General features: G+C 42.4%; 13 protein-coding genes and 1 non-coding gene across 44 annotated transcripts; 7 read left to right on the plus strand and 7 right to left on the minus strand.

Moving 5' to 3' along the window:
- Positions 1-222: 222 nt before the first annotated feature.
- GP2 (glycoprotein 2) lies at positions 223-18,045 on the minus strand. Of its 4 annotated transcripts, none has more exons than XM_007987107.3 (11): positions 17,997-18,045; positions 16,874-17,003; positions 14,417-14,857; positions 13,457-13,567; positions 10,860-11,071; positions 10,219-10,367; positions 8,787-9,032; positions 7,823-7,985; positions 6,590-6,674; positions 5,294-5,338; positions 223-1,938 (listed from the first exon to the last, which is right to left on the minus strand). In XM_007987107.3, exons 2-11 carry the CDS (start codon positions 16,965-16,967, stop codon positions 1,880-1,882), a joined length of 1,605 nt encoding a protein of 534 aa, XP_007985298.3. In that variant the 5' UTR covers positions 16,968-17,003; positions 17,997-18,045; the 3' UTR covers positions 223-1,879. The 4 variants fall into 4 exon arrangements, with proteins under 4 accessions (XP_007985298.3, XP_072871809.1, XP_072871807.1 ...); XM_073015706.1 differs by lacking the exon at positions 17,997-18,045 and adding an exon at positions 14,329-14,337 and having other exon boundaries at positions 1,816-1,938; positions 16,874-16,967; XM_073015708.1 differs by lacking the exon at positions 14,417-14,857.
- Positions 18,046-22,970: 4,925 nt separating this feature from the next.
- On the minus strand, positions 22,971-40,743 carry UMOD (uromodulin). 2 transcript variants are annotated; one of them, XM_073015709.1, is made up of 11 exons: positions 40,656-40,743; positions 38,424-39,200; positions 38,210-38,317; positions 35,805-36,013; positions 33,738-33,886; positions 32,097-32,237; positions 30,767-31,012; positions 27,264-27,426; positions 26,623-26,704; positions 25,461-25,502; positions 22,971-23,294 (listed from the first exon to the last, which is right to left on the minus strand). In XM_073015709.1, the coding sequence occupies exons 1-11, from the start codon at positions 40,741-40,743 to the stop codon at positions 23,233-23,235; spliced, it is 2,067 nt and encodes a 688-aa protein (XP_072871810.1). In that variant the 3' UTR covers positions 22,971-23,232. The 2 variants fall into 2 exon arrangements, with proteins under 2 accessions (XP_072871810.1, XP_072871811.1); XM_073015710.1 differs by lacking the exon at positions 32,097-32,237 and adding an exon at positions 39,774-39,872.
- An 8,202-nt stretch (positions 40,744-48,945) lies between these two features.
- Positions 48,946-88,691, minus strand: PDILT (protein disulfide isomerase like, testis expressed). Its single transcript, XM_007987149.3, has 11 exons — positions 88,434-88,691; positions 73,444-73,650; positions 65,555-65,688; positions 64,297-64,434; positions 62,482-62,592; positions 62,272-62,397; positions 58,970-59,167; positions 55,045-55,165; positions 52,059-52,237; positions 50,236-50,331; positions 48,946-49,238 (listed from the first exon to the last, which is right to left on the minus strand). The coding sequence occupies exons 1-11, from the start codon at positions 88,633-88,635 to the stop codon at positions 48,993-48,995; spliced, it is 1,758 nt and encodes a 585-aa protein (XP_007985340.3). The 5' UTR covers positions 88,636-88,691; the 3' UTR covers positions 48,946-48,992.
- Positions 88,692-98,644: 9,953 nt separating this feature from the next.
- ACSM5 (acyl-CoA synthetase medium chain family member 5) lies at positions 98,645-129,387 on the plus strand. Its single transcript, XM_007987164.3, is given in 15 exon segments — positions 98,645-98,777; positions 100,858-101,076; positions 107,483-107,693; positions 108,648-108,858; positions 110,681-110,824; positions 113,321-113,474; positions 117,219-117,298; positions 119,121-119,244; positions 120,430-120,510; positions 120,653-120,754; positions 126,335-126,462; positions 126,551-126,650; positions 128,725-128,844; positions 129,247-129,262; positions 129,265-129,387. Coding segments are annotated over 14 exon segments (1,713 nt in total). The 5' UTR covers positions 98,645-98,777; positions 100,858-100,872; the 3' UTR covers positions 129,303-129,387.
- A 4,086-nt stretch (positions 129,388-133,473) lies between these two features.
- Positions 133,474-170,065, plus strand: LOC103229287 (acyl-CoA synthetase medium chain family member 2B). The gene is made up of 14 exons (XM_007987178.3): positions 133,474-134,884; positions 142,757-142,941; positions 147,905-148,115; positions 151,917-152,124; positions 153,763-153,906; positions 155,394-155,547; positions 159,229-159,308; positions 159,517-159,640; positions 161,226-161,306; positions 162,431-162,532; positions 164,527-164,654; positions 164,776-164,875; positions 167,282-167,401; positions 169,844-170,065. Exons 2-14 carry the CDS (start codon positions 142,765-142,767, stop codon positions 169,946-169,948), a joined length of 1,734 nt encoding a protein of 577 aa, XP_007985369.1. The 5' UTR covers positions 133,474-134,884; positions 142,757-142,764; the 3' UTR covers positions 169,949-170,065.
- A 16,442-nt stretch (positions 170,066-186,507) lies between these two features.
- On the plus strand, positions 186,508-245,406 carry ACSM1 (acyl-CoA synthetase medium chain family member 1). Its single transcript, XM_007987192.3, is given in 14 exon segments — positions 186,508-187,036; positions 187,250-187,492; positions 190,754-190,964; positions 194,087-194,294; positions 201,883-202,023; positions 202,975-203,134; positions 211,877-211,956; positions 228,111-228,234; positions 231,267-231,347; positions 231,878-231,979; positions 241,368-241,495; positions 243,112-243,211; positions 244,425-244,544; positions 245,067-245,406. Coding segments are annotated over 13 exon segments (1,734 nt in total). The 5' UTR covers positions 186,508-187,036; positions 187,250-187,300; the 3' UTR covers positions 245,154-245,406.
- A 108-nt stretch (positions 245,407-245,514) lies between these two features.
- On the minus strand, positions 245,515-268,624 carry NPIPB4 (nuclear pore complex interacting protein family member B4). Its single transcript, XM_037990103.2, has 4 exons — positions 268,496-268,624; positions 260,313-260,432; positions 251,377-251,438; positions 245,515-251,256 (listed from the first exon to the last, which is right to left on the minus strand). Exons 1-4 carry the CDS (start codon positions 268,622-268,624, stop codon positions 251,154-251,156), a joined length of 414 nt encoding a protein of 137 aa, XP_037846031.2. The 3' UTR covers positions 245,515-251,153.
- Positions 268,625-271,718: 3,094 nt separating this feature from the next.
- Positions 271,719-279,780, minus strand: THUMPD1 (THUMP domain 1 NAT10 acetyltransferase adaptor). Of its 2 annotated transcripts, XM_007987420.3 has the most exons (5): positions 279,550-279,780; positions 276,950-277,124; positions 275,756-276,004; positions 274,908-275,334; positions 271,719-273,701 (listed from the first exon to the last, which is right to left on the minus strand). In XM_007987420.3, exons 1-4 carry the CDS (start codon positions 279,778-279,780, stop codon positions 274,928-274,930), a joined length of 1,062 nt encoding a protein of 353 aa, XP_007985611.1. In that variant the 3' UTR covers positions 271,719-273,701; positions 274,908-274,927. The 2 variants fall into 2 exon arrangements, with proteins under 2 accessions (XP_007985611.1, XP_007985595.1); XM_007987404.3 differs by having other exon boundaries at positions 271,719-275,334.
- A 47-nt stretch (positions 279,781-279,827) lies between these two features.
- ACSM3 (acyl-CoA synthetase medium chain family member 3) lies at positions 279,828-334,996 on the plus strand. 8 transcript variants are annotated; one of them, XM_007987345.3, is made up of 17 exons: positions 279,936-280,111; positions 284,491-284,617; positions 287,285-287,328; positions 307,152-307,421; positions 313,322-313,532; positions 314,853-315,060; positions 317,398-317,508; positions 318,312-318,455; positions 318,572-318,728; positions 319,304-319,383; positions 322,560-322,683; positions 323,971-324,051; positions 328,442-328,543; positions 329,862-329,989; positions 330,097-330,196; positions 334,209-334,328; positions 334,725-334,996. In XM_007987345.3, exons 4-17 carry the CDS (start codon positions 307,203-307,205, stop codon positions 334,809-334,811), a joined length of 1,872 nt encoding a protein of 623 aa, XP_007985536.3. In that variant the 5' UTR covers positions 279,936-280,111; positions 284,491-284,617; positions 287,285-287,328; positions 307,152-307,202; the 3' UTR covers positions 334,812-334,996. The 8 variants fall into 8 exon arrangements, with proteins under 8 accessions (XP_072871318.1, XP_007985536.3, XP_007985525.3 ...); XM_073015217.1 differs by lacking the exons at positions 279,936-280,111; positions 287,285-287,328 and adding an exon at positions 279,828-279,935; XM_007987334.3 differs by lacking the exon at positions 287,285-287,328.
- On the plus strand, positions 322,087-322,193 carry LOC119621224 (U6 spliceosomal RNA). The gene has a single exon (XR_005237794.1). It is a non-coding gene; the product is annotated as a U6 spliceosomal RNA (small nuclear RNA).
- On the minus strand, positions 334,250-344,407 carry ERI2 (ERI1 exoribonuclease family member 2). Of its 7 annotated transcripts, none has more exons than XM_007987295.3 (9): positions 344,259-344,406; positions 341,432-341,499; positions 341,262-341,345; positions 340,620-340,747; positions 339,024-339,180; positions 338,119-338,219; positions 337,772-337,853; positions 337,085-337,173; positions 334,250-336,893 (listed from the first exon to the last, which is right to left on the minus strand). In XM_007987295.3, the coding sequence occupies exons 1-9, from the start codon at positions 344,279-344,281 to the stop codon at positions 335,550-335,552; spliced, it is 2,076 nt and encodes a 691-aa protein (XP_007985486.1). In that variant the 5' UTR covers positions 344,282-344,406; the 3' UTR covers positions 334,250-335,549. The 7 variants fall into 7 exon arrangements, with proteins under 7 accessions (XP_007985486.1, XP_037845701.1, XP_037845702.1 ...); XM_037989773.2 differs by having other exon boundaries at positions 341,262-341,340; positions 344,259-344,274; XM_037989774.2 differs by lacking the exon at positions 344,259-344,406 and adding an exon at positions 343,903-344,219 and having other exon boundaries at positions 341,262-341,340.
- Positions 344,336-387,820, plus strand: REXO5 (RNA exonuclease 5). 6 transcript variants are annotated; one of them, XM_007987235.3, is made up of 21 exons: positions 344,356-344,400; positions 344,519-344,576; positions 344,778-344,917; positions 350,931-351,043; positions 352,650-352,776; positions 353,835-353,931; positions 359,377-359,517; positions 362,057-362,145; positions 363,460-363,575; positions 364,698-364,836; positions 364,994-365,088; positions 366,076-366,178; positions 369,720-369,823; positions 370,558-370,678; positions 377,631-377,735; positions 378,212-378,349; positions 382,088-382,180; positions 382,788-383,004; positions 383,210-383,397; positions 384,364-384,482; positions 387,553-387,820. In XM_007987235.3, the coding sequence occupies exons 3-21, from the start codon at positions 344,780-344,782 to the stop codon at positions 387,626-387,628; spliced, it is 2,319 nt and encodes a 772-aa protein (XP_007985426.1). In that variant the 5' UTR covers positions 344,356-344,400; positions 344,519-344,576; positions 344,778-344,779; the 3' UTR covers positions 387,629-387,820. The 6 variants fall into 6 exon arrangements, with proteins under 6 accessions (XP_007985444.1, XP_007985426.1, XP_037845698.1 ...); XM_007987253.3 differs by lacking the exon at positions 344,519-344,576 and having other exon boundaries at positions 344,336-344,400; XM_007987244.3 differs by lacking the exon at positions 344,356-344,400 and having other exon boundaries at positions 344,512-344,590.
- A 5,230-nt stretch (positions 387,821-393,050) lies between these two features.
- On the minus strand, positions 393,051-438,661 carry DCUN1D3 (defective in cullin neddylation 1 domain containing 3). 5 transcript variants are annotated; one of them, XM_037989779.2, is made up of 4 exons: positions 438,489-438,661; positions 434,569-434,642; positions 399,970-400,505; positions 393,051-398,489 (listed from the first exon to the last, which is right to left on the minus strand). In XM_037989779.2, the coding sequence occupies exons 3-4, from the start codon at positions 400,398-400,400 to the stop codon at positions 398,006-398,008; spliced, it is 915 nt and encodes a 304-aa protein (XP_037845707.1). In that variant the 5' UTR covers positions 400,401-400,505; positions 434,569-434,642; positions 438,489-438,661; the 3' UTR covers positions 393,051-398,005. The 5 variants fall into 5 exon arrangements, with proteins under 5 accessions (XP_037845707.1, XP_037845709.1, XP_037845708.1 ...); XM_037989781.2 differs by having other exon boundaries at positions 438,562-438,640; XM_037989780.2 differs by lacking the exon at positions 438,489-438,661 and adding an exon at positions 438,171-438,258.
- Positions 438,224-462,934, plus strand: LYRM1 (LYR motif containing 1). 4 transcript variants are annotated; one of them, XM_007987460.3, is made up of 5 exons: positions 438,224-438,289; positions 438,583-438,820; positions 453,441-453,599; positions 458,054-458,146; positions 461,944-462,934. In XM_007987460.3, exons 3-5 carry the CDS (start codon positions 453,441-453,443, stop codon positions 462,058-462,060), a joined length of 369 nt encoding a protein of 122 aa, XP_007985651.1. In that variant the 5' UTR covers positions 438,224-438,289; positions 438,583-438,820; the 3' UTR covers positions 462,061-462,934. The 4 variants fall into 4 exon arrangements, with proteins under 4 accessions (XP_007985651.1, XP_007985639.1, XP_007985617.1 ...); XM_007987448.3 differs by lacking the exons at positions 438,224-438,289; positions 438,583-438,820 and adding an exon at positions 439,051-439,180; XM_007987426.3 differs by lacking the exons at positions 438,224-438,289; positions 438,583-438,820 and adding an exon at positions 439,262-439,754.
- The last annotated feature ends 4,662 nt before the right edge of the window (positions 462,935-467,596 follow it).

The raw sequence follows: 467,596 nt of genomic DNA on the forward strand, positions 1-467,596 counted from the left end.
TCCTAGTGGCCCTTGGGATATCTGTCCAAGAAACGACCCCATTCGTGTGAGACCTGCCCCATCAGGTCAGCCACTTTGGCTGTGTGCTAGATAGTCCCAGTCCCATGGCCCAGACTATTGAACCCTGACCCAAGCAGCGAAACCAAATTCCCTGTTGCAATTTGGAGGTGGGATGGCAACAGGTTAACCAGTCTCTGTTGGTCCCTGAATTAGAAAGTGATATGAAGCTGGAATGTCCATATTTAATCAAGCGATGAGTGAACAGGAAAAGCTGACTTCAGAGACAGAAAAAGAAAACAAAGGCGATGCAAAGATACACCATCATAAAAGGCTATGTGGCTTCAGAAAGAGGGACAGAAGGCAAGACAAACTTTGGCTTCTTTTGGCTTGCCAGGCCCCACTCCCAGAGCTTGTACAGCCTGGAGGGATCACTTGCACTTGAACTTTGTGCTCCTACGTCCTTATAATTAACTCCCCTTTTGCCTGAGAAATTGTAGTGGGTTTCTGTTTCTCGCAACCACACCATCTCTGAACAAGGTAGCACGTTGGAACGTCTCCTCCAAGTAGATACACAGGCTCGGCACCTGCTGATCTACCTTGGTTCCTGATGTGTCTCTGAGGCCAGCTTTGCGAAGCCTTATCTGTAGCTGTGGGAAGGATGTAAGTCAGTGTACACATTTCAGTATCTATATATATGCCTGTGAGTATTAATGCCTGGGTATGTGTGATGCCCTATTTGTTGCATCTTTGTGGAGTGCTTTGAAGTACTCATTAAAGGTCTCCAGAAAGGGACTTCACCCATCTCCTAGGCTTTGCAGTTACATTCCCATAGCAGGACTGGTGCGTTGCTTCTGCTGGGACTTCTTGCTTAATCCTTCAGAGCAAGCACAGCACCGTTTACAGTGAGAGGTACTGCCTTGGGTGATGAAGTTTCTGCATCAAAATCGAGTCATTCCTCCAGCATCTAGGTCCCAAGGATGTTTGTGTAGTTCTCTAAGTCACAGCGTGTCTGTGGTATGGTGGGGGATAGGGGAGCTATGGGGACTCGTTTTTCCTGGAGCAGAGTCTCCAAAAGTGGCCCTTTGATATGTTCCCATGGGGATTTTTGGAAACCATGATACAAACAATCAGAGGAAGCAGAGTGAATGCAAGGGTCAGTCTCTTCAATTCACGAGCAGTCAGAACAGGAGATGCTTAGGAAGGAATCATGGCCGGTGCCTCTTCTCCATGCTTATCCCATACCCTAGTGACAGGATACCTCTTCCCTGGAGTTAAAAACATGCGCCACACTTCCGGTAAAGGCTAAAGCCACAGAAGGCACTTAGCAAGCTTGCTTTCAAGGTCCCATTAACAAATGAGGAGGGCAGCCCAGGACAGACTGACAGGAACCCCACTATGTTGCCTTTTTTTTTTTTTTTTTTTTTTTTTTTTGAGACAGAGTCTTGCCCTGTCACCCAGGCTGGAGTGCAATGGCACAATCTCAGCTCACTGCAACCTCCACCTCCCGGGTTCGAGTGATTCTCCTGCCTCAGCCTCCCAAGTAACTGGGATTACAGGTGCCTGCCACCATGCCCGGCTAATTTTTGTATTTTTAGTAGAGACGGGGTTTCACCACTTTGGCCAGGCTGGTTTTGAACTGCTGACCTCAGGTGAGCCACCTGCCTCAGCCTCCCAAAGTGCTGGAATTACAGGCATGAGCCACGGCACCCAGCCGAGAGTTTTAAAGAAGGTGAAAGTTCTTCCCTTTCCCGAAACCTAGCCTGGCCTTGAGTCTGTTAATACCAAGACTGTGTGAATTGGAGTGGAAAGCAGAAGTGGTGAAGGGAGCCATTGCCAGAGGGAAGAACACAACTTCAAGGCCAGATGCTCAGTGGAGCTCTCAGAACAGCCAAGCCAGGAGGACAGTCAGGAGGACCATGGGCCAGGCCACCAGGAACCCTGAAATACAAGAAAGATGACTGTCAAGTGTTGGGCTTTGGGAGTCAGGAGTAAACGTAAGTTGGCCTCTTTGTCTTTTGCAACACCAGGATGAGAAAGGCAAAGCATCTTTAATATCTGGCCTGGTTATAGTCTCTGAGACTCACATGGTAGAGGCAAAGCTGTCTAATCACCAAAATTTTTTTTCCATTTTCCTCTAGATGCACAGTAAGGCAATTTTTCTCAGTGTCCTTTGCAAGTAGGTGGGGCCATGTGACTGAATCTGGCCAATAAAATGTACATAGAAGTCATCGGTGCCATTTCTATGTCTGATCCTTAAATCCTCTTATATATCCTGTTGCTCTCTCATCTACCATCTAAGGCAGCAGATGCAGAGTATCCAAGATAGGACTTGCAGGGGATAGTGGAGTTGCCAGAAGTTACCAGAAGGTAGTAGAAGCCCGAGCTCCTAATGACTACATGGAGTAGAACTACATCCCCTCCCCCAGTGATTTAGTGGGAAACAATGCTGTTGTGTAAAGACACGGAAGATTGGGGACTGTTTGTTATAGCAGCTAGCATTACTTATGCTGACTAATATTGAAGGGGCAGAAAGACACAGAGGTTAAAAAGCACTGCCTCTGAGGCCTGATTACTTAGCTTAGAATCTCTGCTCTATATCTAGCTGGGCAGTCCCAGAAAAGTTATTAAACCTCTCTGCCTTTATTTTCCTGTATGCCAAAGAGAAATATTAATAACTCCTGTGACTTCACTGGATTTTTGTATGGCTTAAATGAGTGAGTTCATATTAAGCATTGAGATCAGCGCCTGGCACATGGTAAACACTATATAAATGTTGGTTTTAAAAGTTAGACTCTAAGATCTAGTTCTGCTGAGATTGTATCTCTTTGGCACATCACTGTGTACTCAGTTTCGGTGAAGGACATGGATCCCCGATGATAACTGTTTTGTATCTGAGGGCCTAGGAGAAACATGCGAGCCTTCCTGCCATACTACCAAATTATAAAATCTCCCCATTAACCCAATTTCAAAGTAATTGGCTGACGTCCTAGAAGTGAGGAGAGAAATATAAATTTCAGACACAATTCATGACAAAAAGTTATAATTATAAAACAGGTTGATGTTCAATTAATTCTAAAACATCAAAGATGATTGTGATAGCAGACAATGAAAACCACAAGTGCCCTCTTGTAGTGGGTAGGCTGCTTCAGCATCAGACTGATCCCCTCCTTGTGCAGAAGCGTCTAAAATCTACCACTCATCCTAGAAATTAGTCAATTTGGCAAACTGTACTGGGAAACCACAGTGTTCCAGGCACTGGGCTAACCAGAAGGACTGGCAGAAAGGAATGAGACTTGAGGTTCCTGACTTCAAGCTGCTTTTTTTTTTTTAATGGAGTTTCACTTTTGTTGCCCAGGCTGGAGTGCAATGGTGCAATCTCAGCTCACCGAAACCTCCTCCTCCTGGGTTCAAGCGATTCTCCTGCTTCAGTCTCCCAAGCAGCTGGGATTACAGGCACACGCCACCATGCCCAACTAATTTTGTATTTTTAGTAGAGACAGGGTTTCTCCATGTTGGTCAGGCTGGTCTCAAACTCCCGACATCAAGTGATCTGCCTGTCTCGGCCTCCCAAAGTGCTGGGATTACAGGTATGAGCCACTCGCACTTGGCCTAACCTGCTTTTAGAATGAGTTCTAACCACTCCTCTCAATGAGCGTGACTTTTCTTAGCATTGTCTGAATACTGGCACTGAACATAGAGAGTCCATCTTGGACTTACTTGGGCAATTTAAAAACTGCCATCTAAGTTTGGGCTTTAAGGATAGAAAGAACCTTTTCATATCTGGGTTCACCAATATAGGTCATTTTGTGGGAAAGCAAATCTTAATAGTATGTGCTTTCCATTTTGTCCAAAACACATTTCTATTACCCTATAAATATGTAAAAAATGTAAAAATGTTCTCTCTCTCTCTCTCTGTCTCGCTCTGTGTGTGTGTGTGTGTGTGTGTGATATTTCTTTTATTAGTCATCTTGTTTAGCTCCAAGTCATTAATCAAAAACCCATTCAGATATTACTACCTGGTGAAATTCTTTCCAGACCTTATCCAATACAGTTAATTAGCCTTTTATGTACTCTTTCTGTAGCATCTACCTACTTGTCATTTATTTGCTCAAGTGCCTGTCTCACTTGTGCAAGGAATTGTTGGTGTTCCCATGCATATAGGGCTCATTCCCCTAACATTTGCACCTCTGACTCATTTTTCTCATTTGGCTTAAACATCACTTATTCTGAAAGTTTTTCTGACCACTTATCCATTCTGACAGTCTTTCTTCCTTTCTACCTTGATAATAAAGCCATCAAACATCGGTTAGGCACATGGCCCACCCAGAGTAAAGATTGCATTTCCTAGCTTCCTTTGCAGCAAGGTGTGGCATGTGACTAAGCACCAGCCAATGAGATGTAAGTGGAGGTATAAGGTGCTAGCTTTCAGGAATGTCTTTTAACACTCATTGGCTTCTTCCTTGTTCCCTCCATCCTGCTGCCTGGATACAAAGGTTGGAGCTCTGGCTGCCATCTTGGAACATGAAGATGATGGCCACACCTCAAAGATGGTGGAGGCATGAGTTGGAAGGAGTCTGGATCTTTGACAGCTTTATGGTACTACCCCACTAGCCTTGGATAGTTTGCCTCTAAGCTTCATTTATGTGTGACAGAAATGAACATCTATACAATGAGAACACACAGACACAGGGAAGGGAACATCACATACCAGGGCCTGCCAGGGGATGGGGGGCAAGGGGAGGGAGAGCATTAGGAAAAATACCTAATGCGTGTGGGACTTAAAACCTAGATGACGGGTTGATGGGTGCAGCAAACCACCATGGCACATGTATACCTATGTAACAGACTTGCACGTTCTGCACATGTATCCCAGAACTTAAAGTAAAATGAATTTAAAAAAAAGAAATAAAAACTTCCTGAGTTTGAAAAAAAAAGAAATGAATGTCTATTTTAAGGCATTATTACTCTTCTATCACATCACTTTTATTTCCAAAGTACCATGTTTACTTTTTATTTTCTACTTTCCACACTGGTGCATAAGCTCTATGAGGGTAGACACCTGGGCTGTTTTGTTTGCCATCACATCTTCAGTGCCTAGAAAAAGACTTGGCACACAGTATATATTTCTTGTCAAAGGACTGTCTCCTCCACTAGACTGTGGGCATCTCAAAGGCCAATCTTGGGTCTGATTAATGTCAGTGTCCCTAGCATAGGGTCTGGGCCGTAAAAGGGGCAGAATTGAAAAGAGAAAGAATTGCAAAAGCTATGGGAAAGGCATGAGAAAATTATATACCTGCAGTGCTGGGGGTTCCATTCATGACACCAGGAGACTGCGCACCTGTGAACAAGAACAGAAGGGGAGGGTTTCCTCAGTCATGCTCCAGTGACTACAGCACTGTGGCCATAACTGCTTCACATCCTCCTAGACCTGGCCGTCACAACCACTGGCCATCCACATTGTGGGGACATCTATGATCTGGCACAGGCACCTTTCTAGACACATTGCATGCATCTTAGACTTAATCCTCCTAACAGATTTGTGAGGAAAGTATTCTCATCCCCATTTGACAGATGAGAAGACTGGAGCTCAGTGATGTTAAGGGACTTGCCAAATTGACCTTTCCAGTCAGTAGCAGAGCTGGGATTCAAACCCCAGTATGTCTGATTCAAAAGTGAAAGTTCTTAACCTCCACCAAGTTACCCTGTGATGCCACTTGAGGCTTCAAGTTGAGAGCTCAGTAAAATGGTAGGAAAACTCAGGGCAGAGCCTTCTTCATGAGACAGCCTGTGTTTGTTGTGGAAAACGGAAATGGTGATAATGCTTTACCTCCCTCACCTGCTGTGAGTATTCAAAGTGATCATGCATATAAAGGCATTTGACAAAGTGCCAGGCACAAGGAAAGTATTATTAGTACCAACATTACTGCATCTTAATTTCTTTAGGGGGAAAAAAAAGGCTTTCATTCTTCCACTTCTCCATCCTGGTGGAAATAAAAACACTAAATAAACACTACTGTAAATCCATGAGTAGGATGGATGAAAATATGAGGAGCCATTCAAAAGCCTCCCCTATATTATACTCCAAAATACCATAAATGAATTTTGGAAAACACAGTCATTCACCAGAAAACAAAGTTGCATTTAAACGGGATTTAGGACTTACACTTCACCTGTAACGAACTGAATTATGGGGACCTGGAAACAGGTGGAATAAGGAAAAGGCCACATGTTTTGGCATCAGACTGAGCTGGGTTCAGTCCTAACTCTAGCCACTCATGGGTAGGGGGATCCTTGGCGAGTCACTTAATCTCTCTGAGTCTTAGTTTCTCACCTGTAAAGTGGACACAGGCATGGGAGGATTAAGTGAATTGATGGATGCAAGAGCTTGGCCTGGTCTCTAAGCACACAGGAGGTCCAAATGACAATATTGTTATTATTACCCAAAGCATCTCAAAGAGTAGGTTTTTCAGTAAGGGTCAGACTGAGGTGGCAGCAAAGCCCTGAGAAGTTGGGCTGGTGACCCCAGGCAACTGTGGTTAACTGTCAACACTCAGCCAGCAGGTCTTGTCACTGGGATCTGGCCACTTACCTCTCCGAGTGATGGGCCCCAAATCTAGAACCCGGGATAGGTCAATGGCCGGTACTTCACTGCGGACTTGACTTCTTGAGCAAGACTGTAGGGATGATGAACTTTTATTATATCAAAATTTAAATGCCTGGATTCTATCTAGACTGCTCCTGCAATGCGCAACTCTGGACCAAGAACTGGGTCCAGAACTGGTTCATGCTATGGCGCTAATTCCGATGCTCTGGTTATCTCAATCTAGAAAATTATCACTGTCATGCCAAACAAATCTGGGTTTGAATCTCATCAAGTAGAGAATTTCTTTTAGCTATATAATTTGGGGCCAATGACTTTGCCTCTCTACAATAACTAAATAATACCCACCTGGTTGTGAAGATGAAAATGAGATGTGCCTGCAACACGTGGGCACAAAGTAAGCACTTGGAAAGTACCAACTATTCACAGGCAGTGCCAAATGCAGGCAAGAGCAGGGGCACTGGAGTCACCTCTCGGCTGGGGCACACCCTGGCTCTGATATTTTCTAACTGTGTGTGGCCCTGTGGGCAAGGACTTCTCTGACCCTCACAGTGGGGTAGATAAAATAATCTACTTACAGGGTTGTTCTGAGAGTTACATGAGAAAACGTATGCAGAAGTTTTAGCATGGTGCTTGACAAAGAGCAAGCACTAAAAACGTCATCTATGATTATAATCATTTAAGAGATGCCAATGGAATCTAGTAGACAGATTTCTTTATCAAATCTGCCTCCTGGGGACACAAAAATTGCTTAGATTTGGCCCTTTAGGAGACCTAGAGTATATCTATTTATCCTTCGTTCTTCCCTCCCTCCCATCCACACACCTACCCATCTCTTTCCGTCTCTTCATCCTGCTCGCTTCCTTCTCTCCTTTCCTGTTCCTCCTTTCCTTCTCCATCCCTCCTGTATTCCTTTCCCCCCTCTCTTCCCTTCTGACTCCCTTCCCTTCCTTCCCTCGTTCCCCTTCTTCATCCCCTTCCCTAACCTTCCCTTCCCCTTCCTCTTCCCCTTCCTCTTCCCCTTCCCATTCCCTTCCCTTCTCTCCTTCCTTCAGTTCCCTTCCCCTTCTCTTTCCCCTTCCTCTTTCCCTTCCCTTCCCTCCCTTTCCCCTCCCTCCCACCCTCCCTTCATTCATAATTGCAATAAATATATATGGAGAGTCTATCAGGTACCAGGCTCCATGCCGGGCTCTGAAGAGTTCAGTTCAAAGAGAAACTCACAGGCTGGCACTGTTCATTAAGAGAATCACAGAGATGAATCTCACAATGCAGGAAAACTAGGTCATAATGTCCAGCAAACATAAACATCTGAACTGAGAACCGGCTTTCCGAGGATCTCCCATTCTCCTCCACATGGATGGTGGAATCACGTTGATTTGAGCAGCTGGAAGAGTGACAGGGGCAAAGGTGTAACTTCTTAAAATAGCAGTGGAGAAAATTAAAAAGTCCCTCGGGTTCCCTCCATCATGGTAAAGTGGACTTTTTCTATTCCTCTGTTTCCTCCAAGATATATCCATAAACTCACATGGCTTAAATTATTTGGGGGCACAGTCTCTGGAGTGAAACAGACTGATTTTATATTCTAGCCCGACCCATGTTCTAGCTAAGTGATTATGGGCAGGTTACTCATCCTTACTGAACCTTACTTTTCTTATCTGTAAGGTGGAGACAGTAATATACACTTTATGAGACTGATGTGAGCATTTAATCAGATAACCTACATATATTTCTTGGCACATAGCTAAGCTCAATGACAAATATTAGCTAGGATTATTACTATAATTTAAATCATGATCTATAGAAATGCATTTTTCCCTTGTTTTTGTCAGCCGGGCATGTTCAATAATATTTCATCCCACAGCACTTATCATATTGTTTTCATATTGACCAGTGTTCACTTCGGTGTAATAATCCATTACTACCAAATTGATTCACTAGTTTTGAACAATAAGCCTGTTGCCAAAGTTATCAAGAATATTGAAATGAAAAATATTGGCATTTATTCACCCTACCCAACTATTTGGTATTAATATTTTAGGCTAAAATCTCAGGAGTGATATTTCTGAGTCAAAGAGTGTGGTTATGCTATGTAATACAACTTACACATCTGCTAGGGATGGATGAGACGAACATTTTCCCGTAAACGTTAGTAAGGCCAAATGATAATTCTAGAATTGCTCGTTACCTGTTTCTGATGATGAAATACTTCACAGGGTCAGCCTTGTCTTCAGTGGGGGTGGCATAGCAGTTCCTCAACACCAGGTTAAACCGGGAGGTGTCCCCTTGCTCCAAGATGGCGCCCACATAGAGCATGGACTCAACAGACAGTTCAGCTACATCCCCTTCATAAGGATTCGTGTAGTTCTGGTCTTGGAAGAGGGCCATCCTAACAATGAACTCTCCATCCCCGCCCACACTGACGTTCAGGAAGCTGAGAAAAGGAAAGTCACAAGAGTGGGAACCTCAGAGAGAACAACATAAATCAAGCCCTGCTACTTACTTAACACACTTACGAAGGCAAAGACACATGTCTTGGATCCTTAAGTGAACTATTCAATCATTCATTTAAACGGAGCATTTATTAGTTTCTAGGCACCAAACTTGACAGACAAGTCTGTCTCCAGGATTTCCACTGATCCTCCCTGCAGGACAAGTTACACATATATCTCTCACTGAAGGAATAACTGAGTGTACACCTCCATCTTCTCACCTGGAGAGTGGGGCTGAGAACCAGTTCTGTGTGTTTACATTTTTTTAGCAGCAGATCGCTTCCCTCCATTCCACAGTCTTCAGTGAAACCCAATTTTAACAACAGAAATGGCTTTCCTTTTGATTTTTTGTGAACCAGGAGCCCCAGCACCAAACCATCTGGAAACCACTGAATTAGAAAATTGCTAATCCTTCTGATCCTGTTGCTTTGTAATACCAGGGGGCAATAAGGAATGAGATGGGCACTCTGGATTTTTGACTTCCCAGAAAGTCCCCTGGTAAATCTAGGGATGCTAAGGAACTGATTCAACAGGACCCCATTTCAGGCACAGAAACACAACAAAACAGAGAAAAGCCCCTGCCCAAATTGCTATCTGATGCTATTCCTGCTGGGGATGGGGTGCCTGTTTATTCGATAAAAACTGGTCTCTGCTTCAATCTCATGTCTGCAGGGAAGTTGTTCTGTCCCCATCAAATCCACCACCAACAGGGGTCTGGAACCCCTGTTCCCTGCTCCCAAAGCACCCCATGTTTTTTTTTACATTGCACTCATCTTGCTTATAAGTAATTATTGATTTAATTAGTTGCTTAATACCTTTGTTCCTCAAGGTGAATGAACTTGTCCTGCGTTTTTGTTTTCTAGCACATTTAGTAAGCACTGTTTCATGTTGCTGCATTGCCTAGTTATAACAATCTTGAATATCCACAGAATAATCTATGTCTGTCTTCTTCATGCTGAACATCTTTAATATACAATCAGTGAGTACTTGTGGAATGAATGATTGAATGACTGGAGGCTCCTGGAGGAGGTTGGTAATATGGTGTGGACATCATAGTCTACACTTGAAGTAAGTGTGATGTGACGATTGCTAAGGTTATAGGTCAAAGGGCAAGGGTCAATGCCATACCTTACAATGGGCTTCAAGGCAGCTTGGAGGCTGACTTTCATGTCCAGTGGGTAGGCACATTGGAAGTTGATGTTGAGGACGGTGTCTCTGATGATGAAATCACTGACCAAGGAGAGGGTGTTTTTGTAGATGGCATGGGTTTGATTTCTCTTTGGCATAAAAACAAAACCACACAGATGTTTATGTGTAAGTGTATGTAGGTGTATCTCAAATCCAGATCTGATTTCCAGAGTCAATGTGCTTAACCGTGCAGCCACCCTACCTTCCGAGCTCATGGAGGTAAAGGGACCTCCTCCTTCAGTGTTACTGACACTTTGTGGGAAGGGGAATGAGGACACCAGACAAAAAACTAGACCAATAAATTATTGATCCTTGGGAAGAGTCAGGAATCAACAAGCTTGCTTCTCTGTGCATCCCTCCCCCACCATCCCTAATTAAAATTATCATAATTGTAGCTTACGTTTATGAAACTCACGTGTCAGATTTACACTAAGCTCTTTATGTAAACCAACATGTGCACTCTCACATAACCCTGGGGCTCAGGGAAGCTAAGTGGCTTGTCCAAGATCTCAGAGCTACTATGATAGGTCCCATCAGCCCAACACATACCTTCTGGCAGCAGTAGTGTGAAAGCCACTTACCTCCAGAATGTTCTTGCAGGCACTAGCCTGGACGGGGCTGGTCACAGATACCCAGTTCGTCTCCTCTGTCTGCAAGATGCTGCTGCAGTTTGGGTCTCGCAGGTAGGCAATGACCTCCTCCCCCAAACCCAGGCCTCCCAGCAAACATTTGTCCACCTTCACCTTGATCTCCTTGGCCCCACAGTCTAGCTGAGGCTGCAAACTGTGGAGATCTGCAAAGCAGAGATGAAGGCAAGTGGAATGGACATGAGTCTGGAAGCCCACTTTCCCTACTCTTTGGTAAGGTCTCCATGACCCAGAAGATTATGTAAACTAGAAGGTCCCTGGGATCCAGACGGAATTCATGCCTAGACTGGCAGTAGGTGAGGCTGGCAAAGGGGGCCCCTCATTCGAGATTTCCAAGTGTCCTATGTGCAGGCTTAGCTAAGGTTTTTTGGTCTAGTTCCTCTTGGGGATTGTGTTATTTGGGGAGGCAGGATGGACTTGCATTCCATACTAGAATCAAAGTTAGATATATGTTACCTTGTTGAGTCAGCACATCTGACCAAGTTCAGAGCTATCATGTTTTAACTCAACACTTATTCAACACACAACTTCTTGAGCATCTACTATCTGCCAGGCACTGGGGCTACAACACTTATCAAAACTGACAAAATTCCCGCTCTTACAGAGCTAACATTTGAATAGGGTAGACAAATAGTAAACTAATAGGAAGACAGTTTCTATTGCATTCATGAATGCATTAATTCAATATATATTTACCAACCACCTTCTCTCTCTCTCTCTCTCTCCTTTTTTTTTTTTTTAGACAGAGTTTTGCTGTGTTGCCCAGGTTGGAGTGCAGTGGTGCAATCTCAGGTCACTGCAGCCTCTGCCTCCTGGATTCAAGTGATTATCCTGCCTCAGCCTCCCGAGGCTGGGATTACAGGCATGGGATTACAGGCATGTGCCACCACACCGGCTAATTTTTGTATTTTTATAGAGATGGGGTTTTGCCATATTGGCCAGGCTGGTCTCAAACCCCTGACCTCAGGTGATCTGCCCACTTCAGCCTCCCACAGTGCTGGGATTACAGGCATGAGCCACTTTACCAGCCACCTTCTCAAATGCTAGGTGCATTCAACACAAAGTAAATAAGGCATGGACTTGGCCTATGAGGATTTCTTGGTCTTGTGTAAACACCAACATACCCACAGCTTATTATACTTCAATATGATAAAGATACAGACGGAAGTATGTACAGATGCAGGGGGAGCAGAGAAGAAGGTCTAAGTCTCTTGGCGAAGCCAGGGAAGGATTCACAGTGGGGTGAAACTTGAAAGAAGGGCAGGAGTTTTGCAAGTGAGTAAAGCAAGTGAAAGCATCTCAGGCTAAGGGAACAGGATAGGCAAAAGCATGGAGATGAGATAGAGGGGATGGTGCATTTGTGGAATTTCAAAGTTCAGAGGTGCAGAAACCTAAAATGAGAGTGGGGTATGAGATGGAGAAGGAAGTGAAAGTCAGACCACAGAGGGATGTGTCTGCAAGCAATGGGGCCCACTGGACAGCCATCATTCTGCTGTCCACTGATGAAGACGTGAGGCAGGCCACCTGCTCACTCAGACAGCTGAGGCTGTCCTTGGAGCCCATCCAGGTACAGGGAGGGCCTCCTTAAAGCCCAAGTTCTGACTCTGTGATGGGCCCAAACCCCAGAAAACCACACTGACTCTCTGGGGCCTCATCCACTCAATGAGCAGAAAGAGGCTTTAAGGAGATCAAGGTTGTTGGTTTTTCCCTACCCCTCATTTCCCAGGGTGCTCCTGCTGGGCACATCTAAGCATCACCCTGTTCACACTGCAGCTCCATTTTCCAAATGTGTCATGCTCCTTCTTGTCCTGCTGCCTAGAACACTCTCTCTTCCATAGGGACTTGGAGTGTGCTCAGAGGAAGGCATGCTTGTGCCAAGGGCAAGATCAAAGGTCCTTGTTAGAGTTCAGTGATGGAGGGAAATAATCTCAGTGGGAGGCTCATCCATCCCCTGTCCAGGGCTTAGTGTTTGTTTGTCTATGACATCCCTACCCATGGGCCATCTCACTCTGCTTGCTCACCTCCTGGGACGAGAAATTCATCACCTCCTGAGCCTTCCCAATTGGACTGCTCTGATTTCGTTCTCACAATAGCCCTGTATGGTGGGTATTATTATCATCTTAACCTCATTTTACAGATGAGGACATTCAGGCTCAGAGACAATAGTGACTTGTCCCCAGAAGTCTGCCCATGTCCCTGACATGAAGACCCTGTGACTATGAAAACATAGCTCCTATATTTGCAGAATTACCGTCTTCAGTACCTTCAGCCTCAGGGGTCAAGCCTGTGCATGTCAGAACCATTTCCTGAGGCCGTGGCCCAGCAGTTGACCTGGAAATTTGCTCCAACCCTGCCCTCCTATCCTTGCAAACCCACTGGCTTTACAGCAAATGGATTGGAGAGCCCACATTCCCTTGACCTCAGGTCCATGCCCCCGACTCTGCTTTATACTTTATCCTGACTCTCTAAAGCTCCCTCCCTCCTGCCCTGCCCACTCAGGATGGTAGTTACTGGCCCAGTGAGCCACTCACCAGAGCTATTGAGGTCCTGTCTGCAGAAACAGCCCCAGGTGCTGTTGCGGGCAAGGCACTCCTCCTCGGGGCGGCAGGCCTTCTCACACTTGTCCTCCACAGTGGAGGGATCTAGGTGATGGGGCATGGAGAGAGAAGATCAGGATGCAGTGTGGGCTGGACTTGAGGCCCCCAAGTCCAACCTTCTCATTCCACCGGGGCACAAGAATCTTGCCAAGGTTGTGTGATAATTAGTGGAAGCGTTAAGCCTCAAACTCAGATTTCCTGACTCCCAGTCCAGTGGGATAAGTGAGAGCCCTAAAGCTGCCACCTGAACACTTACCACAGACAAGACTCTATTCTAAGGACAATGAATGTATTAGCCCATTTAATCAAAATGAGAAAGGACAGCATGGCGGTTAAGCCCATGGATGCTGGAGCTAGAATGCCAAGTTCAAATCCCAGCTCTACCACGCTCCAGCTCTGTGATACTAGGACAGCCCCTTAATTTCTCTGTGCCCCTCATTGTGGTAATTAGGTAGCACTTATCTCATGGAACTGGGGAGAGGATCAAATGAGTTAATACATTTGAAGTACTTAGGATAGCAACAAGGACATTGTGAGCATTATGTGTTAGCTGTTATTTTTGCCGTTACCCTCTTTTTTTCAGATGTGAACACCGAGGCTCAGGGAGGCAAATTTAACTTGCCAAATGGAGCCAAAATCTGAATGAGCATGAGTTCTGGATTTTATGCTACAGACATTTATAAACTGGGAAATTTCACCCTTAAATGAGAATTTCTGACTTGAAATGTTGGAAGGTCTGACAACCCCTGTGTTGTGTTCTCACTGGGCAGGAGCTGAGTCAAGGCTGCTCTGCCTCCTCTCCTGACTCCTCTTGACTTGCTCCACTCACTTTACTGAGCCTGGGGGGCAGCTCGCTGACTGTGTAGCTGCCTCCTCCAGGGCTCTGCTGCTCACCTGTGCAGTATCTCAGACGACACCCGGGAGTGCCTTCCAACTGGTACACGTGATACCCGCCTGGGCAGGCCTTCACTAGCACCTCCGTCTTCCAGAGACAGCAGTTGCCACTCCAGTGGGCACAGGCAGTGCGGTTGACGATGCCATCCCCAAGGGCAGGGTGGGTCCCGTTCAACCACATGGGAGCGTCTGTCTGGCATCGGTGCACCTGGACACAGGTCTCCGGCATCCTCACTCCTCCTTCCCCTACAAAGCGGTACCAGCCACTCATGTTGTCATCACACCCCCGTTCCTCTTCTGAGTTCTCTGTGCTTCGGAAGGGTTCATCCAGTAGGGTGTAATTCTGACAGGGGTCAAAACAGATGTGAGCCTCTGGGGTGCCAGGAGCTCCGCAGTCCAAGTCCAGCCCATAGGAACTGGCTTCACTGGGGTTTCCATAACCTGGGAAAGTGACAGAGTGCAGTTGGGTTTAATGTTTAATCCATTAATTAAACATCAACTTCATCACCTTGGGGGCAGAATAACCAGTGAGGATCTTCTGTGGTATTTTATAGGCATTGAGGACATCAGGGCCACCATCCTGCCCAGTCTCCCTCCCCGCCTTAGAGTAACAAAGTTCTTTCCTGTGCATTCATGCACAGCAGCCTTGTTTGACTAATATTTGTTTTTCTCATTATAAATGTAATACAGGCTCACTGAAAAAGAACCTCAAACATCATTAAAATGAATAAAGCAAAAATGAAAGTTGCCATAAGCCCATCTCATCCCCAGAAGTAACACTAAATTTGTTATGTAGCCTTCAGATTCTTCTTAGGCATGTTTAAAATATATTGCTTTCTTAAAAATAAAAATAAGTTTAATTCTGTACAGCATCTTTTTTTCCACTTGCATTTTTTACTTAACATAACATAGACATTTTTCCATACCAGTAGCACAATCTAATGTAAGAAATCCAAACCTTGGCACTATTGACATTTTGGCTGGGTCATTGTTTATTGGAGGAACCATCCTGTGCATTATAGAATGTTTAGGAGTATCTTTGGTCTCTACCTACCAGATCCCAGCGGCATGCCCCAAAGTGGTCTCCAGGCATTGCCAAATGTCCCCTGCGGGATATCGCCTCCAATTGAGAACCACTGATCTAACAAGACCATTTCTGATTGTTGATCTATCATTTTTCAAAACAGTTTTAGAAACTGTGATGTATGAAGAGGCAGAGGAGTAAAGGAGAAAGACCACAGGCTGGTCGGGGTGACTTTAAATCCAATTCCACACTTGCTGGCTGGGTGACCTTGGCAGGTGACTTCAGTCCCCTGAGACTCATTGGCAAAACGATGTCTGTAAACTAGTGGTTCTCAAACTTTATCCATTCCTATGCCTTGGGTCATGACCTTTGCCATACATGTGTTTGCCTGTCCTATTATTGACTTAAAATGTTTCTTTCAATGATTATCTCTAAGAATTAGTTTCATCTTAAAGAATAATATCTGTGATAACATAGATATCATGTGCTAGTTATATTTTTTAGATATGCATAAAAAATAAACATAAAACCATTAAAAACTTGTTAAGAGTTTGCCAGGCATCCCCCGAATCATCTTGGAATATATACATCTCATTTGGAGAAAGAAAGCCTTAAATGATTGTTAGAGGATTAAGTGAGATAATATGTGTAAAATGCCAAGCAGAGCACCAGGGTCAAGTGAATTCTCTTCTCTAGTTCTGATTTGTCGAATGCTGTAGATGCCTGAAGAAGGAGCTAAGTGCACACACAGGATCATGTGCTTATAATACACGTTAAAGGGACTTTCTAAAAAAAGAGACTTTCAAGTTTTGCACATGCTTATAATACACATCAGAAGGGCCTTTCAGAAAAAGAGATTTTCAAATTTTTCTCATGCATGTACTTAAGATAAGGAATCCCTGCATTTGTTGTTCTTAGATTACTTCTTGCACACCCTGCGTTTTTCCACTGGAGGCCTCCAATGAGTTCAATTCCCTCACCCACCCTCCTCCACAGGGCTGAAATTTGCACTCTAATTCTAAGTCTGAGACTCCTTTCTGCAAGTATCTGAATTGCCCAATTCATAAAGAGATCATTTAATCTAGCCCTTTCAGGAAAAGAAGAAGGTGCTTTCCAGTACAAGGTGACTAAGTTGTGTATTTCTTGATCTTCTTTAATCTGGGCTCTCTGATCTCCCAAAGATATGGGCATGGGAAGTTATGTTAACTGGCTCCCACTGCCGTTTCAAGGGAATTTCTGATTAGATTCTTTGAGAGATGATTGTGACTTGATTTCCATTGTGTCTCACTATGTTTCCCTTGATTTCTAGCTCTAAGTTTTTGCTTTAGAACCGCCAATTCCTCTTCCTTACCTGAGCCACCTTCTCTGCACTTCTATCCTCACTTGCTAGGTCTTCCTTGACATCTGAGATGCCAGGTGAGCAGAATACTTACCTTGCTGCACTGCAGATGCCTGGGCCAGAATGCAGGAGACCAAGGCCAGCCACAGGAGGCCAGAACCCACCATCCTTTCCATAAGGTGAGGCATGCAGGTCACTTTGCTGTATGCAGACTTGCCGTGCAGCTACGGGAAACGAAAGACCCAAATAAGATCAGGGCATAAGACTATGTTCTTAGAAACAGATCCGTTGACTTCCTTCATGAAGAGCTGCATTGTTTCAAAGTAGGTGTGACTTGTGGACAGATGAAGCAAGATAATGGGAGATAAAGTTGACAGTAAGCAAACCAAAGGCAAGCTCAGAGCTGGCTAGTACTGCAGAATGTCCTAGAAAGGTCTCAGGATGGTCCCTCCTCAGGTGGAGGTAGAGGTTCTCTGGAGATTGGACAGAGAAAGAGGGATACGGTGCCTGTGAATATCTGCACACAAAAGTAATGGCTGCCCTTTCTTAGTTTGATGCATTGGGTGCTGTTAAGAGCCCCCTGAAATGTCCTCTATGCATGTAGATTTCTGTGAGTGTGGAACCATGCCAAACCGAGCCCCATGTTCCTTGCTCCTAGTACAGAATCTGGCACACAAGGGGTACTCATTAGAGGATTAAGGGATGAATAAATAAATCAATGGGGATTGGGAGCAGTGGCGAGGCAGAAAGAAAGAGCTGCAAAAAGCCTGCCAGCATTTGGATGGTGTTTACTTTTCTGGGAAATCCTTTCCCTGAATGGCCAAATCTTTGGATAACTACCTACAACCTCTGGAAGACTTCAGTGGAAAATAGAGATCGGTTTCTGGCAGGGATATCGTGAGTATGCTATGAGGCAGCAGGGAGCACCCAGGATTGGTGATTCTTAGAGATGAGATCCCAACAGAGACCTAGTTCCCTGGTGGGAGTATCTGGGGCCAAGGGAAAGTGTGACAACTATAGGCCTGGAACATCGCAGGTGACTGGAAGCATGGCTGAGTTGGATATAGAGTGGTACCTGGAGCACTTGACAATGGCCAGGATCCAAACTCCTTGCTGGGTTCTAAAAATTTCCAGAAAAAAAGAACCCTAGCAAGTCCAGTGGATCAAGATTTCCCAGGATTAGGAGAAAGCCTCCTGAGGCTTAAAGCAGGACTTACCTCCGATGAGAACACAAAGCGTTCCTTCTCCTCTGCCAGCCATGGGAATGCAGCCTGCTGTGGGCTGTCTTTTTATTGCAATTTCCTACCCATGTGTCTCTCCTCAATTGGTGCACAGGTATGATGGGAGTTCTAGGCCATACACTGGGCTTGTTAAGTGGAGGTGAGATAAGCCATTTACGCAAAGGATGGTGAAAGAAGGGCCCTCCCCTCACAATGTAAACCCTTCCAGCTGTCTCAGCATCGTGCAAATGCTTCCTACAAACAATAGTGCTGTGTGCTGAATGCTGAACATGCTGGGCACTACTTTGCGTCCATGACTTCTCACATTTAATCTTCCTAATCAATCAATGAAACTGGTGCCATATTTATTACCAGAAACCAAACACGAATTGAAAGGAAGCTTAATACCCAAAGGGAAGTGAAGAGAAAATCAAACAGGCACTTGTTTGCACAATGGATTTTCAACTGTACCTTGTGTTCCTAGCTAATCATCTTGGAACGTTTCTGTTTCTGTCTGAAGGCCACTGAGCTTGGGGCCAGTTAGACTAAGAGGATAAATAGGAAAAGAAGGAAGGGAGTGTGGATGTTTCCACAAAATTCCATTTCTTGGTCCATAGACTCTACCCAACTCCAGATTTCTAATGCTAAGGAGTTTTGGAATGGCTAATTTGGTGATGATGGATTTTGGAATGCCAAAGGACAGACAAAGGTTCCTGGACAAAAGCAGCATCAGAGCAGCCCCTGTAAATCCCTTTTGATATGTAGGCTGCCCTAGAGATTGGAAGGCATGAGACTGAGAAGACGCTGTAGAGGATCTTGGACTTACTAACTCCAGGCTTGGACTGGGCTTTCATGGCATGGTAGAAATCATGGACTTCATAAAAGAGCCAAAGCTTTTGCAGAAAAAAATGGCCACTGTTTCTTCTCTGTCACTCTGGGACTCCTTAAGGAGCCAAGGCAACTGGGGACAAGGGAACAGGAGAGTCTTGGCATTGGTAACACCTTCTACAAAACCTCAACCTGGAAAAATGAAAGGTGCTACAAGCCACCTTCTCTACTCCCAAAGCAACTGGAGAAAAGTCTCTATAATGTGGAACTTATGACAACTGGGTCCACTAAATAGCCCACTGATCCATTCAATCTGGCCAGGTGTCCATCCCAGTCTCCCCAGTGGCCACTCTTAACCTTCCCATTCCTCTTAAATGGTCTCTACGGCTATCATCACCCACTCACACCACCTTTCTCAGCAGATATCTTGTACCCCACTTCAAAAACAATTTAGGCCACAACACCTGACCTTGCTCCTTTCCCTATAAACATATAAATACTGGTCTCTGTCCTCCACTTCTTCCCCCTTCAACTTTTAATAAGGCGATCTTCCTCCTTTTCAAAGTCAGTTCCTCCATCCTTCTTCTGGCCTCTCCATTCCAATCTGAACCACGCAACTACAACTTTATAGCCAAATCCACTGGGTAGTTTGTTTCTGCTCCTTTGTGATTGGATTTGCCTACTGCTTTTTCCGGGTACCTTGCATTTCCTTGACTCCGCATGATAGTATTTTCTTGAGTCTCCTATTTCTACTTGGAGATTTCTGTTCTGTTGCTACAAGATCCTGTCCCTAAGAATGCTGGTTAGGTCCCATTTTTCTTGTCACTTCATAAACTCTCCCTGGGAGGTATCAAGGTATCTCATGGTTTCACATACCATCTCCAGGCTGCTGAGTTCTGAATCTGTATCCCCAGCTTTCGCTACTCCCTTGAACTTCAGTTCCATCTACCTGTTGATTGCTGGACCTCTCACTGCCGCTGAGATGCTTGAGACACCTCAAACTCAGCAAGTGCAACACTGAGCTCATCAAGTCCCCTAAATCTCCTCCTCCTCATTGTATAATCTATTTTAGTCAAAGGTGCCACTCCCCTCCCAGTCATCCAAGCTAGAAACTTGGCCTCTTCCTTTCTAAGCTCCTTCCTTTCTCCCTCTGCCCCCATTTCCAATAATCCTTTCTTCTCCATCTCCACCTCACCAATCCAAATTCGGGCCACCATTCCTTATGAAGGTAATTTTTTTTTTTGAGCAAGGGTCTTGCTCTGTTGCCCAGGCTACAGTGTAGTCATGTGATCATAGGCTCACTGCAGCCTTGATCTCCTGGGCTCAAATAATCCTCCCACCTCAGCCTCCTGAGTAGCTGGGACTATAGTTATTGGCCACCACATCTGGCTAATTTTTAAATTGTTTTGTAGAGGCAGCATCTTCTATAATTTGTGGTTGTCTGGCCTCTTCCTCATCTTCAAGCCTTTGCATACGCTATTCCCTCAGCCTCCATCACTCTTCACTCAGCCTCCTCCTACGTTATCACCTCTTCCAGGAAGCCTTTCCTAACTCCACCGGTACTCCTCTTCTCTGCTCCTAGGCCTCGCAGGGCTGATTCCAATTACACTCACCTGCCAACTTATCTGTCTACCTCTGAAGGCTGTTAAGATCTTTGTGGACAGAGGCCAGGTGTGATGGCTCATGCCTGTAATCCCAGCACTTTGGGAGGCCAAGGTGGGTGGATCACTTGAGGTCAGGAGTTCGAGGCCAGCCTGGGCAACATGGTGAAACACCATCTCTACTAAAAATACAAAAATTACCCGGGCATGGTGGTGCATGCCTATAGTCCCAGCTACTCAGGAGGCTGAGGCAGAAGAATCACTTGAACCCAGGAGGTGGAGGTTACAGTGAGCTGAGATCACACCACTGCACTCCAGACTGGACAACAGAGTGAGACTCTGTCAAATAAATAAATAAATAAATAAATAAAAGATATCTGTGGACAGAGAGCCTGTCTCTACAGTCCTAATCAGTACCTAGTAAGTACTTCTTGAGTAAACACATGGACAAATTCATAAAAAGCACTCCCAGACCCTCTGCAGTGAGCAACTCCTCAAACTTATGGCTGTCCAAGTGTAAGCAGTGAGCCTTGCAGGAAAGACACAAGATCCTACCTCAGGACCTTTGCACCTGCTATTCCGACTGCCTGCAATGCTCTTCAGATATGCCCCTGGTTCACTCCTTTACTTCTTTTAGCCTCTGCTCAGCAGAGGGACTTTCTCTGGTCATTTTATGTCAAATAACACCCACATTGCTCTATCCCTCATCCTTGTTTCTTCATCCCCCTCAGGACTTGTCACCATCTATCACGTTGCACACAGTTGCTGTTTAAATGTATCTGCCTTTTAAATGTAAGCTCTCTACCAGCAAATGCTCTCGTTTGATTATTTGCTGTTTCCATGGTACATATAAAATTGCCTGGCATTGAACTTATGCCCAAAATACCTGTTGAATATATTGAGCTGGATAATCGATAGAAAACAAGAAAGGCAAAGAAAAAGTACTGAGGGACTGAAGGAGTAATTCTGATGTGCTTTCTTTTTATCCCAGCTCTTGTCTTTGGTCTTTGTCTTTATTGATCTTGGCCCAGATTTTTCCTTTATATTCTGTTGTATTGGAGTGCAAGCACAGATGGATGCGTACACCATCAGCCACCAACTGACCATGGCCTGACAGTGGACAGGGGCTGGGGTCAGCCCATAGTCTTCCTCCGCAAAGTTCTTATGTCAAGGTTTTCTGTGCATGTCTGCGTGATAACAGGCCCCTTGACTCAAGACACACTGCCCTAGCAGCCCCCATTTGCTGATACACACGTGTGGATTTCCCTGGGATCAGAAAGTTCTGATAATGTACCAAGGAGGGCCTTGGCCTCTCCTGAAAAGCCACAGCTGGAGTCCAGGGAAGCAGCTGGTAGCAGAGCAGAGAGTTCCCATTGAAACTGGCTTTCTTCTATCCACTTGGCACAGAAGCCCAGAGACTCGTGGGGTATCTGGGTCTGCTGAAACCAGCCGCCCCATCCTGGAGGACCCCATACCCCACAAAGCATTCCCTACTAATGGGGATCATTGATCTCTTTTCTACTCTTGGTGTGTCCCTGGGAGTTGGTTTTCCAGGGAATCTTCTGGATTGGGAGGGAGATGTCCAGTGATTGGAGGGAGTCCTGAGAACATTCCGGGTACCTGACCTTGACTTGCTTACTCCTTATTACCCCTAAGGACTGGGAGACTCCTGGAAGCAGGGACTTACTCATCAATATGTAATTGTCTGTCTTATTCATCAGTGTTTCCTAGCACCTAGAACAGTGCCTGGCACATATAACATTCTCAGATAAATGTTTCTGGAAAACTGAACTAACCCTCTGAGGACATCACTATTGTCTCCATGATACAGAACCAGCAGGCCCTGGCATACAATCATTTATTTTTCCTTTTTTTTTTATTAATGACAGAGTCTTGCTCTGTCACTCAAGCTAAGGTGCATTGGCATAATCTCAGCTCACTGCAGCCTCAATCTCCCAGGGTCAAGAGATTCTCCCTCCTCGGCCTCCTGAGTAGCTGGGACTACAGGCACGTGACACCATACCCAGCTAATTTTTAAATTTTTTTTTGTAGGGGTGGGGTCTTGCCATGTTGTCCAGGCTGATCTCAAACTCCTGGGCTCAAGCAATCACCACCGCCGCCTGGGCCTCCCAAAGTGCCAGGATTACAGGTGCGAGCCACCGTGCCTGGCCTATGCTCTCATTTCTGAAATGTCTGACCTACTTAGAATTACTTGTTCAAGTTCTCTCTTCTACCAGACAGGAAATTCCAGCGGGGGGCAGGGATTGTGTCTGGCTTGTTCACTGCTATATCCCTGGCATCCAGCACATAGTGCCTGGCACATAGTACATGCTCAGCAAATACGAATGACTAAATGGATGAAGCTCAGAGACACTGTGTAAAGTCACACAGCAGAACCTGGTCTCACTGAGCAGACTGTGAACTCCATGAGGACAGGGTGGGGGGCTATGTTTTCCTACCATGGGATCCTTAGCACCATACATCGTGCCTACATGGTAGAGTTCAGTAAATACTTGTTGAATGAATGGATGACTTCAAAGACTGAGATTTAAAAGTCATTATTTTGCCACACTCTTTAAGGAGATGGGGGACTCAGGTACACCGTCACAAGTCCCATTTTGAGAACAAGCAGCATTTAAAGACACAGGCTGTTCTCGACAGCCAGGATGAAAGGGGAGAAAAGAAGGCAGGCTGACCAAAGCATGAACTTTCTTTTCTGTGGCTGGAGCACTGGCCTACATCGTGCCCCCTGCCCAGCAGGAAGTGAGACGGCAGCCACGGAGCACTGGGCTTTCTGCTGTCAGTCACTGAAAAGTCAGGGTCAAGGTGGCCGAGAGAAGCAGAGGCAGCCAGACTTTCAGGAGTCCTGAAAAGAAAACAGTTATAGGGCAACTGCTAGTACTACTGTACTTTTGTGCAAATTAACATAAGCTGCCTCCTCTAGACTGACCAATCAGAAGAGGACCCCCTCTCTAGGCTGGTCTCCTAGAAAAAGGAAGCTTCCTCTTTATCTGCCCTGAGAAAGGTGGACTGATCTGAAAAAGGTAGTCGTTCCTCTGGCACTAGGCTTGGTACCTCCTCAAAAGGGCACTCTTGTGCAGTGCCCAACCTACTCAACCATCCTTAGAGACCTTGGGGGATAGTCACAGAGGGCAAACCTCTTAGGAGTGCTGTGACTCTCCATCTCTGAGCTCACCAGTACTGGGCTGAACTAGTTCAGGTCAAATGCCCAGTTAGCTGGGTGGGGTGGCTCACACCTTTAATCCCAGAATTTTGGGAGGCCGAGGCAGGCGGATCACCTGAGGTCAGGAGTTCAAGACCAGCCTGGCCACACAGAGAAACCCCATCTCTACTAGAAAATACAAAAATTAGTCGGGCATGGTGGTACAAGCCTGTAGTTCCAGCTACTGGGGAGGCTGAGGCAGAAGAATTGCTTGAACCCAGGAGGTGGAGGTTACAGTGAGCCGAGATTGTGCCACTGCACTCCAGCCTGGGTGACAGAGCAGACTCCACTTCAAAAAAAAAAAAAAAAAAAAGCCAGGTTAGTGTAAGAACCTCCTTAGATCCAGGTACCAGTAGCTGTTGCATAGATTTGCTTTTCACCTAGATTTTTAGACAATTCAGTAGCCATAAAAATGGTGGCCATAAAAATGCATTTTTTTCTTTGCTTTTCTGACCACAAAGTCCAGGGATAGGTGGCCATAAAAATGCCACCTGTCCCTGGCCTTTGTGGTCAGAAAAGCAAAGAAGCAGAGAAGTAGGGTTTCTTGTTTGGTCGTTGTATTCACCCCAGTACTAAGCATGGTTCTTGGCACATAGTATTACTCAATGAATATTCGTCATCTATTGAACGAATCTAGGAAAAGGTGTCAGAGAGGAGCCTTGGAGCTTCAGGAAGTGCCCAAGATACAGATCTGGGGTATGTTCATATCCTTTGGGTACAGGTTTCCAATAAGTGTATGTACATCTGGACACACAAATATGCATGCAGACAGTTGCAGCTTTCTGTGCATCTGTACATGCAAATATGAATGCATGTATGTGACCTTGTGTGTGTGGGCAAACATGTCTGGATGACCTGCATTCTCAAGTGCTTATCTGGGTATGCCTGTGTCTGTGTGCACATATGTACTATTGGGATGCAGCATAGATATGTGTGCACGTGTACAGCCCTAGGTCCAGGCACCCCAGGCATTTCCATAGATACAGTTGCCTCTTCAGAACTCAAGTCCAGCCCTTCAGCACACCCTGGGACCCCAGGCAGTCAGAAGAGCAAAGAAGAAGCAGAGAAGTAGGATTTCTTGTTTGTTGTGTTCACCCCAGAACTAAATATGGTTCTTGGCACATAGTAGCACTCAAGAAATATTTGTCACCAATTTTTTTTTTTTTTTTTTTGAGATGGAGTCTTTCTTTGTTGCTAGACTGGAGTGCAGTGGTGCGATCTTGGCTCACGGCAACCTCTGCCTCCCAGGTTCAAGCAATTCTCCTGCGTCAGCCTCCCAAGTAGCTGGGACTACAGGCATGCACCACCACACCCAGCTAACTTTTGTATTTTTAGTAGAGACGGGGTTTCGCCATGTTGGCCAGGATGGTCTCAATCTCTTAACCTCATGATCCACCCACTTTGGCCTCCCCAAGTGCTGGGATTACAGGCATGAGCCACTGCACCCGGCCTATTTGTTACCTATTGAATGAATCTAGAAAAAAGTGTTAGGAGCCTTGGAGCTTCAGTAAGTGCCCAAGATGCAGATCTGGAGTATGTGCATATCCTTTGGGTACAAGTTTGTAATAAGTGTGTGTATAAAATAAGTGATCTGTATACTGGAGTACACGTCCCAGCTCTAGCAATTAATAGATAGATGTATGATCTCAGTAGAACCACTCAGGTTCTCTGAGCCACTCTCCTCATTTAGAAAATGGAACTAGTAACACCTCCCTTATAGAGGTGCTATGAAGCATTAACAGTTAACAGATAGAAGCCCCCCAGGAGAGTTCTGGAACAGGTCCCACTGCAGAGAGAACCTGAACTTACCCAAGCTGCTAAAAGCAGCTCTTGAGACTGTGGCCTGGACACCTTTGGAGAAAAACAGAAGAATCAGTGAAAAAAGAATGCATGAGATTGGCAAGCAGCCTGGGAGAAACCCCTTCAATCTACTTTTCACTTTGCAGCCAGAGTTACCTCTTCAAAACCCAAATCTGATCATGTTACTCCCCTACTTCAGACCCACCAGAGGCTCTCATTGCTTTCAGGAGAAAGGTCCCAACTCTTAGCAAGAACTGCAAGGCCCTACAAGGTCTGCAGCAGCTCATCCCACACAACTCCCCTGGCCTTCTCTGAGTTCCTTTAACAGGCCAGGCTCCCTCCTGCCACAGGCCCTTTGCCCAAGCTGTACTCTTGAAACCACCTTTGCAAAACTATGACTGAGACAGTGAAAGAGAGCCAACCTAGCCGACCCCATCTTGGTTCTAACTTTTAAGTTGTCCTTGTTCCTTTCTTGGTATAAGCTGAACTAACTTTGGAAGGAACTCAGTTTATAGTTTAAAACAAAGACGATAACAGCCCTTTCCAAAAACAAACCTTCTTCTTGTCTGGGGGCTAGACTGCCTTTGTATAACTAAGAACTTAGCTACAAGATTAGAAATTATGGTTTAGGAGTCATGCAGCTGGAGGTTACAAGATTCTGACCCTTCCTAAACCACTCTTAAGATCGGTGCTTGAGACATTGCAGACCCTGCACTTGATGGATCAACTGGCACCACCCAGATCCCACACATCTACATGGGATTATTCAAATGGCATCTTCCTCACTGATTCACAAGCTCCATGGGAGCAGGGCCATCTACTTCTGCTCATCACAAGACCCCCAGACACAGAGTAGGCACACATCTACCACAATTATGAATGTATGTATGTGGCCTCATGTGTGTGCAAACATACCTGCATGATCTACATTCCTACCTGCCTGTCTGGCCTCCCCTGTGTCCTGTGTCACATTCATCCACAAATCATATTTGTGCAATGAATGGGAATAGTAAAAGGAAGGCAGTCTGTATTCCACCTTGCCCCAGAGGATCCACTTGCTCCCAGTTCTTCAGAGCTCAGTAAGGTGCCCAGGTGCCAGGCTCTGTTATCCCTCTTCCTCTCCAGAGATCATTCCCAGCCAGGAATGTTGAGGAGGGAGTGGTTCTCTTACCTTTCCGTGTGATGGGACCCAAGTTCAGGACACGGGATTGATCTATGACACTCTCACTTCGGAATCTGGTCCCAGAGCAGGTCTAGAGGGAGAGGGCAATAGAAAAACACCCTCCGTGAAGGAGCTTGAATGTGGTTCTGCCACATGGAGTGGACTGCCCACCTCACAGGTGCCTCCTTCTGCCCCAGGCGGAAGTTGTTAGGAGACCTGTATACTGGGGTTCATGTCTCAGCTCTGCTGTTTGTTAGATAGATGCAAAATCGCAGGCAAGCCACTGAAGTTCTCTGAGCCCCTCTCCTCATGAGGAAAGGGAACTAGTACTACCTCCCTTATAAAGTTGCTGTGAAGCATTAAAAGCTAACACAAATAAAGTGGACACGGTGCTTAAAAATGTCAGCTCCTGTTATTTGAACACAAGCTTGCAGATAAGCCAGAGCTTTTACCAGCCTGCCGCACTTCACAGATCCCACCTGATTTTCCCGGCAGCTTAGGTTTCCTGCCTAGCCACACCCACCTCATCTTATTGCTCATTCTATCCCTGTGGTAAAAGGGGGAAACAGGGAAGAAATATTGATTTGCTTTCTTTGTGGCCAAATGTCTTTGGTTATAAGAGATGGGTTGGGGGAGGGGAGGCGACTCACAGGCTTGCATTTTTCATTCATGGTGTCACAGAGATAGACTTCACAGTGCAGATAGACTAGGTCATAGTTTCCAGCAAACCGGAACATCTGGACGGAAAATCGGCCTTGGGCGGACTCCCCGTTCTCCACCACTTGGACAGTTGAGTCTTTAGTCTGTGGGCATCTGGGAGGGTTACACATCATTTAATGTGGTTGGTTTAACAAAGATTCTGGAGTCAGACTTCCTGGGTTCAAATATTGCTCTGTCACCTTTTAGCTGTATGACCTTGGGCAACTTACTTAATCTCGTGTGCCTCAATTTCTCCACCTGTACATAGGAAATAATTGCAGCCCATGTGATAAAATAGCTGTAAGGATTAAACTAGTTAATTTCTCAAAGTGTGTAGAACTGTGTGTAGCATGCCATAGGTGCTTTATATATTTGATACTAAAGTGAAACTGTCATCAGTGCAGAGCTGAAACTCTCCAAAAGTCAGCACTTTCTGATTTCCCAGGAATTACATTCAAAAATTATTAGCTGCTATGTGCTATCTACAATATGCGTGGTATAATTATAACAATGGAAACCTCTGGGTACCGAGAGCCACTGATGAAATTGGAGTATGTGCACCTATCTGCGCATATGCACCATTGCGCCCAAACACAGTTACAAAGAGAAACCTGAAATAGAGCATGCAGAGACTCCCACGTGTGCTGGGCTGGGTCAGGATACCCGTGGGCATTCTGGGGAGGCAAACTGGGCACTCTCTCTGTCATTCACACTCTTTCCTCAAAGTTGATTTACGAGGGAGGCTGAACACTGACTGCAAAACTGAGAAGGGACCTTCTGGGAGTGTTTTTCACTCTTAGCTCTGTGTCTCCCATAATTCACATCTGGCCCCAAAAGTGCAGACTCCACCTGGCAAAAGAAAAGCCCTAAGGTTAAGTGGACCCAACTCCTGAAAGGCAGACAGTATGGCCTGTGAGGGCTCCATGTGCTCAAGCCAACCTGGACATTCATGTGTCCCCTCCAGGCACTTTCACTGTCTCCTGACTTATCTCCTCTTCGTGCCTTGTGATATTCTGACACCCATCCTAGACTGGCAGTTCTCATCCCAGCTCCCACACACACCCAGATGGAAACATATAGACACACCCTACATTTTTTCCTGCTTCTTTTTCAAAACTTTCCAAGTTTTCCACAATGTCCCTGCTGTACTTCTATTTTATTTTTGGAGGGAGTCTTGTTCTGCCACCCAGGCTGGAGTGCAGTGGTACGATCTTGGCTCACTGCAACCTCTGCCTCCCAGTTTAAGCAATTCTCCTGTCTCAGCCTCTTGAGTAGCTGGGATTATAGGCCACCATGCCTGGCTAATTCTTGTATTTTTAGTAGAGACGGGGTTTCACCATGTTGACCAGGTTGGTCTTGAACTCCTGACCTCGTGATCCACCTGCCTCAGCTTCCCTGGTGTACTTTTTTTTTTTTCTTTGAGGCGGAGTTTTGCTCTTGTGGCCCAGGCTGTAGTGCAATGGTGTGATCTCAGCTCACTGCAACCTCTGCCTTCCGGGTTCAAGCCATTACCCTGCCTCAGCCTCCCAAGTAGCTGGGATTACAGGTGCGCACCACCATGCCTGGCTAATTTTTTTTGTATTTTTAGTAGAGATGGGCTTCACCATATTGGCCAGGCTAGTCTTGAACTTTTGATCTCAGGTGATCCGCCTGCCTCAGCCTCCCAAAGTGCTGGAATTACAGGCGTGAGCCACCGTGCCTGACCCCCTGCTGTACTTTTATACTCATGAAAAACAAGTTTTAAAATCCCAGCATAGCAGGTGTTATTTTTCCCCATTTATGTCTGAGAACAGAAAAACCCAGAGAGATAAGCTGACCTGTTTCTTAAAACTAAGAAATGACAAAGGCAAGATTTGAACCCAAATCTCCATGATACTCCAATCAAGGTCATGCCAACAGTTTCCAAATTTCAGTTCTTTTTTTCTTTATTGAGATACCACCTTTATGAGCATTTTCCTGTGTGTCTCAACATCTCTATTATTATTTACTTACTAATTTTCTTGAAATCCACTTGTATTTTTTATTGAAATACATTTATTTTCTAGAAGAATCTTTAGGTCATGACTTCAAATGGCAGACAAGTATCACTTGCCATAAATAGAACAGGACCATACAATGAGGACAAGATCAACAAAAGAGTTGTATTAAGTTTGAGTTAGACACTGTTAATTGTCAAATGCTCTGAAACAGACTTCTGCTTTATTTTTATTGCAAAGGGAGATTCCAGATAACAAAGAGGTATGAACATCACATTAGCACTCACCTGAAAATATTCCCTTGATATAACCTGGCAGACTCTAAGATACCCTAATGGAAACAGACCACTCTCTCTCAGGAATGCTTTTTCTGACAATGCAATTAAAATTGCAAATGTCTCTCTCCTTCTCCTGCTTTGTTTCTTCTATAACCTCTTTGTCATTAACATACTACATATTTCACTTTCATTTAATCGTTTGTCCTCCCTCTTTAGACTATAAGATGTATGAGGGCAGAGGTTTCTGTTCCTTCTATTTACTGTGAAGTCCACAGAAGCCAACACATAGCAAGCTTCCAAAATATCTTTTCAACTTATGAATGAGAAAGTGAACCACCTTCTCATGGTAAGATTCATAGTCATCGAGTGCCTCTTGAGTAAAAGGTAGCACACTTGTGTCCTAGTTTCAACTGGCCCTTGGCTAACCATGCCCACACCCTACTCCTCCCCCAGGTGCTGGGCTACCTGCTCCCCTGGGCAAGCCTTTCCATCTGGTTTCTTACCATTTTTTGAATTGTAAACCCTACTCAGCTCTCTGGTGAAGCTTGTACATCTCTCTTCAGAAATAATATTTTTAAATGCATACAATATATAACACATAAATATATATATTTGCAAATACATATGTATTTGATAATTCATTAATAAGGTCTAGTGAAAATTCTAATGCTATAGTAACTAAAAAGTACTGATAACCATAAATGACTTCACATGACCTGCTAATATTTCTGTAGTTTGTTGCCTGTATTTATAATGTATGGGAATGCTAAGGTTCCGCTACAGGGTAATGAAGATAAAGATGCGATTTTCCAGCTGGGCGCAGTGGCTCACGCCTGTAATCCCAACACTTTGGGAGGCCAAGGCAGGTGGATCATTTGAGGTCAGGAGTTCGAGACCAGCCTGGGCAATATGGTGAAACCCCATCTCTACTAAAAATACAAAAAGTAGCCAGATGTGCTGGCCTGTGCCTGTAATCCCAGCTACTTGGGAGGCTGAGGCAGAAGAATCACTTGAACCCAGGAGGCAGAGGTTGCAGTGAGCCGAGGTCACGTCATTGCTCTCCAGCCTTGGCAACAGAGCGAGACTCTGTCTCAAAAAAAAAAAAAAAAAAGAGTGCAATTTTCCTTCTTCCAAGTCCAAAGACCCCCTCTGAATTCTACCCGTGGGTTCCCATTTCCCATGTAGGAACTTTTGCCTTACCTGTCCTGGATGATGAAGTATTTCAGGGGGTCCGTGGCATTGCCACTGGGCGTGGCATAGCAGTTGGTCATGAGCAGTGCAAATCGGGACAGGTCACCCCCATCCAACATGGTGCCCACATAGAGAAAAGCCTCAGTGGACAGCGTCACGGAGGAGCCTTCATAGGGCTGCGTGTAGGAAGGGCTCTGGAAGAGGGCCATCCGCACGGTGAACATGCCGGTCCCGCCCACTCTGATGTTTAGGACACTGCCGGGGGAGAAGGGTTGGTGAGAGGACCAGGCTGAGAACATCCGCAGATGAGCCACCTTCTCTGGTTTGCATTCCTGGGCATTCCCTTGCAGTTATTTGCATTTTTATCCAGCAATAAGACTGGAACCCACCAACCGTTGTTTTGCAAACCGCAATAAGTACACACAGGTCAACTTGGGATCGAGATAAAATGCAGGCTCTGATTTAGTGAGTTTGGGGTGGGGCTCAAGGTCCTGCATTTCTCACAAGTGCCTGGATGCTGCTGATGCTGCTGGTCTATGGATCAATCACATCTCAAGTAACACGTCCAGTCCCTCACTTGCTACCGCTGTAGCCTTTGCTACCCCTGTAGCCTTCAAGATGGCAAAAAGCAAATTATTGAGAGAAACACCTGGATTCCTTCTTTAGTCTCAATCTAGAACAGGTTAAAAGCAGCAGCTATGATGAGTCCTACAACTTGCATCCTGGTCTCCATCGTGAGGTACTAACATCTACAGCAGAAGACTGAGCTTTATAAATGATTTGTTTTTAACCACACTGAAAACAGCCACACTGATGTGAACTTCACTGGATGATCCGACAAAGGACATTGTAAGGCTGATACCTCACGAAATAAGGCACATGAGAAATACTCCAAAATGTGGAAGTCCATTTTACAGATGTGAACTGAGTTATCGGTGAAGACTGGGGTGAGATGTCTAACTCAAGACAGAGAGAGGGACCAGGTGCTGTGGCTCACGCCTATAATCCCAATACTTTAGGAGGCATAGGCAGGAGGATCATTTGAGGCCAGGAGTTTAAGACTAGCCTGGTCCACATAACAAAACCCTGTGTCTACAAAAATATTTTTAAAAATAGCCCAGGGTGGTGGCATGTGTCTGTAGTCTTAGCTACCTGGGAGACTGAGGTGGGAGGATAGCTTGAGCCCAGGAATTCGAGGTTGCATTGAGCTATGATTGTGCCACTGTACTCCAGCCTGGGTGACAGAGTGAGACTCAGATTCTTAACAAAACAAAACAAAACAAAAAAAAACCCATAAAACAGAGAGATGTGGGCAAACTTGTTGTTCCCCAGAGCCTACCACGCTGAGGACAGGGCCACATTGCTCCAGGACAGTGCTTGGCCAGGTGAGGCTCCAGCCACCAGCTTGCAATGAGCACCCTTCTTCCTCCAAGTCAGCTGTGCACTCTCATCAGTGCCCAGCATCCTTTCCTGAGTCTGGCTGGCCAAGAGAGCAGAAAACTATAGGCAAGCTTCGAAGGGAAGGTCATGGTCAAGTGGAGGCTCTGGACCTGATGTCTGAATCCCAGCTCTATCACCTGTTAGACTTTACAGCTTTGGGTAAGTCACTCAAATTTCTGTAACCCTCAATTTCCACATCAGTATAATGGAAATAATAATAATAATAATACCTTTGTCACCTAGGGCTGCTGTAGGAGTTTGATGAGATGTTCCAGGCAGAACACCAGATACAATGCCTGAGATATAGTAAGCTTTCAATAAATCTTAGTTCTTGGCAGGGTGTGGTGGCTCACGCCTGTAATCCCAACACTTTGGGAGGCAGAGGTGGCTGGATTGCCTGAGGACAGGAGTTTGAGACCAGCCTGGCCAACATAGTGAAACCCTGTCTCTGCTAAAAATACAAAACTTAGCTGGGTGTGGTGGTGGGCACTGTAATCCCAGCTACTTGGGAGGCTGAGGCAGGAGAATTGCTGGAACCTGGGAGGCGGAAGTTGCAGCAAGCCGAGATCATGCCATTGAACTCCAGCCTGGGCAACAGTGCGAGACTCCGTCTCAATAAATAAATAAATAAATAAATAAATAATCAATAAATCTTATTTCTTATTATGACTATTATTTTTCCATCATTGGCTTGTGATTCATCCTATTTGAAGATTTTCAATTTTATTTAGCAACAGGTTCCTTTTTAAAAAAATATAATAAAATCTTAGGTGGCACCCAGTATGAATAGTTTACCCCTGCAGGTACTCTGCCAGGGCACCTCCCTTGGCCCCTACCAAGACACTTGCAAAGAGCATAATTTTAAAAACCCTCTATAATCAAATTTCTTTCATTCACAGAGAAGGAAGGAAGTTGAGGTCCAAATGTGAAATACGATTTGCCCAGAGTTCCACAACAGTCTGGACTCAGACCCTTCCTGCTCTCTGGCACAACCATCCTGCCCCTTTGAAAAGTAGAGACTCTAATATTTGATTCACATCGGAATCATCTACATCGGTTTAATGGTTGAATCTGATTCACATCACAATCATAGCTCAATGCAGCCTCAAATTCCTGGACTCCAGAAATCCTCCCATATCATTTGATTCTTAGAGTACTGCTATACCCTAAGAAAGGCGGTACAAGTATGGCTAAACCTATTTCATAGATGAAAATATTGACACCCAGAGAGGGGCTGTCAACTTCCCAAAGCCAGGCTCAACAACTCACTCAAGCTCATACAACTAGTAAGTGACAGAGCTGGGGCTTGAATCAGGCAGTGCTCTGACTCTGTCCCCCCCTGGCCAGGGCATAACCATCACTTATGACAAAGTCTAGATTTGAACTTGGGCTCCAGAATTCCTGGCTCTTCCACTGGGCAACCCTGATTCCCAGCCCTCACTCCCAGCTCCCTGTGGGTGGCAGTTGACAGAGAAGCTCATGGTTAAGGGATTTGGGGGTAGAATCGTCTAGGGGCCTCAGGGACCCTCTCTGGCGGCACCTGACCACTGGCTGCAGGGAGGTCTTCAGGCTGACTTTCATGTCCAGAGGGTAGGAACATGCAAAGTTGATTTTGATGTTGCGGTCACGGATGATGATCTCATCTGCCAGGTAGAGGGTGTTGCTGTAAGTGGCGTGGGTTTCATTCCTCTGTATTGTAGGGAATAGGGGAGTAGGGGTGGGATGAGAGAAAGGGGCATGAGAATCCGAGCAGGATTTCAAAGCCAAATCTTCTGGTCTCTGGCTACTTGGGAGCTGCTCTCCTAGTCTCCTTGATAAAAAGCTGCCTATGGCCGGGCGCGGTAGCTCATGCCTGTAATCCCAGCACTTTGGGAGGCCAAAGCAGGTAGATCACCTGAGGTCAGGAGTTTGAAACCAGCCTGACCAATATGGTGAACTAAAAATACAAAAAAAAGTAGCCAGGCATGGTGACGGGTGACTATAATCCCAGCTATTCAGGAGGCTGAGACAGGAGAATTGCTTGAACCCTGGAGGCAGAGCTTGCAATGAGCCAAGATCGCGCCACTGCACTCCAGCCTGGGCAACAGAGGGAGATTCCATCTCAAAAAAAAAAAAAATCCCACAACAGTTAAAAACTCCCTGTACAGCCTGAACTATGAACCACTTAATCATCTTTTCTTTATAAATTAGAAAAAAAAGTTACAACAGCAATGACCATTCATGCGCACATGTCATGTGCCAGACCCTGAGTGGAATACCCCTCTTGAGTCATTGCATTAGTCCCTTCAGTGACCCTAAGAGGTGGCGCTGCCACATCCCTGCTTCCTGGACAAGAAGACAGAGGTTCATAGTAAGAGAGTCACTGAGGGATTGCCCACAGTACATGACATCTCACAAGCCTAGGCCCTTTTCAGCACCCCATGCTTCCTCTCTTGAAAACTAAAAACCATATGCCAAGTCATCATTAATGGAATTTCAAATACCATTCGTGGAAAATGACATTAATTATTTCTGTTTGTTTGTTTGTTTGGGGACAGAGTCTCACTCTGTTATCCAGGCTGGAGTGCAGTAGTGCAAATCTTGGCTCATCACAACCTCCACTTTCTGGGTTCAAGTGATTCTTCTGCCTTAGACTCCCGAGTAGCTGGGATTACAGGCGTCCACCACCACACCCAGCTAATTTTTGCATTTTTAGTAGAGATGGGGTTTCTCTGTGCTGGCCAGGCTGGTCTCAAACCCCTGACCTCAAGATATCCACCCGCCTCAGCCTCCCAAAGTGTTAGGATTACAGGCGTGAGCCACCATGTCCGGCCAACATTAAATCTTTCTTTCTCTCCCTTTTTTCTTTTCCCTTTCTCTCTCTCTCTCTTTCTTTCTTTCTTTCTTTCTTTCCTTCTTTCTTTCTTTCTTTCTTTCTTTCTTTCTTTCTTTCTTTCTTTCTTTCTTTCTTTCTTTCTTTTTCTTTCTCTCTTTCTCTCTCTCTCTTTCTCTCTCTCTCTCTCTTTCTCTCTCTCTCTCTCTTTCTCTCTCTCTCTCTCTCTTTCTCTCTTTCTCTTTCTCTCCTTCTTTCTCTCTCTCTCTCTTTCTTTCTTTCTTCTGGTAATGAGAGAGGTGGCAGGAGATACTGCTCCACTCACACAAACATTTACCTCTGGGTTTCATTTGAGGAGACCTCTGTAGGTGAGGTCCTGGTTCTCTGTACATTAAGGATACAGACCTTGCCTTCCAGGACCACTGGAGACAAACAGATAAGTTTCTGAACCCAATGCTGATGCCTACTGGCTGGGACAATCACTATTATCGCCCTACTTTTCCCATCTGTAAAATGGAGAACTATCACCATGAATTGCTCTCTTTAGTTGAAGCTGATGTTTATTGAGCACTTACTGTGTGCAGTCACTGTCCTAGTCACTTTAACACATTAACTCATTCAGTCCTCTCAATACACCTGTGGAGTAGGTACTATTATTTCTCCACTTTACAGTTGATGAAACTGAGGCATAGCCTGGCTAAATAACTCCCCAAAGCTACTATAACTAGGAAGTGATAGAGCTGAAGCTCGAACCAGGCAGTGCTCTGGTTCTGTCCCCCACTGGCCAGGACGTACCGTCAACACTGTTCCACAGGGGCCATCCCGGGTTGGGGTCACTACAGACACCCAGTCCCGGTTGTCTCTGTCATTGAAGCCCGAGCACCGGCTGTCACTCAGGTACATGAAGACCTTCTCGAAGCCCAGACTCTTCAGCTGGCACTTGCCCAGGGACACCTTCATGTCATTGGCCCCACATTCCAGCCTGTGCTCCAGGAGGGAGATATCTGAAACAGGTTAGGCGGGATTGAGGGCCTGTGTCTGTAGCTTGGGGGCCCAGCACATCCCCAGGGGCCAGGTCCAGCTGGCTGGGCCAATCACCACCTGGAGGTGCTCAAGATTGGACCTCTGACATCAATGGATATATCCTGGGTTCCCCTAAATGTGGGTTATATACCAAATGCAAGAGGGTTTGGGGGAGGGGGGTGGTTGATGTCCCAGCATTAAATAACAATGAATACTAGTTTAAAAAAAAAAAAAAAAAAAAAAAGGCCAGATGTGGTGGCTTATGCCTATAATCTCAGCACTTTGGGAGGCTGAGGCAGGCAGATCACTTGAGGTCAGGAGCTCAAGACCAGCCTGACATGGTGAAATCCCATCTTTACTAAAAATTAAAAAAAAAAAAATGTAGCCAGGCGAGGTGGTGGGCACCTGTAATCCCAGCTACTTGGGGGTGCTGAGGCAAGAGAATTGCTTGAACCTGGAAGGCAGACATTGCAGTGAGCTGAGATCGCACCATTGCACTCCAGCCTGGGTGACAGAGAGAGACTCGTAAAAGAAGGAAGGAAGGAAGGAAGGAAGGAAGGAAGGAAGGAAGGAAGGAAGGAAGGAAGGAAAAGGAGGGAGGGAGGAAGGGAGGGAGGAAGGAAGGAAAAGAGAGAGAGAAGAAAAGAAAATGAAAGAAAAAGAAAGAAAGAAAGAAAGAAAGAAAGAAAGAAAGAAAGAAAGAAAGAAAGAAAGAAAGAAAGAAAGAAAGAAAGAAAGAAAGGAAAGAAAGGAGGGAGGAAGGAAGGAAAAGAGAGAGAGAAAGAGAAGAAAAGGAAAGAAAAAGAAAGAGAGAGAGAGAGAAAGAAAGAAAGAAAGAAAGAAAGAAAGAAAGAAAGAAAGAAAGAAAGAAAGAAAGAAAGAAAGAAGGAAGGAAAGAAAGAAAGGGGGAAAGAAAGAGAAAGCAAGCAAGCTGCAATTGCTTTCTACCCTTTTCACATCAAGGAGACAGTCCCAGCTTGCCACTAATGTCTTTAATGCCATATACACACTAACTTCCCCCCCCCCTCTTTTTTTGAGACGGAGTTTCTCTCTTGTCACCCAGGCTGGAATGCAGTGGTGCCATCTTGGATTACTGCAACCTCCCCCTCCAGGATTCAGGTGATTCTACTGCCTCTGCCTCCCGAGTAGCTGGAATTACAGGCACCTGCCATCAGACTCGGCTAATTTTTGTGTTTTTAGTAGAGATGGGATTTTGCCATGTTGGCCAGCCTGGTCTTGAACTCCTGCCCTCAGGTGATCCGCCCGCCGCGGCCTCCCAAAGTGCTGGGATTACAGGCATGAGCCACTGCGCCCGGACCACTAACTTCCGTCTCAAACAGGGCAGGCCTCGGGCTCAGAGTTTGGGGCAGGAAACAACACTCAGCTAGAATTCTTTTTTAATTTTTTAAAAATTAAAGTGTTTTTCTAATTTTTAGTATTTATTTTTAAAAATTTGTTTTATTGAAGTATTACACAACTGCTGGAATTTCGTAGCTTTCTTTTCTTTTTAGTAACTTTTATTTTTACAGTTAACTTTCTATCTAAGGTAAGCATAACTTACCACAGGCAGATGAAGTGACCATCAACATTCCAAATTTGCTTAAGAGATTCAATCCATTAGAAGAAAAACAACTTAATAATAAAAGTCATGGCACAGGTAACACTGGGATAAAGCAAGTGAACCAGGGTGCCAGTTGTAAAGTTGGCACTTGGATGTAACTAACATCATGACTAAAGTCTGGAAAACACTATTGTCATCTTCAATAATTGTACCTATGAGAAATCTGAGGCTTGTGCCTGGCCCAGAGTCCTGAGCTGATTGGTGGTCTGTCACCAGGCCTGAGCTGATTGGTGGACTGGTCACTGGGCCTGTGTTCTGGTTGGCTCCCAGATGGCAGCAACCCGTGTGCCCACTGCAGTGTGGGACCTCAGAAAGAAGGTTGGGAGTTCCCCAAACCTCTGAGAGCTTTGAAGTCAACTAAAGGGAGACTCAGGGAGCCCCAGAGAGCCTCTTGCCAGCTTTAGTGGGTATTAGTGGATCTTCTCTTTTCACTCAGGTTGGATAGGTAGCCCCTGCGTCACACCCATATGGCCCCAATCTCACAGGGGAGGAATACGTCCCTTCCCCAGTCAATGACAGGTTTCTCAACAACCCGCTTCCTCCCCACTGGCCTCACCAGTGATGTTGAAGTCCTGTTTGCACTGGCAGTGCCATCTGCCATTATTCGATTTGCAGTCTTCGTCTAAACTGCACTCCTCACACGTCCCCTCCACGGAGCTGGGGTCTGCAGGGTCACAGGGACAGACAGACAATCAATAAGGACGCACCCCCGTCTTCTGCAGTGCCTATCCAGGCCTGGGATGAGGACTGCGGGGAGACGCCCAGCTGACCTGTGCAGTACGCCAGGTGACACTCGGGGGGCGCCGTCAGGTTGTAGACGTAGTAGCCGCCGGCACAGGCCTTCACCTGGATGGACGCATCCCACAGGCAGCAGTGGCCGCTCCAGTGCGCGCAGGCCTTGCGGCTCACAATGCCCTGGTCGCTGGACGGATGCGAGCCGTTGAGCCACATGGGGGCGGCCGTGTTGCAGCGCAGGACTGGCACGCAGGTCTCGGCCAGGCGCACACCGCCCTGGCCCACGAAGCGGTACCAGCCGCGCAGGTCCGTGTCGCAGTAGTAGCCCTCCCCGTACTCGGTGCTACGCCAGTACTCGTCCAGGATGCGGTGCGCCTGGCACGGATCCGCGCACACAAGCGTGTCGCCCTCGGGCACGCAGTCCAGCCCCGGCCCGCAGGAGCCCGGAGAACACTCACAGTGCCATCCATCCCCCCAGTAGCCCTCGGGGCATATGCACGAGTAGTTGCCCACCACATTGACACACGTGGCCAGGGCGTGGCAGTGGCTAAGCCCAGGCTCTGCGCACTCATCCACGTCTGTGCAGCCGAGGCCGGGTGACAGGCGGAAGCCTTCGTGGCAGACGCAGGAGAAGGAGCCTGGCGTGTTTACGCAGCGGCTGTTGGCGGAGCAGTTGTGAGCCCCAGGAGTGGCGCATTCATCCACGTCCACGCAGGTCAGACCGTCGCCGGCGAAGCCCTCCTTACAGGTGCATGTCGTGGCGGCCTCATCCTCCTTGCAGGTGGCATTGCTGTGACATTCAGAGCACCATCCTGTGGACAGAAGAGCCCAGCCTCCGAGTGTTGGGCAGCTGGGCCCATGGCCACCCAGAGATCCTTCCCTCGTTCTCCAGGGAACTCTATTATAATTTAAGACTTATTCCCTAGCAGATTCCCTCCAAAACAAGGAAAGAAGGAAAGAAACAAAACTCCCCTGATGATGTCAAGCTTCCACCATTCATTCTGTGTTTATTTCACTGTATTTTTAAACTTTATTTATTTTTTTTTAGAGAGGGGATCTAGCTCTGTCGCCCAGGCTGGAGTGCAGTGGTGCGATCACAGCTCATTGTAGCCTCCACTTCCTGGGCTCAAGCGCTCCACTCCCTCTGCCACCAGGCACCCTGCCTCAGCTTCCCAAAAAGACAGAACCACAGGCACGTGCCATCAGGCCCAGCTCCACCACTGATTTTTGTGTTAAGCATTGCTTTCAAGCTGTCTTCTTTTAAAATAGCCACATTCTCACATTCAGAAAAGTAATGCACAGAATTCCTGTACTCTGGTAGGATCTACAATGAACCTGTTGCCCCTCCCTGCCTTTGCACATTTTATGTTTTCTGCCAGATCTGCTTCCCTGACTGGCAAAACCTTCATCAGGACCCTGCTCAGTGTCGCCTCCTCTCTGAGGAGTCCTCCAACCCCACCAGGCAGGGCAGTTGTACTTTGCTCCTCCATAAGAAAAATAACTGTTAAAAAAAAATAAGCTGTTGTTTATTAAGCAGTTACTATACGCCAGGCAATAGGATGTGCACTTTTCATTCACTATCTTGTTGAATACTTCCCAACGGCCTTGTAAGGTCAGTTTTTTATTTATCCTTATTTTAAAGACAAGGAAACTGCGGTTCAGAGGAATTAAGCCCCTTGCTCCTTTGGTAAGAAGTAGAACCAGGATACAGACGCAGATGGCAGGACCACAAAATATGTGCTTTTAACCAGGACACCACAATAGTGTTCATCGTGCCCCAATGTACTCCAGGGAGAAAATGAAAGTGGGGTGAGAGCAAATATCAGCCCAATGGAGTGACCTCTTAAGGTTGAAAGGGAAGGTGTTTGGAGCCTCCTGCATGGGTTCAAATCTCCTATGTGATATAGTATGTTTTTGACTTCCAATACAGGGCCTTCAGGCCTTAGAGATGTTGTAGCCCCTTGCTTTTCAATGTGTGCTCCAAGGACCCCAATACCAGCATCACCTGGAAGCTTGTTAAAAATTCAGCATCTCAGGTCCCACTGCAGATCTGCTGAACCAGAATCTGCATTTCAGCAAAATTTCTAAGTCAGTCCTATGCATACTGAGGTCTAAGAAATGAACTTAGAATGAAGACAATGCAAGTCCCAAGTGCAATAGGAGGATTGAGATCGCCTCTGACATGGGCTACATTGCTTCGCTCCCCCCCACATTCACACACGCACGTGCATACACACACATACAATGCACACACACTTCTCACTTACTTGCTTCTGAGGAGTCAGTGGCTGCAGTTGTGATTAACCAAGAGGCCACCAACAACAACAGCACCCAAGTCAGAGATGGCTGTCCCATCCTTTCTGCTCTTCCCAGCTACTTCTGGTCTAGAGAACACCTGCCCAAAGGCAAGACGGGTTGGCCCTTTGAGTTTTTCTCTATGTCTCTGATGTCTGGTGTCCTGTGAACAGAGATGGATGGGACAAATGCATGATCTAACTCTCCTCCCCACAGCTGGGAGGAGTGTTTTGATTGTATAGTATACAACTCCAGGAGGTGTCACTTATATGGACTAAAAAAATCGCGTAACATTGCAGCCCTTGTTTTGCTGGGACTTTCCCCCTTGTACTCCCCATCCTTACCTCACCAACGTCCCAGTCTTGGCTCCCCAAGTCTCAGCACATTGCACATTTTGAAGAACTGAGTCATTTGGAGCAGGAAGTAGCAAGATGGAATAGTGTTCTGTTCTGAACTCACCACTTTATTGAAGGCAGCTTTGGATTTTAACTGATCCTCTGCCTGCAGACTTTCAATTTGCCCAGATCACTTATTCATTCAACAAACATCTACTGAGTAGCTACATTGTGCCAAACAGGGAGCTAGTCACCATGGAGAACAATGAATACAACAAAATCTGCTCCTTCATGCAACTCACATATTGTAAAGAAGTGGCTTGAGACAAGCAACTTGAGAGGTAATTAACCTTCACAATGCATTTTAATGTTTCTGAAGTGGTCACTTATTATTTCTTTTAACTGGAAAAATAGTCCAAGGTGAATGCCAGTATTACCCCAGCGTTTACAGCAGCAAAATAGCGTGGCATGTTGGCTAAATATGGAGGAGCTGCAGCCTGCAACTGGGATTCAAATCCCTGTTTTACTGATCACTAACACTGTGACGTTGGGTATTTCAGTTCACTAAGTCTCCGTTTTTGTCTGTGAAATGGAGATTGTTCCTTTCGCAAACTGGATATCTATGATGGGCCAGGCTCAGTTCAAAGATGTCCATGTGCTCAAAGACATTGGGTCCTAGAGCAACGTTTTCCAGATCTTTGTGACCATGATGTGCTACAAGAAAAACATTTTATGTCGCCAGGCGCGGTGGCTCACACCTGTAATCCCAGAACTTTGGGAGGCCGAGGCGGGTGGATCACGAGGTCAGAAGTTTGAGACCAACCTGGCCAACATGGTGAAACCCTATCCCAATAAAAATACAAAAATTAGCCGGGCGTGGTGGTGGGCACCTGTAATCCCAGCTACTCGGGAGGCTGAGGCAGGAGAATTGCTTGAACCTGGGAGGCAGAGGTGGTGAGCTGAGACTGTGCCACTGTCCTCCTGCCTGGGTGACAATGCGAGACTCCATCTCAAAAAAAAAAAAAAAAAAAAGGAAAGAAAAACATTTTATGTCACGATCTAGTGCAGTCGCTTCTGTGTGTATGTACGCACACACATAAAATAAAAGTTTTATAAGACAACTGATATCCTTACTATCCTGACTATATTAAGTCATTTAATTCGTACCACAACCCTACGAGATAAGTATTACCCTAGTTTGCAGATGAGAAAACAGGGGAACAAAGATGCTGCTTGCCTCAAATGTGTATTGCTTACTGACATATTCTATTATACTTAATTAAAAGAAGTCTCTGGATATAACCCAAAAATGGAATGATTTTATGACCCACTAATGAGTTGCGACCTAAATAAAACACTGCATTTTGTCACTGGGATTAACTAAGATGACATATGTCAAGCAGGGCCCAGCACATAGCAAATGTTCTTGTTCATTGTCGTATCCCTGGTACCTGGCGCATAATAGGTGCATAACTAATATTCATGGAATAAGTCAAAAAATAGTAGTCACTGTTACTAGGACAGAGAGGATCAAAGAGAGGAAAACTAACTTACCAAAGATTATGAAGCCAATAATGATAATTATTGAATAATGACTCAAATCCAGGTCTGACCCCAATGTCCAAGGTCTTAATTTCCTCTCCTACCTCCCTCAAATAGAATGGGGAGAAGCTGGGCTAGGAGAAGACAGCTACAGATAGCCTTACCTGAAGCCGGAAAGGTAGAGTTAGTCTGGTCACGATGTGCCTCATACTTATATATACACATTTGCCCCAGGCTGGCAATCTTTCCTCCAATTATTTTCTAGTTCTGTTTTTTGATATTGTTTTCTTGGGGGTGGAATATTTTTTTCTCCTGGCATAATGTTTGCCTTGTCCAAGCTGTGAGGTTGTTGTTGTTCTTTTTCCTAATAGCTAGAGACCCCAAATGATTGACATTGGGGGGGGTCACCCCTGTGCCCGGAAGTACAAGGTCACTGTTTCACACCTTCTCACAGCAAAAGATTCCTTAGTTAGAAATTAACTGGGAAAGCAGTGCCAAGGTGCTGGGCTTCTTCCTGGTCACTGACAAGGGCAGGGTGGGCCCAAGGAGCCAGGCAACTGCCAGTATCTGAAGACAGACTCCATAAAGACAAAAGGGGTGTTCATTGCCCCTGCTGGGAGGTGCACCTGTCCTGGAGAGGGCACCCTTTTGAAACACTCATTCTCATGAGATCAGCCTTAGAATCCGGACACAAGAAAGAGGAGCTGAGAATGACTGAAAGTCAGAGCCAGAAGATAGTTCAGACATCACTGGACCCGACCCACTCTGTGAAACAAATAATCAGGTCTAATGACTGGGAGGTCCCTTTGGAGGCGAAATAACTTTGCAATTAAATAGACTGACTTTGGAGTCAGTCTGACTCATTTATCTGGTGTTTATTATGTGGCAGTGGGCTCATTTCTTAACCTTCGTGAGGTCCAGAGGTCAATTTCTTTGTCTACACAATCAGAATACCCATCTCCCACAGCAGTAATAGCAGCCAAAGGAGATGATGCAAGTAAAGGTGCACAGTAATGATTACATTCATGGAAGTCCTGAAAATTCTGCTTTGCTGTTGTGCAGTCACTGAGGTAGAAAATGACAGAGCCTGAGTTAAAACCATGTCTTCAGACCCAGTTCCACATACATGGCATTCCAAAAATCAACGTGAGAGTGGCTGTCATCATGTTAAGAAAAATAAAATATGTGTGAACTTGGGCTGAACAGGAAAGTATCACCATGATCACTGCATTGATCTTTTCAGGACATTTCTCCATCCTGTCTCACTCAGTGGTAGGGTAACCCCTGGCACTGGTGCAATCATCTCCTCAGGATTATGTCCAAGGAGTGGAAATTCTGAGTCAAAGAGTTAGCACAGCTGTAGGGATATTGACTCCTCTTCCCAAACAGCATCCCAGAGAGATTATTAAAAATTGGTTTACAATCCCACCAACACTACTCACCAGTTGTGAGCATTGTTAACTTGCTTTCATCTTTGCCAAAAGATAAGTGGAAACGATCTCATTGTTGTTCATTTTTGCAATTGTTTGATGAAAAGGGAAGTTATCTCTTCATTTATTTACTGTTCTTCTTTTCCTGAACTAATTATTTTTATCCTATACTTTTTCATGAGGCCTTGTCTAAACCTTAGTATGGATGTCTTCAAAGGATTAAAGATAGTGACCCCAGGTGGCTTCTGGAGTTGTCTTGACAAAGACTTGGGCAGAAAAATGGGGAGTTTGGGTTGGAATCTATTCATAAGTGTAATCACCATGCTTTCTAGTTTCTGTATTTCATGCTTTTACATCTTGGGGCCTTACCGATCATGGAGGGACTGCCCCTTCCAGGGCTCAATAATTACTAGAGATCAAAAACGACTTATCTGTGAATGTGCCTTTACGACTGCAAATCAATCAATCCAGAGCACATACCCCCAACCCTTGGCCTCCTTTATGGGGCTTTTACACTCAGGGTCACTACTCGCTGCTTTAAATCACCCCAAGGGACCAGGTACCAGACAACTAGAGACAACTCCTATGGCCCAGAGGTCTCTGAAATTATTCAAACGAAGCCAATCCTAAATCTGCTTACCCTGCCTCTCCCATTCCTTCCTGCAGAAACTACAATAAAGGCTCTTTCCTGCCTTTTCCCTTGCTCTCTTTACTTCCTGACCAACCCTGGTGCTTCCCAGCAGCTCTTCCTCTACTTTCAGCCCCTCTACCCAGTGTGGTGTGTTTCCTTCTCTTGGGATCTGTGAGTATAAAAAATTATCAATGGCCATAGTTTCTTGCTCTGTTGCTCATCAAGTTCACCAAAGACATCTACATTACCAAATTCAGTCAATATTTTTCTCTTTATCTTACCTCTAGGACAGTGCGCAATAAATATTTGTTTTTGAACGAAACTTAATCTCTCAGCACTTCCTTCCTTCTTGAAACACTCTTCTTTTTCTTTTTCTTTTTATTTATTTATTTTTTTTGATACAGAGTCTTGCTGTGTTGCCCAGGCTGGAGTGCAGTGGTTCAGTCTTGGCTCACTGCAACCTCCACCTCCCAAGTCCAAGTGATTCTCCTGCCTCAGCCTCCCGAGTAGCTGGGATTACAGGTGCACACCACTAGGCCCAACTAATTTTTGTATTTTTAGTAGAGACAGAGTTTCACCACATTGGCCAGACTGGTCTCGAACTCCTGACCTCAGGTGATCTGCCTGCCTCGGCCTCCAAAAGTGCTGGGATTGCAGGTGTGAGCCACCACGCCCAGCCTGAAACACTCTTCTCTCTTAACTTTCAAACATGGGTAGGAGACTCGATCTTAGTAATGCTGAAAACAGTCACCTGCTGAGCACTTCTCTTAGTATTGCTGAGAACAGTCACCTGCTGAGCACTTCTCTTGGGTCAGACACTGTGCTCGGCGCTTTTGCCTCCATTGTCTCAAACTACGAAACACAGCAACCCACATCACAGGGAAGAAGACAGGTTCAGAGAGGCAGAGTAACTCCCCCAAGATTACACAGCTAGCCATGCTAAATCCAGACGAAAAGTCAAATCTCACTTGGATTTACCTGCATTCCTGAGTAAAGAACATTCCTTGCTCAGTCATGACAGGTCTCAGAGGGATAAGTGGTTTTAGGTAGTTTTGGAAAGAGTGAAACTAAGGGGTGGAGAGTTTTGAAAAATTGATCAAACAGAACATAAAGAATTAGAATGAGAGGTTGGTGTGTTTCAGAAAGGGTCAAAAAATGAGCCAAGGGAGAAGATCCTCCGACAGAGGGGTATCACCTGTCCTACCTACCTCTCTGAGCACACACCTCCTGAGGCTCCAGTTATGCCTGGGGGACCTGCAGGTGGCATACACATTCTCTGGCTCGTGGCCTGTCAGGGGCTCTATGCCACATGATCTGGTCTAGGCAGCCCCCCTGTAACTCTCCTTCAACTGGCAGCCACATGGCCTCAAGGCCGAGGCAGGTGAGCCTCACACCGTGTCCTGAATACTAACATCTGCTCCTGTTGGGGAATTTGGCTCAGGTGAGTTCCAGAGCCGCAGGCTGTTCCCTGCTTCCTCTGGTTGTGGACAGGCCAGGTTCGGGGTGAGGGGTATGGGAGCTGGCTCTGGAGGTATGAAAAAGCACAAACAGCCCTTTTCCTTACATGACGGGTGAGGAGTGGAGGCACCCAGGTGGTTCCTAGAGACCTCAATTTCTGAAAGAATGCTGCCCTTCTTTTCTCAAGAGAAGGCCTGGCTGAAATGAATGACACAAATCAGTGAGGTAACCCTGTGGTAAGCTGAATAATGACCCCCAAATACGTCTACCTCTGAATCCCCAAACCTGTGAGTGTTGCCTTATATAGCAAAAGGGACTGTGCAGGTGTGATTATGATCCTGAGATGGAGAGGTTGTCTGGGCAGGCTGGATGCAGTCACAGTGGTGCTTATAAAAGTGATGCAGGAGGAGTCAGGAAGTAGGTGTGAGGATGAAACCAAAAGTCAGAGTGATTCTAGGACAGAACCATGAACCAAGGAATGCAGGGGCCTCCCAGAAGCTAGAAAGGGCATAGCAGGGAATTCATCCAAAAGGGACTAAGTCTGATGACACCGTGAATTTAGTCCAGTGGAATTGATTTCTAATTTCTAGTCTCTAGAACTCTAAGAGAGTTTGTGTTGTTTTAAGCCACTAAGTGTTAATTTGTAAGAGCAACAACAGGGAACTAATACAGATTCCAATTTGGATCTGGGGACGACACTGTCAGCACCTCTGCCTTTTGGGATGACTATGAAATTATGTATCTCTCCCCTAAAATGGAATTTTTGATTGATCCATGAGCACTTATTGAGCATCTACTATGTGCCAAGCAGAGTTCTAGGCAAAGGGAATATAGCAAGAAAACAAAAACCAGGTATATCTGCTTTCACGGGGCTTACATATTAATTGGAGAATCAGGCAATATATCGTTGCACAACAAAATAAGATTCTTTCAATTACTGGTCTCCAGGAATGCCTTTTGGAGGTGGTGACAGGTGAGCTGACATTTGAACCATTAAAAAGACACAGCTGTGTGAGGACCTGGCGGGGGGGGCGGGAATGTGTTTTGAAGCAAGTACACTTAGGCAGAGGGAACATGAAGACAGAGAGAGTGAATTTGGCTTGTTCAAAGAGTAGACAGCAAGTATGGCTGGAGCCAAAAATGTGAGGGGGAGAGGGAGAGGAGATCTGTGGGGCCAGACCTTTCAAAGTGTTGAAGGCGTGGTAGGCAGGGTAGATTTTATTCTAAAAGCAATAAAGATGCCATTATAGCAGCGGTCCCCAATCTTTTTGGCATCAGGGACGGGTTTCCTGGAAGACAATTTTTCCAAGGATGGGAGTGGGAAGGTGGGTGGGGGGAAGTGGGAGAGTGTGGTGGGGGGGTCAGGAGGGAAATGTTGTGAAACTAGGAAATAAGAAGTGAGATGAAACCATTGAACAGCACAGATCTAAAGCCAGATCATCAGGCATTAGATTCTCATAAGGAGCCAGCAACCTAGATTCCTCGTATGCCCAGTTCACAATAGGGTTCAGGCTCCTATAAGAGTCTAATACCCAGGCGGAGCTCAGGCGGTAAAGCTCACTCACCCGGCGCTCACCTCCTGCTGTGCTGCTGGGCTCCTAACAGGACACCTACCCATACCGGTCAGCGATCAAGGGGCTGGGGACCCCTGCATTACAGAATTAAACAACGTGCTATTGTAAGTGCTTACGGTTCTGGCTTTTTAAAAGATAGCCTCAGTGGCTGTATGGAATATGGAGGGGTTTAGGGTGGGTGCTGGGAGGGAGGTACAGAGGGGAGGCAAAAAGACCAGTTAGGAGACTTCAGCTGAGAAATGGTGGGTGACAGTCAGTGGAGAGATGAAGGGAAGTGGGTGGAATCACATGGATGGATAAGCTACTTTTATGATAGTAAAAGAAGGCAGTTGAGCCCAGCACTTTCGGAGGTCAAGGCAGGTGCGTTGCCTGAGCTCAGGAGTTCAAGACCAGCCTGGGCAACAAGGTGAAACCCCATCTGTCCAAAAATATACAGAAAGTAGCCAGGCATGGTGGCGCATGCCTGTAGTCCCAGCTACTTGTGGGGCTGAGACAGGAGGATCATTTGAGCCCAGGAGGTTGATGCTGCAGTGAGCCTTGTTCGCGCCACTGCACTGGGTAGATTGATTCCAATAAAAGCATATATCATTGTGGTAGGGTAGGTGGGGGGCTGGATAGGGTAGCTTGGGTGACAGAACGAGACCCCGTGTCCAAAAACAGAAAAAAAAAAAAAGGAGGAAGAAAGAAAAAGGCAGTTGTTGATGATAATGGAGTGATTGCTGGAGTGAATGGGCCACTTACTGAGATGTGGAAGTCTGGGGACAGGTTTGGGATTCGATCATTTTTTTACTGTGCCCAAATGAAGTGTAAGACAATCAATCCACCTCATTTGAAAGACTGAGCCAAACTCTTGGGACACCTAACCTGGTAGGAGATGGTAGCATAGTATGTTAAGTGCACAGTCTTCGGAGTGCAATTGCCTGGGATTGGTTGCATCTCAACAGCTTTCCACCTGTGTGATCCTGACTGGTTGCTTAACCTCTCTGTCCCTCAGTTTTTCCCATCTATAAAATGGGGCTAAGGAACCCCAGTTCAGTGATGGTGTGAGAACTAGATGAATGCCAAGCATGTTGCACACACTCATTGAATGTTGCTACTGTGGCTTCCCTTGCAGTCCTGTCTGAATTCCAGGTCACACAGTTCTTCTAAGACAGCACCAACCAGGAAAAAGAGGTCATGAGTAAAACAGAGCCAACGACCTTCAGAGGTTTTATTATCCAGCCCCACCCCTGCCCCACCTACCCTACCACAATATATATGCTTTTATTGGAATCAATCCACTCAGAAAATGATGCCAGGATCTGGAAGATGAGCATCTTTTTTCCTGGTATTGGAGAAGCTACAGTTCTTCCCTGACTTTTGGTTTCTTCTTTTGCGTTGGAGGTCCCTTTGGTTTGGCCACCACCACCACCTCCTCAGATGTTTTCTTCTCCCCAGTGGACTCTTCCAGCTTGGATACATGCTTGGTCACGTTCTTCAGCTCAGGCGACTGCTGTTCAGGTAACTCTTTCTTCGTCATAGGCACTTCCTTTTCCTTAGCTCGCACTTCCTCTTCTATCACTTCGTTTTGCTCAACAGACAATAGCTATGAAAGAAAAGGTGGAAAGAAGAAGGGAGGGAGGGAAGAAAGGGAGAAAGAAATAGACAAGAAATATGTGATCATTGTGGTTGTAGTAGTCAAGGCTACTTCTTCTGAAAGTGCCCAGAGAGAATCAGTCTTTGGACTGCAGGGTTTTCATAGATGCTAAAGATCCATTTGGTTTGGGTGGTAAAATGCTCAACTGTGGTTTCACCCTTCAGGTAAGAGGACCTTGGGAGGAACCAAAGGTTCTAAGTCTATAGATGTGGCTCCTGCACCACTAGCTCCAGGACTAGACAAGTGACCAGTCTTAGCTAATGAGATCTCTGTCCAGGACATTTTCTGGGGCATCTGAGAAGTAGTTGCTTGCTTTCTAAACTGGGAGGATGTTACTTTGGAGCTGTAGTGTAATCTTTGAACTTCTATGGGGAAATGACTACTTGAGAATGAAACCAACATAGAGGAAAACAGAGATGGGAAGACAGAAAGCAAGCCTGGGTTCTGGATCCACCCACACCTGATGTTCTACCAGTTATATGGGATAAATTCCCATTGTTGCTTAAAGCAAAGAGTAGTGTCTAGAATTTCCAGCAGAAAGTCTTAATTAATACAGATGGCACCGTCCAGCAGAGGGCCTCACTGAGGCATGGGTAGGGGAGAAAGCAGGCTGTGGTCTCATGCATCAGGAGAGTAATGCTAGAGGGCAGAATCCCACCAAGACATCTGGTCAGTCCCAGGGGAGCTGCCCAAGGCAAGGAGCTGTGTGTTACCTCAGAGCCTCGGTCTTTCTAGATGTTTCTAAACTCTGCCCTTTCTGCTTCCCATAGTAAGTGCCTTTGAAATAAAGGTGACTAGTAGAGTCACCCAAACTGGATGGCTCTCCATCCATCCTCAACCATCTCCCGAGATTATGTAACTCTAAGCACACTCTTTTGTCATCCATTGAGTTCCTAGGGATTCTGTGTGGGACAGAATAATCCAAAGTGTTTCTGTTGCCCCTTACCTCATCCTCATCCTCATCCTCAATCCTAGGTTTGATGTGGCTTTCCAGGAAGTCAGAGAAGCCCTTCAGCGTATGTTCTCCCTTATACAGGACAGCCTAGGAAGAAAATGGAACAGGGTCAGGATGTGATCCTCTTCCCGAAGAGATGCTCGAGGATTGCTACCTAGGTAAACCCAGAGTCAAATTCCTAACAACCCCGAGTATGTTATGTAGGTTCCTTAACTTGTCTTAGCCTCCAGTGCCATGGCTCCAAGGGAAGGATAATAAAAATGCCTCTGTCATAGGATTGTTATAGTGGATGAAAGCATGGACTGTAAAACCACACAGCGAAGCCTTAAACTTTGGCTGCATTACTGCAGTGTGGTCTGGTTATTTAATTTCTCTGACTCAGTTTTCCCATCTCTAATATGGAGACAAAATAGTACCTACCTTGTAGGGTTGTTATAAGGATAAAATAAAGTGATGTATGTGAAGTATGGAAAACAGCACCTGGTTCGTGATGAGCACTATAGGCGTTTGTTATTATTATTATTGCTATCATAGTGACAATAATAAGAGGAACAATAGTTACTTTCAAAAGCATCTGGCATATGGTCAGTGCTCCGTTATTATATGTTCTCTTTCCCTTTTTTTTTTTTTTTTTTTTTTTTTTGAGACGGAATCTTGCTCTGTCACCAGGCTGGAGTGCAGTAGCGCGATCCCAGCTCACTGCAACCTCTGCCTCCTGGGTTCAAGCAATTCCCCTGCCTCAGCCTCCTGGGTACTTGGGACTACAGGCATGCGCCACCATGCCCGGCTAATTTTATATTTTTAGTAGAGATGGGGTTCACCATGTTGACCAGGATGGTCTGGATCTCTTGACCTCATGATCCAACTGCCTCAGCCTCCTAATGTAATGAGATTATAGGTATGAGGCACCGCGCCCGACCCCCTTTCCTCTTTAGGAAAGTTCAGAAGCTTCTTCATGTCCACGGGTCACCCAAACTTCTTCAGATAATTTGAGATTATGACCTTAGCCTCATCCTCTCAGCCCAGCCTCAGTTGCACAACTTCCTGACATGCATCCTCTGCAGTGCAGACTGAGCAAAGAGTGGGTCACAATGGAACCTTGCCACAGTGCTGGGGTCACCCTTCTGCCCACCTCTTTGTTCAGACTACACTTCCCACCTGTAGCACATAGTCCCCACCATTCTCCGGAGTACTGGGTCTGCGTGGAGACTTGCAGCCATATCTGCCCTCCAGAATCTCTTGCTCCCCCTCGATTTCAATTGCATTCATCCATACTCTTCTAAGGAGCAGAAACCTGGGCTTACATTTCTTTGACTGATGCTCTTTCCCATGCATGGACATGGCATGGAGAGTGGGTTCTATCAACACTGGTTATGGCTGATGACTGTAATCCCAAGGTGGAAATGACATTGTTTGTCTCTAGCATGTATTGTTTCCTTCATCTAGTAATACCCCACATCCAATATTCTCATGGAGATTCCTCCCACCTTATTTCATATAGTTAGGGTAGAGCTCAGCCCCGATACTAGTAGGAACCGTATAAACCAGGCTTGCCCATCAAAACATCCACATCCACTTGGCCACAGTGACTGGGTCAGGGATATGCAAGCTACACCCAATGATAGTGAGTCTCAGGACTTTGATGCAAACTACTGGAAAATATTCTTTGAACTTGAATGTGAGAGGATGAATAGTGGCCGCAGCTGAGAATAAAACTGGTTTGGTAGAAAGTGCAGCTGGAGGTAGGGAGAAACTGAGTCCCTGATAATAACATAACATTGTTTTCAGCCATGTGTGTCCCAAGAGCCCCTCACTTGTTGAGAGTTGGTGGGAAACAGCCTGAAGAATGGGTACCGGTCCAGGTACATCAGCTGAATGTCATTTGCTGTGATGTCGATCTTGGCAATGATGATCGTGGAGTGGTTTTGATACTTTCTGCCCAATTCCTCCAACAGCGGGAACAGCATCTTGCACTTTTTAGACCAGGGTGCATCTGGAAGAGAAGGACCATGGCTCAGACTCACATTGATGAAGATCCAGAAAGCTGGCGCCACCCAACACAGGGCATTGCTGTGTTCCACTTGTGGTCCTGTTGTTTTGCCAATTGCACTCCCTCTTTCTTTTAATCATATATCAGGTTATGTTTACATTTCAGCCATAGTACCTGATTGTTATTCGATAAATTAGAAAAAGATAGCTTTGGCCGGGTGTGGTGGCTCACGCCTGTAATCCCAGCACTTTGGGAGGCTGAGGCTGGTGGAACACAAGGTCAGGAGTTCAAGACCAGCCTGACCAACGTGGTGAAACCACATCTACTAAAAATGCAAAAATTAGCCTAGCATGGTGGCATGCACCTGTAATCCCAGCTTCTTAGGAGGCTGAGGCAGGAGAATCACTTGAACCTGGGAGGCAGAGGTTGCAATGAGCTGAGATTGCGCCACCACACTCCAGCCTGGGTGACAGAGAAAGACTCCACCTCAAAAACAAAACAAAACAAAACAAAACAAAAAAAAAGAAAAAGAAAAAGAAAAAAATAGCTTAGCTCTCTTCTACCTAAATACTAACACTTTTGGTGTGTTCATGTTTTCTTTTATTTTTTTGTTTTGCTTTTTAGAGGCAAGGTTTTGCTATGTTGCCCAGGTTGGGCTCAAACTCAAACTCCTGGGCTCAAGAAATCCTTCCATCTCAGCTTCCTGAGTTGCTGGGGCTATAGGCTTGTGCCACTGTGCCTAGCTTGCTTTTTTCTTTTTTTCAAATTCCTTTCTTTTAACATAGTGTTCCACTCTAGTAGAAGAAGAAAGCCAAGAACAATATTTATGCTAGATGACTTTTTATGTTATGCCGAAAAGTGTGTGTGTGTGTGTGCGCATATGCATTATAGCACAGGGGTTTTTCACAATAGAAGTTTGGGAACTTGCCCAAAGTTATGCAGTAATTTCACTTTTCAGATCAGAGTAGTTAAGCAGAAGAAGTGGGGTTTAAAGACAGGCTGCTTTGACTAGTGACACTATACCACAGGTAGAGATTAATATAACATAACATATATATGTTATGTTATGTTATGTCATGTCATGTATATGCAATTACATGTCATGTCATTATACATATAAAATTCAGTGGAGCAGAATATCCCCAAGAAGTGTGACAGGTATAGTAACTACTCGTGAGTAACTACTCTTGGACAGGGGACACTGAACTTTCTTGTGGACAGTTCTTTGGTCTTTGAATGTGGTCGAGGCTCCTGGGCCTCTGGAAACCGGAGACCTGCTCCAATCCAAGGGAAAGCAAACCTTACCTGCTTGTCCTTCTATTAGAGCTCAAAGCTCAGTTTCTGCCTCTGTAAGAGAAATGGCCTCAAAAGCCCCCGGACACGCCACCTTCGGATGATCATCCCCCATTTACGAGCCAAGTGTCTCCATGGCCATCCCCGCTGCCTGCAGCATCTCTGGCAGCCCCACTAGCACTCAGCGGGTCCTGGCTCAGAACAGGAGGGGGCATAATGGTTGCAGCCCCAGGAGGCCAATCCTGTAGCACTACTTCCAAGAAAATGAAGCTGATTTTGCCTTTTATCAAAATGAAATAAGACAGTCTCATAACTCTGGGTGTGACGTAAGTACAGAATGGCTGCACCTAGCCTCTCAATAAAAGGTAGCGGATCTTGGTGATTCAGCCACAGACCTTAAGCACCTTGCTCTGTGAATAAGAGTCCCTTTCAGAGTGATTGTAAAAGGACTGCATGATGCAGTGTAGCCCTTGCCTTACCCTCAAGAAAGTAATAGCATCAGAGCTTGCGTTAAACTTCTTGTCTTGCTACTTACTGTGTGACCTAGGGTAAGGTCATTAACCTCTCTGAGGTGGGGTTCCCTGATCTGTGACATGGGGAAAACCAGCATACCTTCCTCACAAACTTGTCACACAGCTCCTTAGAGCAGGTGTGTCAATAGCAAACTCATGCTTGACTCATTGTAAGGGCTCATTAAATGTTAAAATAAAGAGATGTCTGAAGGAACTTCAGTATCACCTTTCTCTGTGTCTCAGTGTGGGAGAGAACATCTCTGGCTTTTTCTCTCACGTGCAAATCAGAAACAATGGGAAAAGGGCAATAGTTCTTAGGCGAGCCCTGGAAGTAATTATAATAATAGAAATAACAACAGCAGTAGCAATTTTCACTTATCAAGTGCTTACAAAATGTCAGACAGGCTAAGTACTGTACATGAAGGATTGGGGTCCCCACCTCCTATGGGCCATTTGACAAGTAATCTAAAGCCAGAAGCAAAGAAATCCTGTACAGCAGTTAGGAGTGTAGGTGCTAGAATCAGATGCCTAAATTGAAATCCCAGTTCCAGCACTTATTGGCTGCAAGATACTGGAAAAAAATGTCTTCACCTTCCTGAGACTCTATTTAATCATCTGCAAAGTCAGAGCAATAAAAGTAGCTACTTTCAAAAGGATGTTGTAAGGAATAAATGAGATAATGTATGCAATGACTTAGAATAAAGCCCAATATACTACAGCATCCAATCAAACATTGTTAGCCATCAGCATTATTGTTTTTAGAAATAGCCACAGGCCTGGGTTATATGGAAGGCATTGCATACATTCCAAGAATTACATTTCTGGGGGACAGAGTTGCATTGTTCCTGATAGCATCTTGAGTCAATCTCTTTGGGTATCTGAAGACCATCCTTGGCATGGTGCATTGATGGGTTTTAGAGATTTCAGTGCCGAAGAATTCAGGAGAAACAATTGAAACATAATTTTGGCACCCGTTGCCTCCCAACCCCTCTTGAAGGTACTTACAGAACATCACAAACACATCCTTTTCTTTGTCAAAGACGACTATGTTGAAGTTCTTCCCCACGAGCTGCTTAACCAGTCCCTGGTCCCAGTGCTTTGGAATCTCTTCACTGGATTGATGTTTCTAGGAAGCACATTTGAAAGGTCTAAGAATCTTCAGAAAGGGTTTCGAAGTTGTGGGCCTCCCCACCCTGACTGGAAACAGCTAAAGGTTTTCTTGTGTCTTTTCACAAGAGCCTTAGAAAAGAGTTTGAAATACTGAGATGGATCATGAGCTTGATGTCAACCCTGGATGGTTTAGGGCAATTTGCGGTCAGGGGACTAAGGAGCAGACAAAGCTTCAAACTGGGATAGATTCTCAGATTTTATAAAAAGAAGCTTTAAACCGGGTGCAGTGGCTCACGCCTGTAATCACAGCACTTTGGGAGGCCAAGGCGGGCGGATCATGAAGTCAGGAGTTCGAGACCAGCCTGGCCAACATGGTAAAACCTTGTCTCTACTAAAAAAAGAAAAAATACAAATATTAGCTGGGTATAGTGGCATGCACCTGTAATCCCAGCTACTTGGGAGGCTGAGGCAGGAGAATTGCTTGAACCCAGGAGGTGGAAGTTGCAGTGAGCAAAGATTGTGCTACTGCACGCCAGGCTGGTTGACAGAGCAAGACTTCATCGCAAAAAAAAAAAGAAAAAAAAAAAAATTAGTTGTCCTCAATTACTCTAAGAATCAAGATCAAGACCACTTACATGACTTATGAAACCTTGATCACACTTTGATTGGTCCCTGCAATAAAGGAAGTCTTCTCTTTTCTTTCCTCAGCCATGTTGGTCTTCACTTTATCCAAATGGCCAACCTTCCTCCCAGCTCAGGCCTTTGTTAATGCTGTTCCTTCCGGCTGACAGGCCTCCCCACTTCTGATTCCTACCCTCCCTTCTTCATCTGGGTAACTCAAAATGTATGCCTCCGAATGACCCAAGGGAGGACTTCCTTGACCCTCCCCTGGTCTAGATGAGGACTTGCTGCCATGAATTCTCATAATACTCAGCACTTTTTCTTGTATCACTTATTCACGTTTACTATTTATATTTATTTTTCTAGTTATTTGATTAATGTGTCTCTACCATACTAGATGGAATGTCAGAAGAGATTTTTCTTTCCTCACCATTGAGTATCCACTGCCTGGTACATAGTAGATCCTCAACAAATGTTTTGCAAATGAATGAACAAAAAATGAGCTCAGCTTTTGCTTCTCTTTGAAGTAAGTGTTGGAAAACTCAAAACAAATTTTTTATCTACATCCATTGCCTCCTGAATCCACATCCTTTTCTCCATCTGCGCAGTTACTGACCAAATCCAGGTTGCCTCCGTCTCTCATCTCGATTGCCAGAAGAACCTCTAGATGTTCTCCCTGAATCTCCTCCCAATCCTCCCACACCTTTATTCTTTATAAGCAGGGCTCTATTTTCACCAAATCTGGCTTCTATCATTGCTCTTAGGAAACCAAAATCTTCTTCTTCTTCTTTTTTTTTTTTTTTTTTTTTTTTGAGACAGAGTCTTACTCTGTCACCCAGGCTGGAGTGCAGTGGTGGGATCTGGGCTCACTGCAACCTCCACCTCCCGGGTTCAAGCGATTCTCCTGCCTCAGGCTCCTGAGTAACTGGGACTACAGGTGTGTACCACCATGCCCGGCTAGTGTTTTGTATTTTTTGTAGAGACGGGGTTTCACCATGTTGGTTCTTACTATGCAGCCTCTGTCTGGCTCACAGCCTCTTCTTCCACAGGGTCCTCCCTCACTGCACCCCCTCCAGCCTCTGGAAAGCACTTAAAGATTCTATCAGTGGGAGCACAAATGGGACGGCCATGGGGCATGGGAGATAGAAGATGGTGACAATTGTGGGGAATGGCTCAGATCAGGTGGATCTCATAGGTCTTGTAGAGGATGCCCATCTCTGCTCTAACAGCATAAGAAGACATGTTGGCCTTTGAGAGGGAGACAGACACCACCTCAGATCTAACTGCAAGGGAGAGAGAGAGAGGATGGGTAGTATTCCAGGTAGGATTTTAGACATGGTGATGGAAAGTGAGGAGGACCCAATGCGAAGACATCTATTTTCTTAGTGATCTAGGGGTAGAGTGCTCGGCCGAGAGTGGGTGGGAATGGGATATGAGGAGAGAGAGATTCTGAGATTTAAAAATGAACACACTAACAGAAATTTCCATGTGGATGCCAGGACTTTTCTCAAAGTCCATGGGAGGCTAGTTTGCAATGCCATGAAGCCAGCCACCCTCGTGGTGATGTTGGTCTGGAAGCAGGGAAGTTAAGGGGGTTCAGCCAGAGTTGGAACTTTGCCTAGTGAGTACTATGGGGTGTAGAGGAGGTGGAAGATGGAGGGGATAAAAGAGTTAAGGGAATCATCATCAGAGCAATGAATGATGGAATGCAAGTTTGCAGACGGGGCACTAAAGAGAAATGGGATCAGGAGGTTGGGGGCAATGAGAAGGATGAGAAATCGTAGCCATGTGTGTCCTGGAGGGAAAGTCAGGCATTGGGAGGTGCTGCAATCTCCAGGTTGTGGGCAGGGGAGCAGGGAGCCGACATGGCATGGACACATCAGCTGCTGGAGGAGACCAGGGTTGTGGACACTGACATCTCTGGAAATGATGGCAGAGTTGGGGCTTAGGGAAGGGCTGCCATCAGGAGCTTAAGTCCTCAGAGAGTGAAGGGAGATAGTCAGAGGACAGCAACAAGCGGGTGAGAGCACAGAGTCAAAAAGCATGAGATCCAAGGGATCTGGGGTTTCTAAAGGTGAAAGAACGAGAATGGGTTGGAAGTGGAAAGAAGGACAGCAGCCTCACCACTTGGCCCATGAAAATGCTGTGCACACAAGACAGCTTCTGTAGAGACGGCTGCAGGGGCAGCTGTGTCTCTGGGGGAATGGACAAAAGGTAGTAGAGGACTCAGGTAAGGGCACCATCATTTGGGTTTGTCTGGAGAGTCTCAATTTACTTCTATTGTTCCAGATTTTTTTGGGGGTGGGGGAAGAGGTCTTCCTCTGTGGCCCAGGCTGGAGTGCAGTGGTGTGATCGTAGCTCACTGTAGCCTTGATATCTAGGCTCACGCGATGCTCCTGCCTCAGCCTCCTAAGTATCTGAGACTACAGATGCACACCACCACACCTGGCTAAGTTTTAAATTTTTTGTCAAGACGGGATCTTGCTGTGTTGGCCAGGCTGGTCTTGAACTCCTGGGCTCAAGGGATCCTCTTGCCTCAGGCTTGCAAAGTTCTGGGATTACAGGCATGAGCCACCACAGCTGGCCCATTCCAGAATCCTTTACTCCCATAATGTCCCAATTTGGAAAATAAATAATATGGTTACCTTACTCAGCAGAGTAGCTGTGGAGACATAGACAGTGGGTGACTAGACTACGTGTTCCATGTGTTTCTGCAGCCTCTCCTTCCTGCCAGCAAAATAGACGAGCCCCCTTCTAACCCCATCCAACTGAAAGGTCCCTAAAGCTTTTGAGGCTAAGTCCTGATTGCCCTGTGGCTCCATCCCCCTTCTCCTCCTCAAAGCAAGCATATACTCTTAGACCAAGTAGATCTTTCACATTGGAGGTGATAGGAGAAGAAGAACCTCCTTTCAGAGGGCGAGTTAACCCTACTGAGTGCCTGCATTTCTATTGTGAATTCCTGCAAAGGAAATGCCTCCACTTTACAACTAAGAATGAGTGGAGGAACTAAAGGCTTGGGATAGGTCAGAAGTTGGATAGATTTGAGGTGGGGAGATGGGGGATTTCCCCACATTGAGCCACAAAGTTGATCTTTATTCTGCCTCCACATACAGGTGAGGAGAATGATCAAAGCCAGCAGAATTATGAGAAGGAGATGATTTTGAGGTTCTAGATAAACCTTGTCCAAGAACAAACCTACCTTGGCATTTTTACTCAGGAAGCTACGGCCAAATTTCTTGAGGTTTTCATAAGTTATGTCATCCGAAGGCATTTTGTACCTGGCGTCAGAACTCAAGTTTAGGATTTGGACAGATGGTATATCGACCTCTGTGACCCGGAAGTACTCAAAGACACGTCTATTTCTGGGTTCGTCTGCATTCACAAGGATGAAAAGGATCTGCCAAAGAAAATGAAACCCTTGTCTCTCTGGATCCTTTGCCAATGGAGAAAAACTGTTGGAAGGCTATGGACTAAGGGGATGCACATGGTGGGGTCTGTGGAGCACCTCTGCAAAATGTAACGAAGGCAGGTGCAGCTCTGCACCGAAATGCATGGCAGGCAGTAGCCACCAGCCTGGCTTTAGCCTCCTTGCACTGTGCTCCATCCACACAATTTCAGGAGGTCAGGAAGCCCTGCGCTTTCATTCTGTTTCATTCTGTTTCAAACTGTTTCATCAGTTTCCTGATCTGTAAAATGATTATCACAGTGCCTATCTTCTAGGCAGTGAGAATTCTGTGAGAATTAAACAGGACAATGTATGGAAAGGCTTAGTTCAGGGACTGGCAGGTAGAAAGTGTTCAATATGTGACAGTTATTATTATTCAAAATTATTCTATCAAGGAAATTCATGACTTCATTCATTTATTCATTCATTCAACAAACATGCATGGAGTGCCTGCTATGTGTGAACCATTTTACTAAGCACTGAGGGCACAACCATGCCCAAAGCAGAAAAAATCCTGCCCTCAGGGAGCTTATGTTCTAGTGGAGAAGACAGACAACAAATGAGTGAATGAACTTATAAAGTCAAACAGCAATGAGTACCAATTAGACAATAAAACAGGGCAATGTGATAGAGAGTAACTGCCCAGATGGGGTAAGGTAGGGGCTCAGGATTAGGTAGGGTGGTCAAGAGGAGAACCTGAGGAGGTCACATTTCAACTGGGATACAGTAGATAGTAACAAGTCACAGAACAGTATTCCGGGTGGTGGAAACTGCCAGTGCAAAGGCCCGAAGACAAAACAAACACCTAGAGAGCTTACCGTGTTCTGGGAGTAGAAAAGAAACGTCAGTGTGGCTTCATCAGAGGTGTTTAAACCAGAGCAACTTCATCTTGAATACAGGCTGGGTAAAATGAGGCTGAGACCTATGGGGCTGCTTTTCCAGATGGTTAAGGCATTCTTAGTCACAGAACGAGATAGGAGGTCGGCACAAGATACAGGTCATAAAGACCTTGCTGATAAAACAGGTTGCAGTAAAGAAGCCGGCCAAAACCCACCAAAACCGAGATAGTGACGAGAGTGATCTCTGGTTGTCCTCACCGCAACACTCCCACCAGCGCCATGACAGTTTACAAACGCCATGCCAATGTCAGGAAGTTACCCCATATGGTCTAAAAAAGGGAAGCATGAATAACCCACTCCTTGTTTAGCATATCATCAAGAAATAACCATAAAAATGGGCAACAAGCTGCCCTCGGGGCTGCTCTGTCTATGGAACAGCCATTCTTTATTCCTTTACTTTCCTAACAAACTTGCTTTCACTTTACTCTACGAACTGGCCCTGAATTCTTTCTGGTACGAGATCCGAGAATCCTCTCTTAGGGTCTGGATCAGGACCCGTTTCCAGTAACAGCTTCATCACCATGAGGGAGAGAGACAAAAGAGACAAGGTCAGAGCCTGTCGAAGATGAGGTCAGAGATCCAGTAAGGAGCCTGGGTTTAGTCTGAACATAATGGTGGGCCACTGAAGGATGGTAAGCTAGAAAGTGACATGCTAAAATTTTTGAGAAGGTCATTCTGGTTGCAGAGAAGAAGCAAAAGTGGAGTAGGGAGATGAGTTGGAGGCAACTGCTGCAACCACCTAGGGTCAGATACTTTCAGTTCGTTCATTCATCAGATTAAAGGCCCCACTGCGTGCTCCTCTTCTAGGTGCCAGGGAAATTGAAAAACACAGCAAACATATTAAAACCATCCTTGTCTACTTTCAACAAATATTTGCTGCCTTCTGTTGGCGCTGGAGCACAGAGGTGAGCAAGATAAGAGGTGCAATCTGTTGAAACAGTATCCATTCAACTGTTCATCATTGGCTGTGAAATGGATCGCAATCTATAAACGGCATTTGGGAAACTCACTAAGGTGACTGCAATTTAGAACTTCGTCTTCTGATGTAAGCCAAAGTAAATACCAGGAAGATTAAAGAGTTAAAAAGAATGGAAGAAAATAATGGCTAAGCATTGACTACTGTAAAATTGGAGAAATAGAGAAAAAGCAATTGGGTTGCAATCAATTTAACTATATCCAAAAACTTGCAGTAAAATTGGAAAAAAACAGCCCCCAAGAAATATATTTAACAAGAGGAATTCTTTCTGTGATTCGAACTGTCTTTTTTGAAAATAATGTGGTGGGATGTAGCATGAACATTATATATGTTATACTCTAGTGGCTTTATTTTAGGTTACAAAGTTCTCAATTGTTTTATTTAATTTCAGATTAATTTCTTTTTCAAAAGAGAATAAAAACCCCGCCGTGATTATACTTCCTATAAAGATGAAGAGAAAAATTAATCAAACAGTTTCCATAGTTCAGGTACTGCTAACTACCTTAAATACAGGAATAGCTTAGGGAAAACATTTGTTTCTAATGGTGATGATGACGATAATAAAAAGCATCCCTGATTGTAAAGCTTATTGCTTTACATATATATTTTCTAATTCTTACTACAACTGTCCATTTCATACATGAGGAGACCTCAGTATGGGGTTAAGAAACTCACCTGAGTGTAGTTTGCCAGAGAAAGAGAATTTGAACTTGGGTCTGCACAATGTTAAAGCCCAGAATCTTAGCAATTACTTGCCAGATAATCTGAAAGCCCCACCTTCAGGCTTTCATGTTCCCTGACCTCAGACAGCAGTGGTCTTTCCTCCCCCCACCTCCCGGCCAAATGATAATACTCTTAGTGTATGGAGTCCTCTTAGTGATCCATCAAAAAAGCAGGCACACCTTCATGTTCTCAGAGTAGACTTATTAGAAAGACGAGCGAAGGAGTGTAGATTTGGCATGAAGAGACACTGGGCAGGAAGAATGGAGGAGGCATATTTAAAATTAAATAGTAAATGATATGAGGCGTTGACATGCGAATCAGAAAACTGGCAGGCAGTTGCACATGCCGATCTTTCCTGGTTCAATTTATAATAAGCAGGGCAGGCAAACGCCCTCAGGGTCTGTAGGCCTTGAATCCTCATCCTGGAGTCCCAAAGAGCAATGGCGCACTCTACAAACCTTGTTTTGGAATTCCTTTGACGCCAGCTTATAATGCTGAATTATGATTCCAAATGACTCCGAGCTTTTGGAGACGAAGAGCAGCATGTGACTCATGATGTACAACTCGTAAATCAGATCCTTATTCTGAAATGACCGGGAAAATAGGTCATCCCAAGCACGCACAGTGGCCCCAGCTCCCTTTCCTCTGGGGACGCTTTACTCACTGACCTCAGCGTTGTATTCGATCACAAAATCTGTAAGGTGCTGTTTTATGACACGATTGAGTTCCTGTTTGTTGGTACTGTCATTAATAAGTTCTTGGCGGTTCACGATTTTTCCCTTGGACCAAAGGAGAAACACATTGGAGGACGGTAGCTTTCGTGATATAGCCATGTAATAAATATAAATAGCACCATTTTCTCCTTGGATGAAAAGAAAGCACCGAGGAATGGTGTCAGGTGTAGTCTGTAATGTAGGTAGTGAATAACTAGGAAGGGCTGCCCAGATTAGTCTGTGGGTGGAATCTGGGTAGGTGACAGTCATGAAAATCTCAGATCTATGGCAGGCCACAAGGAGTGTAATTGACTTAATGGCCCCAGCCATTGTCATGCTCTGTAATCCATCAAATATTAAAATATCTGTGCCAGGGCTGAGCAATTTCTCACATACTATTCCAACTAATGACTGACGGCTCGTTCCTATTAAGACAAGCCCGGTCCCAGGAGATTCAGGACTTCACTGATAGGTGTTAAATCAAGCTTAGCCTAAAGCTGCCTCCTTACATGTTTTAAGTTTGGCCTAAACGTTTCTCTATACATAGTGAACTATAACCTAAATGGAGGTGTAAATAGACCATCATAGCCTATACTTGTGCCAATCACTGAGTTTTGGCCAATCAAAGGTGGCCAACTGTTCAATCATTGTTAAACTAAGGCGAACACTGAGCTGTAACCAATCCTGCCTGCTGTTTCTGAACCTCACTTCTGTTTTTTGTACATCACTTTGCTTTTTCTGTCCATAAATCTTCTTCCGCCATGTGGCTTTGCTGGAGTCTGTCTGAGCCTACTCTGGCTTGGGAGGCTGCCTGGTTCATGAATTGTTCTTTGCTCAATTAAGTGCTTCAATTTCACTTGTCTAAAGTTTTTCTTTTATCATTATTATTCTTTTTATTTCTTGTTTTTCTTTTTGAGACAAGGTCTCATTCTGTTGCCCAGGCTGGAGTGCAGTGGTTTAATCAACTCACTGCAGCCTCAACCTCCCAGATTCGATCAATCCTCCTGCCTCAGCCTGCTAAGGAGCTAGCACTACAAGCACTTGCCACCATGCCTGAATAACTTTTTTTTTTTTTTTGTAAAGATGTAGTCTCACTATACCGCCCAGGCTGGTTTCGAACCCTGGGCATAAGGCTTCTTCCCTCATTTTATACTCTTGATCTAGGATGGTATCAATAAAGATAGAAATTAATGATTAAAGAGATATTTTGGTTATAAAATCAGTAGGGTTGTGGTGATGGATTGCCTATGAGAGGTGAAGGAGAGGGAAGTGTTAGAATGTTGGCTGGGTTTTCTGACTTGTTTAACTGGATGGGAGAAGTGGTTGCATCATTCCTTGAGCAAGAGAAAACACTGGGAGAGGACCTGGAGAGGAGATTATGACTTTGGGCTTAGCGGTGTTGAGACATCTGGTTGCACATAAAGATCTGCAGATTAGAGAAATCTCACTGGAGATGGATATTTATAAGACATGTGCGCGTAGCATAGATGGTAACTGCTGATGAAGGGTAGAAGGGGAAGCATGGAGTAGAAGAAAAGAGGGCATAGGATTGAGCCTTGATGAACTGCATTTACTGGTTAAATAAAGAGAAGAAGCTTAAACGGCTAGAAAGGCTGGAGTCACACTGGGAGACTGTGACTTCACAGAAGTCAGCTAGTCCAATGCCACTGAGCTCACAAGTGGCAGAACCGGAATTTGTAACCAAAGCTCATACGATTCCACTACTTTGAACTAGGGACCCCCTCACTAGCAATAGGATCAAAATCCTACCTTTTTGAACACCAGGACGCTGTCAAGGGTGACGTGGAAACGCCCAATGGCATTGCCAATCGTTATGACTCCAAACGTGAGCTCTGGAAAGTCTTTGATCACATCATAGAACAACTCTGCTACTTCTTCCTCTAAATCCTGTTTGGGAAAGGACGTTTGGAAAGGCTTCGGTAGAAATCAAGGTGCCTGCCTTATATAAGGTAAAGACGGCAGTGGTGGCTGATTCGTCTCTTCACTTTTTCAGGTACTGGGGTTTGGTTGGGTCACCCAAATCCTCTTTCGTGAGTATTTCATACTCAAAACGCTTCTCTGGCTATAACTAAAGCCAAAATAGGCAAGCCCTCAGAGATCAACGAAGAGAATTGATAAATGTGACCTTTTCCAGTCGCTAGAGTAAAGGCTGTTCTAGCCCAGTGATTGAGACTTTTAACATTTATTCCTTAGTTACTTTCAGAAGAGACAATTGATTTTACCACATGTAATACAAAATGTGAACTTAATATCAAGAATTTCAGCCTTCATTCTTTAGCTTGAAGGAAAATTAAGGCCAAATACCTCTCAAAGAAGTGGCAAAGGGTGAGGGAGAGAGGCAGATATTCTCTCTGTATTAAATATAATGCCCAAATTCTGCCTTCTACTGGGAGAAGGAGAGGAGTCACCAGTTTATAGCAAATGAATCAAGACACATGAGAAACTCATTCTCCAACAGCAAGAACAATTTGCAAGTTATTTATAAATACGAAAAACATCTATATGTAAGGCTATTATGAGACATTTCATGATTATATCTAAGTTACTTACGTTCTTCCCCAAACATCTCCTCCTACTGCACCTCTAAGGGTTGGCGTATTTTCGAATGAGTGCACGTTTATCCTGTGCTATTGATTTTAATATATGAGAATGCTTGGAAAGAGGTTAGGGAGAGAAACTGGCCTGGCCCAAGCACAGCTGGTGGCCTTCAGACTCACAGAGAACAATGTCTGAAACCAGAAACTAAGATATCCCTTTATTCAGTGATGTTCTAAATGGACCCCTAAGAAGATTAGCCACACTGTTAAAACCCATTAAGTACAGATGCCATTCTTCTCTCTTTTCTCTCCATTCCCGTTCATTTGAACCCTTGGAGCTTCCCCTAAAAACCAGCTCATTGGATGGAGAAAATTGGGCAACCAAAACAGAAGAGTCTCATCACCCATTCCCTCCCAGACACAGCACTTTCACCAGTTGAAAGCCTCCTCCCACCTCTTGGCCCCAGTACCTGGAAGAAGCCAACGATGACCAAGGGCCTGGATGTCACAAACTCTGCCACCTGCTGGCTGCTGTTGAACAAAAATGCTTTCTGGCTAATTTGTCGTCTCAACCAAACGACTAAGGCAGTAGATTCAACCACTCCTGGAGAAAGACACAGTCAAATGGATACCAGAGAAGTTTCCTCTTGAACCAAAGCAAGAAGCTGGTCCTTCTCCAGTTTAATGCATAGAAGCTTCTTGTCTCAGGCTCCCATCCCCTGAAGGCCAAGGTCAGTTCCTCCATTCCCCTCTTCCCCAAGCTCCAAGCATGGACATTAACAACAGCAGCTAAATGTTACTGAGCACTTACCGAGGCCCAGACACTGTACTGAATGTTTTGCATGTATTAAATCTTCACAATAATCTGCGAAATAGATACTTTTACTCTCCCCATTTTGCAGATGAGGAAACCAAGTTTCAACTGCCAACAGGCACCCAACTAGCAAACCTGAAGATCAAATTTAGGAGGAGGCATTTCCAGACTTCTTTTCCTATGCATTCTCCAAGGTGACAGGAAGATTGATTTATTTTTTAAAATCTCAATAAAATATAGCTGGAAAGACCACCTAGCTCTGTAACCTTGGGAAAATCCTATTATCCTTCTGTGTCCCCCATCCCTCAGCTGAGATTCAAACGCCCTCTCAGGTCATCCACTCCTGACTTCCATTTCTCAGCTATCGCATGGGTGGTGTCAAGCACACAAAAGTCTTAGCTTCTAAAATTAAGACACATCTATCATATCTGGAAAGACAAATTGGTGAGCCAGAGGTACGGAGGGCTACATACAGGTGAACATGTGTTTTTCTAGGATTATCAGTTTCACATGATGGAAAGTAATGTAAAATATTACATATTTGTATCTGCTACAGAACATTAAAAGTGAACATTTTAAATGAGTTTATGAGCTAAGCATGGCAGCCCATGCCCATGCCTATTTTCTAGCACTTCGGGAGACCAACGCAGGAAAATCACTTGAGGCCAGGAGTTTGGGACCAGTCTGGGCAACAGAGTCAGACATTCAGCTCTACAAAAAAAAAAAAAAAAAAAAAAAAAATTAGCCAGGCATTGTGGCATGTGCCTGCAGTCCCAGCTATTTGGGAGACTGAGGCAGAAGGATTGATTGAGCCCAGGAGTTCAAGGATGCAGTGAGCTATAATTGGCCTGGGAGACAGAGTGAGACCTTGTCTCTAAAATAAATAAATAAATTTATGAGATAAAGCAACATTCGTTGTGAGTAGCTTTGAACTACATCCACAGACTGTTATTCATTAACTCATTATTTATTTCTTCCCTCATTTATTTACTTGGCAAATATGTATCGAGTGCTTACTATCAAGTGCTGTACTCAGCCCTGGAGATATAAGGTTTAACAGAAACAAACACATTTACCACCTTTCACAGCTCTCATTCTGTTGAGGAAGACAACAATCAAATAAATACACAAACAAGGGCATCATTATACCCAAAGGAAATACTTGAAATCAAAATTCTGCCAGTCTGTAGCAAAGATGCCTGATGTAGACTGTAAAGTTAAGGAGGACTTCCTGGAGGAAATTGCGGATGAGCTGTAAACTAAAGAATGCACTGGGCCAGACAGAGTGGCTCACGCCTGTAATCCCAGCACTTTAAGAGGCCAAGGCAGGCAGATCACAAGGTCAGGAGATGGAGACCATCCTGGCTAACACAGTGAAACCCTGTATCTACTAAAAATACAAAAAATTAACCGGGTATGGTGGCACACGCCTATAATCCCAGCTACTCGGGAAGCTGAGGCGGGAGAATCGCTTGAACCCAGGAGATGGAGATTGCAGTGAGCTGACATCGTACCACTGCCCTCTAGCCTGGACAACAGAGCAAGACTCTGTCTCAAAAAAAAAAAAAAAGAAAAGAAAAAAAAAAAGAAAAGAAAAAGAAAAGAAAAGAAAAGAAAGAAAAGAATGCACTGGAGTTAACTAGGAGGCATTAAGGAGAGGGCAAGTCTTCTAGGAGAAGCAAACAGCCTATACAAAGTCCTGCAGCAGGACAAATTGCTACCTGAGGCTTGATGAATGCACCCTGAGCTACTAAATCAACTGCAAAGGCTCTACCTTCGGTATATTTGCTTTATTTCATGAGAACATGAAGCCTTTTCAAAAACTTATAATAAAGTAAATTTACATGCAGAAAGGTGCATAAATGATAATGTATGGTTAGATGGATTTTCACAAAATGAACACACCTGTGTAACTACAACCCAAATCAAGAACTAGAACATCATCAGATCCTCAGCAGTCGCTGCTGTGCTCACTCCCAGCCTCTACTCCCTCCACATCCAAGAGTAACCACCACCCTAACTACTACTACTACTTCTTCTTCTTCTTCTTCTCCTTCTCCTCCTCCTCCTCCTCCTCCTCCTCCTCCTCCTCCTCCTCCTCCTCCTCCTCCTCCTCCTCCTCCTCCTCCTCCTCCTCCTCCTCCTTCTTCTTCTTCTTCTTCTTCTTCTTCTTCTTCTTCTTCTTCTTCTTCTTCTTCTTCTTCTTCTTCTTCTTCCTCTTCTTCTTCTTCCTCTTCTTCCTCTTCCTCCTCCTACTCTTCCTACTCTTCTCCTTCTCCTTCTTCCTCTTCCTCTTCCTCTTCCTCTTCCTCTTCCTCTCCTTCTCCTTCTTCTTCTTCTTTTTATTTTGCTTTAAGTTCTGGGATACATGTGCAGAACATGCAGGTTTGTTACATAGGTATACATGTGCCATGGTGCTTTGCTTCACCTATCAACCTGTCACCTAGGCTTTAAGCCCCGCATGCATTAGGTGTTTGTCTTAATGCTCTCCCTTCCCTCGCCCTCCACCCCAACAGGCCCCAATGTGTGATGTTCCCCTCCCTGTGTCCAATGTGTTCTCATTGTTTAACTCCCATTTATGAGTGAAAATATGCGGTGTTTGGTTTTCTGTTCCTGTGCTAATTTGCTGAGGATGATGAATTCCAGCTTCATCCATGTCCCTGCAAAGGACATGATCTCATTCCTTTTTATGGCTGTATAGTATTCCAGCACTGCCCTAACTTCTAACAGCATACATTAGTCTGCCCTGTTCCTGAACTTCATATAAACGATCTTGGCTCTGGTTTCATTATGTTTGTGAGATTCAGCCACAGTTTTTCATGTACTTGAAGATTCATTTCCACTGCTGTGAATATTCCACAACTTATTTGTCCATTCTCTGCTGATGGGCATTAAGTTGCTCTCATTTTAGGGCCTTTTTTTTTTTTTTTTTTTTGAGACAGTTTATCTTTCTGTCACCCAGGCTAGAATGCAGTGGTGTGGTTGTGGCTCATTGCAGCCCCAATCTCCCAGGCTCAAGCCCTCCTCCCACCTCAGCCCCCTGAGTAGCTTGGACTATAGGCATGTACCACCACACCTGGCTAATTTTTTTTTTTTTTTTTTTTGAGACAGAGTCTTACTCTGTTGCCCAGGCTAGAGTGTAGTGGCTCAATCTTGGCTCACTGCACCTCCGCCTCCCAGGTTCCAGTGATTCTCCTGGCTCAGCCTCTCGAGTAAGTGAGACTACAGGCGTGTGCCACAATGCCCGGCTACTTTTTTAGTATTAGTTGAGACAGGGTTTCACCATGTTGGCCAGGCTGGTCTTGAACTCCAGGCGATCTTCCTGCCTCGGCCTCCCAAAGGGCTGGCATTATAGGCTTGAGCCACCATGCCCAGCCCACACCTAGCTAATTTTTAAGCAATTTTTAGTAGGACAAGGTTTTCTCTGTGCTGGGATTACAGGCATGAGCCACAGCACCCGGCCGAAACTGCTCTATTTTCTTCACGGAGTCTATCCGTTCTTGAAATTATTATGATGATTTTTTGCTAGCTTGTTCAGTGTGAGCTCCCAGTAAGCTCCTATAATGCTTGGCACATAGTAGGTGCTTAAGGAATCTTTCTAGAATGAATGAAGGGGCTGAATGAGTCATTAGGGAAGCTGGTTTGAGGAAACTTGATCTTGGGCCACCTTCTTGGGGATGTGTGAGCTCCATTTGCCCCTCTGGCCCCTGTGGGACCAAAGTAGCTATGAACTCTGCAAGCTGTTGATTCCTTTGTGCCTGCAGATCAGGCACTGCCCTTGTCGGGGACCTCCTTTGGTACTTGGCTCTGTGCCAGAGGACACGGTGACAACTGAAGTGTGAATGCAATGTCAATGATTGACTAGGGCCGGCGCTGGGCTGCATATTTCCAGGCACAAGTTGTGGCTGCATCATTAATAGAGGCCTAGAGGCAACCTGAGTCTCCCTCCTTCCAGGGTGGTGGTCATCAATCCTTGGAGATTAGACGAGAACGGGACTGGGGCTTTGACCCCACAAGGACTAAATCCCACCTGCGTCCTAAGAGGGGTTTTTATCAAAGTCACATTGCAGAAGATGCGTAAAGCACTGTCTCCTCTCAGGTCAGAGGAGCCCTGGCAAGTAGGCAGAACTGGCATTACTCATCCTGTTTAGAAAAAGAGAAATTGGGCCAGGTGCGGTGACTCACACCTGTAATCCCAGCACTTTGGGAGGCCCAGGCAGGTGGATCACGAAGTCAAGAGATTGAGACCATTCTGGCCAACATGGTGAAACCTCATCTCTACTAAAAATACTAAAAATTAGCTGGGAGTGGTGGCACATGCCTGTAGACCCAACTACTCGGGAGGCTAACGCAGGAGAATCGCTTGAACCCGGGAGGTGGATGTTGCAGTGAGCTGAGATCGCACCACTGCACTCCAGCCTGGCAAAAGAGCAAGACTCCATCTCAAAAAAAAAAAAGAAAGAAAGAAAGAAAGAAAGAAAGAAAGAAAGAAAGAAAGAAAGAAAGAAAGAAAGAAAAGAAAAGAAAAGAAAAGAAAAGAAAAAGAAAAAGAAAAAAGAGAGAAATTGGAATCCTGGTTGTAAAAGGCTCGTTGAAGTTCTCATGGCTACTGCTCATCCTAAAATCGAGGCATCCTCAGTCCTTGTCTCGGCTTCATCCTGACGTCCCCCTTCCCCTTTCCCTGGCTGGAAGTAATACTGAGGAAGTAAGCCCAGCAGAAATATGGTAGGTATTTTACCCTATGCCTGCCTGCAGTGGGTGCTTCCAATTCCATGTATTCAAACTCAAAAACTATTATTATTATTTTAAAATTTAGAGACAGGATCTCACTCTGTCACCCAGGCTGAAGTGCAGTGGTGCAATCATGGCTCACTGTAACCACAAATTCCTGGGTTCAAGCGATTCTCCCATCTCAGCCTCCTGAGTAGCTGAGAATACAGGTATCCGCCACCACACCTGGCTACGTTTTAAGGTTTTTGTAGAGACAGGTCTTGTTATGTTGACCAGGCTGGTCTCAAACTTCTGGGCGCAAGTGATCTTCCCATCTAAGCCTCCCAGACTGCTGGGATTACAGGTGTGAGCCACTGCACCTGGCTCAAAAACTATTTGTTAAGAGCTTAATTGTTCCAGGCATTGGACTAGAATCAGAAAACTAATAGTCCGATGATAATAACGAACACATCTGCCACTTGCTTAGAGTATAGTGCAATGTAAAGCAGATTTCAACATACTACAGCCTGTAGTCCAAATCAGGTCTGCTGTTTGAATGTATTAATAAAACTTTATTGGAACACAGTCATTCCCATTTGTTAACACGTGGCTGCCTTCACATTGCATCAGCAGATCTGAGTAGTTACAACAGAGACTGCCTGGCCTGTAGGACCTGAAATATTAATGATCTGGGCCTTTGCAGAAAACTTTTGCTGACTCCACCACTACTCGCTGGGGAGCTTTGAAGAAGTTATTCTGCCTTTGTGTGCCTCAGTTTCTCCATATGTAAAAGCACCTCTTATATTGGGGTGTTATGACATAGGAGAAGGGTCTAGAACAATGCCTGGAACACAGTATATGCTACAGGTATGTGTCAGGCCGTGTGCCTTGCAAACATCATTTTATCTTCCCAACAATGTAGAGGGATCGATCTTTTCACCATCCCCATTTAACAGATGAAAAAAACTGAGATTCGACGAGAGGCAGTGATTGTTTCTTAAGCCTGCAGTAAGGATTTGGATGCGGAGGGGAGTGCTGTCAATTCTGGCAATCTCTTTAGAGGACTCAGGAGTGCAAGTGAGATCAGCCACTGCCCTTGTGATGCTCTCTGTAGAGAACACGCAATAAGTAGCAGATGTAATTCTTTGAGGCCAGGGCCTTGACGGGGAAAACACAGATGCTGTGAGGCCACAGACGTGGAGCAGGCACTCTGGCCTGGGCAGTCAGGGGAGACTTCCTAGAGGGGGTGATGATGAAGCTTCCTGTATGGCAGAAGAGGTCCCAGGCACTGGTTTCCCTGACGAAGGGGGCTCAGAGGTCAAATGCCTTGGGGACCTTCTCTGCTAGTTTCACCCACAGTCTGGAAGTTGCCATATTGTTACTTTGTCGCCTCTAAGTGGAGTCAGGTCTCTCCTGCCCTTCAGGAAGGAAGGTCATCGCAGCACCTGGGCCACTCCATTAGCAGTCATGGGCTCCGATGACCTAGGGCCTCTCATTTCCTCATAGCTCTCCCCAGAGCAAACACATCACAAAGGGCTCCTTGCTGGTGTCAGTGAGTCCCCCTTGTTGAGGGTCATCCCCTGGTATCCATAGGAAACGGCACCCTCTGTTGCTTCTCTCACTGCTCCTGCCCTCCCTCCCCATGTCTTCTCTCGCCCACACAGCCACCACCTTCCCACAAGCCTACTGGGAGCTGCAACCCTGCCCTTAGGTGACTGCTCTGAGGTTCTCTTGCGGTGCCTTGCTCTGGGTCTATCCTGTGTCTTTTATGCCCTCTTGTGTCCGTTCTGAGAACTGCAAAGCATCCTGCAGTTCCCTGGATGTGTGTTTCTTGCAAATAACACTGAATCTGGCTTATTGGATGCTGGCTATACACCAGATCCAGTGGAAGGCAGTTTTTGTTACTCAAGACTCAATAATTTAAAATATATAATGGGAACATTCTACTGGCACAACTGTTACAGGCGCTTCTGTGTTCATCAGTTTTGTTACTTCCATCCTTCCATCCATTTATCCATCCTGCATCCATGAATATCTTCATACATGTAACTTTCTAAAAGTGGGACTACCATATGTGCCATACTAGTACCTTATTCTCTATACATCCTCAACATCAAGAGAGGGCTTGGCACATGGTAGCTTGTAATAAATGGATGTTGAATAAATGAATGAATGAGTTAATCAATGAATGAAAAATATGATGATAGAACTTAAAGTGTTTGGTAGACACTGCATCCCAAACCTGTCTTGTTCCATCATCTCCCAATTTCCCTTTTGGCTAACTAGTGCTTCCCTAGTCCTAGGACTCTGTCAAAATCATTCTAAAGTCGAATATTAGGAGTGGGAAGTGAAGTTAGAACTTAATCTCTGATGTCTGGTTTCTAAGCCATGCACCCCACCCTCCCACCTCTTGGTGTTTCTAGGGCCCATCAGCTGAGCTGCAAGCTGTAGTAGAGGCAGCTACATATTCACTGAACCCGTTTTCTTTCTAAAGACAGAGCTGAACTGTATTTCTCAGCCTTTCTTGCAGTTGGTTCGGGCCATGTAGCCAGAATTCTGGTCAACGGGGTGTGAATAGAAGTGATACTTCCCACTGTTCATGGCCAGGGCCGTGAGCAGTACTCATGGTGAACTTCTACCCCTTACCCAAACTGCTGTTTGGATACAGAGGAAAGAGCAAGTGGTTCCAAGACCCTAGAAAAGGGCAGAGTCACAAGCTGGAGGGGCCTGGGTCCCTGAGAGGCTGCATGGAGCAGAGCCTCCCACCTTTACCCTATGGCTGTTAAGTGGACTTTCCATGAACATGAAACAAATGTGACACACAAGCACCATTACCTTTGCAGTTGATGGGCTCCAACCTGTTGCCCTCAAAAAACAGCTTCAACTGCGGGGCCTTGGTAATCCCAAACTCCTGCTGAAGCTCTTTCTCTACAGTAATGTCCACTTTGCCAAAGCCGATCCCATTCTTGCCTTTGCCCATGATCTCCACAGCTTTGCCCAGCTCTTCCGCCAAGTTCCTGGATTGCTTTGAGGATGGGTTGTCTGAAAGAGAATGAAGACAAAATTCAAGAGAGCCTTTCCTCGCTCCCCGTCTCCAACAGTGGATTATTTGTTGGACCTGCTTAGCTCCCGGAACCTTTCTTGTGCTCAGCTGCTAATGGCTGAATTTTCATAAATGTGACAGGATGTGAGACACAATGATTCATGAAATTGGACAATCTGGGAGATGTCTATCAAGGTTCTTTGGATTCAGTAGCATTGGAAACAATACAACCGTGGTCAACTTTACTCAATCTCTCTGAGCTCCAATTTTCTCTTGTGTAAAGTGGGGGAAAATAATAGTGGTTACTTCAAGGAATTGTCAGAGTTAAATGAGATTTATGTCACAATTGGCTATAATTGCTTATTGTTTTCTAAGAGCTCTATGTGCCTTAAGCCATTTACTTCCCTCTATAACTCTGTGGGATAGGTATTATATCAATTTTATACCTGAGGAGACTGAGGCACAACAAATGACTTACTTGCCCAAGGCCCTATGACAATGGAGGTATGGCCAGGGTAAGAGCCCACTCCGTCTGGCTGTCGAGTTCTTCTTTTCTAACCTCCACTAGGCACGTAAACACTTGGCATAATGCCTGGCACAAGTTAAGTACATGATGCATTCTTACTACTGCTTCCATTATTATGGTAAAATTTCTGTGGTCAAAGCAGGACCCAAGCAATGATTACACAAAAGCATGCAGAGTGGTATAATGGACATTGGAGACTCAGATTCGGGGAGGCTGAGTGCAGGACGAGGGTTTAAAAAAAAAAAAAAAAAAACTGCCTATTGGGTAGAATGAACATGACTCAGGTGATGGGTGCACTAAAATCTCAGACCTCACCACTATACAATTCATCCATGTAACCAAAAGCCACTTGTACCCCCAAAGCTATTAAAATAAACAAAAACAAACCACTCAATAGCATAGACACGATGATCACATTTATGGAATTTTTAAGAAGTGTATGCACAGGGAAAAAGAAGTCTAGAGGGAAATTTTCCAAACTATTAAAATTTTTTGTTTTTAAAAAATTCTGTGGTCAGAAATTATGGCGAGACAGAGAGGAAACCTGAGAGCTCATGAACGCCATCTGGTGGAACTTCCTGGAGCTAACAGGCCAAATTGGGCCTCTGCCGTTGCCCAGCATATAACTGGACAGGGGACTTTCGTAGGTAAGGAAGGCCAGGTGTGGGAAGGGCAGGGAGAGGGGAGGTTATGGTGTTCCACTGAGCCCACCTTCTTGCATGGGGGAAATCGAAGAGACCTGAAACTCTCCATTAAGCGGTCTGATCTGGACGCCTTGGCCCCTCACGTTGCTGGACAGTGGGGAGGGAGTGGGGAAGCCCTCTTCTGGAAGCAGTATCAGGGAGCTGGCACGTGACCTTGGCAGTGGAAGAGGCTTTTCTGGCTAAACGGAGGGGACTAAAAGGCGCCCAAGTTTGCCTTTCTTCCTCCTGATAACATTGTGAGGCTGCAGGTCCCTCGCTACCCCATGACTGAGGAAGGGGGCTGAGCCAGGGCAGCGGGTCATTGATTGCCTTTCAGACCGAAACATTTTATCTTTTTTACTGCCCCCCACCCCCTCGGTCCATCTGGAGCACTTGGAGAAAGTGCAAATCACCTCTGCCGCGGAGGGCAAGTTCCAAGTCCAACGGAGAGGTGTTTTGTAAAGTGCAGCTCAGAAAGCACGGCCCCGGGACAGCTGGCGCAGGCCCGGTTGCTGGTCAGCACGCCTGCTCCTGCAATGGGATCTGAAAGTGAATGATCGCTTTCATTAAACTCCCGGTCAATGGACGGGAAGTGGGGACTTTGAGCCTCCCTCCTGGATCGATGCCCCTCCACTGCCTGCTTTGTCACCGCCATCGCCTTCGATACTCCCCATCCATCATCACCAGCATGCACTGGCCAATTGCTGGCTGCTCTGGTCCCTGAGGCTCTCCCCGGCTTCCTCCTGGATGTGGCCATGCTGGACTCAGGATTGCTGATTGACATAGAATCCGAATCTGAGCTTCTAAGGGCGGAAGCTCAGGGCAAGAGAAACACTTGGAATGATTGTCCAGATGGTAGAGCAAATTTCAGAGGTTTCACACACAACCCAGTGCCCCTCGGTGTCTGGAATGCTGGGTTCTGAGAGCTAGATTGATGGGGCCTATGATAACAGCAATGGAGAGTCATTCATTCATTTTATGCGTTCATTCATTTCTTCATTCATACAATGAATCTTTTAGGATATGCCATGTGCCAGGCACTGTCCTGGGGATTGGGGATGTAACAGTGAACAGATAAAAACCCCTGCTGTCACTGGAAAAGGCAGGAAATAAGCAAAATAACAAAGGAAAATACGTGCTGAGTTAGATAATATGTGTTTTGGAAAAGAACAGGAGAGTTGGAGGTTGGCAGTATTAGGGAAATTGCAAAGTTAAGTAGGAGGCTAAAGATGGCTCACTGAGAAGCAATGTTTTAATAAAGATGGAGAGAAATGAGAGAGGAAGCCATGTAGACATCTAACAGGAGATAGTAATTCCTGGTAAAGGGTCAGTATATGCAAAGGCCCTGAGGTGGGGCATGTGTGACATGTTCAAGGTATGACAAGAAGTCCATTGCGTCTGGAGCAGAGTGAGCTGGGGCCAGGGGACAGGTGACGTAGGGTCTTGCAGGCCACTGAATGGACTTTGACTCTTCCCAGAATATGGAATGGTACCAGAGGGTTTGGAGCAGAGGTGGATGTGATCTGAGTTACTTTTCTTTTTTTTAAACGGATTTCGTTCTGTGGCCCAGGCTGGAGTGCAGTGGCACCATCCTGGCTTACTGCAACCTCCACCTCCTGGGTTCAAGCGATTCTCCTGCCTGGGCCTCCTGAGTAGCCGGCACAGGCACGCACCACTAGGCCCTGCTAATTTTTGTATTTTAGTAGAGACGGGGTTTTACCATGCTGGCCAGGCTGGTCTCGAACTCCTGACCTCAGTGGTGATCTGAGCTACTTTTTAACTGGATTTCTCTGAATATTATATGGAGATTAGATGAAAGGGGGGAAAATGGATGCAGGTAGACCAGTCAGAGGCTACTACAGTAATCCAGGCAAGAGATGGTGATGGCTTTGGGCCAGGAGAGTGGTAATGGAGGGGCTGAGACGTGATTCCATTCTAGAGAAATTTGAGAGGAGGAGTTTGGATATGGAAGATGGTGAAAGAGCAGAGTCCAGGGTGACTCTGAGGTTTTGATCTGAGTGACTTACGATTATGTAGGATCTTTTCCTATGGAAAGATGATCATGATGATGTCACTATCATCACCATAATGATGATGATATTGATGGTGATGTTGATAATAAGAATAGTAATAATAATAACACGTATTGATGCTTTACTATGCTAAATACTTTGCTTAGTGTTCCATGCATTTTCCTGGTTAATCTTCAGAACAACCCTGTGAGTTATCTATGATTGCAAGCAGGAATATCACCGATAAGGAAATGGAAGCTCAGAGGTCTTACAGCTAGTATGCGGTTAGGCTGAGCGTCAACTTGAAGGCAGACTAGCTGCAAAGTTCATGCTCTAAATGACCAAATTAGCCAGCTGGTCTGAAAAATCTTTCTTTTTCTCGGAGCAGATTGATAGGGGCACGTTTTTCATTTCTTCTGTTCCAGGTGGTTCCCATCAGAGCAGAGACAACCTATAGAGCCAATGCCACTCTTTAAAATTTAGAGTCCGATTTTCCAGCTTCTTTCTTTAAAAATTTTGCAAATTGGGCCAGGTGTGGTGACTACACGCCTGTAATCCCAGCACTTTGGGAGGCTCAGGCAGGCAGACCACCTGAGGTCAGGAGTTCGAGACCAACCTGACCAATATAGAGAAACCCCATCTCTACTAAAAATACAAAATTATCCTGGTGTGGTGGCACATGCCTGTAATCCCAGCTACTTGGGAGGCTGAGGCAGGAGAATCGCTTGAACCCGGGAGATGGAGGTTGTGGTGAGCTGAGATTGCGCCATTGTACTCCAGCCTGGGCAACAAGAGTGAAACTCCATCTCAAAAAAAAAAAAAAAAAAAAAAAAAAAATTGCAAATTGGTTTTCCTGTGGGTTCTGGAACCTTGAATTCCAAGTTTGTAGGTGTGAAATGAATGCATACACCCCTCAGGTCTCAGCATCTACATTCTGCCCTGGTCAACTGGAAATGCCAGTTTGGCCAGGTGTGGAGATAATTCACATGTGTATTGGCACTTAGGCTGAGCAGTGCCCAGTAGGCTGTAGATGGACAGAGACCCCTTTGCTGTGAGGCCAAGAGCGCCCATGGGCCCAACTTCCGTCAGGCCCTGAGCTCTCAGGTCCTAGCTCATTGTCTGCCATATACTAGATGCTCAATTAACATAAATTCCTTAGGTTATCTTATCAGAGGCAGTTATGGTGGTTTACAGTGCTTGTAGCCCAGGAAAGTTGTTTTTATTTTTTTAAGTCTCTGTGACTCAGTTTCCTCATTCATAAAGTGGGGTTATTAATAGATCCTACATCTTAGAGTGATCCTACAAAATAAGACAAGGTGTGCAAAACTTTGGTACAAATAAACATTAGCTATTTTGATGACATAGGAGAAGACTCTTTGGTATTGCTCTGACCAGATTCTCTCTGGGAAGGGGGGGTCCCATGGCGATGTCAGGAACCCCAAAAGATCTTCTGGCTACTGATGAAAGGGAACAACAGTGACCATCACCAAACCATCCATTACAAGTTCTAGGCCTATATGGGGCTCTCATGTGGGTTTCAGGGTAAGCACATGGGACTCAGGGCCGTGTTAGAATAGGCAGTGGCTCCCTGACTGTCTGCTTGGTGTGTAGATGTGCTAATGGCTAATGGACCTAGAATTAATGTTTGCCTGGTCTTTAGTAGAAAACCCCAGGTTCCCTTCTCTGAGCAGTGAATGTGAGTCAGAGGAGGGGCTGATAGGTGATGGGGAGGTGATGAGCATGGGAACTGGAGTTTGATCCCAGCACAAGGAACTTAAGTTTGCCTTTCTTTAGACCAGTGGTTCTCAGTGGGGGACATTTTGCAAGGTCTGGAGGCATTTTGGTTGTCACAACTGGAAAATGAGATGCTACTGGCATCTAGTGGATAGAGGCCAGGGATGCTGCTAAACATTCTACAATGCACAGGACAGCCCCAGCCCTACAAGCAAAGAATTATCTAGTCAAATGTCCATAGGGCTTAGGATGAGAAACCCTACTTTAGATCCAACTTCTGATCGAGCATGAAAAAAATATTCTGAGAATAACCCTCTCCCCATTGCATAGGGCCATGCGCAGTATACAGAGGTGCTCACAGTCGATAGGGACTTCAGGATTGTCATCAATCTCTTCTTGTTTCTCGGAGGTCAGCCGCCAATTTGTTCTGACCATTGCAATGGCCTTTAAGTTTTTAAAAGATCTGTACCTCCCTATTTTTCTGGCCTCATTTTCTACTTCTCTTCTCTTCAGAAACCCTATATCTTTAGTCACATGGGTACAATCTCCCTCACCCCAGGGTATTTTTACTTGCTGTTCCTTCTGCCCTAAATCTGCATAGATCACTCCTTCACCATCTTAAGATCTTTGCTAAAGTGTTACCTTTCTAGGGAAGCTGTCCCTGACCATCCTATTTAATACTACAGCCTCATCTCCGTCTACCTCATGCATTCCCTATCGCTCTTCTCTATTTTTCTCCACAGTACTTTTAACCATAGGAAATACTATGTATTTTACTTATTTATTTGTTTATCTTTTGTCTTCTGTCACCAGGATGTCAGTTCCAGGAGGGCAAGGATGATCATCTGTTTTGTTCACCACCATATCCTCAGTGCCTACAATATATCTGGCAAATAACCAGTATTCAATAAATACTGAAGGAATGAAGTTTCCAATGATCAGCACAGTGTAAGAGGATGAATTTAGCACCAGTTTTGGTGTCAAGCTTGGTCTCAAACCCAGGCTTCACTACTTACCAGTTGTGTGACCTTGGGCAAATGATCTAACCTTTCTGACATTTACATGCTTCATATACAAGATGGGGACAAGGTTATCAAGTGCAGTGCCTGAAACACAGGTGCTTGATAAATGGCCTTTGTCATCATCATCACCACTGTTGTCATTATCATCACCATAACCATCATCACCAGCACTATCATCACCACTGTCATCACCCTCATCATGACAGTCATCATCACCAGCACTATCATCACCACTGTCATCACCCTCATCATGACAGTCATCATCACCAGCACTATCATCGTAGTTTTCATCATAATCACCATAACGATCATGGTCATCAGCACCATCATCACCATTGTCATTATCATCAGCATAGTTAGTAATCATTATTACCAGTACCATCATTGCCATTGTCATCACCATCATAACAATCATTATCACCAGCACCATCATCGCCCTTGTCATCATCATCACCATAGTTAATAATCATGATCACTAATACCATCATCGCCATTATCATCATCATCATAATCATTATCACCAGCACCATCATCGCCCTTGTCATCATCACCACCATAATTAATAGCCATTATCATCACCATCATCACCATTGTCACCATCATCGCCATTGTCATCATCACCACCATAATTAATAGCCATTATCATCACCATCATCGCCATTGTCATCATCATCATCTTCATCATTATTCCATCCACATTACCATCTCCACATCATGCTCGCCATCATCATCTAACCTACTCCCAGGACAGAATCTTATCACCTCTGCCTTAGAGACAAGCGATAAAGGACCCTAGACAGCTCCTAATCTTATCTTGACCTCTCCCCACTAATGGTAGTTAATCCCCTCTCCTTGATTCATTCAAGTTAATGTAGATGAAGAAAACTGTGGGTCAAAGGAAATCTCATTCACCCATCTATTCATTCGTTTAACATCTATGGAAGCCTACCATGCTCCAAGCACAATGCTGAATGTTAGGAATCAGGAGATGAGTAAGATTTGGCCCCCAACATCATGCAATGTACACGATGAAAAGCAGTTTTGATACCATATGGCAACTGCTATGAGAGAGAGGGTAAAAAGGCGGTGGGAGCATAGGAAGGCCTCCCAGCCAGACTAAGTGGGAGTGAAGGTGGACACAGCCTACCAATGAGGGGCATGAACTTCACAATCCAGGTGAAGGAGTGTAGGAAGGATACTACGGAAGCTGCAAGTGCAAAGCCCCAGAGACTGTAGCCATGGGCTAGATCAAGCAGAAGACCTTAGCTACTGAGTGACCTGATCAGATTTGCATTTTAGAAGAAGTCTCTCTGGGTGCATTGCAGGACAGCATTGGAGAAGGCAGGGAGGCCATCTCAGAGGCTGTTGCAGTGGTTCAGGTGAGGTATAATGAGGCCAGAACCAAGGCTGTGGTGGCAGGATGGGGATAACAGAGATTGAAGGAATTTAGAAAGTGGCATCCACAGGACGTGATGATGGATTGCATGTGAGAGTAGAGGAATCAAGAACAACCTTGAGGTTTCTGACTTTGACACTGAGTGGATGGTAGTACCGTCAGTGAAGCCAGGACATACAAAGCAGCAGATTATTGGGACCAAATCAAAGATGTTGAGGTCTGTTGTGGACATGTGGCATTTGGGACCGTGAGGAACATTGAGAGGAAAGCTCCCTCAACCCCTGGCTCTTGGCCTGGAGTTCTCAGAGAGAAGAGAAAGCTGGTCATCCATTAAGGATTTGAGCGACTCAGGCGGTCCCTGGGGGGCAGTGTCTGAAAATAATCTCTTTTTCGAAGAGTCCATTTACCCTTAAAGAAAGCTTTTATAGTGCTTTCCCCAAGTGATTTGTTTTTCCAAAGGCCACTTTAGAAAGCCTGCTAATTTTTTTGAGAACTCATTTTGAATTTAATTGTGTATTGGCAGGAATCAAAGATTCAAATGTAATGAGATTAATTGAGTGTCCCTTTTAGATAAGAAAATTTTTGCTGCTGTCGAGTTCACTGCTCTGGAATACCTGCTAGTGGAAAGGCTTTAGCTTTGAAGTATGCACATTGGTTGTTGTCGAATGCAATTGAAGAATGTGAAATTGATTGGCTCCCTCTGTAGCCCCAGATTTAGTGTCAGTTCTTATGTCATAAGAACTAAAGAACCATGAACTCACCCTTCTGCCCTGATTAAAACAGGGCAGAGCCTACTATTCTCGTGCGGACTGGACAGGTTTCCCAGCCTTATCCATCCACTACACCGTTTTTGGAAGGGGAATGTGTTGAGGTGTGTTTTGTGGTTGTGTAAATGTATGGCTCTAAGCCTTTCAACACCTCCATTGAGGGTCCCAGATTAGAAATTAGGGCTACAGCAAAAGAGATGGTTTGGATGTTTTATCTGTGCAAACCATTAGTTTATCAGTTCCACAGCAAGTGGAGTAAGACTGCAAGGTTCTCTGCTCTTCCCTGTAAAAGTAACCATGAAACAGATGCGCAAGTGCTGGCCTGAATTCTAGTGTGGATGAGGGATGTGCAGATCTAGCTGGAGGAGTCTTTCAGCAAAGTGGAAATGCCTGCCCTGCTCACAAGCTCATGTAAAGAAAATGGTCCAGGGTGAATTTCTCTTACAAGGTATTGCTCAAAGGGCTTTGAAGTAAAATCAAACTGGCATCCTGATGAACAGCCTGAGCTAGGGGGAGGTCACAAGGTTGGAACTACGTTGATGAAACTTCAAGCAACAGGCATGTTTAGTATTGGATGGAGGCAAAAATGACCCAATTGGACATTCCTTGTGGGAACCATAAGTGTTAAGGGTACAAAAAGAAGGCGATTCATGCTTCCATGAAGTGGCAGCATAACCTAGCTGGGGAGGCACCGGGACTCAGGGGGACTGACTTATTGATGCTCCCACATCCCCAAATTTCCTCATGTAAGTGGCACCACTCACAGAGTATACCTCAAATGAGAAGGACAAGGATTGAGGAAGGAGATTGGAAGACCGAATTTCCAGCAAGGAAATAGACTCAAATGTCATGGGGGTAAAGCAGAGAGTGTGACAGTGTGAGGTTGGCAGGACAGGAATATGGCAAATAGATAAGCATGTTCTCTGACCACAAGGAAAAATCACAACTCAGCTTCAGCCAGTTGTCACCGTGTAAGACTGTGGGTCAGTGCTTCCAGATCTTCTGATTTTTTGAAGAGCTGATGCAAATTCAGTTTTAATTGTGACATGCTTCATTTCTTTTTTATTTTATTTTATGTATTTATTTTTCTGTCAAACACATTTTTTTTAATTCTTATTATACTTTAAGTTCTAGGGTACATGTGCATAATGTGCAGGTTTGTTACATGTGTATACATTTCATTTCTTTTAAACACCGCATGGGCCAGCTGCCAACTCATGGGCTCAGTTCCTGGGCTTCCTGTTGTATCCTTAGTTTCAATGTTATGGGAAAGAGTAGGAGTCATAGAAAAGAACTGTGAAAAAGGAGCCAGAGAGGTACATAGGAACCAGAAGAGACTGAGTTCACGGAAACCAGGCATTAGGGGGTCTTGGCATGAATATGCAAAGAAGGTCAAGGAAGGTGAGAGCTGTCAAGTGTCCACTGGATTTGAGAAACAGCTGTCCCTTGAAAGCTAGCCTGAGCCACAGTCAATAAAGGCAGTCTCTTGGAGAAAATAGTTTTTGACATTCCTGCCCAGAAGAGAAATCTTTTCCTGGTGGTTCACTGTCTTAAAGAGCTTATTCCACCAGGCTGCCTCTCAGCCCGCCCAGCCTTGAGTTGCCTCTGAACAAAGGTCATTTCAAGGCTTTTATAGCAAAAAGCAGGTGCAATGTGACTAAAGGAAGGCAATGTTGTGGGTTCCCTGGTTTCTTTATCCTCTTGGGGTACACAGTCATACTACATTTCCCAACCTCTCTTACAGATAAGCATGGCTATAGGGCAGTGATCTGGCCAATGAAATGTAGTATGTACACCAGTGCTTCCCACACTTTAATGTATGTGAATCACCTGAGAATCTTGTTAAAATGCAGATTCTGATTCAGTACATCTAGGATGAAACCTGAGAGTCTGTATTTCTTTTTTTTCTTTCCTTTTTTTTTTTTTTTTTTTTTTTTTTTGAGACGGAGTCTCGCTCTGTCACCCAGGCTGGAGTGCAGTGGTGATCTCGGCTCACTGCAAGCTCCGTCTCCTGGGTTCATGCCATTCTCATGCCTCAGCCTCCTGAGTAGCTGGGACTACAGGCGCCCGCCACCACGCCCAGATAATTTTTTGTATTTTTAGTAGAGACGCGGTTTCACTGTGTTAGCCAGGCTGGTCTCAATCTCCTGAGCTCATGATCCACCAGCCTTGGCCTCCCAAAGTTCTGGGATTACAGGCGTGATCCACCGCGCCCGGCGGGAGTCTGAATTTCTATGAGCTCCTGAGTGAAGCTGACATTGCTGGCTTATGGCCTATACATTGAGTAGCACAGATGGGTATCATTTCCAGGCCTAGCCTGACCCAGAGGCACATCCTGGCCTCCCTCTCCCTTTGCTGGCTGGAGGCAGAGGTTTCTGTGGAGTACTCTAGGCCCTAAGGAATGGCTCAGGCCCTAGGAGCCTGGGTGCCTGAATGATTGTATGGAGCAGAGCTTCTCTGCAGATCCACCTGGAACTAAGGTGACATGGACCTTTATGAACCTAGGGTGTTATAGCAGTTAGCTTTCCCAGTAAACATAGTGATTTTTAAGATAACTAGTCAAAATTAGAGCAAAGAAGAAGTTTGAGTATTAAGGTGGGCAATACATTCTAGAATTTATTTCTTTAAGGGATTTCAATATGCAAAGAACTAATAAGACGCTTGGCACATTGAAGTTAGCCTATAACCTTGCATCTTGTGGCAAATACTGAGAATCAGCCATTTATAACCTCCTTTTGTTTTGCTTCCTCAACTAAAGAGGTTGGAAACCTAAAATATTCACCATTCCAGACTTCTCAGTTAGAAACATCCATGGGCCCAAGTTCTAGCCATTAAGATGTTACCAAAGTGATTGGATGCAGCTCTGGGAAAGTTTTATTTTTTAAAGGGACATAGGTGGCTGATGTATTTTATCCCTTTGTTGTTTGCCCATTCCTTTTTGTTTCTAGCTGGAACGTGTAGTGCAATGCAAGAAGCACAGCAGTCATCTTGTGACCATGAGTTGTAATGTGTCAAGGATGAGGGAGTAAGAAAATAGAAGGAGGCTTGTCCCTGAAGCTGTGGAGCTGCTATACCAGGCATTGACTGCCTATCCCACCTCACACAGTGTGTGAGATCAGCTCTTGGATTAAGCCAACTGCTATATTTGGTTAGTTTGACTTTTTTTAAATGTCATGTTGAAATTTGTTCCCCAGTGTTGGAGGAGGGGCCTAATAGGAGGTGTTTGGATCATAGCGGTGGATCCCTCACGAATGTTTTGATGCTGTCATCAAGGTAACGAGTGAGTTCGCACTCTATTAGTTTCTGTAAGAGCTGGTTGTTAAAAAGAGCCTGACATCTGCTGCCCCTCTCTCTTGTTCCCCTCTCATATGTGATCACTGCCCACACCAGCTCCCCCTTCACGTTCCACCATGAGTAGAAGCAACTTGAACCTTTTGCCAGATGCCCAACTTCCAATCAGCAAAGTTGTGAACCAAATAAACCTTCACTGTTTATAAATTACCCAGCCTCAGGTATTCCTTTGTAGCAACACAAACAGATGAAGACATCACCATCAGCAGATTCTTAATTAGTTGCAGTTGAACTCTGTCCTAACTGACACAGGGTTGATGAACTGCATTTGCCTCAGTGCCACAGGGCAAGGGAGAATGGGAGCTCATGTTTATTGAGCAACTTCCACATGTCAGGTAATAGACAGCCTCTCAGTTCATCCCTATAATGACTATACCACTTTCAATATTCTTCATGAGACATGAAGAAACTCACCCAAGGCCATATATGCAGTTTACGGAAGAACTCGGCTTTACACTCAGACTTGCCTGGATCCCAATGTACATTACACCAAACCTTGATGTTGCATAAGAACCAAGACGCACAAGTGATTTAGGCTAAGAGAGATTCTTTAGAATTTACCAGGGCTTGGCATGAGGTCTTTGATTAAATATTGACGTCAACAACCATAAATTTTAATGACTTCTACTAACTCTTTGGCTTTGATTATCTATCTCTGGGCATGACAGGGAAGCCTAACAGACTATGTATCTCACTTCAAGGCAAACTTCAAGCGTCCAGATGCATTTGCATTGGCCTGGGAATCCCTCACGCACTCCAGGACATGAGGGAGCAGGAACCAAGCCAGAGAAGGTCACTCAGCTGCTGCAGTTGGAAGAACCACTTCTGAGGACGAGTTCAAACCATTACTTCTCCACTTCAGAGCACCCAAAGTGTACAATTTAGACTATTTTAATTGCATGACTTTATCACACTTTGTTTTAAAGGGTTTCTCATGCCTTGTGACATTCCTGGCTTAAACTGTAAAGTCCTTGAGAGCAGAAACCAAGACACCCATGGAGTCCACCCATGACCTGGCATTGAGCTGCATAAATGTGGGGTGAATAAGAACCCAGTGGTGATAGCTTCTGCCTGTGGAGTGCCCACTATGACAAGGGACTGCATATCTGAACCCACTTTCATCACCACAACAACCTGCGAGAGAGGAATTGTTAACCTTGTACAGATGAGAAAACGGGTGAGGACGATGAGAGCGGAAGCCAACATCTTCTTAAGTTCTTATTACGCATCAGTCACTGTGCTAAGCACATGATTTCACTTAATCCCCACAATAACCCTAGGAGTTATAAATTTTATGTATGTACGTATTTATTTATTTATTTATTTATTTATTTATTTATTTATTTTGAGACAGGGCCTCGCTCTGTCAGCCAGGCTGGAGTGCAGTGGTGTGATCACGGGTCACTGCAGCCTTGACCTCCTGGGCTCAAGCGATTCTCGCACCGCAGCCTCCCAGGTAGCTGGGATTTCAGGTGTGTGCTACCATTCCTAGCTGATTTTGTATTTTTCTTTTTGGTAAAGGTGGGGTTTTGCCATGTTGCTCAGGCTGGTCTTGAACACTTGAGCTCAAGAGAGCCTCCCACCTCGGCCTCCCAAAGTGCTGGGATCACAGGCATGAGCCACCACGCCTGGCCTATAAATGTTATTAAATTCCCCATTTTACAGTCAAGTAAACAGAAGTTCAGAATGCTCAAGGTCACCAGCCCAAGGCCGCCAGGCTAGTAAGTGGCAGAACTCAGCCTTTGAACGTAGGACTGTGAACCTCTGAAGCTGACCTTATCTCACTACATTGCACTCATTGGAGTAGAAATAAAAGGGAGTCTGTAAATGGTTGTGGTCAGAGGGCAGCACACAGAGAAGGGAGATAGGGCTATCTCAGAACAACAGCCGAAAGGAGGAGCAAAGGCGAGTGTGGTGGAGGGGCAGCTTGGGAAGCAGGTGAAAACCAAGAAGGCAAAGGCACCCTGCCTCCCCTGCCCTGATCTGCCTTGGAACCTTAGGCTCTGCCGAGCCTCTGGGAACCTAGTGCTGGGCAGGCACGTCCTGGAAGCAGGCCTTGGGGACTGACACAGAGCCAGCCATTTTCCAGGAGCGGCTCTGAACACAGGATTCCAATCCAGTGTTCACACCTGCAGTCTAATTCTCTAAATCCTGCCATATAAAGCATGGTACAACATGGGGTCTGTGGTCTCTACTTGTGCTGTGTGACCTTGGGAAAATTCCTGATCCTTTCTGAGTTTCTGTTTCCTCAACTATCAGATAGGGAGATGAATCGTACCCACCACACGGGGTCGTGAGGATCGAATGATGTCACATTTAATGAAGCGCTTAGGACAGTGCCTGGCACGCCATGAATGCTCACTATGGGGAAGTTGTTATGAAAATCCCTGACATTCTGTCCCAGGGCGTGGCTCGGTCCCAATGCCTCAGGAAGAAGCAGCCTGCTCTGTCCCCCAAAATGTCTGCTGATGAAAAATGTCCAAAGAACAAAAGCAGGCCTGCAAATCTGATAGCAAAAGTGATGGTCTCAGCCGGGTGCAGTAGCTCATGCCTGTAATCCCAGCACTTTGGGAGGCCAAGGTGGGCAGATCACTTGAGGTCAGGAGTTCGAGACCAGCTGGGCCTACACGGTAAAACCCTGTCTCTACTGAAAATATAGAAATTACAACAATTAGCCGGGTGTGGTGGGGGGCACCTGTGGTCCCACCTACTCGGGTGCATGATGCAGGAGAATTGCTTGAATCCAGGAGGCGGAGGTTGCAGTGAGCTTGGATTGTGCCACTGCACTCCAGCCTGGGTGACAGAGCAAGGCCCTGTCTCAAAACAAACAAAAAAGTGACGGTCTAAAAATTCCTGTCTCAAGAGCTTGCCCCAGGCTGCCATCCTTTATTTCTCTCTGGTGGTATTCCAGGAACTTACCACATCTCATTTAATCTTCACTATAATCCAGTGTGTCATTAGGTTCACACCCATTTTATGGAGGAGAAAGACTGAGGCTCAGAATAATATAGACACCTGGGGTTAAAGCCTGGCTCCTCTTCAGTGGGACAGAGGAGCCACATACAAATCCAAGACTGGAGGGATGGCATAATATATTGCAATTTGCTTAATCTCCCTGGAGTATTCTCGTCTGGAGATTGGAGATGATGCTGTCTATATATATTAAATGTCTGTTTTAAATAATATGTGTTCTTATGTGTTTAGCAATATATAAAACTCTTCTGGCCCCCAGGCACAAGGAGGCAGGCCTCATCCCATCTATCATCCCTCACCCAGGATGGGGACACTCACGGAATAGCACCATGAGGAAGCGGGTCTGGTTCAGCATCTGGGTCAGGCCAGCGGGCGTTAGCACTAGGAGATTGCGTTCCTCCAGGATGTGCACAGGTTTGGTTATGTGGATGCTGGAAACACCGGCGTTAACCTCCAGTGAGCCGTGGACAGCAGAGACACAAGCGGCCACCAGCAGCAGGGGCATCCAGAGCAGGTCCATGGCTGTCCTGCAGGGGCCGGAGAAGGAACAGAGACCTTATCAACACAGGTGGTGGAGCCCCACGTCATCAATCCCCTGTCCTTGTCCAGCCGGTCCACGTAGGGTGAATGTGGCCTGGGCATTGTCTCCCAGCAATGCCTGCAGCTTGGCAGCAGCCCTGGAGAAGAAGCAAAGTATTAGGTCAACCTCAGGCCCAGTGGTGACTGTATGGGGAACCTTAGAGCAGCAAGAACCCACTGGCAGCAGCTGGATGCGAAGCAAACGCAGACCGCTCAAGCCCGCTGACTTCCCAGCCAGGAGGTGAGACTTGTGCAGAGATGAGGTCCCATTTCAGAGTCCTCGGGTGAGCCTCTGGATCTCAGAGATAACTCGTTCAATCCCCCATCACAACCCCCCAGGAATCCTTCTGCCCACAATGTCCCCGCTTCACCTTCCTCCAGCTCCTGCTTGAATGCCCCTGTGAAGGGAAGCTCACTACCTTGCAGTGTACGCTGTTTAATTTTTGAACACATTTTATCAAGTGTAAATATTTAAAAAGTCATCACTATAATACACACTTGTAAAAGTTTCAAGCAATACAATACAAATGTCAAGAGGAAAGTAAAAATCTCTTCCATTCTCTCACTGCTGAGAAAGTGACTCTTAGAAGTATGGAATGAATCCTTACAGATATTGAAAATACCTATATAAACATACCTTTGAATATATCTATATCTATAGAGAGAGATATATATAGAAAGATATATATATATATATATATATATTTTTTTTTTTTTTTTTTGAGATGGAGTTTTGCTCTTGTCACCCAGGCTGGAGTGCAGTGGCACAGTCTCAGCTCACTGCAACCTCCACATCCTGGGTTCCAGAGGCTCACTCTAGTGATCCTCCCACCTCAGTCTTCCAAGTAGTTGAGATTACAGATGCCCACCACCACACCCAGCTAATTTTTGTATTTTTAGTAGAGATGGGGTTCCACCGTGTTGGCCAGGTTGGTCTTGAACTCCTGACCTCAAGTGATCTGCCAGCCTCGGCCTCCTAAAGTGCTAGGATTACAGGCATGATCCACCACTCCCGGCCTGAATGTATATTTTTAAATATAAATGGAATCAGATTATCTTTTTTTTTTCTTTTTTGCTTGATTAGCTCTTTTTAACCCTGGATACACATGAAAATCCTCTGGGGAGCTTTTAGGAGAACACTGACACTCAATCTCACTCCAGACCAATTAATTCAGAATTGCCCAGGATGGGGTCTAGATACCTACATGTTTCAAAAGCTCCCCAGATGACTCTTTTGCTTTATTTCAACTTCTATTTGGGAAATTTGAACGTGTACAAAAACAGAGAGATGGTGTAATGTACCCCCAAGGTACCCATCACTCAACTTCACTTATAGTCATGACCAATGTTATTTTATTTATATTCTTAACTCTCTGCCCTGGATTATTTTGAATCCAGTTCTGGGAATCATGTCATTTCACCCATAAATATTTTATTATAAACATTTAAAAGATAAGGATTTTTCAAAACAACACAATAACCACAATACTATTATCATACTTAATGAAATGCACAATAATGTCATCATATCCTCAAATATCTAGACAGTGTGCGAATTACCCTGATGGCCTCATAAATTTTAAGTCTGTTTAAATCAGGACCTGAATGAAATCCATGAATTGTCATTGATTGTTTTGTCTCATAAGCCTTTCCCAGGTAAATCTATCATTCAGTTTGTAGCTTGAGAAGCATATGGTCAAATGAAACCAACAAAGGGCAAGTGGAGAAAAGGAAGAGAGGCAGGTGGATAACCTGGTTTTCTGGACAGCTGAATGATACAGACCATTTAAATCTGTGTCTCAGTCTAAAGGCTCATCAGCGTCAGCTCAGCCTTGAGTCCCTAATGATCTCAGGGTCCCAGGATTCACCAGGTGACATGCCACTTACCAGCCCGGACTGAGCCTGGTACAGCCATGATGACTATCAGGTGGAACCCTTGTTCTTAGAAATAATTTACTTGCTTGTTTATTTGTTCATTGATACACTTACTTGTGAGAGAAATGGCTGCCTAAGAATTCTTTGCCTAGCTGGAGACATCAAAGTACTAGAGAGTTAGTTTTTATTCTACAGAAAAGCACTTGAATAACCCCTTCATTGTGATATAAACGTAAGGGTCACCCAGAACCATTCTAGGCCTGATAGTCCCTTCAAACCTTCCAAACCTCCTCAGTGCCCAGTATCCCTTGGCTGGCAGGAGGGAGCCAGATTGCAAAAGCCCCAAGGGACCTTCAGAGAAGAAACCTTGAAATTCAAGGTTGTGAGACCCTCTCTGAGGAGTCTGGATGGCACTTGCTGGAGGACAGAGGAGACTGGAGGACAGAGGAGACCTTGAGTCAGCTGGACTCCTTCAGGGTACAGAGCTGAACCACGGGCCCAGCTCAACCACTGTGGAGGGCTGAGCCTCTGAGCAAAAGCTAGGCAGGAGGGGCTACAGCGGGCTCGTCCTCACGCCCTCGCCTCCCAGGCCTTTGACAGAGTGTTTCGCTGGGTTCCTGATCAAGGAAGGGGTAGTGGGAGGTGTCAGGTTTCCCGCTAACCTGGGCGGGCTGGGTTATGAGCCTCAAATGTTTCCAGTGCTTCAGGTGGAACAGGACGGAGACCAAGCCCCACTGCCTGGCAAAGAGAGCCCTCCACGGTCAGACTCTGGCCACCAGACTTCCCTCTGGCTCCACGGAGCCAGTCACAGCTCCTGTTCACTCACTCACTCACTCACTCACTCACTCACTCATTCATTCATCAAACATTTTTGAAGTCTTAAAACATGTTAAGTACCATTCTAGGTGCCAGGAATACAAACAATATTCCTTGCATCTTAGTGGTGGGAAACACAGTGAGATAAATAGATGTGATCAACAGTGTGTCAGATGATGGTAATGCAAAGGAGAAAAGGTGGATAACAGAAGATTCAAAAGTGATAGAGTTGGGGAGGAGTGTTGATATTTTCTTTTCTTTTCTTTTTCTTTTTTTCTTTTTTTTTTTTTTTTTTTTTTTTTTTGAGACAAGATCTCACTCTGTCACCCAGGCTGTAATGCAGTGGTGTGATCTCGGTTCTCTGCAACCTACGCCTCCCTGGTTCAAAGGATTCTCCTGCCTCAGCCTCAGGAGTAGCTGGGATTACAGGCACATGCCCCCATGCCCGGCTAATTTTTGTATTTTCAGTAGAGACAAGGTTTCGCCCTGTTGGCCAGGGTGGTCTGGAACTCCTGACCTCAGGTGATCCACCCACCTCGGCCTCCCAAAGTGCTGCGATGACAGGCATAAGACACCGTGCCCAGCCGATATTTTAAATAGGGTGACCACGGGAAAGCTTCATTTAGAAGTTGACATTTGACTAAGGGAAGCAAAGAAGTGAACTATTGCATTTGCATTTCTGGGAGTGTGGGAGAAATAGTCTCTCTCTGCCCTGCTCCTGTTTTTTCTCCCAATCTCTCCCACAATACCTGGCTCAGCTCTGCAATACCCCAGGGCTCCCCAGAGACTGTAGCGCCCACCCTGGTCCAGCCCTGGGACTGTGCTCTCAGCCATCCTACCTCCAGCCTGCCCTGACCTGCCCCTTTATTCTCTCAGCCTTGGCCCTTGGTTCTCCGGGCACCTGCTTCTCTAGCCTGACACCGCTGTGGGTCTGCTGTGTCCCCCAGCACAATCTCCCCAGCCTCACAAAGTCCAAGCTCAGCTCCAACATCGGCTCCCTACCCGCTACTCAGAGGAGAGTGACTGTGATGGGAAACTTTTATTAATGAGAATAGCCAAAATCGAGGGGCCGGTCACCAGCCATATTGTGCTAAGTGCCAACTGTGTGCATTCCCTCCACCAGTATGCCGTGGAGAGACCCCGTGTCTCAGTCACCCTGGTTTCCTGCCAGGAGGGTGTGGCAACCTCTTCATTGATCCCGCCTCTGCTTCTACTCTTTGCGCTTCACCTCAACCCATTGCCCACACAACAATCAGATATTTCCTTTATTTTTATTTTTATTCTTTGAGACGGAGTTTTGCTCTTGTTGCCCAGGCGGGAGTGCAATCGCATGATCTTGGCTCACTGCAACCTCCACCTCCTGGGTTCAAGCGATTCTCCTGCTTCAGCCTCCCTGGTAGCTGGGATTATAGGCACCCGCCACCATGCCCAGCTAATTTTTGTATTTTTAGTAGAAACGAGATTTCAGCATGTTGGCCAGGCTGGTCTTGAACTCCTGACCTCAGGTGATCCATCTGCCTGGGCCTCCCAAAGTGCTGAGATTACAGCTGTGAGCCACTGCGCCCGGCTGAGATTTCCTTTTGACACAGGAATTCCATCACACCACTCTGCCTATTAAAAGGTGCTCACTTTTATATATTGTGCAAAAAAAGTTTCTGTCTCTTTTTTTTAACAATCCATTCACGAAACCACACACCAGCCAAACCGTTCTCTGTGGTCTACCAGGCCCCACTGGCTCTGGACCCATCTGGCCTTATCGCCCTCCTCTCTCTCTCTCCTCCTGCACTCTGGGGAGCCACACTGGCCTCTTCCCTTTTCCAGGCACATCCTACCTGGGGCCTTTGCCTCTCCCTGGGGCACCCTTCCCTCACATCGCCAGCCTTTTCTGGTTCTTTGGGTCCTGGCTTAAATCCAAGCTATCAGAAGGGTCTTCCCGGGCTGCTCTGTCTCACCCCATCTCAGCTTTCAGCACGCTCTGCCATACCACCACTGTTTGCATCGTATTTTGTATTATTATTTCTGAGTGTACTTTGTTGTCGTCGTTTTGAACTTTATAATGTAAATACCGTTGTTCACAGCTGTTTTCTCGCCTCCAGAACAGTGCCTGCACCAGATTTAGAGCTCAATGAATGTTTGTTGAATGAATGAACGAGTGGCCTAATTTAATTCTTACACAGCAAACCCCATCCATGGTTCATTTCAGTGGTTCTCAACCATGACTATGCTGAGAATCTCTTGGAGGGTTTAATAGAAAATGCTGATGTTCAAGCTCAAACCCAATCGGTTCTAATTTAATTAGTCTGGGGTTGGGTGAGTCTGGGCATTATTACTATTTTTTTAAAGTCCTCAAGTTGATCCTAATGTGTAGCCATCTGTACCAAAACCCACACTTAAACCTTAAACTGGTGACACCTGGCAGAGAAAAGCCTCCCAAGGCAGGGCCCATCAGTCAGACTTCCCATTTTCACTGAAGCTCCTACCTGCAGGAAGCCAAGGCCATTCCCAGGGTTACTGGGGCGGAGCTGGGGCTGTGCTGGGGGCAGGGCCACAAACTGCGGCCCTTAAGAAGGGAGGTTGTAGCCTGAAGAGGAGGCTCCTGGCTTCTCCTTGTGATCAGGGCAGGACCCGCAGATGGCTGGGCATTCTAAAGAAATCCACAGGCAGAAATGAAGTCCCTTCGTGGGCACACAGAGGCCACAGCAGCCTCAGCAGCAGTTCTGAGTTCTGGGGTTCTAGAGCACCAGGGGTGACCCTGGAGAAGAATGGGTCATTGTTGAGTAAGAGGGTGCCCTGCCTGGCAGCCCTGGCTGAGTTCACTTGAAGGGCCATAAACAAAACTCACTGTGGGGTGCTGGATATGGCCCAGGAGGGCTCTGAACTCAGTGCCTATAGATTGGAATTTGAATCCCAGCTCTGTCTTGAACAGCTGTAGGGTCTTGAGAATGTGACTTACTCTTTCTGAGGTTCAGTTTCCATGCCTGTAACATGGCATCTAACTCAGAGGGGTGTTGTTAGCAAAGTAAATTGTGTGGAATTTAGAAGATAATGAAGGCTATGAAGAAAAATAAAACCTGAAAGGATGATGAGGAACGCCTGAGAGGGGGATGGGATAAAACAAGATGATTTATGCAAAATGAGCAGCTCGGTACCTAGAAGGCAGCAGCCCCCTCACCCATCACCACCCTGGCCTCATCTCCTCGGGGAGAAAGATCTCTACTCACCCTGCTCCAGCCACACTGGTGTGTCCCTGCCAGTCCTTCAATACAATGTCAGGGCCTCTGCACTTGTGGTTTTCCCTGCTAGGGAGGCTCTTTACCCAGGTAAACTCAAGGTTCACCCTCTTAGCTTGTTCCAGTCTTTGCCCAAATCTCACTCCCACAGTTGGGCCTTTCCTGGCCACTTCATTTAAACTTGTAAGGGCCCCATCCCCGTCTCAGGCGTTCCTCATCATCCTTCTAGGTTTTATTTTTCTTCATAGTATTAATTATCTTCTAAATTGCACATAATTTACTTACCAGGTGATAGGTGCTCAATAAATATTTGTAGAATGAATAAAGAAAAGGCTGTTGATATTATTAGCATCGTTACTATTGTCAGAGTTTGCAACTTGGCTATCTGCTGCCCAACTCTTATTAAATACTAATGGAGATGATTAACATTCATTTCACTAAATTTCAACATCTGTGGGTTTTAGTCCTAGAGCTTTGCTCTTCTCTCTCTTTTCTTTTTCTTTGAGACAGTGTAGTGGCGCCATCTCCGCTCACTGTAGCCTTCACCTCCAGGGTTCAAGTGATCCTCCTGCCTCAGCCTCCTGAGTAGCTGGGACTACAGGCACGTGCCACCACGTCTGGCTAATTTTTGTGTTTTTAGTAGATACGGGGTTTCACCGTGTTGGCCAGGTTGGTCTCAGACTCCTGACCTCATTGATCCGCCCGCCTCGGCCTCCCAAAGTGCTGGGATTACAGGTGTGAGCCACGGCACGTGGTCCCGCTCTTCTCTTTCCATACTCAACTTCTATACTTTTGTTGGCTTGTTTAAATGCATGAGTTCAAATATTCCCCTTTATAAGTTACTCCCTCATTTACTCCCCTGGATTTCATCAACTGATTGCATTTACTATTAAGACTGTTTTCCATCTGCCTGTTAGAAAAGCTCTTTTTGGTTGAACCACACTCATTGAATACCCGAATGTCTTAATCTGAACTCATCATGTCCCTTTCAACTTTTCTTGCCAATTATTCCTTTTCTGGATGCTGTGTTTGTACATAATTCCTGGGGTATGTTTGACTCTTTTTTCTCCCCTGTCCAAATCAACCATCTACTCTGGCATGTATTATTTTGACATCTTTCACGCTTGTCAACTTTTCGTCACAAACTAAAACACTTGGGTTATTATCTCAAATGGCCTTTATTCACTTTCCTTCACTCTTGCACACAGTTAGTTGTTTCTTGGCATAACATAGACACTTTCATGGTGATACTCATTTACCGATAAAGCTGCTGCTTCTTTATTTTTTTATTTTATTTTTTGAGACAGAGTCTGGCTCTCTTGCCTAGGCTGGAGTGCAGTGGTGCAATCTTGGCTCACTGCAACCTCCACCTCCTGAGTTCAAGTAATTCTCCTGCCTCAGCCTCCTGAGTAACTCGGATTACAGGCATGCACCACCACGGCCGGCTAATTTTTGTATTTTTAGTAGAGACGAGGTTTCACCATGTTGGCCAAACTGGTCTCAAACTCCTGACTTCAGGTGATCCACCCGCCTCGGCCTCCCAAAGTGCTGAGATTACAGGCGTGAACCACTGTGCCCCACTTAAAGTTTCTTTTTATAAAATAACATTAATTTCTTTCTGATTAGAAAAGAACAGGATTTCATTTATAAAACATAGAATATACAGAAAAAAATGAGTTAATTAAAATCATACATCATCTTACTTAGAGAAACATTCATAGTTTGTTATGTATGGGCTTAATATATACTTTTTAAAAATAAAATTGTGATTATATTATCTATAAAGTGCATCCAGTTCTTTCATTGAACATTTACGAAACATTTGCCGTGTCTTATGATTATATATCCTTTTAAAAAGTACTGATGGAGAGTAGTGATACTGAGATTAGACTGCCGGAAAAATAGATAGTATCCAACAGTCCGTACACCCTACTGAGGGTAGAGATTGTATCTTTAGATCTGGCTGGAGATTCAGGATGAGCTTGTATCCTGGGCTGCAGTAGAGGACTGAATGCTGAGCAAGTGGACACTGAAGGCCCAGAAGATGGTTCCCTGTGGCCAAGCTTGGCAGCAAGGGAGAGGAGCTGCCTGCGTGGAAATGAGCCAAACTGGCCAGGCCAGGAAATAAGACAGAGTCACAGGGGAACAACACACAGTGACGGATAAAAATCCGGTGTGATGTTTGAATCACTGCAAAGAAGGGCAGTTAATGGTTCCGCGTCCTCTCCATAGGACACCCATAACCCTGTCATTGCAACAACATGGATGGAACTGGAAGTCACTACGTTAAGGGAAGCAAGTCAGGCATAGAAAGCAAACATTCTGTTCTCACTTACTTGTGGGAGCTAAACAGGAAAACAAATGAACTCATGGAGACAATAGAAGGATGGTGGCCAGAGTCTGGAAAGTGTTGCAGGGAGTTGGAGGAGAAGGGGGATGGTGAACGGGTACAAAAAAGTAGTAAGAATGAATAAATAAGGCCTAGTATTTGCTAGCACAATAGGATGACTATCATCAAGAGTAATTTAACCATACACTTGAAATAACTACAATAGTATAATTGGATTGTTTGTAACACAAAGGATAAATGTTTGAGGTGATGGACACCCCATTTACCCTGGTGTAGTTCTAACGCAGTGCATGCCTGTATCAAAATATCTCATGTAACCCATGAATGTATATACCTACTATGTACCCACAAAAATTAAAAATAATTTAAAAGGAACTTCAGAGAACAAACAACAAAAAGACCAGTATGGCTGGAGCAGAGTGAGATGGGGCTTTGAGGAGAAAAACTCGCGGGAATTCCTGTGGGGCCCTGTAGGCAACTGACAGGACTTTTTGTTTGTTTGTTTGTTTTTGTTTTTTTGAGACGGAGTCTTGCTGTGTCTCTGGCTGGAATGCAGTGGCGTGATCTCGGCTCACTGCAACCTCCGCCTCCCGGGTTCACACCATTCTCCTGCCTCAGCTTCCCCAGTAGCTGGGACTACAGGTGCCCGCAAGAGTAGCTGGGACTACAGGCGCCCACTACCACGCCCGGCTAATTTTTGTATTTTTAGTAGAGACAGGGTTTCACCGTATTAGCCAGGATGGTCTCGATCTTCTGACCTCGTGATCCACCCACCTCGGCCTCCCAAAGTGCTGGGATTACAGGCGTGAGCCACCGCACCCGGCAATTGTCAGGACTTTGGCTTGGACTGTGAGTGAGACAGGGAACTGTAGGAAGCTTTTTCAAAAAAACACCTTTGTGCCAGGTGCAGTGGCTCACACCTACAATCCCAGCACTTTGGGAGGCCACAGTGGTCAGATCACTTAAGGTCAAGAATTGAGACCAACCTGGTCAACATGTTGAAACCCCATCTGTACCAAAAAAATACAAAAATTAGCCAGGCGTGGTAGTGCGTGCCTATCGTCCCAGCTACTCAGGAGGCTGAGGTGGGAGGATCGCTTGAACCCAGGAGGTGGAGGTTGCAGTGAGTCAAGACTGCACCACCGCACTCCAGCCTGGGCAACAGAGCAAGAGCCTGTCTCAAAAAACAAACAAACAAACAAACAAACACCCAAAAAACTTCTTTTGGCAGTGTACAATTATTATTACTATTTTTTGCGGTAAATTTACAGAGTCGTGCAGTCATGACCACAATCCAAATTTAGAGCAATTCTGTGACTTCAAAGGGATGCCTTAGAGCCATTCCCTGGGACCACTCCTCTGTTCTCTCTGTATCTATTGGAGGGTTTAAGCAGAAAAGAAACAGAGTCTGACTTATATTATTATCACTCTTGTACCTTTTCTGTTAAAACATCATAATCTTCCTGTTGCTTTTTCTGATTAGACGGCAACTTGAATTTTTAGGGAATCTATCCACCAGTTTCGGTGCACCCACCAGGCATGACAGTTGAGGTCTGATCTTCCAGCCACTGTGAGTACTGAGCAAACTTGGCAGGAGGCCATTTTCACTGGCTCAGCGCACCCTGACCAGTTAAAGCCACTGTGTCAGCTGCTGGGTTCTGGCTCTGCCCACTCTTGGCTGCATTTGGGGCCGAAGTTCCCTGTGGGAGGCTGTTTTCTGAGGGAGCCCAGTGTTTACAGGCATTCAGGTCTGCTCCGCTCAGCTGAAGCAGAAAACAGAGACCTTTTGCATTACTTTGGTTCAAGAGCAAGGTAATTTGGAAAGAAAGTTTTCAGCCGAAGGTGTCAGCTGCCTCTGAGGCCTTTGCCGATTAAACCAGGAAGTGACATTCGAAATGGTGTCCGGGAATGGGAAGGAGGCCTGGGGATTCTAAATTATCAGCTGTTTAGGTGCCTGAGGAATCCAGGGGTGGGAGACTGAGGAAAGGATTGGGGCAGAGTTCAGGGGAGGTGAGGGGCAGGAGAGGTGTGTCAGAGAAAGGAAGTCTCTGAGGCGCAGGCCTAGGCCTGGTGGCCAAAGCAGAGGCTGGGGCCTATGTTTTTCCAGGAGGTGAAACCTGAAAGTCACTTTTCCCCTTAAGCCTCACTTTCTTTATCTGTAAATGGAGAAAATAACATTCACAGCATAGAGCTGTTATAAAGATTTAATGAAATAATGCCTATAAGCACTTTTAAAATGCTTGGTACACAGTAGGCCTTCGATAGACTGTAGCTGTTACGGTTTTTCTTGTTGTGCCACATTATTCTTGTTGGTTGTTATTACCACATTTTGTTATTACCATATTTTGTTATTATTATTACTAAGAGGAATTTAATGCAAGGAAACTGAAACTGAGGTCACATGCAGCTCCCGGGCCAGTGTCTCTCAAACTTTAACATGTTAACTTTAACATCTGAACATCCTGTTAACTTGCAGATTCTAATTCTACAGGTGTAGGGTGGGGCCCCATCTGCTGGTCCCCAGATCACACTTTGAATAGCAAGACACTAAAACTGGGCTGGGCACAGTGGCTCACATCTGTAATCCCAGCACTTGGGAGGCTGAGTTGGAAGGATCACTTGAGGCCAGGAGTTCAAGCCCTGCCTGGGCAACACAGTGAGATCCTGTTTCTACAAAAAAACCTTTAAAACATTTAGCCATACGTGGTGGCTAGTGCCCAGTTCCAGCTGTAGGAAGGCTGGGGTGGCAGGACTGCTTCAGTTCGAGGCTGCATTGAGCTGTGATGGCACCACTGTACTCTAGACTGGACAACAGAGTGAGACTGTCTCAAAAATAACAATAATAAAAATTTTGAAAATAAAATTAATTTTTAAAAATTTAAAAAATTAAAAAGACACTAAAAGCACATCATGCCATGCAGCAGCCACTTGTGGCTTTTGAGCCTTTGAAGTGTGGCTAGTCCAGATTGACACGTGTTTGTAAGGGTAAAATCTATATCAGATTTTGAGGACTTAGTACCAAAAAAAACAAAAAATAAGTAAACGTATGTAAAATATCTCTTTACCAATTTATTCGTCTATTGACTATGCATTGAAATGGTCATACTTTGGCTCTATCTGGTTAAATAAAATGTATTATTATAATAAATCTCACCTGTTTCTACTTTTCTTTTTTTTTCTTTTTTTTTTTTTTTTGAGACGGAGTCTCGCTCTGTCGCCCAGGCTGGAGTGCAGTGGCCGGATCTCAGCTCACTGCAAGCTCCGCCTCCCAGGTTCATGCCATTCTCCTGCCTCAGCCTCCCGAGCAGCTGGGACTACAGGCGCCCGCCACTTCACCCAGCTAGTTTTTTTTTTTTTTTTTTTTTTTTTTTTTTGAATTTTTTAGTAGAGACGCGGTTTCACTGGGTTAACCAGGATGGTCTCGATCTCCTGACCTCGTGATCCACCCGCCTCGGCCTCCCAAAGTGCTGGGATTCTGTTTCTACTTTTTTTAATGGAAGTAGTAGAGCATTGTAAATTGCACAGGTGACTAACATTCTATCTCTATTGGACAGTGCTGCCCTAGAGCTGTCTTCAACTTTGTAAGGTCAGTTCAGGATTGGCCAAAGGCTTTTTGAGGGATTCCCTTTGAAGTACTGAACCTTGAGAAGTGGGCTCTGATTTCTGACCCAGAGGCCCACAGTCAGTGAGAGGTCAAAAGGACGGATCTCGGGGTCAGAGGAGAGAAATGACCATCACATAGAAGAACTGAGACTGAAGGTGGAGAGTTTGTTCTACAAGTCAGTAGGGACCACAGTCACTGTCAGCACTGACCACAGGTTTCTCCTAACCTCGTGTTGTCCCCAAAGTCCAAAATATATGACAATGCCCTCTTTCCTTTCTTTGGTGACAGACAGGAGGCGCCCACATGAGACCATGGTTGAGACACCTGGTCCTCCAGGTACTGAGGAACTCCAGGGGATTCTGTGGGTCTCGTGGGCAGCCAACACCTCTACCTGTTCCTCAGAAGATCGTGGCCACCTGGGAAGCCATCAGCCTGGGAAGGCAGCCGGTGCCTGAGTACTTCAACTTTGCCCATGATGTGCTGGATGTGTGGAGTCGGCTGGAAGAGGTGAAGCCTGTTCTGTCCTAGAGTCCATCTGGGGCATCTGAGGCTGCCCTCAGGTACCACAATGAGACTCAAGACTCCAAGACATGTTGATGAAAAAATTTGGACCTGGGAATTTTGCTAGTTCTAAAATGTAAACTGTTAGCATTTGAGACTTAGGAAAAAAAATCTGAGTCAGTGTTGTGAGCCTTAGACATGCTTGTTCCTTCTCTGAAGTGTCCTGCATTCTTGAGCCCAAATCACACAGTGAGACAGTTATGTCCCTTCCGATTCCCTTCTAGTTGTTCATCAACTGAAGGAGGAAGTTTTGTTTTGTTGCTACTCTTTGATGTCTCTTGTTCAGTGTCTTGCGGTTCTCTTCTAAATAAGGAAAGAAGGTCGGGCACGGTGGCTCACGTCCGTAATTCCAGCACTTTGGGGTGCCAGGAAGGGCAGATCACCTGAGGTCAGGAGTTCAAGACCAGCCTCACCAACATGGTGAAACTCTGGCTCTACTAAAAATAAAAAAAATAAAATAAATAAATAAAAATTAGCCAGGCATGGTGACACACACCTGTAGTCCCAGCTACTTTGGAGGCTGAGGCATGAGAATTGCTTGAACTCAGGAGGCAGAGGTTGCAGTGAGCTGAGATCATGCCACTGCACTCCAGCCTAGACAACAGAGCGAGACTCCATCTCAAAAAATAAAATAAAATAAGACAAAACAAAATAAAATAAGGAAAGAATAGGGCTCAGGTTCAAAGCTTTTTGCAGATCATAACAGATACATAGAATTGAATTAGAGAACCCTGATTTATTTGTGTGTCTCTGTGCATCTGCTTTCTTCTTTATTTTCCCTTATATCTGTGTCTGTTGAGTCTCTCTATTTCATGGTTACTTTTTATTTGTGTTACATGATACTAACTTTTCATTTATAAGAGGAAGACCTACTTATAAAACTGTATTTCAACCAATGTGAAGCTTAACTGATGAGAAAAGCCTTTTCCCTGGGGTTTTTGTCCAAAACAATTACAGACAAATGTTTAACTTCATTGTTGCCTAAGGTGATGGATAACAGTAGGGACAAACAATAGACTCACCAAAAAGTGAAAAAAGAAAAGCTGGAGAATACAAAACTGGACATATAAAATTTAATTCAAAGAATTGTATTCATGTTAATTATAACATGAGATTGTTTAAAGAAAAAATATGATGTAAATGGCATTGTTAGTAGATACAGTAAAATTAACTGTCAGCAGATATAGTGAAACTTATAAAGGTGGTATGAGGATGACTGAGACTTAAAAGCAGGCTTTGCAGTTGGATAGACACTGTTCATCCATGTACTTGAAGTGTGACCTTGGACAAGTGCCCTAAGTTCTTTAGATCTCAACTTTCTCATCTGTACAATGATAGTCATACCATATGCTACTTAGAGTAATAGTGAGAATTAAATGAGAAGTGCATGTAAGAGATGAAGCCAGGATGCTCCATTCCTGATGGCCTACAAAAATCTAAGTTCTTTTTGCAATACTAGGGGCATCCTTGGAAGACTTCTCCTAATGATAAAAACAAGCAAGCAGGATTAGGTGAGGAACAAATGGTAGAATAAGGACTTTCCAGCTATGCGGTAGCCTTGAAAAATAACAGCCTCCATTTCTTGTGCATCATGGCAACCATTAGAGGGGACAGAATGGAGTTGGAGTTTTTTCAAAGCTTCACTTAGGAAGAACTGTTATTATTTGAGCTGCCCATTGGTTCTTTAGAAGACCCTACTTGTAAAACTGTATTTGAATCAACATGAAGCTCAACCAATGAGAAAAGCCTTTTCCCTGGGGGTTTTTGTCCAAAACAATTACAGACAAATATTATAGCTTCATTGTTCCCTAAGGTGATGGATACCAGCGGGACAAACAATAGACTCACCAAAGAGTGAAAAAAGAAAAGCTGGAGAATCTAATGTCTATGGGAGCTTTAAAAATTATATTGTATTCCTGGAAATCTAGAAATCAACACACCTAAGTAAGGCTGTGTTCTTTCCCAGGGCTTTGCACATGCTTAGGAAAGATCTGAGGAAACTCTAAGCTCTCACTTCTGGCAGACTGAGAGTTTGAGCATGCAGGAGATTAAGACTGAGGCAGGATTGTTAATTGCCTGGCTGAATGCTAAAGGTGTGCCTCAACACCCACCCAAAGACTGGAAGATTTATTGGTTTCAGGCATTTAAAGAAATTTCTGTCTAATCATAAGATGACTACTAAGCTAACCAAGTAGAGATCTCAGTGGCCACACAGAACAAATAATGCACACTTCACAGAAAAGGTTCACAAAAGTCACTAAACAAACAACAACAATCAGCAACAACAAACCAAACTCTGGGGAGTTGCAGGGAATGGATGGGGGGGAGGGATCTGATTTCCTGAGTAATCAAATGATGTAATTTTAAATGTATAGTTTTTAACAAAAATTTACAAGATGCTCACAGAAACTTGAAATAGCATGGCTATGGTTATCAAAATAATGCACCCCTTCCCCAAGATTTTTACATCTTAATCCCTGAAACCTGTGAGTATGTTACCTTACACGGCAAAAGAGACCTTGCAAACATTATTATAACTGAAGATATTCATATGATGAGATTATTCTGGATTATCTGGATGAGCCCAATATAATCATAAGGTACCCTATGAGAAGGAAGGAGGGTCAGAGTCAGAGAAGGAGATGTGACAATGAAAACAGAGGTGGGAGTGATGTGGGGCCATGATCCAAGGGATGTGAATTGCCTCTAAAAACTAGAAAATGCAAGGACACAGGCTCTCCACTAAAGCATCCAGTAGGAAAACAATTCTTCTGATACCTTGATGTTAGTCCACCAAGACTGATTTGGAACTTTTTATCTCCAGAACTATAAGGCTGTATATTTGTGTTGCTTTATGCAACTAAGTTTTTGGTAATTTATTACAGCAGCAATAGATAGGATTATTCGAAACCAATACAGATTTTGGCACCAAGAGTAGCAATGAGAGCTGTAATAAATACCAAAGGATGTGCAAGTAGGTTTGGAATTAGGTGATGGGTAGAGGCTTGAAGAATTTTGAGGAGCACAGAAAAAAGCCTGGATTGCCTTGAGCAGACTGTTAGTAGAAATGCAGATATTAATGATTAATGAACAAGACCTCAAAAAGGAAGGAGGAACATGATAGATGAGACTTGTATTGTTTTAAAGAATCATGAACCATGAATCATGAACAGACTGTTGGTAGAAATATGAACATTAAAGGCACAGATGATAAAAACTCAGAAGGAAATGAAAAATGTAATACCAGAAACTGAAGGAAAGTGGATCCTTATTACATAGTGGCAGAAATTTTGGCTGACTAGCGTCCTAGAGCTATATAAATAGAAGAACTTATAAGGGATAACCTTGGATATTTAGCTAAGAAGATTTCCCAGCCAAGTGTCGAAGATGTGGCCTGATTTCTTCTTGCTGGTTATATTACAACGCTAAAGGAAAGAAAGAGATAGAGGAAAGAATTGTTAAGCAAAAACAGAGCCAGAACTTGGTGGTTTGAACAATTCTCAGCCTTCTTATATTATAAAAGACATTAAAGTTAGGATATTCACTGTCAGAAAAGTATGCTGCAAAGGGAAATCCAAGAGTGTGGTTGGACAGTCTTTTGCCAGCAATTCAAGTATCAAAAAGTCACAGAGAACTTTTTAAAGAGATTAGACATGGGGCTCCTGAGTTCCTTCAGTCATGGAGGCAGAAACCAGCAATAGAGATGGGATTATGTGGAAAAGATCCGTGGAGGAGCTACTTCTCTAATGGGATGAATCACTGAGACATACATGAGAGAACCATTAGTTTCTTGAGAATGTTATATCAGCAGAAACACTGCCATCTTGTACTGGACAGAGAGAGGAAAATATAAAAGAAGGCTGTTGGACTCCCCAAATTCTACAGGCAGGAAGCAGGTGGTTAAAGCTACTTAGCTGCAAACATGTGTCACCCTTCTTGAAAAAGAAAAGATTGTTTAGGGCAGAGTTGTTAGCCAAGAATGTGGAATTGGGAGCCCAGAGGGTGGAGCTGAGCAACTAGAAAGCAAAGCCACAACCACAGAGGATTAAGGGCTTTGAAACATAATAGAGTTTTCTCAGTTGGATTCAGAGTTGCTTGGGATTGGTGACTCATTGTTTTCCTTTTATTTTAATCCATTGTTTGAATGGATATCTCTGTGACTATTATGGAATCCCTGCTTCATCATTGTATTTTAAGAACAGATAACTTAATATTCAATACTTGAGTAAGGAGCAATAAAAAATGAAGTTAAATAATTTTATTTACTAATAGCATCAAAAAGAATGAAATACATATAAGTAAATTTAACCAAAGAAGTATAAGGCTTGTACACGGAATATGATAAAATATTACTGAAATAAACTGGAAAAGATACAAACAAATAGAAATACACCCCATGCTCATGGATTAAAGGAATTAATATTGTTAAAATGAAAATGCACCCCAAATGGAGCTGCACATTTAATGCAAACTTTATCAAAATCCTAGGAGACTTGTTTACAGAAATAGACAATCTGATTCAAAAACTCCTATGGAAATGCAAGGGACCCACAGGGACCAAAACAATCTTGGAAAAAAAAAAAAAGAAGACTAACACTTTTCTATTTCAAATCTACTGAAAAGTTACAGTAACCAAGACAGTGTGGCACTAGCATAAAGATAGACTTGGATAAATAGGTATGAATTCAGAGTCTAGAAATAAATCCACAAATCTATGATCAATTGATTTTCAACAAGGGTACCAAGACAATTAAATGGATGAAATAATTGTCTTTCCAACTAATGATGCTGGCACAACTGGGTATTCACATGCAAAAGAATTAATTGAGTCTCTTACCTGACATTAAATACAAAAATTAGCTCAAAATGTATCAAAGACCTAAATGAAGAAACAAAAAGTGTAAGAAAATTTTTAGAAGAAAACATAGGAGTATATCTTTGTGACCTCTGATTAGGCAATGGTTTCTAAAGCAAAAGCAACAAAAGAAAAAATAGATTAATTGGACTTCATGAAAATTAATAGTATTTGTATATGAAAGTAAAGAGACAGCTCACAGAATAGGAGAAAATATCTGAAAAATCACATATTGGGTAAGGGTCTAGTATCTACCACACTTAAAGAACTCAAACTCAACAGTGAAAAAGACAAATAATGCAATTAAAGTATGGGCTAAGCATCTGAATAGACATTTCCTTAAGGAATATAAACAAATGGCCAATAGACACATGAAAAGATGCTTGACATCTTTATTCACTAGGGAAATGCAAATTCTAGCTACAAGGAGATACCACTTCATAACCAGTGGCATGGCAAAAAAAAAAAAAAGGCGCAATAACAAGTGTTGGAGATGATGCAGAGAATTAGAACCCTCCAACATGCCCGGATGGAAATGTAAAATGGTGCAGTGCTATGGAAAACAGTTTGGCAGTTCCTCCAAAAGTTAACATAGAGTTATTACAGTACTGACCCAGGAATTGTACTCCTAGGTACATATCCAAGACAATAGAAAACATGTGCTCACACAAAAACTTGTACATAAATCCTCATAGCAATGTTATTTAAAATAGCCAAAAAGTGGAACCAACCCTAATGTCTGTCAACTGATGAATGGATAAACAAAATGTGGTCTATCTATACAGTGGAATATTATTCAGCCATCAAAAGAATGTAATACCAATTCATGATATGACATAGATAAATCTTGAAAGCATTGTACAAAGTGAAAGAAACCAGACATAAAGCTACATATCGTATGATACCATTCATATGAAATATCCAGAAGATGCAAATCCATAGAGACAGAAAGCAGATAAGTGGTAGCCAGGAGCTAGAGGAGGAGGGAATGGGGAGGGACTGCTAATTTGTACAGTGTTTCTTTTTAGGGCAACAAAAATGTTCTGGAATTAGAGAATGGTGATAGTTACACAACCTTGTGAATGCATTAAGAAACAGTGAGTTGTGTGCTTTAAAATGGTGATTTTTATGGTACCTGAATTATATTTCAATAAAAAAGGGAAAAACAGAAAACAGTGTAAATCATGTGCTACCTTTTGCATTAAAAAGATAGTAGAAAAAATATATATGCTTGTGTTTGCCTAAAGAAACTATGGAAGGATATGCAAAAAACTAATACAATTGGTTACTTAGTGAGGCAGAGGAAGTGGAAAACAGGGCAGATAGGTACAAGGAAGGGAGCAAGCCTTTTCATTGCGTGCCTTTCCATATTGCTTTGCTTTTGGAACCCTGTGAATTTTACATGAACTATTATAAAACATTAAACAACAGCAACAAGCAAACAAAAATTCTCAATAAATTACTTCTATTTTTTTTTCTGCCTGCACCACCATCTAGGCTGGACACCGCCCCCCAAATCCTGCCTTCTGGTGGGTCAATGGCACAGGAGAGGAGATCAAGTGGAGCTTTAAGGAGCTGGGGAAGCAGTCCAGGAAGGCAGCCAATGTGCTGGGGGGTGCATGTGGCCTGCAGCCTGGGGACAGAATGATGCTGGTACTCCCACGGCTCCCGGAGTGGTGGCTGGTCAGTGTGGCTTGCATGCGGACAGGTCAGTAAGCAGGGCGGCTGGGAATTTTAGCTGGGATCAGACACAACCTGCCAGAGCTTTGCGGTGTCCACAGAGTCTTGAAGATGGAGCAAAAATAAACCCTATGTGGAGTTGTGCTTACTTCCTATTTGCCCAGCAGTCACAGACTTGATTGTGTAATAGGGGCCAGACAGTGATGTAATTGATAAAAGCAGGTCAGTGCAAGGCAGTAGGGAGTGGTGAGGACTGCGGCAAACGGGAGATCACATGCTTTATCAAATGGGGTCGCCACTTCTCAACTCGAACCAAATGTTCCCACGACAGGATGAATACCGGTGTTATCAGAACTTCTGATTTGTAATGGAAAACTCTGGATTTTTATGAAAAATCCTCCTGTCTTTTAATGTTGGCATCTATCAGTTTAAAAAGTCCTGGGACAAATCAAGCTTATTTTCTGCTGGTCGTGGTTTGGGAGCCTTGCTTTAGTTGCTAGAATTTTACCTGAACAATGCAGTTATAGATGAGGGACTCCTATAACCAATCTATGTTAGTTTCACTCTTAGACTTTATGATTCTCATTATCACAGCATCATTCAGCTGCCAAAGGAAGGCAGATAAAGAGGAAATAAAAGAACTAGTGATATTATCCCTTGCAGGAGGTTAGGGGGACAGCTCCTCCTGTTGTCACGAATGTCCAGGGCAGTGAAACATTACCTTCTTAGAATGGTTCCTTCAGCGGAGAAACAGAGGAGGAAAGAGGCCACAGTGAGCCTAGCAAGCCTCCACTGATGCTGAGTGAATAAGTGATCATGCACTTATTCAGAAGGCTATGGTTTTTAGGCTGTTATTATTATTGTTACCTCTTCCAGCTCAGGCATTCCAACCCTCCCCAGCCCCTTCCTGCCCTCATCTCTTACCTCTATACCCAAGACCTTCCCTGCTATCCAGTCAACATCCCCTTCTGTTTTATGCCAGGGGTTGTCATGATTCCGGGTGTCACTCAGCTGACGGAGAAGGACCTCAAGTACCGGCTGCAGGCGTCCAGGGCCAAGTCCATTATCACCAGTGACTCCCTAGCTCCAAGGGTGGATGCCATCAGCGCTGAATGCCCCTCCCTCCAGACCAAGCTGCTGGTGTCAGACAGCGACAGTCGGCCGGGCTGGTTGAACTTCAGGGAACTCCTCCGGTGAATTGGGGTTCTCCAGGAGAACAGCAGAAAAATGAAGTCATTCCCCCTTTAAGCAACAAAAGATGAAATGCGTTGCTGATTTCACACACACAGAGTGAATCAGAGAGGAACACTCCCCTTGGCAGCCAGACTGACCTGAGCATAATCCTGGTCACCACCTTAATGTTCAAGGTCGCTCATTCAGTCAGTGCTGGATTTGTCAGCAGCTTTTCTGTGCTTCATTTGCTTCTATAATGGTGGTAGTGGTTATTAGAGCTACCGTTCAGAGTACATGAAATAACCTATATGGTGCATTTAGTACATAGCAGGTGGTCAATTAATAATCAACTTATGGCCATGTATTGGGTACTTAGTGTATTCCTAGATACTGTGCTATGTAAGCCTTCACCTTCATTCATTCATCTAGCAAAGGTTTAATGAACGTCTATTTCGTGACAAGCATTGTGTTTGGTGTTCAGAACACCATAATGGATAAGACATCATCTTATTTAATCCCTGAAAAGGACATTATGATGTGCCCTTCAACCCAGTTTTACAGATGAGGAAACTGAGACTTGGAAAACTAAAGTGACTTGCCCAAGGTGCTAAAAAGTAGTTAAGTCAGGATTGGGCAGAGCCAAGACCATATTTGCCTTAGAGCAAGGACCTGGTGGAAACCCTTCTCAGAATTTGAGACTTTGTCCTGATTGGAAGCCAGAACCCAAAAGGGGCCTCTCAGGGGCCTGAACAATTGAGTCACGAATGCTCACCCCACAGACCAGCTGCATCAGATTCACCTGGGTGCTGTTTTGAATACAGATGACAAGGCCTCACATCTGACCTACTTAACCAGACATAGATGAGCAAGAGCCCTGGGGATCTTTTTTTTAAAAAATCAGCCCATAGGCCTGGGTGCCGTGGCTCACACCCATAATCCCAGCACTTTTGGAGGCCGGGGCAGGCGGATCAACTGAGGTCAGGAGTTTGAGACCAGCCTGACCAACATGGAGAAACCCCTTCTCTACTAAAAATACAAAATTAGCTGGGCGTGGTGGCGCATGCCTATAATCCCAGCTACTCGGGAGGCTGAGGCAGGAGAATCACTTGAACCCAGGAGACAGACGGAGGTTGCAGTGAGCCAAGATTGCGCCATTGCACTCTAGCCTGGGCAACAAGAGCGAAACACTGTTTCAAAAAAAAAAAAAAATTCAGCCCATATGGTTTTGAAGAGCTGTCAGGTGGGCCTAGATCAGTGGTTCTCAATTTTGGTTGTTACTAGAATTACTGAGAAGCATTTAAGAAAACATCAAAGATTCCGATTTTATTTTGTTCAGAGTGGATAGACAAGTTTCTTCCAAAAATTTACCAGGGGACTTCACGTTGCAGCCAGGGATGAGAGCCAGTGGATTAGCTGGTCATCCAGATCTCAGAACTTTGGGAATTACCCAGATCTCAAAACCTCATACTGGGGGAAACCTTTAGAAAACAGTTCTAAATTATTAGAAATTGGGGTGGGGGTGGAAGCTGTGCCTAAATGTGCAGAATTATAGACACGAACATGTGTGTGTTCTACCAGAAAGTCCTCATACCTTGGTAAGAAAGCATGGGCTCTTTTGAGTGAGTTATTTAACCATTTGAGCCTCAGTTTCCTTGTCTGCAAAAGGGTTATAATGCTAGTACCTACCCTATGAGGTGATTGCAGGTTACCCAAGCCAGAGCTTTCAGCACAGCACCTCACACGTGATGTTTATGAAACGGTAGTCGTATTGTTGTTATACATGTTACCGGTGCTAACTGTTTTTACTATGGTAGCGCCACCTAGTGTTTTTACGTTTTACAGGGAGGCACCTACAGAGCACAACTGCCTGAGGACAAAGAGTCGAGACCCGCTGGCCATCTACTTCACCAGCGGAACCACCGGGGCCCCCAAGATGGTCGAGCACTCCCAGAGCAGCTACGGACTGGGTTTTGTGGCCAGCGGAAGGTACCAGAGCAGCTTGTCTAGAGGATCCAAGAACAGAAAGTGGCGAGTGGTCTGGAGGGAGTGGTGTGAGGGGAAAGATGTCAGGAGCTGAGGTCAAAGAGCCAATAGGAGCAGCTCAGGAAGGATCTTGATGATTCTGGATTTTACTATGAAGTGAAAAGCCACTGGAGGTTTCTTTTTAAATCGTAGCCATATATATACACATACACACACACATATATATACACATACATACATAAACATATACATACATATATCATAAATGTACCCTTTTAACCATTTTAAGTGTATAGTTTAATGTCATTAAATACATTCACACTGTTGTGCAGCCATGATCACCATCCATTTCCAGAATTTACTTTATCTTTCCAAATGAGAACTATGCCCCCATTACCCAATAACGCCGCATTACCCTCTCCCCTCACCCCGGTAACCTCTATTTTACTTTTCATCTCCGTGAATTTGATACTCCAGGTATTTCATGTGATTGGCATCATGCAGTCTGTCCTTTTGTTTTGCAATTTGGCTTCTTTCACTTAGCATAATGTCCTCAAGTTTCATCCATGTCGTGGCATGTGTCAAAATTTCCCTCCCTTTTAAGACTGAAAAATATTCCATTGTATGGATAGACCACATTTTATTTGTTTTTGTTTTTTATTTTTTATTTATTTTTTTATTTTTTTTTGAGACAGAGTTTTTCTCTTTTGCCTAGGCTGGAGTGCAGTGGTGCAATCTCCGCTCACTGCAACCTCTGCCTTCCGGTTTCAAGCGATTCTCCTGCCTCAGCCTCCCAGGTAGCTGGGATTACAGGTGCCCGCCATCACACCCGTCTAAATTTTGTATTTTTAGTAGAGATGGGGTTTCACCATGTTGGCCAGCCTGGTCTCGAACTCCTGACTTCGTGATCCTCCCGCCTCAGCCTCTCAAAGTGCTGGGATTATAGGCATGAGCCACTGCGCCTGGCCTCGACCACATTTTAAATAATCCATTCACCTGTTGATAGACACTTGGGTAGCTTCCACATTTTGGCTGTTGTCCATAATGTTGCTATAAACACTGGCATACGAGTATCTGTTAGAGTCTCTGCTTTTCTTTCTTTTGGGTGTACATGCAGAAATGAAATTGCTGGATCACATGGTAATTCTATGTTTAATTTTTTTTTGAGAAGCATTGGATATTTTGAGCAGAGGAGTGACGTAATCTAATATGTTTTTTAAAAGCTCACTTGGGATGTTGGGTTCACAATGAAACTGTAGAGGAAACAGCTAAAGAAGATGACTAGTACATTAAGAGGCAAGCATGGTAACTTGCCTGGGGAGAATTGGGAGAAGAGATGAGATTCTGAATGTATTTTCAACCTAGACCCAATAAGACTTGCTGACAGAGTCAGTGTGGAATGAGAAGGAGGAGTCAAGGACGGCTCTAAGAAGAATGGCCTGAACAACCGGATGCACTAAATGATGGGGGAAGAACTGTGGGATGAGCTGTCTAGTGGGAAGAAAACAGAGTTTGCTTATAGAGTTGTCAATTTGAGAGTCTTCTTAGACATCTCCATCCCCTTGTTAAAAGTGGAGATGTTGAGTGGGCATTTGGATATACATGTCTGAAGTTAGAGAGAAAGATTCATGCTGAACTTATCAGTGTAAAGATGGTATTTCATACCATGAGATGGGATGAGATCAGCAAAGTGTAATATAAACTGAAAAGAGAATGGGTCTCAGGACTGAGTGCCTGAGGCATTTCTGCACTGAAGGGGAGACCAGGAGGACTCCGCAGAGGAGACTGAGAAGGGAACAGCCAACGAAAGGGGGAGAACCAGGAGTGCCTGTGTCCCAGGATTCAAGTGCATGACTGCTTTTCTGTCTTCCATGTTTGCAGACACTGTTTCCCATTCCTGGAATGCTCCTGCTTCTCTGCCTCACCTATATAATCCCTATGCATTGTTTATGTCTAACTCAAGTGTCATCTCCTCCACCAGAGCATTTCTCAGAAACTCATCTCCAACATTGCTCTGGATTAGGTGCCTATTCTCTGTAATTGCACAAGGCTTTGTGTTTAGCTCTATTAAAACATGCTCTCCAGTGGCTTCCTAGATATTTATACTTCCTAAACTCTAAGGCCCTAAAGCAAGACAAATTGTTCATTTCTATATCCCTAGTGCTAACCCAGACTAAGTGCTAAATGTTGGCTAAATAAAGTGACCTTAGCACAGAGTACTGAGGTTAACTTTTTCCCTTATATATCACATCCACTGGACTGTGAACTTTCTGGAAACTCTTTTTGCTTCTGTATTCTTAGTCTAGGGCATAGGTACATGGAAGATGCTCAACAAATGCCTGTTGAGACAATAGTTGACTTGATGGTTCTTGTTCAGGTTTCACAAGTATAAGTGAGTACCTACTGAGCAGGGCTCCAAATGTGGTGATATAGATAATACAATCCTTCTTAAAGGTAGAGTCATCGCCAAGGGTGCTGACGTTCTCTAATTTTTGGCAGACGGTGGGTGGCCTTGACCGAATCGGACATCTTCTGGAACACGACTGACACTGGCTGGGTGAAAGCAGCCTGGACTCTCTTCTCTGCCTGGCCTAATGGAGCCTGCATTTTTGTGCATGAGCTGCCCCGAGTTGATGCCAAAGTTATCCTGAATGTAAGAGGAAAAACCAACAACACCCCATATGTGTTGGGTATAAATCAGATGAGTGGGATCTAGATTTCAGGCTGCAGGAGAAAACACATGAATCAGTGACTTTAAGGCTTCTTTGGTGTGGCTCCCAGGCCTTCCATAATCTGGTTCCTGACCACCTGGTTCCCTTCCATCACTGCCTATGCTCTAGCTAGATTCCTAGATTAAGACCATTTCATTGCTATTTCTCCTGCATGGGGTGCCCTTGTCTCCATCACTTTCTTCCTTATGCCTCTGCCAAAACCCTAGGTATTTGTCAAACCCTTAGGCAAAATCAGTCTGTGCCTCAACTCCAAATGCTACTGTCCATGGTGTTTAACATGAGTAGTTGGCCCAACTAGAGAGTCCTGGTGACTCCTGCTCAGCCTCCCAGGGTCTTCTTATAGGGAGGGAGGAGATTGGTGCCCCCAGTCAAGACACAGGTCACCTTTCTCCAGCCCCCCACATCCTAAGTGTCATTCCTTAAAATGTCAGAGGGCTCTACTGTTCATATTATTTGTACTGAGATAAGCTGTATCACCTGGTAGCTAACTGCACAGGTTATGCCATCAGTCAAAGAGTCAGACCTGGACTCTGATCCTACACCTTTGATTCACTAGTTGTGTGTGGCCTTGGGGAAGTTGCCTAACCTCCCTGAACTGCAGTTTCAGCCTCACCTATAAGAAAGGGATAACGTATCTCTCTATAGAGTTGCTGTGAGAATGAAATGATACAAGGCAAAGGGGCCAGCACATCGTAAGTTCTTTTTTGAAATAATTTTTAATTTTTGTGGGTACATAGTAGGTGTATATATTTACGGGGTACATTAGATGTTTTGATGTAGGCATGCCATGCATGAAAATCACATCATAGAGAATGAGGTATACATCCCCTGAAAGCATTTATCTTTTGTGTTACAATCTAATTTTACTCTTTCAGTTATTTTAAAATATACAATTAAGTTTTTATTGACTATAGTCACCCTGTTGGGCTTTAAAATAATAGGTCTTATTCATTCATTCTATTATTTTGGTACCAACTAACCATCCCCACCTTTCTCTCAGCCTCCAACTACCCTTCCCAGCCTCTGGTAATCATCCTTCTAATCTCTATTTCCATGAGGTCAATTGTTTTGACTTTTAAATCTCACCAATAAGTGAGAACATGTGAAGTTAGTCTTTCTGTGCCTGACTTATTTCACTTAACATAATGATCTCCAGTTCCACCCATGTTATTGCAAATGACAGGACCTCATTCTTTTTTATGGATCCATTGTGTATATGTACATTTTCTTTATCCATTCATCTGTTGACGGACACTTAGGTTGTTTCAAAACATAGTAGATTCTTTTTAAAAAAACAATTATTTTCATAGGTTATGGGGGAACAGTAACTAAAAGGTGGTGTTTGGTTACATTAGTAAATTCTTTAGTGGTGATTTGTAAGATTTTGGTGCACCCATCACCTAAGCAGTATACACTGCATCCAATTTGTAGTCTTTTATCCCTCACTCCCTTCCCACCCTTTCCCCCAAGTCCCTAAAGTCCATTATGTCATTCTTATGCCTTTGCATCTTCATAGCTTAACTCCCACTTATGAGGGAGAACATAAAATGTTTGGTTTTCCATTTCTGAGTTACTTTACTTAGAATAATAGTTTCCAGTCTCATCAAGGTCCCTGTGAATGCCATTAATTCATTCCTTTTTATGGTTGAATTGTATTCCATTATATATATTTATATACCACACTTTCTTTGTCCACTTGATTTATGGGCATTTGGATTGGTTCCATATTTTTGCAATTGCAAACTCTGCTGCTATAAACATGTATGTGCAAGTATCTTTTTCATATAATGACTTCTTTTCCTCTGGGTAGATATCCAGTAGTAGGATTGCTGGATCAAATGGTAGTTCTACTTTTAGTTCTTTAAGGAATCTCCACACTGTTTTCCATAGTGGTTGTACTAGTTTACATTCCTACCAGCAATGTAGAAGTGTTCCTTGTTCACTGCATCCATGCCAACATCTATTTTGATTTTTTGATTATGACCATTCTTGCAGGAGTAAGCTGGTACCACATGGTGGACCAAATATAGTAGATTCTTAACCCATATTGATTGTTATCATCATGATCAAACTCATCACCATCATTATCCATGTAATGCTTGATCAGCCAGTGTATGGACCTTCTCCTCACACTGCCCCTAGCTCTGACATAGTGTTTTCATTATCTATTGCTATGTAATAAATTATACCCAAACATAGAACTTTAAAACACAAGCATTTATCTCACAGTTTCTGAAGGTCAGGAAGCTGGAGGCAGCTTAGTGAGGGGATTTGGGAATAGAGTCTCTCATGAGGTTGCAATCAAGAGGTCAGCAAAGTACACTCGTGTTCATAGCAGCATTAACAATAACTAAAAGGTGAAAGCAACACAAGTGTCCATCCACAGATGAATGAACAAACAAAATGTGGTGGGTACATGCAAGGGAATATTACCCAGCCTTAAAAAGGAAGGATATCTTGTTATATGATATAATGTGGATAACCCTTGAGGACATTATACTAAGTGAAACATGACAGTCATACAAGGACTAATATTGTATGATTCCACTTACATGAGATACCAAGAGTAGTCAAATTCATAGAGACAGAAAGTACAACGGTGTTTACAAGGAGTTAGCGGAGAGAGTAATGGGAAATTATTGTGTAATGGGTACGGAGTTTAAGTTTGAGAGGATAAAAATAGTCCTGGAGGTGGATGGTAGTGATGGTTTCACAACATTGTGGAAATATTTAATCCCACTGGACTATACACTTAAAAACCTTTCCAATGGGCAAATTCTATGTTGTGTGTATGTTACCACAATAATTTAAAAAAAGATATTAGCTAGGACTGCAATCATCTTAAGGATTGACTGAAGCTGAAAAATTGCTTACAAACTCATGGTGGCTGGGTGCAGTGGCTCATGCCTGTAATCCCAGCACTTTGGGAGGCCAAGGCGTGTGGATCATGAGGTCAGGAGTTCACGACCAGCCTGGCCAAGATGGCGAAATCCCGTGTCCACTAAATATACAAAAATTAGCCAGGCATGGTGGAGGGTGCCTGCAATCCCAGCTACTCGTGAGTCTGAAGCAGAGAATTGCTTGAACCCGGGAGATGGAGGTTGCAGTGAGCTGAGATCTTGCCTCCGTACTGCAGCCTGGGTGAGAGAGCGAGACTTCATCTCAAAAAACAAAACAAAACAAAACAAAACAAAAAAAATTCACTGGTGGTTTTTAGTAGACTTCAGTTTCTCACTGGGTGTTTGCTGGAGTCTCCAGTTTCTCACTGTGCGCACCTGTCCATAGGATGGCTTGAGCATACTCAAAACATGGTGGCTTGCTTCCCCCAGGACAAGGGATCCAAGAAAGGGAGAGAGAAAGAACATCCAAGACAGAAACCGTAGTCTTTGTACAACTGAATCTTGACAGTGATATTCATCACCTTGACAGTATGCCTTTGCTGTCACAGACCCACTTTGGTATGAGGTGAGAGGGGATTCCTCCAAAGGTGCAAATGCTAGGAAGTAGGGGTCACTGGGCACCATCTTGGATGCTGGATTCCACACATAGTTTTCAACTTCTCTGCTTTGGTAGTGAGAATATAAAGATGCAGTGCATTTGGCTCCATCTTCATGGTCCCACCCCAGTGATTCTAAGGACATCTTTCACCCTTTGCTTTTGTTTAGACTCTCTCCACATTCCCGATAACCACCCTCTGCTGTGTCCCAACCATCTTTCGGCTGCTTGTGCAGGAGGATCTGACCAGGTACAGCCCATCTGTTTGGTGCTTTGAGGGTCTAAGTATGTGAATATATAGCATGGGTATCCACACATACAACTATCCTCTCATTCCAACTCTATCTATCTTTCTCTGTCTCTATATATTTTTCTGCCTCTCTCTTTGTCTCTCTCTCACACACACATTTATACACATACACAATGACAAGTCAACATACCTGTAAACCTCACAGATGCCCCTCAAGAACAAGCTTTTGGCCCCCAAAAATTTTCATCCAGATGGAACTAAATAGATTTAGGGCAGTCTGAAATTTTAGCACCTGAGATAGGCTTCTCCCCACACCATACACCCATGGGCTATTCTCTCAGCAGTGTGTCTGCTGCTTCTGTGAGGCGAGATAAATGATTGGACAATTGTTAGCCACCTATGGAGTGGGGTTTGTGGCCAGGGCCCTCAGGTCTGGTGAAACTAACAAGCTCACACCACAGTAGATGCCCCAACTCTCAGCCTCAGACTCACCCCAGCCAACTGTTCTCTGACCACATGCCACTGGGCACCCAAGAGAAAGGGACAAGGCACTGATGATGGCTCCATCCTGGGTGAAGCCAAAGCAACATCTTCTGGCAGAACAGGGCTAGTTGCTGGGGTATATGGAGAAAGGCCCACCGTCCTTCAGTACCCACCAACCCTGACCTGTTCTCCCTCTTTTGTCCTCCCCCAAGTCATGAGGAGTCATCCTCTCATCTTTCCTAATCACATGAATCTACCCACCAAGTGCCCAGAGGAGGGAGTTCTTACATGCTTCTAAAAGTGAATTCTTCTCCAATGTAAGAAGTTCATCCCATTCGGTGATCTGATGTGTGCATCTCCGGATGATGATTTTGGCTGAAAGCAAGCTCCAAGTACCTTGTTAAGAACAATGTCGTTAAATGCCATTTGGTAGTACTAAGTAATTTTGTCAAGCCAATTTGATCTCCTCTCTCCTCCAAGACCGAAAATGTACTTGCAATCACTGATTTTTTTTTTCTTTTAGTTTGGATGATTTGTTGAACAGAAAGGGCGTTTTGCAACATAATTAATCTGTAGGAATTTGTGGGATTCTTAGAGGACTAATTTTTATCTTTTCAATTTTTTTTCTCTCCTTTCCTCTCCTTTCTTTTCCTCTTTCTTATTTATTTATTTATTTATTTAAGAGACAGAGTCTTGCTCTGTCGCCTAGGTTGGAGTGCAGTGGCATGATCTTGGCTCACTGCAACCTCCACCTCCTGGTTTCCAGCTTTCTTCCCACCTCAGCCTTCCAAGTAGTTGGGACTACAGGCATGTGCCACCATACCCGGCTAATTTTTTGTATTTTTTGATAGAGACGGGATTTTACCACATTGACCAGTCTGGTCTTCAACTCCTGAGCTCAAGCAATCTGCCCACCTTGGCCTCCCAAAGTGCTGGGACTACAGGTGTGAGCCATGGTGCCTGGCCTATCTTTTCAATTTCTAATTGATTTATCTATCGTTTTCAATCAGATTATTGTCCTAACCAATTTATGATCAATCAGTTTTTTTCCAACTAAATTATTTTGGCCAAGTTACCTGGAACTCACCATATTATGCCAAAACCTATTATATGAGCTTCTGATTTTATCCCAAACTCAGATAGGGTGAATCTTTTAAAAATTATCTGTCCATGAGGAGAATGGTTGCAAAGCCAGAGGATGGATTCACTTAGAGCAGGTTAAAAAGCAGGGCCGTCTACCCTCTAGTGCCTGTGGGTGTTTACGTCTGGGCAGTGGCACCAGAAGGCGGGTGGTATGAAGATCCAGACATAGGTGACCTTGTTTTCCTGCCTGAGAAAGGTACCAGTTTCAGAGCCTGAGGCACTGTCTGACCGGAGGAGAGGCCCTCAACCCTGACGTGAGGGAGAAGTGGAAACGCCAGACCGGTGTGGAGCTGTACGAAGGCTATGGCCAGTCTGAAACGGTGAGTACTGGAGGGGCCAGGTCCCCTCCAGGGCTTCCTGCCTCTCCAGCTGTCACCTCCCTGAAGCTTCTCAGGGACCACCCCACCTCTCCTCCACCCAGGGGAGAAGCTGATAACAAAACTCCATCAGCTTTCCTTCCCTTTTGATTTCCATATGTTCTCACTTATAAGCGGGAGCTAAGCTATGAGGATGCAAAGACATACAAAGTGGTATAAAAGACTTTGGAGACTCAGAAGGAGGAAGGTGGGAGGAGGGGTGTGAGGGTAAAGAAACTACATATTGGGTATAATGTACACTACTCAAGTGACAGATGCACTAAAATCTCAGAATTCACCACTGTAGAATTCATCCATGTTACAAAAAAACGCTCATACCCAAAAACCTATTGAAATACACACACACACACACACACACACACACACACACACTTCTTAAAAATTAAAAAATGGTACTTTAAAGTGCTTTTACAATTATACCATGACCAGCAAACCAGCCCTCACGGTTGAAGGCATTGTTTGTCTCTACCAAGACAGCCTACATGTGCCGCTGTTCAGAGTTCCAGATTCTAAGCAGCGTCCTCTACAGTCATCTAGGAAGAGATCTGGGGATCAACTGAGTCTTTTGGCTCAGAGATGCATTAAGTTCTTTATGTTTGAGTGCCCCCTGGAGTGCCCCATAACTGTTTGTTGACTATGGAAAGAAAAGAAGAAAGGCAAGAAGGAAGGAAGAAAATAGGAAGAAAATGAAGAAGGAAGGGAGAGAGGAAATAAAGAAAAGAGAAAGGAAAGGAAGGAAGAAAGGAAGAGGAAAAAGATGAAAGGAAGGAAGGAAATAGTGAAGAAAGAAGAAGGGAGGACAGAGGAACATGGAGAATGCAGTAACGGGGAAAGGAATGAAATAAAGGAGGAAATAAAATGAAGGAGGGAAGGAAAAAACAGGAAAGGAGAAAGGAAAGAAAGAGGAAAGGAAAGAAGGAAAGGAAGGAGTGAGGGAGGAAGAAAAAAGAAAAAAGGGAGAAAGAGAGGAGAGAAATGGAGAGAGGAGAAGGGAAAGAAAGAAGCAAATGAGGGAGGAGAAAAAAGAGGATGAGAGAAAGAGTTATCAGGCAGGGCGAGAGAAAGGCATGGCCCGGGAAAGAAGCTAAGTGGAAAGGCTCTTCTTTATCCGTACTGCTTTCTCCCCAGGTTGTCATCTGTGCCAATCCAAAAGGCATGAAAATCAAGTCTGGATCCATGGGGAAGGCGTTCCCACCCTACGATGTGCAGGTAGCAGCCTCCCCCCACTTCTGGCGAGGCCTGGCGTGGAGAGGAGAAAGACACACAGGCCTGGCTGGCAGGGGCCTCTGGGCTGCTGCAGTGGCCCAGGGTGTAGACACTCATACATGCACCTCTGTGACCTCCCTGCCAGATTGTGGATGATGGGGGCAATGTCCTGCCTCCTGGAGAAGAGGGGAATGTTGCCATCCGTATCAGACCCACCCGGCCCTTCTGTTTCTTCAATTGCTATTTGGTAAGAGATGGGAACAGCCGTTATCATGATAGTGACTGTCTGCTAAGCATTGTGCACCACACTTTGTAAATATCTATTTGTTTAACCCTTACAATGACTGCATGAGGTAGGTTGCTACTGTTATTAGTAAAGTTCTGTTATTGATAAGGAAGACTACTATTGATAAGGAAGCTGCTACAAAGGGGAAGTGACTTATCCAGCATCATGCAACTAGCATAGGCAAGACATGGGATTTAAATGGGGGTGTGTCTGAAAGCGCAAACATACGACATGAGGGCAGCATCGTTGTTTTAATGAGGAGAAAATCGAGGTGCAGTAAAGGAAAGGAGCTTCTGAAGGTCAAACTGCAGCCGGGTGTGGTGGCTCATACTTGTAATCCCAGCACTTTGGGAGGCCAAGGCAGGTGGATCACCTGAGGTCAGGAGTTCAACAGCAGCCTGGTCAACATAGTGAAACCCCGTCTCTACCAAAAATATAAAAATTAGCCAGACTTGGTGGTACGTGCCTCTAATCTCAGCTACTTGGGAGTCTGAGGCAGCAGAATCGCTTGAACCGGGGAGGAGGAGGTTGCAGTGAGCCAAGATCGCAGCACCACACTCCAGCCTGGACGAGGGAGCGAGACTCCATCTCAAAAAATAATAATAATAGTAAATTAATAAATACATAAAGGTCAAACTGCACTATTGTGTCAGAGCTGTCTTCAGGTTTCTCTTTGTGGTTTGCTAGCAGGGCACAAACCTGGAATTTCAGTCCAGGTTTCTGGGATAATTTAGTAATTGCTTCTCTTTTGTATTCACCTTGGCTGGTGTTTATGTTGGGCTTTCTTTTCTTCACAGCTTTCTCTATAAAACCCTCAGACCTGACTGTGCTCTAGAAACTCCTGGCAAGTGTCAGTTATTGCTGATGCTTGAGCCCCACCTCAGGCTAATTAAAATCAACATTTCTGGTGTGGATCAGTTTCCCAGGTGATTCGAATGTGCGGCCAAGCCTGAGAGCCACTGCTTAATAGAAATGCCATCTCATGTGTCTACTAAGCTGTCAATCAGCTACAGAATTAGAAGGAGCAGAAACAAACCAGTCCATTTGTTTTTGGAATGTTGCATTTTAATGGTTTTTCTGTGACTACACGAGAAATAATCTTTTACTTTATTTTGTTTAAAATCACAGAAACTTACAAAAACCCACAACATAGTAATCATGCCAAGCTGAGATCATGTTAACATTTTAATGTATTTTTCTGCTCATCAGTCTTGGAAACAACAGTAAATCTTTGACCCCACTGAAAAATGTATTCATTCATTATTTATTGTCTACTTCATGCCACTCGGTGTGGAGCAGGACTCTGGTACTTACTGCACTTGTACACATTCTTCCTGGTTGTGAGATCATTCCACTGAGTGTACTAAAGTAATTTGAAAAGTTATTTGCTAGACAAGAATCTTTAATTTTTTTTGACTGATTCTTTCCATCACCTGTACCAACAGTTAGTTTTCTTTCCAGATCTTTTTTGTTTTGTTTTGTTTTGTTTTGCAACACTGTCTTCTCACTCTGTTGCCCAGGCGGGAGTACAGTGGTGTGATCTTGGCTCACTGCACTTCCGCCTCCTAGGCTCAAGCAACTCTCGTGTTCCAGTCTCCCGAGTAAACTGGGACTACAGGCGCACACCACTTCACCGGGGTAATTTTGGTATTTTTAGTAGAGGCGGGATTTCGCACCTTGGTCAGACTGGTCTGGAATTTCTGGCCTCAAGTGATCTGCCTGCCTCAGCCTCCCAAAGTGCTGGGATTACAGGCATGAGCCACAGTGCCCGGCCCAGCTCATTCTTAATTAAGAGAAAAATATTAAATCTCTTCTGTGAGAATCATGAAACATGTGAAAATTATTCCAGAGAATCTCAAACCAAAATTGTTCTGTGATTTTTGATAAGCTAAGCTCATTCTCCCCCCACAATAAACAGAAACATTTCAAATTCATGTTGGTCATTCCCATTTAGTGGAATTGCACATGTCAGTTACATGAATAGGCCCATGTCAACTTTATAACCCATATAAGGAATGTGCTTATTTTCCTAGGGAAACAAATTGTCAAATGCACAAATGTTTGTTATAGTGCTGGCTGTTTATAACAGATAAAAATGGTGGAGGGACTATCTAAATTTCTGATACCAGAAATTAGTTATGTAAAGGATTATATTATATTATATTATATTATATTATATTATAGCAAAAAAAAAAAAAAAAAGAAGGCAAAAAAAAGAAAGTAAGAAAAAGAACAAAAAGGAGAAAAAGAAGAGAGAAAAAATTTTTTAAAAAGAACCCAAATTTCTAACACAAGAATTTGCTCAAATAGCTAATATCACCACCACACAGAAATATTATGCAACTATTTAATACAGTTTTTCTGGAAGCAGGGTCACATTCTGTCACCAAGGCTGGAGTGCAGTGGCACAATCATGGCCACTGCAACTTCAACTTCTTGGGCTCAGGTGATCCTCACACCTCAGCCTCCCGAGTAGCTGGAACTACAGGCACACGCCACCACACCCGGCTAATTTTTTTTTTTTTTTTTTTGGTAAAGATGGGGTTCCACCATGTTGCCCAGGCTGGTCTTGAATTCCTGGGCCCAAGTGATCCACCTGCCTCAGCCTGCCAAAATGCTAGAATTACAGGCATGAGCCACCACGCCCAGCCTGTAGGAGTTCTTAATATATTCTTTATATTGGTCATTTGTTATAAGAGTTGCTAAAATCTTCCTCCCTGGTGGTAGCTTATCTTTTCACTTTCTTTCACTTTCTTTAAGCTATTTTTATTGAACAGAAGCGTTTATTTCCATGTCATCAAATCATTAAGTTTTTAAATGTTACGGATAGTGCTTTTTGTGTCTTATAAAATCATTTTCAACTTTGGGGTAGGAAATACACATATTCACCTATAGTTTCTTCCAATAGTTTTATAGTTCGGCTTTTGACATTTAAGTTTATAATCCATCTGTGGTTGATGTATACATGGTATGAGATAGGGGTCTATTTTATTTTTTTCTATATGAAAAACCAATTTGTTGAATAAATCCTCCTTTTCCCAGTTATCTGTCATGATAATTTTGTCAGATATAAAAGTGTAATACAGGCCAGGTGTGGTGGCTCACACCTGTAATCCCAGGACTTTGGGAGGCCAAGGCAGGCGGATCACCTGAGGTCAGGAGTTAGAGACCAACCTGACCAATATGGAGAAACCCCATCTCTACTAAAAATATAAAAATTAGCTGGGTGTGGTGGCGGGCAACTGTAGTCCCAGCTACTTGGGAGGCTGAGACAGGAGAATTGCTCGAATCCGGGAGGCAGAGGTTGCAGTGAGCTGAGATCACACCACTGCACTCCAGCCTGGGCAATAGAGTGGGACTCCATCTCAAATAAATAAATAAATTTTTGAAAGTTTGATATAGTCATAGTTAGGTTTTGGCACTTTCTTGTATTTCGTTGATCACTTACTCTGTCTCCGTACTGATACCATAAAGTCTTATCCACAAAAGCATTACCGTAAGTCTTCATATGTGGGAGAATGACTCTATCCTTGTTTTTCAACTTATTTAGAAGTGTTTTACCTATTCTTAGCCCTTTGCTCATTCATTTACATTTTAGAATCAACTGTCAAGTTCCTTGGAAAATGTTTGCTAGCATTTTGACTAGAATTGTATTGTCTATAAAACAACTTAGGGATAATTGACATCTCTATTAATTAAGTCTATCTTGTTTTGTTTTGAGACAGAGTCTTGCTCTGTCACCCAGGCTGGAGTACAGTGGTATGATCTTGGCTCACTGCAGCCTCCGCCTCCTGGGTTCAAGTGATTCTCCTGCCTCAGCCTCCCGAGTAGCTGGGATTACAGCCACCCACCACCACACCCGGCTAACTTTTGTATTTTTAGTAGAGATGGGGTTTCTCCATGTTGGCCAGGCTGGTCTTGAACTCCTGACCTCAGGTGATCCACCTGCCTTGGCCTCCCAAAGTGCTGGGATTACAGGCATGAGCCACTGCACCAGGTCGATTAAGTCTTTCTTTCATTTATTTATATCTTCTTTAATGTTTCGAGTTTTAAGTTTTCTCCATACACATCTTAGAGATTTTGTGCTAGATGTATTTTTAGGTATTGGTAGCTTATATTTTTTCTTTTTTCTCGGAAGGTACTTGTTGACTTGAGATATAATTTACCTACAATGAAATTCACCCATGTTACGTGTGCGGGTTGATGACTTTTAACACACATACGCCCCTGTGTAACTACCACCACAGTCGAATATGGAACATTTTTCACCCCCAAATCCTCTCTTATTCCCCTTGACAGCCAATCCTCTCCACTCCAGACCCAGCAATTGATAAATTGTTTGTTGTCACTGTGTAATAATTTTGCATTTTAAAAAAAGAACTTCATATAAATGGAATCACTAACTATTCAAATTTGTCTGTCAGGTTTCTTTTACTCAGTATGATGTTTCTGCAAGTCATCTGTGTGTTTTCATGTATTTTTATTGCTGAGTAGTAGCTTTTTCTTTAAAACTTTGAGAATCGGAGTTTGACTGCTTTTCTCTTTCCTCTACTCTTGCCCCACACCAATGGGCTTTTTGGTGAGCCCTTCTCCCTCCCTTCCGTCCTTCCTTCCATCTTTCCTTCCTTCCTTCCCTTCTTTCTTTCTTTCTCTCTCTCTTTCTTTCTTTTCCTTCCTTCCTTCCCTCCTTCCCTCGCTCCTTCCTTCCTTCCTCCCTCCCTCCTTCCCACCTTTCATTCCTTCCTTTTCTTCTCTCTTTCTTTTCTCCCTTCTCTTCCCTTCTTTTCCCTTCCCTTCCCTCCCTTTCTCTTCCATCCCTCCCCTTCCCTCACCTCCCCTCCCCTTCCTTTCCCTTCCTTTTTTTCCCACTTGGAGTAGCCCAGGCTGGAGTGCAATGGCACAATCTCGCAACCTCGCCCTATAGCCCAGGCTGGAGTGCAGTGGTAGAATCTCAGCTCACTGCAACCTCTGCCTCATGGGCTTAAGCAATTCTCCTGCCTCAGCCTCTCGAGTAGCTGGCATTACAGACATGCACCACCACACCCAGTTAATTTTTTCTATTTTTAGTAGAGATGGGGTTTCACTATGTTGGCCAGGCTTGTCTTGAATTCCTGACCTCAAGTGATGCACCCACCTCAGCCTTCCACAGTGCTGGGATTACAGGCATGAACCACCACATCCGGCCTAGCCCTTCACTTTCTACCCTCAGTGATTCCCGAGCGCAAAGAGTATTTGTGTGTTCTTTTGTCCTAAAAAACATAGCCAGTGGCCCTGTGGGGCCCTTCTAAGGATGGTGGTGGGTGGTTGCCCTTAACCATTCGCTGGCAGTTGATTCCAATCAAAAGAGGGAAATCCCATAACTAAAAACTAAACAGGGCCATAGCTCCCTGTCCATTGGGGAACTCTGGGCAGCCTGGACTTCAGGAACTGCTGAACTTTCGGTTGAGTGATCTCCAGCTTCCTACAGGGGGCTACTGGCGCAGTAACTGGCCTTAGCAGCTGTTCCCAGAGGGTCCTTCACGGGCTTTCTTTGTCTTTCAGGACAATCCTGAGAAGACAGCTGCATCAGAACAAGGGGACTTTTACATCACAGGGGACCGAGCTCGCATGGACAAGGATGGCTACTTTTGGTTCATGGGAAGAAATGATGATGTGATCAATTCTTCAAGGTCAAGTTGTCTGCACTTTCCTCCTCCCTTTGAAGTTTCATGGGGGTTGAGGGAAGTCCACTTGGAAGAGTTTGTTTTTCCCTTCCAGCTACCGGATCGGGCCTGTTGAAGTGGAAAGCGCCCTGGCAGAGCATCCTGCTGTCCTGGAGTCGGCCGTGGTCAGCAGCCCAGACCCCATCAGGGGAGAGGTAACCAGTGCACCCAAGAACACAGCCTCCTGCTTCTGTACCTATTAGCACCCAGCAGAACAAGCAGGAAGGCTCAGATTGTCCTGTATTTCACCTCCATCCATGTGCCACAAAGTTGAAATGCCACCATCAGACACACATTGCCTTCATGTCTTTAGAGATACAATTACTCTCTAAAGGGATATAACGGGAAAACACCAACACTTTGCTCTTTAGCAGACACAACTGGGTCCCAGAGAGGCTGGCTATGGGGCAGGAGATCTTAGGGGGAGGTGCAGGCTCTGTTATCCATCCTGTCTAATAAAAAGTCATTTTCTATTTGCAGATGAGGACATAGCGAGCACACCAGCTACAGTTTGCTGATGGCTGTAACCTGAGAGGGATAGAATATGTATCCAAAATGACCCTGATATACCAGAAAGATGGGCCAAATTTAATAAGCTGGGCTTTCATCGGAGAAATCTTTTTTTTTTTTTTTGAGATGGAGTCTTGCTCTGTTGCCCAGGCTGAAGTTCAGTGGCACAATCTCGGCTCACTGCAACCTCCGCCTCCCAAGTTCAAGCGACCTTCCTGCCTCAGCCCCCCTCCCAGTAGCTGGGATAACAGGCATGTGTCACCACGCCTGGCTAATTTTTGTATTTTTAGTAGAGACAGGGTTTCACTATGTTGGTCAGGCTGGAGTCTTAAACTCCTGACCTCACGTGATCACTGGCTCCGGCCTCCCAAAGTGCTGGGATTACAGGCATGAGTCACTGCGCCCAGTCAGGAGAAATCTTCCTGTGGGTCCCAGAGGAACACATAGTATGTGAAAGATCAGCTTACAGGCAGACTTAGCTACTTTTCACTGGCTTACATCCAACATAATCCTAAAGCACAAGTTACGTTTTGAAAGTTAGTGCAACATCAGCCTGCATTCTCAGAAGCACCAGGACCGCAGGAGAGATTCTCAAAGTCTGGTTCTTGGACTGCTTGCAACTGTATCATCTGAGATTCTTGTTTAAAATACAGATTTGTAGACCTAATGCAGCCCAGAGAATCTGCATTTTAGCCAGCCACGCCTGACCAAGTGATTCTCCACTAAAATCAGAGGCCGTTAATATAGAATAAGGGAGGTGTGGAGTCCCATTGATGTGCTGAAGAAATCACACCTGAAACGTATGACTAGTTCTGTATGCCATGAGTTAACTGGGATTGTGACGAATGGTTGTGTGCTCAAACTTAATCCATGTACAGTGCTTAGAACTGAGTCTGGTGCGCAGAAAGCGCCCAACAAATGGTTAGTAGTTACAGTAGTCAGAGGAAGCTCTTCCTAAAAGCGTATCTGTCTGAACATGAAATGATAGTGGCCTTCCTCCCTGCGAGAAGTAAGCAAGGACAGTGAGCTACCCCTTAATAGAATACTGTTAACAGATAGGAATGCTGGAATTAATAAGCATCCAAGTGACCTTCCATTGCTAACAGAAACTGTGCTCTCTTTGTTGTGCTTGAGTCTGGGACACTTCCTCCTCCCTGGCATACGACAGCCTGCAGGAAAGATGTGGACAGAGAGACCCAAGGTGTAGAATGTCCTTTGGGATGTCTGGAACAGAAGTGGTGCAGTTCAGGGTCTGCTGATTGCAAATGTTCATCCATGCAAACTCCCAAATACCTAGTCCCCCTTGAAATTGACTGCATTTTCCTCAGTCCCACCTGTTCAAACCCATACCTACCTACCTTGTTAGGAAAATCTGGAAGTAAATGGCCATAGGAGTTTATGAACCTCTTTTCTCCAAAATATTTGCTTCTTAAGAGAAGCAATGTTGGCTTCCAATGGTGTCATTCCAAGTATGGGGAGTAATTTGAGAAATAGGTAGGAGTTTGAAATCAACCCACAAAGGTCAATGCTCCTAGTAGTCACACCTGGAAAGGCCAGCAAAAGAAAAATTGATGTTGTTTGTGTCACTGACTGTGCCCAAAAAACTAGTAGAACTTTCATGGTGCAAAGATAAATGTAGGCACTTATTCAAGGGCCACTTAAGGAGAAAAGAGTTGTTATACAAGGTCTGATCTTTTCTGGGTATTTGTTTTGCTGCAGGTGGTAAAGGCATTTATAGTCCTTACTCCAGACTACTACTCTCATGACCCAGAGGCACTAACGCGGGAACTCCAGGAGCATGTGAAAAGGGTGACTGCACCATACAAATACCCCAGGAAGGTAAACGTCAGGGTTTCCAGGGTAATGGGCACGCTCTGCCTGGGCCCCAACTCAGGGCCAGGCCCTGTGACAGGCTGTGGGGATATGGAGAAACTTGTAACCCTGGCTGCTGCTTCAGTTTTTTCTGTATTTCTTCACTTGGGTTCTCCTCAGAGCACATTTTGTTCTTGCCCTAAGAACAGCCTGATCCCTACCATAAATCAGATACAAGAGGTGGTGCTCAAATGCTGTCAAAAAGATCCTGTGCTCCAGGCTCCAGCTGTTTTGCTCCTGGCAGTTTAGGGGGAAACCCTGAATCAAGGACAGGCAGACAGTAATGGCTCTTTCAAAACAAAAGTCTTTTTGAGGAATGATGATTTCCAAGTGTTTTTTGTTTTGTTTTGTTTTGTGTTTGGTCACTAGGTGGCCTTTGTTTCAGAACTGCCAAAGACTGTTTCTGGAAAGATCCAAAGGAGTAAATTGCGAAGTCAGGAGTGGCGGAAATGAGGTGCAACCCCAGGAAGGCCCCGTAGACCTCCGAAGGCTCCATGAGAAACTAATGGATCACTGGTCAGCCCCCATGGGGAGCATCATCTCTTCAACCCTAAAGATGTCAAAGGCGTGCAGCTTCCAAACGGCATCCCCAGGATCACTGTGCAATGCTGGAACGAGCAAAAGAATATCATTGGCCCCGACCACATAGATGCTGCTCAGCCTAGCAAATGCTTGGTGGTTTGACTTCTCCCTCTGTCTCGGGGGAGGCTCAGCATCTGCCCACTAGTCTCACTAAGAGCTTCAGATTTCCCTCTGTAGGACAGGTTACCGGAGCCGTGGGGCACTTGTGGGTACTCATTCTCTGCCAGTGGGAATGTAAAGGCTTCATCCTTTGTATGCAACCATTTGGTAAAAGTATGCAGGACCATAAAATTGGCAATATCCTTTAGCTCAGAAATTCTACCTTCCTAAGTCACCATAAAAGAAAAACTCAAAATGCAGAAAATGTGTGGTGCACTAAGATGATCATACAACATTGTTTAAAACTAAAAAAAAAAAAAACAAAAAAAAAAACAAAAACAAAAAAACTAACATCCAAACAACAAGGAAATGATTAACAAAATTGTAGTACATTAACTCAATAACATATAATGTGGCCATTAAAATATTTAAGAGCAGTTTAGTATGTCTTGGGAAAAGTGTAAGCTATATTAATTTTAAAAATCAGAATCAAAATATTTGCATACTGGAGAATCCCAACTCTGAAAAATAAAGGGGAAACTAGTTAATTGTAATTTTCGTGATGTTAGAGTGTCAATTTTAGATCTTTCCTGCTTTCTCTTGTGGTCATTTAGTGCTATAAATTTCCCTCTACACACTGCTTTAAATGTGTCCCAGAGATTCTGGTATGTTGTGTCTTTGTTCTTATTGGTTTCAAAGAACATCTTTATTTCTGCCATTATTTCGTTATGTTCCCAGTAATCATTCAGGAGCAGGTTGTTCAGTTTCCACGTAGTTGAGCGGTTTTGATTTTCTTAGTCCTGAGTTCTAGTTTGGTTGCACTGTGGTCTAAGAGACAGTTTGTTATAATTTCTGTTCTTTTACATTTGCTGAGGAGTGCTTTACTTCCAACTATGTGGTCAATTTTGGAATAAGTGCGATGTGGTGCTGAGAAGAATGTATATTCTGTTGATTTGGGGTGGAGGGTTCTGTAGATGTCTATTAGGTCTGCTTGGTGCAGAGTTGAGTTCAATTCCTGGATATCCTTGTTAACTTTCTGTCTTGTTGATCTGTCTAATATTGACAATGGAGTGGTAAAGTCTCCCATTATTATTGTGTGGGAGTCTAAGTCTCTTTGTAAGTCTCTAAGGACTTGCTTTATGAATCTGGGTGCTCCTGTATTGGGTGCATATATATTTAGGATAGTTAGCTCTTCCTGATGAATTGATCCCTTTACCATTATGTAATGGCCTTCTTTGTCTCTTTTGATCTTTGATGGTTTAAAGTCTGTTTTATCAGAGACTAGGAGTGGAACCCTTGCTTTTTTTGTTTTCCATTTGCTTGGTAGATCTTCCTCCATCCCTTTATTTTGAGCCTATGACACACATGTCTTTACACACATAACCGCATACACATAACAGCTATATATACATCCCACACAGTCACATGCACACACACGAAAACATACATGCACTTAGGCTGTCTCACATACACAGCTACGTACCTCACACAGGCACACACATTATTATAACAACATGTTTTCTTTTCTTTACATCCCTTATTCGTTCTCTCAGCTATTTACTGAGTACTTACTGTGTGCTAGCTACTGTTAAAAGTCCTTGAGCTAAATCATTGAACAAAATGGGGAAACATATCTGCCCTCATGAAGCTTAGATTCTAATGGAAGGAGAGAGAGGCAAAAATAGTAAGTAGATATGTTAGCAGGTAGTGAGTATTAGGGAAAATAGTGCCTAGTAATGAGGAGGAGGAAGAACTAACTTGGAGGTGGGTTGCCAATTTGAGAAGGTGATCAAGGTAAGCTTCATTGAGAAGTTGACAAAAATATTTAGCAAGGAAATAAAGTAGGAGAGAGAGTTATCCATGTAGATATCTATGAAAAATCAGTCTGAGAAGAGAAAACAGCAAGTGTAGATACCCTAAGGCAGAGTGTGCCTTCAAGAAACAGGAAGAAAGACCATGTAGTTGATGTGCAGTGAATAAGGGGGTAAAGGAACAGGACATAAAGCCAGAGATGAAGAGAGCATGTGAAAATCATACCGGACCTTGAATAATGAGGTAAAAACTCTGAATTTAATTTTGCATGAAATTGAGATTCACTGGTGGGTTCTGAGGAGAGGTGTGACATGATCTGACCTCTGACTTATCCTTTATGGTATATAAGATGAACTTAATTATTTTACACGTTATTATCTGTCTCACTTCCGAACAGGAATGAATCTGTCATGCTCATCTCTGTCTATCTGAGAGTAGCACTCAGTCAATATTTGTTGACTAATTGATAAGGACAGATATTTCCGAGAAGAAAGGTGTTCTGAGGTGCTCCAGTTTAGATGTTTACTCCCAATAAACCTCATATTGAAATTTGAGATGGAGCCTAACAGGTGTTTGAGTCATGAAGGAGAATCCCTCATGAATAGATTAATGCCCTCCCTCAGGAGTGAGTGAGTCCTAATCCTATTATTCCCCACAAGAGCTGGTTGTTGAAAAGAGCCTGGCATCTCCCCACTATCTCTCTTGCTTCCTCTCTCACCATGTCATCCATGCCCACGCCAGCTCCCTTTTACCTTCTACCATGAATAGAAGCATCCCGAGACCCTTGCCAGCTGCAGATGCCCAATCTTGAAATTTCCAGCTATCAGAATCATGGGCCTAATAAACATTTCTGAAATAAATTACCCAGCCTCAGATATTTCTTTATAGCAACAAAAAATGGACTACAACAGGAAATTGTTGCCAGGGAGTAGGGTGTTGCTATAAAGATACCTGAAAATGTGAAAGAAGCTTTGGGACTGGGCAATGGAAAGAGGTTAGAAGAGTTTGGAGGGCTCAGAAGAAGACAAAGAATTGAGAGAAAGTTTGAAACTTCTTAGAGAGTGGTTAAACGGTTGTGACCAAAATGCTGTCAACCTAAAATAGTCAAAAGACTCAGCATCTAGTTAAAAGAGCTCATTGAAGCACAAAGTATGAGTGCAGCCATGCAGGGAGCACAGCTACTCCAAAGAATGGTGAGCAGTTCTCCTGGTGTAGGGGAAAATGAGGATTGCTTATACCGGCAAAATGAAGTTGATGAACAAAATTACATTTTCCATTAAAAAAGGCTAACATATAGATATAAGATTTCATTGGCTACTTTTGATGACACTCTAAGGGCATAGTTTAACATTCTATTAAAAGGAGACAGTCCACAACGGTCTCTATCTTCATGTTGTTTAGTTCAGATTTGAATAAAGAAGAGTCTAGTTAATGTATAACATCTCAACACAAAGGTCAGAAAGCAAGGGTCATGCACCAGTGTCGGGGGAAGTTGTGTTACCTCAGTCAGCTTTCAGGGCTTAGGTTTTCCCTTTTGCATGATAAATTTGGAAGGTCCTAAATTTAAATTTTTTACAATGCTGATAGAAATATGGACAGTACAGGCCATGCTGAAAAGTCTCAGATAGAAATGAGAAACGTATTGGGCGCGGGGCAAAATTGACCCATGTTACTCTGTAGCAAAGAACTCGGGTGTACTGTGTCCATGCCCTAAGGCTTTGTGGAAGGCTGAACCAAGAGTGATGACCTACGGTGTCAGGTGCAAGAGATATCTGAGCAGCAAAGTGTTCAAGAAGTGGTGTGGTTACTTTTAATAGCTTATGCTAAATCGTGACAGCAAAGGAATGACCTAAAGACTGTGTTTATAATTAAAGGGGAAGAATAGCATTAAATTTGGAAAATTCTCAGCCTGGACATAGTGGTAGAGAAGACAAGACAATTTTCAGGAGAGGAATCCAAGGATGTGTCAGAATAACTCTTTGCTAAAGCATGACTAAAAGGGGGCCTGGTGCTAATAGGATAATTAGGAAGAAGGTTCCAAAGGCATTTCAGAAATCTTTGAGGCTGCTCCTCCCATCACAGGCCCAGAGACTAAGAAAGACAGAATGGTATTAATTCTGCAGGCACCCAGAATGTAGGAGCCATAGATGCTTTGTGGTAAGATCCTCTACAAAGAATTCCCACTAGGGAAATCCTCATGAAGCCATGGAAGTGGGGCCACCCCCAAGACACAGAACTGTAGGATCACCAATTTGCAACTCCAGCCTGAGAGAGCTGAAGCATGGGCTGAGACCAGCTTTAAGTCAATGTTGGCCAGGCATGGTGGCTCATGCCCGTAATCTCTGGGAGGCCATGATGGAAGGGTCACTTAAGTTCTGGAGTTCAAGACCAGCCTGGAGAACATAGTGAGACCCCGTCTCTACAAAACATTAAAAAATTATCTGGGCATAATGGCATGTGCCTGTAATCCCAGCTGCTCAGGAGGCTGAGGTGGGATGGTTCCTTGAGCACGATAGACTGAGGTTGCAATAAGCTGTGATCACACTACTGCACTCCAGCCTGGGCAAATAGAGTGAGACCCTATTTCCAAATAAAATAAATATAAAGAGATATAAAGACTTTTTTTCCCTGTTGAGTTTTGGACTTACTTGGACAGTGTTGGGTTGGAACAGGGAAGAGAACATGTCAGACTCTGAGTGTAGCCTGCAGGTGGACCCGATGGCTTTTTCACATCCTTGTGTGAAAGAAAAGAGTCAGGAAAGTCTCTAAGATTTGATGTTGTAAGAGCTGGAGGAATAGGGGTGTCATTTGCTGAGATGGATAAAACCATACCTGGAATGGGAGAGGACAGGGAAGGATATGATCAACCTCTTAGCTTTGGACAAAGTATGTTTGAGATGCCTGTTCGATATCCAGGTGGGGAAGTCAGGCAGGTGAGGATGCAGGAGAGAAAACCAGGCTGGATACACACATGTGTGGGCCATTGGCAAGCCACATGGTATCCAAGCTATGACATTTGATGAGGTAATGTACAGAGTGAGTATGGATAAAGATGAGGAGGAATCAGCCAAAGAGAAGGAAAAAGCAAGAGGAAAACCAGACAAAAGTGGTATGCTGGAACCAAGCAAAGCAAAGAATTAAAAGAGCGTTCATCAAGCCCATGTGAGCTCCATTTCTCTCTCTTTGGTTGAAGCAATAATTTTCTGTCAGTCCTGGGCATAAATCTGCTTCATGCCCCTTGGGTTGAAAGTGCAAGTCCAGTTGGCCTCAAATGCGCTAATTTTGTAATGTCCATGAACTTGGCTAGGAGGACTGCTGTTACTCTTTGAAAGACTCCAAAGTTATCCACTGTCAATGATTAGCTGTGCTGTCTTTCCAAGAGTGCAGGGATTGTGAAGTTGTTTTCTTGAGTTACCGTGCTCTCTTCCAAGGCTGTAGGAATTCTGGAGCTGCTGGCTGGAGAGGAGGGTGGTCCAAGCTGTCCCCAGAAAGACCTCCAGAGAGGACTTGGCAGGTGAGCACTGTTTCAAGGAATGGACTGATGGGGTCATAATCCATGATAATCTCACCAATCTTTTAGAGTCATGGCTGGTGAGAAGAGCAAAAATCCTCACAGAAAAGCAGAAATTCCTAGGGACCATGAAAGACAGTACCTGTCAAGTCTTAGTGAGGAGGAAACACTGGGCAGAGGAAAAGGTACCTTTATCACAGCAACAGGGAGAGACGAGGGCAGCTGGAAAAGAGTGGTAACAGGGCCTGGGAGTGGGGTGGTTGTCAGAGAAGGATGAATCTCAGAGGAGGTGAGGCCAGAAGAATGAGGAAGAGCCTATCATGGAAAAAGAAAGGGACCAGCAGGTACAAAGGCAATGCGTAGTTCTGCTCAGGAGCAGGTACAGAAATCTTCAATTCTTATTCTGTAGGAAAAAAGGAGACAGAAATGTCAGACACTGTGATGGTTAATACTGAGTGTCAATTGATTGAATTGAAGGATACAAAATATTGACCCTGGGTGTGTCTGTGAGGGTGTTGCCAAAAGAGATTAACATTTGAGTTGGTGGGCTGGGAAAGGTAGACCCACCCTTTATCTGGGTGGGCACCATCTAATCAGCTGCCAGCATGGCTAGAATATAAGCAGGCAGAAAAATACGAAAAGAGAGACTGGCCTAGCTTCCCAGTCTACATCTTTCTTCTGTGCTGGATGCTTCCTGCCCTTGAACATCAGAATCTAGGTTCTTCAGTTTTGGAACTCAAACTGGCTCTCCTTGCACCTCATATATATACTTACATATATGAGTTTATTAAGTATACATATTCCATTAGTTCTGTTTCTCTAGAGAACCCTGACTAATACATATTTTGGTACCAGAAGTGGTTCTAGAGGAATAGTATATTAAGGATGGAGTTGTTTTGTTGGTTTTGGGGTTTATGGAGTTGGCTCCTTAATATGATTAGATCCCAAAATACTAAGGACTTTACTTCTAATAGTATGGAGACCACTGATAGTCCTTGATGTGAACTATTTAAAGATTTAAAAAAATAAATGCATTTGATACTCCTGATTCATTGCTCATGAGAGGCAAGGAGTTTAGTGACCCTACACGTAATACCTTTGACCATACATGGAGAACCAAGGAACATAATGAAGCTGGTTGGTTGCTCCTAAGTTCAGTGGATAAAGTGATGAAAGAAAATGATGAACTCAGGGATTCTATCTCCCAGCTTCAGAAGCAGATATTGAGCCTCAAATCTGCCAAGATTGCCCTGAGTGAGAGTCTAATCTCCTGTAGAGAAAGAGCTGAAATTGTGGAAAAACAGACATAAGTTCTTATCATGTGAGTGGCTGACCTGCAATGAAAGATGCAGGCCCAGCCTCACCAAGTGTCTACTGTTAAAGTGAGGGCATTGATTGTGTTGCAGGAAGTCAGGGACCCCGAACAGAGGGACTGGCTGGAGCTGAGGCAGAACATAAATTGTGAAGATTTCATGGACATTTATCAGTTCCCAAAATTAATACTTTTATAATTTCTTACGCCTGTTTTTACTGCAATCTCTGAACATAAATTGTAAGATTTCATGAACATTTATCACTTCCCCAATTAACAGTCTTATAATTCCTTATGCCTGTCTTTACTTTAATGTCTTAATCCTGTTATCTTCATAAGCTGAGAATGTATATCACCTCAGGACCACTATTGTACAAATGGATTGTAAAACGTGTGTTTGAACAATATGAAATCAGTGCATCCTGAAAAAGAACAGAATATCAGTGATTTTCAGCGAACCAGGGAAGATAATTATAACGTCTGACTGCCTGCAGGGTCAGGCAGAATAGAGCCATATTTTTCTTCTTGCAGAAAGCCTATAGACAGATGTGCAAGTAGGAGAAATATCACTCAATTCTTTTCCCAGCAAGGAACAACCCTGGGGAAGGAATGCATTCATGGGGGTAGGTCTATAGACGGCCACTCTGGGAGTGTCTATCTTATGTGGTTGAGATAAGGACTGAAATGTGTCCTGGTCTCCTGCAGTACCCTCAGGCTTACTAGGATTGGGAAGTTCCAGACTGGTAAATTCTAGTCAGACCGGTTGTCTGCTCTCGAACCCTGTTTCCTGTTAAGATGTTTATCAAGACAATGTGTGCACAGTGGGACATAGACCCTCATCAGTAATTCTAATTTTGCATTTGCCTTGTGACCTTTATCGCCCTTTGAAGCACATGATCCTTGTGACCTACTCCCTGTTCGTACACCCTCTCCCCTTTTAAAATCCCTAATAAAAACTTGCTGGTTTTATGGCTTGAGGTTGCCATCATGGTCCTACCAATATGTGATGACACCCCCGGAGGCCCAGCTGTAAAATTTCTCTCTTTGTACTCTTTCTCTTTATTTCTCAGACCATCTGACACTTAGGGAAAATAGAAAGAACCTATGTTGAAATATTGGGGGCTGTTTCCCCTGATAAATTGGAAAAGAATAAGACCCTGCAATTTGGAATGGGAATGTGTGGGAGGACCCTGGTGAAGCTGGGGACACTGAGTTTGTAAACTCTGGTGAACTTTTTTTGCCAGAAGAAACAGCTTCCCACCCACCCAGTAATGGCAGCATTCCCTCCCTAACCCATGCTGCCATCAGCCTTTCCACCTTTGTCTGTGGGGATAAATTCTGCACTGCCTGAGGCAACAGTGATGGCCTCCCCTGAGGTGGTTGCCAAGCAAGACAATGTTGATTCCCCTCAGGAGCCCCCCTAACACTCCTGTTTGCTCCTAGACTTATAACTAAAGTCCCTGTGGGCCCCTAGAGGTGAGGTTGAGAGTGTGACACATCAGGAGGTTCACTACACTAGATAATAACTGCTTGAGTTTTTAATTTATATAAACGAAATCTGGAGAACAGACATGGGAATGGATATTAAGGGTGTGGGATAATAGTGGAAGGAACATAGAGTTGAATCAGTCTGAATTTATGGATTTGGGCCCATTAAGTAGGGATTCTTCATTTAATGTTGCAGCTTGGGGAGTTAGAAAATGTTATAATAATTTATTTGCTTGGTTAACTGAAATATGGATTAATAGATGGCCCACCATGAGTGAGCTAGAAATGCCTGATCTCCCCTGGTTTAATGTAGAGGAAGGGATCCAAAGACTTAGGGAGATTTGGATGGTGGAGTGGATTAGTCACTTTAGACCTACTCTTCCCAGCTGGAAGCATCCAGAAGATGTACCCTTGACCAATGCCTTACAAAATACATTTGTGAGGGCAACACCTGCCTCTTTGAAGGACCCTGTAATTGTTCTTCTCTGTATGTCAGATCTAACAGTGGGAACTGCAGTCATTCAACTACAAAATTTAAATACAATGGGAATAATTGGATCCTGAGGTGGCAGGAGCCAAGTGGCAGCACCCACCCATCAAAGGCAAGGTGGACATCGCTACTGTAATGGACAGCAGAGGCAAAGCGGCAATCAGCGTAGTCTGACTCATGTAGAGCTCTGGCGTTGGCTAATTAATCACAGTGTTCCCAGAAATGAAATTGATAGGAAGCCTAATTTATGCAAGCAGAAAACTTCTAGGTCAAATGGACAAAAGACTAATTAATTTGAATTATAAAAACAGAATCATGACTCCTCAATCATTTTCCAGACTTGAGCCAGTTTACAGACCCAGAACCCCTTGAATAAAGGGGAGGCCAGGTCCCCTTGAGGAAGGACCCCACTACATTACCAACAATTTATGCAGTGAATCTTTATCCCATCCTTCCCCAAGGAGACCTCTGGCCTTTTACTAGGGTAACTATGCATTGGAGAAAGGGAAATTATGAGACATTTAAGGGACTACTGGACAGTGGCTCTGAGTTGGTGTTGATTCCAGGGGACCCAAAACGTCATTGTGGTACTCCAGTTAAAGTAGGGGCTTAGGGAGGTCAGGTGATTCATGGAGTTTTAGCTCAGGTCCAACTTAAAGTGTGTCTAGTGGGTCCCTGGACTCATCCTCTGGTCATATACAAAACACTGCTGAAAGAAATCATAGATGACACAAACATGTGGAAACACATCCTATGCTCATGGATGGGTAGAATAAATATTGTAAAAATGACTATATTGCCAAAAGCAATATACAAAATCAGTGCAATTCCCATTAAAATACCACCATCATTCTTCACAGAACTAGAAAAAATAATCCTAAAATTTATATGGAACCAAAAAAAGAGTCCTCATAGCCAAAGCAAGACTATCCAAATAGAACAAATCTGGAGACATCACATTACCTGATTTCAAAATTTACTATGAGGCCATAGTCACCAAAACAGTATGGTCCTGGTATAAAAATAGGCACATAGAACCATGGAATGGAAGGAACGGAATAGAGAACCCAGAAATAAACCCAAATACTTACAGTCAACTGATCTTTGACAAAGCAAACAAAACCATACAGTGGGGAAAGGATACCCCATTCAACCAATGGTTCTGGGATAATTGGCAAGCCACATGTAGAAAAATGAAACTGGATCTTTATATGTCACTTTATAGAAAAACCAATTCAAGATGGAGCAAGGACTTAAATCTAAGACCTGAAAGTATAAAAATTCTAGAAGATAACATCAGAAAAATCCTTCTAGATATTCGTTTAGGCAAAGATTTTATGACCAAGAAGCCAAAAGCAAATGCAACAAAAACAAAGATAAATAGATGGGACTTAATTAAACTAAAGAGCTTTTGCATGGCAAAAGGAATAGTCAGCAGAGTAAACAGACAACTCACAGAGTGAGAGAAAATCTTCACAATCTATACATCCAACAAAGCACTAATATTCAGAATCTAGAAGTAACTCAAACAAGAAAAAAAAAATCCCATAAAATGTGGGCTAAGGACATGAATAGACAATTCTCAAAAGAAGATCCAACATACATATGAAAAAATGCTCAACGTCACTAATGATCAGGGAAATGCAAACCAAAACCACAATGCAATACCACGTTACTCTTGCAGAAATGGCCGTAATAAAAAAATAAAAAAATTATGGATGTTGGTGTGGATGTGGTGAAAAGGGAACACTTCTACACTGCTGGTGGGAATGTAAGCTAGTACAACCACTATGGAAAACAGTGTGGAAATTTGTCAAAGAACTAAAAGTAGAACTACCATTTGATCCAGCAATCCCACTACTGGGTATCTACCAAGAGAAAAATAAGTCATTATATGAAAGAAGTCACTGCACATGCACATTTATAGTAGCACAATTCACAATTACAGGAATATGGAACCAGCCCAAATGCCTGTCAATCAACAAGTAAAGAAACTTGTGTGTATATATATATAATATATAATATTTATATATTTTTATAAATTTTTTAATATTTCTATATAAATATATAACATATTTTTATATATAGTAGTATAGTGTATATATAATTATATGATATATGATATATATGAAATATATCATATATACATTTTATAATTATATAATATATAATATAATATATAATACTATGCATATATTTTATATATCTATATATACTATATATTACATAGTGTGGCTATATATAGTATATATAAAACATAAAATATATAAAATATATTTATATATTTTTATATATATTTATATTGTATATAATATATATTTTGCCACACTCCTGTGCCTTTCTTCCTTCCAAACTCATGAACATATAACATATATATTTTATATATATATATATAAAAATATATATATATAAAATCTTCCATGAAGGCAGTATGGTATGGGAGAGAGACACCATGAGCTTGGAAGGAAGAAAGACACAGGAGTGTGGCAATACATATTATGTAAAATATAAATATATATAAAATATGTAAATATAAGTATATATAAAATATAAGTATATATAAAATATTTTAAAATATATAAAATATATAAAAACATATATTTTTATAACATTTTATATATAAAAATATAAATTTTTATATATTTTTATATATTTTATATATATACTATATATGGCCACACTATATAATAGTATACTATGTACCTCTCTATATAATATTGTATATATTATATAATAGTATAGTGTTATATATCTATACATAACATACTATTATATATTATATCTTATTATATATCATATATTATATATCTATATATACACTATACTATTTTATATATAAATTCACTCTAATAACTAGAACAAGACATGAATGCTCACTCTCACCACTTATAGATATATAATAGTATAGTATATATAGATATAGATATAATATATAGTATATATTATATTACATATAACATATTTATAATATAACATGGATATATTACATATTATATTATGTTTGTATTACATTATATTTTATATAATATATTATATATAACATATATAATATCCATATATTGTATATAATATATCTATATATTATATATAACATAGTATGCATATTATATATATATCTGTATTGTCACACTCCTGTGCCTTTCTTCATTCCAAGCTTATGGATTTTTTTTATATATATATATAAAAAATATATATCATCTTCCATGAAGGCAGCATGGTATGGGAGAGAGACAGCATGAGCTTAGAAGGAAGAAAGGCACAGGCATGTGGCAATATATATAATATCCATATGATATATATTATATAAAATGTAAATATATATAAAATAGAATTTTTCATATTTCACATATACTATATATAATGCATACATAGTATATATAATATATAGTATCATATATAGTGTATATATACACAATGAAATACTACTCAGCCATAAAAAGGAATGACTTAATGGCATTTGCAGCAATCTGGATGGGATTGGAGACCATTGTTCAAAATGAAGTAATTCAGGAATGGAAAACTAAACATCATATGTCCTCACCCATAAGTGGGAGCTAAGCTATAGATTGCAAAGGCATGAGAATGATACAATGAACTTTGGTGACTTGGGGGAAATGATGGGAAGGAGGTAAGGGATAAAAGGGTACAAAGTGGGTTAAATGTATACTGTTAAGTGTCTACTGTAAGTGTTAAGTGTATGCTCCTCAGGTGATGGGTGCACAAAAATGTCCCAAGTCACCAATAAAGAATTTATGTAGAAACAAAAATCATGACAGCTATAATTTCCAAAGTGATTGTATTAGGTCCTGCACACTAGATGCATAGGATCTGGGATTTAGGATGTATCAGTCCAGATTCAATTTAAAGAAAAGAATGCTACTTGTATTAGATAGCATTTGCTACAGTAACAAACACCCTATACATCTTAGTAGCTTTTGGTCATACATATTTTCCCCCTATGGGTCTGTGTATTGCTAGTAGCCATTCTAGGCTCAGCTCAACTCCACATTTCTTGTTGTTCTGAGTCCCAGTCTGAAAGTACAGCATGAGCTGGGTTATGCAAGTCTCAGGCAGAGGGGAGAAATGTGAGAGTTTCTGATGAACCATATAATCCCAGACACTCACATCTCATTGACCAAAGCATATTTCATGAGCAAGCCAAAGTCAATGAGAGGTGGATACATATTCTTCCTCCTGAATGCACTGGGAAGTCACATAAAAATGAATGGGGATTTATAATCCTAGAATAGGAAGGGAGTGAATTTCTGGGAACAACAATCCAATCTACGACCCACTGTATTTTAGCACAAGGGGATTTATTATATGAAATTGGGTGTTCACAAAACTGTCAGAAGTGTTGAAGACATAGGATCTAAGATTGGGTCTGTATCATCTTGTGCCTTTAGAAAACAGCACCCCACAAGGAGACTGAAACAGATGCTGAGTGCCAGTTTACTCATAACCACAACAAATTAATTCCTGGAAAGAATCCTATAAGGTTGGGATGAATCTCCTGAAGCTGCTGATGATCAGTAGAGCAATCTGTTAAAGAAGCTCTCACCTGTGTCTCTTCTTTCTTTTACAGGTCTGAACATGCATTGGCTGCGAAAAGTTCAGGGACTTTGCACCCTGTGGGGTACTCAGATGTCCAGCCGCACTCTCTACATTAATACTAGGCAACTGGTGTCCGTGCAGTGGGGCCACCAGGAAGTGCCGGCCAAGTTTAACTTTGCTAGTGATGTGTTGGATCACTGGGCTGACATGGAGAAGGTAATGGGGTGGAAAAGAGGCACAAAGTGAGACAATTCGGTTGACTTTTAAAATTCATCCATTAATTCAGTAAATATTTGTTAAGTACTTATTACATGTAAGGCACTGTAATATGCTATGGACAAAACACTCATCTTCCATGAAGGCAGTATAGTATGGGAGAGAGACTGCATGAGCTTGGAAGGAAGAAAGGCATAGGAGCGTGGCAACCTGGTAACTCCCCGACAGCCAACACACAGTTTGTTTACACTGTATGTAGACTGCACATGCTCTGTTGTGACCTCCCAGGGTGAAATGAGGACTAGTGGTCTGGGGTCGTAGAAGAGGTAGGTTTGAATCTAATAACAGCAAATCAAGCCTGGGCAACACAGGAAGACTCTGTCTCTACCAAAAATTTTAAAACAAAATTAGCCAGGCATGGTGGTGAATACCTGCAGTCCTAGCTACTCAGGAGGTTGAGGTGGGAAGATTGCTTGAGCCCAGGAGTTGGAGGCTGCAGTGAACTGTGATCACACCACCACACTCCACAGAGTGAGATCCTGTCTCTCAAAAAAGTGGGGGGCGAATCAGCACTGATCAAAGAGTGAGTCTTCCCAGAAAGTTAGGTCACGTGTCCCTGTCAATACAGGTGTGCAAGTAAGATAGTTATGAGGCAACAATTATCAAAAGGGCTTCAATATGAGACATCCAAGAAATAAAAAGTTGAAGAAATTTCTGATTTTCCTTCCCAGCCCTGAGCTTCTAGAATTTTAATCCATTCACTGCTGATCCATCAATTGCCTTCACCTGAAGTCCTGTGACTCTTTCTGTTGGATAGAAGGATTCATTCTGGCTAGGGGTAGGGGAAGGGGTGGAGATACCAGCATGGGCTTAATACATTGGTGCTCAAAAAGAGTCATGATTATGACGTGATGTCCTAAGTTCCCAACACTATGAAACGGTCTTAGTGTGGAGATTGCAAATGCCTTGCCTCTAGACTGAAGACGGCCCTAGGTGTGAGTACTCTTAAAAAAAAAAAAAACATAAGGTTAACATTTTAAAATTGAAAATTTTCAAACAAAAATTTAGATTTCTGGATTTTTTTTAAGTTATACTTCCTTTAAATATAAGGAAGGCCCTTTAAATATTGAGGAAGGCCCTTACTACCATGACTCACCATTCTGAATCCGTAAAAGTAAACTTGCTATATAAACATAAAAAAATTTATCCATTCACAGATAACACCATTAGCAAAATAAATGACTAATGACAACTGTGGGGAAAATATTCAACTCATATGACAGCAAAAAGTTAATAATATGAAATGAGCTTATAGGAACCAAGAATAAAAGGGTGCAACTCATTATAAAACTGGGCAAAATATATGAACAGATAGTTCACAAAAAAGTGAACTCAAATGGCCATTAAACATAAAAAAATTATCACCCTCCCTCATAATAAGAGTAAAGCAACTGAAAATTTTACTGAAATAACATTTTTGCACCTATCTTGTTAGTGAAATACAAAAGTTTTTTTTTCTTTCAGAAAAATAGTTTAATTATCACAAGGCCTCTTAGTAGAAGGATGGGAGATATTTCTCAAATCTGCCCCCTTGAGAGCTCAGAGACTAGGGTTATCAAAAGACAATTTGGTGGGCAGGGGGCTAAGGAATGGGTGCTACTGATTGGTTGGGAATGAAATTATAGAGATGTGAGAAATGTCTTCAAGTGCTGAGTCTGTTTCTGGGTAAGGCAGTCACAGGACAGGTAAAGTCAGTTCCTTGCTATAGAGTCATGAGTCTAGGTAGTGTCACTACATTTTCCAGAATGCAAATGTCTGAAAAATATCTCAAAGGCCAGTCTTAGATTTTACAATAGTGATGTTATCTACAGGAGCCATTGGTGAAGTTACAAAGTGTGGCTTCTGGTTACATGACTCCTAAGCAGTAAGCAAGCTAGGGAACAACAGCTGGTTACTGCTTAACTATGCTTATAGCTTAGCAGAATTGAGGTCCCTATCATCTGCCATAATTCTAATGCCATGGAATTGCATTAATTTCACAAAGGGGTTTAGGTCCCTGAACAAGAAGGGAGTTGGTTTCGGGAAGAGACTATTGTCATCGTTGCTTTAAAGGTAAATTATAAACTAAATTCCTCCCATAGTTAGTTTGATCTATGCCCAGGAATGAGCAAGAACAAAATACAAAGGTTTAACAACTCTATTGGCAAGGCTGTGAAGAAACAGACACTCTCATGTGTTACCACAAGGTGGTATAACTCTGATGGAGCCAAATTTTGAAATATCTAATAAAATTGCCAACATGTTTTCTCTTTGATTTTGCATCATTACTCTCAAACTATGATCTGAGAACCCCTGAGGATCCATGAGACTCTTTTAGGGGATATGCGAAGAGTCTATTTTACAATAAAACAGAGAAAATAGAACCCTTGTGCATCATGATGGGTATGTAAAATGTTACAGCTATTATGGAAAGCAATATGACATTTTCCCAAAAAATTAAAAAATAGGATTACCATTCAGCAATTCCAACTCTGGGCATACACCAAAAAAATGTAAAATCAGGGTCTCCGAGAAATATGTGTACACTCATGTTCACAGTAGCTTTATTCACAGTAGTTGGAAGGTTAAACAGCTTATTATTTATTTATTACAGCTTATTTATTAATAAGTTAATAACTTATTAACAAATAGACAAAAAATCTCTTTAAAATATATTATTGTATTTTTCAATGTGAGAAGGACACGAGAATTGGAAGGGCAGGAGCAAAGTGATATAGTTTGGATATTTGTTTTCTCCAAATCTCATGTTGAAATGTAATCCACAGAGTTGGAGGTAGGGCCTGGTGGAAGATATATGGATCATAGGGGCAGGTCTAGCACCAATGACTTAGCACCATCCCCTTGGCTATGCATGAGTTCATGAGAGATCTTGTTGTTTAAACAAACGTGGTACTTCCCTATGCTCTCTCTCTCTTGCTCCTGATCTTGCCGTGTGATGCACCTGCTCCCCGTTCACCTTGTTCCATGATTGTAATCTTCCTGAGGCCCTCACCAGAAGCAGATGTCAGCACCATGCTTCCTGTACACCCTGCATAACTGTGAGCCAATTAAACTTTTTTCTTTATAAATTACCCAGTGTCAGATATTCCTTTATAGCAATGCAAGAACAGCCTAATACAGTACCTTATATAAATGAAATCATACAGTATTTGTTCTTTTGTATCTGACTTATTTCCCTTAGCATGTCTTCAAGGTTTATCCATGTTGTAACATAAGTCAGAATTTCCTTCATTTTTAAGGCTGAAATAATATTCCATTGTTACGTATATTCAAAATTATTTATCTATTCATCAAACATTCGGGTCAAATCTTGAATGCTTTGTTGCTTAAAAATCTCTTCTGTCAGATTTCCTAAGTCATTACTCTTAAGTTATAACTTCCACAGATCACTAGGCTATGAATACAATGCAGACAAGTTCTTTGCTAAAGTATAGGAAGGGGGACCTTTGCTTCAGTTCCCTAAAAGTTTCTTATTTCCATCTGAAATCCGGTCAGCCTGGATTTCACTGTCCATAATTCTATCAGCATTTTGGTCACAACTATTTAACTGGTGTCTAAGATGTTCCAAACTTTTCCTCATCTTTCTGTCTTCTTCTAAGCCCTCCAAACTCTTCAATTTCTTCCCATGACCAGTTCCAGAGTTATTTCTACATCATCAGGTATCTTTATAGCAATACCCCACTTCTGGTACCAGTTTTCTGTATCAGGCTGTTCTTGTGTTGTTGTAAAGGACTACCTGAGACTAGGTAATTTATAAAGAAAAGAAGTTTAATTGGCCCAAAGTTCTGCACGGTGTACAGGAAGCATGGTGCTGGCATCTGCTTCTGATGAGGGCCTCAAGAAATTTACAATCATAGTGGAAGATGAAGAAAGAGCAGGCACAACAAAGGGCAAGATCAGGAGCAAGACAGAGCGTGAGAAGGTGCCACTCACTTTTAAACAACCAGGTCTTATGTAAACTCATTTATCACCAAGGGGATGGTGCTAAGCCATTCATGAGGGACCTGTCCCCATGATCCAATCACCTCCCACCAAGCCCCACCTCTGACATTGGGGATTGCATTTCAACATGAGACTTGGAGAGGACAAATATTCAAACAATATCATGTATGTAGAATAGTCAGATTCATAGAGACGGAAAGTAGAATAGTGTTTATCAGGGCCTAAGGGGAGAGAGGATGAGGGGTGATTGTGTAATGGGGACAGAGTTTTCACTTTGGATGATGAAAAAGTTCTGGAGATGGATGGTGGTGATTGCTGCATAACAATGAGAATGTACTTAATGCCACTGAACCATACACTTAAAAATAGTTAAAATTGGAAATGTTATGTTATATGTATTTTTACCACAAAATTTTTAAAAATAAGTAAATAGAGATATAAATAAACCTAAAGCGATATTTGCCTTTTTATTCTAATTATTTCATGAGTATTCAATAGCATTTTCCAGAAGGTACATGTTGGTACTCACAACAGAGTGAATGCAGAAGCAGATGAGAGGATCCAATGTTATTCTCCTAAAACATTAAAGGAAATTGCAGAATAAATAGATGCAATAAATAAATAAAATAATGCCACTTTCCTCATTATTTTTTCATTTTGAAAAGTATACCTTATCATTATAAAAAGTTATGCATGCCAACATATAATGGGTTTATTACTATTATTTCTGAAAGCATGCATTTATAAAACTTCTGTTTTAATATCTACTATGGTAGATATTGATAGATATAACTCACATACATAACAACTCTTTAGGGTTTTCAATACTTTTTAAGACTGTATGGAGGTGCTGAGATAAAAAAGCTTACTAAGCACCAACTTGGCAATCCCAAGACTTGGAATTTATCCTACCTACTTGTGTACCAGTGCCCCCTAATCAACAGGGCTTCTCTTTCTTCAGGCTGGCAAGCGACCCCCGAGCCCAGCCCTGTGGTGGGTGAATGGGAAGGGGAAGGAATTGATATGGAATTTCAGAGAATTGAATGAAATCAGCCAACAGGCAGCCAACGTCCTCTCGGAAGCCTGTGGCTTGCAGCGTGGGGACCGTGTGGCAGTGGTGCTGCCCCGAGTGCCTGAGTGGTGGCTGGTGATCTTGGGCTGCATTCGAGCAGGTTGGTAACTGACTACCTTGACAGAGAACTGTCTTCCTTGTGAAGAAAACTGATAGCAGAGAAATGCAGTCACCTCTTCCAAAAGAAGTCCCCTCCTTGGAGCATGCTGTCCTCTCTCATATGAAGAAAGGCATCTCCCTTCTTCCATTTATTTAAGCAAACTATGTGCCAAGCACTTATGCAGAGTGAACAACTACAACGACATAATTTACATATTCATTACAGACCTTTGGAGAAAGCTCTTGAACTATTAATTGCACATATAAGTATTTAATCAGAATTATGATAAGTGGCATGAGAATTCTATTAAAATCTATTAAAACAAATTTGGCAGACTGTGACCTGCAGGCCAAATCCTGCCCACAGCTTGTTTTTGTAAATGAAGTTTTATTGTAACACAGCTATGCCCACTTGTTTCCATATTAAATGTGGCTGCATTTGCACTATAGTGGCAACTTGAGTAGTTGGAACAAGAGAGTGTCTGATCCATAAAACCTAAAATATTTACTATTTGGCCCTTTGCAGAAAAAGTTTGCCAATGCTGGTCTAAAAGAAGACTTGAATTAACCAATATGAGGAGTAACAAAGTCTCCATGGAAGTGATATTTGAGCTGAGATCTGCAGGATGAGTAGGTTTTTGCCAAGAGATAGAGAGGGTTGTGCCAAGCAAAGGGAACAGCATATGTGAAGATGTAATCATCTGATGATTTCTGCCCAGAAAAGCCAAACACTGAAAACAGTAGGAGTTGCAGTAGAGAAGAGTTTAATAATTGCATAGACAGCCAAGATGAAGGATGGAGGATGTTTCTCAAATCCACCTCCCCAGGAAATCAGAGACCAGAGTTTTTCAGGGATGCTTTGGCATGCAGGAGGCTAGGGAATAGGAAATGCTGATAGGTTTGGCTGGGAATGAAAACATGGGTTCGAGCTGTCTTCTTGTACTGAGTCAACTCCTCAGAGATCACAGAACTGGTTGAGTTAGTTTCTTGGTATCAGTTACTGGTCTGGGTAGTGCAAGCTGGTCCATCAGAATGCAAGGTCTGAAGAACACCTCAAACATCAGTCTTAGGTTTTACCATAGTGATGTAATCTACAGGAGAAATTGGGGAGGTTACAAATCTTGTGACCTCTGGCTCCATGACTCCTGAACTATAATTCTAGCCTTGTGACCAATTTGTTATTTTTCCAAAGGCAGTTTCAGTCTCCAAGCATGGAGGTAGTTAGTTTCAGGAAGGAGCTATTATCATTTTTATTTTAAAGTTAGACTATAAGCTGGATTCCTCCCATAGTTAGCTTGGACTATGTCCAGGAATGAGCAAAGACAGATAGCTTATGAGGTTGGAAACAAGATGAAGTCAGCTATGTCAGATTTCCCTCAGTGTCATAATTTTTGCAAAGGCATTTTCAAAGTCACAAGGGAGGGAAGCTTGGAAATTACAAAAGAACCTAAAAGGATATCTGTGTGCCTAAAGTCCAGGCCATAAAAAGAAAGTAGTGGCAATAGAATGAACATGTAAAGGTGGCCAGGTGCTAAATTGGCAGTGCCTTGTGGGCCATGGTAAGAGTTGTAGACATTTATCCAGTGGTGAATGGGAAATGATTGATGGATTGAGTGACACTCAACCATTGATGCATTGAGTGACATGATCATCCTCTGGATGGTCATACTGGATGCTCAATAGGGAATGGGATGAAGAAGGCAATAGTGGGATTGGAAATCTCCAATAAGAGGTGAAGGAATGGTGATGGCTTCAATTTGGTTGAGGTAGTAGAGATGGAGATAAGTGGATTTAACAGGCAATTGAGGGGAATTAATAACAGCGTTTTTCAAGGAAGACGTGAGGGAGAGAGAGAGAAGTCACAGACATTTCAGCAAGTGGGTGGATGGTGCTGTTTTTCACTGGAGTGAAGAACACAGATATAGAAAGAGATATGGATGTGTTAGGAAAAGATGAAAAGTTCAATTTGGGCATGTTGAGTCCGGGATGTCCATGTGATGTTCCAGAAGTGATGACAAGTTGAATTTAAGGGTCTAAAATCTGAGGTGGAGACAGAAATTTGAGAATCATCAACTTTTACATTAAAAGGATGAGAAGTACAGTGGCATAAAAAAGAACCTCAAGAAACTCCAGCAACCTCCTTCACAAACTGCCCTTTCCACCTCTGTTTGCACACAGCCTAACCCCAACTGAAAATTCCCAACCACCCCATATTCTGGGGACAATGGGCTGAGCATGAAAGTGGGTAAAGAGAAAGACATAAATGCAGCCAGGAATTAGAAACTATCAGAGGCAACCAAACCAATTGCAGGAACTTGGAAGCCCATGGAAAGAGAGAACAAGTCAGAAAGAAAGGTGACATACTGAAATTATAGCCAGACGGAAAGGAGAACCCAGAGGAAAAGTTGTGTCTATTGTTCTGTGTCTGACTCAATATGACCACCATGGTAGAGAAACATTCGAGGATATTTACAGGTGTGCAGTGAGAATCCCAAAGTGTTGAGAGTGGGAAGAAAGTGAGCTAAGATTAAAAGCTATTTAACAGGAGGGGCATATGGTTTAAGCTTCATAAAAAATGAAACCTGTGTAGTTTTTCTTTTTTTTCTTTTCTTTTCTTTCTTCCTTTCTTTCTTTTTCTTTCTTTCTTTTCTTTCTTTTTTTTTTTTTTTGATGGAGTCTCCCTCTGTAGTCCAGCCTGGGGTGCAGTGGTGCGATTTTGGCTCACTGCAACCTTTGCCTCCCAGGTTCAAGCAATCCTCCTGCCTCAGCCTCCAGAGTAGCTGGGATTACAAGCATGTGCCACCAAGTCCAGACAATTTTTGTATTTTTTGTAAAGCTGGGGTTTTGCCACGTTGGCCAGGCTGATCTTGAACTCTTGACCTCTAATAATTCGCCTTCCTTGGCCTCCCAAAGTGCTAGGATTACAGGCATGAACCACCATGCCTGGCCCTAAGTCTAGTTATTCTACAGAAGATTTTAAAAATCAAAGGAGTCTCATTAAGATAGTAATGAAGAACAAGAATTTAGGAAGGTGATAATCATGGGGTATAAAACCTCAGTTATGTGCAAGGAATAAGTCTAATTTTTAAAGATAAATTGTACAGCATGCTAAATATAGCTAATAATTGAGTACTGTAAATTTCAGTATCATTAAGAGCAAAAATTTCTAATGTTCTCATCACAAAAAAATGTTAAATACTTGAGGTGATGGATATGTTAATTTGCTTAATTTAATCATCTCACATTGTCTTCAAAAATTATAATACCACTTTGTACCCAATAAATATATACAACTATACTTTGTGTGTGCATGTATATGTAAAACTGAAGGCACTCTCATCTAAGAAAAATGCGTTTAGTGTCCCAGGGTTGAAAGAAATAGCCAGGACCTAGAGCTATTGGTGTTTCAAGACCATGGATAATTCCAAGTGCCTTTCTTCATGATTCTTTAGTTATCATATAAGAGTTTTGAATACAGCAAACTCCTGTAGAAATTTTTTTTTTGAGGGGTGAGAATGGGTGAGGAGAATTGTATGTGTCTTACACTGTCAAGAGCGTGACATTAGCATTTCAATTTCTTTTCTTTGTCTCAGTAGGGCCCTTAAGACTCTGACAACCCAGGGAATCCTAGGTTAAATTCACTCCCTATTCCTTAGTCCTCTTTTTTGTTGACACTCTCCATTGGTCATTACTTCCCCATCCTCTCCTTCCACACTTTCTCCCTGCTTGATGTTTATATCGGGCTTCTCTACAGACAAAGAAAACCATCCTTTCCAATTCTCTAAACTGTTGGCTTCTTTAGGTCTCGTCTTTATGCCTGGAACCATCCAGATGAAATCCACCGACATACTGTATAGGTTGCAGATGTCTAAGGCCAAGGCTATCGTTGCGGGGGATGAAGTCATCCAAGAAGTGGACACAGTGGCATCTAAATGCCCTTCTCTGAGAACTAAGTTACTGGTGTCTGAGAAAAGCTGGGATGGGTGGCTGAACTTCAAGAAACTATTAAAGTGAGTATCTACATGTCTCAGCCTGGGTTTTAACTAAAACTGGAAACAGAGCCAAGCACTTAGGTGCAGGTGCTTTATTGAGGAGGTGCAGGAAGCAGAGCGTGGGACTAGGAAGAGTGAAGCTGGGAAGAAATAAAAGCTAATGCAAGGGTTTTTTGTTTTTTGTTTTTTTTTTCTTCAAGTCATTGCAAGGACTAAATAGGGCTTGATCTCCCTGGACCTTCTGAGCAGCACATATAATGCCTCCCAGGACTGTCCTCTAAAGGACTGAAAAGCACTGACCCATCAGCATCTGACCCCCACAGGTTGAGGGTTGCCCTGGGAGTGTTATTGCCTCCACACGCTGGGCTGCACACTCATGCATGAAGAGTGGCTCGGAGTTCCATGCTATGGTAAAACAGAGAAACTATGGGAATAGTGAATCACTTGTGGTGCACACTGGAAACAACATGGTGTTAACAACAAGTGGGTTGAAACTCAGCCAGAACTATTCACTGGAACTATGACTCAAATCAGGGGTGAGGCCAAGGTCATGAGGGAAAACCCAAGAGATGGCTGACCCACCGAGTTTCTAGACTCTTCTTCCCACCTTCTGTATCTCTAAGAGAGGTTGATGAAGGGCAGAGTCTCTCCATGTATCCTTCCAAAAGTTGATAGCATGATTGGCTGGATTAATGATTTTCTCTGTCACATGTCTGAAATCTGAAATCCCTCTATTAGGGGCACATATGATTGGAAACTTGAAGGGATAACTTCAACTTTTCCTTTCTAATGCCATAGTCTTTAAGGTAGATGTCATAGAAATAAATAACATGATGCCTGCTTTTTCTTTTTAGATGGACTCTCACTCTGTTGCCCAGGCTAGAGTGCAGTAGCACGATCTCAGCTCACTGCAAGCTCCGCCTCCCGGGTTCATGCCATTCTCCTGCCTCAGTCTCCTGAGTAGCTGGGACTACAGGCGCCCACCACCACGCCCGGCTAATTTTTTGTATTTTTAGTAGAGACGGGGTTTCACCATGTTAGCCAGGATGGTCTCGATCTCCTGACCTCGTGATCTGCCTGTCTCGGCCTCCCAAAGTGCTAGGATTACAGGCATTAGCCTCCATGCCCGGCCAATGCCTGCTTTCAAAGGCTCAAAATCAGGACACTGGAGATGTTCAAGAGATGTGTAGGTGCTTCCAGGGAATAGAAGAGAGTGCCAAGAAAGTACTTGGAAAACTCATATTAATTCCACACCTCCGTCCACTTGGTGTCATGCCAGGGCTCTTCACAACAATTAGATTAGCATTTATTGAGTTCTTGCTAAGCAAGTTGCTCATTTCTTTGGTGGTAGAGTTAACTTTCTCAGTAACTCTATTAGACTTGATCTCACTTTTTGCAGATATAAAGTGAGACACAGGGAAGTTAAATAACTAGTTTAGGGTTGCATTGATAACAAAGTGCCAAATTTGAGTGGTTTTCAAACCCAACTCTGATTGACCCAGACTCCCATGATATTAATCACTCAGCAGCCTCTCTTCTGAGGTGGTTCGATCAACTTGCCTTTTTCAGCACAGTGGGTGGTGGGAAAAGATGGGTCACTGTGATATCTGGTGTCCAGGCTAGATCTGAGAAAATGACAATCTCTGTCGCTGTCAGCGAGGCATCCACCACTCATCGATGTGTGGAGACTGGAAGCCATGAAACAGCTGCCATCTACTTCACTAGTGGGACCAGTGGTCTTCCCAAGATGGCAGAACATTCCCACTCAAGCCTGGGCCTCAAGGCCAAGATGGATGCTGGGTAAGCTGAGCTCTTTCTCTCTACAGAGAATTGTATGACGAGGCATGAAGACTTTTCTGAGTTCAAATCCAGTGCTCCTAGGCTGGGCTACCACCTTGTGGTTCTGAGAAAGAAAATTCAGAAGGAAAGCTAAAGAGGACTTGGCTTCACGTGCCGGGTATCCAGTGATCTCCAATGGGACACATCTTTTAGACAACACAGGGTCTCAAAACTTCTTCCACGTGTTGAGCCAAATGCCTAGCAGTGTGAATAATTAGCAAAAAGCTTATGTGCATTTCCCCAGACTGATCTCTATGTTGTTGTTTGGGGTGCTGGCAGTTTGCTTTGATACTGTCCACGTTCCAAGAGGGCAGTTTTTGTCAGCGGCAAATTACTTTGCAAATTCATTGAAGTGGAAGATATAATTGGATAAATTTGCGAACAAAGATCTCAGGATTTCTGGGTCACAGACCTCATAGTTGGGCTTTTTTTTTCCACTGTTACATTAATCCCATTTTTGGAATCATGAAACACTGCGCCAAGGTCTTCACACAATGATATCTATAAATCATCAGAATTTTTTTAGTAGATCCCTCCTTCCATGTTAATTTTATTATTAGAATGGGAAAATATACTAATGCAAAAAATGGAAAGTGTAAATGTTCCATCTATGAGACCATAGTGACAGCAAATTAAATAAGTTAATAAAAATTATACAATAGAAGAGCTGCAGTAAAACGCAGTTTCTAAAAGATAGGGGATAAATTACTTAAATGTAACTAAAATATGAAATTCCCCTTCCCCCCAAAAATTTGGTAGTGATCTCGTTTTTCACAGATATAAAGTGAGACTTAGAGAAGTCTTATACTATGACCTAATTTCCCTGCAGAGCTGAAAGCATTAATCATCTTCAGGAAAGAAAATACACTATGGCAGTCCCCAGTCACAAGGAAGTTGTTCATGTCTAGCCTAAATCATTCTTGCTTTAAGAAAGGTCTAAACCTTTTATTCTGCCCTAAAGAGAGAAAACTGATAAGTTTACTTAGTGCAAGACCATCAGCTGTACGGGCAATTTGCAGTACCTGAAGAAAAGAGAAGCAAAGTTCTATTCAGCCAAACTTGAACTTGGCAAGGCATCTGTTAGAATATTTGTCATGCAGATGCCTTGTGTTAGTAAAATTTTCCTGGGTGGTTACCACATGCATGCCACAAACTGTACTAAGTTTTAGAGGTAAAATGAGAATGAGACCCAATTATATATTAAGTCATGTCAACTGGGGTCCCACCTTCTGAACATGCATCTCCTGTTGATGCAGGATGTGTGGGTAGAACAACTTTTCTTCCCCCTTCCTACTTATACTTAGACATATGCCTATAAACCTGCAGGCAGATACACACAGACCTCTGAGCACACACCTCTCTTTCCTCCCCTACACCTTAGTGTCCCACACATCCTAAGGTCAGCATGCACCCACCTATCTGTACATGTGTTTTGTCTGTGTTTTCAGTTGGACAGGCCTGCAAGGCTCTGATATAATGTGGACCATATCAGACACAGGTTGGATACTGAACATTATAACCTCACTTTTGGAAACTTGGACAGTAGGAGCATGCACATTTGTTCATCTCTTGCCAACATTTGACCCACTGATTATTCTAAAGGTAAGAGAGGATCCTGTTTGCACCAGTTATTCGGAGTGAGCCCGAGGTTTGCACACTTCAATTTATTGTAGTTTGCTTCAACTTATTTAATTTTTGCTAAACCCCTGCCATGTGGTGAACAGTGTTCAGTAAGCAAGATGGAAATGATCCCTGATCTCATGGAGCTCATGTTCTGGGGAAGGAGACAGACACATATATAGATGAAAGCAGTATGTTCAGGAGAAAGATGTTGTAGGTCATTTGTTCACTCAACAACCGCAATGGGCTCGTCCACTGGTGTCACCTATCAGATAGATGCTGATGAACCACATGTAAAAGGGAAAGCTGGAATATTGGAGGGGGATGCCATCTCCCTCTCTCTGTGTGTGTGTGTGTGTGTGTGTGTGCGCGCGCATATTTCATTTCCTTTTTTATTTGCAGCATAAAACACAAACTGAAAGTAAAGTACATAGACTGCCACCATCCCAAGTGTACAGTTTGAAAATAATTTACCTATGTTAACATACTGTCTCAGTCAGCTTGGACTACTACAATAAAATACCATAGTCTAGGTGGCTTAAATAACAGACATTTACTTATTATAGCTCTGGAGGCTATAAGTCTGAGATCAGGATGCCAGCATAATTGGATTCCTGGGGAGGCCCTCTTTCTGGCTTGCTATGGTTGCCTTATTGCTGTATTCTCACATGGTTGAGAAAGACAGTGCTGGTATCTCTTCCTTTTTAAAAATAAAGACATTCATGCTCTCATTGGGGCACCTGTTTCATTACCTTGTATAATTACCCCTAAAAGCCCCGCCTCCAAATACCATCAAGTTGAGAGTTAGAGCTTTAATATAGGGATTTAGGTGGGGATACAGCATCCAATTCATATCAGACACCCATGTAAACACCACTAGATCAAGACATGAAATATTCCCACCACTGCAGGTGTTCATACTCCTTCTCTGACAGTGTCCACACCCCATAACTTAATCATTCGTTTGATCTCTATCACCATAGATTAATTTTATCTCTTCTTGCATTTCATGTAAATGGAACCACATTACATATAATCTTTTGCATTTGGCTTCTTTTACTCAAAATATTCTCTGTGAGGTTAGTCCACGTGTTGTGTGTATCAGATGTTTGTTCTTTAACTGGCTGCGTAGTATTCCATTCTGTGAATCTATCAAAATTTTCCCCCATCCTATTGTTAATGAACATTGAGTTATTTCCAATTTAAGATGATTTTTCTAGAAGCAACTCAGAAGAATAAATGGAATTTTTTCCTATAGAACTTGATGGTACAGCCATTAGGTAAGACCCACAAACTGCAGGTATGCATTATCCTGTAGCAACAAAGCAATAAAAATGACCTCACTTTGCTTACAAAGATACACCCTATGTTGGACTCTTTGATAGAGGGGTTGGGTTATTTCCCTGCCATGCCCCCAGATCTCTGATGGCCCATCCGGACATCTATTTGGCTGCAACAAAGGTTCAAGCTAAGGCATAGATGACGTCTTCAAAAGTCAAAAAGTCAGGTGTGGTCTGAATTTTCTTAGGAAATTATCTTCAAATGATACTGTCATTCTCTGTTTTAAACAAATTCTTACTCTGTGTCCTTCCCAAAAGGATTTGAACTGGCTCTTATTAAGTTCCACCATTTAAAAAAAAATGAAAACAGAAGCAAAATTATAAAGTCCATTAGGAAAATATAGGTTGGAGGTGTAGGGGGGAAAGACTAAGGAAATTAAGGAGAAATATAGCAAATGAGTATGTAGTTGCAAGTTGAGCTTCTAGTAAGGCAAAGTAATAAGGAATATGGCATCATTTTCGTAGCTTATATCTGTTTACCAAGAGCATCTGAAGGAAATGATTTCATGATATTCACATTTGTCATTTTTTCTAGACATTTTGCTTAAACCATTGCCATGGTTTGAATATTTGTGCCCTCCAAAACTCATGATGAAACTTGTAAACCAAAAATAAAATCCTAAGGCCCCGCCACCCGCAACCATCTGAATGACCTTCCTCCTCAGCCAGGGTTCTTTTAAAAATTTAACCTAAGAGACTGTTTCAGGCCATGACAGGAAGTGAGAGTGGGACATGCTTCATTATACCTCTCTGGTATTAACAGCAATACAGATTTCAAGTCTGATTTAAAAAAAAAAAAAAAACCCATTTTACAACCTATTCTCTCTAACGCCTAGTGCCAGTACCTAAAAGCTTCCTCTGCAAATAAGAACTTAGGTCTCCATAATTCTTTATTTTAACCAAGGCATTCCTTTCTATTGATCCCAGGTCTTTAGATAAACTCAACCAATTGTCAATCAGAAAAAATTTAAATCTACCTATAAGCTGGAAGACCCCGCTTCAAGTTGTCCCACCCTTCTGGGCCAAACCAATGTATTTTTTAAATGTGCTTGATTGAAGTCTCATGTCTCCCTAAAATGTATAAAACCAAGGTGCACCCTGACCACCTTGGGCACGTGTTCTCAGAACCTCCTGAGGGCTGTGTCACGGCCATGGTCACTCATGTTTGGCTCAGAATAAATCTCTTCAAATATTTTACAGAGTCTGGCACCTTTCATCAACAAACTCAATCCCCAGTGGCACAGTATTAAGAGGTGGGGCCTTTAAGAGATGATTGGGTCTCATGAGGGATTAATGGATTAATGGGTTATCAAGTTAGTGGGTTAGTTTTGAAGAGTAGGTCTGTTATATAAAAAGCCAGTTTTGCTCTGTCTCATGAGCCCCTTTGCCATGTGATGCCCTGAGTCCCCATCAGCAAGAAGGCTCTCACCAGATGCAGCTTCTTGACCTTGGACTCTCCAGCCCCTAGAATTGCAAGAAATAAATTTCTTTTCTTCATAAATTACTCAGTCTTGGGTACTCAGTTATAGCAACAGAAAACAGACTAAGACAATACTCTATTACATTCTTCATAAAGAAAAGCATGGGATGGAGATGGTATTATATTACAGGAATACATGCTGCAAATAATGATCCCACTACTTGCTGACTAGGTGACCTTGGAGCAGCTACTTAACCTTGTACATCATGGTTTCCCCTCTGAATCATGAGGATGATAGTACACACTCTGTGAGGTTATTGTGAAAATTAAATGAGATAACACAGAACATGGCAAGTATTCAGTACTAGGTCTTTTTGTAGCACTTGTTTTGAAATGTCTATAGATATAAATGCACAATGTCTTTAGCTTTTCAAAGACCTTTTATAGCTAAAATATAACCCAAAAGTATTTTCGGGAAAATAAGGTTGGAAACAAACTATTATAAAGTTGGCTACAGAAGGTTAAGGGACTTAACCAAGACAGCTGCTGTGCTCAGGCAGCTGATCTTCCCTTAGTTGCTAGGGGGTGATATACTCCTAGGGTTGTGTTAATGAGGGCAAGTCTTAAACTGGCAGGAACAGACATCCAAGATTTGACAAAAAGGTTTCAAAATAGTCTTAGGCTTTTTCACTACCATAATATGTATTCATTTCCCTGTTATTTGTGTTTTCAGGGTGCATAAGAATTGTGGGGCTCATTTGACCTGAAACAGACATAGTAAACAAGCTAGCATTTTAATCCAGACCTCTACAACTCCATAGCTCACAACTGTAACCACTGTGCATAGCCATAAGTTGGCATCTGACCTGGTGACCAATGTCTCACCTGGCTCTCTTCTTCTAGACGCTCTCCAGCTACCCAATCAAGAGCATGATTGGTGCCCCCCTTGTTTACCGGATGTTGCTACAGCAGGATCTTTCCAGGTGATGGGGCTGTGAGGATTGGTAAGAGAGTCTGGCCCCGTCCCCCTGACTCCCTCACATACATGCATGCCTATCTATCTGAATCTCTTGCACACAGATAACCCCATGAAGCCATTTGCATCATCAAAGCACCCAGAAACCAGGTCTAGGCCTGGGTGGACTTTGGTTCCAGGGAGGCTGAGGGGAAACTCTTATTTCTCTTCTTCAGTTACAAGTTCCCCCATCTACAGAACTGCCTCAGTGGAGGGGATTCCCTTCTTCCAGAAATTCTGGAGAACTGGAGGGCCCAGACTGGACTGGACATCCGAGAATTCTATGGCCAGACAGAAACGGTACCTGTTCCCAGGGGAACCATGGGCTGGATGCACTTTTTGGGCTTCAAAATCCTCTTTGACAATAAAAAAATGTTAGCCACCATTTATCATTCATTTATTTGAGAAATATTTATTGAGCCTCCATGAAGGGACAGGTACTGGGTATTGAAAATTCAGCACAGAACGAAACAGGCAAAGCTCCTGTTTTCTGAGAGATTACATTCCAGTGAGATTTGGGGAGAGAGACAATAAAGTAAGAACTATCTAGCATGGCAGGTGGTGAGAAATGCGATGGAAAAAGTAAAGTAGATGAGATGGGGTGAGAAGTTGGTAAATCAGATATGGTAGTCAGAAAGGTCCTCTGTGATAGGGAAACATTTTAGCAGAGACCAAAGTTTATCAAACATGTCAAGCACTGTACAAAGCTGCTTAGACCGAAGTGAAGAATGGGAAGAAGAACCCACCATGGCTTTACTGCACTTCCTGAGATATCTTCTTGGAACTCTTGAGGTCTCATGTGCACAATATGAACTTATGCTATTCTATACTGTTTTACTTATCCAAACTACATGGGGACTACTTTCCCTCAACTCTTTCTCTCCTTTTTCCGGTGCCTCTTACTTGTAACTCTCAGCACTTCTTGCCTTTTCCTCTCCACTCTCTTACCCTGCATCCTTCTTTGGCTAATGAGTACCCTTGGAAGAACTTCGCAGAGGGTTGATGGCAGCTCTGTGGTATGAAAGAGCCAGGAAGAGTTCTGCAAATATGAATAAGGACAATGGAGTTGTGGCAAGCATACCCTGGCAGGGGCCTCCAACCATTCAGAGGAGGACATGTTTAGGATATGCTTACAAGGACACTCAGACTCCCATGATCTTGATCACTCAGCAGCCTCTCTTCTGAGGTGGGTCGATCAACTTGCCCTTTTCAGCACAGTGGGTGGTGGGAAAAGATGGATCACTGTGATATCTGGTGTCCAAGCTAGATCTGAGAAAATGACAATCTGTGTCTCTGTCAATGAGGCATCTACCACTCATCTCTTATTCTGTTGGGAATGTTCATTTCAGGGTTCAAGCAGAACTGGTGCTGCCATGGGAGATCATTTAAAAAGTATATTTTACTGCTTGAGGAAATGGATACCTCATTCTTCATGATGTGATTATTTCAAATTGCATGCCTGTATTAAACCATCTCATATATCCCATAAATATATACACCTATGCACCCATGAAAATTCAAAATAAAAACAAAAGTCAGTATATTTCAGGCCTTACAGATTGCATATTGGTGATTCCATATAGTTTGAAAGGACTTTGGGTATCCATAGTGTCATATAAAAATGTGGCTTCCCCTAAAAGGGAGTATAATGTGACTGTTAGGTCCTCTTCCTGGGGAGTGGTAGTTGGGTTGCTTACTGAACAAACAATTTGGCAAAGCCCCTAGGATTGTGGTTCCAGTAATGGGGAGACAGCCAGGGAATGAGTAGCGGGACGAGCCCCCAAGTGTAGGCAAAGTTCAGGGCCTGCTCTACAGAAACTTTTTCTTTTTGTATGACCTTGTACCTCCTCCTGAAGTTTGCTGATCTCTCTGCTTCTTTCCACAGGGATTAACTTGCGTAGTTTCCAAGACGATGAAAATCAAACCAGGATACATGGGAATAGCTGCTCCCCATTATGATGTACAGGTTTGCCCGGGACACTAAGGAGGGAGGAAGTTAGGGGAAACACTGATTTTCAGTAATTTATGTATTCCATTGTTTACTGAGTCAAAATAATAGAAAGTACCGATATTAAGATAACATAAGGAAAAAGAGAGGGAGGGGGGGAGGTTAGGGGGAAGGAGAGAGTGAGGGAAGGAAGGAGGAAAAGGGGAAATGATTTATATTGTTACCATCCAGAAGGACCCACTTTGAATATCTAGCAAATTAGCTAGACAGTACGCAAGTATATATGCTTTAAAAACAAAACTAGGGGTGAATCCTGACATAACATTTTGTAACTTGCTTTAATCATTTAACAATTTAGGTAAAGATCTTTTCCATTCAATTAATGCCAATCTACAGCATGATTTTTAATGATGATATAGTAGTAAATAGTAGGTATCCACCCCTATTTATGCCTTTTATTGGACCAAGGGATGATGTCCCAGTTTTCACTAGTAAAAATACACTATAATGAATGCGTTGTAGTTAAAGTTTTATTGTTTTTGGAGAACTAGAATTTGTGTTTGTGTACCTGTGTTATGTGTATAGTTTTGTATATCTAAAGTGTAACTTAGACTCTATTCAGTGTCATATCCAGTTACTTGCCATGATATTAACTATCATAACCATTTGCTAAGCCCCTTTCTTAGTATCTTATTTCATTCCTATAAAAATCCTGTGAAATAAGCTGTCAGTATCTGTTTTATGGGTGAAAACACTGAAGCACAGAGTTTAAGTAGTTCAAAGTCAGCTAGTAAGGTAGCAGAGTAAATGTAAGTTTTGATCTGCCTGATTTCTAAGTCCACAGGTGAGGTAGGTCTCAAAGATAAGGGGAGGCTATTATTTTATCTGAGCTCCTAAAGCCAAAAGCATCTCCCCAGACTCATCTGGGCCAGTCTCAATAAAAGGATTCACCTAAACTATTCCAGGCAGATGGATCAGAGATCTGAGTTTAAGGCTCTTGGGTTCCCTTGGTTTCTGGTTGTTGTTTTCAGTCTCCACTAGAGCAAGAGGGTCTTTCATTTGACCAACTCAGTAATCTCATGCTACCACTGAAGCCATCTCCTGCTCTGTGCATCATTCTTCCAACCTGCTTCTTTCTCCAGGTCATAGATGATAAGGGCAACGTCCTGCCCCCCGGCACAGAAGGAGACATTGGCGTCAGGGTCAAACCCATCAAGCCTGTAGGCGTCTTCTCTGGCTATGTGGTGAGAAACTGTGCTCCTCCTCCTCTGTTCCTCAGTGAGGATGGGGAGCACTAAATGGGGTGAGGGAAGCCAAATGTTCTGAAACTTCAAGAGGCTAATTAATCACAGTGTTCCCAGAAATGAAATTGATAGGAAGCCTAATTTATGCAAGCAGAAAACTTCTAGGTCAAATAGACAAAAGACTAATTTGAATTAGTGTGAAGACAAATATCTGTGAAGACAAAGAGTGTCCAGTTTTCAAGAATGTATGCTTTGCCAGTGGAAGAAAAGACTGTCTATTCAGCCTTGCCTTCCTCAGCCTATCACTGTGACCTCATTGGAAGACTTATTTTTCTTCAATTAGCCCTCAGACTTCTCAAGAACTCTCTGTTTCATGCCCAAAATATTATTGACCCTGAACTATACACAGCACCATTCCCCCAAGGGCAGCCTTGCCCCCTCCCATAGGTATCATCCCCATGCTCTATGCCACTGATCTTCTTTAGAGCCTGCCAGGCACTTTACATTGAGACTTTGCCATCCAGTTGGAGGAATCCCTATCTTCAGATCTTGGGAAGGTAAAGACAGATAATCCTTGAATCCGGCCACCTCACTTGACAGGTGAGGATGTTGGAGCCAGAGATTACAAGACTTGCTCAAGCTCACAACCATTAGAAAGTGGACAGAGAAGACCCCAAGGGCATGCCTTCTGATCCCTGAGATAATTCATTAATAAAATAAATAAATAATAAATCAAATAATAGTAGTTTCCACCACTTATTGAATGCATACCATGAGGCAAGCATTGTCCTATAAACACATTTAATCTGTAAACTTTAAACTCATTTAAACTTTAAACTCGTTTAACCCTCCCAGCCACCCTATAAAGTTTTTGGACTCAGCTTACTCAAGTTCAAAACCCTGTACTGCGTGATCTTAGGCAAGTTACTTATCTGTCATGTCTCAGTTTCCTCATCTGTAAGTTTTGTGTTGTGAGTGTGTTCAATAAAATAATTGTTGTAGATGTGAATGATTATTCCTATTTTACGGATGAGGAAAACTGAGCCTCAGAGATCAGGGCAGAGCCACACTGTTCCCTTCTCCAAGCATTTCCTGTGTGCAGTCCCACTCTATTCTCAAAAGCCAGTGAAGTACCAAGTCATGGGCTTCTCCCCATTTGACAGGAAAGGAAACAGACTCAGAAGTGTCTGTTGGGCAGACTTCTGAGGCCACAGAGGCTCCATGTGGCCATGAGAAAGTCAAGCCAGTGGCCAAGAAACCTGGCTTCTGGTCTCAATTCTACCTTCTGTCATGGCTGTTTAGCTTCAGACGAGCCTCTTGGTGTCTCTGATCATTAGCATCCCTCTATTCCCAATGATGGAGTGAGGCTAAGAATTCTTTATGCCACCATATCATCTAGTAACTGAATCTCCAGTCTGGAGCCCATGCCCCAATACCAGAGTCATATAGGAAGATGCCCTGACAAGGGATAAAGCTTAAGCCTTTTCGTTACTCATAAGCAAGTGCCTCAGCTTAATAGAGGGATCCAGCCATTGTAGAAACATGCACATTAGCCAGGGTCCCAGGGGGCTTCCTGGCTAATGTCCCTAGAACTTTCAAATTTAACAAAGAAGCCAAGAAAAGTACCTAATCAAAACGATAGTTTTGAGTGGTGCCATGGAGTGAGCAGAGATTAGGATATCTGTGAAAGGGGAGATGGAAACAACTGGGGGAAATGCCCTAAGCCTGGATGAAAAGATACATCAATAATATCCATCAGACGGGACCTAGAGGAGTAGCTGAGAGACCCTGAGTGGAATAACTTCAATAAATGGGAAAGATCCAGTTCCACCTGCAGTCTAGGGTTGGCTGGTTCAGGGCACGTCTGCCATGGTCCAGTTATACACTGCACACCTGCAGTTTTAATAAGACTTATGACATCCGTTCATGGCAGCCCCAGGGTAGGGGATTTAGGCTTTGCAGGCACAATCACTCTGTCTTTCTGTGGTCACCAGGACAATCCCGAGAAGACAGCAGCCAACATTCGAGGGGACTTTTGGCTCCTTGGAGATCGGGGAATCAAAGATGAAGATGGGTATTTCCAGTTTATGGGACGGGCCGATGATATCATTAACTCCAGCGGGTGAGCTTGGTTTCTGGATTGGGAGGGGAAATTTGGGTCTTTACTCTGGCTGGTTCCAGACTTCTGGGATGGCCTAGAGGTTGGGTGTCCAGTCTTCTCTGAAGGACAGGTTCTTCTGCAGGTACCGGATTGGACCCTCAGAGGTAGAGAACGCGCTGATGGAGCACCCTGCTGTGGCTGAGACGGCTGTGATCAGCAGCCCAGACCCCGTCCGAGGAGAGGTGATGGGGAAGCAGCAGTCTGGGGGTGAACAGATATCAACACAAGGGCAGTGTAGTATGATGGTTTAAGAACAGGGACTGTGGGGCTAAACACTCTGAGACCCAATCTTGGCCCTGCCACTTACTAGCTATGTGACCTTGGGCAAGCTACTTGGCCTCTCTGTTTCTCAGTTTCCCCATTTGTAAGATGAGGGATTGTTATGAGGGTTAAATGTGCTAATATTTGTAAAGTATGGTGATTTCTCAAAAAACTAAACAGAACTACCGTATGATCCAGCAATCCCACTACTGGGTATTTATCCAAAGGAAAAGAAATCAGCATATCAAAAAGATGTCTACACTCCCATGTTAATTGCAGTACTATTCACAATACAAAGATATGAGATAAACCTAAGTATCCAATGAATGAATGGATAAATAATACGTGGTATATATACACAATGGAATGCTATTTGTCATTAAAAAAGGATGAAGTCATGTCATCTGCAGCAACATGGAGAGAACTGGAGGTCATTATGTTAAGTGAAGTAAGCCAGGCACCGAAAGATAAATATCACATGTTTGCACTCATAAGTGAGAGCTAAAATAGTTGATCTCATGGAGATAAAGAGTAGAGTGATAGATACCAGAGGCTGAGAAGGGTGTGTGGGTGGCAAAGCGGGGGATGAAGAGAGGTGGGTGAATGGGTATAAACATACAGTTAGGGCCGGGCGCGGTGGCTCAAGCCTGTAATCCCAGCACTTTGGGAGGCCGAGATGGGCGGATCACGAGGTCAGGAGATCGAGACCATCCTGGCTAACACGGTGAAACCCCGTCTCTACTTAAAACACAAAAAACTAGCCGGGCGAAGTGGCGGGCGCCTGTAGTCCCCGCTACTCGGGAGGCTGAGGCAGGAGAATGGCGTAAACCCGGGAGGCGGAGCTTGCAGTGAGCTGAGATCCGGCCACTGCACTCCAGCCCAGGCGACAGAGCAAGACTCCGTCTCAAAAAAAAAAAAAACATACAGTTAGATGGAAGCAATAAGTTCGAATGTTCAATAGCAGAGTAGAGTGACTATAGTTAACAACCATGTACTGTATATTTCAAAATAGCTAGAAGAGAGGACTTGAAATGTTCTCAACACATACAAATTATAAATACTCAAGGTGATGGACACCCCAAGTATCCTAATTTGATAATTACAATATATGCGTGTAACAAAATATCACTTGTACCCAATACATATGTACAAATATGAATCGATAAAAATTTTTAGAAAGTAAAGTGCTCGGTTGGGAGGCCGAGGCGGATGGATCACGAGGTCAGGAGTCCAAGACCAGGCTGGCCAAGATGGTGAAATCCCGTCTCTACTAAAAATACAAAAATTAGCGTGGCACGGTGGCAGGCACCTGTAAATCCAGCTACTTAGGAGGCTGAGGCAGGAGAGTAGCATGAACCCGGGAGGCGGAGCTTGCAGTGAGCCGAGATCGTGCCATTGCACTCCAGCCGTGGCGACAGAGTGAGACTGTCTCAAAAAAAAAAAAAAAAACTTGAAGTGCTTGGAACAAGGCCTAGCACATAGTAAGTACCATATAATGTCTATTTTGATGAGGCTGGAAGGAGTCTATCCTGCTGTTTGGTGTTTGAATCAGACTCTGATTCCTGACCAGAAGAACAGAGGAGGGATTTGAGCCAAAGGATAGAGCCCCCGTGCCACAGGGTTCGCAGTGAAAACAAAGGGAAAAAGAAAGACCCCTATAAAGCCAGGGTTATAGAAATAGGCTCAGATGGGGTCTAGTGGACTTCGATGTGTGTGTAGGAAAATATTAAGGTGGGATGTGTGGATCAGTGTCCTCGTACATTTCCACAGGGTGTAAGCCTGGCACTATCACACCTCCGGTACGTACAGAACACATCGCACAGAAAATGATGGGAACCACTGAGCAGTGAGGCCAAGGGGGGATCCTCTGCTGAGAAAACCCTGTGTGTCCAGCTCTGAGCCAGCCCTGCTGTACATGATTTCATTTTATTTACCATAAGTTAAATATGGCAGTTTTATCCCCATTTTATAGATGGGAACACTGAAGTTTGGAGAAGTTAACACGTTGTTTAGGGTTATGGTTTTCAGTCTATTTTTCTCTTTTCTCCCCCTGTATCTTCTTTCTCCTCATCTGTCTCTATTGTCCTTGGAGTGTGAGGCGAGCCTGGTCTCAATCTATTGTCCACCTGCTCCTCCAATAAACAACTTCAGAGAGAGCTGGAACCTCATTCTTGTCCCCAGTTTCTCCCTTTCCCTTGACCTGGATCACTGGGGATGCAAATGAGGAGATACAAGGGTGATGGAAGTCTTAATGCCAATTTCACATTACTCCAGGAGATGACTACACACTCTAATCCCTTCTCTCTTGGCCCTTATCTTTTTTGCAGGTGGTGAAAGCATTTGTGGTCCTGGCCTCGCAGTTCCTGTCCCATGACCCAGAACAGCTCACCAAGGAGCTGCAGCAGCATGTGAAGTCAGTGACAGCCCCATACAAGTACCCAAGAAAGGTAAGGCCTTTGAGATCCCAAGTCACTCAAACTTGAGAAATAGATTGTTTTCCTGTTATATTTACCTTCAGGAGGAGGACAGCCCTCTAATTTTAAAAAGTCTTCCTGGGCCAGGTGCAGTGGCTCACGCCTGTAATCCCAGCACTTGGGGAGACCGAGGCGGGTGGATCACTTGAGGTCAGGAGTTTAAGACTAGCCTGGCCAACATGGTGAAACCCTGTCTCTACTCAAAATACAAAAATTAGCCAGGCGTAGCAGCATGCGCCTATAATCCCAGCTACTCAGGAGGCTGAGGCACGAGAATCGCTTGAATCTGGGAGGTGGAGGTTACAGTGAGCCGAGATTGTGCCATTGCACTCTAGCCTGGGTGACAGAGTGAGACTCTGTCTCAGAAAAAAAAAGTATTTCTGACTATGATCAAGAAAGCCCAGGAAGACAATCTAGCAACTATCTTGATGCTTGAAAAATGACCTCAGCTTTTGACTCACTCTGAATTAAAAGCAGAGGGTGAAGTTGCACTGTGACTTAGTCTCAATGGGAACCCCAGCCAATCCCATGGGAGTTCTGAAGCTTGCATAACCTTTCAGTGTTGTCCTAAGGCAAGGTGAGGAAGGGAAGGGGGTCTCTACAGTCACAGGTGGATCAAGTATGGATGTAGGCTGCCCTGGGAAGGAGCGTGACCTTGGACAAGACAGCTGTCTTTGGCTGAGGCAATTCCCACAGGGGTCTGGCAGTGGGGTGGGAGTTCTTTGTCCCTGGAGGGGGATCTCAGCTGCATATCAGAGTCCACTAGGTGGACTTGCAGCCTCTGAGAGTGAGGCAGCACAGCACAGTCTCAGGAATCAGACTGCTGGATTCAACATTCACCTCCACCACTTACTCAATAACCTCTGTGTTCCTCAGTTTCCTTATTTGCAAAATGAGAATTATGCTGTTACCCCTTCACAAGTTGTTAAGGATGAGTTCATTTAAGAAAGCATCACTTAGAAGAGTGACTAGCACATAATAAGCATTTAATAAGTATTTACAAAGGAGGTTAGAAATCCAGGCACACCAAAATTATTATGAACGTTTAAGTATAACTGAATATTGTAGAAGGCTGAGTCAAGGAGTCCTATCACACAGTGTGCGGTGTCTTACTCAAATATCTCACTAGATGTGTCTCTTTCCGCAAGTATCTCCTCTAGAATTCTCAAGGCAACAGGTTATTTCCACCTTCCCCCTCCTTCCACCAACTACATCCTGTCCCTTCTGCTTCTCTCTTCATGACAAGCAGAGTAGCTTACTTCTTAGCATTAGATCCGGATACCTCCTGTGGCTTTCATCCGCTCTCTATCTACCCTTCGGGGCACAAATAGTAAATATTTTAGGCTATATGTTCTTTGTTGCAACTACTCAACTTTGCCCATGCAGTACTAAAGGTTGACAGTTTCTAAATGAATGGGTATGACTATTTCAATTAAACTTTATTGATAAAAACAGGACATGGGCTGTATTTTGCCTGCAGGTCATAGTTTGCTGACCTCTGCTCCATTTCTTTGTGGTTTGAACAAACCCTTCTCAACAAAGTCAGTCTTGACTTATAGAAGAATTCTTATATCAGCCACTAAGAAGATATTTTTTCCATGTCAGTATCCCTATTATTAAATCAAAGTTAAAAATGGTTAATTTTTATTAAATCCAAGACCATCTGATGCTTAAACCAATGCCAAGGTAACTGAGTCACATCATTGGAAGCCTCAATGAGGCGTCTTCATCATCCATGTCTTCAGATTTGGGAATATTAGAGATAGAGGATCCTCAACTTCAAACATTCCTTTTAACAAGAGCAAATTGTGAAATTGGAGAGATTTTATAATTTTGCTTAGGGCACACCGATAGGAAATGATTGATATGGAATTCAAAATGAGGCATCCTAATTCTTAGATGTCTTAGATATCTAAAGACCTCAGATTAATCCAGATTAATAACAACAGCTAATATTTTTCAGTGCTGACTCCATGCCAGTAACTTAGCCTGCATAATTTCCTTTTGTCCACACAATCACCCAATGAAGTTGCTATTATCCTCCAGCTTACTTAGTAGGGAAACTAGTCTTAGCAAAGCCAAGGACCTAGTTAAAGCCAGGTGATTGGTAGAGGAGGAGCTGGGGTCCAGAGAGTCTGATGTCAAGGCTCAACTGGCTGACTGCTGTGCCATGTTGTGTCTGTTATGCTGCTCCTCCTCTGTCTGAAAATATGTCAAAGACCTTTATGCCCAATTCTAGCCAACCTCTTATTGTCCTCATCCCAGAGCACTTTCTGAAGCTTCTTATTGCACAGAGGGGCTGCCCTGAAGTGGCTCCAGCCTGAAGGACTTCCCCTCACCCTGCGGCAGTACTGAAAAATGCAACCCACTGTGGTCACAGACCACCCACCCTGGACCAATTTTTTTTTTCAACAGATAGAGTTTGTCTTGAACCTGCCCAAGACTTCCACAGGGAAAATTCAACGAACCAAGCTTCGAGACAAGGAGTGGAAGATGTCCGGGAAAGCCCGTGCGCAGTAATACATCTAGGAGGCATTCATTTGGATTCCCCTCTTCTTTCTCTTTCTTTTCCCTTTGGGCCCTTGGCCTTACTGTGAAGATATGGTATTCTTTATGAAAGAACATGAATGTAATTTTTGTCTTGCCTTGATTATTAACACAAAACATTACCATGTTAGATGTTGAAAGAAGAAACGGAAGGAATGAGAGAGAGTGAAAAGGAGAGGGTAACAGAAAAAGAGGAAAGAAAAGTAAGTCAGGGAAATAAATATTAAAGCTGCCAGGGAAAGCAATTGAAAAAGAAATAAAGTATGGAGGAAGGGAGAGAGGAAGCAAGGGAAGGAGGAAGAAAGGAAAGAGAAGATGGAAGGGGGAGAAAAGATAGAAGAAAAATAATTGGAGGGAGAATCAGAAAAATAAAGAGAAGAAAGGAAAGAAATAGAGAGAAAGAAGAAAGCAAAAGAACACAAGAAAGAGAGGGAGAAAGGAAGAGGAAAAAATTAAAAAATAAAAATAGTAAAAGAAACTGATAAAGAAAAGTAATGGAAGACAGGAAGAATGGAAGAGAGGGAAGAAAAGAGGAAAACATAAATACTCCCACAGATAGACAAAGTCAAGCATAAAACTGGAGCTTGAGAAGGAAATGAAAGGCTGTGGCACCTTCTTTTACCCTAGGAGAAGACCTCCATACAGGAAGACTTGTGTGTGGGGTTGGGACATTAGAATCATCCCCAAGTCACCCCAAACCTTGGAACTCTCAGGGTCAGAGGGGAACCACCATTTATTAAGCATTTGGTATATGCCAGGCACTGACCCAGATGCATGATAAATACCACATTGTTTCACCTCTGTATGGCATCTACAGACCTCAGATCATAGCTGTGAGAACAACGTAAGCACTGCCAAAGTTATCAGCTACCCATACCTTGTTTTTGGTGTTATCTACTCTTCCTAGACTCAAATATTAAATAGTTTTAAAACCAAGATCCTGACAGTAGTCTTTGGGAAAAACAAAGAAAGGCAGGGATGAGGTAAGTGTATGCTTCCAACAGCTTGTGAGTTGGGGAATCCATGGAGAGAGAATGGAGAGGTGGTTTTATTGAAGGAACAACAAGCACCTCAATTCCTGGGGCTTCTGGGACACCAGATCTATGGTCCAGGAGATCAAGAGAGGTGAGCACTATGAGGACTTCACCTACAACCCAGAGATGGAGGATGAATGCTCCTAGCAAGTTCAAGTAAGTAGGAGAAGAAAGCAAAGGTTATCTGAGAGCCCATGACTCTTCTTAAGAAGACTTGGTAATAATAACAGCAATAGTAATAATAATATTGATCGTTCATCAAGCACTTGCCAAGAGTTAGGCACTATCCCAAGTAAATGCACATATTAATCCTACTTAAGGTTCACAATTACCCTTTGGTTCAGGCACTATTATTTTTTCCATTTTACAAAGGAGGAAATTAAGACTTAGAGAGATTAAATGACAGAGCCAGATTCTAATACAGGCCAAGCTGCATACAACACCTGTGCTTTCAATTTCTATACTCACTCCATCAATTTGCTTGTTTTGGCTTCTGGATCTTGGCAAAGCCGCTCTCTCAATCTGTACTTGTTAGGGTAGACATGCAGTTTATGTAGACATGCAGTTTATACCTGAAATAATTCAAATATTAGGCCTGCTAAATGGTTTAAGGTCATAAACTGCTTCTTTGGCTTTTGAAAACTGTTCAACTTGCCTGCTTTACAGTTTGGTAAGGCCTGGGGACATATGGAGTTAACCACGCCCCTAACTATGCTGGAGAGAGTCAGATCTTATCCACACCTAATACATCATTAAAATAACTTATCAGGTTTTAAACCAAAATTAAAATGGCTGAGAGTTAACTTTGTAATATGTAATTGAGACTACTGAGGATAGATTTACATGCAAAGTGTGTAAGGAGAGTAAAATGTGGTTTTGGTAAAAGATTATAAGAAGGCATGGTAATGTAAATTTCTGCCTAAGTTTAGAGGGTTAAAGAATTCCTTAAAAGTTAAAGGTTTGAACAAATTGTGGAAGGTGTAAAGGGTTATAAAAGGTTTATAAGAATCTCACTTCATGGTCAAACTCAGATTGGATGGATTTGTCTGTAAGGTTACATTACAAAAAATTGAGGTTGACATTAACAGTTGACTAATGCAAGGGTGAAATTTGGCTTTCTCTCACTTGAACAAGATTTTAGTGTAATGAAAGATTTTTGTTTGCCTTGTGAATAAACTTCCAAAAAAAAAGGGAAGGACAAGAGTCAGATGGCTTTGAAAACTTGGTCTTCTCTCTTAATGAGTAAAGATTTTTGTTTTTCAAAATTTAAATTATCTATTTTAGCTAAATGGATGACTTATGGTAACCTGAAATTCTGTTAAGTGTTTTAAGCTTTCAACGTATTTGGTAGGTTTCCCAATATCAAATTTCAGCTTCGAAATTGTCTTTTCTAACCCTTAACTTTTGGATGCTACAGAGGGCCCCTGGAGCATCCAAAAGAGAAGTAAACAGGGTTATTTGACATGTTTAGTTATATAGGATTGTTGAAATAAGGTGGTGTTTAATTTTCAGGTTATATTTTAGTGAAAAATGTTAATACGTATTCTAAAATAGTATGGGATCTCATGGACACTATTGAGAGCAAAGAATCAGAAGAGGCAGGCACAATGACAAAAGGATGAAAGACAGCAATTCAAGAAGAGTTGATTAGCACTGCTGTATTAGTCCAGTTTTATACTTCTATAAAGAAATGCCCAAGACTTGGTAATTTATAAAGAAAAAGAGATTTAATAGACTCACAGTTCCACATGGCTGGGGAGGCCTCACAATCATGGCAGAAGGTAAATGAAGAGCAAAGGTACATCTTACATGGTGGCAGGCAAGAGAGTGTGTGCAGGGGATCTGCCCTTTATAAAACCGTAAGATCTCATGAGGTTTATTTACTATCATGAGAACATCATAGGAAAAATCCACCTCCATGATTCAATTACCTCCAACTGGGTCCCTCTCGTGACACACGGGGATTATGCAAGCTAGAATTCAAGATGAGATTTGGGTGGGGACACAGCCAAACCATATCAACTGCCAAGAACAGCCACGAGGAAGAGTCAAAAGGGATCTATTGCACTTGGCAGCAAGAATATTAGATAAGTTATTACCAAAACCCAAACAAAAAATAGTTCAATGGAGTAATTATGGGTAGGAGACTGATAGTTGTGAGCTTATCAGTGAGAAGTGAAAAGAAATAGAAATCGCTAATGTAGTTCACTCTTTTAATAAACATGAAGGGGAAAGAACAAAAGAAAAGATACAGAATTAGAGAAGCAACTTGCAAAAGAGGGAGGAAACTGAAAAATTGCTGCAAACTCATTTTTCTCCTACCCAACAGCCACTCCCCACAACCACCTACCTGTACTACACCTTGTTTCTTGCTAAAAGGACTCTAATTTTGGTCAGAATAGCAGGGAGCTCACCACTAGGACATAAATTGTGATTGGTCTAAAGCAGTTCTTTTCCAGTTCTTTTCAATTACACCAGAAAGTTTGTTTTGCTATTTCTACACCTTTTCATCCTTTGTGGTAGAGTATATTTGTTATTCAGCAAATATTTAATCTCCATTTACTGCACACCCCACCCCATGGGAAGAAAATCGTTCTCTGTTCCACTGAGGTTGAGCTGGTTTGACAGCTTTTTGGCTACTGGAATGTTTGTGAGCATAACACAAGGGGGCTTTTTAAACATGTGTACATGGTTTGTATTTATTTGTGAGGCATCTGCCATCTTCACGAGAGGAGCATGCCTTGGAGAGTCAGAAGTCTCCCAAAGAAAGCCTTCTAGAAAAGACTTAAACCTGACCCTTAGCCTAAAGCAGAGCCTCCCCAGACAACCTGCAGATCCGTGAGAGAAAAAATAAGTTGGCCACTGAGATTTGAGAGTTGTTTGTTATCCAACAATATGATAGTGATAAGTAACTGATAAAACCTTAGTTTTTTCTTTAACAAAAAGAGAACAAGACTCATCTCAAATCATTGGCAGGCAACTATACCCAAATGAGACATAATAACATTAGCATTTGTGATTTTATTGTATTCACTTTTCATTTTATTTGTTTGTGGCATGTAAAACTTATGTTTTAACTGTAGTAGGAATTCAGAGTATTTTCATTAATGTATTTTTTCTTTGAAAATATTTTTAAGAAAAGCAATGTAAAAAACATTGAGTAAATAAAAAGAGAGGTAACAGTGTATGATTGTAGCAAAAAAAAAAAGTCAATGCAGGTAGGGAATCGATGGCTGAAGTTTGATAAACATTTGAATAGGAGGAGAAGCGAAGGATGGAACCATAAGGAAAACCCAAAGGGCAGGGCAAGTAGTGTCATTTTACCTAAAAGGAAGTAGTCAAGGATCCATGGGAAACGTAGCTTATCTTAGAATTGAAGGCTACGAGTCTGAGTTCTAGTTCTGTTACTGATGGGAAGTGCCTGCCCATACTGAACTTCAGTTACCTCATCCAGTCAGTAAGAATGATCCGGCATCACCACCAAGATGCAGTAGAGATTGCAGCAGACCATGTCTGTGGAAGCACCTATCAGGGTTCAGGTAAACAAGTAGAAAGAAATGAATATTTAAGACGTGCTAGTGTGAAGGATGGGTTGGGGCAAGTGAAGGAATCTGCCTCTGCAATCTGGGGGCCATGAACAGAAATAACCCCTTGCTTCATTTTATATACCTTTGATCAGTCAATCAAGAGAGGTTGCCTGCCCACAGAAGAGGATGTGAAGGGGAGAAATTAGCAGACATTGGAGGTTGGGCAGGGAGAGGAGGGTATGCACAGATATGAAGATCCAGCTTTTTGACGGAGTCAAGATTTTGTTCTGGTCATTTTTTTTAATCCAGTCTTGGGTGACCTCCCATCTCCTATGTCCGTACAGGAGCTGGATACTCTAAAAAGAAGAGAGTCCTGGAATAAGAGAAACAGAGATTATGGGACTGTGAGCTGGATGAAGAGCCCATCCAATCAAATGACCCACAATTTATTTGGGTCAGAGGGAGGATTAGACACCCCAGCAAGCTAAGCAGAAGAATTTATGAGAGAACATGATATCTGAAACTTGTAATTCAGAAAGAGGCCTACTAAGTGATAGAACCATCCTCAAAGAACCATCATTGTCTTCTCTTGTCATTTTGTTTACCTTTCATATACCTAATACCAAAGGATGCTCAGAAGCTGTTAAAGAATTTTAGTAAAAACACTCACCCACCACTATCACAGTTCTCCTCCCCAGCAGTAAATAACGCTGGCTATTTGTGAATCTTTCCAGTGATATCTGAGGGAGAATATGGAGGGAGCCAGATGGTGGAGAGCTTAGTTATCGTCTCTCTTCTTACTTATGTGTGCTATGGTTAACACTCTGTTGGAGCTCCCTCTGGCCTCTGCTGCAAGAGAGAACTCGCTAGCTGTCAGGTCCTTTCTTCATCTCTCCAGCAGTCTGAGCAGAACAGGAAAAGCCTCAGGAATGTCTGCCACTATGATTCTGACCTGGGCACATAGATCAGCATTTCAGCTGGTATTACCCTAGAAGCCAGATGCTGTCTTGGTGTCCAGGGGCTCTCTGCCAGGGCATGATCACCTTGGAAAGAGATAGGCCCAGGGACTCTCACCTCTCAATAATTGGCTTTTGTAACAGACTTGGGTTTCCTGAATCACAGTATGGGGTACAGAACAGTCCAGACAGTGAGCTGGTTCTTGGCGACTCCAGGGCCAATCTAGTAATAATGTGATTAAATGGCATGAGGAAAGATCTCAGCTTTAGCAACTTTATTATTTTCTGAAAATGAAATCTTCATCTCAATGCCGTTAGCTACCTTAGTACATAGTGCCTTAACACTGTAGAGTTTCTCGTTTGCAGCGGTCCAGCAGATTTCCAAGTTAACTATTTCCTTCTAAGGATGGTACTAGCCAAAGATTGAGCTTCTTTGGCAGAGCCAGACCTGATAAATATAGCTCAACTAGCCAAAGGTGGTGACAAGGACACACCTGGCCGAAGGTGTCCTGGTCACTACCCCCACCACTCCTCCAAGATTCCCCAGACACACCCAACCAATATAGCTACAAAAGAAAAACAGGCAAAACCCAATTACTAATAGCTGCTTTTTCCACCAGGTGGCACCCAAAGTCTTGCTTTCATTTATCTGACAAGCAACTGCTAGTGCCTGATATTACCCTATGCCGTGGGACACAGCCTTTTAAACAACAACAAACAACAACAAACAACAGTTTCCGGCCAAGCATAGTGGCTCACCTCTAATCCCAGCAGTTTGGGAGGTAGAGGCAGGAGGATCACTTGAGTTTAGGAGTTGGAGACAAGCCTAGGCAACACAGGGGGCTCCATCTCTATGAAAAATAAAAAATAAATGAAATTAGCCTTGCATGGTGGTATACATTTGAGCCCAGGGGGTATAGGCCACAGTGCCACTGAACTCAAGCAAGACCTGTATCTCCATTTAAAAAAAAAAAGTTTTCTACCTCACAGAACTCAGTCTACTTGTAGGGAATGTGGGAGGCAGAGGCAGAGGCACACAATAATTAAGATTTATAAGCAAAATATAAAATAGAATAGGCTGTGATAAGTAGCATGGAGAAAATTAAGCAAGTAAGAATCAGTAATTGCTATTTTTTTCTATTTTGAGGGATAGAATATTTCTGGGATATAATAAAATAGAGTACTGTCTTTTGTTTTCCAATTGAGAAACTGGATTCATGTACCTTTAACAGTTTTTTTGTGTTTGTTTGTTTTAAACAGGATCTTACTTTGTCACCTGGGCTGGAGTGCAGCGGGGCAATCACAACTTAATGTGTGACTCCTAGCCTCAAACAATCCACTTGCCTCAACCTCCCAAGTAGCTGGGACTACAGGCACACATCATCACTCCCAAATAATTTTTAAATTAGCTACACACTTTCCACCCATCAGATCTCATGAGAACTTACTCACTGTTAAGAGAACAGCAAGGGGAAAATCCACCTCCATGATCAAATCGCCTCCCAGCAGATCCTTTCCCCAACATTGGGAATTATAATTCAGCATGAGATTTGGGTGGGGACACAGAGCCAAACCATATCAGGGCCCTTCATGGGTAGTCTGGCTTCTTTTATGGTGGCCCAGACTCCCTGAGACCATGGCATAGATTGCCAGTCTTGTTCAATGTTAAGCCTAAACCAGTATAGCTAGGTCTACGACATTCTCTTGGAGAAAAGAAATCACAAGCCAGCAAAGATTCAAGGGTGACCACCAGAAATAGCCCCATCTTTTAATCGGAAAGTTGCCAAAGAATTTGCAGCCATCCTTAAATCCACCACAAGGACTTACTAAGCATGAAGGTCTGTGGTAGGAGGTGGGGCACAGCTGTAATGAAAAGAGTCCAACTCCCTGTCTTCATGAAACTTACATTCTATACAGGAACACGTGCAACATCAAGTAGGCAAATTTTAAAAGACTATTTCAGATGATGGACAATGTGACAAAGAAAATCAAACAGGAAAAATAGATAGCTTGATGGAGCAGAAGGAGGGACTGTCTTGGGTAGGTTGGCCAGAGAAGACCTCTCTGAGAGATAAGAGTGAAGAGAAGGAACCTTCCTATGGAGATCTGGGGAATGCTCCAGGCAGAGAGAACAGGTTAGAGTGAGCCCCAGGAAAATAGATGGTGGTGAATAGTGACGCCTGAAAAAAATGTCAAAAGACTGGAGGAGAGAGAGTAAGAAAAGATGGAGACAGGGAGTGAGAGAGAAAGAAAGAATATGCTGTACTTTTTATGGGTTGAATTGTACGCCCCCTCCCCAAATTCATATTTTGAGGTCCAAATCCCCAATACCTTAGAATGTGACCTTATTTGGAAATAGGGTCTTTACAAGGATAATTATGTTAACATGAGGTCATTGGGATGGGCCCTAACTCAGTAAGACTGGTGCACTTACAAAAAGAAGAAATCTGGACACAGAGATGCACATTAACAAGGCTGACATTACGTGAACATGAAGATAGGCATCCACAAACCAAGGAGAGAGGCCTGGAACAGATCCTTTCTTTCTCCTCAGCCCTCAGAAGAAACAAACCCTGCCAGTATCTTGATTGTGGACTTCCAGCCTCCAGCACTGTGAGACAATCAATCATGTTGTTTAAGCCACCTATCCTGTGTTACTTTGTTAGGGCAGCCTTAAAGCAGGACATGAAGGCTTTCTTTCTCCCTAGGATATAATGGCAGGACAGTTAGTCAGAGGGCAGAGTAGACTGCATTACAGAGTTCAAAATTTGCTCCAAGGGCATTTGGAAGCACTGTAGGGTTTTGTTTTGTTTTTTATTTTAGCTTGGGGAATACAGGTGCGGGTTCGTTACATAAGTAAATTGGATGTTGTGGGGGTTTGGTGTACTGACTGTTTTATCACCCAGGTAATAAGCATAGTACCTGATAGGTAGTTTTTTGATCCCGCCTTGGGCTCCCAAAGTGCTGGAATAGGTAGTGATCTACCCGCCTGGGCCTCCCAAAGTGCCGAAATTACAGGCATGAGCCACCATGCCCTGCAAGAAAAACTTTTATGCGTTGTTGTTTTTTCAAATTTCATTTAGTTGTTTAGGTGTGTTTTCTTGCATCTCATTGACCTTCTTTAAAATAATTATTTTGAATTTTTTTCAGACAATTCATAGATATCCAATTTTTTGTGGTAGGTTGCTAGGGCTTTGTTAATTTTTTTGGTGGTTTCATGTTTGTCTGATTTCTTGTTATTCATGTAACCTTTCCATCTGTGCATTTGAAAGAGCAAATGCTTCTTCCAGGCCTTAGAAACTGGTTTTGGCCGGTTTGTGTTCTGTTAGATTCCCAGGCGGATGAGTTTGCCTATGGGATTGTAGCCAAATGCTTTTGGAGCCAGGTAACACGACTGCTGCTGGGTCCACATGGAGTTCACAGTTGTTGAGCCTACTCTAGCAGGTGTGGATCCTGTCTGGGCCCAGGGTGGTCTCTACTGTCTCCAGGACCTCAGTCCAAAGGGCTGGTACTGGGCTGATGGACTACTTCAAATGCACAGGAGCAGGCCTGTTACCTGGTTTGTGAATGGCTATGACTCCTCCAGGTCCCCAGGGGGGCTTTTACTGAACCACTGGGTGAGACCTTGGACAGGCGGTACTGCTCCAGTCTGCAGCTGAGAGGGGCGGAAACCAAGTTTCAGGGCTGCTTCAAGGTCTACAACTGAGACTGAAATCTTCAGGCCTGTCTCTGGTGTCACTGATGGGCGTGTCTCACAGTGGGTCCCTGGGCAGGCAGCCATGCTCTCGATCTGTAGCTAAGTGAAGTTGGAGCTGAGATTCAGGGCCTTTCAAGATCTGCTATGGGGACTGAGGTTGGCAAGTATGACCCTGGGGACTCACATGGGCTTGTCTCCCACCTATTCCCTGATTGGGCAGAACTGCTCTTAGATCTCAGCTGAGGGAGCCTTGGGCTGAAATTCAGGGTCATTTCAGGATTTGCGATGTGACTGAAGTTGGCAAGGCTGTCCCAGTGGCACAGACGGGCAAGCCTCTCAGCAGCTCCATGTGCAGGCAAAATTGCTCTTGGGCTGCTGCTGAGAGGGTTTGGAGGCAAGATTGAAGGCCCTTTCTGGTCTGCTTGGGGACTAAAATCCAAAATCCTGCCCTAGGGACTCATATGGACATGTCTTTCTCTGGGTCCTTATGCAAGCAGGACTGATTGCATACTGCAGCTGAGATAGGCTGGAGTTGAGTTAGAGGGTTGTTTCAAGGCCTCAGTTGAGGCCAAGTTCAGTGGGCCTGTTTTCTGATGTACTGCTGTGCATGACTCCCTCCTGTCAGACCCCCAGGCAGATGGTTTTGGTAGCAGGATCAAGTCTAAATAGGGCTTTCCCCAAACATGAGGCAGATGGGGCCATTTCCAAATCCAGAGTTAGGACCACAGTCAATGAGTTTGTCACCCATGTGTGGGTCTACCCTCTCAAAACAACTCTCCTAGGTCTTGGGCTCCACTGGGGTTTCAAAACTCCTGCGTAAATCCTCAGGTTCTCACAAAGGCAATTTTGCCTGTGAATGGATGAGCAATTACTGTTGCTATTGGGGAATGTGAGTGGGGAACTAACTACTCTGCCATCTTGCTGACATCACTTCCTAGCTTCCTTTGTTTCTGTGGAGAAGTCAGTGGTAATTTGAACAATTGTCCCACATGTGTAACGTATGATTTTCTTCTGTCTTCTTTCAAAATGTTATCTTCTTTTTGATTTTAAGAAGTTTGATTATGACATGCCTAAGTATTGTTCTTTTTTGTGTTTCTCCCATTTTAGATTTTTCTAATATTCTTGGATCTGTAAATTTATATCTTTCACCAAAATCTGGAAAACTTTTAGTCATTATTTTTTTAAATATTTTTTCTGTCTTTTTCTGGAACTCTATACACACACACACACACACACACACACACACACATTGTTCCACGATTCACTGAGGCTCCACTTTTTATAAAAATATTTTTCTCTCTGTTCTTCAGACTGTTAATTTCTTTTGAACTAATTTCAAGTATGCTAAATTTCTTAGATCTCCAATATGCTATAAGGTCCATTAAGTTCATTTTTAATTTAGAGTAATACATTCTTAAACAGACTCAATTTTAAAATCATTTCTATTTGTCCACTAACTTTTTTATTGTTCATACTGAACGTATTTTTTTTAGTCCTTGAGCATAATCATTACAGCTATAGCACTGTTATTGAGATCCTTCTCTACTAATTCCAACATCTGAGTCTTTAGTTTTCTCCATTGATGTTCTTTCTCTCTTGCAAATGAGTCGTATTCCTGTGTCTTTGTGTATCTAGTAATTTTAGATTTTATATTGAACATTGTCATTAATATACTGTAGAGATTCTGGATTTTGTTTTGTTTATTCATTTCTTTTGGCAGGTGGTTAACTTGACTATACTCAAACTCCAAACTCTTTTCCCTCTGTAGTACCCAGCATCTGAAAATTCCGTGCATTTCTGTTGGCCTGAGGCTGCATGGATTCTGTGTATTTCAGGGATCAACCATGGATTTGGGCAGAATTTATACACAAAATTTAAAGCTCCTCTACTCTGACTCTCTCTCTTGAAATTTTTCCATAAAAATTGAAAACTCATTCAATGCCATTTATTTATTCAAAGGTAGACTTTTCCTAATTTATTTTTGTGTTGCCTGATCTCTAATGCATTCTGAAGTTGTTATTTATATTTTGTCCAGGGCTTATAGTTGGTACGTATCAAAAAGTTGATCCTATGTAAAATACTACATAGTACATTTCACTTCAAGATACTTGAAGATCATGATACCTGAAGCGAAAGTCCTACAATTATAATTCCAGTTGTGAATTATTTGATTTATCTGTGCCACCAATACTCATTGTGAGCATGTGAATTTTAGCTTACCTAGAAAAATCAACTCCAAAATCATCCTCTTTTATGATAACTCGTCTATACTTTTATGATAACTTGGCTTTAGTTGGCTATACTTTCATATTCTATACTTTTATACTCCAAAATCATCCTCTTTTATGAAGACATCCTGTTTTATGACTTGGCTATACTTTTATACTCTCCTACATTGTCTTAGGAACTCCTAATATGTCTTTTATATGCCTCTTCTTTTTTTGACTTTAATAAGACATTTTAAGAGTTCTCAGGACAATGTAGGAGAGCATTTTTTATTGGAATCAGTGTTCAAGATTCAAGCTAAGCTTTATTCTTCCTCAGAGCATTTTCACTTCCTGGAATTCTGACATGTTGACTCTAGACATCAAAACAAAATATGATTTATAAGAGCCTGGGTGTTCTTTTGAAACAGATTTATAAGAATAAAAACAACCCCATCATAAAGTAGGCAAAGGATATGAACAAACAGTTCTCAAAAGGAGACATTTATTCAGCCAACAAACATATGAAGAAAAAAGCTTATCATCACTGGTCATTAGAGAAACGCAAATCAAAATCACACTGAGATACCATCTCACGTCAGTCAGAATGGTGATTATTAGAAAGTCAGGAAACATTCGGGAGGCCAAGGTGGGCACATCACGAGGTCAGGAGTTTGAGACCAGCCTGGCTAACATGGTGAAACCCCTACAAAAAATTAGCTGGGCGTGGTGGCGCATGCCTGTAATCCCAGCTACTTGAGAAGCTGAGGCAGGAGAATCGTTTGAACCTGGGAGGTAGAGGTTGCAGTGAGTCGAGATTGCACCATTGCGCTCCAGCCTGGGCAACAGGGCAAGACTCTGTCTTATAAAAAAAGAAAAGTCAGGAAACAATAAATGCTCGCAAAGCTGTGGAGAAATGGGAACACTTTTACAATATTGGTGGGAGTGTAAATTAGTTCATTTATTGTGGAAGACGGTGTAGGGATTCCTCAAGGACCTAGAACCAGAAATACTATTTGACCCAGCAATCCCATTACTGGGTATATACCTAAAGAATTATAAATCTTTCTACTATAAAGATACATGCACATGTATGTTTATTGCAGCACTATTTACAATAGCAAAGACTTGGAACCAACCCAAATGCCCATCCATGATAGACTGGATGAAGAAAATGTGGCACATATACACCATGCAATACAATGCAGCCATAAAAAAGAATGAGTTCATGTCCTTTGCAGGAACATAGATGAAGCTGGAAGCCATCATTGTCAGCAAACTAACACAAGAACAGAAAACCAAACACCGCATGTTCTCACTGATAAGTGGGAGTTAAACAATGAGAACACATGGACACAGGGAAGGGAACATCATACACCAGTGCCTGTCAAGGGGTTGAGGGAAAGGGTAGGGAGAGCATTAGGACAAATACTTAATGCATGTGTGGCTTGAAACCTAGATGATGGGTTGATAGGTGCAGCAAGCCACCGTGGCACATGTATACCTATGTAACAAGCCTGTACATTCTGCATATGTATCCCAGACTTAAAGTAAAATTTTTTTAAAAAAGATTCTAGTTGGGTCTATCTGGCTCTGAAGTTTCTTTTTAAAAAATTATAACAGCCACCCTTTGAAAAGCACTTGCTGTATGGTAGACATTGTCAAGTGTCTTGCGAACATTATTTCAAATCACTCCTTCCACAGTATATAAGTCCCTGCAAAACTCAATCTGAGATGAGTGGGGAAGTCATTGGTCAATTTACATAGCATGGTTGAACAAAAATAAAACCACACTGGAATTTTCTATTGTCATCAATTCCAGAGTGTGGAGAAGCATGGCAGAAGGATAGAGACAGTCTATAATCAGGAAAAACTAGCTTAAATAAAATCAGGATTCAAGTCCTATTCCTGCCTTCCACAGCATCTGTGACTTTGTACATGCTATATAATCTTTTCAGCTTTTGTTTTTTTCATATATAAATTAGGACCTACCATTTATATGATTGAAGAAGTCAAAGGCTGAGATTCATCCTTGATTCTTTTTATTCATTCCCTATCAAAACCATCAACAAGTCCTCCTAAGGTTATCTTAAAGATCTATCCTACATCCATCTGCTTACCTCCATCTCCAGTGCCATAACTTTTGTCTGAGCCACCATCATTACTTGTTTAGTCTATTGCAGTGCCTCCCAACTGGCATCCCCACATCCATTCTTGCCTCCTTAAAATATCTTCTCCACAGAATTGCCACAGCGGGCTTTCTAAATGCAAATCTGACCTCTTTTTCTGAATGTTTTACTTTTCTGTATTACTTTATTTCAAAATCAAGTCACCAAGAAAATGAGTTACTTAATAGGATCATGTCTCTTTTCTCTTATGTCTTCAAAAGACTCCCATGCACTCACCGGCTGCACTTAGAATAGAATCCAAACTCCTTATTACGCCCATAAAGATTCTTACTGGCATGTGTCCTGTTTGTGTCTCTGACCTCACACTTTATCACACTTCTCCTCACTCAGTAATCTGCCATTCCAGCCTCCCACCTATGCCTTGAAAATGTCAGCCTCAGGCTTTGCACTTCCTGTGCCTTCTACGTGGAGTTCTTTTTCCCTAGCTGGCTGCTTCTCCTTCAGGTCTCAAAATGTCACCTCTTAAGGGAGAACATCCTTAGCCACCTCCCTACACTTGCTCCATCATATTGCCCTGTTCTGTTTTCTTTTTGGCAGTATCACCATTTGAAATCATCTTGCTTAATTAATTGACTTTTTGCTTATTGGTTTTTGTCTTTCTATCATAGGCATGTAAATGTCTTAAGAGCCCCAACCTTGTCTTATATGTTCAAAGCACACCTAGAAAATGTTCCTTAAATATCCGCTGAATGAATGAATGTATCATAGGTTTTCTATAATAACCAGAGGATAGCAAGTGCAAAAAGCTGAAGTTGGTAGGATATTTAGCTACATGAAGTCACTCAGAGAACAAGGCTGATAGAGACTTTGCCATTTTACGATGTCACTATCTCCATATATGGTTTCCAGGAGCATTGAATAGGGGAAGAGAGTACAGAAAACTCATACTTGCTCTTAAATAAATGCCCTAGACCAGAAGTGATTTGTATCACCTCCACATGGAATTTATTGTTTAGAACTAGAGTTTAATGGCCTCACTCTAGCTTTAAGAGAGGTTGGGAAATGAAAGAGAAGCATGCATAGAATGTTTGGAGAGTTCTCCTTTGTCTGCTGTATACCGCTTGCTAAAGATGAGAAAATTGAGGAAAAGAGGGATAAGAAATTTGCTCAATGCCACAGAGCTGATAACTAGTAAAAGCTGGACTCAAACCCAGGCTGCCTGGTGCCAGAGCCTGTCTTCTTGTCCATACCCTCATGTTGCAGTTCCACAGGGGAGACCTACTGAGATGCAGACAGTGTGTCAAGGGCTTTTCCTCCTGTCTCCATTCTTTTCTGAAAAGTGACTGCCCTTTTGCTTCAGTAACAGAGGTTTTTTGTTTGTTTGTTTCTTTGTTTTTTGTTTTTGTTTTTGTTTTTGTTTCGGTACTTTGATGCTTTGGGTGTTTAAAGTTTAGCTTACCACAGCCAGTCAACTAGCCCTGCCTTCTCCCCTCTCCAGTGACTGGCCACAGAAAGCTAAACATTAAACACCTGAAGTATCATAGCTTGCCACACAGTCCTGTCAGGGATGTCCTGGGTGTCTCCAGAAATCTTTAGCCATGACTTTGATCAGAAATAATTTCTTCCCAGATTCAATGAAAATACTGGAGATCCCTCATTCTCCAACAATACCCCAAAAATGACTCCAGTAGAAAAGTCATAGTACAAGCCACTACCTATTACTACCTCGGTTTATCCAGTGCAATATCACTATCAACCCTCCATCTAAATGCCTGCTCCAGGTGCTTTATAGGCTTGGTGTCACATAATCCTTTCAATGATCCTATGCAACAAATCTTATCGACAAATCCCGCTTCATTTTACAAATGACAAGACCAAACTTTGAAAGGAAAATGGTTCACCCAAGAGCTTTCTTGTAAGTGCCTGAGGTTGGACTTCAGCTCAAGACTTTGGGATTCTAAAGACCCTGCATTTTACCAGGATACCAAATTGTTCCTCTGAGAATCCCAAGTGAACAAAAAGAGCCAACATCGATTATGCCCAGCACCGTGTGCTACATGCTTTTTATAAATTATTTCATCTAGTTCTTTCACCTAGTTCAAACAAATGAAGAAGTAAAGAAAACACCCTGGAGGTAGGCATTGTTGTTAGCGTTCCTATTTTACAAATAAGGTAGGTGCTGGGTGCTGTGGCTCATGCCTGTAATCCCAGCACTTTGGGAGGCTGAGGGGGGCAGATCACCTGAGGTCAAGAGTTTGAGACCACCCTGGCCAACACGATTTGGAAGGCACAACTGATTGATTTTGGTGGGGATTTATCTTCCCAGCTGAGGAACCACAGGGCAGAAAGAGAGAGACAAACTGTCCTTCACCTCTGTCTTACCTGGTACTGTTTAGGACATAGCTGAGCTAGGTTTCTAGTTTTAATAGAAACCCAGTCTCTACTAAAAATACAAAAATTAACTGGGTGTGGTGGCAGGCACCTATAATCCCAGCTACTTGGGAGGCTGAGGCAACAGAATCACTTAAAACCAGGAGGCAGAGGTTGCAGTGACCCAAGACCATGCCATTACACTCCAGCCTGGGTGACAACAATAGATTCTGTCTCAAAAGCAACCAAAAACCAATTAAGGAAGGTGAGGCCAAGAGCAAGGAGGTCTACAAAGATCACACGGAGGTTAAGTGGCAGACCTAAGCTCAAACTCAGACTTTTCTGTCTCCAGACCTCCAGAGCCCAGGCTCTTATCTATTAGGCTACGCTGCCTCTCAGTTGTCATTTAAGGGAGACTATGGGGATGTAGGGCTGGGAAGGGGGAGCAGGTTAGCCATAGAGAACTAGTGAAAATGCACCATAGGACCTGGTTCATTCACACCCCTAGCCATGCCACGGGAATCGGAGGTGACTTCATATACATGGTTTGTTTTTCTTTTTCTTTTCTTTTTTTTTTTTTTTTTTTTGAGGTGGAGTCTCATCTGTCACTCAGACTGGAGTACCGTGGCATGATCTTGGCTCACTGCAAGCTCCACCTCCCGGGTTCACACCATTCTCCCGCCTCAGCCTCCAGAGTAGCTGGGACTACAGGCGCCCGCCACCACGCCTGGTTAATTTTTTGTATTTTTAGTAGAGGCGGGGTTTCACCATGTTAGCCAGGATGGTCTTGATCTCCTGACCTCATGATCCGCCCGCCTCGGCCTCACAAAGTGCTGGGATTACAGGCATGAGCCACCGCACCTGGCCAACATGGTTTGTTTTTCTAACTGATTATCTCTCCGTGGAGGCCTGTAATTGTTTCTGTCATATTTTACTGAGCATCTCCTCCCCCTACTGAATTACCCAATTCCTGACAAGTTCTCTGTTCAAGGTCCCCCTCCGCTGTGGCCAGAAGCCAAGTTCTGCTGGGTGCACATTTCTGTGGATCACCTGATCAGAGAGAACTGAACTTACAAAAGAGAGCTCAACCTCCTTTTCCATACGTACCCGGGACCTAGCTCAGCTGTGTCCTAAACAGTACCAGGTAAGACAGAGGTGAAGGACCGCTTCTCTCTCTGTTTCTGCCGTGTGGTTCCTCAGTTGGGAAGATAAATCCCCACCAAAATCAATCAGTTGCCTTCCAAATTCTGGCGGCCTGAAACAAAGCTATAATTCTAGCAATTAACCAAAAACATGCATCCGTTTCAGGGAGAAAGTTTTGGATACACAACCAATCTATTAGCTATCTCTTCCCAAGGCAGGTGGTGACTTGAGAACTCTGTGCCCGGTTTCTGAGGACTGTTTCACCATGCAGTGGCTGATGAGGTTCCGGATCCTCTGGGGCATCCATAAATCCTTCCACAACATCCACCCTGCCCCTTCACAGCTGCGCTGCCGGTCTTTATCAGAAGTTGGAGCCCCGAGATGGAATGACTATGAAGTACCGGAGGAATTTAATTTTGCAAGCTGTGTTCTGGACTACTGGGCTCAAATGGAGAAGGTAAGAGGACCGCCGTGATGGTGATATAAGAACAAGGGTGACCTCACTTTCCTTATCTTGCTCCTGCTAGGTTGAAAGGTACAGAAGCAAATTGCTTCTGCCTCAACTTATCAATGTCGTGGAAGAAGCTTATATTTCAAGTTTCTATTCCCAGCATGGCCATTTCCTTACTTCACTGGGCCTCAGTGGTTTCATCTATGAAAAGGGGAATTAACTCCTTTAAAAACAAAAAAATAGGTAAATGTATCTTTTGTTCAATCAGGGTATTAAAATTGTGACCTATTGTGGGATCCGGCCAGCAGCCCACAATGCAACGGGGCTCTCTCTTTGTTCCTAGGTGAATCGGCAGGTAGAGAAATAATAGACACACACAAGATAGTGAAAGCTGGGTCCAGGGGGGTCACCACCTTCTGGTCCCACGGTGCCAACAATGCACTGGATATGCCAGCATTTATTATTAAGTTTAGTGAGGTCAGGGGTAGGTTAGTGAGGGATTTAGGGTCATTTGATTATGAGGTGAGATGTTCACATGGGGATGAAGTAATTCTTTAACATAACATCTGTATGCAGAAGTACAGTGTACAGAGATAAGAATTTACAATATAGTGTGTGCATCAGTAATTTCTAACATAGCCTTAAAACAGGAACAGCAGTAACAGTTACAGCAAAAGCTGGTTACAAACAATTCATAGGAACAGGACGTGAAGTTAGACCAGAAATTCTCAGAAGGGAGCATGCCTTAACCCTAAAGAGGCCTAGAAGAGCCGTGGCAAGATGAGGGCATTTATAGCCCTATCTTCCATATGGACAGGCGCCCCCCATGCGTCCATTTATAGGCTCTCCACGAGGGTCGCGTTCCATTCCCAGAGCTATGAACATCTGCTTTTCTGGGATAGGAATCTTGGTGATGTGAAACCTCCCTGACTGCACGTCCATTCATAGGCTCTCTGCAGGGGGAAGCACATCACGCGCTGTTGGCTCATTCTGGCAGTCCAACCTGGCATTGTCTTTACACAATCCTGCTGCAATTTTGTATTTAAAATAATCAGGAGCATTTCATCTTTTATTCCGTAGCAATAGTTTCAAGGGGTCTCCCTATAGTGACCAAGTGCAAAGTTCTGATCACAAGGTCAACAAATTCATATTAGTCTGAGTTCTCATCTTCAGTGAATGGGACAGTGTGTCTTAACTGGTATTCATGTCATCACACTTGGGCTTGACTTGAGACTGCACCCAGAGGAGGAGATAGACCACCTGAATGTGCACATGAGTGTCTGACACATTTACCTATATTAGGCCATCCATCTTCCCATGAGCATGGCAAGTCCAATTAGATTCCTCTTTGTCAACTACCTACTTGACTGTGGCTTTAAGGTATGTCAAGAAAAACCAAGCTCTGTGTCTTCCAGAAAACCCCAAGTGCTTCGTTTGTTTTCTCACAGGACACAGACCAAGAGAGAAGCTGTAGTGACATGAGGAGTCAGGGTAGACGATGGATGGTGTTTCCAGCTACTAACTCCCAGCTGCCAATATGGTAGTGTAAAAAGTCACCCAGCACTGTCTTTGAACCAAAGAGAGAATCCCCCTGAAATGGAATTGGAGAGTTTATGAAATTTTTAAGTGTTCCATGAACATGTATTCATGTATTACTCTCCAAAGCCTATATGTCTTTATGACATCTTCCTCCCCACTCCCTTCTTTTTCTTTCTCTGAATTTGCATAGTAACCTCAAGAAAAATAAAACCCTCAGTTACAGAGAGCATTTTTATGTGCCTTGACAATCACCTTGCATTTAGTCATCTGATTCGATGGATACTGTTATTGTCTCTATTTCCTTGATGAAGAAACTGAAGATCCAAGGATGTAACTAACATGCTGAAATCACATGTCTAATAAGTGGGACAACAGGGTTTGGGTCCAGGCTGTCTGATTTCACAATCCATTATTTAACCCAGTCTCACAGTCTAATGATGCCAAAATATCTCCGCCTTAAAAGTATAAATTGATTTTTTTCATTGCCCAGACTGGAAATCTGGTTGAGAATTTTTGAAACATGACATGGGTTGGAGAGGAAGGAAGTAAAAGGAAGAGGTGAATGGGTGAACATTACTATATAAATGTGAATAATATAAACACAATTTTGCTTTTTAAAATTAATATTATGCTATAAGCATTTTATTGTAGAAACAATTCTAAAAGTTTTTTCATTTATTTTATCATGTTAAATCACATAGAAGTAGCTTAATTTTTGCAGACAGCATGTAGTTGGATTTTATTTTTTTATCCATTCTGCCAATCTATGTCTTCTGGTTGGGGAGTTTAGTCCACTTACATTGAAAGTAATTACTGATAGACAAGGATTTACTATTACCATTTTGTTAACTGTCTTCTGGATGTCTCATAGCTTTTTTGTCTGTCATTTCCTCTCTTACTGATATCCTTTGTGTTTAGTTGAGTTTTTGTAGTGATACACTTTGATTTTCTTCTCATTTCCTTTTGTGTATGTTCAATAAATATTTGCCTTGTGGTTACCACGGGAATTAAATATGATATCTTGTAGTTCTAGCAATCTATTTAATACTGATAACAACTTAATTTTAATCACATACAAACACCCTACTCCTGTGACATTATAAGGCCAATAATGAAAATTAAATGTAAAAATCCTTCTCCTTTACAGTTCTATCCCAGCCAGCCCCCACACACACTTTATGTTATTGATATCATCAATAACATTTTTGTATATTGCTTAAGTAACATTTATTTAATATATATTACAAATATATGTTAGTAAATTAACATATTTATAATTTTATGATTTATTTTTTAAATACTATAACAAATAACAAGTGGAGTTACAAACCAAACTTACAATAATGTTGATTTTTATATTTGTTCATGAATTTATATTTACAAGAGAACTTTATATTTTCATATTTGAGTTCCTCTCCAACATCATTTTATTTCACCTTGAGGACATCCTTTAGCATTTCCTGTAGGGCAAGTCTAGTGACAGTTAACTTTGACTTTTGTTTATCTGGGAATGCCCTATTTTCCCCCTCACTTTTGAAGAACAGTCTTTCTGAATGTAAAATTCTTGGTTGGCTTCTTTTTTTCTTTAAGCACTTTAAATGTTTTAAAATGGGATCTCAGTCCTTAAGTTGTGTTCACATCGGAACGTGACTATGGCTGTGGATTAGTTTAATAAGTGCTCTTTTTCTCTGAAGCAGAAAGTAACACATAATGTATGGTCTTGACCAGGAGGGCAAGAGAGGTCCAAATCCAGCCTTTTGGTGGGTGAATGGCCAAGGGGATGAAGTAAAGTGGAGCTTCAGAGAGATTGCAGACCTAACCCGCCGCACAGCCAACATCCTCACACAGACCTGTGGCCTGCAACAGGGAGACCTTCTGGCCTTGATTCTGCCTCGAGTGCCTGAGTGGTGGCTGGTGGCTGTGGGCTGCATGCGAACAGGTCAGTGATGCAAGAGGGACCCGGTGGACCTCAGGGCTGTTCAAGAGCCAATGTTTCCTGAGATATTAGGTGCTGTGCACCCAGCCTGGCACTGACACAGCTTTGAAGTCCTAGCCCCAGTTTCTGTGCTGGGACCACAAAACAAGGCTTCCTGCCCTCTGGGAATTAACAGTTCAGTTGGAGATAAAACAGTTTCTCTTCTCTGTACCTCCTTTCTTCTTCACAGTCTTTGTCTTTCTCGTACTCCCTCACAAATTCTCTTATTCTTTCTCATTCTTTCCCTCACACTCTCACATTCATACACTCTCAAGTGCAGTGCCAAACTTTCTGTCATACACACACACACAAACACACATACACTTTCTCTTGCACAATCTCAGGTACTCTTACCTTTTTAAAGATTCATTGATTGTTAACATTTTCCCCATATTTGAGCACTCTCCCTCTCTCTTTCTCTCCCTTTCTCACTGAATTATTTAAGAATCACTTGTGGGCATTGTGACACCTATGAACACCGGGTAAACACTCATAAACACAAAAGCAGGCATCTGATAAGATCCAGAATATTCCACAGCCTTTTCTGCATGACAGTGACATTTTTGAAGAATACAAGTTATATTGTAGAATATATCTCCAAATTTGTATTTCTGACTCTTTCTTTGTGATTATATTCAGATTAGACACGTTAGGCAGGAGAATTACAAGGACAAAGTTGTGTTTTCCTCTGTGCATCACATCAGGGGGTATATTCTGAAGTCAGTTTGTTCCCTCTTCAGTTATACTGTTTCATCACTTGAGTAAGGTGGTTTTCACAGAAAACCTTTATCCTTTACAAAGGCACACATTTTCCTTGTAATTAATAAATAATTCATGGTGTGATCCTTAAACGATTGTGTGAATATTCCTGTTCCCTAACAGTATTCCACATTATGGTTTGGGTATCTAGTGATGATTCTTTACTGAATTGAATATTACCATGTTGGTTTTACCTGGAAATTTTCAATTTCTGTCAGTCTCTCTACATTTATTCGTTAGAATTCTTATGTGGTGATTTCCCTTCCCCTTTTAATGACCTATTTTTTATCTGTATAAATTAGAGTCAGCGACTCACAGATTCTTTCTTGAATCACTTCTCTCATTTTATCATGTGTACAGCACTCTGCCACACTCTTGATCATATTTTCTCTCTCTCCATCTCATATTCTCTCACAAATAAAATAGGTGATTCATTCAGCCAGATCATGTGAAATCAAGAAGTAATAAAACTGGTGGAAGGAGTCTACAGATGAAAAGCCATGTCATCTGTGGACCTATAAGATGGTCCATGGGAAATCTAAGACTTGGCCAGGGGTGGTGCCTTAGGCCTATAATCCCAGCACTTTGGGAGGCCAAGGTGGGCGGATCACGAGGTCAGCAGATCAAGACCATCCTGGCCAACATTGTGAAACCCCATGTCTACTAAAATAAAAAAAAAAAAAAAAAAAAAAAAAAAAAAAAAAAAAAAAAAAAATTAGCCGGGAGTGGTGGCAAGACTCCATCAAAAATAAAATAAAATAAAATAAAATACTTGAGCTGAGCCCTCTGGGATAACAAAAATTAAAGAGGATTAGAAACAAAAGAAGGGCATTCCAAGCACTGGGTGAGGAGTGGCCATTTTGAAATAGAAAATAAGTTGTGGGAGAGAAAGATGGAAAGAAAGCAGCATATTCAAAGTCAGGATGAGAAGTGTGGTGTTTTCCTGGAGAGAGGGCACAGGTGTTAGTGCAGAGGAGAAATGTAGAGAGGCCAGGCATGGTGGCTCACACATGTAATCCAGCACATTGGGAGGCTAAAGCAGACAGATCACTTGTGGTCAGGAGTTCGAGACCAGCCTGGCCAACCTGGTGAAACCCCATGTCTACAAAAAATAAAAATTAAAAAAATTAGCTGGGTGTGGTGGTGGACACCTATAATCCCAGCTACTGGAGAGGCTGAGACAGGAGAATTGCTTGAACCCAGGAGGCTGAGGTTGCAGTGAGCTGAGATTGCACCACTGCACTCCAGCCTAAGTGACAGAGGGAGACTCCATCGAAAAAAAAAGAAAGAAAGAAAGAAAGAAAGAAAGAAAGAAAGAAAGAAAGAAAGAAAGAAAGAAAGAAAGAGATAAAAAAGAAAGGAAGAAAGAAAAAAAGAAAGAAAGAAGGAAAGAAAGAAAGAAGGAAGGAAGGAAGGAAGGAAGGAAAGAAAGAAAGAAAGAAAGAAAGAAAGAAAGAAAGAAAGAAAGAAAGAAAGAAAGAAAGAAAGAAAGAAAGAAAGAAAGAAAGAAAGAAAGAAAGAAAGAGAAAGAAAGAAAGAAAGAAAGAGAAAGGAAGGAAGGAAGGAAGGAAGGAAGGAAGGAAGGAAGGAAGGAAGGAAGGAAGGAAGGAAGGGAGGGAGGGAGGGAGGGAGGGAGGGAGGGAGGGAGGGAGGGAGGGAAAGAGAGAGAGAAAGAAAGAGAAAGAAAAATTTAGAGGGGAAAAAAGTCAATGTTTATGGAACTAAGCAAGTAATAATATAGAAGATGGGTAGCAGAAAGATTCAAAACTGCTGGAGGGATGAGAATCCAAAAGGAAACACAAAGACTTGAGCTCACTGTTGGCGATGTAGATAGAAGGGAACACAAAAAAATTCAAAGGACAATGTGGTGAAATGCAGAATGAAGGAAAGGGGACATTCAAGATGACATCCAAGGAATGACAGAAAGGGGAATAAGAAGGGAAAGACTGGGGAGAGATGCAGCTATTCTTAATGTCAGAGGCATTGTCCTGTTTACATCTATACTTCCAGATCCTGTGTAAACATGTGTAAAGCAGTGTCCACCCATTTTTTGGCTAGATCCATTTACAGTAGAAAAGGTTAGGGCAGAACTTTCAAATTTTAATGTGCAAAAGAATCACTTGGAAAACTTGTTAAGATACAGATTCTGATTCTGTAGGTTTGAAACAGGGTATGAGATTCTGCACCTGGATAGTGCTGCTGCCGTTGTTCTGTGGTCCATACTTTGCATAACAAGAGGTTAGGGGATTTCAGTGCAGACAAGCCAAGCCTAAAGCCCATGATTGTGAAAAAGAAACCAAAACTATCAGTTTGTTTCTCATCCCCAGGGATCATTTTCATGCCTGCGACCATCATGTTGAAGGCCAAAGACATTCTCTATTGACTACAAATGTCTAAAGCCAAGGGCATTGTGACCACAGATACCCTTGCCTCAGATGTGGACTCCATGGCTTCTGAGTGCCCTTCTCTGAAAACCAAGCTCCTGGTATCTGATCACAGCCGTGAAGGGTGGCTGGACTTCCGATCGCTGGTTAAGTGAGTTTCCGGTCTGATGAATATGGTCTCTGAGTACAGGTGTTGTGGGATAATTTAGGAATCAGAGAGACTGATGGGTTGAGGAGGATATATTCATTTAGGTGCACCGGCCCAGTCAGATTAACATCCAAAGGACTGAGCCCCAAATGAAGAGTCAGGTTACCTTTTAAGCACTTCATGGCAGAGGGGGGGGAGATCTGTGCAGGGGGAAGCATATTACAGAAGCAAGAATCAAAGACAGTTATTCAATTGAGACATGCATTACCTCATTTCTTACTTTTCAAGGAAAAACATGTTTTACAACTTGAGTTTATCTGTCTAGTGACCTTACAGCTGCACAGCTAGAGAAAGAGGTTCTTCACAATGCCTGGGAAAGGGAGAGAGAAGGCTCACTAGCTACAGACAGAAAAACAGGCAGTTAATTTTTAAAGGACTCCACCTCTTTCTCTTCCTCAGGGGGAATTGGGTTTTCTTACATATAACTGAGTTTTTACTTACACATTCTTTAATTTCTTTAAATTCCTGTTCCATTTCCACCCTTTGGTGCTTTTTATAACAAAGATGTTAATAGAAAGCACCACTATTTGCCACCTCTTTGCTGAACTGAGCTTCTACTGGCAGTGGCTGATATTTCGTTAATGCCACGAACTGTGCGATAATGTGTTGAGTTATTACTGCCTCTATAGTTGACCGAATGCCCCTAATAAACAGGGATAAAAGACAAGGGAGGATGAGGCAGATGCCAAGAATAAACAAAAACCCATCAATGAGGGTTTTGAATCCTCCAAAGGTTGGGAACCATCCTCCAAACAAAGAATCCAGGGACCATCCGGACCAAGTCTGAACTGGAACATAGGCCAACTTGTTCATTCTAGCTCTGATTTCCATGACAGCCCAGCCATTATTATCAATTGCTGGGCAGCGGTTGGTTAAATTAAATTTTCCACATACTCCTCCTTCTGAGACTAAGCAATAATCTAAAGCCAATCTATTTTGATATATAGTATTTCTCATTTGTGTTGCTTGTATTGCCAGTAAATCTAGTGCCCTTGATGTTTCATTGGTTATAATTTCAAGGACTGCCTGCAACCTTATGATGCAGTTGAGCATGTAGATTGGGGTGCGGTACCCTCATGACCCATCTTGCACCCAGGTAGCTGGCCTATAATATGTAATGATTCTTTCAGGAGACCATTCATTTATCTTTCCAGTCTCCTATGTCCACATCTTTTTTGACATTTGTGTCTATTTTTGTGATTATGCTCTTCTAGTTCTTCTTTTATTTTCTTCATTGACTGGATACCCTAAGAGTTCCCCTTGCTTTAGAGGAATTAAAAAGAAGGATGGCTTGATTGTTCCTACACACGTGCCCCTGTCCATTTAGCTGGCAGTTGCCAACATGCCCATGCTCCACAGATCCAATATAGGCCAGAGGGTGCTTTACAAGCGTTTGGAGCCTGGGCCGGGCGCGGTGGCTCAAGCCTGTAATCCCAGCACTTTGGGAGGCCGAGGTGGGTGGATCACGAGATCAGGAGATCAAGACCATCCTGGCTAACACGGTGAAACCCCGTCTCTACTAAAAATACAAAAAACTAGCCGGGCCTGGTGGCGGGCGCCTGTAGTCCCAGCTACTCGGAGGCTGAGGTGGGAGAATGGCGTGAACCCGGGAGGTGGAGCTTGCAGTGAGCCGAGATCGGGCCACTGCACTCCAGCCTGGACCACACAGCAAGACTCCGTCTCAAAAAAAAAAAAATACAAGCGTTTGGAGCCTGTAGCTGATGCCGAGTGTTGGTTAGGGAAGAGAATCGAGAGAAAGGATTTGGATCTGGTAAGCAGGAGTTGTTCTGGGCGTTTCTCCATAGAGTTTTGTTTTTAGTCTCATCATAATACTGTTGCCCTAGGCAGGTTGCTTCTCCTACTGCCTCTGCGAAAGCCTTTCCCCATTGGGCAATACAGTACTTTCCAATTTTGGAGGTTTTTAACAACCAAACACTGGCTGAGGCTGTTGGTTCACTGGCAGGGTTAGGTGAAGTGAAATTATCTTGTGGCATTAATTCCTTTGCTTCCCATGGCCACTGCTTCCCCATATTAGTTCCTCCACATACATAGCATGAGGAAATTCCTAAGCTGCCTGCTATGTTTTCAGCTAGTTGAGCAAATAAGTTTTGGTTGGTGGGGGAAGCTCAGGCACTGACTGATCCAAATGCTTATGGAATGACTTATAGACCTGGAATTGTGGGGTTGGATGCATTTGAGTCCTTCTAGTCTTTTTGACAAGTAGTATGTAGCAGGACGAGCCACAGACAAAACCTCTCAGACACCGAGTTGTAGAAGGAAGGGCTCTATTCAGCTGGGAGCAACATCAAGCTACTGCCTTAAAATCTGAGCCCCCTGAGTGCACAATTTCTGTCCCTTTTAAGGGCTCACAACACTAAAGATTTCACATGAAAGGGTCATGATTGATTTGAGCAAGCAGTGGGTACGTGACAGGGGCTACACGCACCAGTGGTCAGAGTGAAACAGAACAGGACAGGGAGTTTCACAATGTTCTTCTGTACAATGTCAGGAACATCGGTTTCTAAGTCATGAGTTGATTTTTAACTACTAGGTTTAGGCCAGGCAGACCTGGGCCTGGTTCTGGGCCTGGCGCCGGGCTGCCTGTCTTTGGTTTTACTTCATTGTTTTTTCTTAAAACAGATACTGAGTATAAAACAATACAAAACAATATGAGAGGGTCTCTCTCTTTCCTCATTCCCCCCGTTTGAGACTCTCACTTTTTATTAGTGGGAGTTCTCACTCTTATTTTTGCTATTTATGTCTTTTTGTGCAATAGATTGATAGTGATTCATATAGTACACTTGTGCTGAAGCATTTTGGTGAACTAAGGTAGTGATAAAGATTTTTATCATTTGAAGAAGTACAGGTAGCAAACAAGGGAGCAGTAAGTAGGTTTTTATTACAATTGTAACTTTTATTATAAGAGTTTTAAATCCTCCTAGTGCTAGGAACTAATTTTTAAACATGGCTTCAGGGTCAAATTTGTGCTACACTTGTACCGGCACATGTGACTATGTCTTTAACTACTTGCCTTTGATTATTTATGTGTAGACAGTAATTAGTAAGGTTAAATTTCTTATAGACCTCTCTTTCTGCTGCTAGCATGTAGTTGAGAGACAATCTATTTTGATAGATAGCATTTCTTATCTGAGTTTCTTGCCAGGCCAGAATAGTCAAGGCATGACCGATTTTATTAGTGATGATTTTTAAAACAGCTTGCAACTGTGTGATTCAGTTGAGCATATAAATGGGGGTCCAGTATTCTCATGAGCTGTCTTGTGTCTAAGTGGCAGGCCTATAGTATTATATAATTTTTTAGGAGGTCATTTATCATTTTTTTAATTACCTATGGCTATGCTTCATTTTCCATGGGAAGCATAGACAGGGAAGCCCAGAAGTTCACCTGTTTTTATGGGCAGTAAGAAGAAAGATGGTTTAATAGTGCCAATAACACAACCACCTGTCTACTGGTCAAGCAGCTTAGCGTAGGCTCTATGTCTACATATGCAGTATAACCCGGTGGGGGCAGTCTAGTCCTGGTGGAATTCTGGGTAGGACTGTTTTTGCGGTACTATTATACAGCTTTTGCCTAAGACAACTAAGCCGCCCTACAGGATGAGTGAATCCTTTTTCTTTTCTAGCTATGCAATACTGTCTAATAATTGAGACTTTTAGAACCTAGAGATGATCAGGATGATTCTTTTGGGCCAGGAATTCATCAGGAACTGGGTCTGTAGGCACTAATTCTCGGGCTTCTTATGGCCATTGATCTCGTATTACAGTGTTTTAATAACCATAACATGAAGTAACATTTAGAGATGGGCCACCTGCTCCGCTAATTGCAAAAACAAATTTCTGTTTTTTCCTGCAGTCTCTGGTACTGGCACATTTAGTTTATCATAGAAAGTCTGAAATACTCAGTCTGGAGAGTGTCTTTGAACCTCTCTTTTTATCAGGATGCTTACGCTAGGATCTAGTCTTTTTAAATCAATGCCTACGTTGGTTTTTTTAATTATTATTATTCTGAGGGTTTTGTGATTACTAATTTGAAAGGGTTGCAGCTCCCACTCATTCAGGAGGGGCTGACTTTTTCTTCTTGGAGCTAAACAGGATCTTTGTTTTATTTAATTTTTTTTTAAGTAGCCCAAGTGACACAAGACCAGTATTGACACATTTCACATAAATACGATTCTTGACAGATATACTTACTTTCTGCTGTGTAACTTTTTTTTTCAACCTAGAGAACCGCATCCCATCCCATGCTGCTTACTATTAATAGTGGCACAGGTGTCAAATTTTAAGGTTACATTTTAGGGGACCCCTCTTTCTTCTGTTCTAGCTATTACTTTACTTGTGTCACTTAGAAAAGGACCAGAACTTAATTTTATTTTAAACACTGTGATCATGAGAGGCTTAAAATGGGTCATAACACGCATCAGGTTGGTTATTTCCTAGGTTACATACTTTGGATAGAATAGTATTATACAAACAAGTTTCTTTTAGAGTCCTGGGACACTTATAACAACTATAAAATAATAGGACTGTAGCAATCTTTTGTCCTACCTCAGTAACTTGACGTATATACTGGGAACAGCCCTCAGTCTGAGGAAGGTCAGTTGAAGTCCTTACTGTACAAGTCCAAATTTTAAGGAAAATGAGTCCCACGATGAGTTTCCTCATGCTTCGGCCATGCGTGGACCAGTCAGCTTCCAGGTGTGACTGGAGCAGGGCTTGTCATCTTTTTCAGAGTCACTTTGCAGGGGTTAGCGTAGCTGTTCCCATCCATGTACAGCTCCTAGTCTACAGATGTTTAAGGATGGTCTCAGAGGTTAGGCCCACTAGAATAAACTGAGTCCAATGCTTTTACACAGTTATGTTTAACTGGAATCTTTGATACCAGGAGCAAGGTGGCAGGTTTAGGGTGTTGCAAACTTTAATGGTTATGCGGGGATTTTTTACAGAGCAAGCTTTGGTATCTAGTTAGTCTAGCATTGATTAGCTAATGGTGTCCTTTGGTATTTATTAAAATCACCACAGCATGGGGGTCCTTTATATTTAGGTTTTGCCTAAGAGTTAGCTTATCTGCTTCTTGTGCTAACAGGGCCATTGCTGCTGGGGCTCTTGGACATGGGGGCCAGGCTGTGGAAACCCCATTTAGTTGTTTTAAGATGGGCCACTGGCCTTGGCCAGGGCCCTACAGTCTGGGTTAAAACTCCAACTGCCATTTTTTTTTTTTTGACACATAGAGTGTAAAGAGTTTTATCAGGTCAGGTAGCCTCAGGGCTGGGACTGATGTGAGTTTTTCTTTTTAACTTATGAGAAGCTCATTGCTGTTGGTTGTAATAGATGTAGTTTATTTAATATATATTTTTATTGACTGTCATTTACCAAAATATTGATTTAAATTCTGTAACTATTTGATCTCAAGCTTTAGATTGATCTGGTATTTCTTGTGGTTAATTTCAAGGTAAAATTGATCTGGTATTTCTCCAATTGCATCTAAATAGATGTCAGAGTTGAAAGACCTATAAGGGGCTTCTCTCACTTTACGATGTCTTATTATTATTATTATTATTTCTGATTGACAAAATGCCAGGGTGAAAGGCATAGCCAAATGGACTAAAGTGCAAGTGCCACTCCAGTTATTCGGCAGAGTGTCCAGTAAAGGTCCACCATGATACCACCACACATCCGCTCAGGGATGAGCAAGGGCTGACTGATTGACAAGCTCTTGAAAATTCTTAAGCTCACTGCAACTCTTCAGGTCTCCAAGGAATACTAAGTTTCCTCCTTGCCGTGAGAGACACAAAGTGAACTTAGCGTTGGGAGACGGAAGCTGGATGGCCCTCGGGGGCTGACCCGCAGGGTGCCAGACTTCCGGATATAGCAGAAAGAGCTTGACATGACTTATTACTCCAGGCTGTAGAATCCTGGAAAAGAGCTACCATGCAGCCCACCCCTGGTCGACTGGAGGACCACTTTAGTGGAAGGGGGACAATTAGGGCCTCTGGCCTGCCATGTGCACAAGCATAACAATTACTTTCGTTTAACGTACAGATGGAATATTTGATCCATTTCAACCAGGCATTTGCATCTTGGTATGCTGTCTTAATTGCCAAAGTTTGTTTTAAGTCTTTAACTTCTATGATCTTCTAGTAAAATGAACGTTTTCTTTAGCACCTATTTTTATTAGTTTTTAGACCAAAAAAAAGCTAAACACCATTTTATATTTAATAATGCTGTTTGTATGATTTTTATACCAGCTAAGCTAAATTTTACCTTTATATTAGTGTGTTATTAATTTTAATAAAACCTTGTAAACATATTTATCCAATTTTTCATGTTTGATCATAAGGTAAGATTTTATAGAATCTTTTTAATGTTTTATAATTTTTGACACACAGAATTTTCTTTACAATTAACGTTTTAAAACTTGCTAAAACTTTCAAAACAATGATTTTTTAACCTTTTAATGTAGGTAAAAATCTACATTCTTATGCCTCCTTATAATCTTTTTACCAAAGGTACATTTTACTTTTCTTATACACCTTGCACATAAACTGTTTCTTCAATAGTACTCAGGAGGCCTTATTACTTTTAAATTACATATAAATTACATGATATTTTTGGCATGAAGTTTTTTTATAACATTTTTTTCTTTTATGACTTTCACAGACAGTTTTTTTTGACATGTCTCAACTTTCTGACTTATTACGAACATTTTTTTTTTTAAAAAAAAAAAACAAGTTAATTTATTTCAGGACAAGAATTTACTATATAACATTTTTTTTTCTTTTTTTTTTTTTTTTGAGACAGAGTCTCACTCTGTCGCCCAGGCTGGAGTGCGGTGGCGCGATCTCTGCTCACTGCAAGCTCCATTGCCTCCCAGGTTAACGCCATTCTCCTGCCTCAGCCTCCCGAGTAGCTGGGACTGTAAGCGCCCACCACCATGCCGGGCTAAATATAATTTTTTTACTCTCACCCTTTCTCTCTTTCTCTTCCCCACCCCTCATCACCAAGGTCACAGAGTTTAGTTTTAAAAAACAAGCTTAGCAGTCTGGTTAAGGGCACAGACTAGGGTGCAGACTGAGTTTGAATCCTGGCTCTGCCACTTGCTAGCTGTATATTACCAAGCAAATTACCTAACCCCTCTAAGCTTCAGTTTCCTTACCCGCAAAATGGACATGATTAGAGTAGTACTCACCTCCTAGGGTTGCTCTGAGTACTGAATGATTCATATTTGTAAATCACTGAGAGCATTGCCTGGAACACAGCAAGTGCTATTTAAATGTTCATTAAATTACTTAAAGATTCGTTGTATTTTACCAATTTTTCAAATAAAAAAATGCTGGTCCACATGTCCAAATCACCCATCAAGTCCCTGTGATGCCTAACACCGCGAGAGCCAGTTTTCCTCTAGTGTCGCAAACTCCCAGTTTCCTGTCCATGCCTTATGTTTCTTTTGCTTTCCCAGAAGATGAAGAAACAGCAATAATGACTTTTTTTCCTTTTGTCTTGAACCCTTTTGCAGATCAGCATCTCCAGAACACACCTGTATTAAGTCAAAGACCATGGACCCAATGGTCATCTTCTTCACCAGTGGGACCACAGGCTTCCCCAAGATGGCAAAACACTCTCATGGGTTGGCCTTACAACCCTCCTTCCCTACAAGGTAGGAAAGAGGGCACCGACATAGAGGCTGGATCCCAGATGTGGGATAAGAGTGTGTGTGTGTGTGTGTGTGTGTGTGTGTGTCTTGGAAAAGGAGCTGTAAGTAGAAGTGACTCCATCCTCCTTTTCCCTTTTACTCTCTTTGGTTCAGACCTTTCAGGGTCTGAGAGGTGAAGTCTGGGAGTCCTAAATGTTTGCTGACAGAGGCCTCAGAGCGACAAAGGAGGCACATTTAGGTTCTATCAGAGCATCTTCATAGGAAGTGTGAGGAAATGTGGGTAGAGACAGCACACATTCCACAAGCCACACACATGACAAACCTGACAAGGCTTGCAGACCTTGTAGTAGATTTTGGACTTTATTAGGAAAATAGTGGGAAGATACTGAAGGTTTTTTGGGAAGGAAGAGATCTGATCAAATCTGTATTTTGATAAGATCACCATGGCTACAGGATGGAGGATGGATTGGAGAAAGTTAGAATAGAGTTAGGGAAAAGCAGTTAAAGGCTCCTAGTCTAATCCAGGTGCAAGCTAGTAGGGCATGGACCAGGTGCCAGAGATATGATGGAAATTAACACAGTTGAGATTTCAGGAAGTAGAGTGGACCAGATCTGCTGGCTAAACATAGGAGATGGGAGGAGGTCAAGGACGATGCCAAAGTTTGGGGCTCGGACAACTCCATGGACAGGGCTGACATGTCTGGATACAGAGAACACTGGAGGAGAATCAGTTCAAGAGAGGTAGTATGATTGAACCAGTTTCAGTTGTACGTAATCAGGAAATATTCGGCAGTACACCTTTGAGACCTGGCCTGAGGGTGGTATGGAGCCCCACACAAATCACATGAACTGAGAGTGAGAGGGGTGGGTTCATAGCTAAAAACCAGAGTGCAGAACGCCCTTCATCACATCGGCCATGATCACACAGCTGAAGCCGCTGCATTTTGGAGTTAGCAGGAAAATACGGAGCCTGAAGACATCTGATGTCTCCTGGTGTCTGTCAGACTCAGGATGGATTCTGGCTACCATGGGGACCCTGGTGGAGCCATGGACAGCGGGGTGTACAGTCTTTATCCACCATCTGCCACAGTTTGACACCAAGGTCATCATACAGGTAAGAAGACTCAACTTCCACTATCAGCAAAATTCCAGAAAAAAATCCATGTTTCCAGGCCAAGTCTATGAGCCTAAGATGATCCTGTGCCTGGGCTTCTCAAAGTGTGAAGCACTGAATCTGAGTCACTATACCCGAGTGACATCAAATCATGACCTTGAAGAAAATGCATATTACCGGGCCATCCACCAGACCTGTAGATCAGCCTTTGTGGACTTGGGACCCAGGATGTGCATTCTGAAAAATTAAAACAAGCACAAGTCCAAGTCTCCCAGATCCTGGACCCTGATGCTGCCAGAGACAAGCAGCTGGTGTGTGTGTGTGTGTGTGTGTGCGTGCGCGCGTTCTTACTCAATATGATGAAATGTTTAAAAACAGCCCTTGGAATATGACAGATCTAGCTTCTTATCCCACCTTTGAAATTAACTAGCAGGTTACATACCACTCTGAGCATCAGTTTCCTTATCTGCAAAATAGGACTTTTAATAATTACTACCTCATTGGTTGAACTAGTTTACAGTCCCACCAACAGTGTAAAAATGTTGCTATTGCTCCACATCCTCTCCAGCACCTGTTGTTTCCCGACTTTTTAATGATCGCCATTCTAACTGGTGTGAGATGGTATCTCATTGTGGTTTTGATTTGCATTTCTCTGATGGTCAGTGACGATGAGCATTTCTTCATGTGTCTGTTGACTGCATACATGTCTTCTTTTGAGAAGTGTCTGTTAATATCCTGGTGATTCCTCAAGGATCTAGAACTAGAAATACCATTTGACCCAGCCATCCCATTACTGGGTATATACCCAAAGGATTATAAATCATGCCACTATAAAGACACATGCACATGTATGTTTATTGTGGCACTATTCACAATAGCACAGACTTGGAACCAACCCAAATGTCCATCAATGATAGACTGGATTAAGAAATGTGGCACATATACACCATAGAATACTATGCAGCCATAAAAAAGGATGAGTTCATGTCCTTTGTAGGGACATGGATGAAGCTGGAAACCATCATTCTGAGCAAACTATCTCAAGGACAGAAAACCAAACACCACATGTTCTCACTCATAGGTGGGAATTGAACAGTGAGAACACTTGGACACAGGAAGGGGAACGTCACACACTGGGGCCTGTCATGGGGTGGGGGGAGCGGGGAGGGATAGCATTAGGAGATATACCTAATGTAAATGACCAGTTAATGGGTGCAGCACACCAATATGGCACATATACATATGTAACAAACCTGCACGTTGTGCACATGTACCCTAGAACTTAAAGTATAATTTTAAAAAAATTAAATAAATTAAATAACAAAAAAATGATTACTACCTCATAAAATCTTAGGTAATATTAATGAGATGATAGAGGCAATATGTGTAAAGTACTTAACCCTGACATCAGCACATAGAAAACACTCTATCAGTGGGAGCTGCTGCTGCTGTTTTTAAGATGAGTACATCATGATGACAATTTAAGTCACCTGCATGAACTCCTCTATGTGTCCCTTCACCCCAAAATTTTCTTTATGTCTCCACTCACATCCTTGCTTTCCCTCTCAGAGGCAGACCTTGCCCTCCACCTCTCAAAATCCACCCGTTCTGCACAACCACTGCAGAGTTCTATCTCCTGGCCTTGGAGAAACAGCATTTCTTTATTAATCTTTAATCTACTACGCATTTTCTCCTGTATTTTCAGTCTCTCACTTTTCGCTAGTTTTACACCCTCAGTCCATAAATATATTCAGTGTACTTATCCTAAAATTCCTCCCTTTGAACCTGTTATACACTGGATCAACCCACCTTTTCCAGCATAATACTAAACTTCACCAAAGAACATTCTCCATTTGCTGCAGCCACCTCTGCTTCACCTAGCCTGCTCCTGAATACTGCAGTCCTCCAATGGTCTGCCCTTACTGTTCCTCTTCTTTCTAAGCAGTTTCCTTCACCTCCGTTTTCCTCAGCAAGCACATCAGTGCAGGTGGCTGTCAGGACTGTACCTAGGGTCTAGTCTCCCCGGTTCAAGCTGATTCTCTCAGGCTAGCAAAACATTTCCAACCTGCTAGTGGGTAAAGCCCATCTGATCATTCCTCCAGATCGTCAAACTGTACTTCCCATATCTCATTCCCTACCTCTATATCGATGCCTCCTCCTGTGTCACCATCATTATTTTCTGTACCACATTGTGCATCTGAGACTTAAAGCACCACAAAGACTGACCACCCTTCCCACCCTCATGCCTAATTCTCCTGCTACTGTAGAGAGTGTCTCAAAAGGTCTTTATGTATTTTAAGCCTTAGTAAATGCTTAAAGTTTAAAATGCTACAAATTTACCAAAAAAAGCATTTGCATTACTATTTCCCGCTTACTATTTTTATGAACTATTCCTAATAATTTTTAATTTATATATTGTATTAGTCCATCTTATTGAAGACTAAGACAAAAAGTTTTTTAAATTTTTGATTCAGAGGGTGCATGTGCAGATTCATTACTTTGGTATATTGCATGATTCTGAGGTTTGGAGTAAGAATATTCTCATGACCCAGGTAGTGCATATAGTACCCAATAAGTTTTTCAGCCCGTGACCCCCTCCCTCTCCCTCCCTTCTCATAGTGCCTATTGTTATCTCCAGCATCTGTTGTTTCCAACTTTATGTCCATGTGTACTTAACGTTTAGCTCCCACTTATAAGTGAGAAAAAGTGATGTTTGGTTTTTTACTCCTGCATAAATTTACTTAGGATACAGCCTCCAGCTTCATCCATGTTGCTACCAAGGACATGATTTCATTCTTCTTTACGGCTGCACAGTATTCCATGGTGCATATGTAGCACATTTTCTTTATACCAATCCACTATTGATGGGCACCTAGGTCAGTTCAATGTCTTTGCTATTGTGAATACCACTGCCAATAACATATGAGCCTATGTGTCTTTTTGGGAGAACCACTTATTTTCCTTTGGATATATACCCAGTAATGGGATTGCTGGGTCAAATGGTAGTTCTAAGTTTCTTGAGGAATTTTCAAATTACTTTCCACAGTGCCTAAACTAATTTGCATTTCTATCAACAGTATATAAGCATTCCATTTTCTCCAAAGCCTCGCCAGCATTTATTTTTCACCTTTTAATAATCACCATTCTGATAGGTGTGAGATAGTATCTCACTATGGTTTTAATTTGCATTTATCTGATTAATGACGTTGAGCATTTCTTCATATGTTTGTTGGATGCTTGCATGTCTTCTTTTGAGAAGTGTCTGTTTATGTCCTTTGCCCATTTTTTAAATTGGATTATTTGGGTTTTACTTGTTGATTTATGTTCTTTGAAGATACTAGATATTAATTCTAATTAGACATTACATATTGGAATCTACAAAGAACTTAAATTCTTTGTAGAATCTGGATATTTGATTCTGGATATTGTCAGATGCATAGTTTGAAAATATTTTCTCCCACTCTGTAAGCTATTTACTCTCTTGATAGTTTCTTTTGTTGTGCTGAAGCTCTTTAGTTTAATTGGGTCCCACTTGTTAATTTTTGATTTTGGTGCAATTGCTTCTGGGGACTTAGCCATAAATTCTTTGCCAAAGCTAATATCCAGAAGAGTATTTCCTAGATTTTCTTCTAGGATATTTACAGTGTAAGGTTTTATATTTAAATCCTTACTCCATCTTGAGTTGATTTTTGTATATGGTGAAAGGTAGGAGCCAAGGTTTATTCTGCTACATACAGCTAGCCAGTTTTCCCAGCACCATTTATTGAATAGGAAGTCCTTTCTCCATTGCTTATTTTTTTTCACTTTGCTGAAGACCACATGACTAAGAGCTGTGAGTTCTCTATTGTGTTCCATTGGTCTATGTGTCTGTTTTTGTACCAGTAATGTTGCTTTGGTTACTGTAGCCTTATGGTATAGTTTGAAGTTGGGCAACATGGTGCCTCTGGCTTTGTTCTTTTCACTATTCAAGCTCTTTTTGGTTCTATATGAGTTTTAGAGTAGTTTTTTTCTAATTCTGTGAAAAATGACATTGGTATTTTAATAAGGATAGCATTGAATCTGTACATTGCTTTAGGCAATATGGTCATGTTAACAATATTGATTTTTCCAATATATGAGCATGGAATATTTTTCCGTTTATTTGTGTCATCTCTGATTTCTTTCAGCAGTGGTTTGTAGTTCTCCTTGTAGCCATCTTTCACCTCCTTGGTTAGATGTATTCTTAGGTATTTCATTTTTAGTAGTTGTTGTAAATTGGATTGTATTCTTGATTTGGCTGTTAGTTAGAACATTGTTGGTGTATGGAAATGCTAATTTTTGTACATTGATTTTATATCCTGGAACTTTACTGAAGTGGTTTATCAGTTCCAGGAGCCTTTTGGTAGAGTTTTTAGGGTTTTTTATGTATATAATCATATCGTCAGCAAAAATAGTTTGACTTCTTTTCTATTTGAATATCTTTTATTTCTTTCTCTTGCCTGATTACTTTAGCTAGGACTTCCAATTCTATGTTGAATAGGAGTGGTGAGAGTGAGTATCCTACTCTTTTCCAGTTCTCAAGGGGAATGATTCCAGCTTTTGCCTGGTCAGTGTGATGTTGGCTGTGGGCTTGTCATAGATGGCTATTATGTAGAGGTATGTTCCTTCAATGCCTCATTTATTGAGGGGTTTTATCATGAAGAGATATTGGATTTTTTGAAAGCTTTTTCTGCACCTACTAAGAGGATCATATGGCTTTTGTTTTTACTTCTATTTATGAGGTGAATCATATTTATTGATCTGTATATGTTGATCCAACCTTGCATCCTAGGAATAAAGCCTACTTGATCATGGTGAATTAACTTTTTGATATGTTGTGGGATTCAGTTTACTAGTATTTTGTTGAGGATTTTTGCATTTATGTTCATCAGGAATATTGACTTGGAGTTTTCTTTTGTCATTGTACGTCTGCCAGATTTTGGTTCCACAATGATTCTGGCTTCATAGAATGAGTTAGAGAGGAGCCCCTTCTCGTCAATCTTTTGGATTAGTTATGAAGGGATTGGTACCAGTTCTTTGTATATCTGTTAGAATTCAGCTGTGAATCTATCTTGTCCAGGGTTTTGGGGGGTTAGTAGTTAGTGATTCAATTTCAGAACTTGTTATTTGTCTGTTCAGGTTTTCACTTTCTTTCTGGTTCAATCTTGAGAGGTTGTGTGTTTCCAAGAATTTATCCATTTCCTGTAGATTTTCTAATTTATGTGCATCGATGTGTTCATAATAGTCTCTGAAGATCTTTCATATTTGTGTGGGACCATTTATAGCATCATCTATGTCATTTCTGATTGGGCTTATTTTGATCTTCTCATTTTTTTTCTTTGTTAATCTAGCTATTGTCTATCAATATTGTTTATTCTTTTGAAAAACAAGCTCTCAGTTTCATTGATATTTTGTATAAACTTTTGCATCTTAATTTCAATCAGTTCTTTAATTTTAATTATTTATTTTATTCTGATAGCTTTAGTGTTTGTTGGTTGTTCTTTTTTTCCCTAGTTCCTCTAGAAGTGATATTAGGTTCTTAATTTGAGATCTCTCTAACTTCTTAATGAAGGCATTTCGTGCTATAGACTTTCCTCATAACATTGCTTCAGGTGCGTCTCAAAGATTTTGGTAGATGGTATCTCTATTTTCATTTTCATTCATTTCAGGTACTTTTTTGATTTCTTGTTCACCCAAGAGTTATTCAGGAAAAATTGTTTAATTTCCATGTTTTTGTATAGTTTTCAGTGATCTTCTTGGCATTGATTTCTGTTTTTATTGCACTATGGTCTAAGAATGTACTTGGTATGATTTTGATTTTTTTAATTTATTGAGAATTGCTTTATAACTCAACATGCAGTGGATTTTAGAATATGTTCCATGTGGGAGCAAGAAGAATGTATATTCTGTGGTTGTTAGGTAAATTAGTCTGTAGATGTCTATTAGGTCCAGTTGGTCAAATGTTGAGTTTAAGTCCATAATTTCTTTGTTAGTTTTGTGCCTCAATTATGTGTCTAACATTTTCAGTGTGTTGTTGAAGTCCTCCACTATTTTTGTTTAGCAAAGTCTTTTTATAGGTCAAGAAGAACTCATCTTATGAATCTAGGTGTTCCAATGTTTGGTGTGCATATATTCAGGATAGTTAAGTCTTCTTGTTGAATTGAACCCTTTATCATTATATAATGCCCTTCTTTGTCCTTCCTAATCATTGCTGGCTTAAAGTCTGTTTTATCTGATATAAGAATAATGACTTCTGCTCTTTTTTGTTTTTCATTTGCGTGGCAGGTGTTTCTCCATTTCTTTGCTTTGAGCCTATGGATGTCATTACATGTGAGATGGGCCTCTTGAAGACAGAAGACAGTTCGGTCTTTTATTTTTATCCATCTTGCCACTCTGACTTTTAAAGGGGGCATTTAGACCAAAAATAAATAAGTAAATACTATTCAAATTAGTAAAACAAAGCATTCCTTCTATTTCCTCTCTGCCCACCCCTGTCAACTTAGTCCTTCTTGCCAAATCTATTGCAGGAGTCTCCTGCTGTCTGTTCCACACCCCTACTGAAAACTGCAAAGCACCAAGAGGAGCCATAGATTATGACTTACATGATAATAGTCAGAGCCCACATTTAGTGAACACCTACTTAGTGCCAAGTTCTGGGAAAGACCCCAGACACCTATGATGTCTAATTCTTACCTACTAAGCAGAGCTCCCTTGGCTGCCAATAACAGAAGCCTATCAGAGTAGCTTAGTGGAAAAAAAAATACATGGAAGGGGGAATTAGAATAGCTCATTATTCTGTAGAAGAGCAATATGAGCTTGATAAAGATCTAAAACAGAAACTAGAAAGATACTAAGAATCAAGGCAGCTTCAGTGTCTCCTCTGCTTTTCTCTATAGGTTTGCTTCCTTCTTTCTGTTTGTAGAACTACTTTTGCTACTTTAGATGCACATAGTCAAACATAGCAATCACAGCATTTCAGGGCTGACATTCCCCCTTTCCAGATAACCAGTCCAGGTCAACTAGAGGCTGAGTGGTCCGAATGTTGGGGTGATCAGACCCAACATGAGGCTGTGGGTGCTACAAAGTCTGGTAGAGTCAAAGGAATGAGAAAAGACAAGAGTGCATAAGGTGGGTCCAGGGGGCCAACACTGATATGGAGGCTGTAAAGGCCAAGCTCTGGGAGCCCACACTATTTATTGGTGATCAAACAAAGAAGCAGGTGGTGAGGACATGCAGATGTGGTGGTAAAGAGGTGAGGATGTGAGGATGTGGGGGTAGAAAGGTAGCGGTGCATCAAGCGTAACTGTGACAGTTTAGCATTTTCTTTGATGCATATGTAAGATGCTCTGCTACCTGAGATAATGGAGAATATGTTTACAAGCCTGGGAGAGCAACCAACAAATCTGTGCATGAGGGGTTTTATGCCCTGAGCCCTGGATTCCATCCAAGCCATGAGGGGTTTTATGCCCTGGGCTTAGATTATGGTGCAGCAGGGCAGCCTTCCACCCTTTGGCACAGAGTTTGGTGTTCCAAAGGCCATGAGGGGGTTTAGGCCCTGGACCCAGGACATGTTCCAAGACTCTTTTACATCATGACAGACAAGCCAGTCCTGCCTCAGCTCTTCTACCAACACAGTCTAAGGCAATTGTCTGTCACCAAGTCACCAATCCAACTCTCTGTGCCTGGAGTGAGGTTACTGACACAGACATTGCTGGCATGGGCCTGAGACCTTTACAGACATGGAAAGACACCTATTGGGGTAGGAGAAGTGGGCCAAGGGTGAGAGTAGGACAAAAATTTTAAAAGCATATATAAATGTGAGCTATTAAAGAGGTAGAGGCTAGAGATTGAAAGCTGATTGGGTCTATGAAGGGAGGGACTGGAAGTAGAGCCAGATTTGTCCACAAATGACAATTATATTTAATCATGATTCTACATGGAATATATGGACATTCCCATGTTACAGATAAGGAAATAGAATTATGGACAAATTAAGGAAGAGGATTTAAATTAAGACACCCAAACCCACTTTCTCTTCTCTTTACTGTTCTTCACTCTCTTAGTGTATCTCCACGCTGATCTGAAACTTGAAAAGAGAATACATCCAACTAATTAATCATGAATACCAAACATTTTGTAGTCTAAATAATCTGACTCCAACTTACCTTATCTTCCTAAATTTAATTATTGCTCCTCTCCAGTGGATCTAAATAAATCATATTATTTGACTTGACTTAAATATCTCTTTAGCTCCCGAGACCCTATTTCTTGTTATTTCATCTATCTCCAAGATAGTCCCTGTTTCTCTGCCTGTAGACACCATATCTATTTGCTAATGTCCTGACTAAATACTACCTCTTCCATCAAGCCCCCTGGGACACACAACTAGGAGTATTTCCCTCTCCTGTGTTCTTACAGAACTTTTGTACTTCAAATATTTCTTATGACATCTACCAACTTCTGCCTTATCATTCAAGTCCTGTTTTATCCTATTAGCACCTACTCACCATAGGAGTTGGAACATTATCTCCCTTTTTGTATTTCCCCAACAGTACCTGATGCATACCATGTATGAAATCCATGCTCAATATATGTGTATTTAAATGATTAAGAAATGAATAAGTGGGCTCTTCTAGAGGGAAGGTCAGAACTAGACTGCTAATAATTGGCTGTTAGTTTAATCTTAACTGTAAAAATAAAATTTCTTCTCTCTTCCCTTTCCAGGCATTGTTGAAATACCCCATCAACCAGTTTTTTGGGGCACCATCTATATTTCGAATGATTCTGCAGCAAGATTTCACCAGGTATGGTAGAAGTGGCTTGTAACAACATCTTTGCGTAGGATTTTAAGTAATCTGATACATTATGGTCTGTTTTTCCTCTGGTTCTTTGGGGAGTGTGTATGTGTGTTTGTGTTAAGTGTTGGTGGCGATAATGATCGAAAGTTAATTAGTTAAATTAAAGCAGATCCAGAGATCCAAAGGAAACTCAGTGACCCTTGCATGATTGTGGGTTGATTCCTTTTTAAATATTTGAATTGTGAAATAGCAATTATACAGAAAATGCATAAGACAGAAATTTACAGATTAATGAATTATTAAAAAGAAAATACCTGTGTAACCATTCACCCAAGTCAAAAAAACATAACATTGCCAGCACCTCAGAGATTTCCATCTCCCTTAAAGGAAACAACTATCTTGACTTTTATGTTGTTAATTCCTTACTTGCCTTTATAATTTACCTCCTAAGGAACTCTCCCTAACCAAAATTTTATTTTACATGTGTTTGAACTTCACACATGTAATGCTACATTATTACATAATAATTATGTTTCTAAGATGTGTCCCGGTTGTTGCATATTACTGTAGTTTATCTTCATTTTGTGCAGCATCCTATTTTATGAAAATACCACAATTTCTTATACCAGTCCTACTATTAATGGACATTTCTGTAGTTTTCACTTTGAGGCTATTGATGATTAATGCTGCATAGAATCCTAGGACACACACACTGGTGTGTCCTAGGATTTGTTTTATGCATGCATTTCTGTAGAGTTTTTCAAGGAAAGGAATTGCAGGTCACACTGATACAACACAATACCACACGATCTTCCAATTTATGCTTCCTTATATAAGCAGGGCAGGAGAATTTCCATTGTTCCACGTTCTTGCCAACATTTGGTATTGTAAGACTTATTAATTTTTGCCAGGCTGTTGGGTGTGTGGTGTTATCTTAATACAACTTTATTTTTGCATCTTCCTATGTGTGAGAGTTAATTTTAAGCTACACCAAAATACACTCTTTGAAACTTATGGGAATTTATGTATCTTTTAGGGACTCTGAAATTGAAATGGCTGCTTCAAAAATCAGAGCTAACACGTTTTAGACATAAAAGTTAAAATATCAGAGTTTAATGATTGCCCTTACAGAGCTAACTCTGAATTATAATTTGATTTTACTCATGAAGCTTCAGTCTGGCTGTATTCTGTTTCCATCTGTATTTCAAAGCTCTTATGACAGCCAAGTTTTGCAACATTCCTCAGATGATGGCCTTGGTCCAAATTCGGTACACATCTTATCAGGGCATAACTAATGACTCCATCTGAGACTCTGCCCACTTTGTGTACTTTGGTCCTCTGATTTGATGGTAATAGTTTTAAATATTAGCTTTTTGGATAATGGGGGGAAGACATGGAGTTTAAGGGACGAGATGGAGTCAGGCTTAGGGTTTAGTCTTTTTGAAAAAAATCCCAGATCAGATCTATGTTCTGAGCTATCATGATCCGGGTCTTTAATTGTGCCTTTCCCTTTTGCTGTATCTGGCATAACATTTACAAGAAAATATCTATCATAAAGATAGTGAAGATTTGGGCATCCAAGGTTATAGGTGGCATCAGAGAGAAGTAAACGAATCAATCAGCCAGAATAAACACTGCATGAATCATCATATTCTTTCATCAGACTCACAGTGTGGTTACCTTACTTATTAAGAGTTATTTGAACCCTATGATAAATCTTATTTGGAAATTGGGGACCAACATTAACTCAGAATTTAATAAATTGCATATCTTTTCTGGTCAATGTGTTTCCATAGATAAAGCATCCTGAGGAGGGTGTAAATTAAATGCAAGAAACATCTGTCCCTCGGTATCTAAATTGTTATAGACTTGTTAACAGTAGACGAATCTATTTTTACCACCACTTTTGAATTGGACCATATACTGGTGTCTGGGAGAGAAAAGGTTTTGTCACAGGAGAAGTCATAATTCTGCACTGTCATTTTTTCCTTGGCAGGACTGCCCATGGCTGAGGACCTTAGGAGTCGAAAGACTTATAACCAATTAATTGTTCTAGGCCAGATAGGAATGGATGTGGACAGGCATTCCTTACTTCTTAAAATTATTTTAAGTTAAAAAAAAAAAGTTGGGCGTGGTGGTTGACACCTGTAATCCCAGCACTTTGGGAGGCCAAGGTGTGTGGATCACCTGAGGTTGGGAGTTCAAGACCAGCCTGGCCAACATGGTGAAACCCTTTCTCTACCAAAAGTACAAAAATTAGCTGAGCATGGTGGTGGGCTCCTGTAATCCCAGATACTCAGGAGGCTGAGGCAGGAGAATTGCTTGAACCCAGGAGGCAGAAGTTGCAGTGAGCCGAGATCGTGCCACTGCACTCCAGCCTGGGTGAAAAGAGAGAGACTCTGTCTGAAAAAACAAACAAACAAACAAACAAAAAACCCGACAATAGAACCAAAAGACAAAGTTACAAGACTGGCTTCTTTTTAACTTTTATGTGTTGAGTTACTGTAAGCTTGGTTTCTGTTACAGACTTATAGCAATTAGCTATTCAAAATATAAGCATTGTTCTGAAAAATAATTTAAAATATGTATATATGTATAGACGTATTTATCTTCACAACTTATAACTGGCAGTATTATACCCAGGGGGGGTTGTTACAGGGTGGTTTATCCTGTTAGTAAATATATATATATTTAAATTTTACAGTAAGCAGAAAAGTTTTGTGGTTGGGATGTATGCAAAAGTGACACATAAGAGTTTAGAAGACAACTAAACTTGTTTTACCAGCTGTGTAGGCATTTTTTTTGGTACCCTCTTCTTGATTTGGAGGGTTTGGTCTTGTCCTAATTGTATCCCTCAAAGCTGGCCCTTACAATCTTACATTCCCACCTCTTCCATGATGGTTCCTGGGCCCAGAGGAAGGCAACTTGTGTATAATTTTGGAAGCAGAGCATTAGCAGTGAAATAGATCCAGGCCCAATGGGATATCAAATGAGAGAGATTCATATGGTCTTCAGAATACTGTGATATTGGCTTCCTTGAAGTAAATAAGGAGAGATAAATAACATTTATAGTTTGACAGTTACGAGAGTTACTATCCTTCATTATAAAGCAACTCTTAAATGTTTCTTAACCAAAAAGAAACTTTTTTTTTGAGAATTGACATCTTTGTGTTTATAAAATGTTAACAAATGCATATTTTGTGCTTCTAGTATTTTAACTTTTTAGTCACCCAAATTTTCAGTTTGGGGGGTTGCGGGGGGCAAAACCTGAGGGTTAAAACATGACTTTAAGATTTTTAAATTACTGGAGAGTTTTGAGATTAAATTTACCAAATTAAATTTTTAGCACAGATTATCAAGGTTATGTAAATTAAAAGGGCATCTGAGCTAGCTTTTGCCAATCTGTTAGGCACTTACATTTTTAAAGTTAGTTGATCAGAACTCTTTCATGTTGTTTTGAAGTGAAATATCACTTCCACATGACACATACAAATATGGAGATATAACAGGCATGCAGAATAAAAGACATGCTCAAAAGTTACTTTATTTGCCTGTTTTCAAAAACAATTTTTCTCCCTTACTTTACATAACTAGTAAAAGTTACAGGAGCCAAGAAAAGGTGAAGGAGAGAGCCATCCTTCAAGGCCTTTTCAAAAGAGAAAGAATAGCACTTTTAAGATATCAGTCTGAAGAATGTTAAAGAAACAATTAAAAATTGAAAAACTTCTTACATTAAAAATAAGTCAGCCAAGCACAGTGACTCACACCTGTAATCCCAGCACTTTGGGAGGCTGAGGTGGGCAGATCACAAGGTCAGGAGTTCGAGACCAGCCTGGCCAATAAGGTGAAACTCTATCTCTACTAAAAATAGAAAAATTAGCCAAGGGTGGTGATGCACACCTATAGTCCCAGCTACTCAGAGGCTGAGGCAGGAGAATTGCTAGAACCCAGGAGGTGAAGGCTGCAGTGAGCTCAGATCATGCCACTGCACTTCAACCTGGGTGACAGAGTGAGACTCCGTCTCAAAAAAAAAAAAAAAAATCCTCAATATTGCTAATAAAATCTTGTTTTAACAAATTACTTAGTTTTGTACTAGTGTGTTTTTTAAAATATTAAAGACCCATCTCTAGAAAGATTATTATGATTATTTTTAGTTATAGACAACTGAATTACATAACTCCTTTAAAAATTTATTTTATTGATGTTATTATGACTTACATAGTACATTCACAAGTGTTCAGACTGTTTTATATTAAATACACCTCTTTCTTATACAATCCCATCATTTTTATTTTGGACAAAAACTTACCACACAAGATTCTTTCTTATATAAAATATCTTTTCTTTAAGCCTTTTTAAATTTTTTTGTCAAAAACACCTGTTTATTTTTATAACTTTCTTTATATTGCCCTTATTGCCTGGTTTACCTTGTTTCATATATAACCCTTAAATAAGGTTTGAATTAGACAAAGATATTTTAGCTTTAATAAAAACATGAAAAAATTCTTAAATTGGAAATTACCCAGATACTTAATATCAAATAATAACCTTAGATCCTAAATGATGACAAGTTTGTTTACAAGCATTTATTCCATTACATTTACCTGATTAATTTAGTAGTTTACCTAGATTATTTGCAAAAAAGTGATAGCCAATATTTTTTAAGTTACTTTTCTATTAACCATTTTTATAGCTGTGAATTTCAGGTGTTTACCTAAGTAATAAAACTTATGGTTACTTTTAAGGATATTTATACCAATAACTCAGTATTTAGCTGTTTTCATTTAAGCCAACAATATTTCATAAGCATATACAATCAAAGATCACTCTGTCTTGGGCTGGGTTTTATAGTTTATAACATGGCAAATCTTATAGTATTCTGCGGGAATAAACATGAAATGACTTGATCAATAGGTGCAAACAAAATTCTAACAGTTCTAAAGACATTGCTGATATTTGGCCAATAATTTTAAAGCCAGCTAAATCTTTACTAAAATAAAATCTTATTTAAGTAAAGATTTTACTTAAGTCACGTGAACTTGAAAAAGCATTTAACTAGTCTTTTTTGTTTTTAGTATCTGATTTAAGCACTTTTTAAAAGCCAGTTAATCAGAGCTCTTCATATATGTGTGTATGTGTATATATTATTTTATTTTATTATGATTTTTTTTTTTTGAGACAGAATCTTGCTTAGTCAGCCAGGCTGGAGTGGCACAATCTCAGCTCACTGCAACCCCCATCTCCCGGGTTCAAGCAATTCTCCTGCCTCAGCCTCCCGAGTAGCTGGAATTACAGGCATGTGCCACCATGCCCAGCTAATTTTTGTACTTTTAGTAGAGACGGGGTTTCACCACGTTGACCAGACTGGTCTCGAACTCCTGACCTCAGGTAATTCGCCCACCTCAGCCTCCCAAAGTGCTGGGATTACAGGCATGAGCCACTGGGCCCAGCCTCTTCATATATTTTTAGTCGTGAAAATATTGTATACACACACATAAATATATGATGTGTTAGGCATGCTGGTAGAAGCACATTGTATAGACTCATAAAGACCTTTTTCTTTTTGCCATTTAAAAAAATCTTACCCTAGGCAGTTGTCAGCTAAATAGCCTTAAATTTGCATATTAAAGGCAACTCAGGTGAAATCAGATAGTAAAATTTACATCATAAGGTACAAAGAGAAAGTCTGGTATGCTAGAGGGAAATTAAAATGGATTCAATTGCCAGTTGAACAAAAAATTATAGAAGCCTATGATAAAGGCCTTTAAATGCAAACACACACACACACACACACACACACACACACACACACACACACAAAGTTCCCATAGCTATTACTTCAGTACTTTAGCCATGGGATAAATACAACTTTGCCAGCTTGCAAAACACAGTTAGATCCAAATGGTGGTTTTTATCTCAGTAGAAAAGTAACAGCACATTTAAAGCAGGCAGAAAAGAAAATAGAACCTAGGTACTCTATAGTTTGCAGGTCAACCTTAGGAATCTTTTTCCTTAATGTAAATGTGCACAAAGACCATATTACTTCTATTTTATATAAACTCTGGCAAGTAGAGATGCCATAAAACCTACAGAGTGCCCAGAAAAGGATCATTCTCCTTGTTTTCTCCTTATTCTTAGATTTGTTTCTCACTTTTTTTTTTTTTTTCTTAAAAGGAGGAACTGAGCTGTAGCCTAGGGTTTTTGTGTGATGGATCAATATGTGCTGCTTGTGGGCAGGACTCCACAGTGTATCACCACTGAATCATTCCCACCCTCCCAGGTGTCTGGGTTTCTCTCTCCAGAGGTCTATGACCTCTGAGAGGGCTCAAAACCCTGGGTGATCAGCCCTTATATGCATTTGCTGGATGAGCAATTTTAAATTAATTTTTGTTGGTGATTTCCCTGTAGGGCTGCTGCACATTGGAGAGGGTCAACCCCCCAGACACTCCCACGAGGCCCTTGGTCACCCAGGGTACATTTTTGACTAGGAGGAGCAAATGCCCTTTCTCTTTGGAGCTAAAAAATTCAGTCTCTCATTTATCTATGAAAACAACAGTTCAGTTCCTTAAGCAAATGCGCACGGATGAACCAAATCAAGATAAATTTTAGGAGAAAAAGCAAGAGAGAATTCCATGTAGAATGCAGCTCTGAACTAGAATAAGGATCCTGAAACAACAACTTCCTAGGAGAAAACCAACTCAGAATAAATCAAGGACCATCAACCAAAGGGAGGTCTGGGGTTCAGGAGGATTTACCAGTTCCACCGGAGGAGAAGCTCAAAGTCAGGTAGGCTTCAGTGGGCCCTGCTGGTACCTTAGCTCTGAGTTTGGGCAACTCCTTCGGGGTCCTGAGTCTTATCTGAGGCCCCACGTGTTTGGGCACCAAACTATTGTTGACAAAGAGTGAAACTCTGTAAAATATGGTTAGAGATTTATTCTGAGCTAAATGTGGGCAACCATGGCCTGTGACGCAGCCCTCAGGAAGTCCTAAGAACATGTGTCCAAGGTGGTCAGGGTGTAACTTGGTTTTATATATCTGTGGGATACATGAGACATCAATCAAATACATTTTAAAAATACATTGATTTGGTTCAGAAAGGCAAGACAACTCAAAGTGGAAGCTTCCAGGCTATAGGTAAATTTAAACATTTTCTCACCGACAATTGATTAAGTTTATCTGAAGACCTGGGATCAAAGGAAATGTTCAGGTTAAGATAGAGGATTGTGGAGACCAAGTTTTATTGTGCAGAGGAATCTCTCAGATAGCAGACTTCAGAGAGAGAGAGAGAGCAGGTTGTAAAATGCTTCTTACTGGACTTAAAAGGGTGCCTGTCTCTTAGTTGATTATCTCCTGGATATGGAAAGGAAAGAAAGAAAACAAAGGGGAAAGGGGATTTCCTATAGAATGTGGACTTTTCCCACAGAACACTTTGCTGGGCAATTTCAAGATATGGCAGAGAAATATGTTCTGGGGTAAAATATTTTCATTTTCTTCCTTGTCTCGTAATGCTATGCCAGAGTCAGATTGGAAAGTAAGTCATGATATAAAGGGTTAAATAAAACCCATCTGATGAGAATTTATGGTTTGTAGGGCATGACTCCCCAGACCCTTTAGGTAGGAATTTGGCCAAGATTTAAAAAAACAAACAAACAAACAAACAAACAAACAAAAAACAAAAACAGAGCTTAGTCCTCACTACCAACATTCTGTGAGGGCCATAGGCTCTTGGACCCCTAAAGTTTCACTATAAAATCACTGACATGAGCCAGATTGACTAACAGGAGAAAAATATTGCAAATTTATTTAACATGTATGCATGGAAGCCTTCAGAATGAAAACCCAGCCTCTCAATGATTTACAGAAATTTTTATACTGTAAACCAATACTAAGATAGGCCTCAATCAATGTAGAGGTAATTTTGCCATGGTTAAGGACATGCCTGTGACACAGCCTCAGGAGATCTTGAGAACATGTACCCAAGGTGATTGGTTTACAGCTTGGTTTTATATGTTTTAGGGAAACATAAGACATCAGTTAATATACATAAGGTGTCTATTGGTTTGGTCCAGAAAGGTGGAACAACTCAAAGCAGGGGCTTCCAGGTCATAGAAGGATTTTCTGATTGGCAATTGGTTGAGTTTATCTAAAGACCTGGGATCAATACAAGAGAGGGTTAGGATAAGGGATTGTAGAGATAAAAGTTTTTATTATGCAGATGAAACTTCCAGGTAGCAGACTTCAGAGAGAATAAATTATCTTAAGGTCTCTGTTTTAATGTTAATGCTGGTTAGTTGTGCCTGAATTCCAAAGGGAGGACCGTATAATGAGGTACATCCAATCACCCAATTCCGTCATGGCCTGACCTCCCATCTCAGGTTAACTTTAGAATGCCATTGACTGAGAGGAGGGGTCCATTCAGTTGGCTGGGGTGCTTAAAATTTCATTTTTGGTTTACAGTACCATCCTGAGGCTACAGAAAAGAATGCAGACTGAGAGCATGGCCAGAAACAGGTTATATTGGTAAATCAGGTTGAGTGGCAAGAAAGGTTAAGAGAGAGAGAAAAGAAGAACATTAGCTAGCAAAGCTGGCTTTGTTAGATACATGAAGACTTCTTCAGAGAGAATAGATGGTAAATGTTTCTTTTCAGACTTTTAAAGGTATCAGATTCTCAGTCTCTCCTGGATGTGAGAAAGGCATAGAAATGTTGGGGTTATCAGACCCAACACCAGGTGGTGGGGGCAATGAAGTCTGGCAGAGTCAAAGAATTGAGAAAAAGACAGTTTGAGAAGTCAAATGGGACCAGGGGGCCATCGTGACTGTGGAGGATGCAAAGGCCCTGAGCTCAGGAAGCCCATGCTATTTATTGGTAATCCAACAAAGAAACAGGTGGTGAGAATGAGGAGGTCAAAAGGGCAGGCACATGATCTACAGCTGTGATGGTTTAGCATTTATAAGGAACATGCTCTGCTACTTGAGATAATGGGAATACAATCAATCTAGGAGCCTAGGAAGGCTAGAAGCAAGGAGTCAGCAAGTCTAGACACATTCCAGAGGACATTATGTTGGACATGCAAGCCTTGCCTTAGCTTTCTTCCCAACACTCAGCTTTTTCCCAACATGCCCCCTTTCTCTTTTTTGTAAAAGAGAAGGTATAATTATTACTATCATTATTACTAGCATAAAAGGTGACCTCTTTTAATTGAGCAAGGCAATTATAGGCTGTGAAGCCTTTAATTGCCAGTTGGTGATCCAGCTTCATTTTTCTTAGCCCTTATTCAAACTGGAGTTACTCTGGTTTGAATGCTTCCCACGTATCTCCCCTTTCCCTTTTACAAGAGGACCCTTAATCCTAGGGGTTGCAGAAGGATGAAGGTCCATCTTCTGTAACTTCATGCTGAATAGAGGTGATGATATTCCTGCCTAACTATTAGGGTCTCTTGTGTTCAGGGTAGAAAGGAACTGAGTCAGAAAGCATTGGTCCATTAAGCATCCGTGACTCTGGTCGGTCTTTGTTCCTTCTTCACATTCAGATTCAACTGGCTCATGGCTTGTACTGGGGGAACCCGGTCCATGGTTGGAATCCATGGGTCCCTCCAGTCTCCCATTCCATGGTCGCACACATCTTGAGGGCATCCACATGGTTCATTCATCTACTGCAAAAACACAAGCATACCCTCACCCCCGTGTTAGTAAATCTACTGAAACAGAAGCAAAAACTTTTGTGGCTGTAGCCGGGAGGCCACTGATAATGAGAAACAGGCCCCTTGTAACAGAAGGCACAGGGAAAGCAAATCGAGGCTTTTCAAACCTTCAATTTGCACTGTACAGGTGGGTCCACTAGATGCTGTGGCTTATGATAGATCTTCAGATGTTTGGTGGGCACCCATACAGGCACCCGATTGTCACCTGGAGAGACACAAGCAAATTCTCTTCCCCATAAAATTATCTTTAGGCAGGGATCGGAGGAAGTAGATTCAGAGGTAAGGAGAATTTGGGGGCCTAATTGCTCCCTGATGTTTGATAGGTGTTCCCTTGGAAGTTAGGAATTCCCTTTCGTTCCATATTGCTGTGTGGGCATAGAGGACTAGGTAAGCATACCTATATACGTATATATATTTACCCTTTTTCCTTCTCCTAATTCTAGTGTATAATGGCACCTGCTTTTGCTAGGATGTCTCTCCCTAACAAAGGAGTGGGGCCTTCAGGTATAATTAGAAAAGCATGTGAAAAGAGTAAAGTTCCCCAGTCACAATTTAGGGGCTGGGAGAAGTATCTAGTGACTTCCTGTCCTAGGACTCCTTGGATAGTGACAGATCTGGAGGACAGTTGTCTGGGACAGGAGGGTAAGACTGAGAAGGCCCCGCCAGTGTCCAGGAAACAGTTAACCTCCTGGCCCTCAATGGTCAAGCATACCTGGGGAGGGTGATGGCATGGGCTGGCGCTTGCCCCAGGCACCCTCAGTCCTGCTGCTGGATCATCTGGTCAGTGGCTTCTGACTCAGAGGACCTTCGTCCCCTAGAGCAGTGGGCCTTCCAGTGATTCCCTTGACATAAGGGGCATGGACAAGGGGGCAGTTTATTTCTAGTCAGACAATCTTTTTTAAAGTGCCCTTGTAGACCTCACTGGAAACAAGCCCTATTAGGCATTCGATTTGCCCAGTCTTTCCCTTTCTCAGAGCCTCTAAAGTCCACTTGCCTGAAGGCCATGACTTAAAGTGGCCTTATCTTTTTTTTTTTAATCCCGTTTGTCCCATTCCACCACTCCTGATCTCTATTATAAAAAACCAAAGTTGCCAAGTTCAATAGGGTTTCTAAGTTTTGCTCTGGGCCTAAGGCAGACTTTTGAAGTTTTTTCTAATGTCTGCAGCTGACTGAGTGATAAACTTATCCTTTAAGATTAGTTGGCCTTTAATAGAGTCAGGTGACAGAGAGGTATGCCTCCTCAATGCCTCCCTTTGTCGCTCCAGAAAAGCAGTAGGATTTTCTTCCTTTCCTTGTATTATAGTGGACATCATTGAATATTTCATAGGCTTCTTCCTAGCTTTCCTTAGTCCTTCCAGCATGCAAGTTAGCAAATGTCTGTGGCACCAATCTCCATGTTCTGATTCTGCGTACCAGTGAGGGTCTACACTGGGAACTGCCTGCTGGCCTGTGGGGAATTTTTCTCTTTCCTCTGTTGTCATCCTATCATTGACCTGACTGAGATACCAGAGATATCAAACTCTCAGGCTGCAGTTATGGAGGCACTTCTCTCATTTGGAGTTAGTGTCTCATTTAGCAGTAACATTATATCTCTCCATGTCAGATCAAAAGATTGTCCTAACCCTTGTAAAACATCAATATAGCTATCAGGGTTATCTGATAATTTACCTCGGTCTATTTTAATTTGTTTCAAGTCTGAGAGGGAAAAAGGTACATACACTCTGACTGGCCCGAATTCTCCAGAATGCATCTTAGGGGTGTTTTTGCCTTGTGGGACAGTTTCCCATCTGAATAAAGAACATAGGGATAACAGCACCTCTAGTCATTTTCTGATGAACATTAGTCCTAGAGCATCCTCTATGGCCATAATACTTATTCCTTTCCAAGATGCATAACCACCCATGGACCTCTGCTTATCAGATTAGTTATGCTCACCGATGTAGCAGTCCTGCACCTGTTTTCCTGCCTTTCTTGACAAAGAAAGGGATCCAGGCTGCTGGATTCTAGTGGTCCTTTACCAGCATGCCCAACATTGCCTTTGCACTCAGAGGTGAGTTCTAGAGCTGGGCTAGGTTCCTGAGTATTTCATAACAACCCAGCTACCCCATCAAGATGCACTCCCATAAACAACCGTTCTTATGCAAATTCATTTCAGAGAGGGTGTAGGTAACCTTTTGAGTCAGGATTGAGATAGATTTTTTTTTTTTTTAAGATAACTACTTTTCCAAAGTGAAATTCCTTTATGTCTGTGGACTAAACTAAGGCCACAAGACTAGAAGCTAAGATAATACATGTTACACTGTTAACTTTTAGCAAACTTTACTTCTGTTTAAACCCTTGTAAGTTTGGAATTTCAATTATTCTTTGCTGTCTATAAGACCTTGTTTAGTCTAAATTAACTTAGAATTGGTATAGATGGTTCCTTCCTGGTTCTGTACTTTAAGGCTTGGCGGAGTGCAAACAGCTCGCATGTTTGAGCAGACCAATTATTAGGCAATTTTTCTAACTCTGCTTCTACAAGAGTTTCCCTATCAATAACTGAATACCCATTGTGTGTGTGTGTGTGTCTGTGTGTGTGTGTGTGTTTCCTCAATCACATGGGAGGAGCCATCTATTGGCCTGTCCTGAATGGAGTTCCTGCTAGGTCTGGTCGGCCCTCTGTATGGTAATTAAGATTTAATTCCCTCGTTAGGAAATTTGCTGGGTTAAGGGAATTTTCAGTGGTTAATGTTAAATCACCTTTTCCTCACAGAATATCCCCAGACTTTAAGATTTTTGAGTTAGTAAGCTACATTTTTGCTTTTTTTTCTTAGGATAGCTCTGAACTGGTGAGGTGTGCTCACAGTGAGGTTTCTTCTAAAAGAAAGTTATTTGTCTACTACTTCTGCTAGGAAAGCAGTTGCTGCTACAGACTGAATGCAATTGGGCCATCCGTGGGTTACTGGGTTAGGATTTTTGATAGGAAGGCTACTGGTTGTCAATGGTCTTGAGAGGTGAACCCAGCTGGACTTCTGGGTTGGGTGGGGACTTGGAGAACTTTTGTGTCTAAAGGATTTTGTGTCTAAAGGATTGTAAATGCACCAATTAGTGCTCTGTGTCTAGCTAAAGGATTGTAAATGCACCAATCAGCACTCTATAAAATGGACAAATCAGTGCTCTGTAAAATGAACCAATCAGCAGGATATGGGCAGGGCCAAATAAGGGAATAAAAGCTACCGGAGCCAGCCAGGCAACCCACTCAGGTCCCCTTCCATGCTGTGGAAGCTTTGGGCTTTCGCTCCTCACAGTAAATCTTACTGCTGCTCACTCTTTGGGTCCACACTACCTTTATGAGCTGTAACACTCACCACGAGGGTCTGTGGCTTCATTCCTGAAGTCAGTGAGACCATGAACCCACCAGGAGGAACAAACAACTCCAGATGCACCACCTTTAAGAGCTGTAACACTCACTACAAAGGTCTGCAGCTTCACTCCTGAAGTCCTCAAGACCACAAACCCACTGGAAGGAAGAAACTCTGGACACATCTGAACATCTGAAGGAACAAACTCCAGACACACCATCTTTAAGAGCTGTAACACTCACTGCAAGGGTCCGCAGCTTCATTCTTGAAGTCAGCAAGACCAAGAACCCACTGGAAGGAATAAATTCCAGACACATTTTGGTGACTACGATACTACGATAGGTGCTCACCTATAGCCAAGTGGTGAGCCCCATTGAACCCCTTTTACTTGCTGTTCTGTCCTATATTTCTTTAGAATTTGGGGGCTAAATATCAGGCACCTGCCAGTCAGTTAAAAGCAACTGGCGTGGCTGCTGGACTAAAGACACAGGTGTCAGGCTTTCTGGGAAAGGGCTCTCTAACAACCCCCAACTCTTCAGAGTTGGGAACGTTAGTTTGCCTGGAACCAGCTTCCACTTTTCCTGTACTTCTGGGCTGAGCCAAGTGTCGACAGAGAGGAAAGCTATTCAGCTCTGGGGTTCCAACAACAGGTTGGTTGACCCTGGGGCCATGAGCAGAACTCTCAAAGTCATGTGCTTTTGGACTACACCCTGTTTACACTGACAACAAGGTAGTATTGGAGTGTTATAGGGTCATGGAGAAGATCTTCAATTATCAATTATAGGTCTTAAATTTATCCTGGTTTTAAAGGAATAGGGTACACTGCTTTTTCTTTAATTACTCATATATCTCTTTCTCTTTCTCTTTCCTTTGTAGGTGGATTTTGGAAACACAGTGGAAGGATAGTCACTCGTTGCCCCCATTTCCACTATAGGAATATGTGCCTCCCTTTAACTTACTCAATTCGTTTTCATCCTGATCTGTTATGTTGTCATAGACCCAGTTCCAGTTGTTAAAGTACTGGGTTATCAGTTCTAAGGCCCTGGACAAGGATCCAAGGCTTGGAGATTGTATTGCAGTGGGGTTAAGCTGGGTAGAAATTGGAGAGGAGAAATCTTAAAAGGAAAGGTGGTCCAATTAGCTATATTCTGTCCTCCCTGCTGAATTATAGTTATAGGAAATTGCCATGCTTCAAGGTCTCCCTTGGCTCTAGCCTTCTGAATGAATTTTGTATAGCACCACCAATTGCTCCAGGTTTTAATGTTGCAACTACAGGAGCAGTAAGTTTTGTAGCTACTTCATCTTCTCACCCATTAAGAGGAGAGAGAGGAGGTGGCTCTTCACTTAATTCAGCAGGTGGAGCTGATGGGCTAGTAAAACATACTTTTTTCAGTTTCCGTTTCTTTTCTTTAATTTCCTCCATTTCCTGTTTCTCACATTCAGAATCTGAGGTTAGTTTTTTACACTTGTCCTCCTCTTCCTCATCTGAATCTGCCTTATCATCTGTTTGAAATGGTTCAAGAGCTGTTTTTATTAGCGCCTACAATGACTAAACCGAGACTGGAATTTTTGCTCCATCTTTATATATTTTTTAAAAATCTCTGCCAATTCTCTCCCATTCATCCAACTCCATAGTCCCTCATTCTGGGAACCATGGGCAAAACTGCTTTACTGCACTAAAGAGTGATAACAAATTCTGAGTACTGACTTTCACTCCCCCTCTTTGTAATAAATCCCTTGAGAAATTTAAATAAGCAGAATGTCTGCTTTCACTTTGTCCCATTGTTACACTGGTTCTTCTGAGCCCTCAGCTTTCCTGCCGAGTTTCTTTTAGACGTCCTTGGGTGTCCTTTGATGATGCATCCTCCTATTTCACATGCTCTAGCATTTCTTCACCAGGGTCTTCATTGCCCCATGTTGGGCAGCCAGGAATGTTGGGGTGATGAGGCCCAACACCAGGTTGTGGGGGCAACAAAGTCTGACAGTGTCAAAGGACTGAGAAAAAGACAGTTTGAGAAGTAAAGTGGGACCAGGGGGCCATTGTGACTGTGGAGGCTGTGAAGGCCCCAAGCCCTGGAAGCCCATGCTATTTAGTGGTAATTCAACAAAGAAATAGGTGGTGAGAATGTGGAAGTCAAAGGGCAGGTGCATGATCTACAGTTGTGATGGTTTAGAATTTATAAGGAACATGCTCTGCTACTTGAGATAATGGGAATACAATCAATCTAGGAGCCTAGGAAGGCTAGAAGCAAGGAGCCAGCAAGTCTAGACACATTCCAGAGGACATTATGTCAGATATGCAAGTCCTGCCTCTGCTTTCTTCCCAACACAGCTTTTTCCCAACAGAAAGAGGGCAAGGCATTGCTGCATTAATAGATATTCTCTACAGATGTACATTTTCCCCCATAAAAGATGGCTTTGCAAGGGCACCTCTATTTGCTAGCCAAGTGGCAGCCATTTCAAAATATGTCAAAGAAATATATTTTGGGGTAAAATATTTTAATTTTTTCTGTTCACATCAGCCTTTTCTCTTTTTTTCTGAAATTTCTTCTGTCAGGGCTGTTCTCTGTAACACTTCTCTCTGTCTCTTTCCCTACACTCAGCTCAATCTGCTCTGATGTCCTGAGCAATTCATTTCCAACCCCTAACATGCATTCCCCATTCAGAAATACAAAAACCCTTTAGTTAGCAGAGTGTAGGCTCCATAAAAGAATATATGGTTCTATTTTCACCCTAGCATGTCCTTAAGATCTCATCCTTTACCCCATTATGATTATAAAAATGTCCGTCTTAGCTATACAGAATGCTTCCCCAAGATGAGTTCTGATAAACACACAGTTCTCCCTCTTGTTACATTAATATTCAAATTTAATCCAAACATTCCAAATTGAACACAACAGCCTCACCACCACCCAACCCCCCACTGCCAGAATAGTTCACAGGGACTGCAGGAAGTGAGTGACGTCCATTTGGCGATGGTCATCTGTAAAATGACCAAAAGGCAAATAAGAAAGTGAGGAACTAGAAGGATGAATGATCTGAGTGACAGACCTAAGAGCTCTGAATGCACAGAGCTGGGGTGGCTCACCAATGCCTGGCACCTTGTCTTCCTCTAAGTATCAGGTTCCCTGCCCTGGAGCACTGCTGTACTGGTGGGGAGGTCCTGTGGCCCAAGGATCAGGAGGAGTGGAAAAGACGGACAGGCCTTCTGCTCTACAATGTCTATGGGCAGTCAGAAACGGTAGGTGGTGCAAACCAGGAAGTATCTGAGACAGGTCTCAATTAATTTAAAAGTTTATTTTGCTAAGGTTAAGGACACGCACCTGGGAAACAGGTTTGTGCCTTTCTCCAACGATGATTTTGAGGGCTTCAATATTTAAAGGGGAAAGGGCAGATACTGGAGGAAAAGGAAGAAATTTTTTAAAGGTGTCGGTAGATACGAGGCAAATGGTTGCGTTCTGGTGAGTCTTTGATCAGCTGTTTACATGTGAGAGAAGGGTAGAGGAAGAGTCACTTGTGCATTCACCTAGATCAGTGAATCTGCATTTTTACATAAGATAAACATAAGTCAGAGAAAGCAATTGGGTATGCATTTGTCTCAGGAGAGCAGAGGGATGATTTTGAGTTCTGTTCTTTGTCCGATACCTGTGAAGATGAGCTATCAATGTCAGGGTGAAATTTAACAGAACTGTTTTACAGTAATGATCTTTGGGGCCCACAAGGAATTTCTTAGTGGGAAAATTGCAGGGGAGGCATGTGGTTTTGTTTTGTTTTTTTATCTTTTTAGCTCTTATTTAGGAATAAAATGGGAGGCAGTTTCAACTGATGCAGTTCCCAACTTGAGTTTCCCTTTGGCTTAGTGATTTGGGGGTCCTGGGATTCGTTTTCCTTTCAAAGTGGACACATGCCTTCTGGATAGTCATGATATGCTCAGCGACTGAGCCCAGCAGATGTGCTGAATTATGCCACATGTGCGGGACACAGCCCCATCGCATGCACAGCATTATTTGATGCCAACCGGAGGTTCTAGAGTTCCAGGCTAATTTGTCCCAAATCTATCTGGAGAAAGAAAATGTACAACTCATCATCTTACCACGGGACCAATGTGCTGAAAACTCTTGGACAAAACCTTAAAAAGGGGTCTAAGGCTGTTTTAACACTGTCCCTGTGGTCATCAGCTCAGAGGAGCCCCAGAAGGTGGGTGGGATAGGAGACTCTCCCCAGCAACATGGAGACCACTTCCTCCAGCAAGTACTGTCAGCTCCACTAACCCTCCCTAGGGCTGCAAAGACAAGTGAAAGCTGGCTCCAAAAGTTCATTGCTTGGTGTTTAGGAGGACAACTCACAGGTTTGACTGTGGAATACTAGCCGGGTGGATAAGGGAGCAGATACTTTCTGTATATACCAAACACATATACACACAAACAGTGTCATTCCAGAGTATCACTGAGCTGCCAGGTGGGTGGGACATTTAGAGTATTATGCGTGTCTGGAAGTTCAAGAACCTCATCAGTTACAGCGTGGGTGAGCATCTCTCCCAACACATTTGCAATCCATTTCCAATGTTGGACAGTGCCTCCATTATCTTTCCCCCTTTGCCTCCATTATCCCTCTAGCACAAAGAGGATGACTGCTATCCCAGGCCCTGTGCAAAATTATTATTTTAGTGCCAACTCACATACTCAACTGACATTATTTTGCAAAAAAGTATAATAGCAATTCAGTTAATTTGTCTGCTTCCAGACCTCAAAAATGGTGACACTTTGGGCCTATGTTTGAATGGCTCACGGGTCATATTTGGACAAGGAGGATGGTGGGCCAGGACAACACACTACATCCATGACTCCAATATTTGCAGCACTAGATGGTGCTTAATTTCTCAAAACACTTTCACATCTGTTCACTCATGTGTGCAACGTTTTTCACATGCCTACAGTGTGAGCAGTGATGTGGCAGTGGGCAAAGATCTTCCTATCCCAGGAGCACAGACCTGGGTCCAAGTCTCAGCTCTGCCAATTATAGCTTTAAGACCATCGGGATACTATGTATGCTTTCTCACCTCAGCTCCCCCACCTTTAAATGGAAATTATAGTGCCAATCTTAACAGATTGTGATAAGGTAAATAAAAAGAAGTGTATAATGCTCTGGCTGGTGTCTAACCTGTAGTATATGCTCACATTGCAGCTGCTGTGGTCCTTGCTATTTTTGATGGGTATTGTTCCAGATGTTGCAAGCTCAGGGATGAATAGGGCAATCTCTATTCTTGGGATGCTCATTATCTACTGAAGGAAACAGACAAGCAAAAATAATTATAATGCCCTGTGGGCTGCAATGGAAGTATGGGAGAAATGCTTCAGAAAGAGAATCTTTCCCTTGACTCCTCTTGGAGCTTGAGTAATAGCCAGTAGTCATCATTCATTGAACACATGGTGTGTGCCTTGTATTATGCAGAATTTTCCATATGCTTACAAGCACTCTGGGAGGTAAGTGTTATCATTATTGCCCTTTGATGGAGGAGATCAAGAGGAGATCAAGAGGGATTAATTGGCATGCAGTTAGTGTGTGGTGGAGTCAAGATTCAAACCCCTATTGGTCTGAATGTAAAGCATGCAGCTATAGAAATAAATATATTTGTGAGAACAATAAAGGAGGAATCAAGTTCATCAGGAAGACAGATGAAGATAGGGCAGTGCTAACAGAACAGCACAAGCAATCCAGACAACCTCCACACACACTGAGGCATCCTGCAGGGTGAGATTCACAGGCCTCTTCCTACAGGTCACTGACGACAAAGGCAACATCCTGCCACCCAGCACAGAAGGAAAAGTTGGCATCAGGATCAGTCAAGAAGTTGTGGCAGAATCCCTATCACTACTTAACAGCCCCACGTAAATGTTTGTTACATAGACTAGTGGCCTTCCCATAGCAAACTGACACATGCCTGTTCAGTGGTGGGCATGCCCCACATTATACGCCCACAGCCAGGGGAATACCCTGTTTCTTCTTTCTTTGCTTCCCCATTGGATTCTGTAGACTCTGCACTTTGTACAGAGCCAGACCACACTGGTTGCAGAAAATGACTGTGGAATAGAGTTGGGTCAATACCTTGAGCCTAGACCCAGGCCTTCCAGCTTCCCTACAAGGGCTCTTTGTGCAGCGTCCATTGAGCGGAATACTACATCTCTGAGCAGGGGATGCTGTGTATGATTCTGGCTGCTTTGTGATCAGCCTGACCTTTCTGATCAACCCCAATCTTCTTTCTTTTGTGAACAGGGAATAATTTGCGCCACCCTCCGGGAAATGAAGATCAAGCCGGGTTTCCTGGGGAAGGCCAGTCCACCCTACGACGTCCAGGTCTGGTCCTAAGGGCATTGGCAGGGAGCAGTTAGGGCTCAGTGGGGGTTGGACAATTTGACACCAGGTGACAACACCAGCCACACTTCTCTGCCCCAGTCATCCTTCCTCCTGTCTTCTCATTTTTCCCTTCAGTTTCCTATGGAGGTCTCAGTTGATAACTGCATTATTGTGGGCATGAACACCACTCACCCTAGCAGCTAGGGCATCACACACAGTGGGTAGGAAAGAATACCTAGAAGCTGCCCTGGCAGCCCTCTCTAGCAACTGGTGCGTTTCATTTTTCTTGATCAGTGTTTTCCAACTTGAAGACACATTGGTGACATCTACTAACCCATAAAACATAGACCCTTGGCTTGAGTTTCACATTTGCTTATTTTAAAGGCTTTTGACAGTTTTATTCCATTTTCTGATGTTTCTTCCATTATTTTATCCACACTGGTGTTCCATGTATAAGCCAGAGAGTGCTTGGGTGGGACAGAAGGGCTGGGGTCTCCTGCAGGGTACGATTCACAGGCCTCTTGCTACAGGTCATTGATGACAAGGGCAGCATCCTGCCACCCAACACAGAAGGAAACATTGGCATCAGAATCAAACCTGCCAGGCCTGTAACCCTCTTCATGTGCTATGAGGTAATGACCCCCCCATCTGCCACCATCATGATCCCAAGGATCCCGACAGGGAGCTCTGCATCGTGAGGCTTCTTCAAGTCTTCTTTTATTTGCTCCAACTCAATGAAATGAATGAGTTTTCATTCAACTCGAAGCTCACTGTGCATTTCCCCAACCTTTCCTGTCCTAACCCACCTGGGACTTTTGGGCTGACGGGGTAGAATGAAGACTGGCTTCAGAACCATCAGACTTGCGTTCCAATGATCTACTGTAGTCAAGAATATAGGCTTTGACTGGATTCAAATAATATCATCTCACTTACCAACAACATAGTGTAAACAAATCACTTATCCTCGCTGAGCCTCCAGGGAACTCTATTATCCAATTTTACAGAGAGAAAAGCTGTAGATAAAAAGCATCGCACTTCCTCTGCACATCAAATACATAGTAGGTTTAGGATTTTTAAAAATTAGTAAGCCAGAGATTATAGAAAACTGAGATGGATTATAAGGAAACCTGCTGAAAGTCCTGATCAAATAAGCAATGACCCTCCCAGGATAGGAATGGCCACAAAGAGGAAAATCTTAGCTTCCAATATTGGCCATGGAAGGATGACCAGACCCTGAAATTGATTTCAGACTTCATCTCCTTCCTCCAAAGACACTTCACTGGCAGCTGTCCTGGTGTCACTGCCATCCTCACACTGTGGTTTCAAGGCAGCGATGGTTCCTTTGTGATACTGTTGACCAAAGGGGAACATACAGGCCTTAATTAGCCTTAATTCTCAGCAGCATAACTTAAAGGTTGGATAAAAGAAAAATTAGGCCAGGCGGGATGGCTCACGCTTGTAATCCCAGCACTTTGGGAGGCCTAGGTGGGTGGATCACAAGGTCAGGAGTTTGAGACCAGCCTGGGTGACACAGTGAAACTCCATCTCTACTAAAAATACAAAAGATTAGCTAGGCATGGTGGCACGCACCTGTACTCCCAGTTACTTGGGAGGCTGAGGCAGGAGAATCACTTGAACCTGGGAGGCAGAGGTTGCAGTGAGTCAAGATTGCACCACTGCACTCCAGCCTGAGCGACAGAGCTAGACACCAGGAAGGGAGGGACGGAGGGAGGGAGGGAGGAAGGAAGGAAGGAAGGAAGGAAGGAAGGAAGGAAGGAAGGAAGGAAGGAAGGAAAAAGAAAAGAAAAGAAAAGAAAGATGGGGTAACACATATATATTATACAATGTCCAGGCAACCTTGAGAACCACAGATATATATCTGCATATTACAATCATTCCAGGAGATTTTTTTAAATAGTAGTACTTGGATCCAACCAGAGATTATGGTTGAACTGAAATGAGGATAATCCAAAGCAATATTTAGGGAAAAAAAAAAAAAACAAAACAAGGTCTTGCTCTGTCACCCGAGCTGGAGTGCAGGAGTATGATTAAAGTTCGCTGTAGCCTGGACCTCCTGAACTCAAGTGATATTCCGAGCTTAGCCTCCCAATTAGCTGGGACCACGGGCAGGTACCACTATGTCCAGTTAATTTTTTGATTTTTTGTAGAGATAAGATCTCACTATGTTGCCCAGACTAGTTTCAAACTCCTGGGCACAAGTAAACCCCCTGCCTCAGCCTCCCAAAGTTCTGGGATTACAAGCCTGAGCTACTGCACCCAGCTAATTTTTTTTTTTTTATTGAGCATGACATATTTTATTTTCCAAAGGTGTCCTAACATATACCCACACCTACATGTCCATGAAATGTTAGGGTTCCTCCATTGAGACTTCTTTGGGTTTTTATCCCTTGTTATTTATATAAAAGTATTACAGAATTACTATGAGACCCAGCAATTCTACTTCTAAGGCTATATACTCCCAAGAAGTGGAAGCAGGAACTTGAACAGATACTTTATTTTTTACTTTATATTTTATTTACATAAAATATAACATAAAATTACTCTTTTCACCATTTTTGAGTGTACAATTCAGTAGTATCAAATAAAGTCACAGTGTTGTACAGCCATCACGATTACCCATCTTCAGAAAATGTTTACCATCCTAAACAGAAATTCTGCTCAATAAATAGCATCTCACTGCCACAGTCTCCAGTATGTGATAACCTCTAACCTACTTTTTAAAATATATGAATTTGCTTATTTTAGGTTCCTCATATAAGTGAAATTATACATCATTTGCCCTTTTGCGTCTGGCTTATTTCACTTAGCATAACGTTTTCAAGTTTCATCTATGTCTTAGCATGTAACAAAATATCATTCCCCTATAAGTCTGAATAAATGTCCACTGTATGTATACAATACATTTTGTGTACCCCGTCGTCTCCTAATGGGCATTTTGGTTATTTCCATATTTTGCTTATTGAGAGTATTGCTGCTATGAACGCTATTGTTTAAGTATCTGTTCAAGTTCCTTCTTCCATTTCTTGGGAGTATAGACCTAGATGTGGAATTGCTGGGTTCCATGGTAATTCTATGCTGAACTTTTTGAAAAAAATTACCAAACCACTTTCACAATGGCTCCACCATTTTACATTCCCACCAGAAAATTTTTTATCCATTTTGAGTTAACTTTTGTATGTGTTGTAAGGTAACTTCATTATTTTGCAAGTGGACATTGAAGTTTCCCAACACTATTTGTTGACGACTGACTTTTCTCCATGGACTAGTTTTGGCACGTATACTTAAATCAATTGACGATATATGGGAGAGTTTCTTTCAGGACTCTCTATTCTATTGCAATGGTCTGTCTGTCTTTATGCCAATATCACACAGTTTTTATTATTGTAGTTTTGTAGTAAGTTTTGAGATCAGTGTGAGTTTTCCAACTTTATTATCCTTTTTTAAAATTTTTTATTTACTTATTTTTTTGAGACCAGATTATGAGACTGGCTAATTTTGTATTTTTAGCAGAGACAGGTTTCTCCATATTGCCCAGGCTGGTCTTGAACTCCTGGCCTCCAGCAATTCACCTGCCTTAGGCTTCCCAAAGTGCTGGAATTATAGATGTGAGTCACCACGCCTGGCCTTTATTCACCTTTTTAAAGATTGTTTTGACTGTTTGGGGTCCTTTGAGATTCTCTACGCATTTTAGGATAGGTATTTCTAGTTTTGCAACAACAACAAAAAAGCCATTGGGATTTTGATAGGAACTGTGTTGAATCTGTAGATAGCTTTAGGCAGTATTGTCATCTTAATATTAAGTCTCCAATAAATGAGTATCATATATCTTTTCATTTGCTTATCTGTTCTTTAATTTTCTGTAGCAACGTTTTGTAGTTTTCAGGGTACAAGTCTTTTGCCTCCCTGATTAAATTTATTACTAGCACTACTGTCTTGTATTCTTTTTGATGCTACTGTAAATAGAATTGCTTTCTTAGTTTCCTTTTTGGAGTTTTAATTTTTAGTGCACAGAAACACAGTTGAGTTTTTGTGTGTATGGATTCTGTTTTTTACAACTTTACTGAATTTATTTATTAGCTTTAACCTTTTTTTTGATTGTGTAAAATTCTTAGCGTTTTCTATATATGGTCATGCCATCTGCATACAGAGATAATTTTACTTCATCTTTCCAATTCAGATGCCTCTTATTTCTCTTTCTTGCCTAATTGATTTGGCTAGAACTTCCAGGACTATGTAGAACAGAAGTGGTGAAAGCAGGCATCCTTGTATTTTTGGTCTTAGAAGAAAATCTTTCCAATTTTCACCATTGAGAATAATATTAGCTGCCGATTTTTTATATGTGGCCTCATCATGTTGAGGAAGTTTCCTAGTTTATTTAGTGTTTTTACCATCAAAGTGTATTGAGTTTTCTCAAGTGCTTTCTCTGCCTCAATTGAGAGAAAACCATGTGGTTATTTTCTTTTCATCCTATTAATGTGGTTTATTATATTTATTGAGTTTTGTATGTTGAAACAGGAATAAATCCCACTTGGTTATTATGTATAATCCTTTTAATATGTTTCTGGATTTGGTTTGCTAGTGTTTTGCTGAAATTTTTGCATCAATATTCATAAGAGTTATTGGTCTATAGTTCTCTTGTAGTGCTTGTCTGGCTTTGGTGTCAGGGTAATGCTGGCCTCATAGATTGACTTATAAAATTTTTCCTTTTCTTTAATTTTTTAAAAGAGTTGGAAGAGGATTGGTCTTAATTCTTCTTTAAATACTTGTCGGAACTCATCAGTGAAGCCATCTGGCCTAGGCCTTTTCTCTGTTGGAGGGTTTTGTTTACTAATTTTACCTCCTTATGAGTTACAGATATATTCAGAGTTCCATTTCTTTGTGATTCATGTTTTTGGTAGATTGTGTGTTTCCACCAGTTTCTCCATTTTATCTAGGTTATCAAACTTTTTAAGCATACAATTGTTCATAGTATTCTCTTATAATTCTTTTCATTTCTGGAAAATCTTAGTAATTTTAATCTTCACTTTTTTATTAATCAGTCTAGCTGAAGACTTGTCATCTCTTCAAAAGAAGTAACTTTTGATTAAGTTTTCTTTGTTGTTTTTCTATTTGCCATTTTATTTATATGAACTCTAATCTTTATTTCCTGCTTCTGCTGTGCTTGGGTTTAGTTTGTTGTCCTTGTTCTGGTTCCTTAAAGTGTAAGGTTTTCGGTTTGAGATCTTCTTTTTTAACATATGTGCTAAAGACTGATTGTTTGTGTCTCCCCTAAATTCATATGTTGAAATCCTAACCCCCAATGTAATATTTGGAGATGATTATATCATGAGCATGGAGTCCTCATGAATGGTGTTAGTTCCCTTTTTATTTTTTATTCAGTAGTTTTGGTGGTACAAGTGGTTGTTGGCTACATGGATAAGTTCTTTAGTGGTGATTTCTGAAATTTTAGTGCATCCATCACCTGAACAGTGTGGTCTTTTATCCCTTACCTCCCTGCCAACCTTCCCCTCTAGTTCCCAAAGTCCATTATATCATTCTTTGCCTTTGTGCCTTCATAGCTTAGCTCCCACTTACAAGTGAGAACATACGATATTTTGTTTTCCATTCCTGAGTTACTTCACTTAGAATAATGGTCTCCAGCTCCTTCCAAGTTGCCACAAAAGACATTATTTCACTGCTTTTTATGGCTGAGTAGTATCCCATGGTGTATATATACAACATTTTCTGTATCCACTTCTTGGTTGATGGGCACTTTGGTTGGTTCCATATCTTTGCAATTGCAAATTGTGCTATAAACATGCATGTGCATGGGTCTTTTTCATATAATGACTTTTTCTTTGGGTAGACACCCAATAGTGGGATTGTTGGATTGAATGGTAGTTCTCTTTTTAGTTCTTGAAGGAATCTCTATACTGTTTTCCATATCAGCTATAATTTACGTTCCCACCAGCAGTGTTAAAGTGTTCCCATAACCATGCCAAAATCTATTGTTTTCTGATTTTTCAACTATGGCAATTTTTGCAGGAGTAAGGTAATATCTCATTGTGGTTTTAACTTGCATTTCCTTGATGATTAGTGATATTAGTGCTCTTTAAAAAGCAACTCCAGTAGGGTTCTCCAGAAGAGTCCCATTCTCCATGTGAGGCCACATCAAGAAGGCAGCCATCTATGAACCCTCACCAGACACCAAGTTGGTTGGTGACTGGATCTTGGATTCCCAGCCTCCAGAGCTCTAAGAGATAATATCTATTGTTTATAAACCATCCAGTGTATGGCATTTTGTTATAGCAGCCTGAATAGGCTAAGACAGTATGTGTGTAAATTACCTTCTTAGCACTGTGTTTGCTACAATCTGTAAGTTTTAATATGTTGTTTTTTATTTCATTTGTCTCAAGATAATTTCTAAATTTCCTTGTGATGTCTTCTTTGATTTATTTGTTAGTTAAGAGTATGTTGTTTGATTTTTCAAACATTGGAAAAATTTGTGATTTTTTAAAAGTTTTCCTTCTGTTAATTCCTTTCACGTGACTTGATAAGATGCTTTGTATAATTTCTGTCTTTTAAAGTTAGTTAATACTTATCTTCTGGTCCATCCTTGAGAATGTTCCATGTGCACTTGAGAAAAATGTGTGTTGTTCTGCCATTGGATGGAGTTTCCTGTATATGTCTGCTAGGTCCAATTAATTTATGGTGTTGTTCAAGTCCTCTATTCTCTTATTGATCTTCTGTCTGGTTTTTCTACTCATTATTGAAAGTGGTATATTAAATTCTCCAGCTATTGTTGTAGAACTGGACACTTCTTCTTTAAATTCTGTCAATGTTTGCTTCATGTATTTTGGGGCTCTGAGGTTTATTGCCTATATGTTTATGATTATCACATATTCTTGGTGAATTGATCCTTCCATTAATATATAGTATCATTTTTTATCTTTTGCAATTGTTTTTGACTTAAACTTTATTTTGGCTAGGCATGGTGCCTCACGCCTGTAATCCCGGCACTTTGGGAGGCCGAGGCAGGTGGATCACTTGAGGTCAGGAGTTCGCGACCAGCCTGATCAACATGGAGAAATCCTGTCTCTACTAAAAATACAAAAGATTAGCCAGGCATGGTTGTAGGCACCTGTAATCCCAGCAACTGGAGGCAGAGGATGCGGTGATCTGAGATCGTGCCTTTGCACTCCAGCCTGGTCAACAAGAGTGAAACTCTGACTTAAAAAAAAAAGAAAAGTTTTTTCTGTCGAATATTGGTATAACAACCCACAACCCAAGCTCTCTTTTGGTTACTATTCACAGGGAATATATTTTTTTCCATCCTTTAACTTTCAATGTATTTTGGTCTTTTTTTTTTTTTTTTTTTTTTTTTTTTGATGGAGTCTCCGTCTGTTGCCAGGCTGGAGTGCGGTGGCACGATCTCAGCTCACTGCAACCTCCAACTCTGGTTCTGGTTCAAGTGATTCTCCTGCCTCAGCCTCCCCAGTAGCTGGGATTACAGGCAGGCACCACCATGCCCAGCTAATTTTTGTATTTTTAGCAGAGACGGGGTTTCACCATGTTGGCCAGGATGGTCTCCATCTCCCATCTCCTGACCTCGTGATCCACCTGCCTCAGCTTCCCCAAATGCTGAGATTACAGTTGTGAGCCACCGCACCCAGTGGAATTCATGTCTTTAAATCTAAAATGAGTCTCTTGTAGATAGTGTATATTTGGATCGTGTTTTATTATCCATTTAGCCAGTTCCTTCCTTTGGATTGGAAAGTTTACTCCACTTACATTTAAAGTAATTACTGATAAGGAAGGACTTCTACCATTTTGCTATTTGTCTTCTGTGTGGTTTAATATTTTCTGGCCCTCATTTCCTTTATAACTGCCTTCTTTTACATTTAGTTTCCTTTTTGTAGTGACACATTTTTTTCCCTTCTGATTTTCTTTTGTTTATATTCTATAGATATTTTCTTTATGATTACTATATTACATACAACATCCTAAGGTTGTAACGATCTAATTTGAATTAACACCTGCTTAACTTCAATTGCATAAAAAAAAAAACTCTACTCCTATACGGTTCTGTCTTCCATTTATGTTGTTGATGCCACCTTGTACCTCTCAACTCAGTCCACAGAGGCACTCACATTGATCTAATATCACAAGTGGAAAACAGTACTACTTGTCATAAACAGAAGGCATTTATAACCATAGCTATAGGCTTTAAAAAAACAATTTTCTCATAGTCTACCTAAATCCTATTCTCATTGAAAGCTCTGATCCTGAAGCATGGCTTCCTCTTGAGACTTCCAGAGAGTTCAAAGCATATCAGCACTAAAGTAAGAATCAACTTGATATACTCAGAACAATCAGAAGTGAATCCAAAAAGGGATGTAATTTGATGTTTTTAAAATGTTTTTTTCAGGTAGCTCTTAAAACCATTTCATGTTCCACAAGAGGTATTGCTTAGGGATCAAGTGAATCGGTCATGAAGCAAGAATGAAATTCAAATATCAACCCTCTCAGTGAGCAGCTGAGTGACTTTGAGCAGGCAAAGGTGCCTCCCTCAAGCCTAGGTTTTTTTCTTATTTAAAATGGGCTACAAAAAAAGTGCCAGCTTCACACAAAAACAGGTATGTAAATGTACATAGCAGCTTTACTCAAAATCGTCAAAACCTGAAGACAACAACCCAGATGCCTTTCAACAGGTAAATGGTTAAACAAAAACTGAGCTACATCCACAACATGGAATACTATTCAGCAATAAAAAGGATCAAACCATCTGTGCACACAACTTGGATGAATCTCTAGGGAATTATGCTGAGGAGAAAAAAAAAAACAGTCCCAAACAGTTATATACTGTATGAGTCTATTTATATAACATGCTTGAAACAACAAAATTATAAAAATGGAGAACAAATTAGTTGTTAGCAAGGGGTCAGGGACGTGGAGAGGAGAGGAAGGGGGAACGAGAGGGAGGTGGGTGTGGTTTTAAAAGAGCAACATCAGAGACCTTCCTGATGAGGTAGGGAAGGCACAGTCCTACATATGCGATAAAGCTGCATAAAACTAAATACACACACACACAAGTGAAATGGGAGATCTGAAGGCTGGTGGATTGCATCAAGGTCAGTATTCTGCCTGAGATACTCATCTATAGTTTTGCAAGATGGTACCACTGCGGAAAACTAGTGACGAGTACCAAGCATCAATCCATATGATTTTTTATAACTACATGCCAGTCCACATTTATCTTAAAACAAAAAGTTAACTTAAAAATACACTAGATGCATAGGCTTTCTGCAAGGATCAAATGAGATAGTATTTAGGGAAGAAAATTCACTCAGCAAATGTTTATTGACCCCTCTCATCTGTCCAGACTCTATGTGAATGCTGAGCTTATAGCAGCAAACAAGGTTCACACTATAATGGGAATTTCATTCTAGTGTAGTGTCACATAAAATGAATATATATATATATATATATATGGAGAGAGAGAGAGAGAGATGAAGTCTCACTCTGTTGCCCGAGCTGGATTGCAGTGGTGTGATCTTGGCTCACTGCAACCTCCACCTCCCAGGTTCAAGTGATTCTCCTGCCTCAGCCTCCTGAGTAGCCGGGATTACAGGCACGCGCCACCATACCCGGCTGATTTTTGTATTTTTAGTAGAGATGGGGTTTCACTATGTTGGCCAGACTGGCTTTGAACTCCTGACCTCATGATCTACCCACCTCGGCCTCCCAAAGTGTTGGGATTACAGGCGTGAGCCACCGCGCCAGGCTGAATTGATGTTTTTAAACATTGTCATTGAAAGTGGTTTCATCGCAACCACTCATAGAGCAGTGGCATGCATCATGCACTACGTGTAATGAAAACAGACTCAGAGAGATGGCAAAACTTGCCCAGGTACCAAGTAGAAACAGAAGCAGAATTCAAACCCAGATTGGAACCCGAAGTTGTGACTCATCACCTCTAAATTCACTGCCTTCAACAAAGGAGCTCTGTTCTTTTTGCAGGGTAACCCAGAGAAGACAGCTGAAGTGGAATGTGGGGACTTCTTCAACACTGGAGACAGAGGAATGATGGATGAAGAGGGCTACATTTGTTTCCTGGGGAGGAGTGATGACATCATTAATGCCTCTGGGTAGGTGTGGCTGACGCTGGGCTGGTGGTTGTTGCTATCACATGCCTCATGGAATCTTGCTTACCTAGACATTTTTTATTGCATTGGTGATGGGACCCTCAGCCTAAATCTGAATAGAGCCATGTCTATGGTGCCCTGATTGCAAAATGAAATTCAAGAGGGTCTGGACGAGGAGCCATAATAAGACATTGTGCAATTTAAAGTGGGGTGTGGGGAATGGAATTGAGAAGGGAGACTATCTTGATCTCCATAGGTTCAGGGAGCCTATTTCATGTTTGTGCCCCTCTAATGCAGCACCAAATGTCACAGGGCAAACATAGTAATAATAATAGCTAACCTTTAGTTATTGTTCATTATTGTTATTATGAATATATTTGCCATTAATCTATGAGCACAATAAATCTATTAGGAATAGATTAATAAATCTGTTATTATAAAATTATTTATTAGTATAAATATATTATTCATTGTAACTAGCTAACCTAGAGTACTTACTATGTGAAAACACTGTCCTTAATGCTTTATATAACCCACCTCTCAACGCTGGATGGGAGATGTGATTATTATCCCTGTTTTACTAACGAGGAAAGTGGGTCACTGACCAGCGAGAAAATTTGCCTACAGACTCAAAGATAGCACAGGATGCAATCCAGATTTGAACTGAGGTAGTCTGGCTCTGATCCCCTGTCCCTAACCCCTACATGATTTTTTAAAAGGCGCATTACACTACAGTAACAATTTTTCTTGGATATTTTAGAGAAATTGATGGGATTTTTTCTTTTCTTTTCTTTTTTCAAGACAGAGTCTCACACTGTCACCCAGGCTGGAGTGCAGTGGCCTAATCTTGGCTCAATGCAACCTCTGCCTCCTGGCTTCAAGCGAGCATGTCCAACTAATTTTTATACTTTTAGTAGAGATGGGGTTTCACCATCTTGGCCAGGCTGGTCTCGAACTCCTGACCTCAAGTGATCCTCCTGTTTCAGCCTCCCACAGTGGTAAAATTACAGGTGTGAGCCACCACGCCCAGCCTGGATGGGATTTTTTTTTTTTTAATTTCTAAAACATGATGTACTGGAAATTTACACAGGGAGTAGATTTTAAATGCTCTTACCACAAAAGAAAAAAAGAAGGCAATTGTGTGAGATGATGGATATGCTAGTGTGCTTGAGTGTTTTAGTCGCGTTACTATGTATATGTACATCAAAACATCATGTTGTAAGCCTTATATGTAATAAAAGACGAAAATCCTGCTGATGCAATGGGAAATAGTATGCAGAATTTGCATGAATGTTTAAGACCAAGTTTGAGGCTTCCAAGAGATTTCGTGTTGGGGGAAGTTGCTTGGGCCAAGCCCGGAGGAGACAAAACATTCTCCCTCCTCCATCAATACAGGCAGTGAGGCAAGAAGCCGGGAGCACCAGAGTCTTGTATTTCTCAGCCTATAATGTCCAGCTCTTTACACTTTGGGCCCCATGACACAGACAAGTCAGGGGTCTCTCTTGCTTCCTATGACCTCCACCCTCTGTGCCAAAGGAAGCTGCGACTCCAAAGCAGGAGATCTGGGGACTTGGTTCACCCCAGCCCCGGCATCTGCCTCAGAACCCTTCATCCTTCAGGTATCGCATCGGGCCCGCAGAGGTTGAGAGCGCTTTGATGGAGCACCCAGCGGTGGCAGAGTCAGCCGTGGTGAGCAGCCCAGACCCGATTCGAGGAGAGGTGAGGAGAACATAGAGATCATCATGTCTGCGCGTGGGCACTAGGAAAGCAGGTGCAGGGGAAACATCCAGGCTTTACCTGTGCCGCCTTGGTGGAAGGGCATAGTGTGCATGTGCACTTACATGATATGGTCACCAGGGGGCACTGTGGACTCTCTGTGGCTCTGAATAAAAGGATGCTAGATACTATTTAATGAGCTCTTATATATACCAAATCACTTAACTCTCACACAATGTAGTACTCTAAGAACACTTATGCTTTTTATAGATGAGAAAAGAGAAGCAGAAGGAGGTTAAGTAACCTGTCCACATCACGCAGCTAGTAAGTGGTGGAGGCAGAATGGCATCTCAGCAATGTGGCTCCAGAACATACATGCATTTGTATATTGAAAAGTATTATTAGGCCAGGCACGGTGGCTCATGCCTGTAATCCCAACATTTTGGGAGGCCGAGGCGGACCGATCACCTAAGGTGAGAAGTTCAAGACCGGGCTGGCCAACATGGTGAAACTCCGTCTTTACTAAAAATACCAAAAACTTAGCCAGGCGTGTTGGGGGCGGATGGGTGGAACCGGGGGTGGGCACCTGTAGTCCCAGCTACTTGGGAGACTAGGGCAGGAGAATCGCTTGAACCTGGGAGGCCAAGGTTGCAGTGAACCAAGATCGCACCATTGCACTCCAGTCTGGGCAATAAGAATGAAACTCCATCTCCAAAAAAGAAAAAAAAAGTCTTTATTGATCACCTTCTATATGTGAGGCCTTGTGCAATAAAATATGGATAACACTGCTAATATAAAAATAATAAATTGCCAGTAATTATGAAATGCCTATTGGGTTTCTGGTGCAGAATTACATATATAACAACAGTAAAAATGATGATGAAAATATTGATGACAGGAGTAATAATAAATGTAAACTAGTTGGATGTTTTATATGTATTATCTCCTGGAAGCTTTAAAGAAACCAAATGAAGAATGGAGCCTTTATTGTCCCCATTTCACAGGAAAGGAAACTGAGGTTCAGGAGAGGTCAAATAACTTTTCAAGGCATGGAGTGGGAATTGGAAGTACAGGGATTTACACCTGGTCCTCTCCTTTTCCAAAACCACTGTAGGGTTCAGTGTCACCTTGTTTTACCACTCATTCAATAAACATTGACTTTTTAAGCTATGGAGTAGGTTGGCACTCACTGTAAGCCCATGCCTTCATTCTGCAGGTGGTGAAGGCCTTTATTGTCCTGACCTCACAGTTCCTGTCTCATGACAAGGATCAGTTGACCAAGGAACTGCAGGATCATGTCAAGTCAGTGACAGCCCCATACAAATACCCAAGGAAGGTGAGTGAGGGCAGATGGAAGGGATCTGGTGCCCCTGAAGAGTTCTCTGCTAGGATGGGCTAGGTATCACTGTAGGTAACAAACAGCCCCAAACAATGAAGGTTTACAACACTGAAGGCTCTTTTTCTGCTCATGCCTCATGTCCTCCATGGCTCTTCTGGGACCTGTCCTCCACATCCCCTCATTCTGCCACCAGAATAAAGGAGCAGCCTCCATATGGGACCTGCCAGCTGCTCTAAGAGATGAAGGAGAGGGTGGTCAGTCTCGATGGCTCCCAACTCTTTTGCCTCAAGGTTATATGCTTCACTTCCACTCACATCTCCTGGGTGAAAGCAAATCCCATGGCCACATCCACCTTCTAGGGGTCAGGGGAGAACCTGAAATACTTGGGGACTCCATTAAGGCCACCACATGGTGTCAGCCTGCATGGGAGACTGCAGAGGGACAGAGGAGGAGAGTGGAGAATTGGTAGGAAATGGCAGCAGGACTGAGTCACTGTGGATTTGCTTTATCCTCAACCAGGTGGAGTTTGTCCCAGATTTGCCAAAAACCATCACTGGCAAGATTAAACGGAAAGAACTTCAGAAAAAGGAGATGGGTCAGATGTAATCGGCAGTGAACTCACAACCCACTGTGCACCTAAGGCAAATCCCTGGCCACTCTAGTCTCCCCACTATGGTGAAGACGAGGGTGGGGCATTGAGAGTGTTGATTTGGGAAAGTATCAGGAGTGCCATAATTCCAATGTTTTTGTTCTTTTAAGTTAAATTCAGTTACTCTGCTTCCTCCAAGTCCTCTGTATCTTTAGAATTTCCCAGGTGAGCACTCAGATTGCAAGTAATAAAATACTGATATCAACAATACCCTGTGTTGAGCATTTATTCTGGGAATTAACTTATGTTAAATGCCCTCCCTCTATAATTCTCCCTAATCTCCAACCTGAGATATCTTGGGACCAGATTCTCCCTCCTGGCACCAGCATCTCAAGGTAGCCCTAAGCACCCTTCAACAGCCAGGACACACGGGTCCAGGAGGGATGCCCATGTGGCTCCAGGCACCTGCCCGTGGCCTGGGTGAGGCCCCAGCAAGTGACTGGCTGAGAGGCTTATGGACAGGTTGGCTGGAAGGCTGGCTGGCTGAGAGGCCAGTTAAGGGGGTCTTGGAAGCTGGCCAAGAAGCCAGCCGCCTGGATAGCCAAGAGGACACTTGAGAGGCTGGCCGAAAGGCTGACTTGGAGGCTGTTTGAGAGGCTTGTTGCCTGAGAGGCTGGCTCAGAAGCTGCCCGGTTGAGAGGCTGGCTTAGAGGCTTGCTAAGAGGCTAGCTGGCTTAGAGCCTTGCTCAGATGCTGGCTGGCAGGTTGACTGGCTGAGAGGTCAGCCGGGAGACTCCCTGAAAGGCTAGCAGTCTTGCTGACTGAGCAGCTGGCTGATAGGCTGGTCCAGAGGATGGCGGCATCAGAAGCTTCCAAAGAGGCAGGCTGGGAGGACGGCCTAGAGGGCTGTATGGGAGGCTGTGTGACAGGCTGGATGGCTGAATGAGCTAGCCACTGGCTGAGAGAATGGCTGACTGAGAATCTGTCTGGATGAGAGAGGCTGGCTGCCTGAGAGGCTTGTTCAGAGGCTGCCTGGCTGAGAGGCTGACTTAGAGATTGACTGAGAGGCTGGCTGAGAGGCTGGGTGAGAAGATGACTGTTTCAAAGGCTGTCTGACTGACTGACTGAGTTAGAGGCTTACTGAGAGGCTGGCTGGCTGAGAGGCTGGCTGCCCAGAAGGTCAGTTGAGAGGCTACCTGAGAGGCTTGCTTGCTGAGAGGCCGGCTGGCAGGCTGGCTGGCCGAGAGGCTGGCAAAAAGGGCAGCTGTGATTCTGGCCAAGAGGATGGCAGTCTGTCTGGCCGAGAGGTTGACTGGAAGGCTAAATGAAAGACTGGCTGCATGGCCAAACGGCTGGCTGGGAGGCAGGCAGAGTGGCAGGCTGAGTGGATGGCTTGCTGAGAGCCTGGCTGTGAGGTTGCCAGGCTGAGAGGCTTGCTGAGAGTGTGGCTGGCTTAGAACCTGGGAGAAAGTCGGGATGGGAGGGTGGTTGGCTGGAGAACTGGCCAAGGGGCCACCTGGGAGGCTGGCCAACCAGAGGCTGACTGAGAAGGTGGCAGAGAGCTGCCTGAGAGGCTTGCTTGCTGAGAGTCTGGCTGACTAGCTGTATTAAAGGCTGGCCATGTGGCTTGCTGGGAGTCTGGTAGAGGCGCTGGTTGTGAGGCTGCATGACAGGTCTTCTAGCTGATACGCTGGCAGGCTGGCAGGCTGGCCAGGAGACTTGCTGGGTGGCTGGCCGAGTAGATGGCTAAGAGGCTGGTTGAGAGGCTGGCTGCCTTGCCAGCGTAGAGGTAGGCTGAAGGGCTGGTCCAGAGGAGGCTGGCTGGGAGGCTGTTTGAGAGACTGGCTGGGGAGGCCGGCAGAGAGGCCAGCTGGCTAAGTGGCTGAGAAGCTGCCTGGCTTACAGGCTGGGCTAGAATCTTGTTGAGAGGCTGGCTGGCTGAGAAGCTTGCTAAGAAGTTGGCTGGTTGGTTAGTTGACTGGCCGAGAGGTCGGCCAGTGCCAGGCCAGGATCCTGGCCTAGAGGACACCTGGGAGGTTGACCGACAGTCCAGCTGGGAGGCTTGCCGAGAGGCTGGTTGGAAAGTCGGGTGACAGGCTACCTGGAAGCCTGGGTGAGAGGACAGATGGGAGGCTGGCTCTGAATCTGCATGGCTGAGGGACCGGCTTAGAGGCTTTATGAGAGGCTGGCTGTCTGAGAGGCTGGCTCTGAGACCTCCTTGCTGAGAGACTAGCTTAGTGGCTTGCTGAGGGGCTTGCTGGCTTTTCGAGAGCCTGACTAGCAGGCTAGCTGGCTGAGGCAAGTCAAGGGGGCGACTTGAAGGATGGTTGAAGGGCCAGCTGACTCACTGGTCAAGAGGCTCGCTGGGAGGTTGGTTGCGAGGCTGGCTCTCTTGGTGGTTGAGAGGCTGATTGATAGGTTGGTCCAGAGGATGGCTGCATGGGAGGCTGGTGAAGAGGCAGGCTGGGGGGCTGGATGTCAGGCTGTTTAGAGGTTTTAGAGGCCGTCTGGGGAGTCTGGCTGAGTGCAGGCTTTGTGGTTAGCCGAGAGGATGGAGGTGAGAATGGTGACTGAGAATCTGCCTGGCTGAGAGGCTGGGTTAGAGGCTTGTAGAGATACTGGCTGGCTGAGAGCCTTGTTGGGAGGTTGAGAGGCTGCCTGCCTGAGAGGCTAGCTCAGAGACCACGTTGTTGAGAGGCTGGCTTAGTGGCTTGCTGAGATGCTGGTTTGCTGAGAGGCTTGCCGAAGGGCTGGTAAGCAGGCTAGCTGGCTGAGACACTGGTCAAGGGGGCGTCTTGGAGGCTGGCCAAGAGGATGGCTGAGAGGACGGCTGGCTGCATTTCTGCCTGGCTGAGAGGCTGGCTTAGAGGTTTGCTGAGAGGCTGGCTGGCTGAGAGGCTTTCCGAGAGCCTGGTGGTATGTTACAGAGGATGGCTGCTTGACAGGCTGGCTCACAGGCTGCCTGGCGGAAAGGCTCACTTAAAGGCCAGCTGAGAGATGGGTTGAGAGGTTTACTTGCTTAGAAGCTAGCTGGCAGGCTGGTTGGCTGGCTGAGAGTTTGGTTGGTTGGCTCTCTTAAAGGCAGGCCAAGTAGCTTGTGAGGCTGGATGACAGGCTCTCTGGCTGAGAGGTAGTCTGTCTGACTGGGTGTCTGCCTGAGAGGCTGCCTGGTTGAGAGGCTGCCTGGCTGAGACGCTGCCTGGTTGAGAGGCTGGCTTAGAGGCTTGCTGTGAGGCTTGCTGTGTGAATGGCTGGCGAGGCTTGCTGAGGTGCTGACTGGCAGGTTGGCTGGCTGAGATGCCAGCCAATGGTGCGGCTGGGAGGCTTGCCAAGAGGCTAGCTGACTCACTGGTATAGAGGCCACTTAGGAGGCCAGTCAAGAGGCCAGCTGAGAGATGGGCTCAGAAGCTGGCTGTCCTGCTGGCTGAGATAGTGACTCATAGCCTTGTCCAGATGTAGCCGCAAGGGAGGCTGGGGAATAAGCAGGCTGGGAGTCTGGCCTAGAGGCTGTCTGGGAGGCTGTTTAACAGGCTGGCTGGGGAAACCAGCTGAGAGGCTGGTTGGCTGGTTGGCTGAGAAGCAGGCTGAGAAAATGGCAGGCTGAGAAAATGGCAGGCTGAGAATCTGCCTGACTGAGAGGCTGGCTGAGATGTTTGCTGAGACAATGGCTGGCTAACTGTCTTGCTGAGAGGCTGGCTATGAAGCTGTTTGGGAGGCTGGCTGAGGAGGCTGACCAAGAAGCCAGCAGGCAGGCTGACTGAGAGGCTGGCTACCTGGCTGTTCCAGAGACTGGTTGAGCAGAAGTCTGGCTGAGAATCTACCTGGCTGAGAGACCAGTTTAGAGGCCTGTTGAGAGGCTGCCTGGCTGAGAGACTTCTAAGAATCTGTTTGAGAGGGTGGCTGCCTGAGAGGATGGCTGAGAGGCTGCCTGGCTGAGAGGCTGTCTTAGAGGCTTGCTGAGAGGTTGGTTATCAGGCTGGCTGACTGAGAGGCTGGCCAAGGTGGCACATAGAGGCTGGCCAAGAGGACATCTGGGAGGCTGGGCAAGAGGTTAAATGCATGGAAGCCTGCATGAGAGACTGGCTGGGAGGCGGTTTGACAAGCTGGCTGCCTAAAAGGCTGGCTCAAAGGCTGCCTGGTTGAGAGGTTGGCTTAGAGGCTTTGCTGAGAAACTGGCTGTATTAGAGGATTGCCTGGAGCATGGTTGGCAGGCTGGCTGGATGAGAGGCTGAGCAAGGGTTTAGCTGGAAGGCTGGTCAAGATGCAGTCTGGGTGGCTGCCTGCCTGAGAGGCTGGTTGCCTGGGAAGCTGGCTGAGAGGCTGCCTGCCTGCAAGTCTGGCTTAGAGGGTTACTGAGAGGCTGACTGGATTAGAGTCTTGCCTGGAGGCTAGCTAGTAGGCCAGCTGAATGAGAGGCTAGCTGCTTGAGAGGGCAGTTGAGAGGCTGGCCAAGAGGCTGGCTGGGAGGCTGTTTGAGAGGCTGGCTCAGAGGCTGCCTGATTGAGAGGCTGGCTTAGAAGTTTCCTGAGAGCCTGGCTGATCGAGAAGCTTGCCGAGAGCCTGGCTGGTCGAGAAGCTTGCCGAGAGCCTGGCTGGTCGAGAAGCTTGCCGAGAGCCTGGCTGGTCGAGAAGCTTGCCGAGAGACGGGCTGGTCGAGAAGCTTGCCGAGAGACGGGCTGGTCGAGAAGCTTGCCGAGAGACGGGCTGGTCGAGAAGCTTGCCGAGAGACGGGCTGGTCGAGAAGCTTGCTGAGAGACTGGCTGGCAGGTTGGCTGGCTGAGAGATCTGCCAAGGGGGTGGCTTGGAATCTTGCCAAGAGGTGGGCTAGTTCCCTGGTTTAGAGGTCACCTCGAAGGCTCACTAATGGATCGCCTGGGAGGCTGGCCGAGAGACCCACAGGCTAGCTGTCTCAAAGGCCAGCTGGGAGGCTGGCCAAATGGCTGGGTGAGAGGCTGAGCCAGAAAAGGGCTGGGAGGCTGGGCTGGCTGAGGTGCTGGCTGGCTGAGAGGCTGGATTAGAAGCTGAGTGGTTGGCTGGCTCAGACACCTCAGAGCCCTGGTCTATGAATTTTCTTAACTATCAACTGACTCTGGATAGGTAGGGCTCTGAGAATCTATAAATGAGTTCTAAATCAGGGGTTCCCAGTACACATCAGAAAAAAAGTCACTCATCCCGTAAACACAGACTAAAATTGAAAATAGAAACAGTCATGGATTGGAGGAATATCAATAAACCCTGAAAAGAAACAGCACTGCTCCTTTTCTTCAAGTTGTATGGACATTTAAAGTTCTGTAAATTTATAGCTACTTTAACTTTCATATCTGCCCAAGTACTATCAATATGTATGAAGAGAAATGGGCATAAAATGACCAGAAGTACTGAGAAAAGGTGAAAGTATCAGAAATTAACTGAAAAGTGTTAGGGTTACACCTAGAATGTCAGAAGAGTACGATTACATGGAAATTTAATTTACTAATGGAGTTATATTATATAGTCCACAATAAACAATTTAAACAAACAAAAAAACAGAGCTCCAAAAAATGTAAATAAATGTTGCTTTTCTTAAAGCAGATCTCATGGTACAATATTGATTAATGAAGACATAGCCAGAAAATGTCTGCTCTCATCAGCAGATATAGCTCCCATTCTAAAATGTTATTAGTGTTTTCCCAAATGAAAGAAAGATGAAGCCTTTGTGCTGACTTAAGGTGGGAAGGGGAGTTGGCCCATTTGCTTTCTAGGCTTACCTTTTCAGTTAAAAGTAACCAAGATGTCAGCGCGGGGCAATGTTCACAGTCAGTGGAGGAGACTGAGCTCCACCATTCTCAGGGGAGCATCTAAAAGACATTCAGCTGTGACATCTGAGAAAAATAGGGTCCTGCCACCAAACGAGACACATGCTTTCTGTAGTAAGTACTTAGAATTGTTTCCAGGAAACATAATTGTCACCCCACCTGAGCTCTCAACCCCAAAAGGAGAAGCAGGCTGTGTGGATTGTGCAGCAGAAGTAGCTACCTTCACAGTGAGCTCTCCAGAAAGTTCTCTCTAGGCCCAGTTGTCTCTGGGCTGGCTCCTGACTCTTGTGTGTCTCCATGACTCTGCTTCTCCATCATTTCCCATCTAGAAGACACACAAAGAATTCACTTGAAGAAGAATTAAAACACCAAGTTCTTTACTAGACACTCAAAGCTTCATCTTAAAACAAAAACATCCTTAAAAATGTCCACCACAATTACCTACCTGTGCTGCTTGTAGACAGCCTTCCTCTCGGCCATCTCCCTCTGCAAGGTTTGAGCACAGAACTGTGGGGAGAAAAATACATCCACGTCCTGACCTGGCAGACTAAGCCCAAAAGCAAGGGGGAAAAAACTGCTCAGTTGTCAAGGACCTTTCTTACAGAAGGGACGATCTGAAAAAAACCAACACATGAGAAATCGTATGTGAGAGAGTCTAAATGGCATGGCATTATCCACATCAGCACTGAAGGAGCCTGCAGCCGCGGGGAGGAGAGTTTCCTACTCTCCACCAAAGCTCTTGGGTGTCTTGAATTATTTTCCTATGGTTTAGAATCACTTTCATCAAATAAGCACCATTTCAGTATGTTTTTAAATAATCTGCCATGTTTCTGTTATCCTCACAACTACACCCTTACACTAGCCGTACACAGAAAATGTATTTCACAGGGTTTTCAAAGTACAGTATGATCAAAACTGTTGCTATAATGATGCCTCCTCTTTTACTTCATGCCTGCTGGATTCTGAGTTGACAATGTCCTTACCCACTGGGCACCATTGGGTACCTCATCCTTCACTGGGCATCTTTGATTATAAAGCTCTAGTCTCCTTGTATTAATATCCTTGCCATATTTCAAGAGTAGAAACAGCTGGGCACAGTCCGTTTGAAAAAATGTGGTTGATCCTACAACACGCTTTTCTAAGAATGACGGCGATGGATACCAGCCCTAGGATGGCAGAAATGAACTGACTTTCTACACAATCTGACCCGACTGGGGTCTAGAGATGTTTTGCTACTTCACATGTTTTGGTCACTGGTAAATCTTAAGGTATTTTGTTTTCTCTTGTGTGAATTCTCTCTCTCTCTAAATACGTCTTCTGACCACTTGTTTGTATTTCTGTCTTAACTGGGTCTAAACATTGTACAAAAGTTAAAAGCAAAACACTCCGATGGAAGTTTCCCATGTGGCTGGTGTTCAGTTTCTGAACTCACTTGAAGGTGTGTATTTTTTCCATAACCAATTTCCCTTTTTCCTCCACCTCTGATAGCTGCCTCTCTTTTTCTGCTCACTCACATTCTTTCATTCTCAGCTTCCTGAGATGAAAACGGAGGGAAATACACACACATGATCCTCTTGCCCATGTGGGATTCTTTCTGCCATTCTGGCATCTGAAGGCCATGATTCAAAGGCCCCCCGCAGCCTTCCCATACATGAAACAACTGATATTCAACAATAGGGAGGAAGAATTGACACCTCCCATTGACAGACAGAAAAAAAAACCACTCTGGCCTGCTAGCAAGTCACCTGTCATTCTTGTCATTTCCAGCTTGTCTCTGTGGCTCCATAGTCCTATTCTTAACTAAATGAGCACTATTAGAAGCTTCTATGAGATGCACTATGTGTACTTCCGGGGTCAGTCTTGTGCTTGACACACTGAAAGCTCATTTTAGTTCAGTGTGGAAAATCAGATCTCACCAACTCATCACAACTAACTCCATCAAGATGGAGCAGGGGACGGCTCCTCATCTGACTCCTCCCATACGAAGACCTGATTCTCATTTAGAGGCTGATGCCGGAACCCAGACAGTTAGCCTTTGAGAGATCCTTCCAGGACATGATGTCATTAACCCTGCAGTTCACTACTGCATGTTTCCATGATTCAGGACTGGAACTCTTGTCATCGACCTGAGGGCAAGAAGCTGTTCTTCCCCTTTCCAGGGCAAACTCATTTCCATACTGTGGGGATTCCAATAGATAGCATAACTTCCTGGCTATGCCTGTTGGACCGCCAGGCTCTCTGCTGCAGATCTGTGGATCCCTCATTTACATTTCATGGCTTTGAGATAGACTTGAGAAAAGACATCTATGAAATAATAGCTGAAAAATGACGTGAGTATACTTCACACCTGAATTGTACACTTCAACGTTGTTAAGATGGCAATGATCATGTTATGAATGTTTTCTTATGAATATTTTACCACAGGTTAAAATGTTTAACAATCTGAAAAGGAAGTAATATCTTCAGTTCTCTGAGTTCTAGAATTTGTAACATTTCACCTCCTGCTCCTTCCTGATCTGTAGCAGAGCATCTTATTCTTTTCCTGCTCTAATCAGGGTTCATGTTCCCTTCTGTGACAAAAACATTGCAAATATTTTAAAAAATAATTACGGAACTTAGAAATTTATAATTCAGTTAAAATGTGGATAAAAAATACAAACTCACAATGGGTCGGGAAGCCAAGATCTTTTTAAAAATATTTATAAATTTGCATTACACTATTTGTAATATATCCAAAAATATGTCCACACTGTATGGAAGAATGAGAAAAATATAAGAAAAAAGTCTTAAGGTTATAGATGAAAATATGACATAAAGACACGTTTATATATACACAAAACTGAGAGAGGACAGCTGCTGTAATAATAACACCTGGGTTATATTTCAACAAAAATAAACATAGACTGTTGTTTAGCCCAAGTTTATAAAAATGTTAACTTTTGAAAATTAATGTTCACTTTGTTGCTGAAACAGAGCACTTTATGTCAGATTTTCAAAGTCCATAAATATTTGCATAATATAGTCTTCCTGGAATTATAATTCAAACTGAGAGAACTGAAGTTAGTTAAAAACGCAATACCAAGACACCAATAACAAGAGTTCCCCCTCACATTTTAGAGCACTGCACCTAAAGCAATCAGTAGGAACCTTGGAAATCCATATGGAAAGCAATAAAAACTTTTGGGAATGTATAACCACTGCCACAAAAGGCACACATATTATTTTATAAACATTAAATTTACAAGTATTGGGGGAGAAAATGAATACAAAATGTAATTCAGACCAATTCACATGCCAAGACTGTTTTGTGCAAACAAAACCTCTCTAAAAAGCAGCCTCTGAGTTCTGTAGCACTTCCATCTTCAACCTCACAGTGGAGGTGAGTTCAGCCTGGGCTCCTGGGAGGGACACACTCTTTCTGGGTAGCCTGTGTCTGAAAGGGACCAGAAGCTCTGGGCACAATGGTTAAATATGTGGATCCAATGCACAAGAAGGACAAAGGCCATCTTGTCACTGACCAGGAAAACCTCCCCCATCTTGGGCACTCTTGTCACATCTGACAACTATCTGGAAGCAGCTTATCAGTATTGGGCTCCTACCTACATTAGATCCAATGGGGCTGGTAAAGCTTGGGTTCTGACAGTCAATGGCCATGAGCAAGGGTGAAGGTGGAAAATGCAATGAAGGAAATGTATAAAGTCTTCAAAGGTGAGGTAGGCAAAGAGAGTTTAACTGATCTATGAAAATGCAGCCAAGTAAAGGGAAAAAAAAATCCAACAAAGATTATCAAGTCATTTCCTCCTTCATAAGCTCAAAAGAAAGAATAGATTCTTCTTTGATTGGAGGTACTCATGTGAGGTGATTCTGCCTCAAGGCAGTGGCTGCTCCCCATTACTAGACTTTTCCAGATCCCTCCCTAAGAATCTGGTGGATTCTGGTCAGAAGAAATACTCTCATCTCTATAAGGTCACCTTTCTTGAGGGTAGCAGTGAGGTTTTATAATGTGAGAGTGAACACTTTCAAAGTGAAAACCTGTCATTTCTTTATATTTGGACAACCATAAGGACTTTTAAAACATTTCTGATTTGAGTAAATCAATGATCAGCACTTGACACATTTACAAAACAAAGGACAATAGAGTTCTCATTCACATCCTGCTCATGTCCCTCCTGGTGACTCCCATACTGCAAACATACCCAAAGAATACAGCCCTTTATTCTGTCACCTGATGGGCTTCTGAGTTTCCCATCACACTAATTTCACACAGACTCTCTGGAGGCAGCTCCCAAGAGCAGAAAACATGGACGAATCAGAAGTTCCTAAAAAGTTATCAAACTGGATGACACAGAACTCAAGTGACATTTCACTTTGTTTTTGTTTTGTCTGAGACAAGGGCTCACCCTGTCGCCCAGACTGGAGTGCAATAGGGTGATCGTGGCTCACTGCAACCTCCATCTCCTGGGCCCAAGCAATCCTCCCACCTCAGCCTCTCCAGTAGCTGGGACTACAGGCATGCATCACCAGGCCCAACTGATTTTCTTTTGGAATATTTTTGTAGATACAGGGTTTTGCTGTGATGCCCAGACTGGTCTTGAACCCCTGGACTCAAGCGTTCTGCACACCTTTCGGGCCTTAAAGTGCTGGGATTATAGGTATGAGCTGTGTAATTTCATGCCTCATGACACAGCCCAACGAAAAAGAAGAAACCCTGTGGGTCCAGTATCTATTCACATGGGTGGACTGATGGCTGGAAAACCCCAGCAAGAGAAGCCAAAACAGCACCCACTACACCCGCATGTCTTGGTCCTCTCAGGGCACCCTGAGGTGGCCAGGACAAAGGTGGGGGTGGCTTAGGGCTGGGGAAGGGAAAGGAATGGGGATAAGAGTGGGATCGCAGTTGAGGTGGAAGAGAGAAGTGAAGGGAAAAGGAGGGAAGGGAAGGGTGGCCGTTGGGCACCTGGAGGAGGAGGAGGAGAAGGGGCTCTGAGAAAGTATCCAGTTCAAACTAAGCCCTCAAGCACTGGTTGGAGGACCAGCTACAAGTCAGTGAGAAGGTCGATCAGCAAGGCAATGGGACACGCGGGGCAGGAGAGCGGGAGGCTTAGGAGCAGTTGGAGGAAGACCAGGGCTCTGGGTTCCACCAAACCTTCTCCTGTCTGGTGCTGCCTTAGCAACCCTGGGGCATTATACCTCCTCTCCATCAATCCCTGGCCCCAGAATGTGGTGCCTTACAGTGGACATTCCATGTGGTGCCTGAATTCTTCCACACCCCCTCCCCAACCTGAGAACCCAAGCACCATTCCAAGGACAGATCCTCTCTGGAACCTTCTCAGACCTTCAGATTTCTGGTCCTCCCCAACCCAGCTCCCTATTCCTACTTCTGGTCCACTCCTTCTTTCCTGAGCTTGGCTGCAAAACATAAAAAACAAATGATGGCAGGATGGCAGGAAGAACCTCATGTACAAGCAGAGCACGAGACTCCATAGCCCCCTCTCAGCTATTTACAAGCAACAAAACATCAGTAGGATGCAGAACGTCTGAATAGCGAACCCTCTCCAGCACATACATGTACCATCCATCCATCATCCTTGTATCTTGGGAACAAATGTTGGAGATACATTCATTTTAAGCAAATGTGGTACATTTACAAAAATTAACCGGACTTGTTTTGTTAATCAAGCAAATCTCAATATATTTAAGAGAAATCAAATCACATAGCATATTTCTGATCATATAATTGTGCGAGAAACAATGATAAAAAGCTAAGCAAAAACTTTTATATGCTCGGAAATTAAAGTGCCCTTATAAGTAAGATATAAACATGAGAAAGAATCCAAAATGAAACAAAACTGCCTTTGCACTCAATGATAGGATCATAATATGGCAATAGAATGTTTCTCTCTGGCCTGGGTAATCCACTTTGTGGCACAAGGTTGTGTGATCTCAAATCACCCCAACCCACCTAGGTATTTTAACATCTGAAATGGAGTGATGATGTCACTAATCTGTGTCACCTTACTGCCTGTGAGTGTGGACTTTAAATTTTGAACCCTAATAAGGGGAAGAAAACCAAATTGATTTCCATGGCTGACCTCCCAGGGATGTCCAAGGATTCTGTACTTTTCAAGAGACAAAGATCTTCAGCTTCTCTCCTGGGCCATTTGGCCACAATACCCAGAGGGTTTGGCTGCCTCATGAGTGATGAGTGGGGAGTGTCAGACAGGTAGACAGAAGCCAGGGGCCCGGTGATGAGAACAGACCCCCACTGTCCATCACCTTTTCTGGCCCTGTCCTCAGCTAAATTTCCCAAAGGCCGCCTTCTACCTGATCGCACAGAATGTGCTTAAACTTACTCAGGCCTCTGGCAGCTTAAAACCACTGCTTGAAATCCCTTTACCATTTACTAGAACATAAAGTTATTGTAAACAGGAAATATTCTTTTGATGCTACAAATAGTCAATGCCTTTACCAAAAATAGAAAGAAACCCTAAGAAACAAGCAAAACAAAAACAAAACAGGTATAACAAAACACTGGAATGAAATTCTACCTATATGCTGTTGCCTGCATAAAGAGCTCCAGATTTGGGTTGTCTTAGTTGTAAAAGAAGAGATCAAGTGAAGGGGGGGTTGAAGTCAGATTAGCCCAAAAGTGAATGGTACAGAGTACCATGATGTCCATGAAAGTTTGCCAGGGTCGTCTTGATTATAGCCCAAGCAGAGACAGGGAAAGAAAGGAGATGTGAGCAGAGTTTGAGGCCTCAAACAGGGGAGGTTATTCATGTAGCCTAGGAAAGGTTCCCAAAAGCAGGGTCAACCTCCTTTGCAGGCAGGTCCCTTATGGAAGCAGAGCCAGGCATCCTGGATTTGAGACCAGCTGTGTGACCCTGGACTGATTTCCTTCCATACAATGAGAGTGCCAGTGGCTGTATGCAAAGACTGTCTGAGGATAGGAGGAAGCAATCTGTTGAGCACCTGTGCACCTGAGTATCGTCACCTCCCAAGGGCATCTTTCCTTCCAGAACTCGTGCCTTGGAAGGTCCTCGGACACTAAAGGCAGTGATGATGATAACAGCAGTAAATCATCATTTACTGCTGAAGAGGGAGAGCCAAGGGGTAGGGCTTCTATGTCCTGGATAGGAATGAGTGTCTGGATACTCCTGGGAACAGCTGAGTGAGTCCTGTAGGGCTCATAGGTGTCCTGGGGCAGGTCCATCTTCAGTGGCATTGGGCCTAGGCCGGGATGTTGAGGCAGCCACTGGAGCATCAGCAGTACAGGCAGGCACAGAGGCAGTGGATCCAACAGAGGTGGCAGGTTTGGAATGGTCTGGTAAGCAAGTAGTGTCCCCAAGCCTGGCTGACCACTACCTCCCACAGAAGATGCTCTGTCCCTTGCCTCACACTCTAGCAGGGCAGAGGCTGGCACCTGGAGCCTCATGGAGCATCCCTGAGACCTCTGTGTCATTAAATGGGCACTTGAGTCACTCAGGGCTATTGGAACAAGGAGGGAAAATCAGACCCCAAGATGTTTTGGGAAAGTGTTTAGCAAAGCACAGAATACACACACAACACAGGGGCACTGATATTGTGGGAGCTAATATTTTATGAACTCCAGCCCTAATCTGAGCACTCTCACCTGTGCAATCTGAAAGAAACGGGAGACTTTCAGGAAAGATAGTGTCTGAGTTTAACTTAAAGGAACTAAAACGTTGGAATTTTTACACTCCTTCCACCCTTCCAAGTCAACTCTTTCAATGCTCCCATCCTTATCACTATCATGTGAGTAACTGGGGCAGTCAGGGATTTACTGACTTAATGTCACTCATTCGATTCTAAGTTCACTGCTGATTACGTCTGACCAATCTCCTTTTTCCAGACTTCACTCTGTTTAATCTTGCTGGTGATAATTTTGTGCAGCTCTGGGACAAACTACACCTGGATAAAGCAGATCCACGGTGACTTAGTCCTACTATCATTTCCCATCAATTCCCCACTCTTCTCCTCTGCCCCTCCACAGTCTCCCACATAGGCTGACACCATATGTTGGCCTTAATTGAGTCCCCAAGTATTTCAGGCTCTCCCCTGGACCCTTTGAAGGTGGATGTAGCCATGGGATTTGCTTTCACCCAGGAGATGTGAGTGGAAGTGAAGCATATAACCTTGAGGCAAAAGAGTTGGGAGCCATTGAGACTGACCATCCTCTCCTTCATCTCTTAGAGCAGCTGGCAGGTCCCACATGGAGGCTGCTCCTTTATTCTCATGCAGAATGAGGGGATATAGAGCACAGGGGCCAGGAGAGCCATGGAGGACATGCAGCATGAGCGGGAAAGAGCTTTCAGTGTTGTACATTTCCATTGTTTGGGCTGTTTGTTACCTACAGTGATACCTAGCCCATCCTAGCAGACACGCACCATCTACTCCACACTCTGTGAAGCGGGCTATACTATCTCAGGTTGTACAGGGCATTAAGTGAAGTAAAAATGCATGTAGAACATTGAGCCCATGGCCTGGCACGCACAGTGAGTACTCAATGTCAGCCATGTAGCTTCATAATGTGTACTGTCAGTACTCAAATAATGTAGCCAAGTATTACAAGGAAGGAAATGTAAACTTTTTTGCATATGTATTTCTTCAAACTTTATTTTCAAACAGATAGGATAAAACTATGTATTTTTTGCATAGCCAGTGTTTTTCTCTTAATAGTATATTGTTAAAATATTTTTATCTCAAAAATAAAAGATTTTTTGAGATTATCACTTTAAATTATATGATAATGTTCAATTTAGTGAATAATTTAATTATTATTATTGGATTTTTGTAGGTTGCACACAGCATTTAAAACAACTGAAGAAAAATAAAAAATAAGAATGTATTACATATTGTAAAATTAATATGATTTTATTAATTCTTTTATTCATATGTATAGGACATATATATAATACAGAATGCATTTCTTATTATAAGTTATGTTAAAAAATAGTTTAGAAGCTGCTGATTTGGATTTCCTTTTCAAATTTTGCAAGATTATAAATAACCTTTTTAAGTATTGCTGGGCCCTTATCTGGTTGTTTTTGTTTTTAGGTGAGCATGTCAGCAATAATTCCTTTTGGGTTTCTGACACAAGATAGCAGTTTTCATCCAAATAAGTCAACTACTTCACCCCATCCCTAAGCCACTCAGATAGAAGAAAAAGCCAGTACTGTGACTGCCAAAGCTTCCCCAAGCATGGCCATGCTATGAGACGTGGGACAGCCAAGAACTGGGAACTGCTCAAGGGCACTAGGTCCCATCTGTCTGCACTCACTCACCTTCCTCATGTACTCGCATGGGGGATGTCACTGACTGTTCAAGGGCACCGGACCCCATCTGTCTGTGCTCACTCACCTTCCTCAGGTACTCGCATGGGTGTGTCACTGACTTTACATGCTGCTGCAGCTCCTTGGTGAGCCGGCCCTGGTCATGGGACAAGAACTGTGGAGTCAGGACAATGAAGAGCTTCACCACCTGCAGAATGAGAACAGGGGCTCATGACGAGTGCCAATCCAGTATATAGTTTTAAGAGAAAACGTTTGTCAAATTAGTGGGAAAAAAAGGTGATGTTTGAGTCTATAGTGGTCATAGAGCATGAGGGCTTCAGAAAAAAACAGGACCAAGTTCAAATCCCTGTACTTTGAATTTGTGCTTCATGCCATGCAAAATTACTTTACCCCTCTTAACCTCAGTTTCCTTCTGTGTGAAATGGAACAATGAAGTTTCATTCCTCATTCAGTTTCTGTCAAGATTTCATGAGATAGTACATATAAAACATCCAACTCATTTAAATGTATAATCATTCCTCTCATAATTAGTAGTGGTGAGGTGGGAAATTAAAGAAAAATAAAATGAAAAAGAAAGAGAAATAAGCTTCCTTATATTAGGCTGACTTTTCCCAGAGGCAGCAACAAGCACAGCCCAGACCCAGAAAAAGCCTTGATAATACTATCTAATGTGCTCTGAAGACTCTCCCAGCACTCCCTCAACATAGCGAGAAAAAAAACCAAATTTTCCTTTGTTTTATGGTATAAGTTTATAGATTCCTGTTCTCTGTTAGTGACTTCAAGTATTCTGTTTTATCTAAGCGGCACAGCGAAGGTCATGAGCCATCTGAGCAGACCTGAGCTATGGCCACCTGGGCACCATAGTGAAGGTTATAGGATAAGACTGTGCCTAGGCAAACCTAGATAACAGACATCTGGGTTGCATAGCAACGGTCATGGCCATGTGTAATCCTGAGTTATGAACCTGTTACAATTTAAATAACTGCCTTTGTTCTGCCTCTGCATCCTTGCTGTTATGCCACTATGCTTTGTGCCACTGTAAGCTTGTTTCAGGCTAGCCCACTCCCCTTTTTGAAGTGTGTATAAAAGTCAAGTGCTGTCTTTGTTCATCTTCGTTCTGGGCCCAGATTTTGGATGCTGAGTCCGCTGGGTCTGAGTGCACTCAATAAAGATTCTCCTGTATAAACCCCAAGGTCTCTCTTGCTTCCCGATTTTCCGCAACAGTGGTATCAATTTCACTATTACTGTATATACAGTTCTGTGCTTCAAGCCTACAAAGAAAGAAAATGTTGGCCAGGCACGATGACTCACACCTGTAATCCCAGCACATTGGGAGGCTGAGGTGGGTGGATCAGCTAAGGTCAGGAGTTTGAGACGAGCCTGGCCAACATGGTGAAATCCATCTCTACTAAAAATATAAAAATTAGGCGGATGTGGTGGCAGGCACCTGTAATCCCAGCTACTCTGGAGACTGAGGTAGGAGAATCACTTGAACCTGGAAGATGGAGGTTACAGTGAGCCAAGATCATGCCACTGCACTCCAGCCTGGGTGACAGAGTGAGACTCTGTCTCAATTTAAAAAAAAAGAAAAGAAAAAAAAAGTTAACTCAGCCAGGCGCGGTAGCTCACTCCTGTAATCCCAACACTTTGGGAGGCCGAGGCAGGTGGATCACAAGGTCAGGAGATTGAGACCATCCTGGCTAACACAGTGAAACCCCATCTCTACAAAAAATACAAAAAAGTTAGCTGAATGTGGTGGCGGGCACCTGTAGTCCCAGCTACTCTGGAGGCTGAGGCAGTAGAATGGCGTGAACCCAGGAGGTGGAGCTTGCAATGAGCCGAGATCGCACCACTGCACTCCAGCCTGGGTGACAGAGTGAGACTCTGTCTCAATTTAAAAAAAAAAAAAGGAAAAAAAGTTAACTCAGCCAGGCGCGGTGGCTCACGCCTGTAATCCCAACACTTTGGGAGGCCAAGGCGGGCAGATCACAAGGTCAGGAGATTGACACCATCCTGGCTAACACAGTGAAACCCCATCTCTACTAAAAATACAGAAAATTAGCTGGGCGTGGTGGCCGGCACCTGCAGTCCCAGCTACTCTGGAGGCTGAGGCAGGAGAATGGCATGAACCCAGGAGGCGGAGCTTGCAATGAGCCCAGATCACGTCACTGCGCTCCAGCCTGGGCAACAGAACAAGACTCCGTCTGGGGGAAAAAAAAAAAAGTTAACTCTAAAAAGTGCTAGTGATTTGTCATTTTTATTAATTATAACCCTTTTTAGTCACACAAGGCTTTGTACATGGCAGGCGCTCAATAAACACTTGTCAAATCAATGCATGTGCACTCCGGAGCCACACTGTTTAGATTCTATTCTGCCTCCACCACTTATTAACTATGTAATCTGGGCAAGATAATTAACCTCTTTATGTCTGCATTTCCTTCTCTATAAAATATATATAAGAATCCCTAGCTTATTAGGTTGTTGCGAGGGGGGAATGATTTGGCACACAACAGGGGCTTGTTAAATATTAACTGTGATGATCTCCTTCCAAATCTCTATTTTCAGAGCCACAGACGAGTGCCACCTGCTGACCCTAGTGTGTAAGTGCACATGATCACCAACTATGCTCTTTTCTCCACCCAAGGTCCAAGAATTGGGTAGTTAAGGCCTGGAGGTTTCTTCTGCATCTGACTTCTCAGTGTCCATATAAAGACTTTTGTATTCTCTTTCTCATATTCCTGCAGATGGGGTCCAGGTTGCCCAACACAGTTGGGTGATCCTCAGGGCAGTGACCACCTATGCCAGCCCTATGAGGTAGCTGGAGGATCATCGTTCCCTCCTTCTCAGGCTCTGGGTAGATGCCAAGTCTGGGGTGACCCATGCCCTCAAGTTTCTCACTTTGGAGGGTCGCATTTTCCCTTGGCAAGGAGGGTAAAGGTCACAGGAAGCCAACGACCCGTGACCTGCCTGTGCCATGGGCCCAAACTCCTGAAAGTATGCATTACAGGATATTGAGCAGCATCTCAAGACTCTACTCGATGCCAGCAGCACCTCCTCCCCACCATTTGTGACAATCAAAAATGTCCCTAGGCTGGGCGCAGTGGTTCACACCTGTAATCCCGACACTTTGGAAGACTGGGGCGGGCAGAGCACCTGAGGTCAGGAGTTCAAGACCAGCCTGGCCAACATGGCAAAACTCTGTCTCTACTAAAAATACAAAAATTAGCCAGGCATGGTGGCACACGCCTGTAATCCCAGTTACTTCGCAGGTTGAGGCAGGAGAATCGCCTGAACCCAGGAGGTGGAGGTTGCAGTGAGCCAAGATCGTGCCACTGTACTCCAGCCTGGGCAACAGAGCAAGACTCCATTTCAAAAAAAAAAAAAAAAAGTCCCAAGATACTGCCTAATGTCTCCTGGGGGACAAAATTGCGCCCTAGTCTATAAACTACTGGTATATCCTCTAGGACAACTGGACACTTTTCCAGGGACAACCAGAGCTTGACAATCCCAGAACTCCCACTCAAAAAATTTATCCTCTAGTACTACTTTTTTAGAAACACTGTCATTTAGAACCAGCCCTCAAAAAAGAAAGAAAAGCATATTTATACTGCCTTGAAGAGAAGCTAACAAAGTTTGACTTGAAGGTTATATTCAGTTTAGCCACACCACCTGAGCATCCAGTAGAGTTACAATGTATATTTGTTTCATTCAAACTCAATACATGAGGAGAGAAAGGAAGAGAGGAGCAATTTAAGAAGTGCAGGCTTGTCCACCCTCTTTTGCCACCAAAGTGCGGATGCCCAAGAGGGAAAGTGCTACGCAAGACAGAATAATGCAAATACAAATTTTCTCTTTTCCTAGTCAGTGCCAATGCCTTTGGTCCTATGTGAGCATCTTGCTCATGTTTCAATAGTAATTCAGAGACTGTTCAATGATTATTCTGAATGCATATGGTTTGGTTTGTGTTCTACCCACACCCTCTGGTTCATTTGGGGCCTCAGTGTTTGAGAAGCAAGCTGTTCTAGGCTTTCTCACCTGTCTTCAGCAAGGCCAGTGGTTAAAAGCTAAGCTCCAAATCAAACAGGCAGGGCCCTGCTACTTACTAATAGTGTGGCCTCGGACACTCAAGATAACCTTCCTAAACCTCCATCAACTCCATCTATAAGAGAAGATTAAGAGCCACCTCGCAAGGCTGTGGTGAGAATTTAATGTAAGTGACTTGCTTGGTGAGATCACCCTGACGAGTGGGAGATGCCTGGTACACAATATCATGAGTGTCAACTCAGCCTTTTATTATTTGGAAGGCCTTGGGCAAGTTCTTTAAACTCTCTGAGCCTCAGTGTCCTCATGTGTAAAGCAGGGGTTGAGAGGAGTCTAAGAATGCTTCTAAAGCCCTTACAACCTGCTCAATCAATATTAGCTGTTATATCATGTGGCTTGTAATAAACACTTAGTATCATTAATAGCATTTTGTCTCACCTTCTAACATCTTTAATAGCTAAGTTCTCCTCCATCTGTTAAAACGTAAGCTGTCAGAAATTTTTGTTATAATCACTAATGTGCCCCATATGCCTAGAATAATGTCAGGCAATACAGTAGGTGTTCAACAAGTATTTGTCGAAGGAACTTTCCTAAGACTTGCCTCTCCTAGCTTCTATGCTTGCTGCTTGAATGTCCTAATTATCTTGCAGGGAAAGCACTCAGGTTCCTCTCAAAAAGGCACCATGCAACTCTGTCTCTCCAGATATGAATTCAAGAGGCTGTGGCACTGCTTGACAGGAGGGGAGGCACTCACCCCAGAGGTGCTGGAGCAGTGGAGGGCGCAAACTGGGCTGGAGCTACATGAGGGCTATGGACAGGCAGAAGTGATATATTTAAAGAGCAACATTTATGTTTATTATATGTGGGGGCCTTTCTGCCCCAGGATTTTCAACCTGAGCCCCTGAAGTGCCTCCATCCCACTCTAAATTTTTACAGAGTTTCCCAGTACACCTCATCTTGCCAGTAGTTACCAAAACCGGCAAACTGCTCAGTTAGATTTTGCTAAAGGGGTGATGATGATTATTCCATCATACTCGCCTCCCCTTCATGCAGGAGAAATCTTAGGGGCTTTAGTAGGTGGGTGAGGCTCAGAACTGAGCAGCTCATCTTTCCAACTGTGCTGGGAAGAATCATCTGAGAGCCTCTGTGGGGAATTTATTCCAAGGTGCACTTAATGGAGTCTAAGGAGAAGTTTTCAAAGTGTGGTCCTCAAACCAGCAACACCAGCATCATTTGGAAATTTGGTAGAAATGCAAATTCTTGGACCCCACTCCACACCTAACGCATTAGAAACTCTGGGATGAGGCCCATAAATCTGTGTTTCAACAATGCTCCAGAATCTCCAATTTGATTCTAAAGCACACCCATGTTTGAGAACTCCTGGTCTCAAATAGCATATTTCAGTAGGTGTGCTTAAATACTGGGAAAATTAGTCCAAATTGAATCTTAAGTTTCATTGTCATGATATCATTTCAGAAAATAAATTTTTGTCTACTTATGCAAAGTTTGTCCTCTCAATAGGGAATAATTTGTGCTGATTAGAAAGGAAAAAAAATTAAACCAGGCTCAATGGGGAAAAGAATGCTGCACTGTGATGTCCAGGAGGTTGAGAAAATATCTGACTGCTTCGATAAAGCAGAAAGAACGTTTTACAGTTTTCTGCTATTCACTGTACAACTCTTCACAACCTGCTGTCATTTTGTGAAAAGAAAATTTTAAGACTATCAATTGTCTTTCATTCTAGATTGTAGATGAAAATGGCAATGTTCTACCACCTGGCAAAGAAGGGGAAATTGCCCTCAGACTAAAGTCTACACTGCCCTTCTGTTTCTTCTCTGAATATGTGGTATGAGGATAGAAAGTGCTAGTCATGCCTTAATACAGACCTCGGTCCAAATTTCATTTCCACCATGTCTTGCTTGTAACCTTGGGCAAACAACAAAATCTATTTCATCAGCAGTAAAATGCGGAGACTATCATCTATCATCTGAGTATTGTAAAGATGAAATTCCAAATGTAACAAACCAGTTGCAGTGGTCAGAAAGGACAACTGGACAGGGTAGGATGGGGGTGCAGTTGGGGGGTGCTAGAGGCAGAAGAGCAGCTTTTTATTATACTCTTTGGGACCTTTTGTATTTTACACTAGGAACTACCTTTATTAAAAAATTAATTTCCAGCCATGGACAGTGGCTCATGCCTGTAATCACAACATTTTGGGAGGCCGAGGTGGGAGGGTGACTTGAGCCCAAGAATTCAAGACCAGCCTGGGAAATATAGCGAGACCCTGTCTCTACAAAAACATAAAACAATTAGCCAGGTGTGGTGGCACATGCCTGTGGTCCCAGCTACTCAGAAGGCTGAGACGACAGGATTGCTACAGCCTGGGAGGTCAAGGCTGCAGTGAGCTATGATCAAGCCACTGCAGTCCAGGATGGGCAACAGACTCTGTCTCAAAATATAAAATAATTTCCTTTAGAGGTACAATTTGTCACTTAATGAGTGCCATGTCTGTCTCTGTTCTGACCAAACTAATCCCCAAATGTCATCTTTGATTCCTAGGACAGTCCAGAGAAAACTGCTGCCATGGTAAAGGGAGATTTTTATGTCACTGGAGACAGAGGAATGATGGACAGCGATGGGGATTTCTGGTTTGCCGGCAGAGTTGATGATGTCATTATTTCCTCTGAGCTTGTAGATTTGCCACTCTTAAGAGGCAAGGATTGACAGGAAGGGAGATCTCCTACTGGAGGATGTGGTGGTCAAAGGCCTCTTTTCCTTTTCAGGTAACATATTGGGCCATTTGAAGTGGAGAGTGCGCTTGCTGAGCACCCAGCAGTTGTCGAATCGGCTGTTGTCAGTAGTCCAGATCCAATTTGCGGAGAGGTAGATGAATGTCATTAATTAAAGTAGCAACTTTATATTTTCGAGTTCTGTCCATTTGACTACGGTAAAGGCTGAACCAAAAGTGGTCATTTAATTTTCACTATGAGGCATGCATTTGGCCAAAATATAAACCAGGCAACCAACTTTACAGTAAGTTGTGTCCCAAAGGGGAGCTATTAGGATTCTTTTGAAGGCAAGTGACAGAAACAACTCAAACTGTCCTAAGTTAAAAAAAAAAAAAAAAGACATTTGGCTCATGGTAAGTGACAAGTATTCAAGTACAGCCACATCCAAGGGTTCATGTAAGGTTGGCAAGACTTAGTCTCTCTCCATTTTTGGCTCTTCTGTTCTTTATGCTGGCTCTATTTGAGCGGGTTCTTCCTATTTGATAGCAATCAACTCCAGACTTACACAGGTTAGCAACCCTCCATCCCTCCAGGAAAGGACAGAGCTCTGTTTTCAATCGTTTCAAGTCTCAGGACTGCATTTGCCTACCTTAGATCACATCTCTTACCAGTGTGGTTCAGGGTAATCGTATATGCTGATCGGCCAGACTTGGATCATATTGTGTCCGGAATTGGTGGGTTCTTGGTCTTGCTAATTTCAAGAATGAAGCCATGGACAGTCGTGGTGAATGTTACAGCTCTTAAAGGCGGTAGCATCTGGAGTTGTTCATTCCTCCCGGTGGGTTCATGGTCTCACTGGTTTCAGGAGTGAAGCTGCAGACCTTTGTGGTGAGTATTACAACTCATGAATGAGGTGTGGACACAAAAAGCGAGCAGCAGCAAGATTTATTGAAAAGAGTGAAAGAACAAACCTTACACAGCGTGAAAAGGGATGACAGCGGCCGCCACTGCTGGCTCAGGCATCCTGCTTTTATTCCCTTATCTGACCCCACCCACATCCTGCTGATTGGTCCATTTTACAGAGAGCTGATTGGTCCATTTTGACAGGCTGCTGATTGGTGTGTATACAATCCTCTAGCTAGACAAAAAAGTTCTCCAAGTCCTCACCAGCTTAACCAGACACAGAGCACTGACTGGTGTATTTACAAACCTTGAGCTAGACACAGGGTACAGACTGGTGTTTACACAAACCTTGAATTAGACACAGAGTGCTGATTGGTGTATTTACAATCCTTTAGCTAGACATAAAGGTTCTCCAGGTCCCCACCGGATTAGCTAGATACAGAGTGCTGACTGGTGCAACCATGAACCCCAAGCTAGACACATACAATGCATATACAATCCTCTGGCTAGACATAAAAGTTATCCAAGTCCCCACCCGACTAAGGAGCCCAGCTGGCTAGCCTAGTGGACCCCGCACCAGGGCCTTGGGTGGAGCTGCCCGCCAGTCCTGCCCGGCACCTGCACTCCTCAGTCGTTGGGTGGTTGATGGGACCTGGTTCCGCGGAGCAGGGGGTGGCACCTCTAGGGGAGGCTCCAGCATGGGCATGGCGGGCTGCAGTGCTGGGGGACCGGCGAGAATTCGAGCCCGGCAGGCCGGCAGTGCTGGGTGACCCGGCGCACCCTCCACAGCTGCTGGCCCAGGTGCTAAGCCTCCTGCCCGCGCCTCTCCCTCCATACCTCCCTGCAAGCAGAGGGAGCCAGCTCTGGCCTTGGCCAGCCCAGAGACGGGCTCCCACAGTGCAGTGGTGGGCTGAAGGGCTCCTCAAGCGTGGCCAAAGCAGACGCCAAGGCCGAGGAAGTACTGAGAGTGAGCCAGGGCTGCCAGCACGCTGTCACCTCTCAATATGTCTGTCATTGGAGATAGGGGTTGGTGTCAATCCCACCAGAGAGAAGTTAGGGTAATACTCTATAGGAAAAACTACAGTAGCTACTAAAAAGGGGAAACAGATACTGTATAAGCATATGCAGATTTCACTGGATAGGCAGCAGATTTCACTGAATGGACAACTGCCATGGAACTCAGAATACATTTTCTCACAGAAACAAGGCAAACAGAAAATTGTGGCCAGTTTCCCAAACAAGTCTCATGAGACTGTTTAGGATCAATGGAAAGGAAACTCTCGCAATGACAATAATAGTCTTACTTCTAGGAAGAAGCCCTATTTTCCTAATTTCCTTTCCTCATGGACGTTTCCTACAGACACAGCAAGTGACAAAATTTCAAAAGTTTGTCAGAATCCTCCCACATCTGTACCTCTCCCTCTCACACACCAGTGAACCTCTGCAGTGACACTATGGGTCCCCTACTCTTACCATTTATACCCCCTCCACTCCCCATTTATTCCATTCTCAGAAATAGTTTCCTTTTGCTGCCATGTTCTCATTCTCTCAATATAAATGATTTCAGCTGAACAGAAGTAACCACCAATTAGAATCAATGTATGAACAATGAATAATATAAATTATGCTTACTAACCTCAGTAATTTTCTAATTGGTAGGTTTTAAACAGTATTACAAAGAGAAGCAAACAATATGAAGCAAGAAACGACCTTGTAGAGATAGATCAATCTTTCCTGAGAGTTTTTTGCTTCATTTTGTTTTGTTTTGAGACGGAGACTTGCTGTGTTACTCAGGCAAAAGCAGTTCAGTCGTGCAGTTATAGCTCAATGCAACCTCAAACTGCTGGGTTCAAGCGATCCTCCCGCCTCAGCCTCCTGAGTCGCTAGGACTACACGTGTGCACCATTGTGCCCTGCCTAAATTTTTCTTTTTAGTCTTTGTAGAGATGGGGTCTCACTATGTTGACCATATAGTAGCTCATTACATAGGTAGAAGGCACCTTTTTTTGTTTAGCCCTAAGAATCTGAAAATGTTTTGTTAGAACAGTATAAATGCATGATGAACTAGAGCCTTTAATCAACTCTGCAATACTGAATCGCTACTAAGAATCTTTCTAGAAATCTTTCGTCTCATTCTGTATGAGAAAAGAACAGTGGCCAAGAATGACCAACTGCCTTGTTTTTAGGGACAGCACTTGACATCTATCCTAGGACTCTTGGCCCTAATACCCCTATAAATTCAAAGAACATGACTGTACATATCAAGGGGCCCCATTTAATATTCAGAAAGAATACCCAAAGAAACCAGAAACTTTCATCGAATGATTTAAGAACTATACTATATAAAGACATGAAGATGGCCCTGTAGTTTCCTTCTAACCATGGAATTGGTTGATATTGACTGATCATCTGCATGAAATTTCTATTTCAGTTAGCATCATTTCAGTCAAAAGGTAGTTAATTTCAACCTAAGAACTACTCACATTTTCTCCATTACATTCACTAAATTAATGAACTTTGACTTTCAGAAAGGCTATTTGAGGGCATTTTAAAATACAGTAGTAGTCTTATTTTGAGAGAACAGAATAAAAAGAGGATTTTTATGGTCAAGCCAGGGCAGAAAACTGTATATATTCCAAATTATCCCTAAAAGATCTTCAATCTCCAGGATCCAGCTCTGAAAAGACAAGAACTAAGTGTTCTTTTTGCATTTAGGTGTAGTCTCCATTTTCCAGGAACAGTAGAGACCTAGGACTAGTTTGAACTAGGGGAGAGCAATGGGGTAAAGGGATTATTACTTTCTTGTGGCAAAGCATTTAAGTGAATTTGCACTAAAAACCCCTAAGATGGAGCTACACTGTCACCCTTCTTATATAAACAGAACGGTTTCTAGTGTCCATGAGATTCAATAAGCTTAGGCTTATTATCAAGATAATCTAGACTTTAAAATTCAGTCTCAGAGTTTCATGCAAGCTCCCTCCTATTGCACTAACTGGAAGAATGGAATCAAATGTCTCATAATGTTTTTCTGTATATTAGGTGGAATTTGTTCAAGAACTCCCAAAGACAATCACTGGGAAAATCAAACACAATGTTTTAAGAGACCAAGAATGGGGTCGATAGCTTGATAAAAAAAAAACTGAAGGGTTAAGTAGTAATATGATTGCTTTCTCTCATTATTTGTTCCTGATAATTCCGTGACTACTCTCTTAAAATGTTTAAGATCCTTCCTGGTTGAAGTTTTTGTTTACTACTTAGCTAAAAAATTAAAAAAGAAAAGTCTAAAAATATATGGATGAAAATTGTTTTAATAACCAAACTGACAAAGGTAATAATGGTTTCTAGTGTTTAAAATAGGAGTCAAATGATTACTTAGAAAAAGAAAGTGCACAATGAATCTGTATTTTGTGCCTGATTAATTCAAAATAAAGATATACCCTAAATGTTCAAGACAATTTCTTCTGCTTTCAAGACAATTTCTTCTGCTTAACAACTTTATGAGATCAAACTTTAAGACATTTAAAATACTGTTAAAATGAGGAGTATAATTCAAAAATTAGTAAGTGAGTTTAATGAAAGTAAGTACTGTATTACTGTGGCTCATTTTGAAGCAAATTAACTGTAAAATATCTGAAACTTGGATTTAAGGATCAAGGGTAATTAATAGATTTTCTATACTTTTTAGGTTCATGTCCATGACTTTTTATAATTTGACATATAAACATCTTTTATGATATATATATACTATAAAGCAACAGATTTACTAAGAGTCAGAAAGAAAGAAAAAGTACAGAACACCAATTTTAGGGAACAAATTTATTTTGATTTTTCTGAAAATATCAGAACTATGAAAAACAAGCTTGATATTTGGCTGTACCAAAAGCAAAATACAAGTAAAAATAACATTTGAAAACCATGTTTAACCTTAGAGAATCATGTTTTAAAATACAAAGTTTAACATTCTTTCCTCTATGGAACTAAACATTTTCTAAACGACAAGACTGCAGTTTTTTTTTTAACTGATGTAATTTTTTAAAAGAAAAAACAAAAGGGGAATAAAAAGCACTTACTTCCTACTCTGGAATCTCGTCATTTATAAAATAACATGCTCAAATGTCAGTGAAAATGAACAGTTGATAAACCTGAAAACAAGTATTTTAATGAGTTCAGGTTACAACCGAACACAGGATTCTGTAACTGGGAAAGAATAGTTTGTATAACAACTGAGTCTTATCAAATACAAATAAATATAAAAGGCAATTAAAAACAAAACTATAAAATCAAAATCTTTCCGTAAAGTAGCAGCTTTTACAAAGTAAAAACAATTTAGTTCCACAGAGTTGTATGTTCTGTAGGCATATGGCCAGTTTTTTTCCGAGTCCTTTTGTCTTGCACTATCAAAATAGAATCTTTGTCTTGGAGCAAGTCTGCTGAAGAAGGCACCAAAATCCTATCCTCCCTATTCCCCTAAATGATATTAACAATCCTCTTATCAATCATTTCAAAGTAACTTCAATGTCATTAAGAATTAACATTCGAAATATGTAAGCTACAGAAGGAAGGTCCTGCCTATTCTCTTTACCCCTCTCAAATCATTCTAGTCTAGTTTGCCAAATAGAACCACTAGCTAGGATAAAAATATATTCCCATGTTCACTAGCCATTAAATAAACATAGCCACTTGTGCGGGAACCCTAACATTTTTAGCAATTCCTAACTTTAAAACTTAAGGATAAGCCCATTTCTACAAGCTAACTTTACAGCTTCTTAATATTCTTAATCTGGACAGTTTACTTTGCAGACTTTGTTGCTGTCTGCCTTTTCAATTGTTTTATCCAAAAATAGGCCTTGAAAAAACTTTCAAATTCAGGAAACCCCTACAGAGAACCCTCATGGTATGTGAATGTGAGCATTAACTTGAAGAATATTCTCATTTCACAGAAATTTAGGACTGTCAGACTAGGGCTGAGTTCATTCTCTTCCTTCAGAGACAAAATTTCAAGCTGAGCAGATTCATAGACAAGGGTTCCTCATACGGTTATATACTAGTGCTGGGAAAAGGACAGAAAATGCTATTTCATGGGGTCTTGTGGTTCCTCCAGTTGGGTTAGAGAGGATTTGAGAGTTGTACCCTTCATTTTCAAGTCCAAGTGGCTGCAGAAACATTTCAAGCATTCCTCTGGCAAGGTGGCAAGTCAGTTTCCTTTTAGATCTAGCACTCTTGTCACTTTAAGAAAAAAAATTTTCCCCTGAACCTTTCAGAGACTTGTCCATGTGTTCATGTGATGAAAAACGTCTGCAAAATAGGCTAGTTCCTGTAGCCATTTTTCATTTCCAAAGTACTCAGCAAAAGCTGGCTGTTTTCTTGTAAGTACTCTGGTAATTCACCTTTCAATTCAAATATCCTGTAGAGAACTCTTCCTCTGATAAGCCAATGGATGTCTGTATGGTGCAGGAGGTTTATGTGCTGTTTGTCCAGGTTTTTCTTTTGGGTGTTTTTTTTTTTTTTTTTTTTTTAAACATTTTTGCATAAATAGGTCTTTGACATAGGTAACCAGTTTTGTAACATTATTCAAAACATCACTGTATCTTCAAGTTTTTGATATCAGCATCTCTGTGAAGAAAGCAGTGTGCTATAATGTCAACATCAGGATTTCTTTTTTAATAATGCAAAATGACTTATGGAGACAACCACTGATGGGGCACCAGAAGTATAGATAACAAACCTCTGGTTATCAGGTAAGATGTCACAACATTATATATTGGCCTTTGTTTTGGCAGGCTCCTAGCAAAAGAAAAAGTTTTCTTTGAATTTCATCATTTATAAATCTTACAAATGCTACAGCATGACAAGTATTAGTGAAACCTGTTGACTCATCATCCTGCATAGAGAAGCTGCCACTTTTCAGTTAACGACACAAAACCTTTTTTGCATCATATGAGATATCATCAGTAAATCAACTTACTGAGAAAATAAAGTCTTTTCAATTTTGTACTGCATCTTGCCCCAGCATTTTAATGTTATTAGATTCTCACCAACTATGCATATTTTCCTTTCCTGAGATAAGTTCTGCTACTAAATAATCTGCTTCTTAAACCTTTTGACTAAATGTGATTTCTGAACAAAAGCCTTACTGTTTTTGTTTTGACAGTCTAAAAGCCATTTGAAAATAATGAATATCCTTTCTTGTCAAGTGGCTGTGATTTAGTTACAATTACTAGTTTTATAAGTTGCAGGCCACAGACAGTGCACAATAGGATAGGACAGCTTGGACTGAGTCCATATAAAACCCTTGAGAAGTAGCTTTCATTATAAAGACAGAATTTCTTTGTGTCCCTTGTTGCACTAGTATACTGAAGTATACTCAGAAGACTGAAATTCTTCATCACCAACCTTTTCAGAAATGTCTGTAGCTCTATGCCTAAATGGTTCTCCTCTCTCATATCTTGCCTTCCAAAATTGCGGCACTGGACTGTCAACTTTGTTACACACAAATGTTAAAAAATAAAAATAAAAAAATAAAAACAGACATAAACAAGAAAATCACAAAAGTACAAAAACGTCACTAAACAATTCACTTCTAACCTACATGATCCACATTTTTGCAATGTTTACAACAAAGTGGCAGCGGGACAGCTGAGCTGTGGCATGTAAAAACGCCTTCCTTAGAATGAAAACTTCCCTCTGATTTTCTACTTCACAGTCAGTTCACTCCCATAAGTCAGCTGGCACTGCAGAAGAGGAGCCTGGGAGAGGTCAACATCCGCCTCCTCCTATCCTCCCCTCTTTGCAATAGCAGCACATGGATCTGCCTCTACATAATACCATAAGGGCTGAAAGATCCCTAACAAAACTTAACAGGGCTGCGCAATCATTGTTCACTACTGTGAGAACAGCATAATGCAGCACACAAATAAAAAACTGTTTTTAAGTCACAATTTAAGGTAAAACCCCAGCAACATCTCAGAGAGCCCCAGGTAAGAAACCCACCTCCAACACCGAATGACTTCCTATGGGAGGTCATTTTCATTTGACTTGGATCCTTCTGTGGCTTGACTTGCAAGTTCAGGTTTGGCTCCTCCCTCATTTACCACCTGCGGATTAGACGTTGGTTTTGTCTGCCCCAGCTCCTCAGTATTCTCCGGTACCTGCTGGTTATTTTTTCCTTCTGCTGTGTTGTTTTGGTCTGATTTGTCAGCAGATTCCAATTTAGCTTCTTTCCCATTTCCTTGCTTTGAGTTAAGCTGTGATGGATCCTTAGGGCTCTTCACCACCTCCTGGAGATTGTATTTTCTAAACAACATGTAATCTTTCACAACACTCAGGCAACAGACAGCTTTGATGATTTCTACTACCACCGTATACTGTGGATTGGTGAGATCCACTTTATTTTCTGAATTGAGGGTGCACACTATTCCTGTAACAAAAACAGAAAAACACATAGCTGGGGATACCATTATGTTTGACAGATACAAAAAATCTTTTGTCTCTGTTTCTTGTTAAAATAAGACATACAGTAATCCACTCCTCTATGTGGACTTCAAATACTCTGAACCCTTACAATAAATAAATACAAACGAAACCCTACAACATTTAGTAAGAATATTTTTTTCCAAACAAAATTCAATTTTGAGTTAAAAAAGACTTTATCTAACTACCAGAAAATCTCATATCCAACATATTGAAATCAGTTGATTTAATATTATTTTAAGAACATTTTAATATATTTGTTCTACACTCAAAAATGTAAGCCTTAAATCTTTAAAAAGAAAAAAAAATCCTTTAAAAACAAGTATTTACTATTGAACGCCTATGGAAAATCACTAAGAGAAACACACCTGCCAATTCTCTGATAACTTCTTCTCTATTCACGTGACTGTTATTTCGAGATTTGTACACAATTTGAAATGTCCCTTTGTTAGGAGTTTTAAACCAGGGTTCCAAAAATGTTTGTGCATATTTTTTCATATCTTCTAAAAAAGCCTTGCATGTGCCTGAGATCGGTAACATTCGTAGAATAACTCGAGTCTTCTTCTTCTTGGTTTTGTACATATCCTGGAGAATATGATGCACCAATTTCTCAGGTTCTTAAGAAAAAAGAAAACAACAGAAAAAAAAAAGTTAAGAAGGTAATTTCTCAGACATCCTAAAGACTGAACTCTAAAATGAATTTTCACTGGCAATGACATAAGTTGACAGAAGAAATTCTGATAATGAATTTAAATGAATCTACCTAGTCGTTTTTCCAACTAGTATTTCTTCAGTGCCTAATATGTATTATAATGTATCTAATATTTTAACTTTTCATTATTACTGTTTGCACTAGAAATGACTGTTTAGACACTGTTGTTAACATTTTTGTGACGTCCTGCGTTATCCAACCTTAACATCATGCTGTTGTTTTCCTGTAACAACTATCAGAGTACATTAAACAGTACATACTTTTTTACCAAAAAAAAAAAAAAAAAAAATCTGTGAGTCACTTTAAAGGATGTAATTAATCCATTAGCTAAGTTAGCACAGAAGTCTATATCTCAGACCCAGGAGGAATCCCAGAACCATGTTGGGCATGAGATCATGAAAGGGAGGTCCTCAGGCTGCAACCTACCTACATACAAGTCTACTTGGGGCTGCTCTGAAAATTTTTAAATTAGTTGACTACATTGAAAAATTTAAAAACTCCAGATTTCCAACTTATTTTGAGAAATTCGAACACCTGGTCCTGCATTCCCAAAGAGCAACAACTGGCTGGAGCTGAGTAGCAGCTGCCCCTTTTAGACAGAACAGGCACTCTAGTTCTGCTTTAAGTTATATATGAAGGAAGCAGCAAAGCCAGGTTTCCACTCTTAAGCCAATGCTACATTCACCACCCCATACTACCTCTCCACAGGCCAACTGCTAATATAGTGTACAGAAGCTGCCATCAAATGATTGAGTCATGCCCAAGAAGCCATTTTGTAAGCAGTATTCCCTGAGAGAGGAATATACCCAGATGTTATAAGATCAATAATCTTAACAAGTATTCGTCACACCTATCCCAAGTGTCCTGATGAAGACGACGTTATTTGCTCCACTTTCCACTGACTGGAATCTTCTTAGCCTCAACTCTGTAGATGCCTTAATGTCACCAACTTCTTTCTTCAAGGCAGCCTCCACATCATCATCCTCTCCCTCACTTCCAGAGGGCTGCTGATCCTTGTCTGTAAACTGTTTGCATAAAACTAATGAGCAGAAATGACACAACAGCTCACATTTAAACACTGTAAGTAATCATTTATGTGAAATTCCTTGTGGCAGGCAGCTCAGTATTGATTTTTTTTTTTAAGATGGAGTCTCACTTTGTCTCCCAGGCTGGAGTGTAGTGGTGCAATCTTGGCTCGCTGCAACCTCCGCCTCCTGGGTTCAATCAATTCTCCTGCCTCAGCCTCCCAAATAACTGTGATTACAGGCGCATGCCACCACGCCCAGCTAATTTTTGTATTTTTAGTAGAGATGGGCTTTTGCCATGTCAGTCAGGCTGGTCTTGAACTCCTCAGGTGATCCACTCGCCTCAGCCTCCCAAAGTGCTGGGATTATAGGCATGAGACACCATGCCCAGCTGGCTCAGTATTGATAATAAAGCTTTTTATTATGAAACTGGGACACCACACCCTTCAAAACATGGAGCAAGGCCGGAAGAGGTTGCTCACGCCTGTAATCCCAGCATTTTTGGAGGCTGAGGCAAGCAGATCACCTGAGGTCAGGAGTTCGAGACCAGCCTAGCCAACATGGTGAAACCCTGTCTCTACTAAAAATACAAGAACTAGCCCGGTGTGGTGGCAGGCGCCTGTAATCCCAGCTACTTGGAAGGCTGAGGCAGGAGAATTGTTTGAACCTAGAAGGCAATGTTGCAGTGAGCTGAGATTGCACCACTGCACTCCAGCCTGGGTGACAGAGCAAGACTCTGTCTCAAAAAAATTAAAAAAAAAAAAATGTGGAGGAAGAGGGAATTCCCACAGATATAGTATGTAAAATTTGAAAATGTTTTCAAAAGCATCCTGACAGTTTGAGACAGAGAGAAATGTGCTGACCAGATCAATCATTTCAGGGTGGACCTTAACACCTTGACCAGGTATCTGTGTGACTGACATGATACTTTCCTTTTGGTGAGATTAGACCAAATACTTGTGGAATTAAAAAGCCTTACTCTTGTTCTATTAAGGAACAAAGCACAGAAATACTTGTTCAATAATTTTGGCCAAGCATGGTGGCTCACGCCTGTAATCCCAGTACTTTGGGGGTCAGAGATGGGCAGATCCCTTGAGCCTAGGAATTGAGACCAGCCTGGACAACATGGCCTGAGAACCCCTTTCTACAAAAAATGCAAAAAATTAGTCGGGTGTGATGGCACCTTCCTGCAGTCCCTGCTACTCGGGGGCTGAGACACGAGGATTGCTTGAGCCTCGGAGGTGGAGGTTACAGTGAGCAAGATCATGTCACTGTACTCCAGCCTCCACCTTGGGTGACAGAGCAAGACTGCTTCCAAAAAAAGAATTTGCTCAAAGTACAGGAGTAGACAGGATATGTACTTGTTGCCCATTTCTCTGCCCCCCAGTGCCCAATGAAATCGCCAATCAGGCACAATAATTGTATACATTTACTGAAACTTTATTACATACCAGTATGTACTTTATGTACATAAGCAACTCACTAGCCAGTCTTAAAGTATTCTCCTTTTTATCTAGCTCAGCAGCATCAAATAATGTGCCCATGTCCGAGTCCCCAGCTGGTAAAGTACGAGCCGTGAATTTAAATTCCTTCTGTATTATTACCCTTCTTCATTTAATCCCTCACAGTGTTGGTCCAGATTCTAAGACAGTAATATGATTTCCAAACAGTAAGACTTTAGGTGATAATGGTAAAAAAGATTTACTTTCTAAAATGTATTGTAAGTGCAATAACTGGCATTAATAGTAAACCTATTATTTCAAAAATATTATTGCTTCAGGTAAACACATTATTACTCCAACTTCACAAGGCTGTCATGAGAAATGTGCTTCTGAAAGAGCTTCAGCACACCGCGTGGCCCTCAGTGAGCTGTCCATAAGTGGGAGCTAGGCCGGGCTCAGTGGCTCACGCCTGTAATCTCAGCACTTTGAGAGGCAGAGACGGGAGAATCGCTGGAGCGTAGGGTTTAGGACTACCTTGACCAAAACAGTGAGACCCCTTATCTACAAATTAGAAAAATTAGCCGAGAGTGGTGGCGCGCACCTGTAGTCCCAGCTACTCGGGAGGCTGAGGCAGGAGAATCGCTGGAGCCCGGGAAGTCGAGGCTCCCCTGAACTATGATCCCGCCACTGCACTCCAGCCTGGGAAATAGAGCGAGACCCTGTCTCACAAAAATAAACATAAAAGTAATGGGAGCTACCGTGGTTAATGATGGAAAGAAAAGGTGCAAGCACTACAAGCACAAAAGACGACAGCGCCGAAGTCTGCGAACGTCTCAGGGCTAGTGACGGAAACGCCGGAGAGACCACGCCCCTACAGCCGTCACGCCGACGACCCAAAGCGCGCATGCCCATACCGACAGCCAACCCTCCAGCCTTCCCTCCTCCCGCAAGGCCTAGCAGCCCGCCCGCCCCGGTACCGGTACCTTTTCTGGCCCATACATGTCGTCGCCGTATTCGTTGAGCAGGCTGTAGGCCTCTTCCACGCACTTGCGCTCGTTCATGTTGCAGGTGATGAGGATGCCCTGTAGCCCGGGCTCTAGCTGACGGGGCCCGCCAGCGTCGCAGCGCCGAGCGCGCTTGGCCAGCACATACTGAGCCTTGCCTTTGCGCTTCCCGCCGCCAGGCTGCGTAGTCGACTGGGCGGGGGCCGCCATCGTGTGCGCAAGCTGAGAGGAAAGAGAAACGTTTCTCGGCTGCTGTTGGCGTCCTCACCTACCGCCGGCGCGAGCTGGTGACGTCAGATATGAGCGACGGCCTCCCCTAGCCCGCTTCCAAGCTTCATGCCGTGCTGCGCCGGGTCCTAAGGCCGGTCTGTATCCGTCAAAGGGGTGGAGTGACACCCGCCCAAACCCCTCCTCCTTCCCCGACTCCCAATTGCAACCTGAATCCAGTAGAGGCAGCATGGCAGCCATTCTGGACGTGGTGTCAGTGGCTCCCCACCCTTGAAGCTGGCTCCAGCCTCGTAGCTTCCTCCACCCAACCTTGGTACGTGTTCCTCCAGCCTTCCCTATAATTCTGCCAGTTACTGTGGAGGAAAAGTAAAATGTTAAATTTGAACTCAATTGAACGTAGACACAATGGTCATCAAGTCCGGAACAGGTTGCATGAGCCCCTTGAGGCATTCATTCATCCAGCACTGTTACAGATAACTCTGTGCCTGTATTTGAGTTATTGGAAAACAGACAATCGCAAAAACAAGTTGACCTTTATATGTTCCTTGAGCCCAGTCGCGAAGGGCCCTCGTGACTGGGCGTCATGCCAATCGACGCATTACAAAAAGAGCCAGGGTGGCCGGGCGTAGTGGCTCACGCCTGTAATCACAGCACTTTGGGAGGCCAAGGCGGGCAGATCACGAGGTCAGAAGATGAAGACCAGCCTGACCAACATGGTGAAACCCCATCTCTACTAAAATGCAAAAAATTAGCCAGGCGTGGTGGCATGCACCTGTAGTCCCAACTACTCCGGAGGCTGAGTCGGGGGAATCACTCCAACTCTGGCGGCGGAGGTTGCAGTGAGCGGAGATCGTGCCGTTGCACTCCAGCCTGGTGACAGAGAGAGGCTCTGTCTCAAAAAAAAAAAAAAAAAAAAAAAAAAATGAGCCAGGGTCCCAGGCCACGCCAAAGCTTCATGAGACCTCTCCTCCTCTGTGCACAGACAAGTGGCTGACTCTGGAGCCCAGGCTGTTGCTTTCCGGTATGGTGATGCATCCTCCATAGTCTGGTGCATATATATATATATATATATATATATATATATATATATATATATATATTTATTTATATTTTTTTTTCCCCCTTCTCCCCTTCCCATTGCAATTTGCTTATTATATCTGCATTGCCATTTACGTGGGATAAAGGTTGTTTACCCTCAAAGGTATTGTATGTTTGTCTTTTTTTTTTTTTTTTTTGAGGGAATCTTGCTCTGTCACCCAGGCTGGAGTTCAGTGGCATGATCTCGGCTCACTGCAAGCTCTGTCTCCCGGGTTCATGCCATTCTCCTGCCTCAGCCTCCCGAGTAGCTGGGACTATAGGCGCCCGCCACCATGCCCGGCTAATTTTTTTTGTATTTTTAGTAGAGACGGGGTTTCACCGTGTTAGCCAGGATGGTCTCGATCTCCTGACCTCGTGATCCGCCCGCCTTGGCCTCCCAAAGTGCTGGGATTACAGGCGTGAGCCACCGCACCCGGCCGTATGTTTGTCTTTTCCCCTCGCACATTTCCCACACAGAACAGTTACTCAAAAGGCTTCCAGTAAATTCCATTTCAGGCTATGTTTCTATTTCACTTACAACCAAGGATGTTGGCTAGTGTTAAGTGTTTCATGCTGCTTTCTCTGCAGCCTTTTATCCATAGTTTTGGCAACTATCATGTTACTGTCTTTTTAAAAATCATTGAAAAGATGCCACTTTTGAAGAATGTGTTTAAAAAACAAATGTTTCTCATATTACTCTTCAGGTACAAACCTATTAGCAGATTTGAGTTCCTACAAAGCCCTAAAAGGTGTAATCTGATATTTTGAAAGGGACGCTGAATTCACAGTCAATAACCCTAGGTTCTAACCCCAGATCTACCACTATGTCCAAAAATTTTATCATCTTACTATTTGCTTTTACCTGTGTATTCAATACGGTATTCAATTTTCAGAATTTCTGTGGCGAAGACTGCACAGCAGAGATTTCTAGAACTCCTCAGTTGTTTCTGAAGAGCAGTGTCATGACACTGGCATTGGTGTTCCCCCAAATCTCTCTCTGTTCTGCTGGCTGGATTTCAGTTGCCCACACCCTGCCACCTGTCCTTAGGATATTAAATATTAGCATACAGATAACAAGTTAAAATATATATATTTCAAGTCCCAAGCATATCTGAGTACTACATGGAGGCAAACTTGAAAAACCAAAACTCAGTTTTGTTGAAATACGTGAGGAGGCAGCTTTAGGCTAAATTTAAGTTTGGTGTAAATCAAGCTTGTCCAACCTGTTGGCCCGCAGTTCACATGTGACCCAGGACGGCTTTGAAATTCAACCAACCCAACACAAATTCATAAATTTTCTTAAAACATTATAAGATTTATCTGCAATTTTAAAAAATGCATCTGCTATTGTTAGCATTAGTGTATTTTATGGGTGGTCCAAGAGGATTATTCTTCCAAGGAAGCCAAAAGATTGGACATCCCTGGCCTACAGATTTCTCCATACATAGTGAACTATAACCTAATTGGATGTGTAAACAGACTGTAACTGCTCTTGTAACAAGCAGCCAAATCTCAGTCAATCATAGAAGCCATGCTCAACTACTCACAGGTGGCTGATTGTTCAAATCATGTTTTTTATTTTTATGTTCTTTGAGACAGAGTCTCACCGTCACCCAGGATGGAGTGCACTGGCACAATCTCGACTCACTGCAACCTGGGTTCAAGCGATTCTCTTGCCTCAGCCTCCCAAGTAGCTGGGATTACAGGTGCATGCCACCATGGCCAACTAACTTTTGTATTTTAGTAGATATGGAGGTTTCACCACATTGACCAGGCTGATCTCGAACTCCTGACCTCAAGTGATCTGCCCACTTCGGCCTCCCAAAGCACTGGGATTACAGGCATGAGCCACCGTGCGTGGCCAAACCATGTTTAAATAAGGCAAATACTGAGTTGTAACCTATTGGGCTGCTTCTGTACCTTACTTCCGTTTCCTGCACCTCACTTTTCTTTTTATGTCCGTAAGTCATCTCTGACCACGTGGCAGCACCTGGATGTCTCTAAACCTAATCTGGTTGGTGGGTCAGGGGCCTGCCTGATTTGAGAATTGTTTCTTGTGCAATTTAATTCTGTTAAATTTAATTCATCTGAAGTTTTTTTTTTAACAGTTTATTGTATTTCATGGTTGCTGACTGTGCTGAGAATATCCAATGAAGTGAGAATAATATGCAACCCTGTAGCTCTCAGTCTAGATGTCAGAATTATCTAAATCACACCCTCATCCTGTGGCAGCTGCATCCACTTACTTCCTCTTCTGAACCAGGCCCTTGCCCAGCTCTAAATAACTCAACCTTCATTTATTCCTTATTATTCTTCTTTGTTCTTTTTTGCTTATTCTTTATGACTACATCTATTATTTCATGGCTGTGTGAATTTTCACCTCCTCAGGTTACCTCCCAGACGTGGACAATGGCCTGATGTCTATCCTTAGACACCAAGGACTTTGTCACTTGAAAACCTCTCTTAGAAGGGACCACTTGGGGCCAGGTGCGGTGACTAACACTTGTAATCCCAGCACTTTGGGAGGCCAAGGAGGGTAGATCACTTGAGACCAGTTCAAGACCAGCCTGGGTAACATGGCAAAACCGCATCTCTACTAAAAATACAAAAATTAGCCGGGGATGGTGGTGCATGCCTGTAGTCCCAGCTATTTGAGAGGCTGTACATGAGAGTTGCTTGAACCTGGGGGGCAGAAGTTGCCCTGAGCTGAAATCGTGCCACTGCACTCCAGCCTGGGCGAAATAGCGAGACTCTGTCTCTAAATAAATAAATAAATAAATAAGAAGAGACCACTTGGCACCTTGTGGCACCATGTAGAGTAGATGAAGGTGATCTGAGGAAGTTACATTTTGTTTTAATTAACCTATTTGCTTCAGATATTCAGAAGGCCTCATAGCCAAGCAAGGGGGGAATGGTGTGACACATTCTAGATTCCCTTTCCCTTTCTCTTCCTAACCTTTAAAGTTACTGTCCCTGAAGTTCAGTACAGAATCCAGGTAGGAGATGCTCTTAGACACTCCTCCTGTTCTGACCTTGCTCCCCATCCACACTTCCTGCCTTATTCTCTTGTTACCCAGCATCTTTAGGGAATGGATATCCTGGCACTGAATCCCAGTCTCCTTCTGACTTGATTCCCAATATCTGCTGCCTTCAGAGTAGGTATCATGTATGATTAAGAGCCCAGGTTCTAAAGTCAAACCAAGTTCAAATTCTGCTTTGGCCATGACCTGGCTGTGAAACTCTGAGTAAGTTACCCAAGCCAAGTTTTAGGTTCCCTGTTAGATTTAAAAATAATAACAATAATGGAAATAATAATACTCACATCATGGGTTATTAGGAAAATCCAGTAAGATCAGGCACGCCAAGTGCTTAGCTCTCAGCCACTGTTCAGTCAACGTGTGCTTAAAAATAGCTGCTTTCAGACTCAGTCATGACTCATGGAAGCCTGTTTTTTTTTTTTCGGTGTAAGTGTCCATCCTTCAGTCTGATCAGCTAACCTCATTATTTGTCTATTATTCTCTAATTTAATGGTTCTTTTATATTTTTGGCTTACTAAAAGCTGTTGAATCCTTTTACTTAGGAGACTAAAAGGGACTTTATTTTATTTTTCTATAGACTTCCTCTGTGGAAAAGGGAATTTAAAAATGTACATACTGTAGATGACCGAATAGGAACAGCTCCAGTCTACAGCTCCCAGCGTGAGCGACGCAGAAGATGGGTGATTTCTGCATTTCCAACTGAGGTACCGTGTTCATCTCACTGGGGCTTGTCGGACAGTGGGTGCAGGACAGTAGGTGCAGCCCACCAAGTGTGAGCCAAAGCAGGGCAAGGCATCACCACACCCGGGAAGTGCAAGGGGTCAGGGAATTCCCTTTCCTAGCCAAGGGAAGTTGTGACAGATGGCAACTGGAAAATTGGGTCACTCCCACCCTAATACTGTGCTTTTTCAATGGTCTTAGCAAATGACACACCAGGAGATTATATCCCACACCTGGATCAGAGGGTCCAACATCCACGGAGCCTCACTCATTGCTAGCACAGCAGTCTGAGATAGAACTGCAAGATGGCAGCAAGGCTGGGAGAGGGGCACCCGCCATTGCTGAGACTTGAGTAGGTAAACAAAGCAGCCTGGAAGCTCCAACTGGGTGGAGCCCATTGCAGCTCAAGGAGGCCTGCCTGCCTCTGTAGCCTCCACCTCTGGGGGCAGGGCATAGCCAAACAAAAGGCAGCAGAAACCTCTGCAGACTTAAATGTCCCTGTCTGACAGCTTTGAAGAGAGTTGTGGTTCTCTCAGCATGGAGTTTGAGATCTGAGAATGGACAGACTGACTCCTGAAGTGGGTCCCTAACCCCCAAATAGCCTAACTGGTAGGCACCCCCCAGCATGGGCAGACTGACACCTCACATGGCCAGGTACCCCTCTGAGACGAAGCTTCCAGAGGAATGATCAGGCAGCAACATTTGCTGTTCAGCAATATTCGCTGTTCTGGAGCCTCTGCTGCTGATACCCAGGCAAACAGGGTCTGGAGTGGACCTCCAGCAAACTCCAACAGACCTGCAGCTGAAGGTCCTGACTGTTAGAAGGAAAACTAACAAACAGAAAGGACATCCACACCAAAACCCCATCTGTACATCACCATCATCAAAGACCAAAGGTAGATAAAACCACAAAGATGGGGAAAAAACAGAGCAGAAAATCTGAAAATTCTAAAAATCAGAGCGCCTCTCCCCCTCCAAAGGAACACAGCTCCTCGCCAGCAATGGAACAAAGAATTTGATGATGCAAGAGAGAGGAAGGATAACTGAGGGAGTAATATCCTGGAGTAAGGGAGAGGAAATGGTGTCAAGTCCACAGTGGAAAGGGTGGCCCAAGCTAGGACCTTGGACAATTTTTCCATGGTCATTGGAAGGAATGCAGAAAGTATGGGCAGAGTTGTAGGAGTACTGGTTGATTATCTGGTTAGGGGGAATAAGGACATTGTCTTCTGGCTTTTCTCACTTACAAATCTCAGTGAAATAAGAGAGGAGAAGGAGAGGTACTAGTTTAAAGAAATGGGGGAAGGAGTGAAATGGTTATCTCCAACTGTAGAAATGTAGTAGGGCTGTCAGACAGTGAGAAGGGCCCACGTGAATATTTTGCAGTCAGGAAGTTAAAGTGTGCTAAAATAATTAAACAGGAGGCCATTAGACTGAGGTGGCTCCAATACTTAGGGTTCCCACATAAGCAAACTGAAGCCTAACTCAGAACTTAAAAGAAAATGAAATATAAGCTCAGCCAGTCACAGGCAGCCAACTGGGCATTAGTATATTGTCTTGAACTTCCCACCAGAACAGTCCAAATAAGGCAATTGTTCAAACTTTTACCAATCAAGTAACTTCTTTGCTCAGCTTCCACATTCACCCTATAAACACCCTCCCTTTGTGCCCTGCAATAGAGTCCTGAATTACTTCCCATTTGGAACTGCCTGATTCATGAATCAGTTGCTCACCTGTATGCTTTAAATTTTTAATGTGCCTTAGTCTATCTTGTAACAAGTGTAACCATTAAGTTTAGGACCACCAACAAATACCATGTGCACTTCTCCAGAGCCATGTTAAGCTTCTCAAGTGTCACAAAATAAGTAAGAGTTATCTGGAGTTTTGCATAGAGCTGGGTTTTCCCACATGAGTATGGTGGAGGGAGAGCAGTACAAAGGATTTGAATGGCACAGATAATCCAAGCTGGGCAGAAGGTAAGTAAAGGTATGAAGGAGATGTGTTTAAGTCAGTGGACTTAAGATTTTAGAGGAGCAGAGGAATTACTGTGATGAAGGTCCTAACAGGCTGGGGATGGTGTGAGAGAAGGCCAAGCAGGGAACAGGCCAGTGTCTGTGGAGACCATGTGGGGAGCTGGAACTCTAGTCCCCGCCCAACAACAGCAGGAAGCTCCTTGCAACTCAGGTGTCATCCAAAGCTGGGTAAAGAAGCTAGACATCTGTATTCACCTGGCAGTAATGAGGTGGTGCCCCTCCCCTCTCCCCTACCTGGGCAATGTCAAAGCCAGCTAAAACATAAGGTTTAAATAAGGTGCAGAGTCTTATTACAAGAATGTTCATGTTTGAATTGAAAATCACTCCTCATACCAAAACCAGGAAGGTTTCAAATGAATGAAGAAAGATGATGAATGGATGCTAACACTGAGATGACAGAAACGTTAGAATTATCTGACAAAGATTTTAAAGTAGCCTTGACAAAAAGGCTTCAGTGAACAATTAGGTATGCTTGAAATAAATGAAAAAAAAAAATCAGCAAAAAATAGAAGATATCAAGAACAACTAAATGAAAATATTAGAACTAAAAAATTCAATGAGAAATCAAAAGCTTGGTGGATGGTATGATACTGTAAAATATATATTTCATCTTCATTCCAGTTTCCTGGTACATAGCTGCTAAAACCCTTGGAATTTCTGAAGTGGTAAGTGCCTTTTTGTATGCTAGTGAGATGACCAGGGGTTAGGGGTTCAGGATGGGGGCTGGTTGCCAGGAGAACCAACCTTGTGATTTGAGGGTTAGGACTTTCTCCCCCACCCCACAACCACACCACTCCCCATCCCCCTACCTCATAGGAGAAAAGAGGAGCAGAAAGTTGAGTTGATTACCAATGACCAATGATTTAATCAATCAGGCCTGTGTAATGAAGCCTCTAAGAAACCCAAAAGGGGCTGGGTGTGGTGGCTCATGCCTGTAATCCCAGCACTTTGGGAGGCTGAGGCAGGCGGATCATTAGGTCAGGAGATCGAGACCATCTTGGCTAACACACGGTGAAACCCTGTCTCTACTAAAAATACAACAATTAGCCAGGTGTGGTGGCAGGCACCTGTAGTCCCAGCTTCTCAGGAGGCTAAGCCAGGAGAATGGTGTAAACCTGGGAGATGGAGCTTGCAGTGAGCCGAGATTGTGCCACTGCACTCCAGCCTGGGCGACAGAGTGAGAGTCCATCTCAAAAATAAAATAAAATAAAATAAAAAGGCTGGGTTCAGGGAGCTTCTGGGTAGATGAACATGAGGAAGTTCTGGGAGGGTAGAACATCTGGAGGACATGGAAGCTTTGTGCCCCTTCTCCCACACCTCACCCTATGCATCTCTTTAATCTGGCTGTTTATCTGTATCCTTTGTAATATCCTTTATAATAAATGGGTTGATGTAAGTGTTGCCCTTTGTTCTATAAGTAGTTCTAACAAATGAATTGAACTCAAGGAGAGGGGTTAGAAGTACAGATTACAACCTCAGATCTTATGGCACTTGAAGTGGGGGGCAGTCTTGCCTGAGACTTGTAAATCAAAAATAAAATTCTAAGCGCCTAGACTGACTGAATTGACCCTCCTTTTGACCAAGAGGACCCAAGAAAATCTGAAAAATTAGTCAGGCCATGATGGAAAGCCAGCAGGGGCAGCTACGGGAGTGTGGGGGACAGACATGCCTCATTATACTCTCTTCCCTTTTGGAGTTCAAGCACAACTGACCAATATTAACATTAAAACAGAGATCTTAAAACTGACAAAAGAGACTCTTTATAGCAATAGGATCCAAATTCTAAAATGACTCCAGTACAGCATCACATAACAGATAGCAGGCCCTGAAGAAAATCAAAGTCTTTTACCCCAAAATATATTTCTGTGACACATTTTGAAATAGCCCTGCAAAGCTATCTCTTGTGGGGAAAAGTTGCATTCTGTAGGAAAATCTTCTTCCTTGGTTGCAGGACAATCCAAGACTGGAGAGACCGAAAAAGGTTCAGGAGAGTTTATTAAGGTGAATACTGGCTCAGCCGGACATACGTCCAGAAAGTTGGAGCCCTGAACTAAGGGCTTTCCCTACTTTTAAACATCTTAAGGCAGGAACCATGTGAGGCGGGAAGTAAGTTACAGAAGAGAGAAATGAAGGCAGTTAATTAAGCATTACAACATTTCTTACATCTTGAGAAAAATATGTCTTGCAACCTAAACTTATCAGTCTTGTGACCCTGCAGCCATGCTAGGGAGGTAAGCAGGAACTCAATGGGCCTATAATAAACTTTGAAGAATGTGGAGTTGGAGAGTATAGATAAAGTCCACTGACCACAGAGAGAAGACAGGCCGTTAATACTCTCTTTTAACTTGAGTGTGTAAGGTGGGGGTCACACTTCACAGCAACTTTAAGAGGATTTAAAAATTTCTATTACTACTAGTATTAGGTTATAGTTGATTTCATTAATTCCTTCTTCATTTCCCCCCTTTGGTGCTCAACACAAATGTAGATTAGTAAAGAGCACCACAGTTAGCTATTTCTTGAGTGGGTATATACTCATCTTGGGATACCAGTTGGTACTTTTGCAGAGCCATTATTCAGGTGGTGGTATGTCTGTCTACTATTGCTTCTATGGTAGATTGGATGCTTCTGATGAGAAGTGGTAGGAGACAGGGAAGTGGTAGGTATCCACCTATTATGGCCACAAAGCCTATTATTAAAGTTTTAATGTCTCCAAACCATGAAAAACATCCTCCAAAGAGCGAACTCGGGTTCCAACCAGACCATGTCTGGACAGGAACATGAGCTAACTTCTGCATCCTGGTAGTGATTTCCATGATAGCTTTTCCATTGTCATCAATTTGTAAGCAGCAATTTGTTAAATTCAGTTTTCCACAAACTCCTCCTTCTGCAGCTAAAAGACAATCCAGTGCTAACCTGTTCTGATAAATGGCATCTCTCATCTGGGTCGCCTGTATGGCTAGCAAGTCTAAGGCTTGGGCTATTTCATTGACTATAATTTCCAGAACTTCTTGCAACCTTATGATGCGGTTTAACATATAAATAGGAGTACTGTATCCCCATGACCCATCTTGTGCCTAGGTGGCCGGCCCATAGTATTTGATAATTCTTTCAGGGGGCCATTCATTATCTTTCCAGCTCCCTATTTCAATGTCCTTTTTAATGTTAGTATTTATTTTTTCCACAGTACTTATTTTTATAAACACATTTCTTCTGACTCTTTTTCTGCCTTCATCATAGACTGAATAGCTTAGATCTTCCCCTTGCTGTGGTGGGAGTAGGAAAAAGGATGGCCTCATTGTTCCTAATACACATGCCCCTGTCCATTTATTGAGTAGTAACTGATAAGCCTTTGTTCCACAGATCCAGTATAACCAATCCTGCAGGTGCTCTCCAAATAGCTGGAGCATCTAATTGGTACCATGAGTGATTTAGTGTTGGGAACTGCAAAAAGGGATTAAAGTCTGACACAGAGGAATTGTCTATAAAGCTTCTCCACTGTCTTCTGTTCTTAGATTTTTCAAAATATTGTTGACCCAAGCAAGTTGTTTCCCCTACCTGGTTCTGAAAGGCCTTGCCCCAATGGGCGATACAGTATTTTCTGTTGATGGGATTCCTTATTAGCCAAACACTTGGATTTCCATTGAATTTTATAACAAATTCAGGCAAGGTAAAATTGTGGCATCAATTATCTGGCTTCCCAGGGCCACTGATCTCCCATATTAGTACCTCCACATACATAACATGAAGTAACTCCTAAATTGTTAGCAATACTTTTGGCTAGCTGGGCAAACAGATTTTCAGCTGATATAGGAGGAATTTGAATTTTTGATACTTCAGGATTAAAGTGTTTATTGAAAGATTTATGAAACCTAAACTGTTGCATCGGGCTAACTTGAACTTGGGTCCTTTGGGTTTTCTTGATGATGACCAGAGGAATTCCAAGTCCCAGGAGAGCATCTGCTTGATTAAAGGTTAGTAGCCCTTTAAGCCCTTTAGTCCACAAAGGCATATTTGGCTTTAGTATTGTCAGATTGAGTGGGTTCCATGTTCCTGTTTTGCACCCTATCTTTACCTCTCGGCTGGCAAACAGAGCAACCTTTCCTGTCTATAGGTGGTGATTAAATTGATATGTGGTCCACTGATTATCAAAATCAGGGCTGTCCTTTTTGGACTCTCCTATTATGGCCTTGGCAGCTCTGCTGCTGACTCTTTCTTGTCCTAGATTTTTACAGATCATCCCAATATTATTTAGTTTACTGAGATGTGCAGCTTGGCAGGCATCAAAATATATGGAGACAGGCCCTTTATGCAAGTAAGGGAATACTTCTGTTTTGTTTTCAAGTTTACTGACCCCGGTTTCTGTGGGGTTTGTATATGATGGCATTAGGGGTTCGCCAGTTTGGACTTCATACCAGAAGTCATAGGGCAAGAACTCTGGGTCATAACATACTTGGGGCTGCCCATTTCCAGGATCCCAGACTGAATAACTAGTCTGGTTATAGACACAAGTTCCTGTATGAGTCCCTGTACACTCATAGTAGGTCTGGTATAACAGAGTTTTAGTCACACCTTTTCCAGACCAGGCTTCTATCATACAGTGATGACAGTCATCCTGGTCCCCTTTTATAACCATAGGTGAAAGTGTCAGTGGCTTCAGTATTACTCCTATGATTAAACTTGTACTATGCATGGGCACTCTTCTGGGCAACAAGCTTGGGAGCATTTGCAAAGATAACATGACAGTAAAATGATCAGTACAAGTAAGAGTATAACTGTGCTTGTAAATTCAATCCACACTTATCTATTGTTGACTTCCTCAGGCTTCAGCCATTCGTAGGCTAGTCAGTTTCTGGTTGTGTGACTAGAGCAGGGCTTGATGTTTCCTTAAGCTTCAGCTGTCGGACTGACCAGCCTCTGGTGTGGTCAGAGCAGGGCAGTTGTTCTTGTCAGCAGTGGCTTGATTTCGCTGTAGGATCAACTGTGTCGGGTGGCTAGGTTTTGTTGACTGGTCCACTGGTCCTGAGTTGTGGTCACTGCTGGTTTCAGCCAGCTATAATGAACCCAAGGTGTGATACCTGCAACTTTAACAGCAGTGGGGGTAGACAAGATCACAACATGGGGACCATCGCATAAAGGCCCTAAGGTAGTTGGATTCCGTCGTTTGACCCAGACAGAGTCTCCAGGTTGGAAGGGATGTACTGCATGTGTGAGGCTAATGGGTATTCTTACTCTTACCCACCCTTGTATTTCCTGCATGGTCTCACCTAAGGCTTGCATTTGCCTTCTTAAGGTCAATTCCCCAATTTATTTTAAATGCCCTTTTATCTGAGTTAAGATTGGGGGTGGTCGGTTGAACACTAGCTCATAGTGTTAATTTAGTAGGGGTGCACCTGACTCGGAGAAGGACCATGGGCAGCACCTTAGATGAACTTAGATCCCACCTTAGATGAATTTCTTGGCAAAACTTCTTTAACAGCTGTTGAGTGTCTGGTTCATTCTTTCAGCTTTTCCAGAACTCTGTGGGCAATAAGCTGTATGCAGTTTCCATTTGATTTTTAACATCTGCATTAGCGTTGTACTACCTCTGCCACAAATGCTAGGCCATTGTCTTATCCTAAAGTTAGAGACAGCCCAAATCTAGGAATAATGTCCTTTAGTAAGATGCTGGTTACTTCCTGAGCTTTCTCTGTCCTGGTGGGAAATGCCTCAACCCACTCTGAGAAAGTGCAGACAAACACTAGCATGTACCGGTAGCCTCCGGCTCAAGGCAGCTCAGTAAAGTCCACAGGCAGGTTTTCACAGGCTGTAGCTCCAGTTTCTTGAATTCCTAGGGGCCATGTTTGCCCCTGACATGAATTGTTTTGGGCACAAGTTAAACATTGCTCACAAACAGCTCGAGTGATGGCAGTTAGACACGGCACATAGAAATGCCATCCTACAAGAATCTCTAATGCAGTTTTTCCCACATGCATTCCTTGATGAAACTGCTTTATGAACTGGGGGGCTACTGCTTCTGGGATAGTGAGCCTCCCATCTGAGAACTTCCACCAACCTCCTTTCTGGCAACTTCCACTCTCCTGCTTAAACCAAGCTTTTTCATTAGAGGATTAGTTAGGGGGTTCTGTAAGGGAAAGCTCCAGTAAGGACATGGTAAGTGTTTCCTCTCCCTTCTTAGTTACCTCTGTCATTGCAACTCTTTTGGCTTCTCTGTCCACCTTTCTGTTTTCTCTAGCCTTGTCACCTCCTCCTGTTTGATGCCCTTTGCGATGGATAACTGCTAGTTCTTTTGGAGCCCACACAGCTTCTAAGAGCTGCTCTATTTCCTTTTTGTTTTTGATTCCTGTCCTTCAGTAGTTAATAATCCTCTTTCCTTATATGTGGCTCCATGGGCATGCAAAGTGGCAAAAGCATACCTGGAGTCAGTATAGATGTTTACTGACTTTCCTTTGGCCAAGAGCAATGCTCTAGTGAGAGCTATTAGCTCAGCTCTTTGGGCTGAAGTTCCGACTGGAAGAGGGCGGGCTTCCGCTACTGAATTCAGTGTTACCACTGCATATCCAGCCCATCTGACACCTTCAGATATGAAGCTGCTTCCATCAGTAAAGTATTCAACATCTGGGTTTTTTAAGGGCTGGTTCTTTAAGTCTTTTTGGCTTGAGAAAACCTCACCCACCATTTCCACACAACACCGATACCCTGGGCCACACAATGGGGGCTTTCCATGCTCCACCCATTCTATTGGCAGCAGTGTGGCTGAATTTAGAGTATTCACAGTCTCCAAGGTTATTAGGGGTTTTCACACAAAAGTCCTTGATATCTTAACATCCTAGGGTTAGAAAGCCAGTGATGCCCCCTCTGCTCCATCAGGGTGACGACCATGTGGGGCACCCAAATTATCAACCTTTGTCCAAATGTGAGCTTGTGAGCATCTTCCACTAACAGGGCAGTGGCTACCAATGCCTTGAAACAGGGTGGCCATCCCATAGTCAACAGGTCTAGTCACTTGGACAAATATGCCACAGGCTGATACCATGACCCTAGTGTTTGAACCAAGACTCCTGTAGTTCTTGCTTTTCTTTCACGGACATAAAAAGGCTTTGTCATGTCTGGCAGTCCTAATGCCGGGGCCTGAATCAAAACCTTCTTGATTTCTTTGAAGGCCATGTCCTGCTCTTTTCCCCACAGGAGGGGTTCCTTTTCCTCCCTCTTTGGTAGCCTTATACAATGGTTATGCCAAGAGTGAGAAATTTGCAATCCGAAGGCAACAGAAACCAGCTGCCCCTAAAAACTCCTGCACTTGTCATCTAGTGTCAGGTCGAGGAATGCCACACACAGTCTCTTTTTGCTCACATCCAAGCTCATGCTGCCCTGGAGAGATGTTAAAGCCAAGATACCTTGCTCTTTGGCCACAGATTTGTGCCTTTTCCTTAGATACCTTATAGCCAGCCTCCCACAGAACACGAAGGAGGCTTTCTGTGCCTTGAAAGCCTCTTCTTTTGTGGGTACAGCCAACAATAAATCATCTATGTACTGCAACAGGACACAGTGGTCGCTTGTTGGTATGAAAGCCTTCAGGTCTGAGGCTAGTGCTTTCTTGAAAATGGTTGGGGAGTTTTTAAATCCTTAGGGGAGTCTGGTCCAAGTATACTGTGATGAGCCCCACTCAAAGGCAAAGATGCTCTGGTTTTCAGGAGCTAGTCAGACGCAGAAGAATCCATCCTTTATGTCTTGAGCACATAAACCAAGCAGTATCAACAGGAATTCACCCAAGCATTCTATATGGGTTGGGCACAATGGCATATAATGTAGCTGCAACATTATTTACGGCCCACAAATCCTGTACTGGCTGGTAACCTCCGGAGGGTTTTAATACGGGTAGCAATGGAGTTTTCCAAGAAGAGGCACATCTTTTTATTATCCCAAATTTAAAGAGCCAGTCTATATGCTTTGTAATCCAGGGTGGCTTCTGCTGGGATGGGATACTGATGGATTCGCACTGGGTAAGTGTCCTACAGCAGTTCCACCACTACGGGTGCCTGATTTATGGCTAGCCCCGGGGGATTGTCTTCTGCTCAGAACCCTGGCAGCTTGAGAAATAATTCCTTATATATTGCCTCATTTTCCTGCTGGCAAAATGTATCTTTACAAATTTTGCATCTCTCATAGAGTCTCCATTCCTCTGTTGTTGGGACAGTAAGGGTCATTATCGTGGCTTTTCTTTGACCTAGGTTTAGAGTCATGTTCCCTTCTGGTGTAAAGATTTGTGCTTGCAATTTCTGGAGCAAGTCTCTTCCTAAGAAGGGCACCAGACAATTTGGCAAATATAAAAATTCATGTTGGACTTCCTGTCCTCCAATCACACATCTTTTAGGTTTGAAGTGAGGCCTCTTTTTTGTTACTCTTGTAGCTCAAATTATATTGACATAATTTTTAGACAATGGCCCAATTGCTTGAGTTACTACTGAGTGCTCCACACCAGTATTAACCATAAAGTCCATTTTCCAGCCCCCTATCTCCATTGAGACCATAGGCTCCTTGGGGCCTAATGAAATGGAGCCCAGTCTGTCTCAGTCCTCATAAAAATCATTTATTCCTGCCAGACTGGTGGCAAGGGGTTCTGGCCAGTGGTTTTGTCCCTGATTGTTGCCTTTATCCTTTTCGCTTTCTGTGCATTCATTCATTCCCTGATTGTTGTCTTTATCCTTTTCTCTTTCTGGGCGTTCATTCTTCCAGTGTCCCATCTGCTTGCATCTCACACATTGATCTCTCTCAAGCCTAGGTCGGCCCTCTTGTCCTGGCTTAGCTTCCCGGTTTGCCTAGCTTGTCCTCTACCACAACTGCGACCACAACCACGTCCTCTCACAAAACCAGTTTCTCTTCCAACTAAGGCCACCACCACCAAGTCTGCCTTTTCCTTAGCCCTGCATCTAGCTTCTCTCTTGACCTCCACATCCCGATTTACAGACACCTTAGTAGCCACCTGGATAAGCTGGGTAATATTCATGCCTTCGAAACCTTCTAACTTCTGAAGATCTCACTTTATGTCTCCTTGTGCCTGGCTTACAAATGCCACATTAACCATACACTGACTACCCGCAGCCTCTGGGTCAAATGGCGTGTAAAGCTATTAAGCCTTGCAGAGCCTCTCATAAAATTCACTGGGACTTTCATCTGGCTTCTGGCAGACCTCTGAGACCTTTCCAATATTGGTGGCCTTTTTCCCTCCAGCCTTTATTCCATTTAGGAGTGCCTCTTGATAACACTGCAAACTTTGTAGCCCTTGAGCCTGGTTAGGGTCCCAGCCTGGGTCAGCCTCTATTGGGAGTGCTTGTTGTGCATTCTGCCTCATTATCTCCTATGCCCGCAGGTGCATTGTTCTCCAGCCACTGGAGAGTGGCTTGTATAACTCTACAGTGCTCTTCCATGTTAAATAATGACAGAAGAAGTTTTTTGCAATCAGCCCAGGATTGTGACTTAGGAAAAATACTGCATTAGATCTATAGGAGCCTGAGGCTTCTCTGTATAGAAGGGACTATGTTGTTTCCAATTTAAGAGATCAGTAGTAGAGAAGGGCTGATAAATGAAGAGCCATCCTCCCCCTTGGACTTAATTCTGTGCATTTAAATACATTTGTCCCCTTGTTTCTCAGAGGGGCATCTGCATTACTCGGGCATGGCCCGACCTAAGGGGGCCAATCTCATCCCCCTGGAGTTCCTCCCTTGGCTTTTCAGGCAAGGGCTCTGGCTCCTCTCTGCGTGGTGTTGCCTGAGGGATGCTTTCTTCTGAGTCTGAGCCTCTGGAGGCAGCCGGGGCAGCCTCCTGTCTAAGCCTTGCCAGGGATGGATAAATTGGTGTATGGGGGGTGGACTTTCTAACTCTTCAGGTGTGACCTGTAGGACAGGTATTTTTCTGCTTTTCCTGTGACTCCTTTTCTTTTTCTGATGCCTTGCAGTCTTTTTCTATGGTTCCTGGTTTTATCTGGGCCATCAGAGTCTTACAGTAGGTCTCAAAGCAGGCCTGCAGCCACTTAAGGTGAGTTTGAATTACTCTTAGCCAGAAGTCGATATACGGAAACTGATCTAGGTGCCCAAGCTGTTCTCCAACCCCAGTGACTACCCAGAACACTCGGCCAATTATTTCCCTGTCTATTGTCCCTTCAGCTGGCCACCCTACATTAAAAGATAGCCAGTCTATCTCACAAAGGCTTCTCAGTTTCTGTGGAGTTAGCTTAACCCCATAATCACCATTAAAACCTTTTTTAAAGTTTCTCAGCATACAGGCCAGTGGAGTAGGCTTTGACGTTTTTCCTCCCATTTCTTCCCTCATGGCACGCTTTCACTCTTGGATCCACCAGATCAGGTCCTATTACGGGAGGTGCAGACACTGCTTAGCCAGGAGCATGCCTTAATTCCTGTCCCAGCTAGCTGCAGCCGTAGAGCTGGTCCTGTGGGTTGTATGCAGCATCCTAGGTCTGGTTTTTCCCACATTCGCCTCGGAGCACACAGTTCACACTAAGAGAGCTGTGCCTCCCCATGTCACGCCCCACATTGGTCTTTTCTGAGACCATCTCTTTCACACACTTTCACACACATTCCCCGTCCCCGAAACGGTTTTCCTTTCTGACTGACTCTCAAGCCCCACCCGTGTCTGGTGTCAGTTAGGGCATGAGTTTTGTCCGAGTCAATGGACTTCTCCCAGTGTTCCCAACCCCCTTGGGTCAGACTAATTGTCACGCCCTGGGAGGTGATCAGGCTCCCCTTCCGTCCTTATGGGACGGGTCTTGCCTTAGGGCCCAAATCTTACCACGGTTCAGCTGTCTGTGCACTACTCCTGTGACTGTCCTGCAACCCTTTCTACTGGTTCCATTTGCACTTTCAGGGGAAGGCTCCAGAACACAGGAGGGCCAGGCTGTTCTCCTTCCGGGCTGAGACTCTCCTGGTGGTGCCAAGGACCCCAGGTCTCCCATGTCCTGGGGCTCTAGCCCACAGGCAAAGGAGACAGAAAATCTGCCATTTCCAATCCTGGACGAGGCCCCTAGAAATGTTACAGGACAATCAAAGACTGCAGAGACTGAAAACGGTTCAGGAGAGTTTATTAAGGTGATCACCGGCTCAGCCAGACGTATGTCCAGAAAGTCTGGGTCCCAAACAAAGTGCTGTCCCTAGTTTTAAACATCTTAAGGTGGGAACTACGTGAGGTGGGAAGCAAGTTACAGAAGTGAGAAACAAAGGCAATTAATCAAGCATTACAACATTTCTTACATCTTGAGAAAAACATGTCTTGCAACTTAAACTGACCGCTCTTGTGACCCTGCAGCCATGCTAGGGAGGTAAGCAGGCACTCACTGGGCCTGTAATAAACTTTGAGGAATGTGGAGTTGGGAAGTACAGGTAAGGTCCACTGACCACAGAGAGAAGACAGGCTGTTAATATTCTCTTTTAACTTGAGTGTAACTCAAGTTACAGTTGCAGCAACTTTAAGAGGATTTAAAAATTTCTATTACTGCTACAATTAGGTTATAGTTGATTTCATTAATTCCTTCTTCATCTTTACTATGTCTTTCCAGAGAGTGTGATGCCTTTTGAGGTCTAATAAGAGACATTCACAAGTGTTCTCTTTGAGGCCTGCTACCTGGAGGCTTCATCTACTTGAAAAGAACCTTGGTTTCTGCAACACCCCACCCTTCACCTTAACTCAAGCTGATTTCAACTCTTCAGCCAGAGCTTAGCCCTTTCAACCAATTGCCAATCAGGAGATCTTTAAATCCACCTATGACCTGAAAACCCAGCCCCTCCTCCTTTGAGATGTCCCAACTTTCCAGGCTGAACCAACATATAAACATTTTTTTTTTTTTTTGAGACGGAGTCTCGCTCTGTCACCCAGGCTGGAGTGCCCAGGCTGGAGTGCAGTAGCATGATCTCAGCTCACTGCAACCTCCATCTCTTAGGTTCAAGCAATTTTTCTGACTGAGCCTCCTGAGCACGTATTGATTTATGTCTTTGCCTATAATGTCTTTGTCCCTAGAATGTATCAAATCAAACTGTAACCCAATCACCTTGGGCACATGTTCTTAGGACCTCCTGAAGCTGTGTCATGGGTCATGATCCTTAACCATGGCAAAATAAAACTCTAAATTAATTGAAACCTGTCTCAGATACTTTTTAGTTTACAGATTGAGATCTTAACCTGTAGGATTTGACACCATTTCCAGGTAGACAGTGTTGAACTGAAGTAGGACATGACACCCACGCTGGTGTACACTGGAGAATTGCTTGGTGTAGTGAAAATCCCCCACACATCTAGTGTCAGAAGTGTTATTGTTAGAGTAGGTAGTCAGGCAGATATGGGCAAGCCAGGAAAGGCAAGAATGTCAGGCGACAATCAGGTGATAGCCAGGCAGTTATTAAACAGTCACTCTAAAATAATAATTGGTTGCAGTAGATGCCAGGGAAAGGCAATCTCCTAAGAGATAGAAAACACCTAAGGGTGGTGATCAGCTGCTTTCCACTAAGATCTCAGGAGTTGGGCAAGTGTGCTTAAGCATGCATACTAAGTGGCAAAGTGGCAGAGTTTAACTGGTATACAACTTTCCTCTAGGAACACTTGACTGGTAAGGGAAAAATGCCTCAAATGAGCATGTGCACAACGTCAGTAAAAGACACTGCACATACAGCCCCTCCCAAGTGCTGACAGGCCACTGCGCATGCAGACAGCCCACACCAAGGAAAAATCAAAGGAGACATAAAAAACCTTGGCAGCATGCCAATGTATACAACCCCAAGTCAAAAGTCAAACAGGGCACCTGGATCTCTCAAGTTGCCTGCTTGCCCCTCTTCCTTTGGTTCCTGCTCTAAAACTTTCTAATAAACTGTCACTCCTGCTCAAAAACTTGCCTCAGTCTCTCACTCTGCCTTCTGATGCCTCTTGGATGAATTATTTCCTTTGAAGAGGCAAGAATCAAGTTACTGTAGATCCGTATGGATTCACCACTGCTAACATTATGTTGAGTGCTATGTGAGAGAAAAAAAACCCTTTTTTTCCTTATCTCTAATAATGAGCTTAACATCAGAATAGAAATAACAGAAGAAAAAAATCAAAGAACTGGAAGCCAGAATTTACTCAACCTGAACAACAGAAAGAAACTAGAATTGGAAAAAAAGAAAAAAAAAGAACAGAGCCTCAGGGACCTGTGGAACTATCATAAAAGATCTACATGGGGACTAAAAATTTACTCCAAGAGATAATGGCTGAAAACTTCTAAAATTTGTCAAGAGACATAACTATAGAATTCAGCAATACAGAAAAAGAAATATACACTAGGACCAAGCGAGGTTTATTCCAGGGAGGCAAGGCTGGTTCAATATTAGAAGATCAGTGTCATCTATCTTATTAACAGGCTAAAGAAGAAACACATCAGATGCTTATAGTAACTGATGCAGAAAAAACACTTGCCAAAATTCAACACCTATTAATGATAAAAATTCTCAGAAAAAAATAGAAATAGAGGAGAATTTCCTCAACTTGATAAAGGGCATCGACACAAAACCTATAGCTAATATTGTACCTAACCATGAAAGACTGAATGTTTTCCCTCTAAGATCAAAAGCAAGGCAAGGATGTCTGCTCTCATCACTCTTATTCAACGTAGAGCTAGACATTCTAGCTTGTGTAATAAAGCAAGAAAAGGAAATAAAAGGTATATAGATCTAAAAGAAATAAGTAAAATCTGTTTACTTATTTACATGTATTGTGATTACACAGAAAATCCCAAGGAATCAACAACGAAAGATTCCTAGAACTCAAAAGTGACCAACAAATTCCTCTTTAATTTAAGTTGGGTCTCTATCACGTGTAATTGAAAGAGTCCTTTATTTATCCACATATCCATCAACTATTTATTGAATGTCTAAAATTTGCCAGTAGCTATACCAGGCAATAGATACACCATCAAACAAAAGAGTTCTTACCCTCAAGGGTGATAGTAAGAGATGTAAAAAGTTAAAAAAAAAAAAAAAAAAAAAAGTGAAAGAGAGAAAATGAAGAGTGGTACTTTAGAAAAATGTGGTAAGGGAAGAGTTATTTAATAGGACACCTCATAAAATGAGGAATTTGGCCAGGGGGATATCTGAGGGAAGAGTTTCAGTCAGCGGGAACTGTGAATTCAGAAAGCCTGAGGCTGAAACAGGCAAGTGTGTTTGAGAAAAAGCAAGGAGGCTGGTGGCTGTCCTGAGTGAGGCAGAGGAAGGGGAATGGGCTGCGGATCAGAAGACCTTGTGCCAGATCATGCAACTCCTTGCAATTCATGTAAGGACTCGGATTTTGACTGGAAAGGAAAGAGAAGCACTGAAAGATCTGAGCAGGGGAGTAACCTGATAGCGTTTATGTTTAGTCCTGCCACTTCAACAGATAAACACATCAACGTGTTTGCTGAGATTTAAGCCAACCCATAACCACCCCTCAACTTCTTTCCTTTCAATTTCAAAACTTCTCTATGGCTTCCTCCATCTGTTCTTTCCTCCTTCTGAAAAGTGCTTTCTTTGCCCCTTTACAGAACTAACCACTTAGGCAACTCCTTGGACACTTTCCTTCTTGTGAATAATTTGCTTTCTCGCCCCTCAAAAGCTTGCCGTGTATGTAAATCATTACCTGTAAGAGGAACCGCTGGGAGTCGTGCAAACTTCCGTTGTAAACTTTAGCCCAGAACTTGGCTCCTCCTCCAGAATGTCTCCACCAATCAAGGAAAGTGCTTTGGGCCAGTCTTGCTCCTCTGGGTTGTCAGACTGCTCCTCCCTCTTGTTTTGACTGCTACGAGGAAAAAGCAGATGTGAGAACTCAAGATTCAGGGCTGCTCTTCTAGGAAACAAGTCTGCCATAATCTCCAGCTGTGTTGGAATCTGTTAACTAGTGAGTACCTCATCTCCTCTCCTGTGTAAGATTTCCTGAACTGGCACGTCTGATTTTTGCAAAGATAACAAACAGATGAACAAAACCAACAATCAAAAATGCTGTCATTAAAGTCTTGGGCAGCCAAAGTTTCTCTCAGAATTTCTCAGTTGTGTGATACTATCTATTAAGTGATGAGGAGTATGCACATACAAAAGGCTATAAATGTAGCAGCTGAGTTTTCATATTGAGCCTTTTGGTGCTATTTGATTTTTTGAAAAAGTATGTACATGTGTTAACTTGATTTTTTAAAATTTTAATTTTAATTGAACCGGATGTGGTGGCTCACGCCTGTAATCCCAGCACTTTGGGAGGCTATGGTGGGCAGATGAAGATCACTTAAGGCCAGGAGTTCAAGACCAGCCTGGTCAACATGGTGAAACCCTATCTCTACTGAAAATAAAAAATTAGCCAGGTGTGGTGGCAGGTGCCTGTAACCCCAGCTACTTGGGAGCCTGAGGCAGGAGACTCACTTGAACCTGGGAGGTGGAGGTTGCAGTAAGCTGAGATTGCACTACTGCACTCGAACCTGGGCGAGAGAGCAAGACTCCATCTCAAAAAAAAAAAAAAAGACCAGGTAGTGGCTGAGTTTTTCACTGTACTGTCTGCTTAGCTCCCCACCTCTCTGGGTGACAGATCTTCTGCATCATCCAGAAAGTGTGTGAATTACTTCTAGGAAACTTTGAGAAACACAGATGCAAACCTAAGAGCAGCCAGTTTTCTCCTTTAGGTGGTCAAGGGCAGCTGCAAAAGTTCTGTATAGGAGGGGTTTCAGGCAGGGTCTGGTTGGGGTTGGAGAGAACAGCAGTGGCTTTACCTTGCGTTGAGGCTGTATATGTTAAACTACTGTTGTTACTCTTATACTTAGAGGGAGGATGTTTATGGAGATGTGGGGAGGCTAAAGCCCCCTTGGCTGTAGGGACAAAGAACTTGCATTTCAGATGAGACCTTAAATACTTTCAGAGCCCATCTGACCAGGGGTGGTACTGTCTTTCTTAGAAGAGTTTTCCTTATCAGTGTGGCTCACTATAAAAATCTGGAGTCACCCTGGAAAAGTTATCTCAGCTCTTTTACCTACAAATAATTTTATAAACCTGGGAAATAGAAGTTGTAAAATGCTAAGATCAATGAAAAGGGAGGAAAAGAATTTGTTGAGGAGAAGGCAATCTTATGGTTTTGATGAAGAGGATGTTGATACTTGCTTTTTGGTAGAACAGAATGGTTAGGTTCATTTTAAGCTCCAAATGACTGATCAATATTCTTTTCAACATACGTTTGAAGGATTCTGAATGTGGTATAGAGTATTGTATGGAAGCTAGGGAAGAAATCATACTAAACTCTGATTCTGTTTAGAATCAGCAAACTAAGTATGGTATGTTTATCCCCAGTCATATTGACATTTACGTAATTATATAATGTCTTCCTTAATAGTCTGTAAGCTTCATGGGAGCAAGACCAGCTGTGTCTTGTTCACAGCTATATTTTCAGCATTTAGTACAGGTCTGGCATATAGCAAGTGTTCAATAAATATATGGGTAATGAATAAATGCATTGTCCAATTTAAATATTAGACTTGCCAGCTAATTCTGTTAAGAGGAGAGCACCCAAGAGCACAGGCTGTGACTTGCCAGCATACAACAGGGTCCAGTTTGTGTCTGTTTGTGTATACTTCCTTGTCTGTAAAATGAAAATAATAATAATTAACTGCAAAGTGCTTAACAGTACAACCACCTGCCAGATCTCTGCAAAAATGTTACCTCCCTAGAGAGACCTTCTAAAAGGTCCCTTTTCTCCCATTACTCTCTTTGTTTTCTTGTGTAACATCACATTTATTTATTCCCTTGTTTACTGTATGTGTCCTTCCATGAGAGCAGGGAAGACCTTGTCTCTTTCATTCCCTCCTATATCCTCTATGTCTGAAATAATTCATGGCAAGTGATTAATAATTGTTGAATAAATAAATGAATCATGCTAACCTACCAAGAATGAAGCTCAAGACCTTATGATATTTGTCCAAATTCCTGCCTCTTATTTAATAGACTCAGAAATTTTTTCTAATACCTCACAACCATTTAAAAATACTATTCATTTTCACATCCAAGTAATGAAAGAATCAGGACATTCCTTTTGGAAGAAATAGTTTCAACATTTTATCTAAATTACAAAATTATACAAAAACTCAAGTGATCATTGATAGGGGACCAGTTTAAGAAATTACAGTGCAGTTCTTCACTAGAATGTCATGCAACTGTTAAAAGAAAAAAACATGGCCAAGTGTGTTGGCTCCCACCTATAATCCTAGCACTTTGTGAGGCTGTGTGCATGTTTGTGTATATTTCCTTGTCTGTAAAATGGAAATAATAATAAATAACTGCAAAGTGCTTAGCACAGGAGGATTGCTTGAGGTCAGGAGTTTGAGACCAGCCTGGTCAACATAGCGAGACCCCATCTCAAAAAAAAATTTTTTTAAACACTTAGCTGGGTGTGGTGGCACACACTTATAATCCCAGGTACTCTGGAGGCTGAGGCAGGAGGATCTCTTCATCCCGGAAGTTCAAGGCTGCAGTGAGGTATGGTCGTGCCACTACAGTCCAGTCTGGGTGACAGAGTGAGATCCTGTCTTTAGGGGAGGGAAAAAAAGGAAAGAGTAAATAAATAAATACTTATTTTAAAAAATAGAATGAAGATCTCTGTGCACTAGTATGGAAAGCCCTCAAAAGGTAGGTTGTTAAAAATGTTTTTAGTGGGCAGAATAGTGTGTATTCTGGGCTATCTGTTGTGTAAAATTGGTGGAGAAATAAGAATCTATACTCATAATTTGCTTGAATGCACATAAAGAAATCCTGAAAAGATAAGTAGAAGGAATAATAGTGGTTTCCTGGGGGTGAGAGCAAACCAGGCAGCTTTGAGACTAGAGGTGGGAGGCAGATATTTTTTTTCTCTGTGTACCTTTTATGGTTTTTTTGAGCCATTTGAAGATATTATGCGAAAAAAAATTAAAAACAGAAAGAGACAAGTAGTGTTGGTTCCTTCTTCTTTCAGTTGAAGGAAACCTGATGCTAATTCTGTTAAGAGGAGAGCACCCAAGAGCACAGGCTGTGACTTGCCAGCATACAACAGGGTCCAATAGTTTCCTCTCTACCCAATCCCCAATGCCAAACAGAATGACGTTGTTGGACTTAAGGTCTTAACCCGCAGGGCAACTGGGATTCAGAGTGATTTTAGTTCTGTTCTTAAGAGCAGCCTTTTCTCCTAAAGCCTGCCAAACAATTTTTGCTAATGCTTCCCAGGAACATAACAGACAAGGCCCCTGCTCTAGTAGAGCTTACATCACAGTGCAAAGATAAGCAAACTGCAGCCCATGGGCCAAATCCAGCCCTCCGCCTGTTTTTGTATAGCCTTTGTACTAAGAATGGGTTTTAAATTTTTTAATGGTTGAAAAAATAACTAAAAGAGGAACACCAATTCATGACACATGAAAATTAAATGAAATTCTGGTGTCAGTATCCATAAATAAGGTTTTATTAGAACACAGCCATGCCAAAACGTATTTATGTATTGTCAATGACTGCTCTGTCAATGGCAGAGTTAAATACCTGCAGCAGAACCATATGGCCCACAAAGCCTCAAGTATTTAGTGTCTGGCCCTTCACAGAAAAAGTTTGCTGACCCCTATTCTAGTAATATGCTTGGCACCATGATAAGCATTTCGCATGTAGTATCCCATTCGGTCTTCAGGAGAAATTTCTGATGGAGGTTCTATTAGTCGCTCCATTGGTAAAATGTGAAACTGAGGTTCAGAGTGATTAATAATTCAAATAAGGTCACACAGTTCGTAAGTGGCAAAACTGGGAGACCATATCACATGACTATATGACTCAGTAGCCAACGTATTTAACCATCATGCTATAGACCAGTGCTTTTCACACTTGAATGTACATACCAGTCACCTGGGATCTTGTCAACATCTACCAATACAGCAGATCTAGAGTGGGGCCTGAGAATGTGCATTTCTAACAAGCTTCTAGGTGATAATAATGATGATGCTGGTTCACAAATCACAGCCTCTAAATGAATGATTCTCAACCATGGCTGCTGCACATTAAAATCTGAGGACATTTTAAAAAATATAAATGATCCCAGAGCCCACTCTCAAATATTCTGATTTAGTTGATCCAAGACCTAGGCATCAGAGTTTTTTTTTTTTTTTAATGCTTTCTTGGTGATTCAAATGTACAGCGGGACTGCGAACCACTGCTCTGTTGAAATCCTGTTGAATGATAGTAGAAACATTCAAATGGGAATCCAAAGACCAGAGTTCTAGTCCTAACTCTGGTATGACAGAATGAAGCAAGCTGTTTCCCCTGTCTGGGTCTCCAGTTTTCTTTGCAGGTGAAAAAGGAAAAAGCTGAAACCAGATGGTCTCAGACGGCTCAAGATCACTGAGTTGTCAGGTCTTCACACAAATAAATGGGAAGGACAGAAGTCCCCAAGTTTCCTGATGCATTGGGTATATCAACATGATGCCCAAACACCAGCTCTGTTTAGGGTAAAACCGCAATAATTGTAGATGTCAGCTAAACTCTCCATTTAGCTGACATCCGCAATTATGTATTGTTTTGGCAATGTATCAATACAGAAATGCTTCCACATAGCCAGACTGCCTTACATGGCACACAGCTAGAATTGTAGTTAGAATGATGATTTAATGATTATGAGAGTAATATATATTGCAGTGTAGGAAATTTGGAAAATTACAGGAAGTATAATGAGAACTTCAAACACTCATAATCCCTAGAACTGCATTTTTAACAGCCTCAACCAAGTAAATGACATTGTGATCCAATGATTTCCCACAGAAGCAGGCAATGGCCGAGAGGGGCCTCCCCCACAAAAGTCCTAAATATTAAAGCCCCATTATTACATCTCTAGTAAATGCAGCTCCAAGCCTGGACTTGAAAGTAGCATGGGCCCCTATTGAGAGCATGGGAACTGCATCCTATCAACTAGACAGTTTATAAACTGTGACAGTGCTTTCATGTCTAATTTTTATTGGGCTACTCTCAATTTCTTCATCTACAGATTATCCACTGTGAAAAACGCTCCTTAACATTTCTGCCCTACTTTAAAATCTGCAGGTGAAAGATATTAGACAAGAAGGCTTAGCCCTTTGCTTTCAGTGAGATTAAGTGGGTGACCCAGATCTTTACTTCTTTAGAAATGCATGTGGGAGTCAATAGTGCACAGTATTCTGGAGAATGGACTAGGACCTGAAAGTTCTGGGTTCAAATCCAGCCAATGCCTCTTACTAGTCATTTTCTCAATCTGTAAACAGAGATGATAATAGTACCTACTTCACAGGGTTTCTCTGAGGATTTAATAAGAAAGTGTATATAAAATGAGCACAGTGTTTGGAACACAGAGTATATGCAGAAAATGGTACCATCATGATGATTATCAATAATAATAACGAAACTCAGCCACTTTGGGGTATGGCTACCTTCAGGACAGAAACAAATATATGTCCTTTTTGCTCGTCTTTTAGATGAATTGGTCTCTGTGCAAATCCTGAGTGCTAAAGTTTCCAACAAGACTGATGCTAGCTTGTGTCACCATGAAGATGCTACATCATGCCAAGTGTTTTCAGCGCCTAACAATTTTTGGTTCTGTGAGGGCATTGCATAAAGATAATAGAAGAGCAACCCCTCAGAATTTTTCCAACTATGAATCCATGAAACAGGACTTCAAACTGGAGATTCCAGAGTATTTCAACTTTGCTAAAGATGTCCTGGACCAATGGACTAATATGGAAAAGGTATGGGGGAAGGGCCAGTCAGACCACAATTTCTCAACTGGGAGTGATTTTACCCCTAGGTAACATCTCTAATGTCTGGAAATATTTTTGTTGCCATGATAGGGGCAGAGGCAGTTGCTACTGGCATCTAACAGGTAAAAGCCAGGGATTCTGCTAAATATCCCATAATGCACAGGGCAGCCTCCAGAACAAAGAATTATTTGACCCGAAATGTCAGTAGTTCCATGGTTAGTTGAGAGACCCTGGATTACATAAACGTAGAATTCTAGGTTGACTTAAAAAAAAAAAAAAAAGGAGAAGAGTGAAAAGTAATTCCGAGAGTCAGAAATGGTAGAAAAGGAGGCACAGAAAAATCTTTGGGGGAAATATAAAGGATGCAAGAATTCTCACTTATTGGAAAGAAAAATGATCAGGCTAAATGGGAAATGATTTGGGCCAAAAGAAATGACATGGCTTCCAATGTCTAGAAATAAGGACCCCAAGTTATTATTTTTCCTGTTATTTTTAGTTATGTAATAATTATACATAGTTATGGGGTACAGAGATATTTTTTGATACATGTATAAAATGTGTAGTGATCAAATCAGGGTAATTAGACTACCCATCATCTCAAACATGCATCATTTCTTTGTGCTGAGAGCATTCAAAATCCTCTCTCCTAGCTTTTTGAACATATACAATAAATTATTCTTAACTGTTTTCACTCTACAGTGCTATAGAACACTAGAACTCATTCCTCCCATCTAGCTATAATTTTGCATCCATTACCCAACCTCTTTCTATCCTCCTCTCTCTACTACCCTTCTCAGCCTCTAATAGCCACAATTCCACTCTCTACTTCTATGAGCTCTTTTCAGGCTGGAGTGCGGTGGTGTGATCTCAGCCCCCTACAACCTCCGCCTCAGGGGTTCAAGCGATTCTCGTGCCTCAGCCTTCGGAGTAGCTGAGACTACAGGCGCCTGCCACCATGCCAGCTAATTTTTGTATTTTTAGTAGAGACAGGGTTTTGCCATGTTAGCCAGGCTGACCTTGAACTCCTGGTCTCAAGTGATCTGCCCACCTTGGCCTCCCAAAGCGCTGGTATTACAGGTGTGAGCCACCCATCGCACTGGGCCGAGCTCCTTTTTTTTTTTAATTTTTTTTATTTTTTATTTTTTTAAGAGACAGTGTCTTACTCTGTTGCCCAGGCTGAAGTTCAGTGAAGCTCATTTTTTTAAGCCCCACATATGAGTAAGAACATGTGGCATTTATCTTTCCGTGTCTGACTTATTTCACTTAACATAACGTCCTGCAACTTCATACATGTTGCCACAAATAACCGAAATTCGTTCTTTTTTATGGCTGAATAGTATTGCACTGTGTATATATACCACATTTTCTTTATCTATTCATCTGCTGATGGACACTTCAGTTGATTCCATATCTTGGCTATTATGTACAGTGCTACAATAAACATGGTAGTGCAGATATCTCTTCGATAGACTGATTTCCTTTCCTTTGAAAAAATACCCAGTGGTGAGATTGCTAAATCATATGGTCGTTCTATTTTTAGGTTTTTTAGAAGTCTTTGTATTGTTTTCTGCAATGGTGTACTAACTTATATTCTCACCAATAGTGTTTAAGAGTTCCCTTTTCCCCACATCCTCTCAAGCATTTGTTATCTTTTGTCTTTTTGATAATAGCCATTCTAACTGGGTTAAGATCATATCTCATTGTGGTTTTGATTTGAACTACCCTGATGATTAATGATGTTGAGCATTTTTGCATATACTTGCTGCCAGTTAGTATGTCTTTTGAGAAATGTCTATTCAGATTCTATGTCCATTTTTTAATTGAATTGTTTAGTTTTTTGTTTGGTTGTTGGTGGTGGTTGTTTTTGGTGTTGGTTTATTTGCATTCCCTGTATATCCTGAATATTAATTCCTTGTCAGGTAAATAGTTCACAAATATTTTATCCCATTCTACATCCTGTCTCTTCTCTCTGTTGATTGTTTCCTTTACTGTTCAGAAGCATTTTACGTCTGTATAGTCCCATTTGTCTGTTTTTGTTTTTGTTGCCTGTGTTTTCATATCCTTATCGCTAAAATATTTGCTTAGAGGCGTCTCAGAGCCTACTCTGGCTCAGGAAGCTGCCTGAGTTTATTAAATGTATTATAAAATTTGTAAAAATTAAACAATTAAAATTAAAATTAAAATTAAAACATTTGCCTAGATCAATGACTTGAAGCATTTGCGCTGTTTTCTTCAGTTGTTTTATAGTTTTGAGTCTTACATTTAAGTCTATAATCCAGTTGGAGTTGATTTTTGTATATGGTGAAAGATAGGGCTCTAGTCTTAGTCTACTGCATATGGATACCACTTTTCCTCGGACCACGTACTGAAGAGGATATCCTTTCCTCAGTGTATGTTCTTGGCACCTTTGTTGAAAATCTGTTATTTCTGGGTTCTCTATTCTGTTTCATTGGTCTCTGCATCTGTTTTTAAGCCAGTACCGTGCTGTTTTGGTTACTATAGCTCTGTAGTGTGATTTGAAGTTAGGAAGTGTGGTGTCTTTGTCTAGTTTTGGTATTAGGGTAATGCTGACTGGTAGAATGCACTAGGAAGAATTCCTTCTTCTTCAATTTTTAAACATATTTTCAGAAAAAAATAATGTTAGGACTGGAAGTGGTGGCTCACGCTTGTAATCCCAGCACTTTAGGAGGCCGAGGAGGGTGGATCACCTGAGGTCAGGAGTTCGAGACCAGCCTGGCCAACATGGTTAAACCACGTCTCTACTAAAAATACAAAAATTAGCCGGGCATGGTGGTGCATGCCTGTAATCCCAGCTACTAGGGAGGCTGAGGCAGGAGAATCGTTTTAACCTGGGAGGCAGAGGTTGCAGTGAACCGAGATCACACCATTGCACTCCAGCCTAGACGACAAGAATGAGACTCCATCTTGGTGTGAACCTGGGAGGCGGAGCTTGCAGTGAGCCGAGATCGTGCCACTGCACTTCAGCCTGGGCGACAGAGCGAGACTCCGTCTCAAAAAAAAAAAAAAAAAAAAGGTTTAGTGTTAGTTCTTTTTTAAAAGTTTGGTAGAATTCAGCAGTAAAGCCATCCAATTCTGGGCTTTTTATTACTGGTTCAATCTCATTACACATTATTGGTCTGTTCAGGTTTTCTATCATGGTAGGTTATGTGTGTCCAGGACTATATCCATTTCCTCTACGTTTTCCAATTTGTTGGCATATAGTTGTTCATAACAGTCTTTAATGATCCTTTGTATTTCTGTGGTACAGTTGTAATGTCTCCTTTTTCATTTCTGATTTTATTTATTTGGGTCTTCTCTCTTTTTTTCTTAATCTAACTAAAGATTTGTCTATTTTGTTTTTCTTCAAAAAAAATTTTTGTTGATCTTTTGTAATTTTTGCCTCAATTTCATTTATTTCTGCTCTGATCTTTATTATTTCTTTCTTTCTACTAATTTTGGGTTTAGTTTGTCGTTACTTTTCTTGTTCCTTGAGGTGCATTCTTAGATTGTTTATTTGAAATCTTTCTGCTTTTTTGATATAGGTGTTTATGGCTATAAACTTCCCTCTTAACACTGTGTTTGCTTTATCTCATTGATTTTGATATGTTTCCATTTTCATTAGTTTCAAGAAATTTTTTGCTTTCCTTCTCAATTTCATCATCGACTCACTGGTCATTCAGGAGCATGTTGTTTAATTTCCATGTATGTGTACACTTTCCAAAGTTCCTCATTACTGATATCTAGTTTTATTCCATTGTGGTCTAAGAACATACTTGGTATGATTTCAATTTTTAAAAATTTGTTGAAATTTGTTTTGTGCCCTAACATATGGTCTATTCTGGAGAATATGCCATGTGCTGATGAGAAGAAGAATGTGTATTCTGTAGCTGTTGGATAAAATGTTGTGTAAATATCTGTTAGGTCCATTTGGTCCAAAGTGCAGTGTAAAACCAATGTTTCTTTGTTAATTTTCTGTCTAGATGATCCGTCTAATGCCGAGGGTGGAGTGTTAAAGTCCCAAACATTGTTGTATTGGAGTCTATCTGTTTACATCTAATGATATTTGCTTTACATATCTGGGTGCACTGATATTGGGTGCATATATATTTATAATTGTTATATCCTCTTGCTGAATTGATCTATTTATCATTATATAATGACCTTCTTTGCCTCTTTTTGTGTTTACTGACTTAAAGTCTATTTCACGTGATATAAGTGTAGCTATTCCTGCACACTTTTGGTTTCTATTTGTTTGAAATATTGTTTTCCATCTCTTCATTTTCTATGTATATCTTCTTTTTTTTTTTTTTTTTTTGACAGAGTCTCACTCTGTCGCCAGGCTGGAGTGCAGTGGCGTGATCTCAGCTCACTGCAACCTCCGCCTCCTGGATTCAAGTGATTCTACTGCCTCAGCCTCCCAATTAGCTGGGACTACAGGTGCATGCCATCATGCCCAGCTAATTTTTGTATTTTTAGTAGAGACAGGTTTCACCATGTTGGCCAGTATAGTCTCAGTCTCTTGACTTCGTGTTCCCCCCTCCTCGGCCTCCCAAAGTGCTGGGATTACAGGCATGAGCCACCGCGCCTGGCCCTATCTATGTGTATCTTTACAGGTGAAGTGAGTTTCTTGTAGGCAGCCTATAGTTGGGTCTTGTTTTTTATCCATTCAGTCAGTCCATACAGTCCATATCTTTTAACTGGGGAATTTAAACTGTTTACATTCAAGATTGTTATTGATAGGTGTTATTTTGTTCATCATGAGGGTGCCAGCAGTGGCTCCAGTGGGTCCCAGGCAGGCTGATTCTCAGGCTCCCAGGTGGTGGTCATGGGCACTGGCAGTAGCGGTGGTAAGCCTCAAGTGAGTCAGACCTCAGGTCCTTTGGCAGTGCACATGGATACTTGTAGTAGTGGTGGCCTGAATGGGCCAGTCCTTGGGTACCCAGATGGCAATGCAGGCACAAAGCGGCTCTGCCACGAGAGGGGTCAAGATCATGTTCATGGCAGCAGGCTCAGGAAGGTAGCTCTCAGGCTCTGGGGAGTGTGCTTTAGTGCCTTATGTCCTGGGGCAGCCTCCCTGATGTGCTGGACTGCCTGTTCCCTGTGGTGTCGAGTGCTGTGTGTAGGCTCGGGTGCCAGTGGCCTGGCTATATCACTGGATCCACCTGGTGTTGGAATGCTGCAGCCCTCTAGGGGAATGTGTGGGAATGTCAGCAAGGCCCCAGGGGTGTGGAGATGCAGGGGCTATTGGCCCCAGGGCAAGATGTAGTATGGTGGTAGCTCTGTTCCTAAAATGATGCCATGCTGTAGCAGCTCGGATCCTGGGGTTTCTTGCAGGGGGACCTGGTATGAACTTCCTCGCTGGAACAATGTTATACTATACTGGTGTACTATACTCTACAGCGTTTACTAGGCTCAGGGCCTGTGAGGGCTGAGGGGCTCTCCTGTAGGTGGGATTTCAGACATCTGTGATGGGAATGTGGACTGCTGAGGATCTTCCACTTACATTTTCCCCAAAACAGGGAGTCCCTCTGGGCTCTGTGCTGATCCTGGCCAGCTGCTGTTCTTCCCTCTCTATACTTTCATCTCTAGTTTTCAGGTCTCAGAGAGTTTTGTCACTTCCTTGTTAAATTCCAGTGTTATCCCTTTGACATTCTATTTGTCATGTGGTTATCTGCTCACTGTCTTGGTCCTTCTGGTAGGAGGTTAGTACTGGGCATCTCTAGTCATCCATCTGGATGGTGTCTCCCCCAGAGTTATTTCCAAATACTCTATCCGTGTTCTAACTAATGACTTGTGAATTTTCTTCAACTAATCTATTTTGAGTCAGTTGGCCCAGAATTTAGCCATATAACAACCTTTAAATCCGTGACTGGTTTGTCTTTCCTCAGACTGGAAAGAAACCTTCAAATCCAGCCTTCTGGTGGATCAATGGAAAAGGAGAAGAGGTGCGATGGAGTTTTGAGGAACTGGGATCTCTGTCCAGAAAATTTGCTAATATACTTTCAGAAGCCTGTTCCCTACAAAGAGGAGATCGGGTAATTCTGATTCTGCCCAGGGTCCCAGAGTGGTGGCTTGCAAATGTGGCCTGTCTACGAACAGGTTAGTAATGTTTGCTTTCTGATCATATTTAATACTAAGCTGGATGGGAGATTTTCCAGAACACCTAAGTAATCATGATACATTGATTCTGGTGTGGGCTTATTGTCACAGAGTGCCTTTAAATTATATGAAAGTGTTAGGCCATAGTAGGCTAATTCCTTAACCCTAGATGGAACATCTTTAAAAGATAACCTTAGAGTTACAGCCTCACAAAAATTGTTGTGTTGCCCTGATTAGAAAAAAAAAAAGATATTCTAAAGAACCTGTTTTCTAGTCCTGGTTGTCGGTTTCTTGAAGAACCCTGCTGGAGAGGCCTGGTCCTTCCCAAAGTGAAATGATGAGCCAGTGTCAAGAGTCCAGGAATGGCAGACATGTGTTCCCCGATCTTCTTGCCTCCTGAGTCACCTAGGAAGAGCAAAACCTATTGTGAAGTGAATGCTTTCCATCCCTCTCTTAAGGGTCTGGGACTTAAGGGTGGTGGGGCCCAGGAGGAAGATCTATATATTTTTGAGAATCCATTTATCCTTTGAGAAAATAATACCCAAAGCTTACTGAGCACAGTTCTAAGTTCTTTACATGTTTTAACTCATTTAATCCCCTAATTATCCTGTAAGAGAAGTACTATTATTGTCATATCGTTTTACAGATGCAGAACCTGAAGCTCACAGAGGTGAAGTGGCTTGTCCCAAGTCCCAGCTATAAGAGTGTCTGGTTCTAGGACACTCTTAATCCTTATACTTCATCTTACAGTATAATATACAACCAGCAGGAATAGAACCACAGAAAAGATGAATGCCCCCACCCGTCCTTTTGGAAAGAAATCATAAAGCAATCATACACATTTTAAGAGGCACTAAGCTGAAGTGGTGAAGTGTACAGTTCTGGAGTCAGGCTACAGGGTTCAGTCCCTGCACTGTCACTTACTACTTAGGTGATATCTTGGGCAAGTTATTCATAGCTTTTATGTTTGGGGATTTTTTTTGGTGGGGACTGAAAGAGTTAAAACATATAATTAAATAATAAATATTGGTTAATATTACTTCTCAATCAAAACCTTTTTCAAGCTCAATGTTATGGATGGTCTTCAAATAAAGAATAATTATCCAGTATTTAACATGCTTTCATGTTAGGCCAAAAGGGTCATAGACTCTGAAATCCCTTGAAAGGCAAAAGCAGATAAGTGGAAGTAAGATAAATAGATACCTTCCTGGTAAACTGACTAACTCATTCTGAGAAATACAGAATGTATAGATGGTATCTACACTACTCTAACATAATGAAGCCTCTCTTCTAAACACTGTTTCTTTTCTGCCCCTTTAGGGACAGTTTTAATTCCAGGAACCACTCAGCTGACCCAGAAAGACATTCTCTACAGACTACAATCTTCAAAAGCAAACTGCATCATCACCAATGATGTTTTAGCCCCAGCAGTAGATGCTATTGCACCCCAATGTGAAAATCTGCACTCCAAGCTGATTGTATCAGAGAACTCCAGAGAGGGGTGGGGGAACCTTAAGGAGATGATGAAGTGAGTAGCCATGCTTATTGTAGAACAGCTTCCCAAAAGGAAAGGCAACAATAAAAAAATATTAAACCCAGTAGTGATTAGAAAAATGCAAATTAAAACAACAGGCAAAGAGAACAGTTGGTAGTTGTTGCTGCATTAATAGTACTAAACTCTGAAGCAGGAAGGAGCTTGGAGTGCTTTTTGTAGGTAAGGATCCCCTGAGATGGAGATTGGTGTATAGGAAGTTTATTAAGGAGTTCTTTTGGGATTAACAGCTGTGAAGGATGGGTAAGAATGTAGGATTGGGCAGAGAAAGAAATTTATTTGCGATGGATTCCATACAAAGCCTTCAGTCAACCCCCTGGGACCTCTGAAGGTTGAACAGCTCCTCAAAGCTGTTCCCAGCTAAAACAAGAAGTCCTGGAGTTTATACACCCAGATTGATCAGTAATTGAATGTGGGTTGTCCCTAGGAGTCAAGACCTTTAACAAAGCAGCTCTTCATTCAAGGCAATCTCTAAAGAGGGCTCCCAGCACCTGTGGGGATTAAGACCTTCATTCCTGCAGAGGGCTTTTGGAAGTGCAACACAGCATCAATCACAGAGCTGTTATGATCTCCCAGGGAAATTGATCACAGTCAGTCCTTCAGTGTTGGCTATCCCATTCCCTTGCTGACAGCAACACTGGTATCAGGTTAAAATAAGAAAAATGCTTAATGTTAATGGATGCAATTATAAAACTGAATTTCACTGATGCTGAAGCCTAGCATGGAGTGCTTCCATGGGTTACTTGGAACTCTTGCCAGGTACTGGTTAATTCTTAGAATTGGGCTGGCAGCAAAGTCCTTCTCTAGAATGAGCTTCCTACCTTTACTCAAGGATTTGGGAGCATGGTTGCCACTATGGACTTTTTCCTGCCGCATTTAAAATTGCTAATACCGAGTTCTTGCCAAAGGCCAAGTACTGTTCTAATAAGAATAATATAATTGCAATCATAGCTTATATTGATATGGTTATGTGCCAGAAACTATTCTAAGGACTTCAGATATATTACCTCATTTAAACCTCACAGCAACCTAGGTACGACAATTATACGCTGAATAAGGTCAAATGCTTGTACCTGGCAGAGCTAACTTTCAAACCCAGGCAGTATGGGTGCTGAGCCTACACTCCTCACTTCTGTATGTACTGCCTCTAGTAAGAGATCAGTACGATAACCCTGCCTTAGGTTTTGAGGGCAACAGTATCGGTGATGGAAGTGATAGGAACACAGCTATAGATACCATTTTTTTTTTTTTTTTTAGACGGAGTCTCGCTCTGTTGCCCAGGCTGGAGTGCGGTGGCGCAATCTTGGCTTACTGCAACCTCCGCCTCCTGAGTTCAAGCAATTCTCCTGCCTCAGCCTTCCAAGTAGCTGGGATTACAGGCATGTCCCACTATGCCCAGCTAATCTTTTGTATTTTTAGTGGAGACAGGGTTTCACCGTGTTAGCCGGGATGGTCTCAATCTCCTGACCTCATGATCCGCCCGCCTCGGCCTTCCAAAGTGCTGGGATTACAGGTGTAGGCCACTTCGCCTGGCCTATAGACACTGTTTTTAATTAACTAAGATAATTATGAAATCATAGACTGAACACTTGGTGTAGCTTTGTCAGGTTTTGAAAACAGCTTTTCAGCCAGGCACGGTGGCTGATGCTCGTAAATCATCACTTTAGGAGGCTGAGGTGGGATGATAGTTTGAGTCCAGGAGTTCAAGACCAGTTTGAAAAACATAGTGAAACCTCTTCTCTACATAAATAAAAATAATTAGCCAGGCATGATGATGCACGTCTGTAGTCCCAGCCTACTTGGGAGGCTGAGGTAGGAAGATTGCTTGAACCCAGGAGGTCAAGGCTGCAATGAGCCGTAAGTGAGCCACTGTACTCTAGCCTGGGTGAGAGAGACCCTGTCTTTAAAAAAAAAAAAAAAAAAAAAAAGGAAGGAGAGAAGGAAGAAACGAAAAGGAAAGAAAATAGCTTTTCTATATTTCTCATGAATGGCCTGGAATGGCCTTGTTGTTTCTACTCACTCTCATCCCCACATGCCTGGATAAATCTGTGTTCATCTTAGACACTTGATATGTATGCGTGCAGCTGCCCTAATGTGTGACTTGTGTAGAAGTCTGATTATCCTTTGGAACTAAAAGGTTTTCTTTCTCTTTAACTGGAATTCTTTCTTCCCTGGATGGATGGTTAGATCTTGTTCAATGTTATCGTCTACTATATCCAGAGAGTCTATATATGTAGACTCCCTTGTGGGAAACAGAAAAACCATCCTTTCATAGTTGGCAAACCCTTTTTTTTTTTTTTTTTTTTGAGCCAGAGTCTTGCTCTGTCACCCAGGCTGGAGTACAGTGGCTCGATCATGGCTCACTGCAACCTCCACCTCCCAGGTTCAAGCAATTCTCAGCCTCCTGAATAGCTGGGATTACAGGTACGTGTCACTGTTCCTGGCTAATTTTTGTATTTTCAGTAGAGACAGGGTTTCGCCATTTTGGCCAGACTGGTCTCGAACTCCTGACCTCAGGTGATTCACCCGCCTCAGCCTCCCAAAGTGCTGGGATTACAGGCGTGAGCCACCATGCCCACCCTCAGCAAACATTTTCTGTAAAAGGGACAGAGAATAAATACGTAAGGCCTTGCAGTTCATTTAGTCAGTCTCATCACAACTACTCGACTCTGCCATTGCAGTGTGAAAGCAACCACAGATAATACATCAATGAATAGGCAATAACATTTTACTTACAGAAACAAGAGGCAGGTCAGATTTTGCCAGTAGGCTGTAGTTCGTTGGCCCATCAGTACCCATGACTTTTACTAACATGTATTGTATTAACATGCCCATTTTTAAAAATCACATTTTAAAGCATCCATAGGGGAGGGAAAGGGAAAATCCTTCCTTATCCATGATTGCAAGATCACAGACTCCTCACTCTGCTGAAGGTATGATAAAAATCTCAAGTTTTAAAAATGCTTCAATCCTTCTTGATCGTAGAATAAAAAGCTAGGAAAGCAGCTATTACAAATGGGCTTTTGATGACAAAGTTGAGTTTTGATTCTAGAAAGCCCCAAAAGGATAGAGAAAGTGATGGCTTTTACCCTGTAATTCAGGCTAACCCACTGGCACCTGATTCACGACATGAAGAGGTTCAAGTGGATAGCTTCTCAAAATGTTTCAGTGGTAACAGTCTATGATGCTGTGTTTAACATGCAGTCACTGTAGTTTCTCCTTTGCAGATGTGCCAGTGACAGCCACACCTGTGTGAAGACAAAACACAATGAGATCATGGCCATGTTCTTTACCAGTGGAACAACTGGATATCCGAAAATGACTGCACACACCCACAGCAGTTTTGGCTTAGGATTATCTGTAAATGGAAGGTATACTTCCACAGAAGTGCAGCTTAAAGTGTCAAAACTGCAAAGATGATGACTTATGTACTGGTCTTTTATATTTACTTTCCTATGTACATCAGGGCTACTCTTTGTTTTCCCAGGTTCTGGCTAGATTTAACACCCTCAGATGTGATGTGGAATACCTCAGATACGGGCTGGGCAAAGTCTGCCTGGAGTAGTGTTTTTTCTCCATGGATCCAGGGAGCATGTGTATTCACACACCATTTACCCCGTTTTGAGCCAACTTCTGTCTTGCAAGTAAGCCAAAGCACAGGGAAGTCAATATTTAGAAATGCATTAAGCAGTATGGCTGACAGAACTGGTGAATAAAGCAACTTGCAGAGATCAGAGTAGACAATATGATTTAAGATGTGTCACATCCAGAAAGTCAATAAGCCTGAAAAGATACAGTCGGCCCCCTCTGTATCTACAGGTTCTGCAGCCTCTGATTCTGCCAGCCACCTATTGAAAATATTTGGGGAGAAAAACAAAAAAACAAAATACAACAATTAAAAAGATGCAAATAAAAAATACCATGTAACAAATATATACATAGCATTTACATTGTTTTAGGCAGTATAAATAATCTAGAGATTTACAGTTTATGGGAGGATATGCACAGGTTATATGCAAATACCACACAATTTTATATAAGGAACTTAAGCATTCCTGGAACCAATCCTGCAGACACTGAGGGATGATTCTACAAGAAAAGGTAAGAATGCATTTACATTAACATAAACAATGTTTAAATTGTGCTGCGCCAACCAAAGACATTTAAGCACTTATTAAAGTTGTAGTAAGACCAAGAGTTTGCTTTTTCTAAATTGCAGACACTCTCCGAGTACCCCATTACAGTCTTCTGTTCAGCAGCAACTGTATACCGAATGCTTGTACAGAATGATATGGCCAGGTAAGAAATGTTAGTAAATAGGCATTTAGTGGGCGGAGGAGAGAAGAGGAAGCTATAAAATAAAAGATCTTTCTGCCTGAAACACAGTTCCAAGCCAGCAGACACAGGATTTAGCAATCTCTCCTCTTCCTCTTTCTCCTTCTTGCCTGCATTCTGTAAATGATAATTACTGTGTCCAGGGCAGGCTCCCCCAAACAAGAAGAAAATGAGGGTTCAGCTACATCTATAGCTCTAAGCCCAGTGGTTATGGGTAAGAAGATGGTAAATTTTTTGGATGATGGCTTTCTTTGGGCTGAGAAAATAGAGAACTTGCTTCTATTTGGAACCTTATCCCAGCAGATAGAAAAGAGGATTCAAATGCTGATTCCATTTGAAATGGTGCATTGGTAATCTGAAAAGAAAAACAACCCCTGTTTCTCTTTGTTTTGTTTATGTGTTTGTTTTTTGTTTTATTTCAGTAGGGTTTTGGGGAACAGGTAGCGTTTGGTTACATAAATAAGTTCTTTAGTGGTGATTTCTGAGATTTTGGTGCACCCATCATGCAAGCAGTACACACTGTACCCAATGTGTAGTCTTTTATCCCTCACCCACCTCCCACCCTTTTCCCAGAGTCCCCACAGTCCATTATATCATTCTTATGCTTTTGCATCCTCATAACTCAGCTCCCAGCAACCACTGTTTTACTATATTCACAACACTCAATACTCCTGGTCTCCAGATGTAAGGGATCTTTTCCCACACATTGACCAATGCTCCAACATCAATATGACATTATCTCCCTGGAGGCAGCATCATATCCCACAGGTTAATGACTCAGTCCCACAAGACTGTTTCCCATTTCAAATGGTAATCACAAGTCCAGGCTGTCAGCTGCGCATGTGACCAAATGGCTATAAATCGGAGGTTCCCATGACCCTTCCTTGGGTTTAGTAATTTGTCATGATGGCTCACAGAATGCAGGAACACACTTACTTACATTTCCCGGCTTATTATAAAAGATATGATAAAAGTTACAGATGAATAGCTAGCCAGATGAAAAGGTACATAGGGTGAGGTCCACAAGGTCCCAAGTGCAGCAGCTTCTATCCCTGCGGAGTGGGGGTGCACTACCTTTCCGGCACGTGGTGCTCTCCAAACCTCATATTTCAGGGATTTTTTTTGGAGGCTCCATTATGTAGGCATGATTGATTATTAAGTCAATCTCCAGCTCCTCTCCTTTCCCTGAAGAATGGGGGTGAGGCTGAAAGTGCCAAGCTTCTATTCCTGGCTTGGCCTTTCTGGTGACCAACCCCTATATGGGAGCCCCATTGAGAGTCACCTCATGAGAACAAAAGACAATTCTATCACCCAGGAAATTCCATGGAATTTAGAAGCTCTGTGTCAGGAACTCCAGTCAAAGGCAAAATATTAGAACAAAACATACTCCTAGCACACCCATCACTTGGGAAATTACAAAGGTTTTAGACGCTCTGGGCCAGGAACCCAGGAGGAAGACCCAGTACAGGTTGAGTATCCCTTATCCAAAATGCTTGAGACCAGAAGTCTTGGATTTCAGATTGTTTTGGATTTTGGAATATTTGCATTACACTGGTTGGGCTGCCCTAATCCAAAAACATGAAACCTGAAATCCTCCAATGAGTATTTCCTTTGAGCATCATGTCGGTGCTAAAAAAGTTTCAGATGTTGGAGCACTTTGGATTTAGAATTTTTAGATTAAAGATACTCAACATCTATGTATTTCTTGTTATAGCACATATCACGGGTAAATATATTTAAATTGATGTTATTTAATTATCGAATAGGAAATAATTCACCTGCCTTAAAAGTCAAAAGGTATAAAAAAAATACACAGTGAAAGGGCTTGCTTCAAACCTTGTCCCCAGTGACCCAGTCCTCTTCCATGGAGGCAAACTGAGTTTCCAGTTTCTTGTCTATGCTCCCTGAAAATACACAAATACACATGTGTTCTCCCCTTCTCTATTTTTCTTTTTTCTTTCTTTTTTTTTTTTTTTTGAGACAGAGTCTTGCTCTGTCGCCCAGGCTGGAGTGCAGTGGCACAATCTCAGCTCACTGCAACCTCTGCCTCCTGTTCAAGCAATTCTCCTGCCTCAGCCTCCTGAGCATCTAGGATTACAGGTGTGCACAACCATGCCTGGCTACTTTTTGTATTTTTGGTGGAGATGGGGTTCTGCCATGTTGACCAGGCAGGTCTCGAACTCCTGACATCAGGTGATCCACCCACCTCTGCCTCCCAAAGTGCTGGGATTACAGATGTGAGCCACCACACCTGGCCTCCCCTTCTCTGTTATAAACATAAATGGGATCACAAGATTCACACAGTTCTGCACCTTGCTTTTTTCCCCTAACAATACATTCTGGCACTGTGTTGTACAATATGGTAGCCACTAACCACAGATAGTTATTTCAATATAAATATTAATTAAATAAAATTAAAAATTCAATTCCTCAGTTATACTAGTCCTGTTTCAAGTGTTCAATATTCATATAGGGCTAGCATATACTGTAGTGGGTACAGTAGATTACAGAGTACTTCCATCATGACAGAAAGTTCTATTGGACAGCACTGTCCAAGAGCTTCCTCATTTTTTATAACTGCATAGTATTCCATTGTATAACTATCCCACCATCAGTTTAACCAAACAACTGGTAACCTTTTCATTGCTGATTTAAAGTGTTATCACGGTGCTCACTTCAGCAGCACATACTCTAAGATTGGAATGATACAGAGCAGATTACCATGGCCTCTGCATAAGGATGACATGCAAATTTTTGAAGCAGTCCATGAAAACATAAAAATGAAAACAAAATAAAAGAGAATGTTATTATGGGGTACCTTCCCTAAGAACAGAATGACTTTCTTTGTAATAAATTATACCTCCACTCCAAAAAGGGGGGTGAAGAAAAACTAGTATTTGGGATGTTCTAATATCATTCTATGATATTAGAATGATTTATCTTTTAATATTTTTATTTTTAATTTGTGTAGGTGCATAGTAGATGTATATATTTATGGGGTAAAATGGTTTGTTTTGTGCTAGGGAGAGGAATTAAAAAGCAACTAAAACATTTTATATTGAAGTTCGTAAGAAATAATCCTAATTTTCACTTCTCTCCATTTTTCCTCCTAAATCTAACTTATCTGGTTTTCTGAGAAGCCGTAAGTTTAAAAGCTTAAAGCACTGTGTAAGTGCTGGGGAACCAATCACCCCTGACGTGACTGAAAAATGGAGAAACAAGACGGGCCTAGATATCTACGAAGGATATGGACAGACTGAAACGGTACCTGACCTCACTGAAAAGACATAGCTGGACTCCATTTAGTCGGATGAATAAAAACCAAAGTGTCCACTGTCTCCTTACGATTATTTGAGGGATAAGAGTTGAGTGGTTAGAAAATGTTTAAAAAACAATGCTTGCAAGAACCTAATTGCAAAAAAGCTCTGTTAACAGATAGCTGTTTAAATAGCCATTCACTGACAAACACCACTGTTAATGGATCAGAGTAAGGGCAATTACAATTTTTTTTAAATGAAATAATACTGGATCTACTGAAAGAAAGAATTCCTCCCAATGTGATAGGGAAGTATCTTATTTAGAGCTGCCTCGAAACAGAAAATGCTGAGCTCCTTGCTGCCTGAAATATTAAGAGTTTGCTGGACAACAACTTAGCAACAATACTCTAAAAAGGATTTTTTTTTTTTTTTTTTTTTTGAGACGGAGTCTCGCTCTGTCGCCCAGGCTGGAGTGCAGTGGCCGGATCTCAGCTCACTGCAAGCTGCGCCTCCCGGGTTTACGCCATTTTCCTGCCTCAGCCTCCCGAGTAGCTGGGACTACAGGCGCCCACCACCTCACCCGGCTAGTTTTTTGTATTTTTTTTTAGTAGAGAAGGGGTTTCACCATGTTAGCCAGGATGGTCTCAATCTCCTGACCTCGTGATCCTTCCGTCTCGGCCTCCCAAAGTGCTGGGATTACAGCCTTGAGCCACCGCGCCCGGCCTAAAAAGGAATTTTTAAAGAGCTCATAGAGATAAGGAATAAGAAATTCTAGAGGAAATGAATGAAATAAGAACAAAAAAATGAAATAATAAATAATGAAATGAGAAAAAAGAACAACAGTGGTTATTTTGTGCAAGAGGGAGGAGTAAGATGAAATAGATAAGAGAAAGGTTGAAAAAACTTTTCACAATGTGTCTTTATAATGCTTCAATTTATGAACCATGATAATGTATCACCTGGTAAAAAATGAAAATATCAAAAATAAACAAAAATTGAAAAATTCATGAACTAGAAATAGCATAGCAAGTATCATGCTAATACAAATGCAAATGTTAGCATACTCATGTTTTGATAAATATGGATATATGAGTAATTATTGTGATAACTATATTTTATACATATGCATGTATTTATATGTTGTTTATCACTACATTCCATGAGAGTATAGTGTTCATTTTGAGCTTAGTTCATAGTAAGTGTTCAATAAATAATTTGTTGAATGAATGCATGGTAGATGAATAAATTTTAAGTGACTTGTAATGTTATCTTACTTTTTCTTCTTCTTAACTAGGTGCTAATCTGTGGAAATTTTAAGGGAATGAAAATTAAACCTGGCTCAATGGGAAAACCTTCTCCTGCTTTTGATGTTAAGGTTTGCACATCCCCTTCCAGAAGAATGCTTAACAACCCAATCTGTACACTATCTACCTACCGCTTACCCCCCATATAAACTCTCTTCGTTATGGTGGTGATTCCATTTTACTTCCATGATACTTTAATTTTTATTAATAGATGAAAATGAGTTAGAAATGTTAGCTTATTGGTCTCCATTATTTTGCAAATACCTATATTGTACTATACAGTTCTAAGCATTTAATTAATGTTAACCCATTAGGCTGGACGCAGTGGCTCACGCCTTTAATCCCAACACTTTGGGAGGCCAAGGCAGGAGCATCGCTTGAGCCCAGGAGTTCAAGAACAGCCTGGGCAACAATGTGAGACTTTGTCTCTACAAAAAAAATATAAAAAACTAGCCAGGTGTGGTAGTATGTGCCTGTGGTCCCAGCTACTCAGAAGGCTGAGACGGGAGGATTGCTTGAGTCTGGGAGCTTGGGGCTGCAGTGAGCCATGATCACACTACTGCACTCCAACCTGGGCCACAGAGCAAGACTTTGTCTCTAAATAAATAAATATTAACCCATTGAATTTCCAGAAGAAACCCTATGAGAAGCATACTAATATTAGAACCATTTTACAAATGAGGCACAAAGAGGTAAAAGAACTTACCAGAGGTCACACCGCTAATAGCTGCTAGAGTGGAGCTTCAATCCCAAAGAGTCTGGTTCCAATATCTGCACTCTAAACCACAACACAACACTGTCCTCTCAGGCGAGGTAGGTCAAGACTTTCTGAGGAGGTCAACTAGGCCCAAAGAGGCTTCAGTTTACAGTGGCTGCAGCACTTTCCCTCTCTGCTCCCAAGCCTGCCTGGCCATTTCCAGTCTTTCTGTATCCACTGCCATTGCTACCACCCGATGCCTAGGAGGCATTCCAATTCCCCATCAGCAAACTTTATATAGGATTAAAATTGTTCTCTGATCAACCCAGCTTCAAAGCTGGGTGTAGCCAAAGGAACTTACACTAATTTAGATACTCCTCAACTTATGGTAGGGTTATGTCCCAAAATAAAGTCATCATAAGTTGAAAACATCCTAAGTCACAAATGCATGGCTGACTGGGAACTGTGACTTACTGTTGCTGCCCAGCATCTAGAGAGAAGGACGGTTTCAACTGAATGGTTATCTCTTTCACACCATTGTAAAGTTGGGAAATAGTAGGTTCAACCCATCTTAATTCAGAGACCCATCTGTATGTTAAGAGAGAGCAAAAGCAGCAAAAATATGGATGAATTAACAGAGTACAGCTCTTAAATAGATGTTCCCCAAGCTTATTTGATCATAAACGTCATATGGATATGTATTAAAAATACTAATTATCAGGCCCCTGGAGAGACCAATTCAATAGATTTGGAGTGGGACTCTGGAATCTGAAATCTTGTGATTTTAACAAGCACCTCCAGGTCGTTTTTAGGATCAAGTAAGTTTGAGAGAGTTTAGATGAACTTCATTGCTGTTGTAACTCTTTATAGAATAAACCCGATCCTGGGTCCTTTCTCTCACTTTAACCTTGCTATGGGAACCTTGTCTCAAGATAGGATAGCCTAGTGGTTCAGCTGTATCTCTGCTATTCACTAGCTGAGTGTCTGTGGGTACATTGTTAAAGCTCTCTAAGTTCCAGTTTCCTAATTTGTAAAGTTGGGACTAGAGGGACCAACCTGTCTGTTTGCCTGGGACTTATCTGGTTTTAGCACTTAAGGCAATACATCATGAAGAACCAATCCCCCACAACCCCTCAGTACTTCAGTCCCCAGATGGTTGGTAACCCAAATAATAACAGAACTGATTTCATAGGTTTCTTGTGATGATTAAAGGAGACAATATGTTTAAAGAGCATATCAGAATGCTTAGTATGTAATGAAGATCCAAAAGATGGGTGCTGTTATTTACCTCTCCCTCACATTCCTCTTTGAAAAGCTTCTCTAAGAAAAATTGGTAGGAGAGCCCTAGTTGCATTCCATAAACAGGCTTAACAATAGTTTGTTGGTTAACAGGCTACCTTAGGTTGAAGAAAGAAATATTGATAATTAAGTTACAGGGAAGTTGATATGTAACACAGCAATGTTCTTTTTCTTCCTCCCTTAATAGCAATTCCCAATACGCATGGCTATCAGGGTCTTACAGGCACAGCTGTACTCACAGTGATCCCAACTGCAAGGTACCCCCACCTGTTCCACATTAAGTTGAGCCCAGTGGTTTTCTAGAGCAGCTATCTTTGAATGCAAATATGATGAGGCTGAAAGGAAAACAGAACTCTGCCTGCATCCCCACTCATTTTTAACTCTTTCCATGGGCCATTATTACTGGGCTTCTTGTTCCTTAGCTAAGAGCATCTGCAGTAACATTCTGGCATCTGGGGATGTGTTCCAACAAGGTGAATATTCCTACAGCTTCAAAGCCCAACCTTTATGCTCTTCTTTGTTTGCTTTTAAATATGCATAATTTTCATGTTTAAACATTTTAAGACCCTATGAACAATGAGAAACATGATTCTCCCCAGACACAGAAGATTTTTTTCTATATTCCCATCTATTAAAATCTGTGATAAGTAACTGGAACTTTTAAAATACTTTCTTTCCGTCAATAATTCCTTCATACCTGGAACCACATATTTCTTTAGATCACTGGGTGAGAATTTATATTTTTATTTACAAGAGCTTAAAGAGAAGTTTTTACACTTAGAATTCCTTTGCCATTTAAGTTTCTCATTCAGCACATAAGCCCCTTTCCTTTTGGAAAGTGCTAGATAAGTATTATACTTATTCTCCATGCAGGCCACACCTCAGGTTTGAAGGTATCTGGAGAACATATATAAAAGCAGAATTTTGATACTTAGAAACAGCTAAAAGTCATTTAGAGCAAATTCTGATATATAAAATCAGCAATCAACTTGAGAAATGCTAATCTGATTTTTAAAAATTGGATTAAACTCTCTAGAGGCATTGCACAGAGGAATGTAATGATTAAAAGCATATGACCTGGAGTGTAAGTGGTGAGATTTGGATTCCAGCTCAATCATGCACAGTGTTAAACTCTCTGCACCTCAGTTTCCTCATGTGTAAAATGGGCATAAAAGTTCTAACCATATAGGGCTACAGTAAGGAATAGGTACATGTAAAGTACTTAAAGTTTTAGCATTGATTACTGAGCATGTAGTAAGTACTTAATAAATGCTAGTTACTGTTAGACACTTCAGGGAATGATGAGGATTGGAGAGAGGGTAAGAGAGCAAGGCTGTGGCTTACTCAGCATTGTCAACCAGATAATATTCCCCTTTTCCTGTTTACTTGTATTGGGCTTCTGAAGTAAGGTTCTGTAGGTTCCACAGCTAAACAAAGTTTGAAAACCAGTAATGAAGATATTTATTTATCAAGAGGAAAAGATAATCAAGACCTAGTACTAAATGATAAAAACAGGTTGACAAAACTGTATATTACAAAGCAATCCTGTTTTTCTTTTTTTTTTTTTTTGAAATGGAGTTTCACTCGTTGCCCAGGCTGGAGTGCAATGGCATGATCTTGGCTCACTGCAACCTCCCCCTCCCGGGTTCAAGCAGTTCTCCTGCTCAGCCTCCCAAGTGGCTGGGATTACAGGTGCCCGCTACCACGCCTGGCTAATTTTTCTATTTTTAGTAGAGATGAGGTTTCACCATGTTGGTCAGGCTGGTCTTGAACTCCTGATCTCAGGCAATCCACTCACCTCAGCCTTCCAAAATGCTGGGATTACAGGTATGAGCCACCGCTCCTAGCCAGCAATCCTATTTTTGTATTTGTCTATATTGTCTCAAAGGATATTACCAAAATGAGATTATTGCTGGATGGCAAAATTAAAAAAAAAATTTATCCTTCTTTCACATGTTCGTAACCTGTATTTAATATTTTATGCAATAAGAATTTAAATAAATATATTTCTCTTAGGAATTTAAAGTATATTTAAAATGTTTTTTGGGCCAGGTACAGTGGCTCATGCCTATAATCCCAGCACTTTGGGAGGCCAAGGCTGGAGTATCACTTGAAACTGGGAACCAGCCTGGGAAACATAACAAGACCCTCATCCCTACAAAAAATAAAAATAAACATTAGCTGAACATAATGGCATGTGCTTATAGCCCCAGCTACTTGAGAAGCTGAGGTGTGAGGACTGTTTGAGACCAGGAGTTTGACGCTGCAGTGAGTTATAAGCTATGATTGCACCACTGCACTCCAGCCTGGGTAACAAAGTGAGACCTTGTCTCATACACACAAAAATTTTTTTTTAAGGCTTCATTTTTAAATGGCAAAAGCCAAAACAAACCTTGCAAAGTTAATATTTAAGCTGTGACATTAAACAAAAATTTCCTTGAATAAATCGTTCTATTTTATCCTAGATTGTAGATGTAAATGGCAATGTTCTACCTCCTGGACAAGAAGGAGATATTGGCATTCAAGTTCTACCTAACCGACCATTTGGCCTTTTTGCTCATTATGTAGTAAGTGACTTACTAAATAATCTCTTATTTTCTATTTTATTTCTCAAGTGCTTGGTAACGATCCCTGTTTGCCACAAAACATACCTAGGATAGATACTTGACCCTTTCTTGACAGATTGGTTGTCCTGAATAGTAATCCCAAAGACAAGAAATTGAAGAAATACCCAAATTCTTGCTGAAGAAAAGCATGCTGGTCTCCTGAGGCTAGATCACTGTTCCAGGTCCATGAAGGCAAGAGGAAGGGACCCTAGAAAGAAGATGGCCTCTTATCATCCCATGATCCTCTCAATTATCAAACAAAAGCCGCTCATTTTCCTGAAATCCAAGTAGTGCTCTTTCTTTTCAGGAAGAGTGAGAGGGACAGGGGATGTGGGGGTGGTGGGATTAAGCAAATGTCTTTCACGAGAGGCTTTCTAAGCTCCTTACTGTTTGCAAGAATATTTTCATCTCTAATCACGGCATACAAATTAGAGCAAAGTCTCTATCATATAATAAAAGATCCAGATGCTACTTGCCCATGTATTTTATATAATTTAACAGTATCTTGTTCATTTTTCTTATGTCAGACTTGCAGAACCAGTTCTATTATTGTGTAAAACAAAACAAAACACAAAAACAAAACAAACCTGTCTGCTCTTTATTAGGTGTCAGTGCTTTCTTTTGACTCTGAGTATTTACTTCTGTCTTTTCCTTCCAGCATTATATATTAATCAGTTAGCAAAAGACTTAATTTAGTTTACTCCTCTGACTCCTGCAATATTTATTTTGTAATCTGTCTAAGAAAAATCTTAAAATGGAAACATGCCTAATCTTTGTAACTGTAGTTTACCTTTCTTCTGTTGGACTAGCTCCATGCTGGAATTTCATCCTTATTTTCACACTCTATCTCTTCCTAACTCTAATGCTTCTCAAAGGAGCCAAACTTTTCTGCTTCCTTGAACATTTAAAAATCCAACTGAGGGCCGGTGGCTCATGCCTGTAGTCTCAGCACTTTGGGAGGCCGAGGTGGGCGGATCACTTGAGGTAAGGAGTTTAACACCAGCCTGGTCAACATGGGGAAACTCCATCTCTACGAAAATATACAAACATTAGCCAGGCGTGGTGGTGCACGTCTATAGTCCCAGCTACTTGGGAGGCTGAGGCAGGAGAATCGCTTGAACCCGGGAGGCAGAGGTTGCAGTGAGCCAAGATCGTACTACTGCACTCCAACCTGGGTGATAGAATGAGACTCTGTCTCGGGGAGAAAAAAAAAAAAAAAATTCCAGTTGACCAGAGGAGTTGGATTCACAATAATAACAAAATGCTATTTGCTTTGCAGGATGATCCTTCAAAAACAGCTTCAACTCTACGAGGCAATTTCTATATCACTGGGGACAGAGGGTATATGGATGAAGATGGGTATTTTTGGTTTGTTGCAAGATCAGATGATATCATATTATCCTCTGGGTAATTTTCTTTTCCATATGTGCATATTGTCTGTGTTAACTGGTGATCAGTGTTCTAGAGTGAACCTGTCACTCACCTGTATATATTCCTGCCATGTGTGTTTCTAGTTATCGAATTGGACCATTTGAGGTAGAAAATGCCCTGAATGAACACCCTTCAGTTGCAGAGTCAGCTGTTGTCAGCAGCCCAGACCCCATCAGAGGAGAGGTAAAAGAACTGATTCATGTCAACTTTATAATTTGTTGGCAATTTAACACATACTTACGAACAGTAGCTCAATGAAACAGAATTAACCAAATGATTCATTCACTAAGTATGCAAGTCAGATAGAAATATGCTAGTCAGAAAGAACTGCAACAAAATAAGATTGAATTATGAGTTGTAGCTCTGATCCTAACAGACAAACAAACAAAATAAGGCTGAAAAGATGTACTAGAAAGAATTTGAATTCCTTCCATGGTGGACTAGGGCAAAGATGGTGTGAATGTCAGGCTCACACCAGGATGGGTTGACCGAAGTCAGCTGGATGGGATCAAGTTGTTACCCAGAAGGTCTGGAAACCAACAAGGTCCTGGTGTAGTGAGGGAGAATGGGCTGGCATCAGATGTTCGAAGTGGGAACCAGAGGCCAGAACTGAGGTGACCACAAGCAGTCTGGGTAGGTAAATAAGTCTCTACTTATTTCAGGAAATAAACTGTGAATAACACAAGAGTCCTGAAAGCCCATTCCTACTGGGGCTGACCACACAGTATTTTGGCTTAAAAGTACCATGCCAGGCAACCTCCTGTGTTTTGCCTGTGTGTCTACAACATGCCCCTAGGGTTTCTCTAGGCGAGTTACAAGTTCCCACAAGTATTTCTTCAATCCATGTCACTTCTAACACTGAACCCAAGTTTTAAAGATGATATTCATGTCAATACAAATCCAGAACTTTCTGTACCATATATTCAAGCTCCTTATCTCAAATCCTAGGTATAGGGCTTCAAGCACAGGGCACAGGGCAGAGTTAGAAGGTATCCAATCTCAGGGGATGAAATAGGTCCTCAAGTTTAAGGCAGGCTGGGCATGGTGGCTCACACCTGTAATCCTAGCACTTTGGGAGGCTGAGGTGGGTGGATCACCTGAGGTCAGGAGTTTGAGACTAGCCTGGTCAACATGGTGAAACCCTGTCTCCACTAAAAATACAAAAATTACCCAGGCATGGTGGCACATGCCTGTAATCCCTGCTACTTGGGAGGCTGAGGCAGGAGAATCACTTGGACCCAGGATGGGGAGGTTGCAGTGAGCCAAGATTGTGCCACTGCACTCCAGCCTGGGTAACAGAACGAGACTCCGTCTCAAAAAAAATAAAAATAAAAAATAAAAAAGTTTAAGGTAAAAATGGGAGATGTGCATGTTACAGTGGAGGGTGGATCTCCCCCAGGAATGATTCCCCTAACTGATCTTTGATGCCAGAAGATACCCTGTAAGTCCTCCTGGATGGCCCAAAGTTGTTCCAGATATAGCCCAGTGGCTGGGAATTGGTAGTTTGTCAAGGTGCTAGGATAACAATCGCTATTTACTGTGAAAGGATATATTCCAGGCAGCTAAGGACAGGGGAAACAGTCAGTGATTACTGGCTTGTCTCTTTGCTCTGAACACCACCGGCAAGGTTTCATGAGTCTTAGCTCTTCCTGTACGTCTCCCCTACCATCAGTCATCATCAGTTTTACCCACCTCAACAGGTGCTTACTTGGGACAGGATGGTAGCTGAGCCTTTCGGAACAGGGTTGGCTTGGCAGCCACCTGATGTCCTAGAATACAGTATAGGAAAGATCTGTAAGTGGGTTGTGGTCCCCTCACAGCTCTGGGGTCTTGGCATAGGGCTTGGAGTAGTCAGAGTGAGGGGGAAAGTGTGGCCAGTTTCCCAACAGTGGTGGGCTGCAGCATTTCCTGGTAGAAGATGTGAGTGGGTATCTCAAATGAGGTGTGCATGAACAAAACGGCCTTGTGCTCCATGCCTCCCTTTCTGCTGCCAGGCCTATTCTAGCTGGGTTAGGTCCTTCTCCAGGCTGGGTCTTGCCAGGCAGGGTAATTGGGTAGCAAGTTCCAGAATTGATTAAAAAGAATATTTGGATCTGAAATACCATTTTAACATTGGAATGTGAAATAAAGACTTGAGGAATATTTGTGTAGATCACTAGGTTCTTAAATTTTTGGGATCACATACCTCTTTGAGAATTTGAAGAAAACCACAGGCCACTGTTAAGACTTATGCGATGATGGAAATGTTCTATATTTGCACCATCCAATGTGATAGCCATGCAAGGCTATCAATCACTTGAAATGTGGCTGGTATGACTGAGAGTATTTAATCTTATTTAATTTTAATTGATTTAAATTGAAATAGCCACACGTGGCTAGTGGCTATCATATTGAATGGCAAAGCCATAGACTTTTCTCAGAAAAATACAAGATTTTGCATAGAATTTCAGAGAGATTTGAAGCCCACTTATGCATTCTGGGTTAAAAAATAAGACCCAAACTTCTTGTAATTCTACGACTACAACTAAGAGCTAATGTTTTTGATGACTATGTGCCAGGCATTATACATCTATGCTAATTCATTTAATCATCATAATCTCTTTTACAGAGAAGGAAACTGAGGCACAAAGAGATTACCTAACTTGTCCAACATTACATAACAAACTGTGACTTGAACCCAGCTGTTCTGACTTCAGAGTTCATACTCTTACCCATATTAGGTTGTTCCTTGTTAATTTAACATTTTCTGTAGTAATTTACAAAGATAAAGGAGACTTTATCCAAGTTGTAGGAATCGTCAATATGTGAACCAGTATTGCAGTTTTTAAAATAATTTGCCTTTGAATGACTCACTTATAACAAGCGTAATTTTTTAATTTGTAGAAATGTTAATGCAGCATTATAGAATTTTGACATTTTATAAAATGTCAAAAAATGAATGGAACAAAATTATATCCATAGACACAGACACAAGGGTTCACAACTGCCCCATGATACATGTAAATTAAAAATGTTCAAGTGTTGTTGTTATTTTTTCCTTTTTTTTTTCTTAGAGACAAAGTCTCACTCTGTTGCCCAGGCTGCTCTCGAACTCCTGGGCTCAAGCAGTCCTCCCACCTCTGCCTCCCAAATGTTAGGAGTACAGGCGTGACCCACTGCGCCTGGCCACAAGGGTTTCGGGTAAAGACAAAAATGGTTAATTGCTCATAAAATGTCAAATTGCCCACTAGTGAACAGTTTTCCATATGTGAAAAAATTATAACTTCAAGTCTGTTTCTCACCAAATGGCTGCCCTAATTTGTTTCACATAATTCCTTTTCAATCAAACCTTTACTCCTAGATCAAAGTGGATAGGAAATGTTGCCAGCTTATCTTTAAATAAGATTTCAGGCACTTTAAGTGCAGGATATTTAATTATAAAAACGCTTCAGGGGACTCTCCCAGAACTGTGCCTACAGGGAAGCATCATTCCATAGCCAGCTGTGAGCTGGTAATCTGGCTTTGGAGGTACCTACTGGTCGATGCACCTAGACTCATGCCTCTAGGGAAGGCAGTAAATGGCAGTCCTGGTAGTGCCCCAGGAGAAAAAAAGGACAAGACTCCAAATTTACCTTAAAGGGGGCTATAAGGGATGGCCTATCTTTCTGTCTTCTCCATTACAGGTCCAAAAACTAGGCAGAGTTTTCAAAACATTTCTAGGAAGGATAAAATTTGGAAAACAGGATTTGTAAGCATAAAGTAATAACGTCTTTCTTGGCTTCTACCAGTTAAAGGCCACCATGATTTCTACTCTTGTTCCTAAGGGCCATGGAAATGGATCAGAGCAACAAAAAAGTGGCTGCTGGAATCTTCACAGCCTTGTATAAAGACTGCATGTTCTCTGTGAACTGTTACCTTCAACAAAGACATGGCAAACTCGGCGTGACTACTGTTTATAAGTAATCCCCATGCTGAGGGCTAGGCTGGACCAGGCTGGGTTGTTATAGGGGTCCCAGAGGCTCTCCTGTATTAGGTACAGACCAGGAAATGTGTGAATTAACTGGTTGGCTTAAGAGCACAGATCTGGGATCAAACTTTATTAAAACACACTGGCCCACCCCACCAGGCATGTAGATTCTCAGAGCAAGCACACAAGACATACTAAAACATACAAATGCATAACTCATTTTCCTGGTGTTTCAAATATTTATTTTAGGTAGTAAAGGCTTTTATTGTTCTAAATCCTGATTACAAGTCACATGATCAAGAACAACTAATAAAGGAGATTCAGGAGCATGTTAAAAAAACTACAGCACCTTACAAATATCCCAGAAAGGTAGGCATCCTAATTATAACAAATATTTGCTCAGTGTTATGGAAAATTTCAACTGTTTATTTTTACATTTTAATGAATATTTTCTTCACACATGCTACACCACATGTCCCAAACTGAACTGATGACATATGGGTAAGAATCAGAATCTTTGAGATTAAAATGAAACCCTGAACCTATTTTGTTTGATCCTTTGGCTTACTGGACTTGCAGTAAATACTTAATATCAAGACAAGTTTCCTAACAATACCCTTTTCCCTATTTTGGTTGTTACCCAAAACCCATTCCAAAGACTATTCTAATTCTTCCACCTAGAATTCATAATCAAACTGCTATATAATTGGCTTTATGTAAATATAAAAATTTCCAGGCTAATTTTCTTCCTCTTGATGCCAACAGGTAGAATTTATTCAAGAGCTGCCAAAGACTATCAGTGGGAAAACAAAAAGAAATGAACTGAGGAAGAAAGAATGGAAGACAATTTAAATTTGTTTCATTAATTACCATATCTATAAAACAAACATAGTATCTGTCAATCTCTAGAAACCACAGGATGATGGAGACGTGATAAAAACTGTGGTAGTATGCTTAGAAACTGTTGATTTAAAATATCTTGTGGTTATGATATCAGAGGCTAAATTTTGAAATAAAATATTTGGCAAATTCCTCTACATTAGTGTCAATGTTCCTATCATTTCTTAATATAAAAATGTCATCAATTGCTGATTTTTAAATGTATAGTATAGAAGCAGTTTCTGAACCAAATCTCTGCTACATAGGTTTTCAAACTTTAGTTGACTAATTATTCTGATATGTTGATATACAAATCAGAACCAATATTCAAGCCGTGAAATAAAACTAAAGAACTTATAAAAGTGTTTAGAAAAATATAAAATATCAGAAGATTATGATAATTCTCAAAGTACAAGAATCTACCTGAAAATAGACTAGGGATTTTTATTAGTCACATTTTTTGCAAATAATTTAAAAATAGTTTAAGACTTGTTTCAAGGTCTAACTATAAAAGAAGGATCATATACTATTGTTGCTTATTATATGTAATAAATACTGTTTACAAAAGATTACATTTGTGGTTCCTGAAGAAAGTATGATAAATTCAGTAAACATTAATATATAAAATAAAAATAAAATAGTGTAAGATGTTATCAGAATACTCATGTTTGGAAATTCAAGGAACAATTAGGATTCATACATGAAAGGTTATCAATTCCTCATTGAAGGCCTGAGTCTCAAAGAATTTTTGGTGGAAATATTTAAATTTCTGTCACAAATATGGCTCGTTTCTGGTGAATTAAATGTGACTCCCCCTGTGGAATGAGATGGAACCATGCTGTTGGCTCTTTCCTTTTGAAGTGTTTGTTCCCATTTGAAATAACCACAACATTTTCTGTTTTCTTGGTATTTCCCAATAGGGCAACAATAGAAGACTTTCCCGTGGTTTGGTCCATTATTAGAAACAACAAGTCTCTTAGATCTTCGACCACACTTGCATAAGGGAGGTGTCATTTTCCCACTCTTCCAAGGCTCTTGTAGGTTAACTGTAGAAGTCAATATAGATGGGAGACGCTTCCAGGAAGAACTTCTTACTGGGGAGCAATCAGATGATGTAGGCTTTTCTTTATGAATAGTGAAGGGTTGTTTTTTTGCTGGTGGGAAAGCTTGGGGACTGCATGGATTCCTTTTGGTACCACCTAAAAGAACAGAATGTTTCCCCAAAACTAAAGGATGAGACATATTGGCATTAACTCTGTTGAAGGTACCTGATTTGTGTTCAGGTAACTTAAAGGCAGAAATATCTGAACCTGGATCTTTGGCTTCTTTTACATTATAAATAGTAGTGTGGGGACTCTTGTACACAATAGAGTTAGAAGTCTCAGATTTTTTAGGAGTTTCCTCTATGTCTCCAAAGTTTTCATGACTTGGCATTTCTAATTCTTTCAAAACTATTAATCCTTCTCCAGAATTAAATGAAATCTCTAAGTCTGAGTCACTAATGGGAACTGTACAGTCTATGTTTTTCTCAGGCTGAGACGCTGGCAGTAAAACCACATCCTCCCAATCAGCCAACATAGGTAAACAGTCCAGAGTAGAGCTCATTTCCAAATCAGAAACATGATGAACAGTTGGAATGGTGGTAGAAACAAGTACCAATTCTGAACCAACTGTTGAAGACTTAGATTTGGTATTAAATGCAATATGTTCATTTTTTCCTTGCTTTTGCATATAGATAGGTGAATTCAAGGTAGGAGACTGCAACTGCCCCAGAGAAGTAGAGGACTTAGTATTAAAAACAGATAAGCAACTTTTGACATTGTGAAGACTTGCTTTTACATTGTTCTTTACTTGTAATTGATCCTGTTGTGCCTTTATAGGAGAATTTGCACAAATTGACTTCATTTGAACTTTTTCATGAGGATTTATTGTATTTTTAGGCTCATTATTATATATGCTGGGACCCTGGATGCTAATGGTACAGGCAGACATTTCTTCAACTTGATTTATATTCAAATTTCTGGCCAGAATGCTGGAATTCTTCTTAGTGGGAACCTATGATTCCACAGACAAATGCAACAGCTTTAGAAACTGTGCATTCATAATTTCTTCAGTATACAGTTTATGACAAAAAAAGGAAATGTCATTGATTTATAAATGACTGCACACATTAAATCTACATTTCAAAGAACGTATGACTTTATGAAGTTTGAGAGGATAGAATAAAGAGGCAAGACACTACTAACCTTGTTCAATGATCTTGTAATTTTCATGACACAACCATCTCTGATCATTTTCCAAGCAAGAAGGGCAGTATTCCGAGAATCGTCCAACCCTGACGATATAGATATCAAACACTGAATTTAGTGGTACTAGTACTATTTCCTTAGTACTAAATAAGTAACATTAAAAAAAAAACACCACTTGTGCAGAAACTGGAACATAGTTTTAGTTTTATGACCCTCTACTAATTTTAATAATGATAAACTGGTCTTGGAAGTGGAAGGCTATGGCAGCATTACCAATGAAAGACAAGCTCATCCACATTTATAGAGGATATGAAAATGTATTAGACAATCTCCCAAAATGTGGCCAAACATTCGTAGGAACCAGGATTTGTGAATAATCTAATAGTCTTGTTCAGCTTTTTCACTAGTCCATTCTATTATTTGAGCACTTGTTCAATCTCCATTTGATTTGGCTCTTTCTTTTCATTCTTTTTAGCAACTAGAAAGCCACTAGATGGCAGTGTATCTTACAGTAGTTTATGAAAGTGGTAATTTGAAAGTCTTAGAAAACACAATGTGAATTGTTTAGGAGCTTTTTTTTTAGGCTGAAGATCTCCTTTACTAATGACATTACCAAAAAATGAAATTCATATGAAATATTTTTCAAAAGTCAAATGGCTTACATAATTTTAAATTTATACTAACCAGAATGTTCTCGTCCTGAGAATTCTATTCCTACTTCCTGCAAGGCACCACTTAGTCCTTTTGGTTTTCTCCTATAGAAAAGCTAATCAAATAAAAAAAGATATATCTAAAAATATATTACTATTTTAAAGGCTATGTATTAACCACTTTTCATAATTTTCAGTTCTATTAGATTTAGAGTGTGCTCATTATTTTGTGTGTTGTTTTTAAATACTTTAAGAAATGCACTTATGTGACCAGTGCAAAAGAAAATATCTTATTTGTAGAAACCCATGCCCATGTGTAGGATAAAAGTTAATCATTTTTCAATAGAAAAAAGTAAATATGCTCTGATTTTTGACCGTTACCTTGTAAGTTGCTCTGAGATCAATCCAAGAATTTAAAAACACAGGTTTTAACAGCTGTTTTCTTTTACACTCATACTCCAGGCAAACCCCCAAGTCCCAGTCTGCATTAGGTACATTAAAATAGAACAAAGTCAACGATGCCAGCATTTTTTACCTATGCTGCCACCATTTACAAATAGAATGCTGTAAGATCATATAAAATAGAACAGTAAGATTTCATTGCTCTGCTAATATCTAAAAATTATTCACTTTATATAACTTACTATTAACAAGTTAGGATTGATGACTAAATTTCAAAATGATTTCTTAAACACCCAGTAAAACCTTATTTCAGAAAGAAAAGATGTTAAATTACAAGGACTACATTTTCTATATTCCAGGAAAATATTAATGTTATTGAGAAACAAAACATTTTGTAGTAACTGAAAACCAAATATGACTATCAATGCTATGCTATCAATAACACAGTATTGCTATCAATGACTATTAACAGCAATGCTCTAACACAGTCATACAAAAAACCTACTTTAAATGGCTCATTTTTTTTTCTTTTAAGTGTCAAAGCATAAAAGCAAAGGATGTTGAGCTGATGAAGACTCTGTAGAAAAGAGCATGATAAGAGTGTTCACTAAATCATCTGCTTAATTCATAATAGTGGAACTCTAGAAAGATTTTTTATTTTAAGTTCAGGCTTAATATTTTAAGGTATTCCAAAAGGTTAATTTAAAAAAATATGTATGAATTTACTTTTCTTGGCTAATATCTGCTAGGCATTTAAACTTTTCTTCCTAGCCCAGAAGACTAACAAATATAATTCTAGGTTAGCAAGTATAAAACTAGAAAGACGGAATTACATAGTGGTAATGCTACCCATTTGTGATTAATAGGTATAACTTATTTTTTACCTGACCAAGTAACAAATGCACATAATTTTACTTCAGAAGTAGAAGGCTCTGAAACCCCAGTAGCAAAAATAATGTTCTTCTGTTGCTGAATCTTATGAATCCATTTACAGAACTGAGATAAGCAAATCTTCAGAGGGACTCCTTCATCAACTTGAGCCTGAGTAGAGTCACAAAAGCTGAATTCAACAATCAAATTCCATGATTATTTAGCATGTTTTATAACTGTGGAGAAAGATTAATGGTTTTAAAAGATTCAGAAATGCCAAGTCATGAAAACACAGTATACTGTGGGAAGATATAACAAAGTGGTTCTAACTGGAGAAGAGTTTATTTAGTGGAAAGAGGTAAAAACACATGGGAAAGAAATTATATTTAGAACCCACCAAGGTAAGAAAGATTAGATTGATAAAAACTAAAATCACAGAGAAATATGATCATTAAGCCCAGACTGACAGAAATGAAAGACAAATTTGAGTCCCTTAATTTCCATAAAATCAATTTGATCCTCATTTTTATAACACTATTCTTCCTTTGCTTTTTATTTATTTAATTAAAAAAAAATTTTTTTTTTGAGACAAGGTCTTGCTTTGTTGCCCAGGGTGGAGTACAGTGGCAAGATCTCAGCTCACTGCAACCTCCACCTCCTGGGTTCAAGTGAGTCTCCTGCCTCAGCCTCCCAAGTAGTTGGAATCACAGGTATGTAACACCATGCCTGGCTAATTTTTGTATTATTAGTAGAGACGGGGTTTTGCCAAGTTGGTCAGGCTGGTCTGGAACTCCTGACCTCAGGTGATCCACCCACCTTGGCCTCCCAAAGTGCTGGGATTACAGGCATGTTCGTTTGCTTTTTAAATCGAGTCCTGAGGTGGCTCACGCCTGTAATCCCAGCACCTTGGGAGGCGAAGGTGGGCAGATCACTTGAGGTCAGGAGTTCGAGACCAGCCTGGCCAACATGGCAAAACCCTGTCTCTACTAAAAATATAAAAATTAGCCAGGTGTGGTGGCATGTACCTATAGTCCCAGTTACTCAGGAAGCTGAGGCATGAGAATTGCTGGAACCCAGGAAGCAGAGGTTGCAATGAGCTCAGCCACCTTACTCCAGCTCCAGCCTGGCCGACAGAGCATGACTTTGTCTGAAAAATAAATAAATAAATACACAAATCGAGTCTTGAATCTAGAATAACACTAATCTTATTTATTTATTTACTTATTTATTTATTTATTTTCAGAGACCAGGTCTGTCACCCAGGATAGACTGAGATTATACCTCCCTGCAGCCTCAAACTCCTGGACTCAAGTGGTCCTCCCACCTCAGCCTCAGCCTCCCAAGTAGCTGGGACCACAGGCACATGCCACGAAGTCAGGCTAAATTTTCTTTCTTTTTTTTTTTTTTGTAGAGATGGAGTTCTCACTATGTTGTCTAGGTTGGTCTCAAACTCCTGGCCTCAAGCAATTCTCGAACAGCAGCCTGCAAAGTGCTGGGATTACAGGCATTAGCCATCATGCCTAACATTAAATAAATCTAATTCCAAATGGTATAATAGCTTTTATTTTCTTTTTGAAACTGACCTCTGAATTTGAAGATTTGCATCATACCTGCTTTATGCCTGTCAATTCCATGCAAAATTCTGAAAGAATTGGATGTTCCTGAGGTTGAACATAAGCCTGGAACTCAGATTCAATCTGTCCAGTTGATGTGTTCAGCAACACTGCTGGAAATTCAACTAAATGAAAGAATAATCAATTGACAGTTGAATAAATAATTTTTAAATTAATCCTGTAATCATCGTAAATTAAACATGTTACCATTTTAATTAAACAACCAGTTTTCAGTAAAAGCATACTAAAATGACCAAAGCAGTGTGACATAAAGGTTATAATAAAGTTATGCTACAGAATAAATCAAAATATTGAAGTCATAAGCATGTTGTCTTAAAAGAAAACTCAATATAATTAAATATAAAAACCATATGGAATATAAAATTTACTTTTTTTGCAAAGGTTTTTTTTTTCAGTTTCTATGCCATTGAGGTGTTGTATGTAATATAAAACAACTATTTTATATAATAACACATTTAGGTATTTGGGATTTTGCTCTTCTTTATTCAACACAGGTTTTACATTAAATTACCAATGCACAGACCATCCTGTTTTCTTAAACTCTTGGCTGATTTATATCTATAAACTTTAAAGTGACTCATCTAGTGCCAGCTTTGGCCATTCGTAGCCCAGACTTACTTATTTCCTGGCTATGGTGGCGCTTCCCATCATTCCAGCATGTCGATTCAAAATCAATGACAATTAAGTAGTCAAACAACTGCTCTGCAAAAGATCAAGTTGTTCTTATGCTTTACCAGTGGTGAAAATGCAAAGCTACAAAACGCAAAGAAACTAAGCATACTACTCACTGGATTTGCTTCTTCCTAGATTTCCATTTGCTGGAGCAATTGACTTTCTCCTAATTAATCCAAGCTGCCTAAAAATGTGAAGCAATCCAAATATGATCAACAAACTCATTCACACTCCTATTTGAATAGGCTACCAGACTAATGGTACTGGGCAAGAATGTCATTATTTATTGCGACTGAGGGGAAATTGAACTGGACTTTGGGATTACCTGCATAGGCCTCGAAAGTATATATTTGCAAATTAGGCTAATTTGTTGGTTTTGTTTTTGAGACAGGGTCTCGCTCTGTCACCTAGGTTGCAGTGCAGTGGTATGATCACTGCTCACTGCAGCCTCAGTCTCCTGGGCTCAAGCAATCCTCCCACCACAGTCTCCTGACTAAGACTATAGGTGCGTGCCACCATGGCCCACTAGCTTTAATTTTTTTTCTTCTTTTTTTTTCTTTTTTTGTAAAGACAGGGTCTAACTGTATTGCTCAGGCTCATCTCAAACTCCTGGGCTTCAGCGATCCTCCCACCTCAGCCTCTCAAAGTGCTGGGATTACAGGCCTAAGCCACTGTGTCCAGCCAATTTACACTAATTTTATGTTACCCTTATTTTATAGTAATACTGAGGAACTTATTTGAGTTCCTACAATCATTTGATTGTACAGGTAAAAATGCACTGAAAATCTTATTTTTCCCCCTGCATTTTTTAAGCTCTTGCTATGTGTACGGTGCAGTTTTAAGAAGACAAGACAATGTAGGACATGGTTCAGTCTTGCAGCTTAAAAATCTGGGTAAAGAAACAAAAGATAGGGCCAGATAAAGTGGTTCATGCCTGTAATCCCAGCACTTTGGGAGGCCAAGGCACGTGGATTGCTTGAGCTCCAGAGTTCGAGACCAGCCTGAGCAACATGGTGAAACCCCGTCTCTATAAAAATTATAAAACCTAGCTGGGGCATGATGGTGCACACCTGTAGTGCCAACTACTCAGGAGGCTAAGGTGGGAGGATTGCTTGAGCCCGGGAAGTGGAGACTGCAGTGAGCCGAGATCATGCCACTGCACTCCAGCATGGGCAACAGAGTGAGATCCTGTCTCAAAAAAATTAATTAAATAAATAAAATAAAGAAGAAAAAAAGAGACGAGATTACTGAGGTCTTAAGTGCAAGTAAAACAAACTATTTGGTATTAGTAGGTAGAGTTTTAACTAGGCAGACACCTCCTATAGTTTTCTGTGTTTAAGAGAGGGAAGTGCCAGGATTTGGGAACAATAAATATCATTTATTAATTGCTTACTACGTAGCAGGTACTAAACTAAGATGACAGCCTCCTTCAATCCTCAGCAAGTGTAGTAGCTAGAAACTTTTCCTACCTATATTTTATGGATGAGAAAACTGATTCTTAATTTGCCAAGGAACACAGCTTTGGTATGTGAACCCAAGACTGTCCAATTCTGAAGCTCATGCTATTTGCTAATATATTACATCCTTCTAGTAATCAGAAATATGCACAGCACGTCCAGGAATCAGGGAGGACACAATGATTCATATTGTGAATTAAAAGGATCACTAGGCCAGGCACGGTGGCTCACGCCTATAACCCCAGCACTTTGGGAGGCCTAGGCGAGTGGATCACCTGAGGTCGGGAGTTCAAGACCAGCCTGACCAACATGAAGAAACCCCGTGTCTACCAAAAATACAAAATTAGCCGGGCGTAGTGGCACAAGCCTGTAATCCCAGCTACTTGGGAGGCTGAGGCAGGAGAATCACTTGAACCCGGGAGGCGGAGGTTGTGGGGAGCTGAGATAGCACCAGGGCACTCCAGCGTAGGCAACAAGAGCAAAACTCCGTGTCAAAAAAAAAAATAAAGATAGATCACTAGAAAATAGGTTTGTAAAAAGTAAAGTAGAGGTTCCTCTTCAAAGACTTCCTTCCCCATCTAATTAGGAATAAATAGTAACTTCTCTTAGAGCAAAATTTATTGAAAGACCTGTGCTAACATTCTTAAATATCTGATAGCCATAATAAAGAAATCAATGTATTTTATGTGCTTAGCTCCCACAATTTAGCCTAAATATTTGCCCTGGCATGCTTATACTGGTCCAATCAAACATTAGATCATAGCCTGTTCCTCTTCCTTATTTAAAAGTGTTTTTATCTTTCTCAGCATTCCAACAAGTTACTTCCTCCTTCCTTTGTTCTCCTCTACCTTTGCCTCTTCTAAAAAGTTCTAAGTTGCTAGTCAATCCGGACAAACACAGAATGTGAGGTCCCTTTCCAGCCAATGGAAACCGGACACAGCAGTAGGGTGGACGCGCCACGTTATAAATGACCCTGTCTCCTTTATTCAGTGCAGTCTCCTGGCAAAACTGCTGGCAAGTGTACCCTTTCTGCAGGAAGTAAAAATGACCTTACTAAATAAATTAAATTTAAGTTCAAGTTCTATTTCTTTACAGCACCGAGGAACGAGCATTTCAAACAGGCTGAACACCTTGATGGGTTCAGTGTGGCCTGCCTGAGACCTCCAACTAGTCTGCAGGGCACTGTCACGTCCAGTCGTTTCCCGAGGCCTAAAATGGACAGGCACTGGCTCAAGGCCACACAGTCAAGACCTCAGGGTTTGTAGGCCTCCTCCTGTCACCCTCGGGTAGAAGGCGGCCCAAGGCTGAAGACCGAGGTCCAGGGAGGCGCCTTTCCAACCATGCCAGGGAGGGCAGGTCGCAGACGCCGGGGCTGCAGGTAATGGAGGCCGTCACCGCAGATGCCACCTGCCGTGCCCTGCTCTGCCGCCCACGCCAGCGCCGAACCCGGAGCTACCCGCCCCCCACCCGTAACCCCCTCGAGTACCGCGCGAGCCGCTTCGTCGCCATTCCCAACACTCCCTGCTGTTCCAAGTCCAGCTGCCGGAAGTCGCTCGACTTCTACTTCCGGTCCGTTCAAACCGCCCGCGAGGCTGAGAGGGCGGTTGTTGTTGGCGGCTGTGGCTAAGGTGGGGACAGCCTCTGCTCCCCGCCCGGCTTCTCTTCTGCGTTTCCCGGGCTGGGAGGTGGGGGGAGTGGTTTTAGGAGGGGAAGCCGCTCGGCAGCACCTCCTTCTTTCTTTACCAGGCAGACGCCCGTTTTAGCCGTTGGGGAACCGTTGGGAATCCGGTATCCGATGCGGACGGTAAAGCCGTTTGGGTTAGAGCGGCGCGGGTGTCCAGTCTGCGGAACGGGGAGATCGTTGGCACCTTTGCTTTTTTAGGGGGACGGGGATAGTCCGGTAAACTGAAAGCCGTCAAGCCCGTGCAGCTCTCTCGCTAGGAGGCGGCACGCGGGGGATAGGGGCGCTGGAGTTTCCCCAGCTCTAGCTGATCTTTCTCCACAGCCATGGAGCCAGAGAGGGAAGGGACCGAGAGACACCCCAGGAAGGTCAGGAAAAGGAGGCAGGCCCCAAACAAGCTCGTCGGGGCGGCTGAGGCGATGAAAGCCAGTTGGGATCTCGAGGAGAGTCAGCCCGAGGCCAAGGTGAGCAACGTGGAGCCCAAGCAGGCGGCCCGAGGCGGTTTGGAGCTCCCGGACCCTCGCCCAACCACCGTCGGGTGCCCTGGATGCGTGCTGGGTCTCCGCCCTGGCCTCTCCGAACCTGATCCCTGATCATTAAAATAGGAATGAGTGTACAACCACCTTCCTGCCACAAGGCTGTCATTGGCGGTTTAAAACTGGGATAGTGAGTCGGCCGGGCGCCGTGGCTCATCCCTGTAATCCCAGCACTTTGGGAGGTCAGGAGTTTGAGACCAGCCTGGCCAACATGGAGAAACCCCTGTCCCTACCACACACACACACACACACACACACACACACACCCCTAGCCGGGCGTGGTGGTGGGTGCCTGTAATCCCACCTACTTGGGAGGCTGAGGCAGGAGAATCACTTGAATTCAGGAGCAGGAGGTTGCAATGAGCCGACACCACACCATTGCACTCCAGCCTGGGCAACAAGAACGAAATTCCGTCTCAAAAATAAATAAATAAATTGGCCGGGCGCGGTGGCTCAAGCCTGTAATCCCAGCACTTTGGGAGGCCGAGATGGGTGGATCACAAGGTCAGGAGATCGAGACCATCCTGGCTAACACGGTGAAACCCCATCTCTACTAAAAATACAAAAAAAATTAGCCGGGCATGGTGGCAGGCGCCTGTAGTCCCAGCTACTCGGGAGGCTGAGGCAGGAGAATGGCGTGAACCCAGGAGGCGGAGCTTGCAGTGAGCCGAGATAGTACCACTGCACTCCAGGCTGGGCGACAGAGCAAGACTCTGCCTCAAAAAAAATAATAATATAAATAAATAAATAAATAAATAAACTAGGATAGTGGGCTGGGTGCAGTGGCTCATGCCTATAATCCCAGCAATTTGGGAGGCCAAGGCGGGAGCATCATTAGAGGCCAGGAATTCGAGACCAGCTTGGGCAATATAACAAGGACCCCATCTCTTAAAAAAAAAATAAAATAACACAGTGCCTGGCGCATAATAGGAATGTTCGTCCAACAAATATTTATTGCCATCTTCTCAGTGCCAAGAATTGTTCTATATTCTAGCAATATCCTGGGACACAAAAATACAATTCCTTGCCCTCCTGCAGTTTACATTCCAGTAGGGCAGGGGTCCCCAACCCCCTGTGCACAGACTGGTACCTGCCTGTCCATGGGGTCCCCAACCCACTGTCCACAGCTGGCCTGTTAGGAACCGGGCCACAAAGCAACAGGTGGTGAGCGGTGGGCGAGCAAATATTACCGACTTAGCTCCACCTAGGCATTAGATCTCAGGAATGCCAACCCTATTGTGAGCCTTATTGTGAACTTTGCATACGAGGGTTCTAGGACTAATGATAAATGTGATGCACTTGAATCATCCCGAAACCATCCCCCCAGCCGTTCTCCCCGTGGGTGGAAAGATTGTCTTAACACAAAACCGGTCCCTCGTGCCAACGGTTGGGGACCACTGCAGTAGAGGAATAAAAAGGCTGATTATCGGCTGGGCGCAGTGGCTCACGCCTGTAATCCCACCACTTTGGGAGGCCGAGGCGGGCGGATCACGAGGTCAGGAGATCGAGATCATCCTGGCGAACACGGTGAAACCCCGTCTCTACTAAAAATACAAAAAAAAAAAAAAAAAAAAAGCCGGGCGTGGTGGCAGAGGCCTGTAGTCCCAGCTTTTCGGGAGGCTGAAGCAGGAGAATGGCATGAACCCGGGAGGCGGCGGAGCTAGCAGTGAGCGGAGATCGGGCCACTGCACTCCAGCCCTGGCGACAGAGCGAGACTCCGTCTCAAAAAAAAAAAAAAAAAAAAAAAGCGTGATTATCGCTATCATCCCCTACCATTTATTGAGAACTAAATATACTTCATCCCTTTAGTCGTTCATTGGGCTTTTTTGTTTTTGTGTTTGAGACAGGGTCTTTGCTCTGCTGGACTCAGGCTGGACTACAGTGGTGCGACAAGGATCCTCCTGTCTTTGCCTTTTACAGGCATGAGCCACTGCACCCAGCCATTCATTGGTTTTTATTGTCTGCCATGTGCTGGGGCACTGACCTAGGTGCTTGGGGTACATCAGGGAATAAAGTTCACTGCCCTAGTAGGTCTTATATTCTAGTGGGCAGAGACAAGTGATAAAAATAAGTTATATAATATGTAAGAGCGGGATTAGGGATGTGAATTTTTTTTTTTTTTTTTTTTTTTTGAGGTGGTCTCACTGTTGCCCAGGCTGGACTTAGCTCACTGCAACTTCCGCCTACCAGGTTGAAGTGATCCTCTCACCTCAGTTCCACCAATTAGATAGGATTACAGACATGTGCCACTGCGCCAGCTAATTTTTCTTTTTTTTGTACAGACAGGGTTTTGCCATGTTGCCCAGGCTGGTCTTGAACTCTTGGACTTAAGCGATCTGTCCACCATGGCCTCTGCAAGTTCTGGGATTATAGACATGAGCAACTGTGCCTGGCCTTTTTTTTTTTTTTAAAGAGTGACAGGGTCTCCAACTCCTGGGATCAAAAGATTCACCTGCCTCAGCCTCCCATAGTGCTGGGATTACAGGCATGAGCCACCGCACCCAGCTGAAAAATTTTTTTTATTAAAGTGGGATTCCAGTTTTTTTGCCTATCGAATTTGCAAAAAAAGTTTAATGTTCATGTGGTAAGAAGTGTAAGGAGACTGACAATCACATATTTTGTTATGTTGAAACAATCTCAAACTTACAGAAAAATTGTAAGAACAGTATCAAAACCTCCCCTCAACCAACATTTGAAAGTAGTTGCTGACACAATGGTCTTTTTCCATCCACCGCCAAGATATTTTATTATATATTTTCTATAAACCTACATAATCACAGTGCAACCATCAAAATCAGGAAATTAACATGGATATATTACAACCATCTGCTCCTCAGATGCCATCCAAGTTGTCTGTAGGTTGTTTGAATAAGATTGTTTTTAGCAATAAGATCCAGTCTAGAATTGTGTTAAATTTGTCATGTCTCCCTCAAACAGTTCCTTAGTCTTCTCTTGATATTCATGACTTTATTGCTTTTGAATAATCCTGGGCCAATTATTTTGTTGAATGTCCCTTAAATTAGATTTGTCTGTTTCTTCATTGATTAGATTCAGGTTATACACATCTTTAGCAGGAATATCACAAGAGTGATACTCTGCTCCCTTGCAGATTGTACACAATTTGATTTGTTACTGGTGATATTGACCTTGATAACTCGATTAAGGTAGTTTCTACTAAACTTCTCTAAAGTTATCTTTTTCTTTTTGTAATTTTCATTCTTATTTATTTTTTTGAGACAGGATCATGCTATATTGCCCAGGCTAGTCTGGAATTCCTGGGCTCAAACAGTCCTCCCACTTCAGCCTCAGTGTAGCTGAGATTACAGGCCCAAGCCACTGTTCCCAGCTCTCTTTGTAATGTGCTTCCTCAAACATTTTGGGCTTATGCATTTACTTTTTTATCAGTATGAACTCAATGGTACCTATTTTGTTCAGTGTGTTACTATCTTTTACTGGATTGTGATGCTTTAAATATCCAAGATTTTGTCATTAAGCTAGCTTCTGTGGACTTTTGACATGACACCACCATTCTTTGAGCACATCATTACTTTCTGGCACAAAAAGATATTCCAGGCCCATATGTGCTTTCCCTGGTACCAGGTCATCTTCCTTTGTGAGCACCCTCATCCTATGACAGGTAGCTGCCACTATCCTCTCATGTTTATACCCTCATCCTGTTCAGGCTTTAAATCCTGCAACAGACCACTACTGTCCCTCAGCATTGATGCCCTCCTTACCCTAAATAGTTTCTGACATCTGATATCTGGCCTCACTGCCCTCCCTTCCTTCCTGTATGGGTGACCTCCTTGTGCTGCTGAGGCTTTGACACCCCACACCTGAGCACCCTCCTGCATGAATGTCCTGGTCTTCTGCTCCTAGTCCTGGACTGTCTCCTCTGCAGGACACCCTCACCCAACTCCGGCTCTTGACATCCCATGCCTGGTAACCAGGGTTACTCACCACCGTATAGACTCCATCTTGCTCAGTCTCACCTTTTTAATTTCATGTTTTTATTTGGTAAAAACAAACTGGCATATTCTTTCAAGAGTTCATTTGAACTGGCAATTGATCCTAAGAAAGTAATTAGATAGATGTACAAAGGTGTCTGTACAAGGATGTTCATCATAATGTTGTTTGTAATTTAAAAAACAAAACAGTGTTATCAATAAGGAATTTTTTTCAGATATATTATAAATTTTCAGGTAAATTTAGAAAATGGACTGTTATTCAAGTATTAAAATTGATGTGTTATTTTTTTTTTAACTGATATGGAAAGATACTCACAGATTAAGTTCGGGAGTAGGGAGTTGGTTTCAAAAAAGAATGATTGATAAAATCCACTGGGGGCTATATAGTATAGAGATAAGCCTGCATTCCAGTCTTGGTTCTGTCATCTGTCTGTTTCTCCAATTTATCCGTGAAATGGGGATAATAGTAGTACACACTTAAAAAGTTGTGAGAATTAAATTATTTAATGCATGTAAAGTGATCAGAACTGTGTCTGGCTAATATAAGAGTTTAATATTAACTTAAGACCATGGGAAGAAATTAGCAATAATATCTGATGTTTATTAAGTACTTGTATCAGGCACTAGCCTCAGTACATTGTACTTGAACTATTTCATTCGTCCTCCCAATTATTTAATGAAATAAAATTATAATTACTCTCTAGATGAAGAAACTGAGTCCTAGAAAGGCTATGGCACTGGTCCAAGATGATAGAGCCTGGTGTTTGAACTCAGGTAGTATGACTCTAGGGCTTGAGCTTCTAATCGCTATACTCTGCTGCTTCGCAGACCAAAAGGAAACTGGTGATTACCTTTGAGTTGTACTTTTATTTTAATTATCTCTGAGGTGACTTTTATTTTTATTTCTCTATTGTGTATCATTTATTTTACACTTCTCTATTATTGAATCTTTTATAACAAACACGAATTACTTTAATAAACAAATATAGGCTGGGTGTGGTGACTGTAGGTTGGGCGTGGGGGCTCATGCCAGCACTTTGGGAGGCTGAGGAGAACAGATGGCTTAAGCTCAGGACCAGCCTGGGTGACATGGTGAAAACCCATCTCTACCAGAAATACAAAAAAAATTAGCCAGGTGTGGTGGCACACATCTGTGGTCCCAGCTAATGTGTGGTCCCAGCTACTCAGGACACTGAGGTAGGAGGATCACTTGAACCTGGGAGACAGAGGTTGTAGTGAGCCAAGATAGTGCCACTGCACTCCATCCTGGGTGACAGAGTGAGACTCTATCTCAGAAAAGAAAAAACAAAAACAAGTATAAGTTCAAAGCCTTTTTAAAGGGATTGGGAGCTTGACTGAACTCTTGTTGCCCAGGGATAAATTCTCATTCATTAGCTTAGGCTGCATTGATCTATGATCTGACTCCTGCTTCCCTCTCCTTGTACCTCCACTACTATGCAACATGCAATCTTGGCTCCTTGCCAAGCTATACTACATGTTGAATGTGATGTTCCCGCCAACAGGGTAGACTCATTTTCAAGGCTTAGCCTCAGTATTTTCATCTCAGTAGCCTTCCCCAAACTCTCTGACCCCTAAAGCAGTTAGACTCCTTGTTCTCATACCTTTGTATTAGCACTTACCCACACTATGTTGGAATTAGCTATTGCTTTTTCCTCCTAGTAGAATGGACTCTTTGAGAGCATGAATTATGTTTTATTTATCCTATTCCTGGCATGTAACCAAGTATCTATAGTTCAGATTTTGTGTCAATGATAGTTCAATATTTTATTAATAATGTCATACCTACCACATATTGTTATTTTATACCATCATTTTCAATTAATTAGAACTTCCTTATGTTAGAATATACCTGGATGTTAAAGTAATCAGAAGCTAGAATAATTTAATAACTCACTTTGTTGGTATTCTTGATAACCAATAATTGTTTGCTATGCCCTGATTAATCTTTGCAGAAAGCCCGCTTATCTACCATTTTATTTACTGACAACTGTGAAGTAACCCATGACCAGCTGTGTGAATTGCTGAAGTATGCAGTTCTGGGCAAATCCAGTGTTCCAAAACCCAGGTATGAAATGAACTTAAATGGTGGGTATTGACCACAGGTTTCTTTTTTCTTTTTCTTTTTTTTTTTTTTTTTTTTTTACCTCTCCCAAGGCTCTATCATTCAAACCAGAGGTTTCAAACTGGCTTATCAACATTATTTTTTTGCTCTACAGCACGTCCTAAATTTTTTCATGATGTCTGCCAAGTGTTAATTCTGGAAATTCCTATATAAAAATCTACCTTTTCTTCTTCCCAAAACTCAAAAATGGCAGCTATCCCTATATTCCCACATGGCAACAATTTGTCAAAGCTGAGTGGTGGTCTCCCCCATTATATGGGACATGTATACTCCAATGTCCTACCTGGCCTGCTTCCCGTATTTACAGTATCTGTCTGGCTACTATAGGTATTTTAGTTTGTTTCACCTGATGCAGACTCAGTTGAAATAACAATGATTTGTGAAGAATTCTAGTTAATCTTTTTTCTTTCTTTTACAAATAAAGGACAAAGAGAGCCCAGGCAAGTGGCTCACACCTGTAATCCCCAGCACTTTGGGAGGCCAAGGTGGGAGGATTGCTTGAGTTCTGGAGTCTGAGACCAGCCTGGGCAACATAGCGAGACCCAGTCCCTACAAAAAAAAAAAAGAGAATCTTACTATTTTGATATTGTTGGTGCCATTATTAAGTGTCTTATGAAAAATATTTTGTATACAAATAATACACACATCTTTCAGGGAGAGGTTGTTATGAATTGGCTAGCTACTTTGAGAACTATCTTCTCCATCAACAATTACAGCCATCAGTCTGTCAGTTTATCTAAAACTTTTTTTTTTTGGTAGGTTTTATGTCTCTATTGCAACTACCCAACTTGGCCATTGTAGCCCACACAGACAAATAAGCACGACTGTAGTTCAATAGTCTTATTTACAAAAACGGGTGGAGCAGGATTTAACCTTTTTTTTTTTTTTGAGATGCAGTCTCGCTCTGTCACCCAGGCTGGAATGCAGCAGCACAATCTCCGCTCAGTGCAACCTCCACCTCCCAGGTTCAAGTGATTCTCTTGCCTCAGCCTCCAGAGTAACTAGGATTATAGGCACACACCACCACTCCCAGCTAATTTTTTGTATTTTTTTTTAGTAGAGATGGAGTTTCACCATGTTGCCCAGGTTGGTCTTGAACTCCTGACCTCAAGTCATCCGCCTGCCTTGGCCTCCCAAAGTGCTGGGATTACAGGCGTGAGCCACCGTGCCCGGCCAAAACTGAAATTCTTAAAGCCAGCCATTTGATTACCTGGCTTAGGAAGGACTGCAGAGTAGGTTGGGATCTTAGGGATGACTTTGTTTGATTCCAAACAAATCTTAATCAATAGGACAGTGAATTTAAATGCATTGTGTTTTGCTTGGTATTTTACTTGATTTGAATGCAATAAGTATTTATCTCTATGGATCTTTATTTGAATTCTGTGCAATAATGGCTGTCTTCCAGTTTCAGGCAGATAGTGAATGATGATAAATTCTATTAACTCTCACGCACTGCTTTTCCTGCTCCTTCTTCCCTATTTCCCCTCTATATGCCTGTAACTGACTTAAGGCCATCTCTCTTAACTGTGTTGGTTTGATTTCTCGGCAGCTGGTGCCAGCTTTTTCATCAAAACCACCTAAACAACGTAGTGGTTTTTGTTCTGCAGGGAATGAGTCAGCTACACTTTTACAGGTTCTATTTGGAATTTGGATGTCTTCGAAAAGCATTCAGACATGTAAGTTAAGAAAACTTTGCACTAGGGGCTGAGTCTGTCCTCCCATTCTGAGACTAATACATGTGTCAGGGACCATGCTCCTTGGAAACCTAACTGAACAAACAGTAGGGGATATATAAAGCAAAAGGACCTTAGAAGCCTCATGTAGATTTGTCTCTGATTTTCTTTGGAAATCTAGGCAAACACTTATTCCCAGGTTATAATCTGTAGCTCCTAGGTTGATATTGTTCTATTTTATTTGGGCTATGATGTTTTCAAAAATTATAAAATATATATACAAGCTGTGTTTTCTGCCTCTCTTTAAAAAAATCACAAGATTGGGCACCCTTAAAACAGTATATGGAACTGAATAGCAGTTGTCATCTTTAAAAAGAGGCACCTGCTTTCCATTTTCCCATAGCCTCTTCCATTTCCTAGTGACCCATTTCATCCATTTATTCCTGAAGGCATTTGAGTTGGTGAGACCTAATTTAACGTCCCTGGGTCACCATTTTCTTTTTTTGCTTTCATTTATTGAGCACTCCCTGTGTGTCAGGCTCTCTATTAACCATGGACCACATGCTACACATACCATCTTCAGTTATCACAATAGTCTTATAAATAGATACTTTTTAATTTCCATTTTGTATGTGAGAAACTGAGTAACTTGCCCAAGTTCTGGCCTGTAAGTGGTAGCGCTGAAATTTAAGCCCAGGTGAACCTGAAGCTGAAGCTCTCAACCTTTTTGCCCTGTGGTACCATCTGTTCTGATGGCAATGGCATGCTTTCCAATGAAATAATAGATTTGGAAGAACTTTGAAAATACAAAGGGACTTTTCTTGTCTAAGTTGTACGTTTCTTTAAAGTTTGTCTTTTTTACGATGTATAATCACAGGGATCGGTTAGCGTTGTGTGGCTTCATTTACTTAGTCACTTTTCTATATTAAGGAAACAGTTCTCATTTTAAAATGCTAACAATTACTGTCTATAAAAGCACTGAGCTGACAATAAAAGTCCAGGCCTTTCACAGTATTTTAGCTGTTCAACCATTTTTTTAAAACCTGTTAATATATTTTCAGAAATTCCGCTTGCCTCCACCATCATCTGATTTTCTAGCTGATATTGTTGGGCTACAAACAAAACAAAGAGCTGGAGATCTGCCCAAGACAATGGAAGGTATAGCTATGATGCTGGTTTGATGATTTGCTCACTCTAAAAGATGTGGATATGATTGTAAGTAGGTTTAGCACAACAGAACTCAATTCTAACTAACTTAAGCACAAAAACAATTTTTGTTTTTTTGAGATGGGGTCTCACTCTTGTCACCCAGGCATAAGTGCAGTGCTATGATCACACAGCTCACTGCAGCCTTGACCTCCCAAACTCAAGCAGTCCTCCCACCTCAGCCTCCTGAGTAGCTGGGGAACTACAGGCACATGCCACATTCCCAGCTAATTTTTTTTTTTTTTTTTTTTAAGAAATGGGGCTCCACTGTGCTGCCCAGGCTGGTCTCAAACTCCTAAGCTCAAGTGATCTACCCACCTTGTCTTCCCAAAGTGCTGGGATTATAGGCATGAGCCACCATACCTGGGCCACAAGAATAGTTTTTTTAAGGAAAACTGGGCAGGTACCCAGGGAGGTTAGATAGCAGGAACCACAGCCAGGGTTCATGCCTCAGAAACCATCTGGTTAGATAGCTAAGGATACCTGGGTATCACTAACATTGGACTGTTATGAATTACTCTGAATAATTTCTAAACTGTCACTGGGTCTTTGTACCCACCAGTGTACAGGTGGGAAGGAAGATCATGCCTTTGACTAATATAAGGGATACTTGCTGATACTACTCACAGTGAAGAATAAATAGGCAGGAGGTTTAGATACTAGCCAGCTGCAAGATTCATGATAGCAGTGTTTTTCAAACTATGGGTTGTGTCCGATGAGCAAGTTTTAGCTAACCTTTTTGGTTTTGCCAGGAGGTGAGTGATAGAATAGTATAGGACTTATCAGAGTTCATTGCATATAGTAAGGTTAGGTATTGTTCGATGATACTGTATTTTGTGTTCAGAAATTAATTGAATAATATCAACCAGTGTTGAAAAAGTAGTGAGGAGTAACTTGATTTCTTATCTCCTCTAGAAATGTGCTTGTATTATCCTCTGTCCTAATCCCCACTTCTAATTTTCTATCCTTCCATTGTTCTCTTCTTCTCATGGATGCCCATTTTTGATCTGCAGTTGTATTTGATTTGATCTGCATTGTATTTTAAACATCTGTGATTAAATCACAGAGTAATCATTATGAGATTCTAGGTTCAAGCAAAAACATCACGTTGTGAAAGAAAAGATGTAATCAGGAAAAAGAAATTTGACATGTTTGAAGAGTACAGCTTGTTGGGCATGCTGAGAATAGGAGGAGGCAGTGATGAGAGACAAAGCTGGAAAGGCAGATTAAAGCCACACCCTGCAGGCTTTATTTTTATTTCATTTTTTATTTTTATATTCTGTACCAGCCACAGAGAGACAACCTGCAGGCTTTGAATGCCATGCCAAAAGAATTTGGATTTTATTCTGTAGGCCTTGAGGAGCCAGAGAGGTTATGGCAACTTGTCTATCCTCTTAAGTATTTCACTTCATCTTCCCATGCTAAATATCACAGTCCCCAAGGCATAGTCCCTCGCACTCTGATCTTTGTTAATCAGTCTTTCCTTTGGAGTATTCGTCTGTTTTTGCCAAGTTCACCTATTAGTTTTCTTTGAATGACTCCTATATCATTATCTCTAGGTCTGATGCCCTAGCTTGCAGGCCTGCATTCTCAACTGCCTGCTGAATATTCCAATTGCTATTTGGATATTCTACTGTCCTCAGTCACAACATAGCTAAAAGCATTTTTCTCATCCTCAAGTAATGGGCTCTTCATATTCCCTCTTGTTGGTGTCATTTTTCTCTAAGACACCAGTGTTGAATTTTACGATTTTCTTTTGGCTCCCTATCCCCAATCTGTCTGCATGCCTAATTCCCTTTGCTCCTATAAATCTCTATTCAGATGTCAATTTAACAGAGACCTTCTCAGATCATCCTATAAAAAACATAAGACAATAACCCTTTTCCTGCCCCAACATTTCCTATCCTTTTCTCTTCCTTTTCTTCAAAGCCCTTATCTTACCTGATATATTACATATTTATTTGTTTATTATCCATATTTCCAACTAGAAGTTAAATTTCATGAGGAATTTTATTGGTTTTGTGCATTGGGAAATTCCTAGTGGCCAAAACAGTGCCGGGTATATAATAAAGTTATAGATAAATATTTAAATATTTTGCTGGCTGAATTGAGTTTTTTTTCACCATGTTCTACCAGTTTTTTGTGTATGTTTTATATATATCCCTTTTCCTCCATCCCTTTCACTATCTTAATTCGGATGCTGGTAACAACTTTTTTTTGAGACAGAGTCTTGCTCTGTTGCCTAGGCTGGAGTGCAGTGGGATGATCCTGGCTCACTGCAACCTCTGCCACCTGGGTTCAAGTGATTTTTGTGCCTCAGTCTCCTCAGTAGCTGGAACTACAGGCAGGCACCACCACACCAGCTAATTTTTGTATTTTTAGTAGTGACAGAATTTCACCATGTTTGACCAGGCTGGTCTTGAGCTCCTGACTTCAAGTGATCACCCGCCTCAGCCTCTCATAGTGCTGAGATTACAGGCATGAGCCACTGCACTTGGCCTTCTTTCTTCAACATTTAGTTCCGGGGTACATGCGCATGATGCGTAGGTTTGTTACATAGGTAAATGTGTGATGTGGTGGTTTAGTACACAGATCAACCAATCACCTAGGTATTAAGCTCAGCCTCCATCAACTATTCTTCCTGATGCTCTACCTCCACCAACCCCTCTGACAACCCGAAATGTGTGTTGTTTACTCCCCATGTGTCCATGTGTTTTCACCATTCAGCTCCCTCTTATAAGTGAGAATATGTGGTATTTGGTTTTCTGTTTCTGTGTTTGCTGAGAATAACGGCTTCCAGTTCCATCCATGTCTCTGCAAAGGACGTGATCTCATTCCTTTTTGTGGCTGCGTAGTATTCATGGTGTATATGTACCACATTTTCTTTATCCGATCTATCATTGATGGGCATTTGGGTTGATTCCATGTCTTTTCCACCTGCATGTATCTTCATAACAGAACGATTTATATTCCTTTAGAATATACCCAGCAACAGAATTGCTGGGTCAAATGGTATTTCTGCCTCTAGCAGATGCTCATAATTTTTTGGCCAGAATTACTGTAAAGCCCTTTCTAGCCTCTTTCTACTTCATTGTCTTTCTTTCTTTCTTTCTTTATGTATATTAAAAAATTTAGGCCAGGTGCAGTTGCTCATGCCTATAATCCAAGCACTTTGGGAGGCTCAGGTGGGTGGATTACCTGAGGTCGGGAGTTCGAGACCAGCCTGACCAACATGGAACAATCCCATCTCTACTAAAAATACAAAATTAGCTGGGTGTGGTGGTGCATGCCTGTAATCCCAGCTACTCAGGAGGCTGAGGCAGGAGAATCACTTGAACCTGGGAGGCAGAGGTTACGGTGAACCGAGATTGCGCCGTTGCACTCCAGCCTGGGCAACAAGAGCAAAACTCCGTCTCCAAAAAAAAAAAAAATCTAGAGACAGGATCTCCCTCTGTTGCCCAGGCTGAAGTGCAGTGGCACAATCTAAGCTCACTGCAGTCTCAAACTCCTACATTCAAGCCATCCTCCTGCCTCAGCCTCCTGAGTAGCTAAGACTTGCAGTCATGCACTACCATGCCTGACCAGTTTTTGTTTTGGTAGAGACTGGGTCTTGCTCTGTTGCCTAGGGTGGTCTCAATCTCCTGGACTCAAGCAATCCTCTTGCCTTGGCCTCCCAAAGTGCTGGGATTACAGGCATGCCATGCACCCAGCCTCTACTCCATTTTTTACAAATCTTTGAGGTTGATGTTTCTTAAAACACTGCTTTAATTATGTCACTTCCACTTTCAGGAACTTTTTGTGGCTTCCCATTATGTATTGAATGGTGGATGAAAATTATCCTCTTCTCTCAACTTTGTTTCCTATACTTGTCTCTTGCACAGACTTTTTTTTCTTCATCACTGGTCTACTGCCAAACCAAGTTTACTCTACGTTTCTGTCTTACCTGGAATGCCCTCTTCTACTTATGATACTTTGGCTCTTTTCCTCACAAGGACCAACTACTCACTTAGGCCATCTTGAGCAAGTATTGTTTGAAGAAGGATATATGTGGGTAGAAAGCCAGCAGGAACCTAAGTGCCCCTAGTGAAGAGATTTTCTCCAACCCTCTCATAGCATCTACTTACCTGTGTGTGTATTTTCCTCTTCTGACTAGTCAGTTCTCGCTGTCTCTCTCTCTCTCTCTATATATATATATATAATATATATATATATATATTTTTGAGACAGAGCCTTGCTCTGTTGCCCAAGCTGGAGTGCAATGACACAATCTCTGCTCACTGCAACCTCCACCTCCCAAGTTCAAGCAATTCTTGTGCCTCAGCCTCCTGAATAGCTGGAATTACAGGTGCATGCCACCACACCTGGCTAATTTTCGTGTTTTTAGTAGATATTGGGTTTCACCATGTTGGTTAGGCTGGTCTTGAACTCCTGACCTCAAGTGTTCTGCCTATCTCAGCCTCCCAAAGTGCTGGAATTACAGGTGTGAACCACTGTAACTAGCCCAGTTCTTTATATTTTTTAGTGAAAATTCTTAAAGCAGGCAGTCTGATCAACTGATTTTTCCTTTTAAGAGCATGTCTTGATAAGGAATATCAAGTCATTGGTCAATCTATAGATGACCTCTCTTGAGCCGGGTCATACCCTTAATCCAATCAGTAATGGTCCCTGGTTAAAGAACAAGCTTTTGCTGCTTAAATAGGTGGCTGAGGGTGGAGTATATTTAGCTAGAATGAACCGTAAGGGAGTGACAGGCACTGTAAAGAACAGGTTGAATATACCAACTATCTGAATTCTGTGTTTTTTTAAGACTCAGTTAATCTTTTCCTTTCTTGATCTCTGACACTCCAGTGTAAAGTATATTCTTCCTCCTATCCCTTTATTGTTTTAGCTCGTTTGGGACTTCATTTTCTCAGTGTTTTTTTTTTTTTTGTTTTGTTTAGTTTTGAGACAGAGTCTTGCTCTGTCACCCAGGCTGGAGTGCAGTGGCGCGATCTTGGCTCACTGCAAGCTCTGCCTCTTGGGTTCACGCCATTCTCCCACCTCAGCCTCCTAAGTAGCTGGGACTACAGACGCCCACCACCATGCCCGGCTAATTTTGTTTTTGTATTTTTAGTAGAGACAGGGTTTCACCATGTTAACCAGGATGGTCTCGATCTCCTGACCTCGTAATCCACCTGCCTCCGCCTCCCAAAGTGCTGGGATTACAGGCATGAGCCACCATGCCCTGCCTCTCTGTGTTCCTATAATTGTAATAGATTGCAAGCCCCTAAATGGTTGGGGCTGAGTTTTATACATCTTTTGATCTTCCCTGTGCTTAGCCTATGCAACCTCAGGAGACATGTCTTCTAGGGTTCTTAAATACACATTCTAATATACGTTCAATTGTTTTTCTTTTAGGGCCTTTACCTTCTAATGCAAAAGCCACCATCAACCTTCAGAATGACCCCATCATTCAAAAGTATGGCTCTAAGAAAGTGGGCTTGACCAGATGCCTTCTGACAAAGGAGGAAATGAGAACGTTTCACTTTCCATTACAAGGTTGGCTTAGGCCTAATCTGATATTGCCAACAATGTAAAAATATCTAACAGCTTATTTAAATACTACTGTTGGAGATTGATTTATCTGGCTGTTTTCTGAATGGCTTATTCTTATTTCATCTTCTATTAATGAGGAAATATCTTAAGCACAGTGTATCCCAAAGTGTGTGATGTATATTGTGATTGGCAAAGTGATGATTTTAGGTAGTACATGAATGTGACATTGAAGAGCATTGAAATAATATTTAATGAGAAAGTTATTCCCTTTCCTTTTCATTCAGTTTTCTTTCATTTCTTTATATTAAAAACAGTTAGTATGTCTTTAATATTTTAACACTTTTCCAATACTTCTAATTCTCCTCCCACACTGCCCCCACATTTCTTTAACAAATAGAGCAGGTCTAGGCTCAGAGCCTTGGTCAATTATATAGCAAGAATTTAATAAAAGTACTTTGATTTCATTTTATTTTCTTTGTTACCTCCTAATTATAGCAATGATAATTAAATTTCCTTTTTTTAAAATGAGATATAATTTAACATACCACACATTTCACCCACTTAAGGTTACAATTAAGTATTTTTTACTATCTTCATAGAGTTGTACAGCCATCACCACAATTTTAGAACACTTCTATCATCCCAAAAGAAACCCTATAGTATAATTTCCCTCCAACTCCTGAGCCTTTGACAACCGTTAATCTGTTTTCTATATATAGATTTACCCATTCTGGATATTTCCTGTAAGTGGATGTGCAATATGTGGTCTTTGTGACTGGCTTCTTTAACTTAGCATAATGTTCTCAAGGTTCATCCATATTGTAGCATGCATCAGTACTACATTTATTTTCACTGCTTAATGATACTGCCATTGGATAGACTGTTCATTGGGTGATGGACATTTGAGTTGTTTCCACTTTTTAGTTATTATGAATAATGCTGCTATGAACATTCAAGTACAAGTTTTTTGTGTGGACACATGCTTTCATTTCTGTTGGGTATATACCTAGGAGTATAATTGCTGGGTCACATGATAACTCTGTGTTTAACCTTTTGAGGCACTGTCAGTCTGTGAAAGCAGCCATACCATTTTACATTCCCACCAGCAACATACGAAGTTTCCAGTTCCTGCACATTCTTGCCAACATTTGTTATTATCTTGTTTGAATATATCCATCCTAGTGGCTATGAAGTGGTGTCTCATTGTGATTTTGATTTGCATGTGTCTGTTGGCTGATGATTTTGAGCAACTTTTCATGTGCTTATTAGTCATTTGTATAGCTTCAGAGAAATGTCTATTCGGATCCTTTGTCCATTTTTAAATTGGGCTGTATTTTATCATGGAATTATTGGAGTTCTTATATTCTGGATGCATAAATTTTATTTTTTTAATTTATTTTTTTAAGTTGGTGTGGATGTGTTTTATAGGTCCCAGGCACCATACTAAGTGTTTTTTTGTACATTAACTGGCAATCCTATGATATATGAACTAAATTTTAACTCCATTTTATAGATGGCTTTTTCTCTATTTATTTTAACATATTTATAACCATCTTTTTCTTGAGGTTGCACTACTGTCTCATGAGCACGTAGTAAGGGCAGTACTGCTGACACCTATAAAACACCACTGATAATATAGATAAGGTAGGCTGCAAGTATAGTGTCTCTGAGATTTGGGGCTGCCTTTCTTCTCTGGGATAGACCATATTTTGATTCTTTTAATTGCGATTAGTTGGAAATTTCACAGTACTGGGAATCAGAAATCAGTCAAAGGTTTGCCTAGCCCCCTTTGTTCCTTGTCAAACAAGATTTAGATGTTACCTTTACTGCTCCAGCCTCTGCCTGAAGGTAGAAGTCTTCAACAATTCAGATGCTTTTGGGTCTCTGAGCTAAATATGCATGGTTATTGACTCAGGGTACACAAATAGAGGGAGTACCTTAAGTCTGTAGCTGAGCCTCTGTAGGAAACATGTGATTCCAGAAAATGCAGGCAAGGCTCTGAATAGATGTTTCAGAGGAATCTTGAGGGTTGAGTTGGGTGGAGGGACATGTATGGTGAATGTTACTTAAACTTGCTTCCTGCTGTGAAATCTTTTAGATCTCTATTATGATGGAATCTCATTCCTATTTTCTCTTCCTGTATTTAGGAAAGAAAGATTTCACATACAGTTATTTGCATACTTTATTCATTCTTTCTTAGCGCTGACATGGAAAGGGCCTAATGACTTTGAGTTTAGCCATGATTTAGTTATCTCTTTTCTCATGAGGAGGAAAAATTGTTACTTGGCAACTGCCAGGAAGTTCAAGCCCCAGAATCTCCTCCTAACAGCAAGCCTAAGTTATTCTTTCAATATAAAAATGAGTAGATGGAGAAAAACTTGAGGACAGAGATTGTATCTTATTTAGTCTTTGTATTTCAAGTGTCTAACATACTGACATATCTGACTAAAATATCTAGTATTTTAGTTTTACCTGCTTGAATCTAAGGGTGATGTTTACCATCTCTATTCTAAAGGCAAATATTTTCTTCCTTTTTTCCTAGGTTTTCCTGAGTGTGAAAACTTTTTACTTACCAAATGTAATGGTTCTATAGCAGACAATAGTCCTCTCTTTGGACTTGACTGTGAAATGGCACGTACTACTTTTGATTTTTCAATTGGAGTGTTACAAGCTGAGGTCTAGTAGAAAATGATTTCTTGAGTCTATTGCACCAATGAACGAATACATTCATTTCTAGTATTCTGTTTTAATAGCTGAAAGTAGGTCCTTTTACTCATACTTTAGAAAACTTAGATCTGTATTCCAGGATAAAGAATAAATATCCCATAAGTGGCTGGGTGCAGTGGCTCACACCTGTAATCCCAGCACTTTGGGAGGCCGAGGTGGGTGGATCATGAGGTCAGGAGATCAAGACCATCCTGGCCAACATGGTGAAACCCCATCTCTACTAAAAATACAAAAAATTACCTGGGCATGCTGGTGCGCACCTGTAGTCCCAGGTACTCGGGAGGCTGAGGCAGGAGAATCGTTTGAACCCAGGAGGCAGAGATTGCAGTGTGCCAAGATTGCGCCACTGTACTCCAGCCTGGTGACAGAGCGAGACTCCATCTCAGGAAAAAAAAAAAAAATCACATAAGTTTTCCAACTAGTTACTATGTTTAATCAAGTCTTTGCACATTACTATAAGTTGATTCCTTGTGTTTGAACAAGTATTTTGTTGTTGGTTCTATGAGGACTTTGCCTTAATTGTTGGTTTGGCTTAGTTTTACACCTTGAAGACCAGAAGTAGGATTTCTCTCCTTAAGTTCCCCTCATGCTTTGCTTTATCTAATTGTAGTAAGCCTCTTTTCAAAGACAGTGCATCCTCTTTCAGTACTCAGGAAACAGTTTCTCAATTCTTAATAGAGTAACTAAGACCTAAAACTTGAGAATCTGACATATCAGGGTGTATATCCTGTCCTTGCCTGTTAGTGGCTATGTCACCTTGGACAAATTCCCCTAACATATCAGCCTGGGCTTCTCCCTCTGTGAAGTGGGGGTAATAATAAAGACTACCTCAAAAGGTAATTATGAGAGTGACATATATAAAATGCTTAGTACAGCACTAGCTGATAATAGAATGGGCTTAATAAAAATTACCTATTAGTGGTATTTAGCATAATACTGGATATAGTACACACTCCATAAATGGTAGATACAATTATTAATACTATTTGCATTCATCTTCCTTGTGCAAATTACACTGTGTTGATCCTCTTAAGTGTAACATTCAGCAGCCTGCCCAGCTTTAATTTCACTCACACTAGATCCTCTAGTAAGCAAGTTTGTGCCATTGCTGCAGGGACCCTGGTAGATTAGAGTAGATGGCAGTTGACATAGTGCAAATAGTAAGAGGAAGCAATACCTTCCACAGTTCAGCAGACTGACTACATCTTGGTCTTTCAGTGCCTCACATCTAAGGGGAGAGAGCTAACACGCATCTCACTGGTTGCTGAAGGAGGCTGCTGTGTTATGGATGAACTGGTCAAACCTGAAAATAAGATTCTGGACTACCTCACCAGGTATTTTTCACCTTGTCTTCAGCTCTTCTGAGAGCTATCAGACTAGAATGGAATAATTCTTAAGAAGAATGGCCCACAGCTTCAGTTTAGTTGGGTTTTATCTACTTAAGTATTATCAAAGATTAGGGCATCACATAGGTATATTTTAATGCTGAAATTGCACAATGTCAGTGTATAATGCTCTTGCCCTTCTTGATCTTCAATCTTCTTGTGACCTAAGTCAGCAGAATATTATCTTCCTTATTCCAGAATCTCCCAATTATAATCAGTATCTACAACTGCCAAACAGCTGGAGCTTTGCTTTCTGATAAGACCTCATCTGAAAATCTGCAAATCATCATTTGGCAGTCAAGTGATGTTAGAGCTTAATGTGCCTTGACCCCCAAAACACAAACAAAACTATTATTTTTCATAACAGAAATTCGAAGCTCAAAATGTTAGTCTACTTTTCCAAAGATTAGCATGTAATTTCAGAATGTACACACAGTGACTAGGCAAGAAGCCAGTGAAACATTACTGTTCCCATCCATTGAAGTGGCACTGGTGGATTCATGACTACTTAGGGACAGAGAGGCAATGATAGTGATAAATAACTGTCCTATTAGCAGACTTGACAATTAGATTCTTAGGGAACAGTCACGTGTGGCAAAGTTGTATGCACAAGCATGTTTGTCACAGTATTGCAAAAATGTAGGTATATAAATGTCTGAAAGTAAGGGATTAGTTAAAATATGTTGCATCTGTATGATGGAATACTCACTCTGTAACCATTTAAAAGGATGTGCTAAAATAGATTTATTGATATGAAAATGTGTTTATGACATATTACAAAGGATAGATTTGTTAAAAAGCAGCTCATGCATTATGATTACATTTTTATAAAAATTAAATATATACCTGAATCTATATCAAAAGTATGGAAGGACATTTAATAAAAATGTAAAAAGCGATCATCTCTGAGTGATAGGATTATGACTAATTTTTAATTCTTATTTGTCACTTTAGACACTAAGCATATATATATAAACTATAATTTTTTAAAATGTTATTTTTAAAATGTCTTTCCAGAGAGGAAAACTTGTTAATATCCTCGCCTGTCCATTTCTCTTTTTTTATTGAAAGCTTTTCAGGAATCACGAAGAAGATTCTTAACCCAGTGACGACCAAACTCAAAGATGTACAGAGGCAGTTAAAAGCACTGCTTCCTCCTGATGCTGTGTTAGTGGGCCACTCCTTAGATTTGGATCTCAGAGCACTGAAAGTGAGTATCTGATTTAGGACTTTGTATTTTCAGTATAAATGCCTGTTCCATTTATCTCAAATCTAAAGTCTTGGGCTCTTCTCCCCCACCCTGCTAGCCCAGTTGTTTTTTCCTTTAGCATAAGACATTACTCATTTTATTCTCTTTTCTTCCTCAGATGATACATCCATATGTTATTGATACATCATTGCTTTATGTCAGAGAGCAGGGCAGAAGATTTAAGCTGAAGTTCTTAGCCAAAGCTATTTTGGGGTAGGTTTGCTTATATACTGTAATATTGTTCTGACAAACTGCATGCAAGTTAGCATATAGTATCTAATTTAATGCATATTGCAAAATTCAGGATTTCTGCTCTCTTTGTTTATAAACATTATTTTTTTGCATTTCTTATGAAATGAAGAAATTGTAGCAATAGAGACAGGGGTTTACATTCATAGTTGAGGCTTAATGGATAGAACTGAACCATGAAGGCAGAAGAGGTAACCAAAATTTCAAAACATACCTATATGCCTATACAAGATAGTGTAACATACTTATACTGTCCTATTGTATTAAGACACATATGTACAAAGGTGTTCATTATAACATGGTTTAAAATAGCAAAATAGAAAAACCTCAAATATTCTAGAAGTCTGAGTAAATTATGGTTATCTATATTATTGAATATTTTGTTGTTCAAAAGAATATGATAAATCTGTATGTTATATGGAAACCTCTCTAAGACACTCCTGAGAATAAGAGATGCAGAGCAAGATTTATATATGCCTCAATATTTATATGATATAGATTAGATTTAGTTCTATCTATAGACATAGGCATATACATATATTAAGCTTTTTAAAAACACCTAAGAAAGTATTTAAGTATGTATAGACACTTATATACAAATAAAAAAGTTTCAGGAAGGCAATTTTAAACAATGGTTAGATCTAAGAAATGGGCCTGCCCCATTTCTTAGAGAGGGGACTGGCCGGGGAGTCAGCTAGATGCTTTTTGTTGGGTAGCCTTTTGTCCACATGCTATGCTTGCTGTGAACAAAGCCATTCCTGATTGTTCTGCACCCCCAGTGCCTCTTGCAGGGCCTGGCAATTAGCTGGAATAAAGGAACCTTGATTGTTGTGATGCAAATCTAATTACCAGAATTCTAACATTTTATATGTAATCACAACACTTGAGATGGTTGAAAGAGCCTATCATTAAAAGTGCTGTGAGTATGTCAATTTTATACTGACTTTCCAGGAAGGATATACAGTGTCCAGACAGACTTGGTCATGATGCCACAGAAGATGCTAGAATAATCCTTGAATTGGCTCAGTATTTCCTTAAGTATGGCCCAAAAAAGGTTAGTATCTTTGACCAGTGTGTTCACCTTTCTTAAAAATCATAGGACTAGATCAGTCTATCATAGACTACCAACTCCTGTTACCTATTTTTATGAAAATGGCAGTGTGGGCCGGGTGCAGTGGCTCACGCCTATAATCCCAGCACTTTGGGAGGCTGGGGCGGGCAGATCACCAGGTCAGGAGTTCAAGACCAGCCTGGCCAATATGGTGAAACCCCGTCTCTACTAAAAATACAAAAATTAGCCGGGTATGGTGGTACATGCCTGTGGTCCCAGCTACTCGGGAGGCTGAGGCAAGGAGAATCGCTTGAACCAGGAAGGTGGAGGTTGTAGTGAGCTGAGATCGTGCCACTGCACTCTAGCTGGGCAACAGAGCAAGACTTCATCTCAAAAAAAAAAAAAGAAAATGGCAATGTGATTGAAGCCTAGCATATATTTTGAATTAAGACCCATATCACTAGCATAATGTAGTGGTTAAGTATATAGTCTCTGCAGTTGGGCTTATCTGTTTTAAAATATATGTTTTACTATGCTGTATAATCTAGGGCAGTTTCTCTGAACAACATCAGTTTTTGGATGTATAATAGGGGAATACACACTTTTCTAGGATATTGTTGAGAGTAAATGAGATACTGTGTATAAAGTTCTTAGCACAGTGCCTTAAATATATTAAGCACTATACTGGTGGCATGGTGATTATTGTAGTTAATACTAATAGTTGTAATAATTATAAAAATTCTGCATAGATTTTAGTTTTCTTGGAGTAGGGGGAGCATATAATTGTTTCACCAGCAGTTCAGTGGGTACAGATTAGAACAGCACATAAGGGAGACATGGAAGAGGACACAGTCTCTGACAAACTTTATTATAATGCATTCTAACCTATTAGATTGTCCCATTGCATAATACATTCCATCATGACTCCATTATAAAATAAATTGTACTCCACATAGAATAATAAGCAACAGCCAGACTTTGTGTCAGATGGTAAAAAGATATTCTAACAGATCTTCTTTGAGCATATAGATAATAATAGCCACCACTCACTGAGGTCTTAAGTGTATTATTCTAAAATGCCATATATACATTATCTTATTTAATCCTCACAACAGCCCTGTGAGTTAACCATTATCATTCCAATTTTATACATGAGGCTTTTGAGGTTATCAAAGGTTAGATAACTTATCTGAGGTCCCACAGCCAGTCAGAGATGGAACCAGAATTGAAACTCATGTCTGTCACATTCTGTCTTTTATCTATACCAGGGGTTAGCAAACTTTTTCTGTAAAGGCCAGTTAGTAAATATTGTAGGCTTTGCAGTTTTGCAACTACTCAACTTGCTGTGGTACTGCAAGAGCAGCCATAGACATTATGTCAACGCAGGTGGGCACAGCTGAAATAAAACTTTATTTATTTACAAAAAAATATGTATTAGTGTTTGCTAATCTCTGCTCTCACTACAGCAGGTTCTAAAACCCTTTTGGTCTCATGACTCTTTTGTTAATGTGGGTTATATTGTTACCCACACAGTGGTGAGTTCAATCAGTTGGTGGGTGTTAACCCAATGACCACTACCAAAGAAGATTTACTTTTTTATTTTTATTTTTTTTGAGACAGAGTCTCACTCTGTCTCCCAGGCTGGAGTGCAATGGTGCAATCTCTCTTCACTACAGCCTCTGCCTCCCTGGTTCAAGAGATTTTCCTGCCTCACCCTCCCAAGCAGCTGGGATTACAGGTGCCTGCCACCACACCTGGCTAATTTTTTTTTTTTTTTTTTTAAATTAGAGTTGGGGTTTTACCATGTTGGCCAGGCTGGTCTCAAACTCCTAACCTCAGGTGATCCACCCATCTCGGCCTCCCAAAGTGCTTGGATTATAGGCGTGAGTCACCATGCCTGGCCCAAGGAGGATTTAACAAGGGGATTTTATTACTTTGCAACAAGTAAGAACACCAGGGATAGTTTCCAAAGCACTATCTCCCCAAATGAAGGCAAAAGCAGGGCTTTTATTTTGCTAGTTGGCTGAGTCACTGCATGTGTAAAGGCAGGGTTTGTTCCTTGACACATACATGTATAGAAAATGGAGAATAAGTTCCTCCCTAAGTGAGATTTTTAGCATGGTAATGCAGAGAGTTTGCCAAGTTCATCTCTAACTTCAGCCATCTCTGGTTCCAGCTGGTTTTTGTCTTGCTGTAGCTGGTCTTCTTCCTGTACCCTTTTGAAACAACAAGGTGCAACAGGGGTTACACTTTTATAGTGTGCACCTGAAGACCCAGGGACTCTGGGTTACAATATCTATCAACATTTACTATATTAGAAATTGCATAAATTTTAATATTAGTTTGAGATAAAGTTTGAGATAATATTAGTTTGAGATTAGTTTGAGATTTGTGTTTATATATTAACACAAATCACTTTTTTTTTGAGATGGGGTCTCACTGTGTTGCCTAAGCTAGACTGGAACTCCTGGGCTCAAGGGATCCTCCTACTTCAGCCTCCTGACTAGCTGGAACTTCAGCATATACAGCCACTCTGTCCAGCTACAAATAACTTGCTTTTATGAAAAAAAGAATTTTCCATAAACATCAGTGGAAAGAGCATCATTGTTTTAGGTATTTTTGTGAAACCTTTTAACATCTAGCGTAATAGAAAACAAGTTACTTTTCATATCTGCTTTACATTCAGTCTCTTATGTCATATAGTTGGAGAAGGAAGGATCTCACCCCTTGTGAGACCTCTGGAAACCCCAGGATTCCCAAACCACACTTGGGGAGCTTAATTATGCTTGATTTCCAGTGAAAATTGTATCTCACTTGGATAAAAACTAACCAAATCTGAATTAAGCATGAGCTTTAGTTAATAATGATGCATTACTATTGTTTGATTAATTGTGACAAATGCACCCTACAAATCTATTACTAATAGGTAAAAATGGGGGCAAGCTGTATGGGAACTCTGTACTATTTTCATAATTTTTCTGTAAATCCAAATTGATTCTTTAAAAATAAGTTTATTTTTAAAAATTTGTAACTTTAAAAATTATTCTCTCTACATCACAACTCCCTGGTGGGCTCCCACTTTATGGAAGGAGAAGAAATATCAACTAGAATAGACTTCTCATGATTTTGTGTTAAGCTAATAAATAGTCTTTTTAAAAAATTTTCTTGTAAAGCCATTCTTTTATCATTTCCAAAATTGCATGTGTGCAGAGAGGTAAATTTTAAGTGACTGACTATTGGATGAGTGATGAACCAAAATTGTCATCTTTTTTCAATCAGCCCTACTTGGCCCTTCCCCACATTCATGTAACAACATTTGTAGCTGGTAACAGATTGCCGTTCTTGGCTAAGCAGCCATAAACCATCTGGTAACTGTTGAAGCCATCCCAGGGCTGTGGCAATGGCAAAGCCACTGCCTAAGAAAAGAGAGAAAATTATTCAAGTGGATTTTTTGCTTTTCGTTATTGTTGCTTTTTGTTTGTATTTCTTTGAGCATCAAATGCTTTGCAAGAAATTATATTTTTACCACTTTATTTTCTTCAAGATTGCAGAACTAAATCTAGAAGCACTAGCTAATCACCAAGAAATAAAAGCAGCAGGCCAAGAGCCTAGAAACACAACAGAAGTACTTCAGCATCCAAACACAAGGTAATATTTTCAGTTTGAAACAAGAGCAAAGACAAATGGAGTATCTAGTTTCTTGTTTAACAACACCTGAGAATGTTTTTATCCTCTTTTGAGTCTATTGAAAACTATTTACCAAAAAGTAAATAACATTTATCACAAAAACCACAGAAAAAATAGCACCTTCTAGCCTTAATATACAGTATTTAATTTCTAATTTTCTGAATCTAGTGGCTGGTCTAAAATGATATCCTTGACCAAAAGAAAAAAAAAAAAATGATTGGAATATGTTGAACCTAGGTAGCACTGGGAAAGATGATAGACTAGTTGGTATTTTGGCTAGAAGAGTCAATCTGTAGCCTTGTTGTATTGCCCAGACTATGAAAGACACACACACAGACTCAAAAGGGCTTTGTCTCCAGACTATGGCAAATGTATCAGATCTTTAGCATTTTGCCTACACTTTGATAGAGAGCTTTGGGTATATTTCTTGTTTATCCTTCCTCTCTCTATTGAAGCCACACTGTCTAAAACAATTTTCTATGATGATGGAAGTGCTCTACATCTGTGCTATCTGGTTTGGTAGCCGCTAGTCACATTTGACTAGTGCAGTTGAGGAACTGAATTTTTAATTTTATTTAATTTTAATAGCTATATATTGCTAGTGGCTACCATGTTGTATAATGCAGGTATAGAGAAATAACTGTCAGGTTCTGGAAAACTGTTGTTCTTACCTTAACTCTTCTACTTCTTTATAGTGTTTTAGAATGCTTGGATTCAGTGGGTCAGAAGCTTCTTTTTTTGACCCGGGAGATAGATGCTGGTGAACTTGCATCTTCCAGAAACTGTCAAACTATAAAGTGTCTTTCAAATAAAGAGGTGAGTGTCCTGCTGAACCTTTGCAGGTTATATTCAAAGCAGAGGGGAATGTAGCCCTTTGCACCCCATGCAAGTGTCAAACTTTTTTAAATCAGCAACCCTGGCTACAGTTAGTAAGTCTGGCTTCTGTCTCACATCTTTTATGGAGTACCTAAGTCCTCATAGGAGCAGAACTGTCAGCTGCCAATGCCTGCTTCCAGAGCCTAGCAGGCCTCTGGGTTTGGGCTTGCCTATGTATTTGAGTTTCTGTTGTGTTTCTGGTTCATGGAAATGTTTATCTTGGTTTTGAGCCTAGCTATATCTTTTCAATTTTTTTTCTTTTTATATTTTATCTATCATTGCTGTATGTTAAGTCAGAGAGGCTGCATCAAACATGAGCTTACTGTGTTATATTCAGAAGATCTGTGTTGTTGTTTTTTTTAACATTTTGTTTGGAAATAATTTCAACCTTACGGAAGCGTGCATGAATGGTAGAACACCTGTATACCTTCTATCTAGATTCACCTTTTTTAGCACTCTGCCCCAGTTGCTTTATTATTTTATGTGTACCCACATGCGTATGCTCTCTTATGTACACACTCTCTTCCTTCCTCTCTCTGTATGACATTTCCTGAACCAATTGAGAGTAAGCTGCATATATCATGGCCCTAAATACTTCAGAGTGTATTTCATGAGAATATTATTTTACATAACCACATCTTACATAGTTACCAATTTTAGTAAATCTAATATTGTCCTGGTACCTTTATCTACTTTTCATCTGTATTCTAATTTTCTTAGCTGACCAAATAATGTCTTTATAGCACGTCTTTTCCCTTTGGAACAGTATCATTTTTAGGGTCATGTATTACAATTACTTGTCGTATCTTTTTAGTCTCCTTTAAAGCTGGAACAGTTCCTCCACCTTTCTTTGTCTTTAATAACCTTGATACATTTCGAGTAATGCATGCCCCCCTCCCTTTTTTAACAGAGTTTTGCTTATTTTAGGTTTGTGTGGTGGTTGCTCATGATTAAATTCAGATTATGCATTCTTAGCCAAATTTCTTGGGGTCTTGCATCCAGAGGCAGTTATTATTCATCTGCCCCTCTTTTATGCTGTTTATTTTGATCACCTGGTCAAGGTGTTGTCTGCTTTTCTATTGCAGAGTTCTTGTTTTTTCACTTAATTCTAATAAATATGTGGGGAGATATTTTAAGAACATGCCAGTATTGCTTGAGCGCAGGAGGTCAAGGCTGCAGTGAACTATGATCGTTACCACTACACTCCAGCCTGGGATTACAGGTGTGAGCCACTAGGCTCGGCCAAGTGTTCCTTTTTTATATGTCTTTTGCTTGAGCTTGTTGAGCTTTTGGAATTTGTGGGATTATCATTTTCATCAAATTAGAAAAAGTGTTGACCATTATTTCTTCTTTCACCACCCTCCCCTCCTTTGGGCACTCCCACTACATATGTATTAGGCTGTTTAAAGTTGTTCCATAGCTCACTGATGTGCTGTTCATGTTTTTTCCAGTCTTTTTTCCTCTCTGTTTTATTTTAGATTGTTTCCATTGCTATGTCTTTAGGTTTCTTATTGTGCTGCAGTATCTAATCTACTGATAATCCAATCCAGTGTACTTTCACCTCACACATTGTATTTTTTACCTCCAGAAGTTAACTTTTGTTCTATTTTATATCATCCATGTTTCTAGTTAACATTCAGACTTTCCTCTAGCTTCTAAATTCCAGAATATAGTTACAATAACTATTTTAACATCCTTCTCTATTAATTTGATAATCTGTGTCATTTTTAGATTAACTTAAATTGATTGGTTTTTTCTCCTTATTATGGACTGTATTTCATTCTTCTTTGCAGTCTGGTAGTTTTTTGTATTGGATACTGGACACAGTGAATTTTAATTTGTTGGGTGCTATATATTTTTATATTTCTATAAATATTTGTGAGCTTTGGTCTGGGATGTGGAAAAGTTACTTGGAAACACTTTGGTCCTTTTGGATCTTCTTTCTTTCTTTGCTTCCTTCCTTCTTTTCTTTCTGGTGTTTTTTTTTTTTGAGACGAAGTCTCGGGCTGTCCAGGCTGGAGTGCAGTGGCGCCATCTCAGCTCCCTGCAAGCTCCGCCTCCTGGGTTCATGCCATTCTCCTGCCTCAGCCTCCCAAGTGGCTGGGACTACAGGCGCCCGTCACTGCGCCAGGCTAATTTTTTGTATTTTTAGTAGAGATGGGATTTCACTGTGTTAGCCAGGATGGTCTCGATCTCCTGACCTCGTGATCCGCCCGCCTCGGGCTCCCAAAGTGCTGGGATTACAGGCATGAGCCACTGCGCCTGGCCTTCTTTTCTTTCTTATGTTGCCCATGCTGATCTCAAACTCCTGGCCTCAAGTAATCCACTCATTTCAGCATTCCAAAGTGCTCGGATTACAGGGGTGAGCCACTATGCCTGGCCAGATCCTTTTGAATTCTTGCTTTTAAGGTTGGTTAGGTGGAACCAGAGTAAATTTTGTCCCACTACTAAAGCAAAACCATACTAAGTACTTGATCTCCATAAATTATGAGATTTTACACTCTAGCTTTTGGGAATCTAAACTATTCCTGGCCTTGTGTTAGCCCGTGTGATTGTTTCCTCTAATCCTTTTGGGCGTCCTTTCCTTGACCTCGCATAGTTTACTTACATGGATACACTAATCCCTACTCAACTGAATATTTGAGGGAGATTGTTTATAGATCTATCGGTTTCCTAGCTTTTAAGGATCACTGTCCTTCATTTTCCGATATCCTGAGAACTGCTATTCTTAGGATTTTTTTTTTTTTTTTTTTTTTCTTCTGCGCACTTACATGGGCCTCAAGGGCTCTTTGGGCATTATTATTGTTATTGTAATAGACTTTAATTTTTAGAGCAGTTTTAGGTTCACAACAATATTAAATGGAAAGTATAAGCTGGGTGCTGTAGCTTACACCTGTAATCTCAGGACTTTGGGAGGCCAAGGTAGGTGGATCTCTTGAGTCCAGGAGTTTGAGACTGACCTGGGCAACATGGTGAAACACTGTCCCTACAAAATATCAGCCAGGCTTGGCGGCATATGCCTATTATCCCAGCAGCTTAGGAGGCTGAGATGGAAGGATTGCTTGAGCCCGGGAGGTGGAAGTTGCAGTGACTGACGTATAATCGCACTACTGCACTCCAGCCTGGCGACAGAGTGAGACCCTGTCTCAAAAAAAGGAAAGTACAGAGAGTTCCCATTTACCCGCACACCCACCCACACAAACAACTTCCACCACTATCAACAACCTGTACCTGAGTAGTACATTTGTTAAAATCAATGAACCCACTATGACATATAATTACCAAAGTCCATAGTTTACATTAGGGTTCTGTCTTGGTGTTGACAAATGTATAGTGACATATATCCACCATTATATATCATATATATCATACAGAATAGTTTCATTGACCTAAAAATCTGTGATGAATGTGCTCTGCCTGTTGGAAACCACTGATTTTTTTTTTTTTTTTTTTTTTTTTTTTTTTACTGTCTCCATAATGTTGCCTTTTTAAGAACATCACATAGTTGGAATCACATAGTATGTAGCTTTTTCAGACTGACTTCTTTCACTTAGTATATGCATTTAAGTTTTCTCCATGTCTTTTCACTGCTTTATGGTTTTTTCTTTTTAACACTGAATAACTATATATTTCCTGGATTTACCATAATTTATCCATTCACCTGCTGATAGACATTTTGGCTGCTTCCAAGTTTTGGCAATTATGGACAAAGTTGCTATAAATGTCTGTGTGCAGGTTTTCATATGTACATAAGTTTCCAACACATTTGGGCAAATACCAAAGAGTGCAGTTGCTAGATTGTATAGTAAGAGTATGTTTAGTCTTGTAAGAAACTGCTGAACTTCCAAAGTGTCTACGATTTTGCATTCCCACCAGCAGTGAATGAGAGTTCCTGTTGCTCCACATTCTTTTCAGCATTTGATGGTGTCAGTGTTTTGGATTTTGGCTATTCTGATGGATATGTATTAGTGTCTCATTGTTTTAATTTGCAGTCCCCTAATGACATGTAATGTGAAGCATCTTTTCGTATGCTTATTTGCTATATATATGTCTTCTTTGGTCAAGTGTCTGTTCAACTCTTTTGCCCATTTTAAAAATTGCATTGTTCATTTTCTTATTGGTGAGTTTTAATAGTTCTTTGTATATTTGAATAACAGTCTTTTAACAGATAAGTCTTTTGCAAATATTTTCTCCCAGTCTGGCTTGTCTTCTCATTCTCTTTAATCATATATTTTTTATAGTTTCTTAGTTGTTGGAGGAGAGAGGGTAACTCTAGTCTTCTGTTATTCAATCTTGGCTGGGGATGGAAATCCTTGTAAATTGTATTTGAGAAATTTAATGGTAGTCTAATTTTCTTGGCTTTGTAAGTTATTTTTACCGAGGATTTACTTTTCCCTTTTTGTTTATAAAGTCTAATTGTTTTACTAAGCTATGTCTCAGAGTTGATCATTCCAAGTCACTTTTTCTTGGTACCTGAGGCGCCCTTCAATATATAGGTTATAGTTTCTTTTATTTCCAGAGGTTTTCTTGGATTGTATTTTCAAGTATTTGGTTCCATTGCTTTAATTTTCTTCCTCATAGACTTCACTTATGCATGTATGTTGTGCCCCCTTGGCCTATCTTTCATTCATCTACTTTCTCTCTGATGCTTTTGATTTCATTTGTACACTCCTAATTCTTTCCATGCTTTTCATTAATGCCTTTTATTAAAATTTCACTTGAATCTATTCTTTCTTGACAACTTGTAGTTGCTTTTTCATATCCTCAAGTGCTTGGCTGCTAATATTCAATTCAGTTTATACTGTAATGTTAACTGTATCCTTTAGCTCCATGGTTGATTTTTTTTTTTTTTTTTAGGGGGAATAATTTTCATCAGCTGAAATGCTTCGATTCTCACTTTATTTCTTGGTTTTTGTTTTTGAGACAGAGTGTCACTCTGTTGCCCAGGCTGGAGTGCAGTGGCATGAGCAGAGCTCACTGCAGCCTTGACTTCGGGGCTCAAGCAATCCTCCTGCCTCAGCTACCCGAGTAGCTGGGACTACAGGCATGTGCCACCATGCCCGGCTAATTTTTAAATTTTTTATAGAGATGAGGTCTCATTATGTTGCCCAGGCTCATCTCAAACTCCTGAGCTCAAATTATCTTCCCACCTTGGCTTCCCAAAGTGCTAGGATCACAAGCATGAGCCACCGCGCCCAGCTGTTGCTGTTTTTTTAACAGTAGTTTAGATTAATATGGTCTACTATTTTCTAATTTTACTGATTTGTTTTTGAATAAGGTTTTCATTCAAGAGCGTCTCTTTTACTCTGCCTTCCTCAATGCAGTTTTTTGTTCTTCTTCTGTGCTTTTCCTCTACTTATCAAAGAATTCTCTCTCCCTTTCCTCTTCTCCTCTCTTCTTATTGTAGCAAAAAACATAAAATTTACCATCTTAACTGTTTTTAAGTATACAGTTCAGCAGTATTAAGTATATTTATGTTCTTGTGAAAGAGATCTTAGAACTTTTTTATTTTGCAGAAGTGAAACTTGGGCTAAGTTTCTTTGTATGCCTTGTGACTTATTGTTGTTGGTATTGTTGAGGCTTGGGCATTTGAATAAATAGCCAGTTGTCTTTACAGACTGCTTCGTGCAGGGGGAGACCTTCACCATTCAGCCTAGTTAGAAATTTCATGACCTCCCAAACCTGTTCTGGAGATTTGTCTTCTCTGGAGTTGTGCATGTGCCTTTAGTTGTTTCCTGAGCCCCTTGTCCCTGCTTCTTTTCAGAGCCCATAATCTCTTTCTTCCCCTGGTTTCTTACTGCGGCTCTAACATGCCATGGTGATCACATCTGTTTTCAGTGGCTTCCAAACAAGGCTGTCAGTCCTGTCAGCCTTCTGAGTCATGCAAGACAGAAAATAGTCCCTCAGACAGCCCCCACACTACTCAGAACATTGGACACATGGTCCACTCTTTTGTTTCCATCCCAAGAGAGGATCTGTGGTGTGGGAGAAGCCCTATTATGTCAGATAGGGAAGGATGTAAATGAGACCACAAAACATCACAAAGTTTCCTTTCCCATTTACTGGAAACCCTTCTTGGTTTCATGCTGGTCTAGGTACTATATAGCTTTTCATCTGGTCTGTACAGTTCTCTCAAAGGTGTTCTGGTCCATATATTGTTGTTAACTCATTGTCTCTGTGGGAGAGTAAGAAGCTAAAGTGAAGCTTTCTAGTTCTCCATTTCCAGAATGATGGTGTGGTGTTGACGGAAGGGAGGAATTTATAATATTGTTTGGAAGGGTTGGCATTCTTCACAGCAGTGTCTCCAAGGAGTACCACCTTTTCTCTATATATCTGATTCTTCTCCAGAAGCACAGCTTCTCTGAGGCTGCCAAGCCTCTTGCTTGTAGTCAAGTGCTGAGAAATGTCAAAATCATGACCCATGTTCCTTATTTGGCATTTAATTAGAGTTTTTATTTTGGGGGTGATTTTTTTGTGCTTCATCTAATTCTTCCATGTCCCTTGATTATTATTATTATTATTTTAACCAAATCTATTAAGCCTCCTCTCCCTTGCTTTCCCTACTCACAGGCTTACAACAGTTTACAATACTGGAAGTTATAGTTATTTATTTAATTACAGGTCATTGGAAAATTTTTGTAATAACCCTTGTCTCTTAGTAATGCTGAAGGTCTGACTTATATGTATTTTATTTTTATTCTTTTTATTGGTTCTGTGGTTCTTTGGGGAAGCTGTGTGGTTTCACCATTTTCCTCCAGACCTGGAAGTCAGCCCCATATTACCTCAGTATGGGTAAAAAGGCAACTACTATTTATATTATTGTGGCTCATATCCAGGAGCCGCAATAGAGTATGAGGTTCCTACCTTATCCAGGCTGTGCTGTTCTCTACAGGTTCTTGAGCAGGCCAGAGTGGAAATCCCCCTGTTTCCCTTCAGCATTGTTCAGTTCTCTTTTAAGGCCTTTTCACCTATCCTCACCGAGGAGATGAACAAAAGGGTAAGTGGATGGGTTCTGCTGAATGATTTATTTAGTGACTTTTTGTAACCTCTTATCATTATGGAAAGTAATACATGCTTTATTTAATTTGTTGTATCTTTCTCTAGAGTTTTACTATCTGCATATTAACATCTAAAAATATTTTTATAAAAATGGGAATCAAACTATGCATACTGTTTTGCAACTTTATTTTTTCATTTAACAGTATATCTTGTACATCTTTCTGTATCACTACTTATCTTATTTCCCTTGTTTTTAATGGCTACATAATATTCTGCTATATGATATACCTATTAACAGCATTTGTACTTTATACACTTTTGCTATTGCAAATAATACTTCAGTGAACATCCTTGGACATTTGGCAAGTATTTATGTCAAAAAAATCTTTGATGAATAATCCCATGCGTTGACTCATGATTTCATTTCTCTTTTCACATTCATTCCCATACTATATTCTGTTGTTTTTCCTACAGATGAGGATCAAGTGGACAGAGATATCAACTGTCTATGCTGGGCCATTTAGCAAAAATTGCAATCTCAGGGCTCTGAAGAGGCTATTTAAGAGCTTTGGCCCAGTCCAGTCAATGACTTTTGTTCTTGAAACCCATCAGGTAAGACTGGAAAATTCGGCCGGGCATGGTGGCTCACGCCTGTAATCCCAGCACTTTGGGAGGCCGAGGCGGGCGGATCACGAGGTCAGGAGATCGAGACCATCCTGGCTAACACGGTGAAACCCCGTCTCTACTAAAAATACAAAAAATTAGCCGGGCGTGGTGGCGGGCGCCTGTAGTCCAGCTACTCAGGAGGCTGAGCCAGGAGAATGGCGTGAACCTGGGAGGCGGAGCTTGCAGTGAGCCGAAATTGCGCCGCTGCACTCCAGCCTGGGGCACAGCGTGAGACTCCGTCTCAAAAAAAAAAAAAAAAAAAAAAGACTGGAAAATTCAGATTTCAATTTTCTAGATTAGTGTTTCACATTCAGGTGACTGCTTGGGCCATGCAGATAGCAATATTCCTGAAGTAAGCTTGATTGCTACCAACTGGAGCGCGAGACATACGCTAATGAGAGCAATTGTTGACCCACGAGAATGTATACCCAGTATTGTGAGATCTTTTGTTGTGTGTGTTTAAAGAATTGAGACATCTGGCTGGGCGTGGTGGCCTATACCTGTAATCCCAGCACTTTGGGAGTTTGAGGAGGGAGGATTGCTTGAGTCCAGGAGTTTAAGACCAGCCTGGGCTATATAGTGGGACCACATTGCTACAAAAAATTTAAAACCAAGAATTGAGAACTCTGTCAATTTTCACATGCTGGCTCCCATTTTCTCAAATATCAGGCCATGCGAAAAAATATGTCTGCTGGTTGAATATAACCTATGGTCCTTATGATTGTACCCGGCTTTAAAAGATAAAATGCCCTTTCAAAAGGAGAAGTAACTTTCATATCTTAGAAAGTTACTTCTTTTTTTACGGAGTAGGCTCATGGCTTGGTTAAGATACAGGAGGAAGATTATGGGAGGGCTTTTGTTGTTATTGTTATTAGTTCTCTTATCTCTTAGGGTAAGTTTTTGGTATTATAGGTTTGTATTTACATAAAAGCCCTTTAAAGAGATTAGTTTTACTTTAACAAAAATAATGCTTGCATATGGTTTTAAAAATTTATATAGTTCAAAAGGACTTCACAAGTTAAGTCTCCATCTTCATAGTCATAACAATACCATATCAATAAAGTTTCTATATGAAGCAATAGCATCATAAGCATATAGAGACATAGAAGAAATCATGAAAAGAATTTAGAAAGAATTAAAAATGGAAACAGTGTAATAGGATGTTTGTGGAATGATATACAATAAAGGTAACAATGGAGGCCTCCCGGGGGAAGAATTAGGCAGCTAGCTAATGGGATTAGGGGAGATTTTACTGTAAATATATTGTTCCTTTAGAATTCGGAACTAGGTAACTATTAACTGGTGTATTACCATGTATGAAAGTGAAGTAAAAATACTTCTAAAGTGATGTAAGTGCAGGATCCTAGATATTTTTAAATGTGCTGTCTCTAAATTTTTTTTTTTTTTTTTTGACACAGAGGCCCAGGCTGGAGTGCAGTGGTGCCATTTTGGCTCACCACAGCCTCTGCCTCCCCAGTTCAAATGATTTCTCGTGCCTCCCAAGTAGCTGGGACTACAGGTTTGCACCCCCACGCCTGGCTAATTTTTGTATTTTTAGTAGAGACGGGGTTTCACCATATTGGCCAGGCTGGTCACAAACTCCTGACCTCAAGTGATCCACCTCCCAAAGTGCTGGGATTACAGGTGTGAGCCACTGCACACAGCTTCTAAATCTTTTATTAATGGCTTTTCTATGACTACAAATACAAATACAAAGATTATCCCTGAGAAGATGGATTGGGGGATGAGAATATAGCAAGGGGCTATAACATCTTCCTAAGTCTTTCTCTTCGTCCCTTTTTTTGGTTGTGGGGGTGGCGGGTAAAATACATATAACATAAAATGTACCTTTTTAACCATTTTTAAGTGGCGTTCAGTACATTGACATTGTGTAGCTATCACCACCATCTATCTCCAGAACCTTTTCATCATCCCAAACCGAAATTTCCTATTAAGCAATGATTTCCTGTTACCCTTCCCCCAGCCATTGTTTTACTTTCTGTCTGTATGAATTTGACTACTCTGTATACCTCACATAAGTGAAATCATATAGTATTTGTCCTGTTGTGTCTGTTTTATTTCATTTAGCATGTCTTCAAGGTTCATTCATGTTGTAGCATGTATCAGAATTTCATTTTCAAGGCAAAATAATATTCCATTTCATGTATGTACCACATTTTGGTTATCTATTTGTTGATGGACATTTGGATTGTTTCTACCTTTTTTTTTTTTTTTTGAGATAGGATCTTGCTCACCCAGGCTGGAGTTCAGTGGTGTGATCACAGCTTACTACAGCCTCGACTTCCTGGGCTTAAGCAATCCTCCCACCTCCCAGCCTCCTGAGTAGCTGGGACCACAGGCTTGCACCACCATGCCCGGCTAGTTTTTTGTAAGACAGGGTCTCTCTGTGTTGCCCAGGCCGATCTTGAACTCCTGACTCAAGAGATCTGCCCACCTCGGCCTCCCAAAGTCCTGGGATTACAGGCGTGCCTGACTGTGGGTTGTTTCTACCTTTGACTATCATGAATAATGCTGCTATGAACATGGTTGTACATAATATCTGTTCAAGTCCCTGCTTGCAGTTCTTCTGGGCATATACCCAGAAGTGGAACTGATGGATCAAATAGTAATTCTGTGTTTACTTTTTTGAGGAATCATTATACTGTTTTCCACAGTGGCTATACCATTTTACATTCCTACCAGCAAAGAACAAAGGTTCCAACTTATCTGCATCTTCACTGACACTTGTTTTCTATTTTATTTAATAATAGCCTTCCTAATGGATGTGAAATGGTATCTCATTTGGGTTTGATTTGCATTTCCCTAATGATTAGTGATGTTGAGTGTCGTAGGCAATTTGTACATCTTTTACAGCAATGTCTATTCATTTGTTTGCCCTTTTTTTTTTCTTATTTATTTTTTTCAGTTCCAGCTACTCTGCAATGTTTGCCCATTTTTAAATCAGGTTATTTGGGTTTTTTATTGTTGAATTGTAAGAGTTCTCTGTACATTCTGGATATTAATCTTTTATTAGATAGGTGATTGCAACTATTTCTCCATTCTGTGGGTTGCTTTTTGACACTGCTGTTAGTGTCCTTTGATATACAAAAGGTTTTAATTTTTATGAAGTCTAATTTGTCTATTTTTAGCTTTGTTGCCTGCCTTTGATGTCATGTTCAAGAAACCCTTGCCAAGCCCAGTGTCATGAAACTTTCCTATGGGAAGGCTTTTATCTCCATATTGATGCTGTGGCTCAGATAATCACAAAGATTTACTTACTCCGAGTTACCAGACAGAAAAGCAGACCATTTGAAGATGTAGCCTATCCAGTGGAAGAACTTATCCTTCCCAAGCTTACAAAGTTTAGCTAAAAGACAGACAAATGGGAATCTCTGCCCGTGACTTGCAGTGATGACTTTAGTGATGCATAATAAATATTATGAAAAGCCTGTTGGGTAGTTGCATTTTAAATGACAAAAGTTAGTTATTGTCTGAAAGCTAGTTCCTGAACTTTAATGATCCCATTTAAAGTTGACAGTTTACAATCAATACCTGTGTAACACAGCACAGCAAAGGCATCCATTCTGGTGGCTTTGGCCACTGTAGTTTGAATCCTTTCCCCAGCCCCTTCTTTAGCAGTTTGAGCTGGAAAGCAATGGTGAGGAAATCTTGGTCTTTCTGCAGCCTCATCTCTGTATACAGTATGAAGTCCTAGAAGCAGCCCAGCTGGCCATAGAGTCCTTGGATGGTATTCTGGTAGATGGTACCTGCATCAAGGTAGGGTGATAAGAGAAAGCTCCCTTTGCTCGGGTCTAGCCTACCACAGCCTATATGTATAGTGCCCCAGGACATGTAGCAAACACCCTCAAGAGGCCCAGGCATAAGACTTTGTTATGGAAAGTCTTCAGCCAAGTCTGACATTCTCCTGCTGGCAGTGACTGAAGATATAACAGCTTTCATTTGTGTCAGAAATCATCCTGTGATAGATTTGGGGCTTCCTTGCATTCTTTATTACTACTTAAGTCCCCAATGGTTTATTCTGGTTGGTTCTTTGCGGTTGCCCTTTTCTTCACCTTTCAGGGAGATCAAATGATGGTATTTTGAAGTTTCTTGTGCACATAAACAGAATTTCATTAAGGGTGGGAGGCAGGAAACTGAAGAGAATATGTTTACATGAAAATATGTATGTATTTATCAATTAAGTCTCTAACATAATTCTGTGAGACAGTTATCTTTAGTTTCCTTTTACAGAAAAGGAAATAAACTGAAAAAGTATAGGAAACTGAAAAATGAAGTTATTAGTAATGGCAAAAACTTGCTAGTATCCAACAGGCCTGAGGATTAAATTGATTTTCTACCACTAACATCAACTTTCCTTGGTTAGGTGCAGAGGCCTGTGACAGAGCTCACGCTTGATTGTGAGACCCTCGTGAATGAGCTGGAAGGAGATTCTGAAAACCAAGGCTCTATATATCTGTTTGGAGTGAGTGAAACCTTCAAAGAACAGCTGTTGCAGGAGCCCCGCCTCTTTCTTGGCCTGGAAGCTGTGATCTTGCCTAAAGATCTTAAAAATGGAAAGCAGAAAAAATACTGTTTCCTAAGTAAGTCTATGCTGTCGAATGTAGCTTTGGGGAAGGAAACTGGGGATGGTAATAACATGAGGTCAGAGAAGGGAAGATTCACCTCCTGGGCTGGACCAGGGCAGCAGTTCCTGATTCTGTCCTCCTCCTATGGCCCTAGCCAGGCAGCTTGGATGGGATCAACTTTCTCGGCCCTTAATAACAAGGTGGGGGTTCTTGCTTTCAGAATTCAAAAGTTTTGGCAGTGCCCAGCGGGCCCTCAACATTCTCACAGGCAAGGACTGGAAGCTGAAAGGCAGGCATGCTCTAACCCCCAGGCACCTCCATGCCTGGCTCAGAGGCTTACCACCTGAATCAAGAAGGCCCGCAGGGCTTCGTGTTGTACCTCCCCCTTTTGAACAGGAGGCCTTGCAGGTGAGTGAGTGAAGGTTTCTTGGAGAAGATGTCAGGAGGGTCCTGCTCAGTGACACTTAATCCTTTAATCTTTTTTTTTTTTCCTACCCTGGCCCTCAGTCTTATTTCACTCTCCAGCTTCTTCCAGTCCTGGCCACATCTCCTTTTCTCCCAGATCTCTCATACTTTAGCCCCCTCCATACCTGCTAAACTTAGGTTTTTAGTCTTCCAGATCTCCAAGGGACTTTGAGGGACCAAGGCAGGAAGTCAGAGAGCTGGATAATTATTCAGTGATCTAGTCTAGGGTTTCCCAAAGTGTGGTACATACACAAGATAAATTGTGGTTGTCATAGATGGTCTTTTTTTTGTTTTGTTTTCACTTTTATGATTATGGATTTGTCTGTTTATTATAGCTAAGACATCTGAATGGACTTGTTTTGCTAATACTTGTTAAAGTATACAACAACTACATTGAGACTATGATTTTGTGGATGGTATTAGTTAATTTCTAACTCACTTTATGGAAAAATGTTAGAGGGATATACAAGCAGAAGAGTGGAGGTAGAAGGTGAATGGCTGAAGCTTGGGAAACCCTGTCTTAGTCTAATCTCTCATACTTAGCAGATGAAATGTAGGGGCTAGAGTTGGTAAGTCACTTGCCCAAGGTCACAAAGAGACTTAATGGCAGAAGCCAGACTAGACCCCTCATTAGCAATGTGGCTCCCCTAGCTTGGGGTCTTAGAAGACCCATCTGGAGGAAAGGATAGTAGCCGTCCTCCCCTGAGGAAGTCTTAAACCAACTTGGAGGCCTGGGGATGCTGGGTCAGCAGAGAACCTGCAGTGTGGGCTCCAGTGTTAGACAAGGGATTTGTCTGGAACCTTTACTGGAATCCCATAGCTTTAGACCCGGAGGAAGAGTGTTGCAGCCCTTCCATAGGTAACGAGAGAGTGTTCTGGCTGAGTATTGACACGTGGCTTTGATCCCAGACTCTGAAACTGGACCACCCAAAGATAGCAGCCTGGCGCTGGGGCCGGAAGATTGGAAAGCTCTACAACAGCTTGTGCCCAGGCACTCTCTGCCTCATCCTGCTGCCAGGAACCAAGAGGTATGGACTGGAAAGGGTATCCCTTCAGGACTCTGTCCCCTGGATTTCAGCTGTTCTTAGAGAAAAAGCCTTTTGCTGATGTTTAGGTCCATAATGAGGACTTACATGAATCACCTCTTTAATTCTCACAGTTCTAAAAGATAGGCATTGTATTCCCATTTCACATTTATATGCTCTTGTATAACTACATATATTGGTCCCTCAGGGAGATAACTTATCCCCAGTTAAAACCAGGGGTCTTATGTCCTTCTTACTCCTCTCTGGAGAAAGAAGTAGCTGCTAACCCCACTTGAGTAAAAAAAGTAAAGTCTCAGAACAAGCCCTAGGCTTAGGTGTAACCTCCCCGCATATGAGGAATGTGTTCCTGCCTTCTGTACCTTTTTCTCCATTGACACCTCTGTTTTAAGAGATAACAGGGCCTGGTTTGCTGATTCTAAGCCTGAGGAATACTGGAGCAGGACTCTGAGTCTAGTTCCAACTTTATCACCTGTCTCCTCTGACAAGTGGCCAAGCTACTTCCCCGCTATAGATCTCAATTTCCTTTCAGTAACATGAGGGATTTGGAATAAATCAATTGATTTTCAAACCCTTTTAATTGTAAACCCTTTCTTTAAAGAAAAACCAATATTAAATCTTAAAGCATAGAGACGGGCAGTTTTGGAATGAGTAAGTGGGCAGCTAAATGAATGAGTGTATATTGGGGGAGGGAGGGAAAGATGGTAGCTTTTTTGAACAGTCTGAAAACCTTGGATTGTGTTAATTTTAAAAAGTTCCTTGAGATTCTGACATCTAGCTAGGTACAGTGGCTCGTGCCTATAATCCTAGCACTTTGGGAGGCCAAGGCGAGCAGATCACTTGAGCTCAGGAGTTCAAGACCAGACTAGGCAACATGACAAGACCCCATCTCTACCAAAAATACAAAAAAGCAAAAAAAAAACCAAACAGCCAGGTTTGGTGTTGTGTGCCTGTGATCCCAACTACTTGGGAGGCTGAGGCACGAGAATCACTTGAACCCAGGAGGCAGAGGTTGCAGTGAGCTGAAATTGCGCCACTGCACTCCAGCCTGGGCTACAGACTGAGACTCTTGTCTCAAAAAAAGAAAAAAAAAATTCTGACATTCTAGGAGTTGATAAGAGCATGAATACCTCTGGCCTTGAAGCTGGATCAGAAATTCATTTCCTAGCATAAAGTTATTGTAACATGCATCTGAGGGCCATTAGGGAGATGGTCTACCTACTGGGTAGGTTGAAAGAACTGCTTTCTCTGAAAAGCAGAAACAAGTATTAGGTGTTTACATTGAGAGGGAAAAAAACATCTTAGACCAACATACTTTAAACAGGCTTGTGGGTAAGCTAATAGGAACAGGGTAAAAAGTGCCCACAAGTTGCCAGTAAAAGCTTTTTGGTAAAGATGTGTGCTCTGGGGAACAGAGAGACTTGTCCTTAGGTAGCTCCTCAGGGGCAGTGTTATGGTGGTAGGTGGACTGGGTTTTCATGTTCCCACGTAGAATACTTAAATTGCAGTCCACCATTGTTTAGGTAAACTAAGTCAAGAGTAGCCCAAATCATTGTTCTTCCTGGATGTTCCACAGAGGGTGAAGCCAGAGGAGGAAGTGCTGGGGTCAGGGAGCAAAAACACTTAAGTTGTGACTGAGACAAAGATCCTCAGTCTTTGTCTGAGTTTGTTTGACAAGTTAGGAGAATTAAGCCCCTCTGGAAGCAGCAAATCCTGTGGTGAAGAACCTAAACTACTCCTATCCTTTAAAAGTCGTATTCTGATTTCTGTGGACATACTGATCAAACTCAGCAGCAGTAGCATGCATTTCCCCAAGCTGTGGAAGCTTGCTGTGTGACTGACTTCTCTGGGCCTTGTTTGTGCAGCTCTGTCCGTGATGGCAGCAGATACTCTTGGGAAACATTGGGAAAAAAGGAATAGCAAAAACAATAGAAGGTTTCCTTAGGCTGGGGTCTTGATGCAGCTTTTAATCCTTACATTTTTGGTAGCTTCTTAAATTAATATTGAAAACAACAGTAATTTATCAAACCCAGGTACTGTGCTAAATATCTTTATATGCATTTTTGGTTGAGGTTGTTAGAATCTTTATTTAACAAGTGGAGAAAGTCTCAGATTAAGCAATTTTCCTAGGGTTACACAGCTAGTAAGTGCATAGTCAGGACTTGTACCCTGATGGTGTGTCTGACTCCAAAGCAACTCTCCTGCCCTCAAAGCTCTAGTTCTCCATACACAAAAGTCTAGTGTTTGAATGTTTAAGTTCAGACATCAGGTGGAGACAGATTCTGTGTTTGTCTTTCCTCATTTCTACCTGCTTTGCCTCAGAGAGCTCCTCAGCTCTAACCCAGTTCCATGAATATGAATTACAAGGTGGCAGGGAACTAATAAATGGCTCCTAAATTCAAAGCACCATGCCAGGTTTTTTACAACAAACATTATTAAATAAGTTAATGTTTTGTAATGTTTTTTAAACAGCCCCCGGCAGCTAGCAGGTGCTACAAAAGTATGGAATGAACAAAGACTAAGATGCTTTAACAGCAACTTGTAAGGGCTCTAATGACAGATTGCTATTATTGATATCCTGGTTCTGTCACTTAACAGTTGTGTGACTTGAGCAAGTCATATAATGTCTATGAGCTTGTTTATTTTTTAAATGAGGATAACACTTGTACCTACATCAGTGAGCTGTTTTGAGGATTAAATGAGACAAGTGCTTAGAACAATTCTTGGCATGTAGTAAGTGCTCAGTGTATGTTTGCTATTGCCGATAGTCTTCACCAAAATCCCTGTGAGATAGTAATTTAAATATTTCATAGTTTTATAGATGTGCCTCATATCTCCTAATTGGTAAAGGTAGGATTTGAATCTAGACCTCTGAGACTCATCAGTGCTTTTTCCATTAAACTATCTTCAGCAGGCAGCTTTCCATAAACCTTCCTGCCCTTGCCTCATGGCACACACACACGTACTTGGAAAAACATCTTCTCTAACTAGGCATTTATAACCATTCATTCAACCTTATGGATAAAAACCTACCTTTGTTTCTTATTTATTGCAGCACTCATGGTTCACTCTCTGGCCTAGGACTGATGGGAATAAAAGAGGAAGAAGAAAGCACCATCTCAGGCCTGTGATCATGAGTCGGCCTACCATGTTTCCATGTGCCATTTCTTACCCCTTGTAGGCAATGGCAAAGAATGTGGTCAGGCTGTAGTCTCTCCAACCAGCAGACAGCTTTTGTGGAAACTTGGTGTAGCAGCTAAAAGAGTTTAGTTTGTTTATATGGCATGTATACGTTTTCAATAAATGCCTAAAGTTCAAGCATAGTATGGGGGTGTCCACAGATTGTTTCTTTGTGTCATTGAGTTTATGTGCATAGGCGTGGTAGCAGGTACTCACTCCACGTAGCACCCCTATTACGTGGTATATTCTGGTAAGGAAACCAAGAGGACTGACTGCTCTGCAGAAAACCAGCCAATTAGACAATATGTCAAAGTTGTAATGTCTGTGAAGCAAATTTCTTTAAACTGTTTTCTTATTGACAGCTCTTATAAAATTGAAGGGCAATGATAGGCTGAACTGAAAAATCTGGCAAGTCCACCAGGCAGTGGAGTGGAAGATTCTTTTAGTTTTTTTAAGCAGCCCTGGAAACCCCTTCCATTCCACGTTTAGGAATCCTTCCCTTCAGAACATGACTGCAGTGCCACCCTTCACCAGTAGGTGCCTCCATCACACCATCTCTCCCCCTAGGAACTGGAAACTTGAAATTCAGTAAAAGCCGTTTTAATCAACTCTCAAACTGGTAACAATCTGTGTTGGAAAGGACATGGGGCATAGGCACCCAATTCCAAAACTAGTAGAGATATTAACTGCCCTCCAGAAAAGATGAATCTGGCATACAGTATGTATCATACCCAAAAACCTCATAAATTGCTCCATACACTGAGACCCTGTAATTCTACAGCATTGTCCTAGGGTACTAGGATCGTTACACAAAAACATGTAATGAAGGAGATATCACAGGGTTATTACAATGGAGTTATAGATAGCCAGTTCTAAAGTGTGTGTGTGTGAGAGAGTAAAATCTTCAGTGAAAGAGATCTTCAAGAAGAGGCAGTAGACCTCTAGATCCAGAATGCTTGACTTTGAATCCCAGCTTTTTAAATCATTAGCTGTGTGAACTTGAATATTACTTAACATTCCTGTGTCTGGAATAATGGCATGTATCCAGAGGATTACAGATTAGTGAGATTATGTATTCACAGTACTGTATATTATTTGTTGTATGAAGTCTGGAGGGATACAGAATAGCATGTAGTTTGAGTCCACTTTTGAGGGATACAGAATAGCATGTAGTTTGAGTCCACTTTTGTAGGAGAAAATATACAAGTTATACATAGGCTTCTAACAAAACCTGCAAGGCTATATGCCAAAATGTTAACAGTATATATCTACGGCTAGTGGCATTGACAAATTAGGTTTTAACAAATGCTTTTCTGTTGTAGACTCGACTTTTTTCTTAAACATTCAATATACATTGCTTTTATAATTGGAAAATAATTCTTAACAGCTGCTGTCAGGAGAAGAAAAGAAGAAAAAGATAATTCTACTTAAAATTAACTCTTAGGGTTGGGCAGTTGGAGCAGTGTTTCCTGTAAATGTAGCTTCATAATATCTGGTCCTATATGAAAGTTTAAATGTAGCTTCTGTAAGATCTGGCCCTATATGGAACCAGAACTGAAGAGCTTGACTTGGGGTCAGACACTGCAACTTGATTCAAGTCCCTTCATCAGAAGGAAAGTTCCCTAGGTGAACTGCCAACTTCTGCTGCAAGGCCCTGAGAACTTGAAGCTGACAAGTGTTGTTGGGTTCCTTCCTGCCCAGCTGAGCTCCAAAGCTGTGAGAGCTTAGCTGCTGTTTACCTCTTGAGGCTGAAGTCTTCAGAGACAAATTAAGTGCCTGCCTTGAATATGAACAGGCCTGGGTTGGAGCTTCACCTCCCACACACACCTGAGTATTTGGGGGCAAGTCACTTAACCTCATTTGAGGCTATTTCCACAGCTGTGTAAAATGAGGAAATAACTACTTTTGATTATTGAGACATTTGTGGAAAATGACACAGTAATGCACTATGTGTGAATTATTTTCCCTCTCTGGGCCTGTTTCCTCACCTTTAAAATGGGGGAAATTAGTACTTCATAAGGTTATGAGGATTAAACTAGGAAAAGTCAAGATTGAGTGCTGAATGACATACTATTTTACTAAGGATCATCTCCCTGTACCAAGAGCACTCCACTTGCTCCCAAGAATAGCCAAGGCCATCTTTTTCTTAGGAGAAAGGGTAGGGCTGGAGGTTTCCCCAGGGATCCAACTCCAGAACTCTGCAGAGATGGGCCTGCACGACAAGGCCTCTGAGACTTCAGTCTGCACACTCTGTTCTTTCGCCTGATGCTCCACCTTTTGGAAGCCAAAGCTGCCAACTTGGCCTCTTGCAAAACACACATTCCATTCATAAGTGCGTTTGTGCATTTTTCCTCCCACACCCTTCTAGGCAGCCAGTGCAGAGCTGCCAAGGCAGCTGCTGGAGAAGCAGCTTCTTATGGAGGAAAAGCAACTCCAAGGGCTTTTACAGAACTCATGGTTTAGGCTTTGAACACATTACTCCCATTTTCTGGTCTCCTTGCCCATAGTGGGGTTGTTCATTTCCTTTTGCCCCCCTTTCTGTAAATAACCTCTTCCCTATTATAAAGGAAACCTATTAATGAAAATTTGAAAAATACAGAAAAATTTAAATCACAACTGATCCCACCATCAATGGTCAATGACTGCCAATATTTTATAATCGATCAACTTTTTCCATGATGATAGAAATTCTATTATTCAAAAGCAGAGTATAACATTCTAGCATTGATGTATGCCATAATTTCTAAAGCAGTCCCTTTTGTTGACATTGAAGTTGTTTCCAAATGATGCTGCTGGTGATATCCTTGCACATACATCCTTGGAGATTTTTTAGGAAGAAATCTCACATGCTTTTAACTCCAGAAAGGCTTTTACTGTTTACTAGCATAGATTTGCTTCAAATTTTTGCCAATATGTTTTTCATTGTATATTTAATTCTACTTATTTGAATACCCTTTAGAGTGGCATCCTGCTTTTTTCCCCAGAAGCTTTTTGGTAAATTATTTTTCCTAAGTGAGTTGTTCATATCCTTTGCCATTTTTCTGTTGGGAAGCCAGGTCCTTTTCCATACTGAATTAAGAGCACCTTATGGATTCACTATAGTGTCCATTTATAAACTATTACAAAATTTTAGTTTGCTTTTTAAGGTACATCATTTTATGTTTAGTCTTTTGTGATTTCTTCTATTTGCTTTTCTGCTTAGAAAGCCCTGACTGATCTCTGGATCCAATGACAAGTTTATATATTTCAATGATTTAATGTCTATACTTCATAGCCTTATTTTTCTTGGAATTTATTTTGGCATGTAATAACTTACTCCCAAATATTTAGATAATTTTACCCAATTATCTAGTTTTACTTACCCAATGAAGGACGAGGCTCCTTTATAAGTCCACGTGTATACTAGGGCCAGTATTCATGTTTTCTGCTGTCTTGTCATGTAGCAGTACCACACTATTGTACAGCTCTATAATGTACTAGCAGTTTTAGCAGCAGCACCCCAGATAAGCACAGGGCCCATGGAGAGTACCCATCAGCATGGATTACAAAACACTGTAGAGTTCAGATGCTTTGCTGCTGACTGCACTGGTGCTGCTACATTCCACCAGGACTTTTTCAGCACCCCTGAGTCAAGAGATGGGATAAGGGTCAGAACACTGGACAGAAGATTAAACTCAGGTAGGAGCCTTATATTTTTAAGACAGGGCATCCTCAGAAGTTGACATAAAGGAAAGGAAATGGAAAGGTTAGGCAAGCTCCCTAATCTTATCAGGCAGACTAACCCTTTTTGACCTACGTCAAAACTGAGAGCTAGAAGGATGACTCCCAGAGCCAATCCAGCCATGTGCTTCAGCAACTGGATTTGAAAGGAGGAAAGAAGCCAGTGTTGCAACTTTCATACTCCTCCGACCCTGAGCACTACCTTCAGTGCACCTTTCTTGCTAGAAAGCATTCCATGTGCAGTTAAGCTCATCTGGTAACTAAGTGAAGTTGTTTGCCCATCATCTAATTGAAAATTGGATTTTAGCTGTAATCTATACAGCCTGTGACGGCAGCACTTTGAATAGCCCAGGCTCTATACAAGCCCCCAAGTCAGTATCCTTCCACTTTATTCCCCAAACTTATTTGTAAGGCTCTGGCTGGGCTCCGTCACGCAGAAGTGCCAAAGCACAGAAGAAACAAGCCCACGAGCCAACTGGGGAATGCTTTAGAGGCATACTTTTTAAGTGAGGAAAACATCACCCCTTAGATTTCCTTCCAGCCCCCACCGGGTCCTGTCCTTAGTAATGACAGAGGAAGAGAAAGAGTTCCAGTTCATTGAGGAAATCTCAGAAACCTCTCCATAATCAGAGAATGTAGACATGACTTCCAGAGCCTTTGCGACTGAAAAGTACACCTACTCCCACCACCATACTTATTTATTTTTACAAAATACCAACATGAGGCTGGGAATCTTTGGGGAGGCCATCAGGGCCTCCATGAAAGAAATGTGTAAGATGACCACTCAAGAGCTTTCCTGAATGTAAACAAGTAGGCAGAAAATACAATGGAAGGAAGCTAAGGGTCTTAAGTGGTCTAATCATCATACATCTAGAGTGTTAAGAGGCAGATGGGAATCACGGATCACGTTAGTCTGAGCTTCTTCCCCCATCCCCAATTTGGCACAGAGGAAAATTAAGCCCCTAAGAGGGGCTGTGACTTGTGAAAGGTCATGTATGACCATGCCAACCCCCCTCTCTTATTCTCTGGTTTCCCTGCATTACTCACCTAACATTCCTTTGGACAACCTTAAAAGAGCTTGTAATGTTTGAGCACTTATGTGTCATTGGGACTTTATCAAGACTTTTAAAATTCTAGCACTCTGATGGAAGCAAAAGCCTTTTAATTTTGCAGATGAGTAAAAGGAAACTTAGAGGTTCACTAACTTGCCAAAGGTCACACAGCAGTGGCACTTGAGTTTAAGCCAGATACAGCTCGTTTCCTTTGCCTTAATCACTGCCATACTGTTAAATCTAGGGGTCATGCATTTAACACAGTGCTCAACTTCGCTTTTTATTCCTCATGAGAATTCACATTAGTTGCTAAGGTAAGACTATTTAGGCAGTGGCCCTGTGAAGACTTATTTGCTCTTTGCCTCTCAGCACTAAGACCCCCAAAAGCCACTCTATTAATATTAAGCTTGGTATGTGGGAGGTTAACACCCATGTTTGGAGTCTGAGGATCCTGTACTTATCTGGATTGTTTTTCAAAGAATAAAAATTGTCACTCAATATTATGTTGGTAGAAGCTCCCAGTAGGTAAATTTTGCCCCAGAATAAAGTCACTGTTTTGTTTTTGTTTTTGTTTTTGTTTTTTTTGTAGAAATATCAATAATCAAGTAAACAAATTTATTAAATCCAACAGCAGGTAACCGTCCAAATAAAAAACATTAAAGGAAAAAATGTAGACATCAAAGACAAAAATGTGTGTAACAAGTCAATAAAAATACTCAAGGGGCCATTTGGAGAGTGCAACAGTGCAGAGAATACAAACAAAAGTATTAACTTTTGTCAAGTTTGTACAACCTCAACAAACAGACACACTGGTCACAAACCAAGAGGGATCCACAAAGGTGGAGGGTCACATGAGCAGTGGACTCATCACCTCAGCGGCTTAAGGCAGGGTATATCTGTGGGACCAATTCATCCAAGCCCCATTTGCCTATTGCTTCACATTCCCCCTTTAAAACCTAGAGTCATATTCATTAGTGCAACAGGTAAGAGCAATTAATCACAGACGGAGCTGGGGACCAGGGTCAGAGGGAAGACACTTCTCCCAGAGCAAATGTATGCGTGTCGGGGGAATGAAAAACCCCAGCAGCTGCTGAATGGCTTCCTTTGGCAATATCCAAGATTTGTGTTGAAAGGAGCAGGGAAGTTGGATGGGTGGCAGAAGTAGGTATCTATGAGATAGGCTGGGTTTCCAAGAAGAGAAGAATAGGGAGGACATGATGCCCAGCACCTGAATCAGAAGCAGAACCCAATGGTTATGCAAAGCTATTTGAACTATTTTGGCTTCTGCAACCAGTGCTCAAGAATCTATTTCGTCTTTCGAAAAGGGAGAAAACCCCTGCTGAACTTCACCAACATGCAGTCCCAGTCCAGTTTAAACTGGATACGCAATTACAGCTTATCATAGGAATAAACTCTGAAGGGGGGTGGATGGGAACCTTTATATGATCTGAAAACACACTGTGGAGTAAGAGGAGGATCAATGTCGCATTTCATCAATGAGTCCCAATTAACACAATTCAACAACCTTCGTAGTTCTTTCAGTCATTTAAACAAGATACTGCTGTAGTCCTCTTCCAAGGAAGACCCATCATTTACCAAGATGTTCAAGTCCCCTAAGGAAGACCTTTGTCAGTTACCAAGATGCTCAAGTCATAGCTAACCAAACATGAGAGACAAGAAAAATAGCAAAGCAGTCAAGTAAAAGGCAACAAAAACCTAGCAGCAGCTTTCTTCCATGCCTTAACCTTATAATTGCATAACTGAGTCTACCTTTTGGGCTTCACTGCACTGAAGACCTCATTTGGAATCTGGCAAACCAAACACTCCTAAATATATAGGTTGGTGTAAAAGTAATTGTGGTTTTTGCCATACTTAATGGCAAAAACATACATAAAGTATGGCAAAAACTTACTTTTGCACCGACCTAACAGATCTGTTTTGGTTTGTAAACTTTTAGACAAGTTCTTATCCCAGTAACTTCCCACCACTGTTCAATACAATTTGGCATAGTATGTAGCACATGAGGCCATCAAGTGTACTATGGGGTCCCACACCCTGCAGCCTCCAGCATTCGGCACCAGTCCCTGGAGACCAGTACTGCTTCAAAGACTAATACTGTGTGGCTTAATCCTTTCTCCCTTTCCAAAAAGACTAGTTTGTGCCTTCCTTGGGGAAGCTTAATACTGAAAACACTGCCTTGTATGTTTTCAATTGTTATTTTCCTGGGCCCAGGGTTTGGTTAAAATTTAGATCTTTACCCAGCTCTAGATTCATCTTCCCTTATCAGAGGGGCAGACATGGGTTCCTGGACCCAACTCACACAGGTAGGCAGCACTTCAGCTGCTGAGACGACGAGCTGAAGCATAGCAAAGCCGCTTACAGGAGGTAGGGTTAAGAATGATACATTGAGATTTGGCAAAGATGGGGGAAAGAGCAATTCAATGAAGCAGCACGTTATCTCACACCATCTTTCTAATAAATTGCTAAAGAAACATCACAAAAGCTTACAAAGCCATTTGTCAAAACCAAGTTGTTTCTTATTTCCCAACACACAGCTTGTTGTCGTCCTCAGCTGTTGCCAATTTCCAAAGTGGCATCCATATCCTGCCCCTCTCCACATCACCCTGATGTTCTATTGCTAAGCAAGGAGTGTACTGGCTTACCTGAGGGGCACACATTCAGCCTCTCACACAGACTTACCACTCATTAAGTGGCAAACCTATTTCTACGTTGAAGGGAACAAGGCTTTTCATTTCCCAGAAGTATAACTTCAAACCCTACACACACCTCACCTTGGATCCCTTTGCAGAAAAACTGCATTTCTTGTGGTCATGAAAGAGTCAAGCATTGGCCCAGAGCGACTGCAGAAGCTTGAAATCTTTGCTGGACATCAAATACTCAAACTTGGAAGGAACTTGTAAGTTCCTCCCTGACTGCTCCCTTTTCTGGCTTCTCATTTGCAAATGGATCAATATAACCAAAAAATAACTAAATGGCTTTTTTGGTGGGGGATGAGGAGGCTAAATAGTTAATTTAAAAAACAACAAAATCCACCCACTCTAGTACACGTAATGCACGGAATGTCTTCTTAAAGGGTGGGGAAGGAACCTAGTTTCTCTACTCAGGGTCCTGGGCTGCCTCCCTCTTTTGCACACTTCTCTCTGATACACCCTGATCTGGGATGGAAAGGGCCTTACCTGGCCAAGTGCAGCCTGCCTTTTCCCTCAGTCAACCACTACCCAATCCAGAACCGAGGAAAATGAGTTGCAAACGGCTTAATGAAACAGCAGTCTTTTTAAAACCTCAGTCTGGGTACCCAGCTACAGCTGATCCCACAGAAACTGCTGGGACCTCTGGAGACTTACTCCAGAGCCTTATTTAGCTAGAACAGAAGCCAGGCATCTGGCCCAAGACCCCCTCCAGCTTTCTAGCAATACTATATCATGAATGATCTTAAAGTTTCCCATTTGCCCCTCTGAAGGAGGAACTGTCAGGTTTAGGATTTAAAAAAAAAAAAAAAAATTCCAAGTATGTTCCTTATAGCCAATATCAATTTTAGAAAAATACTGACTGCCAAAACTATTTAATAACCCTTAAGGTGGGAGCCCAGAGCTATAAGGCTGCTCACAATGGAACATGCAATTCCTGCCCAGGCTGAGAAACATACCTGGGACACAGCGGGGTATTAGGTTAGGGGAAAAACCTCCAAATGTTTAATAGACAAAGTCTCATTACCTCAAGAGTATAAATATTTTTATAAGTTTTTATTTAAAAGATTCCCTTTTTAATCTGTTCCAAAGTGTTGGTAGCTGAACTATACAAGTTCCTGCCACCCATCCTTCCAGTACAGTTTTGTGAGGACATACTTTTTAAATGGAAAAATAACAGGAGGACCCTCTAACTGAAACCAGGTAGGACCAGAGTCAGTTCCTCAGGCCCCTGCGGCAGTCTGGCCAAAGCTGGCCTTACGAAGCGAGCGCGTGGAGAAGTCTGGGGAACCAGGCCCTCCCTCTTGTGAGGGAAGGGCTGAGCAAAACTCATGTTCTCTTTAGTGAAAATGGTCCAAATTCAGATCCAAAAGCCTCCATTATGGCATTCCCTGGCACTCTTCTTATACTTTATACATTGAAGGCAGCTCCCTCTTTTATGGCCAGTATAAGCAGGCAAAGAAACAAAGGAATATAGATACATATATGTGTATATATATATATTTTATATAGGTAAAATATATACATATTTTATATATGTATATATACATATTTGGGGGTAGGGAAAGGAGAGGAGGGTCATGTAAACCTAAACAGTCATCACATTACCCCAAATGAGCCTGACTTTAACAAAAAGATAATAAATAACTCCTGGGGGTTAAGTGACAACATGGGTGCAGCAAGAAGGGAAAGGGCACAAATTTAACTATTAAATACACTTTGATATTTGTTTGGCAGAGTTCAGGCCAACCCCAGGCTTCTGCCCTTGCCAGACAAGTAAGCTGATGATATTCAAAGAAAAAAATAAAAATATTAAAAAAAAAAATTCAAGCAGAGCTCCATACCACAGTTTTCCTTCAAGTCAGTTGGCCGGCAGGCAGTTTCCCGACCACCAGGAACAGAAACTTTGGCTCCAAGGTAAATGAAACAAACAAACAAAAAAAAGTATTTCCACTTACAACATGAAAATACAGAAACTTCATCAAAGAAAGAAAACTATCAAAGAAGTCTACTTCCAGCAAAACTGAGGTAGCACTGCTTTCTCTGCATTCAATGCTTAAGTGGTTCTCAGTACAACATGTTCTTAAAAAATGCTCACTTGACTGACAGGTGCAGCATGTTGATGGAAAAACTCAACATGAAATGCAATAGGTCAAAGAAGGAATGAGCAAGAAGTGAGGGAGATCAGGGAGATCAGGGTTCTGGATAAATTAGCTTAAAAGGGGGTTGTCACCAGACTACACATGCTCTTGGCTGGCCTTGGCTCTCCAAGAGTCTAAATCGCCTGGGAATTAATGCAATGTGGTTAACAGTTAACACTGCTATTCAAATCTGTGTAAATCTTTAAAAATAATTATTACAACCTAAATTCAACCATGTAAACAGCACTACACACAGTACAGACCTGCCCTGAAAAACAATATGCAAAACTGAGATCTGGCACTGCATCATTTTGTAATGTTAATTCAACCTAACAGTCCCATCCCCCTCCCTGCTCTATGCCCTCCCCTACTGGAAAAAAAAAAAAACAAAAAAAAAAAAACTAATTTGTGCAAGAAATGGCAGGCTTATTCTATCTGAAGGCTTCAAAAAAAAAAATACACAACATGTAACCAGGTTCAAATATTCTGGGAGATCCCCCCCAAAAAGGAAATAACCAAAATAACCAAAAAAATGAAGAAAGTGCCTAAAACATGATACAGCATTTTAGAGCCCTTTCAGATACAAGGCAGAGAAAGGTGTAAAGTAGAAAATATCCGGATCTTCAGTAATTTCCAAAATGGTCCAATTCCTCTCTTGGCTGCAGGGCAGCTGGCAGATCCTTGCTGCTGCTCCTGGGACAGAGCCATTAAGTCTGCTCCTCGGGACACAAGCCCTCGGGCCCTGAGCTGAGTGCACCTCTCCCTTCCCCTTCTCTTTTCCTTCGCTCCATTTCCCACTCCACAAAGGTATCAAAGAGACTTGGCCAGGCCTCATCTTCACTGTAGTTGCTGAGGTCAGGGCCAATCACCTGAGTGAAGTTAAGGAACATGTTCCAAGTGTCCCGGGAGATGCCCTTGATCCCCGAGGGGTTCTCTGTTAGGAAGTTTAGCCATTGGTCCAATACCGGAGGATTGTTCTGGGTAAAGACTAGTTTCCACAGGGCAATGGCTATTTCCCGATGCAGTGACCGCTGCCCTTCTTCAGAGTCCAGGCCAAACTGAAATGTAAACCGGTAGAGATCCTTGAATTTATCCTCTTGTTTGGCTTCTGTTAAGAGGCTAGGGAACCGTGCACAGATTCCGTCAATGCTGTCTGCACTTATTGCTTTGCAGCCATCAAAAAACTCCTTCCTGCAACAGAAAGGAAAAGGACAATTAATAATTATAAACTGTATTATTTACAGGCAATATACATAGTGATTAAGAGCAGGGCTTTCAGGCCAGATGGTCTGGATTTGAATTCTAACTCCTTCAACTAATTAGTCCTATTTCCTTATTTGTCAAATGGTAAAAATAACACCTTACTTCAAAGGGTTTTGGTGAGGACTAAACAAATTACTATTCTGCTTCTAACAGTGCCTGGCACACAGTTGGCAGCTGATAATGGTTCATTTATTCATTCATTCATCTTCCCAAAGCTAAACTCAAGTCTCCTGCTCCCTGCCCTGTTTCCCGCTCTGCAATAGTGATTAAGCTGCGGATTCTTTCCTTCCAGAGGATTCTTTCCTTCCTGCTTCCCTTCTGATTCTCTATGGATTGTTTGTTTGGGGTACACTTTTAGTGATTGCAAAAGGAGACTTCTGGAGCCAAGGATTCTGAACCTGGGTAATTCTATCACCAGAGATCAAAATTCTATCATTAAAAAACAAAAATTATGTATTTTTAACATCTATACAATGCTTTCAGCTTACAGCATGGTCTCGCATTGATCATCTTCTCAGGGACAGTAGCATCTGCTGAAGAGGTGAGGCCTCTGAGGTCTGGAGGGTAACCTTCCTGGGGTGGGGGCATGCAAACTACAAATTGTATGGCTGGGTCTCAAAGTCAGTTCTTATTCATAACCCCGTGTTCTACAAACCACATTCTATAGGGACACATGACCAGAACAATATGCACAGCTACTGCTTAGTAACTGAGGCCAACTGACCTTGTTACACACAGGCCTGGCCACGGGCGGGCAATACGCTAAGTACTAGAAACGGCAAGTGGCTTCTTGGAGGGAGAGAGGCATATCCCCTCCCCAGAGGCACTTACTGTATTGGTACTCACAGCGCCTGGCACATGCTGGGCATACAATAAATACTGAGTGACACGTAAAGGAGTAAAAGAAAAGAAAGGTCCAAGGCAGCAGTGGGGCTGAGCAGCAACTTGGCGACCTGGTTCACCCTGGCTTATTCCTCATTTAAGGCAAAGATGAGCAGTGACCAGTTACTGAGAAGCTGCCAAATAATGCTAGGATAGGCCTGAAATTTGACCTATGAATTAGGCAAAGGCATTATTCTGCACAAAAAAAAAAAAAAAAAAGGGGTACACATTAGAACCAGACATGAATCTTTATCAAAATCCAAATCCAAATGCCCGGGTCTTCCCCCCTGAGATTCCTATTTAGTGGGTCTGCTGCAGAGCCAGGGAGATACATTTTAAACCTGTAGAGTCCAGAGGGGCTTCTCAGCATCATAACCACAACTTGGCTCAAAACATTTAAGCTTTAGAGAACCTGATCAGAAAAATAGAAACGTAAAAACTTACCCAAAACCCTATGAAGCCAACCCAGTCCTATCCTAGCTGGGTGCCACTGCTCACCTGGTGACACCAAGTGTTTGTGACTGACCTGGTGAATTTGCACATGGTTGCAGCCTGGAACTTCCAAGCCAAGAGCAGCACTCGAAATTCTGTGGGGTCGACACATAGGTCATTGCAAAAGCGCTCCATGCCTTCCTCCAAAATTGCATCTTCCCGCTCATCCTTGTAGCGCCTGAACAGTTCTTCCAACCTCTGCAAGGAAGACTCCTCGGCATTGGACTTGGACTCCCTCCCAGCATCTCCCGAGGACGTCGGCAGCTGGCAGGCCTCAGTGGCAGCCTCAGCCTTCTTGGTCCCGTTGACAAGGATATCTCCACCTGGCTTGCCACAGGGTGGTACCTGCTCCTCACGGTGGCCTGCACCCCGCCTGCTGTGTGACTTGTTGCTGGGGTCACGGTCTCCATTCTTGCTGCCCAAGGTCGATGAGGGATTCTTACACTTGGTGACACACTGGCCCATGGTGCTGGTGGCCCGGCCTCTAGAGTGGCCCCCTCTGGATCGGATGCCCTCGCTGCCACTGGCCCATGTACCTCAACATGCCATCAGCCAGAGGAGCCAGCCAACCTGGAAGGAAGTTAGAAAGCCATCACCTCTGGGCAGGGGAAATGGGGTATGGACCCTACCTTCTAGGGTGCGCAGTGGTTCACCACTCTATTTCCATAAGCCAACAACAAACCATGGGAGAGACCCCGAGTTCATCATCTCCTTCATAGGCCAGTTCTGTAACTTCACCTTGGCGACACAGTGGTTGGGGCATATATGGAGAACCAATGAGGAAAATTCCTAAAATTCTTAAGGTAACATAGATTTCAAAGAGGCTGATTCATATGTAGAATGCATCAAAGACTACAGTTTGACAGAAATATTCCAGAGGAAATCTGTCTTGCCAACTTGCCATCACATAAGAAAAGTTATTTGGACCTGGATTAAGCCAGAAGGCACAAAGGAAGGGTTCATCTTCTAATTCCTAATGCCAGCGTCCTCAGATTTTCTTTTTCAGTAGGATGAGTAGGGAGGAGGGGTGGCCATATTCGGAACAATAGTCTCATAATGCCCTAACGATGAGGTTGTCAAGACTACAAGCAGGGGCCTAAGCCAAGCAGCAAAATGAAATTTGCCTCTGATCTCTCCAGATGCCTTTCTGGGCCTATCCCACATAGTAGGTGAAATGCCCTTTCTCTGCCCTACTCCATCCACCTGTAGAAACCATCCACCAAGCCTGTACTCCACACCAAGTTTCCCAACCGAGGAGCTTCTTTTTCTCCCCCAGGTCCTCAGCAAGGCTGTACTTAGAATGCAAGCCAAGTTCACAATAAATGTGATTGTCCTATAGGGCCTATAGGCTGAGTCTTCCAAAGAAGTGTGTCTCCACTTTAAAAGAAGGACTGGGACCAGTTGCAGTGGTTCACATCTGTAATCTCAACATTTTGGGAGGCCAAGGTGGGTAGGCAGATAGCTTGAGTCCAGGAGTTTGTGACCAGCCTGGGAGACATAGCAAGACCCTGACTCTACAAAAAAATAGAAAAAATTAGTCAGGTGTGGTGATGCACACCTGTACTCCCAGCTGCAAGGGAGGCTCAGGTGGGAGGATCAACTGAGCCCAGGTCAAGGCTGCAGTGAGCTGGGATAGCACCACCCCACTGCAGCCTGGGTGACAAAGTAAGACCCTGTGTAAAAAAATTGAAAAAATTACTGGTATAAAAACAAGCACACAGAATGGAACCGAATGGAGAGTTCAAAAATAAGGCCACACATCTACAACCATCTGATCTTCAACAAAGCTGACAAAAACGAGCAATGGGGAAAAGACTCCCTATTCAATAAATGGTACTGGGATAACCGGCTAGCCATATGCAGAAGACTAAGGCTGGACTCCTTTACACCATATACAAAATTCAACTCAAGATGGATTAAAGACTTAAATGTAAAACCCCAAACTATAAAAACCTTAGAAGACAACCTAGGCAATACCATCCTGGACATAAAACCAAGCAAAGATTTCATAACAAAGACATCAAAAGCAATCAAAACGAAAGCAAAAATTGACAAGTGGGATCTATAATAATTAAACTTCAGAGCTTCTGCACAGCAAAAAAAACTATCAAGAGATAGCAAAAGAAACTACGAAGAGATTCCTACAGAATGGAAGAAGAAATCTGCAAACTATGCATCTGACAAAGGTCTAATATCCAGCATCTATAAGGAACTTAAATTTACAAGAGAAACACAACCCCATTAAAAAGTGGGCAAAGTACATGAATAGACACTTCTCAAAAGAAGACATACATGTGGCCAACAAGCATATGAAAAAAGTTAAACATCACTGATCATTAGAGAAATACAAATCAAAACCACAATGAGATACCATCTCACACCAGTCAAAATGGCTGTTATTAAAAAGTCAAAAAAATAACAGGTGCTGGTAAGGTTGTAGAGAAAAGGGAACACTTATACACTGTTGGTGGGAGTGTAAATTACTTCAACCACTGTGGAAAGCAGTATGATGATTCCTCAAAGAGCTAAAAGCAGAACTACATTCGAACTAGCAACCCCACTACTGGGTATATACCAGATGAATAAAAACCATTCTGCCACAAAGACACACGAATGCGAATGTTCACTGCAGCATTTATTCACAATAGCAAACATGTGGAATCAACCTAAGTGCCCATCAGTGATAGACTGGATAAAGAAAATGCGGTCCATATACACCATGGAATGCTATGCAGCCATAAAAAAAAAAACGAGATCATGTCTTTTGTGGGAACACAGGTGGAGCTGGAGGCTATGATCCTCAGCAAACTAATGCAGGGACAGAAAACCAAATACCACATGTTCTCGCTTATAAAGTGGGAGCTAAATGATGAGAACTTACGAAGACAAAAGGAAACAACAGACACTGAGGTCTACTTGAGGGTGGAGGGTAGAGGGTGGGAGAACAGAGAGGAGCAGAAAAGATAATTACTGGGCTCTGGACTTAATACCTGGGTGATGAAATAATATGTACAACAAACCCCCATGACACTTTACCTGTGTAACAAACCTTGACATTACCCCCAAACCTAAAATAAAAACTAAAAAAAAAAGTTACCAAAAATAAATAAATAAAAATGCTCAGAATATTCAGGAAAAAAAAAAGAAAAAACTGAAAAAATTGGGAAAAAATAGAAAAATAAAAGAAGGACAGATTTACCCAAATGCAATCTCTAAATGGTAGGATAATTGCTAAATGAAAAAGAAAAGTTTGTACTGATACATTACAAACTCATCATGGTGGTTTATTAATTATTTATGTAATTTAAACTTTTTTTTTTAAACAAATTGCCAGACGTTTCTAAGCCAGAAGCTAGGTGATTTCTCTAAGACGACTCTGGCTACTCAGGACTCTTATTCCTATCTTCAACCAGTTTGTTGGAAAACCCATGTACAATTTAGTATTTATAAAGCTTTGCCAACTGCTATAATGGCAGTCACTGAAATCACGTCGTTAATGAAATGTGGACCAGGAGCCAGAAGTGTAGCAGGAAACAGACACTAAACAGAAGTCAAAGTCAGTCACCCGGGCCTCTCCAGGTCTAGGGAGCTTTCATGGACGTCTATGATCCAAACTGAAAGATCTTAGAGAACGTACAGTGGGACAGAAGGGTGTTTTTTACGAAAGGCTGGAGCTTTAAACTTCGCCTAAAATACTTGGCTTCCTCTAAATAGTGCCTGGATAAATTGGGGGTCGTCTTCAAGAGAAATTCTCTGAGGATAAGCTCTGAGTATACAATAAGTTTAAAATGAAGAGCACAATCATTCCTGTAGTTATTAGAGATTAGTCATATCAAGGCCTGTCCCCTTCTCCACCAGCAAAGAGAACAATGACAAAAATACATGTCCAAACATGTCCTCAAAGACTTGTAGTTTTACTTGGGCTTCAGAAATACACTGAAGCTCTTATAAGGGCTTTTGGTATGGAAAATAACCATCCTAAGTTTTTTAAAAGACTTTTTATGCTTTAAGACTACAGCTAGTAAGCCAAAGTACAACTCATTACAATTTCAAATGGCAAGGGGTTAATTCTTGGAAGACCATGGTACAAGGGAAGCAACTGTGTGAGCTGAATTATTTCAAAACAAGGACTGTACCATGTGGAGGGCCTGGTTTCCAGATTTGTGTTTCTAAAGACTAGAATGCTGAAAGAAACAAAAGGCCCAAACTTACACAAACCCCACATGATCACAGACTGGCAACTCTAATTCCCAGGCACGCTGACTCACCAGGGTTTGCTGCTCAGCTCCTGCTGCTGAGGGAGGCATGGGCACCCAGTGAGATAAGAGGATTTCCTGGCCTCCATCTGACCCACCTACCCCAGGCCACTCACCCCGCCCCCACTGGACAGATGCTTCATCCTAGCAGCTTCCTCCAAATCCTGGCGCCAAGGCCTTCAGGTAGGGACAGAACAGATGGGACTCCCAAAGAGGCCCTAATCCCATTTAGCCAACCAGCCCTCCATGTAAGAGCATCTTTTGATTACCTGACACAGCAGAACCAGCTGAAACCTGAAAGCTTTTAACATGCCCAGCAGATGAAAATAGGGAGAAGAATATCAGTTTCAACAGATGATCAATCAGCAAATGCCTGAAGGTTGGATCCTTCTTCCATTCTGGTCCCTTTCTTTGAAATGCCCCCATTCCACTGAGTGTTGAGGCGAGTGGTGGTCTAAAGCCAGAAGAAAATATCTCCAGATCTGGTGCGTATGGTCCCCTGATTACTCCGATTACTGCCCAACAGTACCTTCTTCTGTGTCTGCCCCCTTCTCTGGGAAGATACTTTTGCTCTCCCAGAGCTTTCCCCAGGCTCAATCACAGTGCCCAGCCCCGTGGCCCAGGCTGGCAGCACTTCAAGTGTTTTAAAGTTGAAGGTCTCCCCTAGACTCACTAGCTGATGGCTAACGGCTAATAATAGCAGTCATCAATTATTGGGCACTTGATGCGGTGCCAGGCGCTATGCTAAGCACTTCTAGGGACATGAACTCACACATACTCATCACAGCCCCCTTTAAAAACAAGGAAACTGAGGCTGAGGAAACTAAATTACCCAAGATCACACATCTGGATCAAGATACCATGACATTTACCCCTAGGCTAGATTGCAGAGCCCACCCACAAAAGCAGAGCACCTAGAGAGAACGCACGACGGACCGGCCCCAAGTTCAGGAGTGACACCATAGCAACCCCAGAGCAGCAAATCTCACCATCAGTCACTGGAGAGAGAACACATCGTCTGCGCTCGGCGCTCAAGAAGGATCTCCTCCTCACTGCCCTCTTCCCAGGCCAGCCCTGCTGCAATGAACCAGGCAGACACCATGCACCCAGGCTCAGCCCCACCAGACGTGGAAACTAGAATTAGTCCAGATGCCCTAAACCTGTGACGTTTTTGTCCACCAGCAGAGTTAAAAGCTTCAGCTCTGAAAAGGATGCCCAACTGTGCCACTGGCTAATTGTCTGACCCTAATAGAAGCCTGAATTTCCTCAGTCTGCAAAATGGTATCTGCCTGACAGAGCTCTTGAAAGGATTCAGTGAGGGAATGCAGATAAAAGGTACATGGCTTCAGAGAAAACACTTGATACGACAGCTGTTACTGTATTAGTAGTAGTAGTAGCTCAGTAGTATCTGGTTAGCCTGTTGGAAGTCCCAGCTTACTCCATCTGAACAATGGGCTCCCAGCCTCAGATTCCACAGGCCCAGCTGGCCAGGACTTCCTACCCCCTGCACTGAGTCACTGGCCCAGGGCTTGTTCCAAAACCAATTATCTTGCCACAGCACTGATCCTACTCAAATACACCACTACCCAGTAATGCTTGGAGGACCAGACTCTCTACAGCACAGGATTTCCTTGTGATGGATCCTGAATAAAATCAAGCTGAGTATCTGCTGTGCCCAATGGATACTGAATTGCTATGCCCAGTCCCTAACCTGGAGCAGGCTTTCAGCCAGTTCCAAACTCCTTCCCCTCTCCACTTAGTCTCAACTCTGCAGATCTGCAAAAGAAAGGATGTCTAGCTCTCCACTCAGTTACTAATTGAATGGAACTGCCTTCCCAGTTGGTCCTCCTCCCCATCACTGCCACTTCTGAAGTGGACAGCCTAAGCACAATCTGGACATCCCGGCACTAAATTTTCAACAACAGAACATTATTAGTCATAAATATAATTTTGTATTTGTTAGGACATTACGAAAGCTATATATAAATGTAGCTCTGTGAAGCAATTACCCCATTTTACAGGAAGCTAAACGGAGACACACCAAGGTCAAGGAGCCTATCTAGGAATGGAGGAAACAGAAGCGCAGTGATGAAGAGGATGAGCTCAGACAAACCAAGACAAACCATTGCCATTGCCATGGCAATCTCACCAAATAAGTGGAACTGTCCATATGGAACTTTAAAACAGGGCAGCTGTACCTCAAAGCACTATTGGGTAGAATAAATGAGATAACACATGTAAATGCTCTGCTCAATACCTGACTCACAGAAAGCCTTTGGTTGGTAAGTGTTAGCCTCTATAATAGTTATAATTATTGTCACAACATTGGTGACAGAATCGTTTCGCTTCTCCTAGAACAGTGCTCTTTTTAGGAGCCAGCCCGTATCTCCCGTGGCGATTCAGGTCTGCTCACAATAAGTGACCATTCTCCTGCATCAGCAAGGGGCACAAATGGGTTGAATGGAGCCAGAGACAAGGAGGGATGTGGAGAAAGAAAGGGCAGGAGAAAGAAGGAAAAAAAAAAAACCCACAAACTGGGGAAACCTATTTCTAGGCTTTTTTTTTTTTTCTTTTCTACTTAGAGCTTTGAATGTTTACCTGAAAGACCAAAGAGAGCAGCTCTGCTCAGCTTCTGCTGGACCAAGATCAGCCTCCAGCTTCTCTCCCTCAGTCTCAGCCCAGCTGCTCTGCCTCTCCCTCCCTCCTCTGCACATCAGTCTCCAGACTCTTTCCTCCCCTGTGCCAGCGCTGGCCGCTGTTCCTGGGGATGGGCTTGGCTGGCTGCCTGGTCCTAGGCCTGGAGCAGCCACTGCCGGGCCCAAAGGGCAATCCCAGAGGCCGCAGTCCCTGGGTTGCTCTAGCTCCAAAGAGGGATTAGAAAGTTGCTCCTATCTCCTAGGTAGACCATGAAATGACAACCAGGCAAGTCCCTATCTTCTAGGGGCTTACTCTCAACTGCGTCTTACAGAACAGAACCACCACAGAGGACAAACCCACACTGAGACTCCGTACAAATGTAGACAGGAGAAGGAGAGAGAAGTGTGAACCACTATTACAGAAAGAAAGGTAGAGAGGGACGGGGGACGTGAAATCAGTATCTGTGGAGCCTGGGGCTACATGCTTCATATTCATCATCACCTTCAGGACTCCCAACAACCTCAAGAAATGAGTTGTTGCAGCTTTCCTAGATTAGGAAACAGGTCTCTTAACTACTAAGCAGTAAGACTGGAAAATAAAACCAGTCTGCCAGACTTTCTATGGGGAAGTTTCAGAGAGAAGGCAGGTCTTATTCTGGTCCTTAAATGTCTATAAGCATGAAATGGAAGGGAGGAGGGAGAGGGTTGATATGGTTAGCTCATGTTATTAAAGTACATTAATAACAATATTGTAAAAATAATTACATACATTTATTGATTATGAATTATCACATTTTATCCATGACTCTATAAGGAAGATAATATAATCTTCATTTTACAGAGGGAGGAAGTGAATAGAGCTTGAGAGAGGTGGCCTGAGATCACACAGCCAATCTGTGGAGGAGAAGGATTCAAATTCAGGCAGTCTGACTCTAAACTTGCCACTTTGCATCACTGGTCTCACTACTGTTCTCTGCTATGATGTGTGCATGCCAGGATATTCCCCTACCCCTAAGGAGGTACTGATGCCCCAAGAAGAAAATGTCCAACATCCTATCAACGCCTATGTATATTCCTGAAGAACCAAGTCAATATGAACAGAGTACACCCCCTTTGGTTCTGCTGTGAAATCCTCCTGAGCAATGTGTACTCTCGAGCAAGCCACTTAACCTCTCTGAGTTTCTGTGACCCCAACATTAAAGTTAGGGGTCTGGGTTAGTCTTTCCAAGGTCCAATATTCTGGGGCTACCTTCACCTTTTTTGGCATTCAATGAGGCCAAAGTTCTAAATGTGCAACCCTCCTGAGGACAGGCACTTTGCCTCCTTGGTGAACGGATCTCACAGTTCTCTTTGCCCAAGACTATCAGAGTCAAAGAAAAAGCATAAGTCCAAAAGCAGAGGGAAAGCAGGGCTACTCCAATCTGAACAAGGGTGGGATAGGAAACACTGGTTTTGCAGGCTTCCCGCTCCTTAATCATCTTAGTTTGATCTCTGGAGGGTCAGTAATAGGCCCAGACATGGAAAACAGACCCAAGCAAACTGACTGCTGAGGCTCGCTGGGTCAGGAAGCCCACTCAGAGGAATGTCTGTTGGCTACTGATGGACAGCCTGTCACCCAAGGAACAGACTTGTGAAATGAGGAGCTAAAAAACAGGAGGCAAATGCTGGCACCAAAAGTCAGTGTCAGCAAGACACTTGAGATCTGCTCTGAGGCTTCCTTGACAGAAGGGACCAATCCATTCCACTCCTCCATTCTGTTCCCATCTAGAATCTATTCAGCAACAAGAAACCACTGCCAGATGCTGGTGCTCCTACATATTAGCAATATAAAAAGCCCATCTTTTCAACTTTCATCTAAATAGTTTGTAGAGCTAGCTGGGTGCAGGTTTTTATTTCTTCCTACATATGCCAGATACCCAAAGGCCAGAGAACATGAGTACATGAATTCCTCAGACAGCTTTTCTACAGCTGCCAGGGGCTGAGGCGGCTGTACTGGCACAGCCATCCTCCGGAGAGTCTCACAGCAAGACCACAGGAGCCCCTTGATCCTACCTGGCAGCCACAGACTCTGAATGACCTGAGAAAAAGATGGAATATGGATGGTGTCCATTTGTAAACTACTTCCTAGAAAGTAAATGTGCAAAAATAACAAGGAAAGATTGAGGGAACACTTTAAATGCAGAGTTGCTGCTGCCACTTCCAACTTAAGACTTCAAAGATCACCTTTGGAGATTAGGTCTTACCCAGAGCTACTTGGGAGGGAAAGCCGATCCCTCTGCCAAAGCAAGCAAGACCCGTCTGCTTCTATTTTCCAGCTTTTAAAAGACTTTTTGTCCTAAAATGTACTGCAGCAACAAGCTAAGACAGCAGTTCCAGTTAGGGTTGGGGAGGAACCCATGACTTTTTACATCAACCAGTCTCAAAAGTGTAAAAGAAAAGAGGGAGGAAGTAAGGGAGAAAGAGGGTAGGGAGGACAGAGAAAACTTTTAAAAAAGAAAACTGGCTATATTTCTATAAAATCATCTTAGGTCACATGACTAAGACCAGCCAGTTTAGCACAGTCATTTCTTTTTGAAATTGTTCTCACTGTTCCTCACATTGCACCCTTTGAATACACTACTAAGAATATATATACGTCCAGCTGAGGCCTCAGGACTGAAGCCAGTGTGGGCTGGCTAGAACAAATGCCTACTTGCCAAGTACAGCCAAGTCAACAAACACACACATACTATAAAGTTTCCAAATACCAAATAATGAACCATTTTTTTGGTCTCTGGGCTTCCAAACTGAGCTACATGTTTAATCTCACATAACTCAAAATAACCAAAAAAGGGCCATATCATTTCACTGACCCACACTTGAAATATTACATGGGCATTTCTAACTACCCACTTATGTGCAAGGGGGGTATCAAGAAGGGGCACCAAATTTCTAGGTCACTCTTTGTTTTCACACCAGCTTTTCCAGTGACTTTCCCTGTTTAAAACAAGAAGGCCATCTTGGATTTGTGCTGCACTTCACTCTAATAAAAATGGCATGCCTGCTGCACTCTTCATCTCCAGTTATAAGCTTACAGCTTGTTTTATTCCTTAGGATGGAGCCTCAGTAGAGCCCACTGAAAGTAAACCACTGATTAGCACTAATACCCTCCTTCCAGTCAGCATATGGATATCAGCCACCCTGGAGGTTTACCTGATTGTAGCTGATTAGTCCTCAAAACACCCAATTACCACATCAACTGCTCATTTTTCAATCACCTTCTCAGGAACTTGGGAGTCAGCAACGGACTGAAAATTAGTGAGCTGGAGATAAGGTTAGATTTTTGCATCTAAGTAAAAGGCAAGAAAGGAAATTGTGAAATGAGTCCAAAGACGACGAAGGAACACAATATACAGATGATAAATGACTGCATCCAAATGTCTTAAAGGGCACCTGGATGACCACAAATGTAGAGATGTGGTTTCGGAAGCCAATGGCCTCTAAGCAGGCCTCAGGTTCACCACGTGGTAACCAATCAATCTCTTAATGCTTGCTAATTCTTAAAAAAAAAAAAAAACAAAACAAACACCTAAATCCATTAAGACCACATTTATCAGCTTTTTCCCCACGATGGAGGCTGACTGCTAATGCATAGTAGACAGGAAGAGGCAGAGGGACAGAAAAGACCCATACAATAAAAGAATTCCTGCTTCCAACCACATCAGTCACCTGGTAGAAAAGTGAGGTCACTAGGATCTCTTTCCTGCTGGCAAATCCAAAAGTATTACATAATTATCTTGTGAAGTTTAGAAAGTACAGAGAGGCATAAAGGAAAAGAAAAGCCAATCACTAATTTCACCACCTACGGTTAATATTTTGGAGTATATCCTTTCAGTCTTGCTTCACCGTGAATCACAATCAAAAAGGCTAACCAGGCCAGGTGCGGTGGCTCACGCCTGCAATCCCAGCACTTTGGGAGGCCAAGGCGGGTGGATCACGAGGTCAGGAGTTCAAGACTAGCCTGGCCAACATGGTGAAACCCCGTCTCTACTAAAAATACAAAAATTAGCTGGGCGTGGTGGCACATGCCTGTAATCCCAGCTACTCGGGAGCATGAGGCAGGAGAACTGCTTGAACTAGGACCCGGGAGGCAGAGGTAGCAGTGAGGGAGATTGCGCCACTATACTCCAGCCTGGGCTACGGAGCAAGACTCTGACTCAAAAAAAAAACAAAAAAAAAAAACAAAAAAACCTAGTCAATCCACTGATTCTGGCTCTAGGGATTTTAAGAAAGTGTTTTTAAATGACGGGGGAATGGGGAGAAAACCAGCGTAATCCTAAGGACATCTTTCACTTACATCTAAATTTCCTCAATTTATTCTTTCAAAAGAAGATCAACTTCCCCCTCACACTCCCTCCAAGGAAAAGAAGAGGACAATGATGACCATCTTAAGGTCTAATGAGTAACAGTCCCCTTATCAAAGGTTTAACATCAGGGGTAAAAGGGTCTGGCCCATGGATTGAGTGATTCACATTCCCAGGGAGCAAGAGGCTCATTCAAAAGAGAAATGTGGAATGCCTGGAAATGGTCAATGGGCTGGATTTAGTGTGAAGACTAACATGGGCTTTCAAGCCACAGACTGGGTCAAAGAACAGATTTGTAGCAGACGTGTCTGTCTTCCCAGTATCCAGGCTCTTCATCAGGTGATTACCCAATTTTCACCAGCAGATCCTTTTCCCTCACGCATCCATATGGCTGAGTGGGGTTCATAAAGAACTATGGGACTCAGGCCCACCAAGGCCTAACATGACCCTGGCTTTAATGACTGGATCCAGGATATGCCCATGACAAGCCAGGCAGAGAGAATCTCAACACTGAAAATACAGGAGGCTGGAGATGCTACCAGAAAGAGCCACCAGTGAAAATAAGAATGCCTATTCAAGGGTCACTGTGAGGATTAAATGGTCCCTGTTTATCACATGGGGCTCAGCTCAAATGCAAGTAGAACCCAAAAATGAAATCACCAAGTGGAAAGCAGCTCTGAGAGACAAAGAGAAACTGAATTTTGAAGGCATTATTTACACCCTGAATCCAACTGTTCCTAGAGTCAAGATCAAACCCTGAACTTCACAGGTATGAGCCAACAAACTCTCCTTTGCATACGTCAGATGTCAGGTTTTTCTATCACAACTGAAAGAGTCCCTACCAAGACAGAGCTATGTCACTCAGATCTCTTCTATTCAGAGAGCAAAGACAGAGATGATCTAATAGCTAGATGTTCTGATTCAGATCTAACTGACTAGGCCACAATTTCTAGTCGAATGTATCATAGGACCCTTAGCTGAACAACAGGACCAATGATCCCAAGTTCACGAAAGCTGTCAAATTCCGTTATAACTATGTGGACCAGTAGGATGCTATTTAAAAGATGGTATGACTAACTGGCTAAAAGAATCTTTCCTATTGAAATTTTTACACCATTAGACCTCCTTCAAGTAGATTACGCCACAGAGTACTTCAGGAGCTTTATTCTTTTGTGTACATATTTGCTGTCGTCATCTTGTTCCCAAGGAGGAACCCCATCCCTGCATTCAGACACCACGTGAAAGGCTGTAAAGCAAAAGCTCTCAGAAGTCTTTCTCTGTACAACAACATGATCAACCTTCCAGCTGAAACAGGTATTTGATCTAAACCATATCCCATGAAACTGAAAGCCCAAATCTAACCTGAACTTGGCTACCCTCTCGGTTTCAATTCCTATCACTCAGACAATTTCTCTTTGATTTTACGAAGTGAAGAGCCTGTTTAGAAAGTGTTTAAGTTTCGAAGGCTGACAGGAAATGCTCATGTTCGCACATCTTTATTGAAATACGTTCTCTGCAGGTTGAAACTTGAGGCCCCAAGGTTTAGGCTTTGATTTTTTTTTTTTTTTTAACAGTTACTTATTTTCACAAATGCTCATGTGGCATGAGTCCCCAGAGTACATTAACATGTGTGAAGATAAGCAGATAATTAAAAATAGAGCTCTATACCTGTTGGAAGGCATTGTGGTACTGCAAGCTTTGCAAAGTAAGACATCTGATGATTCCTGCTCAGTTCCTGCCCACTTCCCACCCACATGACCTGCCAAAATTGCTGCCACCTAATGGCCATCACAATTCTATTAAAATCCTGCCCTAGCAGCTAGGCCCTATTTTAAGAAAGAACATGAAAAAATTATAAAGTAGAGCAGCAGCACCGTAAGTTCTTTCAGTCATCAATAAGTTTGAAAATTCAAAGACAACTATGGCCCCAGAATAAACTGCGTGCGCTCAAGCACGCCCGTGCGTGCCCACACACACATACACATACACAAATATTGCATCCAACAATAGGGGGTCCATGAAATCACATGCAACTTTTCTGAATTGCGTTCAGTGTCTTGACTGTTCTGCAACCAACATTCAATTCTCTCACTCAAACACCAGTTGCACAGATATTGCAGCTCCTTCAGCTGCTTCAGTATAGTCATGTGCCTTCCAGGAGGGACACTACATGCATTGGATACAAAATGACTAAGTTTGTACAGCCCAGCTCTACCAACTCTCTAGCACACACTTAACCATCTTCCATCTCAGTTTTCTCAGTTGAAAATGGGAACTAAAACAAATCACTGTGAACTAAATGACTATATGCAGAAGAATAAAACTAGATCCCCTGACTATATGCAGAAGAATAAAACTAGATCCCCTTTCTCTCACTATATACAAAAATCAAATCAAAGTGGATAGAAGACTTAAATGTAAGACAAGAAACTATGAAACTACTAAAAGAAAACACTGGGGAAATGATCCAGGACACTGGTCTGGGCAAAGATTTTTTGTGTAAGACCTTAAAAGCACAGGCAACCAAAGCAAAAACAGACAAATGGGGTTACATCAAGCTACAAAGCTTCTACACAGCAAAGGAAACAATCGACAATGTGAAGAGACAATCCACAGAATGGAAAAAACAAATCTGCGAACTATCCATCTGACAAGGGATTAACAGCCAGAATATATAAGGAACTCAAACAACTTAATAGCAAAATAATAATAATAATCTGATTTTTTTTTTTTTTTTTTGAGACAGTGTCTCAATTTGTCGCCCAGGCTGGAGTGCAGTGGCACGATCTCAGCTCACTGTAAGTGCCACCTCCCAGGTTCAAGTGATTCTCTTGCCTCAGCCTCCCGAGTAGCTGGGATTACAGGCGCATGCCACCAGGCCCAGCTCATTTTTGTATTTTCAGTAGAGACCGTATTTTACCATGTTGGCCAGGCTGGTCTCAAACTCCTCACCTCAGGTGATCCACCCACCTCAGCCTCCCAAAGTGCTGGGATTACAGGCGTGAGCCACTGTGCCAGACCCTCAGCTGATTTTTAAATGGGCAAAAGATCTGAATAGATGTTTCTCAAAAGGAGACATGAAAATAGCCAGCAGGTATATGAAAAAATGCTCAACATCACTAATCATCAGAGAAATGTAAATCAAAACCACAATGAGATATTATCTCACCCCAGTTAAAATGGTTATTTAAAAAAAAATAGAATAATGAATGGCAAAGATGTGGAAAAATGGGAACGCTCATATACTGTTGGTGGAAATGTTAATGAATATAGCCACTATGGAAAAACGTATAAAGAGCCCTCAAAAAACTGAAAATAGAACTACCGTATGATCCAGCAACTGCACTACTAGGTATATGTGCAAAGGAAAGAAAATCAATATACTGGAGAGATCTGCCCTCCCATGTTTATTGCAGACTTATTCACAATAGCCAAAATATGAAATCCACCTGAGTGCCCATCCATGGATGAATGGATAAAGAAAATGTGGTACATACACACAATGGAATATTATTCAGTCACAAAAAAGAATGAAACCCTGTCATATGCAACAACATGTATGGAACTGGAGGTCATTATGTTAAATGAAATAAGCCAAGCACAGAAAGACAAATAGCACATGTTCTCACTCATGTGAGAGCTAAAAAAGTGGATCTCAGGAAGAGAGAGATGGTTATCTAGGTGGTTACCAGAGGCAGGGAAGGGGAGGGGAGGGGGAGATGAAAAGAAGTGGGTTAGTGGGTACAAACAGAAGACCTAGTATTGGAAAAATCAGTAGAGTGACTCCAGTCAACAATAATCTAATGTACATTTCAAAATAGGTAGAAGAGTATAATTTAAATGATCCTGGCATAAAGAAAAGATAAATATTTAAGGTGATATAATATCCCAATTACCCTGATTTGATTGTTACACATAATATGAACGTATCAAATTATCACATGTACCAAAACTACATACATTATTTATGAATTAACAAAAAAATGAGACTGAGTTCTGCGATGAAAAAAAAAAGAAAAAAGGTCACTGTGAAGAATAAATGGCTGCTTCATATGAGATGGATCTCAGTTCATGTGCTGATATGTGTTCCATGTTCAACCAATCCAAATGCCACTTCCCTGTAATTCAGCACAACACTGTTTTACTTCTTCATGGCACATACAACTCTGTGAAATTCTAATCTGCTGACTTACTTATTGCCTGCTCCCTCTAACAGCAGTCATTTTATCTGTCTTATTCGCCACTTTACCCTGTGCACCTAGGCTACGTGGCACACGGCACATAAATAAGTATCTGTAGAAGGAATAACAGTCACTGATACTGAGCACGTGCTCTGTACAAGGCTTTATTGCTTTAAATGTATTAACTCGTGATTCAATAAATGCTGAATCTGAGATGTTTAGCACTTTCTCACACACAATTAGTACTCAATAAATGGTAGCTATTTATACCAATTCAAATTATATGATGATGTTAACAAACATTCAACAGGAAAGCGTAAAGGGAGTTGAGTCCTAAGGATGCAGAACTCAATTTCAGTTCTCAAGAGCTCATTTTTTCATTTTAGAGACAGGATCTGGCTCTGTTGCCTACCCAGAGTACGGTGGTGCAATCATAGCTCACTGTTAACTTCAAACTTCTGGGCTTAAACGATCCTCCCACCTCAGTGTCCCAAAGCAGCTAGGACTACAGGCATACGGCACCACACCCAGCTACTTTTTTCATTTTTATTTTTGTACAGACAGGGTCTTGCTATGTTGCCCAGGCTGCTCTCGAACTCCTAGACTCAAGCAATCCTTCCACCTCAGTCTCCCAAAGCGCTGGGTTTATGGGTGTGAGGACTGTGCCCAGCCCTGATTCTTAAGGTCTATCTTTTCTTGGACTCTCCCACTCAAAGCACCCTCTACCTTCAGAGAGGAAAGAGAGGAGACAATTATTACTCCAATTATTCCTTACCTTATGAGTTTCTCAGATAATGTGATACAAACACAGCTTCTCAGCCAGCAGTACACGGTCCCATCTCTCCTCACTTCACAAGCTAATTTTCACCTCAAATACAGCAAAAGCTAGAATATGAAGCTGACATAGGGAGATGTTCAACCTGTCATGTCTCTTTTTGACCTGTACCTCAGGACCTTAGAAAAAATTCACATTAATGGAAATCACTTCTGCCTTTCTTTTCAGCCAGGGTGTTATGTCCAAGGGTTTACTGAAGCCACAGCCATGCACTGTACTCTAGGAAGACCAAGGGGCTCACCAATTGGGAACACTCCAGTGAAAAGCCTCAGGCTGCTGGTCTGAAATGCATCCTCCCCCACCTCGACAAATAAAGGCATCATATTTAAGGTGTCTAGAGATGCAGGAGCAACAGCCAGCAGATTTTTTTAACACTGCATACTGCTTGCTTTAAATAGGAATTTGATTGCTTAAAACACAAGGACTCATGGCCAGTGTTACACCTCTTGAGATGTTATACCACCATTCGCTTGATGACAGAGTGACTTTTAACTTGGAGGGCTGAAGCACATACCTTGTCAAAGAGGGTAAGAGACACAAACAGTAAAGGTCCTCCATCTCTTTAGAGCCACCAGAGACAATGAACTTTGTTTCACATGACAGCGAGAAAGGCCAACAACTAAAGTCCTCAACGGGCCCCCAAAGCCAGAGGTACTTGCTGAGAAAGCAAAGGGCAGATTCCACCTCCGCCCGCTGGCAGGCCTACACATTCTGCTTAACCATGTGAAACAGCCAGCTCTTACTCTGCCCACCCCCAGGCCCAGTTATGATATTTGGGGTACAGAGAGAATAGCAACACCGGTGACTTTTCTAGGAGGCTGTTTTATAAAAACAGAGCTTCCAATTTTAGGCTTAAAAGTGAAAAGAAAAATAGCCAGAATTAGAAGTCTGTTTTAACACAATATATTGAAAATTACAAGTTTAAACACTGGTAGCTGGAGACTGGGTATCACACTACCACATGACTTCTCAGTGAGTCATAAAAAATAGTACAGGCTGGTTTAACAGTGATCGTCCACCAGTGACAGAATTAAGAAGTTCGCTTGTGTCAAATGATGGAAAACCAAACTGACACCCCTCTTGTGTTTGCTTCAGCAGTGGCAAGACTGACACAAATGAATTACAGCAGCAATCTACAAGACAGAAACATTGATAAACCTTTTTCGAGGCTGGTCAAAGAGGAAATGTTTGAAACCCTGAATATGACTCATTTTTCAGAAGTGAGTTTAACAGGAGAAAAAAAAAATCTCTAAACTATTAATAAGTCACCGAAATATTTCTGGATTTCTAACATCCAATCTTGATTAGCATACCTTTGTGTCAAAGCAAAAGCCAAATGCAGGCATTTAACAAGTTACTACCCTTTCAGTTAGGAGAATCACTCTGGTGGAACTAGACGAGAACAACAAAAATTAATCTTCAGGCCTAGATGGATACTGTCATGATAATAAAATAATAAAGACCTCCCCAAAGGACTTTTGGGTATCATAAATTATATAACAAATCTACTTCTGCCAGCCAGCCAGGATTAACTCCTATTCACCCAGGTTACAACTTGGTATTGCCAATGGGCTTATTGAAGTGGAAGTCTCATTATCCACCACTGCTCAGCAAAAGGCACAGTCATCTCTCTCATTGCAAATCAGTTTGCTGACACCAACTACTCACTGTAAGAGAAATCAACCTAATAATCTTAAAAAAACAACTTTGACACTTGTTTCTTTCAGGCCAAAGTGCCTAAGATGATATTTTATTATAATATACTTTATTATGCCTATTGTGCATCCAAGGCTTAAATGCATTTTACATTATTTATTCCCTTGGGACAAAAACATTCATGGCTCCCAAGCAAAGAGTCAAATATAAAAAGTACATAGAAGAGAAAGGCTGTTGTTATTCTAGTGACAGCATCTTAGACTGCAAGCTCCAAGAAGACAGGGAATGTGTATGATGACACAAAAAGGGTCACCTTGGCATAATGCAAAGGCTCACACCTCCAGTCCCAGGACTTTGGGAACCAAGGAAGGAGGATTGCTTGAGTGCAGTAGCTCGAGACCAGCTTGGGCAACATAGGGAGACCCAGTCTCTACAAAAACACACAGTTTTTATTAGCCAGCCTTGGTGGTACATGTCTGTGGTCCCAGCTACTTGGGAGACTGAGTTAGAAGGATCCCTTGGGCCTAGGGGGCTAAGACTGTAGTGAGAAGTGATCATGCCACTATACTCTAGCCTGGATGACAGAGTGAAGACCCTGTCTCAAAAAAAAAGAAAAGAAAAAGAAAGAACAGAAAATGGCTAACTGGCACCTAAGAGATACTTTCAAAAGAATCAAATGAAAAATAAGCACCTACTATGCCCCTAGCGTACTGCACAAATCTACCTAAATGAAGAGTACTACCACTTTTACATAACAATGTCCATAAATAGTTTCCCAAGGTTTACTAGGCATCATTCTCAAAACATTTTTACACATATCAACTAATAAAACAATCCAACACTCCAATAATACCCTAGGAGGTAGTAAGCAGTAGAGCCAAAATTCAAACTCTTAAATTAAGGATAATGCTTTTCAACACTATTTTTTTTTAGGCCTGAAGGTTTAAATCGCATCCTTCAAAACAGCATACTCTGATAGAGTGGTTTTTTGTTTGCTTTGGTGTGCTAAGTCTTTGAGTCACTGAGAAATGAGAGTTTGGACTATACAAGTAGTTTCAAACTTTAACGGCAACCTTCAGTAAGAAATGTATTTTATATCCTTACCCAATGCACACATATAAATCCATGTATAACTCAAAGAAAAGTTCCATGAATATTTAACCTTCTAAATATTTACCCAAGCCCGGGCAACACAGCGACACTCTGTCTCTACAAAAAATTTTAAAAAATTAAGCCTGTGTGGTGATGCACACCTCTAGTCCCAGCTACTCAGGGGGCTGACAGAGAGAATTTCTTGAGCCCAGGACTTTGAGGTTACAGTGAGCGATGAGTGTGCCACTGCACTCCAGCCTGGGTGACAGAGCAAGACCCTGTCTCAAAAATAAATAATGTACTCAATATTTACCCTTACTTCTATGATGCACTGATTTGTACTATTTCTTTTTTTTTTTTTTTTTCCATTTTAATTGTTGGTTATAACCCACCAATGAGATATGACCCATAGCTTGGAAATCTCAACCAAGCTTGATGAAGGTTCCCTCCAATACCTTTATTGTACCTGACACAACGTTAGGCATTTTACAGTCATGATAGCATTTACTCTCCACAGCTGCTCTCAGAGGTTCCTCTATGGCTATCCCTATTTTACAGATGAGGAAATAAGCTCAGAACTAAAGCAGCTTACACAAGTCCCTACCCCTGTGACAGAGACAGAGGAAACTCACCAAACATTTCGTCTGCTCCCCTAATTTCCAAGCATCCTTTCAGTTAGGTGGGGAAATGTGTTTACATTTTTTTTTTTTGAGACGGAATCTCACTCTGTCACATGTGCTGGAATGCAGTGGTGCAATCTCGGCTCAGCAACCTCCGCCTCCTGGGTTCAAGCGATTCTCCTGCCTCAGCCTCCCAAGTAGACAGGATTACAGGCGCATGCTACCACGCCCAGCTAATTTTTGTATTTTTGGTAGAGATGGGGTTTTGCCATGTTGGTCAGGCTGGTCTCGAACTCCTGACCTTGTGATCCACTCACCTCGGCCTCCCAAAGTACTGGGATTACAGGCGTGAGCCACCGTGCCCGGCCTAGTCTTATGCGCACTGTTACCACTGCTCAGAATCCCTCCCCATTCCTTTCTCTAGTCTTGCTCTTTCATGCCTTGTGCTGGGATTTTACTTTCCACAGGACTCCTTCCTGACTGAGAGCCTCTCTGCCCCTCAACACCTTCGTTTATAACACTGCATTTTTTTTTTTTTTTTGAGATGGAGTTTCACTTTTGTTGCCCAGGCTGGAGTGCAATGGCGCAATCTCGGCTCACCGAAACCTCCGCGTCCTGGGTTCAAGCAATTCTCCTGCCTCAGCCTCCCGAGTAGCTGGGATTGTAGGTATGTGTCACCACAATCTGCTAATTTTTTTTTTTTTTTTTTTTTAGTATAGATGGGTTTTCTCAATGTTGGTCAAGCTGGTCTCAAACTCCTGACCTCAAGTGATCCACCCACCTCAGCCTCCCAAAGTGCTGGGATTATAGGCGTGAGCCACCGCGCTCAGCCAGCACTGCTATTTTTATAGCACTGGTTTTACAACATTTTCTAATTGTCGCTATCTAATGTTCTAACCAGAGGATGAGGTCCTTAAGAGCAAGATCTACAATAGGCACTAAAAATTACTGGAACAAGTAGCTGGCAACATATAAACACATTTCTTCTTCCTGAAATACGATTTATCCAATCCTAGAGTCAGTCTTTCAGAAAAATTCAGAATACATATGGTTCACTTTGAATACAACCATGAAAGCATTACATTTTGAACGCCAAAATTTTTTAGCTTACAAAACTGGTTTTTAGTTTCAGAAGTACCCTATGAATGATCCACATTCTATCTGAGAACACCAGTCTTTTGCTCATAGATTTCTAACTTGAAAATTACAGTCTGGCTCTTCTTAGCGAGAAAATATCTTGTACAGGTTGAGTATCCCTTATCCCAAATGCTTGGGACCAGAAGTGTTCTGGATTCTGAACTTCAGATTTTAGAATATTAACATTGTACTTACCAGTAGAGCATCCCTAATACAAAAATCTGAAATCTGAAATTCTTCAATGAACATTTCCTTTGGGCCTCATGTCAGGAATCAAAAGTTCTGAATTTTAGAGCATTTCAGATTTTAGAGTTTCAGTAACTTCAGTACGTTAAAAGTGTGTTTTTAAAAGTTTTGTTCTGTTAAACTGCTATCATAATTGAAAATTCTTTTGCTTAAGCAGGTTGTATCAGAAGTATTAAATACTGGAGATCTTTAGAACCTTCCGTTGAGTGAATCAATTGAAGTACTGTATGCAAATAGTAAATATGCAAATCAGAAAGGGGAGGAGCTTAGGCCAAACTGCTCAGAGGGAAGGAAAAACAGGTTTCCTTCCAAATGGGGAAAAGGCAACTGGAAAGATTTTTACCTGTTGCATAACTTTTTATTATCTCTTTCTGCTAGGCCAATCAACAGTTGAGAGCTGTAAACTTGGAAAAGCAAATGCTCTGATAAATTAAGCAATTCCAGCTCTCTGACTAGAAACGTTTTAAAGTCAGAGTTAAAGATTAAGTCTTCAATTAAACATTTTTATTTTTTTACTTCAAGTTACCATGAATGTTCAAGTTTCTACCATCCTAAAAGGGCTTTATTTTAGGAGTGAAAAGATTCTGGATAAACTAAAAAGGTTATTCTACCATGAGAAGACCTCTGCCACAATGTTGTACATCTTTCCTTCTGACTCTGTTATATGTTAAGTTTTTAAATGTGTGGTCTCAAATGCTCACACTTCTTATGGAGATTATACGACCATGGAGATAATTATTTGTATGACTGGGAAAGAACAGTCTTCTTTCATGTGGCTCTCATCTTTAAAAGCCCAACTGCTCAGCTACCCACAAAAGATCTTACTTAACCAAGACAAACTGATCCAATGGCAATTTCCCAAGAAGAGAAGAAAACAAACAGCCCCACTCTAGCTTTGCAAAACCTGGTCTGCAGACCAAGGGCGAATGTCACAACTCGGCCCCTCCCCTTTCAGAATATATCCAGACTCATCAGCCATTGCCTACATATAATGACTAACTTCAGCACCACAGGAAATGGGATGTTCTAGAAACCTGACATCTACAAGTAGGTGGTCTTGTAATTTTATATCCAAGGAGTTCTTGGTTTGAATTCAAGATCTGCTCAAAGGATGCTTGCTGCGCGTGTCATCAATTAGATCTTAGTGGGAAGGCAGACTTGTAATCCTGCAAAACACAGCCTTCAGTAAAAGGCTTTTTCCTCCTTGCCAATGTGCCCAATGACAGGTCACAACATCTCTAGAGACAAGACAGAATGACAAAATCAAAATTTACAAAGTATGAGGAATTGAAGCACAGATCCCACCTCAGTTGGGAAACATCTGAGAGTTTCTCATTACGAAGTCATGTAGAAACCTTGTATTAAATAAATGAAGTAAGTTTGAGGTTGCAGTGAATCATGATTAGGCTACTGCACTCAGCCTGGGCAACAGAGTGAGACCCGATCTCAAAATAAATAAATAAAACAAAGTAGGAGAATAATCTTGGGCTATATCACTGCCACCATTTTGCGCCTTTTTTTTTTTTTTTTTGAGACAGAGTCTCACTCTGTCACCAGGCTGGAGTGCAATGGCATGATCTCAGCTCTCTGCAACCTCTGCCTCCTGGGTTCAAGCGAATCAATTCTCCTGTCTCAGCCTCCTGAGTAGCTGGGACTATAGGCACCCGCCACCATGCCTGGTTAATTTTTGTATTTTTAGTAGAGACGTGGTTTCACAATGTTGGCCAGGATGGCCTCCATCTCTTGACCTCATGATTCCGCCTGCCTCAGCCTCCCAAAAGTGCTGGGATTACCGGCGTGAACCACTGCACCCGGCATTTTGCTCTATTTTAACCTAATCTTCACTAGTAACACTTGACACAGGGAGCTATCACACTTGGAACCATCTTTACAGCAATTTTTTAAAACTAAAATTTGAAACACTAAATAACTTATTACAAGGAGCTATACCAGATCCATGGCCCTTTACAAGGTGTTAATTCAACAAGATCACTTGCAAACACAGACCAACACCCAACTGTAGATAATGAAGGATGACAGTGTTAAGATACAGAGAAAATGTCTAGGGACTACAGGTAATTAAGGCTTAAAAAAAAAAAAAAAAACCATAAACTACATCTGAAAGCAGCTTTCTCGGCTTCTATTGCTTAACAGAGATTTCCGTTTTATTCTGGGTTTTACTAAAAAAGCAAGTGCCTCCCACAGTAGTCTGTATCATTTCTACATTTCTATCGTTTTCCTTCTCAAGACCCCACTATGTTGAATTATGAGCAATATGACAAAGTGAAACGAGATTTTAAGTACTGTCTGCCTCAATGTTTAATGTCATTTTAGGGCACATGTCCCACTGTCACAAGGAAGAAGTAATGTACAGGTCAGCTCTTGAGATGGGACAAAGCCTTGAATCCATGCACTGGCTTGGGTTCAAGAAGCGATTAGGGTTTTTCTCCCACAAGAAAAGAACAAGCCAGACCCTAACTTTACTTTACTTCTAACATGGAAAGTCCCAACAGCAAACAATGAGGAACCGCGGAGCAATCCAGGTAGCTGGGAAACTGCTAAAGGTGAAAGAGGAAACAATATTATTCATTTTTCCACTGGAAAAAAAATAAAAAAGGCCACCAACACTAATGTCTATGATATTTTACATTCTACAAAACCTACTTGTGGGTATTTTTGCCATGAATGCAAAAAAAGAAATTTGTCAATTTGCTTGAGATAGTCAAGTCTTTATTTTTTTGCCTGAGACTTCTGAAGGCAAGTCGTTGAGTCCTGAAATCTGGACCTGCTCAGCTGTGGCCATCACCACAAAGACTTCATTAAATAAGGTGTGGCACTGCACTAGAGTTACTGAGTCCTGAAACCTACAAACTTCAGCCATTCGTATCCCATCTTTACCATCCCATCTACTGTTTACCTAATATTTGTCTTAAAAGCTTTTTTAAAATATATATTTACTGTTAAATAAAAATGATAGAAGGCCATGGTTCTGGACCAAGCTCCTGCACTAGGCTCCAAGAGACCAGACTAAAAATCAAACTGGAGTCATTCATGCCCAAACTAAGTTTGTTATCTGACCTTCCCAGAAACCAAGAAAAAGAGATAACATCCAACTTCCCAAACTCCATGTTTAAATCTTAATTGGCATGATAATGAAGTTCCCTAATCCTTACACACACACACAAAAGTTTGAAGTAATCTAATACTAACTATTCAGTTATTTCTCTATTGTTCTGTCTCCCTGTCCTGCCTTACAAGAAAAGCAGCTTTGCAAAGACTGATACACTCTTTGTTCTTTGCTTCTGCTTTCTTCAGCCCTTCTGTCTATAAAGCCAACTCCTGCTTAGCTCATCTAAACAGTAATTCTATATTATGGAATGAAACATTGCCCAATTCTAGAATTGCAATACAGCCAATTGAGATCTGGAAACTAAACTGGCTGCAGTTTTGTCTTTGACATGACTTTAGTATCATCCTAAGCACTACTGTCCATGAATTCATAGGTGTGATATGATAGTTACGTTTTCATTCATACACATTAAAAAACAGAACTAGGCCAGGCGCGGTGGCTCATGCTGTAATCCCAGCACTTTGAGAGGAGGGTGAATCGCCTGAGGTCAGGAGTTCAAGACCAGCCTGGCCAACATGGTGAAACCGTCTCTATTAAAAATACAAAAATGAGCCGGGCGTGGTGGCAGGCGCCTGTAATCCCAGCTACTCGGGAGGCTGAGGAAGGAGAATTGCTTGAACCCAGGAGGCGGAGGTTGCAGTGAGCCAAGATCGCGCCACTGCACTCCAGCCTGGGAGATACAGCAAGACTCCATCTCAAAAAATAAGTAAATACAATAAAAAACAGAACTAGTAAACGAAAAGTATTCATCATGTACCACCAAAAATCATCTTACGCACCATCAGCAGTAAAAACAACACGTGACTATTCATTTCAGCAACACAAAAATTACAAGTGTAACCAAAGCCACACCTTGAGAAAGAGTGATTTAGTCCTAAATCCTTTATGTTTTAGTTAAAGAAATAGACTGAGAGGGGATGTGATCTGCCCAAGGAAAAACAGCAATGGTGGCAGAGTCTAGACTGGAACTAAGGACTTAGTCCAGTGGTAGTCCCACTACAGTAGACTCTCTTGGTTGTTGAGCCACAGGAAGAATTAGAGACCTGGACTCACAGGAGTTCACCAACAAGTAAACTCTGAGCAGTCAGGAAGCCCTTTTGCATGTGGATCTGGGCTTTTCACTTTATCTGAGACTCTGTCAAACATTATCTAGACTGGCTGAAATAAATCTATTTCTTTTCCCAGAGTCTAATGTGGTTTTGCCCAACTAGCTGAACCTCAAAGCATACAATCAAAGACAAAAAGTCTCCTGGATCAGTTTCCAATTTTTGATCCAAGTATTGACAAATGCTCCTTCTAACAACCCCACAATATCACCCCTTACCCCAAAATCTTTCTTCAGTTTAATCTCTCCCACTCTAGGTTCCCACGCCACCCCTAATCCTGCTCGAAGCAGCCCTGAGAAAAATCGCCCATTATCTCTCCATATCACCCCCAAAAATTTTTGCCACCCCAACACTTCACCATTATTTTGTTTTATTTTTCTTATTAATATAAGAAGATAGCAATGTCAGGCCTCTGAGCCCAAGCTAAGCCATCATGTCACCAGTAAAGTGCACGTATACATCCTGATGGCCTGAAGCAACTGAAGATCCACAGAAGTGAAAATAGCCTTAACTGATGACATTCCACCATTGTGATTTGTTTCTGCCCCACCCTAACTGATCAATGTTCTTTATAATCTCCCCCACCCTTAAGAAGTGTCTTTGTAATTCTCCCCACCCTTGAGAATGTACTTTGTGAGATCCACCCCTTGCCCCCAAAACATTGCTCTTAACTCCACCACCTATCCCAAAACCTGTAAGAACTCATGATAATCCCACCACCTTTGCTGACTCCTTTTTCGGACTCAGTCCACCTGCACCCAGGTGAAATAAACAGCCATGTTGCTCACACAGAGTCTGTTTGGTGATCTCTTCACACGGACACATGAAACAAGTATCCTAGCCCCTGTCCCTACTGCTGGACTCATACAGGCTCTCTAGGGTTTCAGGAGGAAGATTTTCCATCTCTGCGTTTTAGGCCAGCTTTGGAAGCACGCTGGAAGTTTCCATTACAGAGTCACTAGTGTATTTCCCAGATACCCAGAGGACAGGTTTTATTTTCAAATGATAGATAACTTGTATCTACTGTGTGCCTAGCAATCTTTTACACACTGTCCCATAAACTGACTATAAGAGGAGGTAAAATGATACACATGATTCTTGACTCCGTGGGAGTCAGCTGCCATTCCAGGTGGGCATAGCAATGGATGCCATACAGCCAATAATAGCTAAAGTGATTAAATGTTTGTTTTTATGCCCAGCACTGTGCCTTGTCCTTCGAATGCACTATCTAATTGAATCCTCACAACTATTTACTGTGATTACCCTCACTCCATACATGAGGAAGCTGAGGCTTAGAGAGAGAAGTGGCTCATCCAAGGTCAAGTGGCAAGCTGGTGATAAAGTTCAGACTCAAACCCAGACTGACTCTAGAGCCTGTGCTCCCTTAACCAATGCACTATGTACATCTATTTTTTGTTTGTTTGTTTTGAGACAGGGTCTCACTTTGTCACCCCGAATGGAGTGCAGTGACACAATCACAGCTCACTACAGCCTCAACTTTCCAGGCTAGGGTGATTTTCCTCAGTCTCCCAAATAGCTGAGACCCCAGGTAGGCACCACCATGCCTAGCTAACTTTTGTATTTTCTGTAGAGACAGGGTTTCACCATGTTGCCCAGGCTGGTCTTGAACTGGTGGGCTTAAGTGATCCTCCCTGGCTAGGCCTCTCAAAGTGCTAGGACTACAGGCATGAGCCACCATGCCTGGCCCACTATGTATATCTAAACCTTTTAAAAAGTCGTATTAAAAAGTAACATGGGCCGGGCACGGTGGCTCACGCCTGTAATCCCAGCACTTTGGGAGGCTGCGGCAGGTGGATCACTTGAGGTCAGGAGTTCGAGACCAGCCTGGCCAACATAATGAAACCCCATTTCTTCTAAAATAGCCAAGGCCAGGCACAGTGGCTCACATCTGTAATCCCAGCACTTTGGGAGGCCGTGGTGGGCAGATCACTTTAGGTCAGGAGTTCGAGACCAGTTCGGTCAATATAGTGACACCCCATCTCTACTAAAAACACAAAAATTAGCCAGGCATGGTGGCACATGCCTATAATCCCAGCTACTCAGGAGGCTGAGGCAGAGCTGCTTGAGCCCAGGAGGCGAAGGCTGCAGTGAGCTGAGATCACACCACTGCACACTCCAGCCTAGGTGACAAAGCGAGACTCCGTCTCAAAAAAAAAAAAAAAAAAAAAAAAAAAAAAAATTAGCCAGGCATGGTGTAATTACATTCCTGTAATCCCAACTACTTGGGAAGCTGAGGTGGGAGAATCGCTTAAACCTGGGAGGGAGAGGTTGCAGTGAGCCAAGATTACGCCACTGTACTCCAGGCTGGGCGACAGAGTGAAAAAATAATAATAATAATAAAGGTAACATGAAATCTGTATTATAAAGTAAGCTTGTTTCTTGAGTGAGACCCTGTCTCAAAAAAAAAAAAAGTAACATGAAATCTGTATTATAAAGTAAGCTTGTTTCTTGCATTAGGGAAGAATAGACCTAATGCACCTCTGAAGTTCAAGAACACTGAATATTCTGGGAATGCCATTTCATACTGATTGAAGGAGGAATTTGCTGCTTATAATCTAAAGCTAATCAATTTGCAGTATCTGGTGTGTCAAGAAATGCCAATTGTTAACTATCAGTTAAATCAACTTTAGGTACCCTTATTCCATTACTACTTACAAGATACAAAACTGGAGTACTAATGGAGTATAAGAAAAATATATTTAGTCTTTGTCCCTGGTTCCTGCCAGAGCTCCTAAAACCCTTGGAATTTTCTGACTGTCTTTTGTTATTCATGAAGAGCCCTCTGGACCACATGCCAGAGTTTATGCTAACAAGGTGATTTCACATGGGCCCTTATAGTTTCCAGTGAAGGGCTAGCCAAGCCAGAAAGACCAAGCACATGATTAGACTTCAAAGCCCTACTTTCTGAGCTCTGGGGAGGGGAGGGCTAGCTAGAGACAGAGTTCAATCACCAATGGTCAATGACCATGCCTACGTAATGAATCCTCAATCAGAACTCCAAAACAATGAGGCTGGGAGAGCTTCCGGATTGGTAAATGCATTTATGAGCCAGGAGTGGCACACCAGAAGGGGCATGGAAGCTCTGCACCCCCCAATTCATACCTTGCCCTATGCGTCTCTTCCATTCAGCTGTTCCTGAGTTATAAATAAGTCCTTTATAACAAAACTGTAATCCTAAATATCATGCTTTCCTGAGCTCTGTGACTCATGCTAGCAAATTATCAAACCTGGGACGGGAAATCATGGGAACCTCCAAATTTATAGTCTGCTGGGCAGAAGTTCAGGTAACGTAGAAATATCCAATACCTGCAGCTGGCATCTGAAGTGGGGCAATTTTGAGAGAATGAGTAAGTAATATGTGGGATGTGAGGGTCTAGGGGCCCACACCTGTAATCCCAGCACTTTGAGAGGCCAAGGCAAGAGGATCACTTGAGGCAGGAATTTGAGACCAGCCTGGTCAACAAGACCCCATCTCCACAAAAAAAAATTTTTTTTAACTAGCCAGCCATGGTGGCGTGTGCCTCTGGTCCTAGCTACTTGGGAGGCTGAGGTGGGGAGATCACTTGAGGCCCGGAGTTTGAAATAACAGTGAGCTACGACAGTACCACTGCACTCCAGCCTGGGCGACAGGACGAGACCCTGTCTCTCAAAACAAAAAATGAAATAAACAGGTGGGGTCTGTGCTAACTACACACAGTAACAGAAATGCACTACTGGACACTCAATTGCTGCCCAAGAACTGCTGGAATGATATAATTAATAACCTCATTAAGAGGTTCACACTAAAACTAACCATTCTGATGCTCAGAAGCCACGTCTCTGCTTGATCTATTCATTAAATCTACACCTGTCACCAATTCAGAGCACGCTTGCAGGCTGGCACTAGTAGGAAATCAGGTCCTATGGACAGATCACAGTACCTGGTTGAATTTTTTTTTTTTTTTAAAGGAGAAAGACTAAACTAAATTGGCCTGCCAAAGAGAATGTGGATGTTGTAGAAATGTGAAGTAAAAAATGATTTTTTTTCTTTTTTTTTTTGAGATGGAGTCACTCTATCGCCCAGGCTGAACTGCTGTGGCGCGATCTCAGCTCACTGCAATGTCTTGCCACCCGGGTTCAAGCAATTCTCCTGCCTCAGCCTCCTGAATAGCTAGGATTAGAGGCGCCTGCCACCAAGCCCAGCTAATTTTTGTATTTTTAGTAGAGACGGGGTTTCACCATCTTGGCCAGGCTGGTCTTGAACTCCTGACCTCGTGATCCACCCACCTCGGCCTCCCAAAGTGCTGGGATTACTGGCGTGAGCTACCACACCCGGCCGATTTTCTTTAATTAGTAGTTTTTTCACATTACAGTTCCCATAAGAGAATCATTAATTACCTCAGTAATTGACATGTAACTGTTCTGTCTGGATAGCAAACATTGTTAAATGTCAAGAGCCACCACCCAGGGTTCTCTAACCCCACACTCTAACGGATACAAACAATTACAATCCCTCCTTTACCAACTTCTGATTTGTCAGAATAAAGCCCTAAGAGACAGGGATCTCGGGGAGCAGGGAATTGGCCAGCAGTCCGTAAAGATGATCGGTCTCCAAGATGGGAAGTTAAGTTGTCAGAGAGGAGTACGTGTAGGGTAGCTGGCCTTCAAGGGGGCACGGTGGTGATGATGGTGGTATTGTGGGCTGGGTGTGGAGAGAGGAGAAATGCCCATCAGTAGTCTACCTGGGAACAGGGATAACTCCGGATTATGGCTGATTAGTCCATCTTGGAGACCAGTTTGGCCAAAGCAGCCATTGTGTCCCTGTACTCATCCCTCTTAGGCAGAAATATCCTTTCCAGTTGGGGAAGAGAGGACTTGTGGTCAGAGACCTGCCAGCTCCAGAGGACCCTGTCCCCTTCTTGTGAATGGCGTTCCCTGGAGTTGGGCAATTTTGTGAGCCTGCTCCTTCCCTACCGTCTGTCCACAGTAAGTACGCTGTTAGTATTTTCCACCCTCTCCCAGCTAGACCACTGATGGGCATTTCTCCCCAGTCCACAATACCACCAGCCACTGTGCCCTCTCATAAGGCCAGCTACCCTACACAAGCTCATCTCCGACCACTGAACCTCCCATCTTAATTCTCTGGAAGTCTTTCGGCTTTTATCTTTCATAAAAAGTTAGGAAATTCTCAAGCAGAATGCTCCTCACCATGGGCATGAGATACACCAATTGTTTTGAGTAAATGACTGAACAAGTGACTATATCAAAAAAACAACTACATTTCTAAGAGAAAAAGAACCTGACAACATTCTCAAAAGTAGACACAGAGCATTCACTCTATCACTCCTCACTCTCTAATTCCACTTACTGAGAAGGAAGAAAATGTCATAACTGGGAAAAACACCTCCTCAAAGGGCTGGAGACTTCAGTGTGTCCCTGGATGCCGGCTTGTAGGACCCACACTGCTAGAGTCCCGGCACCCTCACTGTAAGGGTATTATTCACCTCCCCCTCCTGTTTAAAGAGCACTTACTAGGCAAGTCATTAAGTAGACACAAAGCAACTATTTAACTGAAAGCCAATTTGCTTTACAGATATTTAAAAAAAATAAGGAATGCATGTCCATGTTGGTTATTTCCACAGAGCTGTTCAAAAGCTGTTCTGTCCATGGATCCACCTGGATTTTCCTCCTCAGATTCCAGGGCAGGTCACAGGAAACTGAAGTCTGGTTCAGCACTTTGCACAGGTGTTTGAGAGCAGGCCCACTTGCTTATCTGAAAAACTTACAGTGCACTGGCCATTTTGGGGTTTGGTTTGGGGGAAAAAAGAAAACTTACAGGAATAATGTCTCAACTCCTATTTGAATGTAATATGGTCACTTTCAGAACTATTCTGAAGAAAAAAAGCCAACTCTCTATTAAGTATCCACAACCACTACTAAAACTAAGGAGACTCCCACCCCATTACCCATTAATAACTTCGCTTCACATATGCTTCACTATAAGGAGTCTTCTCTGAAAGATGAAGAGTTTGTGACAAAATGTTTGAGTACAGAACCCAAGAATACAGAGTCCAAACACCAAGGATTCAATTAAACTCAACTTTATCGGGTGCCTACACCGACTTGTTTGAGAGATACAGTGCAACAGAGAGAACAAGAATTAGTGCAGAGAAGGCCTGATTCTAGCCCTGCTGCTGCCTAGAGCTTGCTCTGTGACTTTAAGCATTTACTCATCTTTTTTTTTTTCTTTAAATGAGACAGGGTCTCACTCTGTCACCAAGGCTAGAGTGCAGTGGTGCGATCTCAGCTCACCGCAGCCAGACCTTTCTGGCTCAAGCAATCCTTCTGCCTCAGCCTCCCGAGCAGCTGACACTACAGGTGCACACCACCATGCCCAGCTCCTTTTTCTTATTTCTTGTAAAATGGGGTCTCACTGTGTTGCCCAGACTGGTCTCAAACTCCTGGGCTCAAGAGATTCTCCCGTTTCAGCCTCCCAAAGTACTGGGATTACAGGCATGCAGTGCACTACCACGCCCGGCCTACTCATTTTTCTTGATTTCTGTTTTCCCACTAAAAATCACCACGTTTCAACCTGTTTTCAGCCTCAGAACATTTTATTCAACTAGAATCTTATAGGGTAGCCCACCATAACAGAATATTACAGTTACTTTTCACAGACTGAAGTAGTAACATGAAACAGAAGGAAAACAGCAAAACCCCCTCATCCCTGCCACAAGCACACTTCAACGATGGCTGGAGAGGGCTCCTCCAAGCCCAGCTTGAAATAAACACCAGATATGCTAGGATTCTGCAAGGGTTTGACTTTTTCCTACTTTTCCTAAACTTCAGGAAGAGGAATTAACAGAATTCAATGTAGTAAAGCTATGACTTGAGACTCGTTCAGAATCAAAATTAAAGGACACATACTAATCCACTCTAAGCAAACACTGCATAGAGTTCAAACTCATCATGAATGATAGACAACTAAAAGCTGTCACCCAACTCTGCTGCTTGTGTGGAAACAATCTGCTACTAAAATAAAGGGGCAGGCCAGGTGTGGTGGCTCACGCCTGTAATCTCAGCACTTTGGGAGGCCGAGGCGGGCAGATCACTTGAGGTGAGGAGTTCAAGACCAGCCTGGGCAACACAGCAAAATCCCATCTCTATTAAAAATACAATAAATTAGTGGTGCGTGGTGGTGCAGGCCTGTAGTCCCAGCTACTCAGGAGGGCTGAGAGAGGAGGATCGCTTGAGCCTGGGAGGTCAAGGCTGCCGTGAGCCTTGATCGTGCCACTGCATTCCAGCCTGGGCCACAGAGAGACTCTGTCTCAAAAAATAAATGAATACATAATAGATAAAAAAGGGGCAGGTTTTTACAACACTTTCTCTTGGACCAACAGGCAGAAAGAGGGGCAGTGGCTCCGAGATGCTAAGCAGTCTCAAAAATGAAGAGTCCCACACTACACACTGCTGCTATCCGAGATCCTTAGTCATTCATCAGACCTGGTGTGAATCTGCAGGCCCAAGTGACAGAATTATTTCTAGTCACCAGGTCTTGCGGTTGAGCCCTCCAGCAGAGCAGGGCACAAAAGGATCAGGGATGATGCTTCCCAACACTATGCAATCCAAGCTTCTGTGTGGCAATTCAACAACATAGTATAGTTCAAAGGACACTCTTGAACAAGGTCAAGCCCTCAGGAAGGTAAGAGGAGTCATCGACATGTCTGCCTCTGCATGCAACCAGGCTGGTATCCAGGCACTGGGCACAGGTGACTTATTTTGCCACAAGAGCTAATCACTACCTCAAGACTGATTGACTAAGATTCCCTATTCTAATGTATGGTATTTAAAGAAGGTCTCATTTGCATACATCCTAAAGAGAATGATTTCCCTATCTGCCATTCTCTTCTTTCAACATATCACAACTTCAAAGAATAAGAGTTTGAGCCACTTCCAACCTTTTCTCTCATTTTCAGTGCAATTGGCCATCTGTATCAACAAGTTCTACATCGGCAGATTTGACCAACCATGGGTCAAAAATAATTGGAAAAAATACATAACAACAACACAATAATAAAAAATAATATGAATTTTTAAAAATACAGTACAGCAACTATTTACATACCACTTACATTGTATTTGGCTGTTGTTTTTGAGATGGAGTCTTGCTCTGTCACCTAGGTCGGGGGGCAGCAGCTCCATCATGGCTCACTACAGCCTCCACTTCCTGGGTTCAAGCAATTCTCCTGCCTTAGTCACCCCAGTAGCTGGGACTACAGGCACGCATCACCTTGCCTGGCTAAGTTTCTTAAATTTTTTGTAGAGATAGGGCCTGAAACGTTGCATAGGCTGGACTTGAACTCCTGGTCTCCAAGCAATTCTCCCACATAATGAAAAAAAAAGGGGGCAGGTATTTGTAGTAGCCTCCTAACGTGCTGGGATTACAGGAATGAGCCATCACACCCAACCTGTATTAGGTATAATAAGTAATCTGGAAATGCCTCCTAAGTCGCTGGGACTACAGATGTGCATCACCGCCACCACTCCCTGCACCTTCCCATATACGACCCACTTTATATAAGAGTCTTGATCATCTGAGAAATTTGGTATCCAAGGGGTCCAAAATTAATCCCCCAGGATACCAAGGGGATGTAGATATGTTCAGCTCTAGTTTATAATTATTCACTAATTAAACAGTCAAGTTCTGTGGTAATCTCTTCCCGACACCCAAAAGAATAGGATTCACCATCATCTAGAAAAATGGACATAAGAACTAGTGAAACTAGATTTGAACTGAAAGACACTAATTCAATTAACCCGACTCCATTGTGCAAAGAGCTTCAGAACAGTCTCAACATTTAGAGAGAACCGATTCTGGTTCACTGGTATCAACATCTATAAACAGACACAAAGAGATAATTTTACGTTATCAAGACCCGGGAAAACAGGAGTCACCACGTCATTACCATTGTTTCAATCTAAGTTACCACTTCTTCACCTCAAAACAACCGGCAGATAGTGCACAATTAAATCTCCTTACTACAGCACATAGAGACAGTCCCAGACTACTTCAAGTACTTACACAACCATTCTGTTTTTCACTTCCAGTATTTATTCAATAAATTACATGAGATATTCAATACTTCATTATAAAATAGGCTTGTTAGATGCATTTGCCCAACTGCAGGTTAATGTTCTTGGCATGTTTAAGGTAGGCTAGGCTATGACGTTCGGCAGGTGAGGTATATTAAATGCGTTTTTTACTTACAATATTTTCAACTTACGATAGGGTTATCAAAGGTAACCCCACTGTAATTCAAAGAGCATCAGTATACCAAAACAGTAGCAAAATCAGATCACCTTTAAGTCGTGTAATGCAATGTAAAACCACTTACCCACAACTCCAATAGCAAGTGGCATCAACTGGCTTTCTAGGTTGCCCACCTTTCAGAAGAGTTTGTCCAAAAGCCTGCAAAGTGTAAGAAACAAATCTACTGGTACCCTAAATTAAAAGGCCAGCTCAGCTCTGAAAATCCAATTTACCTAAATTTTCGGATTCTTTCCCCAAACACAGTTAGTAGCCAATGTAGGAGTCAATGGCTTCTCCTTGTGTTCAAGTCCCCTCCTACCCACCCGCCCCCTTTCAAAAATTAGAAAAGAGCCACCAGTCTCCAAACTGGCTGATGAAACTTCAGCCTACAGGATATTTTCATACTTCAGTTACAATAAACCATTGAAATGAAAATGAAGTGGAGAGAGCTTAGTAACCCAAGGGATAGAGCATTTTATACCCAGCAACAGCATATAAATTAAGTCCAAAATCTTTAACCTGGGCCAAAGCCAAATAATTAAGTTAATAAATCTCACTACCAATTATCTATTCCTTTGAGATACTCTAGTATGAAGAGTAGAAGTTGTTTGCCTGTTCCTAGCTGTTTACTTTAGTCATTTGCTTGCTAACTAAAAGACATTCTGTTTGCAGTCAAATCAGAATTAGTAATTCAGTACCAGGATCTACCTCGTCCCCTTCACTCCCCCCAGAACTGCCCAGAAAGCTCTGTTCAAGTTTTCGATAATCCTTCTACAGGTGCCACTAGAATACTGGAACCTAAAACAGGTGACAAGTCCTCAAATTCTGATTCGTTTTCCCCAAACACTAAAAGGTTTTATTTAGCATTTCTAATACTGAGTTTACTACAAATAGCCCAAGCAACATTTAAGTCTCTCAACCGCCTGGCTCAAAGAGCCAATTCACTCAAAGAACACACTAGTCACTGTTGTGGGGTTCAAAAGTAGAAAAAAGCATATTCTGTTTCGGCCCAGTGTGACATGGCTCAAGAGGGCCAAATCAAGGAGTCTTGATTGGGCCTCTCAAGTGGACAATCTGGTCAAGGTGAGGCTGAAAAGCAGCACACCATTAGAGATGAATGCCCCCAGCAGAAGGCAAAAGTAGGTTACATCCCTTGGTTACATGCCAGCCCAAAGATGCTGACACAGTGGTATTGAGCCCCACAATGGTCATTTATCTAATGTAATCCACTGAGTGAACTTTTAGCACCAACCTACACCTCAGCTGAGTGTTATTAGTCATCAGAAGGCCAAGACAAGAGTGCAACTATTGCAACATAAACTGCCTCCCTACAAAAGACAACTTGAAACTTAGATCCTGATGGTCATCTTGGTAGATGGACAAGGGTATATTATTAACACTTGCCCAATCCTTAAATTCAGGCAGAGCTGGAAACAAAGGAGGATTCGTACACTAGAACACATTCAGAGAACTTATTATGCAGTTTTAAATAGTAGCATATAAGCCAAAATAAGGAAAGAGGTGGGCCCTCAACTGAACATCCTGCTGAAAATCTGAACACTCAGCTTGAGATTTATTTGCCAGAAAAGACCCAGGTGACCACTGCCTCTTCCTCTCCCACTCAGCAGAGTGACTTTAATATGACAGTCCAACAGTACCTGCAAAAACAGTAACTGATAAGACCCTAGTTAAGGCAATAGAATTAATCAATAAGCAGCATCATTTTCTACTTCCTACTCCTTCTTGCTCTTAATTTGTTTGCCTACCTATTCTGAGCCCCACATCCACCTCTCTCACCTTATCGCCAACTCTCCCCTGTGGTCACTAAGCTCTGGCTATTACTCACCCAACCCATCCTCTTTCCACTACCTCCCACCTACCCTGACCCTTTCTTCCCATTCCCTGGAACTTGATAAACGCATTCCAGCCAGTTTCTGCACCAGCTGTTCCCTGAACCTGGAAGGATCTTCCCCTCATCTCTGGATGGCTGGCTCCTTATTTATACTTAAAGCTCAACTTAAGTGTCACCTCCTCAGAAAGGTCCTCTTTGACTGCATCTACAGTTAAGACACTTTCAATCACATCACTCTTTATTTTCTTCAGCGCTTAATCAAAATCTGGTTTACTGGGGTATATATTATGTCTCTCTCTGTCCCCAGCTCCCGCTCTGATGTAAGCTCCATGAAAAGGTGAACCTTTTGCTTGTGTTCACCTGCGTACACTCAGTGCCTCAAACACTGGCTGGCACTTAGGAGTCAATAAATGTTGTTGAATTAATGAACTTTTTATTCAATGGTAAACTAGGTTCCAAATCAGTCAAAGTGAGAACAGTAGTCATTCTTCTGTTGTATTTTTGTGAAACATCTAAACACGCTGTTACTGGTCCAATCAAGGCATTAAATATTCTGTTTTGTAGGGCCCGAAAGCCCTGAACAGGACTTCCTAGCATCAGATCTTCCTAGCGCTGTGCATATCAAGCTCCGTTACAGAAGGACACGGCTTACGGGCACTTTCTAATCAAAGGACTCGGAAAATGTAGGCACTATCTCTTAAAGTTCTTCAGAAAACAGTTTCAGAGTCTACAAAAGATTTCCGAAGAATAAATCAACACCCAAAGGAAAATCGTAACATTTCACTCTGAAATCTGTCTGAGAGGCTAGAGGAGTGGTCCTTGATTTTTTTTTTTTTTTAAACCAAGAGCATATCAACAAAGGTAAACAAATTTACCTTCTTTGCTTCAAACAATCTTTTCGCATCCGTTATTGGTTTGTATCCGCCCTTAAACGAAAACTAAACAGATCACATTGTCTCATTTAGGACCCCCTATACACAAAGAATCAGCTACATAAAGATGAAAATCAGCACAAGCTGAATGTGTCACTGAAGATTTGTGTGTCACACACAAATGGAGAAAGAGATAAGAGAGCTATTGTCCAATTGTAGAAATAAAAAAGTAATATGGGGTTTTCTGTTCTCTAAAGTGCATCATGAAAAGGGGGTGGAGAGAAACACAGAAATCCAGAATTAGCCTAGCAAATCATTTTGGGAAGAGCTGACAACATGTAAATTCCTCACAAAGTATTTCGAGCAAGAGACCTTGATTCCTGGGCTATGATGCCATTCAGGATTCCTTGCAAAGGCTCTGGAATTCCAGTATTCATAAAAGAAAATGCTCATTATAATCGGAGCGTAGAACCCAGCGTAAGAGGTACTCCCAACGTGACAGCCTGTATGAAGTATTACAAAGCTTACAGTTAAGATCTGGGATAGAGGCTGAACACCAAATTCAAAAGAGGTAACCAAGGCACTAAGTGCCATAAAGGAGGAAAGGGAAAGGAAAAAAAAAAAAAACCCACGATTGCCACTCAGCCACAGAGAATTAAAGTGGAAACCAGAGGTGTGCATGGGGGAGGATGAGGGGTGAGAAGTGCGGGGCGGGGGGGAAGAACAAACAATACATTTGTCACCCCGTCCCACTTCCTATAGAGGATACAGGCAAAGCCTCCAGCCCCATAACCTCGGACACAGATGGTTATCGTTTATAGCAAAGGTGCACAGAAAGGCCTTCAGGTCTGAGCCCTTAATTCCAGGGCTGTAAATGATTAAAGAGAAGGATGGGGGTGGGGAGGGAAATGAGGGCGGAGGGAGCTGGGAGATTCACCCACCACCTCCCCCTAGGGCTCCTACCTCACAGCGCTCACCCAGGACAGAGCACCAGAGTCTGCACCCCCTCCAGGGCAGCTCCGACCCCATATCCCCAGGCCCTGGATTGAGGGGTGCTGGCGGTGGGGAGGCAGGGACAGTAGGTAAGTTTTCTGAGCCCTGCGGCTGACACGCCACAGGCTCCCCTCACAGCCTCTTCTTTCAGAGGGACCAGTACAGACAACGCGCTGACTTCCACTCCTCCCTTTCCACCCCCCTTTCTCGAAGGTACCCAACCCCCGCCCCTTCATCTCTCAATGCCCCCCCGCCTTTTCCTCAACTCCCCGCCTCCCCAAAACTCACAGCTGCTCCAGAGGTTCCTCCAGTCAAACCCTTTCTGGAAACGACGGCGGCCCGGCGGGTCCAAACCACCTACCATCCCCGCTCGCGTTTCCAGGCTCCCTACCCCCGCCGCCGCCGCCTCTTCTTCCACCACTGCCACCGCCTCCTCTTCATCTGCGGCCCACCGGCGGCGGCCGCCCCGAAGCCCCGCCCCCTCCATCGCCTCCTGCATCATCACTTCCGGTAACCCCGCCGGCCGCCAGCTCCAGGAGGGAGAATGGGAGAGGGGCGATGAGGGAACGAGTGGAAGATTGCGTCACGACGCACGTAAAGACGTACGAAGCCGTCGCCAAGTAAGGGCAAAGACCTAGCAACCCGGAGGGAGATGGGCTGGACCATTTTTTCCTTGTTTTAGGGGAATGGAGCGGGGAGGATACTGAAAGCGTAAAGGAAAAATAGGGAGAGGAGAAGCTCAGCTTATTGTTGGATGCGGCGGGAGATGGGTAGAGTCAGGTTCGGGGAGGCTGGAGACTCCCCCAGACCTGGAACTGGTGCTCCCACAGAGGTGGGCCCGGTGGTTTGGTCCGGCCTGGCCTACTGGACCCGCCTCTGCTCGGTCCGCCGCGGCTCTGCTGGGCTCCTGGCGCCGCCTCTTCCCAGCCTACCGCGGGCTGCGAGCTTCTGTGGGTGGGGGAAGGCAGGACTGACACAGAGTGAGTGTAGGGGATGGAGGCGCCGACTCCAGGCGCGGGAGACTGGCGGGGAAGGGGTTGGCTCCCCACGGGCAGGGATGGGTTGGAGGTTGGGCTGCGGCGTTGCCGGGAGACGGGCCTGTGTGACCCCAGCTTCGCAGGGGGCGGCTCGGTGTCATCGCCACCGGCCTCGGGGACCTGCCTCACGGAAGTGGCTCGCGCGTCCAAGAGGGGAGGCCTGGTGTGGGGACGCTCAGGTGCCGGCGTGGGGCCCCCTTGGCGGCTGTGAATCTTTTGGACCCCCGAATGTAAATGGGAGATGTAGAGTCCGCTCCGAGGGCGAGAGGTGTCTGGCTGAGGAAGGTTGACCCAAACCAGGTCCCGTACAGGAACGGAGACTCCCTAGGACCGTGAGAGCCAGTTTCATAATTCCCTTGCTCTTCAAACCTGAGAGCAGGGTGTTGCTCCGTTACCTTTCATTCATGTGCAGGAAAGAGTTAAGTAAATCAATAAAGAAGGTATCAGCAAGTGAGAAATGCCCCCCCAAAGACCGGATGAGGTGACAGAAGATGGGGGGAGGGCCCCTCGAAATCGGGTAAGGCCGTTCAAAGGAGGCCACGGTTTTGCAGGGATCCTAGACAATGGTTTTTCTGGTGGAGCCAATGAGAAGGATTTTTAGGTTGGAAACAGCCGGAAGGCCATGTGGCTGAAGCAGACAGAGCCAGGGCCGGAGTACTCTGTGATGTAGTCGGGCAAGTGGCATGACTGTAGCAGCACCTTTTAGCCCAAGGCAGGGGTTTGGCTATTGTGTACTTCAAGGGTTTTAAGAAGGGAAGTGACCTGACCTGATTTACATTTTTAAAAATCCGCTCTGCGTGCTGGATAGAGAAGGGTGGAAGTAGTTAGACCTGTTAGGAGACTATTGCACTGTACAACAAAGGAGAGGTGACAATAGTGTTGAAAGGGCCGGCCAGGCGCGGTGGCTCACGCCTATAATCCCAGTACTTTGGGAGGCCGAGGCGGCCGGATCACAAGGTCAGGAGATCGAGATCATCCTGGCCAGCATGGTGAAACCCTGTCTCTACTAAAATTACAAAAATTAGCCTGGCGTGGTGGCACACGCCTGTAATCCCAGCGACTCTGGAGGCTGAGACTGGAGAATCGCTTGAACACGGGAGGCGGAGGTTGCAGTGAGCCAAGATTGCGCCACTTCACTCCAGCCTGGGCAACAGAGTGAGACTCTGTCTTAAAAAAGAAAGAAAGAAGGAAAGAAAAGGCCCTCAGTCACAATGGAAATGGAGAGAATTCCATTCAGCGTATATTTGGGAGGTAGTGCTTGCAGGACTTGCTGGGGAATTGGATGTGAAGTGTGTAGGAGAGGGAGGAACCAAGGTTAACTCCCTACGGGAAAACAGTTTAGCGAGGAATATCGAAAGTTCTCTTTTGAACATACTAAGTTTGATAAGTCTATTAACAAGTCAAATGAAGTTGTCAAGAAGTTAGATATACAAGTCGGATGAAAAATCATAGTTGGAGATAATAAATAAGGAAGGCAGGGAAGAGCTCCCAGATCACCTAAGAAGAGGGTGTAAATAAAAGAGGAAGACCCCTAAATCCCTTGGGTTCTTACCATTTAGAGAGTACCCAGAGAAGGAGAAGCCAGCAAAGGCGACGACACAGACAAGACCTCAGAGATCAAATAGGAGGCCCCTTAATATCCTGGAATAATGTGACCCATCCCCGTCATCAGTGAGTCTCATCCACCCACTTGCCAGCTTCTACTGGCAGCAAGTAGAAGCTAAGTCCTGGCTCAAATCTCTTCCCTCCCTCCCTCTCCCAGCTGTCAGTGCTTTTGGACTTGTGCTCAGGTAATTTGTGTCCGTTATAGAAAACCTGACTTTTTCGATAAATTGTCTATTTATATGGCTGTCTCCCCCAGGGACTGTTCCTTCTTTGTGTCTTCCTGGCTCCTGGTACAGAGCCTTGTCCGTATGGTGGCTGTAGCTGGGCAGGAACACCGTGTTCATAAGGTATCAGCCCTACAATCCTGCAGCTTCTCACGAAAAGGGGCTTTTGTCCCTGCCGCTGCTGCCAAGCCCACCACAATTATGGTCAGTTCCACAATATAGTGTAAAGGGTATCAGAAGACGAATAAGAAGGCCTGGGTTTCAATCCTGGATCTGCTACTGGCCAGCTGAGTGGCCATGGATAAAGCTCTTCTCTCTGAGCTGAAGGGTTGGCCTAGATTTGAAGTTGCATACTGACAAGACAGATATTGCCTGCAAACATATTGTTCAGCCCACACAGTGATTTAAATTCTTTTTTAAATTTACTTGCCAACATTTAAAAATTGGACATCAAAATCCAGACTTTGGGCTTCATTTGAAAAATCCAACAATCTGACAACGCCAGCCTGAAGTTCCTAGAGGTTCCTACACAGCAACTGTCAGCCAGAGCTGAAGAGCTGCTTCCCCGTCTATGCAGCTCATGCTCAGGGTTTGCCAAAAAGGCCTCTCCTCTACCACTACCTGGCTGACCCCTGTGGGCATTTGATTTGCAATTCTTGGTCTAGGGATATGCTGTCCCTGTGTGGCCACTGACTATTTTAAAATCTTAAATTTTATTTAAAAATTCAGTCCCTGCAACACATATTTCAAGTGCCAGTAGCTACCTGTGACAGGTGTGTATCCTACTGGACAGAGCAGATAGAACATTTCCTTCACAGAAAGTTATCTTGGTGAGCACTGGACTGGAGGAACTCGAGGGTACTATGTAGGCTAGTCATTCTCCACATGTGAAACTCAAGGGACTTAGCCTAGTGAGGAGCTCTGGTGCCTCTGCAGATGGAAAAGTTGCGCATTCGATAGTTATTTGATGGTGGAGGAAGCTGTCCTGAAGGCGTGGACCCCTGCACAGAATGCGGTTATTTATCAGAGAGTTGGATCAAGAGTCTGGTGCTGGAAAGCCCCAAATGTATCTAATGTGGCATCCAAAGCTCTTTGGTCAGTTTCCTAATCCAGTTCCTCGGAAAACTGTCACAAAGCAAGAACTTAAGCCAGTGTCTTGTGTTCTCAGAATTCTCGATTTGATATGCAGGGTGAAAGATCCTGGCTGGCGAGTTACCAATGAATGAATGAATGGTTGATCTTTAGCATTGGCCTTCAATTCTAGCCCCTCCCCTACATCTCTTCCACTGCTTTCTACTACTAGTAACTGGTAATTGCTTTTCACCACTTCTGACTGACCCGTACCTTTTCTTTGCCTATTAAAATATGCTGATAAGGAAACATACTTCCATTTCTTTTGAATTGAGGGGCCCATAACTTTTCATTTAGAACTTCTATCCCTGATGGGGAAAATAGCTGTATATCTATTGGTTGTTATCTTGGGTACAGTAGCCTGATTGGAGTTCCCCCCTACAAATATAATCTTGTGTGTGCTCCAGTGCTGGTATGATATATTTAGAATGGGTGTGCTTGCCTCCAGTGATCTTGTTTGGGATAGACATTTTAGAAGTCTTTCAGACATTAGTATTTTGTTTTGGCCCTGCATTCTAAAAATTTCCCATATTACAGGGCCTAAACTAAATTATTTTCCCTTAGGTAAAATAAAAATACTATCCACCCTCTCCTCCCTGCCCCCTATTGCTGACAGACCGTATGCTTGTCATTTTCTGTGTAAAAAGATGCTGTTTCATAAAATAGCTGTGGTATGATTAAGTATACCACACAAGCATATCCTGAAGTTTGCAAAACAGTGTGTGGCATGTGTGGCATTACACTTCCCTTTTTGGATTCTAGTAACCAAAAACTGAATCTGAAACAGGAAATAAGTCTGTGGTTTGTGTGTGTGTGTGTGTGTGTGTGTGTATGGTTGATTGATGGAGGGGAGGATATGGTACCAGAAATGTATTGGAGAACAATTTCACTTAAAGGTTATCTGATTGGGGTAGGAATATGGGTGTACCAAAAAGGAGGGAGTATAACAGATCTAAGAGAAAAGTGCACTGAGGGATAAACAAGGAGTAAGAGATAAAGGAAGAAAAATAGGAAGGGAAGCCTGGTCATGCCTTTGGTGTTGGCACCTGCATTGTATTTCCAGTAATAAGTATGCACTGTGGTCTGAAGATAAGCGGTGCTTCCAACAGGGTTATTTACTCATACCAAAGAACAATAGGCCTTTGCTGTACAGGGATTATTAATGATCAGAGGGAAACAGCTTTAGGAAAATCCATTACTACCACAAAGCAGTAAATTCACCAACAGGCCACACATTTCTCTCCTCTGCAGCAAAGCTTAGCATAGATAAAAGAGGCCTCATTGTTCTTCCTCTGTTTCCTCCTATTCAGGTAACATTTGCCTTTGTTAACTGTCAGTGCTAAGTGATGTACATGGATTATTTCATGAATAATCCTTACGACTCTGAAACGGGTTCTGCTATTACCCCATTTTCCATTCTAAGAAACCAAGTCTCAGGCAGGTTAATAATTTGCCCAATGGGGTAAAATCAAGATTCAAACCAAGCTTTGTCCACCAAGAGCCCAAAATAAATGTTCATTTTTTTCGTATTATATCTGCTATTCCTTACAAATGGGACAGACATTCCCTACTCTGCTATACAGGGCAAGAACGTCTGGTTGCTTTGACATTGTCAAGAGCATTTCAATTCCGTAGAGGCTTTCCAAATGACAGTTTTAAGTCACAGTTTTCTAGATTGATTTTAATCCATGGTCATTGAGTATAGTGGACCTTATTCCCCAAAAGGATTTTGTTTTTCAGGAAAAAAAGTGTCAGAACCTAATTTTTCTATGTTTGGTTCTAAACTTCATGGAAATATTATAAAGTATTTCAGTCCAGTGAACAAACCCTAACCAGCCTTAAGAAAACTTAAGAGTGAGGGTTACATCATAGCTGTGTCTCTTAAACGCCGTTCTGGATGAGACTGATGAGGATTCCTCCCCAAATAACACTGAGTCTCCTGTTCTTTATCCTAACACACAATGCTCTTAAAAGCATCCTAGTAAGGGTTAATTAGTATTTAACCCTTCGATGCTCTGGGATCATCAGTTGGGAAGCTTGTTCAGATACCACCCTGTGTATCTCAGGATGAGACCCTGGGTTATTAATGACCATTCTGTGTGTGTAAATTTATTCTTCTAATAAATATTTGTCATGTTCCAACTATGTGCCAGCCTAGGCATGTAATGTGCAAGACAGTCCCTAATCTCTCCCTACTCCCCCACCTCCTATTCCCTGCAACACACACATGGTGGAAAAAGAAAGGTAAGTCATGCAAAATTATGATAGAGTAGGATGAACATTATGGTGGGTATGCTTGAGGTGCCAGGAGTGCACACAGCCGGGATACTGACCCAGCCCCAGTGTGAAAAGGGCACCCGTCCAGAAGTGATGGAAGTCAAAAGGTGGAAGCAGCAGATAGGCAAAGAAAGAATATTTCAGTTGTCTGAACTAGAGAGGCTTCCTGTGGCAAAAAGAAGGACATATCACATAACGAGCACAGAAGACCATGATTTCATTTGGGTGGAGTTCATGATTCCCCCTCCCTGCTAAAAAATCATAAAGTATTTGGGAGAGAAATTTGACTATACTACAGTCATTAGTTCTGACGAGGGAAAAAATTCCACCTAGGGGTAGGTCTTTCCTGAAATAAATGGAAAGGGGTGTTTAACTTCCTGGGGCTTGAAAATCAGGGTAAATTCCTCTTGCCTTTGTCCCTTTTCTTATTTGTACTGCAGCACATTTTCTTTAGAAGGCAAAGCCTCATGAGAGTCCAGCATTTGGAATTTGGACATTCCTGAGACCAGAGTCATACTTCTATAAATCTCATCTGGGGAAAGGGAATTTTCATCTCTGCTCTTAAACTCCTAAGTGTTCATGCTACAATGGTCTCTCCAAAGGCAGGGGAACCGTTCCAGAGGTGGGGAAAAAGGGCATAGTGGATGAGGCCCCTCATACCAGCAGATCTTCCCATAGTCCTGTAGAACTAGATCTAGACAGACCAAGTGTCTAGGCATGCCTTGTACAGTAAGTTCTTGGAACCTCCCCAGACCCTCTCACTACACGTTGGACAGTGAATGGCAGAGTGGGTGAGTGTTTGGTGTTTGGTTTTTGTTTTTGTTTTTGTTTTTTAGATTGATCACTGCCCATTATGAGTCCCTATTACTGACTCTAAAATGAAAACAGAAAAGCTTGTGGACAGTCAGGAAAATAATCATCCAGCTTTTTTGGCTCTTGACCCTGACTCCTGTCAACTAATTAGGGGCATTAGGCAAGATCTTGTTTCGCCATCTGTACAAGTGTTGGAATTGTAAGTAGTTATGATATACAGTAGTTTGATATCCAGTGTATTTAAAAAGATATAAATCAGGCCATATTACTCCAGCTTGCATAAAATTTACCAGTGTCTTTTGCCTTAAGACCAGAAACAAAGTGCCTTTCCAAGGCCTACACCCAACCTGTGCTGGATTCTGTGGACTTGTGGCCCCTTTCCCAAAGGCTCTTGTTGCGTTCATGTTCATCTTTTTTATTTTTATTTTTTGAGACAGAATCTGACTCTGTTGCCCAGGCTTGAGTGCAGTGGTGTGATCATAGCTCACTGCTGCCTTGATCTCCTGGGCTCAAGGGATCCTCCCGCCTCAGCCTCCCGAAGTGTTGGGCTTATAGGCATGAGCCACCATGCCTGGCTAATTTTTTTTATTTTTCAGTGGAGTTGGAGTGTCCCCGTGTTGCCCAGGCTGGTCTCAAACTCTTGGGTTCAAGCAGTCGTCCCACCTCAGCCTCCCAAAGTGCTGGGATTACAGGCATGAGCCACCATGCCCTGCCTCATGTTCATCTGTGAAGTTGATTCCCATCTCACAGCCTTTGCTGCTGTTGTTTGCCCTTCTTGCACTAGCTTCCCCTGATGTGAGTCCATTATTGGGTTCCATCACACCATTCAGGACTCAGCTCAAATGTCACTGACCACCCAGAAAATAACCCCCATCTCTGCTCATTTGTATCTTACTACTCCTCAGAGCACATATGACTATCTGAAATTCTTTTTCTTGTATATCATCTGCCTCTGCCACTAGAATATAACCTCAAGGAGGGTAGGGACCGTGGCTGCTTATTTATCACTGTATCCCCAGAAACTGCAGGTGTCTGGCACATGGCGGAGCTTCAATAAATGTTGAGTGAGTGGATGGATGGATGGGTCCTTGGAAGGGAAGAGTAAGGCCTACCAGGTAGTAGCACTGTAGTGAGCCCCTGCACTGGTGCCTTTTATGTCGGCTCCCACTGGAGTCGGAGGGGACAGGGTTGCCACAGGGAATGGAAAAGCAAAGCGGTGCAGCCATGTGGCCAGCCTGCTTAGAGCATGCTGGTGTGTAACTTAATTAAAAAGGGCAGTTGCAGGATAGGAACAGGGGCAGATGGCAAATGGGGAAGACTATTGCAATTCACATCAATGTGCAAAAAAATTGCTTCCTTTGCTGTTTGTGTAGAAAGAGACTAGAATTATTTAGTTCCCTTTGTCACAACTAGCTAAGCTCTTTAAAGCAATCAAGACATTCAACATTTATTGACATTGAACAGTCTATTTCATGATTAAAAGCATGGGCTCTGACTTCAGACCAGCTGAGTTTGCATCCTGGCCCTGCCTATTGTTAGCTGTGTGACCCTGGACAAGTTACTTAACCTCTGCTTCAGGTTCCTCCTTTGTAAAATGGGGATATTGGTAGTATTTGCATATATAGAGTACCTAGCAAATTATCTGGCACACAGTAAATGCAAAGCAAATGTAACTTTTAATATTTATATTACTGTAATGAACAAGATACAATCCCTGCCCTCCAGGAATTCAGACTCAGAGAAGAAAAAAACATAAAGTGAAAGAAATGCAGAACTATCTCCTGGCCATGATAGAAGCAAGGAAAAAGTTGCTTTGAAAAAGCTTAATAGCAAGTAGGTGTCTGTTTGATAGATGGGGTGGCTAGCAGAAAAGAGGCATTGTAAGCAGAAGAAGACTCAGCCGAGACACAGAAGTATGACATGACAAGGCACCTTAGAGCAGTAGCTCCCAAACTTCAGAGACAACATCACAGTTTTTGCTGTTTACCTATATTTTAAACCAGCTGAAAAAGTTTTGTAATTCATTTCTTTAAAGGAAGCTCTATATCACATACAATCTAAATCACTCAAAATTATGGGTTTGATGGGCTATTCTAATACACAGTTTGTATTGTGTATCTAAGATCACCTCCCCAACCAATCTTTGGGACACTTGCATTAGGGGACACATTTCTCAACTATGACCAGAGGCCAAAACATACTGGCAGCAACATCTGTCAGCCTTTTGTTAGTGGCACAGGCCTGCACATCGTAGAGGCTTGGAAATGATCCTCACCTCCACACGTGTATAACCCTGTGTTATAACAGACAGGGTGTGATTTTTAAAAAGACCAGCTTCTAGTGCCATTTCCTTCCAGGCACACCTCATATCTTCTGTCTGTCTTCATTCTGGGATTTGGGGGTTAGGGAGATGAAAAGGAGTAAAGAATTGCAAGAAATGTCCGTCTCAGAATAAAGATTATAGCAGGTTAACTTTTAAAAATCTACATGGATAGACTTCATGACCAGCTGAGACCACAGTTGAACTGTGGTCCTCTAAACTACTGAATAGTCCTGATGTATTACCCGTAGGAAAATGTATTGCCCGTAGGAAAAGCAGACCCTGTTGTATCAGATCAATCCCTGATACAGTGAAGAAGGAAAAGGGCTTCCTTAGTCTTGTATTAATTGTGAGAGATAATTGATAGTTATAGAGGAATAAATGTTGGTTTCAAGCCGTTAAATCCATATTCGGGAAAAGCTGGTTTTTCTAAATGAGTTGCTTTCTAGGAACAAAGACAAGAATAAAAAGGAAAAGAGCTTTTTAAACTTTTTTTAAAATATATGGCTGATTCTGTTTCCAGAATCACAAACTTTCTATAGCAGAGAATACTCCCAATTATTCAGCAAACATTTATTGAATACTGATTATGCACCTTTCTAGGTGCTGAGAATTCAGCAGTAAATAAGATAAATGTGATCATTGTCCCCCGTAAAGGTGACAGTCTACTGGGGGAAGACATTAACAAACCATTACTTAAGTGAGGAGTGCTATACAAGGAAGAATATTAGGACCTGTGAGAAGTTTCAACAGAGAGCCCCAACCCAATGGGTGTGGGGGAAGCAGGAGGATTTTCTGAGACATCCATATTTTCACTGGGAACTGCAGGATGAATAGGGTTGGTCAGATAAAAGGGAGGGGGTCAGGAGGAAGCCTTCTAGAAAGAAAACGGCATGGATATGTGCCCCTAAGGCAAGAAAGAACATGGTTCCCTCAAAGGCCTGAAACAAACGCAGCAAGAAAAGAACAAAAGAAGTGTTTTTCTTTTCTTGCCTTTTCTATCAAGACTTGGAAGGAAATGGTAGACTAGGTTTGTTAATGGTACACAGTGGTGAATACAGTTTTAGACCCTTCTCTCGGGAAATCTTTGGAACTTGGGTTTTCTGGGTCACCTGATGTTGCAGAGTGAGACATCACATAAATCCCTTTCAGGATTAGTTTTCAAAACACTTAAACATTAATTAAAGTGTTTTGAAAATAGTCCTATTAAGTACCAATTGTAAGCACTGCTCATTACCTTGAGGGTATTAACCTAATTGCAGGGCTTTTGTATCAGATTATGGTATATGATCAGTTAGAATTTGAAGCTGTGGTTCTTAGAGTCTTGGAAGGAAACCAACTAAAGTTAGATTTTAGAGAAGGTTGCTTCAGCCAGTTGTGGTGGCGCACGCCTGAGGTACCAGCTGTTCTGGAGGCTGAGGCGGGAGGCTCACTCGAGCCTGGGAGATCAAGGCTGCAGTGAGCCGTGATCATGCCACTGTACTCCAGCCTGGGTGACAGCGAGACCCTGCCTCAAACAAACAAACAAACAAACAAAAAAACCTTGCTGCTGTTTGAATATGCCTGACCTTCATCACTTTTCTCCAGTGTCTTGCAGTCAAGGAAGTTCCGTCTGTTAATGACAGGGAAGTGAAGCAATCATTAAGAGATGTTAGTTACAGACTCCCTGTACCTCACAGGAACTGACTCACGTATTTTCATATGAAACCATGGAGTTTTAGGGAGAGCCAGAAACTCAGAAACCTGTTTCCTTACCAGGAAAAATGTCATCATCTCATCTGGGTTTTTATTACAATAAACCGCAAAGCATGATGTTCTCTCTCTTGGTTTTTATGAATTCCTTGTAAGCATTTTTTCTGTGCAGCCTCATAGACTCAGAATTGGTATTGAATATAACTTTGGTCCTTTTAACATTTGAATTAGGTGAAGTAGTCTTTGAAGCTTTTCGTCATTTGGCTCATTCTTTACTTAAGAATAAACCTCAAAAAACGTCATCAGGGTCAGGGTAAGTGCTCACATTAGAAAGAGAAATTCTCTGTAAGGTGAATTCCTTGCAAGTACTTTGAATTTTGAGGTAAACATGCCCACTTCCAGCTCCACTCTGCATTCTTCGGCTGCTCAAATTCTCATAATTTCAGGACTACCCTAAAGCATATTATCTCCACCTCTTATGCCTTTCCCTCCGTAAGGTGAAAATGGATCATGTTCCCAAAAGCAGGCAGTTGAGCAGCTTACTTCCCGATCCCGATGAGCCTGTTAGAGGAAAACCCAGAACTCAGAATGAGGTGTCCAATTGCCTGGCCTTCTGCCCTCCTTGTCTTCCCACCCTGTCTTCTGGTTCAAGGCTGTACAATATTCATTGTTCTAATTCTGACTAATCAGAATCTTCCAGTAGTGGGACTTTTTTTTTTTTCTAGCTTCCCGAATATAGTTATGAAAATAGGGGAGTTGGGGGCTGAAATGTTTTGTTTTGTGTTTTCATTTTTATAGAGATAGGGTCTCTTTATATTGCCCAGGCTGGTCTCAAACTCCTGGCCTCAAATGATCCTTCCATCTCAGCCTTCCAAAGTACTGGGGTTATAGGAATGAGCCACTGGAGCCAGCCTGAGTTTTTAAATAAGTTGTTGGGGTTTGCTTGTTTGTTTTTGAGATGGGGTCTCACTCTGTCACCCAAGCTGGAGTGCAGGGGCTCAGTCTTGGCTCATAGTGCAATCTTAGCTCACTTCAGCCTCCCGGGCTCATACGATCCTCCCACCTAAGCCTCCCAAGTAGCTAGGCCTACAGGCACGTGCCATCACGCCTGGCCAATTTTTGTATTTTTTACAAAATGAATGTTTTGTAAAATACATGTTACCCAGGTAGGTCTCAAATTCCTGAGCTTAAGTGACCTGCCTGTCCTAGCCTCCCAAAGTGCTGGGATTACAGGCATGAGCCACTGCACATGACCTTAAATTTTTTTAAAAAGGAAACACCTAATATCCATCAGCAAAATAGATGGTACATTGGGATATCTTCATACAGCGGGCTGAATTGCAGCAGTGAGAATATATGAACTAGAGCCATGTGTAACAACATGGATGAATCTTATTGAATGTTATGGGCAAATAAATTGCAGAACTTACCTATAAACTTTTTAAACTTGCAGAGCAGGCAGGGTGCCGTGGCTCATGCCTGTAATCCCAGCACTTTGGGAGGTCGAAGCAGGTGGATCACCTGAGGTCAGGAGTTCGAGACCAGCCTGACCAACATGGTGAAACCCCATCTCTACTGAAAATACAAAATTAGCCAGGCATGATGGTGCGCCTCCCATCACGTAATTAGCGTAATTCCTGCTACTTGGGAGGCTGAGTCAGGAGAATCACTTGCACCCGGGAGGCGGAGGTTGCATTGAGCTGAGATTGCGCCACGCACTCCAGCCTGGGCAACAAGAGTGAAACTCTGTCTCAAAAACAGTAATAATAAATAAATAAATAAATCTTGCAAAACAATACTATAAATGTTACGTGTAAAGATATGCACGATAACAAAATCAGCATAGTGATTCCTTCTAGGAGAGAGGAAGGGGAATGTGATTTGGAAGGGGTACAGTGGGGGTTTCTACTATATAAATAATTTATTTTTTAAGGTCTGTTGTAACTATATGGCTATTATATTGGTCTCAATATCTTTTCTTTCCTTTTTTTTTTTTTTTTTTTTTTTTTTTTTGGGAGACAGAGTCACTGTTGCCCAGGCTGGAATACAGTGCATGATCTCGGCTCACTGCAACCTTCACCTCCCGGGTTCAGGTGATTCATGCCTTAGCCTCTCAAATAGCTGGGATTATAGGTGGTTGCTACCATGCCTGGCTAATTTTTGTATTTTTAGTAGAGACTGGGTTTCACCATGTTGCCCAGGATGGTCTTGAACTCCTTACCTCAAGTGATCCACCTGCCTCGGCCTCCCAAACTGCTGGGATTGCAGGCATGAGCCACTGTGCCTGACCTCTATATCTTTTTGTATCTGAAATATTTTGTAATAAGATTTTAAAGATACACCATCTTGGCTAACATGGTGAAACCCTGTCTCTACTAAAAATACAAAAAAATTAGCTGGGCATGGTGGCGGGCGCCTATAGTCCCAGCTGCTCGGGAGGCTGAGGCAGGAGAATGGTGTGAATCCGGGAGGCAGAGCTTGCGGTGAGCCGAGATATCGCGCCACTGCACTCCAGCCTGGGCGACAGAGTGAGACTCCGTCTCCAAAAAAAAAAAGAGAAATTAAAGATATTCGGAATTGTGCTTTTAAAAAATACAGTCAGCTTCATGGAATATACCTAGGTCAGTTCTCTCTGGGCCATGTCTTCTGAAATTAAAACTGATGTTTGAGACTAAAAACCCAGAGGGGCCTTGAGATCTTCAGTCATCAGAAAGTTTTTTGTTTTTGTTTTTGTTTTTGAGATGGAGTCTTGCCCTGTTGCCCAGGCTGGAATGCAGTGGTGGGATCTCAGCTCACTGCAAGCTCAGCCTCCTGGGTTCATGCCATTCTCCTGCCTCAGCCTCCTGAGTAGCTGGGACTACAGGCGCCTGCCACAATGCCTGGCTAATTTTTTGTATTTTTAGTAGAGACGGGGTTTCACCGTGTTAGCCAGGATGGTCTTGATCTCCTGACCTTGTGATTCACCTGCCTCGGCCTCCCAAAGTGCTGGGATTACAGGTATGAGCCGCCACGCCTGGCCAGTCATCAGAAAGATTTTTAATTATACTTATTGGACAAGAAAGTAGACCAATGATTTTGAGAAATATTTCCAAAAAGGTTGAGAGGTTGCAACCTGACAACCTCTGGGTGGAACTGGGCTTACAGACTCATTTTGTTTGGCCTGTACAGTCCTCACTCTTTTTTTTTTTTTCTTTTTGGAGACGGAGTCTCACTCTGTCGCCCAGGCTGGGGTGCAATGGCACAATCTTGGCTCACTGCAGCCTCTGCCTCTGGGGTTCAAGCGATTCTCCTGACTCAGCCTCCCAAGTAGCTGGGCCTACAGGCACACACTGCCACACCCGGCTAATATTTTTTTGTATTTTAGTAGAGACAGGGTTTCACCATGTTGCCCAGGCTGATCTCGAACTCCTGAGGTCACCCAATCCACCTGCCTCAGCTTTCCAGAGTGCTAGGATCACAGGCGTGAGCCACCATGCCTGGCCTCACATTTTCAAAAATAATGACTTACTGTGTTTTTTTTGAGATGTCATATTTTAAAAATCTGAATTGCCACCTATTTTTAAGCTATCAGGAAATCTGGCATTCCTAGGGACTTCTTTCTACATGGCAGATGCTGGCTGGAGCTGAATAGCAACTGTTCCCTTTCAAGGGGGCAGTTCCTGTCCAGGTGGCCACTGTCCCCATTCAGCAGGTCCTCTCATTTATATTACCTGCCAGGCTGCAGAGGCACTTGAGTTTGTAACCAGTGGATTAAATTCCATTTCTCACTTAACAAGAATATTCAGTTATCCAAAACATGCCTTCTCTTAGGCATTCAGGTGAGTCATATAATTTTACTGGACTGGCTTAAAGAATAATAACTGTGAGTTTTGGTTTTGCCGTGTTCATAAATGTGACCACCATGGCAAACTGTGTGGTTGAGCAACCCTTAACCTCGGGATGAGTTGCAAAGCCAGTTGAGAGATACGGTGTTTCTATTACATGGTTTCAGCAATGCTACCCAACAGATTTGCTGAGAAAGAGCAACTGTTTCTAGACCCATTAAAGGTCTTGATTAAAAAGCTGTACATCTGCCTGGCTGCCTCCTGTCAAGTTGCATTTTTATGCAAATTTTCCCTCTTCTATTTCGGTGGGTCTGAAGATGACAACGGCAACACGACAAGAAGTCCTTGGCCTCTACCGCAGCATTTTCAGGCTTGCGAGGAAATGGCAGGCGACATCAGGACAGATGGAAGACACCATCAAAGAAAAACAGTACATACTAAATGAAGCCAGAATGCTGTTCCGGAAAAACAAAAATGTAAGTAGGCCCCACTTGGAGGTTGCGCGGGGAGAATTGTTCCTTATGATACATGTTTATTTCTTGTCGGTCCTTAATTGAAAGGGCTGAGCCGCACAGTCACAGTGGCACAACGTGGGGCAGGAAGGGGCCAGTGCACAGCTTGGCTAGCTTGCCTGACCACTGGGAAGCCTGTGTTTCTTTCTTCACTTGTTCCAGGTCTCAAGCCAGCCAGTAAGTGGCTCAGTGTCCTCAGAAGACCCCATGAGCCAGGTGACATGAGTCAGGCCAATGAGTTTTCAGAGGAGGAGCCAGTCCTCACACTGTACCCGTTGCTGGCCACTCCCGTAAGAGGTGTACAGGAAAGTGGTTTGGTTTTGTTTTTTTTTCAATTCATAAACTATTCAAAGCCTCTAAATATAAACCCATTTAGAAGGAAGAGAATAGGATTAAGACACAGGGTTCCCTTCATAACAGCTTTGAACTCAAGCCTCTTTGGCTAGCAGAGTGAGGTTGCCCTTTGGGACCACGGAACTGGGTAAAATAGTATCTCCATTAGCTGATTTACGGGAACTGCACATGCAGACAGCAGGGAGCCAGATTGGACCCGCCCCTAGGAACCCTAAAACATTAGCTGTCAGCTCTGGGGAAGACCGCCTGGCACTAAGCATGGAAGAGGCTTTCACGCCTGACTTCTCTTCCGCCTTCTCACTGATCTAATGGATTCAGCGCTGTCACTGCTCCCCTCATGAAACCTCCTAACAGTCTACTCTAACCACTTTTCCCTTCCTGACCTCTGACTGTCTCTGTTCGGCCCTGGCATCACACACCTTCCTGCCAGCTACAGGGGTCCTCTGAAGGTCGGCCCTCTGTGCTGAGCCTGTGCAACATGCAGCCACCTTGTGATTTAAGCCGTCACATCTGAATCCCCGGCTTGGCTGCTGCCTGCCCTCACCACAGTTTAATGGTCCAAAGCAGAATCATCTTTCTACAGGAGTGCCTCCCCTTCCCCACTGGTCCATTGGTGTCACAGCTCCTGTCACCACTTTGCAACTCTTTGTTCTCATTCCTCAACAAATACTTGATTGCCCACTGTGTGCCAAACACAAGACTAGATGTTGAGGACAAACATAAGCCAAACCAAGACAGAGCTGTCAAACTTTTATTCCTTTAATTGAAAGTGGATTACCATGATTTGACTATTTTGGAATTTCAAAAGCCCTTTGTTCCCCTTACTAAAGTTAGATGGAGTTAGATGGAAAGACATATAAAATTACAGTTGAGAAAGTCCACGAAGGCTGGGCATGGTGGCTCACGCCTGTAATCCTACCACTTTGGGAGGCCAAGGCTGGAGGATCGGTTGAGCCCAGGAGTTTGAGACCAACCTGGGCAACATAGCAAGTCCCTGTCTCTTAAAAAAGAAAAAAGAAAAGCATTACCAAAGAAACTCTCCTAATCTGCAGCAACTTCCCCTTCTCTGAATCCCTGATGGCCCTAGCTTTTCAAGGCTGACTTTCTTAGGAAGTTTCTCTCTACCCTTCTGACCTTCCTCCAAACCCAGCTTCCCCAAGCTTTTTCTGCTCTTAGCATAGACCATGCTTGCCAAACCAGAGTATATGTACCCCATGGAGTCCCTAAACAATCCTCTGAGGAATGGAAATAAAATACAACTGCTATTTCTGTTTATTCCTTCATCTTTCTAAAAAGTCTGTCTGGTACATAGTTACAATGAACTTGTTAGTACATATCTATAATTTATAAATTAATACATTTATAAATTAATATAAATACAAATATGGGGGCTATGGGCTCAGAAATTTTTTAATGAAAAGAGTAGGTGATCAGCCAGGTGTGGTGGCTCACGCCTGTAAGCCTTACACTTTGGGAGGCTGAGGCCAGAGGATCATTTGAGGTCAGAAGTTCAAGGCCAGCCTGGCCAACGTGGTGAAACCCTGTCTACTGAAAATACAAAAATTAGCTGGGTGTGGTTGCGCACGCCTGTAATCCCAGCTACTCAGGAGGCTGAGCCACAAGAATTACTTGAATCCAGGAGGCGGAGGTTACAGTGAGCCAAGATCACGCCACTGCACCCCAGCCTGGACAACAGAGCAAGACTGTCTCCAAAAAAAAACAAAAAAAGAGTAGATGATCAAAAGGCTTGGAGATCTCTAAATAGTTGTTTATATTCTCCTTTTTCTTCTTTATTTTATTTATGTTGGCATGGTTTTCCCAACCAGATCATCAGTTCCTTGAACATATAGACAAGGTCTTGTACTTTTCTAGTCTATCCCAAGGGACCTCCTTGTGGTTGTCACTAAATGAATGAGCAGCTGTAAATACTTTGATTTAACTGACCTCCTCCAGGAAATCTTCCTCAGTTTCTCTGCTTCCCCCTCAACCCCATGCTGGCTGCCTGTTCTGAATTCCTATAGCTGTCCGTAGCAGTCACTGCATCCATTGATTATATACCACTGTGCCTTTTCTGTAGCTTTAGGTATCAGAGTTGTTCTGCCCAAGTAATAACTTTGATAGTTGAAGGCACTGTCCAGCCTGCGGTGTTGGGGATATCATAGTACATGCCCAATAAACCTTTGCACGCTCACTCACCTGAAGACTACTCAAGACTTTTCGGTTTTCAGTTATTGCAATAACCCTTCCTTTGCCTAGGCTTGGATTGGCTCAAGCGGGGTGAGCCAGAGGGAGGTGTATGTGCCACTGACGGTACATGAGATTATTTGGGAGTGGGTGGAAGAGGTACATGGGTTTTTAATTTTAAGATATGTACTTGCTTTAGCATGTGTTATAAAGGAAAGAGAATATTAGATCACAGTTTCACAAATACTGTTACTTAAGAGAGAGTCCATTTAATGAAAAATTCTAACATTAGTATGTATGTGGATATGGCAGAATCATGCAGCCAGCCTGTGAATGACTGAATTTGGAGTACTCTAGCCCAAGCTTGTTCAGATGGACAGCTGAAGCCCCAGAAGCCCCAACCCCCTTAACTATATGTTTGTCAAGCGCTTTTTCTTTCTTCCTAGTCCCTCATGCAGACATAAGGAGTTTCTTGTAACTTTGATTGCTCTAAGAGTTTAATAATCCAAAGGTATCCCATGAACTGCTGTGAATCTCAGTGGGCAAACGGGAACATGGAACTCTTTTCCAACACAGACAGCAAATCAGTGACTTCTGAGAAGCACAGAGGTCAGAAAGTTGGGCCTCTGCCACAAGGGACTCACAGCTGTGGTTCTCTGCATTGCTGTTCCTGGAACTCTTCTCTGCTCTGTTCCATAGGACAGGAACGCCCTTGAAATTTCCAAGCCCCATGGACCCAGACTTTGCTGTGTGGGTGTCATCTGGTGGTGATGCAATCCTAGCTCTGCTTTGAAGTCCGCTTGCAAACTCCCAGCAGAACCACGTCTTGATTCATTTTCCTTCCTCAGAATGAAAGAGTTTCTCCCCTTTTCCTACTTGGCTGTTTTTCAGAATGAACTTTTTATTCCTTTAATTGAAAGTGGATTACCATGATTTGACTGTTTTGGAATTTCAAAAGCCCTTTCTTCCCCTTACTAATGAGCCAAGGCAGTTGACAGTTTAAGAGGTATAGATCATTCTCCAGTGTCCTACTCTAGGGGTTTCAGGACAGCACTTGCGGAAACCATCGGGTTACTTTAAAGTTTAATCAACATGAGGGGGGTGTGAAGAAGCACTCTCAGTCAGTGTCGGTGGGAATATAATTTATGGATTGTTGGTAGGAATGTAAATTGTTGCAAACTCTAGAGAGTAATCTGGGAATATCTGTGAGATTTAAAAATGCATGTGTCTATGGCCTTTGTCCTAGCAGTCCTCTCTTTCTAGGAATTTATCTTTTAGATACCTATGCATGTAAGCAAAGTAATTTTAGAGGGATCCATAGCAGAATCATTTATAATAGCAAAAAATTGGAAATAACTTAAGTATCCATGGGTAGGAGATTGGTTAAATTATAATAAAGCCTTCTGTTGGAATTTTGTATAGCTGTTAAAAAGAAGGGGGCAGCTTTATAGATGGAATATAGAAGGAACTTCAAGTTATGTTAATGAAAAAGCAAGGTTCAGAACAAAGGGAGCTATTGTTTGTGTGAGAAAAATAATCAGCTTCTATATACATGTGCATTTTCACATATACATAGAATACCCCTGCAAGAACACACAAGAAACTGCTAATTGTTGTCTCTGAGATGAAGAACTGGAAGAGAGGAGTAAGAGGGAAGTGTAGTTTTTATGTTATATCCTTTTGTATTGTTTATTTTTACCTTCTTTACTGATTTTAAAAGTTTATCGTAAGCTTTAATATTAAATTGCTTTTGATTTTCCAAATTAGCACCATTTAATTTACTGGCTAGTGAACTGAAAAAGTGTGAGAAAATGTATACCTATACTCTGTGTACCATTAGAAATATCCTATCAGCCTCATTTCTTTTTCCCTTTAAACAGCTCACAGACACAGACCTAATTAAACAATGTATAGATGAATGCACAGCCAGGATTGAAATTGGACTGCATTACAAGATTCCTTATCCAAGGCCAGTAAGTGTGACTCCTGGTTAACAGGTGGTGGGTACTTACCCTCATCGACCCGGTTATTTCCAAGAATGTGTTACAAGAGGGCAGGTGCTTGCTGAGAAGCCCAGAGCTGCTGTGAGAGGCGTGTTGGAAATAAGCTATCGTTGCACGCTGCCAGCCCATCACAACAAAGTAAAATGTCAGTGAATGCCTGACGTATCCTACTTATACAGCTTTCCACGTGTGGAAGGGAAAACCAGCTCACACTGTAGAGCTTTTCTCTTTTCACTTTCATCTTTTTTATGGAAATGTGTTTTTTGTAGGTAGGTTGTTACTAAAAGAATAAAGTTCAAACATGAAAGGAATGCATAAAGTAGAAAGTAAAAATGGTCAAAAATTCTCATCCAGGCTAGGTGCTGTGGCTCATGCCTGTAATCCTAGCAGTTTGGGAGGCCAAAGCGGGAGGATCACTTGAGGTTAGGAGTTCGAGACCAGCCTGAGCAACACAGTGAGACCCCATTGCTACACAAAATTCAAAAATTAGCCGGGCATAGTGACACACTCCTGTATTCCCAGCTGCTTGGGGGACTGAGGTGAGAGAATTGCTTCAGCCCAGGAGGTTGAGGCTGCAGTGACCCATGATCACACCACTGCACTCCAGCCTGGGTGACAGAGCAAGACCCTGTCTCAAAAAATAAATAAATAAAACTTAAATTTATAGAAATAAATTTAAAATAAAAAATAAAATTATATAAATAAATTTAATATATTCAGAATGTCAAGAAACAAATAATTTTCAAATTTATATGAATTTAAAATAACAAATGTGTACAAATTTTTTCTTCCTCAAATTCTTTCATACCATAAATTTAAAACAATAATTTAATTTAAAATAAGTTTTATTTATTCATTTATTTATCTGTGGAGACTGAGTCTTGCTCCATCACCCAGGCTGGGTACAGTGGTGTAGTCATGGCCCACTGCAGTCTTGACCTCCCGGGCTGAAGCGATTCTCCCACCTCACTTCCCCAAGTAGCTGGGACTACAAGCATGTGCCACCACTAATGTTTTAATTTGTTGTAGAAATGGGGGTCTCACTACGTTGCCCAGGCTGGTCTTGAACTCCTAGACTCAAGCAATCCTCCCGCCTCAGCCTCCCTAAGCTCTGGGATAACAGGCATGAGCCACTGGGCCTGGCCAAAATTCTTTTTTGTTTGTTTGTTTTTTGGAGACAGAGTCTTACTTTGTCGCCCAGGCTGGAGTGCCGCATGATTTCTGCTCACTGCAGCCTCTGCCTTCCCAGTTTGAGTGATTCTCATGCCTCAACCTCTCGAATAGGTGGAACTACAGTCATGCGCCACCACACCCAGCTAATTTTTTGTGTTTTAATAGAAACAGGGTTTCACCATGTTGCCCAGGCTGATCTTGAACTCCTAAGCTTAGGCAGTCTGCCCACCGTGGCCTCCAAAGTGCTAAGATGACAGGCATGAGCCACTGCACCCAGCCCAAAATTCTTAAAAAAAAAAAAAAACTCATTGTGTAGAGGGTGACCACTTTAACTGTTAAATGGAAAATTGCCAGTATTCAACTCTTTTAGCTACAAAAACAGCAATTTTATATTGTAGTGGGTCAACCTAGTTTGGTAGTACACCCTTTTAGTCTTTTTTTCTATATTCATGTACCTATATATTTTTTTACATATGTAGGATTCTGGATATGTTTTATTGCTTACTTATTTTACTTCATGTCTTCCACACATCTTTGTATGTAGCTCTCCTTCAATTTTTTTTTTTTTTTTTTTTTTTTTTTTTTTTTTTTGAGACAGAGTCGCACTCTGTCACCTAGTCTGGAGTGCAGTGGCACAATCTTGGCTCACTGCAGCCTCCTGGGTTCAAGGGATTCGCCTGCCTCAGCCTCCTGAGTAGCTGGGATTACAGATTACAGGTGCACCACCACAGCCAGCTAATTTTTGTATTTTTAGTAGTAACAGGATTTCACTATGTTGGCCAGGCTGGTCTCGAACTCCTGGCCTCAAGTGGTCCGCCTGCCTTGGCCTCCCAAAGTGCTGGGATTATAGGCGTGAGTCACCGCACCCAGCCCAATCTTTTTTAAATGATTGCATTGTATGCTATTGTAAGACTGTGCCATTGTATTAGGGTTCTTCAAAGAAACAGAACCAGTAGAATGAAGATATGTAGATATAGAGACAGCTAGATGTATATGTGAAGAGATTCATTATGAGGAATTGACTCTCTATATATCTAGACAGAGATATATCTAGATATGCCTGAAAGGACTTTTTTTTTTTTTTTTTTTTTTGAGACTGAGTCTCGCACTGTCACCCGGGCTGGAGTGCAGTGGCACGATCTCAGCTCACTACAACCTCCACCTCCCGGGTTCAAGCGGTTCTCCTGCCTCACCCTCCCAAGTAGCTGGGATTACAGGCCCCCACCACCATGCCCAGCTAATTTTGTGTACTTTTAGTAGATACAGGGTTTCACTATGTTGGCCAGGTTGGTTTCAAACTCCTGACTTCGTGATCCACCTGCCTCGGCTTCCCAAAGTGCTGGGATTACAGGCGTGAGCCACTGTGCCCGGCCGAAAGGAGATTTATTATAAGGAATTGGTGCATGTGATTATAGAGGCTGAGAAGTCCTAGCATTTGCCATCTTCAAGCTGGAGACCCAGAAGAAAGCTGGTGGTATTACTCAGTTTGAGTCCACACGCCTGAGAACCCAAGGGGCCCATGGTAGAAATCCTGAGTCTGAGGCCCAGAGAAGATGAGGTGTCCCAGCTCAAACAGGCAGGAAGCAAAAGGAGCTGCTTCCCCTTCTTCTGCCTCTTTGTTCTGTTCAGGCCTTCCATGGTTTGCATGATGCCCATTCACATTGGGGAGGGCCATCTGCTTTACTGAGTCCACTGATTCAAATGCTAATCTCATCCAGAAACACCCTCACAGATACACCTAGAAATGATGTTTAATCTGAGCACTCATTGCCCATCAGATTGACACAAAAAATTAAGCATCCTAGGCCAGGCACTGTGGCTCATGCCTGTAATCCCAGCACTATGGGAGGCCAAGGCAGGTGGATCACTTGAGGTCAGGAATTCAAGTCCAGCCCGACCAGCATGACAAAACCCCATATCTATTAAAAATACAAAAATTAGCCGGGCGTGGTGGCGAGCACCTGTAATCTCAGCTAATAGGAAGGCTGAGGCACAAGAATCACTTGAACCTGGGAGGTGGAGGTTGCAGTGAGCTGAGATCATGCCACTGCACTCCAGCCTGGGTGACAGAGTGAAACAGTGTCTGAAAAAGAAAAAAAGAAAGAAACAAAGAAGGAAAAATTAACCATCCCAGCCATAATTTAACCAACCCCTCTATTGGTAGGCATTTAGTTTGATCCCAGTTTTCCACTATGCACAGAACATCTTTGTATACACACACTTTTCTCCCCTTCTTTGGATTCTCAACTTGCTCTGTGATCCATGCTTGTTTTTTCTCCTCTATGTAGGCAATATAGCAAAGAGCACAGGCTGTGGAATCTGACAGATCTGGGTTCAAATCCTGGCTTCCCTTCTTAATGTATAACCTTAAGCAAGTTATTTAACTTCTCTGAGGTTTCATTTCCTCATCTGTAAATATTAGAATAATAATCTCTTATGAGGTTATTGTAGGATTAATGTGTGTAAAGAAATGAATCAATGTAGATGTAGCACTTAGCAGAGGATATGGTACTTTCTGAGTAGATCCTTAGTGAATACGAGCTGCTGCAATGATTATGAGTATGATTCTTCATATTATTGTTCTTATTATTCAGATTCATCTGCCTCCAATGGGCCTTACCCCACTCCGAGGCCGGGGACTTCGAAGCCAAGAGAAACTGAGGAAACTTTCCAAACCAGTATATCTCAGATCTCATGATGAAGTTTCCTAATCTAGAGGAAAGTTTATTTCTGCAAATGATGAGCCAACTTGTTCTTGAATGTAAACCAGATGGCAAAACACTTCTTGATTAGGGGCAAAAATTCAAATGTCTTCTTAAAACCTCCACAATTGATTCTCACCCATGATGTGCAGTTCGGCATCCCTAGAGTTTCTCAGCGTCTTTCTTCCTGAGTGGATGGCATTATCCATAGAGGTCATGGACCTTACATCCTCACTGCAGTCACCTTTGGAAACAAGACTAAGGCCTGTACAAGGGAGGTGGAAGGGTGCAAGAGCTGTTGATGGGAATTCCATTCACCACACACGCCAGCTGATGCAAAGAAATTTGCCAGTCACTGGAAGTTACTGTGGCTACTGTAAAACTATGTGCCACTCTCAGAATATTCTTAGGCTTTTTATTTTTTTAAGCTATAGATTTGCTTAGAAGTGAGGTTTTTGTGTGTGTGCTTTTTTGTTGTCTTTTGACCCTTCCAGTTTCCAGATAAACTTATCTTAAAAAGTTTGGTTTTTCATGGAAATTTTATGAGATTTCTGCCTTAACTAAATGCATATATTCCTTATCTTAAAGCCTGTCACTACTTAAGATGCACTTATAGGATCTGAAAAGCTCACTTTAAACTCATACTGCATTCTTTACGAGTATTTTACATTAACATAACTGAAAAGTACAAGGCCCAAGCTGGCTTTCAAATTATGTTTAAACAGAAATGGGACAAATAGACTTGAAAATAGAACGGATTTATTCTACCCCTGCAAGGGTAGACTCAGGTGAGAGTCCCTTGGTGAGTCATTTGTACATCAGTGTCTTTTCTTCTTACCTCCGAAGAAGATGGGCATCACCAATAAAGACAAAGCACTATCAATTTTTGTCTATTCATTTTCAAAATGGACTCCTGACCCTAACGGTTGGAACCTACTCCTATGAGGAGGAGCACACGTTTTCACACTCAAGGTAACTTATCATAGGGTTTGGCAATGACATAGAGAACAGATATGATGCTGTATCAGTGGAGTAATAGTATATGCATACATATATATATGCATATATATGCATACATACACACATATATATTATTTTTATTTTTATTTATTTTTTGAGACGGAGTTTTGCTCACGTTGCCCAGGCTGGAATGCAATGGTGCAATCTCAGCTCACCACAACCTCTGCCTCTCGGGTTTAAGCGATTCTCCTGCCTCAGCCTCCTGAGTAGCTGGTATTACAGGCATGCGTCACCATGCCTGGCTAATTTTGTATTTTTAGTAGAAATGGGGTTTCTCCAGTTGGTCAGGCTGGTTTCGAACTCCCGACCTCAGGTGATCCACCTGCCTCGACCTCCCCAAGTGCTGGGATTACAGGCGTGAACCACCACGCCCAGCCTCAGTATGTGCATATTTAACACAAATGCAACTAGTACACTTTGTGCTGCTATAATAGAATATCTAACACTAGGTACTTCATAAAGAACAGAGGTTTATTTATTAACAGTGCTGGAGGCCAGGAACTACAAGGTCAAGGGGTCTGTACCTGGTGAGGGCCATCTTGCTGTGTCGTTATATGACAGAAGGCATCCAATGGTGAGCGAGAGCAAGAGAGGGCCAAACTCACTTTTATAACAAACCCAGTCTCATGATAATGAACGCACACCTGCCATTATGACATCAATTCACTCCTGAGGGCAGCATTTTCATGATCTAATCCTCTCTTAAAAGCCTACTTCTCAACACTCTTGCATTGGGGGTTAAGTTCCCAATGCATGAACTTCAGACGACACGTTAAAATCATAGCATTCTATCCTGGCCCCCAAAGCTCATGTCCTTCTCACATGCAAAATAACATTCATTCTATCCCAGTAGCCCAGAAGTTTCAACTTCTTTCAGTGTGAACTCAAAAGTCCGAATTCTAGATTCATCTAAATCAGATATGGGTGAGGCTCAAGGCACAGTTCATCCTGAGGTAAATTTCCCTCCAACTGTGGGCCTGTTTTATCTACTTCCAGGATACAGTTGCAGGACAGGCATCAAATAGACATTCCTGTCCCGAAAGGAAGAAACAGGCAAGAAGAAAGGAGTAACTGGTCCCAAGTGAGTATAAAACCCAAGAGAGGAAACAATATTAAATCTTAAGATAGGCCAGATGTGGTGGCTCACACCTGTAATCCCAGCACTTGGGGAGGCTAAGGCAGGCGGATCACGATGTCAAGACATCCAGACCATCCTGGCCAACATGACGAAACCATGTCTTTACTAAAAGTACAAAAATTAGCTGGGTGTGGTGGCACACGCCTGTAACCCCAGCTACTCAGGAGGCTGAGTCAGGAGAATCTCTTGAACCCAGGAGGCGGAGGTTGCAGTGAGCCAAGATCATGCCACTGCACTCCAGCCTGGGCAACAGAGCGAGACTCCATCTCAAAAAAAAAAAAAAAAAAACCATCAGATATCAGAATAATCATCTTTGACTGCATGTCCCACATCCTGGGCACACTGGGTTGGGAATTGACCCCCCAAGGCCTTAGGCAGCTGGGCTCAGTCTACCCAGCATCTCTCATGGGTTGGAATCTCATCCCTGTAGCTTTCCCAGGCTGGAGTTACACACTGGCAGCCTTACAGTCTGGGGCCTCAAGAACTGCCCCACTCTCATGGCTCCACTAGCCTTTGCCCTAGTGGGGACTCTGAAATGGCCCTGCCCCTGTGATACATCTCTTCCTGAGTCCCCCGACTGTCTGCAACATCCTTTGAGATGGAGGTGGAGCCTGCCAAGGCACCACAGCACTTGTGTTCTGTGCACCTGTAGAATGAGCATCACATGGATGCTGCAAAGGTTCACGGCTTGTACTTTTTAAAAATTATCTTTTTAATTGACACATTGTATCTAAACAGAAATGGGACAAATTGTACATTATAATTGTACCTATTTATAGGGTGCAATTTGATGTTGCAATACATACATATATTGTATACTGATCTACAGCTTGTACTTTCTGGAGTGGCAGGTCAAGCCCCACGTGGGTCCACTTGAGCTATGGCTGGGGCAGCTGAGCTTGGAATTTAACTGCACCTCTCTGGAAACCTCGCCCTCAAGGTCCTAGCTTGCCTCAAAGATCTCTGAAATGCCTTTGGGGTTATTTTCCTGTCATCTTGATGAATAAAACCTGGCTTCCTTCTACTCATATTAATCTCTTTTAAAAGGGCTGCTTGGCCAAACCCTTAATTTTCTCTACTGAACATGCTTTTTAAAAATTATTTACGGCTGGGCATGGTGGCTCATGCCTGTAATCCCAGCACTTTGGGAGGCTGAGGTGGGTGGATCACCTGAGATCAGGCCAACATGGCAAAACCCCATCTCTACTAAAAATACAAAAATTAGCCGGGCGTGGTGGCGGGCACCTGTAATCCCAGATACTTGAGAGGCTGAGGCAGAAGAATTGCTTGAACCCAGGAGGCAGTGGTTGCAGTGAACAGAGATCACGCCACTTCATTCCAGCCTGGACAACAGGCTGAGAATTTTCCAAATCTTATTCTGCTTCCCTTTTCATTACACATTCCATCTTTAAGTCATTTCTTTCTTCTCTCATTTTACTATAAGCCACCAAAAGAAGCCATTCAATGCCTTGAATGCTTTACTGCTTAGATTTTTCTCTTTTTTTTTTTTTTTTTTTTTGCCAGATATGTTCATCACTCTTAAGTTCTGCCTTCCACAAAGTCCTAGGACACAGACACAGTTCCAGCAAGTTCTGTGCAACTGTGTAACAAAGATGGACTTTACTCCAGTTTCTAATACCTTGTTCCTCATTCCCATCTGAGACCTCATCACAATGGTCTTTTTTTTCTACCAACATTTTGATCACAACCACTTAAGTAGTCTCTAGAAGATTTAGGCTCCAATACAGCTCCTGTCTTCTGAACCCTCACCAGAATTGCCCTTTATGCTCCATTCACAACAATCTAGGCTTTTTCTAGCCTGCTCCTCCAAATTCTTCCAGCCTCTACCCATTACCCCGTTCCAAAGCTGCCTCCACATTTTCAGATTCTTGTTATTGCAGAAGCCCTACTTCTTGGTACCAATTTTCTGTCTTAGTTCATTTCATGCTGCTATCACAGAATACCTGAGACTGGGTAATTGATAAAGAACAGAGATTTCTCTCTTACAGTTCTAGAGGCTAGGAAGTCCACATTTGAGGAGCCCACATCTGGCGAGGGCCTTCTTTCTGTGTCATAATATGGCAGAAGTCATCACATGGTGAAAGACAGAGCTGACTTTTATTTTTTAATTTTTATTTATTTATTTCCTCTGATATGGAGTTTTGCCTTTGTTGCCCAGGCTAGAGTGTAATGGCACGATCTCGGCTCACTGCAGCCTCTGCCTCCGGGGTTCAAGCGATTCTCTTGCCTCGGCCTCCCGAACAGCTGGGATTACAGGCATCTGCCACCACTCTCGGCTAATTTTTTGGGTTTTTGTTGTTGTTGTTGTTTTGAGACGGAGTCTCACTCTGTCACCCAGGCTAGAAGGCTAGAGTGCAGTGGCACAATCTCGGCTCACTGCAAGCTCCACCTCCCGGGTTCACGCCATCCTCCTGCCTTAGCCTCCCAAGTAGCTGGGACTACAGGCACCAGCCACCACTCCCAGCTAATTTACTTGTTTATTTATTTATTTGTATTTTTAGTAGAGACGGGGTTTCACTATGCTGGCCAGGCTGGTCTCAGACTCCTGAGCTCAGATGATCCGCCCGCCTCGGCCTCCTGAAGTGCTGGGATTACAGGAGTGAGCCACTGCGCCCAGCCTGAACTGACTTTTATAACAAACCCACTCTGGCAATAACATTAATCTGTGCCCTCCTGACCTAGTCACCTCCTAATGGTTGCACTTCTCAACACTTTTGCTTGGGGATTTTCTAATACCTAAACTTTGGGGGACACATTCAAACCACAGCAAAGCCTTTGGCGAAGAGAGACAGAGAAACGTAAATATGCTGGCAGGTGTTCTGGCCTTCCCATGGCCATTCAGTGAGCACATAGCCCAGCCTAGCTTGAATTGAGAGACATGAATCTGCCGTTCCTTCAGCCACTCTCCTTCCAACTGGTCTCATTGTGGAGGCATTTCCCTGTCCAGAGGTGGTTGTAATGTCTAAAGTTAATTTTCTCCCATGCAACATAGGGCTTACGAAATCAAGCCAACTACTTCATCTGGTGGTCAGCCAGTGAAACCAATCTGTTTCTGCAGTGGAGGAAAAACTGGCTGTGTTGAACCGAGTGAGACATGTCTCTCATCTCCATCATGGGAGATGGGAAAGTTCCTTTCTAAGTAACTCAAGGTGATTTTGATTATTTGCATTTTTGCCTTACTCTACTGAGTGTAGAAATCAGCCTTCTCACCCAGCCTTTTCAGGATGGAAGTCCATCTCATTGCTAGACAGCCTTTGGGCATCTTCCATTTTCCTTAATGTGAGTATTACATGCCTAGCCCCTTTGCAAACATGCATATACTGTTACATAAAAGCATAATTGTCGATTTACTCTCAAACCTTCCAT

This window comes from Chlorocebus sabaeus, chromosome 5 (genome assembly GCF_047675955.1).
Source record: "Chlorocebus sabaeus isolate Y175 chromosome 5, mChlSab1.0.hap1, whole genome shotgun sequence".
Taxonomy (NCBI): domain Eukaryota; kingdom Metazoa; phylum Chordata; class Mammalia; order Primates; family Cercopithecidae; genus Chlorocebus; species Chlorocebus sabaeus.

Excerpts from the sequence above, each read along its gene's own strand:
- ERI2 (XM_007987295.3), bottom strand. The coding sequence starts at position 344,281 with ATGGCGACGAAGCGGCTCGCGCG. Across the intron at positions 339,181-340,619 it reads AATTGACAGGCATAAAGCAG|GCTCAAGTTGATGAAGGAGT; the intron begins GTATGATGCAAA and ends GACTCTACTCAG. Across the intron at positions 337,174-337,771 it reads CTCAGGACGAGAACATTCTG|GGTTGGACGATTCTCGGAAT; the intron begins GTTAGTATAAAT and ends CTATATCGTCAG.
- PDILT (XM_007987149.3), bottom strand. The coding sequence starts at position 88,635 with ATGGACCTGCTCTGGATGCCCCTGCTGCTGGTGGCCGCTTGTGTCTCT. Across the intron at positions 65,689-73,443 it reads GGAGCCCATCAACTGCAAAG|GAGTGGTTGAATCTACTGCC; the intron begins GTAATGGTGCTT and ends GTCTTTCTCCAG. Across the intron at positions 52,238-55,044 it reads GGATGTGTTTGTGATGTTCT|ATGCACCCTGGTCTAAAAAG; the intron begins GTAAGTACCTTC and ends CTTCTCTTCCAG.
- UMOD (XM_073015709.1), bottom strand. The coding sequence starts at position 40,743 with ATGGGACAGCCATCTCTGACTTGGGTGCTGTTGTTGTTGGTGGCCTCT. Across the intron at positions 38,318-38,423 it reads TCACCTGGCGTACTGCACAG|ACCCCAGCTCCGTGGAGGGG; the intron begins GTCAGCTGGGCG and ends GTGACCCTGCAG. Across the intron at positions 26,705-27,263 it reads TGAATGAAAAATGCAAGCCT|ACCTGCTCTGGGACCAGATT; the intron begins GTGAGTCGCCTC and ends CTCTCCCTCTAG.
- LYRM1 (XM_007987426.3), top strand. The coding sequence starts at position 439,695 with ATGCCCCCCCAAAGACCGGATGAGGTGACAGAAGATGGGGGGAGGGCC. Across the intron at positions 439,755-453,440 it reads GGAGGGCCCCTCGAAATCGG|ATGACAACGGCAACACGACA; the intron begins GTAAGGCCGTTC and ends GTGGGTCTGAAG. Across the intron at positions 458,147-461,943 it reads AGATTCCTTATCCAAGGCCA|ATTCATCTGCCTCCAATGGG; the intron begins GTAAGTGTGACT and ends CTTATTATTCAG.
- LOC103229287 (XM_007987178.3), top strand. The coding sequence starts at position 142,765 with ATGCATTGGCTGCGAAAAGTTCAGGGACTTTGCACCCTGTGGGGTACT. Across the intron at positions 153,907-155,393 it reads AAGGCCAAGATGGATGCTGG|TTGGACAGGCCTGCAAGGCT; the intron begins GTAAGCTGAGCT and ends CTGTGTTTTCAG. Across the intron at positions 164,876-167,281 it reads CAGACCCCGTCCGAGGAGAG|GTGGTGAAAGCATTTGTGGT; the intron begins GTGATGGGGAAG and ends TCTTTTTTGCAG.
- THUMPD1 (XM_007987420.3), bottom strand. The coding sequence starts at position 279,780 with ATGGCGGCCCCCGCCCAGTCGACTACGCAGCCTGGCGGCGGGAAGCGC. Across the intron at positions 277,125-279,549 it reads ACATGTATGGGCCAGAAAAG|TTTACAGACAAGGATCAGCA; the intron begins GTACCGGTACCG and ends TTATGCAAACAG. Across the intron at positions 276,005-276,949 it reads CATCAGGACACTTGGGATAG|AACCTGAGAAATTGGTGCAT; the intron begins GTGTGACGAATA and ends TTTTTTCTTAAG.
- REXO5 (XM_007987253.3), top strand. The coding sequence starts at position 344,780 with ATGGAGCCAGAGAGGGAAGGGACCGAGAGACACCCCAGGAAGGTCAGG. Across the intron at positions 369,824-370,557 it reads CTTCAGCATCCAAACACAAG|TGTTTTAGAATGCTTGGATT; the intron begins GTAATATTTTCA and ends ACTTCTTTATAG. Across the intron at positions 382,181-382,787 it reads TAGATGGTACCTGCATCAAG|GTGCAGAGGCCTGTGACAGA; the intron begins GTAGGGTGATAA and ends TTCCTTGGTTAG.
- DCUN1D3 (XM_007987490.3), bottom strand. The coding sequence starts at position 400,400 with ATGGGCCAGTGTGTCACCAAGTGTAAGAATCCCTCATCGACCTTGGGC. Across the intron at positions 398,490-399,969 it reads ACCATGTGCAAATTCACCAG|GAAGGAGTTTTTTGATGGCT; the intron begins GTCAGTCACAAA and ends TTTCTGTTGCAG.
- ACSM3 (XM_073015217.1), top strand. The coding sequence starts at position 307,203 with ATGCTAGCTTGTGTCACCATGAAGATGCTACATCATGCCAAGTGTTTT. Across the intron at positions 307,422-313,321 it reads AATGGACTAATATGGAAAAG|ACTGGAAAGAAACCTTCAAA; the intron begins GTATGGGGGAAG and ends GTCTTTCCTCAG. Across the intron at positions 319,384-322,559 it reads GTACAGAATGATATGGCCAG|CCGTAAGTTTAAAAGCTTAA; the intron begins GTAAGAAATGTT and ends TTTTCTGAGAAG.
- GP2 (XM_073015706.1), bottom strand. The coding sequence starts at position 16,967 with ATGCCTCACCTTATGGAAAGGATGGTGGGTTCTGGCCTCCTGTGGCTG. Across the intron at positions 14,858-16,873 it reads GGCATCTGCAGTGCAGCAAG|GTTATGGAAACCCCAGTGAA; the intron begins GTAAGTATTCTG and ends TCACTTTCCCAG. Across the intron at positions 11,072-13,456 it reads ACAGGACCTCAATAGCTCTG|ATCTCCACAGTTTGCAGCCT; the intron begins GTGAGTGGCTCA and ends TCTGCTTTGCAG.
- NPIPB4 (XM_037990103.2), bottom strand. The coding sequence starts at position 268,624 with ATGCCCATGCTGGAGCCTCCCCTAGAGGTGCCACCCCCTGCTCCGCGG. Across the intron at positions 251,439-260,312 it reads CATGCGAGTACCTGAGGAAG|TTCTGTGCTCAAACCTTGCA; the intron begins GTGAGTGAGCAC and ends TTCTCCCCACAG. Across the intron at positions 251,257-251,376 it reads GCTGTCTACAAGCAGCACAG|ATGGGAAATGATGGAGAAGC; the intron begins GTAGGTAATTGT and ends TGTGTCTTCTAG.